Genomic DNA, 473,740 nt, shown 5'->3' with positions numbered 1-473,740 from the left:
GAAGAAACAAATTATTTAATTAAATAGAGTTGTGTCTTGCAACGTGAAGTGACCAGGAAGGCTGAGGTCAGGTATCTATGCTCTTGGGTGCTCTCATGTTGCTATTAAAAGATGTACATTATATTTTTATATCTGTGACAGCGTTTAATTAAAAACTTGGGAGCATTTCCATGTTCCAGCAGGAGCTCAGAGGGGCTGATATTGTTGGCAGGAGGAGCTGTCTGGAGTGTCTTTTCCAAGTCCATCACTGAAGGCACATCCTTGGCTTCACCACCACCACCAGATCACAGAATCACAGGAAGGTTTGGGTTGGGAGGCACCTTAAAGATGATCTCATCCCAAACCTCTTCCATGGGCAGGTACAAATTGGGAAGAAAAAATAATATTTTGCTGATGTTCAACATTGGCATAAAAAATCAGTCGTAAGAAAAGCAATTCAGAGATGTTGGAGTGTGATTTAAAGTGGTGACCTGACTCTGACTCTCTTATTTTACTGCCAGGCTCCCAGATGAATATTTTTAACACAGATATTTATCCTCACCAATGTCAGCAGTGCTGAAAGGAAGCCAGGGAAAGAGTTAAGATGGGCCAAAGCATTAAGAGGCATTGGAGCATGGGAAATACCAAACAAAATTATTGCAAAGGGAAAATATTTTTATATCTAATTATCATATATCCACATTCCTTACAGGCTAATAACAGACTAGTTGTTCCTCCACCAGAGAAGCTGTAATAGATCCGATACCTGGTTTGCCTGTGTTGTGTGGGTAAAACCTTCATTTCCTGTTGGGATAAATAGAGATGCAGTGTGCAGCATGGGGTCAGACTGCACGTGGCATTCAGGTACAGCAAGGTGGGGAGTAAAGTATAGGTTGGGCAGTAATGAGGCACAGGGTAATGCAGGAGGAGAGCATTTCCTGCTGAATACAGCAAGCTGGATCTAGCAGCAGGAGAGAAATGGGAAATTTGAGATCATCTGTTCCCTGTGAGGAGAGGGGAAATTTAGTTATGGGGCACTCTTAAACACAAGGCTGTTTCCTGAGACCCTTGCTCAGAGGGAGTTGTTGATAAGAACAGACTGTTACTATTTTGTGATAATAAGTGAACAAGAATGTGGATTCCATCCAGGAGAACTGTAATGTCCCTATGCTCTCATTAATTAAATTCAGGATATCAAAGACAACAGAGGTACTGGCCTAATTTTATGGGAGTGGGGAAGGACCCTGTTTGATTGTAAATCATTTTAGTCATCTCTCAGACTAACAACTTCACTCTAATTTACCTGAAATCATCACTTACCTGATGTCTGTGTGCACAGGCAAGGGCCAGATCCAAGGAGGAATCCAGGAATAAAGCAGTTTTACAGACACAGCAAACTGAACAGTTTTCCATCATGACACCATGCTGATCCCAGCAGCTCACACTAAGGGACTGTGCTGCTAACCTGTGGTAGGTGGAATTCATGAGTTGGCCATGTGAACATGTCAAGCTTATGAGGTTAACAAGTAACATTTTTCTTTACTAATATATTTTCCTTCTTCTAGTAAGCATTTTTCTTTCCAAGTTGGGATCAACATTTTTAGCTTTTATGTAGCATCATAAGAGCAATAACTGTATTCTTTTCTATACTTTTCTTTTTTAAAGATAGCCAAGACAAGAAAAACAACGTAGCATGTAATTTGCAAAAAGAACATACCATGTTTTTAAAATATCATATAAAACTGGCCTCCTGCCAGTGACAAATTTGCAGAAATACTTCAGTGTGCCCTTTTGAAAAAGAACACATTCCTCAAGATATTGTTAAAAAAAGTGTTACTCATGAAGAACTATCCATCTGTGTCTGGAGTCAATAGTTTTTTTGCAACAATGGTGAGTATCTCCTGTCAGTTGTTCTTTCACAAATCCATGAGAAAGCAATGCTCTGCAAAATGAAAAGTCAAAAGAAAACAAATCTAGCAAACAGACTCCACTTGGAAAATGTCCGTGGTGGAGTTATGCTTCAGCCTGGATTTAAATCCATATACATCACTCCGTGCTGCCCATGTTTATGTTCGACCACAGAAGATTTGTGGTTGACCTACATATGCAAACAAAACATTTGCTGCATATTTGGGGTGGGGGGATTTGCATGATAGAAGATGATGAAAATATGCATAATTGTAGATGACATTTTTCATTGCCAAGTCCTGCTGCACAGCCCTTTGGAGCTGGCCATGCATGAAAGAGGTTTGCAGTCCTGACGGGCAGATTGCCTGGCTGTGCCGCGGAGCTGAACCGCCGAGACTTTGAGCTTCTGTTTCTTCTTGAGCAACACAAATCTGGTGTAATCATCTCACCCAGCAGCCCCTGTGCTCACAGAGGACATGTGTGACACTCACTGAGGGGGCTGAAACTGTGAGTTCCACATGTCACCTCTGAGCTCACCTCATGTGGCAGCTCAAGAGACTCCAAGATTTTGTTTAGGAGTTTTCTCCGTATTCTTGAAATCCCCAATGCATCAGAGGGTAACATCACAAAACTTAGTCAACAGCAGCTGGTTCAGCTGTTCTTGCCCCCACATTTCATCCCACAGAAGCATTTCTAGGAAGTCTCCTGGTGTGTTAGTACACTAGAGGCTTTGCTCTAAAATTTGCACCAGCACAAGTAAATGTTAATAATGTTGATAAAGTGGCATGACAAACCCAGGTCTCCTAGGACAGTAAGCATGCACAGACCTCTCAGCTCTTATGTTTGATATGGAAGTGCTTTCCTGCAACAGAGGTTTTGTCTGCTATTACTGAGAATCTGTCTGGTTGCTCTTCCTATATCACATCTTATTTATCATTCAAAATCTCTGCAACTCTGCTGTGCAGAAATAAGTGCTTAAAAGGGTTAGCAGAAAGGAGGAAAAGTCCATGGCATCAAGACCAGGTCTCCTCCTTTATCCTTGAAAGTGGGTTTGAAAAAATCTGACAGGATCAGACATCAGCAAAAGCTCCCTTCCCTACAAATCAATCAAGGAACTGATTAAAAAGCCCCCTGCATGTAACATCCACCACCCAATTTACACCACATTCAAGGTCTCTTCAAAAGATGAAGCTATGTAAGAAGAGGGACTTCCATGCAGAGTGCTGGGGCAGGCAGAAATGTGCACCTATGTGAGAGAAAGAGAAGGAAGGAAATCTTGGGAGGTTGTGCCCAAGAAAGAAAGCTTATACAAACCTGGTCCCTGCAAAAACACTTGCAGCTCTGAGCCAAGAAGCTGTCTTGGGGCTTCACTCCTACTGTGTTGAGAGAATCGGGACTTTCTGTGAGTGCTTTGCACATCAAAGGAATAACTCACTCAGTACCTCCATGTGATGCAAACACCCACCATGAGGTTTGGCCAACTGTTCAATGCTACCCAGGGTTTGTTTATACTAAATCCGTGACAATGTCCTGTGTAAGTGCTTCATTCCACATATTTGCCCAGTTTCATTGTCCAGAAGAAAAGGCACACAGCTTTCTTACTTCCAGTGGAGTCAAAGGATTTTCTTTGCCCAACAAACAAACTAGAAAATTAACAGCTTTTCAAGTTTAGCAGCCTTCCAACTCAATTCTCAAACACAGATCCAAGCCATTAACCTCAGGAGATTTAAGCCCTAGAAAAGTTCACAGAAGTTCATGAACAGGGAGCATTAAACACCTCCATTCAATTGTGATCTAACAGAAACTGGCACTGCAAGCTTTATTAAATAACAGTTGCTTTCTTTTTCTCAGATTCCCATGAGATATTTCTTGCCTCCTACCCGAAGGATTTTATAATCTGCGGGATACTGGAGAGCACCAGAATGGAATTAAAAAGACCATTCTTGTTATTTCATCCTGTTCTTTCCATCAGATTAAAAAATTTAACTATCCCAAGTGAAGTCCATATGCTCCCACGTTTTTAGGAACGCTCTTGTGGCAATGGGAGGGTAATGGGGAGAAGCTTTGAGCAGCTCAGCACGATGACAGGTTCCTGCATGCCTCAGCTGAAATGCAGTATTGCAGAATCAATGTAGAGACTCACCAGTAGCGGCTGTGTTAGGTTTTTCCCAATATGAGTTGAGCTTTGCTGGCATCAAAGGAAGCATGAGCATAGCCTGACTGGGTGGCATCTCCTCCTCCTTGGGCTTAGGAGAACTGAAGACCTGAATGTTGCTCAATCAGTCCATTTGCACACAAAATCTAGGTTATTGATTCAGGTCAATAGATATTTTTTTTATCGAGATATATACAAGATAAGAAAAATGCCATGAAATGTTCTAAGTACATGCTAACATCAGCACAGACCACACAAAAAATCACCAACAAAGAACTAAACCAATGCATCTGCAAGTGAGATGTGTATCTAGAGGAGCATCTTGAACAGAAACCAACTGACAAAACCCATTCTGAGTTATGCTGTATAAAAGTGGGATTAGCTTGTGAATATTTAAACTTGTGAATATTTAAATAAGGAGGTAATGCTATAGATTGGAAGAAAATAAGTCTGGAAGAAAAGAAATCTGTCTGGAAGCACAAAAACTTCACAAAGAATGAAGGCTGACCACAGAACCCTCCCCAGAAAGAGCTGCTAATACCTCAAAATACTTGAACATGTAGGGTCATAGTCTGTGAACCAATATTAATTCCTTGGGTTTTTCTCCCTCTCTTAATTACAGGTTTCTGGATTCTTGGCTCTTGCCCATCTCCCACTGACTTACAAGTACTCAGAAATGCCAAGAAGCTCAGGGTGATCACGCTGCTGAGATGGATGCTGGGAACTGTGCGCTGTCTGCCTGTGGTCAAACTCTTCTTTCTTGCTAATGCAAAAGCCACATGAAAGGTGGAATCCAAAAACATTCAAACACCTGGCTAGGAGCTACTTTTATGACTCAAAAAAAAAAAAATTTAGATGAGATCCATTGGCACACGTGTAATCCTCCACTCTTTGGATCCTACACAGTTCACATTTCTGATCATCCCTGCACATGAAGTGTGGCTGTATTAACGTCAGAAGACAAACCTTGGGCCTTGCCATCACAGCTGTGCATGTCTCATCCCTTACCAGTGCTGGTGCCCACTGAGTAATGTCATGCTCAGGTGTCCCAGAGTGGCATCCACAAGAGCTTACCTGGGCCTGGCAGGACCTCACCACCGAGACAAGGCTGGAAGGAAAGAACACTGTGAGCACACGGGGTGCCACAAATCCTGAGGAATATTGAGTGACACAGAGGGGCACCGACTGTGCGTCAGGATTGTGAGTGGGGGCACGTTCTAATTTCTAACAGAGCTGTAAGTCACATTGACACGAGACATACATAACGTAGGTGACCATTCATTCAGGACACCCCTCTGAGATATTTTTATGATTGATGAGATCCCCTCTCAGCCTTCTGCAGACTAAGCAGGCCCAGCTCATCCAGGACACCCCTTGGAGATATTTGCACAGATTGATGAGATCTCCTCTCGGTCTCCTCCAGACTAAGCAGGCCCAGCTCCCGCAGCGCGCCCCCATAAGCGAGATGCAGCATGACCCCCGCAGGCTGCCCGCGTCCGTCCCGCCGCTCACCCCGGCGCCGGCGGCGGGCCCGGGGCGGGGCGGGCAGGGCCGGGCCGGGCGGCTCCACCGCCCCCCGCATCACATGAGGGAACTTCGGGCCAATGGCGCCGCGCCGGGGCCGGGGCCCCGCTCGCTCCCGCGGACGCTCATTCAAAACGCGGCCGGGCTCGGGTGGCCGCAGCCCTGCACGGCGCCCGGGGCTCGGCGGGGCGGGCGCTGCCGGCCACGATGCTCGGCGGGCCCGCGGGCTGAGGCGGCCGCCCGCCCGCCGCCATGCCGGTGAAGAACCGGTACAACCTGGTGGACGATGGCTGCGACTCCCGCGTCCCGCTGCACAACGAGGAGGCCTTTCAGCACGGCATCCACTTCCAGGCCAAGGTGAGCCCCGGGCGCGCTCCCTCCGCGGGCTCTGGGCCGGGGGCGCAGCGGGCGCTCCCCGCCTGCCGCGGCCCCGCGCTCGGGAGGCCTTGGCAGCGAACCCCCGGAGAGGTTCCCCCTCTTTATCGGGGGGCTGGGGGTCTCTGCGACTCCCCGGAGAGGTTCCCCCTCTTTATCTGGGGGCTGGGGGTCTCTGCGACTCCCCGGAGAGGTTCCCCCTCTTTATCTGGGGGCTGGGGGTCTCTGCGGGCTCGGGCTCCCCGCGGCTGGGCTCCGGTGCTGCCCGGGCCCCGCGGCTCCAGGCCGGGCTCGCCGTGTCCTTCCAGCCCTGCCACGGTTATTCTTCAGCTCTGGAAGTGCCCCTGGGCCACGCTGAGGGAGACTAAAGAAAACAGCAATCAATTATGAAAGCCTTACGTTTAATTAGCACAATCAAACAGGTTCTTGCTCTTTTCCTAGTATTTTTGCAGCTGTGTAATCCTTAGACTCTGCCTTGTGTGCTCCATTTGGGAACTGCTCGGGAATGACCCCTCTTGACAGCACCGTGGATGCTGTCCCAGGTGCTCATCCCTGATCCAGTGCCTGTCCTGTCCTCTGCTCTGTCCTGCCACGGCGGGGTGACAGCTCCCTATTCCCCTGGGAACCAGCAGACTACTACGTGCTGCTCAAATAATACTGCCTTACTCCAGCTGACCCTTCCTTCATGGAAAGCTGGACAGACAAGGTCTGCAGCCTTCAGGCATCAGAAAGGAATACTGATATTGTCAGAAATTCCGTATTGATCGTGAAGAATGGCCTGGCAGCACAGCAGCACTCTCAGAAAGTGACTCCATTGGAATTGGCATTCTGTAGACAGTATGGGGAATGGGTTTATAATTCAGCTGACAAGAAGAATTGCATTTTGCTGGAGCAACTCGTAGGCTCCCTTCCCCTCTTTGCAGGTGGCCTAACACAGATTAGAAATGGAATTCACGCCTGCTGTCTCCTGAGCTGGAAAGAAGGCACATATACATTCCAATAAAGCTTTGAAATACGGATTTTGTGCCTCCTGGTTTTCCTGCTGAAAGAGCTGTAAGATTTAAGCAGGATACAGGATGAATCTGAATAGACAGCTAATCATGTATTTTAAAAATTTATCTTCCTTAGGGAAAAAAACATTTAATCTGTGATTTCTCTATTTAAATTAACATTTGCTGTGCTGCAGACTGCGCTGAGGAGAAGAAAAATCCTTAATTTGATTTTTAAAAGATGGGAAGCAACTGTACCTTTAACTGAGTGAAACTGGCTTTTCAGATTGACAGCTCCAGGCATCTAGAGTGGATAACACCCTGTATGGGTGTGTGGCTCTGGGATGGGGTTTGCATTACCTTAGTAACATGCTTGCACAGTTCTGCTTTACAGTCTGTCTCTTCCAATTATGCTGCTCATTGTGGGCACATCAGTCAGCTGCAGCACTGACAATGACAAGGCTGCAGCTGGCTGCAGGTGTCTCACACCAGGCAATCTCACTGACCACACTTGTTCTCTAATCTCCACATTCCAAACTGTCTTCCTTCCTCTATAATCTTTAGGAGGTCACTGCTGGAGCTGCTTGTTTGGGCAGAGCTTCGTGTGCTGTTTCATGAGTTTCATGGCTCTATGTGGAGCACAGGTATCCAAACTCTGCAGCCAGACCAGAGCAGGGAGTTTGGAAGAATCTCCTCTAGCTCAGCAGTCCCAGCTGTCCTCTTGCCCCAATTAATTTGTCATTAGGAGCATGGCCTGTTCCCCATTCAGCTCTGCTGCTGGCAGACAAAAGGCCAGCCAGCTGCAAGGAGCTCATCTGGATTTCCAGTGACTCTCCTGACAGCCAGCAGAGCAGGGAAGGAGCTCTGCACACCACAGGTCACAGCAACACAGCTCTGCCTTCCCCACCAGCCCAGAGGGAAGCCCTGGCTCTGCTGCTCCCCTCCCTGCTGCCCTCAAGCTCTCATGCTCTGAGCTTGGTTGTCCTGTGGTTTACCAAAGGCTACAGATGAACTTAACTGCTCTTAAAAATGCCATTTTGCAAAGGCATTTAGAGAAGCAGCAGAAAAGCCAGATGACCTTTCAGATTGCTTGAGGTGTTTATTTCAAGGCAGGAGAAAGAGCAGTAAATGCTGAGCCAGGACAGCTCATCTCTGAAAGCCCTTTTGAGCAGACATTTTACAAGATAAAACCCATTGCAATCTGCAAGTAGTACAGTGGAGAAATAAATCCAGAATGGTGTCAGTAACAGCATTACCTATAGGGCTGTTCTGGGGAATTACTTTGTCTCTGTTCATATATATAATACCACCCTGAATGTTTGCAGGGGCCTCCTGATTAGCTGCTACTTCTCCTCTTCACAAGAGAACAACTTCCAAAAAACCAACAATTTGTAACCACGTACTAAAAACCAGACACAGTTCATGAACCAAATGCTCCTGGGAGGGTCACTAAACTCTGTGAACTGCCCTCAGTCCCCACCACTAGCAGCAGAGATGGGCTGTGTTACCCTGGGGGAGCTGATGAACCCCACTGAGCCCCCGCCAGCACCACATCCAGCACCTGCCCTCAGCTGCCAGGGCCACTCCCAGCATACTGTCATCACCCTCTCACTCAGTGACATTCTCCCTGCCCTCACAGCATGCCCTGGGTGTGCAGGTATTCCCTCAGAGCTGAGCCACAGCACAGCATCACAGCCTTTGCTCCCCACGCTCTGTGACTGCCCAGGACAGCACATTTTCCTCATTCCCAGGCTGAGCTGGCAGCTTTGTCCCTCCTGTGACCGTGCCACGTGTGCTGTCACCAGTGCCACCAGGCAGCAGCTGCTGCCTCCTGCCAACAGGTGCATGAGCAGGTTCTGCTCTGGCACACGAGGGGAGAGCACGGGCAGCACAGGAGGGAGCAATGCCAGCAGCAGGAAGCTGCCTGAGGGTGTTCCATGATAGCCTGTGGGGTGTGGGCAGTGTGCTGCCATTCTGTTCAGGAGGCTGTAGCTGTGGTGCAGGGTTGGAGGTGATAGGAATCTGCCATCTGCCATGTCTCAGACTCCAGTAAAAGACCCTGCTAGTGCAGACACTCAACCCCAAGCAGTATGATCAGGACTGCAGCTCCCCTAAGCAGGGCTGTAGGACATAGATTTGGGTGGGTGTACCATGATTCTGCAGACAGCTGAGCTGGTCCCACCAAGCAGGGACAGCAGTATCCAGAGGTAAGGTGGTCCAGACTGAAAACTTAAGCTAGAATCTCTTTTTCCAGGAAAGGTGTTTGTTACACATCCTGGAAGCTTTACAGCTCTTAGGTGCTTTTAGTTTTGAGCAGATCTAGTAAGGAGGAACAAAGGATAGAGAGTCCCATTTTCAGACACATCAGATCATGACTCAATTAGCAGCAGACATTGCCCTACAAAGCACTGGTAAAGGCACAGCTAGAACCTGAACAAGGTCAGAGCCTCACACCCAACCTGATCCCCAACTTGATATCATTATCTACAACAGATATTCCTATCCTGTCCTGGGTCAAAGGAGTCAAAGCAAGGAGGGACTAAAAAAAAGTAAGAAATACTGTCTGTTTTGAAGAAGCCCACAGCATGAAGTTGTACATTACTGCACAGACTCTCACTGTTGTGTCTTTCAGTACATCGGGAGCTTGGATGTCCCCAGGCCCAACAGCCGTGTGGAGATTGTGGCAGCCATGAGAAGGATCCGGGTAAGTTTAGAGGAGCTGAGCCCCACACAGTTAAAGGTTACATTCCCTGGAGTGACTAGAGTCCCTCCAGCCCTTCTTATCTGCAGCTCAAATCTCAGCCCAATCAGGTTAGCAACAAGCTTCTCCAGAAATTCCCAAGGCATCTCAGCATAGGCCCATCCTGTGCTCTTTGCAAAGGGATCAGTCATCTAAACTCAAATATAACCTCTTCTCCTGTGCTGAGCAGCCATGGGGCTTCTCCTTGAACATAAGAGATTTATTTAGCCTGTTTGGAATTTTGTGTGTGTGAAGAATAAGTTGGACACATTGTACTCCACAAAAGCACTTCAGTACATTGACAGTTCCAAATATATTGTGCTATATATTGAAATATCAGTGCCTTGACAGGTATGATTGATGTAAATCCCATCTGACTAGACTTTGTGGATTCTGCTGCTCCTAGAATAATTTGCTGCTTTCCCCATGCTCCAATACATTTTCACAGTTCCTGTTTCTCATCACCAAGCCTGCTCTCTTCCTGCTCTGCCCCTTTATTCTGCAGAGCAGCCTGTGAATGGTCCCCAGATTTAGCTGTGATTAGCAGGGTTGGGTGGCTTACATCTGCTTCGTGTGTAACCAGTTCAAGTGCATCTCCCCCAAAAGGCAGTGCAGCTGTTGTGTCTGGCTGAAGTTCTGCAGGGGTCTTAATTCTGAGGCTGTTCATATGTCTCACATCAGCTGAAGCAAGTTTGAGAATCTTCCATTTAAAGCTTTGAAGGGATTATCCTATTTCCCCCCCTTCCCCCACAGTGTTTAACCATCTAATTTTCCTTTAGAATAGTGCTTTTTAAACTTAGCCTGTAACTGGCTGGAGAGCTGATGTATTCATCTCCAGCCAAGCTTAGAAATGACATTCCCCTCCCTTTGCCTCCTCAGACTAATAGGACAGCTCTTGCTCAGAACACAGTGCAGCAGTCTAAATTGCCTGGTTATTTATGGAACAGGTGAATATCTGTAGGAAGTAAAAGCAATAGGTGAGGACTACCAGGGCAGTTTAGGTGCTGGCATTATTATTGGCAATTTTTCATCTGAATCAATATTTGTCATCAGATTTGACACTGCACTTCTACTGATCTATGACACCCTTGTAAGAAAAAGCAAATGCTATTTTAATATAACTTAAAATGAAGTGTCACATTCTGTTTTCACACCTGCTATTGCCACAGTGGTACCTAGCTCAGAGTGCAATAGCATGCTTGAGTACCACAAGAAACATGTAAAAACCCATTCTGCATTCCTGGGTGCCGTCACTTAATCTTGTCACACAGGATTTTTAAAGTAGGCATCCAGTAATCTATACTGAGTTTTTAATCTTGGAAACCCATTCCAAAAAGGGAGGGCTTCCCTTTTCATGTGCACATTGTACAGCAGGATCTTATTCAGACACTTCCTGGCTGCTGAGCGGAAGATGCTCCTCTATTGAAGATAGTTAATTGGCACTGATCCTTAATTAGAGCATAAAGAATGAACTGGGAGGTCTTTGAAGAGAATTCTAGTGCACAGAGTACCCAACCTAGGAACTGAGGGGAGATTGGGGTTATTTATATAGCATTCATTTGCATGCAGAAGTCTTGTCTGTACTAGAGTTTTTTCCCATGGACTCTCAGCAGCACCAGTTACAACTGGGAGGAAACAGTAGAAGAAGTTCTTGGGAGAAATGAGTATTTTGCTCCTGTGTTATTGTGAGTTGTAGTGCCTGTTTGCAGTGCAAGAGTGAGCAAGGTCCCACAGCCCTGCCAAGTGTTGGCAGGGGCATGTCATGGTGAAGCTTTCATCCTTTGTGCACTCCAGTGTTGCACTGGAATTCTCCACTGGACCAGGAGAGAAGTTGTGCAGTACAAGTCCCAGCCCAGCACTGCCTGTGCTGCTCCCTGTGCCATGGGAGGTGGGAGCATCCCACAGCTCAGGGGCTCTTACTCACCGCTTGTGCCGCTGCAGAGCAAGCAGGGAGGAGGATGAGGAGTCACAGCTCTCTTTTCCAGGCTGTGTCAGAGCTGGTTACTCATCAGTAAATTGATACAAGCACCAAAACTGCCTTGGAGGAAAAGCCTTCAGCTGCTGAGGGCTCCAGATGTCCTGAGAGGGTTGTAAGGAAAGCAGCAACACCAGGTGACAAGTCCACTCCTTGGCATGTTCTGTGTTTTGTACTGGGCTCTTTTACCAGTTACACATTAATTAGACCAGGGATTCTGGATCAGTGGGATTCTCCATGCATAAGCAGAGCAGTCTGTCTGCAGTCTTCAGGACATTACTCCCAGAGACCCTCAAATAAGTTTTAGCATTAGCCTTCTGAAATCATGACCTGCTTGTCAGCAATAGGTATTTGAGGTGCAGTCTCTTAGTAAAGCTTAAATCCATATTCTGGGCTGAATGGATGCTTGTAGAATTGCAAGCAATGCTCCATTAGTCACACATTAGATCCCATTTCATAACAGACTGGAAAGCCTTGTCTCATCATGTTCTATGCTTCCACTGGAGAGAATGCAAATGCAGTAGGTAGAACAGGGAAGCTGCTGTTCCTAGCTTTCCATTATGCAGAGCTAGACAACTTTTAAGTTTGCTAATCCTCCCAGTGGATTATTAGCTGCCTACAGCTGCCATGTTGTTATTATATGATCAGAGTTCAGGCTAATCCCTCTACCTCTTGCCCTAGCGGGGGAGGTGATGAAATGAGTTTGCAGCTTGGATAAATACACTGTACCCTGACAGGCACAGCAAGGGCCTGTTTAGGAGAGTCCAATTCATCACACAGCTCCAAGCTCCCCAGGCAGGTGTTCCCCCACCTCCCAGGGAGCAGCAGCTGCTGCCTGCAGCTGCCCCAGGCCATCCAGGTCTGGGTGTCTGGCAGCTCCTGTGCTCTGTCAGCATTCTGCTGGGGCTGCCTTGCTGCTGGAGTGGATCCCTCTGCAGGTATTGGAGCCTTCTCAGCACTCCAGGGAGTTTATGTACAAATCAAGGATCTTTCCTCCTCACAATTCAAGCAGTAACAAACGTGAAGATGGGTTTTGTAAAACACCAAACACTGCCTTGAAGCTGCTGAGGTTGCTTGGAAAATCTTGGCCTGGGAGACCAGGGAATGGACGGCTTCAAGTGCAGGGCTAACATCACCACATGTCCTGCATGCATTCCCCAGAGGAGAAAGTTCCCTTCCCAGAGCACCTCTACCCTCAGTCCAGCACTTCACAGCCAGCTGAGCAGGCCCAGTGACATGCTGCTATTTTGAGTGGTGAGTTGTACAAGGGCATAGTAGGAGTGAGTGACAAAGGCTGTCATCCCCACAGCCAGCCTGCTGCCACCAGCTCCCAAAGACACTCTGTTTAGCTACCTTTAAAGCACAGAATCAGTTTCCCTGCATTTGCACTTAAGAATCTCTGACTTGGACCTAAGCAGGTATTGACACTCAGAAAGGAGCCAGATGTTGGATTATTTAATCATTCTATAAGGGAACAGCCAACTGGTGCTGTGCCCATCCAAACACCAGGATGAGCAAACAGGAGGCAGGCATCCAGACTAATGTGTCTTCTGTTACCTCCACAGTTCTTGGGCTTAATTTAATTGAGAAGCCTTTTTCCCCAGAGGCCAGTGTGCCAGAGAAACAGAAACATTTATAAATCTCAACACAGGATACTTGAGAAGTGCCTGAGCTCTCCTTGGAATGAGAACTTGGTTCTCACTTCAGCCTCCCTCTTATCATGATCATTCTTGCTGCATCCATCTTTGAGCAGAGCCTCAGCACTTTGCAGTTTCTCCACACAGCATTTGAGTGGGGAAGTGCAATCCAGGCACACTGTAAGTCAGACTGACTGCCAAGTATCAACTGGTAGTGTTGAAGTGTGACATGACAGCAATTTAAATCAGAATGAGTAAGTTACAGTCCTACTGCACAAACTTGTTGAGCAGAGACAGCAGGGACAGCTGCAGAGAACCTGCCTCTGCACTGCAGAGCTCCCAGAGCTGGGCTAGCTCACACAGCTCCTTCACTTAAAGCCCTGCCAGGCTGTAAAATCCAACAGTTCAGGAGCAAATATAGGTGTGATTTATCTGCTCTTCCTACAGGAAAGGAACCAGGGGGAAAGCTGGCAGAGGGCAGGGAGACTGCCTTCAGCCCTCTCAGCTGAATTTATTACTCTGTGACAGATTTCAGAGATAAAAATGTTTCATGGGCTTGTCCATGAGATTGTTCTAGAATACAGTTCCCTCAGTTTTCCCAGGCAGTTTTCTCACTACAAAAGTTCCCCTAGAAAATTGCTGCATGGATTCCTCTGACATATTCTGCCTGTAAGCCCTTCCTGGGTTATGCTCAGAGCTAGGTTTTCCAGCTTCATCTGAGAAGTGATCAGACCTAAAAAGAGAAGCTGAATTCCCAGCTGACAGGTTTCTTGGTTAGTCTCTGCAGCCTTTCCCTCTATAATGAAGTTACTTGGTCAGCTGTAGCTGAGGCACAGACTCAAACATACAAGTGCAAACTGCTGGAGCACTTGCCCTGGGGTACAGGCCTCTGTAGCTGCAGCCAGGAGCTGTTGTTGTTGGGTGGGAGTGTGTTCTGCTGCAGTTCCTGGAGGGTTTTCCCTTTCAGCCTCTTCGGAAGAGCATCCAAATGCTCAGCTAATGATAGCCCTGGGCTGTGACAGACAACAATCCTAGTATCTTAAAATATTTCAGCAGCCTCAGACTGCTGGGGTGGACCTTTCTTTAGTTCTCAGAACACCATACACCTTCCTTTCATTTAAGGAAAGGTGCAGGAGAAACAGATGACAGTTCTGACAAGGTTAGAGTGTGAAACACAGGCATCTCTTCCTCCTTCTCCCCCACACTAAGAAGATATTGTATTCACCCCAGAGTATGCTCCAAGAGAGCATCATTTTCTAGGATACCTTCCCTGCATCTCTGGAGAGCCATGCAAAGGTTGTTTACTCTGCTGAGTGTTAGACACAGCCTGTGGCCTCCAGGAGAGAGCTGTGCTTATAGGCAGCCAAACCAATATACACAAGCATGTACAAACTTGCTCTGGCACCTTCTGCAGAATGTCTGGTGTCAGTTCTGGCTCTTCTCCAAAGCAGAGGTCTAGAAAAGGCTCCTGCAGCTTCACACAGGCACTGCATGATCAGCCCACAGGGCTGCTCAGCTCCAGGTCCCAGAAACACCAGTTACCCTCAGGGTCCTGTCCATGAAACCAGGCATCTAAACCAGTTTAAGGTTCCTACCACACAAGATTAAGCTAATTGGGTTTACCTTTCTAGGCCCTGGCAAAATACAGCAAGTGTTTTCAGGATAGTAATTAAATGTTAATTACAGCTAAGTTTAGCCCTAATGCCTCATTAGTTTGTTTTCCTCTGTTTGTTGCATCTATAGCAGAGTCTCCTGCACAAGGGATGGGGATCAGGCTGGGCTTCCCAGAAGGCAGGAGTCCCACCATGTGCTCTGGGGGTCTCTGAGTCTTGCCAGAAAACTCTTACCTGCTCCCACCTAGGGCAGGCAGCACTGAAACCACCACCTTCAATGCACAGCTCTACTGAAAAGCATTTTACTGCTCCACACTGCAAATGGCCCCCAGGTTTGGTTCCCACCGTCTGTTTCCTGGTTTTTATGAAGATAAAGGATGACAGGAACACCACCTTACCTTAAGGGATGGTGGCACATTATGGGTCTTACCTGCATGCAGCACAGGGTGCTGAAGGAGGTGAGCCCTCTGGCAGAATGTCTGGCAAGAATCCATTTCTGCAGGCAAAACAAGTGGCTTCAGCTCGAGTCTGCAGGAGCTGCAACCTCGCAGGCACTGCTCCTCACCCTGCTCCCCTCCCACCTCCAGGCAGGGCTTCCAGCCCTGCCACTGAGTCCTGTAGCCTCTCCCCCTTCCCACTGTGCCCTGCAGCACCAATTAGCCAAAACACCAGGTGGGACAAGCTCTCCCTGAGATCCCTTGCCATGAAGGCCCCAGGAGGGGAAGGGCTGGGGTGGGAAGGGTGGCCCATGCAGGTGCAGCTCCTTAGACCTCTCTCCACGTGTCCACAATCACCTTGACAGGCTCTGGTGTGCTCCATCACACGTTGCTTTCCTAGCCTTACAAAAGAGTAATTTGAAATATGGAAGCTGGCTTTCTAGAATAATTGCCTTGTCTCAGACAAACCCAAGCTTGTTGTACCCATTTTCTGCTGTTGGTATTATCTCAAAACAAAGGGAAGAAGCTCTTAATGAGCTATTTCTGCAGTGGCATCATGCACAGTGTTTCTAGGCAGCATTGTGTGACTGTGGTGGAGAACTGACTATGTTCTGCTTGTGTGTCTTGTGTGGGAGGAGAGGAAAAAGCACCTCTGAGATTACACAAGAATCCAGCCTTCTGCTCACTGCTTGGGGGGGTCTCACTGTACAATAGAGCTGCCCCACTGACTTAGAAACTCCTGCAGATTTCCACCCTGCTCATCTCCAACCTCAAATCACCTCTGGACTTCCTGCCACAGAATAATTAGTTACCTTCTGTCACTTAACCTCTGAGCTGAAACGAGTGGGGACTGGTCAGGCTGTGAATACAGGCCACTGTGCCAGGAGACAGCTGAGGGCTTTTTCAGTAGCCATGTGCTATGACCCAGTTTTTGAGGAGTGACCAGTGACTAGAGATGCTTTTGTTCTTCCACCCTGTTCAGAGTGCAGGGTTGATAGCAGATGGGTGGAGGGATCAGCCAGTGAAATGTGTCATCTCCAGGCAACAGCGACCTTTAGTGCCTTCCTCAGAGCCCTCAGAAATCCACAGCTTCTCCAACAAGGGGGTGGAACCAGTCAGGCACATTCATTCTGTTTTGCATAAGAGTCATGGTGGATTGGAGTTTAGTTGAAGGCTAATAAAAGCAGCATTTAAATGGATAAAAGCTAAATTAAAATGATAGTGCTAAATAGAACAAGACAGAGCTTTTTGTCTGATGCTGAATCTTGGCAATGAAGCAGGTACCTTTTAATTGTAAAATAAAGTGGCTTTTACAGTATTATTGTTATATTACTGCAGTATTTAATTTCACTAGTTAAAATATCACTGTATGAGATCTCTGCAAAGCTTTTATCCAGTTTGAAATAAAGAGAGTTTTTCACCAATTATGTTACTGGTTGTAGAGTATTACAGAGATGAAATATAATGGCTTTCAAATTACATTCTGGTGACAAACACTCAGCCACGACTCAAAGCTGCTTCTTTGTTGGTGCCTGAAAAAATGTAATTGAGAAGGTAACCAGAGTGTAGAGAGCACATTGGATTGGCTTGGTAACAAGGAGCTGCCTAAATCTGAGTGCAGATTTAACTCAGATTTAACTCAGATTTAAATGCATGGGCCCAGAGCCGGGGCTGGCCCTGGATGGAGCAGAGACCCTCCTCGTGCAGGGCTGGATTTCCACCAGAGCAGGGGATGTGTTTCAGGAACACATCAGAACAGTCCATGCAGATACAAACACTTAAATCTGTCCCATGAGTCTCTGTGCAGAGAAAAAATGCCAGCCTGTGTCTACAGTGCAATCCTCATGCTTTGGCTGAGCCTTTCTGTTCTCAGGTTGAGTCTGTGCTGGACACAGGAGGAAGGCCAGACCCAGGGCACAGCAGTGTGTGCTCCTGTAGATGTTGCCTTGATTTTGTCACATGCAAGGGCCCTTTGTATTTCATGGATCAGTGTTCTGAGGAGAGGGACCCTGGGGGACTGTGACCACAAAGCCAAATTCAGCCCAGTAAAATAAGATTTGCTAACAATAGCTTGGTTCTACGCTTGCTTTTTTCAGTCTGCTTTTGCTCTTTACTAAATGAGGCCTGAAGGCAGACAGAATCTGTGCTATTTTACATAGAACTTTGACAAGCTACTTCATGTTTTTGACCAAATAACAGTGTGATAAATCTATAGCATAAAAGTCTTCAATGGGTCTCTGAAAGGAAGGATGCTTTGATGAGGGAGCAGGGATTTTTTGAAGGCATTATGGAATGGTTTTCTTTCTTTCCTGCAGCAGTGATTAGACATTATTTAAATGTCCTTTCCCTGGACCAGATGGGTTATTTGGACTAATTGGCAGCTGCCTGACAGCTTTCAGGACACCTGAGTCACTTCCCACTTCCTCCATCCTTCTGTCACTGCTGCTGCAGAGATCCTGCCTGGGTAGATCTGCTGAGGGCAGGATGTGGCCCTGTGCATTGAAACATCCCAGGCCAGGGCCCCAAATCATCCTGTTCCTTGAACAGCCAGATCCCATGTACTTCCTGGGATCCCACCAAACCCTCTGAGCTCCAGGCTTTTCTTCCTAAAAATCAAATTATTGTTATCAGATGAAGAAGAGCAAAGGGACATGTTCAGGCCAGATGCAGTGTGGTGGAGGATGAGGCAGTCACAGCTGCTCCAGGAGGGTGTTAGGCACACAGGTGCTCTTCAGGCTCAAATGCCACCTGTTGAGTGTCCTTTACCTGCTGCAGAGCTGCTCATGGAGCACCAAAGGTTCAGTGATCCCACAGCACCATGGACCTGCTCAGTCCTGCTGCAGCCTGTGCCCTGCTGTTAATGATTACAGGGCATAAACTTCCATCCCAGGCACATTTTCCTATTTTCATGTTGTTGCCCCCCAGGGCAATGCTGGTCTCTTGCTCGTCTCACTTCCCTGAATCCCAGCTGGTGGCAGGAGCTGTGAGCTGGGGCAGGGGACTCTGTTTGGGGTTAATCACTGACCTGGGTGTGAGCAGTGCAGGATGCTTTGATGTCCACAGCCTCACACCTCCTGCTGACACCCCTGCAAGCCCAGGGACACAGGGAGCAGCACTGGGGAGAGAGAGGAGCCTGTGGTGTTCTGGTACAGTTTTGGTGACAAGACCTCAGTGACAATAAATACTGAGAGCATAAAACCCTCTTTTTCATAATTTCCATATCTAAACCCAGGCTTTTCTCTCATCATGATTCACTAATCTCAGTAGCTCCCCTGAGGCTAATAGAGTCCTTGAACTGCTTAATATTCTGGAGTTTTGGAAATGACACAATTAGACTTGAATTTTCTTTCTCTTACAGTAGGAGTCTTGTTTCCAAATTTGAGTGAAATTTCATGGACAATTTGAGGAGAACCCAGAGACTCTCCTTTAAATTTAGGAACTGCAGTTTTATTAGCACTCAATAATTTTTAACCAAGGCCCCCTTGGAGAGGAGCAGCGTGGGAGCTGTGCTGTGCCTGGCTCTGCTCAGGACTGCACACCTGGGTAACACTCAGGGCAGCCTGGCAGGAGAGGGTTGAGCTCCCTTCTGTCTTCACTTCTGCTCTATTCCAGGAATGCAAGTGTTACAAGAGCTCATGGGCAGATTGCAAAAGACATTTGTGCCACCAAGATTCTGATGTCAATGGGAATTAGGAATTGTGTGCTTTAAAAATCTCTCCTAAGGGTTGCATCTGAGCATTGGGCCTGACTGCTGATTTTCCTGAGGAGCAGGATCTGTCAATACTGCATGCCGAGTCTTTTCCAAGACCTGACACCACAGCCCCTATGGTGCTGACCCCCTCCAAGCTTAGTGGCCTGTTCCTGGAATTGTTACACTGTTGCTGCTCACAGATGCAAACACATCCTTTCATTGCAGAGCCTGGAGGTCAGCTATAAGTCACTGGGTTTTCTGTAAGAAATGTTTTCTCAAGTGGAACTGCTGGAGATCGATAGTATTAACAGCCACATAGAAAAAGTCTCCTTGCCTGGCAGTAAAGCAGATTATTTCTGTCCCTGGTTGTCTCAAACCAGTACACAGCAAGGCTGTTCATGGGAGTTGCTGGCACTGATGTGTAGAAAGGTTCAGCTGCACCCAGGGCTTGAGCTAACAAAGAGTTCTTTGCCCTGCAGGAGAACAAAGATGGATTGCACCTAGCAGAGGAGTCCTGAAGCCTGGTCTGCACACAGCAGCACACTCAGCATCCCCCATTGTCATTCTGGTCTAGTTTGTAATCAAGTGCTGGTTCTGAATGTAAATGGAGATCAGGTCTTCCTTCTAGCTTGGATTCTGCTTGCTCAAAGATAAAGGTGCCAAGTCCAGCTTCCTGACTCTGCTGTGGATATGCAAAGGAAATTTCTCTAGTAGGTGGCTAGGAGAAACAGCAAGACACAGAGCTGGAGACCAGCACCCAAGATGCATATGAGGTGTGATAGCAGGTTTGGAAGCCAGTGGATGTTCCCTCCCTGCAGCATTTACACAGAGCAGGTGTAAGTCATGCAGATGTAGGTTCTCCAGATTCTCAACAGCAAACTAGATTGCTCCTTGTCCTTTGGATAGGTATCCACTCTGGGAGGACATGCTGAGCACCCTGAAGTCACCAAGGCTGCCTGCCCGCCCCAGGTCTCATGACTGACATTCCCTCTCCATCCCTGCACTCAGAGCATGGCTCCCAGCCTGCTCTGGCTGCCTTCACTTCCACATTGCCATCCCCCTTCCTTGGACTACCCTGCACTAAAATAGCATCCTTACATAAACACAGAGTCTTGCATTATTTAGAGACCTAAAATCCCAGCACCTGCCTTAGTCAGAGCCTCAGCATGGCAGTGGGATTAGGTTTTCTCCCCATCCCTGTGCTCTGCCAGTGAGTCCCTGCCAGGACCCTCATTAAGCCTCTTCCCACACACTGCAGTGGTGGGCCCTGCCTGGCTCCCATGGCCACAGACTGCTGGTGGGCTGAACAAGGCTCTGCTCTCCTGAAGAACACACCTCTGAAAAGCCACAGTAGAACAAAATTGGCTTTTTATTCTCTCTCTAAACAAGCAATAAACACCAACTCTCAGAGACAGAGCAAAGCAGCCCTGTTAATCACCCCTGCCCCATCTCCCCCTCCTGCTTCTGAGGACACAGCTCCTATTTCCCTCTCTGCACAGCCTAGCCAAAGTACCAGGAAGTGAGCCAGGAGCATCTACCCTGCCATGGCCTGTCAGGCTCATGGAGAGGGGTGGGTAGGGACTGAAAGTACAGCAGGAATTTTGGAGCAGATATCCTCAGTTGCCTCCTGCTCCTGTCTGCACAAGCAGTATCTGGTGGCCTGGCCCTGCCAGCGAGGTGCTGGGTAGCTGTCACTTGGCAGGGGCTGGCTGTAACCAGAACAACTGAATGAATGAAGTAGAAAATGAATATCCTTGCTTTGTGAGTGAGAAACAGACGTAGGAAATACTCTGTTACCTTCCCACAGCCATGCAGGGGGTCTGGGGCTTTTTCATGGAGCTCTGAGCTTGCTGCAGAGTCCTGGCTCCTGCTCTTCAGAGCTTTGTTGTGTGAACATTAATGGACAAGGTTTAAAGCAACCCAATCTCCTAACTTGTCTCTTGTCCTACATACCAGACTAGAGGGCAGCTAGGATATGAAACGTGCACTAAACCAGGCCCTTCTCTGCAGGGCCTTGTGACACAGATGTTTGTAGGGAAATATGGAATTACTTGAAGATATTGCAGTGTATAATTGCAGTTTCACTTCTCAGGGTTATTTCAGGTGAATCTGACCTGCTTCTAATGAAATTAGCACTTTTTATCTGCAGTAACCTAGCAGATTTTTCAGGTAGGGACATTTTCATGCTCCTGTTGGGTTGGGGTCCCAAGACACTACTTCATTACTGATGCTAATTAATCATCCAAGGCACTGCGGATGGAAAGGTAGTTTGTTTTCTCCTGCAAAGTGAATAGAGGTAGGGAGGGAAATAAAACCCAGCTTCCCCATGAGCTGGGCTTGGCCTGCCCTGGCAAGACAAGGACTGAAGGGCCGTGTGTGGGAAAGCTCCCTATTAAACCTGGGGACAGCAGGGAGCTCCTGGAAGTGACAGACACACAATGGTGCTTTTGTCAGAGAGGCACCAAAGGCCAGATGATGTCACCTTGCACTGGGCTGTGAGGCTGCTTGTGCCTCTCAGGATGGAGCTCAGCAGTATTGCACTATCTCTTCCACAGGGAAGAGGCAATGAAAGGGCTGCTTTTGTCCCACCCTTTCCTAGAAGCAGGCGAAGGATCTTTGTTCTAGGACAGTCCGTGGTTTTTCAGAGGTGGAAAAGATTAATTACTACTGCTTGCCCTGGGCTCCCACCAGCTCCCATCAGCTGCAGGAGCCCCACTCACCCCCTGGGTGTAACTCTGCTTTTTCCTCCACATGCTTTTGACTGGAGCAGAGCAATATCTGAACTCCAGCCACATCTTTGCCTTGTCACCTTAAGGTGGAAAGATTGAGTTATCCTTAAGGGCTGTCTGAGACTTCAGCAGAGTGGGACCTCCCAAGGATAAAACCTGTTGAAAATGAGAGGGGGATGAAGAGGAAGACCTGTATTACCATGTCCATCAGAATGCTTTGAAGCTGGGTTCCTCAGATGTCAAAGAGACCTGGACAAAATGCAGCTCTTTCTCTTTCTCCCCCTTATGTGATCAGCCTCCAGCTGCTGCAGCCAGGGCAGCATCCTCACAAGCCCTGCCCAAGGTCAGCCAGGGATCCTTGGGATGGACTGGGGCCACATTTCCTTGGGGAGCAACGTTTGCTGGATGGTGGAAGGAGCTCATTTAAATGAGAAAAAAAGACTTTGACTACATTGCCAGCATTCTCCTTGCCTATTGTACTCCCTTTTCGGTTTCTGCTTTCCAGTGAGCAGTTTTATGTTTCCAAGGATCATAAATTCTCATTTTTCCACTGGGCAGGAGGTGCACTCCTGGTCTCCAGTGCTTCCTGCGTGGCTTTTGTGTCCGTGTTGCCCAGCTACTGCAGCACAGCCCCAGGCTATGCCCGGCCCATTCAGAGCCTGTGCCCCGGGGGCACGAGGGTTCACGGGATCCCAGCACAGGATTCCAACAGGCACAGGCTTCCCAAGGGGCAGCAGGAACGCAAACCCAGCGCTTTCCAGACAGAGCCACAGGGAGGGGAGGGGAGGGCTGCACTGACCGGGGCTGGCAGCGACCTGGGGAAGGTGGGGTGTGATGCTGAAGGGGGATCAGAGGCTGGACAGCAAGCAGCTGTGGGAATGTTCACTGCTGCTTTGGCAGCTCCAGGGCAGCACGGGCTAAGCCCCACTGGTTGGGAGAGCACTGGAGTTTTCCATAGCATCAGTTCCAAGGGCAGCACTCCAAGCATGGGTAGTTCAAACAGCAGCCAAGATAACACCCTGTCCTCACCTCAGATAGGTCATCTGGCTTGAAATTAATTACATTCCTGAGTTGGAAATACTTGGATTCATCATGGCTTTAAATCCTAAAATGGGACTCATATAGTACCAAGGGAAGGGAAGTTTTGGGAAGGGAAGGAAAGTTTTGGGAAGGGAAGTTTTGGGAAGGGAAGGGAAGTTTTGGGAAGGGAAGTTTTGGGAAGGGAAGGGAAGTTTCAGGGAAGGGAAGTTTCAGGGAAGGGGAGGGGAGGGGAGGGGAGGGGAGGGGAGGGGAGGGGAGGGGAGGGGAGGGGAGGGAAGGGGAAGGGAAGGGAAGGGAAGGGAAGGGAAGGGAAGGGAAGGGAAGGGAAGGGAAGGGAAGGGAAGGGAAGGGAAGGGAAGGGAAGGGAAGGGAAGGGAAGGGAAGGGAAGGGAAGGGAAGGGAAGGGAAGGGAAGGGAAGGGAAGGAGCCGGTCAGTCGGGGGGCAGAGCCGAGCTCGTTCCCACCCCCTCATTGCCATGCTCCCTGTGTGCTGTGCTGGGGAAGGGGCTGGGCCGGGCTATTGTTGGGGGTTGTTTATGGACACATCGATCCTGCAGCCTGCCAGGCCGGGCTGGCCCGAGGGGAGGCCAGGGCAGGACAGCGGGCTGAGGGCTGCCTGGAGAATTTACAGCCACAGGAAGGAGTCGCTGGTTTCCAAGCCTGTGGCATCTTCCTATGGGCATGCAAATAAGTACATACCCAGCTGTGACTGGGGGCACTGACATACTCTGGCTTCAAAAACCTGCAGAGTCTCTGCTTTGATTTCCCTTAATATAACTTAAAACACCATTTGAACCATGGCCAGGAGCATGTTCCGGCCTTGCTGCTCCTTGTTAATGAAGAAGATGCATTTTTTGGAAGCAGAGACTGCCTCCAAGACCTGCAAACTCTCTATTTTATGACAGTTTTCATTTGCATAATGAAGGCCCTGATACCTTCAGTAATTAATCACATTAAGAATTGCTTCCTTGAATAACACTATTCATGCAGGTTGTTCCTAGTGCTGGAAACTGCACATGATTTCCAATGTGCATTAGCCCAGGCTTCATCAGCAGATGGAAGCTGGTAACTGCATGTGTAATTTATATCTGCTTGGGTGGAATTATCCAATGAAATATGCATCACACAGCACCATTAACATTTCTAGTCATACAGTCTTTAGCTCATGGGTAAGTTAATATTTCATGCCAGCAGTGTGTGGGACTGTATGAAAGACAAAGAATTGAACACAGGGATTTAAGAGTAGAAGTGGAAAGTATTCCAGGTCAAACACAGCTGATCTAGAATTAATGGTGCTGATAAAATAAATTAAATTAATTACCCTTTTTTGACCTGCATTTTTTATAAAATATCCCATCTTGTCTCCATAGTTAAGAAAGCTGCCAGGCTGCTATGTCACCACTTGCAGGGGCAACTCCAGATCCTTTAGCATCCAGAAAGCTTTTCCCCATAAGACAGCACAAACAACAGGAGAATAATGATTGGATTGTGGAAGGCAGCAGAGAGAAACGTTGTGTGGGTTTGGAATTGTCAGTAACCTTGACAAATCTGGGGGGAAAAAAATCCCATCAATTCAATAGGAAGAAGAAAATCAGTGACTAGACTGTGCTGTGACAGCAGTGACAGGTCAGCCTGGAGCCTGGTTGCACATTGGGTTATGCATGAACATTCTGCAGGAGAAAGTCAGCTGCCTCAGAGTGCCTTTTCCCACGTGCTTTCCTGTCCTTATATAAATTATAGTTCATTAAAATACTGATTCCTGCTTGATAGGAAGTAATTAAATGACTGAAGCTGTGTTCCACCTGCCTCTTCTGTGGAGAGATGCAGAGAGAGTCCAAGCTGAGCTGGTGTGATGTGAGCATGGGGCTCTGCCCTCCTCACCGTGCTCTCACCCTGCTGGTGTTCCTGCTTCCTGTGCTGGGACATGGGACATCCTACAGCTTCTGCTTGAGGGGTTTCACCCTTTAGAAGAGATTTGAGGGACCAATGACTTTAACTGTTTTCAGGGCAAGCTGGTTCTGGCCATGCTGGGCTGTGCCTTGGCCATGTGCTCCAAGGATGCAGCAGTGGCCACGGGCTCCATGGAGAGAGAAGGGCCAACAAACTCCTTCCTCCTTGAGGCCACTGTGGCCACATCCAGCTTGCAGTGCTGCTCAGCCCTGTACATGTCCCAGAGCCAGGCTGGGGTGGTGCTGTGTGGGAGCTGGCTGGAGTTCCCTGGCTTAAGACTCTTGCCATCACTCCTGGCAGCACCCACAGAATTGCTGCTGCTGCTCCCAATTGTTCCTTTCTGTCCAAGAGAGAAAGAAAAAGCATCTCTGCAAAATCCAGGCTTGGACTTTGCTTAAAGCCTTTGAGTAAAGAGCCTTGTTTGAATGTAATTGCACCCCTGTTGCTACAATGGGAAAATACACTGTATTGCTCTTTCTTGGAAAGCTCAGCTAGTATTTTCCCAGCCATTTGTGTATAAAGAAAGATAAACAGCTCTTTAGCGGGCAGAACAGTCTATCCCGGGTTTATTGACATTCATGAAGCAGACAAGGACAAACAGTGTGGTGAGCACAGAGGAGGGGGAGCAGTTGGGCTGGAGCTGGGCATCAGGGGTGGAGGGTGGGGAAGCCCTCTCAGGTGCTGAGCCTGGCCACTCCATCTGCCTGGCCCCAGACCTGCAGGCACTGCTGCATCCCCTGGGCCCCTGGCAGCCTGCAGGATGCACTCACCACCTCACCCTTCCTCTCACTCCTCCCCATAAATAAAAAACGTGTATAGCTAATTTCGTTTCCAGCTTCACACGCAATAGCTCTATAGATAGATTTTTAAAGAGCTTGTCTGAAAGTAATAATTCATGGAGAGATCAAAAGGCTGTGGTTTAATCCAGGGTCTGTCTGATACCATAAACCTTGCAGAGTGCTAAGAATTCAATGAGCAGCATCAAAAGCCTGATAAACATGAAAGCCACCCAATTTTCTGTCTGTAAAGCTGGCATGGCTCACAATGGGTGCTGAGGAGTGGGGAAGATGTATCTTCTCTGCAAAGCTTGGGTGACAGAGCCACACTCAGTCCTGCAACTTCAGCATCCCAAAAGAGGTGCCTGGACTCCACTAACATCTCACGTGCTCCCTGCACGTCCCTAACTGTATAAAGAAATCAGAGTTCTAATTAGATGTCTAATTACATGGCCTAGGTAGATTTCAGGCTGTTTGGCATTTCCTTTTCCTCCACATCCGCGAATCAGAGTCTGCATTGATTCGCCAAAGCAACATGACAAAGTGGTGGATTTCTAACAGGGACTGCAAAAAATACAGAATATCAAAATGCTGTGTTTGGAAGCTGAAAATGGTGCTTAAAATGGGGGCAGGAAGGATGAGTGCTGTAAACAAAGGTCTCAAGAGTAGAAGGGCTCTGCCATGCTTCTGTCAGCTAAAGCAACATTTAAAAGCCACTGTTTAATTTTTAACACAAATAGAGGTGAGCCCAGGCTGCAGACACCTGCAGGGCTTTTCTCCAGAGATCCTGATCCCACAGAGGTTAATGTGATTATGCAAATGACTGGGTATAATTGTGTTACTGCCTCCCATCTGGCCCTCCCTACAGCTCCTGGGTGATTTTGTATTCCCCGTGCAGAGCAGTGCTGACACACAAGGGCACCAGAGATGTCACTGCTTGGGATTTGCTGCAGGTGCCACCTCCCCATCAGACCCCTGGAACAGAGTCCTTCTGGACCAGGCATGGCCAATGCATCAGGAAAGCTCTTCCCAGATCCAAATTAACAGTCTGGATGTGGTCCAGAGGATTGAACTCCACTTGTCCTCTCCCAAGGGATGTTCCTGACATAGCCAGGATCCTGCCTGGCATCCCAGCTACTGCACCATGCCCTTCCCAAAACAGTTTTCCTGAGCAGAATAAAATAAATTCCCACCTCCCTCAGCAACTGGGATCAAACCAAAACCTGACATTTTCATGCCAGACACAGACTACCACACACTGTCCCAGGTACCCCCAGTACTCTCTTAAACTTGGGTTTTTCTTCCCACCAGTACGAATTCAAAGCCAAGAACATTAAGAAGAAGAAGGTGAGCATCATCGTGTCCGTGGACGGGGTGAAGGTGATCCTGCGCAAGAAGCAGAAGGTGAGGCTGCTCCAGCCCAGGGATAGTCACACTTCTAACCAAAACTGGCCTTTTCTTCAAAAACACCCTGAATCTGCACAAGGAAATACTCCAGTTTCCATCCAACTAATAACAAAACCTTGCCAGAAAGAAAGTGGGAATATTACATGTGGGAAGAGGATTTTTTTTCTATCAGAAAAATGTATCCCTCAGGAGACACTGGTTCTTTTTCTTGCTAATACCAGGGAGCTTTTTCCAAGTTGCCTGGTCTGAGCACCCCTCAGCTCTTTGCCCAACTGTCCTTTCCACCAGGTCACTGCATCCTAAGATCTCCTAAGCCTCAGCCCCAACCATGTCCTCAAAATGTGTAACTCTTCTGCATATTTGATGTTATAAATTAATCTTGGGCACCATTTTCAGCCCTGAAGGCTGTGATCAGATATGATAAATGATCAAGAAAAATCTATTTTTATCTGAGATACTGTTGAAACAGCCGTGGCTCGTGTAGTCACACTGCAGCCTGTATTGTGGCTTGGGACAAAAGCACTGTTCCCCAGGTTTCCTGCCCTTCAGTTTGGTGGAGTTTCACTTTCACCTGATTTACTGTAATTTTGTTTCTGCCTACAGAGAAAGGAGTGGACCTGGGACGAGAGTAAGATGGTGGTGATGCACGATCCCGTGTACAGGTACGTGCAGGGGATTCAGCCAGGGAGGGCCAGACAGCCCTGAGGGATCCATGCCCTTCCTCCCACCTGCTGAGACCCCTCCACCAAGGCTTTCCTAAGGACCATCTAAAATTAACGAGGGTACAGAGTTACTACTGCTGGAGAATCCTTTTCATACATTTTTGAGAGCGAGATGGACTGATCTGGCTTTGAAGCTGGCTCTGCTTTGAACAGGGTTAGACTGGGTGACCCTGGAGTGCTTCAACCTGGATTACTCTCTGATTCTGCCTCTGAAGACAGGCTTCCCATAGTTTTCCTTCAGACCATGGCTCTCCCTGTGCTTCTAATGCAGGGCCTTACTTTAAGGTGTAAGTGCTCACTGAGAATTAACCCTTAGAGATGTGGCAAGAAAGCACTGACTTTCCATAGCACCTTCCATGGGATATTGAGGTATTCCAGAGAGCACAACCCAACCCAGAGGTTTACACTGAGCACAAATCTGGTGCCTTAGGAGCCCCTGGGGATGGGAAGTGACCCCAGGGATGGTGCATGGCCTTAGGATGGGTTAAGAGCACAGGGTGCTCCAGGAAAAGGGAATTACTGTACCTGGAGCACCAAGCCCACAGCCCCGAGAACTGGGATCCCAAACACTGGTTTTTGGGATCAGAGCCCTTAGTGAGGAGATAGGGAACAAGAGGATGTGCTGATGTATTATCTGTTCCTGCTTCTCACCTCTGGCTTTCTTTGAAGATTACTACAAGATGAACTTATTAACTGTAAGTTCAACACCCAAAAAATACCAGTAACAGAAAGAGCAGAAGAAAAAAAATTTCAAGAATCCCTTTGGTATCTTCTCTATGGAGAGCTGAGCTCACTTGTCACATTTTCACCTAATTAAATCAAACATATATAAAAAACTTCAAAATGGTTTTGCAGTACAAGGAGAAGATTCAGCCTGAGCAGCAGAGAGAGGAATCCTCTGAGTGCACTCAGCATCCCTGTGAGAGCTTTTGTGCAGTGCCACCTGCCCAGTGCCAAGGAGGGACCCTGAGAGTCCCCAGGGGCAGGGCAGTCAGCACCATGCAGGCAGTTCTGCCTCGATGCAGCCTGGGCAGAGGTTAATTGCTGGGGCTAAAAATAGCCACTCGCTTTCCAAGACTATAGATTTTTTCGCTTTCCCACAGGATCTTTAAAAAGCTTTTGCCTGCTTCAGAAACCAGAAGGTTTTCCATCAAGCCTGAAACGCTCTCTAAATCCATCACCTCCTGCCTTGAAAATTGCAGGAGGGGCCAGGCAGCAGCACTGCCTCGTTCCTCCACTCCTGGGGCTGCAAACCAGCCCATCCTGCGGGGCACAGGAGCAGAGGTGGTCCGGAGGGCAGAGACTCCCCATAGTGTTTAATTCCCTTTGTCTCTCTCCCACCTAGAATTTTCTACGTCTCTCATGACTCGCAAGACCTGAAAATATTCAGTTACATTGCAAGGGACGGCGCAAACAACTCCTTCAGGTGCAACGTCTTCAAATCCAAGAAGAAGGTAGGATGCTCCTGGGGATGCACCCACACAACTGCGGGGTCAGGGGGTGCAGATCCCTGGGGAGTGACCGAGGCAGCGCCAGTGCTGGGTGTCCCCAAAACAACGCTCCTGGTGCGTGTCCCCTCCTGCCCAGCCCAGCAGTGGTGTGTTCCACACAGGGATAGGAGCCCCCAGATCCAGAGTGGGGAACCGGGGGGGCACTGCAGGAGCAACCAGCAGAGGAGGAGGCGCGGCAGGGCGGGGTGGGAGGCAGGGAAGGCGGGGTGGGAGGCAGGGGAGGCGGGGTGGGAGGCAGGGGAGGCGGCGGGGCTGAGCCCGGCTCGCTCCGCAGAGCCAGGCCATGCGCGTGGTGCGCACCGTGGGACAGGCGTTCGAGGTGTGCCACAAGCTGAGCCTGCAGCACGCCCTGCAGAACGCCGACGGGCAGGCCGACGGTGCCAGCGACAAATCGGCCGAGGAGCAGCCGCTGGAAGGTGACTCGCCGTCCCGAGGGGCGGGGGCACCCCCTCCCTAAGGCAGCGGGGCGGGGATGCTTTGGGGTGGGGACACTCCAGGTGGCACCTCCTTCATGTGAGAGAGGTTTGGGGAGCATGGGGAACCTGCCCACTCCTACTGAGCACTGGGAAGGGGCAGGCTGAGTCTCCTTGTGTCTGCAGCCCCTTGGTCAACCCATTCCCTCCCTCCTGCCTCTTCTCAGCAAGTCCTGGCCCTGAGCTTCCCCCAGCTCCCAGCCCTGCACAGGAAAGGGAGGCTCAGATTCATATGTCCATCTTGTTTGAAGTTCACCAGATAAAGGGTTCCAAGATCACGGATGTGGACGAGGTTGGCATCGATGCTGGTGGCATCTGTGTGTCCGAGAGGGGACCCAGAGAGCTGCCAGGTGCCAGGGGGGACTTCAGCATGCTGAAACCTGGGCAAACCTCAAAGGAAAAGAACGGCCAGGTAACGGAGGATGAGCTGGAGGACGGTCCATGTGCTCTGCTGCTGCTGAGGGCCCTCTGCTCTGGGTCACTATCATGGCTTGATTTGGAGGTGCTTTCATGGAGACCCCATTGCAGCCCTCCCTGCTGGCTCCTGCTCAGGACAGGCTGTTCAGCTCCCAGTTCACCCACAGCGAGGCTGTTCCCAGTGCTGTGGTGGGGGCTGTGGTGCATGGCTGAGCAGGCTTCACACACCACCCAGGGTGGATTTCCGTGCCCTCAGCGCTGCCCTGCAGTGGTTGCTTGTTCAACTGCCTTGGCAGCAATTCCTGGCTCCCCTCGTGCTCCAGGCCCGGGGAGCAACATCCCCAGGAGGCCTATCCCTGGCAGCACAGGCACCTGGGGCACACTCAGCTCAAGCAGCAGCTCTACCTTAATGAATGGGTGCTCCACAGAGCTCTGGGAGCACTTCCCAGAGGCCTGAATGGCATCGCTTCAGCTCACACAACAGTAACGCTCACAGGGCCTGGCTGGAAGCAGCTGCAGTTACATGCACTCCATGGGATTCATTTGTGTGCCTGGAATGGCCTTTCCTGTGCTTTCCTTCTGGCACTGCCCAAGCAGGGGAGGGCAGGAGCAGGAGGGCAGTGACTGCAGGCACTGGGAAATGCCCCAGGCACCAGGAGACACCGCCCAGCCTGGGCAGCCACAGCACAATCCTGCCGGGGAGACCTGGGGACCTGCCCTCCCCAGACACAGCCAAGGCAGCCCTGCCAGCTCTCTGGGGGGAGCCTCTCTGAAACACTGTCCTGGGGATCCCACAGATGTGCAGAGCTGACAGCCCAGGGCTGCCCCTCAACACCCCCTCAGTGCCCCGAGCACAGGGATTCCTCTGCTGCACTGGGGTCAGCGCCATGGGGAACCAAAATCCAGATCCCAGCCTGAGCTGGTCAATCCGCTCACCTGCCCATTTCTTTGTGCCCAGGATGCTGAAAACTGCTCCCTCCACCTGGCCAGCTCCCAGCAGCTGCTCAGCCCGAGCAGCCCCTGCTCCTCGGCCTCCATCACCCCGCTGGCCTCCCAGCACTGCCTCCAGCTGCTCCAGCAGCAGCTCCTCCAGCAGCAGCAGCAGACGCAGGTGGCTGTGGCCCAGGTACACGTCCTGCCCTCCCCTCAGGGGGCACCAGCCCTTCTCCCCCTGCCCTAGGCCGGCACGGGGCAGGTGAGGGCGGGCTGGGGCCATTGCAGCAGTGCTGGCAGCGTTCCCGGTCACAGCTCTCAGCAGAGTTCGCAGCATCGCTCGCAGCCTGGCTCACAGCATTGCTTTTAGCGCCACGTGCAGCATCGCTTGCAGCACAGCTGAGCTCCCCCAGGCACGGAGCTGGCTGCGCACACAGCCCCAGGCTGCTCTAGGAGTGTTGCACGGTCCGGTAGAGCCCCAGGTCCCGTTTCACCCCATCTCATCCCGGTTTTGGAAACCATCCCACCCCTAATCCAGCATCAGAGCGGGGAGCCCGGTGCCTCCCGGCTGGGCACCTCCGCTACGCATTTCTCGTTACCGGGGGGACAGCAGGACACCTCACACACCCCCGGGATGCCGCCGCATCCCTGCCCGTGGCTGCACCGGCTCGGGGGGCCGGTGGGGGTGGCGCGGCGGGGCCGGCAGGGGGCGCTGTGGTGCCGCCGGTACCGGGCTCTCCCGGGGCTGCGCCTCCCGCCCCGCATCGCCGGGTCCCGCATCGCCCTGTTCCGAATCATCCCGTTCCGCATCGCAGGTGCAGCTGCTGAAGGACCAACTGGCGGCCGAGACAGCGGCGCGGATCGAGGCGCAGGCCCGGGTGCGGCAGCTGCTGCTGACCAACCGTGACCTGCTGCAGCACGTCTCGCTGCTGGTGCGGCAGCTGACGGTGCTGGAGGCCCGGGAGGAGCACCGGGATGAGCATCGGCAGCCGGGTGAGCACAGTGACACACTCACTGGGGTTGTTTGGATGCTGGTGTGCCCCTAGCTCCATCCCACTGCACATTCACTGCATTCCTTGAAGTCACAGGAAGCAACTGGAGTGCTCCCAGTACCATCTGGGGCATTTCTGCACCCCTCACAGTGCTGGGGAGCAGCTGGGCTGGAGATCCCGTTTTTCACATGCCCCTTGTCCATCTCTCACAGTTGACCGCTCCTTGCAAAACCTGTCCCTGGCCCAGTCCCTCTCCCTGAACCTGAAGAACCACTACAGCCTGGACGTCCACCTGCCGTCCACCTCCAGCCCCGCCAGCATCCTGGGCAGCCCCGTGGCCCCCGGCTCGCTGCCTTCCCTGGGCCCCAGGGACTCCTACCTCAACCTTGTCAGCCTGGACAGGGGCAGCCACCGCTGCGGCAGCAAGGAGGGGGACGAGTGCCTGGTGGTGCTGGAGGGGCAGGATGGGCTCGGCCGGCGCGTGGAGGGCTCCGAGGTCAGCGACTTCGCTCTGCTCAACGGGAGCGGCCGGCAGAAGGCAGAGGATGCAGACAGAGGGGACGAGGACAGGTAGAGTGTGCCACCTCTGTCTGCTGCCAGCTGCAGTGGAGCACCCTGAGTGCTGCAGGTAAGTACTCGCCCTCCTTTCTCTGCTTTGCCTCTGCAGGCGGCAGCCGCCCATTCCCAAGCTCAACCCACCACCGCCCATCCTGCGCAAAAGGTCAAGCAAGACCTCCCCCAGCCTGGAAGTGGAGGTGAAGCCTGAGAGCACTGCCCACCTGAGCCTACCCAGTGCCAGCATCTCCAGCCTCACCAGCATCACTGCCAGCTCCCTCACCCTCTTGGACCCTGAGGCAAGGACTCCTGCACGGAGTGCTGCCTCCAGCACGGAGCCTGGTCCTGCTGGGACCTGCCAGCGCACTCTGGGCAAGGACAGGACTGGAGAGAGCGGGCCAATGTCCCCCTTGGCCAGCATCCATGACCCAACAGCCAGTGAGACCCTGGCCAAGGAGTTGGTGGCCCTGGGCAGCCCCACGGACAGCTCATTGCCCTTCTCCCCTGCAGATGACACCTGCTTGCACATCAGCTTCTCTGAAGATGAGTTGGACACTGCCATGGGGCCCAGCAGAGTCCCCTCTTAGTGGGGGCACAGTAGGTGGCAGCCCCAGCAGCTCCGTCCACAACTCTGTGCTGGGACTGGGGGTCCCTGTGCCCAGGCTACAAGACAGGTCCCTTTCCTGTCCCTGTCCCACGTTACAGCCTCCCCCACCACCTACAGGGCCACCCCACAGTATGGGATTGGCCACCCTGCCTCAGTCTTCACCAGCTCACACTGCTGTCACACTGCCATCCTGTCCCTGCTCACACAGCCAGGGATGCTCACAGCAGACAATTCCCAGGGAGCTGAAGGGTGGAAGTCCTGGACAGGGCACAGTGCAGCTCTGTGGGACAAGAGGCTGTTCTGGTTCATCAGTTGCCCCTCGTGAGCAGAGCCACACAGCACAGCCATGGTGCCACTCCCCTGCCCAGCTCCTTGGAGTGTGTCCCAGACTGCCACCACACTAGATCTCTCCAGGGCAGCCAGTGTCCAGCCCCACGCTGTGCCCAGCCCTGCTTTGGGGACAGCAGCCCCACCACTGTGTCCCCATGTGGTGAAGACACCACTGCCTCCATAGGTGCCTTTTCCCAGTCCCCAGCACCCACTGCCCACACAGTTTGGGCCATTCCTCTGAGGCCACTGATGGGTGCAGGGCTGGCCCTGGGAGCCTGCAGCAGTGGAGGTGACCCCCTAAGGAAGGATGCACCCCATGTCTTGGGGTCGGGGCAAAGAGCCCTCCCGTGCCCCCCGAGCTGCTGGTGGCTGCAGGCAGGTCTCTGCTCCTTGTGCTGATTTTAGGGCGTTACAATATGGTTTGGGTTTGGTCTCAGAAATGTGTGTGTCCTGGGAGGAGTTAAGGTTTAAGGAAGATGCCCCTGGTGGGGTGAAGGGCAGGTTTGGTGGAGGGACCAAGGTGATGCTCATCCACCTTGGTTGTTTGTCAGAGGGTGTTGGGAAAGTGTCGGAGAGTCAAGCTGGGAGGTGTCAAGCAGAAATGGAGTCTTGGAGCAGTTGTGCTGCCTGTCCCTGGCATGGTGCTGCTCCTGCAGGAGAGGGGGGTGACAAGACATGCATCCACAGCCAGCCATGGCAGTGACAGAGCCAGGAGGGAGCTGGGGACTGGGCCAGGGGTTGTAAAGCTGGGCTGGGCTGTCCTGTAGTGTTGTAGCGACAGCCCAGCCCCTCCATAGGATGCTATGGTTTGGTAATGGACTTTTAAAGAAAAAAATAAAAGTGTCGGATTTGCAGAGCCAGTGCTGTGTCTCTGCCCCATGGGGCCTGTGCACAGGGGGTCCTGAGCCTGTGGGGTGGACTGGAAACTCCTGGGTATTCCCAATGAGGAAATATCCTACTGGGGATGACAGCTGAGCCCCTGAGCTGCTCTCTGAGCAGTCCCTGCCAGGATGGGCACCACCAGGCAGGGCCCTGCTGCCCACACACTCCTTTTGCTCTTTCCTCGTCCCATTTCTACTCCTGAAATAAATCCTGGCCCCAGCACACAGGATGGAGGGCAGGAGAATGCAGATAAAGCCAGATGGGATGGGACCAGGGGCATGCCAGAGCACTGGGATCCCAAGGGTTTCCTGCAGCCAGGACAGGCAAGAGACCCCTGCCCTCTGCAGACTCCTGACCCTTGCAAGGTGAGGAAGGAAATCCATGGGCAATTCAGCACAGAGACTCCAGGATGGACAAGGACCTTTTGAGATTGTCCCTCCATGCAGGACAGGAGGGCCAAATGGGAGGACACAGCATCCAGAAACTCTGTGGGGTCTCAGGACCACTGTGCATCCCTCCATGGAGTGGGTGCACCCTCCAGAGTGGGGAGCAGGGAGCCCCTTCCCCAGGCCCACTGCAGACATCTGCCGGGGGGCTTCCTGCGTGGGGAGGGGGCATTTCCAGCCCAGAGCCTTATTATGCTTCCTTCATGGGAAGAAACTTTTTCCTTTGCTGTCTGCTAAGCTGCTAGCAATCATCAGGCAGGCAGGTGGTAAAGATTCATATCCATCAAACAATGCCATTTAGTTTGTAACCTGTGACTAAATCTGGTGTTAGCTTTAATTTCAGAGTCTGCTTTAGGGCTCGCTTGTTAATCTCTATGCAAAGCAGATGAAATGAATATGCAGCATTTTGGATGTAATTGTACGGCTTCAATTCAGCACTATAATTTTCCAAACAGGATCTTGCAATCAAGCTTCTATTCATTAGTGTATAAACAATTTAGTTTCTCAGCTCTCCAGTATGCCAATCATCTCAATGGAGTGAGCATCTCCAACAGAAAGAGGAGGAAAGTTTCCTTTGTGTAACAGAGGTAAAAGTTGCTCCGTACTTCAGACAATTCCCGCCCAGCAGATCCAGACCATTCCAACAGAAGTGGACGGTTACTCGTGCCCCCACAACACTGACCAGCTCGGGGGGGTGATGCTCCAGTGATCTCCCAGCTCATGTAGCCCCAGGCCCTTTAGGAATTCCATATGTGAGACCTCAGCAGAAGAGCCCAGATCCCACAGGACCAGGCTGCCTGGAAAGGTGTAAACATGCAGCACCTCAGCACATCCCAGTGATGCTCAGGACTCCCTGAGTGCCCATGACTCTGGGGAGGGATTGGCCACCCCAGCCCAAACCCCCTCTACATCCCCATCCCCCTGACACCGCACACTTCACACCAGCTAAGCGTTCAGCACCACAGGACGGAGCCCTGGGACATCCCACACTTGGGGACAGTGGCAGCTCCCTCATGGAGAACAAGGCCGCGGTGACACAGGAGTGGCTGGGTGGGGGGCAGGTGTTGATGTCCGGGGCTCAGCACCCTCATGGCTGGTGCTTTCCTCAGCATCCCCATCCGTGCGCACCCATCGCCCTCCCGGGAGGTGACGAGGGACCAGCCCAGAGCCGCCACAAAGGGAAGCGCCGTCGGCGGAGCCGCTCAGCGCGGTCTCCGTTTCCAAATGAATATCGACAGCGCTAATTACAGGCCGCCATGCAGACAGCTTATTAGCTTGTCACAAAAAGACGGTATTGAACTCGGAGCCCGCGGTATTCACGGAGCGCAGCAAGACGCTCCCCAGACAGCACAGCGAACCAGGCAGGCGAACAACCTCCAGCAAAACTAATTACTTCCTGATTGTCTACGGCCACCCACTGGGTATAATAGTATAGACTAAATTTGGCATATACATAACTAAGCACTCGGCACCAATTTGGTGTACAATAATCATCCTCTGTGTTGCATAATTAAAATCTGATCACTTGGAATAATTATTTCATATTCCCAGTATCGGGTGAAGATTGCATAATGTGGCAGAAGTGTGAGCCTGGCAGTGGAACGATCCAGTTCCACAGGCGTGAGCCCCCCGGGAAGCACATCCCGGCTCCTTCGGTGGCAGTGACCCTGCAGGAAGGGGCTGTGCGGCCTCGGGCTGTTGGTCAGCCCCGGCTGCGGAGTAGCTGCGATCACCTCAGCCCTGCTCTGCACAGCAGGAGCCGCTGCCAGCACGGCCCCGGTGGGGCAGGACTGTACCCGCCAGGACAGGCTGTCCTGCTGTCCCCACGCAAGCACTCCCCGCATTGACCTTTCCAGCCTGGCTGCTGCCCCGCTGCCCGCCTGGCCGGGATGCTCATCGCCCGACTCCATTGTGCTCGTGCATCTGCTAAAGGCATTTGGAAAGACACGGCAATAAAAAATAAAAATCAAGTGGAACGTGTGTGTCTAATCCATTAACTTCCTCCGGCGGCTCCCCGGGGACCCGGCGAGGAGCAGAAAGAATACGTGGATATTGCACGCGCCCTGGCACCTTGTCCCCGGGCCAGCCCCGCCGCTGGCCGCTGCCACGGGCTCATAAATCACTGCGGGCGACAGCGTTTCACAGCTCGCTTCCCAGCCAGGATATGGCCATTCCTGCTGATTACACGGCCGGCGCGCGGGGGAAGCTGCATCTCCCACTTCCAGGAAGGGAGGATCCGCAAGGAAAAAGCATTGATAAAAAGAAGAACGAAATCAGCTTTGTTCACGTTGCGAATCTCCCATTGTTCCTGCTGCGGCCGTCAGCCCTCGCTGGAGAAAGTATTTCCTCAGCGATAAATCTCCTGGGCTCCTTGCAGCCCTCGCCTTGGCACCAGACTCTCCTCAGCTTGTTTTGAAAGAAAAAGCACTTTTGGCTACAGGCCCCCTGTGGGGTGCACTGGGCAATTCATGGTGTGAGGCTGGGGGGTGAGGGACAGTCCTGGGGCAGGGGACAATGGCCTGGTGGCCATCCCAAGGGTCTCTGGCCCGTGTCCCCAGTCTGGGTCACACCAGGGGACACGCACTGCCACTCCCAAAAGCTCCACTCCCATCCCGCAGCGCCCGGAACGAGCCGGGGAAAGTGAGTCTGACCGGGGCCACACTAATCCCAGCACTGAAACGTGGAGCTGGCGGTGGCCAAGCACTTGGAATACGGGAGTCAGGCTGACAGTTGTACAAGAAAAATAGATCAAGTTTCCAAGAAAATAGAGCCGAGTTGATCTGATTTTCATCAGCATCTTCAGCTGCCTTTCGGGAAGCCCCAGTCTGCTCCTCATTCCTGCTCTCCGCTTTACAAACCACTTAATTCTTTGTTGCTTTGGAAACCCTCACAAAGACCCTCTGCATCCCCCAAAATAACGAGCAACAGATGCTGCTTTGACCTCAGCAACTTCCTGGAAACATACATTTGTCAAAATAAAAATAAAAAGATTAATGTGAGGAAGGCTTTTAAATTATAAGGAAACAGCAGACAGAGCCTGGCCATGCACACTGAGCCCTCAGACTGTGGAGAGACCTGGGAGTGGGCAGGGAGAGGCTGTGGGACCAAGGGTCCCTGTGCCCCAGGGGGTTGGGGACCCAGAAGGGCTGGGTCTGGCGATGCTGCCTACAGCCAGAGGACACCAGGAGCAGGCTCAGTTCTCCTCCTTCCCTCATTTCTTGGTTTATAGGAGCAACTTGTCTCTTTTATAGAGCCTTAGACCCTCTTTGCCCATCATGCAGGGGAGGAGACGAGCACACAATGGGTCACCAGGAACTTTTGGGTTATGAGCACTTGGACACCAGTGGGTTTCACCCTTCCACTCTGGCTGCAGCCACCAGGCACATCCCAAGGACAGAGCTCATGCACAGGCACAAGCACTTCCCAACAGCACCTGAGATGTCCAACAAGGGCTCCTGCCCTTGTGACAGCCACACTGGTGTGTTACACAGCCTGACCCACAGCACAATGAACCCCACCAAAACCCTGCACCCAAAGCACTCATTAGAGATGCAGGCAGGGGGGGCTCCACATGCTCCTCACAGGGAAGGCCCTTTTCCCTCCCAGCTTTATGGAATCACCCAAAAACTAACTGCTGGGAAGGGTCTCCTTCTCATTGGCCTGGTGGGAGGTGGGCTGGGGGTTTGTGCACCTGAGGTGGGAGCGTCATGGGCTCATTGGGCATTTCCATGCCCATCCTCATCCAGCTGATGCTTTCAGCATGCATGACAAGACCTGACATGGGGACCTGAGGGACATCCCTCCTGTCAGGGGGTTTTCTCCAAGAGGACCCCATCACCAGGATGGGAGCGCATCTCTGTTGGTGACAGGCTTCAGTGCTCAGGTTGTGCTGCTGTGGGGCAGGTGGTGCTATAAGGGGATCACTGTCCCCTGCTTGTGCTGGGGATGTGACAGTGGCACAAGGGTCAGCACAATCTGGCTGCTCCTGTGCCAGCACCACGGGGTGTGTGGGGTTCTGCTGCATAGGAAATGCAAATCCTGGGTTGGGCTAGGGGCTCTGCCTCCGCAGGATTCCTGCAGCAGCCATGACAATGGCCAAATACATTTATATACCCTTCCCTTCATCACAGAGACACCCAGAGCAATTGTCTTTGTGGGGTTGTTTCCATCCCACCAAAGGAGATTTCAGTGTTCCCCACCTCACACCTGTAGCTGCCCCTGCATGAGGAGCAAATTCTCTTTGTTACCCCTTCCCTGGAGCCCCTGGTGTGGGGCAGCTCCCTGGCCCCTACCCACCCGAGGTGCCACAGGGGCTGCTGGCACCCCGAGTCCTCCATTACTGCAGCTGCTTTCCTACCAGCCCTGGGGCCAACTGTGGGGCTGTCCCTGTGGCCAGAAGATTCTTTGGCTTTATGTCCCATGGCCTCTTCCCTGCACCTGTTTTGCAGGGGGGACAGGCTGCCTTCCCTGCAGAGAGAAGCCACACAGTGTGCCCCCCAGCCAGGGCAGGAGGTGGAGGGATGGCAGTGAGGAAAGGACCCAAAAAACGACTTTTCATCATGTTAATGAGGGACAAGAAAATGCCGGTGAGCTCGTTGGTGCTGGCAGGTGTGTGTGGGCAGTGCCAGCTCCCAGCAGCAGTGCCAGGGTCCCCCTGTGCCAAGGGATAATGAGAGCTGTGCCGGAACGTGGGCACAGTCAGCCTGGCTGGCAGCACGAGCCCAGGACAGAGGCTGAGCCCCGGCTGCCTCCAGCTCCCACACTGCCCACCCCGAGCTCTGCCCTGCAGGTTCCAGCTGGCAGCACCTCTGCACTGGAGTTAGTCCTAAACCGGGTAGGGGAGCCCATGTGCTGAGTTCCAGGAGGAGAAGAGCCATTAGAGGGTTGCTCACTAAATAACTGCTGCTTTGCACAGAGCATCACACAGAGCCATTCCCGCAGGCCCAGCATGGCCAGGAGCAGAGTGGCTCTCTCAGGGAGCTGCAGGGACACTGTCCCCTCTGCTCTGACTGCCCATGTCTTGGCTCCTGAGTGCTCCAGGGGCACACTGCCAGCCTGGCATCACCTGTGACTCTGGCATCACCTGCCAGCCTGGCACCACCTGTGACATGGCTGCAATTCCAAAAGGACTGGACAAATGCCACAGCTCCTCACAGGCACAGCAGGTCCCACCTTCACACTCTGTCCATGGGGCCACCATGCCTGCACCACAGTCACACCAGGTGTCTGTGCTCTGCTCAGGCCCGTGAGACTCTGCAGGGGAGCTGAGCCAGGGCACCTGCCCACAACATTGCAGCCTCCTTGTGTCACCTCTGGGGACACTCGGTGGCTGACCCCAGCTCACAGCCCCAGCAAGGAGTGCTGTGTTGTACAGGGGCCGCCGGAGGGCTCAGAGCAGCCCTGCCCTGGCCCCGCACCACCGGGATTCCAGACCCACCAGTTTCCTCTGCCCTTTCCACTGAACCAACCCGTGGAAAGTTTTATAAACTTGAGGAAACACAAGTCAAAGCAGAAGGAGCCCAAAGCTGAGCTGAAGTGTGACCTCAGCAACCTCCCCTTTGTCCAGCCCGGGACCTCACTGTCATCTGTCAGCATTTGCTGAATCTCCTCCTTCGGGGACACTCCAGGCCCTTCCGCAGGAGCGGGGCCTCCCCACAGCTCTGCTCCTCTAATGACTCTGTTATCTCTTGTTATCTCTGTTACTTCCACCTCTGCTTCCCTCCACCGGCAGAGCCTGGCAATCCCAAAGGAGCAGCATCCCAGCCTGCACTTCCCAAGCCCCTTATGGATGGATTCACCCTTCTGGTCTGGGCTGTGGGATGGGGCTGTCCCCATGCTTGGTGGGGCAGTGGCTGGGATGAAAGTTTGATAGAGCAGCTCAAGAACCACTACAGGTCACAGCTGAGCAGCATTCTATGGATGCTGCTTCCATCCCATCCCACACCATCCCATTCCTGCTCCAAACATGATGGAAGGGAAGTAGAACCTGGCAGAACAGTGCCCAGGGGAAGATGGAGCATAGTTTGCTGTCTGAAGCATGAACCTGCCTGGCTGATGAGAGGGCACTGACAGGCAGGGAGGGTTTGGTGCAAAGGAAGGAAATGGAAGAATTAAATCCACAGAACTTCCCTGCTTTTGTTCTCTCTCCCGCCCCCGCTCTTCTCCTTGGCCGCTCGCTCTTCTTGCTGGATGTGTATGGCTTGATACTACCCAAGCAAGCTGGAAACAGGGTATATCAGCTGAAAGCAATTTACTTTGAAATCCAGCTGCCAGATTTTCCTTCATTTGTTTACTTTTAAATGCTTTTTTAAAAGCCAAAGTACACAAGGCAGCCAAATTGCTGACATGTGTGCCGGGCCGGTACCCCGCAAATGCTGCATTCTTTCATGTCCTCCTGGGCTCAAATCCACTCATGTTTATTTAAAATATGTAGAACACTTCAGCACTATTAAGGACCATGTTTTATAGTAAATGGAAAAAGATTTCCTTGCGGGCCAAGGGGAGAGGAAAAGAATCACTTCAATTCAGTTTTGTTCCGATAGCACTTTGCCTGCCCACCAGGGCCCAGCCACCCACACTCCACCAACGGGCTCGGCATCGTGCCAGCACCTGGGAGCTTGGGCTGCTCCAGGTGCTCTGGAAACATTGGAGACAGGTGGACATAGAGCTCCAGCAATGCTTGTGGGGCTCAGCCTCTCTTCCCCCAGATCCACGAGGCAGGTGGCCTGAGGTGGCAGAAAGAAACACCAAGATGAGGCTTGAAGTCCTCGAGGTTCTCCACAGCTCCAGAGTCTTGGTTTAACACCTGATTTCACCTATGAACGTGGATGTGAAAGCTACAGGTGAGACACCAACCTGTGTGACCCCAGCTACAACCTCAGGGTAAAAAAGGAGAGGAAATAGCAGTGAGCAGGCAGGAACAGCCTGGCAGGGACACCGAGAGGGAGCAGACACGTTCCCAGCAGAGAATGAGACACTACAGGCTTACTCCAGATGACAAGGAATGACACATCCTCTCAAAAGTAGGATACTGATGAAAATGGGCAGCAAATATGTATTTTAAGGTCCACAACAGCTAAAAGGGAAATAGACACAAAAATTCCGAGTTTTTAAGTGCATTGCTAATGCGGGTATTTTGTGAGGGAATGAGGCTGAAAGGGGCAATTCCAGGTAGTGCTTTCCTCAAATCACCATCTGTGGCTGACACAAGCTGAACTCTGTGGGGTAATGTAAGGATGCGCTTCAGAAAGGGAAAATGTCAATAAACAACAGATCAATCCTGCAGGCCTTTGTTGCTGCTCAAGCTGAAACAAACACAGAAAGGCAATGCAGAGAAAAGAGCAAGGAAGTGACATCTTTTTAATCAAATTATATGCTACTAAAACCAAAGATGGACAATGGCTCTGTGAACATGTTAATGTGCCTCTGACAGACCCTCCTGAAAGAAAACACTGCTGATGTAGCCAGAATTGCTCTGGTTAGTGTTCTAGCAAAAAGCACAAGAAAGCAGAAACCTCCACTTATTAATTTCTGATGATTTAGAGCACAGCACCTTCATAGTTTTATTGTAATTAGCCAGACCAGTAAATCTTCAAAAGGATTCCTCCAGTGGAGTCCCAGACTCAGATTATGTCATGCCTGAGCACAACCTCCCACAACTGGTTTCACTCATGGTGAGAAGAAACAAAGGCTCTGAGCAAGCAGTGATGGAGAGCAGAGAAGGGTGTGCAAGGGCTGGATGCTACACGTGTTCTGGGGACCATCTCTCCTGTAACCTCCTTCCTTGCTCCTCAGCCATTCCCAGCACCAGCAAAGGACAGCTTTGAGCAGAAGGCAGGGTGCTGCCATTGTGATCTCTGAAAGGCAGGAGGAGTTCACAACTGGGAAATACCCCTCCAAGAGTGCTGAGAGAGACATTTCTCATCTTCCATCCAGCAGTGAGGTCTCCAGCTGCCTCTCTGATCACAGAGCTGGGCAGAGGCTCCAGGACAGGTGACAGCCCTCCTCTGCTCACCCACACCCTGTGACCGTGGGGCTCCTGCTGCTCTGGGGAAGAACAGCACTGGGCTGATGCTATGCCTGCCCTGCCCAGGCAGAGCTTCCCCCAAAACTCCTCGAAGGCACTTCACAAGGACAAAGATGGTAAACAAGCAGAGAGCTGTGTTGGGTGGAACCACCCCATAGCAGAGGAGCCAGGGCAGAGAGGGAAGCGACAGTGCCCCAGGGCCACACAATGAGATAGTGACAGGCAGGAAAGGGAAGCTGGGCTGCCTGTCCCCCTGGGCAGGGCTGTACCCTCCAGTCCCCACTGCTCCTGTTCTGCTCTGCTCTGTCCCCTCTGCAACACTGTTCTAAGAGACAGAAAACAAACACATGAAAGCCTGTAAAAATAAAGAGGCCAGTAACTGGAAGTAAAGACTCCAGCAGCTGTAGGGAGCCAAAAGCTTCTTGGAGGGGGTTGGATGGAAGTCGAGTTTCCCTCCCTGCTTGTATTGTATTTCTTTCCTCTGCCAAAATGTGCTTCTTGAGCCTTGGGCAGAGCTCTCGGCGGCTGACCCTCACCTTCCTCTGTTTAGCCTGGAGCGCAGGCTGGCCACGAGCGCCGGGGGCCGCGCCAGGGGACGGGCAGAGGCTCCCGCTGCGCGCACACGGCCGGGTCAGCGCCGCTGTCAGCGGCTTCCTGAGAGACACCGCCCGGCGGCCACACCTGGGCCCGGCAGCAGCGCAAGGAGCCGAGCGGCAGAGCCGGGAGAGCCCGGGCTGGGCACGGCAGGGGCGGCAAGACAGAGGGGTGCATCCATCCTACTTTTAGGGGCTCCTTTTGTCCCAAAGTCAGGGTCAGGGTCGTGTCTCGGCACAGCTGCACACGGGAGGCAGCGAGAACAAAGCAGAGGTCAGACAGTGCTCTAACCAAAGGGGTAATTCTGGCTACATTAAAATCCTCACTCCTGTTTTCACGGAAGCAGAAGGCTGTGCTACTACTTATAAAGAGCTGAACCACCCTCAGGCTGACTCACAGCCCTTAACAGAGCTGCCATGCTGATTTTACAAATATTAGAGCAATGCCTCCGATTCAGGGTTTTGTGTGGTTTAACCTATCAACTTGGGAGCAGACCCATAGCTTTTATAGAACTCCCCTTCCCTGTATTTTATTTCCTTTCTTGGTGCCAGAATTGGAGCCAAAGCCGAGCTTAACAAAGCAATAGGCATGGCCATTCTTCCCAGCCCTCATTTACCCTGGTGAGAAGGGAGAAATGAATTTAAACCCTATCAAAAGTGCAAAGCTGTTTGCCATTTTGTGCTGCAGAACACAGTGTGAACCAAACACTCCCTTGAACCACCTGCACTTGCCAAGCCCAGCCAAGAGCACAGGAACTTGCAGATTGGAATCCTTTTGTTCAGGCACCAGCAACAGATAAATGTGATCCAAGATATTTCTCAGGCAACAGCAATGGGGAGATGCTTGGGATACAGTCAAGGTACAAGAGCTTTTACCCCATTAAAAACTTTCTTCTTTGAGTCCCTATTCTTGGATATATGAGGTAGAGCAAAACTCTTCATGTCCCAGCAGCTTCTGCTTATGTCCCAGCCCTGGGACAGCCTGGAGCAGGTCTCCACAGCCAGGCACAGCCTGGGGCACAGGGGAATGGGGCTCTCCTCCCTCACTGCCTGCCCTTGCCAAGCATAGAGGCACCTGCACCGTGCCTGTGTGGGGCTTGCCGAGGCTCTGGCAGCATGTAGGAGTGGAGAAATTTGTTGAAGCAGAAACCAAGCCCAGGAGTAACTCCTGCACCAGCGAGTGAGCTGTTGCTGACCTGCCTTGGGGGTCTGGGAGCCACTCCCCCTCCAGCATCTGCTTCTGCTTGCAGTGCTGATTTACTGCTTTAAAGCTAAACTCGCACCACGGACTATTTGCTTCTAGTTTACTGTGCTGTGTTTTCTCAGACCTCCTCCCTTTGCCAAAGTACTATTTGCACCACACTCAGCCATGCAGAAGGTGCCTTAGGTTCAGATCAAGTCCCCAAGTAGAAGGGCTCACATGAAAAACCAGAAAATTATTAACAGAGTTATTAAAATCAGTAAGACCATTTGGTGAGCCAGGTCTGCTCCGAGCGAAGAGAAATAATGTGCTCTCATACAAAGGTAAATATTGCCATTAACCTGCTCCCCATTCTTGCCTCATTTCACACCAGCCCCAGGTGCAGAACCACGCTGCTCTCTGCAGCACCAGGGTCATGTTCCTTCTGGATTCAGAGAAGGAATTACAACCTACACTGTGACTCCCCAGCCACCTCCAACCTACTTTGACTCTACCTTAAGTTCCATAAACCACATCAAACATGACTGAAGCAAAAGTCTTCAAACCATTTTTCTTCCTCTTCTCCCTTCATACTCAAAGGAGTTTTTATATGTAGGAAAAATCAAGTTGAGACAACGTGAATAGACAAGAGATCTAATCAAGTTTCTGTATTTAAGTAGCCTTTGGATTTTTTCACGACGGCAAAATCTTCAGAGATGCCCAAAATCAGCTTAACACAGCCACAAGAGGGAGTCTGAAATCTGTTACTGCCCAGATGGATTCTGGCTCCTAAACTCTTCCAATACAAGAGCACACAGAGAGCTTCAAAAGGATTGTACAGTCCTGGATTGAGCAGAACCTTTTGAAACCAGGGCATCTCTAGCTGCCAGATGTTTTGGAGAGACATTCTCCTCAGAAATGTGCTGCTGCTCTGGTGCCACACAAGTCTGCTGCACCAGAAATGCACAGTCCCTCCTTACTGAGATGTGAAATTACGCTCAGATTTCACTCTTCCCACCCAGAGTCTGAAAGAATGGAGCTGGTTCTGACGAATCTGACCCACAGTTGCACAAGCTACAACACTGGCTTAAGGTTTTGTAAATTTAACATGTGATTAGAAACTCTGGCAAAGCTGAGAGCCCACAGCACAACAAATAACACTTCTCACAGGGCCAGGGAAATATCTGTGTTGAATCTGTGTCTGCTCTCCATCTGCCAAAAAATTGTCAAGATGCATTCCTCAAAAATACTTTTATGGTCTTTACTGAATCTCAACATCCACTTGTTCTAGTTTCCATTACAGCTCCAAAGGGGCATCTAGGTTTGAGTAAAGCCACAGGATTGAGCAGAAATAGCTGCATTCAGGCACTCTCCAAAGAACACCATGAGAAGCCTCTGGCAACACTTTTCCAGAGATTTAGCAAAGAGATAAAGACAAGAAACAATTATCACAGGTTAATGAAGGAAATGTTTAGAGTACAGCTGAATTCTATTTGACTTTATAATTTCATTGTCCTCCTCTGCTGATCTCTTTTGTACTTTCACCTGCCCACTCCTGCTTGAAACTGAAGAGGGAATCTGGGCCAGCATACAGTTAATTCTGACATTTAAACCATGATCAGTGTATCATTACTGGATCCCACAGCTCTGACCCAAGAGGCTGTAGATTCAGCTGTCAAGAAACAGATGAACAATCTTGAACCTTTGAGGCTTCAGCATAAATCACTTTTCTTTTTTTTTTTTCCTGCTTACAGTACTAGCCAGCTTAAGGGTGGGGTTCCTATCAGGGTGTTAAAAAAGACTTGCCCCCTACTTATGAATGTCTTTCTTTTCAGAAGCAATTTAATGGGAAAAAATACTCTTTAATTGTGATTAGGGGCTGACTACTGGAATGCCCATGCCTGTTTATTCCAAAGCAGATGTTCAGCAGTGCAATGGTTCATACAATATGCTGACAATAGTAAGTTATTAACAGAACATGGTAAGATCTAAAAACTCCTGATCAACTGTTGGAGCGGGTCAGCAAAGATCTGATGTGATACGTGTTAACATCCCAGAACAATTTATCCCCTGCTCAGCCAAACCTCATTTCACTCACTCAGCTGAATGTAATTAGACCCCAAGCTTGTCCTAATTCCAGTCTCTGCACAGAAGGGTTATCTTTCTTCAGCAAGATGTGGCTGCTCCGAGATGGTGGCAGTGACCAGCAAGGAGAAACTGCAAAGGTGCAGCACCAGCTCACAGATTTTGGCAAGGAGCTGCTAAGACAGCCTGGTACGTACATTAAAATGCAAACATAGCACCTGCTTTGAGTTTCAGTCAATGCACCCCAGCAGAAAGTAGCAAGAACCCAGAAGCCACACAGTGCACAAGCTATTTTTAGATAAATGTTATACAATTTTCCCTCTAGCTCCATGGATCAGAAACATATGCTGCAGCTATAGAACCATTACAGTTTAATTCCACCTCAAACAAGGAGCTGGTAAATCCTCAGAGCCTACTAGCTGCAGGCTACTCAAGGAGCAGAGCACAGGTCCACTCTTTGCCATGGTTCAGGTGAGACAGTCTCACCCAGAGCAAGTTAAACTGCATATTGCTTTGGAAAAACAAGTTCATTGGTATTTTTCTGACCTTTATAAAAAGGTTTTCTTTATTGGGTGGAGGTGCATGGAAGACTAGATTTAACTGCTATAAAAAACATGACTTTCAGATATTGTAGAAAAGATAAATTTTTTAGAAGCTCACTAACTCCTCTATCAAAAAGAACATCACAGTGAAAAATTGGGAAGGATTTTCCCCAAACCTTTAAGTCAGGGCCTTGAGACAGAATAAAGTTCCTTTCCTACACTGCTTAATGGGGCACTAGATCCTTCAGGAGAAAGTTTTTCCTGAAAGGTGTTGAAAATTTAATACAATTTTTCTGATAAAGTAGCTTGTGTTCCCCCAGTAGAACAGTCCAAAAAGTGGGAGTCCCTAACCAATGTTGTATGATCAGCTGGGAAGGGATACAAGGGATCTTTATAGCAGAAACAGGATTGCCCCCATACCTAGCAAATGCCAGCCTCCAGTAGCCCCTTGCTCCAAGACAGATTTTAGGTTAAACCTCTACAGGAGTCCCTTGGAAAGAATGCACAATTATCAGTTGCAAGACTAAGGGAAGACATTAATGACTTGTTTGTTCCCAGAGTTTCCTTGATCCATGAGGCAATGTTCTCAGTAAGTAAATCAGGTCTCACGCCAGTTTGTGATTGATGGGACAGCAGTCAAAGACTGGAACTACGTTTGCACACATGACAGACAATCCTGGTAATCATGATCAACCAGCTGACGTTACTGGTGCCCAGAGGGTCCCAAGGGCTGTGTGACTGCAGAGAGCTGAGCAAAACAGGGAAATGCATTGTTCTCGTTGCTATGAGTTTAAAGAAGTCTGCTCAGCCATGTAGTGGTTTGGGGCTCTTTAATTATTAGTGATACCCAGCACACAATTTACACGTGCAAGTGCCACATCTCTGCACTTGAGTCAAAGCACAGCCTGCCCACTTCACCAGGACCAGAAAAAGAACCTGCTGCCAAAGGGAGAGGGCTTCAGCTCCCCTTCAGTGCCTGGGTTTGGCTCTGGTCTGGGTCTAGAGTGATAGGCATTCTCAGGCAGAGGACGGTCTGTCTTCACCTTCGTAACCTGGAAAGAAATGCAAAGAAGTGATACAGTTTCTCACAGCATTTAATAGCCAGGTTGAGTCAGAACTTCAAGGAAGTTCTTCTACCGAGAAGAACCAAACAATAGTAAGGACACATTGTTCAGCTGATGAGAGCTCCTCAATGCTTCTAAGAGAAGGGAAGGGAGCAGTGTTTCATAACAACTACAGAGTTGTGAGCATGTGAGCTCATGTGAGCATGAGCTTCACTCCTAAATGACAAGCCTCTACACCAGGAAAAGCAAAAACCCAGAATTTAATTGTCTAAGAAAAGCACAAGTCTTCTGGAAAAGCAACCCTGGAAAATGCTGCCAGTCTCAACTTCTATTATCCCACAAACTTCCACAGCCGAGTTCCCAAATTACCATCAGGCCAAGAGATGCTGGAGACCTAGTCTGGACAAAACATGCATAAAGGAGGGAGAGCAGGATCTGCCTGTCTGCCCCAAAGGATAAGAAGTTACCTTGGAGAGGTCTCCCAGGCTGGGCCTCACCCAGCCCAGCTTGTTGAGCACGCAGGAGTCGAAGGCTGCCTGCTGCTTGCGGCAGCGGCGCAGCTCCTGCTGGTTGGTGTAGTCAATGCAGGTCCAGTAGGTGGTGAAGGGCTCGGCACAGTGCGTCCGGATGCTCCTGGGGACACCACAGGCACAAACCCCTCAGCAAAGCACTCAGCGCTCCTCTGCCTCACTCATTCCAACCTCAGCTTGGGGTAAAGTGGGTTTTGCAGCTCCGAGATCTCAGGAACATCTAAACCTTCTGTAAAGCCAGTGTTTGATATGAATACCTGTGAAATTCCCATCGCTGCGGCTACAGTTAATGACAGCAATAACTTAACTGGTATGTGGAGGAGATTTTTGCTGGGTAGGTGTTCACAGCTCCTCCACAGGACATCTTGGTTTTGCCAAATAACTTAGTTATGTTCTATGGTGCTCTAATGCTGCCAAATAATTTTGTGTCCAAAGCTCAAAAAGGAATGCTTAGAACAGAGGTTTCAGCTGCTATGCTGGAGGTGGACAGGCCTTGAGGTAATTAAATTAAGTCCTTTACAAACAGTTTGGCACATGCCTTGGATCTACAAGTTTGGTCAGGAAAGGCAGGTGGGGCACCTGCTCAAGCTTTCTCAGTTGTTCACCTGTGAGACAGGGAGGATAGAAAATGCAATGCTCAAGTTGGTTTCCTGAAGTTCATCACACAGCTGTAAGGTGCAGCAGCCTCACCACTGCCCTGAGCTCCCAACAAAAACCCAGGCTGCTTGATCTGGAACAAAGGCAAAAGAGCTTCGAGTGACAGGATAAATTAATGTAAAAATAAGCAGGACAAAACACATGGCCTCTATGCCCAGGAGCTAAAGTTTAAGGAGCAAGTATAAAAGTTTGGAAGGCGGTGATGGCAGCAGCATTTTTAATTAGAATAATGGAATTACAGAATAATTTGGGTTGGCAGGAACCTTAAAGTTCATCTCTTTCTACCCCCTGCCATGGGCAGGGGATACCTTCCACTATCCCAGGTTGCTCCAAGCCCTGTCCAACCTGGCCTTGGACACTTCCACAGATGGGGCAGCCACAGCTGCTCTGGGCAACCTGTACCAGGGCCTCACCACCCTCACAGGGTAAGATTCCTTCCTAATACCTAATCTAAACCTGCCCTCTGTCAGCGTTAAGCCATCCCCCCTTGTTCTGTCACATCATACCCTTGTCACAAATTCCTCTCGAGCTCTCTTGTAGGCCCTGCTGGTACTGAAAGCTGCACTAAGGTCACCCCAAAGCATTCTCTTCCCCAGGCTGAAGAGCTGCAGCTCTGCCAGCCTGTCGGAAGGGGAGAAATGCTCCGCTGGAACGAGTGACCCACAGCACTGGAATGACACCGCCGGGCACGGCCCCGCAGCACCGACACCTCCAGGCCCGTGGGGCTGCGGCGGCGTCTCCCGGCCACTGGCCGCTCACCTGAAGAAGTCGATGGCGCACTGGTTCACCTGGCGGCCCTCGCTCAGGCACTTGCGCGGGTCCTTCTCCTCCCAGCGGCACAGCATGAACTCCTTGTTGGGCCGGTCGCACTGCGAGCCGTAGTGGTGCGCCGCGGCCTTCAGCACGGACGAGCTCACCGCCACCTGCGGCGGGGCACAGCGGCCGTGAGGGCGAGCGGGGAAGGCAGGGCGGGGCGGGGAAGGCCCGGTCGGCCCTCACGCACTCACCTCCGGCACATCGAGCTCCTCAAGCGGGGGCACCCGCAGTACCCCGGGCATGGCGGCTCTCCTTGAGCGCCCTCAGCGCCCCCGCGCACCGCGCACGCGCGGCCGCCGGGGGCGGGGCCAGGCAGGCGGGGGGCGGGGCCAAGGCGGCGCCGTTGCCGCGGTGACCGGGACGCGCCGTCGGGGCCGCCATGGAGCTGGTGGGGGATCGGTATCTGGGGAGCACCGTGCGCGGCAGGTGGGGCCCGGGGACAGCGGGGAAAACGGGGGACACGAGGGGAGCGGGAAGGGGCACGGGGAGTGCTGGGGGCAGGTGGAAGCGGGAAGCACGGGGTCACAGGGGCACAGTGGGGTTCGCAGGGGACACAAGGGACTGGGGGGCCTGACGGGGAGGGCAAGGGAGTACTGGAAAAGCAGGGGAGTCGCGGGTGGCAGATGGGCCATGGGGGAGGGTCGCGGGGGGCTGGTGGGACCAGGGGTGCACCGGGGCCGCGGGGTTGCCACATCCACCCCCGCCATCTCTTCCAGGATGGAAGGATACGGCTCCTACACGCTGCCGACCGGGGCCGAGTACCGGGGCTCGCTGTGGGACGGCATGTTCCACGGCAAGGGCGAGCTGCAGCTCATCAAAGGCGGCGGATACCGGGCGCTCTGGGACCGCGGGAGGCCCACGAAGGTACGGCCGGGGGGGTCTCCGCTGGCACAGACCCGCCCCAGGGAGGCTTGGAGGTGAAACACGTGGATTCCCAAGCCAAGCCGGTGTTTGACCCCTCGGGCCGGGGGGAGGCCGGGCACCACAGGCAGGATTCCCGACAAAAACCGCGCTGGCCCTGCTGCGGCTCTGCCGGTTCAACCTGGCCTTGGCGTTCCGTCCATCCATCACGTTTATTAACCGCACTCAAACGCGTTTTGCAGGGGAAATACACTTTTACAGATGGTCTCGAATTCGACGAGGAAAAATGGCCCTACTGCGATGGCTACGACAGAAGATTTTATACAGAGATCTGTTTGGGTTTTAAACCACCAGGTACTAAATTGCATTTGCGATCCTGAGAGTCTGGAAGGAATTAAACTAACAACTTTGCTTAAGAAAGATTAATTCAGCTACATGAGTAACGTGGAGCAGAAATGCTCTGGCTAATTTCATACAACCCTATGATTCCACATTCCAGAAGAATGTGGACACCACTTTCCACCAGCACAGCCTGGGATGCAGCTCTGCATCCACAGGGGTCTCTTGGAGTGATGACCCGCAGGACAGGGCTTTATTATCTGCAGCTTTTGACATCCTGATTAACCCTTTTATACCTTTCACCCTCACTGCATCAGCAGGGTGCTTTTGATACAGAGAAGTGAGCAAAAAGAATTCGTTTGCATCCAGGACAAATGACGTTTCAAGTATCTGCCCTATGTGGCTCTTTAGCAGATGCCAAAACAGACATATGTGTTCAGTCTGGTTTTGCTAAAGATTTTTATAATGTTATTATTTTTTGTAGTCAAAAGATGGATTTATAACGAAAAAAAGTGAGTAAAATCTGTAACATAATACACACAATACATAGAATATTTTAGTGATGACATGGTGTTCTGCAAAGCCAGTGATTCTCTCCTGGCCCCATTTTGGATTTTAGGGTTGGACTTGTAATGCTAACTTGGTGGGCTGAATCACAGCACTATGAATGAGGAAATCAAAGTGATCACTTTTTATCACACAATCTTTGTGTGTGCATTTTTTCATTTTCATTTTCCCCATCTGCAAAGTTGATGAAATGCTTTACAAAATTTATTGTGAGGTAACTGTAATTTTTATACCAAATGCCGTGGAGATGTACATTAGTTATCTTGATCAAAGGCATAAATTAAAAAAAAAAAATCCTTGTTTTTCCCCTTCAGGCATTCCTCAGCTTACAAATCTGGATCCTCCCAAAATAATCCCAGAAGGTTGTTATGACTGTGGTGATGGATTCTATAACCCTGAAACCAGAGTAGTTGTTGACTACAAACGCAAGTTTCTGAGAAATGCAGGTATGATTTAACTTCTTCTGCAAGGTAAACTAAAAAGAGTTTATTCCTCATATCTTGTAGACTGCCTGATTAAAGCCAAAATATAAACAACTCCATGACTTGGTTCTATTATCACTGAGCTAAAATATCTTTAGCTTATTTATTTTATCAGTGATTTATGTATCCCCAGAGTCGTACAAATCATATTTTGCAAAATTACAATGAAGCATTCCCAAGCATATATGAATAAATATATTTTATTACTGTTTGGTATGTTAATCTCAGAAAAATTTTCAGTCTCTTCTGTTATGATCTCAAGCAAGGGAGTGGTTGTGAGGGGCACATCACTGATCCTGAAAGCTGAAAAGCTCCATGATGTGAACCAGCAAAGTGCTTAAGCAAGTGGTTATCTCTATATTGAAATAGTCCAGTTTATTAAAATGGGTCTGGGTCTTACCTTCCTGAACAGGAAACCTTCACCTTGGAGAGCTGTGTTTGGAGTAGAGTCTGGCAAATACATGGAGAAGTCCCCAGATTAATAAGCCTTGGGGAAAATTAGTCCTTACCAAGCCAAAAGAGAAACTTTTCAAATTAAAAGCCACAAAATATCCCCAAACAGTTGACACTGGGATAACTAAAAAAAAGTCATCTGACCTGAAAAAAACCTACTTTGTGTTCTAGCTGTTTAATCTTTGTGTTTATCATCTTTTCAGTGCAGAAGGTTTTAAAATGAAACTGATTTCTGAAAGCAACCACCCACTCTGCTCTTTTTTTTTTTTCCTCAAATGTCCAAATTGCAAAACCTCTTTTAGTTTTTTTTCTAGAAAACAGAACATTTCAATTTCAGTGTTCTACAGTTTTAACAGTTTTGTTGCTTGGAAACTCCATTTTTCAGCAAATTTACTATTTGTTGAAAAAATTTCTGCTCTGCTCTACTTTCAAGAGCTTTTGTGAGTGTGCACAGTGATATTGGAGGAGGGAAGTTGGGGGGCGTTAAATGAATTGGAGATACCATCTGCTATAAAATATACCCTGTGATACATGGCCTGTTTTATAAACGTTGAATAAAAACTGATCTAGATTATTACAAATGGCATTGATCCAAAATACTGGAATGCAGTGGGCCTACTGATGAGGAAGATAAGCAACATGCTTTCCAAAAACACAGGAACCTACACAGATTAGTACAGGAGGGAACGCCTTGGAATTCAATTTATTGTTTTTTAATCTGTTCTTTGAACTCATTGTCCTTTATGACATTTATCTCAAACCCTACAAATTATATCAATCAATATTGGCCCAGCAGCCCGGCGCAGCGTGCGGCCTGACAGAGTGGTGGAGATGGGCTTTGTGTGGCCTTCCCAGCCAGGGCCTGGACACAAAAGTTAAAGTTGTTGATGTGAGTGTGAAGAAGGAATGTGTCATGTAGGCCAGACCCTTCCTCTCAAGAGCATGAACACAATTGAAAAACCCGGCACTTGTTCAACATCAGAGGAACTCTTGCCGCCCCAGGAGAGATGATTCAGGGCACAAGGCCACTGAAGTAAAGAGAAAAAAAAAATTAAAAAAAAAGCCCAGCTGTAAGCAGAAGAAACTGAGGAAGAGGCTGAGATGACAGGGAACAGATCCAGAATTACTCCATTATAGGTTGGGCAGGAAAGAGCAGGAAAACCTCCAGGCTTCCAGCCAAGTCTTGAAAGCATCAAAAGCAGATGGTAGGAAGCATTCAGGAAGTTCTTACAACAGCTTGACAGGTTTACCAAAATGACACTATCTTCCTCAGCCTTGGCAGCAGGCTGCAGAACACTGCAGTGCTCACCTTTCCCCCCTGTTCTGAAGCAATCCCTGATTGTTTCTGTGTTTGTGGAACCCCTGGGCCCTGGCACGGCCTTGACTCCGGCCTGGCAGCGCCCAGGCCTGGCCCAGAGCAGAGCAGAGTGGGCACCATTTGGAACTTCTGGGTTTGTTTCCAGCACTTCTCTGTGGGGATGGAGGATGTGGAGCAACACAGAGACTCCCAAGGAGCCTGGCAAGCGCTGCACCCTCCAGCTCTGACACTCATTTACTCAGAGAGCCCTCACTCCTGAAGCAGTGCAAAGGCCCATCCTGAAAACATAACCAGGCCCAGGGAATGAAATGACAGCAACAGCTTTGTTAGACGTTTTTATCTAGGAAAGTTTTCCAAATTCTCATTACAGCCTTGCAGTTATTGCTCCGTCCCTAAAGCTCTGTTTCCTCAGGGATGCTCAAATTTCTCGATTCTCCATGTGTTCTTCAAGCTTTGCTTTTTTCCAGTTTTGCGAAGTACGTAAAATTGAGCGTATAAATAAGAAAGGGAAGGCTCATTTGTAAGAAGATACGTTGTTTATTTTTAATAGATACCGGGACCAGGCTCCTGTTTCACCAGGAGTATTCCTCTTTTTTCCCCCCCCCAGAAATAGGACTCCTGGCACCTTTGTAACAGAGTTTGGTCAATAGAAAGATCGGAAGATTTCCCAGTTTTTCAGCGAGAAGTAGAAACTACAAGATGTTGTTTTTAATGCAAAGCAGAGAGGCACAAGAAGAGCTGTGACAGTCAGGTTTTAGGGCCTCTGAATATCCAAAAAGCCCATATCTTTCAAAAAGAAACTACCATCAGAACCAGGAAATTTTTTATACTGAGATGGAGAACATCTCAGGAGATTGCCTGGGTCACCTGTCTTGATGAAAAGCAAAGATATTTCTGATGAAAATTGCCTTGATTCTCCTGTGGTTTTCACAGGGATAGGTTAAATAATATAAAACACACTTTTCCTTGTTCTACGATGAGAATATTCTACTATTATATTTCTTCTTCACGTTTAATTAGTATGGGGCATAGGGGAGCTTCCTGTAGTGAAGTCAATATTACCTGAAATATATTTGTACCTCTTCCTGTAAATCAAGAGAAGAAAGACACAAAATCTGCCTTTTTACTCAGAGCTCAGTCAGGGAACTGAATTAAGGGCAGGATTAGGCCCAGAAGACCAGGACAAGTGTCTTATTAAGAGGGGATTTGGTGTTGTTGCAGTCCCAAGCCAGCCAGCAATCAGCATTTCTACAAGCCTTAAAGTCTTGTGAAAAGCAGCAGGAAAAATCCTGCTGCTCCAGGACTCATTATCAGCTGAAAAGGTTAAGATTCAAGAACATTATTTTTGTATAGTTCAGAGAAGTCTGGGGTCAGAACGTCTGAGGTTCCTCGGTTGTGAGGCAGGCCTGACTCCCCAGCCAAGGGGGAAAAGTCATTTTAATTCTAAGCCTTAATAATCACAGACTTACAGTTTCCTCACGTTGTTACCTTGGGATGGAGGCTCTCATGCCTCATTTCTTGATCTGAAAGAACTAAGAAGCGCAAATATTTTGGACAGTCAGCATCGATATGTTCAACCATTTCAGGTTTATCCAAGTACACAAATCCATGAGAGAAATCTCCTACACTTTTTTTCCCCTCACAATTCAGATCTGACTTGCACCGAGTGCTTTTTGGGAAATGTAGACTTTGACTTGTCTGAAAAATGCAGTTGAGAAACAGCCATAACCACTCAATAATCGCTCAGGGTAATATTTCTATACCCTACCCTCATGTACCCCAAATACATGCAGATGTTTGCGTGCTCTTTCTCAGAAACTACTGGAGAATTGGGTGTGGGATGAGGACCTGGCAATTTTTCAGGCCTGGAGTATTTCTGGATAAAAGACAGCAAATTTAACTTCGAGTCGACTGTGGTGCAGGAAAAAAAAGACTGACTGCACTGAGGGATCATGCACGGAGCTCTATTCCCTGTTCTTCTTTGAAATTGCCCGTTCTGCTGATGGAGGGAGTGTATGAACAGCCTGATTCCAGGCTAGTCCCCTAGTCATTGCCTAAGAATGTACAAGTTGTTTTGGCAGATGCCCTGAGCAAGGAGAGGAAAGCCCCAGCAATACACATACAGAGGGAATATAGTATTTTTGTTCAAATGAATTTAGTTTCCCATAGATTTAAATGTCTACTTGCAAGGCAGGACCATTTAATCTTTTGTACATTTGTTTCTTTTTTATTTGACTTAAGATACTGAATTTAGATGAGGTTTAGTTCCTACATATTGAAACTCTTAAAAGCTCTTCAAATAATTGTTCTTTGGATACTTGTTAGGCTAAAGAAATCAGTTTTGATCGGCAGTAAAAGTTCATGCTATTTTAAGTGCAATGCTATAGCTATTTTCTGTTGTATATTTAATCATTTTGAATTATATGTCATGTAAAAGATTTTAGCTCTGGGGCATTTGCCAGATGGCTGATTCTGCATTTCACACAACAAAAGAAATAATGTTTGTGTAAAGCTCTTAAAAATAGTTGGTAATCAGTATATTCTACAACGAATAGGATCCAGACCTGTTTGGAAAAAACCCCCAGCTTTTGCAGAAATTAATTTAGAGGATTTGGTCTCTACCTCTGGGCTCTGAACAAAACAAATTGTGTCTATTGTTTGCTGATTTTGTAACATTTAACAAGTTAACTGGATTGTAAATTTTACTCATTTTTATGTTAAATGCCTGTTTATTGCAATCCATTGATCTTTTTCTCTTTACTTTGGCTGACAAACTTATTTCTGAAAGCAGGGTTGTAAAGCAGAGAGCCAATACTGCTCTCCATTTGCACAAGTAGAGCACACGAATGCGAGTAGCCCTTTGCTTTTCTTGCAGCAGCTGGAGTGCTTGTCCTTTTTACTGCTAATTCCTCTTGCTGGCCTCTTTGATTCATATTCCTCCAAAGTACCACTGCAAAAATATTTTCTCTCTCTGCCATGGCATTCAGCTTCTTCTCTTTGCCCACAAGGCTCTACAGAGCTACCTACAAATTCACCTTCTGGTCTTGTCTCCTCCATCCCCACACACTTTTTTCCCTTGCATCTAGCTCCAAGACATAGGTTTTTAGCCACATTCATACAATTCTAGTTTCCTGATATTTGCTTTCCAGACTCTGTGGAAGTCAAAAGCTTTGAAAAATATTACATCCAGAAGCAGGTCAGAAATTGCATTATAACTCTTTGATCTGCATCTCCAAAGTGTCACGTACCTACCTCTTCCTATTTTTTTAGTTTGATAGCTTTTGTCCTGATGTCAGAGCTCTGGATCTAAATAATCCCCAATGCTTAACAAATAAATGAATTGAGGAGCCAGATCTCAGCAGAAGGAGAGGCAGAACTCTGGCAAGTATCATAGTGGGACTGCTGAGTGGGCAAGGCAAATGGCTGAGCAGTGAAGATGGCAGAGAGAAATTGAGTCTACTTCATTTAAAATGAAGATCCCAGACTCCTACGAGAAGTTGGGGGGTTTTCTTACCTTTTTTTTTTTATTTACTCTACCCATCATATGCTCTTTTTGTATCTTTATAAAAATGTGTGAAGATCAAGCACATTTTGGATGCCATTGCAAAATTCATACATATGTCTTTCACAGTGTCAAAGTCTGCTCAGGTGCCAGACAGAGATACTTGGAGACTTCTCATCTGAGCAACCAAAAATATTTTTAGATTAAATTTGGCTTACATGGTTTTAATCTGAAACATCCTCCATTCAGCAAAATAGATTATGAACCAACATAATTTATATTCCAGGCTATAGCCAGCAGTGATAATATTAACATTTGCATCATGATGTAAGTCACTATGGTAATTTCAGTAGCTACAGTTTTTGCAGATATATTGTTCCTTCTGGTTTCCTGGCCTTATCTTTTTGAAAACTGTGGAAGTTTCAGTTCCAAAGAGCGGCATGCCAAGAATAACACCTTTGTTTGGGTGCTAACCATCCTATTGTGAATCCATTAAGTAGGTTACACACAAGACTTATAGGCACTTACATTCAATATACAGCTCATGTGAAAACAACTTTTACAAGAGATGGAAAGTTCATTTGGGGGCCATTTTGGAATGACAGTAATTAAAAGAGAATGGAAGGGTGAGAATTTGTGGGTGGAAGCAAAGGTTAATTGAAAACATATTTTCCATTTTCTTGCCAGCCTTGATGTTGGTGGGGTCAGGTGCAGTAAGGAAAGGGGTGGTAGGGACCCGGAGGGGGCAGTGGAAATGGAAGGGGTGTGCCAGGCAGAACCCATGGCTGAGATGCTATCACATGTCATTGTGATTGTGCAGTGGAAGAACATGATAAACGGCGCTGCGGGTGCTGGGAGGAGCCAGGGATGTGAAAGAATTCGGTGATATTGTTGTTTACAATGGGCTGCGTGTGCTTGGCCCTCTGCAAACGGAGAGGAAGCTCAGCTGCTGCTCGAGGATGCTGTGTTGGGAACACACCCTTCCATGGGCATGGAGAGCTCTGGGCAGGGCTGGGTCTCAGCTGTGCCAGGGCTCTGAGTACTCCCTGTCCTGGTGGTGGCACATCCATTCCCTCCTGGGCTCCAGCAGGGCACACAGAGAGATGACACCCACTCACATCGGGTCCCTTGGGCAGGGGAGGCAGCCGTGGATCTGAATTTCAGAGTGCACCAGGCCTCCAGTGCAGACACAGCCTCTAAGACATCAGGAACACACACAGCTACAAAGACCTAGCACAGTCAGACAAGGTTTTTAGGGTGAATAATGCACTTTTTCTCTATTCAACCCACTGGGTTTCTCATTCCAGCAAAATTCTAGGTGATTTCCTGGGAAAGCAAAAGTTAAGAGAAGCCTCCATGACAATGCTGCCAGTGCTGAGTCTCAGCTCTGTGCCATGGCAGGCACCTAAGCATGCAGAGTCCTCAGAAGTCTCTCACAGCTGAGCTTTCCATAAGCAGCAGAGAAACATGATAGCTATAGAAGGAAATAATTCTAAACTTTGCAATATGCATTTAATATAGCAAGATTAAATGCACCTAAATTACAGTGTGTTTTCATGTCATCCCTTGGAAGCACCCTGAAGCAAGGCCACCCTGAATTTTCAGCTGTTTCTAATCCCAGTTGAGAGATAAATCTGGAGTGTGGTATTTGGGGAAATCTCTTCTGCCACTACTTTTAGCCTGAACATGGGAAAGGAGGCAAGTGGCTTCATTTTGAGGAAAGCAGAAATCCACTGATTTAAGTGGGCTGCAGTTTGAGCTCACTGTGGAATACACCTAACATTGGTTGTGACACCTACTTGGACTTTGCTGACATTTGGAACTTCCCCTAAAGCCCCCCAAAACAAGGCAGAAACTTGTCAGGCAATATTTGGTGAGAAGAACCAATTTTGAAGTGGGCTACTTATAGGAACACATTACAGCCAACAGCTTTAGCTGGGTCTTATTTACCTAAAGAGCCTCTCCAGACTGACCTGCTGGCCGTGTGGACAGTGTCCAACAGGAGATCAGGAGGACTTGCACCCCTGCTTAATCACCTATTGTGGGCAGATGCTGTTTCTGGGGACCAGTCGTGCAGGTGGCTGCCAGGGTTGGCTCCATGTGCCTCTGTCTGCTTAATGAAAACAGCCTGAATTAATCACAAAAATAACAGAGAGCTGTCCCAGTGTGGGCTGGCTGAGGATCTCACCCACAATATTCAAGATATATTTAGTTAGTGCTAGAAACTGATCTCATTTTTGATTGAGACACAAGGAAATCATTCAAGAGCTCATCCATTACAATCTTTTGCCGTTTCAGTTTCAAGATTCCAGTAATATGTCATGATAATAATGATAATATTTCACTGACTTTGGAACAAATAACTGGGTACCATTTACTAACTGCACAGGGATACACCAGACTGCAGTGAAATGCTCAGACAAAGCTTTTTTCCTTTACCTTCAAACACCAGCATGGTTAGTCCTCTTTCAGTAAAGTCTGTTCCATCACTGTTTATTCTACTGAGGAAAATCTAAAAAAATGGATAAACTTGTAAAGATAAATATGCTGACACAAAATTCAGCACACCACACGAAGAACCCCATTCTACCTAATTGTGCACAGGGTGATAATTTAGCACTGATTAAAGAGTTTGTATTTTTTTCAAATCTTTTTCAAAAGGAAAATTACTTCTGAAGGTGAAGATGTGCTTAGACAATCATATTAACATATTCAAACAATTGCAATTTGCAAAATAGTAATTACAACTCACTATCTGGTAGCATTAATCAAACTTCAAGGTTTAATTCCATTTTAAATATTGATGAAATGTGATTCTCCAATCTAACCCTGGTGTTGCAGGGTTATGGAAGCAGCCAGTGGCAGAAAAAGAGGAACGTGTAGTTAACAAGCAGCTGCCACAAAGAAGGATCGGCATCTGTGATTTAAATTGTTAGCTGCACAGTCAGGTAGAGTGTAAAAAGGGTAGTCAAGAGGCTGTTAAGTCCATTGCTGCCAATTACTAACAATCAGGGAGGAGCTTTAAGACTTGTTCAGTACAATAAACCCAGTTTGTCTTGTTTCAGGGGTTACTACTGAAGAGGTTGCAGCTGCACTGATTCAAATAGCCCTAAAACTACAGTAATTATCAACCAGTCTTCTTTAGTGTAGCAAAAGTATGTTTTACCATAGCTTAACTCTTTACATTCTAATATTTCCCTGCCTCCTCTCCCATAGCCAGCCCTGGACCCATTCTCATCCCTGGGCTGTGGTTCTTCTTCCTATCCTGGACCAATTCTTTCATTTCCCCTTACCTAGACCATGGAGCAGTTGTACATCTCACTGGGTTGGATGGCAGTTCTAGGGGTTTACTTCATGTTGAGTCATTACATCTGTTTTTCCTTTTCATACACAAAGTTGAAATTCTCATTGCTCAATCAGTTTTTACATCTGGGTAAACTACATGCAGGTTAAGCAGGGCTTATGAGCACATGTTTAATTTGCATGGGCTCAGATCACTGCACAAACTAAGACATTTTGGAATCAGTCTGGAAGGGATAAGATCCTTGGAGTGATTTGTCGTGGGTGCTTTCCTAGATCAGGAAATCCCAGTGCAGAACGAGACAATCTGGGCAAACCAAGGGTATGTTGGAAACCTGTGAAACCAAGTTAGCATCTGCCTTTCTTTGTGCTTGTACCCTTGATGCTCAGCTGAGTGAGGCTGTCAGAGGCTCACACAGACTCAGGCTGGTTATTTCTAGCACTCAGGTGAGCCAGGTGTGCCCAGCTTTCAGCCAGACATGGTGATGCACAGCATCTCTAAGTTTTCTTCTTCCTTCACCATGACAGAAACAGACAAAAGTTTCCTTTTCATGCAATTATTACAAGCTCAGATAAACATTTTTTTTTTTTTAGTTAAGGCAATTCCAGCTAAAACCACAGAGCTACAGAGACTGGACAATATCTGTCACAGGCAAGGCTCACGTGATCACGTCTGCAACACCTAGTGCATAGAACAAAAGCCAGCACATTGATTATGGCTTGGATGTTGTTTTTAAGAAAGCTTTATGGACCACATTTGCATTCCTGTTGCAGCCCACAGTGGAATCTGCCTGTGAGGATTGCATGGTCTTTATGCAAAATTCTGTGCTCATGTTTTTAATTTCTTTTAGCATATTTTTTCAGCATCTAATTTCTCCTACTTTACACCCGAATTAGAAATGTACCATTAACAGGATATTTTGTTATTGATCTGTGGATCTCTAATGAATTTAAAAAAATCAGTGAAGCATGGGAAGAGCTGAACTTAGCTATTTTATCCAAATTATGGCCATTTTCCAGGCATTAAAGCAAGCACCTTGGCACCTTTCCTCCCTCCACCAGGAGCTGAGGGTGAGTGGCACCCTGAGAGAAAAGGGAGGGCAGCATGGGGAAAAAAAAAAAGAAGAAAAAAGAAAAGACAAAGCTTGACTCACAAGCAACCACAGTCAATAGGATTAACTCCCAAGCTTGATGACTTGTGCATCAGAATTTGTCACATACCTCTCTAGGAACTTCACATTTCATTCCCAGGACCTTCCTACCTTTTGCATTTCAAATGCTCCTCTGTGCTTTAACATAAAGGTACAACTCCACAGTGAAAAGATCTCCATGAAAATTTGACTCCTAAAGAAGCAACATGCTTCCAATCATCTGTTCTTGTACATAACAAGGGCTGCCACAAACCCTCAAAATTAAGATTTTTACAACATCACAAGCAGCTAATATGAATCTGTTAAGACAGTGGTAAACACAAGAAGCAGCTCGAATATATTTCATTTATATAAAAATAAATGTAGGTATTGTTGTAAGTAATACTTTGATTTTTTTTTTTTCCAAAGGCTTTTTGAAATTTGTTTTTCCTGGTTTACTACACAGATTTCTTTCCTTCTACACAAACACAAAGGAAAAGGCTGCAGAACAGTTTTTGGAGACAAGACTATTTAAATCCCTGAAATTAAGAAGCCACAGCTTAACATTCAAGCTATTTTTTTGTAAATCATGCAGAAAATTACTATTCAAACTTTGCTGGTCAGTTGTTTTTTCCTATATTGTCTTTGCTTTTATTTTCTTTCCACACTGTCATTATGCTCTCAGAATAAATACGACAGACATGAATACTAACAAGGGACACAGGAGTTGGTCTAAAATATCTCTCAGCCACTGCATCAGCTTATCAATACCTGCCACAACATACATCTCAAAAACAGCATGGAAAGAAAAGCTGTAAGACAAGAACCTGGGATTTTACCGTACATTTTTCTTTAGCTTCACATTTTATAAAACGACAAGCAACACAGCCAGAGTATTTTAAAAATGCCTATCTTAATTTCTAATAGTTTCAACATTTCCCCTGCATATTTTGCCCAAAAAGGCAAATTATAAAATCTGTACATGTAGATCTTGTGGTTTACCCAAGCTAAGCTTATCAAACAGATGAATAATCAATCCTTGCCACGGACCCAGTACCTCCTGCCTTAACAAATTCCCCCACAACGGCACACGATCTTTTAAACAAACAAACAAAAAAAAAGTGTCCTAAGAGATGCCAATGGCTAAGAAATGGATTTATTTTTCAAAGGAAAAATGGCTTGTTTGAGCTGGACCCCAGGGATGCAAAGAGCAGATCTGCCACGAGGATATTTAAGTTCTGTTTCTCTGCCTTTCAGACAATGATGAGCATGAATGGATCCTTCGGACCTGCCGGAGAGCCTGGGACATACCAATCGAGCACAAACCGAAACCACCAGACAGCTTCTCCTAGACAATATTCCAGCAAAGCAGGTAATCTGAGTCACAATAAATGCAATTTGTCCTCGTGGATTTGTCTCACCCTTTCCCTCGACAGGAATATAATCTTTCTGTCATCTTTGTCAGCTCAAAGAAAAATGGAAATAATCATTTAATCAGTCATGCTGAGCAAAAGCCACGGCAAAAAAGCCGACTGTACTCACAATAATATTCCTGAGAGGTGTGCAGTGTAGTATGTATAAACATTATTAAGCCTGAAAACAATTTGTTAAAAAGAGTGCCTCAGATTCAGGGTTGAAGTCATTCAAATCCATCTTAATCAACATTATTTTCCCAGATTTTAGTTAGCTGTCCTGGTGAATTCCTTTCCTCTCTTTTTGCTCAGTACTTTGATATTGATTGATCATTGTAATAATGTACACCAGAGGTATTCTTTAATGACGGGTTTGCTAACTAGGAAATTATATCCATTTACTACGAACGTTTGTTGAACTCTCCTGAAGCCAGAGTTTAACAAAATAATAAAAGAGGAAAACTGGGTGGGTTGCTGCTTGATTAGTAAGCCAGAAAGTATTTAAAAATAAAATAAAATGGAATTACATCATTTTCTGGATGTAAGTGCCAGCACTTCTACTTGCATTAACTTTATTTATTACACAAATAAGACATTTACAAAGCACAACATTAAAAGTATGTAACAAAACAGACATTGGTTTTACAAAAAGTGCTTACAATTTTGTTTTACTTTTTTAAAATAAATATTAGTCTTGACTGTCCACTCATTCAGAGAAAATTTTTTTTAACCATTGTAGCCAAGACATGCAGAATTGCAACATGCTACAACAAAATGATTGGCAGATGAAATAAAACTGGTGTTTAGTTGGCATCCTACAGATAAATCACTGATAGTAGTGCAGGATTGGTTCCCACTCCCTGCCCCAACGAGTGACTTCTGTAAGCACCTTTAGCTCGGGCATTGGGTTAACCAGCATGAGCCAGAAAAAATCACTGGTGATAAAACCTGCAACCATCCCACTTCTGTTAGTCACCTTACTAAACTGCAGTGAAGAGCCTTTCACTGGCTGTCTTCAGTGGATTCTGTCTGCAAAAGGGTTTGTAAATAGCAACTGGAAAAGTTTAGTGCATGGAGTCTGCATTGCTGCACCAGAACCCATCTGGCAATTACTGAATAAACTAAGAAAATGAGAATGACTTTTAATTTTTTTTTTTAATCCACAAACAGGAGATGAATGCAAATGACCTGAGATAAGGTTTGGTTCAGTGGCAACAGTCAGTGTGAAATATGTTGTGAAACAATGTATTGAATAAATTAGAAGATTTCTTACATTCTTGGTACAGTTGAGTATTTTCCATACACATAATTAGCTCTAAAACTGCACAAGCTGAATTGCTTCCAGTTTTTGCAAACAATTTGGGCTTAATATAAACAGAGCCTGATTTCTGAATTAGCAAAGCTGCTCCTGGCTACTTATGGGGGGAAGTGCCCCGAGCACAGTCTGTGGTGAGCCCACATCCCTGGAGAGGTGCACCTACATTCCCTCAGCCCCTGCTGTGGTGGTGGGTACAAACCCTTGGATATCCAGGAGATTTCACAAGTGGGGTTTTTTCTGATCAAGTTGGTATTTAGCAGATACATATTTCATAGATTACCTTTTGTTGCATTGCCAAGACAGAAGGGAGAAACACATCAAACCCTTTTCTCCCTCAACAGAACAGTTGTGGCAGTCTCAGAGACTGGGGGATGTCAGGGAAAGTTACAGCCTGAAGTCTCTCCTTCAGTGTCAAATGGAATAACTACCCATTCCTTTATGGCACTAATTCCACAACTAAATGGTCATTAGGATGTGCAAGCACAAATGGAGAACAAAGTCAGGCCCTGGTGACCCCCCAGCCCCCACCAGCATCTCAAGGCTGGCACATGGACACAGCAACTGCCTCAACCTGTGATGACAAACACTCACCAACAGCCAGCCAAGGGAACACCCATCCTTCCCTCACTGATCATCCTCAGAAACAACTGCACCTGCTGCACCTGGAGCAATGGTGACTGTCCCCTCCCCAAGGGACACCTCTGAGAGGTGGCTCCAGTCAGGTCAGGCACGTGCGAGCACCTTGTCACTGGTCACACTCTGGAAATGGTCACTCACACATCAAGAGGTGACAATAATATTTTGTGGACTTAATTCCCCTCTCTCCTTTCAAAGGTTACCTTGAACTGGGAATAGAGCTGCTGGCTGCAATTTGACAGATACTGGCCCAGCTGTCCGAGGTAGTACCATCACCCTTTTAACATGTACACACAGAGCAGTGTGTGCACGTGTGGATTTGTTCCAACCAATATCAATGTGTGCTTGTACTCAGCTACTTCTCAAACCAAGAGATCTCAGTGGCCACCTCAGCAGATGTCCCCATGTCCCCACGCCACTCCTGGAGTGTTCCTGTGGTTCAGCTGGAGCCATGTGCCTGGCTGCTGGTGTCACACAGAGCTCAGGGACACAGCAGGAGAAGGCTCCCCACGTGTGCAGTATGGGCTGGCCAGGGCAGTGGGATGGTTGCCCACCCAGCTCATGCCACGGATTGATTCAGGATCTCCCGGAGAGGAAAACACATGGATCTACAGTTCCAATTAAAAACAAGTTATGTAACAGATGATTCCCATCTCCTGCTCCTCGGGCACGGTTCAGTCACATCCCTCACTAGCTGTGGCTCAGGGTAGGCTTCACATTCTTGGAAGAGCGGCCTCACAGACACTTCACAGCAGGACAGACCCGTGTGCTTGCGTGGAGAGAGGTTTTGTTACAGACCTGCTCTTGGCTTGGTGCAAACTGAGAAGGGCTGGCAGAGGTCACTTGTTTACTTTTCCTTATTACCATCAATGAGGGATCATTTTGGAGTCCTTTTCCTGACTTGGGGCCAGACTGCTGAGCACTTCCTTTGCTGTTGCAGTGAGCCCAGCTGTTCTCCTGGGATGCACCCTCATCCCAGGGCCTGGCAGGACTGACAGCCATACCCCAGCAAGGGAGAGCAGGAGGGCAGAGGGGATCAGAGTGATGCTGCCAGACAAAGGAAGATGCCATCCCCTTGCTGTCCACTTGGCTAGAGATGGTTCCTGCTGGCCTTACTGTGGCCTTTACCTTTTTAACTGCTTCTACAGTCTCTACCCAACTCTTTCCACTGACTGAACATGAGTCCACAGTAGGGCAGAACATTTCTACACCTTTATGGCCACCTTCCATTGAGCATTTCCCAGTCCCACAGTATGGATTGTCTGAGAGTTTTCTGTAGGTACATTCTGAAATCACCCATTTGTGATCCAATATGACTCCAAGGAAATAAAGTAGCTTGTTAATAAAGAACGAGAGTAAAAAAACTTTAAAAAAACCAAAAAAAACCCAAAGATTTGGCAAATGGCTGTGAGAGGAGAGAGATATTCAGTGTTCTAAGAACAAGTCAGCAATCAAAAACTTCAGGGTGCTAAACCTGGCTCTGCCACCAACCCTCATGGTTCCTCTCAGTTTAGGATATCTCTGCTTCCCCTCCTAGAAAACGGGGGGAAAAACACTAAGATTTACTTACCTTTGAGTGATCAAAGGACGTGATTCTAAAGCACTTTGAGGAGGAAGAAAAACTGCCTATTTCCAGCTGGCATCATGTTTTCCACTCAGTGGAGTCTCAGCTACCTGCAAGTTTGGCTCAGGAAGGTCTGTCTATATATCGAGTTGCTGAGCCAAAAAAGCCAATTTCAGATTTCACACATGCGAGTGGAAAGAAGGAGGGATGTCCAGGAACTGCTTCAACTGGTGCAAAAAGAGAATCAGGCCAAACCACATAAATTCCTCCTTCCTTTGTGTTCAGAGGGGATCATCGACCCCCCTGAGACAGCGTGTTCTGGGTTGTTCATATTCCCACAGGTTTGGGAGCAAGACTTGCAAGCACAGTAGAGTCACCAGTTTTGACTGTGTCTGGCACTGCCTTGGAGAGACTCACGGTCATTCTACAAGTCCACAAGAAACAAGTGTAAAATGTAACTGTGCACTCAAACACACACATACACAGAGTGTCGCTGGAGGAGTCGGAGCGGGTGCGAGGTGCTGGTCAGTGAGAGATCTGAGAGTGCTGGGCTGAGCTTCTGGCCGGGCTGGCGGCAGCTGCAGGGCTGGGCACTGTGTCAGAGCTCAGGGCAGCGCTGCTGGCAGGGCAGGGGCAGCTGAGGAAGAGTCCGAGCAGTCAGTACTGAAAGAGGATGACCTGGGGGAAAAACGGGAGTGTCAGCACAGAGCCCTCGCATGGCAGGGAGCAGGACAGACACAGGAAACCCCTCTCTGGAAGAACTCTGTGCCCAGGAGCTGCCAGCCCTGCCCAGGGAAGGAGCTGCCACTGAGGAGCCCAGATGGGAGGTGACAGGATTGTGGCAGAGGTGTACCACACCTTGGGCTGTGAAACCAAAACCTGGCTGCACCCCAAAACCAGCAGCTCATTCATCTGTTCCGTGATACAGCAGCTACCAAGAAAGTCAAAGCATGACCAGCAGTGCCCACCTCACTCACTGATCAGCACAAGCTCCCCTCAAACACTGCACCTGGCTGCTCTGCAGCCCTTCCCTGCCTGCAGGTCACAGCTCAGTTCTCACCAGCCACTGCACTGGGCACCCTGAGAGGAGAATGGGATGCCCCACACACAGAGGGAAACACACATAGCATTTAAATGTGTTTTGCCAGGACCTCAGCTATCTCTGCTTTAAAAATTTTTGGATGTGAGAAAAAAAAGCTACTTCAGTTTTCAGGAATTTAACACGCAAGTGATTGTTTAGAAAAAGAGTTGGTTGGGGGGCAGCTCCGTGTCCTGAGAACCCTGTTCTGCAACAGCTGTGAGCCAGTAATTGCATTTAAATCAGGAGCTGCTTGCTGCAGTGAAGCCTCTCTAACAACAGTACCAGGAGCATATAATATTTTCTGAAAACTCTGCAGCTTGCTGGGCAGATATGACAAAATGGTAGAGTTTATACTGAAAAAGTATCTTTGCTGTGCCCCTGCTTCTGACAATTGAGACAGAGCTCAGGGACCTGCTGCTGCCACACTGAGAAGAGAGAGATCTGAAAAGAGAGGTGCAAGAACTTCTAATAGTAAAGACAAAAGTTAAAACCACTCAGAGTTGCCAAAGGCTCAGTGTTCCTCAAAAGGAAGTCACTGAAACTAGGGTCCTAAATAAAATCTTCCAAACCTAAGCATGTTTTCAAGTCTTGTCCCCAATGAGCTGTGTGTTAGAACAGATACTGTAAGAGCTGAACAGAAAAATATCAACATCCACTATTGTCTTCTGGCCAGACATTGTGAAATAACATTCCCACTTCAGATATTGTAACAGCCAGTTGTTATTATTTTTAAGCAATACTGTAATCTGCAAGAAATGAATCTTTCTTGTTAACTCGTGGAAAACTGGGAAGTCAGCACATGCTGGAGGTCCCCCCTGCTCCATTGCTAACAGCCAGTTTCTGTTCACACTGACCACACGTGAGGAACGGAGCAGGACAGAGCTCAGGGACCAGGAAGGGGGAACTGAGGAGAATTGAGGCAGGAGGATGTGAGAGTTCTCAGTGGATGCAGGCACAGAGTCCCTGCACGTCACAACAGCGAGGGTGTCCAGTGAAAAACACAATAATGCCATTTTGACCAAGAGTGGGTACATCAACCTTAGGGTCCCCAAAACTAAGGGATGACACATGGGTGGGTGGGTGGGTGGCAGCTGCCAGAGTCATGGAGAAGCAGTGATGCTGACAGGACAGCAGTGGCAATGATGTTACACACAAATCTTTGCTACAGCAGAGGGTTGGCCCCCGAGCCTGGAACAGGGACTAACATTTACCTTCTCACCCCTATTAGATAGTGGTCCTTCCATGTCTGCTTTGAGGTGCACTGGTGGAGCAGTGTAGGGAAGTCTACAGTGCACTTGTCCACACTGTACCTGACCTGTGGATGAGAAGAGGCTTCAGCCTCTGTTACTGCAAACAACACAAGCCCTCCATCCAGCTATGGGATGTGGCTCCATCCAGTTACTGCAAACACCACAGCATCCTCCATCCCAGATTTCCATCGGGACATGGGGGAGCAGGAGGTGCCCGGCAGCTCTGGCACAGCCAGAGCCCTCATGGGCAACAGAAGGGAGAAGCCTCACAAGAGCCACAGAGCCAAAACCTCTGTCCAGGAGTGACCAAAGCTGCCCAGCACTCACTGATCACTCACTGGCACAGGGAACTGCCAGATAAAGCAACTCTGCTGTCCTGAGCAGGAAGGAGCCTCACAGAGCACATTCATACCTCTTCTCCACGGCACAGAGAGCACAGGAGGGCCGAGAGGCAGCCAGGTAAAACCCAGGCACCGACTTTCCTGGGCACGAGTTAATCCCAAGGGCAGAGTGCATCAGACAGGAGGAGAAGCAGCACAGGCACCATCCCTGCAGCCGCAGCACCCGCAGGGTTTTGTCACCGCCTGTCCTGGAGCTGTCCCAGCCCTTCCCCAGCCCCAGCCCTGCCCTTACTTTCGATGTATCCGTGCAGAGTCACCATGCGGGCCCGCTCCGGGCTGCTGAAGGGCGAGTAGTGGATGTCATCGGCCAGCGAGGAGGGGATGCGGGACGGGGGCGCTCCCGAGGGCGGCACCGTGTGCTGCGGGGTGTGTTTTTTATGGCGGGCTCTGCAGTTTTGAAACCAAACCTGTAAGGAAAGCAGCGAACGCTGTGACAGCTGGGAGACAATTGGGTTAAAATGTGGTCCTTCACCAGGGTCCTTGGATGGGCGTTTCTTCGAAGAATTTACAAAAGGAATTAAACAGAGAAATCTGCACCTCACCGGCTTCCACAGATTTGTTTTACACTCACCAGAACAAGAGTGAAGCTGTTTATGCAAAGCTTTGTCCCTGCACAGCTTCCCTGCAAATGATGGGAGCTCCTTTCAAGGTGTTATTTAATCAGCAATCCCAGCTCACCCAGCCTAAAAGCACAGCTCAGATCAGTTGGGACAATTGAGCATTGGCAAAGAGAGAAACAAGAGAAGACGAGTAGAAACAAGAGAAAACAAGTAGAAGCTTAAACTAGGGTAAGTTGTGACTTTAAGAATGATTTATCATACTCAAAAACCCCATCAGCAGAACACTAAAGCTAAGAAGGGTACTGTGGTGGGATACAGCCATGTGTGTGAGCAGCAGGTATGAGATCTCTGATCATATCTCACTGCTTCTAATTAAAGGAGTAGTTAGGGAATTACATTTTGGAGTTAAAACATGTATGGAAGGGGTTTTTTATACTAAAGAGGTGATCTGTTTCTTGTGCTTTAATTTTTGAAAGATATATGGGAGTAAAAACCTCTCCAAGACTGAGTGAAGATCAACTCTCCAAGGCAGAGCACACTGGACCACAGAGAAGGAAACAGTCATAAATGTTTGACAAATTGTTTCCTGTTCAAAGCTCCTTTAAAAAATATCCATATAAAAATCACTCGGTGTGCAGCCTGCTTGATCTTTAGCTAAATGAAGAATCTCAATAACAGAGGCTCAAGCCAGATTTTCACGCACAAAATTTAAATGTGTCATTGGCAAAACAATCTCGGATGAAAGCTCCAGATTTATTTTAATCACTCGTGTTTTTATTGTATGCAGAAAGAATGTGAGCAGAACGTTGAAGTGATGAGTACAAATGTCACCAAGAGGCAAAGCTGGCTGTCTGTGAGCTGGGAGTTGCAGAGGGGACATTTCTCAGTCCCTATGGCACCACTCACCCTCCCCTCCCAGATCAGGCATGGGGACTTTCCTGCCACTGTGTCCACTGGGGCTGCAAAACCATTTCTTCTTTAAACTTCTCAGTCCCAGCGCCTCCTGACGCTGGTGAGCTTTGCCTGCTCGTGGCAGCTCCCACACTCCTGTCAGCGGCTGGGACAGAGCACAGAGCTCCATGACTTTGTGCTGAGGGCGGCTTTCCCACCCTGTGATTTATTGTGAATGGCTGGGGCTGTTGGGGTTTTGATTCATTGCATCATAAGAGGGAAAAAAAACAAATAGAAAAGCCACGAGTGAGACAGAGAAAGAACAGTGCTGGCATCGCTGCAGGAGCATAGGAGCTGACAGGCAGGAGAGGCAGCAGGGAGCTGCTGGGTGCTGGAGGGTCGGGGTGAGGAGCCTCGGGGCTGTGAGCCCTGCCTGGTGCCAGCCCCCAGGTGTCCCCTCCCTGCCCTGCTGGGGACTGCTGGGCTGATGGTGGCCACCCCTGCTCGTCCCTGCCCTCACCTGAATGACTCTCCGGCTCAGCCCCGTCATGTCCGCCAGCTTCTGAAGCGTTTGTGCGTCGGGGTTGTTGTCCTGAGCAAACTGTGCCTGCATGACCTGTGGAGAGAGGGCAGAGGAGAGAGGGGCTCGGGGTGAGTCTGGGGAGTCACGGCCCCTCCAGCCCCCCCGGCCCTCCTGCCCCACCTGCAGCTGCTCGGCCGTGAAGGAGGTGCGGGCTCTCTTGGCTGGCTTCGGCTGGCTGTCCTGCTCCGAGGGCACCGCCCCCTCCAGCGTGATCCCATTGCCTGCAGGAGAGAAACCCTGTGAGCCACAGCTCAGAAACCCTATGAGCCCAGTTCAGAAACCCTATGAGCCACAGCTCAGAAACCCTGTGAGCCCAGTTCAGAAACCCTATGAGCCACAGCTCAGAAACCCTGTAAGCCACAGCTCAGAAACCCTATGAACCCCAGCTCAGAAACCCTGTAAGCCACAGCTCAGAAACCCTATGAGCCCCAGCTCAGAAATCCCCACCACCTGCAGCAGTTGCTCATCCTGGGGGACACCACGCATGGTGGCATCACAGCCTGGGACACCCAGAGCTGCAGTGGGAGCAGAAAGACTGGAGCCAGCAGTGCCACTCAGGAGCTGCCCTGGGCTGCTGAGCCCCTCCACACACAGGGGAGGAGAAACAACCATTCTCCAAGAGCTTACTGTGGAATTAAGACAAATGTAGCAAGCAGTGGAAGCCCCAGGGAATAAGGTGAGGCAGCAGCAAGAGGAAGGTCAAGGTGGTGTGTGAGGGCAAGCACTGATGTCCCTCTGGCCCTAATCACAGTCACCACTTGGCCACATTCTCCAGGGAGTGGCTCAGAAGGAGCCCTGTCTCTGCCAGGCTCACCAACATCCATCACTGCTGCCCCTTGCTCCTCCCTGTGACCCTGTTTTCCCTCGTGGGCACTGCCTCCATCAGTCCTTTCATTTGCTCAGAGCATTTCAGTGGGCTCTTTGCTCCTTTCCCGAGCCCCAAATTGTCCCATCACCCCATCCTCCTCTTCCTCCCAGGTCCCAGATCAGCAGCAGGAGCAGCACTGTCCCCATGGCCATGCCTGAGCAGCAGCCACACTAAGGGGGACATTCCAGGGGGGCACTGAGCTCCCCCTTGCCCAGCGGTGTCAGGGCCAGCCCAGCTGTGCCCATGCTGCTGTGCAGCCTCCAGAGAGGGTGTCCAGAGCCTCACTCCTCACCAGGGCCCTGCTGCAGCCTGTGCCAGGCCTGGCTGCTCCTGGCAGTGTAGGTGAAGCAGCACTGAGGGATGGCTGGGGGGATGGAGGGGAGGGCAGCTGAGCAGGGCTGGCGCTCGCCCCGCTCCCAGGATGCGCCTGCACAGCCCGGGGATCGCTCCACAAGCTGGACCAGGCTGTGATTGTCTTGGCTTGAGTTGAAGGACTTTCTCATATAGTTTGACTTGTTCTTTTCGGATGATGAATGGGACTCTGACTTCAGCAACATCTGTTTATTTTTCTTGTATGTAAAACCTCATGTGCAGAAGAAATTGCTGGGTAATTACTGCAGGAGGGAGTGTGGCCCTCCAACTCCACAGCAACTACAGCTCTCCAAAGTGATCCCACCCCCTTCTCCAAACCCCTTGGATACAGGTAGTGACACCTGACGCTCACCAGGCGCCCCAGCACTGCCCAACACTGGTGTCAGCCCATACCAGGAGGTTGGTCTGAGCAGCAGCAGCAAGCCCACCATCCCAGCCCTCAGCTGGGACAACAGCTTTGCAGGACTCCCTGCTGCCAGACCCTGCTGTCCTCACACCAATCTGCTCCCCCAGGACACGAGGCTTCTCCCCCTCCATCCTTGCTCCCCATCACCCCCCCACGCCCCCACAGCAGCTGACCATATGGACCAACACACTGCGAGCCATGGCCCCAGCCAGGACCCTCCCAGCCCACTGGGCACTCTGCTTTCGTCCTCTTACTCAAACACAGTAAACAGAAACATATTCTTTTCCTGTCAGGTTGTTAATGGTTTCCACATGCTGCATGGGCTGGGACATGGGGTGTCACTCCCTGTGCCCATCATGTGCTGAAGTCTTTTCCACCACAGGACAGGCCCTGGTACTGCCCGGCCTCCCTGTGAACCACTAGCCCCACAAACTTGTTCTTGTGAGCAGCTCTCTGGGCACTGCCATCAGGAGGGTGGAGAAGGGCCAGGAGCTGCAGAGCTGTGTGGCCTCGGTGTCACCAGCTCGACTGGGACAGTAGACACTGGCCATGGCACAGCACTGTCAGCTGGGAGTGCCACGGCCCCAGATGGGCAGGGTGGGTGGAAAATGATGGGAAGGTTTTGTCGAACCGCCAGTCCCACCTTCTACATTTATGACTCACAGCCTCAAAATCCCAGCGGCTTCCTCACCCTCTGCACTCCAGGCTGTGCAGGACCAGGGACATGTCCCCGGCATTGCCCACGGCACACAGGTCTGCCACGAGCCACCGGTGCTGCCATGGCCTTGTGCTCAAACCCCCCAGAGCCACCCATCGCCCCTCTTTGGCAGTGATAGAACCGACCCAACACCCTGTGCTAAGGGTCAGGTCCGTGACCGTGGCGCTCCGTACCGTTCTCTGCCGCTCGCTTGAGGTTCTCTATCATGGTGTCGTAGTGGATCCGGCACAGCACCTTCTCCTCCACCAGGCCGAACTCCTCCCCGGTGGAGAGCTGCCGCTTGCAGGAGAAGCAGGCGAAGCAGGCCAGGTGGTAGGCATTGCCCCGCGCCCGCCGCACCCAGTCGCTGGCGTAGATCTGCCTGCCACAGCGGGCACACTTGGTACCGAACCGGCTGCGGAGGAGAGGAGACAGGTGAGGGCAGGCAGGGGAGGGCAGGCAGGTGAGATCAGGTAGGGGAGGGCAGGCAGCACGATGTGGGGTGCAGGTGCTGCTGACCCCGTTGCCCACCCCAACCGCCGCAGCCCCCGCAGCAGCAGGCACACAGAGATGCGCTGGAGCCGCCCCAGCGGTGCCTCTGCCGTGCCACGGCAGCACTGGGGTGTAACTCATGGCCATGGGGGCTGAGGTGACGCAGCGCCGTGAATCAGCGTCCAAGCCCGTGGGTTTTTTATTTTGATAACAGCCAGTGTGACACTCGGATGGAAACTGTGTCAGAGCTGCTTCTCTCCCGCTGCCATAAATCAAACCATGTGTGTTCTCCTCACACGTACAGGCACACACATCTGCTTTTTCCCCCGTGGAGGAGGTCTCCTCACTGTGAGAGGATGATGACTGTGCTAGAGTGAGTTGTGCTGGAAGGTAGCTCAGCACAGTGAAGAGGCAACAAGACAGCCAGGATCCCCTCACCAGGAGATTGTGTGAAAACCCCCATTTCTTTCAGATGTTCAAGGACAGGTGATTCACAATGAGCAGCAGATGTGGCCCCCATGGCCCTGAACCCCAGGTCAGTGTCTGACATGAGGTGCCAGGCACGGCCTTAACTTGATATCTGCATTTTGGTATTACTGCTGCTTAAAATAATAAATGCAATGAGCAGCAGTGAGAGCATCAGGAGAGAAGGCAGCATCTCTTCTGCCACCTCAGAGGTAGTACTGGCTCAAACACAGTCACTGCACTACCCCACACAGCCCCAGCACTGCCACTGCCACCTCAAGCTCCCGAGGGCTCCTGCCAGCCCCTCACCCCGAGCAGCTCCAGCATCTCAGTGCAGGCAAATAACACCGACAAGGAACGACCACAGCAAGCAACAGCAGAGACCCTGCAGCACTAACCCTTGGGTTCAGTGCTTCAGTGGCCAGAGCAGCCCCAGGCTCTGCAGACAGGCAGAGACAGAGCCCAGGCCAGGCCGCCAGGGCCAGTGTTCTGCCCAAGGCCAACCCCACACCGAGGAACTGCTGCCCACCGTGGGCCCAGCAAGATGTGGAAATACTGTGCTGGGATTACTAATAGCTAAACTATTTGGGAGGAAAAGAAGGGTCTAAATTTTTCAGCCTGACCATAGCTGACCAAAAAAGAGGAAAAAAAGAGGACATTTCTGTGCTGAAATTATACAGAGACTTAGCTAAGAGACTTCACTAATTTACTTCAGATGGGAACATTGTAAACTGACTTTGTGCCAGCTCGTTTATATAAACGCACAAACAAAAGAACTGTATTAATTTTTTATTTAGAAATAAAGATCATTCCTGTAAATTGAATTACTTTGAACAATGTGCTATGTAAACAATCGTACTTGCTGAACAGTATCAGGCGAGGGGCAGGCGTACGGAGCTAATGGCACGTGGTGATCGCCGCTCCCCGCTCGAATCCCAGCCCAGCTGGGGGAGCACAGCACAGACAGGGGGAAAGTGAAGCACCAGGCACCACACAGAGAAGGTCCCACATCCCCACCACACATCAGCTGGGATTTGGGGGAGACACCCAGGCAGGACTCCCAGGTCAGCAGCGGCGCCCAGGGAGCCGGACAGGGTTTGCTGAAAGGCGCGGGGGCTGGTGTGGCCACGGCAGCAGCACAGGCAGAGGCTGATGCCACTGTCCCTGCAAATGCCACTGTCCCTGCAGATGCCACTATCCCTGCAGAGCCACGGCATGAGCAGGACCCAGAGGGAGGCTGAGGCTCAGCAGCACCAGGGGCACAGGGAGTGCACAGCCTGCGGCACCAGCACTGACGCTGTGCCTGCAGCTCCTGTCTGCAGCACTGCAGCGATCAGACACAGAGCACCAGCACCCACTGTCATCCCACAGACACTGTCACTGCAGGGACCACCACCATGGGACCACCACTGCCAGGGACACAAGAATGGGGAGAGAAATGTCTGCAAGAAATCTGCCCCAACCCATCACCACTGCAAATAACAACTCAAACACAACAGGATTTAACTCACTGAGTTCACAGGGCAGTGAGAGCCCAAAGAGCCCCATCTGCTCGGGGCAGTAGAACACCAGGAGAGGGGCTCCACGGGATTCCTGCCACCTGCCTGGTAGGGACAGGGATGGGGATGGGGACAGGGCCACACTGTAGCAAGAGACACAGAGCCAGAGGATTTGTCCAAGCCCAGAACTGTGGCACAAGCTGGAGCTTCACTGAATGCTACCAGAACCATGGGCTCATGCCCTGCATGCATGGTTTGTGGTCAGGTGAGCAGATGCTCTCCCCAGAGATTAACTCTGGGAGATGGAAACTCACAACAACGTTACCAGGAAAGACTCATCCCAGAGAGACTCATCCCAGGAAGACTCATCCCACCTCCCCCAGGGGCGGCTGCATCATCTGGGGTGCGGGAAGAGCAGAGGCAGGAGAATGCCCTGCTGCATCCTGTCTCTCCCACACTGCTCATACCCAGGTGCTGCAGTTCCCTCAGCCCTGCCTGTGGGCACAGGGCACCCAGCCACAGGGCCACACACAGCTCCAAACACTCCTGTTCCCTCCTGGGTGCACTCTGTAGGAAGCCTCTAACACAGCCCTCAGCCAGCTGCAGCTCACGTCTCACAGCAGAGCAGCAGTGGTGCCCCAGCGAGATCCTCACTGCCATGCCTGAGCAGGAGCATCATCCCTGAGGGACATAACAGCAAGGGGTGAAGCCACCTGAGCCACAGCCAGGCCAGTGACCCCAAGGCCACATGCCTGCAGACTGCACACCCTGCAGAGCAGGAATCACACTGGGACCATGCTGGGCCTCGACCGGAGCCGTGGGAGCTTGGCTGTGAGCAGCCCTTGCATGGCCCAGGAACACAGTGTTCTGCTCAATGAGCTCCAATTTTAATTTGGTTCTCCTTGAAGCGCTGGAGCCTTAGATGCCAAATGTAATTATTTGACAAGACACAGGAAACAGCAGCATTTGCTTAAAAATGCACACAAGGCCGTGGTGTCATGGCAGAGCCAGCACCTACAGAGCCCCCCATGGAGACAGTAAAGGGACACTTGGACAGAGCAGGCCTAATCACACTCCCCTGGGCAGTGAGGTTGTGACATGACAGCCCCATGCCTGACACCCTTCATCCTCAGCATCCCCCAACAGCCCCGGTGTCAGCACTGCAGCAACAGAGCATCCGTGTGACCCGTGCAGAGCATCCCACTGCCCCTTCTGTCTGCCTCGGCTCCAAGGACCACACGTGTTAGGACAGGGTTTCTGCTTTGCTTTTTAAAAAAACCCCACGCATTTAATCTGCCTCAAATAATAAATGAAATTTTCAAAATCCATCCCGGGGATCAGCTTTAGCCCATGCCACGCACCAGGTTCCACTGGTTGGAGTCAGCAAGATGCCAGCCAGGATGCTCCCAGGGCAGGAGGGCGCCGAGAGAATGGACAACGAGGGGAGTGTGCCGGGGTAGCGGGAGGGATGCCAGCGCTGGACACCGGCTCCCGGCCGCGCACCGGCACCGACGGCGGCGGCTCAGCCCGGCGGGTTCCGCAGCGGGAGCGACTCCCGCCCGCCACCCCAGAGCGCCGAACCGGGACCGGCCCGGGTTTGGCCGGGCCCGCAGCGATCCCCGCGGGGCCGGGGGGAGCGAGGCAGCTCCGCGCCCGCCGGGCTCCGAGCGCCGCCGCTGCCGCCGCTGCCGCCGCTCAGAGATTCACCAAAATAAAATTTAAAAATCTCTCCATATCCCCACCTTTTTTTGCAAAAGACAAGTGTGGAGCGCGGGCTGGGAGCCCCCGCGCCCACTGAACGGGTGCCGCAGGAACCGGGAGCGTCCTGCGGCGGCTTCCGCGATTTTCGTTTTATTTCCCTTGGCCCCGCCGGTACCGGCGGGCAGAGCCTGGCTGCTCCCAACGGGAGGGGTTCGGGGCTTCTAGGACGGAGGGTGGCGAAACAAATTTATTTTAATACTGTTATTTGCCATATTTGCTCGAAGGTCATTTCGAGATCCCGACTACTTTAAAACCGCCTTTGGAAAGATCCGCTCTTAAAAACATACCAAAAATAAACCAAATATCAACGGCAACAGAACGGTGATAAAAGAATTAAAACGCTCTAAGTGCTCCAAAACAGCACCGCGGCCCCGGGACCCCCTTGTGCCTTTCTGTGTTGAGCGGGGAAAATTTCGCTGAAATCACCGAAAATTGCGGTTTGAAAATAACAGCAATAATAACAATAATAACAATTATAATAATAGTAATAGTAATAACAACAACAAAAACCGCCACGGGGCAGGACGCAGAGCACCGCAGCCTCGGGACTGACCCGGTTCTCCGAGCCCCGCACCCGCCTCCGTGAGCCCCGCACTCCCGGCACCGCACCGAGCCCGGCGGGCACAGACTGAGCTGCGGGAAATCGGGTAATCGCAGACCCTTTAAAAAAAACACCGGAGCAATCTCTGAGGTGCCCCCCGAGTTCCCCTGCCCGCTGTCATCGGGGCAGCCCCGAGCTCCGAGCGGCGGGAGGATGCTCCGAGCCCCCCGCGCCCCGCCGCTGTCATTCCCATTTCCTGCCCGTCATTCCCGTTCCTCCCGGGTCAAACAGCATTCCCTCATCCCAGTAGGATGGGGAAAGTCAGAGCGGGGGTTCCAATGCTTAGTTAAACCCCGGCGGGGAGCTCAAAATACTTAGTCCCCTCGTGCGAATCAAACTGGGGGAAAATTCGTGGTTTAAGGTTTAAGTAGAGTGTGGAAGCCAGAACATCCTCCCTGCGGAACAGGCTGCCCCGGGTGTCCGGGTCCCGAGCGAGCCCCGGGCCACCGCCGCTGCCGTTCGTTCGTTTCCGTTCCGTAACGCGCTCCCGCCGCGGCCGCTCCGGCCATTGCGGGCCCACAGCGCTGGCAGCGGCTCCCCGAAAGCCGCGGGGCACCGCAGGCTGGCAGCAGCAATGTCCCCTCGGGCAGGAGCCGGGGCGAGGCCGTTCCAGCCCCGTTTCCCCGCCGCGGGTCCGTGCCCGGCACGCCGCATCCCGGGACCGGGCGCTGCCGCCGCCGAGCCGCGAGGAGCAGCAGCTCGGGGCGGCCCGCACAGCCCGGCCGGAGGGCAGGAATCCCTCTGGGTGGTTGTGCAGCTGCACCCCAAACTCCCTTCCTTCCTTTCTCCCCGTTTCCCGAAGGCCGTCTCCCACCCGGCTGCTCCAGGGAGCCCGGCGGGTTTTCCAAACCTTCCCCGCGGCAGCCGGCGAGGGCTGAGCACCCCGGAGCGGTCCCGGCCCCGTCCCTACCTGAAGTAGTCCATCTTGCAGAAGATCTCCTTGTTCTTGATGTAGCAGCTGTGCTGCTGGCGCAGCGAGGTGCGGCACACGGAGCACTCCAGGCACCGGACGTGCCAGATGAGGTTGTTCACCTGCGGCAGAGAAGGGGCTGAGACCCGGGGCCACCCGAGGCCGCCCGCCGCCCCCGCCGCCCTCCGCCCCGCTCACCTTCAGCAGGTACCGGTCGAGGATCTCCAGCCCGCAGCTGGAGCAGACGTTTTTGCCGGCCGACGGCGTGGAGGAGGAGGAGGATGGCGGGGAGCAAACGGACGGCGTGGAAGGGGTGCTGGGCGCTGAGCGGGCGTCCTCCTTCTCCAGGGCTCCCGGCAGAGGCTCCCCATCGGGCTGCGACTGCGGGCAGAAGCCGCCGCGGGCCATCAGCGCGGCCCCGCCGTTCCCCGCAGCACCGAAGCGCAGCGTCCCGCCGGGTCCCCGCTGTCCTCGGCATCCCCGGCCCGGTTCGCACAAACCCCTGACAGCCCCGGCCGGACCCCGCAATCCCCGCTCCGACGCGTCCCCACAGCCCCCGGCCCAGCGGATCCCGGCGAGTCCCCCCAGCTCCCGGCACCCCCGGCCCAGTGCGGCCCCGCATTCCCGGCCCGCCGGGTCCTGGCTGGAACCCGCAAGCCCCGGTCCCGCTTACCATGGCTCGGGAGTGCGGGTCGAGACAGCGGGAGCTCCCCTTGGGCAGCGGCTCCGGCGGCATCACCTTGATGGAGAGAGCGGGAGAGGGAGGCTGCGGCTCCATGCGCCGGGCGAGCGCGGGGCACCCTATATAAACCGCCTCAAAACAATAAATAAGAACTTTCTAGTGGCCATTTAAATCCTTTGCAACAAAAGCTGCGTCTCTTTAATGAAGCAATTTGAATGTGGATTGAATTCTCCCCCTGCCTGCACTTAACCCGGGCCTCTTGAAGTAATCGCTCGGTTCCCATGCGAGCCAAGGCGCTGAAAAACCCCCCAAACTACCTGCAATTAGAAATTGCCGTAAATGCCCGAGATAAGAGGTACCAGAGTGTCAATTCCGGCTGTCAATCAGGGAATCCATCAGGCCACCCAAAGAATTGCAAATTTGATTTTTTTAATGGTAGTAATTAAAAATCGAAATTCTTCCCCCTCTCCCTCCGCCGAGCACAAAACGCCCCAGAAAACGCTGGGATGGAAAAATCCACCCCTCTGGCGCGAGAGGCAGCGAGCGGCCCCGGCCCCGGCCCGGCCCCAACCCCGGTACCGGCCCCGCTCCAGCCCCGCTCCCGGCCCCGACGGCAGCGGCGGCGGCGGCAGCAGCGCTCACCTTGCCCGCCTGGGCGCCGGCCGGGGCGCGGCGGCCAGGGCCCCGGGGCTGCCCGCCCCCATGGCTCCGGTGCATGGGGCGGGCGCGCCCCGCTCCGCCCGCCGCCGCCGCGCTCCGTGCCCGCGGGCGGCGCGTCCCGCGGCCGCGGCAGGAAGGGCGGGGAGCCGGGCGGGGACCCGCGCCGGCCCCGCTCCCCCGCCGGGGGCGGCCGCGGGCCGGGCAGGAAGCGGGGCCCCCCCGCCGCGCCCCGGGGGCCGCCCGCCCCGCCGGGCCCCGCTACCTGCGGCGGCAGCACCGGCGGCGGCACCGCCCGCGGGCGCGGCGGGGAGGGGACGGGAGGGGGCAGCCGGCCCGGTCCCGCTCGGCCCGGTCCTTCCCCGACGGGGCGCACGGGCCGGCAGCCCCCCTCCGATCGCGGCTGCGGGGATCGCGCCCACCGCCGCGGCGTCTGGCCGCCCGCCGCTTCCCGGGCTTCATTAGTAACCTGATAATTCCCCAGCAAAGCCCCGGCAGCGGTGCCACCGCCGGGTAATTGCAGGACGGTAACGTGAGCTGATGGCGGCCGGGGATGGATCCTCGCCGTTATTGATTGTGACAGCTAAATTGTTAACCGAGAGGGAAATCAGATGAAAGCCATTTTAGAATAAATACAAGGCATTAGGTTTAAACATCGAGGTTGCAGGAAAGCCCAAGAAACCCCCAGGAAACGGAGCCCAAGGCCTGCCAGCTTGTCCTCCCCTGTCCCCAGCTCCACAGAGGCCGAGTGCGGGGGGACACTGACAAGTGCAGAGGCGAGATGCTGAGAAAGGACAATTTAAACCCCTCGTTCTCACTGGTGGGCTCTGAATTAGCTCTGGCTTCTCCAGAAGAAACACATAGGAGTTTTCATGGACACAGCCACGGAAGCTGTCTGTCCCCCCACGCAGCACCAGTCGAGGCAGGGCTGTGTGGGGTTTATTTGAATCCCCAGAGTGATGCTGGGCTTGGCAGCCATGGCTCAGCACCACGGGCCAGCACCATGCAGCCAAGCATGATGTTCGCACCACTCTCATGATTACAGACCAGGCTTCCTGGACTCTGCAACGCCAGAACAGGCTCAGGAACAGGGTGACTCCAGCCCAGCTTCTGCCCTTCTCCAGCCTTGGAGTAAGTCTTGGCTCTGCAGGGTCTCCTGCTCTCACTGCCTGCTGAGAGCAGACAGATCTCACACGTGCATCTTGCAGCAGGAGCAGGGCCTGGGCAGTGACTGGGGAATGCAAAGCACTGGAGGTATCAGCACTGAGTCCATCTCTGTCCTTACCGCCCTGTGCTCCCTCCACCAGGGCCGGAGTTTGTACAAGGCAGCAACAAGGTGGCAGCGTGTCAAGCAGCAGCTCGGCCAGAATCCCAGAATGTGGGGCTGGGAATGTTCTGTGCTCCCAGAGTGAAGATTCCATGCCTGTCCCGAGTGTGGGACCGTCACCACAGGCAGAATGGCTCAAATACCAAGGAAAAACCCACACTGTGGCCAGGGTGAACACTGCCCTCAGTAACTCACCTTGCTCCCATGGATTTGCTGGAAATACAGGGGAAGCAAGGAACCCCTTCAGAGGACAGGAGTGTGGGCTGGAGGTGAGAAACAGCCCAATTCCTCCTCACAGGAGCCAGGCACCAAGCCCAGCTCTCCTTCCCACCACCAGCTACCAACCTCCCCACTTACGGCTCCAGCGCCGGCCGCAGCGATGCCGCGCTCCCCGGGGCTCTTCAAATCCCTTTTACCACGGTGTTATGCAGGGTTCATACTCATGAAAAAATAAACGTTTCTGAGCATTTCCCTCCTCCCAGCTCCAGGGTTAGGAACTCTGGGCTGGCTGTGCTGGTGTGGGGCCCTTGGGAAGCCACAGCAGCAGGAATGACCAGCACAGGCTCCAACCTGCAATAAAGCTCCCCCAGGTCTGAGTCTGGCCGAGGGACAGACAAGGCACTTCTGTTAGCCACCACGGCAGGGCAAAGAAATAATTTAAAAAAAAAAAGACTGATGCTATTGTACTCGGGTTCTGCCAGTGGACTTCGGCTGATGCCAAGCATTTACCACCCTCACTCACTTCCTGCTTGCCACCCTCGGCTTTCCTGGAGGAAAACATGCATTTTAAATGTTTATTTAGAGCTGTAAGAATTTCAACAAATTGTATTTAAATACAAATAAATATCAAAGTATGCTTCTGATGGGAGCACAGCCACACACCTATTTGAAACCAGGTATCTTCTAAATTCCTGCAGGAATTCTGCAGGAACAGAAAATCCAGAGCTGTTCTAAACAACGCAGATACAGACCCGGAAAGGTACAGAGCACGCAGGAACAAACACAGGCTGTTCACAGAGGAATGCAAACGGGTGTCACTGACATTCAGAGGGGTACAAACTCCCAAGAATTCTACTTTTCCCTCTACTCAGGTACCCAAAAACCAGGAAACAAACATTAACAGCACAAGACCTACTTCAGAACAATTGAGGCTTTCAACAATCCTCCAGCACAGACAGGCACAGCTCGGCTCCAGGTGCTCGGTTCGGCAGCAGGAAGCAAGCTGTGCCTGGAGGGAGGTGGCTGCTGCTGCAGGAATACAAACCTCCCTGGGCTGTGCCACTGAGCAACTACTGCCTGCACAAACCAGGGCTCTTTCCATATTGTTTTCCTCCTCCTGTTTGAGACCACCATCAACCAGTTTGGGGGAGCAGCTCGAGAGTGACCAATGAGGTGTGACAGGGCTGGGGAGGGAAAACCAGACCAGGGTCACCTGGACCTGAGCAGGTGAGCTCTCTGACATCCCACTGGCACATGCAGTCACAGCACTGTGTGCACAAAGCAAAAGATGCTGCCAGAAAATATTTTTTCCTCAGATTTCTTTTTGCAGACATCTAGGAGGAAAATGTGCTCCAGATCAGATGGTTCAGAGCAATGCCTTCCATCACATCTGTGGATTTGGCCCCTAGGGCAGTCCCAGTTCACCACAAAGACTGGTGCCTCACACCAGAGGCAGCTGACCACCTCTACCAGCCTGTGGAAACCAAAGCTGGGCAGGACGGGGCAAACACCGAGTTCATGGCTTGGCAGATGTCTCAGAGGCTGCAGTTTCTCTCACATGGCCACATCTGGCTCATGAGGAGCTGCCACTGTCAGGGATCACTGAACACAAATGCTAAAGCCAGGGCACAGCACAGACCTCAGTGGTGTGTAAATACACTAATTCCTACATGCAGGCACACAACTACAGCCCAAATGACACTGAAAATATCTGTGCTGTGTCATTATCATGTCATAAAGTAACACAGTGGAATGTGCAAATCAAAATGCAAAATCAATTGGCTTTGGTGCATATAAAACATCGCATGCAGTTACTAAAGGTGTTGCAAGATCTATTTAAAATGAGATTTATTGAGATGAAAAAGTTTTTCCATTTTAACTACAGCATGTTAATCAAAACCAAGTGCTTCCCCTTCCATTAAAACATGAATTGGAATACATTTTGTTCAAAAATACTTTAAAAAGTAATCAGTTAAATGGAGTATTTTTGGATGTGCTTTACTCCGAACGCTGGTTACTGTTTCTAATCTGGCTAATGAATGCACACTAACGAGAGGTTGCCTGTGTGTTCATCAGAGGCTTTGAAGGGAACCTATTTCTCTGAACAGCCCTCAGCTGTGAGCTGCACAGGCAGGAGCCTGCAGAGCCTCAGGTGTGGCAGAGGGCTGTGCTGGCCGTGCCCTGCTCAGGTGGCATTGTCCTTCCCACTCTACAAAAGTACAAAAGCATTGGAGGACTCCAGGTATACAAAGCAGTGTTTCTTGCTACCATCATCCATTCACAAGCATCATCTTCTGGATTTCCAGGCAGCTCTGGAGTAAGGAGTAGTCCTTTTCTTATCAGGTGGTTTGAAGTAAGAATAAACAGGTGCTGCAGGATATTCTGCATCTGGATTTTCTGCCATCATTTTCAGCTTGGCTTCAATGGCCTTTATTTTTGCACTGACACTGGAAAGAGAAAAAGCAGAAGGGAAATTGAGCTTGATCTTAGCATGAAACCCAACTACAGAAATCCAGAGATTCTGCTGACATGCAAATCCTCCCTGCACGAGGAGGGGCCAGGCAGCCCCCACTGCTGCATCCACAGCGAGGCAGGAATGCACTGCCAGAGCCCACACTGCTGCACTGCAACCTCTGCACAGCTTTGCTCCTCCCAGAGACACCTCAGCACCCCAAAATAACAAAATAACGGCCCCTGCATCTATTCAGAGCTTTCTTGAGGACACTGAGTGAGACAAGAACACGACAGGGCTTCCTACTTCATATGAAATGATGTCATTTCAGGAGCTCTGAGCATGTGCAGCAGAGCAGAGCTCGGAGCAGGCTGCTGGGAACAGCACAGAAATGAAAGCCAGACTTCCTCCCAGCTACAGCCTGCTCGGGATGGGAAAACCCCAGACTCTAATTAGGTCAGGAAGAAACATTATTTCAGCATTAGCAGGGTTTATCCCAAAGGGAGAAGCTATCCTAGGTTACACCCCAAATTCCTAGGACTTTTGTTTTTCACTATCCTCCACTGGGTATGGACGGGGAGGAATGTTCCCTTTCCCACTGTGGCTTCTTGCACCATCCATCCTCAGTAGAACAACCCCTCTGTGCCACCAATGCAGTTAACAATATCCATGACTCAAACCCCTCTGCTCTTTCCTAGCCTGTTATATCTGAATTCCAACCTCATTTTATCTCTGTGCAAAAGGATTAATCTGGTCCTGGTTCCTCATTGCGTTCCACTGACAGAACACAGAGGAAAACCACACACCCTTTCAAACAAACCATGAATTAGCAAAGCAGCTATGTGCTTCAGGTAAATGCAGAGGTTGGAGAATTCAACCACATCCCACAGACAAGACCTACAGGCAAAAAAAACCACTGGCAAAAAAAAAAAATAGTTTTATGTGAACCCTACCTGTGACTTTGTTTTAATCTTCTGCCACTACTGTAGAATTTCTTGCTCATAAGCATTTTGCTGAACCAAATTAGTCCAGTAAAAACCCAATTCACATGAAGTACAGAGATTCTGGCCAAAGGAGCTGGAGTGCTACACATTCCCAACTCTCCATCTCACCTCATTCCCTTCCTACTACCCACTGGCTTTGCATGACAGAAAATAAACTTCCAGTCTGAAGCATCCCACATCAAGTGAGAGACTTCACATGCACTGCCCTTTCAAAAACAGCTTTTTTTGCCATGCTAGATTTTTAATACAAACAATGCCAACAACTCTAAATCTTACTGAAATGCAAGAAGTTGGTTCCCTGCCAGTCCCACAGCTGGGTCACCTCTCACCCAAGCCATCTCCTACCTTAGGTTGGACTGGGGTGGCTCTGTGCTGGAAGATGGCTCCAGACTGATTGGAAGGATCTTCTCATTTTTATTGTGATCATATCTCTGCAAGCAAGAGACCAAGGACTGAGTCAGCTGCAATTAGGAACAAATAAACATTTCCCACAGATGGACTTTAAAGCTGGATTAACATCGCCTCAGGTTTTGTGGGGCTTTTGCTAGGAAAGATTTTGGTGGCCAAACACTGAAATCCCAACCACAATATTTGGTTAGTACCAACATGGAATGCAGGCTGGATACTGAACAGTTGTGTGCATTGTACTGTGGATCCTCAAACCTTATCCTGTCACTTCTTGTTCCCCTCTACATAAGGCAGGAAGCACAGATGGTAGATTTGAAGGTAACTACTGCACTCTTTGCTGTGCTCTTTATGTGCAGAGCCAGAAGGTAAACAAAGCACATGACTGCACAGAACTGGGCAGTCCTGGAAGAAAAGATGGGGAAAAAAAGGAAAAAAATCAGTTTGGAACCACCTCCTTTCTGTAGAAGGCAGCTTGTGAGTCTGTCATCTCTGTGGGCAACGGGCCTCCTGAACTATTTGCAGTGTTCTGCTTCCTTATTTCGCTTGGCACAGAGTCAGGTTTGTTTTCCAGCAGAGCTGCTCAAACCGACAGTGTCTGCTGAGCCTTGGCCACTCATCCCAGAGCCGCTCAGCACCGTGCTGCTCTTGTCTAAAACAAACTCCTGTTACAATAAGCCAAAGTTTTGTGCTGTTAAGTCTCCCATTCAGAGACTGAAAAATGCCATGTGAAGCAAGGTAGTTATTTCTGCGTGTTCCTCCCCAGACCCTGGAGCAGCTGGGCAGCTCCTCCAGCTCACACTCCTCCTGTGGCCTGATCACCCCTCAGGCATCTGGAAGCACGTTGTACTCCAGTAGCTCCACAGATAGAGAAAATGGAGACTGGATTTGCACAAGTTTGGAAGTGCTGACAAGAGCTCTTGAAGTCAGTAACTAAAACAATGTGGTCTCCTTTAATGAAGATACCTGGTTTGGCTTTTTAAGCATCCGAAACAGATGCACTAATATACTTGATAAGACAAAGCAGAAAACTGCTAGGAGGATAATCAACTAAAAGAAAACTACCCAAAGGAAAATAGCAACAACCATCTCCTCCTCTCTGCCTCCCCCACAATCTGTTTATCTGCGAAGAAAGTTATTCAAAATACAATGCTTTATCAAATATGAGATAGTAAATAACTGTAGGAGAGACAAGAATTAAAAAATTTAAAATAAGGATGGTTCCAGAAGGTACTGCCTAAGTCAATTTTAAAAACTTGATTGTTTATGTGAGGGAGCAAGGAATAAAAGGATATTTAGCTTAGATGCAGAGTATGTTATTTTAAAGTCAAAACTAATTAGAGCTGCTGCCACATAAGTGCTTTCAGAAGTGGAACAAAATAACACAGTAACCGGTAATTGGGAATTTCCATACCTCTCCTATGCAAAAAAACCACAAAGGGAAGGATTCCAACTTTCAGCCAATTACTCACAAAGTTTGGGAGAAGTTAAGACATGGGCATTTATAGAAGTAATCTGTTCACACTGTTCTGAGCAGAAACCCCTTCCCAAGAAGCCCAGGTTGAAAGGCCTGTCCTCACTCACAGCTAATCCAGCACAGTTTGGGTAGACAGGAGAAGCCGTAGATTGCAAACATCAACTCTCTCAAGTTATTTCCTAGAACAGACTGAAATCATTTTACCAGGTCAAGACTGCCTTGATAAGAAGACTTTAATAATGAAGTTTTTCAATTTTGCAAACTAAAAGCAATTCTTTGCAGCAGCCAGCTTACCTTGACTTGTGCGTGTGCCCACCGCACCACCAATTTCTTGGAAAGGGCCAGCTTCCCATTGAGACACTGGATGGCCTTCTCTGCTTCCTGCACAGGAAAACAGCTCCATAAACAAACCAAGCCTTTAGTCAAAACCCACTCACATGGAAACAGCCCCTTTTTCTTTGTTATTTAGCCTACTGTAAGTACAGCTCACTGACAACACAGAAAGTTTATCCCACTGCATCCCAATCCAGGGATACCTTCAAAAGACACCCAGTACCCAGACTTTATCTGCCTTGCTGCTCCACCTTGCTATGAATAATTTTCTAGAGCTAATGCACAGTGTTAGGGTTCTTCTGACATCCTTATCATCAGCTGCAAAATGGACCAAAGAACTGGCCCTTTTTGGTTAGCATTAAAAAGCAGAATTCAGGAAAAGCAGAGGAAAAAGGAAATCACTATTGCTACTTCCAGGAGCAGTCACAAAGTGGCTGTGACAGAGAAGAGCTGTTAGAATCTGTGGGTTTGTGTAGACAAAGTACTAAATTTATCCTTTCCTGTTGTAGTTTTGAACTAGCATTAAAAAAATGAGAAAGAAGTCAGTCATTTATATCAGAACTTGAGATGAAAAGCAACTTACCTGTTTGGTTTCAAAGTTGACAAAACAGTAACCCCTGGGCTGCCCTTCCAGAGCACCAGACTTGTGGAAGAGAAAGTCAAATTGCTTTACTTTGCCAAACTTCTGGAGGAGTTTGAGGAGGTGGTATCTGAAGGGAAGAGAAAACATTTATGACATGTTTCATCCCAGGGGTAGTGAGGAGATAGATAGGAACCCTGACACACACACACAGAGCTCACACTCAGTAAGAACACACTCAGCTGTGTCACACACAGATCCCCAAATCCCTGCAGAGGTGGGTGCCCTGTGCAGCTCCCTTTCAGCATCCATAGCTCCGAGCAGCATCACCAGTGACTTTCCAAAACCCTAAGGCACAAGGCTCCCTCCCAGCAATGCCAGCTGAAGGCCACAGAAATCTATTAATAGCTGCCTTTTGGACAATTATGCAATGGTTCCCAAGGGGTTTGGGAGGGCTTTGCCTCCTGCCTCACTAAATCACTGTTACTTTTACTCCTGTCTCCCCCTCTCCAGCCCTGATGTGACCATCTGAAGCTCCATCCCCTGTACTCCTCTCCCAAAACAAGCACTCTGAGCCCACAGCCCCCTGCTCCTCCTGCTGCCCTCCCTCTCCTGGAACAAACCCACCTCTTCCCTGTGCCAACCAGTGCCAGTGCTCTGGCAAGGACACCCCAGTGCTCACAGACACTTGCCTGGAAGAGATGGGGATGTGGGAAGACAGAATAATAAAAACCTGAAACCAGGAATGACCAGCAGACCTCAATAAAAAAGGCACCAGCCAGCCCTCAGTATCACCAGCCTAAATTTGCCTGCGCTTCTGGCTCAGACAGCTTCCCAGTGACATGTTCATGGAAGTCAGACACTTTTTCAGCCAATTATTGTCCTGCCATCCAGTGGGGAATGTGCTGTTTCCAATAAAACTGGGGAAAGCCAGAGTAGATCTGCCTGCTTAGTATCTGGTGCACTGAGAAACTTAAAACAAGGAGCACATATGCTGCACAGGCCACATCTAATCCTGAAAGTCCTTTGCAGTTTTTTTTCGGTTCCCTGGGATTGAAGTGTTTAACACTGGCTGACCCAGGAGAAAAGTGACAGTCATTGCTCCCACAGTGCCTGACCCCATCCCTGACATTTAAGAATTATTTAAGTGTTTAATAAGGGTGTCTTAGTCATGACTCATCTCCCGAGCAGCTGTACAGTGTTTGTTAGCAAGCCAGTCAGTCTAACCCAAATCTTCAGTGTTCAAGGTAACACTCAGTGCTCAGAGAGCCCTAGGATAACACCAGGCACTGGCTGAAACCTCCCATGTCCAGGCATGAACAGTCAGCAGCGGCCCAAGACAGCCAAGTGCACCAGGCAAGCACAGGGACTGTCCAGATGGGAAGGGCAGACAACATTTTTCCTAATAAAGCCTGATAGGATGTCTGAAAAGGGCCTTAGCCCTTTGTTAAGCTTCAGAAGCCAGGCAAGAAAGTTCCAGGAATGTGAGTCATCCCACAGGATGGTCATGGTGGACATTCAGGATGTGCACTTTTAAAGAGGTGAAGGTGCAGCGTGCGTACAGACGAGCAGTGCAGAAGGGCCAAGTTATCCCCCAGGGGAACACACACATTGTCATTGATTATGGAAGGCTTCCTACATCCTTTGGAATACAGATGAAGTGCATGGTCTTCCAAAAAGCCTGTGAGCTCTCAGACTCTGCTCTGAAAGCAAGGGGAACTGAAAAGTGCAGGGTGAAGAAAAGGAGCTGATTACACAGTAGCCAAATTTCACCATTGCACACTTCCAACAAGCAGATACAGATGTACAAGTGAAAACAGGGACTATGGAGATGTGATGTATGAAAAACTCCACTGTTGGACTTCCAGAGTCTCCCAAATATGTCAATGCACCTCAGGTTTGTTTCTGTAATTATACTGCTACAAAAAGCCCTCAGAATTTCAGCAGTATGGAAGTGAAGTCCTTACCACCAAGATGCTATTCCCCTTCTGGACATTACAGAGGCAGGGGAAGGGCAAGGAGGATTCTCCCTGAGTTCTGCACTAAAAAATCCTGCAGTTGCCCTGCCAAAAGGAACTCTTTGGTAGTGTGTGTTTTCTATTTTTCTGAGAGCATCTGCATTCAGATAGTACTTTCTTAGCAGTGAGGTGATAGCTGCTCCTTTAAAACAATTTTCAACAACAGTCTAGAAGCAACTTATGCCATCTACTTTCATTAGAATCCTTTTTCCAAAAAGGAAAAAGGATTGCCTGCAATTTTACAACTGCAGGTCACCTCCTCTCCGTGGAACAGCTCCGAAATCCTGTATAATTAATGTTTTAGGCTGTGATTATGGTTTGTTATTGTTAAAATATTGAGGGCATTAACAGTAACTTGACAAGTAGTTCTTCAGGCCAAAAGGTATGGAAGAAGACTCTCATAGAAAACCTAAAGCCTTATTTAAAAAAAAAAAAAAGGTGAGAAGATGTAAAAAGCTTTACTATGGCAACAACGTGGCTCATCCAGAGCTTGGCACCGCTGCAGCCCCCCCAGATCCACGGCCAAGCTCCATCTCCACTTCCTGTCATCTGATGTGGATGCGAGACAAACCTGCAGCTCCCCCATTTCCCTTTCCTCCTCTCTTCCTCCTGGCACCCCCAGCGCTATTCAGACGCAGGCAAGGCTTCCTCTGAACAATGCTGTCCCAAGGATCCCGCGCGGGGACCGGGCCACATGCAGAAACTATTATTGCGAGGAATTCTGCCCCACTGGGAGCCAGCGGGGGGCTGCGACAACAACTTGTGCACACATTGTTTTCCAGGTGAGACTCATGGAGATGGGATCCTCGACAAGCAGCACAGCAGCTGAGGAAGTTCAACACCCGCTCCTTCATCCCCGTGGAAAATGAATGGGCATTGAAAGGCTCTGGGAAACCAGAGCATGTGAACCAGAGAGCTGAACGTGGAACCTCTGCCTGTCCAAAACACTGAACAGTCTCAGAAGGCTTTACAAACAGGAATGGGCAGAGGAGGTAATTCCAGCCCAGCTGCCACATGGAGATGTAACTGAACTATGTGTTTCTGCCCCATGGGTGGGAGCACTGAGGGGTGATGAGATCACACAGCTCAGCCACAGCACATCCCCTGTGCTGTGCAGCTGGGGCACAGATGATGGTGGTGACACCAAACCATGAGGAACCACCTGCTGCCATCCTCATGCAGACCCCATGGCAGGGATCTCACAGCTTCCAGAGTGCCTGGAGACACTAGGCTATGTCACAAGCAGCTGTGAGATCCCCTGGTGCCAGCTGTGCTCCTTCCAGCTGCTGAGAACACACGCAGGAGACTCCCAACACCACCTGCTCCCACAGACACACAATGCTCTAAGGATGCTGCATAAAAGAAGTCACCCACAAACACTACCAGCAAGGAGGAATGCTGGAGAGCCACCACAACCCAGTGCACAGGGCATGTCAGCACCCCCAGCTGAGTCCCAGTCACTCAGTGTGTGCAATAACCTCCAAAAGCATCAGCTCCCAGGCTGTAATTTGTGGGCAGCCCTACATTTACGAATGCCTGCTCCTGCAGCCTGTGCTCCAATGTGTACATTACCTATTAACTCCCTAGCACTTGACTGCAGCTTTAGTTTGCTCTTTAAATGGAAGTCTTGGATTGATTCAAGACTTTCTGATCTCATTTCTGCTCAAGAGTGTCACAACCACTTATTAACTCTGCCAACAACTCAATCAACCTTACTATGTCTTAAACAAATCCAACATAGAAATAACAAAGGCAACGCTTTTAAAAACAGATACAAGCAGCAAAATGCAGAAACATTTCATTTTCAGGAGCTTGATTTAGTCATGTGAGTAGGACCTCCACAGGAATAATGCAGAAGAACAACTAGAACTAGAGATGTAAGCTCTTAGCATGAGAGAATAAGGGTCAAGATGATTAACAGAAACTTAATGACCACACACTTTCCACACTTTCTCTACATTGACAATGTGCTAAAAGGAGCTTCCTCTTATTTCATTCACAAGGAAATGGAGATCAACATCATTTACAGGAGGGAAGAGCCATTTTAAAGTAAAACAAAAAGCAAGACACAGAATTTTAAAGCCTGAAATAAACAGCAAGCACTATCACTCATCACTGGGCAAACTTCACACATTTAGGAAGCATGGAAGCCGTCTAGGTTTGAGAACCCTGGAGAAACCACCAAACTCACTTCATTCCAGTGATGAAACCAGTACATTTTGCCATATAAACCCATTACTTATCTGGCTAAGATTAAAAGGAACAATCTACACTGAAAGGGTCTTTAACACCACTGAGGATCAGAAGTGAAGGATCCAATGCACTCACACCCTCCACTCCTGCCCTCACACTAACCCAGCTCCTGAGTCCCTGAGGACACAGCAAACACTCAAGAATTCCTGTATCTAATTTCACGTGGTCAGTGAACATGGACAACCACAGCAACAGAGTTGTGGGATAGGAGTGGTAATTAATGCAGAAACCTCCCAAAGCTGAATGGCTGAAATCACAATGCATTAATGATCCCATTTAGAGGCTATTAGGGAGCCGCTCTGCTCAGATGAACCACACTTAGAATAAAATCCCAGCACCTGCACACACACAAAAAGAACCAGGAAGAAAAAGTATTCCACGACAGGCATACACAATAGTTAATCAAAAATGCTTGTTTGTTATGAGTGTGTAAAGCCCAAATTGTTTTGGTTTGCTTTCCTTTTTATACAACCTAGTGATTTCACAGTACCCTATCCAAATATTGGACAGCACATCATACTCCCTTGACAATTTAGCTGTTTAAATGTTATGCTTGCTCAGGAGATAATTACCCATAGCCTGGAGAAAACACAAAATGCTCACACACATTTGATTAGTGCATTTCCCCAGCACAGCAGCCAGTCCCACCACTGCCACCTCCTCACCATCCATTGCTGCAGTCACTCTCCTCTGCTTAACTCACACCAAAAACAAATATATATAGCATAATATATACATACACACACACACACACACATATATATACATATATATACACACACACACACACATATATCTATTTATATATATATATACACACACATATATAGAGCAAAACACCAAAACAAGCCTGGTGATTGACACAGATGCCTGTCTGTCAGGTCTCCCCCTGCCCACTCTCATTTCTCCACAGACCCCAACCCCTCTGGGTACAATTTCCAGGGCTGTGCCTTGCTTTACCATTGTTTGTACCACTGTCACCCTGAAAGCCTCCAGCCTGATATTCTAGATGTTTAGAGAGCAGGGATGTTTTCAGCCTCTGGGCTGCCAGCCCGAGGGGTGCTGTTTGCAGGAGTCTCTGAGCCCCTCGGCGCGTGGAGGACACCCCACATACACACACACCCAATCCCAAGCAATTCCCTGGCGGCAGCGCCGGAGAGCCGCCGGCACCGGAGCTGGGCAGTGCTGGGCAGTGCTGGGCAGTGCTGGGCAGTGCTGGGCAGTGCTGGGCAGTGCTGGGACAGTGCTGGGACAGTGCTGGGACAGTGCTGGGCAGTGCTGGGCAGTGCTGGGGCAGTGCCGGACAGTGCCGGGCAGTGCTGGGCAGTGTTAGGGCAGTGCTGGGGCAGTGCTGGGGCAGTGCTGGGGCAGTGCTGGGCAGTGCTGGGACAGTGTTAGGGCAGTGTTAGGGCAGTGCTGGGGCACTGCTGGGGCAGTGCTGGGCAGTGCTGGGGCAGTGCTGGGGCAGTGCTGGGGCAGTGTTAGGGCAGTGCTGGGGCAGTGCTGGGGCAGTGCTGGGGCAGTGCTGGGCAGTGCTGGGACAGTGCTGGGCAGTGCTGGGGCAGTCCTGGGGCAGTCCTGGGGCAGTGCTGGGCAGTGCTGGGCAGTGCTGGGCAGTGTTGGGGCACTGCTGGGCAGTGCTGGGGCAGTGCTGGGCAGTGCTGGGGCAGTGTTAGGGCAGTGCTGGGCAGTGCTGGGGCAGTGTTAGGGCAGTGTTGGGGCAATGCTCAGGCAGTGTTGGGGCAGTGCTGGGGCAATGCTGGGCTGTGCTGGGGCAGCGTTGGGCAGTGTTGGGGCAGTGGTGGGGCACTGCTGGGGTAGCGTTGGGCAGTGCTGGGGCAGTCCTGGGGCAGTCCTAGGCAGTTCTGGGGCAGCATTGGGGCAGCGCTGGGGCTAACGCTGGACCCCGGGGCTGCCAGGGCCAGGCCGGGCCCGGAGAAGGGCGATGCGGCACCGCCCGGTGCAGATGCGGGATCCTGGCCCCGTCCGGGGCGGTGCCGCCACGGGGGCGGCGCCGGGGGGTTCCGCAGGGCGCGGGTGGCGGCGGGGCCGCGCGGTCACTCACTCGGTGATCTTGGGGTCCAGGTTGCCGATCCAAAGGCGGTGCCCGTCCTGCAGCGCGCCCTCGGAGAGGATGGAGGCGTTCTCCAGCGGCAGCGCCTGCCGGCCCGGCTCCATGGCCGTTCGGGGCGCGGGCCGCGCTCAGTCCCCGGGGGCCGCGGCCGCTCCGACCCGCGCAGGCCTCGCCCCGCCCTTGGCGCCGCGCTGTGACGTCACGCGGCGGCCCGGCCGATGACGTTGTCTGGAAGCGCGGGGCTGCGCGACGGTGAGCGAGGCGGTGGCGCCCGCCCTCCCGCCTTTCCCAACCTCCCCTTCACCGACCCCGCTCCCCGCTCCCTGCCCCGATTCCCGATCACCGATGTCCGCGCCTCGGCGCGCCTTTCCACGGGGCACCGAGGCCAGCGGGCTGTGCCGGGCCGGGCCGGGCCGGGGCGGCCTGAACAGCGGGAGTGGTGTGGGCTTGGCCGGGCGCGGGGTGGGGTCAGTGAGGGCGGGCCCGGACTGGGCGGGGCCAGGATGGGCGGGGCCTGTGCGCACCTGCGCGGGACCGGGGCCGGGAGCAGGGACAGGGACGGGGGCAGGGGCAGGGGCAGGGGCAGGGGCAAGGGCCGGGTGTCCCGGTGCCCGCGCCGCCGGTTCCGCCGGGACCGAGTCCCATCCGTGTTGCCGCAGCTCTGATCCGCAGCGGCTGAAACTTCCCGGAGCCTGGAGCTGCCCAGGCGGGAATAATCCCTGTGAATATGGGCGTGTCAGAGCTCATGAGACAGAAATTAAAATTTCATCCCAGTTGATGTGCGCACACCCGGTACCGGGCTGAGCTGTTCCTGCTCAGCAGCCGTGGGTTTTGTGTCACACGTCCGGACAGATGTGCAAAGGCCACGCCGATACTGCGGGCACGGGCTGGCAGCCACCGAGCCCTTCTCTCTGCATGTGGTCGCTGCAGATCCCCAGAGCAGTGCCCTCATCGCTGCGCTGTCACCTTTCCCGCACAGCCGCCGCTAAGAGCCGAGTGTGTTTGGTTTCAGGACTCCGAGCTGCCGTCCCGCCTTTCTCTCCTCCGCGATCAGGGAGCAGTGTGAGCGATGGCTCTGGCGCTGAGGTGCCTCCGCCCTCTCCCGTCCCTGCTGCGCCGATCCTCCTTTGCCGGGGCCCGGGCGCTGCCCCAGGCTCCCCGAGGCTGCCCAGCCCCGCTCCTGGAGGGCTGCTGCCAGTGTGTGCAGCACATGCTGCTGAGCAGACAGCTGGCTACCAAAAAAGGTATAAATGGCAGCTTTGTTCATGGTTATGCAACCTCTCCTCAAGATTTAAATATTTTTAATATATTTACTGATTTTGTCTGATATGCTCAAATGGTGAGTTCTTTACTCATTAAAAAATAGAGTTATTTTGATTTTACTTCAGTTTATCTTAGACTTGATTCTAAATCTGACCAGAACTTTAATATCTTCTTTCTACTTTCTTTTTGTCAGAAATAGAAACTAATTTTTTTTTTTTTTTTTTTTTTTTTTTTTTTTTTTTCTTTTTTGTGTGTGTAATCTGCAGCTAAAGGTAAAGGGCAAAGTCAAGCCAAAGTGAATATCAGTGCTGCCCTAGTTGAGGATATTATCAATTTGGAGGAAACCAGTGCAGATATGCAGGCAGTCATAGAAGCTCTGAAAGAAGATTTCAACAGAAATCTCAATGTTAGGACCTCACCAGGTTGGTAACTCCCTTGTGTGATGCTCTGTAGCCTTGTAAATAAGGATACAAATCCTAGTAATGCACAACTCATATTTTTTCAAAATCGATTTTCTTTTCCTGTAGTTATCCACTGGGCATCCAATTCCTACAGCCCTGACATCTCCAGCTAGAGGCTTTCCTCACCCTGAGCTTGACCAGGAAGGATCCATTTTTGTTAATAGCTTCCTGGAAATAGCTTTTTTAAGTGGGAGATGTCGAAAGTGTCTAACTGAACTGTTTGCAGATGTGATGGAGAAGCAGGTTGTCAGCTAATGGTGCAGTAGGGCAGGAAAAATCCAATTGCCATTAAATTAGCCTTTTGGAAATTGCCATTGGGCTGGTGTCTGGCATACACAAACTTTTTTCTGCTGTGCATCTTTGTGGGTCATAACTTGTACAAGCCTCACTCACTTCATGGATTTTGTGTTTTTGAAAGAAATGTGAATATGTTTGAGTAAGCTACAGTTGCTATAACACTCTGAACATATGCATTTGTAAGTGTATCAAGTTTCAGGGATAAAATTTACCATTAAACAATGACCAAATCTGAATCATTCACCACCCCAGCTCTGGCAGGGGCACTTCTGTCTTTAATGGAGCTGGACAGCATAGCTCAGTCTTTTAACTATTTCGTTTAACCATAGGTATTTTTTTTTAATTGCACTGATAAAGTACCTCCTGTCCCAAGTGTCTTTTGGCCTGTTAACATTTTGCAGCAGAAAGTAGAGAGTAGATTAAGAGTAGCTCAGGGAGAAACTGAATACTTTAAATTAGGCAATGTACAACACCCCTCTGGGGGCCTGAAAAAAAAAAGAGGGGTTTAAAGAGAGCACTGCTAAGTTGAAGACAATATTTGTCTTGAGTTTTATAGAAACATTTTGATTTTCTTTAAGTTGGAGAAATTAAAAAAATAACCATTTCCCTTTAATTCTTAACAATCCTGCTTAGTTTTCCTATTCTAGTAGCAAAAACAAACAAGAGTTTTGTTTTCATGTTTTTCTGCTTTAGAACAGCTTTGAAATATTTAAGTGGTGAATACACAGGGGATGCCTGAACACAAACAGCACCTGAAGTCTGAATAAACACCATTTTTTCCTTTTGGAAAAAGGATTTTTCTGGATTTTGCATGGCAGAAGGGAAGTGGGACAATGTGCACACGTTTCTCTTCAGCATCACTGCACACTGTTTTATGCCACTGAACCTCCCTTGTTTGGTTCTTTTGAGGGGCCCTGGATCACATAACTGTGATGACAAAAGATGGGAAGTTTCCGCTGAACCAGCTGGGGCAGATCTCACAGAAGTCACCGCAGCTCATGATAGTGAACATGACCAATTTTCCAGAGGTGAGGACACATTGGGAGGGGAGATAATTGCTACAGGAGCAAACAGGTTGATGCTGAGCACAGGAGCATTTAGGCAAAATCAGTCAAATGTGGCAGGGCTGAGGCTCGGGCTGGGCTGTGTCACTTTGAGCTGACACAGAACAGAAGGGACCTTTTGCTGCTGACTGCAACTCCCCAGCCCCAAGTGGCTCCCAGAGCAGCTCACCTGCAGCAGCACAGGGTCAGAGGAGAGTTACTGAGTGCTGTGGTTGCTCTCAGGATTGTATCCAAGGAGTGCCACAGGTACAGGGTTTGCTTTGCAGATGCTTTCCCCTCAGTTGGATCTGCAAAACAACACGAAGCATCATGGACCAGATGCCTGCATTCACTGTGCCCTTCCAGCCCTCCTCATTTCCCATGCATTTAGAGAAGTCTGAGTATACACACACTCACCTGAACTGCACACACAGCTGCAGTGCTGTACCAGCCCCTTTGTATTCATTTCAGTTCCTTGTCAAGACATGGCCATGCACAGAACCAGACATGTAGGTGGAATTTTTGCTGGGGACTTCATCAGACGCCTCTGAAACTTCCTTATGTGTTACCAGGACTGGTGATACCCCTGAGAGTTCATGAGAGAAGCTGCTGATGGAGCCTGTGACCTTCTGAACAGCTTCCCTGGTGGGACTGAGCTGGTGCTAAGTGCTGTCACAGAGCTCGACCTGGGCACTGCTTGGCCAGCTCCTCCCTTGGCAGCACCTCCAGGTCAGAACCCAAATTAGAGGCTCTGGTTTATTTTCTGTGAGAGACAAGTTCTTGTATTTTTCTACAGGAGCCTCAGACCTGCCCCTGAACAAAACAGCAAATCCAGAGCCCAGCTCAGGATGAAGCCCTTGTGGTGCCCTGCAGCAGGTCCCACTAACAGAGCTGGGCACAGGGGAGCAGGAGTGAGCAAGGTTAACAATTCATCCTGCTCCAGGGCTGGAGCTTTGCCAGGCCTTATCTCTATTTATTTTGCAAAGGCTTTCCCCAATTAATTAAGCCAGCAAGGTCTCAAAGGAGGTCAGTGTAAGGCACTTGATGCCTAAGTGTTCCTTAGAGTGTATCCCATGTGTATAAAGGCTCTGAAGAATGGAGGCCCCTCATCAGCGAGGTCCTGTGGAGTGTCAGTGCTGAGAGGGCCAGGGAAGTCTCTCTATGGCTTGTCCCATGTCCAAGCAGGAGCTCAGGCTGAGAAATGGGCACATGAGAAATTAAATATCCTCTAGATAGCATTGCCCACTTTTGCTTTCTAGGCCAAAGCACCACTTGTCACTTGAACCATTTCTCTGACTACAGTTCCTTAATACCCATACCTGTTTTGTGATAGATTGAACTAAAACCATTAGAGACATGATCAATTGATGTCATTATTTACATCATACAGTCAGTAGTTCATGACATTGACAAGCAAATAAAATGGCCTGAAGAGTCTGAGAAATAAAATAATCATAGAAAAGGACTTGCAGAGCCAAAGTCAGTCTTCCCAAGAGTTATAAAACCAAACAACACTGGGTTTTTAAATACAGGGTTTTTTTTTCAGGCTGCAAGAGGATAGAGGCAATATTGCAATATTTTCCCTTGTCTCATTATTTTCCTCTTCTATCTCCTCCAATATCTATGTTAAACAACACAGTTTACACTGAGTATTTCTTTCCTGCAGAACAGGCTCTGTCCATGGAATAACACATTGACATTCCTAACGTGCTGAGATAATTTTGGTTGCATTCTCTCTGCCCTTGTAGTTTCAGGGGACAGCAGTTGTCTCCTACAGCACACCAGCAGAGCATTCATTTTATTCAGTGATGTCACACATTAGGGACCTGAACAAATCTGCAGAGCTTTAGTTTGTGCCTCAGTTGGCAAAAGCTGAGCTTTATAAATACAGTCTGAGCTACTTAAATACTGCAGCAGCCTGGAGCTAAAGTTAATGATGGCAAGGAGTATCAGAAATAGCATCGTGCCTGGTAAGAAACGTGAGTGCCACAGGAAAAAAGACTCCAGAGTCGAGAATGAAGTGACCTGGCAGAGCCCTGTGGATGTTCTTGGCCAAACTCTCCTTTAACCCCAAAGCCTGGCACTCTGTAGAGGTGCACTCACACTTTGTGACACTTTTAATCACCTTGCAGTCACCAAGCAAACCTGCCACCCCACCTCTGAAGCACAGCAGAGTGTCAGCCAGCAGTAGGGGAGTTTTGAAAAGTTAATCCTCAGTAATAAGCTGTAAAATAAACAGAGCTGGGCACGAGCACTGTTTCTCAGCCATCTGCTACTGCCCTGCTGTCCTGTGGTCAGGCTGCAGTGCTGAAGTGGTTAAGTTTGTTAAGGTTTCAAAATTGGCACTGCGTGATTTCTAGGGGGAAACATTCAACTGGAATTTTTAAATGCTCAGAATCTTTCATCTCCTTTGCCACAGTCAGGCCCTGCCTTGGGAATTTATTGCGGTTTCATTCTGTGTTGCCTCAAACCATTCAAACAGTTTCAAAGAAGCAAAGCAGTTTTCTTTTGTTGTTGCTTCCCTTCCCCTCTCCTCCCTCCGTGCCCCCCTACCCCAATACGAGTTTCCCATTCGGTTTGATCAAAGCTCTCTGCACCAATGTAACTTCCTGATCTTACTGGTAACAGAAGTAAATGTTTCCATGTTCCATGGAGATGGATTGCCAACTATTGACAGAGTTCTGGCATATGGCAGTGATTATTTCCTAATTCCCTTTACCTTTTGATCTGTTTTACAGAGCACAGCTGCAGCTGCCAAGGCCATAAGGGAGAGTGGCATGAACCTGAACCCAGAGGTGGACGGGACGGTGATTCGGGTGCCAGTTCCCAAGTGAGTATCCATGCCCAAGCTCAGCATCATGGCAGGATAACACAGAACATTGCTGTGAGTGCCCTTCAGAGGGTAAGCATGCAGGATTGCTGGATATCCCCGTGCAGCTGCTTTCCAAAGAGCTGCAATTTGGGTTCAGGAAAAAATTGGAGCCCTTAGAAGCATCTTGTGAAACCTCTTTGGAGTGTCTGAGCTCTAAGTCACCACATCTTGCCAGCTGATGATTGGTCTTATTTTTCATCTTCCCTCTGCAGAGAAAGCTTGGTCCTAGATGACTGCAGCACTTTGAAAGAGACAGCCAAAGGCTTTTGAAACTATATTGCTATAAAACTATATTCAGGGACTGATTCTTTGCTGCCATACTCTAAATTCCTGGAATTACACCAGCACAGAACAGCAATTTGAACTAGGAGAAATAAGGGAGAGTAGCATCTTGCTGCAGAGAGCACTGAAAGAAACTGCTGAAAGTGAGAGGAAGGAAATTTATAACTTTGACAGAAAAATGTACTCACTCTTTTGTGTAATACACAGTGTGTAACTGGTGGCTGTATGGAAAATTGAGTATAGGGCTGGAAAAGCAGGTTGCCTCTGGGCAAGGGCTAAGCATCACTTCCCTCACCTAACACAAGTATCTCCTAAACCTTGGACAAGGAAGGAAGTTCTGCTGCATCCATGCTTCAGTTTGGATGAGAAGTGATCCTGGCTCCATTCCCATGGAATCAGAGACCCCCCAGCAGCTCCACCCACTGACTGACACACATGGAGCCTGGCACAGGGCTGGGGGGCACAAGGAAAATTCCTGAGTTCCTGTGGGTGCTCAGACCTTATGGAGCATCTGAATACCCTGGGCAGGGGTGGCTGGGCATGGTTTCACACCATGGTTTCACACCATGGTAAAGACAAACAACTCCCACACTGGGCGTGAACAAACCCCTTGCACAGTGACTTCTTGGCAAAGATGAACCAGGTATTTCTTGTGCTGTAAATCTCCTTTAAAAATTCTGTGGAATTTTACCCAGCATTTTGATCAGAGAAGTCTAATTGCAGCTTTCCGTTGCTGTCGGTGAGAGGGAGTGACATTATCATTCTATTTGCTGATTTTCCTTCCCTGTGCTCCCTGCCCTTCCCCCATTCCTCAGAAGAGGAGGCAGAGGAGGAGGAGGGCACCATTATCTTCGTAATTGCTGAGGCTCCCGGGTTGCTGCACAGTGGTTTGATTGTTAATGGGCACTTGGGTCATCCTTGAATACGAATTGCAGGGGAGGAAACTCCAAAACTGCAAATCCCAAGCTTTAACAAAATACCGTGTTTTTAAACAAATTTGTACGGTCTTTCACTATCTTAGGTGGTGCTGCAGAGTGAAAACAAGGCTTCTCTTCCCAGGGAAGCTCTGCCTGTGCTCCTGTGTTCCTCTCCTGTGCCAGGGCTGCAGCTCTTGGTCCCCTCCTGGCTGCTTGGGAGCCTGGAAATCCTGAGTTAAGGATTTTGGCTTGGGAGCTGTGCCCTGTGGGTCTGCCCTCACTGGCATCTCCAGTCCCTTTTGCTCTTTAGCTCCATGTCTGGGCCTGTGGGAGTTTCAGCCACTTACCAAAAACACAAACATTTCCAACCTTTTAAAACCCCTAATGAAGAAGGTAGGGCAGAAATAATTATCTCTCTCATTTACTTTTAAATTTTTTTAAAAAGTTTTACATTATTTCCAGCAGTTCATGAAAGAATATATGAGAGAGAGAGATGCAGTGAAATTGCAGAATTACGTCAGGTGGGCAAAATTAGCAACAAATCAGAAATGAAGAGACAATATTAATTTTGGTTCTGTCATGAAGGGAGGCACAGTAAAAATAAAACCAAATCCAAATTGTCCTTACCTGTTATTATAACCACTCTTGAGTCTGACCTGTCAGCTGGACACGTGTGTCATAATTTGCCTTGTGCGGGTCCAGCTGTGCTCCAGAGTTTGAACAGAGCATTTAAAAATGGAGTGTGCTTTTCAGTATTTATTCTATCAGTTTAGTTTTTGCAATGCAGTTTTAACAGAAAAAATACACTTGTGTCGTCAGTGTTTACTTCTGCTGCCTGCCAGTATCCCTCTGCTCCCTAAGGCACTCTCCTGTTTGTGTGGCTAGCACTGCATAGGCAATATTTATTTGTATAAAAAGTAGCCTCTGAGGGTTTAAAAATAAAAAATTAAAAATAAAAAAGAAAGAAAGAAAACCATCCATGGGAACATTTGTATTGGTTGATCTCTTGGCCGAATTTGACCTGACCTTGTGTCTTTTATGGTATTGCCTCATTTTTAGATTCATCTTTTTTGGACCTATTGTGTTACACTGGATATTGTTTGTAAATCAGTAATATTTTTACACATGCTTTACTGAAAGCCAGATGACTCATTTGAAAGTTTAATGAGTCATTGTGAGCCTTTTTTTTCCCTTTACCCTTTAAGAAATAAGCAAAGATACCTACTATAGGGAGAAAGGACCAAGAAAATGTCACTTAAAAACACCCCAAAGCCGTTCTGAGCTGCTCCTGCTCATCATCAGGAGCCTCTCACTTGCGATTATTGAGCAATAAATGTTGCACCCTGTGTTTATCTGCAATTATGAATGCAGAGTGTTTAGTTTAGCCTCCTTTCCTTTAACTGATTCCTCTCCTTCACAGGAAATTCCTGGTGTTGGAGGTACAGAACTGGCTCTTACCCAGAGAAGTGTCTTGGGTCGCCCTCTCTGAGGGTCTGCTCTTCCACACATAGGAGTGGGACACCAGGGGCTACAGTGCTTAAACCCCTGGGGCTGGGGGAGGCAGAAAAAAAGATGTGACCCCCCTGACATGTCAATGACCAGGCCCTGCCCTGGTCCAGGCAGGACAAAGCTGTCCCTGGGGAGTGGCAGGGATTGACCCTGCTGCTCCATGGGCTGCAGGAGAGGGCAGCTGGGTGGGACCTTGTCCTCATTCCCCATCTGACCCCTTTCCCCAAGTTCACTTCACACTTGTTTTGCCTTTAAGAGGGGGTAGGAACAATGGTTACTAGAAAGAAAAGAAAACATACCTAAGAACAGCTTAAAAGTCCCAGATCTCGGGGCAGGATTAAAGCAACTGTCCTTAGAAACCTCAGGCCTGGCTTGTGTTGATGGATTCCTTAACCAGAAACAGCATCTGCTTGGAAAAGTGTCCGTTTCTGGCATTATTGGTAGCATTGCTGAGAATTTACACACAGTCTGGCTGGAACATAAAACCCACTGAGAAACTCCCCGGCACTGCGCGGTGATAAAAAGAAATTGGTGTTAATAAAGACAGACAAGGAGGCATGAAAGCTGTGACCCAGTGCCAAGAAGCAGAGGAAATCTGGCAGAGCTGCATAAACAAAAACATTTCCTTCAAGGCTCGGCAGCCCCGGGCGGGTGAGCGATACCCTCGGCACGGCTCGGAGCTCGGGCTGAGACCTCCCTCCCTCCCTCCTTCCCAGCAGGGATGGCAGAGATCCCCAGCTCCCTCCTGCAGGCTGAGCAGCCAGGACTGACTCCCTGCTTCCCCCCCAAAAGCTGCCTGAGAATGTGAGCTCACACAGAGCTGTGAGCTGGCTTTGGGGGTTCCAGATGTGCCCTGGGGCTCTGGCTGGGGAGGATGGGTGTGAGAAGCCCCAGAGGCATTGATGTTGGGATGCAGGGGAACCACGAGGAGCCCTGCTCCCTCCTGGGCAGGCATTTGAGCCAGGCTTGAGCCTGTGCTGACCAGAAACCTCCTGCCACATGTGGTGAGTTAGGCTGGATCTCAGGGAAAGGTTCTTCCTCCAGAGGTGGTGGGGCCCTGCCCAGGCTCCCCAGGGCATGGGCTCAGCCCCAGGGCTGCCAGAGCTCCAGGAGTGTTTGGACAGCACTCTCAGGCACTGGGTGGGATTTTGAGGTTGTCCTGTGCAGGGCCAGGAGTTTCACTCTTCCAGCTCAGGGTATTCTGAGATTCCATGTAACATTTCCTAGCCAACTCCCTGCACAGTCCCTCAGCAGGAAGGGACAGGCTGGGGGTGCCCTGGGTGCCAGCTTTCCTGGCCATCCCAAATTCCTGTAAATAGTAACTGCTTCTGGGAAACCTCTTCCCTCTGGCACTGTGAAATTGAGATGGCTGCCAGAGACCTGGCTGTGGGGATGGGCTGAGGGTCCAGCTGTGTTGTCCCAGAGCCCCCCATAACCCACACCCACTGTGGGGCAGAGCCCAGGGACTCTCACCCTACATTTCCTGAGCTCTCTGTGGAAAGAATCCTGGCCCCAGGGTTTTGGTGACCCAGGCTGCTGCAGGCAATTTCTAAATACTCCTGTGAAATGTTTATTTTGCAGTATCACCCCCACGCATTCTCCTGCTAGTGAGTCTCAGGGAGTGCACCGGGGGTTTTCCTTCTCCAGGCAGTCTGGAAACTCCAAGAGCTATGAAAATAATTAAAATATTATTGTTAAGCACTAGCAGTTGACAGTGGTCAGCTGTAGGTGAGCGTGACCCAAGCTGAGGGGACACATCAGCAATTCCTGAGCCTTTTTGACAGTCAGACCCTCTCATCACCAGTTTTTAGTTTGGGGTAGAAAGTTTGACATTTTTTTTTGTGACACCACAGCAGTAACTGGCCCTACACCAGAGGGAAGGTTCACTGGAACTCTCCTGGGCTGAGTTACCTGTAGCTTACCATATCCAGCAGCATGCTCTTGTCAGCCCAGGTGTTTATATCACCTTGGTGGGAAATCTTGGTCATCTTGGTGAGCTGGAATAATATTGAGTGAAGGATAAGCTCCTTAGCTTCCAGGTACATAATTCAGGCTCTTCAGATGCAGGGAGGCAAATCCAAGTTTCAGGAGCAGACATTTCCTCCTGGCTTTGCAGATTTGTGCTTTTTAGGATGACACTTTTCACTTCCATCTTTCAAGTCTGGAGCTGGATTTTTCTTCTTTCCCACCCATGCTTTGGCAGCAGGAAGCAAGGAAAGTCTGAACATTTCAAGATGACTTTCAGGCACTGCAGCAACAACTATAAAGCAAGATTCAGTCCAAGATCTCCAGCTTAGGGCTGGGCTGGAAATTTTCCATTCTAGGCTCAAGACTTGCTTCCCTGGGATGCTGTGCAGAGCTGGCAGATTTTCTCAGGTGGACCAAAGCAGAATAAAAACACACCCTGAGCTGTTCTGTCCCTCTGCCCTGAGACACACTGTCTCAACATAGAGCCAGCTCCATCTAAAATGAGCAGCTTTTGTGTATCCCTGGGCAGGACAGCACCAGTTGGAGAGGATCACTCATTTACCCAGAATCCTTCATAGAAAATAAATCTGGCTGTGCTACACATGACACTGCTTTTCCTTTCTGTGTTTTTCCTCTCCTCTCTCTCCTAGGGTCACGAGAGAGCACAGGGAGAGCCTGGCCAAGCTGGCCAAGCAGTCCACCAACAAGTCCAAAGAGGCCCTGAGAAAGGTGAGAAGCAAAAGCATCACCCAAGTAAAGAAGTCCAAGAACAAAGTGTCAGAAGATACCATCTGGCTGCTAGAAAAGCAGGTAATTTTTCTTTCCTTCTGCCATATGATGGTGTCCCGCAGCTCAGTGGTTTGTCCCACCCTTGCTGACAAATCCTCAGCACTGAGAACCCAGTGGGGCAATGGACAGCCCTGGGCTGAATTTTTGGAGCTGGCAATGACATTTAAATCTGATTTTTCTTTGTGAGATCTGGGGCTTCAATCTCAAAGCCAGATTTAGGATATGAACCATTGTAAGCTGACACAGGGAAAAAGAATTCCCCAAAAGCTTTTGTGTTACGAGGGATTGTTGCACAAACCAGCAGAATTTAGGGAGTGAAACAATCCATGACCACGGCTGTACCACCACTCATGCTGTGCCTGGCCACTGCAAATGTGTTAATGAGCATTGCTCCAGTTGTTATTAATGAAAAGGCTTGCAAGATTATCTCTGTTCAGAGTTTTTGGCTCCAATTCAGGAAAATACTTAAGCACATGCCTAATTCCCTAAGAGCAGATGTCACTAAAGTCAATTACTTGGGCATAAACTCAGGCACAAGCCTAAGTGTTCTGCTGAATTGATGCCTCTGAAGGCAGGCCATTACTTCTTAGCTGTTTGTTTATTAGCAGCTAAAGTTAGATACATTGCAAATGCTCTGGGACAGTTCTCTGTGTGCTCACAAAAATAAACATGGATATACAGAGCGTTTGTGCAAGCAGGAAAAATGGCCATGCCATTGTAACCGAATCCTGGCGGGAAGCAGCACTCCCAGAGCACACAGATGGTTTTCTGCATTGCTAGAGGTAACATCTCCACTGGAATTTTTTTCTTGTGCCCAAATTTTTCATTATGAGCAAAGGTCATTGTCAGACCTTGCAGACAAATCTTACTCCTGTGAAACCAGTGCATAACACACTATGTGCTCCAGTCTTTACCTGCCTGCACATTTTCATCCCTTGTGCACTCTGGCCATGTCTATCTCTTGTTACCAAGAGAGCTGATCCCTGGGCAGGGCTTGAGCAATCACCAGTTAATTTCTTTTTACTAGAAATAAACATATTGTTATGTGATGTGTGAATACCTGGGATGTGCACAGGACATTACCTGTGTGTTCCTGTAGTGCTGCGAAGGTTACAGCCACTCTTCTCTGGTGCCAGCATCAGCAGGCCTCTATCTCTGTCCTGAGTCTCCAGGAGTTTGTGCTCTCTTTTCAGAGCCTTTGGTCAGTCCCTTCTCTCTCACAGTCACACTGGCACAGATTCCCTGAGGGCTGATGGGAGCCCCCAGGATGAGCCAGTTACTGCCCCACCACTACTGGGGTTTTATTGGCACTTCAAGCTTTGTTCCAAAGGGTGATTTGGTCACTCCTTTCCCTTTAAACTGTGGCATCACCTCACACAGAACTCTGATTTTACTGTCTTGCCACAGATCCAGCAAATGGCAGATGAGGCTGCCTCAGAGATGGACAAGCTGCTGGCAGCAAAGACCAAGGAGCTGCTTGGATAAACACCATGCCCATGGCCACACTCCCCCTGGAGCAGGAATGGACTGGCACACACACAGCAGCCTCAGGGATGGGCAGGGGCAGCTCTGTGCCTTGGCTGCTCCCCCTGCCTACCTTGGGCTGTGCTGGAGGGAAGGGGAGCTCTCCTTGCTGTCCTTTACCCAGGCAGGAACAGAATTGGATGAACTGAGATCAAAAATAAAGTATCAGGAAGAACTGGAGACTGCTGGAGGCTCAAAGGAAGGATTGCCCTGCTCACTTTGTGCCCCATCTTTGCCCTGTACCATCAGTCCTCTTGAGCCAGGACCACCCACGAGAGGAACCTGCCTGGCCTGCTGCAAACCTCAGCATTTATTTTTGCTTGAAATAAAGCCAAAATGAGGTGTGAAGCAGCAGCCTCACAACAGCCAGGTCCTGCTTGGTGTGTTCCAAAGGCAGCATTTGCCTCGTGCCATGGCTGGCACTGCTGGCAGAGTGAGAAGGGATGAGGGAGCTCAGCACAGGGTGGGCAGGGGCTCTGTGGGGAGAGAACTGAAACCAGTGCTGTCAGCACAGCTGCTTTAGCCAGGGCTGAGAAGACCTAAAGCCAACACAGAACTTCCCAAAAGCAGCATCTGCCTCTCTAGCCATTTACAAAACGCCTGTGAGTCTCTGGCACCACAGATTAGGGCTTGGAGGAGGCACAAGCAGAGCAGGTCCTGAGCACATCACAGAGCTCAGCCCCTCTCTGTGAGCAGGTACTTCCCGAGGGCAGCAGATGCCTGGGTGGTGGCAGGAGCAGGAAAGTGGTCACAGCCCCCCAGCCCTGCTCCCAAGGCATTTGGGTTCAAAGAGCACCAAGTGCTCTGCACTCCTTAAATAAACAACTCCCCAAAAGTTAGTTTGTGTGCCGCAGGGAGGGGGAGGAGGATGAAGGATTTGCTCTGCTAGGGCCCCACATGTCAACAATTTCTCTGCTTTGTGTATTTTGGCCAAAGCCCTTACCATGATAAATGAATAAAGGAAGATGGCGAGCCCAGGGCGGTTCCACAGCTCGGGAAATTGCTTTCAGCCGATTACTGGATTTCTTTTGACATTTATCAACTGGGCTTTTTTTCTTGCCATTGTTGCAGCCTCAGCATCCCCAGAGCAGCCTGGGCTGGAAGGGTTTCCCTGATACCTGCCCAGGAGCAGCAGCTGGGAGCTCCACAAAGCCAGGGCAGGTGGAGAACTGCTGCTGCTCATGGAGGCTTCCCCAGCCTCTTCCCATTCCCCAAGCCCTTGATGTGCTGGCAGTGGAGCTACAGGGGGTCATGCACATGGGAATTGCCCAAATAGTCACCACTAGACAAGGAATAAAACCTGTGGTAAAATTACCCTGGTGCTGGCTGGGGACAGAGCTGCCTGGATGGCTGGGGAGGTAACTGCATCCTCCTCAGCCCTATGCCCTGCATCAGCCAGGAGCAGCCACAGGGCCCACAGAAACTGCTCTCAGCCCTGGCACCACCAAAGCAGGGCAGATAGGACGTGAATCTGGGCAGCTGTGCCCCCACTGTCCATCCTGCTCCCTATGGGACAAGCACAGAAAACAGCACAGCCCCAGCACATCCCAGACACAGAGAACCACCCAGGAACAGAGAGGATGGGCACTCACCATCAGCTGGCTCACAGGGCGGCCCTGGAGGGGTCCCACTTTCCCTTTGCAGCACAAATCACCTGCTGCTCCACATCAGGGGCTGCAGCACAAAGTCTGCCTGCTCCAAACACTCCTCCACTGGCATCAGCAGGAACCTCTCACTCGGTTCCAACCTGGATTGCACCCAGAGCTGATAAGAAGCTGCAGCTGATGCTGTTGGCGGGTGGGAAAGGAGCTCCAGCTGTGCCAAATAACCCAGGAGGGGAAGGGACACGGGCCAGAAAGCAGCTGGGCTGCTTTAATGTGGGTCGGTGTCAGTATCAGGGACGCTGCATCAGCCACCAAATGATTTGGCCTGGGCAGGGCAGAAGGTGAGGGAGGGCCATGGCCAGAATCCCTCTGTGCCCTGGGCTGTCCACACTCCTCTTCTAACAGCACCTGCCAGCCTGAGGCACTGGCAGGCTCCCATCTGGGGCACTGCTGTGACCTGGAGGGGTGGGGGTCCCCAAGGGTCACACTCCCAACACCACGAATACATCCCTGTGCACATCCCTGCTCAGGACAGACCTGTGCCCTTCCCAAGCTGCTCAAAGCCACTGTCAACTCCAGCAGGATGTCCCAGTGCTCCAAGCAGCTGCACAGCACCAGGGCACACTCCGGGCTCCTGCCAGCTCCTGGACCGAGCCCTGAGCTGCAGGGACACGCGAAACGGAGGCAAAGGGAAGCAAAAACTCCAAGGAAGCTGGAAGCTCTCGACATAGTTAAAAAACAACATTGCTCTTCAAAATAGATGTGATTGCGCTCCTTGTGAGTCATCGAGCAGAGACACCAAGATTGCTTTGTGCCAGGGACGAGCCGGGCGCTGATTGTGCCGCCCGGATTTGTATCCAACAGACCCTGGATGGCATGTCAGAGTTTACAGCGCGCATACATTTTCAACAGTGAGCTTTGCAAAATGTATCAATGTAATCTCTGCCTCCTATATTCCGTGTTGATTAGACACGATTTCTGGCTGGATTTTCAGAAAGCTCAAGTGCTTTTTTAATCACTACAGAAGCTCATTATTGCTTTCCAGTGACTCTTATGTCCTTCACTTCTCCTTTCAGATTAGAGTCTATAGTCAGATGAATATTGGATGATTTCATTACATACAAATGCAATCAACAGTTTTGCATAAATTTCTCCTCTTTTCTTGAGTTTCAATTGACCTCAGCACCCGTGGAGGCAGGCGCAATACACATGTAAATGAGCTGGCGTTGCTGCAAAGACACGGATTCGAGAAACAAGATAAACTGTCAGATAATATTCAGGATTTTTAAGAGATCAAAAAATACTTCCTCGTTCAGCCCAGCCGTAAAAATGGCACCTTCAGCTGCTGGGGAATTTGCTTTTGTTTTGCTCGTGTCTGGCTGTGGACAAAGACCAGGAGTGGCACCAGCGAGGGCTGAGCAGAGCTGGGCTGGCCAGCAGTGCTGTGGGGATGGCAGTGGGGTGTCCGAGGGGTGCAGGTGGTGGTGGCACAAGTCTCCTGCCACAGAGAAGCCACTGGTGGAGTCCCGTGCCCCCAGCACGCTGGGGACGTGCCCATACAGCCCAGTACCTGCTGCAGAGCCGGGTTTGGTGGCTCTGTCGGTGGTGGCACCACTGCCATCCCTGTTCCTGCCCTGGTGGGAGCAACCCAAGGGGATGCTGAGCTCAGACCCCTGGGACTCCTGACTCCTCCTGGGCAGTCCCAAGCACCAGCCCAGCAGTAGGGGCCCATGCTGGGGAGCAGGAGGGCTGCCCTCCTTACCCTGTGCTACCACACACAGGGGAACCATATATTCCAAATATATTTAAGCTAACACTCCACACTAACAATCAGGGCTAATTTTAAAAACTGTAATTAAAAATAAAGGACCTCTTGGTAGAGAAGTCGGGGTAAACTGTCAGCAGTTACTTTGGATGTGAAGCCCTTACCTCTAAAAGAATCATTTTTGTGCTAATGTGAGCAATCCAGCACTCCCACACTCGCCTTCAGGGGGCCTGTGGGGAAAGAAACTCGTGGGTTTCTTTTGATACCTTTACTTGCTAATCTTCTTAACAGATTTTTAATTAACGGGAACAGGGCACTTTGCAGCCATGAAATCTATTGGTGTAATTGCCTGGTGGATTAGTCCCATTAACCACACAAATTACCTGTCTCCAGGCCGCCAGCCCCACCGGGGAGCTCCCTGCGCTGGACACACTGAGCAGCCCCATTCTGAAGCAATTTTGATAAAATAAACTCTCTAATCAGGTAAATAATTCCATAAGGGAAATTGCTGCCTTCCCGCAGCCCCCCTCCAGCGGGACCTGGCTACTTTCAGGGGAATGCAACACGCCTCCAATTACAGACAAATCTCCAGCTCAGAGACCATTTGGGAGAAGCCCACGGCACACGGGACCCCCTCGAACCACAGCGGCTGAGGAATTAAGGCATTTAAGCTGTCAGCTGGAATCTGGCCCGGCCCCTGATTACCTGGGGGGACGTGCAGCATATTTAGGTTCGTGTCCATTGTAATTTCCTGACCCCCAGCGTTGATCCCGAATGACTTGTGTCCGCGTCAGGCTCCTGCCCGCAGTCCCTCCGACACGTGGCCCCGGGCTCGGGGACACCGACCTTTGGGCAATTAAGGACATCCAGGCCAGCCTGAGCCTGGAGAAGTGGGAGCAGTGTGCAGCTGTCCCCAAGAGCCGCGGGGTGAGCAGAGCCACCTGTGACCATTTCACCACCTCGGCGAGGCTGCGTGGCTGTGCTGGCATCCCCTCGGATGGACACCTGGACCCTTCCCAGCCCTGTCCATGGGTTTCCATGTTCCATTGGGATTTTGGGCCTGAATTTGACAGACTCCCACAGCTGTCCTTTGCTCAGGTCCCCTGAGGTGGGGATGACCCCAGGGATCATCCCACAGGACCCAGGTACAGCAGGGTGCAGAGCACCCACGTGCTGTCACACGGCCAGCACAGCCCCAACACACTTCCCACTGCTTGGGAAGGGCTGCCCAGTGCTCGGGGCTCTGCCAGCCCCTCAGCCAGGATGGCTCCAAACCTGCTGTACCAGCTGGGGCATCCTCTACCCTCTGTCCCGTGCCAGGGAGCAGGATCCCTGTTGTGAGCACGTGTGTGGGGACACTGAGAGGGAGTGGCAGCAGTGACACGCTGGTGGGGACGGCCTTCAACCATCCCCTGAAGTGCTCAGGTGATCAGTCCCAGTCCGGTCCCTGATCCGGGATGGAGGAGCCCAAAGCACTGTTCTTCCGCCTGTAACAGAAGGCTCAAACTGTCCCCTTGGTTGCCACCATCGCTCCTGGCACTGGGAGCAGAGGGTGATCGTGGGGCCACCCAGAGCAGGATGGGACGTGTAGGTGGCCGGGGCAGGGCTGGCCGGGAGGGTCGGAGCGCAGGGCTGGGCTGGGCTGGCCGGGGAACCCAACACCGCAGGTAATTGGCATCAGATGCTCCCTGACCTGCCGCATCCACCGGGAAGCTGGAAGCATTTATTTGTCTGAGCCGGCGGCTCTATCTGCGTGCGGGAGGCGTTGGCGGTGGCGGGGCTGGGCTCCGCGAGCCTAATGAGCCTGAGCTGAAGATGATGAATATGATTGCTGAAAGCGCTTTCCTGAGTCCTCCTTTCCTGGGGCTCAGGTTACGAGTTCCCAGACAGCCTGTCCAGCTCCGGCTTTTCAATTCTGATTTGTAGCCCCCCAAACCGTTTGTCAGCTCCCCATGCCGGAGGAAATGCTGGGTCCTCCGCTGCTGTGCCCGGTGGAGCTGGGGAAGGGGCCGCCAGCCCTGTTCGGCCATCGGGGAGGGTTTCACCCCTGGGCTGCCCCACTGCTGCCCCTGTGCCCACGCAGCCCCCCTGAGCCCAGCCGGAGGGGAGCAGCCCTAAGCAGTGTCCCGTGAGGGGTCTGCAGCCACCAGCATCTTCTGTGCCCTTGTTTCGGTGTCCCTCACAGGGACTTGCCGCTGGTCACGTCTTAAACTCATAGCAGAAAAATGCGGGGTTCAGCTTCCGTGTTCTCTGCCCATCCCCTGCAGCCCACGGTCAATGTTCCCCCACTGAACCACATTCCACAGAGAAACTGCTCAGGGATGGACAAGGACGGCTCAGCCTGGGGAAGCTCCACGGCCGTGCAGATCCCCTGGGATCAGAGGGACACAGGGCTGGGGAGTTGTGGGGTGCCTCTGCCTGGCTGCCCCACAGCTCTGCTCCTTGCGTGGGGCTCAGAGTGGCGATCCCCTGAACTGCACCTTTGTCCCTTGTCTCACGGCTGTGGGGCCACAGCATCAGGTGTCCTCATGGCACGGCTGTTCCCGTGGCACCAGCATCCTTGGGAAGATGGGAGGAAGGATTTTGGATGATGCTGACCCGCCACAGGTTCTTGTGTCCCGCTCTCCTCTTCCCGTTATGCTTCGAATTCCGGGGGCAGCACCACCCAAAACACGGGGAACGAGGGGCTCAGGGCACCGGAGGGGAGATGCGGGGCGGCCCAAGGCAGAGCAGCACAGGAGCTGCGATGCTTCGTGTCTCCCAGCGCTTCCCAGCGCCTCCCAGCGCCTCCCGCCGCCGCGGCCGCGCTCCATCGGCGGTGTTCTGCTGCCTCCCTACGGAGGACGCGCTGGCAGCACCGGGACACACACGCGGGGCCGTGCCCGGGGCGGGGACCTCTCACCGGTGCCTCAGGCGGGGCTCTTGTGCATCCCAGCACGGCTCCGAAACTGCCTTCTCCTTCCTGTCCCACACCGCAGCCGAAGGGCCACGGCCATTCCCGCAGCCATCCCCACGGCAATACCAACAGCCCTGGAACAGCCAGGGCCCGAGTGGAGGCTGCTTCTCTCCTGCTTTCCCCAGGACATGGCAGTGAGCCACACAGTGGGAACACACTGGACAGCCCCTTTCTACTCCAGGGTGGTGTCCATTTGCTGGCCAGACCCAGTGCCCAGGTTGCCAAGCCTGTGACACATCTCCAGATGTGCCCTCTATGCTTCAGGTGGCCTTGGCCTCTCAGCAAGGCTGTGAGACCACAGTCTCACACAGAGCCCAAGCAGCACCACCCTCCTTTGTCCTGGCTGGCGACAGGAACTCATCTGGGCACTCAGGGTTGGCTGTCATCCTGGGACTTGAGGCCAGACATCGTGGGCTGCAGCTCAGACAGAGTCACAGGAGGTCTGTTAGCAGCCAGGGCTGGCACCAGGGTGTTCAGTGGCCGTTGGTTTAGAGCTGAGCACTGAGTGAGGGGTCTGGGTACTCAAGTGACACCAGGAGGGATGGGAGTCTGCAGGACACCCTGCAGCCCACAGCAGAGCCCCCCTCAGCGGCAGTGCCAGGACAGCCCTTCCATGGCAGCCCTGGCCAGACAGCTGGCCCCGGGCTGTTGCAACCGTTTCCGGTATTGTGCAAGAGAGTGGTTATTAAAACCTGCTGAGAGGGAAAGGAGGCGGCAGTGAGAACGGGAACGCCGCGGGAGCAGGACATCCCCAAGGGCTGCGGGGCTGGCCCGCAGGGGGAGGGGGTCAGGCTGTGCCAGGTCACACATGCTGCGGTCACAGTGTCAAGCATCGGGTGCAGGACGGGAGCGGGGAATGGAGGGGAAATATGCATACCCACAGAGTGAACCACTGCCTTCCTTGGGGTAGACTTTTCATCTGGCTGTGACACCCAGGGGAGGCTGGCAGGGGGCAGGAGTAGCCGTGGCCCCAGCACATGCAGGCTGCACCAACTGCACACATGGAGCAAAACCCGCCCCAAATCCCTGTGTGAGTTCATCGGTGGGAGGCAGAGACTGTCCCCACCCTCGTGAGCGCATCAAGAGCCCGCTGAGCTCACGTTTATGTCATGGCTGATGCATTTGCCTTCTGAAGCTGGATCTGAGGCCCTTGTTCATCTTTGGACACCTGTGAAAGCCCCTTGCCCTGTGAGGACACTCCCTTCCTGCTGCTGAAACCCCGCTGAGGAATCAAGCAGGATCCACACAGGAACTCTGCTCCCCCAGCCTGCCAGGGCTTCCTGCAGCTCAGCAAAACCCGAGATAATCTTCACACACAGCCGGGCCTGTGCTGAGGTCTCACCACTTCCACAGCACAGTACAGAAGAGAGTGAGCAACCACAGGCTCTGAGCTGTGTGTTCCACCCGTTTGGGGACATCCCAGCAAGGTCTGCAGCCTGCCATGCTCTCGCCTACCCCAGAGCCATGCAGAGCCTCTCCCAGCCTCACACCATTCCTGTGGGGTGGCTGGTGCCTGCCCGGGCTGGGCTGGCTGGATCCTGTCCCTGCTGCCAGTGGCTGGTGCAGGGAACAAAGCATCCGGCAGGAAACACCCAGTGATGGTTCCACCGATAAACTCAGCTTTTCTGGCCAGTGGCAGCCTGGTACCTGGCACAACTGAGCAGCACTGCCTGGGCACCCCTTACGGCCAGTGGGAAGAGTAGAGCCAAGACAAGGAATTCAGGAGTGGGCATGGAGTCCTGGGGAACCTGGAATGGGAGTGTGGAATAAGGATGTAGGGGAACGTGGGAACAAGGGCATGGACGCGGGGATGCAGCGGGACGTGGGGACCAGAAGCCGGGTATGGAGATGTTCGGGTAGATGGGAAATGGGAGGGAAAAGAGGGAACTTGGGGTTCCCGGGAGAGACACGGAACAGAGCACGGCTAGAGATGCAGGGGTGGCCGAGGGGACCAGGGGAGGGGAGCGCAGCCGGGGCAGTCCCCCGGCGGGCCGGGCTGTCGGAGGCGGCCCCGTCCCGTCCCGTCGGGGGCGGGAGGCGGCGCGGCGGGGGCGGGGGCGGCGGGGCCGCGACGGCTGCGACGGCGGGAAGGGACGGGACGGGACGCAGCTGCCTCTCGCCATGGGCGGTGGGTGCCGGGCCCGGGTCCTGCCGGCCGCGGGGCTGCGGCTGCTGATCGCCCACGCCGTGCTGTTCTGCGCCGCCGGGAGCGCCGCCGGCACCGGCTCCGGTACGCGGGGCGGGACCGCAGCGGGAGGGAGGGAGGGAGACGCGGGGGAGTCGGTACCAGTGGAGAGGCGACATCCCGAACAGGGGGCATTCGGCACCGTGGGGTGAGAGGTGAGCCGGTCCCGCAGGGTCCGGTACCGGGACTCCCGGGGAAGCGGGGAGCGTTGCGGGACCGGGCCGCGGTCCGGCGGGTCCCCGGCGGGATCGCACTCGTCGCCCCCGGCTGGTCCTCGCCCGCCGGTGCCCTGCGTGTCGGAGGGCAGGCAGGGTGGGCAGGAGCCCCACGACCACCGCCCGGTGAGGGTGCCCGCAGCGCCCGCAGCCGCAGGTTTTGGCCGTCACGCCTGGCTGGGAGCAAAAGCGCCCGGGTAGAACAAACTTCCCCTTCACCTCCCGCAGCGGCCGCGCAGGGACCACACGCAGGGCCCGGGGGAGACATCGCTGGCCCGAGGCGGCCGGGGACGCACGACAGGGCTGAAGCCCCGCCAGGAGCGTGGCCACCCCAGGCCGGCCCCATCACCGGGCTGAGGGGCAGCGCCCGGCTGCTCCGGCAGCCTCCGGTCCGGGACGGGGCTTCTCGAAAGAAAGGGTGACAATACTCGTGTGTGCTGGCAGCCAGGGCCCTTGGCGCTGTCCCCAAACACAAACCCGGTGATGCCGCAGTTGAGAGTGAGGGTGGAGGGCTGGGAGCAGCAGGGATGGCTCTGGTGGCCTCAGCCATCGTTTGTTCCCATGCCCATGTGCTGTAGGAGTTCACCACGTGCTGCCCAACCTCAGGCACATCAGGAGATATCAAGGAATAATGTTGATTTTGGCAGGCACCCACGGAAAGGCACCATCTTTCTCAAACCCCATCAGCTCCATCCCAGCCCCTGTAGCGCAGATTACTCCAGGTCCTTACCCATAGCATTGTTTCCAGTCCCTTTTCTGCGAAATGACCTTCTTGCCTGAAGAAAAACAGCATGGACTTGGGGCCCTAGTCAGATTTTACAGTTCCTCTCTAAAGTAAATATAACATTCTCAGCAAAATGAGCCCAGGCACATGGGCTGCATCCCTCAAGAATATCTGGCCACCTGTGTTCAAACGGTGCCAATGGGGACCCTGTTTCCAGGTCAACCTTCTGGTATGGGAAGTGAGGTGCCCACACCCAAGAGTCCCCAAAACGTGTGCAGGCTGAGCACATGGCACATCAGCCACATCTGCTGCAAGGAAGGACCCCAGGGGATGGACCTGGCTGCCACTGGCTGGGCTGGACCAGGACAGGCAGTGGGGACAGACAAGGGACAGCCTCTGTGCTGCTCCTTCTCTGGCTTGGCTATCTCTTTACATGTCTTATCTTCCTGAAAAGTTCCTCTGGGAGCTGGGGACAGCTGAGGCCAGCGTCTGTGTGTCCTGCTGAGCACAGACAGGACCTGGGGACATGCTGGGGACCCACGTGCCTGAAGTAGCTGGGACAGATGCGACGCTGGAATGGTGCAGCCCTGGAGCTGACTGCTGCACAGCACGATCAAAGCAAGTTTCATTACATGGGGAAAAAAAACATACCTGGGATACATGATATACATGATATACATGAAAGAATGGCTTTTTCCCAAGCCTTAATTAGGAAGGGAGATATCTGATTGAGAAATTACGAGAACTCTGCTGTGCCCCGAGGTGCTGCCAGCAGAGCGTCTGGGCTCTGCTTCTCCCCAGCGCTGCACCAGGAGGACCACAGCCCTAATCTAGTCCTCGGATCTGCTCTTGAAGACCAAACAACAGGATGTTGGGCTGAGGCTGGGATCTCCTGCTCACTTGGTATTTGCTGCTCAGAGCACTCCACTTGCTCCTCACTGGCTGCACCTTGGCTCCAAGCCACAGTGTTTGTTCTTGGTAGACTTTTCCTCTGGCTGTGAGCAGAGCCAGGCTGGTCCCAAGGTGTTTCTCAGTTTTCCCTGCAGATATTGCTCTTGGCTGCTAACTTGCCTTCAGGGGTGTAGTTTTGTTCAAGTGTTCTTGCAAAGTAAACCTGACCACCCTATCAGCAGCCATTGCACAACTCACGCTGCCAAACAGGAGCAGTGGCAGCACCCCGACTTCACCGTGACCACGGGGCAGGCCAGGTACAGGCCCTGCTATGTGAAGGCAAGTGGGGACCTCTGGCAGAGCTGCTTTGCATTCATGTCTGTTTACATTGCCCATGGTCTGTGCCTCCTCCCAGCACATCCCCTCTGCAATGGGGCTCACAGAGAGTCAGCCCAGCCTGCAGAGTGAAGTCAGCTACCACACGAGAGTTCTGGGGCTGTGTTACCCCTCCAGCCCATCTTGGCAGGCAGCCTGGCTCAGGTGCAGGGGGAGGATCACTAAGCCCACGTGGAACACAGCTGTGGCCCTGGCAGGCTGCTCCTGCTCATGGTGCTGCCAGAAGTGGTTGCAGATGACAATCTGGCTGTGGTGTGTGTGCTGTGAATAGTTCGTGAAAACCTTCCTGGGTCAGAAAAACAAGTGTGTGTGTTCCATCATCTTCAAAGCTTGCGGCAGTGGAGCCATGGCCCATGAAGCGAGCCCGGCTCCATCCCGGCCATGATTCACCCCAGGTTGCTTTGGCTGCGGTTTGCAGAACGGATGTTGTCCCCGAAATCTGGCATTTTTCAGTGGTGATGGAGCGTGGGCACCAGCCCTGCTGGCACGGAGAGGCCGCATGCTGGCAGAGACTTTCCCTATACCTGGAGCAGTCCTGGCAAGGCCAGCGTAGGATTCCTGGCCGGGGTGTGGAGAGGCACTGAGCTGCTGCAGAGGGAGGCTCCGTGAGGATATGAGGGGTTGGTGCCGCGGGCCAGGACACGCTCCATCCCCTTCCCACCCTTTTGGCTGGAACATGCTGCTCCCACCCCACCTTGGGGACCCCACAGCACTGACACTGCGGTGAACTGTGAGAGGAGGCCGAGTCCCCGGCACGCTGCCAAACCCGCCCGGGAGGAGGGTTCAGCATGATGTGAGTCCCGCACCGGGGAGGGCCCGGCAGAGCAAACTTCTGACTTCCCATCAGCTGGAGAGACGGGCAGGACATGACCTGCTGTGCTGGAGCCTGTGGCACGGAGCATCCTCCCAACCCTGTGGCTGCGGCGCCCACAAAAGCCCGGCTTCCCCCAGGTTGCTCTGGGCACGGCACAAGGCTGCTCTTTGGGGCTTTTGCCAGGTCTGCAACAGAGCCAAGTGTGGGGCTACCGGCGTGGGAATAGCCCAGAGGATGCTCCAGCTGTGCTGCAACACCTCCCCCTTTCCAAAAATTCCCATCTTGCAAAAATCTGAACGGGTGGTCTGACCTTAATTTGTCTGAGATAAATAAGATCCTGCCTGCTGCCTCCCGTCTGGAGACATGAAAAGATCCAAGATGAAAGGGAGCCTGATGGAAGAGCTGGGAGCTGAACACGTCTTTGCAGGTCAGGCCCTGTGCCGTGAGGGATTTGGGACCACAGGGCTGAGCACAGCTTGACAGAGCTGCTGGCTGAGCCCCGGGCTCCCAGGCAGCCCCTGCCCTGCCCTGAGTGTGTGGCTGTTGGGACCCTGAGCAACTCCGCAAAATTAGCTTTATTTTTCTCTGTTAATTTTTAGCTGCAATTTCCTATGGAAAAATGGGGTTTCTGTTCTGCATACCCATCCCACCCCCAGCAGCAATGTTCCCAAATTCCAGAAGAACCTGAAGCAGGTCTGGCAGGGATCTGGTGAGCTCACAAAGGTCATGGAGCAGCTGATGGGCTCAGGAGAGTTTCCTCCATCAACTGTGATACTGGGCACACTGGCTGTTGGTCTCTTCTCTCCTCAGCAGTCAGAGTGTGCTGCCTGTCCCCCATCCCTGCAGCCAGCTGGTCCAGAGCTGGGCATTGTGTTGGTGGCCCCTTTGTCCATCAGTGCTGTGTGTCCTGGTGGGGCTGGCTGTGTGCTCTGACAAAGCCAGGTGTGCTCCAGGAGGTCTGGGCTTTAGGCACTTCCCTCCTCCTGGCACAAAGGCTCTGTCCAGGGTCTGTGGGGACAGACCTGGCTTGCTGAGTTGAGGATGCCACATGTGAGGATTTCAGAAGGCAGCTGTGACAGAGAACATCCTGATTTCCAGAGCATTCCTTGGGCTGATGGAAGGCAGAGGAGTCTCTGGCCACCCTGGGCTGTGTTTCTGTTTATCCTGAGGTTTGCTGCTAGTGGAGAGGCTGTGGATGGTGGAGTTATAAGGATCTTCCTGCTCTGGGGCAGACTGGAGAGGATTGGTGTGGATGGGAGCTGCCCTGTGCCGGGGGTCTCCCTGCCCCAGCTGATCCCACCACCCTGGGAAGGGCTGGAAGGGGCTCTTATCTCGTCCCTGCAGGCTGGGTATGAAGGTGGTGGAGGAAGGGGCCGGGCGGGAGCCAGGACTGAGCCCAGAGAGGCCCTTTCCATCCGCTCGGGGCGGCGGGTGCGGAGGGGCCCCTGCCAAAGCAAACTGCCCTGACAATGGCTGTTATTATTATCGCAGTTGCTGTTTAATAGAACACGGCTTTATCCCGTGCTGGGGCTCCGGGGGCACAGCAGCCCCCCAGGCACGAAGCTGTGCCACCACAACAGAGCAGTGCTTGGCTCCTGCAGCACAGCACCTCCTCTTCTGAGCTGGACCTGGCTGGGCTGTGTCTGGACAGTGTTCCCCCTTGAGGAGCAGGGAGCAGTGATTTGGTGGCTGGATGATGATGTCTCTCTCTCCCTCTCTCTCCCTGCAGTGAATCCCTGTTGCTATTTCCCCTGCCAGAACCAAGGGGTGTGTGTGAGGGTCGGTCTGAGAGGATACGAGTGTGACTGCACACGGACAGGGTACTACGGGGTCAACTGCACCTCCCGTAAGTCCCTCTCCCCGTGGGCGCCAGGGCAGCACTGTGCCCACAGCACTCACTGGCAGCAGGGAGAGTGACTGCTCTGCTTCCCCCAGCTGAGTTCTGGACACGTCTGCACAACCTGCTGAAGCCCAGTCCTGCCTTCTACCACTTCATCCTGACCCACTTCAAGTGGTTTTGGGACGTTATCAATAGCACCTTCATCAGAGACACGCTCATGAGGCTCGTGCTGACAGGTGAGGGGCTGGAGAGGGTCTCAGGGTTCAGCAGGACTCAAAGACGCCCCTGGCATGGACAGATGGGTAGCAGGGCTGCAGTGATGCTCCTCTGTGATGCAGAGATGCAGCTCCTGTGAGCAGGGTGGGCATTGGGCTTGAGTCACCTCACCAGGAGACCCAGAAGGTTGTCACCCTGTCCTTCCATCACCCTGTCACACTGTCACTGTGCCCAGGGGGGCTGCCCAGCCAGGTTGCAGAGGGGTGTACGGGGTCCCCCACTGTGCCAAGCTGCCAGATGGCTGGAAAACATGAACAGTTCTTGGCATGCTGCACTCCCCAAGCCAAGGAGCTCTTTCACAGCTGCACAGAAAGCAGCCCATGGAAATATGGCCCTTGTTACTCATGTCCCCATATTCATCACTTTGCATAAATATTTAGGTTCCAGCTCTTGGAGCAGTAGGGAGACACTCACAAGGCTCCGGCTGTTGGCTACACCATTTCTATGGGTTTGTCATCTCATTCATCATCCAAGAATCCACTTAGCACATTAGCATGAGCCCTCCTTTTCTGCAGGGAATTGCAGCCTTTAAAAGGCTCGGAGCAAAGCCCAGGACACCCACATGCCTCCACTGCTGGTACCTTTCTGGTTTTTGGGGTGCCAGGAGAGGTGTCTGGCAACACAGAGCAGTCAAGCAGGGACCAGGGGCAGAGTCTGTGGGTTGCTGTCTCAAGACCCACAGTGGTGATCCCCCTTTCTCCTTTCAGTTCGTGCCAATCTCATCCCCAGCCCCCCCACTTTCAACTCTGACTATGGCTACATCAGCTGGGAGGCCTATGCCAACGTCAGCTATTATACCCGTGTCCTCCCACCCGTGCCGGATGACTGCCCCACGCCCATGGGGACCAAAGGTATGGCTGCTTCAGGAAACCCACACCCTGAGTGTTTCCCACTCAATCATGGCCAAGATTTTGCTCCCATGGACACATCTGCAAGGCACAACAGGCAGTGCCACGTGCTACCACTGTCGTGCCCAGGCTGGCTCTGCAGCAGGAGGAGCTTGATGGCATCTGGATTGCTGTTGGGACAGCTCAGGCTGAGCTGCGGGGCATGTCACAGCCTGTGTGACAGGGCTGCAAGGTGTCTGTGCAGATGAGTCTGTGCCTGATGCTGCAACAGACACCACCAGCAGCCCTGCAGACAGCACCAGTACCCAGCTGGATTGGCACTGGGCATTTGCCCTCAACCTCCACCATTTGCAGGGAAGCTGCAGCTCCCTGACCCCCAGCTCCTGGCAGAGAGGTTTCTGCTGCGGCAGAAGTTTGAAGCTGATCCCCGAGGCACCAACATGATGTTTGCCTTCTTCGCCCAGCATTTCACCCACCAGTTCTTCAAGACATCTGGGAAGATGGGACGTGGCTTCACCAAGGCTCTGGGGCACGGGGTGAGGATGTGGGGGCAGTGGGAGTGAGGGGGCGCTGGGGTTCATGTGCCTCTCAGAGCAGCCTCCATGCCCTGCCTCTCCACAGGTGGACCTGGGACATCTGTACGGGGACAACCTGCAGCGCCAGCACCAGCTGCGACTCTTCCGAGACGGGAAGCTGAAATTCCAGGTACCACCCAGGACAACTGAAACACATCCCAGGCCTGTGAGCCAGGATTGTTTGAAGCCTATGTTCCTCTGTCAGCTTTTGGGAGACCCCAGCCCTGACAACCTGCGTGGCTGCTGGCCAGGGGACAATCTCTGGGGGGCAGCCAGTCTTTGGGGTGCAGCTGCTCTGATGCAGTAGGCATTTGAGGCTGTATGAGGGAGGTGTTTCCATTCCAGAGACCTCTGGCAGGAGAGCAGATGTGGTGCCCTTAGGCAGCTCCTGGCTGGGCAGGCTTTTACCGGGAAGTTTTTGTCCCTGCTGCCCTTTGTGCCCTATCACTGCTGTGCCCAGGTGGTGGATGGAGAGGTGTACCCGCCCATGGTCAGCGAGGCTCCAGTGCACATGGTGTACCCATCAGGCGTGCCCAAGGAGCAGCAGCTGGCGGTGGGGCAGGAGGTGTTCGGGCTGCTGCCGGGGCTCTGCGTCTATGCCACGCTGTGGCTGCGTGAGCACAACCGTGTCTGCGACCTGCTCAAGCGGGACCATCCCACCTGGAGCGACGAGCAGCTCTTCCAAACAGCACGGCTCATCCTCATCGGTGAGCGACTGGCACTGCCCTGTCCCTCCCCCCTGGGAGGCCCCCAAGGACCAGCCTCTTTTTGAGGGTAATGGCCAAACTGCCTTTGAATCAGTTCATCTGGCATCCTTCTGGGAATCGTTTGTTTTGGTCCATATAGCAAAAAAATTGGCTTTGGTCCATCAAAAATGGTCAGGAGGAGGTGGATGGCTGCTGTGGTAGATGTGGGTAATGTCTCAGGTACAGAGCTGGTAGCTCCTCTGCTGTCAGCTGCTTCTTTTCTCCTGTGCAGGGGAGACCATTAAGATTGTTGTTGAAGACTACGTCCAGCACCTCAGTGGGTACTACCTGAGCCTCAAGTTTGACCCCGAGCTGTTGTTTGGGTCACAGTTCCAGTACCGGAATCGCATCGCGGTTGAGTTCAACCAGCTTTATCACTGGCACGGGCTGATGCCCGACTCCTTCATCATCCAGGGACAAGAGTACAGCTACAAGCAGTTCCTCTACAACACTTCCATGCTCATGGACTACGGGGTGGAGGCACTGGTGGAGTCCTTTTCCAAGCAGATTGCAGGAAGGGTAAGGTCCTGCTCTGCCCTCCCCAGGAGGGACACATGCAGTAGGGCACAGGTCACACCGAGTCTGCCCAGGGTGGCACCTGATGGGGACATCAGGAGTCCTCCCCACCGGCACCGTGGCAAGGCTGGCCCTGGCAGCCCCAGATACTTGCCCTTGGTACTCTGTAGTAACATTCCAGTGATGCCAGAGGCTGTGGAAGCTGGGATCCTCCCCAGGCCGGCCGTGGAGCAGTGTCTGGCACTGTTCTTTGCTGCCATCACATGGATGTTTCCTTCCAAGCGTTTGCAGCTCCATTCCTCACTCTCTGCTTGTGCCAAGCAGCCCAGCTGAGGCTGAGCCTGAGGCCCTTTGGGCATTTGGGTTCTCCCAGTAAGCCTGAAATCTTATCTTGTTCTCCCAGGTCCTTGGGTCACTGTCCATCCGGGACTTCTCCTGCCCTGTGCCCTGCCTGAGGAACAGGGCTGACCTGACCAAGCTGTTCTATAGCTGGTTTTTGCACTGTCCACCTCCTCTTTCTGCTGCAGTGATATGCTGGTATCCACAACATGAGCCCAGGACATGAATGCTTTAGTGCGGTGGCCCTCTGGAGCCAATGCTGGTGCTGCCTTGTGCCTGATGTGTGCCCCTCCTTGTTCTCTCACCTCCAGATTGGTGGGGGACAGACCATCAATGCCAATGTCCTGCACGTGGCCATTGGGGTCATCAAGGAGTCCCGACAGCTGAGGCTACAGCCCTTCAATGAGTATCGGAAAAGGTTTGGCATGAAGCCCTACAAGTCCTTCCAGGAGCTGACAGGTAGGGCTGCAGTGCTGCTCCTGGGGCTTTGCTGGGGGAGGACACTCTGTGCCCGTGGGTGAGTATGAGGCCAGGAAGTCAGGCTTGTCACTGCCTGTGGGGGAGCCACCCTCCCTTTGCCCACTGCAAGGCAAGTCCTTGTGAGGTGTGATTCTCTTGCTAAAGCACTCTGATGTTCACTTGGTGCAGGAGAGGAAGAGAAGGCAGCAGAGCTGGAAGAGCTGTATGGAGACATTGATGCTCTGGAGTTTTACCCAGGGTTGCTGCTTGAGAAACCCCAACCCAATGGCATTTTTGGGGAAAGCATGGTGGAGATCGGAGCTCCATTTTCCCTGAAGGGGCTTTTTGGCAATCCCATCTGCTCCCCAGAGTACTGGAAACCCAGTACATTTGGTGGAGAAACTGGCTTTGAAATTGTTAAGACAGCATCCCTCGAGAAGCTCGTGTGTCTCAACGTGAAGAAGTGCCCGTACGTGGCGTTCCACGTGCCGGACGCTGCGGAGCACGGCAGCCCTCGGGCTGGTGGGTCATCTACAGAGCTCTAGCACGGATCACCTGCCCAGGTAGGGACAGTCCTTGCCCTGGTGCAGGCTGAGCTGAGCTCCCAGCCTGGTGCTGAGTACCCTGTTCCTTCCTACAGCGAATGGTGGGGATACAGGAACCTGCCAGCCCTGTGCCGAACAGACACAGGATGGTCCCACCCTGGGTGTCCTCCATGCCAGCCCTCAAGGACAGGCTGCTCCCTGCTCTCCGAAAAACTCGAGTGCCTTGGGAGTGTGGCTGCCAGCTCTGTCCTCAGCAGACTCAGTTCTCTTGATAGTGAATACCTTGAACAAAACAGCTTTGGACTTCCCCAGCAGACATGCTGGACTCCCCAGTGCTTTGTTACCTTCCACTCCTGCTGCCTCCCAGCACCAGGCCACCAGCAGCCCCTCTCCCAGATGGGTCATATCCACGTCATGCCTGAAAACCATTCCGGAATTTGTGAAAAGACTGGAAAAATTTCATTTTAGTTAACTGGTTAGTACTGACCTAATTCTTACCAGGAGTCCAGTTTTTCTTCATGCAACATCTATTTCCAGTAGAGACTCTCTTTCCTGCTCAGAACAGGAGCCCAGGGAGCATTCCCTCCTCCCCTGCTGCACCTGGTGAAGCAGTGAGCTGCCTGAGGGATGCAGAGGAGATGGCAGCATGCAGAGGGACAGGGAGGACACTGTGTTTGTGCTGCCCAGTAGTGGCTGAGCTTGCAGTAGAAACCTGCTTTGATCCAATTCTCCTGCAACAGCCTGCCCAGCACACGTGCACAGCTGGGAGAAGGAACCAAAGCAGGGTCTCTCCTGGAGGAGACCAGAGGTCAGATCCTCAGATCTCCTGCGTTATGCTGGCTTGGACCCTGTCATGTGCCACTGACTGCCAACCTGGGCTGCTCAGAGCGAGATGACACCTCTGTGCACACAAAGGGATGGAGTCTCTTCCATCCCAAAATCATCACCCTTCTCTGCACTAACAGCTCAGCAAACACACCCTCACAGCACACACAGCCTGCTTCTGTCCTCCAAAACAGACCTCAGCCCTTGCCCAGCCCAGCTGGCATGGTAGCTGGCAGCCACTGTCCTTGGTCACAGCCACTGGCCTTGATCCCCATCAGATTCAGCTTAAGCTCCAGAAAAAAGGACATTTGAAATAAAAAATGATTTTAAAAACTCTTCTATTTCTGGGTGTGCTGGGCCATTGCTGACTGCACCTGAAGCAATAAATGGAGCAACCATCCTTCCTTCAATGCTTCTGTGGGGGTCTCTGAGTGTCCTGAGGCAGTTTGAGCCTTGGTCCCCCCTGGGCCACTCCCAGCCCTGTGCTGCCAATGTCACAGTTCAGAGTGTTTGGACAATGCTCTCAGGCACAGGGTGGGATTGTTGGCGTTGTCCTGAGCAGGGGCAGGAGTTTGACTGTCATGATGTTTGTGGGTCCCTTCCAATTCAATATAGTCTGTAATTCCATGGTTGACACAGTGCTTAGACCAACATTGTGTATTTCTATCACATAAAAACTATCCACACTTTAATCTGGCTGCCTGGGTGTTTTGTAGACATGAAACAGCCACAGTCTGCAAGAAAGCATGCAGCTGCAGCTCCTTCCTATGCTGTCCTGGAGAAGGGGAGCACTCCTGAGCCTCTGCTCCATCCCAGCAGGATTCCCAGGGAGGTGCTACAAGAATTTTAAAGGGATGTGGTAAAGGGAACATATGCAAGCAGAGGCTCCCAAGGCATGAGCCTTCTCACTCACTCTCTTTAACCCTTCAGAAATGGAATGGCATTACCAGGATATCATCTGGATTTTAGTTTCCTACAGGATGTGGGGAGGCAGAGAGGCCAACAGGACCCCTGAGGGCTCAGCAGGCAGCTTCAGCTCTGTGCTGCCCTGGGCTGGCCCTGAGCAGTCCTGGCACTCCCACCATGTCATGAGAAGTGCTGAGCAGCAATCCAAGAGGAGGACACGGTGCTTCCCCACCCACACGTGCCTGCAGCAGTCGAGCACACTTCCAGCTGTGCATGTGACCGCCCTTCCCAGCCAGGAGTTGCTCCAGCCCCAAGCATCCTTCCCATCCTTCTGGCAAGAGGCACAAGCTCAGCTCGTTTCAGTTAAACCACAAACATCCTGCCTTTGCTTGTGGCTATCGCCGGCTGCCAGCACTGCTTTGGGAGCAGCTGATAACTGCACGACAGCCCCTCGGGCACAATGAGAGCAGCTGGTGCTCCCTGCCACCAAGGAGGAATGTTCCACTGGGAACCAGCTCGGCTGAGCCACCACTGGCAAACCTGGCACCTCTTTCAACCAGTCCAGAACAGCAAAACATCTCCCTCCTGCTAGCAGGAAAAGCTTTGAAATAGTTTCTTTGAAGGACCAACATGTACCAACCCCAGGCACAGCATCCAATACAGGACTGAAATCTCCTCCAGGAGCCCAGGCACCCACAGCCCTGCACACAAAGCCTCCCCCAGCCCAGCACTGCTGACTCTGCTGTTTTCTGTGCTGGTTTTCCAGTCATGGCAGTTTGCAGAAGTCACTCCTGCTGTCACCAGTTTGTCCAGCACAAGGTGCAGCCACATCCAAGGCAGTGTTTGTATTCACACTTGGTGGTGTTTGGTGTGGCCACCAGCATCACCCAACCATGGCAAGGGCTCCCTGCTGTGCTCTAAGGCTGGTGCAGAGGAAAGTGCTACCAGAAGTACCCTCTATTTGAGCTCCTGGCAAACACAGCTCATAGCACAGCCTCTGTATTTTTAAACAGGCCTCTGAGGAGCCCAGCTGTGGCTTGCCTGCGGTGGGGATGGACAGGGACAGGAGGATGGGGCTGCCTGAGTTCCTGCAGCAACAATGAAAACATCCATCTGGGGTTGTGTGGCCTCAGAGGCGATGATTCACTAAGCAGGAGGAAAAAAGCAATCCCCCCTTAGAGGGAGTCTCCAGACTCTCCCAGCCCACCCAGCAGGCCCCTCTGCTGCAGGAGTCAGGCCAGACTGCACAGGAAACCTTGTCTGGATTTTCAGCACAGGCATATTTTGAACATTTTACAAAGAAGAGGCAGATAGGAGGCCAGAAAAACTCAGTGTAATCTTTTCTGTGCTAAGGCTTGTCCTGAACTGCTTGCCACCATGATTAAATGTCCATGTTGAGTTCATCCTGGGATTTCATTCCTGCCCTTGCCAAGCAACCATCTGTGCTTCCCTGTGCACTCACATTCTGTGCCCAAACTCTGCTGTTTGTATTGGAACATCATTAACTGTGAGCAAACCCAGGTGATGCCACCACAAGGGCCTGTAACACCCATCATTCCTGGTTGCCTTCCTACACCGTGCTGCTTCTTCCACAACAAAACATTTCCCAGAGGCAACACACCTACCTGACAAGTGCTTTTTCAACTCCTATTTATAGAACTCCTTGAAAATGCAGCTTCAAGAAAGGGCAAAAGCAGCAGCAGATTTTTCCCAGCTCAGCCTCCTCTCCCTGCTCCCAGCTGTGCGGCCTGTGCATGAACAAGCAGCAGGGTTAGGGCACAGCCTCTCTCCCCTCACTCCCTTGTGATTGTTATATTCTTACAGATCAATGATTAACTGGATTCAGACATTTTTGTTCTCCTTTTGCTACTGGCACTGCAAACCACCTCTCCCATATCTGCGCACAGGAGGTTCCTCACCAGGAGTCACCTTGCTCCAGGTCATTGGACACAGAGCAGCAAGAGAGGGTTTTGATCCTGTTACAGTTTTTCTGCCATAGGGGGCCAAAAAAAAAAAAAAAAAAAAAAAAAAAAAAAGGCACTTCAAAGCAAGTCAAGCAGACAGCTCTGCCTTGATCCCCTCTCTAAGACAAGTTTTATGATGATGCTAAAATGCACCCTGTCTGCACAACAGACTTCATTGAATCTCATCCTGGATATCAGTTACAGTTACTTTGATATTTTCCTTAAATGTGCTGATATCCACACTCAATTATTTAATTTCATACAACTTGCATAGATTTTTTTCCTGCAATTCTCAGATGAAAAGAAATAATCTCTCACCACATTTGAAAACCTGGATTTCTGCCAGTTTCCTTAAAGCAGCTACAATCTGTGCCAACTCAGTCATTTTAAATTACAGATTATTTATTTTTCTGCTCATACTACTTTTTAAAACACAGTTTAAATAGATACAGTTAGAAATTCTTCTTTTTCTAGCCCAAGATCAGTCTTATTAAGATCCTATTAAGATCCACAGACACATTTGCAATTCCTCCTGGTGTTCTAAAGTGCTTTACATAAAAATTGCAATTAAATTTAATCATTAAATCATGGCATTACATTGGGCCATGTATTTAGGTAATGATAGTCTACCTACTACTACTGAAGGCAGACAGAAAAGAACTTTAGGACTGATTTAGTAATTTTAGCATGAGATAAAATTCTGAGGTTATTCAAGTCCTAATTCTGCATTTTGCCATCAAAATTCTCCTTGCTGCTGTTCAGCACATACGTTGGAGTTCTTTGTAGCAGACAGTCTCTCTGAAGAGGCAGAGCTCATTTTCTGATCAAGTGACTACTATGAACTCCACGGATGGGCATTTTAAAACCCAAGAATGTATTAAGAGCTGTAATTGCATTTATGTCTCAGGGAAGGTTAAGGGAAGAAGGATTCTCTTCAGCTGAAAAGCAATTTTCAGGATGAAGCCAGGAATTGTCATTATTTGTAAGTGAAAAAGGAACAAAAACTTAAAGCCAAATGTTAAAACAAGATACTCACAGGAAGGAGACTTCAAATTGTGGAATGGAACACGAAACCTCACACTTTTAACTGGAACAGTTCAGCACAAGGTTAGTAAGTTTTGAATTTAAAAAACTCTTTTTATTTGCAGTCTCAGTTCTTGTCCTAGGGAGTTGGTGGCCACGTCTCAATTGAAATGTGCAAGGACACTGAGACATGACAACAGACAATCTCCTAAACTGACTGAATCGTGCTAGGACTTTGTGGTCAGTAAAACACATTTGAGTTGCATAGAAATGAGACTGTTTTAGTTGTAGATATTGAACTAATTTAAGAAAATGTTAGGAATTTGTTGTTATTTTTAATGAGCAGAAGTCAAAGTGCATGAAGGGGAGGAATACCTACCCACACGATGGAGGAGAGAGAACAATCCCTAGCACAAGAACATCCTACAGCACAACTACACCTACGGCCCTTTGGCATAAATGGCTCAGTCTATTTCCAGATCACTGTCTTCACTGTAACATGCAGATGGGTTATGTATAGAAGTCAGGAGCAGTACGTCTTTTTCTGGCAGCAAACCACATTCCTGCAGAAAAGCCTCCAGGTCTACAGCAAAAAAATCTTCTCCAAGCTGGTCAGTGATGCGCACAAAATTGCCAATGAGCTCCCCTGCCTTGTAGACCAGCAGAGCTGGCAGGGCATTGTTAGTGAAGCGAGTGCTGGCACCAATGAGGGAACTCTTCACTCTGCAGAATTTCACTGTTGGGTACTCAGCAGCCAGGCAGATCATGCAGCCATTCAGGGATTCAGTGCCTGGGATATCATCTTCATAGATATGGATCATGATCAGTGTGCTTTTATGCTCTTTGTCCACCATGTCCAGAAATGCTTCTCCACTGGTGATCTCAAACACCTGCTTGAACTGCTGCCCACTGTACAACTGCTGCCTCATCTCCTCCATCCGCTGTTTCCTGTAGCGCTGCAAGAACTCCTCGTCGTCCTCATCATTGTGGATCATGTTGTATTCTTGTAAAGTCATCTGAAAAACACACACAGAGATTCCTGGAAAACATCTGCACCACTATATGGGTCACTTACATAATAAGAACGTAAATCAAGAGGATTAATGTGGGTCACTCATCTTTAATAACAGCAAAGTGCAACCCATGAAGGCTCAAGCACCCTGTGTATTACACTCCATTCTGATCTAATTAGAAACCATGTCCAGTGGGAACAGTGATTTCAGCGCTGGGTATTCCAGTTTCCACAAGCTGCACTAATAACACAAGTGGCTGCTCTATGCTCCCACTTTAATCCAGGTTAATGGTGGCCACGTGCTTTCACCGAGCTGGGAGCACTGGCTTGGAAACTGTGCCTGACCTAAGATGAGCTCCTTTCTCATCAGCTTTTCATTTAGCTTTTCAGTTAACATTTTGTGGAACCATCATGCCTGTGGAATTGAAATTATCAGGATTTTATGTATTTTATCTCTTCTCACTTGCTTCATTAAGCTTATCTGCATCACTCAAGATACAGGAGAGCACAGCCAACTTTCATCTTCTGAAGGCACAAACATATCTGCAAATTAGTAACTTCTCTGACTACAACTCAGGACTAACTAGTTTACAGCCTAGCTGATTAAAACCACTCACTACCTCCAATGTCTTCAGTTTCTGGATTTCAGAGCTGAATTCTACATACACTTCCTAAATACTAACTTAGTAAGGGCTCCTAGTTTCAGGTAGAGGAGCCAGCATTCACAGTTTTGCTGTACAACTCTTCATATTAATCCCCTGAAGATGACTTACTTGACAGAAGAGAAATCTGAGAAAAGCTTTTGAACTTTGGTATTGCAGCTACGTCACTTATTTGTTATCACAGGCAAGCAAAATTGTTAAATATTTAAGTGGCATTTGAATTCCTTTGTGTCATCCTACCTTTCCATTGATTTTTTCCTGAAGCTCTTTCTGCTTCTGCTTGTCAGCCTCCTCATCCAAGTGAGACCTGCATGTCATGGACAGCTTCTTGATGAGCCTCTCCATCTCCCTGCGCTGCTCCTGCCGCTGCTCCGTCTCCAGCTGCTTAAACCTTCGCCAGTCATTAATGACTCCCTTGGGACCTGGAATTCAGTGTGGAGGAATTTTCTATTGAAAAACCAATGTAATTTTACCTACCATTTACAATCAGGGAATAATTTATAAATCAGTAAAACAGTGACCCTGTCATAAATGTTTTTGTAACTATACAAAACTTACAAAACTGAAGTAAGTTGTTTGCCATTTCCATGTCCTTGAGTTACTATTTTTTTTTTTAATGAGAAGGCTACAGTTTATTTAACTAGGCTACTCTTGCAATCATCCCAAAGATTAATATCTGTGCTCTTGAAATAGAATCACCAGCCCACAAGAGATCCTCTGTTGTTATCATGGCTTTCATCAGAACAAAAATAATGATACATTATCAACCAAATCAGCCTTGCTTCAGCTTTCTATCCAAAGCCCGATTGCTTCAGATATAAGGCTGAATTTAAATTCTCTCAGAGGAGTCAAACATTAAGAAAAGCTATTAAAGGAGTTTCATTAAAAAAAAATTAGAAGAACACACAAAATTTCAAATAAACAAAGGATTTACAAAGAAGTACACTGATGTGATGATACCTGTGTTGACAGCGCTGCCATCGCTGCTGAGCTCCACCTCGCCCCCACTTTCAGGAATGCTACTCTCTCCTTCTTTATCCTCCTTCTCACTGTCTTCATCCTCACCCTCACTGCTGCTGTAATAATACTGCAGCTTCTCACCAAGCAGTTTATCATCTGCAGTAGTCATTACGCTCTAAAAATAAATTAACAAAACAGAGGATGCATTTCTGATCAAACATGCATCATGATGGTCCTTTACTTACCCAGGGCAGTTTTTAACTCCAGGAGAACACAGCCCACTCTCAAACAGCCCTCGATGCAGTCAGTCACCTGGGTTAATTCTTAAGTCACAATTTAAAACTCAGTTTAAAACCTTAGAGCCTCATTGGACAGCTCCAGCTACGGAGTATTATTTGCATTATTTAACAACGACTTATTTGAGCTGAAAAACTATCAATGCAGTTAAGCAAATTAAAGCGTTCTGACCTGTATTCCTTTCCGGTCTTTCAGAGACAAGGTTTTACCAAGACCTGGAAGAAGAAATTTTAATCAAATCAGTTGATTCGGGCTCACACTTGACTGTGCAGGAGGTCTCCCAGGCCGTGCGTGTAACACAGTGGGGCTCCCGGCTTTCCTGCCGAACGCTGCAGGCTCCGCGGAGCTAACCCCAGATCCAGCCGATTACAGCGACAGATGGGCTGGGATTACCGGGCCCGGCCCGCCGCGGGGCCGGGCATAGGGCGGGACACGCTCGGCCGGGCCGGTGATTCCGGCGGGCTCCGAGCGAGCCGGCTCAGCCCTCACCGCCGGCCCGGCCCCGGCCGAGCCCCCGCCCGGAGCCTTCCAAGGCCCAGCCCCGCCGCCGCCTCACCGCTCCCGCCTTCTCCAGCCCGGCCCCACCGCATCACCGCTCCCGCCTTCCCCGGCCCGGCCCGGCCCCTTCCTCACCGCTCCCGCCGCCTCCAACCCGGCCCCACCACCGCCGCCTCTCCGCTCCCCCCGGCCCTGCCGCCGCCGCCGCCTCACCGCTCCCGCCGCCTTCCGGGGCCGGCGCGCGGGGCACGGCGGGAAGGAGGCGGGCGGGGGAGGAGACGGGCCCGGCCCCGCTGCTCCCGCCCTGAACGGCACCGGCACCGGCACCGGCACCGGCACCAGCCCCGCTCCGTCCCCTCCGCCCCCGCCCCCCTCCGCCCGGACCTCCCCAGCCCCCGCTGACGACAAACAGCCCGTTAAGGTGGACAAATAATTTTTATTCGTGCATGCAAATACATGTCAATACTGCAAACTTCTTCCATCGAGTCTCTCAAACACCGAACCGGGATGCTCTATCCGTGCCCAGCCAAAGCTACAACCTCTGCACGTCAGTGCTACAGCGACACACGGGCCCCGCCGGGGCCCCCCTAGTCTAACACGAAGGGAAACATTACCATTGGGAATCAAAACCGAAATAAACGGAATAGAATTTACTCCCCCATATATCCCCATTTCATTTTACAGATTTTTTTTTTTCTTTAAATTATAGTTTTAAATAGAAGCTGAGAATGCGCCATAAAAATGAGCATTAAATCCATCGTAGCGATGGTGCCTGCTTTATACATGATGGGTGTACACCATCTTTTATTTCATTTACATTTCAATCGAACAATAGATTTGCAAAGAAAATGTCTAATACAGACGTAAAAATATTCACACTAGAGCTTCACAATCGGTTGTACAATTGACAAACAGGCCTCTTTTCCCAAACTTTCCAGCTAAGCAAATTTATAAAATGTAATCAATGCAACAAGAAAAAAAAAATTTTCTTTAAAACTTCCAGGGAAAAGAATACGCAGTAAACAGTATCAATGCGACAGCAGATGCTGCAAGCTAACCACAATACTTCGGAGTGGCTGTACAGTGGGTATGTGCAGTACAAATCAAAGCCACGTGTGTTGTATCACAACTACTGTATAATGTACTTGTTTGCCCAGCTAAGAAAACGCATGCATTCCCATGCCTTGGGTAACGGAGATCTACTCTGGAGAAATCCATGGGCTATGTGCAAATGACCTTGGCTTTTGGCAGTAAGAAACGCAGCCAGGCTCTGTTTTATTTCAGCTTTTACAGCAAAATCTTGAGTGATTAAAAGCTTCCACAAGCATCCTTAAATAATATGGTGTAGAATTATGTTTGGGCATTGGGCACTTTGATTATTCAGATTTGTTTCATCTCATCAGTGACAGTTTTAGGGGCTGTTTCCCCTCCTTGTCCTGCTCCCTTGCCAGCAAAGAGATGCAGGGAGATGACTACTGCCAAAGTCAGCTGCTCATTTATACTGGGAAATTGGGTCATTTAAAAAAGCACATTTATTGTGTACTGCTTGCAGAAGAGGTCCCTCAATGAGAGGGAACTTCCTAACAAAGGGATTAAACTACAACATAAAAATTGACTTTTACATCCTATAGATCATCTGATCACTTCTCATTTTGTTACACTCTCAAATTCAACACCTCCCTTTAATACCAGTCCAATAATTAATGAAAAGTCTGTTCACAAATATGATCAAGGAGCTGCTGGCATACAGTGTTTATGTACAGCAACAGGTACAACTTGACAACTTGTGCTTTAAAAAAGCAAACAAAACCAATGTTTGGAACTATTCTGAGTTTAGATTGAGTTATTTTAAGCGTTCTTTCCTCAGCTGTTTCTGACCACTGTGCATTATTTTGTACCTCATCCAGCCTAGTACACTATTATACAAGAACAGCATTCAGCTCTTGAGTACAGGAAAAATTAAAATTTCAATTGAGTTACCAAAGCACTAAAACTTTCCAAATTAAGACTTCTACAAAGAGCTTAATTAAGAGCTTATTTAACATAATCAGCTGTGTACAACTGTTTTCTTTTTCCTAAATCAAATGTCAAACTTTAGTGTCCCTGTACTAGACTACCAAGAACCAACGCCAGTTTGCTTTGCAAAGAGTCTAACCTTGCCTTTGAAGGGTCTAGTATACATTCTACAATGCAAAATCTGCATAAACACTAAGATTCATTTATTGTCACCTGTTTACAGGAACAAAATATCAGTAGCAGGGCAATCACTCTGCTCTAAGTATATGTTAAGAATGTACAGATAGTTACTTTCTCACACAAGCATTCTCCCAGCACAAGCATTAGTCTCTATTAAGACCTATGTGGGAAATGAGGCAAACCAAGGAATGAATCCAGGTAGTGAGGCAACACAATTAACTTAGATACTAATAATTCCTGTCTCTCTTGCATGTGAAATCCCTGCTGTACCCCTAATGGGGAAAAAAAAAATTAACCAAACTAAACCAACCCAAAATGCTTGTCCAAGCAAAGCAAAAGAGCCAATCTCTTTCCCCGATCTGCTCTGGGCCTTCTTTTCTGACAGCACAGTAAATTAGGCCAAAACCTAAATGGGTATCACTGCTATTGACACACAAAGGTAAGTCACTCTCTCAGTGTCAGAAAATAAGCCCTTCCATAGCCCAAAGGCACCTGATTTACAACTAACAAATGAATACATACTTGTTTGTAAAGGGTCAAGGGCTGAAACTTCAACAAAGAAGAAAGCCAGAGCCAGGTGTTCCCACCTGCAGCTTCTTCTCCCTGTCAGGGCACTGGAGGGCATTAGTTTCATGGCAAAAACCACACAGTCAGTGTTAAAACTGTAAGACAAAGCCAGCATGCTGTTAAACCCCCAAATAATTCTTTTGCCTGTCAATATAGGTTAAAAATTCAACTAGAAAACTCTAGCTCAGTTGAGAGCCAACTTTCCATAAGAAGTGTATGGCCACCCTAGAGAACTGCTCTATCACGGGACCTCCTGCTGCAGACAAGAGTCTAGAGATACATTTGTTCTTAAATATGCCAAGACCTTGGCAGGAATATGTCAGGCTTATGTCATTTCACTGGACAAACAGGCAAATGTGTGTAAGCAGCTTATCCCAACCCCCCTCCAGCAGAGCACAACCAAGTTTTTAAAATTGCCATTTTAAAATTAAAAGGTTAAGGTAAATACACAATCAATTTATGTAGTATATATTCACCCTCAGATCATGCTGAAGATGTTCTGTGGAGTTCTGGTGCACAGAGGGCTCTTTCCCTGAGGGCAAATAAGGACTTCTCAAACCTTTATATTTTCTCTATTTTTGTAACAAAATAGCAATTTAAAATTTAAAAATCTTTTAAAAAAATTACATCACCTTCAACATGGAAGATCTCACTGTTTAAATATCCATGAAAGAGACATACTTGTTTGCATATCTGTTTTGGAATTACATTGTACAGCAAATAATAGTATCTCAGAAGCATTTCAAAAGTAATATAAATTCATATTTACAGAATGGTCTTGGTATAAAATATACAACAATCATATTTATGTCTAACATTCTAAGTTAAAGTTAACATCAATAGGAAATAAGTTAAGGTGACAAAGGTGGTCTGGTTCTTGTATCCATTCACTTCACGTAGCGAGTGAAAGAAGCGTCAGTCTAACCCTAGAGTGAGGTGGCACTGGCTGGAGAAGGTACAGCAACAGCCAAAGGAAACTAAGAAAAGACTACTTGACTGTTTTTCTACATACATTCCTTGACATTGGAGTATTAAATAGATGTGTAAGATCTTCCATACTGACACCAGAATATCAAAACTAACCCTTGGATTTGCAGGTATATTTACAACATAATTATTTCATGGACAGGTTCGTTAGGAGAGATATCAAACACCAATATTTACTTAGTCTAATCAGTAACCCTCAGGGAAATGCCAACCCCCACCCCCCAGAAGCGTGCACAAAACAGTTATCAAAATCTTACCCGACCACATAGCTGTGATTTTGTAAAATAACAACTCAGACGACCAGTAACATGATCCTCTTTAAGCATTTTGCTAGCAGGAAAAGCCCTTACATGCAGTACACCTGGTGAAAGATCAGCTTGGCTTAAAATATTCCAGTACAATTTTCAGAGTAAACAACTTCACAGAAGTTAATAAAAACATAAAAAAATGTAAAACTTGTCACAAAGAAAAGTAAGAGAACAAACAAGAAGATAGTAATCATCAGGAAGGAGAGTCCTGCTTTCTTAAAAGAAAAAAAGTGGATTTTTAAGCTTCTCAAAATATGCCCAGGGCTCTAGTTCATGTGTATTTATGAAAAAGAATTTTCAGTTGACATGTCTAACATGATTCTCAGTCACCTCTTAACAGGGCATAAATTCATACAGTTTTCAGCACTCTGAAGGTCAGATAATGCTATTTCATTGTATTTTCAAGGTCTTTGAAAATAAGTTGCCACTGAATAAACAAAAATTAAACCTGAATACAAGATTATGATTAACAACATTTAACAAAGGTAATTACAACCACCTTAAATTCCCAATATTTAGTTTAAATTAAAACAAAACAGTACAAAAAACAGCAATACCATCTTGTTAGTCAGTGCAAACACTAGATACAGGGTTTTCAAAGGAAAGCCAAGAGCACCTGATACTTTTTGCCAAGTCATCTGGATCCTATAATCTCCAAGTTGAGAACTATTAATGAAAAAAATGAAAAAGAAGAAGAAACCCCAAAATTGCTGTTATATTAGTGCATAACCTCTCAAAATTGTTGAAAATTGTTTCATGTATAGCTTGGGGAAATCAATACCTAGTACATTAGCTGGAGGACTTAGGCACTTGATTTACTTCTGATAACTTTACTTGGACAAGTAGCCTGTGTATGTGTATCTACAGTACTAAAGCATCAACTGGGGGGAATGGAAACCAAAAGCTGCAGCAAAGCACTGCCCCACAGACCTGCAAATAACAGCAGTGCAAAGCTAATGATGTGTTAACCCTGTAAAAGCCTCAAGTCCAAATCTCCACCTCTCAGTCTTCCAACAGGAAACAAGACTCCATGCAAAGTTCCACAACTAAAGAAAAAGCAGCTGCAACAAGACAGAAGTTCTTCTCTCGTGAAACAAAATAGAGACAAATAAGTTAGTCTTCCTTTCACTAGATGTATCATCGTAGGATCCTGCTAGTTTAAATAACTGAGTTGTTAGTTTTCTACAGAAGCCATTTTCAACAAGAATGGCTCAGATACCGCACCGGATTGCTACAAACTCATAAAAAGCTGCTTTAAGCTTAAGTAAAACAATGTCCAAATTCCATTCATTTGTGGAAAGTGAACGCCTTACCCTACTAAAGTAAGTTTTTTTTCTTCAGAATGCTAATGCGAGAGGGGCTTGAAGTATCAAAGAGTCCACAGGAAATGCATGACCCCAATATTATTTTTTTTAAAAAAAATATACATTATATAATATATATTATATATATAAAAAGCTAGTGTAAATGCTTCCATGGTGTGGTCACAAGCTGGAAAGATGAATGCCTTTCAGCTGTTAACCATCCTGCCATTTGCAACAGGCTTTAAAAAGTCATTTTTATCCTCAGACATAATGTGAGCAGTTTTCAAAGTGAGGCTGCCAACACTGACTGATGTGCTGATGGGCAGGCAGCTTGCATTGCTAACAGATGTTGTGATCGGCTGACTGAAGCAAGAAGTTACGGGCAGGATTGTTTTCTGCTCCTCCCTGAGGAGAAAAATAAGTTACACAAATATTAAACAAGGACATGCACAAGTATCCGGAACTGAATTGTGTGCATTAAATAAATACTGACAAACTCATTTTTAGCAACAGGCTAAACATCTTCCTCTGGAATGGTACGCTCGAGATGTTAAAGTAGTCTGCCTCATTTTCAAAGGCTGCTTTACTCATTAAAGACTACAGAACATAGAAACCTAAAATAGTGTATTTCAAAATCTACCTCTCCACGGAGATTTGTGCAAACAGTCCGCCATTTCACCTTTTGAAGTTTTTCTTAATTTCTGTTAACTATAAAAATATTCTGCATTTTTTGCTTACTGACTGTGAAAGGTATTTTGAACAGCTGTGACATTTCAGTGTGTACGATTACAACGACGCATACGAACAATGGTACCAGCCTGGGACTTTCAGCTTTGTGGTCTAATTCTATTTCTTAACAGATTCTTCTCACTCCACCATGTACAAACAATGCAGATGTCTAATCCAAGTCTGAACAGGTACGTAGTTCATCCTTACACAACCATGCTTCCACTATTCTGATGCTTCTGTTTGTCTAACACTGGCAGACACTGCTGTTTTGTCTAACACTCACAGAATCACACGATCTTCACCTAAACTTTGTCTCTTCTGTTCCAGAGATTCTTTCTGGTGCTGCTTTAGCAGATGCCCATTCTCTACGGTTGTTCCATTGAGCAGTTGATCCTCTTGGGAGCTAATCCCTAGCTGTATGTCCAGAATCTCCTACAATAAAAAAGGAGAAATGCCCATCAGCTCTGTCCCTACCAGCTTCACATTTTCCTATTAAGTTCCACTACATTATGCTAATGGAAATGGGAGTCTGGTCATAAAACTCTTTAATTTTATGTCATACTATTGGAATGTCTACCACATTTGGCTAAAGGAAAAGCCAATTATTCAAAGATGGCTGTGAATGACATGAACAGTATAAATTGTGAGCTGTTTTTAACTTCACTAGTATTAACACTGCCAGGTATCTGAATGAGAAGTACAAGACCTCAAGTGCTAAATAAGGGAAATGCTGGATATATTGCTAGGACTAAAACCAAAAGGCTTTGCTATCTACATACTAATCTATAAAGACTAATGAAAAGCCCCAGTGACCTCTTTAGACACACAGATTTTTGTACTCACTTCTATCTGTTCACCTTGCCCATCAGGTTCATCTGTATCGAGGGCTGACAGCTCCAATTCAATGTCTCGGTCTGGCTTCGTGTCTGCACAGTCTTCAGGATAATCAGTCTAAAAAGGAATTAATATGTTCTCTAAATATCAAGGTGGTTTTTCATTGGCTTCACACAACACTGGAGTATTAAAGTGAAAACAGAAGATGCATTTCTAGCACACAACACTTCTACAACACAAGAGGGCCAGTCAGAGAAAAAATGAACTTCAGGCATAGACAACTTAGGATACAAGACTAAACTGAATCACAATAAAGTACTGAAACAGAGAGATAAAATGAATATTAATGAGTCCATTGACAAAATGTTTAGATTTATAACACGTACAAATAGACAAAAACTAATGATTGCATGAAAATATTGTCACATTCTTCCCACTTTGTAAATGCATGTTTGGAGCACCTGCCTAAAACTGAGTGCAACAACAGCAACTTAACTTGCACAGAATGTGCTGTAAATATTTGGGAGTGTTCACACTAAGTTTCAACTCCTAGTTAAAATTCATGTGCTTCTACATATATATATAAACAGCCTCTAGGATTTGTTTCATCCCAATTACCCCTTTCTTTACCTCACCATTCCTCAAATCAATTTCCTTGCTTAAAAGGTTTAAGGTAAGACGACTGCCTTCATCTAGAGAATTCCACTTCTGCTGCATGGCAAGTGCATTTGCCTCTCTCTGAAGGAGTAAGGAGTTGCTTTTAGCCTATGGAAAGAAACAGCTCAATTATCAAACATGACATCTAAACCACATGCAGTCAGGCAGCTACACTAAGAGAAATTATTTAAAAGCACTTTATTCAACCATTTCTTCTAAATTAAAAAACCCTCCTGGTATAATAACTGGTCTTACCTGCTGTAATTCAATACTCAGTAGATCTCCAGTGCTGGAATGCTTTCTGTGAGCAGACAAATCTGTAACTATGAATCTGTCCCTTTAAAAGAAAGAAGGCAAAACTAGGAATTAAAAGCAAATTCTCTAAATAAAAAATTCCATAACTTCATTAGTCTATCAATGCTGGATTTTTGTTCAGAAACTAGATGTGATTTAGACAATGTGTTTTTCATCTTCACTGTGGCTCATTATACTTCAAGACATTGTATGAAGCAAAAATCCTTATTTTACACCTGGGTAAGATGCAGCAAAAACCCCTGAAACTAGTCAAGATTTTGACATGACAACTTGGCAGTACCTGACTCCATTTCTTTGATAGGTCCCTCAAGGGACACACTGCTAGTAATTGTGCACTATTAACTGCTTTAAGTATTAAAGACTACACAAGTTTTAACCTAGTTTTTTTCCCAAGGCTTTATGCTGGATAGGTAAAAAGTCTTGTACTTTAAAATTAAGAATGCTATTAATAGACATTCCAGATTCCCCACATGCACACTGAGGACTTTGAAGAACTGCAAGCTACAGAAAAAACTGCGAAGAGAGCTCAGGAAGGAGTCCGTACCGTTCTGCATAACGTGCTGAGGAGGCAGAATCTGAGCCATAGGCACTCCATCTTGAGTCTACAGCATTGACATAAGGGACATAATCTACAAAAGAATTAAGACAGCATTTACTATCTTCTCTGCTCTTCAGTGGGATATACACATTCTTTGGCTCTTTGCATTTCATAGCTGCAGTAAGCACAAAGAGGATGAAAAGCTCATGGTGTGTATAAATAATGAATTCTTGTCACACAAAGCCTGAACTTGTACCTGATACACTAATGGGTTTAGTAGCACTTCCTTGGGAAGCAGTGGCCTGGATTGGATCTGTTGTGTGATAACCTGTGCGGGATGACCTGGAGATTGCACCCCACTTGGAGATGATGGGTCCATCGCTGAACGGGATTATAGGATCTTCCTCCTTTGCCCTTCTCTGTGTTTCAAATAAATGCACTCTCCTTTTAACATCCCCACTGTCCAAATCCTATACAGTCAGGAGACAGAAGATACATGGACTCATTTGAGGTTATGCACATTCTTCAGCTGGCCAGTAACTTTTTCATTATTATTGCCTATTTACAAAACTGGAAAAGGATATTCCACACAACTTCACATAAGCAGAACTACTTTTAAATACTAATAATGGAAGCTATTACCTTTTTGTTTGTTTTTTTTTTAAAGGCTGGTTTAACCAAACAGAAGACACTTGAGCATGTAAGGATCATCACACTAATGAGAGAACATGCAGAAAACCCCTACCATTAACACGGCATTGGAATTGGCAATCACATCCTTGGGCTCTGAGTCGATAGCATTTATACAAGAGCCAATAGTGCCACAAGACCACGGTGAATAGTGAGAGAGATGGTCTTCCTCAAATTTAGTTCCACTCAAATCACTGACACTCTCTGAGAACTACAGAAAAGGGAATAAATAAGCAGTGAATAATAAAAACAGGGAATTCAGTTCTAAAATGAGAAGATAATTAAATAGCAGCAAATGTATCTCAAAAGTCAATCAAAGAGTTCCAGCCATATTCAAGACTTGACAGAAGCTGTTTTGTCAAATTTTAAACCAGTGCCCCTGGCAGCTGTCAGAGGGCAAACTCTGCCATACAAATAACTGCCTGGCCTGCCAAGATGAGAGATTGGAATCTGTGTTAGTGTCAGGTTTATTTAGGTAAATATCTACAGTAACTTAACTGAGAGGAAGCCATGCATTTTCCTTTAATGTATTAGCCAGTGGTAAATAGAAATACAACTTACAACCCTCCCACCTGAGTGAAAATCACTAAATCCTGATCCACATTGAATGCATGCATAAGGCACTTCAAGTACACCTACAAGATCTGATCTGAATAATCATTCTTGACATCTCAAATATCACCAACAAAACTGTCAAACCACAGCTAAGAGCACTTGGCACAGTGGTTTTCAAACTAGTTCCTTGGATGCATCTAATTTAGAGAGAATAAAATATTTTAAAGTTTTTTTCCCTTCAAAAGCACACTATTGCTATTTCTTGAGTTTCTCTCCTTTACAGGACTTATCACAGAAATACACAATGTCCTACCGATGCCTTTTGCCACTTTTAAGAGAATGCATTCTTTGGGACTTGGTAAGCACTTGAAGTTTGATTCAGGCTACTCCTCAAGTCAAAGCCATTCAAAGGCAATGTACTTTTTAATTTAACACAACTGCTGTTCCCTACACAAAAACCTGGGGGTTCACAAAGTGAGTTCAATAAAATTATATTTCATTTAGTGAGGCTGAATTGAATTACTTCACTTCTTGACCTTTTTTCCTGTTCTCATGTTTAGCATCACCTTAATACCAAAATGAATTGCATCATCATTAGGTATCACTTTCCTTTTGCTAGAAGATTAACTTAATTTTATGAACAATAAATAGCAGGTAGAAAATCTTTACTAGAAATATCAAATGGAATCTTAGAGAAACAAGAAAGGAAAATAAAGAAGTTCTTTGGCTTCCCACCTCTGTGCTGAAATCTACACTGAAGAGAGGAGAAGGTGGTGTTGGAGATGGTGTTGCCATAGGAAGGGTTGACGATACCAGAGGAGTTTTCTGTGTGTGGTACTGTGCCCACTGTTCTGGCTTCCGTCTCAGCTGCTCATCATAACCAGTCTTCAAATGACCACAAGGCTCCTACAAAGAATAAATACAGGACTGGATATCCCATCACACTCCAATTAGAAGGCAAATACTTGCACGAGACACACTTGGAGCCCCAAATTTTCTTGGGTCTGTAACCCTTCACTGATACCATTTGAAGAATTTCACAACAATTTGTAGGCCCATGTATAGCAATTCAAATCTTAGCTATGCAATTAATTCAAGCAACATATATGGGTATTAAAGAGGCAAAGGGGCTCTGGTCCTGGTGATTACAGTGGTCTGTTTTGCAAGCCCATTTTAAGGTTAAAAACAAACCAAGAACTTGGTCCAAGTCACATGCCTCGATCACTGTAATAAACAGGTCTATGATAATTATTGACCAACTTTTCAGTAATGACCTTCAGAACCAACTCTGCATAGAGCCTTCCCTTCCTGGCTCTCACTTACCCTTGGTAAAGGCACAGTCCTCTGCTCATTTGGAGGTTGACAAGCCACAGAGTAATACCCATCCAGTGAGTTGTACCTCTCCCGTAATGATGTCTGATAGACAGATGAGTGCATCACATCCATGGGAGGTAACGAATTGCTCCTAATGATATCATCTCGTGGGTACATCTGTGGGCGCCAGATGCGCCTGCTGTCATAAACCGGAGCGTACATTCCAGAGGGGACAGGAGGGACGGGCCCGTAGGGCTGCGGGGGAGGAGGCTGGTAGGGAGAGTTCAGCCGATCCCGAGGGGGAAACGTGCTGTAATGATCGGCATATGGCATGGAAGCAGGTGGGAGGGAGGATTCTGGAACGTTATTGGACCTCACAAAGCGAGGAACACAGGGAGCCACACCAGCTGGTACTGTTGGAGGTGCTGGATAATATCCTTAAAAATTGGAAAAAGGCATAGTTAATGCAACCACAAATGACCCAAAATTTTACACCTTCTAAAACTCTAAATGGCATTGCTAAGTACCTTTAGAAAATGAGAGGTCATAATTTACAAACCTCTTACTGACCCTACCATGTTTCTGTTAAATATCATTTCATGTATGACAACCGCATCTGCAGATGCAGTGCTGGCCCTTCACCAGCTGGACCCAATTTGGAAAATATTGTTCCTAGGTACGGTGGTGTAACTATGTAACTGAAAACACAGGATCTCCAGCAAGTCTTTATATAGGAAGTTAAAATAGTTCTCTCTAAAATAAAAACTTATATTGTTAAAAAATAAAAAGTCTAAAAATAACCATTTCACACTTGACTTATTGTTCTTTCTTTTGAGAGGATTGCCTGAGCATCTCTACCTTTTGAGAGCTTGTGAATGACTCACTGCTGTACAGCACAATCGTTTGCCTGAATACAAACATGCACAGTACAACCTAAAAAGACAACTGGAACCTTTTGAAAACATTTGAGCAAGCACAAAGACGTGTAAGCCTCCCAGGAGAAGCATGTTATGCCTCTAAATCCTGCCCATGGCTACCCTCATGGATAGGCCATGGCAAGATCAAGCCTAAATAAAAACAATTAAATGCTAACAAAGGAAAAAGCAGATGAAAAACCTTGAGGTTCAAGTTCTTCTGGAGGCTGAAGTACAAGCTGCATAACATGCAGCACACAAAGGCAAGAAGCACTGGGAGCAAACTGCAAGTCCCTCACCATACCCAGCAATTAACAAGATTAGTATTCCATTTAGTGAAGATTCAGCTGATATTTAATAAAAATAAACAGATATAGACAAAATAGACACAAGTTATTGCTCATCAAGTTATTTTTCCAGAGAAAAGTTCAGTTTTTTCATCAGTGCTTATCTCACTCACCTGTCTGTGGGTACTGTGGAACTTCATATGACAGCTGAGTCCTGGGGTCTTGGAAATATTGAACATTATCAGAATGTGGAGGATAGACAGGTATTCTGGGAACGAACGGGCTGGATTTGGGAGGCACGGAATTAACTTCTGTTCCAATATTAGGTGGACCAGCTGAGGTAGCTGCTGCCTGGCTTACAGGAGTCTTGGGTGGAGAACCAATTTTACTGAAAAGGATTACCAAGAAATCATTAAGCAGATCTTCACTTATTTTAGTCAGGCCCCTCTTCATGAACACTCACACAGAACGTGGAAATTTGGGCCTTGCCATTTCCTCTGCAATTTTTGTTTTTCATACCCCAAAGTGATGCTCCATTTTAGACTTTCTCCTAGGAGAACTCAAAATTGGAAAAATGTTTTGATACCCTTTGTCAGAGTATTCTGGTAAAGACATAGGCTTTGAAAAGCTGTTTAGAGACTCAGTGCTTCCTGCAGAATTATCTAAGAAGTTTTAAGTGAAAACCCCAAAATTAGAAGGTTTTGAGGAAGTGAACACTCTGTGCATCCTTCTTGGTTTCAGCAAATGTCAAATTTTGAGTACAGTTTGTTGCATGTAATAACATACTTGTATGCAATCACCCAATAGTATGTAATATATACATATATATATATATATATAAAATTTATTATTATGCCATAACTTTTTATTTTTCAGTAATAACACAACAGTAACTAAAATACCAGGCTGAGAACAACTGAGTAAGAGATAAAGGGAGATATTTACCATATTATCTACACTGCACATGAGTACTGAACAGCTAAAACAACAGGTTCTGGCTCTGACACCCTGAACCCTGAACCCACAGGCTTTGTGTGACAGTACCTGCATTGCAGTGCAAGACCTTACACAGCTCTGCAGCCACTGAACACCAGCAATTACTGCAAGCCAGGACCCCACTTCAGTATCTGTTGGCCACCCACAAGCTCATTTTATTATTTCAGATAATCTAAAAGCAGAATGTTCTGTTAAATTGTCTCGATGTAGGAAAGTCACCTACTTTTCAGGAAGTGATTCTGTAGGGGACCCAGAAGCATTCTGGCCATTGGCTCCAGTCTTCCCTCCCTTCTTGGTGTTCTCCAGAGCTCTCAAAGAGGTGTCTGCACAGCGGGGGATCAGCTGGGGAACCCCAGTTTCTAGATTAGCTATTCCATTAGTACTTGGCACCATCTTGCCTGTTGCCTCAGGGCTTCCTATGACAGAGATCACATTTCCCGTTGTGGTTGAGACAGAGCTGTTGACACCAACTTTATTTAGAAGGGGGAATGTTCTCACTGTTGAGCTGATTTTTTTGTTCCTCAAGCGATATCTATAAACAAACAGGTGCAAACACACAAAAGACAAGATGGTATAAAAAGTGCTTATTGTGAAGTTTAATGGGCTTGCAAAACTAGCAAAAGATAAAAGAAGGAATTGAGAGGAATGTGACACCAGAAAATTACAAATTTATTCTCAACAACTGGAATTCAAAATCATCTCTCCTCCTATAAGACCCACTCTGCGGCTCTTTGAAAAGGCATTTGGGTGAAAACAGCCTCTAGAATGCAGTGCTGCATACTGTTCAATAACTCAGTTCACTCCTTAATAAGACGTAATTAGCATTCTCTCTTGTAGGTAATATAACCAATCCTTGAAAGACACTGAGCTTAGACTCAGTTGGAGGAAAGGAAATTTTACCTCATATGGGGTAAAATAAAAAAAAAAAAACTAAAAAATCTGGAATTAGTCTGCAGACATTGCTTTGCTGTACCTTCAACTTCATATAAAGAACTGTCATGTCAAGAGTCACAAATCCATCCAAATGAATGAAGGTATGAAAGAAAATGTTTGCAAAAATCTCTGTAGATTGCTTGGATTTAAATTAAAAGGAGGAAAAAAGGAAAAGGAAAAAGTCTCCCACACTCACTTTTCAAGCTCTTCCTGAGAATGAGCAAATGTACAGTTTGTTCCTCTTGGACACCCCCCTTGCTGTCGAAGGTCTCGGCACATACTTGTTTTGTATTTGCTATTTGGTTGTGGCTTCAAAAAGAACAACAAATAAAAACACAAAACATTCCTCTTTACCATCTATCTCTCAGTCACATAAAACTAGGCTTAAAGTACAGAAAATACATCCATGGTATGTTTTCACATTTTGCATTTTTAATCAGAAAAACAAGGACACTCCTTGTTTAGGGGCTAAGTTGTCCCTGTAGGGATTTCACTGCAGCCAGCTCTGCTGCATTCCATACTCATAAGTGTTAGGTTCTTAAAATCTGAATGCAGTTAGTAACAGTATCATCAATTATCCCACAGGAAAGGCCATAAATATTTCAAATCAACAATAATTTTTCAAAGTTGCACCTCCCAGTAAATGCACATTAAGACATAATGCAATGATCAAGTCTGGTTACCTGTGGAGTTTCATGGCCTTTTCTACTGTAATTCTGAATGAAATCCACCAGCCCATGCACCACAGTCTTTACAGCGACCATCGCATTTTCCAGCTGCTCCCATGTTGGAGATGCTGCATCTAAAATTATGAAAAGCAGGATTGTCACTCTGTCAATAATTCCAGTATCATAAATAAAGGCATGTCTTGTATTACTTTACAATATTGAGTACTTGGACAGAACTTAGAGAGCCCTAAAGATTTTATTATATTCATTAATGGGAATTTCGAAACCAGGAATGGAGGTTATCATCTTAATAATTTATTTTGCTAGATATGAAGAATACCAAGAACAGTTTAAAAAGCTTCATTTGCATACCTGGATTTGGATCTATGTTTGCCAGGAGCTCTAAATGAGGCCTCAGCCTGTTTAAGTTTGCAGGATCCCCTGTGCGCTGCAAGACTATTGTCAATTCTTGTACACTCTTAGCAAAAGATTCTGGAGATTGAAGCTGAAAATAAAGGGACCATTAGTGTGCTGCATCTTACAACTGTCAATTACTAGTCTTAAAAATATATTCATGACATTGATACCTAAATGTAATATATAGTGTCTTCAGATGTCATATAGAGAGGATCAGTGGAGAGAAACTTGATTTCTCAACTCAGAATCTGCCCTATGAAGCTTCATCATAAGACACCAAAACTTTAATTAAAGTACTTCACATGATGAATATGCTACATCAGGGAAAAAAATTTCAATCTAGTTTTAATTAACATTTGATAGGACTACAAACAAAAAAGTTAATTAATGGAGTTTTTTGATTTTTATTGTAGTATTTAATCCTACAAAGATACTAAAATCATCCCTTTGACAAACCTTGTCAATAATGGATTGCATGTGTGATTTATGTGCCAGGTCTCCATAAAGAAGGGAAGACCACTGCTCTGGTGATATTCTAAGTCCTGCTTCCATGGCAATGTGAACAATTTGGGCATCGTGCTCTCTCCGCAAAGCCTCGTAACTCCGGAACTCTTCTTTAAGTTGCATCAGAGAAGAATCTTCATCCCTTTTAGTGACCTAATAAATAGTAATAGTTAAACATTCCTTTTTTAACCAAAAATCTCCAGGTGCATCATAAAAAACAAGCACAAACCACAACAGTGGTATTTTACCTTAAAGCATGATGCCCTATACAGTAGCTGCACAACATGACCAATGCTTGTTTTAGAGGCCTGAGGAAACCTTGGTTCCAGCCTTTGCACAACAAAAAGTACCAGAACTTTTCTTGAGAGTGCAGAGCCATCTTCCAGTGCCAGTAATACAAGTTTCAGTGCCTCCTCTTGCATAGCTTTAACACACAAAAATGGAAGTTACATATATTCCAGAAAACACCAAGGCTACTGTATTTGAACAGATAAGCAGGAGCACCTGAATTATCTTGAATGTAATTCCTTACTGCTTTTTATTTTACTATAAAAAACTTTACAAGCAAGTTGCTAGTTTAGAAGAAACATTGAGAATAACGCTAAGCACAACAACTTGGTGCTAAGACTAATTTCCAGTAATAAACACATCAGTAGTGCAGTTTTTAATACTTTCCTTCACTGTGCAGTCTTGCAGCCATTGTCCTTTTGGACACATCATCAATGCCACACCATGAAACTATAAAATAAATATAGGAGCAGTACTGGAATGCTATCAACAGTTACCAGAATCAAGACAGGACAACTTATATTTTAAAGAGAATTTCCTTGTTTCTGTGGTTGCTTTAGCTGCATTCTTAACTATGAATTTGTTTTCTATCAGAGATATAAATCATTGTAAGTTTCAAAAGTATGCTGCAGCTGAGGTTAGGCTGATTGTATTGACAACTATTCAATTCCAATTCCAGGCAGCAGTACTGCTACACTCCATTACAAACAGTGCACAGTGTGAGCTTATTGACTCCTCTTTGCCAGGATTTCTGAAATACTTCCTCTCAATTTCAAAGAATGTTTAATGGAGTGGCAGGGGAAACAATTAAAAACTTTAAGCAGAAGATTTTCCCTCCCTTCTCCCTTCTTCCTGGCAGAACATCTTCAACTTAACAAAAGCAATTTCAAAACATTTTTGTAAGGAAAAGGTACAGCTAAATATATTCTGTTGCAGATGTACAGGTCCCTTACCTGGTCCTAGAAACTGGCACCCTCGTGCCCTGACAGCAGCCCAAAGATTGGCAGAAAGCTGCTGAGGATTTTGGTGCTGCAGGATGAGTTCTGTGACAGTTCTCTCTCCCAGCGACCGAGCTGCCCTCATGGCTCTGACCCGACCCTCCTCCTCCACCAGCTGACAATTCACCAGTGTCACAAGCTTCCTCTGCATGGGACGGCTCAGTGCACTCTGATTCAAGCTTGCAACACCTTCAGAGAAAGGGAGAAAAGGCAAAGCAGTGCTTCTCATCAAATCCATCCAAGTGAGACAAAAAAAATGTCTGAAAGTGTATGTCTTTCTCTACGACGTGGATACTAGTCACAGGTACCTTCCCTTCTATTAGGCAACTCTGTGTAATTCTTTATCAAAAAGAACTTTAATTAAAATCTTAAACTGACATCAAAGCCATCCTTTGGGGAAAGTTCAGCTTTAGTACAAAGTTAGCCCCAAGGCAGTATTATTAAATAGAGTATTTTGTAAACTTGAAATAAAAAAAACCACAAACAAGTGTCACAAGTGTGAATAAGCTATTAAAGACACAAGGCAATTCTATTAGAAAAATGAGAGTATTATCTCACTGACATTTATAACCAGTGCTGAAAACACAACGCTGTTAAAAGCAAGCTACATCAAAATTCCACTGTTCAGCTGAGACTCACCTTTTCCTCCACTTAATGGCTTTAAGTAGAGTGCCAAATCCTCAACACATTTCTTTGCTACTTCATAATGTTTGTTCTCTCCTACATTACTCAACTTTACTGTCTGATGATCAGGTACCTAAAAAAATGCAAGGGGGAGAAAGGGGGAGAAAGAGGGAGAAGAATTACATACACCTGGCTGACCTCTGTGATGGTACCCACATCACCATTAATTACATAACACTGCAGATGTGCACTGCTCTGAGAGCAGGGAAACACAGGACCCACCCAGGGCATGGACATGGCACAAGGAACAACAAAAAGGGCCCAAGATGAAGATTAGGGTGATGAAAGATGGTTTTTGTTATTACTCAACACTTTAAAAACAGAAGTAGGGTAGAAAACAATAACCAAGGTCTAAAAGATGAAGAACACAAGGTCTGAGAAGGTGATCACTATACCAGATCAGCATGATTTACCACAGACACACAAAGGAAGCTATAAGACAAAATGAACTAGCAATAATATAATAAAGCAAAGTTAAAAATTTATTTAAGCATCATTTGAGCATGCTGAAATCTTTCAAGAGAAGCAGCAGGAAACTTAACTTGGTGGAAAAAAACTCAGAGTAACAAGGTCAGAAAAGGAAAATGGAGGGAGTGTTAGTCACAATAAATTAATTGTTTGAAATACATTGCAAGAAGTTAGGAGACCATGAAAATAAATGTTGTAAGATCAAGACAGCATTGTGACACAGAAAAAAACCAGAAAGGAACGCGTGAACTTGAGAAACAAAACTACTCTGACATAGTGCCGTTACCAATAGCTGCGTCAAGGCACATGATAGGACATTAAAAAGAAAAGTAAATAACATCTTCTTACTGCCTCACCAAGGTGTTAGAGAGAGAGTAACATGAAAAAGCACATGAATCAGCATAAGGGGAACAGACTTATTTAGTCTCCATAAAGTGCAGTACTGATTATATAATCACTGTTTTGCCACTGCTACGAGACAGCGCAGGGAACATTCCTGGCCTGATTAGCCAGTGTCTGCAAACGCAACTGAAAAGCCATCATCAGGCATATTTTAAAAAAAATTATACACACACACTTCTGGAACTTGGTTAAACAGCCACTTCCAAACATGTGACATTTAGGAACAAGATTTCTCATAAGGCTAAGATGAACGAATGTAGTCTGCAGGCTCACTCATTCTACTGACAATTGGGACAGATAATTGTATGTTTTTAAGGGGATTTTTCTCCAGCCACGGTTCAAGAGCCTTTTAAAATCAGAATCCAGGTTCCAATTAGAACAACTTTTCATATTATAAGAAGATGGCCCTGAAATAGTGCAGAGTACATATGGACTCCTAGGGAGCTCAAAGTTAAGCCTTACCACTTATTTAGGCTAAAACGAGGGAAAAAAGAGCAGCACATATTGCAGCAAAACGAAGCAGCAAAACAAAGAGCTGCTCTAACCATACCTGGGCTCCAACCAGCTGGAGGAGTGCAAAGTTCACAGGAAGCACGTCGATGTCCGTGTTGATGGCAGTCTGGTCAAAGGGACATGCCTTGCGATGGAGCTTGTTCAGGCAGGTCTTGCACACGGTGTGAGAGCAACCTAAGCTGATGGGTTTGTGCACATTCTCATCAAACTCATTGTAGCAGATTGGGCAGGACAGAAATTCTGTCCACTGAGCTGCCTGCACAGGCATTGTGGAAGCTGGACACTTGTTTAGCAGGCTAGCAGACCATTATTTCACTGTACTATGTTTTGGCAGCTGTAAGTGAATAACAGAGTTATTTAAAACATGCTTTCTGGCAATTTAGAATAATTTTTAATTAAAAAAACAGGCCACAATTTCAATATTACAAAGAACAAAACCAAATCCTTATGCTGAAGCACTAAAAAACCCCAACTCTGTGTCAATTTAATAATTGTACCAAAAAAGGCTCGTGAACTGAATTAATGCAGACTACCATAAGTTTTAACTTATTCACGATAAATGGCATTAATTTTATTTTTTGGTGGAGTTGTTTAAAATGTTATTTTCATTTGAAATGAAGTAGACCAATGCCTTCCTTCTGCAGATCTTATTCAGGCTTAATCAGTCACCAAACTAAACTAAGCTTTGTTTCTTTAAAAACACATTTTTTCTTTCTGTAAAATACAAATCAACTAACAAATATCAAAAGAATGAGAGATTAGTTTTTAGTTTTATGATTCTCATGTTACTTCTGTCTTTTCTTGCAAGAACTGGAGCACTCAAGGGCAGAGATTGCTGTGTGTAATTCTGCTTTTCATGTCTCTACCTTACATATAACTATGTCTGTGAACTCACAGCAAGAAAATCTTTGATGTATGTAAAATCCAGGTATCTAGGACAAAATCTATGATAAGGCAAGCAGTAATTTCAAATGGCTTCCTTGTCTCTTGAAACATCTCAAGTCTGTGCAACAGTATCAAATAAATTGTTTACATAAGTGCATTTCAAAGAAAATACAGCTTTATGGAGATTATTGTTGTATCTTGTATGTCACATTCCTGAAAAAGGTACCAGGCCTAAGAAGTTCAATAAACTGCTCTCATCCAAGCTTCCGTGATCACGGATTTCCATCCCGAGCTCCACCCCGAGGGAGCAGCCCCACCCTGGGCTCTGATGTGCCACCGTGCTGCCTCTCTAGGCAACACACAGACCAGTTGGGTCACTTCAAGGCTATGAACGAGCTTGGTACAAATGCAAACACACAAATGTTTTAATTACATGTATAGCATTCTATTTTTTCTCTGATGACAGAAAAAAAAGTAATTGTTCTGAGGAAGCTGAGATCTCCCCTCTGTGTACAAATTCAGAAACTCCTTACTGCAGTTCCATTGTTGGCTGTGCTATGGTTTAATTAATGCATAAGTACCAGACCATTGAAAGAATTACTAGAAGACCAAATAGACTCTTATCTGTGGGTGTAATTTCTGTTAATTATGACCATCTGTTTAGAAATCCTATTTAGTATTATGAGCATTCAGTGCCCTTTAAGTAACAGGATACTTGTACAAGATGTCCTTATCTCAGCGAGCTTTTCAATATTATGCAGCAATTTTTGCCTCAAACGAATTCCCCTAGTAAAACACACCAAACTGGAAGTTGAACCTCTCAAAACCAAACTGCTGAGGTTACACCCCCAACATAAGCCAGAAAATTTCCAGGTATTGGACAAATCAGATTTTCCTGCAGCTTCTATGAAAGCACATTTCAAAGCTCTAGCAAAGATTAAAAACCCAGTCATCTTTAACATGCTATTGCTACATATGCCTTTTAACCAAGGAAATTTGAAAGCAAAACAAATAAGAATAAAGCCAAACACTGAGCCAACAGGCCCAGAAAGATTTTTGATTCCTCTGTTAAGAATCCCACCACTTCCTTTAGCAGATCTGCTTCCCTTCCAAAGCAGCTGGACAAGAGATGGACAGAACTGCAAAGCCTGTCCATAAAAACCTTCCTTAAAGCTTTTTGCGGCACCCCCAGAAACATTAAGACACCGACATCAACATTACTGCTAACCTAGGGCTGACAGTGGTGCTTTTCACCTGTCTGACTACAAGACACAGGTAACAGCAAAAACTAGACCACTCTGGGAAGTATGTGACTGTCATGACTCACATGGGGAAAAGTTTCAGAAGAGACTGGGACACAGAGAGCTCAACTGCTGGTATGTCACTAACGAGCTCCTAATAAACAGTCCTATGTCCACACTCACTGCTCATTAATTATCTCAGACACAGGGATCTCTGCTCTGAGACAATACCCACGTTTGGTTTCCATAGGTGCTTCAGAGACTTGCAAGAAACCACCTCTGTTTACGAGCTCTTCAAATACAGTTGTTTTCCTGACCAGCATAGAAATGAACACAACAGATTCTTCAAGTGTGCACCACTGGTTTTTAAAGATCTATCTCTGGGTGTTTAATCATCCCAAATGACAGATTCTCCTAAGCATGTGTTGACCTTCAGATCTCTTGACAGGAAAAAAAAAATCTAATTAAGCCAGCAAACAGCTGGGAAAAGCTCTTGACTCCCAGAACTTCAAGCAGCCACACAGGGAAAAACCTCCATACTTTTTTGAGCCTGCCAGTTCTCCTGCCACTCCTGAACCCCAGTGTGTAGGAAAACAATCTCACATCTCCTAATTACCGTGTCAACTCCTACAAAAAGCATAAGCCAAATAGTTAATAGATTCTTGCTCCTTGTCAGAAACAATGTATTTCAGGGATGTCCTCTTGAGGAACAAATTGCTCCAGCACTCTAAACTGAGCAAACACAAGGAGGATAGCAAAAAAAAAAGAAAAAAAAAGAAGGTAAACTAGAAATCCTTTGGATTCTGTTTTTAACAGGCAGTACACTCCATTAGAAAACCACCCTTGGTCTGTCAGTTCATTCTGGGAGATGTGTTATCTATCTCTACACTACACAGGGCTCCTCTTCCCTGTCAAAGTAGAAGCAACCTGCAAAAAAAAAAAAAATGGCTGATACGGAAACAGTCTGAAAAGTCATGGAAGTTGCTAGGTAAAAGATCATTACAATTAGTTTTGTAGTATTACTACAAGAAGCAATACTTCAGATGACAAACTGAGAAACGTACAAGCCCAAGTTCAGAAATTATGTAATAATAAAAACCAGTACAGCTGAGTAATTTTGTGTTTTAAAAACAGCAGTATTTTCATATTGCAGTAATGGCTGCAGTGGATCAGAGTAACAATGATAAAACTGTCTGACTTTCTCATTTTAGACCAGAATATCTGATAAAATTGGAAGGTGGAGTGGAAGGGGAGATAGGTAAAACCTCAAAACCTTCCTCAAACAGCTGTACCACTTAGAAATGATGAAGTTGTAAGATTTAAATGTCCTTAATAATTTCACATTAATTTTTAGCTACCTAATCCCAAGACATTCTCTACAACTAATCTAAACCATTATGCTTACTCAATAACCTCTGGACATGATAAATATAATTCAATTCTGATTTCCCAAAGAAACCAAGCTTAGGTGATCATGCTGTTCTGTTAGTCTGTTCCTCTCCCACACTGCTCAGTCAGGGCATTTGCCAAAATGCAGACAGGCAAGTTTCACCCCTTATCAAAGAAAGGGTTGAAGGCTTAACTCAGTTCCCCCACAGTGTCAGCTCTGCTCGGCTCAGGCTGACTCCATCAGGTCCCTTGTGGGCCCTGGGCAAAGACAAATAAGCAGAGCTTGGGTGAGAATGAGACATGGAATAATTCTGTCAGTGCTGAACAAAGGGAAGTCTTCTCTACATATGAAGGAGACGATTGGAAAATTTGTGAAATTATATGGCATTTTCACACTGAGGTTCAGTTACAACCCTACTGTGGATTTAAGCCCGTATCTTAGAATTCAATGGATTTTTATCACTAAAGAGTCCTTGATACTGACTTGCTCTTAATGCTAACTGCAGAGATCACGGTATTTCCTTTTCTTTTTTAAAGTGATCTCCATTAAAATTTTCCATTTATGCAGTTTAATGGTTGGTTTGCAGTACAAGGAGGCAGCGTTTCAAGATTTTCAAGATTTCCTTCCAAAGTTATCTAGTTCCTGAAAACACACTGACTGGGTCAAAAACTTATATATCACATAATATAATTATCAGTATAAACCTATTCTCTGGAAGGGCTAGAATCTTTTACTAATTTCTCTTCAACAGCCATCATCCACAGATCTAAAAAACTGGCTTTGTTAAAGACTTAGGGAAGGACCATCCCTGTAACAGCTTTGCATCATTCAGCTATGACAGCTTGAAATTAAAATAAATCCTCTTTACTGAGCAGACTTGCTTATTTCTACACTCCATAATATCTGTTACATGCAAATCTCTTTACATCCCATGAAAATTTTATACGTAAAGTCTTTAATGGCCATTAAATATAGTGTTTCAACACAATTCTTTCACTGAACGTTAATGCTCTTGCGAGTTATCTGCAGCCCAATTCAAGTTCCAGAAAAAAAGTCCACCAGTTCCAGAAAAGCCACCAACAGAAATTCTGGGGACATACGAGAATCAGAGATAAACTCAGGTGGGAAGGGACACATTGTGTCCAACTCTGCTTCTCACAGGAGTACCTGACACTACACCAGGTGTCCAGGAGCATCTCCACACATTCCTGGATCTCTGGCAGACTTGGTGCCACAGCCACTTCCCTGGGGAGCCTGTTCCAGAGCCTGTCCACCCTCTGGAGGAAGAGCCTTTTACCAATGTCCAACCTGAACTTCCCTGATAGCTTCATTTCCTTGTGTCCTAAATATAGATCTGAACATTTACATGTACCCAGATTATATTTTGCCAAAATGCACACGGGATTCTCTTGTTAACTGGTTAAAAAAACAAAGCTTGAATTGCCTCTGCCTCCTTAAAACATGTGGCTGAAGAGGAATTCCTATCAACAGGGGTACAATATAAATTTATGCTCATGGTTGCTCAGTGACTGCCAAAGTTCACTCAATTCAGGGTTATCTCCCCTCAAACCAACACCAGTCAGCGTATCCTCAGCAGTTCACATCTGCTCAACCCTTGCCACCTTTAAAAGTTTTCTAAATACTTACATAATGGCACTGTGGGTTTTTCCTTGAGTTTCATAGGTGTCCCTGAAAGGAGAGCCTGTCCTTGCCAGCAGCCTGACACCAACTCAGCTGCTGTAACAGTATTGACTTTTCAGGACTAACTGAAGGGCAAATAAACGGATATTTTTTATTTTTTTTATTTTTTTTTTTGCCACCCAAATCAGTTGAACTCTCTCTGAATGCAGAGAATCCATTTCTAAGCAGATCTACTTTGACACAGTTACTCCAGGAAGAGATACAGTGTAGAACCCCTAACTTTTCAGTAATATTTTCAGTGAATGAGGATTCCCATGTATGGTTTACATCTCCAAGCTATTTTTTTTCCATGACCTCAACGTTTAAACTATATTTTTTCAGATGAGAAATTCTGTATTTTAATATTTTTAAAAATAATTTTAATGCAACACCAATTCTATTCTGAGATGTAGGCCAGAAAACATAGGGCTCCATGGGAGCTGGAAAGTGTTTTTAAAGGTTGTACAGAATGACTTAAAATGCCTGTGGACATGTAATTTTTTTCCTTTCCTTAGGGTTGACCTGTCAGCAAGGAGAGACCCTGTACATTCATCCCATTAAGGGTATATAAAATATCACCAAATGAAATGTAACATACTCCTAACAAATGCTATCAGCTATTGCCACCTGGATATTGTAAATATTTTATCTACTTTAGAGCAACATAGCCTTAAACAAATGAGATCAACACTTAAGACCAGGAGTTCACTCTGGGATACCTGGAGCACTGACAGTAAAATTTGTTAGAATTTAGTATTTTTGAGAGAAATGGCCACATCCTCAAACAAGACAGAAATACAAATTAATAAAAACACATTTTCTTGGGAAAAGCTTTGCTTACAATGCAGAAACAAGAAAAAGTTCACTAAAAAGGCATGAAGGTCTTGGGAAAGAGATCCACTACAAAAATTAAGACTTCAGTGTTTCATGGAATAATACTTATACCAGCAACAGAAGCTTCAATTTCTAATATTTCCACAGATGTTTAGGACAGACCAAAGATTGAAGAATAGTATTTTGATTCAGAAGATTTAGAGCTGGTTGCTTCTCATTTAAAATTAGATTTCTTCTGCCAATTGCAAATTACAACCTTGTAATCCAAAGGACTGTTTTTAATTTTAGTTTCATTATTATGATGTAGCTATAATGGCCATGAGAGAACACCCACAAGAGAAGCTACAGGAACTACAATTAAACCCAAACAAAATTCTAAGTTTGCATGGAAATGAAACAGGCCTAGATCAGAAATTCTCCTGGTTGCCTGTCTAAACTTTCTCATTATTTTCTCTTGTTACAGATCCATGCCATTCCCCTCTGAACTCTGGATGAACTGAACACTCATCACTCTCCCACCACTCTGCTGCCCTTCCTGTGCTTTGTGCTGACTCCTGCACTCAACTGGAAATCCTCCGTGCACCTCGAGCATCAGCAGAACCGGGACACGCTTTTCCTGCTCAGTTGTTTTGTGTTTTTTTTGTTTTAGACACTTAAAATGCGACACGGTGGGTGCATTCCTAGGGCCTGTCTCCCACCACGACTCTCCTCCACCATTACCCTAAGGCACAGATCCGTGAGCATTCCAGTCCGGGAACACGCACGGCTCCGGTGCGATTCTCCCCGGTGTCGGGGGCACCTGAGCGCGGGCTGCGGCTCCCCGAGGGGCTGTCGGGGGGGCACCGGGAGCTCCTGCCTCCGCTCGCCGGTGCCGGGAACGCCGTGCGGCCCCGCCAGGGCCCTGCCAGTGCCCCGCAGCTTCGCCCCGTCCGCAGGCCGCTGTCAGCCGCACCCGAGCCCGGCCCCGCTCCCGCACCAGGCCCGGCTCCCGCTCCTGGCTTCCCGCTCCGGCTCCTGGGCCCGGGCCTGGCTTCCCGCACCCGCTGCCCGGCCCTGCTCCCGCCGTCATTTCGGAGCCGCCACCAAATGGCTGCCCGGGTCCCCGGGCCGGCGCCGCGGCCTGGCGGGGCCCGCCGGGCGCCGACACCCCTGCGGTCCCCGTCGGGCCGCACGGGACGGGCTCAGCCCGACGCCGCTCCCGCCCGACTCCCGCAGCGGCGGGAGGCAGAGGAAGGACCGGGGTGGGTGATGGGGGGGTGGGGGGGCGGGCGGGGCCCCGGCGGGTCAGCGCGTCCCCCGCGGCGGCCGCCCCCGCCCAGCGCAGCCCGGTCCGGTCCGACCCATGCGGTGCGGTCCGTACCTGCTGGGCGGGGGCGGCGGCCGGAGCGCGGTCGGGCGGTGCCGGCCTCACGCGCCATGGGGCGGGCGCGCGGCCCGGCGGAGGCAGCGGCGGGAGCCCCGGCGGCGCCGCCTCATCGCGCTGACAGCGGCAGCGCCGCCACGCCCCGCGACGCCGCTCTCGCGAGACCCGCGGCCCGCCCGCCGCACGTGACCGCGCGGAGGGAGGGAGTTACCATAGAGACGGCGGTGCAGATGCGCCCGCCTCGCGGGCCCCGCCGCCAGGGGGAAGCGGGGGTCATAGAGACGGCGTGACAGAGCGGCGACCAGCGCTGCCGGCGCCCCCTTGTGGCGCGCCTGGCCCAGAACCGCCTCAGCGGTTTCTCGGTGCGTAGCGTTCGCCTCTGGCGTCGATTATTTATTGTCCTTTTAAATTTTAATCGGTAACTTTCGCCGCTACTGCCGATTATTTATTGTCGTTCTAAATTGCAATTGATGACTTTATTTTTGCTGGCGCTGGGGAGGAAGAGGGGATTGGAGGCCCTCTGGCCCACGTCGGTTATCCCGGAGCCGCCTCAGGCCGGCGGGGCCCGGTGAGGTGTGGGGAGCGCTGGCACTGCTGCCCCCACCACGGCAGCCCTGGAGCCACATCCGGGAGCTGCAGCCGCTTCTCCGGTCACAGAGATAACACAGCCTTAGCCAAGGTCGCGGCGGTGCAGAGCTGTGACTCCTGAGGGGGAAGAATTCATGGCACAAGAGGGTCAGACAGACCCCTCTGAACGACAGAAAAACGCGTTACTAAATGACCGCCACCCTGTTTTGTTTACATCATCTTGTTTACTCAACACAGCAAGCCAAAATACTAACTTAAGGTATGCACAGAATTATTAACTGTGATCAGAAAAAACGAGATGTATTTCTGACACAATGGCTTGTTTGCATTTCATTTATTGTGTTATGACAGGGCATGGTTACATGTACGTATGGGGAGAGGAAACACCTCTAACGTGAACATGTGCACAAGACCAGGGTTTGTCCACAAAGCTTACTGAGACACTGCAGCCACTGAACAGAACATGCTGGTGGGCTGTCACACAATACAACTCCCTCTCATGTTTACATGCACGACCAAAATAACTCAGAACCTGCTCCCACAGAAGATACACTTCAAAAGATAATTTTGTTTCCCCTTTGGCACACAGGGAGGTGCTCATGAGGGAAATACCCAGGCATACACCTGACCATGCCTGTAACAAGTAGGAACAGGAAAGTGCACGGTAGACTTTGTACACATCCAACCCTCTCAGGTAGCTGATCAATAAAACCCCAAATGGGCTGGTGTACTCACAAGAAAAGAAAGTGAACTGACATTACGAACTATTGTTTTTGATTTTAGAGCCAGCCAGATTCTGAAGCATTTGAGCCAGACTTCTGGACTCAGAGCAAGAACTTCGAACAGCACTTCTGAAACTTGAAGGAAAGTGTGATACAGACAGGAGTAAGAGCTACTGCTTTTAGCTAGTTGTAAGTACCATTATCTCATATTATTAACTGAAATGACTCTTTATTCAAATCACATTAAGTGGAAGAAACATGTATCAGCTAAAGACACAGACTGCATCATAGGGCGCTCAATGCTCTTGATGAAACTAAAATGACCTTTGACAAAGCACAAACACATTTCTGCAAACACACATCGTTACTGTGTTACCGCGGCACAGGATCAGGGTATGAGACCTCTATGTCTAAGCCATTGCTAGTCAGACAGAAATGCCTGTTTTTCAAAATTAGCATTGAAACTGTGATTACCCAACAGCACACAGCTGAATTTCACACGAGTGCATATAGCTAAGATCTGTAAAAAAATGAAGGCAAATGTTATGATGCAACAATCAGGACTAAACTTATCAAATACAGGTGCAAAACATTGGTATGACAGAAAAAAAACCCACTATTAGAAGAAAGAAGTTTATAAAAATTCAGAACTTGATAAAACTAAAAGCAAGTCCTTTTCATGGCACTATACAGTTACAAATAAACTGCAAGGCAATACCGCTTGTTTCTTTCTCTTTTACAAATTCTCTGTTTGCAAGAGACAATTTGAAAGGTTCCTTGATTAGTTTTTGTTTGTTGTGTGTCCTTAAACGTCACAGACTTGAGTATAAAAGCACACCTTTTCTCTGTTGGAAGCAAAGTTTGGGCAAGGAAGGAGATGATTTCACCATGAATGATCCAGGAATTGGATGGGAACAACTGACTTGCTGAATAAATACAAACACTCCCTTCCCTCAGCAGTTGTCACCAACACCTTGGCTCAGGCTTCAGCTTATTGCAGTATCAGTAACAGTCTGAAAGTCAGCAGTGCCTGCCCTTAAAACAAGGAAAACAAAACATCATTGAGGGACCAGGATATGCTCAGTATAATAGAAGAGAAGCACAGAACAATTTCCCGTATTTTGCGGTTTACTTTCAACTAGGAAACACCTTTTTTCACTGACAGCAATAGGAACCTTAACAGAACAGGCAGGTTTCCTGCTCCAAGGCTTGTCTTGGATCACCAGACACCTGTTTGTGCTTCTCTCCCTTAGATAGGGATCAGGGACTGGAGTTGCATCTAGAATTTCACTAGCCAGGAGCTTTTTGTGGAGTCTGACTCCACAATTGCCCAGCTATCAATCATAGTCAATTTTAACTTTCGTAATAGTGTTCAGGTTTGGCTTTTCGCTGCTGCTCCTTCCATGAACAGAAGTCAAATGCTTTTTAAGAGCAGACTTGTGTTTGAAGTCCATGTCGCAGCAGTGGCACTTGTAGGGCCTGTCCCCGCTGTGGATGTTGAGATGATCCTGCAGCGTGCTCTTGGCTGTAAAGGTCTTCAAGCACACCATGCACTGGAAGGGCCGGATCCCCATGTGCCCCCGGATGTGCCTGTTGAGATTCTTTTTTTGCGTGAACGTTTTGCCACATTGCAAACACAGGAAGAGTTTGTGCATTTTCAGATGTCTGAGATAGTTCTCAAGGTGCAGAAAGCCCCTTGGACACTTTGGACACTGGTGCCGCCATGAGCTGCCAGAATCCTCCAGGCTCTGGAACCCGTTCACCCCGCTGGAAGTTCCTTCTGGATTGTCACCGACAAACGCCTGAAAGTGATTTCCTGACATTTCTGTATTCCTGCTTTCAACTGTAGAGTTTATCAAGGAGTGCTGGGTTTCTGGGAAATATAAGTTTGTTTTAGAGGAAGTGCAAGGCTGAGGAAAATGATCATTTTCTACGTTTGTCACATTCATGGAATCCATTCTGAAGATGCAGATTTCATCATCCTTATATCCGATTTCCACTGTTGATATTTCTGGGGATTTTGTGTCCTTCCTTTCCGACTCCAAGCTCTGTGCGTCAGGATGTGGGCCCTCCTCATCCTCCTGTTTCACGGGGTATTCTTCATTCTCTGGGCTGTCTTCAGAGATGTCGATTATTTCACAATCTTTATCTAAAACCTCATCCCCGCTCCTTAGTTCAGCATCCGAGGAGTGGCACCCCTCAGCAGCCTGGGTACCGCTCTCCATGGAAGCGTCGATCTCCAAGTACTTGGACAAAGCCTCGGTGCACTTCTCCACGATGTGAACCATCTGCAAGTAACTCGCGGCCGTCAGGTACTTCAGCAGCTCCTTCTTCTTGACTTCCAGCGCGCCCGTGTAGCAGGACAGCAGCAGCTTCCTGCCCACCTCGGCGCTCTGCAGGATGGTGATCCGTACCTGCCTGGACTGGTTGAGCAGGAACTGATCCCGCATGAAGGTGGAGCAGGCGGCGAAGATCACCTTATGCCCCTGGAACTCGGTGTCGTTGATGTAGATGGACACGTCGCAGAAGAGGTTCTGCTGCCGCAGGAGGTTCATCTTTTGCAGCACGGCATCGCCCTGCTGCTCGAACTGGAAGTGCAGCACCTCCGAGTCCGCCGCCATGGCGGGACCCGCGGGCACCGTCGGAAAGTCTCGCCGGGGGCAGCTCCCCCCCCGCCGCCGGCAGGACCCGCTGTCTCGGGGCTCCCCGGGCCGCCCGCCGCGATCCCGCTCCGGCCCCCTCGCTCCCTGGCCGCTGCCCGCCGCCCGCCGCCGGTGCCGCTCCGCCGCCGGTGCCGCTCCGCCGCCGGTGCCGCAGCGCCCCGGAACCGCTTCCCCGCCCGCCCCTTCCGCCCGCCCGCCCCCGGCGCGCCGCGACCGCGCTGGAAATGAGAGGCGGCGGCAGACAGAGTTAGCAGCACGTTTATTAGAAGACTTGGCACTGCTACAGCGGCTGCCGCTGGGGGAAACCGCACCGGCACCGGGGCGCGCCTCGCCCACCGTTCGATAGAGGTAGCGACGTGTCCGCCCCCGTAAGGCATCCCGGGGAGCGGCTACCGGGGCTCCTCCTCGCCATCAGCCGGGACGCGCCGGGGGAACGGCGAACCGCCGCCCCGAAGAGCTGCTGGCTTCTTCACGGCCACGGGCCATCGCCCGGCAGCCGCCGACCCGCCTGCTTTGGTTATCACACGTAGTGTAAGACTTTTGCCCAGTCAGTGAAGAGGTAGCTAATGCTCAGTCCATCGATTATACAATCTCAAAGGAAAGGCGTCCGTCCTGCCTTCTCACCCCTTACCAAGTCGGGAGGCACCACCGTGTCCCCTCTTTTGTTTTTAAAAATTAACATTTAACGTGACTTTATAGAGTTCTCTCAACAGTTTCAGTTTGTATCACATTTTGACTCTCCCTCCTTTTATTCCTCCCAGTGACTCGAAAACCATAATCAGCCCCACACAATTAATTTCTACGTTATTTCAACAAAAGTTCAGCGGCAGCTAAGTTTTGCCAGAAAGCTAGGGGAGAGAAAGACTGACACTTCAAATTCATCAGTTACTAACTTGCAAAACATATCTTCTAAAAGAAAAATAAATTAAGGAAAGACTCATCCCTGATCTATGCAGGAGGCTGTGCAGTTGCAGCCTGTGCTGCAGGAACACATGCTACAGAAGATACCATCACTCAGAGAAGTGGTGAGCCCAAACCTCTGGCAAACCTAAATTCTAAACATTCCTTCTTCTATATAACATAAATAAATAAAATGCCAACATTAAAAAAAATTCCTAATATATTGAGGAGTTATTAAAATACTTTTGTTATAGACTTCAGTTATTTTTAGGGTATGCAGGAAGTTGTACAGCACATTAAATTGTGAGACTATCCACTTACCAGCAAATGGTATTCTACACAGTAACACACAGATTATGATAACTGCCATAGTCCTCATCTGAATATGCAGCATCAGTAGCAACAACCAACGGATCTAATCTTTCACTACTTGGGACATTGCAATGAAGACAACATTTTACATACATGGACAATTAAGTTCATCTTATTCTATCATTGAGCTGCCTCTGCATATTCCATTTATCATAATTCTCACTCCATTTTAATCTGTAATTCAGAGAAGCAGCATTAGCCAGATTTTGCTTTTCTAATACCTCTTCTATACTCTTCACTTGCCTTTCCATATAGGGGCAAATTTTAGATTAACTCTACCACCAGCACACTTTACATCGGTGTATTGCCCTCAGAGCTCCAATGTTTCTGGAGTCACGCAGCCATTTCCTGCATAAATCTTTTGGTCTGCACCCTTTCGCCAGGCCAAAAGCACAGACATTAGTAAAAGTCACTTTTCATCCAACAGATGTGTCCATTTTCAGTGAAGAAAGTTTTCTGCATTTCTGCTTTTTCCTATATATTTGTGCCGTGCTCTTGCCAAACGACCACAGCAGCCTCTAATTGAGCAGCCAGCAGTCTTGGCCTTCTCAGACGTCCAAATCACCACAGCACAGGGTGGACTGAACACCTATGTATCTTGACCAAATTATTTTTTTTTGTTTCTTAGGAAACCCCTTGTCTCTTCATATCAGCTTCAAGTCACCCACAGCTACTTCAACAAGCTGGATTCTCCTTACAGTAACATTACGGCTTCATAATTCCACAAAACCCAAAACTTTCCAAATAGACAAAACTTTCAATACTGTCCATTTTGCTGCCACGTTTTCTAGCATTTGTGCAGTTTTACTCCTTTCTGTGGCATTTTCTTTTTTGTGTCCATATTCATATTGTCTTGGATTGTTCACTAGTACCTTACAGCACGTTGACCTGGCTCTGTAAGCTCTTCTTCTCCATTTCTATCTTCGTTTTGACACAGCACTATAACTTATTTCCATTTAGCAAATAACAGATTATCAAAATGGTTAAACAATACAGAAGATTCTGCCTGAAAACAGAATGCAAGTGTCAGATGCAACTGTCATGGTCAAATTTAGTTCAAAACAACTCTTAAAGTGGGTGGCTTCAAGAGGGAAAACAGTTCTTCCCATGCAAACCTATCTTCTACCCCAGCAACCTGAACAGTAATTAAAAAAGTTTCAAATAGTTAGACTTTAGGCCTAAATGTATTTGCTACAACTTGAAAGGTGAATGCCCTGATGTAAATTCCATTGCTTACTTCATAGCTGTCCATGTAAGAGTTCATGTAACAGTCAAGTACAGTAGTTCAAGAACTCAATTGCAAAAACTGATTCACAGAATCACCTTCTTTTTCTGCTTCAAAGTACGTGGATTTCTGAAAACGTTCTGCAACATTAATGTTTTCTAACGTCCATCAGTGTAATGTCTGCGTAAGGAAATCCTGACTTCTACACACACAAAACCAAAGAGCAAGACCAACTTTTGATAATGACATATACAACACTTTTTGCTCTAACACACCTTTGGTCATACCTGTTTAACATTTTTAACCATACAATAGCAGCCTTTCACCCCCACCCCTCATTCAAACACACCAACAGTACTACGTTTAGGTAGGAAGCATAATCTCAGCCTCACGGCAAACCTTGTGGAAAAGAGCTGCATTGGAAGAAATCCTTATTCCAAACACAAACAGCAGTTCTCTGCTGAGGATCAGCCATTTGATTATTAGTCTATGCTACACTTCAGTACTAAGAGTGCTGTTCTACTGGGAATGCTGTGCCTCACATAAATTAAGCTTCTTTCAGCCTGCCTGGGATACGGATAATTCCACAGCACTTTTGAGAAGCAGCATGGTATAATCCCAGAATCCCAATTAACATGCCATTCCCGCTACATCTGATGTTTAAGGCTGTATACAAGAGGTATTGCTGAGTACAGTCAATAGCTGATATATTAACCTATAGAAATTGTGCTACCTATACCTCATCCTAGGATCTGTAAAACACTAATGGCCATTTCAAAAAAGTTCAGGAAATCAAAAAACTTTATGTTAAGTTCCTATAGCACGTATTTCTGTTTAAAGTTTAGTGACATGTGGCCCTTATTAGACATCAAGGAGAGACATATGAGAACAAAGGGGGAAAAAGGAAAAAAAAAAATTATGGAGTTGTTACACATTGCAGCTTTAAAAAGATTCTTTTCACAGTGTCAGCAGTACTTCTCCACTCCAGCTTTGCTCTAAACCCAACAGCTGTTGTGGTTTGTGATGCAAAACTTACGGAAGATGGAGGATAACTTTTAGCTTTGAAGTGTTTAGCCTGTCTCAGTACATGCACTGGTAAGTGCCCTTTAAAAATCCCAGGTATGTCAGTGTAAGAATGGGTCACATTTGCACTCCAGGCACCAGCCTCTCACACTCCAGAGCTGCAATTTATTCTCAGTTTGAACAGCTCTATGCAATGATCAGCTAACCCTGCCAAATCATTTAGGGTTTCATCTTTTCATAATGCATGTTGAGGTTAAAAACCCTGAGAGTTTTTAAGAGAGCACTGATTGGCAGCAGAAGTTTCTTGAAATAAGTTTAGAAAGGACAAAAAAATGACACAAAAATACTTCATTTCAACTGCAGGAGTCTAGGGATAAGATCAGAGAAAGGTAATTTTAAGAGGTAAGTTTAAATTTAAGTATATGGAGTGTTTTCAGTTATCCAGTGCTTTGTAAAAAAAATACCGGGTTATCTCACACACTTGTCCTCTGCTTTCCTCCATCTGCCCAGACACAGAGAGGCCTCTAACTGCAGAGCAGATGGTTTACTTGCAGCCCACAGCAACAGTCTTTCAAAAGGTGTTAGTCTTGAGTCTCCTAATCAGAGAGAAATGAAATAATTAACCCCTTAATCCACAGTAGAGACATAGACAGAAACCTGAAGGAGGATTGCTATTCACAGAAAATATCAAGTAAGACTAACAGCAATGGCTGAAGACCTGCCAGGTTTTGCAATCCAACCACCTGTAGCCTTTTGGGGCACACCACTAGTTTAGGGAAGAAGGCAAACCAGCGGTTTGCTCCTCTCAGTCACGATCCCTACACAGGGTGCGCTTTAATTGCTTAATTGACGCAGGTACTATCGTTTCTTAAACTGAGCACAGCCTGAGGCAGCTTCCCTGCATCCAGTACCTGGCTGGCATCAGCCTGCTGACAGACCTTACTGTCTGTAGCAGCGCTACATGTGAATGAATCGAAGTCCACCGTTATGTCTTGCACGTTTCTTTCATTGGCATTGTCAAAGCTATTTTTACCGTGCAGCTGTTTAAGGTGTTTCCTCAGAACAGGCTTATGCGCAAAGACCATATCACAGTAGTTACACTTGTGAGGCTTGTCCCCACTGTGCAGGTTGAGGTGGTCCTGTAAGGAACATTTCTGAGAGAACGTTTTCCCACAGATCTTACATTGGAATGGTTTGATGCCTGCATGCACTCTCATGTGCCGGTGGAGATTGCCCTTCTGAGTGAACGTCTTACCACAGAGCAGACACATAAATAGTTTATGCATCTTTAAGTGGTTAGCATAGTTTTCCAGATGCCGAAATACTCTTGTGCACTTTGGACACTGATGGTGCCACTGGAGGCCTTTGTCTATCCCTCGGTTGTTAGGCCCAAACATATCTTTAGAGGCCAGAATGATGTTATCACTGCCAGCATACGAGAGGGCATAGTTGTGGAGGTGGTTTTGCTCTATTTCACTCGCTCTGTTCTCAACAGTGGAGTTGATAAGAAAGTGTTGAGGCTCTGAGGAATGCAGTGCAGTTTGCTCAGAAGAAATAAACTGGTTCTGATCCTTCTTATTCCTAACTTCTGTTACCTCTCCAATGGACTCCACCTTGATGATCTGAATATCACTATCCTCCATGTCCATGCTGTCTTCTGAAGGCTGAATACAAGGCGAGTCTTGCTGCAGAGAGTCATCATCCCCCTGATGTTCCTTCAGCTCCGAAGAGTCGCTTTGCTGTTCGCACTCTTTGCTCTCCAGAGGCTGCTTGGGTTTGATGAACTTCCACAGGGCCTGAGTGCACCGTTCCACAATGTGGCTCATCTGCAGAAAGCTTGCAGCAGTCAGGTAGTTCACCAGTTCCATTTCAGGGAACTCCAGAGTGCCACTGTAGCAGGAGAGAAGCAGCTGCCTCCCCACTTCCGAACTCTGCAGGATTGAGATTTTTACATCTCTGGAGTCGTTCAGTAAGAACTGATCTCTTAAAAAAGGAGAGCCAGCAGCAAAGACGATTTTATGCCCATGAACTTCAACATCATCTATATGGACCACAACATCACAAAATTTGTTTTCTTCCCTCAGTTTGTTCATTTTCTGTAACATTGAATCTCCATAGTTGTCAAACTTGAAATGAAGAATATCTGATCTTTCTGACATTTTGGCACACCTAAGAAAAAGCAGCAGAAAAAAAAACAAGCAATGAGTACTTTTTGTTTTCTAAGAGGCAGGTTAGAAAAATTTAAAGTAATAATATAAAGTGGGTGTTTATCAGCTGTTTCGCTTTTTATCCTAGGTACACACTGAAGTCCATTACAAGTAAAAACAAATTCAAGTTTACATCTCACATTATAGTAACTTTTACCTTTTTTAATGTAATGAAGCCTAAATATTAACTAGAGGTGCTATGACAGAAATTCTCCTGAAGCAATATCCTAAAGAGTTAGGATGTAAAGGGAAACTGTATTTTTAGCAAGCTGTGGGTTTTGCAGGACTGTGTTTAATGCATTAGATTGTCTTTCAAGTTTTTCTGCAAGAGTTGGTTTGCTTTGTGTTGTTTTGGCTTTTCCTAAGATTACAGAAAAAAAATCTTCACAATGGCTTCCACTAGGCACCCTGTTTTGAGTACTTGGAGAATACAGGAAGCCTTGCTTCTTGTCTTGTTCTTTGGAAGATCACTTCTCTAGGAAGTCTGTTCTTGTTTTGATAGGACTTGGAACGAAGAATAGTGGATGTTCCATAAACCAAGTACCATTCTTTTGTCTTTCAAATGTTGCTTTAAGAATTTATAAGACTACACTGATTTCTGCATGAAACACTGCTCACACAATCCTGCCAAAGCACTGGGATTGCAGGAAGTGAAGAAATAACAGGAGACTAAATGATGCAAGATTTGGTTAGATAAAATTACAAAATAAAGCAAAACTTACACCTCCCAACTATTACAAACACCACATAAAGCTCGAAAGGAAGCTTTGAAGTTTAAAAGCAGATACTGCTCTCTTGGGGCATGACGTGTCAGCTGGGTGAACACACAGGAATGACATCGTGCCCGGCAAAATGAATGAACACACAAGACAACTGTTCAAAGAATATTTTTGGAAGCATCTGCCAACAATCAGGGTTCTTTTAGTTTGCAGCTCACACAGAATTTGGAGACATGACCTCCTCATTGATCACACCCATCAAGTGTATCTTCCAGTGTATAACGTGCAAAAATTAGGGAAGGATTTCAGAAAACTTAAAAAAAAACAAAAACAGGGAAAGTTTGAAAGCAGGGGGGCATCATTCTGCCGTGCAGCCAATTCTGCTGAATTGCAGAACCCAGTCTCTCAGTCACCTTCAGCACTGCCTGACTGACCCCGTTTCTAGGGCTGAAAGCTGAATTTTAAGAGGCAACAGCCTTTGGCAAAAATAAACTACAGGAGCAGATCATCCTGATATATCTTCACAGAATTTGAGGCATTATCAAACTGCTTCTTTTGCTGTTTTCTCTGGACAGTGAAGAGCAAGTCCAGTTGTGAGTCTGTTTTTTCCACCTTGGAAATGAATGCAGTTAAAGCACCCACGCTAAAGTTAAATTGTGTTGTTAACCACAACTGTTCCAGCCATTCAGCCTATCTCTGGCAGACTACAAGAGCCACATCGTGAGAAACTGTAGACCGAAAAGTTGTGACTTGCCTTGGCACAGGTTCAGTTTCAACTACTACTCCAAGAAAAAAGAGCATCAAATGAATCCCAAGCCCGCTGTCTCGGGAGGCTGGCAGACCAAGGCAAGCTCCCGTCGGACGTGCAGGGCTCACCGCTGGAAACACGTGCTTCCTCGGCCTTTACCGACCGCGGACCGTCCCGGCCCCTCACATCTACCTCCCGGGATCCGGGAAAAGAATATTTCAGCACAGCTCAGCCTGGAGCCCGCGCAGCATCTCAAAACAATGTGAACGCGACGCCCTTTGCGAGAGCGGGGGAAGCCGCTGTCCGCGCCAGGCCCGGCCCGCGGGAGGGATGGAGGGAGGCAAGGGGTGCGTACCTGTAGCGTCGGGCCGCGTCCCCGCGCTGGCACCCGCGGCCGCTCCTGCCTCCGGCTACGGACCTAGAGAGGGGAGGAGACCCGCCGTGAGCCGCCGCCCCGGCGCCGGGCCGGGCCCGGCCGCCCGCCGCGCCCCCCGGGCGGCCCCGAGCCCCGCCGCGGCCCCGGCCGGGCCGGGCCGCCCTCCGAGCGCGGCCCGCGGGGGCAGCGGGAGCCGCGGGCCGCTCCGCGCCGCGCTCCGGGGCCGCCGCCCGCGCCCCGCCGGCCCGCCGGGACCTACAGGAGCCACCGCAGCCCAGCACCGCGACTCGGAACCGCATTGTCCGCCCGCCGGAAGAGCCGCGCCCGGAAGGACCGGCGGGGCCGCCCCTTCGCCCGGTCACGTGGGGCGGCGGCGGCGGCCCAGGCCCGGCACCGGGAGCGGCGGCGGCGGCGGCCCAGGCCGGGGTAGGTGCGGCTCGCGCTGCTGGGGGGCGCCTCCGCCCCGTTCCCGCTGCGCCCCGCGGCGCTGCTCCGCCGCCGCTCCCTGCCGGTGTGCGGGAGCTGGGGTCTGTCCTGCGCTCCGCTGCCGCCGGGTCCCTCCCTCGCCCCCGGGGCCGTGTCTGCCACCCGGCGCGGTGCCTCCCCGTCCCCTGTGCCCGCAAGGCCCGCGGGCCTCGGCGGGAGCGAGGCCGTGAGACTGCCCCGGGGTCCCGCAGGGGCCGAGACCTGGGGCAGGCGGGGGGCGCCGGGCCGGGCGCATCCTTCCCAGCTGCGTGTGTCGGGGACAGGGACGACCCGTCTCGCACCGCGTCAGTGTCCCCGGGACCCCGCCGAGCGCATTCCGGAGCCGCCGGCTTTGCCCCCGCGTCCCATCCCGGGCGGCGCGGGAGTGAGGCGGAGGGACCGGCCCGGCACCCGCTGTCCCCTCCGTGTCGCGGGTTGTCGGTTGTTGCCTGTCGCTTCCAGGTGGATCCGAAAGTGTGGCATTTCGTTGCGTGCAGGCGTCTTTCTTTGCTTTATGTACCGTAATTTCGGTGGTTTTTTGCGGGTTTTGTCCTTCTTGTTGTCAAGGAAGTGTTTCTTTCAGTTAAATCGTCCCCAGCAGATAATTTTTAAGGACTGCTTGTGTCAGTTAGGGGTGAAATTAAGTATAAACAGATTGTGCTAAGTTGGTTTAAAAGCACTTATCAGAAAAAATTAAGTGGAAATCGAACTGCTGGAAGTAAGCTTGATTGTTTATGTAGATTTGCCTGATCACTTTGGGGGAGAGAAGTAAAAAAATTATTTTGGAGAGAAGGAAAAGGTCATGTGAGAGGTTTGGAGAGAAGGAAAAATTCATGTGAGGGGTTTGTAGAGGAAAAGGATTGTGTTTATTTCTTGAATAGAAGGTGGAGAACAGATAGGGCGTACGGGTATGGCTTGAGCTGTATTCCACATTTTGTTTTACTTACAGATTTTGTTAAAGCCCAACTCAATAGGATGCCTGAGACGTTTGGCCTACTTAATGTTATTACAGGAACTGCCCACTGCTGATTGACTTGCAGAAATACTGTATTCTTTTTAAAGGCCTCTACTTAAAAGGTCAAGGCCTGAGCAAACTTATTTCTGTGTACACAGTAAACAAATTAACAAATGGAACTTGGCATAGGGGTTTTCTTCCAATTTCCAGCCTTAAGTGCAGACAGTGTTTAGTAGCACACATCAAATGTAACTCCTTTTTTCTCGGTTCTTCCACAGTGTATTTTTAAAGTGCTCTGGTTGTCTGGTGAGTGTAGCTCCCTGTTTGTGTTTGAATCCTGATGAGAGAGGGACTCCAGCAGTACATAGAGCATCATCCGTTTGGCTGCTGGCTGCACTTCCCAGCCTGTGCTGTGTCCTGTCCATCCCAGCTGCACAGCGCAGGGATGGAACTGGTGCTGGGGGAGTGTCAGCTGTGGCGTGTGGATGAACCAACTGTTCATAGTTAATTCATTCCAGCAGCATTCCTATGCTGGGCTGGCTAAGGCAGTGTCAGCATTTCTTTTATAAACTGCAGTTTCCCAGGATGGGCTGCTTGTTTCTGGGATGGGGAATTTACTGATTACAAGAGCCTAAAATTAGAGTTTTGTTCTCTGAGTGGATAGCTATTGCCAACATCATTTTGCTTTCAATCCAGATTTGAGCTATCAACCTGTTAAGGATTGTTAACAAAGATTGCATTAGCTTAACTCTTGTGTTTTGTCTGATGCCTGGTTTTACATGATGTCTCATGTTTCACTCCTCTTCCTGAGATCTGTGAGGAGAGGGCTGGAATTAGAGACACTATTATCTGCAAATAAGAATATCTTTTTTTTCTTTCTGGCTCTTGGAATTAGTAGGAACATCTGTGGCTGTCAATGTGTTGTAAAATGAACAGAAAAGTTAGACTTGTAGTTGTTATTTTTTATTAATTACTCTTCAGTCATCCTAAATCTGTATTTTCACATGCAGTACACCTCTGGCTTTCCTGTTTCATTTTGAGTGCCAAGGACTTCTTGTTGCATTTGAGAGTATGTGTTGCACAGGGAAGGTGGGTAAAGATCAGACATGATTAAGCAGACTAATCATGTGATACGTGAGAAGAAAAAAGAGTGCTACTGATTGCTTGTTTGGTGTTTGTTGTGGTTTTTTTCCCAGAGCTGTGATAAAAGACACATTGACCTGGAGCATTTTCCAGGCTTTTTTTCAGGACTTGCAATGTATTTTAAAACAACAAGTGTGCACTAGGTAGAAAAACCCACAGCTGTCCAAGGCTGTAGGAGCTCAGAGTCTTACAGAATGCTAGAATTGTCATAACACAGCTCTGCAAACTGCACTGTAAAGCCTCTGAACCCTGCCACAAATTCCACTGCTCACCCACACTAAGATGCTAATGATGAACACTTGGAAAGCAGCTTTGTATCTTTAAATTGAACCATACTGACTTTGTTGTTAAGCTGTGCATAGAGCCAGAGGAATAGAAACAGAAAATACATTATATTTAGGTAAATCAGCCACCTCAGTGTCTTTTCTGTATGTCATCTGCTTGTTTTCCATGTTTTTTAATACTATACTTAGTTTCATATTTTGGAGGATGGAGGATATAAGTTTATTTTGCATGCCAAGCTTTCTAACTCTGCTTTTTAAGGCAAATGAATTGCTGTTCTTCAGTAATTTATTTAATATTGCTATATTGTTCTTTATCTTGTGCATTCTGCATCAGATACATTGGAACTTTGTGGAATCACCTTAGGAACTGCACTGAGTTACAAAAGCTGGGAAAGATAAGAATGGGAGAAAAGTCTCTTTTCCTCTCTGGTTTGCTTACCTGTTCTCATGCTTATTCTGCTTTCTGCCCTGGAAACCCAGAACTTATTTTTGTGTTGTATTTCCCTGTAAATTCCTTGCTGAGGATGCTACATCTGCTGTTGACTCTCAGGTTGAAGAAGTTCATGCCTAATGTATTGATTTTTCCATTCACTGCTGTCTTTTTGTGTGGTTATGGATGTTCTAAGCACCAGAAAAATGGGTATTCCTTGGAAAAGGAGTGAGAGCAGCCATAGTTGCAAATGCCTTGCTTCACTTGTTACATGTGTTTCAAGGTGGTGTTCAAGCCTCAGCCTCTTCCAGTAATGTAAAATTGAAGGTTTTCTTGTTTTCTTTTTTCTGTATACTGTTTGCTTTAAGCTCTTTTAAATTCATTCTGGCAGAACTTAGCTTTGATCACAAGTTGCAGGTCAGGTGTCAAATATTTGGGAAAGGGAGGGAAGGTGAAAGGTAAATTTTATAAGTGTGTGTAACTAATCTGAAGTTTTGGGAGCTTTGCTTTCCAGTTGTTTAAGATTTTAGCATGGTGAGTGGGGTCTCTGCTGTTCCTATGCACATTATCTTGAGTAGAGAGTAAGGTGTAACAGCAGTGAAGGAGAATTTCATGGAGGACCAGGATTTTAAGTAAAATTGAAAGCAGTGCCCCAAGAGCCAGCCATGTTGTCTTTCTTATTTGGCAACTTTCTCCAGTAGTTTGTTGTGTGAGGAGAGGCCAGAACACCCATTTAATTGCACAGATGAGCAAGGAAAGAGGTTGGTAGAAATGTTCCTCTTTCTATGTGTTTTACCCAGACTCTGTCTCCCATGGAGGTGTAAAGACACCTTCAGGCAAACACTATGTTATTGTGGTGTAGTTTTGTGTCAGGAGCTAAAGCATGCTGAATTCAAAAGCTCCTATTTTATTTATGCTGAAACAAACCAAGGCCTCTTTCCTTGTAAGGGATGAGGCACTGGCTTTCTGAGGAACATCAAAACTCGAGCTCTGTGCTTGGCTGAGGTCTTTGGCCCTAAGCTGGGAGAGCAGAAAGCTTTGGATCTGAGACCAGTTGCAGGTATTGCTAAAGAGCACTGTCACTGCTGCTGTTTGCTCTTGGGGTTTGATTCCAGAGCAGTCTTAAGCCACACGTAATTGCTCTGCTGGTCTTTGATGTGTGTCCTTCTAGGCTGGCCCTTATTTTAATGGCCTTGGAGACTTTCTTTTGGTGATTCTGCCATGGAGTGAGGTAAAATGATCCATGTGGTAACCTATATGGAACAAAGTGATAGCAAGGAACGGAGGAAATTAAATCCATGCAAAGCAAAGTGTGAGGATATAGAAATTTTGGTTAACCTCAGGCAATATTTTAATATTTGAAAACTGCTTTTGCACCTCAAATGTTTGAGCATTAATCCAATGAACCTCTGTGGCTGATTCCAGCACAGTTGGGTATCTGAGCTTTGTTAGCTGCTACATCAAAAGCTTCTCTCAGTTGCCTTCTCCACTGTCCTCTTTCCTGTGCTCTCCTATCTTGTGTAATTTTGTGAGACTTCTGCTCACTGTTAGACTGGCAGAGTTGGGCTGATTGGGACGTGTTGGTGTTGCAATTCAGTGTTGTGACACTGCTGTGGGCTTAGGCTGGGCCAGCTGTGCCCCAGGATCCGCGTGGGGTTTGTTTACACCACACTACGCCAGCCAGAGAGCGTGGAAAAACACAGGGAGCTTGTTATTGAATTGAAAGTAATGTTGGGGAAAGGTGTTGGATTGAAACACTTGGGAAATAGGAGAAATTAGCACTTCAAGACAGATACACTATACCAAAATAAAGTGCTAAATTGATCCTTGCCTGGATGATCTTTACAGCTGCTTGTGATCAAAGCCTGCTTCTCCACTCTTGCTGTCAGTGAGGAAGATGGGTTTGCTCTGTTTGAATGAAAACAGTAAAGCCAAAAGGGTATTTAGTGTTTGATGCTTATTTTTAGTCTGTGTTTCAAGATCTTTGATTTAGGTATATTCAGAGATCCTTGTGTTATATAGATAGTGCAATATGGAACTTCTATAGAAATGTTTTAATATGATTCTTGAAACAAGAACATCTTTAAAAATAAGAACTCTCCCCAACCTTTAAGATACATGTGAGTAATACCAGATAGACACAGTGTGTAGAACTTCTCAAAATGCCTACATTTCTCAGCCAGAAATTCCACTGAAAGTCAATGGATCTTAAAATGGTTTTGAAAAGGATATCACACATGATTTTGAAAATTAAATCAAATAACCACAGGTGTGTTGTCATTCATGAACATGCTACATCCATTCTTCCTCTTACACTCTGCTTCAGTTGTTCTCTGAAACATGTTCAGGACCATGACGTGACTTCATAGGTAATAGGTTAGAAGTTCTCCTGGCAGATTTCATGTTGTGTTGGTGGCTGTGGGGAGGGCATTGATAGGAGTAAAAGCAGGCTTTGCTATTTCTGGGGCATTGTTCCTGGTTCAGGCAGGAATGCTGAGCTGAGCCTGTGGCTGTGCCAGGTCTCTGTTGTTTGGCTGCACTGTTGGAAGCCAGGTTGGGATGGTGCTTCCAGGTTGGAAGGCAGAACTGGAGGCTGAAAAAGCATTTGAGTTTGGTTATGCTTGGGAGTTTTGTAAATACCTGAGCCATTGAGATAAGGGTATATTTGGGTTTCTGGGAAATGCAATCACCCATTTTTATCACGGCAGTCTGTTTTGAGCCATGCATTCTGGGAATCTGTGCTGTAGAGTTCAAGGTGTGCAGCTGAACTTCACCTTTTGTTCCTTTCTTCAAATGCCTCTCAGTGCCAGTTCCAGCTTTTTAAAATCCTCTGTTGGCTCTGCTTCTCAGTACTGATCCAGCCTACGCCGTTCTTCCTGCTTCTTGGAAGTCTTTGCTTTTATTGCTCCTTATAGTGCAGAAGATTCAACATAGATTCATAAAATGCTCTATGTCCCAAGGTTTCAGAGAAAAATATCAAGAGTTAGGTCAAACTGTTGTTTGGGGGAAAAGAATGTGACTGCAGCATACAGTGAGCTCTGATAGATAAAAGTATTTTTTTCATGAACATAGGTGAAGGCAGGTATTAACTGAAGGAAGTAAATGGACTTTATTGTGTTGGCCTTAATTGTCAGCAAGTGGAGTGTATGTTCCAGGGCCCTGTTTTGTGTGCTGTGTAGAAAGTGGTGACTGACATAACCATGAAATACTGCAAAGAGTTTTATTAACTTCCCTTTTGTGAGGTGTGGAAACCAGTGCTGTGATAGCATGTGCTGCTTAGCAAAATGAAGGCAGGACTTTGAGTGTGCACTGAGAGAGGAATTGGAGCTTGGTTGTGCTGTCAGATGAGATAGTTTCTATAATTAGTCAACAGGTTTTTGAAAAGTTTGAGCATTTTAGCATAAAGTTTTATATAAGTATTTTTATGATTTTTGTTTTTCAGGAGTTTATAACATATTTAATCTCATTCATGAATCGAACTTCCTTTTTAAGTCATGGATGACAAGGCTTCTGTTGGAAAAATCAGTGTCTCTTCAGACTCGGTATCCACTCTTAACAGTGAAGATTTTGTCTTGGTTTCCAGGCAAGGGGATGAAACACCATCTACAAATAATGGTAGTGATGATGAAAAAACAGGATTGAAGGTAAGAACCAATAACCTGAGTTTGTTCCCTGTTCTTCTAAATCAAACTAACCATAGAGAGCTTAAAGAGAGACTTCTTTGTTGTGGAAAACTTGACAGAAGGGAGAACTTATTCAAGAACCAGTTTTGTCAGTAATTTCTTCACTGCTGATGTCAGAGGTGGTAATTAGGTTTTGAGTAAGAGCTCTCTCCATCACTAACTGTGGGTTTTTTCCCACTTTGCAGAATCCTTCCTGAAGTGCTTAGAATGAAACAGACTGATTGTCAAGAACGTGGAACTGTGATTTTCACAGCTTTCAGGTGGAAAGCAATATTAGCATACATGGATTTGAGTGTATCTATTAGTTCAAAGATACACTGAAGTTTTCCCCAATGTGAGATGTTCTCTTTAAGAAACGTAGAAGAGTAGTTACAACTAACAACTTGGCATAAATCAGAGAACACCTCTGTGTGAAGGGCTTCTGAAAGCTGGAAGGCCACTGACATCTTCTCACTTGTAAAAGTGCTGTTCTGAAAAGAGACCGTTCTCACCCTCTACTTTTTTTTTTTTTTTTTTTTTTTTGCTACTTAAAGCAACATTCATCCCAATTTGTATTTCAGCAGTTTTTAAGAATAGTGGCACAAGTAAGGTAATCACTCCAAATTTCATCACTTTAATGTGTTGAAAACTGGATCTTCCCTGGAGTGAGTTGAGTTAGTGTGTTCTTTGTGGGAGATGGAAAGAGATATTCCACCATTTGAAGGAGCTCTATTTGATGTCTCTCTACAGCTGCATCTGTCTTTAAAGATGATAAGAAATCCTGTGTTCTACCTGTTGGACTAGATGGTCCTCTTTTCCTTTGCAGTACTTGTAACAGAGACTTTATTCAACATTTCTTGATGCTTTTGCTCATCTTGCTTTTACCTCCCAACTGCTTTGTTTATTTTTCTTGTGTTCCTTTGAGTCCTGGGCAAGACATGCTGTTATAGTGGCTCTTTTCTTTTACACAAGACTTCAAACAAATTCTGTCAGTTAAGAGTTTCAAGATTGATCTTTTGCTTAATCTGGCAAAAAAGTTCACTTATGTTTTATGGTTGTTGCAGAAGATGTCACTTCACATCGTAGAATAGTCCAAAAAACATGAACATTTCTTAAGCACGTGCTTGGTGATCCGTGAAACCTGCTGAAAGGCTGTAGCCTCATGCTTGTCTTTCTCCATGCTGCAAATACCAGCAGCATCAAGATCAGTATCAGCATCAGTAGTCAGGAATTCAGAGTAATCTCATAGTGGTGCTTACCTTGAGAATGCTTCTGTGGCAGTGTCTGTAATCAGCTCCTGAAGCATCCTTTGAGATCCAGGAGACAGACACTGTCAACCAGATTCTCCGTTCCATCCTGTTATCCCCCAGGAAAATTTGGAAGCATGAAATGTCTGCAACACTTCTTGCTCCACATGGGAGCTGTTTGCTTCCAAAGTGGTTTGTGAAATGCTGGCTACAGGTGTGCTGTTTGTCTTGATCAGGAAGGAAGAACACGAGCTCTGCTGCCTCCTGATCATCAGTTGTAAAATAAAGTTTTGCTGTTCTCTGATTTGGCACTGAATGCCACAGAGCTTTACAGGTCTTAAGCTTCTTTATGAATTTGGTGCCAGGACTGAGCACAAGCCTTGAACAAAGATTCACCTTGAGCTTTTCAGTATTCTGGTGTGGAGAGCATATGCTGTTGGATATTGGCTGCAATCTGAGTGATTAATGGGAATTTTCTACCTTAAACAAACACTCAGTGTACAGTCTAAATTTTCCCATAGAGGGACCTTCCTGTTAACTTCCTTCCTTCTGCTTAAGGAGGGGAGAACTTTTAGCAGAGGAAATGAGAGGACGTTTTAGCTGTTCTTAGGGACAAAAATTTGGGTATTTTGGTAGTGTTCTGCAAGACAAAAGACATTCTACCATAGCCTGTGGCTTTGTTCTTGGTATTTTTTTAAGTCTTGATATTTTATTTTCCTTGAAAATAGCCATTCAGTTGCCAGTGAAGTGGAGTAGTGGAGGTTGTCAGAGGTGTGTTAAAAGTGTTGTCACCGTGGTATCTGAAAGTGCTTCAGTAGTGCATGAAAAATTAATGTTAACAGTACAGCAGGAGAACTGAGGTTATGTATTTTGTAGGAATAAATGAGATTTTTTTTTCAGGCAGAAGCAATTGCTTTGGTACTTATAGCTAAGTTAATTTGTATGTGTCAAACCCCATTTTCTTTGATGTGCCCTCTAAGAAAAGCAAAAACTGGGTTCAGGTTTTTGTTTGACCAGGTGTCTTTCTGGTGTTCTGTTTCTTTAGAAAAGCAGTTTGAGGGTGTTTCATTTGCTACTGAGCACAGTCTGAGGATGGTGCTGGAGGTTCAGGTTTGTGTTTGCTGAATGTGACAGGCTCTGAAATTTGTACATCAGGCCTAAGTCTCTCATTTCAAATTTGTTGATAATGCTGTAGTTCTAAGTAATAGTGCTGTGGACTGAGTTAATGTAAGTTTTTGTTCAGCATTTCTTTTCTTTCTCAAGTCCAGACAGAGAAATATTTCTTTTGAATGTAATTAGGAACCATATTTCTCTTCAGATGGTCATAATTCATATATGTGTTTTTGCTTTTTGTCAGTGCTGAAATGCTTGGTTCAGTTTAAAAAGGGGTTGTCAGTGAATGTTTTCCAGAAATACAGTTTGTCAGCTGTTTCTGCTTTTCAGTATTGTTCCTGTGTCTGCTCGTGCCCACTGGCAGTGGGACTGGGCTGGATTTGGGAGAGCTTTGCTCCTGGTGTAGAGCAGGAGTTGGGAACTCCCCAGCACAGTGAGACCTCTCCCAGCAGAGGCCAGCAGCACATGCGTCAGGAGAAGGAATAAATCACAGTTCTGATAAATCCCTGGTGTGCTAAAGTAAGTTTGCTACCTCCTAGTTAAAGGTTAAATAAAATTACTTTTGAGTTTTGTGAGAAATGGAGAAAGCCATGATTAGGGTAAAGGTTTCTTTGCTAAGCTCAAGCATTGATCAGGTGCAGCTGTTTATTGTTCCCTTCTGCCCTTGGTTCTGGTGTGTATCAGGCTGGCTCTGGTTTGGGGCTGCAGTAGGGTTTCAGGCACATTTATGTGTTCATGTGGCCTGTTCCCATGATGGGGGGAATCCAGACAGATGCGTAAGAAACTTTGGTTGACGTGAAGTTAACCTTGGTTTGTGTTTTAGGCAGGTTTGTGGGCAGCTGTTTTGTTGCACTGGATTTTTGGGGCTATGAGAACAGCAGAGCTCCTCTAGTCCAGAAGTGTGGTTAGTGTGCCTTTTAAAATTCTTCTTGAGGGTAGTCTGGGCTGAGAAGGAAAGCTTTCTTGGAGAAATTAGTTTAATTGCTTTTTAAATGGGGTTTTGATTATGATGTTTTAGAATATCTATGAGATGGGTCTTTTTTTATTTTTACATTATTATTTTTTGTAAACAACTTGAATTTGTGTTTTACCTGTCACTACAATTTTTGGGAAATTTTATTTTCAAGATCATGTTTTATAGATATAACATCTAGATATGTTATTCATACTGATTATTTTATCAAATAGAGTAGATCACTGTTAAGATCTTTTGGCTTTTAATCCTGATATAATGGGATATATTTCATGTTCATTTTATATTAATACCATTACAACATGTAGTTCTCATTGGATATGGATTTTTCACCTTCCTTTCCCTAAGCAAAGTCTCTTGACTGTGAGGAAAGGTGTATCAGATGCAATTTTTTACCAGAATGAATTTTAACTTCAGGTTTCATAGAGAGCAGATTCTGTAAACTAGAAGTTACTCTAGGTTTTTTAAAATACAGCCATTAAAGGGGGCTGATAGGGCACTATAACTAATTAATTCTATTCTGTGGCAAAACATATAAACTCCATACAGTAAAGGAACATGGTGCATCTTCTATCATCATCATCATCATCATCATTTTGATGAATGCCTGCAAAGACCTGAATAATAAACTTGATGCTTGAAAGCCTTCTGCCTTCCATGACCTATCCTTGTGCATAATTTTTCCACAATGCATCATGCAAATTAATACTAAAATTGTTGGGAGGAAAATTGAAATCTATGGATTTCTGTAACTAGTAGTAGTAACTGTAACCCTCTGTCTGTGGGTGTACAGCTGAGTAAGGCAGTTACCCTGTCCTACTCCTGGCAGGTGATCAGAGCCCAGGAATGTATTTTAACCTGTACAAAAGGTGACACTCTGTTTGCATCAATTTCAAGAACATAAATATCTCGTTGTTGTTTAGATTCTGTAGCAAAACAATCACTACTTTTTGGTGTAGTTGCATATTCCATAAAATGGATTCTATTAGCTGGCATGTAGCACCTTAAATTGGTGAGTTTACAGAGAGGTAAGAATATGGAAGCGCTCCTAGGGTTGAGTTTTGGTGTCAGCAGGAATAACCAGCAGCAGCTGAAGTGTTAGAAGCAAGTACCTTTTGCTGATGGCATCTGGTAAATGCTCTGTAAACTCAGTCACTTCCCTATTAATTGCAGAGGAATGGACAAAGAGTTTCCCTAGAAGCAGTATATGAGTTTCCTGAAATAAATGCCTTCATTCCCTTTCCACTTTAGGACCTTATTTTACACTATTGAGGTGATTTCATTCTTTCATGTTGACTTCAATGAGCTCAAAGTCAGGCTGCAGCTGAGCATTAGGAAACAAAGCAGTGCTGTTACTTCTCCTCAGCATGATAATCTTGTTCCAGATGTGTCTCTTCCTGTGAAACCCTGCTGTCTTGCCCATGAACCACGTAACATATTTAATTATATTTGTCCCTTTCTGGTACTAATCTGAGATTGTTATAGTCCATCCTGTGGGCATCTGTAAGTTTCTCTGTCAGATAGTTTTTGTAGTTGGTGATTAAAGACTAGTTTGAAAATAATCTCCCTGCTTTTTCTAGTGCTAGAAAATTCCTGCTTTGAGCTTGTAGATTTGTTATAGCAGGGAAGATATAGTCCATGCTGGTGAGCAATTGCAGTTTGTGTTTGTGGTTGTAACTGGGTAAAATTTGTTGGCTGCTGCTTTGGCTGGTAAATAAAAAGCTTTATGAATGACCCTGTGCCTGAGGGTTGTTTTTTGTTGTTTGAACAGTCTTTTCTTCTTTTTTGTGTCCCAACTCTGTGCTGTCAGATTGTGGGGAATGGAAGCGAACAGCAGCTGCAGCGGGAGCTGGAAGACGTGCTGATGGATCCACCCATGGAAGATCAGTCTGGTGACAAGGACCATGGAGAAGAAGTCAGAACTGATGGAGATGGAGAAGAACCTGTTGTCCTTGAAGCGTCAGCATCCTCTACCATTAACCCAGTGTCGGTGGTAGGACTCCAGAAACCAGAAATGAGCCTGCCAGTGAAACCATCCCAAGGAGGTTAGGAAAAAAAAAAGGGGAGGAATGCCTGGTATATCTTATGAGCTTGTGTTTTGTGGGGAAAGTGAAGATAATTTAGGTGCAGCCTTTCCCCATGTCTCACATTATAATCACTTAGTGCAGTATGTGATGCAAGAGTTAATATCTGCTGAGTTGTCCTGTCTTCTGAAAACACTGCTGTACCAGCCCTGAGATGTGTGCACAAATATTAAGCTTACTTAGCTGGCTGTATAAAATATAAGTACAGGCATTTCCTATGGTGTTTTGACCTGGCCTGGCTTTTCTGTTCTTAGCCTCCTCCTGTTCAGTGTCTGACACTTGCCTTGCCCTGTTTCTCCCGTTCCCCTCGTGCCCATCCTAGACTGTGAGGATTTGAGCCCGTTCACGCCCGTGACAGACGAGGACAGTGTGGTGTTCAGCAAGCTGACCTACCTGGGCTGTGCCTCGGTCAACGCCCCACGCAGCGAGGTGGAGGCTCTGCGCATGATGTCCATCCTGCGTGGCCAGTGCCAGATCTCCCTGGACGTCACCCTGTCGGTGCCCAACGTCTCTGAGGGCACTGTGAGGTATGGGGCTCGCTGCTCAGGGGCTTTGCCTTCATCTTAGCTCCTTTGGAGAGCAGACAAGCTGATGGTTTACCTGGCAGGAGACTGGAGCAGCTTGGGTTTTCTTTTGTGGGAGAAAGGGGTTTTATTGACATCTGTGAAAAGGGATCCTTTGAATTTGTTTACCAAACATTCTGCCAAGAAGTACTGTGATGGTCCAAGCTGTCCCCAAAGCCGTAGTGGGATTGGTTATTGATGAACACTTTGGAAATAGCCTGGAAAGTAGTTTGGAAGATGTCTGATACATGAGGCTTAACAGAGCTGTGTCTGTCCACTGCCAAATATTAGTGTAACTTTCTGAGCACTAATCCCTGAAAAACATGGGGCAATTATTGGTGGAAATGTCAGTGGTGGTGTACTTTTTGTGCTTTTCAATTTAAGCATCATTATTGTGGTCGTGCTTTGCAGTAAATAGCAGTCAGGAGCTAGTTTTTGTGGTGTACTTCCTCTAGGAGGTATGAAATTGTTAAAGCTTGCAAGTTATGTCTGGCTGAAATAATTCTTCTCAAGGCGCAAGCTTGCTTTTTTTTTTTCCCCTCTCTCTATTTTAACAGACTTTTAGATCCTCAGACAAACACAGAAATAGCAAATTATCCAATCTATAAAATCCTTTTCTGTGTACGAGGGCACGATGGGACCCCTGAAAGTGATTGCTTTGCTTTCACTGAAAGCCACTACAATGCAGAACTCTTCAGGATTCATGTCTTCCGATGTGAAATCCAAGAGGCTGTAAGTGCAAGCTTTTTGTCAAATGATAATTATGTACATGTAGATGTTATTACTGACATTTAAGTGAAGTTTTGCAGGTGCTTTGGAAGTAATGTAATGTATCCATCAATCTTAGTTATGGGATAAAAATGCACAGTTAACAGTTTATCATAAAAAGCATATTAGATACCAAAACCGAATTATTTTTGTAAAATTGGTTGTGAATTAGTGGACATGCAGGTAGGTTTCAGCTGATGCTTGTGCACTCTGGCTGCAGGTGAGCCGAATCCTGTATAGCTTTGCCACTGCCTTCCGGCGCTCCGCCAAACAGACCCCGCTGTCGGCCACTGCCACCCCCCAGACTCCAGACAGTGACATCTTCACCTTCTCTGTGTCCCTGGAAATCAAAGAAGATGATGGGAAAGGTTATTTCAGGTACATCCTTCTTTTGTGCAGCATATGGTTCTGTTGCAAAGCGACTAAATAGAGAGCGTGAGGCTGAGGTGGTCCCTAAATTCCCTCTTGAAAGTTTCCTATTCTAGTTTAAATTAATGCCAGACAAATATTTTTGGGAAATAATACAGTGGTAACCCTCTGGACTAGGTAATCTTGGTCATTGAACTGAACACTGGTGCTGCCTGCAAAGTGCTTTTTCTATTTAGTATTTCTCTATTGTCTTTAAGTCCTTTGCAATGCCTTTTAAGTTGTGCTCAGCAAAATTGCTGCTGAAGCTGAAAGTGCATCATTGTCACTGTGCTGCTGGGAATATTGATGCTGAGGCTTCAGTGTGTGATTGGCACTGAAGTGCAGTTTTATGTTTTCCCCCTCTTGCAGCATTTAGAAGGGCTTCTCCAATGAAAAAAGAAGGGAAATAGTCTGGGGGTTGGTCATTCCTTGGTGTCATGTGCCCCAGCAGCCACATCCCTTGTGAGAGCAAACAATATGCAGTTTCTTGTAGATAATACTGCATGTTACATGGGGAATCAATATACTGAAATCAGCTGGAAGTTTCTCAATGCTGACCCACACAGTATAAGTCCCCAGTTTTTATTTGTGAACCATATCCTTGGTTTTCACCTAAATCTGTTGCCATTTCTTTCATGTAAGCAATCACAGCATGCAAGGAAGAAATATTTTGAGTGCTTTAGTGTAAGGAGCTGCACCAGTGTCCGATGCTGGGTTTGGTATATGCAAGGAATGCAGATAAATGATCCCCTGAGATTTTTTTTTTCCTTTCCTGATGAATAACAGTGCAGTTCCCAAAGACAAAGACAGGCAATGCTTCAAACTCCGCCAAGGGATTGATAAGAAGATAGTGATTTATGTGCAACAGACAACAAATAAAGAACTTGCTATTGAAAGGTAATGTCACCAATTTTTAAAATATTCTTTATCTGTTTAATGTTAGTATTTTGCCTCTGAGGAGGCAGAGGCACACTGCTCTTGAGTGTGGCAAACCAGAGGAAGAAGTGGGACATACCTATGTGGGCCAGAAATCCTTGTAAAAAGGCCAAAATAAAATCATGAAGGAGGTGCTTGTATTTCATCTGATCCTTGTCTCTGCTGAAGGGTAAATTCTATGCAAATATGTCTAAAAAAAAAACAAAGCCACCAAAGGAAGGGCAGAAGACTGCAGGCCAAGTGTTGTTGTGGTATAAGGAACCCTTGTTAGCAGTTACTTTATTACACCGTTCTTTAAAGTGAAGGTAATGGAACAATTTGCAGGCTGCTGTAAACAGTGTAAAACCATATTGTAAATATGCTTCTGAAATCTTGCTCGACATTTTTGATGTTGGCTTGCATTGTTTTTCTGGACATGCTTAATGCTGCTTTCAAATGTGAAGGTTTGTTGATGTTTGTCAGTGGATTCATGGGCTGTTTGTGATGTATGACAGCAAGTACTTAGATAAGAAATGTTAATGGTTTGTTTATGAGCATGTCTAATTTTTACAGTTACATTTTTTTGCCTGGCTTTGCAGATGTTTTGGCCTTCTCCTCAGTCGTGGGAAAGACGTTCGGAGTGGAGACATGCACCTTTTGGATTTGGTAAGGATCTTTCTTAACAAAAGTCAGGAAGAATTTTGGTCATGGTTGTGCATGATCTCAGGATGGACAGAGAACACTTCTGCAGTGGTTGATGGGAATGGATGCTGTAGGTTCCACTGTTGAGGGTGAGGCTCTGGGCAGTTGAGCTGAGTCCCTGCCTCTGCTGCTGAGTTAGAACGTGACCTGATGTGTGGTAAAGGGGCTTGCCCAGTTTTACAGTTAGTCATGACTGTTCTCATTTAGGGGCCTGAAATATGAAACATGGAACCCTATTTTTAGACATGCTGAATATTAAAGTGCTTTGCTTTGAACATGGAAAGTATTACAGCATAGTTATCAGTGTGAGAATCAAGGCCTGAGAGGCTTCAAATGTGACACTGAGAACTAGTGGGTGCTTTGTTCTTATGACTCACTTTTCTCTATTAAGTAATCATAGAGATAATTTAACTTCATAAGTGTGGAGTGACAACAAATTTGCTAGTATTTATGCAGTACATAGTGAGTACTCAAAAAGGTTTAATACTACATGAATAATTTTGCTTTCTACCAGGCTTCGGATTACACAGAAAGTAAGACAAACAAGCTGAACATTAGATAAAATGTTGGTTTGGTTCTTAATGACTGAGTAACATATATTGTGTTCTCATCTATACCTCTGTGAGCTGAAAGTTGCTGTCCAATGGCCACCTCCAAAACCACATGGTCATGCCATGTGCTAATAGAATAATTAGTATTAATTGGCCTTTCTGTGTTATGGACACCAAGGATTGCACGGGAACTGTTATTTCCTTCGGAGATTATCTTTGCTACAGACTTTGTTACAGGGACTTGCCCTTTCCTTGCTAGTACAGTAGCTCTTTCATGGGGCTGGCACTACATAATATAGAAACTTCTTAAATTAAAAAAAAATACATAAACTTACCTTGTTTCCAGGAGTCCATGGGTAAAAGTTCTGATGGGAAATCTTATGTGATCACTGGGAGCTGGAATCAAAAGTCTCCACACTTCCAGTTTGTAAATGAAGAAACACCAAAAGGTATGAATGTTGCCAGGTATTATCCCTAGCAGGGAAATTACTTCCATAGTGGGCATTGGCTTAATTATTTTTCTGTTCAGAAGAATCCCACTAAAGGCTTTCACAGGCTGGGATATATTCTCAGAAAGTAGGGTGCTGAATGCCACATAAAAATGAAAAAATAAAGACAAACAAAACCAAACTGTGTTCAGTAATACGTTGTAGGAACTGTAGTGGGAGGCTCTGCAGGTGTGGGGCAGGATGCAGGTGCTCTGTGCACCACTGGAGCTTTTTAAGAATCCCACTGAGAATTGCACTAAATGACTTCTGCAGGCACTTGCTTTGCTCAGTGTCTTGTGATCAGTTCAGATCTTTCCAAACCCAAATTTTTAATTAAACAGAAGGATTTCTGTACCTGTGAAAATGAAAGTAAACTACTTCAGCTGTCATCCAAAAATAGCTGATATTGCATTGCTCTCTCGAGTCTTGAAAGAGACTGTCATTACTTCTTTTAAGATGTCATCTGAATTATCATCTCTTCAATCTCTTGTCAGTGTTGCGTGCCAAAGGTTGGGAAGTTAATGGGAATTGACTGGGCAAAGTCATGGAAGTCAGCTGCTGGGCACAGTCTGGTGCTGGAGTGGATGCCATCCTGCCTGAAGGACACAATTTATCATTCCCTGCCAGAGAGATCTCATAGGTCACTGAGCCCCGTTGTCTCCTGTTGGAGCATCAGAGTGTGTAGTCAATTTCTGGAGTGTCACAGCTGAGATGATCTTAAATGCCTTTAATATCATGGTATTAAACCCTTAAGTAGCTTCTAAGACCAAAAAAGAATTGAAGTGTAATGAGGCTGGATGGCAAGAGATCTACAATGTGCAGTTAAGTGCACAGATCTCTGTATTGTTTAATGAAGGTTTTGGATACATTTCAGTGGGATTTGAAAAAGCAAATTTTTTCTCTCTTTAACAAGATCATTTTCTTGGCTTGATGGCTGCAGTTTCCTTTCTCTCTAGTATAGTGCCTAGTGATCCAATTTCCTTGTTTTGAAACTTCTTGGGTTTTGAGATGTTGAATTAGGGGTAAAATGGATTCTGAAAAGGAAAGTTTCCTTTGTTCTTCCTTGTTACTGGGGAAGGGGTTATGGAATATTTTATTTGAAATGGGTTTTATTCATATTGTGGCTTCATTTTCTCTCTCTAGATAAAGTGTTGTTCATGACCACTGCTGTGGATTTGGTGATAACTGAGGTGCAGGAGCCTGTTCGATTCATTCTGGAGACTAAAGTCAGAGTTTGCTCACCTAATGAGAGGCTGTTCTGGCCCTTCAGCAAACGGAGCTCAACTGAAAATTTTTTCTTAAAATTGAAGCAGGTAATGTGTTAAAAAAAAAAAAAAAAGAAATAAAATTGACAATTAATAGGCTGTTTCTCCCTATGACTGCTAAAGCCTTGACTAATATAATGCTCATAATGCAGCATTTTCCTCCTGAATCAAAGAAGTAAGATAAATGCTCTTCACTTTTAGAAAAGCTGCCTTTTATTGTGCTGATTGTTGCTGGCTAGCTGCAGTTCCCATAAAGAGCCTGAAATAGCTTTTTTGATAGCTTTGATGAGTCTGCGAAGTTACAGAGAGGCTTATGGATTTTCCAGCCAAGCCACAGCAAGAAAAGGAGCAGAGGATTTATTTGCAATGTGGGGCTATGCTGAGACTTGCTGCCTTAAGGGTATAGAGAGGTAATTTTGTAAAATTAAGGGTTAAGAGAACAAAAAAAGTCCTTACTGTAATCCTGGTAACATGGTATCTGATATATCACTAAACTTATTCTATTATACAAATTGAACATTTCTTCTGAAATTTTTTTTAGATGAGCAAACATCCACATGAAATTCCAACAGAAATTATATTTTGTTAAAGTCTATTTTCCCCTTCTGGTTGGAAATAGAGATTTCACACATACCCCAAGTTTGCCCTGGGGGAAAAAATCCAAGCAACCACAAAAAATCCTTAGAACTTGTTAAAAAATTTTACTGTTTTTTCCAACTTACTTTTTTACCCATCCACTAAAAATGGAAGCATTATTTCTGTCCAGGATATTCCTAATAACTTAGCCTCAAAATAAGGCTGTAAGTTGAAGGTCCAAGTCACTAAAGAGAATGTACTTGAAGTAGCTGCTGTTCTTCTGCTCTAGAAATTATTGTTCTGAAATGGGAGTCCTGTTTAAAGAACTGGAAATGTATAAAAGCAAATAACAATATGGATGTACATGCTCTTTTAGGCTTAGCAATTCTGGGTGCAGCCCAAAAAGACATCAGTGTTGGAGTCTTGATTTCTTGATAAGTGTTCTTATTTAAAGAGGTTTTGAGTTAAGCAAGAGGCTTTTCTTCATTCTTTTTATACTTGTCTTTAAATGCTAACAAAGAATGGCATCTGGGTAGTAACAAAGATGAAGTTCACCAAGGATTCTTTTTCTATGTAAAAAAAAGCCCTTGCCTTAAAAATTTAAGGTGGAAGAATTCTTCATGGGTGAGCTCAGCCTTTTTATTTAGAATATTTTTGAGATGGAACATGGAGATGTTGAACAGTAGAGGCTGTTGGGCTATAAATATTCTACAGCTTCCAAAAGGTGCCTTTTCTGTTTGGCATTTAAAAGGAAGCTTATCTTACTAAGCTAATTCTGGATCTTTTGTCTTACCAAATTCACAGACATTGTGACTTATCTTGGCCAATTCTCTTTTTCCACAGACACTGTTGGGTTATCCAACTTCCAGTGTTTACTAATGGAAGATTATCAAAACTTGTAGTGGAAGCAACAAATATAGAATGTACTGGCTGATAAGCCTGGAAGGGAAACCTGTTTCTGTGGAGTCATGATTAGCCTATTAAAAATACAGCTGTGTAGAATTGGCTTATCTTACTTTGGCAGCAGCGTTTCTTTATTCGGAAATGGTGAAAGCAGAGGGATTTTATTTGCTCTGATTACATTTAGTGATTTAGTAATTTTTAGTTTTAATGCATTTCTCTTCATTTTTAATGCTCCAAAGAATAAAATTGAGCACTGGGAGCTTAGTGTGGAGTATAATTATAAATCATCTTTCTTTCTTTTCTTCACCTTCTCTTTTCTGCTCTCCATTTTTATTCATTTAGGAAAAAAAAAAATCTAAGTCCTTAAAATGTATTAAAATTTTGTTCACAAAGAAGAATCCTTTAAAGGATTGCAAGGTACCAAAGCATTGGAAATTATGGAGAAACAGGGCTACAGAGTAGACTTTGGGACTCAGCAATTTGTGTTCCTGCAGCAATGTATACACAGAGTTGGAAGCTTTGCTAAAGACCATTCCCATGGGAAAATCATAGAATCCTAGACTGGAAGGGATCTTAAAGCTCATCTCATCTTGTTCAAATAAATATGAACAAATTTTTTGAGACTGCTTTTGCCACCATCCCCAGAAACCTTTTCTATTTTAGCTTGTTTTATAAATTCTCTTTGAAGAGTAATTTGACATAATTTTAAAGGTTTTGTTTTTAATTTTCCACTACTTAAATAAAGGAAAAGTTGCTGCATATTGAGGAACCTTCATCTCTTAGACCACAGATGCATTTTTAGCTTTAAAAATCAGTGCATTTATGTCCAGTTCATTTATGATTGGAAAGATGAGCTCCCTGTGGATGGCAGATCTAAGTGACACTTCTGCCTGGGACAGACACTTTGTTCTTTCAGGTGCAGCTCACTCCCAGGGCATCAGAAGCACTGGCAGCCTGCACCTTGCATTAAGTATGTTCCAGGTTTGAACGCTGCTCACGGTGGAATAGGATGGAAGTTGTTCCTCAGCTCTCCTATTCCAGAAAGAGAAGGCAGATCCTTAGGAAGTGATCTGGAATTTATGTAGGCTCCTCAGTAAAATGAACCTTGTTTCCTAGATAAAGCAAAAGGACAGGAAGAACAACTCGGACACGCTGTATGAGGTCGTGTGCCTGGAAAGTGAGTCAGAGAGGGAGAGGAGGAAAACCACAGCCAGCCCCTCTCTCCGCCTGCCCCAGTCAGGATCACAGGGCTCCATGATCCCATCTCCTCCAGAGGATGATGAAGAGGAAGGTAAGAAACTCCTGTGCTTTGTGGGCTTTGAGAAAGGGCAGTTGGTGAATAACATGGTTGTAAAAGATGTAGGATCCTTTCCAGTCAGAATCTGCCTGAATCTTCCTTGCTGGAATACTGCAATATTCAATACCCAGTCCTGGCATTCCTGGTCAGCCTCTCCCTGGTCTGGTACTTCAGTGTCCCTGCGTTTCTCAGCCCAGGCCTCCTGTCTGCTGTATTTGGGACAATGTGAAAAAGGGCTCCTAGAAACTGGGAATTATCATGTAGCTTCTGCCCCTCCCTGAGCAGCTGTGAGCAGGTTTGAGAGCAGGAAGGAGAAGCTAGTGTTGTTTGGAAGTGTCAGCAGGCAGTGTTTTAGTCAGACATATGTGAGAGATGAAACTGTACCAGGAGCTGCCCAGCTTGAAACTTATTGCATTTTCAAAAACTTGTGCTTTTAAAAAAAATTCTTTTAAAGCAAACCATGGCCGCTTCTGAGTATAGAAACATCTGGCCTTATGGCTCTGAGCGGAAATGAAGATAACTTGGGTTTCTGCTTTTCCACTTTTCCTGCTGGCCTTCCATGTGGCCTTGGCTGAAGTGTCCCTTCTGTTCTCTTGGCAGACAATGATGAACCACTCTTAAGTGGTTCTGGAGATGTGTCCAAGGAGTGTGCAGAAAAAATCCTTGAAACGTGGGGAGAGCTGCTGTCCAAGTGGTGAGTGGCAAAATCACATTCTGAAAATTACAGTTCTGAATATTCTCATTCTGTTTGCTCCTTCTGCTTGGAATTTTTGTTTCCAGAGGCCATTTGATGTAAGATTAGTTTGGATTTAGTTCTCTATCCATCCCCACAATATCCCTTATTCTCGGTCTTGATGTTTTCTGATTTCTTTAGAGTCTGCCCTAAATATTTTAAATTTTGAATGCGTGCTTAATGTATAGAAATTCAATTATGCTGTATCTTTAACTGGTTCGGTCTTAAAATGAGTATTCTTCAAGTTCCTTGGGATTTTATTAAAGGAAAACCTAAACTAAGTAGAATTAAGAAAATGCAGCTCTTGCTTTGTCTATTTTGCACAGATCATTTCCATTCCTGTTTGTAATTCTGACTGGGTTCGCAGCCAATTTTTCCTGCAGCTGTCATATCTTAGTGACTGTATCTTAAGAAATGGGAGATTTGGACTTGGATAGAGAAGATGTTTTTCCTCCCTTATCTAAAGGAAGGCTCCAGAGCCTGCCGAGAAGGAAGTACATGAGCTCCGCTGTTTTTTCCCTGGAAAATGTCAGTGTACAAGAGAAGTGTTTCTTGACAGTCCAATTGCTAATGCAACACAATCCTCCTTTGACGAGGGATTTTTTTATTCATCTTGAAGTAGCCTGAGCAGTTCCAAAGTGACGCTAGTTGTTGTAAATTTTAGGGGTTTTGTTAGGTTTTATTTTTTCCCCACAGAAGGGGATGACGGGCAGCATGAGATTGAGCTCAAACAGGCTTCATTTTGAGTCTGGCTTTAATTGTGGCCCTTTGCTTCCTGAAGTCAATGAGAGCACGGCAAGGGCTGTACAGCAAGTCAAAGGTTGAGTGGAGTATTGGATCTAAGGAGTAGGACAGCAGAGATTGGAGTCAGTCATGCAGCTTATATGAGAAAAAGTATTGAGGTGATCACTTAGACAGCAATCTCTTTAAAATTATAATTATTTAGTATTTTCTGCAGTTATTGCTTATTTGTATAAGTAGTTTTCCTCCCAGTTTGGTTTTGCACTAAGTGGACACATTTGTGAGAGGGAAAGGCTGAGGTAAAATGATACATGATCCCTTTTCCCTCTCCTAGATTTGGAGAAACATCTTTCCCAGATGAGCTCTCTGCATCTGCTGCTGTGAGAAAGTTTCTTTCAACTTGAATTTTTTTGTAACTCTTCCAAGGGCTCAGAGATAATTAAGCCACCTGACTCCCATTGGAAATGTTTTGGCAGCTCTAAGAGGATATGAAATGCTTCTGTGCTAATGCTGGCAACAACTTTAATATGTGTTAAAGGGCTTTCCTTCTTAACTAAAAACGTGTATTTGGAAGCAATGATCCTCCAGCTCTTAATATAAGAGGATTGAAAATCATAAAAATCAGACTTCGGGTAGTTTCATGCTAGTTTCTAGAACTGTGTAATTAGATTTGTGTAGTAACTAAATATTTGGTATTTTGTGATACCAAAGAATATTTGGCTGATGTTTCTTAACTGCTGAGTCACACAATTTTCTCTTTGCAAAAATAGTTTGGAAGAATCCAGTAATGTGTAGCCTTTAGTCTACAGCCTTCATGCCTGTATTCATTAGAAATACTGTTGTACTTCCTCTGATCTGAGATTAAGGCCAAGCAGTTTTATAGGCCTTTACAATAACATGGAGTATTTTATATATAGGAAGTATTTTATATAAATATACTTACATATTGTAAAAGCATAATAAATGCTCTATAAATATATATCTATAGGTGTGTTCATATATTAATGTAAATGTAACTACTATATAAATATTATTTTATTTAGTTGATTTCCTTTAGAGAAAACACAGTGAAGGAGGACATGATAGTCCTGGGTTCTGTGCAGTAAATACTGATTTAAATGTCTGCCTTGCTAGTCTCTAGATTACTGTGTCAGAACACTGTAGATAGGAGAAAGGCAATAGGGAGTCCCAGTCTATGTAAAATTATCATCCACATATCTGTTAGACTGTTACAAACATTAAGAAATGCCAGTTTATTAAGAACATAACGCAGTTGATGTGACACAAGTTTATTTTTCTGCCTGGCTTTGTCTGTCAGCTCTCTTGATCATTTTATCCAGGAGTTTGTTTTTTTAGTAACTGCAGAAAAATACGTAGTATCTGTGATTTAAAGCATGTGTCTTTTGGGGATTTTTATATATAAGCCACAAATGAGCTGTTCAGCTTAACGTGCTGTTAAGTGCATAAATTACATGGAGGTTTAGTTTTTACAACTTGCAGTGCTGTAATTTATGAGCTGTCAGTGGTCTCGCTGGAAGGAGCTGTTCAGTTGGGGCTGGCTGCTGCAGTGGAGGCTGCTCTAATGCAGGGATGCAGTTAGATAACCACAAGAGGTGATTTTCAGAGCTCTCACTGGCTCCTTGTCCCTGCCTCCCTGAGAAGGTCACCTCCTGCTGGGCTGTGGGCAGCTGAGCAATGGAGGCTTCTGCAAAGTGCTCGTTTTGGTGGTTTGAACTTGGAATGTACACGCTGTGACCTCTGTCCTCTAGAATTTAATGAAGTGGTTTAGTTTGTTGAATTTTGTTACATATATATATATATATTTAATGGGAACCGAGAAGATAGTTTGGGAAGTAGTTCTCCAAATTGTATTTGTTTTTCATAACTCGAATTTCACGTGGACTGCCTGGCAGTTGCACTGTGTGCTGTTCCCCCGGGTGTGGTGGCTGTTTGGGGCAGTAACCCTCCCCTCCCTCCCCTCTGCAGGCACCTGAACCTGAGCGTGCGGCCCAAGACGCTGTCGGCGCTGGTGCGCAGTGGTGTCCCCGAGGCGCTGCGGGGCGAGGTGTGGCAGCTGCTGGCAGGGTGTCACAACAACGACCACCTGGTGGAGAAGTACAGGATCCTCATCACAAAGGTACCGTGGCTTCTTTCAGCTCTTTTCCCCCCATTCCTTAAAGAATGGGAATACAGTGGCTTCCGGTGTACTCTTGCCTGAGGGTCCCTGAGTGTACCTGAATGTATCAAGGAGTGACTGTGATTCAATTCTCCAACAAAAACCCTGGTGGCATTACACTGCTTTCCTTTTATAGTCCTGTTTCACTGAGAGTTCAGAGTGTGTAAAAAATAACTATCCTATTAATTGCTTTCATAATGGACAGATTAATTTTATTTGCTTGCTTGGCTTTTTCAAGTGGAAGCAGAATTTTGCTGTGTTGTCTCAGTGTTTATGCTAAAAGTCCAACACTATAGAGATTGCAGCCTTTTTTAGTAGAAAGAAAACAGAACAATGTGAATGTTTTTGCATTAGACAGCAGTTTTGTGATTTCTCATCTTGAATGATGACCTCAGGTAGGAAAAAGGTGTAAGAATTGTGTGTACAGACATCACTCAGTGGTTCTCAAAGTTCAATAGCAAATGGGTCACAAAATGAAATGTCACTTTCTTATCCAGAAAACTGATGTGTTAATTTGGATTTGACCATTATCTGTACAGCTACATTGGATTTTATTGCTTTCATCAAACATGCAAGTCTAGAAGGATTGTATTAGAAATTATTAATGATGCAGCTTTAGTACAAATATAACAGAAATTAATTATTCACCAGTTAAAAAGCAAAACAAGTGAATCAGCCTTTGTATATCTATATTCTGATGGCATAGATTCACAAGGAGCAATTAAAGACCTTATTCTGAGGTCAGGAAGGCTTCTGAAATTAAACTCAGTTTCTGCTGGAATCATGCAGGAAGGATCCTACATTATGTCAATGAATCATGTTAAATCAGCTAAAAATATTCTGCCATAAGGATTTTCATATACTTGGTGAATATAGAAAAAACTTGATCCAAATTCCTTAATACTGGTTTATGCATGGTAGAGCTGTAACTTGGGTTTTATGGTGAATAAATCATATAAGTAATGTGGAGGTTGAGTGCTCTGGCAAGGAGTGATCACAGCTATCCTGTTGTGTTATTTTAATTGCCTGGTGAGTAGTTGTCAGCCTCTCTTGTTTCTCTGTTTCAGTGTTTTGGTATCAGAATGCAAAAGATGATGTCTTTGTGGCACAGTTGGTGACACTTTCTGCTACTATCTTTGTCAGCTGGAAGGGGATAGTGTAACATTTCATTTTTAAACTTGTGAAACCTTTCCACTCCTTTGCATTTGGCTGAGACAAAGAAAGTAACCTGCATCTTGTGTTGGAAGCATCTCTGGAGTCCAAGTGAAAGGGAGAGTAGGCTGGTCCTGCACTGTGTTCTGCTCTAAAGCACTGGCTGTACCTGCAGTGGCCATTCAGCACAGAAACTAATTAAGAAATTAGAGAGAATAAGTCCTGATTGACCCTTTTCAGGCCCTGCTGTAGTCTCATGAGGTCTGTAGTGTATGCTGCCATAGCCAGTTCAAGCAAATGAAAATGAGGTTTCCCTAATCTGGAGGTGCCATATTAACTCAGTGCCATGGCTGTTTGTTTTGTTGTGACTAAAATATGGAAGCAGGGGACTGTTCCTGTAAGAGGGACAGAGGTTGGTGTTGGAGAACAGAAATGTGTGCATGGTTCATGGGGGAATTGGGGTTTTTTTCAGCCTGCAGGCATTGTCAGAAGTGCAGGGTTTTAAATTGGGTTATCTATTTGTGTGGAGGTACTGAAGATGAGAACAGGCAAAAAATGCAAAGATTGTTTGGGAGGCTGAGGAGAGCACAAATTCAAGGCCCAGCAATATAATATTTGCAGACCCTTTGCATGTAGTCTATGCCAAGAGTATAATAATGGTGGGCTGCACTTTGACCTGAAATTTTTGTTTTCTGCCTTTCTTAGGCATGAAATATGATAATTTTGGAGTTCTAATGTGACTAATTCTTACTGCACTTAAAATAGCAGCTCAGCTACAGTCAGTATGCAGCAATGCATAGGAGTAAATGTTCCTGGGAAAAAAAATTGTTAATTATATGAAGACAAGAGTCCATTATATTACATTGCTTTCCCATCTTTGTAATGCTTTGCCATGTTTTGCATGTCACTAATACCAATTCTTCTCTGGCAAGCCTGCAGTTATTTGCATTACCATCCCTTGAAGGGGTTTATGTGAGAATAACTGCTGTGGTGTAGTGCAGGAGCATAACGAGCCCATGTAAAACCTGTGTCCTGGAATGTGAGCAGGAAATGCAGGAAACCTGTGTGAGGGCTCATAACGCAGTGCCCCTTCTCTCTTCATGTTGCCCGCTATTCCTGTAGCTGCATTTGATTTCTGCCAGGCTTTTCATGACCCCATGCAGCAGCACAGTCCCAAATTAATAAGGATCTCTGTTGACAGCTGCTTCAAAACCTTCTGGCGTGTTTGGGGGATTTTTTTTCCCTTGTACACAGGATGTTGGATGCAGTACCCCAGGATTTCTTCTGGTGGCTGCTTTGCTGGGCAGGCTAGGGTAATCTCTGGTTTTTGCTTTCCTTTACAAATTTATTGCTGCAAGGACAGTTTTTTGTTTACTGTTAAGTTGTGGCTACTGAAGGATTGAAAAGGAAGTGTCTCCTGTTGTGCTCTACCATGCAGTAGAGCGGTGTCAAGCTCTCGAATATGACTTAAAAATGGTGTTGAAACTGTGTTTCAAGGTGGGCTCCTTGTATTCTAGTCATCATGACAGCTTATATTAATTATGTGCTCTGGTTTTCTTTGCCACACACTGGCTGGGGTTTTGTTCTCTGTGCCTTTGTTATTGCGGGAAGGTTGAAGTTTCACCATCATGGTGCATCCATGAATTACTTTTGAGAATTTGCACACCATCTGTGTGCAATAATAAAGCTTTTAGCAGCTCCAGATTGCCGTGCTCGTGGTGGGGAGTGTGGATGAAAGCCAGCCCAGTGAATTAAGGTCATGTCCCTACTGGGGACAGAAAGCAAGCTCTAGGTGAAACGATCTAGACAATCCCTGGGAGAGGCATCTGGTCCTGGTAGCACTTTGGCAATCACAGTTATGGCTGTTAATCTTCAGGCTTCCAGCCACTGAAAGGTAGCAGAAGACACATGAAGACTCACTCCAGGTGTTAATGGACACCTGCAGGAAAAATACTGCACGTTCTGAACAGGCATAGGTGGATGGAAAGTGGCGTTCAGTAGAAAATGCATAAAGCGAGCCAGACAGGCTAAAAAAGATAAATAATCATGATACAAAGCAAAGGAGAAAATAGCCACAACAGACAAATTTTAGAAAGGATTAATACAACTACTGAATCTGTCAGTGGAGAAGTTCTTCATAATAGCAGCATTAAAACCTGACATTTACAATATTGAGGAGAAAATAAAAAGCTTTTGGATATAGGTCTGTGTAGGAGGAAGTAATGCAGAAAGGAAAAAGCCGTGAACTGTTGTACCAGATAAATACACTGTATTAAGAAAATTACAACGTGAGAGGGACATCTTGTGGCACAAATAAAAAAAAATAATAGTCTGGTGTCAGGAGGAGTATCCTGGAATGTTACCCCAGGGTCACCATTTCTGGGAGAAGTCCCAGGCCTGGTAAGAGATTTTTAATTTGTTCCAGTCTTTCTTATAACAAGACTCCTTCTACCCACTTTCTCATCTGCCCACCTTTTTGTCTCCATGAGACGAGGATTATAGAACACAGACGTTCTACCAAATATACTTGTCTGTCTTGGTGCAAATGATGCTAGTTTTTAATGAAGAAATAGATTAAAATGTCACCACCGTTATCTGACTGAATGTGTTGTCATTGGTAGCATAAAATGTGACAGAACCTTAGCTGTGGGTGGTTAACGCTTATTTTCCACTTGTATCACCATCATATTTCCATATGTTCCTATAAATTAAAAGGAATACATTGAATTTTCAGGAGGACAGAGGGCCATGACTGTGTACAATCAGCTTAAATGGAACCTACCATGCTTCTGTGCATCACAGTGTGCAATGATGTAGCCTTGTCAGTGTGCCTGAACCTTCAGATTGCTTGTTTGATTAGTTTTGATCACGTGGTGATAGAAGTTTAATTATCTTTTGCAAGCAGCAGTTTTCCCAGGGGTTGTCATTGTAACTTTGAATAATTTCTGGAGTGCTTTCCATTGCCTTAGACAAGGTAGTGCTGTACCACGGTGTAGAGTGGGAGAAGTGTCTATACCAAAGCAGTATTTTCAGTCTCACTAACGTCAGCCGCACGTTTTGGTGTCTTTAGGAGTGGTTCTCATGCTGGGCTGGTGGTGCACCCAAGCAGAGAGCTGGGGAGCAGGCACTGCACCCCAGTTACCTTCCAGGTGCAGTTTGCTTCACCACCTGGACTGGCTTCTGGTGCAGGGGCAGGAGGAGGTGGAGCTGCTTTGGGTGTTTTAAGCAAGCAGGAGTAAGCTGGCAAGAGCCCTCAGTGGAGTCATTGCTCTCCGCTTCAGAGAAACAATAGAATGTCAGTTAAAGAAAAAAACAGACGTGGATTTTCTACAGAAATACCTCAGCTCTAAGGACATTAAGCTTTTCATAAAAACCTGAGCACTGGGGAGTTCTTGATTTCATGGTGCATCTTCTGTTTAAAAATTTCAGCAACCAGATGTTGTTTTGGTTGGGCTCAGTGTTTCCACTGCTACCTTGGTTTTATGTATCTGACATAGAAAGTTCAATGTATCAACATACTGTTTATAATGTGTCTATTTGTGCCCAGGGATCCAGAAATACTATTTGAATCAATTGGTATGTAAATCATTCTCTGCTTTGGAAAGATAGGAGATCATTTCTCCAGCAGTAATTCAATCATAGCTTGTTTTTTGTCAATCCGCAATACCCTGGCCTAAATTTAATTCAAAGTTTATGTTTCCTAGCTACAGTTCTAGTACTTCAGTTGCCCCGAGTAGAAACACCATAATTTTTTTTTTTAAAGGTGGACAGTAGCAAAGAGATTTTTTTTTTTTTTGGGGGGGCTAAAGATAGGGCAAAACCCCCAAATTTTTGCTTTCAGGCATTTGTATGAGACTAACTAAAAATCTGCCAAGTCATGCTGTTGTCCAGCATAGATTTTTGGCCAACACAAGTGTATCATGAAGTGTTATTTGTACTTACAGATCAGCTAAAAACCTGAGAGCTGTGTCTCAATTGCTTTGACATCCACCCCTTTGGCCTCAATTAAATTCCCATTATGTATTCCGCAAAATGACCAACATTTAGCTTAGATTAACCAAAAATCTTGGGTTTGCTGGTATTGGTTGAATTCAAAGTGGGGACTTAAGCTTGTAAGGATGCCAGTTGCACTCTTTCATGTCTGACTAAATGATTTCGATTGCTGGAGAGCTTCACTCCAGTTTTTTACTGGTTTGGTCTGTTCAAATACAAATTCCTGTAGCAAGGGCCCATCCTAAGCGGTGGCAGTGGAGCAGTCTGGTGCCAGGGTCAGAGAATGAGCTCCCACATACCTGGGAACGTGTTTTCCAGCCTGTCAGTTGAAGCTCTTGACAAACAGTAAATAAGAGCCATACCTTGTTATGCCTCTCTGCCTTCAAAGAGGTTTTTCTGGTTAAATAGTGAGATGGTATTAACTTAGGGTGTGAGTACAAGTTTCAGTGCTGTGCTGTGAATCTCTCACGTCTTTGCTAGCTGTAATGTCGCTGGGTTTTCTGTTTTGGTGTCCGGTGTCCCAGGGACTGTCAGGGACAGCGATGCCTTTGCATTCTCTGTGTGTCTCTGTGTATGGAGGGAGGTGCCTGCCTACCTGGAGCAGCATCTGGATTAAAGGTGGGACATCGTTCTCAGCTTTGCCCTTGGTTTCGGGTGTCTCCTGAGCGACACACACTGCACCTAGGAAAGGCACATTTATTCCAGAATAGGTATTTCCCCAAAAGGGCTGGCATGGAGAAGCCTTTAAGTGACGACGAACCGCGTGAGTGCAGGGCGGTGATGGACGGTTGCGCTCGCCGTGCCGGGGTGCAGGAGGAGGAGCGGGCTGCGCGCTGGGTGTGTGTCTGGGTGTGTGTCCCTGCGGCACCGGCGGGGACGGGCAGGGCCGGGACCCGCGTGCGCTGCCGGGGTCGCGCCGGGTGAGGCTCCCACCGCCCCCGGCCGCCCGTGGATCCGCCTCGCCGAGCGCCCCCGGAGCGCGGAGCCGCCTTCCCGAGGCTGCGGCCGGCGCTGCCCGGCTCCCTGCGCGCCGCGGCGGGCGGATGGGGGCCGGGGCTGCGGCCCCGCTCCCCGCCGGGTCCCCGCCGCGCCGCGCCCTCCCCCGCGCTCCCGCCGCCTCCCTCCCCTTCCTCCCGCCTCCCCGCCCCCGGCTCCGCATCGCCGCGGCCGGAGCGCACGCCGCCCGCCCGAGGATGCTCCGCGCTTTTGTTCCCCCGCCGCAGGTAGGGCCGGGGCGGCGGGGCCGGGCTGGCCCCGGGCTGGGCGGGGGGCGGCGGCGGCGGCGGGGCCGGGGCGGCGGCGGCGCGGCCGGGAGAGACGGCGAACAAAAGCGCCGTGCAAAATGGAGCCAGCGGAGAAGGGCTAGACCCCCGCCCTCCCCGCCGCGCATCCCCCCGCCCGGCTGCCGGGGCTCCGGGGAGGCGGCATTGCCTCCCGCTGCCGCCCGCGGGGCGTTGGGAGCGAGCGGGGCTGGAGCCGGAGCTGGGGCCAGGGCCGGCGGGGAGCGCTGAGCAGGGCGTGGGGAAGGAGGGGAGCGGCGGAGGTGGCAGCGCGGGGGAGAGGCAGTTCTGTAAAACACTTTCCCCTTCTCTCTGTCAGCCTTTGGGAGGACTCTCGTCCTGACTCGGTGGCGGTTCCTCTCCCTCTTCCCCCAGCCCCTCATCCCTCCTTGGCGCTGCAGCCCACCCAGGAGGGCATCAGTATCAGCTCTCTCCGGTGCGCTGGGGAAGTTGCTGACATGCCTGCCGCTGGGTCCCGGTGCACCGGCAGCGGCGGGGAGCCGGATTTAAAGGGGAATTGTGCTGCAGACAATGCACAGCAGCAGCATCTGGAGCAGCCCTGGGGACTGGAGCTCCGGTTTTGACATTGCTGCACACACAGCACCAGCCGCAATGACAGCAGCTGCCTGGAGTGGCTGCAGGCAGCAGGCAGGAGCATGAAGTAGAGATCACTGCAGTGCTCAAGATGAACTCCTCTTTGGTTGGCAACCAGAGTGGCCGGCCCTTCTGTCTCCTGGCCATTAGCTATTTGGAGACCATCAATTTTTGCCTCCTGGAAGTGGTTATTATTGTGTTCCTCATGGTGCTGATTATTTCAGGCAACATTATTGTGATATTTGTCTTTCACTGTGCACCTCTGCTGAACCACCACACCACCAGCTACTTCATCCAGACTATGGCGTATGCTGACCTCCTGGTGGGCGTGAGCTGTCTGGTGCCTTCTTTGTCTCTGCTGCACTATCCTATTGTTTTAAGTGAGTCCTTGGTTTGCCAAATCTTTGGTTATGTGGTATCAGTGCTGAAGAGCGTCTCCATGGCCTCCCTGGCCTGCATCAGCATTGACAGATACATTGCCATCACGAAGCCCTTGACCTACAACACACTGGTTACCCCTTGGAGGCTGCGAATCTGCATATTGACCATTTGGCTCTACTCCTGCCTGGTCTTCTTACCCTCCTTTCACTGGGGAAAGCCTGGATATCACGGGGATGTGTTCCAGTGGTGCGCCAATTCCTGGAACACTGATCCCTATTTCACCCTGTTCATTGTGGTGATGCTCTACGCTCCGGCTGCTTTCATTGTCTGCTTTACCTATTTCAACATCTTCCGCATCTGCCAGCAGCACACCAAGGAGATCAACGAGCGGCGGGTGCGCTTCAGCTCGCAGGACGGGGAGGCTGGGGAGGCGCAGCCCTGCCCGGACAAGCGCTATGCCATGGTCCTGTTCCGCATCACCAGCGTCTTCTACATCCTCTGGCTGCCCTACATCATCTATTTCCTGCTGGAGAGCTCCAATGTCTACAGTAACCGCGTCGCGTCCTTCTTGACCACTTGGCTTGCCATTAGCAACAGTTTCTGCAACTGTGTTATTTACAGTCTCTCCAACAGTGTCTTTCAGAAGGGGCTGAAGCGTCTCTCGGGGGCCATCTGTGCCTCGTGTGCTAGACAGAGGGTAGCTAAGGACTCCTCTACCTCTAGGAGCAAAAGATCTTCCAATGGATGTCATGTCTAGGATGCCTGTCAGCTGGACTGGGAAGTGCAGGGACAATTGCATAGATTGCAGAATAACTTAGATATGATTTTAAGATACCCAGATTTGCAAAAAGGTTTCTTGAGACATGCTGCTGACATAGAAGGATCAGGAGCACATATCTTTGTGGTTTCACTTTAAAAAATGATTGCTGTGGAGGAGGCTGTGGAGTTTCACCTCCACATTCATTTTAAAGAATAAAGCTGTATCTTGACACTTACCTCTCCAGCTGGTGTGACTGAATGGAGTGGGTGTCTGAGAGCTTCGGCAAAATGTAGTTCTTTCTTACAGCTTTACTGGGTTCTTTTGGAGATTCGTGCTTCACATGTAAATGATAGATCTGAAGTGGAAATGTCACAGTCTATGGTATATTACAGGGATTTTTAAAATATATGCCAAAGTATATTGACACAACGTTCCAGCATCAGAACAGAAGGGGCCAAACAATTTGTTTTTCAGTGCTACCTAGACAGGACTTGTAGAACAGGAGTGAACAATGTGAACGTTTCAGTGTGAACTCTGTTGATGAGCTGTGAGTGCAGCCATGTGGTCTGGGCAGTCATTCTCTTAGGGCTGGTCTGGCTTCTGTGCCCGTTTCCCTAGTAGGATGCATGTTTGGATCAGTGTGTGGCATCTGCGTTTTCCTGTTTGCTGTGAAGTAAGAAGAAAAACTTGGATCAGACCAAATTTAGCAGTTAAATAAAATGTGTTTTGATAAGCTAAGAGAAAATACGTGTTGCTTTATGATACCAGAGTTGTGGCAGCCACTCAAGGATGATGCCAGCATGTGAAAATTGTTCTTAAACCAGTGGAGAAATGCCGCGGGTTTGTATGTGGAAATTTTCTCAAGAACAACTTTAAAAATAACATGTCCCTTTTTTTTTTTTTTTTTTTTTTAATCTAAATTCTTCTGATATTTTACATACTGGAACTTAAGGGGAAAGGAAAGAAAACAATTGTCTTCTAAACAGTTAAGGGAACTATGTTGTAAATTTAACTATAGTATTTGAGTTATTCATAAGTGCACAGAGCTAAATCAGAGACATTTTTCTTTAGCCTTCATGGGATTAAAGATGGTTCAAATATAGCAGGGGCTAAATCCTGTTGGCAAAAGCATATATAACTGGTCAGACAAAGGCAGTATCTGAGGAACCAAATCTCATTGACTATAGCTTGTTCAAGCTAGCCTAGATTAAATGTTTTGAGTACTGTCATGCTGTTAAGAAGGCAGAATGGCCCTCAGATTGCTGAGTTTTTCCTAAAGAATATCCTTGTCTTGCTACTGATGCCATTTTGGAAATGAGAGTGAACCAAGTATTCCTGTAATGGGGGTTGCAGTGTCACTCTGTCCCTGGTGCGGAGCTGTCCCTCTGTCTGTCCTGCTCGGAGAGCAGGTTGCGCCCCCGACTATCCACCCTCTGTGCCCCTCCTTGTGCTTCCCGTCACTGCTTGGGCTGCTGAGTGGGGAATTCCCTGAGCTGCTCTGCTGCAGCTGGTGTGCTCTTAGTCACAGTGGGAATGAAAAAAGGATAGGGAAAAATAATTTGACATTTTTAGAACTGGGGTAACTCTCTTGGCCAAAGGGAAGGCTCTGTTTTTGTTAAATGGTTCTAGATCAAGATCATATTTTTAATACTCTGCCCTGTCCCTCCTGCAAACTCCCCCACCTTCTGCTGTGCTGGGAGCCCTGGCCTCTCCTCTCTTTGCCTTGCCCTGGAGGATACCAGCTTGTCTCTGCCCCATCACATGCCACGATTGCTACAGCCCAGCCCTGCTGCCCATCCACATTTGCTCCAGTGCAGTCTCTTGGGGCTGCCAGTGAGGAAACGGGGAAGGAGAGAGAGCAGCAGGAAGAAGCATTCTTGGCATGGCATGTGTTTGTCAGCACTCAGTGCTGGTACACTCGAGTTGCTCTCCTGGATGTGTGTGTACCTGTTCAGGGGAGGATGGGGCAGAACCCCCATCTCCTGCTGCCTCCTCCTGTTGGAGGGCTCTGGAGCAGAGCATTTAAGTGGCATCTTGATCAGCTTCCAGAAGATTTCATCCCTAGTTAGTCCAAACCTCTCAAGATAAACATCCTCTTCAGTTCATCTGAAATTTTAAGAGCACAGGTTGTCTAAGCCCTGCTGCCTTCACACCACCATTTCTCGCTCTCTTTGTAGTAAAGAGCAGAGAGGGGCTGCTGCTGGATCGGTGCAGACACGCCCGGGGGGATTGGCTGGGCAGAGCCCTCGCAGCCGGAATTTTGGTTATCCACAGGCAGCCGTGGGGGAGCACGGGGCTGCAGTGACTCACTTGCAGAACAAGTGGGATAATAAGCTCTCAGCACATCGTGGCTGATTGTCTCGGGCGCTCTGTGGGCATGATGGCAAAGGTGGGCTTTGGGGAACAATTCAAGGGCTTTAGTCACTAATATCAAAGTGTGTGTGTGTGGTATTTTTGGAACAGCCTCTCAGGTAAACTCCCTGTAGCCTTTCTCTGAGTTTTCACCTTATCTAACATTTCCAAGTCTGAAATGATGCAGTGTATCATTGAAATAGCATTTGATTGAACTTCATAGCAGAGAAGAACCTGCTGGGGCCTGAAACCTTAGAAATGGCAGTTTCAGGTTTGAGTGGAAGCTGGAAAACAAAGGTTATTGCTTTTGGGGGTTTTTATGGCTGAATAGAGGGTTTAAATAGGAGCTTTGTGTGCTAGTTTTTGAGAATTTTGCAAGTTTTTGAAACTGGTAAGGGGTCTAAATCATGGCATAGAGATTTAATTGGAGCTGAAGCTCCTTCAGCCCTGAGCCTGGAATTGCACTTGGAGCATGGTGGCTGATCCAGATGCATTCTTGCAGCTGTTGCTGCTTTGCAGCAAAGGTTCAGTTCTAACATTCCTGACAGCCAGGCTGTTTTCAGTTGCCTTACTCATCTCCAAGTCTTCCTCAGCTCAGACTTTCTGTAAGAGGTGAAAATCACAATCTGGAAGTCTCCAAGAGATTAAGATGGAGAGGAGTTGCAGCCAATTGATGCATTCAAGTTTCATCCACTGTACAAATACTTTTACTGTTGCCTCAGTAGCTTAGTTTTAGTGTCAAATATTTCTCTTTTTGTCTGTGTTAATTTATTGATATTTTAAAAATTTAAATTACATTATTTCCCTCTTAATTTAATGTTGATGTAATATGTGTAGCATATGTTTAGATGTTTAAATATTTATAACATTTGAGTCTGTTTTCTTCAGTGAAATTGCAGGGGGTGGATTCTGTTCACTGTGCCAATGGTGAGAAAAATAATTTTGACACACATGACTTTGTTTCTCAGCAGTGCATTGAGCACCTTTTGTTGTGCACCCAGCACAGGCATAGGGTCCTTCCCATCACAAGCCATGCTAGGAGTGGTCAGGCAGCAAATTTTGCACCTCCAAGTTTTCATCCTCCACATGTGAAATGAAACCACTTCTGGCTCTGTTTGTGTCTGGGTGCTTTGGAAATCAGTGGTGAGAGCATTGCACAGATAAATGCCACACTGAGGAGAGGACAGAAATCAAATTGCATCTTCATAAAAATGAGGTTGTGATGTGATTAAATGAACTAATTTTGAAGTTCCATCTCAGACTATAAATTTATTTTTTATTAGACTTATCTGCCTCACTTTCAAATTAAGCTGCTGGAAGGTTCAATTTGCAAGATGCAATTCAGTGGCTTTTTTCAGTACCATGGGAAGGATTTCTATACTCATAGCTTCTCAGAGGATGGTAATTTGCTTCATGTAGAAGTCTTTTTTTTTAAAAAGATTACTAGAAGTTTAGGTTGTGATTATATAGTCATTTTCCAGATATACTGGGAAAATAGCTGTGAAATATTATTTTTTTTTATTATCTCAATCAAGGGACAGTATTTGAAAACTCAACAGAAATCTTTTGTGTCAAACAAAAGTTTTGCTATTATCTACTGTTAATTTTTTTTTTTTTTTGTTAAATGTTACCAGTTTCTGCAGTCTTTATTTGTTGTTGGGGAGTTTGTACTTGTTTTTAAGCTTCTTATCAGTCAGAAATATGTTTCTACTACTTGGAATTGTGACATGGCTCTGTGTCAGAAAGCCAAGGGGCACTTTTGGATATTTGTCTCAAGTCTTTGACAGGAAGAAAGGAGTACAAAGTACTGAGGCACAGAGAATTGCAAGAGACAGAGAATTCCCAAAGGCATTGTTCCCTCTGGCTCATATAAAGGCTTTATGTGTGAGAACCCTAAATTTCAGTTTGTCTGTTCTGAAAAAAGACACTTCCAAGGCCTGGATGTGATACGAGATGGAAACACTCAGTGTGCAAATTCATTATGCAGATTTCTTGCTATTTATCCTGGTGTTCCCAAGTGCTGTGATGATCAAGGCAGTAACTCCATGAGTCAGGAAGTCTGAAATATTTCAGTCTGATCTTCACATCAGGGTTTGAAGTTGATAGAACTTCTAAGTCAGGTTGGTGCTTTAAGAAATATTTCTTAGGAATCAGTATGTGAGCACAGGAGTCTGCCTTCAGACTTCATAAACAAAAGACCCTTCTAAAATTTTTCTAATTCATTTGTTTTAGATAACTTAATAAAAAGAGGTGGAGGTTTTGGAAGGCTTTTTTTGGTTGTTTTAGCACATCTTTGGTTCTGAGTTTTTGAAGCATCTGCTGAAACTTTTGCCTGACTTGGCTCTTATTTTATTGTTTGGTTTAGAAATGTTTCTTCTTCCCTTCCATGACTTTGCAGAATACAACACATCCTTCCCATGGTGTCATTCAAGATAAACTCAGATTTTAATCCAGGTTTATCCAAATGTTATCGTTAATATTCCCTATACAGTGAATGCTGTTGTGTGTTTGGGGCTGTGGTCAGGCTGCAGCTGGTCAGGTTTTACAGACTGTCTCCATCAAAGCAAACAGCCCCTCTTTTGGGATGGTGGGAGAACGTCCTATTTTTACTACAGAAAAGTGTGCTGGCTTCTAGGCTAATGTCTTACTTCTAGTTGATATTTCCATTATTGCCTGTGCTTTGCAGAGGTTCTGCTTCAAAAGATGTTTCTACACATAAGCAAAGGCATTTAATACTAAAGTTATGTTTTGGAAGGGGAGAGGTCTTCAAAATTTAAATTTAGTGAGTGTAGGACCAGGTGCAGTTGTGTTTAGAGAAAGAAACTGAAAGTTGTGGCTGATGGAAACAAAGAGAGGAAACCTGCTGGAGGTTGGTCAAAACAATGGAGTATTTAATGTGGGTCATTTTCTTTACAATACACACTGCTGTTAAATATCGAGTTTAACCTTCTAGCTTCTGCTTTGCTGCTCCCTGGAGGCAGCTCCTCTGAGCCTGGGGTCTCCCACACCCACCCCAGAGGGATTCCCTGCAGACCTGAGGTGATGATCAGCCCCTCATTTGAGTTCAGGTGATGTCAGTCCGTGTCACTGCTGGCTGACTGAGATGTTCCAGATACAGGGAGTTAATCTGGTGGGATGTACTTTGTTTGGTCAGCTTTTCTGGTTTTTGTCCTTTTGACATTGTTTTCTAGACAGGTGAAATGTTTGTTTATAGAGGCAGGTTTGCTGATGGCTCTCCACACAATATTGAGTTCTGTCATCTGTCAATTCTTCTCCTGTTGCAGAGTGGAAGCAAGCCCCAGTCTGTCTGCTCTGCAGGCATTCAGTGTGGCTGCACATGGAGGTGTTTGTCTCACCCAAATCCCATTTGCATCTCCTGAGCTTTAGCAGTTAATGAAACATGAACAGAAGTGATGTTCCTGTGTCCTGCTCCAGGTTGTTTCTTTACATCTCAGATCTCTTTCAGCAATCTGTGCACTCAGAACTGATTTCCGTGCTGGTAATGTTGTGGTTGCTTCTGCTGAGAAAAAAAGTTGGTAAACTCACCTTTTGTTTTGTCCTGAAGCTGTTTTGGGGGAGTGTTGCAATCCCTGAGCTGATCACAGGATGTGCAGGCTCTGCTCCAGGGGAGCCCAGGAGGCAGCAGGTCCCTGTGGGACAGACCAGTGGCTTTATTGGCTGAGGAGTTTTAAGAAGTGCTGAGTGGATGCACATTGCATTAGGTGAGAGACACCCATGTTTGGAAGGAAGGAAGGAAGGATTGGGGAAGGCTCCCCCTGCCTGTGTGTGAGGCCTGATATGCAGCACAGCAGGCTTGGAACAGAGGAGGCAGCCCGGACTTTCTGTTCTGACTTCTATTTATGAATTTGTAAGATGAAGATAGCAATTTTGTAATTCAAAGCTTCAGCTACTTTCTGATGGTCATTACTGGAGATCCTTCCATTAAAAGGTGAAATAAATTCGAGTGGCTCCTCATAAAGATGAACTCAAATCTTGCTGTGCATATGAGAGTCATTCTCAGTGTTATACAGACCATGTGAACCAAGCAATCAAATGCTTAATAAACCAAGTCATTACTTTTATGGTAAATTGAAAGAAGTTCTTCTGGGATTTCAACTGTAAATGAATCCTTGAAAATCAATAATTAGATTAGTAAAGGATGACGTTTTAATATGCTGGCAGGAATATAGAGGGATTTGTCAGGGGAACCAAAACCAGACTTTGCACTAAAGTGGCTTAGGTATATTTATAGTGCTAGTGATTCTGTGTGTGTGTGTGTGGGATCTTTGGACTATTTTAATATAATGTAAGGCTTTGAGCTTTAGCAAACTCGAGTTGCTTGTTTTATGAAGTTACATTAGTACCACACTGTGAAGTATTTTTAAATATTAGCATTACTGAGTATTAACAGTATTTCATAAAAACATTTTTTAAAACGTTTTCTGTAGATGCTGTCGAATGAATTGATGTTTAGTGTACAAAGAAATAAAAACCTGAGGGCTGTAAGGTACCTGTTTCTGATCACCTCAGTTTTTGAGGGGTTAGTTATTTCTTGAGGTTAAATTGTCATTAAAACCTGCTAAAAATACTGGTGCAGTTAATCCTTTCAGAGAACAGAAAGCAGCATTACCTCCAGCCACGCTTTTGAACTGTCTGAAAGGATTTGCAATCATTGTATTGTCTTGACAGACTCGTGTCTTTAGAAATGCTGTACAGCACATTCTTTTGCAAGTTCCTATGCTGATACATTTCTCTCCATATGTAATCTTTGAAATCTAGTTTCTATTGTAATTCTAGCATGTAAACACTAGATTCAATTTTGTATTCCTCTAATGAATGCAACAGGATGGAAACACGTTTGCAATTGCTAATGATGAGCTTTTTTACTGTTCTTAATACTCGTGGGTATGTCTTTTCTTCAGGGATTTCAGAATTGTATTCGTACCTTTTTTAATTGTTTTCTTCACATGCTGTTTACAATTAAACCACGAGCATGGGAGGCTGTGCGTGCATGTGCTTTTAGGTTGCTTTGCTGAATGAAATACAGTAGAGTGATCTTACTTTCAAACCTCTCTTTTTTGAGAGGCTTTGGCTGGCCCTGGATCCCTGGAAGTGCCCAGGGCCAGGCTGGATGGGGCTTGGAGCAACCTGAGAGAGTGGAAGGTGTCCCTGCCCATGGCAGGGGTGGAACTGGATAATCCTTAAGGTCCATTCCAACCCACACCACTCCATGGCTCTGTGATGCTCGTTTTTCCTTGTGTCCCACCTGTCTCCTTGCACCTTTCACAGCTTTCTGGTAAAGCAGAAGCCACCAGTGGGGTTATTCTGGTGTGTTCTGTAGAAATCTGACATTGTCAGAGGTTGTTGGAAGGAGTTTTGTTTGGGAGACAATCCAGCTCCTTACACAAAGTAGTGTTCCAGTTGATAGTTTTTTCTTGAATGTCAGTGAAAAGGCCAAGAGTAGATGAAATCACAGGTGAGAATGTGTATGTGTGTGTTTGTAAGAACTTTGTGCACCTTTTAATGCTGGAAATTGTTTTATATTAAAAGATGAGAAAGAGCTGTGAGTGTGGAACCCTTGCTAGGAAGAACTACAGAGAAACTTCCACCAAAGCAGATTAGAAAAGCAAGCAGGTGAATTAGAGGCAGTCTGACCCTCGAGACTGGTTCTGGTTTAGTTCTGACACAGTGGGGACTGTCTGGGTGGGCTCCTCGATGGTCCTGGGCTCTGCTGGCTCTGCTTTGGCTCACACAAGGGAGGGGTGTTCTCATGCACAAGGCAGCTGAGGAAGAGTTGATGTTGGGGCTCCAGAATTGCCTGTTTTGTGCCAACTCAGAACTGTTGTTAAAATACAGAGGAGAGGGGTTCTTCCACCCCATGGTTTTAATAGACATTTCTGTTGCTGATTTTTCAACTAAGACTAATAATAAGAAAAACTACAGTTGAGCCAAAAATGACAAATGTTACTGAGTTAAAATAATACTTGCATATTTTTAATGATTAAATGGAACTAGATAAATCGGAAGCATGTAAATATCTGATTCTAAATCTTTGCATAATTATTTCCAAGAGGTAATTTTGCTATGAGCTATTAAAACTCCAAGAAATGTATTATTCCCTTTTGAGATGGTGTGTATCCCAGCTGTGTCATACATCTCTTGGCTTGTTTCCTTTTTGCCGTAGATGTACATACATATATATATATCTGTGTGCTGTGCAGTTGTACAGTCACTGCCATGTTAAATTGATTGCTTTCAAATGAGTATATCTGTGTATTTTACATGTGTGTGTATGTATCCCCAAACAAGCAGTTTAACAGGGCAGTGGCTGTACAGTCACAGAGTTTAGGGCTTTGTACAATATGTAATTTTAAGAATGTCAATGTGGTTCTTAGCGGATTTTATAAACACTTTTCTGAATCTGTTATCAGCACTTCCCATCCTACAAGAAACTGCACATTTTTCAGTGATTGTTCCACTGGTTCCATTTTTGTCTGCCATTTGTTCTGGATTGATGTAATCTCAATACTAGTAAAATTTCAAGGGCTGTTGACGCATTTCACATAGCCTGGGATTGCCTGTTCTCCAAATATATGGATCATGCATCAACAGTACTAAGTAGCCTTACTGTTTTGCCTAAAAGCCTAGCTAATTTATTTAGTATTCTCTCTTTAAAGAGAGGTCTCTGGAAGAGGTGCATATTTTAAGATGCTCCTTCTCTTTAAAGGGAAACTCGGAATTGACTAGCAGTACTTGTTGATCAGTGATATTATTGTAGCCAAAGGATGCATGGGTGGTTTAATAGGAAGTTTTTGCTTCAAGTTTCTTGATGAAATGTAGTGTTCTACAGAGCTGTGTGAAGAGTGTAGTTTTTTATTCTGAAATGCACTTGTACACTTTATTTGAAAGGTCTGAATGGATCATAAATACATTTAAGAAATAAATGATACTTCACATGTTTTCACGGCTGGTCTCAGGTGACTTTTCTGTTAATGTGCTGCTAAAGGTGTTCCTTGGCACTGGGTGGGGCTTTTTTCCCTTATCTTGATTGCTCTAAGTAGTCTTGTAGTGAGTGCCGGGGCAGGAGAGCCTTCCAGCCTGCTTGGTGTTTATGCTTTATCCATACATGCTGCAGGGCACTGTAGGCAAACTCCTGCTTTGATTTTCCTGTGGGAAACTTGAGCCCTAAAAGGAAACGAACAGAGCGAAAGGGCTGGATATCACAAGGGATTCACTTTTATTTTTAGAATTGCACTATATTGCCATATTTGGCCCGAAACTATGCTGTATCAATGCACTATTGTATCCAATTGCAGTGTCTAACTAGTCCAAATTTGTCTAAATTATTCAGGTTTTTTCCACAAATACTCTTTATCTGTGAATGCTCTGGGCAACTGCTGACTCCAGGTAACACATTCTGCAGGCAGCACTCCTTGTGGGAAGTTAGCAAGTACATTAGTCTGAAAGTGTGGTTTGTGTCACTTCCTTGAGGTTTCAGTAACAGGTGTAATTCCTCCTACCAAAACCTTCTCCAGTGGTTTGGGCAAAGGCAAACGCAGGAAGTGTGCTCTGTGTAAAAATGAATGTAAATATTACTTAATAAAAGTAATTATGGGAATGCCATTAGCCTACAAAATAGACCTGGTGGCACAGGATCCTGCTAACACTGAAAATAGCTGTCAAAAGACCATTTAATGTATTTGAATGTACTTAAAATGTACAGATCTGCTCAAAATAACTTATCCCCATCGTGTAATATTACCCCTGCTGCTGCTCATGAAGGCTGCCCAGAATTTTGGCTCTCTCTGCTTGTTGGATCTGCTGGAATCTGTCCCTGGCTTGGTGCACTCCAGGGTGGCTTGTCCATGCCTTGCAGCAACACACCACGTGCTGGTCCCACCCTGGCAGAGCAAGGAAAATTCCAGTGGTGGACTCAGACTCAGACCCTTCCCACAGTAATCTCTGACCGTGTGGCAGAGTTCTTGCAGTCAGGGACCTTCCTGAGGAATAACTGGAATGTGGAAATGGATCCATTGTGGCCAGAATGGGAGTCAGGCACAATTTGGGTTGGTGGTGGGTGTGTCAGATAACTCACCAGTAAGCAAAATTCCACAGTTGGAATCATTGTGGGGGTTGGGGCAGGAGGAACCTCAAGTTTGGTCCCCTTGCATTTCTCCATTTTTGTGGTGGTTCTGAAGCCAGCCTGTGTCCAGGTCAGGATTTGTTTTATTACCCCCAGGGGATTTTCTGCAGGAGCCTGGTTCGACAGGAGCTGATCTTTGGGTGATGAACCATTTCCAGCAGGCAGCTTCCTCTGTTCTCTGGAGGTTTCTTACTTCATTTTTTTCATCACAAATCTTGTCCTTTAGCAGTTCTTTGCTGCAGCTTCTTCATCCTCTTGGGTTTATGTAGAGGGATTATGAGGAATAAACCTGAGCTGCTGAAAACTGCAAGTAGATCAGTCCCAAGAAGAGGGAACTCCAGCTCTTCCAAGTCTTTAATTGTGCCTTAAGCTACAGAAAAAGCTTCTAAAGTAACACAGTCTCAGTCTGAATATGTTGATCAAGGCTGTAACTGCATGACATGGTTTGCAGATCCAAGGATGCTCCCTGCAAGATTATGAAAATACATGGAAAATATCTTTTAAATGTGTCAGGTTTAGGAGCTGGGAATCAATATGCTTTTATATGCAGCCTGACAGAATAAATGGGCTTTTCCCAGCTGGACTGCCTCCTGCTTTCCATAATTACTCACGTATTTTCTGTTTAAATCAACTGGAGGGGAAGGTTTTGATATAACTCCCCTAATATTTTAAAGTGCATAAAAGGGAGGGAGGAAGGGCATATTCTGAGTCTGAGCATCTACATTTTCCCTTCTACATTTGCTTTCCTTCAGAGCAGCAAACTGTTATGAGAGTTTTAATCTTCACTACACTTGCCTCAGTTCTCATGGCTGGTTTCCACTCTGCTTTATTACTTTCTTTTTCTTCCTGTCATTCTTAGCTTTCTATTTTTCAATCCCAGTTTGTGAAGGGTGTGGGTTCAGAAGGGTTTCCTTCAGTTCCCAGTCCCCTGAAAGCATGAGAAATTGCCCATTGAGCCAATTCTCACAGCAAGGTATAAAAATAGGAGTAAAGAAAAGGTTACACAATGCTTGGATTGCAGCAGTTTGTACTAATGGGGAGATTTCAAAGCCATGGTTTGAAAAACATTTTTTAAACCTTATCATTTCCGTTGATTTTTCTCTCCCCAAGCTGTGTTTCAGCTGCAGGAACTCATGTTGGATTGCTTGAGGAATTGTACTGAGACACAGGAGTCAAGAGCTGAGCAAGTCACGCAAAGCCAGAGAGGCCACTAATTAGTTCTCTTTAGCCATAATGAGTGATTTGTTTGAGAATCCTCTCTTAAGAGTTTCCAACCAGATGCTTTGGTCTCAGCTGTTAAATAAGTGGATTAAAAGGCAAGTGGATTTGAGATTATTTTGCCATTGCAGCAGAACACAGGTGATTCTCAGGAAAGGCACTCTGGTACCACAGATGCTGCTGGCAGTGGCCAGGACCTGTGCTTCTGGGAGTACTTCACTGGAATTCAGTCTTGCAAACTTGTAAGAAACTAAAAGTTGTCATTAAGTCTGTATTCACAAGTTTAAAGTTTGCAGAATTGTTTCTGGGCCTTGTCTTTCCCTGCTTGCAAAACCAGCTGAAGTTGACAGTCAGCCATTAGCATAATTGTCTTTGACTTAAAAGGTGTTTATTTAGATGAAATTTTTTGAGCATTTGATTTTGTTTGTTTCTGATTTCCTTATAATGAGACAGACCTCTTTACCATGTTAATTATTATCAAATTGGAATGCTGAACAGTACTTTTGATATAATTTCCAAAACAATCTGGTTATGATTCTAATAGCAGCATAATGCTTTCCTAATGAAATGTCTGTGTTAAGCCCCAGAGAGGAGTATTAACCTTGGATTAAAATCAGAAGAGAAAATGAAGCACACTGTGGTAATTTTGTTGTTGTTGTTGTTGTTTGAAAAATCATTTTGTTAAGAAAAAGAACTACAAGCTATATTGAATGTTCCTTACACTGATTACATCGTGTACTTATTTACCATCTTTTACTACTAACCTTTTTCCATTTGCCTAGCAGAAACACGAGTTATTTGAGTAGATTAAACCCCTTTTTTTTTTTATTGTTCAGCTTTCCAAATATCCAAAGCATCTGAAACTGATGGTGTCAGAGTGATGTAGAGGAAAAAATTCCATCTTCCTCATGCTGAAGTCCCAGCTCATACAGAACTGTCCCTGCATTCCCCCATATTTTCCTGTATGACACTCCCTACGGCTCATACTCATGTATTTTCTCTGAGTTCTGAGCAGGAGATGAGGAGAGGTTCCTCAAGCTGAACCTCAGGGACAGCGTTTTGGACAGCTGCTGCTTCCAGCTGCCTGGGACTCCTGCAGTTGTGAGATCCCAGGAATGTGCCTGGGCAGTGCTGGCATCCAGGAATCTCTGAGAAGTGGCTGCATCTGCATCTGCACTGCCCTGGAACACAAATGGAGTGTGTGTGTGTGTGTGTGTGTGTGTGTGTGTGTGTAAATGTGAACTCCTTCTGCTCTCTCTGACCTCCCCAGATGTGCTGAGGTACCCAAATCTATCCCAGCTGTAATCTGCAGCTGCCAACTCTGCTGGGGTACACTGGGTTTTGTTAAATTTACAACAGTCCACAGAGCCCAGTGCTAATCTCCCAAGTCTCAATCCTAGCATATTTTAATTTATATTCTTTTGATGTGTTTTAATTTCCATGTTATTTTCTTCTCTGGTAGGAGTCTCCACAGGACAGTGCCATCACCCGAGACATCAATCGAACGTTCCCTGCTCATGATTATTTTAAAGATACTGGGGGAGATGGCCAGGACTCCCTGTACAAAATATGCAAGGTATTCTTCAGATTCATCTGGACTGGTTTTGGTGACTTGTGTGACTCAGCAGTGTGACTGTTGGCTGAGAAGGGGGATGTGTTAGCGCTGTCTGTCATGGAGACAGCCTCTGGCACCAGGCTGTTCTCCATTGTAGCTTTGGGCTGCTTCTGGTTATTCACACAGGAGACCTAAAGCCTTTCTGGATTCCTCTGCACTGGAGTGTTTGGTGCAAAGACTTCACATCATTCCTGACCTGTCAGCCTGCACCAAGCTGGCCAAATTATGTAACTGGAGATGATTATGTACCTCCATAAAGGTTATAAAGCCATAGGCATGCACTGAAACTGATTATTAAAAGGAAGAAATAAGAAAAATGGACATCTCAGGGTATTCAGGTATCTCAGCTGGAATGGTTTAAACTTCTAGCACTTTCTTTTGAATTCCTAGTGTTACTCCCTCTTCCTAATATCCCTGTGGGACCTATTTAAGGAAAAAGCACTCAGATAAGTGGTTTAATAGGCTTCAGCAATGTTGGTGCATTACTGGAACCAGGCACTGCCACTGTGTATCCCAGTTTGGCTGTCATACAGATTTTCCCTTTGTTAGAATGACAGTGGCTGCACTCCATCCATGGGAATTGCATGGAGCTGTGTTCAATGCAGTGTTCTGTTTTATTTGTGTTTGTTAGCTTAAGACAGGTACCAGTAAAGTCTTGATTCCTCTTCTAGGCCTACTCTGTGTATGATGAAGAGATTGGCTACTGCCAGGGCCAGTCGTTCCTCGCTGCTGTGCTGCTGTTACATGTAAGTGCTGCCTTTACCCTCAGCTGTTTCAGACCTAACTATAAATATTGCTCCACTTGTCTAGAACAGACTTCTCAGCTCATAGGGTTGCAGGGCACACATCCACTTATATGCTGGTCAGTAATAAAGTGATTTTAGACAGGGAAGAGTACATTGTTTAAAACCTGATGTGGTGTTTGTAAGGACTCAGCGTTCATGCCCTTATGTTCCTGTACTAGGACCCCTTCCATTCAGGCTTGCACTCATGAGCAGTACTAGGCATGGAATTTGTCTATAAAACAACACTCTAAATGTTTTTTTACAGAGTTTCAGGGTCACATTTAAGCTTTTTATAAGATGTTTCTATTGGAATCCGTCAGAAATACATGGTGTTTGCCATGTCCTGTATACACACAGGAGTATTTAGGACACTGAAGGGATGTCAGTTCATTAGGTCTCAGTGCAGGCTGTGCTGCCTGTGGGCTGTCGTCCTGTTGGTCTTTGTGCTTCTTGGTTTGAGAGGCTGGGAAGGATAAAATAATACCTTCATATTTTTAAAAAAAACTGTATTATGCTTTTTTAAACTTAATTGCTGTTGATAGAAGTGATCTCATCAGTGTAATATCCTTTAATTGCTGGCATGTTCAGAAGCTAGAGACAGATTTATGGCTGTCAGGAGCAAAAGTTTTAGATTCACTCACGCTTGGGAAATACAAGAGCATTAGAAATCTGAATTTGTGTATTTATAGACTGCTCTGTTTCAAAGCAACGTCTGCTTTTTGTCAGTGTTTCTGTTGCAAGGGTAGTTGGAACTGCAGTGTTCCTGAGCCCAGCAGTGCTTTGAGGTTTCTTTTCCCCAGCTGTTGCTGCCATAGAGGGCTGAGCATGAAGAGTTCTCTGCAGTTTTTGGTGGAAGAGGAAGTCTGGCCTTCAGGGGAGGATTTTCCATACTGTTGTAAAGTCAGGGGAGGATACAGGAGAGATTGTAAACTCCATTCTTGTGAAACAAAAGCCAAGTGATTACTGATAACAACCTTTTAGTCCTTTGTAACTGTAATCTGAAATATTTCCTAGATGAGCAATTAATTCTTTATTTCCTCACTGAATCAGATAGAGAAGGGCAATGCTTCCTGCTAGGAGAACAGCTTTTACTGAAACAGATGTGCTTGCTTGCAGATTTTCATTGTCAGAGTCCCTTGCCTTAGAGAGATTCACTCTCACGACTGAGCCATGGATTATTCCAGAGTTCTCTCTTCAACAATACTTGTGGCTTCTGGGAATAATGTATGCATTTCAAGAAAAGCTAAATTTCAAATAAGTTTCTTTTTATTTGATTCTCTTTGAAGTCAGCCTTTGGAGTGTGGCTGCTAGGGAAAATAAATAATAAAAACAAATGTTGCAGAAAAGGAAATTAAGTTTCTGTGAGTCCTTCACTACCAGTTTGGAATGTTTCAGCAAAGTTTTCTGTTTTAATAAACTCCATCTGCAGATTAATAATAGAATACTTGAGATGGATGTTCTGTCCTTTATAGAAACCAGCAATTGACCTGAAATCAGACTTTTCTACAGAAATATTAAAACTGAATTTTAAGGGCAGGGAAAAATATTAAAACACTGATGAGCTTTGAGTTTTCCTTGTTTTTGGCAGGAAAGGGACATGGAACTTCCCAAACCAGTGCTGAATTGTAAGGTTTGGGACTTCTGTTAGCAGCTACTGGTCTCTCTTATTCATGTCATCTAATAAGTAAACATCAAATGTAATAATGTCATTGGAAAAGGGAAATACATCATTTAGAATAAGGGAAGGATCCTGTTTAACATCCCCTTGTAATACTGTTTCTGCCCTATTTTGTGTGGGTGACAAAGGATTAAGCTGGTAAAAATCTGCAATATTCAGATTCTGATGAGTTCTGGAAAAGACACCAGGAAACTGCTTTAGTCTTCATGTCTGGAGATGTATTTTTAGTTGAGTGATTGAGAGGTGGTTTATTCCACTGAAATGCCATTTGCAACACTAAGCCTCATTTTGTGTGATAATACTCTTGTTTACATTTAAACTGGATTAAAAAGTAATGGCAATTTCAGTCAGAGGGAGAAGGGAGGTTCAGACAGATTGACCTGATGTGAAGGGTTTTAATGCTCGGTGCTAAATCCACCTTCCTGTCTCACAGATGCCTGAGGAGCAAGCTTTCAGTGTTCTGGTCAAAATCATGTTTGATTATGGACTCAGGGAACTTTTCAAACAGAACTTTGAAGATTTGCACTGCAAGTTCTATCAGCTGGAACGCCTCATGCAGGTGAGGGAGGGTGAATGGACCCGAGCCTGCAGTTCAGCTCTGCCTGGTTCTCGTGGGATGAATGGTGTCTCTAAGGTGTGAGGAAGGATGAGTGGTACTTGGAAGGTGTGAGGAAGGGTGAGTGGTATTTGGAAGGTGTGAGGAAGGGTGGAGAGCGAGGAGTCCTAGATGTTCCAGCAGAGGTCGCAGGAGCAGTGTGGTGCTGCTGAAGGCAGATGTGGAGTGGCTCTGCTGTGGCTCTGGTGTCAGCACAGCCTCTGCTGGGTCCTGCTGGGCATCCACCCCAGGACAAGCCTTTGGCATCCTTAGGAGGCCCCCAGCCCCATGACTGGTGGATGCAGAACCTTGCACTGATGGCCACTCTACCCAACTTCCTTCTGTAGTTTGGGGGTTCAGCTACAGTTCTGAAATAGCCTAAATTAACTTTCAGTGCTGCTGTGTGTTCTACTCTTAGGAATACATTCCTGATCTGTACAACCACTTTCTGGACATCAGCCTTGAAGCACACATGTATGCTTCCCAGTGGTTCCTCACCCTGTTCACTGCAAAATTCCCTCTCTACATGGTCTTCCATATTATTGACTTACTCCTATGTGAGGTATGTGTTATAATTGGAGCCTTGCACAGCTCCCTGCTTTTGACAGTTTGTCACTATCTTGGTTCATGTCCTTGTTACTATCTGTTCTCTCAGAGCAAGGCGTGTGTTATTTTTATGTAGAAGTGTTACATTTCTGCAATGATAAAGATTCTATGCATTTTAAAGAAACAAATTAAGAATCAATAGGTATATAAAAGATTATAATCTCCTGTTCCCTATGGCAGTGGTGAATCTATGTGAGAAGACTGTACAGTGTGATGAGAGCTGATTTACAAATATTTGGGTTCCTCTCTTCTGAAGTCATGTTATACACAACAATGACTTTTTTTTTCCTATTATATTATTGCATGGAGGCCATTTGGTATAAAATGGCCCAGCTAATTCTCATTCTGGTAACCTAACAAGCTTGAATCTCTTTCTTCTGAAAAACTTGAAGTCTCTCAGTATTTTGCAACTTATATTTAGAGAGCAAAATTCTTTATATTGAGTTGTTACCTATAATCATGTTTAGAGCAGTGTATGTAGTGATATGTGGGTGAGCAGTGTAATTACAGTCAGCACTTATTACCATCAGTGAACAAATCCCATTTTGTACTGAAGCATCCTTGAGTTATTTAATAATTTGCTGGGTAACTTTAGGCATCCATTCTTCTTGGATCTGCACTTGTTGCTGTGAAGTGGCTGATTTCCTGCCTTGCTTTACTGAAGGCTTTCAGCATTCACAAACCTCCTGGTCAATGTTTTTGCCCTTTCCCTGTGTCTGCTGCTTGCTTTGTCCATGTGCCAGTGGAATAGAAAGCAGCAGATGGTATGGAGAAAATCACTTCTGTTTGTTTAGAAACACATTTTCAATTCATAAATAGTAAATGTGCTCACAGAGAAGTTTTTCATCATTTTAAAGTAATAGCGAAAGAATAACTTAGTGGGAAGAAGAAAGGCAGGATCTTGTAATGAGATGAGCAATGTGTCATGATTATGAGTGGGACCCCTGAAGAAGGTGTGAACTACTCCTGACTACAGAATTGTTTGTATTTTATTTAATTGGACAATAGGAATAGAGCCCCTCTGATGAGTAGAGACAGAATAGATGCCATGGGACTCTGTCCTAGAGTGAGTCACTTTTTCATTGCATGAATTATCCCAGTTTGTGAAGACCAGAATTTAATATATTGGTGTATATATATTACTGCATTTGAATCAGTGCTTTTAGAAGTTAAATTATCTTGAGCTGACCAGCTACTCATTAAGACATAAAATAAAGTGCACAACATAATTGTAGAGTTTCAGACTCTCAGGAGGCGGTAAAACCGGTGTTGATTGTTTTGCAGTCTATAATGACTCTCCAGTAAATATATTTTGCCACTTGTTTGCAAAGTCATTCTTTGTGCCTTTGATTTATATAGCACCTAGTTACACATTTATCCTGGCTCTCCATTTCACAGAAATTAGACAAACAACAAAACCCACCAAATAAATTCCTATCCAAGCTTGTAAATACTGAGAAATTAAATTATTTTGTCATTATTTTTTCTTTCCAGGGAATAAGTGTTATCTTCAATGTTGCATTGGGATTGTTAAAAGTGAGTATACAGTGTTACACTGTGGTTTATGCATCTTCATGTGACATATGAAAATTAAGATGTCTGTTACAAAAATAAGTTGGTTTTTTTTGAGAAGCTAACAACTGCCTGTGGCACACGTGCTGGGATCTGGCATGTCCTGTGCAGCACAGTGCTTTTTTTTGGGGGTGGAATAGAAGGTTGCAGAAATAGAAACAAACACTCTTTGCAGAAGGTTAAGAAGCAGCAATGTTACTGCAGCTTTCCAAAGCTGTTGTGGCTTTATGGTCTCTGGGATTCAATAACTGTAAAAAACTTGGCTTTTCCTGGTGTTTCCTTCCTTGTCTGCAGACTACCAAGGATGATTTGTTGCTGACTGACTTTGAAGGGGCTCTAAAGTTCTTCCGGGTGCAGCTGCCCAAGCGCTACCGCTCCGAGGAGAACGCCAAGAAGCTGATGGAGCTGGCCTGCAACATGAAGGTGAGCTGGGAGAGACTGCTGAGCCCCAGCCTGGGAGCAGCTCCTGCCCCAGCCCCAGGGCAAATGCAGCTTCATTGGCTCTCATCAAATACTCTGACATGGTTCAAAGTGTTTCCTTTCTCCTTAAATTCCCTAGAGGAGTTCTTTGTGGGATGTGTGGAAGTACGTAACTTCCCTGGTGTGTTAACATTCCAGGCATTTTGTGATCCAGGTGTAGTAGCAGTAGCAGTGTGGATGCCAGTATTCTGCACAGAGTTCAGGCATATCTTGTGTAAAACTAATGTAGGAATTACAGAATAATCAATAATAAAGCTATTTTATCTCTCTAATCACTTAGCATTAGCCACAGATTAAATGTTCCACATGCATCTGGTTCATATCATCCTAATGAGTGCATTTGCCTTTTATGTTTCCAAATAACAATTTGTTCCTCTTCCCACTCTGCCAGAATTCCCTGTGCTCAGTGCTGTGTGGAGTGGCACAAGCAGTCTCTGAGTGGACATGGCAAGGCTGCCCATGGTGTCCTGGGGAGCTGGGTGCTTTGGGGGCATTAAAAGGGAGGTTGTGGAGGAAGCACTGCTGGGCTTGGCCCAGAACACTTCTGTATCACCTCCTTGATGGGAGTGCTGCATGGAATTGCTTTCCTTGACCTAAAATATAAGTCCTTTGCTGTCAGTAGAAATCTCCATCTCTGCATTTGGAAGTATTTCTTTGAGCAGAAAAAGGCCCAGTATCAAAATAAATAATTAATAGAAAGGGAGAAGTAGCCTGGCTAAGGCATTGTGATTAGAAGAGCATTCTTCTGGAAAGGAGGTCAGGAAGTCATCAGCTGGAGACACCACCAGATTCTTAAAGTCACTCCTTAAAGCCCATCTCATTCCACCCCTGCCATGGACAGGAACACTTTCCACTGTTCCAGGTTGCTCCAAGTCCTGTCCAGCCTGGCCTTGGGTACTTCCAGGGATGGAGAGTTCACCTCTCTGGTAACAGATGTTAGCAGAGCTGCTGCTACCTCCTGTGCCCCTGAAAAGATGTGGTGGGACATCAGTGTTCATTTCTGCTAAGCCAGAATCCCTGCTGACTTCCCCAGGCCTCCCGTGCCCAGAATTTATGACGATGATGAATCTGCTTAAGATCACCTAAAAAAGGCAAAACTGGCTTAATGCACTTGAAAAGTAGAGGATGAAAATGCAGTGGTGTGCCTGCCTTCCTTTCCTCTGGCATGGTGAATGTCTCACTTGTCAGGATCTAACTTTACATTGCAGGAGATTTGGGTGAAAACCCAAAATTTGGGTAACGTTTGAGCAGGGGCAGAGCAGTGCAACAATCTCCTCATGTTACTGGGTCCATTGTCAGTGAAGGGGTAATTCTCTAGCTGGATGTCTGGGGTGCAGAAATAAACTCCTGCTGTTGTGGTGTGGTTGGACCACAGGTAATGAATGGCTGGCATCTCAGAAATGTTCCCCCGAGTGCAAAGAGGTGTTTCTGGTCAGCTCTCACTAGAGGGAGCTTGGCCACCGCTTTCTGCAGCTCCTTCCCAGGAAGGTAGTTAGTGAGAAAACCAGATTTCATGGAAACCAAACACGTTTTCCATTCTGCCTGTCATTTATACATGTAAAATTCAAGCTATTTCTCAGAAAAGGGTTTTTAAAGAGGAAATCTTAGCTAGAGCTTTTAAATTTATTGGTTTGCTGAGATGTTTAGGTGCAAATTCTAATGATAGAAATTTCATTTAGATGCATAATATCTTGCAAATGAAATGCTCACAGTGACCTTGGCATGGTCTGTGTTGCTATTGTAACCTCTGGCACAGGTGACACCAGGAAAATGCTGGTCAGGATCTGTTACAGCTCCCTGTCCCTGCAGGGCTTGAACTCTGGGCATGAAATACTGAATTCAGCATCACCTTTCTGTCCCTTCTCACAGAAGGGGAATTTGGGGTCCTCTGAGAGTGGCTTTGCTGGTGCTGTGTCTGTCAGAGCCAGGGACAGAGCACTTGTGCCTCTGAGGTGCTGCTGCTTGCCCTGACACCTTGGGCATGGGGCTGTTTTCTGCTAGGCTTGAGTGACACTGGCAGAAATGTCAGCTGAGCCTGCACTTGCCCTTTCAACATTTACAGTCTCATGTAAAGTAAACCAAATGCTTCTGTGTGATGATAAATGTTACAGCTGAAAAAGCAGCTGAAGAAGGCTCAGCATCAGGCCAGTCCAAGAATGAGCCATGTCTCAGGGGTTCTGTTCTGCTGAAGCTCTGCTGTGTGTGCAGCACCAAGGGGAAGCTCGGGCAGGATGCTCTGGGTGCCTTTTGAAACCTTCCCTGTTTTCCACAGGAAGAGGATGCTGTCATAACATTGAGTGGGACTGAGTTTTTGGCCACACCTGAGGGTTTGACACTCAGAACTGTGTGAAGCCATGAACTGTGCTTTGTAGAAGGCACGAGTTGCCTGAAGCTTATTCCATAACCCTGTGTGTGTTGTGTTCTTTTATCAATGTTCTGGGCAGGAACTAATGGGCTGCTTTAATTTAGATTAGCCAGAAGAAGCTGAAGAAATATGAAAAGGAATATCATACCATGAGAGAGCAGCAGGCTCAACAGGAGGATCCTATAGAAAGATTTGAGGTAATGCTTTACTTTCTCTAGTCTCATTTAACAAACAGGAAGTTGTACTTTGACTCTTTTTTGAGCTGGTTTTGTTTTCTGTCCAATTTGAATGCAACAGGGGAATCAGCTCCATGAACCTGAAGGGAATGTCTCTCTATTGGCAATGTTGATCAGGATGGGGTTGTTGTGAGCTCAGCTGTGCAAGAAAAGGAGGAATAGCATGAATTTTTATTTGGGCTTATAGAACTGGTTCAGTAGAGCCTGTTTAACGTGCTGATTGCACCACAAGCCATGAACAGAAAGGAATTGCCTGACTGATTCTAACTCTGCCTTTCATGGTTATCCTCCCGCTTTTACTCCTCTGCCTAATTCAAATGTATACTGCAATAAGCATATAATTTTATAAATAGTTTATTTATCAAATAAAGGTAATACAGGGATAAATTACACATGTAAAGTTACATATGCATACACATACCACAATAACACACACAGAGATATAGATACTATAAATTCATGTGTTTTAATCAGAGAAGTTTTATGTAAACTTTCTTTAGTATCTGTATGTGTGCTGGGAATTGTAACAAGAGAGAGAAAATAGAGTATTTTTCCCAGGATTCTCCTCTCTTACCTTTTTCTAGCATATAAATTCGATCTTGAGCTAAGAAAAGCAGTACTTGTAGGAAACTGCTGGCAAGGTATCGATGGCACAATGATACCCCTACTACTCAAGGCTTCAAAACAATTTCTGTAGCTCAGCAAGCAATGGCTGAGCAGAGTTATTTATACCTGGTGTCTTGTCAAGGCTAATCCTGTGTTTACATTTACACTATGGCTGTAGTTTTATCCCAGGGAATTCCATGCAGGTAGAGTTGTGTTTTGCATACTGGAGAAGCAAGGTGGGCATTAGTGTGTAGGCACAGGCAGCTCTGAGTGTCAGACACTGCCCTGGGCAGCCACTGTCCCTGTCCCTGTCCCTTTCCCCTCTCCCTCACTGTCCCTGTCCCTGCCCCTCTCCCTCACTGCCCCTGTCCCTGTCCCTCACTGTCCCTGCTCCTGTCCCTCCCTGCCCCTGTCCCTGCCCCTATCCCTGTCCCTATCCCTGCCCCTGTCCCTGCCCCTGTCCCTGCCCCTGTCCCTGCCCCTATCCCTGCCCCTGTCCCTGCCCCTGTCCCTGTCCCTGTCCCTGTCCCTGTCCCTGCCCCTGTCCCTGCCCCTATCCCTGCCCCTGTCCCTGCCCCTGTCCCTGTCCCTGTCCCTGTCCCTGTCTCTGCCCCTGTCCCTGCCCCTGTCCCTGTCCCTGTCCCTGTCCCTGCCCCTGCCCCTGCCCCTGCCCCTGTCCCTGCCCCTGTCCCTGCCCCTGTCCCTGCCCCTGCCCCTGCCCCTGCCCCTGTCCCTGCCCCTGTCCCTGCCCCTGTCCCTGCCCCTGTCCCTGCCCCTGTCCCTGTCCCTGCCCCTGTCCCTGTCCCTGTCCCTCACTGCCCCTCTGTGTCCCCGCAGCGTGAGAACCGGCGCCTGCAGGAAGCCAACATGAGGCTGGAGCAGGAGAACGACGACCTCGCCCACGAGCTGGTCACCAGCAAGATTGCACTGAGGAAGGACTTGGACAATGTAAGTCATGTCCTCAGGCTGCCTGGGGCAGACAGGGGCTAACTTCTTGTTCCTGTTCTCAGTGGAGAGGAGATCCATGGAGTGCTTTTTTTGTGTGGGACAGGATTCCCTCCTCCACATCCATATTGCACACTGACAATGTATAGGCCTGTGGCAGACCTCCATGGGAAACTGGAGTGCTGACTGAAATGCTCATTACTCTGAAAAGCAGTCAGAGTGGCTGGAGGGAAAGGAGAGCCTGTACTTGAGTAGTTGCTTTCTTTTCTCTAAGGAAGTCTAGCAGGAGACTAGTCTGAACCATCACAGAGATCATAGCATGGATGCTGGCTTTTGTTTTCCTGGGATTTTTATGAATACAGTTTCACAGCAGACAGGTTTTGCAAAGTGCTTGATAAACTTGAAAGTCTGAGTCTGTCTGGCTCTGCATGGATCAGGTTCTCAGGTACCTCAGGCAACTCTGAAAATGTTGTGGTTTCTATTTGGCTTCTTGGAATCTGCCCATGTGAACTCCTCATCCTGGGCTGCTTCCAAATCAGTAAAGCTCTCAGGAGGAAATTTCAGGTTTGCTTTGTGTTACAGGATTTTTTTTCAGCTTGCTGTCCCGCTCCCTTCTTTACATATTCAGTTGTGGGAGATTTTAGTAGGATATGCTTTTTCTTTTTTTTTCCAGGACATGCAGAGACAGAAAGGTACTGGCATTTCTAGCACAGGGGAGGCCACAACACATTTAATCTGTCTGACTGGGGAGATGAGGGGAAGAGTTCAAGTGCTCATGTTTTGCCATTCTTGTTCTGTATCAAGATAAGTGCATTTCTGAAATCTCAAAGGAAAATGACTTCTGCAAGTTGCACGGTGCAGGAGCTGACAGGCTTTAAAATGTTTCATTGCATCTGCCTCAGACAATTTAAGGTTTCCCACGGTCTCCTGGAAACTTGCTGTTGGAAAACTATTCATAGTAAATGTTGATGCCAATGGGTGAATGTTGCTTTAATGAGGTTTGGTTCAGGACTTCTGGGTTTATTACAGTTCCCGTTCTTAGGTGTTGAAATGTGGATCATAGAAGAATGTTCTAGTAGCAGGTTCTCCCCACACATTGGTATGTTCATCTCCTCTTACCTGGGCTTTTTCCCTTCATTAGTGAAGCTTCCTGAAGCTTCACACTAGTGATAGCCCAGCAGTGGCACTCGGGAGATGGACTCCAGCAAAAATGGTCCTGAAGAAGCTTTTTCTATCAGTTTTTAACTGTTGTTTTTGGCTGCTTGAGCCTGTATGAAACATGGTTGTACTTTTACATTTTTTTTTTTCAAATGGAGAGCTGGGAAAGGAATGAAATTAGGCAAAATTGCTATGCTTAATTTGATACATAATAGTCTTGTATTCAAAGATGGCAAATGATGTTGGCAGCATTTGGGTTATCCCCTGGGAGGAGATAGGTAGGTTTGATCCTACTTCAGGACATGATTGATTCTTCTAATTGGATCCTGATGTGATAGGTTTCATTCTGCCAGCCTGAGGTCCTGAAAGGAAAGTACCAAAGGACATTGTTTAACACACCTTTTCTGATACCTCCATGGCATGTCTGAAATCTGTAACCTAATAGATCAAAACAACATACAAGAATTTCCTTAATATCCTTTCACTAGACCAGAAAATAGGTTTTATTTTTATACTGTTGTTGGGCTCCTACATCTCAGTGTTCTTTAACTTTAAAACAGCTTAAGCCCCATCTGTAATGAAAAGATGTTCTCTTTGCCTTTGCCGTCTGTTTTAAAGGATCAGCAGGACTTTAAGAGACTAAAATTCACTTTTTTATTTTCTTCCTTTGAAGGGAATTCGTACAGCTACTTTCTGAAGATTTTATATATCAGTTGAGTTATTGATCTATTTTTATGTAGAATCCATACACCTATTGGGAAGTGCTGTGTTGTGTGTATGAGACAGGAAAAGATGTTTTAACTTTGCAGAGTTTTAGTAGTTTATAAAGAGCTTGAAATTTTTCAACAATATATTTTTATACTTAAAAAGCAGCAGTAAAAAGGGATTGTTGGTTTCTGGTGGGACATTTCTTTCCCTTAAGGAGGAAGGAGAGAGGAGCCTGACTTACGTTTGCTTCAGCAGCTCAGTTTTGTATTGCAGTATTTTCTGGGATGGTATCACATCCATTGGGAAGTGTCAGAGAGTTCTGGGGGCTTTCTAAATGCTCTAGAGGCATTTTTCATTAATTCTGTTTTCATTGCAAGATTGAATATTTGCAAATTAAACTTAGGTCTGAGCTGGTTATGGTCTTTTATTGATCTTGCACACTGTGAGCCTTTGGTTGTCTTCAGAATATATTGGTCAACTTCCAGATTGGACAAGAAAATGAAACTTATTTCTGGTATTGGATTACTTTAGCAACTCTAGTTTTGCTAAAATTAATCACTGAATTCAAGGAGGCATTTTGGAGGGCTGGACTGTAGTGGTACATGTCATTAATTTTGATGGGTTGCTGCTTTGCTATTGCAGATGGGAAGTTTTAGAAAAATTATTTCCAGAATAAAAATTTCATTGTTTTTTAATAACAATGAGCCAAACCTTAATAAGACTGGAATGGCTGTACTCTTGGCTCTGTCCTGGTGGAGGCCCAGCAGGGAAGCCTCTGCTCAGCCTCCACTCTGTGTTCCAGGCAGAGGAGAAGGCAGATGCCCTCAATAAGGAGTTGCTAATGACCAAACAGAAGCTGATTGATGCAGAAGAAGAAAAGAGGCGCCTGGAGGAAGAATCTGCTCAGGTTGGGGCATTTCTGTCATTCTCACTGTTCTGTACAGTACAGAAATGATAAAAATAAAAAGTGACAAGTGTGGGAAGGGCTTAATGTTCTAAGTCATGTTTGTCCCTCTTCTTGGGTGTAAAGGACGTCAGCAAAGCAGAATTTGGCATTTTTCTGCCAGGTGCTTCTTAGGATGGGGAATTTTTAACTTGAAATCACAAAGTCACAGCCTGTGCCAGATGCAGCACAGAGAGGCAGTGCAGGACTTCAGCTGTCAGCACTTTTTGACCCCTTCCTTTCCTTGGCTAGCTCACTGTTCTATCAGTGAAGGCCACCAAAGCCTGGCTTTTCCTTGCCTGCATGGAGCTGAGTTGGACCCTGGGTAAAGCAGAGCATTGAGGATAAGGAAAAGGAAGAAATACCACCTGGGTATTTTTCAGACTACAGCTATATAAAGCCTTTCTTTGCTGTTTTTTTTTCCTCTACAGCTGAAGGAAATGTGTCGTAGGGAACTAGATAAGGCAGAGTCAGAGATCAAAAAGAACAGCTCAATTATTGGTGACTACAAACAGGTAAGTACAACTTCATGATGATGTGGTTTGCTATCCAAGTACAAGGCTTTCAGGTATTTTAGGAGATTTCTAGAAATCAATGTCATCTGTGCTGTGCATTTGAGGACACAATTTAGCTGTTCTAAATGGGAAGCCTGTGTCTGGGTTTGCATTTTCTTTGGCTAAGATCCTGAAGTGGTCAATACTGTTTGCCCCTGATGTGGGTATTTGTAGATCAGCAGTGACCACAGCCTCAGTTACAGCCAAACCTTGTTCAGTTGGGCTCTTGGATATCAAAGGTTCACCTCATGCCAAAAAAGCTTCTCTCTCACCTCTGTTGCCAATCAAATGTACTTCAGAAATTAATAAAAATAGAAAGATGCCTTTTTCCTTTCAAGGCTTTGCTTTGGCATTCAAGCTCCTGATCACAAGGTATCAAGGGAGCAAATTCATGTGTCGCTTTAGTGGGCCCATAGCAGGTCTCAGGGAATGAATTAGGGTTTTTTTCACTACTCTGTCTTGCCTGTTCTTTTCTCCCAAAGGCAACAAAAGGGCCATGCTATTCCTAACCTTTTATGGCTCCTTTAGCAAAGCCAAACTGTTAATAACTTATGTTGGAACTGCACCTTTTCCTGTGGGGATAGAGGAATATGTAGAGAATGGGAAAATGTACAGTGAGACAGCTTAATGCAGCATCCCAATTTTTCTAGCTTTCTAAAAGTCCTTAGACTATCCATGTTAATATTGCAGCAGCATTTATTTGTGCTTTAGCATTCATTTTGGAGGGAATTTACATTTATAAATGGTCTGGTAACATAGTTTTGCTTGTCAGATTTGTTCCCAGCTGAGTGAGCGACTGGAAAAGCAACAAACAACAAATAAAGCTGAAATTGAGAAAATACGGGTAAGAGACCAGATAGAACCACAGTCTACAATGTTTCAATCTCTTAGCAAAATCATAGCAGCAAAGACAGAATTTATTTCATTACAAAATGTTGGCTGAGATTCCCCACAGATAAAATAGAAGATTATAAGCAGGGGATCTGTGAGAAAAGGTGAGCCCTCTCATGCTAATGGTGATCCTGGGGGTTTTCTTTTGAGGGGTCTTTTTTTTTTTCTGGAAGGGATTCTCTGTCTCTCTTTTACCTTAGAGTAACGCGGGGGGGAGGGACAGAGGCCATTATTGTAGCAAACTAATGCAGCAGTGTTTCCAAAGCCGTGAGTCTGGGGCTGGCAGGAGCTCCTGCTCAGCTGTGCCTCCCTAAAGTTCCCATTAGTGGCTCCTCTGGCATGGAGCTGCTCTCCCAGAGCAGTGGCAGGAGCAGCACTTGCTCACATCCCCAGCAGGTTGCTCACAGCCAGGTGTTTACTTTAGCAAAAGGTGGATGACTGCGAGCACTGCCGCCAGTTCTTCAGTAAGGAAGGCCGTGTGAAGGTTGCCAGCACTGCCAAGGATGGTTCAGACGAGGACACGGATGAGGAGAAGGAAACACTGAAGAACCAGCTGAGGGAAATGGAGCTTGAGCTGGCCCAGACCAAGCTGCAGCTTGTGGAGGCGGAATGTAAAATACAGGTAATGCTCTGGAAGTTTGTTTTGTAGTCTGTACAGCGTGTCTGCATTCCTAGAAAAATATGTGTGTGAGTTGTAGAGGGATTGGAACAGATCCTGTTGGTTGAAACCCTAACCTGCTATTTCCTGCATGGGTTATTTAACCAAACACTGCGTCTGAAAGTTGCTGTATACAGACAATGTAATTGAAATTGCATGAACTGTATTTAGCAGCCACTACAGCTTCCAGACATCTGCCTGTCTGCAGTGCAGTGCTGGCTGCCTGATCTCCTGCAACTGCTTGGAAGGAGCCCAAGCTCTGACAGAGTACTGAATCATGCATGTCTTTATCTCACAATCAGTGCTAAATGAAGAAGTAACATTGACAAATGTTAGACATGTTTCTTAAAACATGATTGCAAAGCACTCCAGGTACCTGAAATATTTCTGTAAAATATGACAACATTGTGCTGATGTCAGTGCAGCTTGTTCACGGAAAGGTAAAAATTAGTTTGTAGAAAGTCCGCTTCCTGTGGGAATAGCTCCTCCTCAGATGGAAGAGAATTAAAGAGTTTGGATGTACTGAAGAAAGCAGAATGTTTTATTAAGGGCAATGACACAAGTCTTGTTTTGCTTTTCAAATCTGTTTTTTTTTTCTCTTTGTCAGCTTATTGGGCTGCTTTTAATTTATGTAAGACTTGTTTAACCTCTGAAGTGGCCAACAGTTTGTAGATCTTCTAGAGCCTTCTAGGTTTAACTCCTATAACCTTGTGCTGTGAATATGTAACAAATTAATGAAATTATTCTTCTCTCTGCAGGATTTGGAGCACCATTTGGGTCTAGCCCTGAATGAAGTACAAGCTGCAAAGAAAACATGGTTCAACAGAACAATAAGCTCTATAAAAACAGTGACTGGAGTCCAAGGAAAAGAGACTTGTTGAAAAGCAATTCTGTCAAACACACCTTCTTAACACAACACCTTTTGTTGCCTTCCTTGGCCAGATGTTTAATTCTGTGACATGAGAGGACCAGAATGTAAATATAATAGAAACACAGCATGTCAGGATTTCAATAGGTCAGTGATAAAGAGGATGGAAACACAAGAGAGGTTTTATTGCTAGACATGGGATGTTCATACTACTGATATTTAACAGGTGATGTAGCTAGATTGAAGCTCTTCCGAGAAACACTCCATTCTGCGTCTGGCTGGAGGCTTTTCACAGACTAGGTACGAGAACTTACCAAACCCTAATTGTTAAGTTTACATATGATAGGTTTTTTTACAGTTATAACCTTTTTTAATATTTTATTTGAAAGGAAAAGTGTCACTAACAAAGTTAAAAAAAAAGAAAAAAAAAACAGGAAAAAAAATGCAACAAAAAAATACAAGTTTATCAAGAACTACATCAGTGCCAGAAAGCAGTCCCCAGAGGTAGGAAATGAAGAGTAGGAGGTGACATGTTTTGCTTTATGAATGGGGATGATTTCAGCATTCCTGTCGAGCAACCCCACTTTGTTTTAGTAGATGCAGCATCCATCTCTCTGTGTTTGGCATTTCTTTCTGTTACTAATCAATTCTATGCAACTCTGGGCTTTTTTGGCATGGGCTGCCAAACAAATTCGCCACTGGAGGCTGGGAGACTTGTCCAAGTGCTAGACAAGAATAATCAGAATTGTGGGCAAATTTCCGTTTTACTTGTGTCATATTGTTTGATCCACATATCAGCAGCATTCAAATGCCCAGCACCAGGACTGCTGAGAATATGAATTATGTGGATGGTCTGACATTCAATGGAGTCTGTCTGGGTTTTGTCAGCTTTCTGTTTTGTTTTTGTTTGTTTGTTTTTACCTGGCTGTAGCAGGCCTTCTGTGGAGCTCCGACAGAGCTCCCAGGTTTTAGTTTTGCACATAGGTATGAATGGGACAAAGAAACAATAAACTGAGATATATATGAGGCAAAAATCACAGCGTGAGTGTAGCTGCGAGCATCTCTAGCTGTCCAACTCGCTTCCCTGGTAGCGCTCTGAGGTGGTGTAGGTCATTTTTCACGCTCGATGCAGTTGCACTAATAGGTGCTAAACATGCTTGGAGTTCTCATTCCTTGGATTGTATTGAGTTCTCACCAGAAAGCTGTAGAATGGAGTTTCGCACCTTGTAATTTTTTTAATTTATAATGGTTTGTGTTATGCTGAAGTATCTATTGCATCAGTGGATAAATTTTGTGTGCAGTGTGAGTATAAGCTGGTAACAATAAGAGGCACTGGTTTGTATATAAAGATATTTGGTTTATTTTGTATTTCTAACTTTTTCTTGTTTACTGTACTAATGCTAGCTAATGTACTCTGTAACTACAAGATAGAACATGCTATGTCCAAGCTTTTTTCCTTAACTGCATACATTATCTCTATTGTTTAATACCAAAAAAAAAATACTGTAACTCCATCAATATTAGATGCGTGGACATTGTGGTAGCATAGTTGCAGTGTGTATACTTTATGAATTGAAATATAAACTAGTAAAATTGTATAACTATTTTGTTGTTTCATTTCATTTTAACAAAAAAACTATTAAATATTTTGCAATATAAAGCTAATTCTCTTCTTAAAGTAGAAGCAGTAGCATCTGCAGGCTTCTCCAAGACTGAAACCACAGTCATGCTGCAAAGGGCTTTGCTAAAAAAGACTGCATATTCTGAGTGCTGCCAATACCGGTTTTATATAATAAAATCTAATGTTTGCTTTGAAAAAAGAAACTGCAGAAATGACCTTGTGCAGCTTGAAACTTGTGACTCAGTATTTCTCAAACATGTCCAATTTAGAACATTTTTTTTTCCCCATGGCCCTCCAAATTCTGCCTGAATCTGCAAAATAATGTAGGCTATCTCTGCTTATCACCATCAGTAACAAATTCTGTGGGGTCAAGTGTGGTTCATGTCATCTTCAGCAGAGTTTTGTAGTCCAGGCTGAGCCCGCACGACTTCAGGGCTGCACTAATTGGGTCATGGGGCAGTTCTGCTCCCTAGCCCTGTGTTCTGCAGAAATAACCAGAACAAATGGATTTTTGTTATCAAAACCACCAAAGGTGACTCGGAAAGCAGCCCTGCTGTAGGAGGCTGCTATGATGTTACTTTTCCAGTAATATTTTGCTTTTAGAGAATGGCATTAGGAGGTTGTGTGTTGTCTCCACTGCTTTGTCTTCCCAGAGGTGCATCCCTTGGTAAGGTCAGTTCTGCAGTTTCTCAGTAATTGCAACCTTTAGAGAAAGTTTAAAGGTAAGTAGGGGACAGGAGTAAGCAACCCAAGAAGATTTCATCCACTTGTCTTCCTCAAAGGGACTGGGAAATAATGAAATAATATACTTTCCTCCAGAAATTAAGTACTCAAAGAGAAGAAGCTGCTTTATTGTTCAGATTTCTTCCATTCTCTAAGTAAACATTATCTTCAAATTGCATGCAGCATATACTCCCTTTTTAGTATGGATGCAGATCATGCATAATTGTTTCACAGCATTTCATCCGAAACACTTTATAGTCAGCTTCCAGTCATGGATTATTTTAGATGCCTACCTGAATGTTTTTGGTGCTTGGAAATAAATGTATTTCACATCCAATTCCATCTGAAACATCCACAGCTAATTAAGAAAAATCGGATCCAGTGCTAAGACATGCATCTTTGGAAGCACAATTACATGTGAAAGACAAGGGAGCAGGTCAGTTCTGAGATGAGAAAATTGAATTTGCAGATGTTCAAAACTATGAATAAGGAAGGTAGAAAACCTTATTGAATCAGAGCTGCTGTAAGCATGAATATTTTACAGCCCTGTAAGAGAAAAGGAATGAGTGTGTTTGGTAGCATTTGGGGCATTAATGAGATGGTTATTTCCTGGTAGTCAATCACCTTTCTGTTCACATGTGCCTCAGCTGGGTTTGAATACTGAACTCCAGCTCAGTGCCAGTCTGCTGATGCTGGGATTAATCTCCTGTGCCCCAGGCTCCAGCTTCCAAATGCTTTGCGTGTTTGTGCTGTATCATTAAGTTCCAGTGGTCTCAGTGTGGGAGCTCGAGTGTCACAATCTCATTTGTATTGCAGAACTTCTTGGCAGCTCAGGGTCCGCAGCTGGAAGTGGATATTCAGGATCTATCGGAAAGTTTTGCCTTTAAGCATTGCTGGTAAGCCGTCTTGAAATTTATATAACTACCTCCCTGACTTTTTTTAGCTGCCCTTCTTATCTGTGGCAGTGATATAAAGTTCCTGTTATCAAGAGGAGGATTTCACTCCATCTGTTCAACAGCTTGGCTCACATTCATCCAGCCTAACTTTAGACACTTTGCCGGTGCCTAACATAAGAGTTTAATCCAGGGAGGTTTTCCAGCCCTGGCGGGTGCGGGGGCAGCGCTGCGGGCGGGCGGCTCGCCCAGCCTCGTGCCCGGAGCCCTGGTGGATCAGGGAGGCTCCTGGGAGCCCACAAACTGAACGGAGAGTCCTTCCTAAATAAAAAAGAACAAACTGGAAACGAGCCATCAGTGGACACTCAGGGCTTTGCTTTCTATTTTAATTTTTCCTCCTTTTCCCATTACTTTATTCTGCAGTATTTTTCCTTCTGTATTGCCAAAGACCATCAAGGTCTCTCCATAGAAAGATTTTGCTAGAATTTACCACTGCACATCCTAATGTGTTTGAGCAACACAGGCTTGGTTTTGCTGTGTTTTCTGCATACTAACAAGCATCACGGTGTAATCTGGGACTGAGGGCTTTCGCTCGGGATAATCTGGCCACAGGCACGGTAGGAAACTCGGGCTGTGAGGCGAGCAGGAGGGCTCTGCTCGGGAGTCATGTTTGTTGAGTTTTAACATTGAAGTCAAGCGTTTCCTCAGGGTGGTGTAAGTTCCTGCTGAATGGGGGATAAGTGTTAAGTGAAGCTAACCGACTGTTTGAGGTGGATTTAGCCGAGGACAAGCTCAAAGACCACCCCAAACCCTCCCGCTCCTCAAAGCCCGCCGGGTGCCGCCTCAGCGCCCTCACGGTTTCCCGCGCTTTCTATGGGGGCGGGGCCGTCGGGGCCCACGGTGAGCTCTGATAGGCTGGCGGGTGATTGGCAGCAGGAGCAGCCCTTGGGCGTGAGGGCGCCAGGGCGCCATTTTGTTTGCCGTGAGGGGCGGGGAAGCGGAGGCGCGGTGCCGGGGGAAGGAGCCGCGGAGCAGGCCCGACCAGGGGCTGGCCGGCAGGGAGAAGGTGCGGAGCGCGGGCACACCGCTGAGCTGCTGGGCTGGAGGGGAACAGCGGCATTTGGGCGGAGTGATACTTCTCGAGGGAACCATGCAGATCCTCCCGGATATCTTCCATAGAGTCTGCTGGTGTTAGAAGAGCAGCGGAGGACACAGAGCTTTAGATCCAATAGTGGCCCTTGTGGAGAAGGAGTAAAATTTTCTGCTTAATTTGCACGGAATTTAAATGGTCTTCTCTGTTCTTTTTCCATTGCAGACACACCCCAGGGCCCTCAGGCTGAGGCAGGCAGTGAGTTCTTCCCATGCTGCAGCAGCAGCCTTTCAGCAGGAGGTGGGTGATGTTCATGGCAGCCTGTCACAGGCAGGTCTGAGCTGAGGCCTCCTGAGGTGGAAACCTTTGAAATAGGCTGTGAGAGTTAATAAAGTGGAGCTGTTTGATCTATAATGTGATGAGTGGCTGCTGTGGGCTGTTCTCCCCATGGAGAACCTGCATGAGAAGCCAATCACACCACTGACTGCTGGTTAAGTAATTCATGAGTTCCTCCTACGAATCTGATCAGAAAGTTGTATTATGTCCTTGTACAAAAATTATCTGCTAGGAGGAAGTATAGTAAAACTGAAGTGCCTGAAGTAAATCTATGTCATGTGTTTCTAATACACCTTGAACTAACAGGTAAATTGTTCTCATCCTGTTTATTAATAATGATTGAGGTAGGAGATATAGCAAACTTCATAGCAAGAGTTTATCACAGAAGTTTTTCAGAATACAAAAAACTTAAAATGTTTGTTGGTTAAAACGTTAGGGCAAAAGTATTTTTTAATCAGTTTGAATTACAGCTGAAGGTGATGTGAGTTGGTCTCTCAAGATCTCACCTTACAGGCCCTTGATGTGGGGGTTAACACTGGAGGGAATCAGGAGTCCCAGTGCAGGTTGTTTTATGGCAGTGAGCAGGCTGATTCAGTTATGGAGTTGCAGAGGTCCATTTCAATCAACAGCTTGTGTGACAAAAGTCATGATTTTTAGGGAAGTGCTGCAGTGTTTAAGATGGAATCACAGCCGCACTGGGCTCTGAGGCTCCAGAAGGTGCAGAAGAGATGAGACTTGCAGGCTGCCAGCTCGAGCAGAAGCTCTCCTTGTGCCGAGCACAGTTAGTGTGTGCCATGAAAACATCCAAGCTGTGTGTTTAAACTCCCTGCTGTGAGCGTCTGTTCATGCACAGAGCAGGTGATGTGATGGGGAAAGGGGGCCTTGGAGCCACATTCGTAAGGGAGGGGACACTGGGATGACTCCTGATGCAGTTTTCTGATGTGGCTGGTTAGTTTATGCCACACAGGAAAAACAAAACTGCAGTGCAGATTTTATTCAATTGCTGTGCCTGAGAAAAGGTAGTAAAGGACTCACTGAGATGGCAGTGCTGTGTCACTGTCAGCTGTCACAGTGTAAGTGGAAGGGGTTTATCAGTTCTTTTCAGAACACCATGAAAAACCACTGTGGTTTTGGCACAAGTCTTGGCTGCCCGGAAAACAGGGGAGTGATCTAATGCCTTTGGTGTCCTGGAGGCTCTGCTAGCTTAGAGGAGTGGTTTGATGGTAATTAATACTGGTGCACCAGAGAGAATGGGTGGGAAAGGGGAGGAGGATGAAGGCTGGTTGCTTGCAGACCAATGTATATCTGAGCTCGCCACCTACTCAGGGCATGGCAGAACTGCTGCATAATGCCACAGGGAATCAATCACTTGAGGAACAGGATCTCATCTAGCACGGAGGGGAAGGGATGATGAGTGTGTGTCTCCCTGAGGTGGTTTATGTGTGGAATGAGGCAAACCCAGAGCCAGAGGGGCTGTGGGAGCCTGTGCCAGACTGCTGTGAATTGTGGATGACATGGCTGCTGCTGGTAGACCTGAACAGCAAACTAGAGCTCCTGGGTGCCCCCAGCTTCAGCATTACAGGAGTAGCCTGAACTCTGAATGTCTTTAGAAGTTACAGGTGCTGTACATTCCCATAGTTAGGACAGAGTGAGGAGGCCAGTAATTACTGTAACTGGAAAGTTCTAAATTCCATTCAAGGCTTTATTCATTTGATCTCAGAGAGAATAGTTTAATGTACAGACAGAAGTTACATGTCTTCTACATGTAGCAGCATCTTTCTCAAAACTGCATAGTTCATTAAACTCTGATAACTGACCTGACTAGCTCAAACCCCTGTCCCAATGCTTGCTTTGTGCTGGATGCAGGAGTCCTCTGGCTGCTCCAAGAGTTGCAGTATTGGCAGTATAGGAGTTTGTGTGGAACTGCTTTGCAGGGGTACATATTGGAGTTACTGAGCTGCATTTTGTCATTTTCCCTGGTTTAGCCTTCTCTCCTCTACTGTAATCCAAAGTTACCCAGATTTAAACAAAACAAAACAAAACAAAAAACCAAAAAAAAAAAAGTCCCTTTGAATGAATCAGAACCAGCAGAGCACTGAGCCTGCCTTTATCGCAGGCAGAAAATCCCACTTTTGGTGTGTGCCAGCACCTAAGCAAAGGGGAAGAGGGAAGTGTTATTTGTGCAGGGTATGTGACGTTTTTTGGGATCTAAAGGCCTTTTTAGGATTTTGCCTCATGTTCATGCCTGGAGCAAGAAAGGGCCTTTTGTTGTAACTGTAACAAGAGTACACACAGGCTTTTTACAGCGTTACAAATAAATGTGCTGGAATGTATAGCACAAAGTGAAGATGAATTCAGGGCCCTGAAAGCAGTGGCAGCTCGTTTCTTTCAGTTGATTGTACCAAGGATTGGGGTCACAAAAGAGAAGGATAATTTACAGCTTAGCCAATGAGAAAAACTCTTTCTAGCTGACTTGCTGGAACTCAACCCTGCAGCAAACCACCAAAGTCAGCATTATGTCGTGAGCAATTAAGGGAGGTGGCACTTCTTGCAGAAAGAGGGGTGCTGTTTTGGGCAGGTTTATAGATGCAGCAGTTCTTTGCACATGGAAGTTACAGGCTGGCTTGTTAGTTGCTTGACATCAGCCAAGCTTGGACATCAGTCAGTCAATATTTTTTTTCTGCTTCCTCTGTAATCAAATACACTTTTCCAAGGTGATGCTGATTGCAGCAAGATAAACTGGACATCTTGCTTGTTAAGCAGTTGGCTCCTTCTGCATGGATCCCTTCAGTGCTGTGCCAGCAGGGGATGGGGCAGTCAAGCAGTGTTGGGGAGGACCTGAAAGGAAGGAGCTTTCTGCTGCAGATTTCGCTGTGTGCATTCAGCTGCAAATTCGTAATGAGAGGCACTGCAGGTTGCTGTAAACGGACTTGGGCATTTCTTGGTTTGCAGGGACTGGGGGGGATGGGGAGGGATTTGTGCCACAAATCACAGCTTCCCTGTTTTTTCAAGCAAGATACTCTGTAACTGCCTGGGCAAAGTTAGCTTAGCTACAGCAGGACAGGAGCAAAATTGAGCAGGAGGTGTCCGGCATTTTCCCAATGACAGCAGAAGGATGCGCCAACCTCCTTTACCAGTGTAGCCCCAGTGCTGTGTGGCATCTCCCATGTCCCACTCCCATAGGTGCCCCTCTCCCCTTCCTCGAGGCCACAGAATGCCTGCCAGCTCCTGGAGTGGGCCCAGCTTGCTTTAAGCTGTCACTGACCAGCAGTTGCCAGGCTGCTACTGAAGAGCTGTCAGCTCTCAGCACCTCAGAGATGATAATCCCGAGGGAGCTTTTGGAATGACCTCTTAGCGAGCCAGCTAACATCAGGCATGAGCACAGACAGGCGTTATGCTAATACAGTAGGTAAGGCTGACTTCAGTTTCAGTTAATGATGTTTTCTTAAGTGACTGTTCAGTTCTTTGTGGATCTTACTTGCTAAATATTTGATACAGCTCTAAATTTTAAGTGATGTGTGGTTGCGTTGGGTTTGGTACAGTTGTCCCTGAGTAGCTCTTTGTGCATATCTGACTTGTTTGCAGTACACCAGCAGACTGAGCTTGCTGCACACTGGCTTGTCGAGGGCAGAAGTCTCACACCAAGTCCTGGTCCAGTTATCATACATACTAAGCTGTGGGATTTCATATATCTCATTTCATTAAGAGCAATCTCAATTATAGTCAGCCCATAACAGTTTCTAATCCCTTCTCAAGTCTGATCTCCTCTGAATTTGATTAATGACCTCTTCACTCAGACTTCAATTCAGCATTTCAAGATCAGAAAAACACTTCTAAGAAAAGTAAGACTATATGTTCACTGACTTCTCTTGTAGAGTACACCTGGGTTCTGTAACTTCAGGCAACTAGACATATATGTATATTCCAGTAAATCTTACCATGAGTTGCAACCTCAAGCAAACAATACCAGCCACACAATTGTCATGGTATCCCCAAGTCCTGCCCTCAGTGGCTCCGGACAAGGAAATTGCTTGGATTTGCTTTGGACCTCAGAGGACAAACTGGGACCTTAGGAATTTAATGTTTAAGAAACACAGTGAAATGAGGGGGGTGGAGAGAACTTTGAAAGAACCTTACTTGTTCTTTATGTGTGTAATTTATCTTTTAAGAAAACAATCATCCAGATTTTCTAATTAACTAAATACTAGGAATTGTCCAGATTTCTTTTTGGAGTGAAACTTGCCTTCTCTGGGCTTTTCTGGTACTGCTTCCAAGGCAAACGCCCAGAGGTACTTGTGTGCAGCAGCCCTTATAAGCTGCAATCCAGTAATGCTCTATTCACTTTCACCTCTAGGAAAGAATGCATTCTGCTTGTTCCAGCATAAATGTGCTTTATGTTTGCATCTCCAAGTGATCTCTGCTAACACTGCAGCTTCCAGGAGCCTGTCTCTCCTTTCTCCTGAGCCTGTTACCTGACTTAGGCACAATGGACCTCTGTGGATTGGCATCCCAGGCTTCAGGAACCCTCGTAGGCAGTTTGCTCCCTGTAACCACCCCCCCAACCAATCATTAGGCCATAATTCCTTTTACAGAGATATGTCTTTATTGAAGTTATTGGAAGCAAATGGGACATGGTTGCAGTTTTATATACAGAGAAGTCTGGAGCGTTGGGTTACAACCAGTGGAAATGACCCGAGATTACAGTGCAGCTTGTGTTGTGTACAGTCAGTAACAGTGGCTGGCGTACAAACCACAGCACAGAAGCCAAATGAAGCCAAGTGTACGGGGTACAGCAGCAGGGCAGGAAGCAACTGAAGGTACAAAGAGCGTTCCCTTTACATTTGCAGGCTTTTTTGGCTAGTGAGTAGATACAGCTCAATTCAAAATTCACTGTGCAGTTATTTTTCTTCCCATTCAACTGCTACCAAATTTAGAAAATTCAAGTGTTCAAATTACACTTTTGGTGCTATAAATAGCCATGGTTGTTGCCAGATTACTTTATTTGAAATTGCTTTATTTATAGTTGGGAATAGTTCAGTCATCATTGTTCTCTACTGATTACAGATTGAGAGAAAACTGAAGTATTTTGAAAGTAGTCTGTAATTAGACCACAAGGATCTCTTGTAGTTCATTTGGAAGTTCAATTCTGGGTAACTTCTTTGAGAGAGATTTATTGGGAAGAAAGATGGAATCGTTCACCATATTACTCGTTTGTGGAATTCATTCATAGTATTTAAGGTTTAGATAGTTTATAGATAGTACTTCTTTTTATTCAATGCCATATCCAGTCTTAGTTCAAAAATAAACACTCCATCCTCTGTGGATAAATAAATCCACCTCTTGGCTGCAGGTCAGACCTCTGTTGGTGAAAGAGATTTAGAAAAATATACCTTTTCTTTAACGTTTAATATGCTGACTCACAAAGGAAAAGTGAAATTCATTCAAGTCTAGAAACAAATACAGTACAAGTGATTTAGAGAATTGCATTCCTTCCCTTTACAAACTTGCTGAGCATGAAACACTGTCCCAAAGCACTGCCTCTGTATTTTCCTTATCTTGGAGAAGTAATTATCATCAGAAAAGTCACATCAGACTGCACTGCCAGATCTCCTGTCAGAAGGGCTCTGCCTCCTGAGGAGTCTTTGCTTAGAAATTCTTTCAATGCATGGATGGTGGTAGTTTGGGTTACACAGAGGTGATCTTTTAGCCCAAATTAGCAGCAATTTTAATTGATTTGGTGGATGGTGATTTTTGGGGTGTGGAAATTCAGCCATTAAAAAAAAAAAGCCTGTGAGTTGGCCTTGGAAAGCACCAGCCTTTCCTTAAAATCTCCACTTCTGAGACTGCTTCCCATTGATGCCCTTCTCAGCAAGGGACTGGTACATTTGGCAGTACAGGTTTCATGCTCAACTTAGTCACTAAGAACTGGACAGGACTTTAAAAAGCATACAGCCCACTGGGACTTGCTCTGCTGTAGTACATCAGTGCTTTGGAGAGCCCCCACCCAGCAGTGTTGCTCTCTGAGAAGTGCAAGTGTCCCAGGCTGGCTCTGGGGCAGCTGGAGGACGGTGACATTCCGGAGTGGAAGCAGTAGTTAAGCACCAGTTACTGGCCCCTGCAGAGGCTCAAGAGAACAGAGTTGCTTCGTAGAGAGCTGGTCGGCCTAAAAAGCTTAGTCAGTTTGATCAATAAATATTGACTTAGGGTTAGGATGAGAAATAAGACACTGCACCTTGGAACTGGAAGACAGAGTCAACTTCCTCCTTTTTCTGTCCAAAAGGAGACTGGCTCCAAAACATTTGTCCTTAAGGACCTCTGTGATGCCTGACAGATAACTCATTATGTGTATGAATGTACCTGTCTCCTTTTGCAGGGAGGGGTAAATGTACGATTGGACAAAGCTTGGAGGCTTTTTTCTGTGATTTTTTTTTTCAACCATCTGCTCTGTGTCATGTTGTCCCTGAAGGCATGGTTACTCACTCCTAAATTATGCAGCATTGCCCAGAGAATGGCTCTGTAGTTGAATATGCCCTCTGCAGTACAGCCTCCCTTTTCTTCCAGTGTATGTGGATTTCCACACAATAGATGTGATTAGAAAACTACACTTGTCTTTATTCTGTTATTTTGAGCAGGGAAACAGTGATAAAACAGTGATATGAGTTTAAAAACACAGGAAAGAATCTATACTGCAAATCAGAATTTTTGTAATTGAATTCATAGGATCACTAACTTTTCAAAAGCTGTACTGCTCTGAATGTTCTCTAGCCCACCGTTATTCTCCTTTGAGCAGAATGACTTTCCATCTGCTTAGAAACAGTTATTTGTAAAAATAATGACAGAAGAATAAATACTGTCTCTCCAACCCTGACTTTGTTACTTTACAGGACACCCTTACAAGACTCACATTCTGTTGGGAGTGCAGCAATACACACATTTCGGTATGCATAGATCATTAAATTGTAGCAGTGCCAGTAGTAAAGCAAAACTTGCCAAGATGTCCTGTTCCTCTTAATTAAGCTTGATTTATGTGTGCCTGTTGACTTACGATGCAGTTAGTGTCCACTGTGGAGATGATGCAGTACCCTGAGTAACTTTGTATTGATTACGCTTAGGCAAGCTTGTGCTTTTGCAAGTACACAGAAATGAAGCTCGAAGAAAATAAAGTACATCAGGTTGTTTCCATGGAACACTGTTAATCTATTCATAGCATATTCAAAGTATGAAGTTAAAACTTACCTTCTGCTCTACTCCCTTCAAAACAGATGAGTGCTATAATTAACTTCCCTTTAGCTTAAAAAATAGAAGTGGATAGAATGTCAAAATACACTTTGCTGATAAGATGAACCTACTTTGTCAGAAGGAGTTAAACCAATATTGGTGACCTGAAATGTGTACATTACACATTGTGGTCATTATGGGAGCAGGATCTGCTTTCCCTTGCTGTTATGCTCCTCTGTGTAAAGGCAGCTTGTCTAGAATACTGTGGGCATTGCACAAATAACTAACTACAATTCCTTCTGAGCAAATTACTATTATTCCTCTCCCTTCCAAAATTCAGTTGCATGCTCTGTACACTGCCTGGAACTATCTCCCTTTTGGGTAGGGCTGCAGCAGGAAACAAAATTAGTCCATGGGATTTCTCGCATTCCTCCTTTGGAAAACAATTCTGGACTTGTCTACTGAACAGAAAAAATAAATTTATCTCCTGTAGCAACATCAGTAACAGCTTTTAGCCTGCTTAAACCTCTAGCTTAAACCTCTGGCTAGTTTCTCTCTAACTATTGCAAAAGCAATCCCAGCTCCCCCTGCTCATAGTACAGTAGGCTGCTGGCTTTCCCCAGCACACACAAACCTCCTGGTTTTAACACAGACTCTCTTACGGACTTGGAAAAGGCAGTGCAACTTTCCCTCCAACTAATATCTATGCTGCTCTACTTCTCAAACTGCAGAAGGACATTCACTTCCATTGTTATCTTTTCTCTCTCTCACCTCAGTGTATTCTGCCAGAACCAGATGTATTCAGAAATCCTGTGTTCAAGCTGATGCTGCACTACTCCTCATGAACTGCAAATCAGCATAAGGCAGCTGGAGCTTCTAGATCCTGGTTAAAGATATGAATGAGGCTTAAGTTTAATTAATTAGAAATTAACTGCAGCTCTTGCTCATTCCAACTCCCTTGTACTAACCAATGAAGGATAGCCAGTTACATTCAATTAATGCCTTTTAAAAATAAGTGTTATTTATTCTGGTAGAGATAACAGTCCAGAGGTTTTCACAAACATGCAGTTCTAGCTGGTGAGAAAATGTTTTGAAGTTGTTTACTTACACAGCATAGAAGAGACTGCAGCTTTAATTATCTTACTACCCCAAACCTTTGAAGCTAGAAATCAGATAAATTCAGTTTCAGATAAATTCAGTCTCTGCAGTTAAAATTTTTAAATGCTCTTTACATTCTTATAATTCTCACTTCTTGGTGGATTATTAATTAAACGTGGAAGAGTACTCCCCCTGAGAAGGCTTCAGTCTGTATAAGAGTTTCTATAGACTAGGCTTGATGGGTTCTTTTCAAGTACTACTAAACTACCTGTGGTATGGTATGTATGACCTTAAATTGTATAGAGTTAAGGCACCAAATATAAGAGAAAACAACATCCAAAATAAGAGATATGCTTTAGAACTGCACATCTCCTCACACCACTTTTTGACATTGAGCTCTTTGAAAACATCAAGGTAAACAGTGTGGTCTGAATGTTTCATGCAATCTCAGGAACTGGAGAAAAAACCCCATTTTACTGAATTTAAACCTTACTGTCTGATGAACTTTTCTCTTACCTAACTTACAGCACTCACAGTAAAGCATTGCCTTGCCTACGCAGCATCAGACGAATCTGGGAGGAAACTCCCTAGGAAACTCTAGAGAGAGGAAGTAGACAGATGTGTTCTACTTGTGCTTTTGTATTATCTCACATATCAGTTACAAACCAACAAGTGAATCCCATATCTATGAGCAGAAAAAGCAAGCACCAGAATACCTGGACATAAATAGGTATGGATGCAGATGACACAAAAGCTGAAGAGACATCACTCTGAGATTAAGTAATAAAACTGTTTAGTGATGACAAATCCCTTAATGCCAAAACTTAACCACTGGCTTTTAAATGGTTTATGTTGAAAAGAAAGTGCACGTGAAACTGCTGCAGTGGTTCATAGGCACAGGACCTCAGTGCTGGGTTTCTCTGGTGAAGTGCTCTGAAATGACTTTAGCAGAATTTCCACTTGCAGTGGAGTGAAACCAACAAGCCCTTAGACAAGCTGTCTCCTGTGCTAGGACAGCAGATTCAGCTACCCTGTCTCTTTGCTCTGCTTTAAACAAGTCGATAAAATATCTCATTTTTCACTGGATTATTCAGCAGGAAGCCCAAGAGGGTCTGTGTGCTGAACATTTGAGCTGAATTACTGGTTTTTGAGACAGCTTAGCCATTCCTAACTGAGCTCTGTGTGCCCAGCACAGAGCTCATTTTCATTCTTTTGATGCCAGAGAGGAGAGACCTTAGTCAGCTTCATGACTGAGAACAATCTGAATTTCATGTTTACACATCTCCTCCTGTATCCAAAGGAATCCACAGCAGCAGAGCTCCCGTGCTGTTGACCAGAGCCACCGGAAATAGGAGTTGTTTTTGTGAGCTGCTTTGTGACTTGGAACTCAGTGAGGTTGGGACATAGTTTTCCCTTCATTAAGTAACAGGCAACTGTCTTAGAATTTAGCTGAAGGCAAGAAGTTCTAATACTGAGTGAGCATATCTCACTATGCCAAGCACAAGAGGCAGAAGGAAACTCATAATTTTGTCTGAGTAAAGACTGAGATACTGTCTTGTTGTTTATACAAATCTGGAGAGATGTTCAGCAATCCCTCCTCTAGATTGGCTCAGAAGTACAGATGCAGAATTACAAATTAAGCAAGGGACTTTATTAAAGGGAGTTGGTGGCAGAAAAAAACAGGGAGTGCCACGCTTACTCTCCAAGGGACATTGCCAGGACTGGATCAGAGACAGTACGTTAAACTGCTCACATTTATTGCTGTCTTGGAGATAAAGAAGTGACAAGAGAATGATGTCCGATAGCTGAACAGCCAACAAGCAGAAGAGTTTTTTCCCTAGACTACTTGAAAAATCTTCATGCCCCTCCTCCTGCATTTTCTATGTCTTAATAATCTGAGGAACTTGTTGTCAGGAAAATTGTTCTCAATAGCTCAATGAAAGCAAAGAGCCTCAAATAATTTTAGATTTGTGCACTTTCCCCCAGTTAAGTTCTTTCAGGGGCTTGAGGGCATAGTCTTTTATTAAGACACCCTTTAAATCTTTTTTTCCTACCAGAAGGCAAGTGTTCTCAAAGAAAGAATCCTTGTCTCCAGAGATGAGAGATACTGCAGCAGTCTTCAGATCTTTGTTAATGAGTAGAAATAGTCCTCTGGCACATGAATAAGTTGAAATATTTGTAGGAAAACTCATTTCTCTAAAGTGCTTCACAGTCTGATTAAAAGTTTTTAAGAATCTAGATACTTATATGTAACAATTTCATAATTTGAGAGAATCTGTTATTTACAGAGATACTAGATGATCAGAAAAGGCAGAGCAGTAGGACAGAATTCACAGAAGCAAAGGTATTTAACAGCAGTGAAAGTGGTGGCAGCAGAATTTACAGCACATTAAGTGGGGAGCCATGACAATTGCTGAATCATCTAATTAGCTCACACTGGCTACACGACAGCAAATTAGACAGATTAGGAACCACCTACCCAGGCACTAAATTGCCTTTGTGAGGGTTGGATTGTGCACTGTGTCCGACAGAAATTGCTTGGGCAACCAAGGCCTTGTGTTACACATTCCCTTCAGGAGCATAGGCTGGCCTCCCTCCCTCCAACTGGCAAAACGCCCAGCAATAAGGTCACCGTGTTCCAGCTCCTGCATGTGTGCTTAAGGAAGACAGCAAGCACTGGCACAGAGAGAACAGCATGGCAGGAAGCACCACATACCATGCCTTGAGCTAGCCAAGCCCTCCAAACCAGCCTGGTTACTCTAAACCCTTCTCTAGGTAGAGCATGCCTGGAGGAATCTCATGTGGCTGGCTAAGCAGGACTGAAGCAGACCCCCTAGAACTCACAGGTGTTATTCCAAAGTCAGTGGTGATGCCATTCATTCCCAGTATAGAGAACACATTAAACAAGTCAGTCCTTTATTGTAAATCTCTGGCTTTTAATCCTTTAAGTGCCAGACACCATCTCCTAAAATACACACTATCATCTGGTTAGCTAAAACTAGCATTAAGGTGGGTAGTGTATAGGCACAGAGTTTCCCTGGTCTGCTATTTATAGATGTACTAATTGAAAGGAACTTTTTCAGAATTCTTTTCCGTGAACCAGAAATTCAAACTGTAAAATACCATTTCTGCTCCACTGAGAAGGCACTCCAGAATTGGTAACACTACTGGCAGCTCACAGAGCATACAGAACCAGATTTATGTGTTTGGCTCTTGGGTACATGCAGAAGGACAAAGCTCAGTAGCTGTAACACAGACCTCCAACCTCACAGAAAAGGCAATTCGGACCAAGCTCCTGTGAAGAGGCTTTTAAAAGGAAACCTACAAGTATTATGCAGAAGAAATGAGTTTCTAGTTCTGCCTTAGCAAAACCATGCTTGTTGCAACATTGATGAAGCAGATGTTACCCAAATTATTCATCAGGTAATAGCCTGATATTAGGCTAAAACCTACTGATAGAATTGGCTACTCTCAAACACGAATATATCAGGCACTTCAGAGCCTGCTCTTCCATACATAGGGCTATTTTGCACAAGTTCCAGATCAATGAGAGGGATTCCCAGGCAATCATTTACCTTAGGGTCTTCTCTCTGATTCCAAGTGGCTGCAGAACCCAGGATTTAGGAGTCTCAAGTATACAGTATGTTTCACATATCAGAAAATGGTTCTCTCCTACTGAAAAGGAAGGCAGCGAAGGCAAGGGGCCATCTCAGACAAAAATACTGCAATGCTTTACTGCATTAAAAATGTCAGGATATTAGAGAAATCTAGAGAAAAAAGATGCAACAAAGTTTAAAAAAAAGCAGGAGAGTGGAAAGCTTAGATTTTAAGAGTTAAAAGAGTGATGACAGAAAAATACAGGAATTCACGTTAAAGCAATTCTGCTGGAAAGAAGTACAGATGGAGTAAGCTGCCAAGCACAGTCCACAAAGAAGCAGATCAAATGGGAGTCAGCAAGATGTTTATTATCAGTCCTTGAAGTGGACAGTGCTTGTCAGGCTGACAGCAGTTAAGCTTAGGAAAGAAATATTCAGGAGAAGTTCATTATAATGCACCTTGATGCATATAATATCCTACCTGAAGGAGCAGAGCAGCCTGCTGCTCCTGGATCAGTACTGCTGGCCCTGCCAGGCTCAGAAAGGGACTGTAGGTGAGCTGCAGATCCAGCCCTGCATTTGCACCTTGAAGATAAGAGCAGATGGAAACCTGTCCCCTGAACAGGAAGGATGTTATGATTGCTCATCAGTTGTCCTGCAGGATTATGTGCTTCCAGGGCCAGGCCCTGGAACAGCTCCTCCGTTCCAGGTGCAAGCTCCTGCCCACAGGAACAAAGCTGACACTATTGAACAGCTCTTTTTCTCTTACCAGCCTAGGAATTATATCCAGAAATATCCTGAGGAATGGATAACCTATACATGCAGTTACTTAGTGAATTTGATGATTCAATATTAAAATCAAGTGTAGTTTATATTTGCTGTTAGTTTTCTGAAGCAGAACTTTGGGATTGATACACCACTACATATTCTGTACCAAGTGGTTTTCTCTTTGACACCAGTGTCAGCTGTTACTGGTCAGGGGTTGTTCATGTTTTCATCTCTGAATTGAGACCGTAAAATGCTAATACATCAGCATCAGCTTGCTCCCTTTTGCTTTTTTATTTTTTAACCATTTTTATATAAAAAGATTTGTTTCCAGCAACTTCAAGTACTGCAAGTACTGCACTTCTGGAGTACTGTACTATGCAACTTTGCATAACGCAAGGTTTAAAAGACAAATAAAAAAATAGTACTTTAAAACTACACATATCATGTGCACCAATAGGTCATAATCCAAACCCATTTTAATCTAAGTAAAATATTGTTAAAACATTTACTGCAGAACTAAAAACAATTATTTATGGATGGCTGTATCCTAATTTCCAGCTGCAGAAAACCGCAGCTAAGCAAAGGATTCACACAGAGATAAATCCCCGCCTGCCTGCCCTCCTGTCCTGCACTGCACCTGCAGGAGGGAAGCAAACCTGGCTGCTTCCTGAATTAATTTGGTCTAATGTAACTTGATCTCTGCCCATTTTAGCTGTAATATCATCAACGTTGTTAATTCTTCATTTGGAGTTTAGGTTTAATAATTTAGGGAAATAATTTCTCTCATTCTTGTGTCACCCATCACACACAGCCAGAACCAAGGTGCGCATTCAGAGCAGCCATGGCCTGGCTTTGGTACCTACCCAAATGTGTCCACAGGGATGCAAGGAATGCAGTGCCTGACACAGCAGTATGAACACAGCTTTTTATGCTACACAGGAGAAAAATCACAGTCTGTTGATAAAACCAAACAATTTCTTAAGTGTTAGTTAATACTTTCTTTTTTAACTGAAACTGGAGTATTTGAATTGGCCTTAAGAATAAAAAGTTGGGATTCAGACCTATGTATTAGCTCTTCAAACACTGAGTTAACAAGACATAATAAAAACGTGCCATATACAAGATTGTCACAGGTATATGAGATTTTTAGAAAAAAAAGCAATAAAAATATTCTTTAAGCTGAAAATAAAATCTCTTACCTTTTATATCACGATCTCAGCTTACAGTCACTACATTTCTGCTTATTTTATACAAGTGCATATGGCTATGAAGGTCCGGAGAGAATGAGAATAAAGTGGAATTAACCTGCTGAAAACTGCTTAGAAGTCTTAAGCTGCAACGTATAGATGTTCCAATACCATTTAAAAAAACATTCACCTTTCAGTTATTGCTGATTGACAATCTCAAAATATCAACATACAAATATTCAAGAGGGAAAAAACCCAGTAAATTTAGAGTAGCTAAGGTTTTTGAACTGGATGTTTCCCAAATACTGTGTTTTCCTGTCATTTGGTGATGATTTTAAGAGACACAAAAGTAATCCACTTGATTTTCAAGTTCAGGCCTACCATTTTTGTGCCTCATATCAATGATGTGGGGAAAAGAGAGAATATATCACTCAGTTACATTTTGGAAAATAATATGTTGTGTTTCTTTTCTTGTGCCATTTTGCTACATTTCATGTCTGCTGACATGCACAATGGTACAAAGCACTGCTGCTTCAGGAGTGACCATTGCACGGCTCTGTAGCAACTTTTATAGGAAACATGCAAATACAGTGTAGTATTAAAATTCTGAAGGATTTCAATAGTGAAAGTAAAGGCAGATTTCAGTGCTTGAAGCAGCACTTGACCCAGGTTGTGCCTTGTTTTGGTGTTTGGTTTTCCCCCCTCAACACACCAGTCCTTCCCCTTCTAGTGTAAAGAAATAACCAGGAGTATATACATATCTATTGCTATGTACCCAAAGAGAGGACTGTGGCTTGGACTAAGTATTGCTTTTCATTACATGGAGCAAAGTTCAAGAAGTGAAAAAAACTCTTTAAAAAATAAAAAAAAAGGAAAAAAGCTCAGATTCCATGTCTGAAGTTGAGAAAACTCAAAACGAGCCACGTTTTTCTTGCTTAAGACATGTACAAAATGCCATTTGAAGCCACACAACCTGATGGTTCTAGAAGTCAGAGAAGAAATCTTGAGGGCCCAAGTGAATAATAAAAGGTGCGATGCTGAGAGGCTGGCAATAGGGACTGTCAATGAAAAAACCACCTACAGTGGGAGAAGAGCAGAGAAGCAAAAACCTCACGTTAATTTCTGAGACTGGCTGAAGCTAAAGCTCCATTTAAATTTCTCTGCTCTTTCAGCTGCAAGTGGAATTTTCATTGTAAAATGGGCACTTTGAATTCTTTGAAGGTATTGAAACATCTAACACTTCCAAGGTTATCACTTTCTAAACAAAGAACTGATAGCTCATTCATATTTTCAGTAAAGCAGAGAAATGTAAAATATGCAGCAAGGGGGCAAGTTTACAATGTGGTTAGTAACTCCCAACAAATGACAAAAAATAAAAAATGACTTCTATAAATCATCTGAAATGACTGCCATCATGTTGGAAAAGAGCATAGCGCCCTTCTTGTCTTTGAAATAAGAACAAGTTTTTGGCTTACAAATGTTCATTGTATAGAATTGGTTCATGGAATATTTTGTTTAGAATTTTACAAAACTGGGGATTCAGAAAAAAAAAAAGGAAACTACAAACATTTGCCAATCAGGGGAACTCCAAAAGAGAGGGGGTGAAAAAAAAAAATGTGTGTGGAGGAAAGATTCCTTTAATGAATATTTGATTAACAAAAATGGGCTCTGATCAGCCATGCTTTTTCTGCTCCGTGATGGCTTCCTTTCATCCATAGGCCAGCAAAACAGATCAGTGATTTCTGAGCACCTCTCAATTTGGCTCCATCCCCAGTCCTGCTCTGAGTTCCATGGGTGACACCAGGCTCATCCCCCGGGCCATCCTCTCTGTTTTATTAAAGTACCACCGACACCAAACGGAAGCGAGAGCTATGGCAGGAGAGAACTGAGGAAATGGAAACACATTCCTAAGCACAAATACTTAGCTTAAGAATAACAGCTGCAGTTAATTCCAGGGAAAGCAGCTTGTTCTATAAGCCACCCCTTATTCAGCTTTTCTATATTTCTCACCCTCTAAGGGGGCTGTGGGGAAGGAGGAACTTTACACTGTTTTAAGCACCACTCTTACAACACCCTCAACACAGATCCAGCTCCCCCTGCCTCAGCAGCAGCACCTGTTAGAGAACAGGGCATAAAGGCAAATCTTTGGAAGAGCAGCAACTAAAGACAGCCTGTAGAAAAGCAACGGGTGAGGGCTGAGGAGAGAGTGCAACCAACAATGCTGCTTATTTGTGGGGTGATACCTTAATAAAGATCACTGGAATCCCTTCTTAGAGCCCACAGCAGTCCACAGTCCATAGAGACTCCAGTTGTGGAGCTGGGGCCTGTTACGGAATTTCAGACAGGTGCACACACTCCTCATCAAAAAGAGGACTCTGGGTTTGAGCACCAACTCTTAAAAAAGTACTGGCCTATGGCTGAAGTGTGTCACTTTTCACAGCAGCACTCAACAATAACTGGGACAATTAAATAGCAAGTTTTCATGGGGACCTTGTTGCTGCTTTAGATTCTTATAAATGTAAGGGGGAAATGGAGAACCTTTGGTTTAATATACAATTGACAAATAAAATGCTTTCTATAGAAATGGTGGATGGAAAATTAAGGGTGGGCAGACAATCTTAAAAGTGAAGAAGGCCACAAGAACAAGTGGAATTTTTTTCTTTTTTTTCTCTCTTTTCTCTTTTTTTTTTGTAAAAACAAAAGAAAGGAAAACATGTAGCTTTTAAGCTCTAAAGATCCTGGTTGTAACATTATTGTTGTCCTTTCTCTGGGCAATACAGGTGTTAGGTGTATCCCTGGAATTGCATCCTTCTGTGGGAACTTCCTTTAATACTTGTTTAATATTTGTTTCACAGAATGCAGCCTTATACAGAGACAGACTAATTCCCTTTGTCTCTTTTGTTTTTCAGCTTTTTGTGTATGAGTGAAAAGCCTTCTTGGATAATTAAGACTGTGTCTAAAATCACAGTTACAGTATGCTGATCTATAAGGAAACTCAGGTACTGATGCTTAACTATAAAAAATAAGATAAAACAATATTTTAACCCATATTTTACTAAGTTTATTACACACCATAATATTTACAAAGTTAAATGTTAACTGTAAAGTTTCTATCCTGTGGGTGTTTTTTTTTTAATTTTTATTTTTGTTTTTTAAAGAACTATGCCCTGCATTTAATAACCCTACAGCAAATACAGGTCATTAACTGAGTCTGTGTGACTGCATTAGGAAACAGGCAGTACTCTTGTGTTACAACAAAACAGTTTATTTGTGATCAGTGTTTTATATTCTATACATCCTTCACAAATTTAATTTTACATAATCGGATACTTCATTTAAAACGTAAGATTTAAGCTTCTAGTTCTTCCCTATAACAGAAGGCTGGTATAAGTTATTTGAAAATGAGGTAACATTTCACAGAACATTTTTTCAAGTTTTAGAGAACTAAATTTGCATTTTGTTAAAATCAAAAAGTAGGAAAAAGATGTTTCTTTACAAATGACTTTGCTCAAGTATGTGTTCAAAGAAAACAGGATAAAAAGGCTTTTTTTCTTCTAACATTCTGTACTGTACTGTGTTGTTCAATCAATAGGAATTAGCTTCTGCCATTTGCTAAAAGAATGAGTAGTGGGGAACAGGGTAAGTTGGGAATTTCATAACTGGTAACAGAACCATTCTCTTGGGTAAACCTATAGAGAGAAGAAAGGGAGAGGACTCCAAATAAGTTCAGCAATCCAAGAAAGTCAGATAAGAGCTTACAGTAGTGTTCTCATTAACCTTTTCCAGATCAGTCAGTCAATGTGATGTCAGGGTGCAGAGTCCCATAAACAGTAACACTTCACCACTTTGCACTATTTCAGACAGATGGTTATAGCTTAAAGTCTGCTTTATTTTTGTCCTGGTGTCTGATAAAATTAAAGGAAGTGATATTCTCAAAAGCAGAGTGTGTATTTAGTCTTGAAGCTCTATTTCATAATCTTTATGGTAAGTAATCTCTACTAGCTTGTTCTACGTTGAGGTAATTTCACAGGCCAGTTGCAATTGCAGATATTCTAGACAGGCACTGCTGTGAATAAAATACAACTCACAGGGAAACTGTTCAGCAGTTTTGATCAGCATCCAGGTAGGTCAGCCAAAAATCAAGCACCTACAGTAAATTCTGCATCTGCTTCCTTATTCTGCACTTCCTCTCCTGTGTTGAAGTAGTAAATCTGGAAAGATTGACATCTGCCTGATTTCATTATTATTTTAGAGTTCTTGTGGCCTCACAAACTTCTGCACAATTAAACGTTTGTTTGGTTTTTTCATCTTGCCTATTTAAATTCTAGTATTTAACCTATGTATCCATTTAGAAATCACAAAGCAGCAACCAGATGATCAAAGTGAAGTTTCCCAACATGCAACAGCTTACAAAGGCAAAGAGACATGTTTACCTTACAGCCAAAAAGCATTTCCCAGAACTTCGCATCACAATCATAAGACATTAAAAACAGAAACTCTTTATGTGAAAAATGGGGGCATCCAATTCCACAATGCTTTGAAGTCAGTGATATGTCACATATATACAGCTAAGTGCTTAAAATCTAGCTCCCAAAATAGGCATAATGAGAGGGGAAAAAAACCAAACAAAAAAACCCCAGAAGGAATGAATGAAAAAAGCAAGAAAAGCTACAAGGAAACTTGGTAACAGTTGTATTCCTGCCTTCAGAAGGGAAAGGATTCCTTATGTTACAGTGTGTCACTGCTTGTAAAAACACAGACATGCAGATAACAGTAATCCTAGTTATACTCTGAGATTGTTGCTTGAAAAGAACCAAAGGGTTTTTTAAAAAATTCATACCCCAAACTAAATTTCCTCTCATTTTTCTCTGAGAAAACATGTTGCTATTCCTTGTGTGATGCACCACAAAGGACAACACTCCATGGGACAGCCCTGCTGCCAGCTGCCCTTCTGTCAGAGCACAGGGCCAGTCAGCAGGTGTAAAACTAGAGAAGTTTCCTCTAATTCTGGGGGGCAGAGTCCCACACTGAGCACAACCTGTGGGTCCATTCTCTATCTCAGGACAGAACTAGACCAGCTGGTCCCAGTCAGGCATAGCAAACTTTTTCCATAAAGCAGCAGCATTTTGCCCTGCTGGAGCTCATACCTCTAGAATACTTGTGTAATTGACATTTCAAAATATTTTTAACTTTTATAATGATACCAGGGGATTTGGTAATGGCCAGGTTAGATTTGGGAGGAATGACTTATTACAAATGCTAAAAAGCAGAAGTTTCCCATATGAAAAACTCCAGGCCTTGAAACATGCCATGATTTGATCAGCAGACTGACCAGTCCCTGCCACATGAGAGGCTGGTGGGACTGGTCCTGGTGGGCTTACACTGTGTGTGCCAGGACATATCACTGACTCCAAACTACCCTGCTCCCATTGCCACATAAACCTCATTCAAAGTAACCAAAAGGGCCGGTTAGAGGAATGCATTGTTAGTCCAGCATAAAACAAGCCAGTGGGGAGGGAGAAGCCAAGTTAAGAAAAACCCTTCCATCACAGGTCTCTGGTTATCAGCTCATTTTACAGTCTCCATGAAACCAGTGCTTTGCCAGCCTAATAGAACATGTTCCATAGTGAAAAGCATTGTGGCAAATGACCGTGTCCTGGCTGCCTCACAGACTGATTGCTACCAGTACCAACTACTCTAAACCCATCCTGGTGTCCCAAGCAGTGGTGGTTTAGCCTGCAGAGGTGGAGGTATTTGCCCATAGACTTCAAAGACCTGATAGCATTAAGGGAGCTTTGTCCACAAGTCACTTACACTTGGGGACAAACATTACACCAATGTTACTGTAATGCCATTTAGCTAAATCTGGGTCAGAGATGCTGAAATAGGCCCTTCGGTAGTCTTTGAATGGAGCACAGACTGGCTGTAAAAAGTAAGGGAACTACTTAGACTGGGTTCCAGTATGAAGGGAACAGGCAATTAGAACAAGCAGTCCTTCCACAGACCAGGCAAAGCAGAGGCAAAAAGCTACTCCAACCAAAAAAGAACCACAAGGTTATGGCATAAAAGTGGTGTTGTTGTCATGGTTTAAGAGCTTAAATCTCTTTGAATTTCTCCTTGGACTGCGACATTTGGACTGCCACAACAGTTTCTGTATAGTTTCTAACATGTTAATGACAGGGCTGTACATACCGTAGGCTGGTGCTGCTGTGCTGTATCCGTAGGGTGCTCCATAGCCTGCAGGGAAACAGAGGAGGGAGGGGGTCATTCCCTGCCTTGCCTGTCAGTGTTTGCACACCTGCACATGGGCAGGGAGCCTGTGCCTCAAGCAGGAGCACAGCAAAACCAAACTCACACCAGGACATACAAATATTGCTCAAAACACTGAAATGTTCCTATGGGGTGGCTTGAAGAATAAGCTGCCAGGGACCTGCTCAAGCCTCAACATCAAAGAGTTAAAATGTTAAAATTCCCTATTTCATTTCCTCAGCATTTTCTTTTCCACCAAATCCCTCAAGTCTGCACTATCAGAGCATGGGGTTGGTGTGACAGAGACGTCCCATATTTGCTTATATTCTTCTTAAAACACAGATGCAGTCTATGCAGAGAGCAGTAATTTTTTTTAATTTCCTTTAAAAAGAGAACTTTGGATGCCTGTGGCAGATGCCACGTCCCCCTCAGTGAAGCTCCTGCGAATTCTGCTTTCTCTGCCATTTCTAACAGAGTTCCTAAGAAGACACGTGAACACCTCCACACAAACAGATAGTTTTTCCCCAGAGAGCAGAGGGTGACTCTGAAGTAGTTGAGAGAAAAAGCAGCACAGGTAACACTAGCATTGGTTTCTACATGTCAGTAGTTTATGAAGGCTTTACACATTTTTTTTCTGGTGAGACTGCTGGTGTCACTCCAAAAAGTAAGAGATTTCTGAGAAGAATAGGGGATGGAGAGAAATAATCTGTGAAGGCCAAGGCCAATAAATGCTTAACTACAGCAACTGGGAAATTAAACTTATTTCTGGAATAATTCCACACTGGCAAGAAGCGTGCCCCTGGCAGATTAAAGTGTCTCTTAAATGACTCCTCAGGCAGACAGACAGTTCCAAAAACAATGTTAACAGACATTAAAAATTAATTACCGGGTTTTAATATTTAAAATGACATGACCATACAGGAACAATGAAGAGGACACGCTGCCAGTGGTGCCAGGCAGGAAGGCTCCCAAACAACAGGGCTGTGCTATTAGCACGTGTGAGCTGCTGGAGGGTGTAATTAGAGCTTGTGCTGTAATCTGAAAACCTAAGCATGAGGACTAGAAGTGTTATTTTTTGGAAGCTACTGCTGGATTTGCTTTGACTGAGGCATCTTCAGCATCTCATTCTTACAAATCTGTAGTTCTTGTAACAAGCGAAAACAATGTCTGGATTCCTTTCACATGTCACCCACAAACCTCAGACATACTGTAGAGTCACAAAGAAAATGCACTTTGAAAAGTAATTTGAGGATGAGAAAGTGACCATTTCATGAACATTTTCTTGTGAAAATGTGAAATGGGAACCAAAAGCCCTTGGACTTCAGAAGCTGTTTCTGCTAATCAGAACAATGCAGTGTGGGTGGTGACTTCCCATCAGCCAGAGTATGACAAGAAATTATTTTATTTCTGGCCACCACAGAAGCTACTACTAGATGCTTCCAGGTGGAGTTCATGTAGAGGGTTTTTGGGAGCTCAGGGACTCTTGAGCCTGCTGAGTTCATGTTCACAAAGTATTCTTGGAAAAGGCACTCCTAATGCTAACCAGCACATGATCCAGAAGGTTCTTAGTCAGGAAGAGAGTTTTGGGAATTGTGCCATGGCAGTGAACTATGAAGACAAATCATAAAATAATAAAGCCAGGAAAGCCATTATGCCCATAACTGTGTGCTCTGTGCACACAGAGCTTTGAGCTGCACTCATATAGGATACACTCTGCCAGTTTTCCAGCTCTTTGATTTATTTAAACTTCCATGAAGCCTTCTGCTCCATCTCAGATGGTTAAAGAAATCCCTTGCACAGGTGAATAACATACATGAGAAAGAACACCCCAGCAGACAAATACTGAACTATCAGCTACAAGTGTGGTGCCTTACCTGGTGTAATGTATCCAGTAGCAGCAGCTGCCCCAACAAATGCCCCTCGTGTTAAAGCACCTCGTCCTCTGCCTCGAACAGCCTGGACTGCTGCAGAAACAGCTGTATTGACAACCCCTTTAGTCTGCCCAGAGTGACAAAAAATAGCAGTTCAGAGAGTGAAAGTGTTGCTGGAATACAAGGCCACCTGCATTAAATCACCCCTTAGAGAGGGCTCTGTAAACATGCCTGATGTGCCAGGCTGGCTGAGCGTGGACTGGAGAGTGCTGTGCCAAAGGATGTGAGTGACAGGGACGCAGCACAGCCCTGGCCCTGTCACTGCCTGCAGAGCCCAGCACGTTTTCCCTTCTCAGCCCTGGCAGTCCCTTCCCGCAGACTCTGCCTTATTTACCTTGGATTTGGGCATGGTTGAACACTGCTGCCTTCTGAGCCTCTCTCTGCTGCTCCCACTTCCTTACAGCTTTCCTCCTTAACCTACAGCACTGATTTTACATCTCCCTTACTCTCCTGAATGCACACAACTGCAACAGGGCGAGGATTTCACCCCCAAACAACCAGCTCATGACAACACCAGCCTGTGTTAACCTCACTTTACTAGAATGCTACCTTCTATATCAAAAACCAACCCCGACCCAGGATAACGGTCCAAAAAGCAAGTGACAGTTCTTACCTGAGGAAGTATCTTCTTTTTCTTGTTATTTGCTGCATTAGGCCCAGAAAACAGTTTTTCAAGTGCTGCTAATGCAGCACTTGCTTTTGCTACTTTCTTGTTTGGGCCTGCACCTCTGAACTTCTGCCCATCTACTTCTACCTGAAAATTAAGACATGAGTTTATGCCTAGTGTTAATCCACAGGAACACCATGCTGCACCCACTCAGCTGATGTGCCACCCATAAAGAAATTCAGTAGGAAAAAACATCCTTAGTGTTTTATGTGACAAATTTCTATTGATTCTAGATTTGAAACTGCAAAAGGATACCAAGGTGATCCTGGGAACCAGTGTGTCACAGATACTGGGAATCTGAAAACTACAAGTGCAACTCAAAGAGGACCAGCATATCTGTTGGATACTGGATTTAGCCCATACTCCTCTTGAGTCTTCCTTGTCATGAACTTCGGGGCTGTCAGAATCCAGTTTTAATTCTCACTGTATTTTCCTAAAGTAGAAAGGCTATTCCTTTCCCCAGCTCAATCATCACAGCAGCAATGAGATACATAACCTGAGAAATCACTACCACAGATGTGCATTGCAAAAGACAAAATAGAAAGAATGTGAGCTGCAGCAATGACTCCTACACCATTACTAAGCCCTCAGCAGCTGCAGCTCTGCTCCACTCACCTCCATCACAAAGCGCTTGTCGTGGCTTCCCCCTGTCTCGGAGATGAGCTCGTACTTCAGACCTCTTCTCTTTTCATTGAGCTCCATCACCGGGTTTTTGCCACTTGCTGTGAGTATGGGACCCTGAGTTCTTACCTAGAGAGACATGCAGGGAGTTACTTCAGAGCCTTTCTCTCTTCAGAAGGCAGCCAAACCTCTGCACACCTGTGTCACAGGTAACACTGCCCTAGCTGCAGCACAACCTGCAATGCTGGCAAAGGGTAAGTCTCTAAAGAAGGGCAGGAGGACAAAAAATGGTGTCACAAGTCACACCCATTTATTTCTGTTGGAGAGGGCTACTGTCCTCATGGCCTGGTCTGGTGCCTGCACAAACTAAACATGACACTAGCTGCGCTTGGAATTGCAACCCTGAGCGAATCTGAAGCTGAAGGTGGGGCCGTGGTGTCAAGTTCCTTGAAGTAGAAGGTTTTCACACTGAAAGGAGAGACTGGCCTTCCCAGCACACGTCTCTGCTGCTCCATCTAATTATGTCCTGGCACACACACTACCAAGCTCAGACTAAAGAAATCTCATGCCCTGAGTCCTGTGTTTCAGTAGAAATGTCTGTAACTGTTTGGAAAGCAAAGTAAAGCTGAGATCTCTACACTGGATCAGGCTGCAATAGAATTTTCTCAGCTATGGATAAAAACAGGGCAGTTCCATTAAAAATACTCCGTTTCTATTTCTCAGTGGGCTAGATATGTATGTGGTTTGAGTTATCCATGATTACACACTGTCTGGAAATTTTATCCCAGCTGAAGAAATTTATGTTTTACCATTCTGGTAAGTAGAACAGGAAAAAAAAAAAAACCCAATGAAAAATGAAACCCCAAACCCCACACCGTTTTTTGTACTTTCAATGCAATCCTCACCTCTAGGGTAGCGGAGGTGTCAGCTGTGGAATTGCCAGTATTATTATTGCTTGAGATTGAAGACGTTGTTTCATTTTTACCTTCAGTATCTGATTTTTCATCAGAACTTACACACTCCGCATCTGCATCAAAACCTGTTGGATACCCCATCGCTTGTAAAACCTACAACGAAGTCCCATGACATGAAGTGTGACAGAGGCAGCAGAACAGGAACTAATACAAATCTGATCACAACACAACAAACATTCTACCATACTCTTAAAAAAGGCAGGTTGTTTAGAATATTAATTTTCTCCTATTTGAAATGGAGATATCCATTTCAGTGGTTATCAGTAGAGAATACCATATCAATGGGGAAAATAATTTCAGGTTTCCAAAAGTGGAATCCACATGAAACAGAATTTTAATCTCAAAGATACTCATGAGCATCATTCATCATCTCAAGATTTCCTTGTAAAGTAAGAAATTAAAGACACTGTTTAATGGCCTTATGAGGAAATGGTTTCATGCACGATTTCCCCCCTCTCTGTGTCTATGGACAGATCAAGAGATGGACTGTGGGGCAAACGTGACAAACAGTCTTATGAGAATTAAAGCCTTATACAAGATGGTACTTCTGGAGCTCAGTTCCTTCAAAAACATCCTCCATGAGCAAGGCCAGCCTCTCCCTTAACCAGCTTCCTGATCCAGCTGCACAGAGCTACCACACATAGGGCAAAGGAAACTGAAAGGAACCTGAAGCTCTGCTGAAAATTTAGGGCCAAGAACAAAGTCTGCAGAAATGACTGTGTTTGAACCCTGAGCTGAGAACTGCCTGGGTAACCTCCCATGCAGCTGGGGTACATCTCACTGCATTTTCAGGGCTTCTGCATTTTAAAAAGGTCAGATTAGAAAGTGAAATCTCACATTATTCCCTCTTATTAGACTGAGAAGGCAGGGTCTGGGTCTGCTGAGAAGGGAAAGAAAGAAAAAAAAGAAAAAAAAGCAAGTCTCAGCCACACCACCCATTTCCTCTTGGCTCGAATTGCGGATGTTTTGATGTGTAAATTTAGAGAAAACAGAGCTGGGTCGGCACCAGCACAGATCTGGCTGACGCAGAGAGGTTCAAGGGCAGAGCAGTCACAGTTTTTCAGGGCAAGTAGGTTTTCTGGGCTTTTTTTTGTTGTTTTATAAACTGCAGGGAGGAAGGCAAAATAAAAGAAAGAAGCAGAAGGTCTGGAAGGACACACATGCAGAGAGCTACTTTTCCTGGAGGAATAACACATGCCCTCAGATACTTCTGGACACTTTGAACTTGAAAGCACATAGGACAATGGGATTTTCAAAACTGAAATCAAAGGAAAGCAGAAAGTTGCCAGATGAAGATTCTAAAAAGGAAATTCTTGTTCAAAACAAAATGAAGCACAGAATGACAGATGGGCCTGTTCCTATCAGAAGAGCAGTTCTATTAACAGATGTTCTTTCATGGACTCGTTTAGGTTGGGAAAGATTTTTAAGATCATCGACTCCAACTGTCCATTACCCCAGCCCTGCCACACCCACCACTAAGCCATGTCCCCAAGCACACATCTGGTGGATGCTCTTCAGGCACCAAGGACAGAACTCTGTTTCCAGGAGCTCACAAGAGCCAGGAATGGACACAGAGGAGGAGGGGGAGAAAGAAGCAGCCACCAACATGCCATTTCCAAACCAGCAGGAGGAAGGAATAGAATAGAACACAGCTAAAACCCTCCCACACAGAATTTGACCATTCAGTTCACTGCAACAGGAGCTGATCTGTAGAGCCCCAGGAAATTCTTCCCCCTGCTAGCACAAAACCAGTGATGCTCTTTGAACCATGGCCAGCTCTGTGTCTTTAGAGCACACAGCAAGAAGTTCAGCTCAGTGAATTTATTTTTTTTTTATTTTGAGCACATTTCATACTCCATCCCACGATCTGGGGTTAGCAGATTACTTCAGGCTGCCTTACCTTCACTGCCACATGGAGCTTGGCTGTTTTCTTAGAAGGTCCTGATGCTTCATAAGTCGTACCATCAACATCTACAGACATTGTGAAGACTGGGGCATGGACTGGACCAGACTGTGACAGCAGCTTATACTGAAGCCCTGGCCTGATTTGGTTCAGCCTCATCAGAGCATTCATGAGATCTATTGCTTTACTATCTAGTACTAGTACAAGATAGTAGAAGGGGTGGGGGAAGGAGGGGAAAGGAAAATGAACAAAACAAGATGAACAGAAAAAATGAAACAGTTTGCATTTCAGTGCCTTCTGTCTGTATCAAGAAGCAAAACCATCCCTCAGCCTCTCAAGAGGGTGAGGAGAGCCATAATGCTGTTAAGTTTTTAATAAGCCATTCTAATTTGGGGTAACAACTTTAATGACCTGATTTTATATTAACACCTTCTATTGCAGCTAGCTGTATTCCTTCTGCCTGCTGTAAAAGAAGTAACAAGTTTTGTAGCTAATGGGGAACCAGATCCAGAACTGTCATCCAAGTAGCACAATGAAAATAGCCCCCAGAATGACTGGATCCCAGAATGACTGGATCCCAGCAATGCCAAGAGACTTCTAGTCTGTGCATATGTGCAACATTAATGGTTTGCAAATTACACATTTTATTTTCCTTGTGGGAGATCTTGAGAGACCAGCACCTAACTCAGGAAGGGGAAGAGTGAAGAGTGTGCAATCTTCACTCAGCAAAGTCACTGCAGTACTTTAAAAAGACCCACAATACAGGGATGCTACCAGTAAAATACCTCAGCTGCTTGGGCAGCTTCAGTTCTGGTGCAGCTTGATGGGTAATCCCATTTAAAATGCAAATCATTCAGTTAGTAAAGCATGTCAGGGGAAATTCGGATGCACAGAGATGTGTTTGACATTCCAGATGCAGGGTATGCAGGGTGATAGAGACAACAATTTTATTCCAAAGACTTTTTCACATGTTCTACCACACCAACACAGAGAAGCTTTTAAAGCAGCTCCCCCTATACAATAGATCTTTGAAAACAGAATGGAGAAGTGCTGCACTTACTTTTCCTCAGATTACGCTTCATCTTTTTATTTGGATCTTTATCATCCCCGACACTGTCTTCAAACGGTCTCTTCAGAGCAGATGAGCCTGTACCTAGGGTATAAAGTTCCTTGTAATACGGATATGCCATTAGGAAAACACGATCCCACAGCAGGAGTCTGATTAGTCCCACACTGTTCCTTGCTTGTTTATAGAGAAAAGAACTCGTCCATCAGTCACAGCTTTCTTATTGCTACATGAAAGCCAATACTGGTTTACTGCTCACTCTACCAGGCCAGGCAGGATCTCTGAGTCCAATACCAGGTGTGGGATAAGGACTGCAAACCTGCAGTGCTGTCTTCCACATTTAGTCTAAGCAAGACCTCCAACAGTATTGTTTTTACAAAAGAATACATGTGGAAATTTTTAAAATTAGAATATATTGTTTTCTAGAAAGAATTTTTGAGTAATTCATATTATGGATACTCATTAAATGTTTTTTGACACTTCTACAGTCTCTTCTCGCCAGCATAAGAATCAAACACTACTTTCTGCTCTTCAAATGCCAAGGGACTTTGTGCTTAAAGATAATCATCAGCTGTATTATGGCTGTTCTGCTGCTTGTCTCTTGGTATTTCTAGAGAACAGAATTTGCAGATTTTATTCTCACAATGAAATACTAAAAAAAAAATAAAAAAAAAATCACCCTACATGTAAAAAAGAAAAGCTTCTACTTCACATTCACAACACATAATTCAGAACTTCACCCTTCTAAATTAACTCCTAGTTTACTGCCCAATTAGTGACTTTTGGAACAAATAATACCTACCTTCTTTGTCAGTTACTGACCAGGAATATTTCTGAAATGATTTATTTGATGGGAGAGGATCCATTTCCAAAACTTTATAGATCTGCCCAAAGGCTGATAATCTGAGCGCGTGCTGAAAGGGACAGTAGAAACACAAATTAATCACAGCAGGATTTCACCTCCGTTGCCCAAGTTTTCAGTAAGTCTTTAGACACAAAACTACTTCTGTGGTTTTGACAGACAAGAAGACAGCTTTTACAGCTGGCCTCTGCAATAGCTGTGGAAAATGCTAATGTCTAAAAACATAAAACTCATGAATTTCTGTAACACAGAGTTCAGGGCACACTGACAGTGAGCCCCCCCAGGGGTTCTGTGCTGGGAGCAGAGGTGGGTGCACAGACATCCCACTGCCTCTGCAAGGATAAGATTTCACACACATTTAACTCTTGCACTCCTCAACTATGGTTTAACCTTTCCAGGATAGCGCAGCACCAGAACTGTCAGGACTGCCACGAAAACAAGCCATCCTGGCAGAGAATAAATGGTGCTAATGAGCTGAATCCCTCCCTGCTGCAGCACACACAGAGTTCCCTACCTGAGCACTGTGTGTAATGGCTTCTTTTTGCTGAACTGTCATGTAAGACAAAGCATCCGTGGGCTCGCGCTCGCAGGGGTCGTGCAGCCCTGGGCCCCCTGGCAGGGAGAGGAATGGGGATTACTGGGGGCAAGGAGCAGCAGTGTGCAAACAGGGACTGACAGCAGCTGAGCACAGCTGCTGCACAGTGAGTAGAACCCCTTCTCCAGCAGGGACTCAGGCCTCACACAACACAAACTGACCCCAGGCTTTGTACCCTGGCAGTGGCCACAGACCTTATCAGGGTAAACACTGCACATGGGTGATAACATTAACTGAAATCAGTAAGTCTGGGAGAAAACACGTAATTTGGATAGATATGTAGATCTCAAAGAATCTGTAGAAACCAGATAATCATAAAGTCTATTTACCTGCAACCCCTTAATGAGGTAGGGGTTAATTTATAACAAATCTAACATTCCCTGTTAACTTCTCCTGCAGTGGCAGTATCATTCACACAGTGACCACTATGTAAAATCCTTTATTTTAATTTCAATTTTAATTTTAAAGAAAAAGACATTAATTTCACTCCATGGCAGGTTCAGAGTTCATGGCAAGCATTTCTCATGTAATCATAAAGTGCTAACTATCCCTTTTTGTTCCTGGAGTTCATTCAGCTCCTTACCAGGAAGCAGAATTCCAGATGCCAAACACTCCATCACTCGTCGCAACGCTTCCCCAGCACCCAAAGGTCTATTACAAGTACCTATAGATTTTTCACATATAAGCTCGAGTGGCTAGAAGACATTAAATTACGATTAGTATGGACACAAGGGTAACTGTGACTGCAGTTAAAATTCGGGGCAGAGAGGATGAACATTCATATCAGGTCACTTTGTCTGCAATCCACTACAAGTCTAAGGGACAGAGATCTGTCCCAGAAGAGGCCATGTCCTTGTTCAGGGCACATGTCTGTACCCTGCTCTGAGTCATCTTTTGAGGATGCCAGCTGCTTTCCACTGTCTGCTCAAAAAGTCAAAAAAGAGGGGTTTCTAAAGTCAAGCCAGATGAATGTTCTCTCAGAGGGTTTTCAGTTCCACACATCACCTCTGCTGCCCTACAGTGTTCTTCTCCAGGCATGCAGAGCAAACCTGCCCCAGGAAAGGGCAACAGCTGCTGGCAGGAATGGCATTGTCACAGAAGCAGGATAGTTTTGGAAGACTAAACAAGAGGGATGGAAGGCAACAAGTGGGAGTCTATTGCCAATCCTCCAGGATGTGTGAGGCCCACAGCAGTGTGTCCCTTTCCATAGGATCAGTGTGTCAAGGTGTTACTTACACAGGGAGCAGTTAATGGGGAGCAAAGGAACAGGGATGGAGGGAGTTTTCTCTGTTTTCTCCAGTCCAGACACAGCTACAGCTCTCAGGAGATCTGAGACCTGACCTTGTGGCCTCCAGCGCTTTAAGTACTTACCCAGCCTTTCAGCGGTGCCCATGTGGGGACTCTGTTGCACAAATCCCGCAGAATACGAAGGACAATTACACATGATTTTAGTCCATTTGCCCTGGCCTAAAACAAACAAAATGATTCCAATACACATGCAAAAGCCTGGTCATCAATTTTGCTTTTCTTTTTAAATGCACAGAGTCCTGGGATAGATTTTGTTTTAAATTATGATTACTTAATACTTAATCAGCTTCATGCAAAATAAAAACACTTGTATAAAAGTACACTTGAATTTAGAGAGATGTATAAAAAAGGCAGCGAAATGTCAAGATTGCTTTTGTAGCCTCATGACACCTCTGGACCAGCTGACTGTCTCCCTGTCACGTTTGCCCTCACACAGTACAGCACTGGGTTGGAATTCTAGACCTTTGCTCTAGAAGGGACTAGTCAGAAATTAAAGAGGCATTAAAATTAAAACTGTCTCAAATTAAACCTTGCAAGGCTACAATAACAACAAGGTAAGAACAAAGAGCCAACCTGAAACCATTTGGCGTGCCGCAGAGACGCCAAGGCCTCCAGGCATTTCTGCCTGTCCAATAAGTCCGGAGGATCTTTCATCGCAACATTATCTACTGGTAAAAATGGGATAAAAAGAGACAGATACAATTTGACCAAGGGGTTTCTGTCACAATACGAAAAGAGCGGCAGCATCTCAATGAGATAATAAGACTCCCAGAATTTAAGTGCACCGTGTTATTTAATTTAAACAAGCCATTAAAGGTAGTAAATGTGCACGTGTGCAACAGAAGCAAAGGCATTCACTCCTTGTAAAATAATAGTAATTATAAAGATGGCCACTGCTACAGACAATCTGGGATCTTATTAAAAATGTAGAACACATTTCAGGGCAGAAAATAGCTCTATAGCACTTTTTATTTTTTTAATTTTTTTTTTTTCTTTTGGGATGTATTGGGCATTTTTTTCCTCTTGTTGTTTATGACTTTTATTCCACAAAGCTGGCAGAGAATTTCAAAGCTTCTTTGGACAAGAGGAAGATATTCTCAGGGGGTAATAAAAAAAAAGTAATTGGTAGTAGAAAGTGAAATTACCTCCAAGCAATTGTTGAGAATTCCAAAGAAAAACATTGAATATATTTGAAATATTATTGCATGAACAGTACTAGCCAGTATAATTCAATTAAAGAAATATACAGGAAATGCTAGTACAATACTTCAGTTTGATTAGTCTTTCATATAAGCTGAGCATATGAAAGAGTGGGTTTGGTAACTTCCAGGTCATTAATATATTTGAGAGGAAGTGCCCTCGTTGTAAATGCTTCCCAAGAGCAACTGAAACCAACAGAGGAAATTCCAAGATGGATTTGAGAGACAAGACACTGATATTTTCTGTCCAGGTTTACACTTTTTTGCCTTCTCCCCCCTTCCTCTTTATCAACCAACTTATAACAAACTGCTTTTAGCAGCCACATCCAATTCTACATTTAGGGCAATTATCTGTCAGTCCTTTTGTATTTATTTTGTTTTAATCCCAAGGTGTTTGTAACATCCAGATTCTCTGGAAACTCTGTAAATGACAGACTCTACATTTCTGTGAAATCACATTACAAAGATCTGGTTTTAGCTGATGTTGAGCACAACCGGAATAACAAAATTAATCCCTGGCTTAACTAAAACCTTGAATGTGACATTTTCCTATGAATACATAGTTACTCCTGACTTAAAAATAAATAATTTGGAAATAGACCTTTTTCATTATTCATAATGGTTAATTCTCTGCAGTGCTGAATGAAACACTAAATACATTCCAAACTGAAGACTCTGCTAGATGTGTGAAATCCAGCAAGACATCTAAAATACCAGGACAAGTTAGGAGGAAAAAGTACCTCAGTTTGTTAGTGCCATCTCCAAGGACATTTTCTTGGTTTCCTTTGAATGGCAGTGGCTGCATAAGCAATTGCATCTTTAAAGTTAAGGCTGCCTCTTCCCTTTCCTGGGAAGGTTACTCTGGTAAAAGCACTTGATGTTAAGAATAAAAAAGCCCAAAGCAAAAAAACTCCACCAGTGTAAAACTGAACAGAACCAGTGTCTTGGCTGACAGGTGATGGTTGCAGTTCACAGCTGCTGACTCAAGTGCTAGAAGCTTATTTTCTAACCCCTGTGAACTTCACAGCAGATATTTGCATTGCTTGTTATTGCCCTCATCAACAGCATTCCAGGATTGGGATTAATCACTCCTCTTGTGTGTTTTCCAAATGAAAGCTGCAAAGTCTCAAAGCTCTGTCTTTCTTTGAGCACAAAAGGTCACTTTGGAACACAAGATTTGCTTCTAAATTTCCTTTGCAGTTTTGTTGTTTTCAGGAGTGACATTTCAGGCACGGGATTACTCAACATCCATCTGGGTAGTTGTCTGAGAAAACTTCACTGCAGACAATATAAACATCTGCTTAAAGCTCAAGTATTGTATCAAACAAGTACTGTCAATGAATGATCAGAATCTTATTTTAAAACGTTAGAAATGGCCAAGGTGACTGACTGCACAATCATTAATTTTTTGCAGTGAACTGGGGCTCAGTGTTTTATGAGGCTTTGTGTTGCAGCCATTGATAGAGTAAATAAATTTTTCCTTTAGACTACAAACCTAACAGAATACATGTCACCTGTCATTCAGGTGAACCAAAAACCTAAGATTTTTTTTTAATGATTTAGAACCATACTTCTTCTTACAGGATTCAGGATTAAGACCATTTTCCAAGGTCTAATTTACAGATATCTTGGAGTATTTTGCCAATTGCTTGTTCAGCCCCAGTGTCCTGATGTTGCAGTCTGCCAACTTTTGGGTGCAAGATTCTATTAAACAGAAAGATGAAGAGAACAGGCAGTGAAGAGGGCGAGCGGCTTGCAGCGGGCTCCCTTCAGACCCCCTCAGGAGAATGGCATGTTTCTTCATGCTCTGCCAGTCAGGAAAGTGAGACCAAATCAAAATTTTCAAACAGGATTGCAAAGCTTTCCTTTTTCCCTTGTAGTTTTACCAAGGGCAGTGATCCAAGGAGTTTAGTAGAGAGCAAATTCTAAAGCCCTGATGTTAGCTCACACTATGCAATGCAGAACCAATCCCTCAGGAATTCTCTCCCCACTGCTGTAGCATTCTCTTCACACAGGAGCTGCCAACTCCATTCATTTGAGCCACAGGAGGAGCCTTGTCTTCTCCAGAGAGGGGAGGGCAGTCTGGGGCTTGCTGCCCCTTCAGAGGCACTTGGCCTTTGGGAGCATCACTGGCCATGTCCTGCTCCAGGAGCAACGGGACTCCAGCCCCACTTTGGTGAACCAGCTTGTTTGGAATTACGGAATTTGTTGTTACTGTAGGCTCAGTAACAAAACTGGTTTTCAGGATACAAGGTTCTGGTCTGGAAAGCCCAACTTATATTTGATGCTGTGACTAAAAATTCAGTTTCTTTAGAAGTTTAAATTTAAACTGATGCAAAATACAGGCAAATTTAGGTGCTTGACTTCTCAACATGAGAAAGCAGAGCTTTATGGGTAGCTGTTTGTGAGAAACACCAAAATGCACACACACACTGGGCCACTATTTATTTTTGCTAAGGAGCAGCAAAAACAAATAGGACAAACACCACATCTTAAACATGAACACTTTTCCAAAGAGGTGGGGACTGAAGAGAAATCCAGAAATGTTTTTCAATACATTCTGACATCAGGGCATGAAGGCACACACAGCATTCCTACAGAACAATGGGAGCACTGGTAACGAGGGCCGTTGGCCTGACCTGGGTTGTTAGAGGACAGATTAGTGCTAATCCCACCACAGAAACCTTGGTCAGTTTTCCACAGGCTCAGGAAAGTCTGGGCCTTTCTTACATGGAAGATGAAAGGCAAGTTCAGCAGCACTTTGAGCTCCTTCAGTCAAAAGAGTGCATGGAGCCAACTGACAGGTTTTTAAAACTGCATAGGAAGTGTGTTTACATTTGGTTGACACTGTTCAGTGGTAGTGAAAAAATATGGCAGTGATTTGGAGATCAAGGTGTTTTCCCAGTCTCTCCAATTATTCTCCCTTGATACTAGACACTAAACTTTTTTGGTCTGGATCCAAGTGATTCCAGTCTAAATGGGTGGAAAGAGTACAAAAAAAATGTACCCCTCCCCTTTCAACTTAGTGACATCTGCATAATGCTCCGTATACCTTTAGAAGGAATATGATAAATGTCTCTGTTCTTTGTGATGAATCAATGCCAAGGAACCAGGACTTTAAAATTAGATCCCTGGCCCTATTCCCTGTCCTCAGCAGCTGCACAGAATGACAGTGTATAACTGCTTCAGGAGAGGTGGTAAAACCATTTTAAATTTTAAAAAATATAGTAGAGACCTTTGAAAATATTTAAGGATACTGAAAAAAAGAGACCATCTACATTTTAAGCATGAGAAAGCATAAAAGTTCCAATCCTCCTTTAGTCTGAGATTAATTTAGAAATTCCTGGACTACCCTGGCATAACAACATCAATTTTTACAAGAAAATACTTGGGCAGAAGCCTTTGTGTAAAACTGTATCCCCTTGTGGGAATCTCACAAATCCTTCACCATCAGAATTTGTCCTGCACTTTGTGCTTTCTCATGAACATGGATGAGCTGCAGCAGCTCCAGGGCTGGTCTCAGCATCTTGTGGGAAGCTGAACAACTAAAGCAATATGCAGTTTATTTTTAATGGTCTTGGATACAGCATTGTTGCTAATTTGAGAATAAACAGGCAGTGTAATTAGGGGATCTTTGCCATTCATCTGTTCTGTAAGATTTTTCTGCATTCAACTGCTGCCAAAGTGTTACATGTCACTTGGAAAGGGATCCTTCCTGCCATCCCTCCAACAAAACGAGGACAAACTGACCAACATTTCTCATCCCGTCGGAATTCCACGTGGGAGAGGGAGGAAGCAAAGGACTTGTGGCAAGTCTAGAAATGGGAAGAGAGCGACAGGGAGTTCCCTAGCCCACACGGGCCCAGCTGCCTCAGTTGTCATGACAGAGAGTGGCCAGTTGGTCAAAGGTCTGACATCATCCAGTGGCAAAGTTTCTAGGGATAGGTTTGGGAAGCGGAAGCAGAAATTACTGAAAAGATTTTTAAAATACAACAAAGTATGGCTACATTTGCTCTTCTCTATTGCTCAGTCTGTTTCCAGCCTCACTGGTACTACAGGCACCATTCCTGCAGCATGGGCATGGAACTGTGGAGGACACCACAGTGAGGGAGAAGGAATGGAAAGGACTAAGTGACAGTTTTCTAGAACTATTTTGCTCTAAGGACATGAGGTACAACGTTCAATTCAGAAGCAAAAGTGCTGTATCACAGCACCATAACTTCAATTGTATCCCAGTTAGGAAATTCTTAAAGCCAGAAACATACACATCATCAGTCAATAAATACTGAGGGCCAGGATGACACACTGGCAAGCTTTGCAGGAAAAGGCTTTTACATAAAGAAAAACATTTTTATGAGTTTTTCAAGAAACTGTGAACCAATCCCACTTGACTGACTTAATTTGCAAACAAGACTGTGCAGCGCCAGGTGCTCAAGAATTAAATAGCAAGTCTGAAAGAAAGGAGATCTAAGATCTAATTGTATGTCAAAGTTAACACTGTAGGAATATTGCTTACAAAGGCAAACTACACATATTTACATGAGAATTAAGTGACTGCTTTCATTCTAAGGCCTAAATAATGTAACTCATGATGGCAATAGCCAGTCCAGTCAGTACATGATGCACGATTAAAAACCTACATCCCAATTAACCCTGTGCTGCACAGTCAGGACATTTAACTAGAACAGTCTTAAAACCAAGTTAAAACGCTCTGTGTACCTCCTTCCTTCTTCTCTGCTTCATCTCGGATGAGAGGGGATGTGAGTATCACCTTCAAAGTGAGCTTGGGCTCCTTTGTGTTATGGATAACAATAGCTGCCTCATTTACATGCTCCTCCACCAGATACTTCTCTTCTGTAAGTTTCTGAAAGTCACCAAGAAAGATTTCAAGACTCTCCCAATCACTGAAAAAGTGAAGAATCTGTGTGCCTCAGCTAATGAAAGGCTACAATTGCAATAGGCATTGCAATAACAAAGGCAGACTTGCCTCCCTCATTAAAAACAAAAACAAAAATCTTTTGTAGCCAGTGCTACAACTGCCTTACAGTTTGCTCCATTAATGTGCAGTGGATCAGAGTTCCCTGCAGTGATGTCTCTGCAGGTTTTTCAGCAGCATTCTGGGACCCTCACCCTCCAGAAGCACCAGGGCAGCCACAGGGGGCTCAGGAGCTTCCATTCACTCCTGTGTGGAGTGTGGCTCAGCAGACCCATGCTTACGATGCCTATTCTGACCCCTTCCCTGCCGCAATTTGCTCTGCAGCTGCTTTATTGTTGGGATGAGAATGGCTGAGCATCTGCTCACTACAAGCCTTCCAAGCAGTAAAGCAGAAGCTCCTGAGTGTCTGTGCCACACTTGCTCCTTCTGTCCACTAATTGGCCTAAACCCGCCTTCATCTCCAACATCTAATCCCTCTGCAGAGCCTCTCCTTGTCTTCCACGCCCACAACAGGTGGGCATTTCACAAGTCAGTCCTCTTCCCTCATCTTTTCTGTAATCCCTCACAGTCCTTCCCCACAGGATCTTACCTGCCTGTCCCTTGAATTTATTCAATCTTCACGTATTTTAATTATGTCTATTCTCTCATTTTATCTCACTTTCAATACTCCTCATTTCATGCCTCACTACAAGGTTTATTCTTTAAATACTCAATATATCCATGTCATTTTTAAGCAAGTAAAATTTACTCTTTACTCAAAAAGATCCTTTGCATTTTTAGCTATGGATAGGGCCACATCTCAAGGAACAACATTAGCTCATTAAAACAAGGCCTTTGTGAGAAAATGAAGGGTGAGAACTAACAGCTGTCAAGAATGGTAAAACATGGAGAGAAAAGCATGTCAGGAGAAAAGCAGATTGAGTTTGGTTGTGATTTGGAGGAAGGCAGTGAAACATTTGAGGGCAGTTCCTTGGCACCAGTGTTGGTGAGCCTGGAAGCTGGACTGATTCCTCAGCCTCAGAATTCTGTCACAGAGTTGGTATTCCTAAACAAGCTGCAACTGCTGCCTGCTGGATGCCACCATCACAATTAAGTAGCCAGAAAGAAAAATAATGTGAGCTCATGATTGACATGAGCCCAAATGAGTGACCACCTAAAGTGACATGTTCTCACCTTGGCAGCACAGAGGGGTTTATGTGGGAACAGCCCAAGCAAAGCAGTTGAAATGGGGAACTGCAGGTTCAGGCAGGGAACAACAACAGGGACTGAGTGACACACTTGAGCAGGGAAGGTTTCTGCAGTTCAGCTCATGTTGGGTGGACCAGAGCATCCAAAGCCACCCTGGGTTAGTTACGCACACAGAGGTCAGCCGCCCTCCCAGGGAACTGACAGCACAAACAGGAGCAGGGCAACAACAGCAGTAGGAGGTTGCATTTTGTGAGTAAGGACTTCATGTCACCACATTAAACATGTCACATGCCCCAGATGCTGTCCTAGATTCAGAGTATATTCCTTTGTGTCACTTGTCTTTCTTGCTGGAACAAATGCCAGCCTTTCCCCAAATAGCCCTTGCAGTGCTATCAGCCATTGTGGGAAGACTGCTCCAAATGAACTCACCTGAATTTGAGCTGGGAGATTGTCTTTAACGATACATAACAAGGTCTTTGTGGGTTTTTCTTTGCACATGAGAACCAGCTCCAGATCCATATCATCTTTGATCAGTAAGCCCTTTGCAACCAGGCCAATTCTCATAACACCACATAATGTCCGACCACCTTGATCCCTGGGAATGGAACAATTTAGGGGATTTTATTCTCCAGCTACAGTTTAGGGGAACCTTTAAGAGCCACAGTAAAGAATTTTCAAAGCAACATAGGGACACTTAATTTTTGAGTGCTGAGAAAAAGACACTAACAAAAGCCAGTTTTGTAGATTAGGATTGTTTAAAAACATGGAGTAAAATGCAAGAAATGCTTCTTTGACAGGCCAGCACCAGCTCTTGTATCATCCAGTTGCCTCCAAAGCATTTATTGCACACTTGGTTAATTTTTTATAAAAAATCCGCATCTATGTGGGGCTGATTTGCCAGCTGGGGTTAAACTATGGCAATAATGGAAAGTAATGGAGGCTTAGGAAACTTTGCTGGATTATAGAAACTTTTTTTGTGTATCAGACCTGCAGGAGCCCCCAAGCACATGGCTGTCAGTTTGCACTGGTGTGTTCCAGGGAATTGTATTTGCTTAAAACTGCTGAAAGGTTTGTCTGCTAAATGCCATTTCACAACATCACATTAAAATAAGCAAAGAAATGGAGAGCAACTGCTGCCCACACTGGGCTTATTGCCATTCCCTGCATTCCCCCTATGTGCTCCCACCTCAAAAAGCCCAAATATATTCCCCTCCTTCTATGAACATTCATCTGCAACAGACCCAGGTAACACTTCAACTCTTATTCAGAGGAAAGGAACCATTGAGAGCAGCACAGGGACACATTGTGAGCTAAGGCTTCACTCACTTGGCACTGCCTTCTGCAGCTTCCTCCTTGGCTTCCCCGTCACCCTCACACTTTGCAGACTTGTTCTTTTCATCCATCCAGTCAGAGACATGCTTAAGGGCACATTCTACTGTTGAGACCATGTTCTGGACAGCTTCAAGCTCCTCTGGAGATGGATAAATGGTTGAATGTTTCACCATGACGTGGCGGTCATCGTTAGCAAAAGATCGGATCGATCTCTGTTGTGGAATGGGAAACAGGAAGAAAAGAGAACAAAGTTATTGGAATATTGATAGAACATAGGACATTGCCTGAATGGGAATCCTGCCTGCCAGGGAGGGTGCACACTGAGCATAGCATGTGGAAAGGAGGGCGGGCAAGGAGAGATGATTCCTATTTTGTAAAAGGCATCAATACTCTCCAAATATAATTCTGCTTCTTCTGGAAGTGCTAACTGCAGCCACCTCTCCTCTGTTTGTGCCAGGGACAAGAGCAGCACACCATGGAACAGGCAGCCAAGGAGCCAATCCCTCACAGGTTTGCTGCTGCTGCTGCAGATGAAGCTACAGGCAGTACAGAACTGTGAGAGGCTCAGCCACTGTGCAGGGATTTACAAAGGCATGAATGAAGATGAGAATAAATGGTAAGAGACTGAAATGTCTTTTTTTAAAAAAATTAAATTAATAGGAAGATACTAGAGTGCTAATTAAAAAAGCCTGCAGTGAAACTCAAGAGTCCTGAGTGATGCTGCTGAGGGAGGTAAACTTCACTAGTTGGGTAACCTGTGCTAGGAAGTTTTGAGGTTGCTGGAGACTTCAGGTGAGACTTTTTTGATCTAAATAGTGCCCAGATCAGCTGTGATCACAGCACAGACCTGTGGCAAGGGCAGCAATAAGTCTTGGTCTTTACAGACACATCAGTCACTGCTGAAAGCCTCCTGAAAGCCTCCCAGAAGGCATCACCAACCAAAGCCCTCTGTTGCTCCTACACATTAAGCACCTTAAGGAAGTGTCATTTTCACCCCTGCTTAATGGGTTTGTAGCTCTGCCCACTCCTAAGGACACAAAGGGCCTTTGAACAATCTCAGAGACCTCTGCACTGGATCCTTACTAAGGAACTGTCCCTGATTTCCTGGTTTATTGCACTCTCTGTGTCTTTTCCACTGAAGGTTATGACATCATTCCCTTCCTAATTTTTGTGTTGCTACCCAGCTGGATAATTTGGGCAGTGACAATTCCTCTGTCAGGAGCTGGTTTTAGCCCCTGCAGTTTGATAGGCTGCAGAATGCTTCCAGGAGGTCCCTCTTGTGGTTAACCACAACAGGGCTGCAGGGAAAGGCAGAGCTGCATTTAACAACTCACCACCATCCTCTACCTCATGAGATGTCAGCTACAACAGGGGAACAGAAACAAATTGGTAATTCCTAATTATGAGACACATTTTTTTTTCTAATGAAGAGGGGCTGACAAGATCAACTCCTCATTACAATTCAGGCTGAAAAGAATGACAGAGGGGGTCACTATATAAAATACAATATATTAACAACTCTGCTTTGCAAAGTGTTCTTTTTCCCTTTCACTCTGTAACTGGTAAAAGACTTGGTTTAGGTCTTTTTTAAATATAAATATAAACACACAGCCTAACCCTGCAGCCAGCAGCCACACAAATATTAGCAACTGTATTTAAAATTTATTGCAATTATTCTCATTTCCATTCTCTCAGTAATAACCTTAGAGGGCTTAAAAATAAAAAAATTTGTTTAAACTGCTCTCCACCCATAATTTTCAGGAGCTGGGGAGGTTTATTGCCTTTTTGTGAACACATTTCAGAATCTCACCATCACAATACTTCATACTTGCACATCTTTACAAATCCCACATCTCAGGCATTTCTATTTGCAGCCAAACCCAGGCAAATGAGAAGTGACTCCTCATTTAGACCATACACACCAGGTATATTTGGCTCCACACATTTCACCTGCACTGTCACGGAGTGCACAGAGACACCTTCAATCGCACGCGGATGCGAATAATCAAAACCTGCTTTTGTGAGGTAGAAGTGGAAGGGGAGTGTGAGCATTTGGTAATGAAATCTGCAAGTTCAAGGTCGCTGATGCTGTTTGCTACAGCCTGCTAATGCCAGTTTTATTAGAAAACCTTATGAGCATCCCCTTCATTGATATTTAATAATTCATGTACTGAAGGCTCACAAGAACACTCTCTGGCTTTAAGAGGCTGACAATACATCAAACCTGACTTGCTTTGCTCAAAGCACACAGTACCATCCCTCAGTTAGGGCAAGGTCAGAAAATCCCCTCTCGGGTTTCATCAGGCCCCATGCAAGCCTGGCAGCAGCAAACACCCCTGTGAAAGACAACAAATACTTACCATGGTTTGTTAGTGTTTCAGCTCTCTCTCCCTCCCTTTCTCCTTTTCCCTCCTCCTTGGTGTCTTTGCTAAGCACTGTTTTGCCTGACAGAACCTCTTCATAAGCCTCTCAGTCTCTTGACAGCTCAAGAGTTCATACAGCCAGCGTGCTCTGGGAGTCACTTTCTCTAATTCACCTGCAAAAAGAGAGAAACAACTTGAAACCAGCAGTGATGGCATGTTGATTCCAGAAGTGCTGGATGAGGCAAACCACTGATCAGAGCAGCCCAGCTTCCAGATGGGACAGTACTGATCCATTTATATCTGAGCAAACAGATGTCACTGTGGAAAGCAACTTTTTGTGATGCGCCCACACACGTGTAACAACTTTCCCATGCCAGTCAGAGCTGATCCCAGGGAGGTCTGCCAGGCCTTGCAATCCCAGCTTCTGGGATGAGGAAGACAGGAAATCCAATATGGCAAACATGCTGTATGTGAAACCAGCTCACAAAGTCTCTTTTTGTGTCAATGAACATTAGGAATCAAACATGCTACATTTAATTACCAAAAAGTAATTCTCTGTGGAAATCCTCAGTGCAGCCCTCAATCCTGTGTCAGATGCTGTACCAAGGCTTCAGGTTGCAATAACTGCAAGTTGTTATTTAAAGACAGACAAGCACATTCTAACAAACTGCAGACGTCAGACTTGTGAGGAGCTGAAATCACCCACACCGCCTGTGTTGCCCATGCACTGCCTCTCCCAGCTCTCAGCATGGAAAAGATCCTGCAAGAGCATCCTTCTTGTACTAAACTGGGAAACAACACCAGCACTGGCAGCATGAAACTGCAAAGAAATGCTCTGTGAGAGAGAAGAGCAGAATAACAGAGCAGGTAATGTGAGAGAGGGAAGCATAAGCTCACTGCACAGCAAGACACTCCAGTCCTTGCAGAAAATTCCTGTTTTCCTTTCACTACACATATTGTTGCATCAGCTCTCCAGCAACGTTTTGAAGCAATTGGAAACTCAGTCAGTAAATTTCTGCAGATTGGCACATACACACACACAAAATGTTTTCCTTTTCTCCTGAATGCTGACCCCCCTTCTCCAGCAATGCTTTGCATATTGTGTGTCAGAGAAGCCTGACATTGTTAGAGATTAAAAGCATGTTTGGCAACAGCAGAGGGATAGGTGAGATGACTTGAAAGCTGAGGAGATACTTAAACCTGTGATGTGACAGGGAATAATTAAAATGTTGCATCCCACAGAGATTTGAATGTGACAAGGGAAAAGGTAACAGCAGATCCTGCTTCCCTGTTTCCCTGGTTAGGAATAAATTAAGCAGGTTTACAGGACCAGTAGCTTTGGCAGCAAAGGCCTGATAGTTGTTTGTATGTCACACCACTGAACTGAGGATGTAGAACTGGGTAAAACAAAAAGCCAGACAAGAGCACTGTGCAGGGACCTGTCTGTTCCAGCAGCTAAAAATTGCCAAGGAAGAAACCCCAAAAGAGTTAAGTGCAGTCATACTAAAAATACTTGGGAAAATCAAGGTAATGAAAACCCTGACTGACCCCACTTCTCATCTCAGAGGCTCTGTGCCCACCAAAGTGTATTAACACTTTACCAAACAGCTCCCCAAAGCAATTAACAAAGGGGATGTTCTTTCTCCTAAGAGTCCTGGAAGTCAGACAGGGGCAGCTGGGAGGAAAACTAAGCAAAGATCACTGCTTGGGCAGTATTTATTTTGTGAACTAGTCATAAGCTCCTCCACACTCAACAACCTTTCACCATCTCCAGAACCAGCCAGTCTCTTTACAAGGTCATTTTGCTTTTTAATAATAACTTGAGTCAGCAGATACAAACTAGAGAGACTTTTATGAGACACATTTCTAGATAATCTATTTCAAATTATTTCTCTCTCCAAACTGAATTCCAGCTATCTTCACCTACTCTTCTTCCCTGTCACTCCCACATTTCACATTTTCAGTTTGTTATCTTCTGTGGTAGCTGTAACTTGGCAATTCCAGGCAGAGAGAAGGGCACTGCAATGTGTTGCTGACTTCAGCATATGCCCAGTACAATGTCTCCAGACTCCAGCAACACTCCAGCCCGGCCTCCCTCCCAAGACTATGCAAGCTGTTGCTTATCAGCTCTCCCAGGCTGAGGCAAGCAGATGGACAGAGATAGCTGGCTGAGCAAGTTCTGGTGCTCACTGAGTGCTGAGCAGGCTGCTGAAGTCTGGGAGAGCCTCCCTGGGCTCTGCAAACACTTACTCCTCAGGGCAGCCCTGCCAGGTGCTTCTCAGGGTCTTGGAAGATCCAAACCAGGCTGGAAATGAATGTCACAGCCACAATGGGGGTTAATCTCTGCTGGGCTGATGAAGTGAAAACACCAGCACCTCTCTGTACTCTGCCTCAGCAGTGTGTGGAGCACTGACCTGTTGTTTTGTTTCCAAGACAGGTTCAGTTTTCAGTGACAAGTAAAGGTTGTTGGATGAAGGTATTTATGAGCCCTTTACCTGCCCTTTTTTCAGCAGTGCATGGCTGAAGTCACAAACAGATGAATTACAAAGGGATCTTTATCACAAAATTCAGAAAGCTGGAAAAAAATCCTGAGAATTGAGTCGAAGCTGATACATGATGTCTTCCAAGTCATTAGCATCCTACGAATATTTCAGAAACACGCATAGGAGTGAAACCCTAATTTAGTTCAGACTTTGAGAGAACATTTTCAACAAAAGCACTAAGCAGGAGGGAGTTTACTATAAAAGTGTAGACAAAATATACAGAATAAAGTACATTTGACAGCACACAGAATTAAATTAAGGAAAACCAAAATCAAATCTGCTCCAACCATATGGACGAAGGCAGCATAACATAGCTCAGCACCAAATACATCAGAAAGCATTATGTGAAGTGAGCAGCAATTCCATAAACCCAGCAGCCTCATTCCATTAGCAGACTATAGCAGGGTATTTGCTCCTGCATCCTCAGGGAAGTAACAGTTGATGCTCAGACTAAAAAGCACAATATTTAAATGTGTGTCTGTCTTACCTAGGGGCAGCCACCCACACTTGCAAGGAAACTTGTACAGGAAGCTCCTTGCACCACTGAGACCCTGGTGACCTTGAAAAAGTCACTTCTGCTCTGCATCATGTGCCCCTAAAGTATAAAACACCAGTAAATAATCTCTGTCTCCAAACCAGGTCACAGTGGAGCCATGCAGAGTCTGCAGTGTGGTTTAAAATCACTGGGGATTTGACACATTAGAAATGTTATTAAAACACCATGACAGTGTAGCAGCGTTTCCATTAAACATCGCATCCTTCACAGAGGAAGTTTATGCTTTGGCTGGAGACAAGCAAAAAGAATTTCAGATGAGGCTTTTGTAGTAGGAGATACTCCTGCATCTGCAGCTGCATTCCCAGGGGACATGCAGTTAAACAGCCAGGGGTGATGAATATGCTCAGCTACCTCCAAATGCCTGTGAACAAGGAGGTGAAAAGGCAGGGGAAACAAGTACTTGCCTTCCATGGGGACTGAAATACCAGAATTAGGGTGCTGTGAGTCTCTAGCAAGGAGATGGTGAACTGTGTCTGCCACCCCAATATCCCCTTGCAGCAGCACCTTGCACAGAAGCATTATTGGTGAACAAAGAAGAGGAAATTTGGGTCACTGGACACCAGAGCTCCAAACCCCTCACTTCAGTGAGCTGCTCTCCAGGCTCCTCGCCAGGCCAAGTAGAACACCATGAAAACTGGTTTTAAATGCTCCATCAAGAAGGCACATGCTAACAATATTCAGCTAAGGTATTAAAAACATCCTCCACCTTCTGAGTCTATCCCAGCAGCAGTGTCTGCCCAGGAGAACTGCAGTGTGCAGCACCCCAAGAGCAAACAGAGTTTATACTGACACGGCAGCAAGAACAACAGAGGTTGCTAATAACGAAGCAATGAGTATCTTAACACAGCCCATGTGAGTATCTATCCAACACAGTAATTAGAAAATAACCAGAATTTATACCAGTTTTTGTTACCTTCAAAAGTCAGAATGAGAGGCTTGCAACTTCACATTGGAAGTTTATTTTAGCCTCTGCTTTGCATTCAGGAGACAGGTAATTTTTCATCACACCACACAAAGTGCTGCTGAAAATATGTTGTGTTTTTCTGCAGTATAATTTTATTGCTGGCCTTCTGCCAAGAGTCTTTCTGGCAGCATCTCCCACAGTTGGAAACTGTGTATCTGGGTCAGAAAAGACAAGCCGCTTTTCAGAACAGCTCAATACATTTGGCAGAGATGCTGATATTGTAATTGAACTCTTTCAGCAACTCTCTTTATGATGTACCCAGACACCAAACAAAACAAGATCTGCAGTGTTGATTAATGTCAAAATAACTGACAGAGAAATATCAAAATAGTTTTCCGTCATGTTAAAAGTATCAACAAACTGGGGGGGAACAGATAAGAAATACAATTCATGAGGATTCAGAGAGGAGCACAGGGCAGAGAAATCTGCAAAATATGACTGACCTGTGCCTTGTGCAGATATTCATTCTTTAAAATCCCAGCTCCTTGTATGGAACTTCCTCTTTCCCCACCACACAAAGAGAAATCCTGGCCACTCAGAGCCCCAGCAGCATTGTGGAAAGCAGGGCCCTGTAACACTGGGACACATATATAACAAGGCTCAGACTACTTCCAGCAGTATGCTCAGCATCCAGTTTCACCTGGAGACTGTGTATTCATAGGAGTTTTATTATTTTCCATGTAATGCATTTCCTGGCAAAGTTGCATCTGGGATAACCTTTAGAAGGCTGAAATTTTCCATCCAAATGAATAATTACAAAGCAGCACTATAGTTAGAAGCTGAAAAGGTACTTCCTCTGGCAAACTCTCAGACTTCACACAACAAATACTGAAGTCTGTGATTGCTCCTGCCTGTTCAGTTCTCAATATTTCAGTCAAATATTTCTCCTGTGCTTGGAGATCTCTTGGGAGCAGCCCCTGCCAGGCAGCCCCCACACCCAACTTTAAGTGCCAAAGACAGGCACAGACTAGATAACCAGATCTGGAGCCACAGCACATGTAACCATCAGAACAGAGAAATCAAAGTCACCTTCCAGAGTCAGAGCTCTGACAACGCTCTCAGTGCAAGGAGCACAGCTGCCCACTTGTCAGCGTGCAGGAAGCTCCTGGAGAGCTCCTGGAGAGAATCCATCTGTGCCAAGGCAGGACCCTCAGGTCAGAGATGCAGCTGAAAACCAGTGAGCACATGGATGCTTCTCCACTGTGGAGTAAGGAACGAAAAAAGAGCCAAAAGAAATCACACTGGTACAGTAATTAAAGAAGTTGAAGAATCAAAGGCAGGCAATTGCCTAATCTAAATTAATGTATTAAGGTAAAGGAAACAGGGATGTGCAGAGTGCAGCTCATATTTTTAGCTCCTGGAAAGAAGGTAAAAGATGGTCTAAAGGGAAATCATTACCAGCCTAACAGGAAGGTTAAAAAAGGAACAACAGCAGCACTGTGTGAGCACATATGCAATCCTTTCAGGGAAAAAATTCTCTATTTTAGACCGAATCACACCATCCAGTCTCAGGAAGAAATAGACATTAGTAGAAATAACTGCAGCTATTGAATTGTAATGTGTGAGAAAGATAACAGTTTTAGAAAGAATATAAATCCTCCTGGGACTGAACCTGCTACAGACTCCTGAGGACAGGAAGGTATTCACCACACTCACCAGGTGGTCTCAGAGCAGCTGCGGACCTCGAGGTATTTTTGACATAGATTTTTAACATCTCCCTCTAGATTTTTATCTGCCTTCACATTCCCTTGAAACCTGCACAGTCCCCAGCAGAGCCAGGGCTATAGAGGGTCTCTGATGAAATAATTTTGAAATTGCCTTCACCTCCTGATGTGGGTGTCAAGATGCAAGACTGACTAGAGACACACAAAGTGCAAAAAGTTTTAAAAAAAGTATGCTGACACTTAAATAACAAACTGACACATGAGCAGTTTAATGTTTTTCCTGTTCAAACAGTAAGAAATATGCAAAACTGAATTGCCTGTAAAACTGAGCACTGCAGAAGACAAACTATCTTAAAGGGTGCATTTCTTGGCAGGTGTCTTAAATAAAAAGTCATAGATTAGATAGTACATAAATAATGAATAGCAAAGTATTCATTTGAGACAAGGCAGAAACCACCACTGGATTCTCAGTGTCTGTGAAATACTGAACTGATTTGTGACTTGAGACACCTCAATGTTGCATTCCTGCTTTCCTGGCTAAACTGGTTAAAGGAAACATGAAGGTACTTTGCAGTCATGTGACATCCACACTCAAAATCATCTGAAATTCTTAACTCAGACAGCATTCATTTACAGTTGAAAAATTAACTAAATTAATAATAGGATTGCATTACACTGAAATGACACTCACCATCTGCAATGTCATTTTCCCAGAGACAGAGCTGGTTTAAGCAAAATTCTGGATCTATGCCTGAAATGACATCACATTCTCCAAAAGAGAATCACACTTCTACCTCCTCCACCCAGTTTGTGCCATGCTGGGTCCTCACCACGCCAGCCCTGTCCTGCATCACACCCTGCACTAAATCCTTGCACATCTCCAAGGTCCCAGAGACTCCCCAGTACCTGGTTTATGAGCACTGCCTTTACCTGCAAGGCTTTCCCTGGTCCAGAAACCACCACAGGATGCAGCCACGATGTCGAGGAGATTCAGAACAGGGACATTCCTTCCCCAGCACCCTTCAGCTTCACCAAAATAGCTGCAGTGCCCCAGTTTCTTTGCTGCTGTGATTCATATCCCATAGAAGACGGGATTCTGCAGGTGGACCCGAGCTGCAGCCCAGCCACTCAGCCAGGATGGGAGAACTGCCACCAAGAAGGCAATGGCACACACATGGAAAAGGCTGGGAAGCATGGCATGGCATTCCCTCTGTGTTGGCAATAAATAAAATACAATTTCAACAAAAAGAAGGAGGCTGGAGCTTAAACTGCCGTACAGTAACACTGGATCTGCTCATGTTGGTGGTTTGCACTTGTCATCAGTTCCATGAGGCAACAGCTAAACTTTGGCTCCACTGTCTGTCCCCTGCCCTGCAGCCCAGACTAATGCATATCCTGGGAATTAGTAAGAGGAAAGAGAAAAGCAACATGGACTCTAAAGCTCTGGTTATAAACAAAACAAATTTAGTAATTCTTACAAATAACACAATGCAAGCACATCTTTGAAAGTTGTGTTTTCCCAGTGTTTACATGAAGTGTCAAAGCATTAAGAAGTCTTTAAGAATAAAAGCTATCCTTCTGACTAAAATTTCTGCAACCCTGAACGATGAAGTTTAAGGAAGTTTCACCCCAGAATTTCTTCCCTGATGTCAATTATACAGAGCCTGTCTTGCAAACCCCCCTGGTTCTGTGCCTGGCTGCCTTTCAGCCAGTTTAAACATTCATGACTCTCCCCTGAAATGCATTTTCTGGTGTGTCAGTCTTGCTGCCTCAGTGCCTTCTTCTTTTTTATTCCTTTTTAAAATTTTTTTTTTTAATTAAAGAAAGAAGATTTAAAAGGATTTGGAATGGAAGATCAGTAGACTCTGTGAGTATTGTGTAAAAAGCTCTTGTGCTCCCAGCCAGTGCACATCTTCCATCAGACTTTTCTCGTGTTTTAGTTTCATACTGACTCCTGAACAAGTTCAGGTTAATTTTTTACTTCCTGACTAATTGGCTGTTTTATCAAAGAACACATTGTAAAAGTTTCTGGGTTACTAAAAGATTAAGGTTTTGAGTGTTTTCTCTTGCCATCTTTTACGCATCCAACCGCGGTATTTTAAGTTTGATTCAATGTCACAACATGCAATGCCACAGAAAGATCTGAAACAGAATTTGTAACTAAAATCTTGGGCTGTTTAGAGAACAAAACTGGCTCTTTTGAAACCCTTCAGAACCCAGCACCAGCACTCCTTCAGAGGGCACTGGGGTTTCTCTCTGGGGAAGGGTACCCGGGGCTGCCATCCATTTTCAGCCTCAGAACAGCAACAGCATCCATCAAAGTAAAACCCCACAGCAGGGTGAGATGGCAGGGAAAGAACTGCCATTTGGGACCCAAGTCCACCATTTGCCTTGGACAAGGTCTTGTAGGAGAAAGTTCCAGCTTGGCTAAGAGAAAGAAAAAGAGCCACAAACATATTTAGAGATGTACAGAATTAGTAAATAAAAACAAAAGTCCTGTTTCCCTGGAAAACCATGAGTCTAAAAATATTTTCAATGGGCTCAGTCCAGCATCCTCTTGCCTCAGCAGCTCTCCACTGCATGCATGTGCTGTCAGATCTGCCAACTTCACTTGAAAAACTCATCTATTATTCCTCTCTCCAGTTTGCACGGCACAGTACAGCCATGGAAGTGAAGAAAAGGATGATTTCAGCAGGGACCATCACTGGTGGAAATGCTCAGTTTGTAGACCACAAGCTAGGTTACAAAATTAATTTCTCAGCCTAAGTTCTATCTATTACTCTTATCCTTAGGAACATCCTGAAATGAGTAATTAATTCCACAGTCTTTTTTTTGTTTGCTTATTTTAATAGGTCAGTGAAATTAAAAAAAAAAAAAAAAAAAAAAAAAAGTTAAATGAGGTAACACTGTATTCTCCAGTATTGTCCAAAATACACTGTATTCTGTTCTCTTTGGAGAATAGAACTTTGCTAAGTAATTGATCTCCAACTTGAGAAGCTACAGTTAATCTTTTTATATCTGCTGAATTTCAAATGAAATCTGGGGGGAGAAAAAAGAGCTCTTAGGATAAACACATCAGTCCCAGGTGGATGGTGTTTTTAAACCACAAACACAACTTCGCTGGTTTGACCTCTTTCTTTATATTTCCTACAGGGCTATTAATTAGTTTAATTTCTCTTTATAGACAGTGATGTCATCTCCATTGTGCCACTCACAAGTCCACCAAATACACTTCCAGCTCTTGTTTTGCTGAAGAAACTTCCTCAGCCTTTGCATTCTCCACCACATCCTGTCCTCCCACCAGCATCAAGCAGCAAATCTCTGAACAGCAAGAGGATCAACATCTTGGGAGGCACCACACTTGCCAGGAGCCACAGAAAGCCCCTTGGGCAGGTCAGTAGCCCCCCTGGGCAGGCTGGCACACACATGGGAGTGTGGCAGAGCTGCTGCAGCTCCTGGAGCAGGGGCAGACCCCACTCTCCGGGAGGAGCAAACAGCCTGGCCAATCAATAGCAGCATTCCAAGTGCTCTCAGCCTTGCAGGGACAGCTCACAACAACAGAGCTCTCTCTCCCCAGAGCTCCCTTCATGCACTACAGCTGCTAAAAGTAACACTTGGAATCACTGTCCAGGGAAAGACTAGTGAGAAACAAAGTTAGTTTATTTTGGGCCATTAGCTGCAATTTGTGTCTGGCCACTTCAGTTCCCCTGATAACAGGAAACCTGTGCCTAAATGCAACACTGATGGGGTTTATTTTAGTTCTCAAAAGGAGTTGCACTTGGGAAGCCACAGCCTGTCAGGGTAGGAGAGCACACGGTTCCGGATGCAAGGCAGGATCAAAACCAGGATTAGAAACCAGCTGCCACAGACTGAGGGTGTTCTCCTCAGGTGGGAGTGAGACAGAAACCCTTTCATCCCTCAGTCCAGATTAGACTGTAAATGTTTTTATTGCCTGCTTAGCTACCTGTGGAAATCTGTGTGCATGTCAACACCATCCTTATATTAAACTCTGCTCTTATTGAACCTACCTGGTTTTCTGTGCAAACTATACTTTTAGTGATATAAGAATGTCAGATTATAATGCCATCAATCTATCTTATTCCACAGTTAAACAAAATTCATCTCTATAACCTGACACTTCTGTATTACTGAAAAAAAATAATTTAAAAAAAAAAGTACATAAACACTTGGTGCACTGAAAGCACGTGGTTCTGCTGGTTTATGAGTTATTCACTTTGCACAGCTCCTCTGTTGTGGAAACAAAAGTCCTTGTATTGGGCTTTCTCAGTGATATTTGCAAACTCCTACACTTGCTGTAACAGGGTGTTCAGACACAGTTCTTACTGGCCTGGGAAAGTTAGGTCATTATTTATTAACTGCAGAAATACATTGAAGAAAACAATAACAAGGTAAAAGAACATTCTTGCAAAGGTTTGCTGCTTGTTTTGACAAACAAAAAGTAATTAAACCTAGCTAACACCTTTTCACTGAGCATTTTGCTCTAAAGCATTTATAATTCACACACTGCAGGGCCAGGAACAGAACAGCAGAATCACCAGTGCAACACTGTCAACACTAGGAAAGGCTATCCCTGAAATTCAGTGGACAAATATTACCAGGCAATTTCATGCTTTATCAACACAAAATACAGAAGTTTAATTTAGAAGCATGATTTCTGCAGACACACAGATGTTTCTGTTCTAAATTTTCTAGAAATTGCAAATTAGAACTTGGCAGACTTTAAAGTGACCCAGCACGTGTGTTGTACAATCCAAATCAAAGTCTGTCCTATTACTCTGCAAAACTGTTAGGAAAAAAAAGTCATGCCTTTCATCACATGGTTTCAGACAAATGACAGAGACATTCAATTTATCTCTGTGCTAAGAACAAAACTTAAGTATTGTTTCTCCTCTTGGAATATTGCCATGAAAGTTAAGAGTTGACAGAGGAACCAACATTCTCCCTACTGAAGGATAAGCACAGTTTGGTGAATAACACCACTTACAGAATCACTACCAAATGGTTGTGGCCATTTTTTCCCATTACCATGGGGAGAATATACTGCATTTCTAGACTGATCTCATTCCTAAATAATGCAATGACATCAAAGCATGCAGGTGTCACCAAGGTGCTTTGTGGAACCGGCAAACTCTGCAAAGTTTCTGCAGCCACTCAAGAGATAAAATGTGTTTTTCAACATCTCAAAGAATAAACTGAATGAAACAGCTCAGACATAACAAACCAAAGAAATATTGGATATTACTTCTCTGTGTCCCAGCAACCAGAGAGTACTGCCCACCCTCCCTTTGCTAACCTGGGGGAGATGGCAACCTCCATGCTGGATTTTACAAGAGACTGAAAAAACATTACTCAGTCTTTTCCATTTTGATTGCAGTAACCAAGTTTCAGTGTACGTTTATTAGCAAAAAAATCAAAATCAGACCTAAGATTTTGACAAGAATTTCAAACATCACTTCTCTAATTGCTGTGATAGGTGTAAATGTTGTGCTGTTTCCATGGGGAAGTGATCCCACTGCCCAAAAATTCAAATTACTTGCCCAGGGCCACAGTAACTCAGTGGCAGCACTTGGAACAGGGTAAGTATTTCATTTACTACAAGCACCAAGCATAGAGCATCCTCTTCCCTTTTCTAGCTTTCCACCTCCTTAGGCTTCAGTAGTTTAATTTGAGCAGACACTGCATTCCTGACTGCTTTTGTTATTCAATCTCTCTTGCAGGATCATGAGTTCCTCACAGGTCAGTTTGGCAAACTGTCACAGGAAACGCTTGACAACAATTACCTGTCCATTCATGAGAGTCAAATTAGCAATTCAATATCTGAATATGGTATGATTAAATTCAGGAACCTAATTCACAACGTGTTCTACTTTCAGGCATCAAATATTTTGAGCACTGTGCTCTTTTGAAAGTCAAACTGACAAAGACTCAGGAACCTTTTGTCTTTTTCAAAAGAGGCCAATGGAGCCCCTCTTATGTCAGGTAGCAGGACACACACAGTCTGTTCTCAGAAAGAACAGGAGCTAAAAAACAAGAACACTTCAGAACACTATCGAGGGACCTGAGGTAGTGCAAGATAAGGGGAAGCTTTGCAGGCAGCTCCTCGGCACTGAGCACTCTGCTCACCACATTCTGGCACATTGTAGGCTTTGAAGAAAAAACCCAAAGGTTCTCTTTGGCACTTGGTTTTTCTAAAGCTCCAACTGACATAGGAGTGGGCTGTGGAGGATAAGGGAGTTTCTTCTCTCTCTCTGTCTTAAAAAAAACCAACAAAATAATCAACCAGTCAAAACCCAGCTTTCACTTTAGATACTGAGTGACCATCTAAAACACCCAAAATGAGATGTAAAGGATGGAAAGGGTCTGAGAGCATCTCTCTTACAAATCAGCAAAACCATTGGGAACTCCCAGATGACCAGGAGTCCATATGGCTTCCCCTGCCTGCACCCAAACCACACCCCTCAAACAAGATCCCTCCAGGCTGCTCCACACTGAGCTGCAGCCCTCCAACAGCAGTTTATAACTCCTATGAGTGCGTTCAGGATGGCTACTTTGATCTTTTCAGGAGATATTTCCCACTTTGTTAGAATATTGTCAGCTGGAAAGGACCTACATCGATCACCTAGTCCAGCTGTAACAAGAGGAGCACAAATAATGAAAGCAGAGCAAGGGAAATAAAGGAGAGGGGAAGTGCAGTAAATCCTGAACTCCAGCTCTCTGCCAAAATTCAGTCTTCTATAGACTGTGCATGAGACTTGCTACTGTGCTGTGTGATGAGGGCAAAGAGAACTCATTGAGACAAGGTGCACCTGCTAAAACTGGCACTAAAACCAGGCAGCTACTGCAAATCAGTGGTGCCCAGCACCAACAGAAAGCAAGTCTTTGTTCTTCTGGCACAAGAGGACTCCTTTATTGCAAGTACCACACACAGATCAAACATTTATAAGCAAAAGAAAAGAAGCTAGCCAAGGGATTTGTATTAAAATAAAGATTGCAGATCGTCATGTGAAAGAAACAGTACCAGTGAGTCCCATGCCCAGCCAAGCTCTCCCAGAGCACTCCTTCCTCTGAAGGAGAGCTGCAGAGACAGCCTGAGCCAACAGTTTCTACAGCAACTGCAGAAGCACCAGTTCAATGATATTCAAACCCTGCAGTAACTGCAGAAGCATCCGTAAATGGATACTCCAGAAGGAACATCTGACAGTTTCTCCTGGACTATCCTTTGATCTCAATCAGCTCAGTTCAACTCTGGAGTTGCCCATTTCTCTGCAAATGCTTCTGAATCCTCTTTACCCTTAATATTATTTTGGCACACTTGCTCCCTTCTAAAACTTCATGGAAAAGGCACCAGAGAAAGTTTTGTAGATGCAGTGCTGGAAGGATGAGACCAAAGCACCCGTGTGTGGTGCTACTGCAACTCCTCACCGAGGCTGGAATGCTGTTATGACAGTGGCACTGGGCTGCTGCTGCACCACTAAAAGCACACTTGGAAGCATCTCAAAGGGAACCAAAACAGAGGCCAGTAACCACCCAACTACACAGAAAGAGCAGATCCATTTGTAACGTGGCTATTTTAACATTAATGGAGAAGCCATATGAAGGAACACAAATTATTTCACCTATACACTTGGTAAGAATTACCATTTACTGAAGGATGTTTAGGGCAGGACATCTCTTGTTCCCCTTCTAAGAATCTGCTGTAATAAATCACAGCACCTTCACAGTCACAGTTTCATCAGTTCCATATCACAGGAGTTTTTCCATCAGTCTGCAGTGTTACTTTGGATCAAAATGAAACTTGGCGTGAAGCTCAGGCTCCTGACCCACAGCAAAAAGTTAAACAAAATTGCTCGTTTGTTTTTAAAAGGCTCACAAGGTTTCCAGTTCCAGGTTCCTCAGTGATCAGGGTGGAAGCGAACAGTATCTACAGTCACCACTCAGGGACATTCAGTATTCAACCCCTCTGCAAAGAGTGGGCTTGATCAGAGACCTGTCAAAGATGCACTTTGTGAGCTGCTCTCTTATTAGTTTATTACATAAGGCCACATCCACAAAAACAGCTTTTTGGTCAAGAGATCACTACTTATATAGTACTGACTCCCAACTATCTGCTTTAAAAAATATCCTTTATCTCCTGAGCTAACAAAAGGAAGGTTACTGAATTCCCCCAAAAGATAAAGCAGATCATATTAACATATTCAATGCAAAAGACAATCTCATTCTCACACTAATGGTAGGAGAAAAAAAAAACATGAAAGCAAAAATACTTTGGTTTTATCTTCATGCCTTTTATCCTGATTTATCCAGATAGCACCATCGCTATTGTGACTGTGACAGTTGTTTCTGAAATATGAAGAACTATGAACTCCAAAGTGGAAAAGCATCCTTTACGTTGCTAAAGTATAAGCATGCAGAGATGACTTCTGGATCAAATATATTCCTTAGCAGGCACGTTTTGAAGGAATAAAGATTGCAGTTCCTGACAACCATATTTTAACATGAATTAAAATTTTAAAAGTTCAGAGTCGGGTTCCACAAAATTTGCTAAGACTAAAAATTCAACTAAATTTTTAAAATTGTTGAAAACCCCCCAGTTACAGGAGGTTCTTATGTGCCTCCAAGGTGGGAGTCATGATTCTTTTCTCTCACACAAATTTAGACAACTGTGTTCTCTCTTCAGCCTTCTGGCCATCTGTAGAGATGAGGAGGTGTGTACAGATGTGGGCTTAGAGCAGAACAAGCTACTTCTCTGAGCTCATATTTTTGGCAGTCACCAATTTCACCCTCACCCACCAGAAGCAAAGAAGTTATCAGTCTTGTCTCCCTGCCCTTTTCCTAGTATTTGCCTTTCTTCCTGGCTTTTCTAGAACACTTTTCACCATATTTACCAGAGTACATTTATTACCGGTTTTAAAATGACATTTTTGTGAGACAAGAAAACATTTCAGATCTTTATAGGGGGAACTTCAAACACAAAGAAATGAAATTGTGTGGTAAGTCAGCAGCAGAACCTGAAGAGAGGCCAAATGCTGCCCTAATCAATACTTGCAGGTTAATTGCCAGACATTCTTCACTGGAACACAGTGTTGCTCAGAGGCTGCTGCTGAAGAGTTTTACCCATTTCCAGTTTTGGAAGCAGTGCTCCCAGTTCTCCTATGCCCCATCCCCACTGACCACACACTGCAGTTCAACCCCAGTGATGCTCTTAAGGTCACCCAGATGGCACAGCTGAGCACTATAAAGGAGCAGATTAAGTCTCTGCATGATTGAAGACTTGGACAGCATGACTGGGTAACCAAAGAAGCCCTAATCTATTTGCCAAGTTCAATTACCTAGCCATCAAATCAAGAGATCATGAGCACTGGGACATGGAATAACTGCTCATCAAAGAGTTTTAGCTCTCTGAAAAGATGACAGCCACTGGGAGCCTATGACATGGAAAAGGCATCCTTCAAAGCACAGGTGGGGAGAAATCAGTTCTTGGACATTTATGTTTTCCCCTTATTGTCTGTTGAGCTATACCAACTATCAGAGTAAAGGGAAGAGATTGAGATTGGAAGAGCAGTAGGAATCCAAACGTTCTGAGTCTGTTTTCTTGAAATCCCATCAAGTATCCCACCTGGAGACCCCTGCTCCATTCTTGTTCCATCACACCACAGCCCTCAGCTTTCCAGTAGCTGTGTCTGTTCTCTGGTACTTCACTCCCTGTACACCTACAGTTTCCCCTTCTACTCCAGAGTCTTTTCCATTAAAGCAAATCCCCCCAGATTGTCCCATCAGACACACAGCAATCAGGCAAAGCAGAGAAGGAAAAGTAGAAGAGCAGCAGGAGGGTGACAGAGCAAACTCAATCCCCAAAACTGGAGAAAAATAACAAGTTTCCCTATGCAAAGAGCTGCTCCTTTCAGCACAGCTGTATCAAAAATAGGAATAAATTACTAATCTGTCTCCTTGTCTTCACACTGGGAAATGGCTGTCTTCAACCAGCCCCAGCATCAGTCACACCTGTCAGAACATCACAGCTTCCTCAGCTGGGAAAAGCAGCCACACAGGCTGGGCCACTGCCACCACTGCCAGAGAATGGACACACAAATAGCTGTTACGTGCATTCAGCTTCAAAACTGATCAACCTTAACACACGTGAGTCAGCACTTCCCCATTCACTGATATCATTTGTTTTACAGTTAACAAAACACCCAGTCCCATGGACCTTTAAGACACACAAGGTGCCACCATTGGACCCTTGATGATCATGCTCCTACTCTGTCAGGAACACAGCACAGCTGACTGCCATGGGACAGCCAACTCAAATGCTTTTTAGTTTCTTTTTTAATACAAGTTGTAATTTATTTGCTGAATGGATCTATTTATACTGTCCTGACATATAGTCTCCAGGTGATATCTTTGGTCCAGCCAGTGTCTCGCTAAGCAGGCTGTGAAAGGGCCTTGTAAATCAAACACCTTTATTCAGGTATGTACCAGCTGGCAATTTTAAAACATCCCCTATTTCAACAACGGCAACTAAATTCAGTGGAGTGCAGCATGTCAGCTTGTTTCCTTGCTGAATTTTAGTCTCCTTAGTGAGCGAGACAACACATTTATGATTTCGTGTTAGTTCATGTTATGAAGAAAGATACCTTGTTTTTGGAGAGGGCTAAATTGGGACCCATGCTTTGGCTGCTACATCCTAACAAAAAAAAACAAAGCCCTGCAACAAGTGAAGAAAATTTTATGCCTCCTTCAAGATGAAACATGACTTACTACAATCCTGTTACGGGACCCATCCCCTGCAAAATGTAAACTAAAAAAGATGTATTAATTTCACAATGTCAGTGGAACTATGGTAAATCATTTTTTGGCAAAATCTTGCTGGAAGGAATCAGTTGCTTTATGCCCAAAAAGCCCCTGCCCACAGCCTTAGGCCCCTCAGCCTCTTGAGGGAGTGTTTGACCAAAGCTCATTTCTGGAAGCACAAACTGGCTGCACACAGGTTGTGGGACTGGGCTTCCCACACACCCGTGGGCTGTGCTGGCCTCTCCACAAGGCAGATCCTGGCAGCTGAGAGCTGGCATCAGGGAACATTTGGTTTAGGGTCATGATCAATGGAGGAATATTCACCACGGAACACCATCCCTGTGTCTCAGGGAATTCTAAAGACTCTTGAGGGCCCAACATTTAAGACACTTTGCCAACACTCCAATCTGTTCCAAGTCAAACTAGAAATGTGTTCAAAGTGTCTTCCCTCCCAAGAACCAGAGGAAAAAGAGAAAAGCACAAGGCCCTAAACTCAGCCTGCCCTTTTCTGCTCCTACTGGGGGGCAGATTCTATGGGGCAACACCAGTTTCTCACCATTGAATTCATTTACTGCTAAGCCAAATGTCAAGTTCTGCTTTAAAATCTATATGAATTCTGGTTCAGAAGATTTCTTCAAGTTTTGTGACATCTCACAGCTACCCACGAGTAAGACTGTTCTTCCCAACCAGGTACTCAAATGTAAAATTTTTCAATAAAGACAATTTAAACTAAATGCACAAAAAGAACAAGAAGCAGCAAAATTTAATTTACTGGCATAGCCATACACACCCCAATTTTATTTTCTTTTTAAGCATACAATTAAGGGTAATTTAATTCCCCTGTGTAGGCATTACATGAAAGAGAAACATTATTGTAAGAAGAGCTCAGTGCTGTTGGTACACAAACCTTACGACAGATAAATTAGACCTTAGTAAAACAGCATATAATTTACATTTTGTTATGTCAATCTTCAGGAGCATCTTAGGGCTCTTAAATAGCATGCCAAACCACAACATAAGGGAGCTAGTGTAAATCAACACATGTGGCAGGATCACTTAAGTTTCCACATTCCAAAAAAATCCCTAAAACTGATTTAGTAAGAATATTCCTCTTCAACATCCACTTACACCTTTGAGTTACCAGCAGGTTATGACAATATTTTGCTCCAGAAGAGTTGCAAAGTTTTGCATAGTTATAGAAAAATTAACTACATAAGAATATAGGGGTGATCTTAGTAATTACCAATACTAAGGATTTGCTAATTAATCCCTGGTCTTTATTTATAAAGAAGCCAATGGGCAGATGTGCAGGTGGCCCAAAGAAATAGCAGCCTGGCTTAGCTGCATGGAAAATCCAGCCTTGGGTCAGTCCCAGAGTTGTTTGGTTTAGCAGCAGAGCAGCCCAAGGCCATGCTTTACATAGCCTTCACAAACAGCAGAACAAATGACAGACCCTGAATTTGTTCTGGGCTTCCCGTATAGCCAGCACGTCGTCCAGATTCTGACACCTTACAGGAAATTAGCAGAAAGGTCAGGATGTGCATTGCACAGCACAGCTAGGAGCACAGGGCAACAAACCAATGTGGGGTGGGCTCCAAGAATTCTGTCCCCTCCTCTTCCATGATGACTAGAGTAAAAGGACCAGAACACAAGGTAATTTAGCTACTAAATAAAGTCTAAAAATCTGGAGTAAAAGATGTTTACTTGCTCATTCATTCTAAGAATTCCTCTGCAGGTTTTTTGTTAAGGGCTGTGAATTGAGGTTTTCAAAGAAATTAAATAGGAACACTGTCCCTCTGTGAGCTCACACAGATGAACTGTGACACTGTTCTCTGTCATCAGTGCTCAGTGAAAAACTTGCACATAAGGAAAAACTACATAAGTGCAAAGAACTGTCTTTGGCCTTGTAGCTTGTGTCAATTATTGCTTTTAACAAAAGATACCAGCACTGCCTTTCAGGTAAGGCTTTTTCTTCCTTAAACATCAAGTACAAAGTTTTTGTTTTTCAAATCACACTGCACGTACAACAAACGTAGTCAAACTGTGGTTTCTACAGAAGGATTTGAGACTTGCATTTTTCTGTTCTTTAAATCTCTTAACAGTTTTTTCATATATTGCTTTAAACGGAATTTTCCTTTTGATTCCTCACTGCAGCATATTCAGCAGCAAAGCAACCTTCACTTGCCAACTCTGCTGGGCTACAGCAAATCCAGGACACCACAGCAGCCAAACGCTCCTCGTGTGCCGCTGTCAGAAAAGTCCTCGCTCTCCCCAGCCCAATACAAAGGTACAGAGCTCAGAGTGCTGAAATCTGCTGTTGGCATGGTGAGAGACCCATAAACCCGAACTCACCAAGAGCTGGAGGTGAGCCCAGAGAGGTGCACACTGACCTCTGCATCCTCACCCCCCAGCATCTCTCTCAGCAGGCAGAACATCCCAGCACCTCTCTCCTACCTGTCCCGAGCTCCCCTGGCAGCCCAGTCTGTAAAATACATAAACTGCCACTGTTCTACTCTTTCCACATTTATACTTTGATACATTGGCCACTTCTAGGTATATGTACCCCAGGCCAGGACAGAGTTCCATGCTTTAACAGACACTTCAAGCATGTTCAAGGTGGCTTTTCACACACTCAGAAGCTTGTTAACCAACCAGAGCCTTTTCCCACTCCCCCTTTCCAGCCATGGATGTGCTCTTCAAAGAGCTCTATTTACATGCCAGGCTACAAAGCAATGTGGAAAAACTGCAGCTTTTACGATTCTACAGTGAGGTTTTTGTTTTTTTTTTTTTTTTTTTACATTTTTTTTATTTCCAAACAAGATTTCACAGTTTAAAAAAAAAAAAAAAAAAAAAAAAAAAAGAGAAAAATCTCAATCCACCCACAGGCTTTTGAGGAACATTAACAGAGGGGCTTCAAAAGAAAAGAGCTCTGCGACCTTAAGCATTGCAATGAATTCAATGAACATCCATGGAAAAACTGTGTACAAGTCAGAAAAAAAAGTCACCAAAACCTACAGATCCACCAGAGTTTACTTCTCCCATGTTTAGGTCTGGCTTGCCTTATGCCATCTTCTGCTGTACCTTTCCAGCTGCTTACTGTCTTCTCATTTACTTCTGAGCCTTTGGTTTGAAAACAGCTGTGTCTGAAATTCCTTCCAGGACAAGCCACGAAGCCAGGTTTGGGCAGCATTGACACCAGTTCCCCCTGGGGCTCCCCCAGTTCCCAACACACAAGTATTTCTATGTGGACTCTTTCTCCAGTTCCCCAAGAAATCAAGTCCTAGATTTCCACCTTGTACGTAGCGTGTCAACCACATAAAGCAAGAACTGGCACTTTATCAGCATCTTCTTTGTGCAGAGATGAAAAATACTGCCAACAGTTCAGCAGAAACGAGTCTGGATGAACAGCCCGTGCAAATAAAGCCCTTTATAAAACCAGGACTAACCAAACTCACAAGAAGACTAAAGATTCTCTTCGAACTACAGATGCCAAAGCAAGGTACTGGCACCATCAATGATGAGATTCTGAGGAACAGAACTGAAAACACTAAACCCTCACTGTTAGCAATCATACCCTCTCTTCTCCACAACATGAAGCAAAGGAAAATGGTTGGAAAGCTTCAGACAGAAGAAAATTATACACAGCAAGAACTTCCAGAGACAAGTCTAACTTCCTAAAAATGACCAGGAATTTAGTAGAAGCTATAGCCAACTGCAGTCTGCTGAACAGACTTTTCCTTCCTCTCTACAGTGGCAGGAAATAACTCCAACCCAGCTCGTACACCTTCCATGGAAGAGATGGGCTCGTTAAATTCTTGGAAAAGGCTTTTGCTCTTCAGAGAGAGAACAAAGACCTTGAGCAAACACCAGAGCACAGCAATGCAACCTCTCCAGAGACACTGCCAGGCCCTCCTCACCTCCCATTCCAAAAGTTTTAAGGCCTCCCCTCCAAGTAGCCAGCACTGCCCCATACTCCTTCCTTCCTCTGCCACCATTGCTGCTTCCTTTAGGTCTCATAAATGGTTACCATGTCTTTAAAATCAAAGAAAACTGGACCAAGTCTGTAAACAGTCGTTTCTTCTCCTTTCTTCCCAAAGATGTTAAAGTATTCTGCGTGAATGGAGGGAATTTTTTAAATTTTCTTTCTTTACCCTAGAAGGCCAGACTTCAAATGTTTGCTAGAACACAAGTATTTTAATTTAAATTAAATAGCCCAGCTATTTTAATTAACTTACTGTTCCATAAATATTTTTGGAACTGGAGATCTGAAATATCTGATGTCCTTCATGATAATCCCCACTTAAATCTTTCTTTGCTTTAACCGTGCTTAGCATTTCTGAGTTGTCACGACAAAGTATAATAAAACTTTTAAAAACTGGTAACAAACTAGAGGACACAGATATACAAAAAAAATAATTTCAATGTATCTAGGACCCCTCACGTTATAAATTTTCTCTTCTACCATACTCTGTGCAGGAACTGCTTGGAATGCTCACTCTCTTCTTTCTGTAAATCACAAGGCACCATTTTCAGAGCCATGTAAATAAATAATAAGACATTTGCCAGATAATGCATATTTCCACTTTGACTCAAAACTCAAGTTTTACTCTACTCAGTGGCAGGCATGTGACTCCCTGGTTATCCCTTCCACGCTCTCACTTCCAGATGGAATAGTGGGTTAATGATTACAAAATCCAGTGCAAAGCAAATACAGAATGAAAGAGGCAAAAAACCCCAAACAAACCACGGACCATAACACTGATGAGTGCGCTCGGAGCCAGGAGCCGCCCAGGGCCCGGAGGGACGCGGCTGCCCCGTGGGGCCGGAGGGCGCTGAACCGACCGCGCCGGAGCGAACTTCGGGCCGAGCCCCGAGCCGCGAGCCCCGGCGGAGCCGCCCAGCCCGCACCTGGCCGGGGCCGGGACCGCGCGGGGACACCGCGCACAGCGGCCCGGCCGCCCCGGCCCCGCCGCCACCGGCGCGCTGCGCCGACAGGTGCGCGCCCCGCCGACAGGTAACGCGCCCCGCCGACAGGTGCGAGCAGGTAACGCGCTCCGCGAGCAGGTACCGCAGCCGGCGGAGGGGCGGCCGCCCGCGCACGGCGCCGCCGAGCCCCAAGCCCCTCACCCTCCGCGCCGCCCCCGCCCGCGGCCCCTCGGGGCGCGGAGCCCCCCCGCCCCACCGCGCCCCTCCGCGCGCGCAGCAGCGCCCCCCCCCCCCCCCGCGCGCCGCCCCCCGCGCCGTGTCCTGCCCTTGCCTCCTGCCCGCAGTGCCCGGTGCAGTGGGAGGAGCGGTGCCCGGGGACGGGCCGCCTGCCGCCCCGACCCCTCCCCGCTGCCCGCCCGCCTCACCCCGCTCGGCGCCGGTCCCGGCGCTGCCCCGCGGCCCCGTCCCGGCTCCGCGGCCCCGTCCGGCTCCTCCGGCTCCGCAGCGCCGAGCGGGGCTGCGCACGTGACCGCGCCCGGCGCCCCCATAGGCTGCGGCTGCCGGGCAACGCGCGCCCGCCCCTTCCCTGCACCTGAGAGCGCTCTACGCCAACTGCGTACGGGGCGCCGCTTCGCCCTGCGCCAGCTCCGTAGCGCCGGAGACGCGGCCGTTTCCTGCAGGCCGGCGCAGCCTTACAGAATCGGCGTAGGGCGGCTCGGCCCGCCTAGCTCCATACCTGCGGCCGCTGCTCCCCGCGCGGTCCCGCCCGCCGCCTGGGGAGCGGCGCTGCCGCGCGGGGCGGGAGCGGCCGAGCCGCACCTGGAAACGCCGCTTGCGTAGAGCCCCTCTGAGAGGTCGGTGTGTGTTACGGACTCTCCGTAATGTCGTCAGCGCGGGCGCCGCACCTGAGGGCTCCCGCCGCGTAAACGGCGTAGGCGCGAGCGTGCCAGGCGCAGAGTGCGCAGCGCTGAGGGCGCGGGCCGGGCAGGTGTGTGAGGGCAGGGCCGGCCCGGCCCCGGCCGCGCTCGGGGCTCCGCGCCGGGCACCGGCAATGCGGCGGCGCCGGCGCTACAGTGGCCCCGGCCACGAGCGTGAATAGCTCCGGCAGCCCCGGCCCCGGCCGGGCAGCGCTGAGGGGAGGGGGCCGCGGCAGGGGCGCTGCCGGGCCTCGGCCCCTCACGCAGCGCGCGACCTTGGTGGGTTTAATGTCCCGCTGCCAAATCCAAAACAGTGCAGAAAGAGCAGGTTCCTAAATGGAGTTGAAGAATAGGGTTTCCATATGAGCGCTTGAGCTCCATGTGGAATCTTCAGTGGCCTAGGGCAAATCAAGGCACCTTCATGGTGAGTTTGGGCAGATTGGTCTGCTCAAGGAGTGTGGTGGTCAATGATTTCCATCTTTCTCTTCTAGAGATCAAGATAAAGGGGTTTAGTTTTCAGCTTCCTGCAATAATTCTTCCCAGTCCCAGACAAGTGGCTGTTCTAGAGCAGATGGGCAGTGCAGTGGAGGTGGAGAGAGCTCCCAGAGCTGGTGTTCATCGCACCCCAGAGCAGCCCTGACGACATTTAGGTATGAGGAGAGAGGGTTGAATCTGATGGATTTTCTTTCTTTTTTTTACGTATTACATAAGAACAGTTACAGAACTTCATAACCCTTCAGTATTCCGTGTGCTTCAACACTCAAATGGCCAATATAGTCATTTGAGAGCTTCAGAATTTCTGCCAGATTTTCTAGGTTAAGTGCCTTTTTAAACTCAATTTCCAGCTTACAAATGCATGGCAATCGTATTTGATATCACTTTTTATACTTTTCAAAACTGATTTTATACAGATGAAAGACTGGGGAGTGCTGTTCCAAAATAATCAATATACAAGGTGCTGTGCTGAAGCAGCCCTGAGGGAACTTTGGCCAAAGGCTGTAAGATCTGGAGATTTCTGGTGCTGAAGTGAAACAGTAACTGTCATCAAAAAGGGTGATTTCAGCATTAGAGTGGAAGGGGAAAGCACGTGTGCATAAATAACTTTACTTGCACCTTGTTCCAATTATACTTACATTTTGTGTACTCTTTTGCAAGCCTATGGATGAAGTGTCACCCTGGTTCTGAATATACATTACTCTGCTTTTGGAATGGACTTTTATCTTGTCATGTTTGAGGATTGAAAGGAGAAACAAACATGATGAGTCTCAGTTACTGCTTTCATGTCTTGAATCGAGAGATTTCAAAGTGATGAATGAATTTAGCCAAATCTCCTCTGTGACCTTAAAATATTACTGTGGGCCTTGAAAAGAGGCAGAAGATAATAGCTGGAAATCAAGGACTGGTCCAAGGACTTAACATGAGAACAGTTTTATTTGAAATTGATTGCATCAAATAGAGACACAACACAAACACAGCCTGGAGAAAGGCTGCTGGGGGGATGGTGGGATGGGAAAGGGCAGCAGTGAAATGAGTGACTGTGCAGTGCAGCTGGAAATGTAGCGAGGAGGGAAAAATCTGCAAGAGATGGCACCTCAGGTAGTAAAGTTATTGCAGAGGTACAAGAAAGATGTTTTCAGCTGTGGTCTGAGTGAAGCCTTGAATTTTTCTGTTGAGTTCTCCCTTGGGCTAATGATTTGCCAAGGGCAAAAGCACAGAGGAAAGGGGATTGATGGATTAATTTAGAATACAGGAGATTGGAAGAGCTTTGGCGCTGCAGTACAAGCATATACATTTAACAAGGAAAAGAACATCTGAGGCTTGGAAAAAAGTTAACATCTGTCTTTAGGCTTTGTGGAATAAAAAGGAAGAAAATTGAATTTATAGCTCTAAGCATAGCCAATAAAAGATGGGGATTGAATTGTACCAAAAGCAACATGGAAGTAATAGCCACCATAGTGAGAGTTAAAGTAATTAACAATAATTATGCTCTTTCTTGGAACAAAATACTGGCATAGAAAGAAATACTTTTTAAAATATATAGCTACAATGGAAATAATGTGTGTTTCCTTCAATTTTTTTCCTAGAAACAGTTAAGACATTGTCATGTGTGCTTGAATGTTACCTACACCCCTGAGACAAACGAGGGCTCTCTGTAAGGAGTTGCTGGGTGGTGCCCGTGTGAAGGTTGGAGTGAGGCAGCTCTGGCTGTGCAGCAGGTTGGGCACTGGGGATGCACTGTCAGCCTCAGATTCTGCACTGAGCACTAAGTGGCTATTAGCTACAGGACAGGGGAAACCCCTAAGTGAGCAAGGATGAAATGCAGCCTGTCAAATTTCAAGTGTTTAGTATTGTTTACAGACAAATGGCAATGTTCCTGTAGTGCGCAAGGGAAGAGGGATTTTTTCTTGTTATAATGCAGAAATCTCTGTTTGAGACTTACCATTGTCCAGTGACCCAGTTCTTTCTGGGTTTCAAATTGTGCCTTTAGACATATACTAAAGTTAATGGAATTTGTGCAAAGTAGCTGAGGACATACTTTGAACTGCAAAAAATAACTTTATGTGCATGTCCTTTAAAAATCTTCATAGAAAAGGCTGTCTTTACATGGGAAATTAGTCTCATAAGATTGATATAGCAAAGAGTTTTAATTTGAAAAATTGTTACAAGATCTGTATTAATTTTTATTGTAAAGTGTATCCCAGGCACAGAAGGGAGACAATCAAGTAGGTGAGTATCAAGTGTAGAGATTACTTAAAAACTGAGAATTTATGCTGCAAAACAAAAGATGTTATGATTTATATTATGATTTATACTGGCATTCATTTGTGTACCTAACTTTTTACCAAGTTTTACACAGTGCTTGCTAGTATCTGTTGCAACCCTGAATGCTTTTCTGACTTTGAGCTAGAGCAAAGGAGCTAAAATGGTACTGGAGGAAAATCAGACACCAGGAGAGAAGGAATCACACCACGAAATGTTGCACAGGGCTCCTCAAGTCCCAGAGCAGGCTCTGCGGGGCAGCATTTCAGAGATGTTTTAAGCAATAGGGATGAGGATCAGCTTGAAAAGCATGCAAAACTGCAACAAAGGACATGGGAAATACTTTCAGGTTATGACTAATGCAATTATTAGAGCAGGCACTGTGGTGGATTTAGCTTCAAATAAGAACAGAAGTTATGCCGTGTGTGATTGATTCCAGGTTGGGTTACAATTTAGAAGTGCAATTAGTGAGTCATCTGTTACTTTCTATCAATTATTAAAAACAACAAAGGTCTAGGTTAAAATAAAGAGTGCGTGTCTCAATATGTGCTGTTCTTTGTTAATTTTCTGATTCTACTTTATTGTTTGAGGTGTCTCAGCTTTGCAGAGCCGTGGTACAGAGTGTTCCTTAAGCCAGCACGTGAATTGCTCTTGCACAAAGCAGTGCTCACCTGGCAGCCCCTGTGCTGTGGCCCTGTCACACTTGCCATCCCACACTTGCCTGCTTTGGCCAGAGCCAGCCTGAGGGCAGTGTCTGCAGGCAGGTGACGTGCAGGCCAGCAGCTTCCTGAAACATTTGTAAATATGAGTGCCTAAATCTTATATTTCTAGGTGCTGTTTAGGACAGAGAGCAGCGCAGCTCGGTGCTCCTGACAGATCAGTTGCTGTGCAGACTGTGCTGCCCTCAGTGCTCTGGGTGTGTTCTCACCCCATCTGGCCACTGCTGAATGTGTACAACTTTTCTGGTGGCCATGACAAAACTCATAGCAGTAAACACAGCTTTGAGGGACAGTGCCAGGCTCCACAGGAGAATTGATCTGACCCAACAGAACATTCCTCATGAAATAAGAAGGCCTGGAAGCAAATTATATTACCAACCTTCAGTGGGCTTTTAATTACAGTTTCTAATTAAAGTGATGCCCTAAATGGTCATGTGAAGTCTGCTGCTCTGTTACGTGGTGTAACATTACATATCAAAATGGATTGTTGGTATTTCATCTGGACTTCAACATTTTTGTTGTGAATGAAGGTGTGTGTGCTTGTGGGAATGGAGACTGAGCTGGTTGCAGGGCATCTCTGCTGTGTGGGCTGGGAGGGAGAAGGGGCAGAAAGAAATCCTGTTGTCACTGAGCCTATGGGGTTGGCAGTATCTATTGGCTGCAAATTAAGGGAGTGAAGTTGCAAAGACTGAGCACTGGCCTGCAGCTCTGCTCTCTGGACACGCCTGGACTGCGTGAACAGACATCCAAAGCAGGACTGAACTTCACAGAGCTTTCACAGTTTTCAGTCTTGATACTTTGTGACACACATATGAGATGTGATTCTGTGATCGCTGAGCCCTCTCGATGATTGTGGTTGATGCGGTTTATACTTCTGTGTTACTGGGCTTGTAGACATGCTGAACCAATCTGGAAATCAGCTGTTTTTTCCATTTGTGGGTAGGACATGATATGTGTTTATCTCATATCAATATGAGATAAGTATTTTCATTTATATCAATGGCAAGTAGATAAATATTTGGGGGTATATGTACATCATTTCTAGAAAAACAGAGATACAGTTGTAAGGATTGTTGTTTTAGGGAAGAGTGTGATTGAACCAGATAAGGGATGACAGGAGTTTGGTGCAGGTCCTTAGACAGATATATTAGGGCGGATCTTTTCCTTTGAAGTTTAAGATTGAAAACCAGCCATCGTTCCAAAGCAGAAACAACTTGGGTGGCCTTTTTATCACTAATAAGATGAGTAACTGGGCAGGACTGACTCCACTGAAAACAGACTCTGTCATACAAGAGGTTTTCCAGGTCAAGGTTAAAAGCAAAACAGCTCTCATCACATGAGCCTTTGTACTGCACCCATATTTTCTAAATGCTGTTGGCTTATCTTTAATGTTTATGCTGCTATCAAAAATAAACCCAGCTTCTCTCTCCCCGGGTGTTGTATTTAACATCGATAGTGAATAGGCTTTTTCATTCCTAAATGCTAATTTCCTCTCTGTTTTCAATCTGTTTCTGGTACAAAAAGTTTTTGTTTTCAGTGGGTTTGGTTTCTTCCCTCCTCGTTTTTTAACTGCATGTTTTCTTCCCATATTCCCCGGTATTTTTTGGTGAAAGCAGTAGCTGAGTGTCTATCACTGACCCTGAAGCCTAGAACTTGAATCAGAGTTTGAGTGCAGCTGGCAGCACAGTCATAATAGTCTTAAAAAAAAACAAAAAAGAAAAAAAAGAAAAAAAAAAAAGCTTTACAAAGATTAATTTTTCATTGACAGACAGTTGGGGACTCTTAGGAATAATTGTAATTGTCTCATTTTGAACTGTAGTCAGCAATATGATCTAAAAATCTTACTATAATAAGAATTATGGTTCTAATGAAGTAGTGTTATAACTTCCCCAGAAATTCTGGCCCCAAAAACCTGGGGATTCCAAGCTCAGAACTCTCAGAATTTCAGCCTGAAAATCTTGGGAATTTTAGCTTCAAAATCCTTGGAATTTTAGCCACAGAACTCTGGGAATTTCAGCTCCAAGATCCTTGGAATTTTAAGACCCAAACCCTGGGAATTCCTGCCCCAAAACCCCAGGGCTTCTGGCCCTAAAAACCTGGAAAATTTGGCCTCAAAATCCTGGAATACTCAGCCCTGAACCCTGGGAATTTCAGCCCCAAAAATGTGGGAAAATTTCAGCCCCAAAAATGTGGGAATTGCAACCCCAAAATCTGGGAATTGCCCCAAAACTCTGGGGCTTCCAAGCTTTGTGATACTAGAGCCAGAATTCAATGACATTTGGAAACTGCTCCCAGGCTGTACCCCTGGGATAAAACTCTGACCTTGCTGAAGCTGCTGAGGTGTTTTCTCAAGGCACCAGTACCTGAACCCAACATGGAGCGGGTTGTCAGCCTTAGGTTGGTTCATCTCCAGAGCAAGGGAGGTCCAGCGTGCTGAAGCCTGCAGGTGGCAAATGGGTGTTGACCTGTGCCAAGGACTCTTTGCAGTCTGCTTTGTCTCCTCTCTGATGATTTGTTGTCCCCACACACTGCACAAAGTAGAAGTAACCTTTCCATATTTGAGACTCTTCACTCCATGTACCCATGAAGCTGCTGCTGAGCTAACTAGTTTTGTCACATAATGTGATAAATGGAAAAGAGAGCTGCAACAGATACAAGTCATATTCCAGACTTTAGGCATGTACCTCCAAATTTCATCAACTTTGGCATGCCAAAATGTTATCTAAATGTGGATATTTAGTAGCTGGAGATGTCAGTGAGCTGTGACTAGCAAATGAGCTGTGTGTCTGCTGAAACACTCAGAAAGATTTGGAAGCCTGTGTCGTAGGAGGTATGGAGACTTCAATGCTGACTGTCAATTTTGAAGTGTATCACATTTCTCTCAAAGGGAAAATTGAGCCCAGTCTGTAAAGATGGTGGACAGCACAAATGTTTGGACAAATAGTTACCCTTGTGATGAGCATTTACAGTAAAGGATCTCCCAGGGTTTTCTCGCCCCCCCCAGTGCAAACTGGGCCAGATTAGGCATTTGGACAGAAATGTACCTGGATTTTGGGGAGAGTATATTTTACAGGTACTTTGCTGTGTTCAGTGTAGCACACCTGTAAGTGTGGAAATGCCTCTTTCACAAAATATTGTCTTGGCTTCCTACCTTAGATTAGAAGCTTCGTGTGAAATCTTTGATCTAAGTTTGCTTGCATTAAGAGTGGGAAGTTGAGCCCCATTGGTGTATCTTGTATCCTAGTTGTTTTTTCTGTTTTAATTAACCTGACAAATAATTTTAAGGTGTGTATGTAGTGCTATCCTATTTGGCTTTCCTGTTACAGATGCTGTGCAGCAGTTCTGCCCCATGCTCTGGTGTTCAGCCTTTCTATCAGTTACCTCAAATAAATGTAAAAATTCTATTAGATTCAAGTGTCCACAGCACTATAACTTTTTATTTATCCTGCTTGTTCTTTGATGACCTAAATTATTTCAGCTGTTCTAATTACTTATTTAAGAGCTATTGATCTCTCAGGGTTTTTTGTGGGAGGACTTAAAGAATAGCATGTCTCACAAGCAGCATTTTAGTTGTCTGAAAATAAAGGCAAGCAGACAGACTGTGGTAATGCTGTAGTAACCAGCTTATTTTAGGCTAAGTTTTTTGTGAAATATTTATGTACTCATTTAAATGCTAAGGAGCTGGGGTTCCTGCAGTCCTGGGAGCACAGGTGTATGTCAGGCAGCAGTTGTGTCTGTAGTGGTAAGCCCCCAGTTGTGTTCTGAAGGCTTTCAGCAGTTGGGGCCCTTTGCTAGAAGCCTGGAAGCTCAGCTGCTGGGGCTTTTAGCCTTCTCTGTCACTGTGGTTTGTACTAACACTAAAATCTCTAAATTCTTCTGTGCTTCACTTCATCCTGGCTGTGAAATGGGGGATAGTGGGGATTTCCTGAGGGTTTAGAGCTTGCTTCATAATTTGTGTTTGAAGCCAGCACGGTGTGTTTGTTGTAGATATAATTTAGTGTAACAAGGTTTTGTTATCTGCAAAATTAAAGTATTTTTAAATTAGAGGGAAATGCAAAATGTGAAAGCCAAAGAAAAAAAGAGATTCTGCCATTTCCTTTGGGTTTTGCTGCATTGTGCATCTTTCATTTAGTCCTGGCCTGTGTTAGCACTCCTGCTGGATAACGATCTGCCCTCCTCCCAAGGGACAGCACCACGAAGGCAAAGCTGCTCCTCTCTCCTGTGCTCACTAATTGATCTCTGGCTTGGCCACTTCCAGCAAGGTCACACAACTGGCAGCTATAAAAACAGTGTATAGTGGAAAATTTAAAGGGGAAGAGTAGAAATACCTAGGATGGGATTATATATATATATATGTATTTTTTTAATTCATAAAAAAATTATTGGATCTTTTCTTTTGTTTCTGCAGGAGTCTGAATCTTGGAAGGGACTGAGAGCAGAAGATTATCCACTGTGACCTGTTCCTGCAATTTTTGAGTGAGTCCTATCCTGCAAATTGCTCTTTTCTCACTCTGTAATTCCACTTCCATTTTAATTAGAACATGAGTATTCCTATTCAGATCATGTGAGTGATTCCTAAGCAAGTATAGTGTGATCTTCTCAAATTTTTTGCTTTGCAGAAGGTTTGTCATCCTGGCCTTGAAAGGCATTCACGTGTTTGGGTTTTATTTCCTTTTTGCAAAAGTGCTTAAAATCTTTCATGCTGTTTTCTCAGACCTGACTCTTGATTAGTTCAGGTTGCTTTATCATTTAGAAAGGTGATGGAAATTTGGAATTAAAAAGCCTGGACAAGCACCAGCTATTGTCACAGGCTGTCACTGTGGCAGTGCTGTGGTGTACCTGTCTGTGCCAGTCCCTGTCATTGCCACTGCAGGACCCTTCTGAGGCTGCTCCCACAGCCCTGCCCAGGCCATTGCAAGCCTGGCTTAAAGCTGGTGCCATGCTGCAGGGAGCAAACCCAGGGAGGACTGCAAATAAAAACATGCATTGCACAGCTAAAGTGCTTAATTACTTGAAAAGCAGAAGAAAGTGCAGCGTTTGAATAAAGGAAACTGGCCAAACTCTGTGAAGACAAGGCTGGAATACTGAGGGCAGAATGAAGCTGTGCTGCATTATTAGGGGACTCATGAATGGTATGGCAGAGAGGGGAAAAGGGGCTTGGTTGATCTGGTGTGATCTAAAAATCCATAGAATGTGCTATACAGAGTCATGGCTGTGGTGGCATATTTAAAGGATAAAATACTCAGTTCTGTGAAGTGAGAGGATGGCAGGGTCTCACAAAGCAGGCGCTCAGAAGCACCTTGTGTGGATTTCTGTTCATTCACGTGATCCAAATCACAGTGAGTACCATACACTGTCTTTGTCGTTGCTCTCAATAAGCTGGTAACTGAATTATCAGCTAAATTATAATATTAAATTAATAAGATTAAACACCGTGTCTTTGGGAGAGGGGTGTAGAAGCAAGCCTAACTTGATTATTGCATCAAATCAATTTTCTCTTCATTATGAGTTGAAGCAAAAATTTGATAGTTCAAAATTTCTTATGCTCCTTCTGTTACAAAGAACTCTGCCAGTGTTTGGTGTTTTAACTCTTGTGTGAGACATGATACCACAGAGGGAACAGAAAAAATTAAATTGTATTAAATTCTCATAAGCTCCTGAGCTGATGAATTGGTTTGATACTGTTTGTTCCACTAAAACTCAAAGCGATTAATTGAATAAACGTTTGTTTGAGTCTTTAATTTGTCTATAAATATGTATAGTAATTAATGAAAAGACAAGAAATCATCTTGAGAGTCACCTTGAGCAGAGGATGAGCATTGCTGGTGCATTCCTGGGAAGCAGCTCTGTGGTGGCGGCTCTCAGCCTCTGCCCCCGTGTGGCAGCTGCAGCTCAGTGCCGGGCTGGCTCAGGGGAAGGTCATTGTGCCTCGGGGAAAGACAAAAGCACCGATATTCCTCCTGCAAAATCACACCTGGAGCTTCAGAAGCTTTCCCTGCACAAACCAAACATCAGCCTATGTGTGGGGCTGTACCTGAAGTAGACAGTGTCTATTTTCTGCACGAAATTTGCTTCAGGGAGCAGGGTTTAGTGTTTTGCCCAGTGCAAGGCACAGTCTAAGGAGGAGGTGGGGTGGAGGTGGAGAGATGTTCTTTGTTGATGTCTGGCTATGGAAATGCATAAAGACGGACCAACCTGTAAAACTGTCTCAGAGGATTAATCCTTTATCTACTATTGCTTCCCTAAATAGTCTGTTTATTCATGTATGACACACAGCTGTGCATTTTAAGTGAAAAATAGTAAACAAAAGCAAATGAGAAGAAGAGAATGGAAGTAAGGACTGAACGTGGAGTTTTTGTACTTATGTGTGGTTTGTGTATGTGTACATTTATAATTGATCTAGTATAAGTAGCCATGGGAGAACTGGGGGTAATGGTTGGTGTTGACTAATGATACAATGATTAAAGTTGACTTTTGTTTCCAAGAGACCTTACAGATTATATGGCATTATAAGAGGCAATTAATGTCTGTGCCTCACAAAAATGGTGAAGGTGTAAATATTGACCTATAGCAGCAAAAACAGTCATTACAGTCAACAGAATTGTAAAACTGCAGATTAGACAAATGCCATACATTACAAAGAATTGACTGATACAAAAGGCATGATCAGTATTTCAACACTTGACATTAAGTAAGTTAGGTTTTATAGGTTTAAAGTACCTATGGATTACTTTATTCTCAAAGAGTACTCAGGCTAAGTAAGAGCACAGCAGGATCCAGGGGAAGTGTTTGCTCTCCAGCAATGGAAATGTGCTGCTCTGAGGGGGCAGCAGGGATTGCTGAGCAGGATGAGACTGCTCCTTGCTATAAGAATGGGTGTGCAAAATGTCTGGGAATGACTCCATGAAACTGGAGAGACCCTGGTGCAGAGCAGTCGTGTCTTATCCTGTGGAGGAAGTTCCAGTGCATAGAGCTGCTTTCTTCCACCAGAGTTCCTGCATGCCCTCTGCTCCATACATAATTCAGATGCAATGCATAATTGAGCAACTGTAAAGCCACACTCACTTTCATGTATTTAAATTCCTTGATGAGCCATAGATGGGTTTTGCCCTGTCTGTGCTTCTGCTTTGCCTGTTTCTGTAGTTTGTTGAAGCAGTGGGGACCATGGCCCAGTGAGTCCAAAATACTAATCAGTGCCAATTGTCAGGATTAGTGTTCTGTTAGAAAAAAGTGTAACTGTATTACAAAGTCTTATTAATTTGCAGTATCATTATCTACTTCCTCTGTTAGCAACATCTTTGTAAAGTACAGCCTTTTCAAAGTAAAAAACCCTAACTTTGAGCGGTACAGATCTCACTGTAGCAGCAAAAAAGCTCTGCCTTGAGTGGCCTAGACTACCATCCTTTCTAGTAATAGTGTCTGTGTGGCAGCTGTGTACAGCTTCTCAGTTGTCTCATACAGATCTGCAATAAACACTGGCTTACACATGGAATTTTAAAAAAAAAAAAGCCTCAGTCATAGATCCTGAACTTTCTCCCTGTTCCTTTCTGTTCTAGATTCCTTCTCTTTAGATCTTTGTGACTGAATCACATGGTGATATTTCCAGTACTTCCAGTGCTATAATTGCTCTGTGTAGAAATATTGCTGAGGTGCCCTGGGCCTTTGCATTTCAAACTTTGGATGTGTAACATTTTATATATTTAATCACCATCAAGTAGAGTGTTTGGATCCAAGCTATTTAGAGCAACTGTCTGTGCTATTGCAACCCACTCAGGGCCCTGAGGGAGACCCATGAACAGAGAGAAGGCTCAGATTTCTTTGCGTAATTCAGTATTGCCAAATACTTTGGTTTGCTACAGCTGCTGGAGAAGTATTGGGAAGATCTGATCAGAGAACATGATATTAGAAAAGATCTATTTAAAGATTCAGGAGATTCAGTAAAATGTTGCTGCTTTCTGCTCTGAGCACCAGAACTGCAAAGAAAACATAACTCATGTTGAGCATGAGGTAGAAATCAATATCTGAAACATTCTTCAAAAACAGAATTGAAGGCTAACATCCTTTAAAGCTCGTGGCAAGAAGAGCCTCTTCTTTGCTTGAATAAGTTACTGTTTACAGCAATTTTAATAAAGTATCTCCTGGCAAAAAAACTAAATTGTAACATCTCCAAACCTTTTATAGATGAAACAGTGTCCTTCAAAATCCACACTGCTCAGTTAAACTTGCTAGCATGTGTTGTGACAGGGATACATAGTTTTTGATAGACTCTATTAAGCCTTTTCTGTTTTATCTTGATAGCATTTAGTTCCTTCCACTTTTGGGATGTTTCTCTGTACTTTCTCCTTTTTTTTCTCCTCCTGGGAACAAACTCCTGGGAACAAAGCATTATTCTGTCATTTGGCACCTCTCAGGAGCTCCACTACTCAGAATTTGCACGAATGCTCCTGCAAGAAGTTGAATTCCAACACCAAGGCATGGATGTGCTGTGCCGCTGCTGCAGCCCTCACCCTGCCCAGTGCCACGCCCTGCCCTGCTTCATGGTGAGGGTCCCCAGCCCATCCTCAGGGGCTGTCAGACCCTCTGGCTCTGAGGTTTAGTACCTGTGCTTATCCCAGCCTGTAGTAATTGAGGCATTTTCCTGACAGGTCACTACAAACAGGATTTCACAGTACAAGGATCTCAAGCAGAGGGGCTCTTACTTTTCTCTTTTTTCTGTTTCACACTTTGTTATGACACCTCCATCTGTTTGCTGTTCTGTGCTTGTATCATTGCTGTGAAAAGATAATGCCATCACATCTTTTCTTCTCTCTAAAGACAGAAGAAATAAAATTTCCCTCAAAGCTTGCATGATCCAGTGGTTTTGACTGACTGGACAGCTGTTATTTAGGACTTATTTCCTATCTATATAGATTTTCTGACCTTTGACAATCTCTGACCATCACAACGTGTTGGAATGTGGAAGGACAGAACTCCCTAGGAGCAGGTTCTCCATTGGTCTGAACCAAAGCCTCCTGTAATTGTTAGCTATCTTTAATTGCTTCTTTGGGCTTTGAGTGAGGTACTAAGTGTAGAAGGCACAGAGTAATTAGGGATCTGTCTGGCTTCTTCTGGCACTCTGTTACCTGTTGTCCCATGAATAGACATTATTCCCAGCCTTTGAACTGGGATTATTTCATCTGCTTCTCTGCTCCTTTACTGTACATTAATTGATACTTGCATTTATGATACTACATTGTATAATGCAGTAAAAGCCTGCAGGTGGGAAAAAGTGTGGTGTGACAGGAAGGGGTCATTAAGTCAACAGTGAGGGGTCATTAAGGCTGAGTCAATGGATCTTTGTGCATCAGCTGATGCTCAGTTGCAGACGCTACAGCTGCCAGTCCATCCCACGGGCTGCTCCTGAAGCAGGACCCTCTGCAGAGGCACTGCCTGAGGAGAGGACGTGCCATGGTTCCAGTCTGTCCTGCCTTGAAAGGAGCACATTGCTCTTGCATTGCTACCGAGCAGTGTAATTCAGAGCATTCTCTGAAAAATGAAATGGCCAGAGCAGACACAATAACACTCCATCAAATATTGATAAAGAAGGATTATTAATTAGAATAGGGGTGTAGGATTAAAATGTCCCTTGAGTTGCATTCCCCATTTGATGTGAGAGTGTGGTTTTGTGGTCAGAGAGTGGGAAGCTCAGGATAACTGGAATCTTTTCTCATCTCTTCAGTGTGTTTACTTAATGTCCTTAGTGGTTCAGGGGATATATAATACTATTAACCAGAACTGCTAGAATTCTGATATTCTCTTATGCTGGGAGTGAACTTTAAAAGGATGTCTCTGTTAGTGTATTTTGGTCTGGTTTGTAGCTCATAAAAAAGAAAAACTCCTCTGACCAAGCTGATGATTTGCAGTCCTGTTGTGCTGGAGTCTTGTCCTCCCTCAAAGAGCTGCATGTCTTTGTGAGAGGGTGAAAACACTGGATTAGTTCTGTGGAGCATATGCCACTGGACCACTTTGGCCCTCAGGTGCAGTGGAGGATAACATTTGGCTTTTGACAGTGTGTGTAGTGCTGAACTAAACAGATATCAAAGCAAAGAGAATGAATTGAATTTCTCAGTTACACAGCCCTGATGTAAAAAGGAGCTTTCAGTGTCTCCCACTTGAAAAAGATACCACAGGTTAGCGATGAAATTTCCTTTTAGAACAAAGCCCTGATCTACATCACTAATAACAGCTGAGGTTGTTAAAATAGAAAGAATTTCCCTTTGAATTTCTTTTGAACAGTATCTGCATTCTCTGTGTCACTGGTGTTAGCTTTTCTTTTTCCACAGCTCTGGTCCATCCAGACAGTACAATAAACATTTATTTTCCTCTTAAGGCTCTTCCTGGTTCTAATATTCTACCTAGAAGAAGTGGTTTAGACCTCTTATAATTTTACAGGTTCTGTAAATTCATTCTTCCATTCCTGGGCACAAACTGTGTCTGCTTGTGTCCCTCAGAATGTGTCTACAGCAGCAGTTTAACATCCCTGTGTGCCCCAAGGCTCTTTTAGCTGATAGAACTCTCCAATCTGAAATATCTTCTTTCTTTCTTTTTTTTTTTCTTTTTTTTTTTTTTCTTTTTTCTTTTTTTTTTTCTTTTTTCTTTTTTCTCTTCCCCTTCTGAGTGTTTCCCTGCTCTCTCTAGAGCCATTAGATGCTCTGACTATGCACTTCAGCAGATCAATATGCTTTTGGCATTCACGGGCATTATTATTCTGAGACTGTACGGCTGGTATGTATTCATCCTATTAACATCTGCTCAAAATTCCCAACATCCCAGCACAGCTAACAGAGAATGACCGTGTTGTCCTTGGTCAGGCTCTGTGCAAGGGATGTTGACACCTGGTTTATTGTTGGACAGATTCCACTTCCCTTTTACTTTGTTTTGACCTCATTTCACCCCTAGAAGTTCCATTTCAGCTGGAGATGGATGAATGAACTGGGAAGCATTGTGTCCACTTCTGCTCTGGCAATTCCTCTGTTACTGCCCAGATCAGTTATTTAGTTCCTACATTGTAGGGGCCAGTTCTGGCCTAGCAGTGAGATTCCAGCAGCCCTTGAGGATGTGCTGTAATGGAAGCAACATCTCTGCAAAGCAATAGAAAAAGACAAGAGTCTGCTGGGCACATTCAACAAATCACTGTCCTTATGGCTGATGTAACCAAGGATTAGGAGCTCTAAAGTCATGGAAAGAGTATGAACTGTGGCTTTGACTTTAGCGCTAACTCTGTGGATATTGGGTGGTGGGAATACAATGTCAGCTTTCTCATTGTACCAGATCCTGGCAATAGGGTTAAGTTAGGAGGGAAAAGAAACAAGGAAATTGGAGCTAAGTATGTATCGGTGTGAAAGTTAATAGCCAGGAGTGGGATTCACTGTTTTCAAATCCTCTTTGAAGGATGTAACCTCTTACAAATGAGAAGAAACTGTTTCAAGGGGAAACACAATGTGCTGCCACTCCCTCCTTTCTCCCCTGCAGTTTGGTGGCTTTCATTTTGTCATTGCTGCTCTCCCAAAATTTAGTTTCTTTAATAAGAGGTTCATTCAGATTGTAATGTGCAATCTTGAAGATTATTTAGGATTAACTTTGACTAACAAAATAAAATTACATATAGTCATTTGCTCGTTCAAGATTACAGGAAAATATCTGTACAACTCCTCAAGTTAAAAGGGGAAATGTTGCAACAGCCCATACAAGTCGACTTTTTGCCTTCCTAAATGAAAGGAAGCTATGAAATCTCAGAAATACTGGGTACTGGGCACTGATTAATTTCCATTGTCTGGCCTGAATCAAAGGAAATGCAGAAGCCAAAGGAACCTGTGTTTTAGCAAGCTTTACAGGAGGCAGAAATCGCTTAGTCTCATATTTTACAGGTGGCAGTGGTTTGTCATTTTCTCAGAACACACACAGACACACACACACACACATACCCCAAATAGATTTTCTTCTTGGATTATATTTTCTCCAGCATGCTTGCCATAGTGACCTCCTGTGAAGGGAGACTGGCAGAAATACACTAAGCGCCCTGGTTCAGAGTCATGCACTAAAAAAGGCTTTGGATCAAATAGAGTTTAAATCTTCAGCCAATGGTTTTCTTTGAAAATCACTGATGGGCTCTCCTGACCTTCCAGTGACTCGCTGCAGGTGTGGGTTAGCAGAGCCAAGGAGCCACAGATCGACTGGGACACCGCAGAACAAAGCTGAGCTTCTTCTGCTCTCTGTGGCTCTGGGAAGCTCAGCCATCTGTACTTTGGTTCCCTTCTGCTCCCAGAGACAGCAAAGGAAATTTTGCTAAAGTCCTGTAATAGATGGGGACCTAAAGCTGAGTTGGAAGCGAAAAGGTTCATAATTTGCCCAGAGAGTGTGGCTAGGCTGGCATATGGAGTCAGTCCCAAAGCTAATGAGAGTTAAATTGCCAAGTTTATGACTTCTGTCTCATAAAGCATTCAAGCATAACAAATGGTGTTGACACACTGGCCTTGGAATGGAAAACTTCTTTAAATATACAAGATGCTGCTTCTTACTGGGGTATATATAAAGTTGGCTTAGAGGCAGTGAAGCTTCTTGGGGATAAAACGGATAGTGTTCCAATAAGCTGTCAATTATGTTTCTTTCCAGAAATGATACATATAACTGGTGAATGGCAAGGCTGGATTGGCATTAAATAGTTGATTTAAAGTATTATAATTCTTTTTATGTTTTCCCTCATAGTTCTTGGGAAGATTCTAGATTCATCCACTTCAATATTTTGTATACAGCCTCATAAGAAGCTTTATGTGTGTCTCATAAGAGATGCTTTGGTGCTTATTCTTGCTCTTACTGAAAAAGTTCTAAACCAGATGGAGTGGTGCTTCATGGTGCTTTTGCCACTTCTTGGGAAGTTTCTAGATCTATCCACTTGAATATTTGTATACAACCTCATCAGGTTGTATATGTGATTTTTGGTTGTTTTGTTTGTTTGTTTGTTTTAAAGCCATTGAGCAGATTTTGTTTCAGACATATTGATGAGCTCCTGTGCACATTCAGCACACCAGTTAGCAGAGTAAGAGTTCCAAGCATTTGTGCTGCAAATCAATATCTCCTCTGACAGAAGCCCAGCAGTAGTTCAGTTTGCCTGCTGTTGTGAGACATGAAGTAGAAAATGTGCATAAAGCATGCTGGCTAAGAGGAGTGGAACAGAGCTTCCCTCAGGGCAGAGGGAAGTGCTGAAACCCTTGTCTCTGCTCCAATTCTGCAAGTAGAAGCAAACAAAATACTCATTTGGAGACCGTGAGAACAAGCTTGAATGGTGTTAGCGCTTATGTGGAGATTTTTATTGGCCATTCATAGAAGCTTATGAAGCAATCTGACAAATGGCTGGTGATGGGAACACCAGGATTTAGCATCCCAGCAAAATGGCAGAGTCTGCTGTTGTACTCCCTGCCAGAACCTCTCATCCAGGTGGGAGCAGATCCAGCAACTTGTGCACACCCACTTCAGTTAGGGCCATTGTTCTGCGGCACTTGTGAATAGAAACTATTGATTCACATGGGAGCTTCAAACAGTGAAGTAATGATGCTAATACTGGTGTGAAACAGTGCTTTTGGTATTTTTCTGTTATTTCTAGTATTTCCTAGAAAGGCAGGAATGTGCCAGCCCAGAATACTGAAAGTACTGGACAATATCCTTTGAGTCAGGAAACGGAATGTGGGACTGTTCCTTTACAGTCGTCCCTTGCCTTGTACTGACAAATCTGTCTTTAGTTACCTGAATTAGATTTGGAGATAATTGAAGTGTTTAGTGTTCCTTAAGGTGCAAATACACAAAAGTGAGCCCCACATCTTTGGCGTCTTAGAGCATTACTCATTCCTCAACATTTGGCACATTTGGGATCTACATCCATTTTCCTTCCTGCCACCTACTGTGGTGACAATGTCCAGTTTTCCCAGAGGCCTCGTTACTGAGCAGACTGTGCATGAAGTCTGTGAGGGAAGACAGACTGCAGCTGGAAGGAAAATGAGGCAGACCTTGCTGATTTTAGGCAGCATCCAAAGGTTATTTCCATGGCAGAGATAGATGTCAGGCAGGACTTTGTGGCTACACTCACCTCCAGAGCTCACAGCTCACACTGTGCAGCTGGATGTGTTTGTTTTCCAGCTCCAAAATTCCCCGTTCTCCTACTCCCCTGTCTGGCCTTCCCGGAATCCAGATTTCAGCTGGAGGAGGTTCCTCCAGCCGGGCTGTGCTGCAGGGCAGTCTGCCCCCTCCTGCTCCCGGTCTCGGTCCCTTTGGTTTCCCCTGAAGCCCAGGCTGGCTCCAGGGCTCTGGCAATGCGGAGCTCTGCAGCAAACCCTGCCGGTGCCACCTCTGCAGCTGCCTTGGGGCTGGGAGCACAGCCCTGCCCTCCAGCGGCCCCGAGCCTCCCTGAGCCCAGCTGGGAAGCGGCTATTCACAAACTCCTCGGATCGTTTGTGACAAAATCAGCAGCGAAAAGGGCTCTCAGTAGTCAACACGCCTCCAAAACACCCTCAGATCCTGGCAATGTATTGGGCACATCCTTCCTGCTATAACATTTTACTGCAGAAAATCTTGCCTCAGACCCTTTTTACACCGTTTTGGCTGCCTCCAGTTAGGTGATCAACATTCCCATCTTCCCATCTGCCAGAGAGGCCCCTTGGAAGGGATTCACCTCCAGCAGGCAGCTGGAAGCAGGGAAGAGGATCAAAGGGCATGAAGTTGACCTGCAGCAGTCCAGGAGGGTCTCACATAGATCAAAGGATACATCCATGGTCAGAGCCTGACTTCTGTGACTTCCTCGGGAGATAACTTGGCAGGAGTGTGGCCCTGTCTTCACCACAGCCTCATTTGTGTGTGTTTGAATGGTTGGAGAGAAGGGCCTGGGTGCTGTGCACATGCTGGATATCTTTGTTATGGTCCTTACAATTTGCTCTTTTTTGGGATGAGACATGTCATGAAGATCTCTGAACAAGTAGCCAATGCAAGGCAGAGGAGGTGATTTCACACCTCAGGCAAACATGATCATTCTGCCTTGTCCTCTGGACTGCCCCCCTCCTCTTTCTCAGCACTGCAATTTTATCTGAAATTGATGATCATGCTCCAGGAAAGTGAGGCTGTGCCAGCACTTTGCTTACCAGTGCCCAGCTAGCAGCCCCCAGCTGTGCCTTGGCAGCCCACTTTTCCCACTGCCACTGCCCAGGAGTTACCAGTGCCACAGGCTCTGATATTTATCAGGCAGCACAATTTGCTTGCCAGAAGTTCTGATTAGTAATGATAGGAAACAAAATTTATTGTGTCTAAAAAATGCAATTAGGATGTCTCAAGACTGGAGATTTTGTGTGATTTTGCCAGGTTTTAATAGCAACTTTAAAGTTTTGGCTCAGAGCACGAACTCTGCCTCGGCTGCTCCGCTGTGAGGATGTTGCAATAGGTCCTGCAGTGTCCAGGATGCTGCTGGCACAGTCCTGCAGCAGTTCAGGATGTGTCCAGTTGCTCTGATTTCCCACAGCGGCTGTAACATTCATTTCTTTCCAGCTCTCCTGCTTTCATAGAGGCCTTTGGTGACTTTGGCAGTGCAGAAGGGACATCTAGTGGGCTGATGGGAGAATGGGGACAGTTGCCTGTTCAGGACAGCAGGAGTGAGCCAATTTCCAATTAGAGATTGGACGGACTCAAGGGAGCCCTTGAGTGTTACCCACCAAATTGTATTTAAACATTTCAGTGTACAGAATTGGCCTGGGAGTCTAGAGCCTTGAAATTCTGAAACTTTAAGTTTTAAGAAATATTCCTGGCACTTTTCAGCATCATCAGAAAACAGGAGAGTGTATGGAAGCAGTCATGTTTGGCACAGTTCTTGAGTGGAACTGGAAGGTTTTTTCTTTCCTGACTCAACTTCCCAAGCCTGCAGCCACTGTTAGTATGGACTGCTTTGTTTAATGTTGTGCCTAATTCCAAAAGTTGGGAAAAAAATAATGACTGATGCTGTTGGCTTCCACTGTTCAATTCAGTAAAATTGATTTGTGCCCAGTGGTTCCAGGATGGTGAGAAGGGAAGGTAAGCTCTGTCCTCTGGGGCAGTTCCAGCGTGCATGTGACAGAGAGAGGAATGGCTTTATTTGTAGCATTGATATTTACCAACCTGTCACACGTCTCCAGTATCCAATCTGCAGTATTAGGATTATTTTAAGCCCTGTGTGAGGAAAGATTGTGAAACTCATGCGAGTGTACATTGTTCTTGAAATGAAAAGCAGACTTTCACTGAGGTACTTTGGTGTACAGTTCTCTCTGAACTTTTTGTAGAAGGATGTATAGGATTGTTTTGTGACAAGTGTACAGAAAAGTATAAATAAGAATATATACATATATAAAATATATACAGAATAAGTGGACAGGAAGGTTCTGCTGGGTACCCTAGACCTACTTTCTCCTTTTTCCTCTAATCCAGCTTGCCCACTGCTGCCCCATTTCCATGGCATGCATTTCCGGCTTGCGAAGGCTCCTGCTTCAGGCTGAGAATAGAAGCCTCGCTGTTATGCTGTCCTTAAATCTCTCATAATGAGTGTTACACCAAGGAAAGCAGCTGTGTCCTTTGGCTCTAGTTTTAATGCTATGTTAAAGAGCAGATTATGGTGACGTTGGGCAGCAGCGATGCGGAGGTAGCACAAATCATGACCAGTTTGGGGAAGGCTTTAGCAAGGATGACTAAGGACTTGGAGCTTATGCTTTAGATAACAAATCCACCCAATTGTGCTCCTTTGGAAATGTAGTCAAGCCTAACAAATCTGGGCCTTAACAGAGTTGCATTGAGGTCCTTTAATTGGACTAAGCTGGTTAATACCAACTTTGGCTTTTGTATGCCCTGGGGTCCAGCACAGGGATGGTTTGCTGTTTATATTGGCAAAATCTCATAAAATTGCAACCATGAACATTGATAAAATTAAATTCTAATGTTCTCACAGGTATATAGTGGATTAAGGTGTTTTGATTATTATTATAAGGAAGTTGGATGTGTTTTCCTGTTCCCTCAATCTGGTTAGTGTGCCAGACTCTGCTATGGCTCTCTCCAGGGTTTGGGGTGTGACAGGCCACACAGCACAGCAGGAACAGCAGGGCTGCACAGGACCTCAGCCTCTGTGGGACAACCTCTACTTTCTGTGTGTGGGGCTTTGCCATACTCATTCTATTTCATGGGAGCTGAACAGGTCCTTCAGGTAGTCCTAGAAGCCATAAATTACCATGGATTAGGTGTGTTTTCCAGGTGGTGTGAAGTGTTGCACTACTGGATTTACAGCAGCTCCTGGCTAAGAATGGTGCTTTCTTACCGTGTTAATTTTGCAATGAGTCATATGTATTTGCTCGGATTTGGAAAAGATGGATTGTTGAGAGCATAATTCACACAGGTGAGGCAAAAATATTCTGAGCAGAAAGATTCTGCACACGTCAGTGTTTGGTTCCATCCCCTGAGAGCAAAACCAGAGTCTAAGGAGACAGAAATGAGTTCCAGATGGTTGTGGTAACTGACAAGAAACTAATACTGAGGCTGATCTTGAGAAAACAGACTGAGGACACCAGAGATGAAAGAGGGGGCAGGGTGGTCCAGATAAGGTTGATAACACATGATATATCATCTTTGGAGCATTCCAAGGCAGGACAGTGAGATGAACCATTTGCTCCTGAGCTGCAGAGTCTGGGTGGTGGAAAGGCTCTTGCTGCTTCTGCACTGAAGGTAAAACCCTGCAGAAACTATCCCATTTCCATGCACAAATCCCACCAGCCTCTGCTGCCCAGCAAGGCTGCTGGGATAATGCAGATTACTCACTGTAAGACTGCTCCTCTTTTCTTCATGCGCAGCCTACGTCTGTTCTGCACCAATTCTTTGCTATCTTGCATATTTCTTGTTTAAACTAGGAATTTGTCTGGCATCTTACCTGTGCTCTATTTTTAGTTGTTAGTGAAGGATGAGGCAATGCACTTAATTCTCATTACAGTTAGTTTAATCCAATTGTAATGTGGATTTAGAGAGATTTAGTAGATCTCAGCTGAGTGTGGGCTTTTTCCAGTTACTATCATTAAACAATACACACTTCTAAAACTGACCCCATGTATCTAAAGCTGGTGTGATTTGGTGCCTGTGTTTTGCACCTCTGTTGATCTCTGTAACTGTTCCTCAATTGGGAAGAGGTTCCTGTACATTCTGTGAGATCACCCTCCTCGTGATGAGACAGTAGTAAAGACTAATGTGGACTAACTCTGCTTTTTGGGGTTAACAGAGTGCTTTTGCCTTATTTCTCTTTGAACAAAGCAGTTTCTCTCGGAAAACTCTGTTCGATCCTAGTGTGTAGTTTGTAAACATGAGCCGCTACAGAAACCCTGCATGCCCCGAAAAGCCCCGGTGCCGAAGCAGCTGGGAGCGCTGTCCCGGTGTGGGGCACAGCCCAGGTGTGTTTTGGGCGCTGGGAGGGGCACAGAGCCGGCCCCACTGCCGGCGGGCGCGGTGCAGAGCACAGTCCGCTCCGCGCGATCCAGGCAGGCTTTGCGGGCTCCCGGCTCCGGCCGCGGGCTGCGGGGCTGCGGGGCTCGGACCGGGGGGTTCTGTCCCTGGGCTCTGTCCGCGGAGTTCTGTCCCTGGGCTCTGTCCGCGGGCTCGGTGCTGTTTCGGCCCGGGGACAGAAGAGAGGAGAGCCCGCCCCGCACCGTGATGTGCCCACAGGAGGGGCTTGCTGGGCTCCAGCTTGTGTCTCTCCCCGGAGGGCTTTAGGACGGCCACTCTTACACTTGTCATGGAATTAAAGAAAACTACGTCCAGGTCGTACAATGCTGCTCACCTGCTGCCACTTTTCCTCATGTTTTGGGGTAAGTTTTTGTCTTCTGTGCCTGATTCTTACCCAGCTTCTATGCAGTAACTTTGGATCAAATCTGTGACCTGCCCTTATATTGAACAAACTGGCATCTTACAGTTAGATTTGTAGCTCGAAAACTTTTGTCTGAAAGATAAACAGGCATTTAATCCTAGACATGTTTTTCCTTCTATTTATTTATTTTCTCTTTTCATCTTTTTCCCTGTGCACGTGTATGTATGCGTTTATTCACAAGAACTAAAAGTAATTAAGTTTCATGTAATTAAGTATTCAGCTACAATTTTCTCAGTTGGAAAGGTCTGAATATTTTGGTTGTGCCCACACAAAAGAAACACAGACCTTTATTTCCACCCTATATACTCTAGAAATAAATCTGGGCACATGAGGATGGTACCCAGGGGAGTGTAGTGCCAGACACATCTGTACAAAATGTGAAGGGAGATCACAGGACAGGAGTGTCTTCACTTAGAAATTTTTAAAAAAAGCAGATCCACCCTCAAAGTGCAAGAAGCAATGAGGTAACAAAAGAGTCTATCACACAGGTGGGGGGGGGCGTTGTTTTGTTTTGGGGTTTTTTTCCCACACTGAAAACTTATTTTATAGCCAAAGAATCTACTTGAGTGCACTGGGATTCTCCAAGTTCCCAAGACCTGTGTCTTTGGGTTCCATTGGCACCCTTGTTTACAATATCTTATGTTCCCTGAAAAATAGGTGTCTCTATTTCTTCTGGAATAGGTGCCTAGAGATCTGCTGGGCCTAGACATCTGTTTTAGTCATCTGGGGATTATAAGGTCACGTCAGGAACACGTTCAGCCTTTTACTTGAAAGTGTGATTGGGATTGAACTGGTCTCCTTGTCCTGCCCTCAGCACTGCCAGGCCGGTTACCTGGAGGTGCAAGGCAGGTTTGGTTTCCACTGAGCAAGGACAGGTATGGTCCATGATGTGAAGAAATGGATGTAAAATATGGAGAACATTGAGAAAATACAATCAGAGCCTTTTCTCTGCTGAGTGTGGCACTTGGCATTTGCTTACATTAGTAGGTGATCATGTAATTTTTGAGATTTGGAGAAAGTTTTCAGCTTTTCCTGTGACTCCCCAACAGTTTCTTTTTTTCCTTCTGAAGCCTTCCAAGATTTCTGTTGCTCTGACCACCTCAGACCATGAATGTGAAAGTCAAAATACATTGTGGTTTTTGTATCTGTTTTTTTTTCTTCCTTTCTTTCTCTTCCTTGTACCAGCCTCTTTGTCTGGTGTGTTTGCTCCAAGTGCCTGGAATTCCTCTGGCCACGAGGAAGCAGGGGACTGTCTTTTGTATCTAGTAACCATAGCTACTGGTTTGGAGTGTGAAGGATTCTGGTGCTTTGTGCTGGGCGGGTTGCATGGATGGATCTCCCCATGTGGCTGCCAGGCCAGTCTGTGGCTCAGAGCGTTTGTGCCACTTCACTTGTGGCTTTTCACTCCTGGAGAAAGCTCTTCTCTGGAGCAATGATTTAATGAGAAGGAGGAGTTTTTTTGAGTGCAGGTGGATGACTTTTGTTGCAGCCAGCAGAGCTTGAGGGAAGTACTGATTTTCATAGTCTTTCCACCTACTTCTGTTTTGTGAGTGGAATTCTGCCAGATTTTAACTGAAGTGAATGGCACTATTTAGGCAGCACTTGTAGGTTTTAAGGCATAAAGAAATGTCTTTCCTTGCCCTTTTAAACCATATCACTTGTTTTTTTTTGTTTCTAGTTGACTGAGTCTAAATGTCATTGAAGCAGAGAGTGCCTAAGCTACTTGTTCAAAATTTTTGTGGAAATTCTGAGAATGCAGATGGTCTGGTGCAATCTGTACCCATCAGAGCATCCTGCAGGCAGATCCTCACTATCTCCAGTTGTTTATAAAAGAAACCCCAGAGGGGCAACTGTGCAGGCTCTGCTTTTACTGCTGCTGCCTGTGTAATGGGAACACAATAGAAGAGCTCCCAGCTAATTCCTTGTCTTTTAAAGAGATTCTGTGCCATCAGCAGGCACAGGAATTCACATACCTTTGGCCTGGAAGATGCTTTGGAAGCCTGCTGAGAGAAAGCATGTGCAAGACAAACCTTTTTTGCTATCAGCTCTAATGCCAGCTCTTGAGATTAGCTCTGATACAGGGACTGTTTAAGGCTTACTTCAAAACAAACAAAACCAACATTTCCAGCTGTTTTGTTCATTGTCAGTGTATTTAAATAAGAATTGGAAATTAAAGCCTGTGGCTCACTCTGGTGAACTGAATATGCAGGAAAGCCCCTGCATATCAGTGTTTGATCTGTGGAAATGGCTGAGAGATCAGAGAATAGTAAAACATGAAGGTCAGCTTGGAAGAGTGTTGATTAAGGGAAAAGACTGGGGTATCCTGAGCACAAGAGATCAAAGAGTTACTGTGGCAATATATTCAGTGCTGTCATAAACCAGGGATTCATAGCTCCTGTCTATCTCCCAGTTCTAGAAGCATAATAGGAGTTACACCTTAAAATCTGCAGTGAAACAGTGAGCAGATAATGAACACAAACTAGCTGGCTTCTTCTTGTGTGGTAAGAATGAGTGCAATTCCCTGAAGTAGTATTTCTGACTAGTGCTGTTAATGCCTTGGGCCATGATGTTGGTACTGCTGGGCCCTGTGGATTGGTGCTCACTGTTTGGCACCTTTTAGCAATTCACTGGGCAAGCTGGGGGGCAGGGAGCCAGGATCACCATCCTCCTTCTTTGAGGTGGTAAATATTCTGCATATTTCACAAGAAGAACTTGAGCCACACTTCTTGTGCCTGAATGAATGAAAGTCTAGGTCTAGGCCTTTGTAAATTCTATATAAATGTTTTACACCAGCAGACTGTGTACATATATCTGGCATGAAAAACTGTCACACCAAAAACCTCTTGTGCAAATGTGGTGTGGTATTTGTTGTGACAAACAGTGTCAGAAGCAGTCTGAGAAGTGATGGACACTCAGTATCTGGGTAAAACTGTAATCTGGCCTGTGTGCAGGGACTGAGGAGGTGTCTTAAAGCTGGAATCCAAGATGGCATTTGGCTGAGACACTGGGCTTGTGTGTTTAACCTACCAAAGAGACATCAAAGTCATGAATAGTGAGGCGCTTTTTTTAAAACTGACTTTTCCAAAAGACACTCTTGGCATTGCTGGGATCCCTGGCACTTTGTCAAGCTATTTATTCAGTATTGTCTTAGAAGTCCTACCTGCTGATTGCCAACGCTGCTTTTGGATTAGCTAAGCTTTATTTTCAGGGTTTGGGCTTTTTGGTCATAGTGCCATGTCCTGCTTCACATAAATTATCAGATCTGATAAGCTGATAACCTGGGACAGTAATAATAATGTTTAGTTTCAGAATCCTTTCTCTCTTTTAAAAAATGGGGAGGAAGGACTTGACTCAGGGCCCCAGAGTCACCAAGTTACTCCAGCAGAGCTGGGTGGTGGGAAGCTGCTGCAGCCCAGGGGCTTAGTAATTGTGATCAAACATTGGTATTTTGGAGGGTTTCCCATTCCCACATCCCCTTTTCTGAGGCTAAATGGGAAAGCCTGCTATTAAAGCAGCTGTCACAAGTGCCACTACTGTGTTAAACCAGACAGGGAATACAGGTTATGAAATATTTTGGGCTAGGTGAAATATCACTGCCAATTATTATCACATCCTGAGCTCATCAGCAGTCTCAGAGAGTTTCAGGCTGTGTTTTCTGGTGCTGGTATTACTCAGAGCAGATTCTCAGCCCAGGTCTGGATAGAAAGGTTTTTATCTCTGTGTGTCAAGAAAGAAATGGGGCTTGTAAAGCCCTAGGGATGTGTGCAGCACAAGCCTTGTACCCTTCCTGAACAGGTATGTGGAAGGTGCTTCCTGAGGGATTTGGTTTTTTCCCTGCCATTCCCCTCCTTAGCTGTCCTTCCAAAGTGAGCAGGGGTGGGAGATAGAGAAGGTGAATATGAAAGCCTCTTTTCAAGCCTGTCCATTTCCCTTTCTGCTTGTGTGGATCCTGGGAACAGGCCAAAGTGTGTCCCCTTTCACTAATCCTTTACACTGACCAGGATAGGAAAAGATCAGCAGAGGTCAGCAGGGATTTACTAATATAAGCACATGCCTCCCTGTTGTCATGGAGACCTAACTCTCCATTCCTTTATTCAGAGTTTATTTAGTAGTTGTGTTGCTCTGAATCCCTTCTGGTGGAAGGGATCTCTGCCTTTCTACCCTTGGCCTCAGGATCTTTTTTCTAGTGGGAAGTGTGCTGGGATGAGCAGAAGGAGCACAGGCTCATGGTGGGAATTGCCCCAGGCTGGGGTTTGACCAGTGGTGCTTTTTGGAAAGGGAATTTCCCTCAAGCTCCCTTATTGCTGTGGTGCAGCTGGGACCTGTGGTGCTCTGGGAATCCTGCTGTTCTCACCTCTTGCTTGTAAATTTGGTTTCTTTTCAGTTGTTGTAGTGAGTAGAGCAGGTGAAAAACATCCGAAGGAAGCTTCTTTCCACTTGAGGTGGATCTGACTTGTCCAAGCTCATATTCAGTTTTTGCTAAGCCAGGAAATAACATTCTGGCAGCCTGACTCTTCTGGGAGCTGTGGCTGTGGTTATGATGCCTCTTCCCTGCTGGAATTTTAAGTGATCATTAAGATCATTTAAGGTAGTTATCAGTGCAGCACTGAGCAGCTTCCACAAGGTCAGGAGTGTCTGCAGATTGACAATATCCATCCTCTATCAAAGTTACTCAAGACTTTGAGAAAACAAACTTGTGAAAAGCAAACCCCCAAAATAGAAGCTAGTGAATAATGCAAAAGCAGCATCTCCAGTCACAGAAGTAATTGCCTAAGTTCTTATTAATTTCTGATTTTTTGTGGTCAAAAATCTCACTGTTGCAACTTTGATAAGATTACATAGTACAGGTATAAAGTATAAGATTATTAAATTCAATTATTAAAACAGAGCCTGGTAATGCAGCTTGTTTGCCTTGAAGTGTTACAAAAGATCACAAACCTCATCGTTTGGGGAAAGTCTTTGTCAGCTACCTTTAAAGTATAAAACCAGCCCAGTCCAGACAGAGCTCCATGAATGCTTTATATGGGACTCTGGAAGTCTTTGAAGTTCCTCCTAATCCACCCCTAAATGCCTGGAACTGTTCTTCAAAGGAGCTGTGGTCTCCTCCAGTTTCAATTCAGCATAGGCTTGTAGGATGGTATGACTGTAATACAGTTGCAATGGTTTTTTCCTCTTACAAATATCACTAATTTGTATTTTTCTTGTGAAACATAAAGAAAAACTTCTGAATGTCATTGTTAATCCAGCAACAACTACTTTGGTGAAAAACTATAAACTCTTGTCATTCAGTGATTTCCTTAATCTGATTTTTACTGGGTTCATGAAACAGCATAGTCTGAAGTACATGTTTTCATGGTTCTTATATTGTGCAGCAGGAAAAGCTAATTTATTCATTTTTCTTATTAGAGTTTGGCGCATATTCATGCGCTATTCACATTCATATATTAATCTATTCCAAAACTGAGAGCAGTAAGTGTATGCCCTAGGACTGGTGGTTGAAAAGAAGAAAATCAGAACTGAAAACATGAGATGTGCTCTTTGTAAAGCCAGATGTTCAGCACAGCCATGGAAGAAGTATTAGGGCTAGAATATATTCACACAGGGGCATGTTTTGCCCCTTGGGAAATATTCCATATTAGTACAGGCGTGCTGGATACAGGGGAGTGTGTGATAAATTTGGGGTTGGTGCTGTTAGTGTGCCTGAAGCCTCCACTGAGTCAGTCAAACACGTGGGGGAGTTTCTGCCAGCTGCACTTCACAGAATAATTTGCAGTTATTTAGATAAGTTTCATTTCTTGTGATTTACACTGCAGTGTCCTCAGCCTGCTCCATGCATGCCCTGTGAGCAGTGCTGTGTTACTTCAGGATATCTGTTCCAGAAAAGGAACATCTTCCTCCAAAATGCTGTCCTGCTGAAGTACATGTATTAACCAGTGCTATTGTTTATGGTCACAGTGAGTTTTGAGCAGACCAGAGTTCTCCGTGTTCCTTCACTGCTGACTTTGGTAGCCAAGAAGGCCTTTGCACTTCTTAGTGAAGCTTTGTGTTGTCTCTAGTTGGGCTGTATGATGGACCAAGCCAGACAAGGTACAAAAAGGTGTGTCTGCTGTGAAAGAACTTTGGGAAAGGCAGGAAATAGAAAAAGGACTTTGATATTTAGCTTTATTTGCAAAAGCGTTTTGCCTGTGTTCTTCTCATAGAAGCAGAAAGCCACCCATGAGCCCTGGCAGTGACTCAGCCTGGCTATGCCAGCAGTGCCTGGGGATTCTGTGGAAATGGGAATTTCTTTGCAGATGGAGTGTGCTGCAGCTCCTTCCCAACGTGCAGTGGGCTCAGCTCCTCTTTTGTCCCAAACTGTGCTCCTGGCCTCTGGTAAGTGCAGGCTGGGGCCGGTTACTCATTAAGCCTGCAAAGGCTCATATCTCCTGCCTGGTAAAGCTCTTTGCGAATAGTTTCCTGGGCTTCCACTCTAATTGCCACAGAGATTCCAGGCAGACTCCGTCATCCTTGTTTTCTGCCTGACTGGGAATCTGAGAATAAAAGGGTTGATGGCAGAATAATGGGATTGCTGGACAGTGCAGGGCTCAGCAGCTCTCCCCAGCATCACATGAGAGGGGAAGGGAGGGGTGGGCCATAGAGATGATGCTGGGAAGAGAAAGGGCTGCCTAAATCCCTGAGCACCCTCCCTCCCCCAGCAGCACCGCCTCTTAAAAAAAGACTTAGAAACACTACAGTCTTTGGTGGGAGGAATCTGGGGGAGGTCAGGCTAGGGGCAGCCTTTTGTAAACCAAAGTCTCCTATAAATCCCTTTCAGGCCCTGAAGTCGGTGCCTCCACCTTCAGGTGCAAAGGGGCTGAGGAGCTGAGGGGCAGAGTTGATAGAACACCACTGACTCAGATTCACTACTGGGGGTGGATAAAGTGCACCAGAGCAAGGCAGACGGGACCAGGACTGGCCAGGACAGTGCTGGCACCAGTGGCAGGGCTGGGAGCCATGCTGAGGTGTGTTATCCCTAGCATGGAGCATGGCAGGGTGAAGCACATTCCTCATGGAGCAGGGAGGGCTGAGGGAGCTGCAGGCGTTTGGAGTCCTGCCCTCTCTCCAGCTGCAGCTCTGTGAGCTTTACAGGGATTGAGGCCTGTCTCTACCTGGGCCACAGCTGTACAGAGAGGGCAGCAGAAATGGTGAAGAGCTGCTTGCCCAAAGGCTTCGAGTCATGGCTTGACTTCCAACACCAGGGAAGTCTGGATTGTCTCACCAGTAGCAATTTCTCAGATATCATTTGCTCCTTCATGAGCTTTATCTCTGCTTTCAGACCATTTTTCATAGACATTTTCCAAACATCTGCTATGTAGTTGTTTGCAGTTACTTCCAAGTTTGGATGTTTCATAACACTTATGCAGGAATCAGGCTGGGATATCTCTACCACACAGCTTCCCTCTGATTTATCTTGGAATTGAGCAGAATGAAAAGCTCTGATCTCAGAAGGCCACAGTGGGATGAGGTGCTAATGGCTGCTGCCTTTGTGGAAGGCAAAGTTCTCTGTTTCCACTGCCTTTGTCCCTTTGTTTTATTTTTGGTTGGTTTATGTCTTTTGGAAAGTGCTTAATTGTGGCATTGAATCCAGGACATATATCCTAATTCTAACATAAAGGCCGTTATCTCCTGCCCCCTGGGCTGTCCTGCCCTTTGCCCAATCTGCCTCTTGTCTCACAAAGTAAATTTAAAATTTCTCTTGGAAAAGAAATTAGTATTCCTCCTATTACTCTGTTCTGCTCCATTTTGAAATACCTATGTTGAGCATTTTTTTTCTTTTTTTAATATCGTGTATCCACATAATCTCATTTATATGAACTAAATTTGCAGTTCAGTGGGCACGTCCCATCACATTTCCGGATGGTGGAGTTGCTTAATGGGGCAAGAGCCTTTTAAACACTGCCTGGGTGGGGACAGCAAGGCATTGTGGCTCAGTGTGAATTCACTGATCACATCCAAATGCTCCCAGATTTAGGGGACACTGGTCTCAACATTAGTTCCTGGTATCTGGTTGTTAGACTGGTGTTTTGGCCCAGCAGGTATCGATCCAAAATGCCATCAGCCCAGTGATCTCAGCAGTCTCTGCTCTTCCTTGCTAAAAATGTCCTGCTCTGTAAATTTACATGTCTAACATGAGGAGAGGGTGAGGGTCAGTGGTTATCAACCTGAGCTGGCTGATGTAATCAGAGACTCTGTGAAATGTGCCCATTTGGAGTTTGCCTTGGGTTATTTATGGGGACATCTTCAAATCACTTCTGGATTAGCTGAAAAAAAATTGTATCCTCAGTAGGAGCAGCTGGGACATACAGAGCTGCAGCCAGTGAACTCATCCTGCCTCTCTGGATTTCCAGGCACAAATGCTGCACCCTGCCAGTGAAAGGGGTCATGGAATTTTACACTAAGATAATCTTGTGAATGGATTTAAGGTGATATGTATCACTGCTCTCAAAGTGACTAATGCATGAATAAGCACATGTAAAATAGTTGGTTTGTGAGTGTTTCCTAAAAAAACAGGTTCCTGGTTACCCAATTTGGCAAGAAATTGCTGATTGCCGCTAAATGAAGGGCTGCTGTCTTCTTTATAGAAAATGTTTGATTCTCCAGTATCATGCTCATCTCCTGGCTAGCACAGGCCTTTGGAGTGTGGAATTTAGGTGGGCAATCCCTGAGCTGTATGTGGGGATTGGCAGAACTTTTTTCTTTAGAGCTACAAATGCTGACTAACAAAAAGTCTCTTTTCTTATCAGGAACTTCATACTCTGAAAATGACAGTGGCTGTTCCTCGTCCCCATGTAAGAATAGGGCGAGCTGTAAGGATTTGGAAGTGGGTTACCAGTGCATCTGCCCTGTGGAGCCTGTAGCCTACATGGGCATAAATTGTGAACTCCTCTATGATGCTTGCACTGAGCATGACTGTCCTGCCCACATGAGCTGCACCCCGAGTCCAGGACTGCTGGAATATGAATGTATGTGTCCAGCTGGCGCTGCCTGTGACGGTGTTGATGGGTGTGAGAGCAGCCCTTGCCCAGAGCCGTTCCAGTGTGCAGACACAGCAGCTGGGTACAGCTGCAGGTGCCAGCCGGGCCCGGGTGGACAAGGCTGCGGGGCAGAGAGCTCCGAGTGCTCCAGGCAGCCCTGCCTGAACAACGGCACGTGCCTGGAGGCGGCGGGCGGCTACCGCTGCCTCTGCCCGCCCGGCTTCGGCGGGGCCACGTGCGGGGACGACATCGACGAGTGCGCCTCGGGGCCGTGCCGCAACGGGGCCATCTGCAGGGACAGCGCGGGCCAGTACAGCTGCTTCTGCGTGCCCGGCTTCCAGGGCTCCAACTGCGAGATCGACATCGACGAGTGCGCCTCCCGGCCCTGCCGCAACCACGGCACCTGCCTCAACCACATGGACCGCTACGAGTGCCGCTGTGCGCCCGGCTACGCAGGTACGGGCTGGGCTGCGGGCTGGGAGCTGCCACCGCCCCTCTGCGCCCCAGGGGCTGCCGGGCTCTGACTCATGCTGCAGGGCTGCAGCAGGCACTGCTTGAGGCCTTGAATTCCATGTGTGTTGAGAGATGGTGATTTAAGACTGGACTCTCTGAGACTGGAACACTGGGCACAAGGTAGCTGGGATTAGTTCTCAGCATGAAATTAGGGGAGATGGCATAAAAGATATTTATCATCAGGAAATGGATACTTGGAGTTCCCAGGTATAGCTTAGCTCTGCCAACCTGGCCTGTAGTTCTTTGTCCTGTCCAGCAGGATTTTTCCAAGGGAGGTTCTTGTCTTTTGGAAAAAAGTGTCTTTTAGCTGGAGATTTCAAATTCTTTTGTGCTTGGCAAATATTTATTTGGTGTATGATTTAAGTGTTTCTCTTTTGTGCATCTGTGCTAATGGTGACTCAGAGAGGAATCCACACCTGTGAGTTATCTATGAGGGAGGCAGGGGGGGGCTCTCCATCCCCCAGCCCTGCTTATCGGAGTGCAGTGGGGTGGAATGTGTCCATGCCTGCCTGGTACCACCTCGCACATGAACTTTCTCAGCCTTCCTCCTATTCACAGACTGAAGTGTTTGAGGAGTTGGGTTACTGTGAAGGAATGCTGCTGATTACCAGTGGAATGAGAAGTTACAACATCAGGAATGTAGCCCCTGATGCTGACTCACTCTCTGATAAAAATGAAGAGAGATGGAGAAACAAGACGGAATCTCTATGTGGGCCCTAAGGTTGCTGGTGATTTTGAGTATCAAGCATAATTCTGTCTTTGCAAATCAGTTTCTTTTTTTATCTTTATGCTGAGTCTTCAATTCAGGATGGTGGGATTCTCTGCCAAAGGAGTGATAAAGTGACCCAGGCAGCTGGAGGAGTTTGTTGCGCTTCAAGTTATTCTGATGTCAAACATGAGGCTTGGCCTTGGGATTTAGTTCTTTGTCCAGAGGTTCGAGCACCATTGGCTGGAAAGGCCAGGTGGTTTCCTGGTGTTTGCAGCTGGAATTTGGGTGAAGGAAGTTTTGTGTGGGTATTGAGGGGTTTGAACCAGATTAGGGGGCCCACATTCCACCAGGATTAGGATGGCCATGCCCACTCTGTGGGGAGCCTTCGCCAAGGAGGGCAGATTAGATGGATTGATTGGTGCCACCATAATGAGTAAGGTTTGGAGGTGATGGCAGGCCACAGGCAGCTCAAAGGGGTGGAATATAGATAAGATAATTGCATAGAAATCTTTCATGAGATCTTGTTCTGTCAGGGAGGTTGGGACTTTGTACCAAACAGGTGTTACTGGCTATGACCAGGAGTGGAGCTAACCTTGTATTTTTAATAGTATTTCCCAATGAAATCACTTCCTAATATCAGGTATCATTGTAGCCAGTGTTTTGCACTACTTTAGTGCTTTTTTCCTGGTTATCACAAAGCAAGTTACAAACAATTGAAATAAATGGAATTTATTTTTGGAGAAGCAGGTTGAGATCGCTCTGGTAGCCAGCTGGGGTTGATAACAAGATAACTCCTGTGAGTTCATCTCAGAATTCCAGGCAGCACATATATACTTCTGTGGATTTGTAACACAGATATTTTTCTGGTTTTTTAACTAAGGTGTGAACTGTGATACCGAAATAGATGAATGTGCTTCAGACCCTTGCCAGAACGGGGCTGTGTGCAATGACCATGTTGGGTTCTACACCTGCACCTGTGCACCAGGTTATCAAGGAGCCCAGTGCGAGGTGGACATCAATGAATGTGAGAGCCAGCCATGCCAGAGCAACGGGACATGTCATGACCTCATTAACAGGTGAGAAACCAGTGGTGGGGGGCAATTAGACATCAGGACTGATCTGAAGGTTTACTCAGTGCAGCCTGTGAAAATCAGAGTAGAAAGCTGTGGGGAGAATTGGATTTAGTGTTTTGTACATTGAGTGGCAGTAACCACGATTTGTGGCAATAAGGGAGAATCCCCTTCCCAGCAGCAGAACTCCAGAGGTGCTTAAAGGAAGGGAGGAACAAACACAGAGAAGTGGTTTGCAGAGCATGAACAGCACAGGCAACTGCTGAGAACATCTCAGTGTCTGAATTTACCTTTCCATGGGTGTGAACACAAGTGGGTGTGGGCACTGACAGGTGAGCTCTTTGCCTGTTCTTCACCCAAGGCTTTTGCAAGGGCAGAGCTGATGCCTTGCTGTGTTTGGTGCCCACAGCTACCGTTGTGACTGCAGTGACACTGGCTTTGAGGGCACCCACTGCGAGCTGGACATCTTGGAGTGTGCCTCGGACCCCTGCCACAACAGTGCCACTTGCCTGGAGGGGACCAAGGGCTACAGCTGTGCCTGCTGGCCAGGTGGGCTGGGGGCTCTCTGCTCCTGGGGTATGTGGGCACACGGCCATGGACAGTGTGTGCTTGATTGCTGTGCTGAAGAAGTAGAAAATTCATGATCATGGCCCCATGTGAGTTTTCATTGTCTGGAATGGTGAGGCTGCACTGCTGCCCTTTCCAGGTCATCCCATAAATCCAAAAATCACCCTGATTTTCAACCATAAAGCTTTCCTTCTGTTTTCTGCCATTTTCCATCATGAGCTCCTCTATCATTAGGTGATGCTTTCCTGCAAATTGATGATTTTGGCTCCTTTATTTGACATAGTGGAGAAAGTAAAGGGCCCAGGGACTCCCTGCTAGATGAGCTGCAGATTTGGGGATGTTTTTTCCTCCTTTGAGTGAGCCACAGCACTTGGGAGCTGAGCTGCAGTGCATTGTGCACGATGCTGACAGCAGTGTCTCACTGCAGGTTACACCGGGCAGGACTGTGAGGAGGATGTGGATGAGTGTGAGACAGAGCCCTGTCACAACGGGGGCCTGTGCCTGCAGCGTTCCAACCCAGCCCACTATGGGACACAGCCCCACTTCCCCAGCAACTTCAGCTACAGTCAAGCAGCTGGCTTCCTGTGCCAGTGCCAGCCAGGCTTCACAGGTGAGCTGCATAGCAAGTGTCCATCCTGTCTGCACTGGATTGCTGTTTGAGGAGGTGGGAACAGAGCAGCGTTATCTCTGCAACAGCAATCTGTTCAGGACAGCTGCTTCAGAGGGTCTGCCAGCCTGATGCATCAGGAATGTGCTTCTGCTCCCATTGCAGACAGCTGAATATCATCCCCTGTCCAGGCCTGTCTCCAGGCTGAGGCAACAGCCTGTGCACTTCCCCATGCTGCCATGAATGCCCTCTGGCTATGCAGGTGCCAGGGTGTTTTCCCTCTGTCAGTCTCTCATGCATATGGCAGGATTCATCCCTAGGGACATCTCTGAAATTCCTCATCAGAGGAAGCTGATTCCCTGGAGTCACAGATTACTATTCTTGGTGTTTTTTTGGTGAGACTACTCTTGTGGCAGCAACTGTATAATCAGAGTGGTACAAGAGGAGTTTCTTGGTATGGAGCTCTTGGAGCTAGAAGCTCTGTGGATGTTCCACTGAAATATCAGCCTTTCCATGGATTGAAGATAGGTGTAAAATGCTGGATTTAACAGCTGGGGAAATTCTCTAGTGGGAAGGCATAAACAATAATACTTTATTATTTTATGAGAGAAGTATGGTTTGGTCCACTATTGCACAGATGGGAATGGTTCAGAAGTTCTGAGTGTTTGACACTGGAAAATCATTTCATACTTAATTTGCCCCCATTGTTCCGTGCTGATGTTTGTGTGCCAGTGCCTGCAGAGATGTGTTGGACTTCAAGGAATTCTTTTGCATTTCTAGGTGAAAGAAAAGAAGTGCAAAACTTGTGACTGCAGTTGCCATTTTTGTTTCAGTGTTGCACAAGTGCACTTCAGAGGTGTGTTTGTGTTTTCTCTTCCCAGGAGAGACCTGCTTTACCAACATCAACGAGTGCGAGTCGCAGCCCTGCCAGAACGGAGGGCTCTGCCAGGACCTGGTCAATGGCTTCCTGTGTCTCTGCCTGCCTGGTTATTCAGGTAACCTGGGAAAGGGCACCTGCAGTCACACCCCTCTGCTTGGCTAATGCTGAGCTGCTGCACTGCTGCCTGGTTGCAGGATTCCAGGATGAGAGAGCAGGACTGAGCTGGACTGGCAGTGTGCAGCAGGATGTCTGCAGTTCAGGGCTCAAATGCCACAGGAAAGCTGTGTGAGTGTGGGCAAGTAAGGTGATAGGCCAGGAACTAGATGTGGAGACATAAGATCAACTGCATAGAGTCTAAGATCAGAGTATCCAGGGCATCTGTATCCTGGAGTGAAACGTTACCTGGGAGAACTCTGGGGGTTTCTATAAATGTAGGAAATATAGAGAAAACCAGCCTTTAAATAAAAGAAGGGATGCTTAACATTCTAGTTGTCACAGATTGTACTGGCTGTAATAGACTGGCTTACCAGCATGTAAGCATCTGTAAAACATCTCCATTCACTAACACCCTGGGATGATAAGAGCCAGCCATTTTTGGCTGAAAGCAATGATCTGCTGTGCTAGGAGGTCAAAAGGTCTTTGTGACATGAGCAAAGGAAGCCTTCTCTGTTTACAAGGGAATGAGGAGTCTGGATTCTTCCCCAAATGCCCTGCATGACCCTAAGTGTTCAGTTTGCTGGAGAATCTGGGAGATGGTGGATGTTATCCCTGTCAGGAAGGTCCTCTCACTGGTACTAAACCTCATCTTTCTTTAAAACATTCATTCTCAGTCTTCTTCTCTTTAAATTGCACATGTGTTGGGTAATTTAACACCAGAGTAGTTTATAACTACTCCCAGCATGACCCTGGATTTCTGGATTTGAGATGAGAGTAACTTCTCCAGTGTTACCAGACTGCCATCTCGTGGGAAAAGGAAACACTTGAAGCCAGAAGAAAACCCTGTCCCTTAACTTGCAACAGCAGGTAACAACATTCCAGAGACTCTCTCAGGCCTGTATGGCATGGGAAAATTTTCTGTTTTCCTTCTGTAGTTGCAGTGTTTGAGCTGTGTTGGTTTAATTCTGCCCAGCTCTTTCCTAGGGAGACCTATTACTTTCATTCCCTGTATATAAAATCAGCTTCTAGTTAACACCTGTAACTGGGCTGAATTATTTGTGGAGTTTTCTGGCCTATCTCATTTGCTAATTTAGGTCAAATCAGGATCTTTTGTAGACGAGGCCTTTGAAAATCAGCTTTTATCTAAGCTCGTTATTGCTGCTTTCTCAGGCAGTTACAATGCTGTACTCTGAACTGAGATCTTGTCCAAAGAGATGGTTTAAAGTTTATCCTTCTTGTCCGAATTCCCACTCACATCTGTGCCCTGTTCTCTTTTCCTCCTGCAGTGCCCCAGCACCCTCATAGAGCTCAGAATTTCATTGTGCTTTGCCAAGCTGCAGATCTGTTTAATCCTTTCCAATTCTTAGTGTGCTCATGGGCAGAAAAGCTGACAGAAACATGGGCTGATGGGCAAAGGAGTGCTAGAGTTCATTCTGTTGCATCTAATTTGGGTTCATTAGTACTTGAAGGGGATTAGAAGCAGGTTGCTCTTGTGGATATTACTTTTGGTAAAGGACTTTGTCTCAGCTGAGGTAGTTCTGACACCTTAACCCAGTCACAGGCTGGGAGCAGTCTGTGAGAGCGGTGAGTGCGTGTGGAGGAGTGAAGCTGACATGGAAATAATAGCAATTAATCTCCCCTCCTTTGTCAATTAATCCCAGTACAGTCATGCTGGGTAAACAGCTTATTACTTCATATTAGGATCACAGAACAACTTTGTGAAGCTTCCCATAATGTTTTTCTTCAAAACACATTTCTGTGGCAGCTTAGATCTGCCATGAACTTGGGTTTAAGCTGCCTCCACTGATTAAAGTGAACTTGCTACTCTGATGAAGAATGCTTTCTTGGGGCGGCAGGGGTTCCTTCTGTGTGTTTGCTTCTTCAGTCTGAGGAATTTGGGGAGTGTTGAGATAACAATGCAAGTCAGGAGAAATTCTTTCTTTGCAAATTAACTGCCTCAGTGCTGTCTCAGTATCGTGCAGCTAGATGAACATTCTCTCTGAAATATTGTTGTTGCAAAAGTGGTGCCTCACTCCTGAGAGAACAACATAACAGGTCCTGAAGAGTCTGTTCAGCACATAGTTTGTGCTTTAGCAGAGGATATAGGTACCCTGAGAGGATACAAGAAGTATCAAAAGATTGCATGGGCACTAAATGAAGTGTGAAGGAGAGGGAATCTTTCATGCTTTTGGAAATTATGTCAACCATGTCAAGAGACAAAGCATATTAGGAAAAGTCTGTCTTTTAGGGAGAAAATAAATCTAATGAAAGGAATTCTTAATTTAATTATTTTTTAGAAATGGTTTCAGTCCATCAGTTATTTATTAGGCAATAGGTTAGGACAGCATAAGAAAAAGACAGGTACCTCCATTTGGCATGGACACTGATTTTTAGCCTGCAAAAATGTTATCACTGAAGTTTGGATCATTCATCCTTTATAAAGTTTTAAATGGCCTGGGTGCTCCCAGTGGAGATGGAGCTGTGCTGAGCCAGAGGGGGCTGTGTCCTGCAGAAGGGCTGTGGCACTGGGCAGCCCCGAGGAGGCGGCTGAGCACAGCACATCCAGCCTGGGCCATGACACCTTGTGATCATGGCAACACTCAGAGCTTTGCTGCACATGGCTGAGGAACACTTCTACTTTCATGAGGAATCAGAAGGTGATGTGGTGTGATGTGTCCCAGTATAATTGGAGGGCTTATTGACCATCTCACTTTGTTCAGCCATAATGTCTTTGTCTCCTTGAGAAGTAGAAACCTTCTGTGCAGCAGCTATAAATGGTTACTCTGTGAGGGTACCAGCCTAGATCAAATGGGCTTGAATTCGTGGGTCATGGGTCAGGAAATAAATGGGAGATGCTTCTTCCTTCTAACTACCTTTGGATAGATATAATTTTTTTGTGCAGATATTTCTTAAGTCAGATTTGTTTTAGAGACTGAGCCTCTAGAGCAAGGGCAGCTAAAAGGTTAAGATAGTAAAGAGATTAGAGGCCTGTTCTACCTTCAACCAAATCCCTTTTGGTAAATATAGCTGAAGGGAGCTGGGCAACATTGGTGAGGCTCCCCCCCTTCCCTTCTGCTCCACGTTTCTTCTCAGAAACCTTCACAGCTCCATGTTAATCAGACCTTTTGACTTCCCTGTCATCTGATCAGAAGGCTCCGAGTGCTGCAGTCCAGAGCCTGCTTGTGCCTGGTGCCAGGTGAGAGCAGAATCTGTGCTGGGTGCAGTGGGGTGTGATGGATTTCCAGGCAGTAGTGTCCAGGTAGACTCTGTGTGTGTATGTGGAAATAAATGTGTGGGTGCATAAACTAAAATAGGCATCTTTTTGAAGACAGTGAATGTTCTGCAGTCTTCACAGTTGTTACACTTTATTATTGCAGTAGTGGCTGAATGTGCACAACTGCCTGTTTGTTTTCTCCTGAACAGTAACAGAAGGGTCAGAGTAGCTAACAGAGATAATGTTCCAAATCTGTGCTGGAATAGGTCCTGTGTGTGCACAGGTCTGTGGCTATCTGAAAAGTTTCGAATCCAAATAAACATTCACTATATCCTTCCCACTTCCAGTATCTGTAAAAGTGACTGGCATGTTTGGATTGAGTAAAATTAAGAAAGTGAAATAGCTAGAGGAGTTGCTGGAATGCTTTTTTTTAATATCTTAGTGATACTGCTTATGGAGATTCCAGACACTGACATGTGGGAGGTTTTGTTTGCTTGGACCTGACATTGATACAAACAGAGACTCCACGTTTGGGGAAAGCTCCCACATAACATTTCTTTGCAGAAATAAGTAACTTCTCTGGGTCCTTACAACACAAAAATACAACTCTGCCTCCAGAAATTTTATATTATGAAAGTAACTGTATTAAAAAACAAAACAAAAACAAACTCCAGAAACATAGAAGAAAAAGGAGACTACAACAGCTAATTTAATAAGGTGGTTAATGAGGAAAGAGAGAGTTTTGATTGTGCACTGCCATGTCTGAACCCATGCATTCAGCATAATGCAGGGAATTTCCTTCCATCCTGTTTGACTTCAGAGCAACAGATCATGGTCATTAAAACCTGATACTTTTCTCAGTGAATTCAGCAGGGTGAAGATGTCTGTGTCTCAAAGATCCCTGGAACAGGGCACAGGAAGGAGGAAAACTGCCTGATGGACCCTGATTCCTCAGCAGTGAATGTGCACCAGGGCCCAGGTTCACTCTGCATTTGGAACTGCCCTTGTTCCTATGGTTCAGATATTGGTGGAAATGCAGTTTTTTTGGCTTAGCCTATAAGAAGAACATTTTGGCCTTGTGAATGGAATTTGGCAGATTCACCTGGAAGGGCAGGAGATTGTCTGTTGGCTCTGCCCTGCTGGGCTGAGCTGGGCACAGCAAGAGGCAGGGGGCAGGAGCAGGAGCAGGCAGGGAGCACATTCCTGGTGTCAGCACGGACAGGGGCCAGCTGGGAGGGTCAGAGCCAGCCTGGATTAGACCTGGCGCAGGGCAGGGCTCTGCTCCCACTGCTCGTTCGCTCCAATCCCTTCTCGTGTGACCGGCACCAGCCAGCGCCTGCACCGCCGCCTGCCAGTCCAGCCTTTTGGTCATCCCTCCCCCCTTCACCCCCAATTTTTCCCTTTACTGTCACCAATGTCCACAAGGAGTCAGCCATGAAATCTGTGCTGATTGGCGTGATCCTGAAGGGAGTTTTTCTGCTAGCAGGTAATGAGAGCGTGCAGTGTGTCCTGCCTGTGTGCGTGCCTGCCCAGGGCAGGGGCTGGCTGTGTGATGAGTGCTGCTGGAGGCATGAGGAGGAACCAGAATTGATTAGAAAGGAAGAATGTTTTTATTTTGAAGAGATCTAAAGTTTTCTTTTGGAAACTTTAGGGTGAGGAATTTGCTTGTTGCAGGGGTCTGGCTGACAGCTGCACAGTCACTGTGCTGCAGTCCTGCCTCGGTGCAGTGTCAGAGCCGGGTGTTTGGGGCACTGGGCTGTGCCCAGGTGAGCTCTGCAGACACGCACTTCTGGGAAACGTTTTGCTTTTTACTGATGTTTTTGCAGTTCTCATTTTTCCTTTATTGATTGAAAGCTGCCTTATCGAGAAGCAGTTTTTGTGGCTGTAAGTCAGGACAGACCCTGTGGTGGTCAGTCCTTCCCCGGCTCCTGCCGCTCCCTCGCCCCCAGCAGCAGCGCGGCAGGAGAGCGGCAGAGCAGGGGTTGCCATGGAAATGGCAGTAATTGTGCAAATATAATTGTGTCGGGGTACGTTTGTTGCGGCTAATTCTCTGCCTACCCCCTCTCCCTCCCCTCCTTTTTTCTTTTGATAATCATAATACAATCCCTAATTAGGATGCAGCAGGGAAAGGTCGTTAGGAATTCAGCTGCCTTATGGAGAGGGCAAGGCGCTGCTGGCCTGGCAGCCCTGCTGAACTCCCGTGTTTCAAGCAACAGACCTTGTCCTTCAAGGTTTTTTGATATCTGACAGCTAAATTAGAATATCTCACTTCATTTATGCTTATTCTTTTAACATGTTATGTATCTGTTGAAGGATATGATTCTTGGACTGTATACAATGAATCTTTGCTTACTAGCAGCCAGTAAATCATTCTCTCCATTCAGGCAGGGGTGAGCTGTGTGGGTTTGATCACACTTGCAGCTACAAAACAGGGCTGTTCCCACCACAGCCGTGGCACTCTGAACGTGCTGAAGGATTTGTATTTGAATATTTGAATATACTGCAGGCTGTGAAAGCTCAGCCACTTTGTGAGTGTTTCTGACCCAGCCCCTGTGGGTTGGTGGCCTGGGACTGTTACCTCAGCTGAATTAAGGGAATGTTGGAAATCCTTGACTGCAGATAGCAGCCTTTTAGATACCACTTGTCTGATTTTCAGATAACGAGTTCCACTGCTTTGCTATTGTTAGTCTTTAACTAGATAAGGAACTCATTAAAAGTTTGAAAGTCTCCTAATGGTGTAATGAATCAGATTGATTGCTTTTACTATTGATGGCTCAAATAAAAGTAAACATTCCAGCTATGAATTTTAGAGGGAACAGAGACTACTACTTGTATACAAGGAGAATAACTTAGTTTTGTTACTTGTTTTTGTCAAACAGTCATGTCCCCCAATTTTTTTTTTTTTTTTTTTAAATAAACCTGAAAAGGGATCCCTATGCTGCTCTTATAAAAACCAGTTAGTGTTGAAGAACTTCTTAATACCTACTTCCCAGTGGGTCTGCAAAGACACAGCTGTTCATGTCTTGGAGAAGATTGGCATAATGGATATCCAGGAAATGATCTGTACTTCTGGAAACTGTAGTGATGTAGCTCCAGATAACTGCCTAGTAAGTCTTCCAGGAAAAAAATTGCCATTAGCCAGATTTTTAGAACTCTTGTGCAATCTCCTTTTCACCCATTTCAAACAATCCAAGAAATCTAACCCGCTGCATTCCATGGTAAAACCTGGTGTTTAATCACCACCAGCCTGGGGTTGTGCACCCTCCCGGGGACTCTGGCCCACCTAGTGTGAGGCACTGGGGGTCTGCAGGCAGGAACAGCCCTGGCAGGTGCTCCTGCTGTGTGCCACAGAGAGCTGAGACCTGCTCAGGCTGGGAATGTGGAATGGGAAAATGGGCCTCTCCTGCCTCCCAGCCTTCTCAGAAATGCAAAAATTCACGGCATCTCTCCTTTTGTTATCCAAACCAATGTTATCTTTCCCTCACTGCCTTGGTAAATGTCAGCAACTCTGATCTGAAACAGCAGCATCTCCAGCGTTTGGGACTATACCAAACCTGTTTCCTTATTCAACAGCCTTTCCCCTTAAATTTGACTGCAGACTTGCCTCTGCAGCTTGGAGAGCCCTCCAAGAAAACCCACACACTTACACTGCTCTACTGCTTTTTCCCAGCTGTGACTGAAGTTTTCCAGTCTTCTCCCAAACTGGGATTCTCCAGGCATGTCCCTTATACTCGATTTATTCCAACACGTTTCCTTCATAGCTTGGTGCTGCAATCTTCATTCTGTCCCTGCTGTCCCCTTGCTGAGCAAGCCCAGCAGTAAGAGGGAATAGGGCTGTGCTGAGGTGGTGAAGATACTGCTGCTTACAGAACAGCTCTGGCACATCTGGAAAGGTCAGAATTAGAGCCTTGCATTTCTCCTTCAGTGCTTCCGAGAGTTCTGTCCCTACACTGGCACCACTGGACAGTTTGGAGCTGGAAGCTTGTGTTGATCTCTCTCTCAGGGGACAAACCATCACCGCAAATATTCAAGAACCTGTATCTTTGCTAAGTTTTTATTTTTAATCACACATCAAGTCCAGCTTCAGTGCTCCTAATGCCCCATCTCCCCTCATCTCTCTGCCCCAGGCAGCTCTCTAATCTCTTTGACATGCACATTATGTCTAGTGGCTTTTCTTTACAAATGTCCTTTGTGTTTTGATTCCCTTCCTTTGTGTGTGAATTCTTTCCTTTTCTTCCTGCTGCCCTCGTTGTGCTTGCTGGCTGGATCGGGTGTAATGCTATTAGATTGGGATAATCCATGCTTGGTTTATCTGTGGGACTGTCTCTGAAGATTAGTGAAAACCAATGTTATAGGCTAGATAAACTGAACTGGTTCAGGGCTCTTCTGTCAGTCTGGGGATGCTCAGAAAAATGACAGCAGATTTTCATTAGCCAGATTTGGTAATTTACTTGAGCCCCACTGGGATCCGTGTGCTGCCAGGAGACAGAACTGCAGTGCAGGACCTCACCCAGTTCTTTTCTGCAGGACTGGGCAGAACTGAAATCAGCTTAGTGCCAGCATGGCAGCGTGCCTGTGGAGCATGTTGTGTTTGTTGTTTGGTAGTGAATTGGGTTTCGTGAGTTTTACAGCTGGGAGGTTGTCTTAGAATTTGAACTTTTTTAACTGATGCTTTCCAGTAACTTCCCATTTTACTGCTGTCTGCAACACTGTTTCCTGGACCATGCTTCAGTTGGATCTGTAGACCTACCTGGCCTTTCAACATACCAAACCTATTCAGAAAAAACCATAAATTGCTTGTCCGTGTTTTGGTCCTTTCATATCTTCTGCACATTGACTGCCTGTGGGGTTTGAGCTTGGGACAGGACAGCACTTGATGGGGGGGGTTTGGGCTGACAGGCCAAAGCTCTGTAAGTAGCACCTGGGAGGACACAGAAGTTTGGTTTTCTTACTCTTGCATCATCAGCAGGATGCTCTGAGTGAGTGTGGGGCTCCTTGCTGGCAGCTGCTCCCCAGAGAGAACTGGGGAGGGCTCTGGGAGGGAGTCCCAGTCCCACGGTGAGATCCCAGCTCTACATCTCTTCTGCAGGTGTGGAATGTGCTGTTAACATCAATGAGTGTGAGGAGGGACCCTGCAAAAACGGAGCTGTCTGTGAGGATGGCATAGCTGACTATTCCTGTCACTGTGCCCCTGGCCAGGATGGCATCACGTGGGGAGGGAAGAACTGCTCTGTCCAGCTGACTGGGTGCCAGACACACGACTGCCAAAACGAGGCCTTGTGCATCCCAACCTACCAAGCTGAGAGCCACGGCCACCTGTGCCAGTGCCAGCCTGGTTTCTATGATGCCACATGCTCGACACCAACAACGTTCTCCTTCACTTCCAGAGGGTTTCTGTCCATTGAGCTGCCCAGGAGCAGTGAGAGCGGGAGGGGCGCAGCAGGAGCCAGCGTGTCCCTGCGCTTCCGAACCACCCTGCCCAGCGCTGTCCTGTTCTACCGTGGCCATGCAGCTGAGTACCTGTTCCTGGAGCTCTGGGATGGCGTCCTGCATGCAGAGCTGAAGAGAGAGGATGTTGGGTACCTGCTGCTCCTGGAGGGGCTCAGAGTGGACGATGGCCAGTGGCACAAAGTGGAAGTTGCTGTGCACAGCACGGTGCAGCTGAAGCTCTGGCACAGCTCTTGTGAGGCCGGGCTCTGCCTGCAGAGCTCTCCTGTCCCACCGGGCACTGCTTTGATCCCACAAGCATTCCTGCATCTGTACATTGGAGGTGCTGAGGATCCAATGGCCAACAACACACAGAGCCAGCAGGGCTTTGTGGGCTGCCTGCAGGACGTGCAGGTGGATGCTGAGGCCGTGCTGCCAGCAGATCTGCCCCTGGCAGGGCCGTCCCCAGCCAGGCCGGGCTGCGAGCGCACTGAGTGGTGCCTGGCCCAGCCCTGCCTGCACGGGGGGCTCTGCGTGGACCTCTGGGCCTCCTTCAGCTGTGACTGCCCCAGGCCCTATGGAGGCCCAGCTTGCTCCTATGGTAAGTGCTGTGAGATTGACACCTGCCAGCTCCACAGGTACTGCAGAAGCTTGGATGTTAGCTCAGGAAACAGGACTTTCTATTTGACCAGGGGGAAAAATAAATCAAAAGCCTCCGTGAATAAAATTGTCATTGATCCCTTTCCTGTCGTTTGCTCCTGCAGGAATGACTGTCAGTTTGGTGGTGCAGGTTATTCGTGGTAGAGCCAGAGGCTCTGCCTTCACCTTTGTAACAGATCTGTGTGAATGCAGGGGAGCAAGGAAGTTGTTTTACTGTGAAAAGTTGATTTTGAGCTTCTGAGTTGAGGATGAATAGGAATGTATTGCTTTATAGATAGTGTTAAAGGAAGCTCTTTGACAATTTTGAGTTGAAATAATACCTTTTTGCATTTTTTGCTCCTGCAAGACTTGTATTAGTATTGGGGTTTTTTCCAACTCTTCTGAGCCCTAAATATGGCTTGTACTGCTGTTACCAAATTTACAAATTTTAGAAGCAACTCTGTTTCTCAAAAGTCCTTGAATAAATCTGCTGGATTGGCAAGGGCTCTGCTAGACCTGTATTTCACTCTCATGCTACTTGGGCGCTTGAATTTGTGCCCTCCAGAGGAAGCAAGGACACATTCATCTACTCCTTAGTGTCACAGACCTGTGGGGAGGAGTGTTGTTACCCTGGCACACATGGAAAATGCTGAGAAGAAACATTCCCCATTCCTAAGGAGCTGCATGCCTGTGCCTGCTGCATTCCCTTTATCTCTGAGTTGAATTCTGTTTCTTTTCTCTTCCAGAGCACCCAGCAGCAACATTTGGCCTAGAGAATTCCACCAGCTTTGCCTCTTTCACCCTTTCTGACAGCCTTGGTGCAGATTTCAACCTCTCCTTTTTCCTGCGGAGCCGGAAGCCTGACGGTTTGTTAGTGCAGGTGTGCAATGGGACAGGCCCCTGCCTCACCCTGTACCTGAGGGGTGGCCAGCTGAGCATAGAGACCTCACCTACAGACACCCTGACCTTGCCAGGGAATGTGCATGATGGGAGAAGACATTTGGTGGCCCTGTCTTTCCAGGGAGGCTCTGTTGCTGCTCTGCAGTCAGACACATTGGTGGAGCTGGGGCAGCTGCCAGCACAAGCCCTGGGAGCTGGCTCTGAAGTGTTCATTGGAGGACACCCAGACCCCAACAGTGCTGAGCTCTGGGGGGGCTATTTCAAAGGCTGTTTGCAGGACATCCAACTCAACAGCCAGCAGATACAGTTTTTCCAGGTGGAGAATGACAGTTTGTCAGGGGAACTCAATAGGACTCAAACTGGAAATCTTGTGAATGGCTGCATCTCTGATGATACCTGCAAGGTATGTGCTATGTCTTGTTTGTGTGTGTGAAGGGGTTTATTGTAGTTCTGTTATTACACAAAAGTCTGTTGCTGATACCAGAAAGAGGAGAAGTTTTTTTGGTGTATTGAAGAACACGTGGTTCTCTGTGCTCCCATCTCACTCAATATGCTATGATTTAAACGCCAAGTTTTCTCAAGTTTCCCTGTAGTTTTTGTGGTTTTAGAACTTGGGCAGTGGCTTTTGTGCTGCCCATCTCCACTTTGCTGAGCCCACATAGATTCCAGACTTCCCTCCCTAATCTGTAACCTTGCCAGCTCCTCCCTTTATCCTGTTCCAATTCAACAACAGAAGCTGAAGGAGCTGTCTCGATGTGCCCTGGGATCAGGGCCTGGCTCTCCTCTGTGCCACACCTGGTCATGTGGAGGCCATACCCCCTAATCCTGCCCTTCTTGTTTATGGTGCTCTGAAGCATTGTCCCCCACCTGTGGTGTCAGGGGTGTCCTCCTGGTGACAGAACTTTGTGAGCTTCTTGGGAGCATCACAGTTTGTTTCATCTGTTCCTCACCTGTGCTTCTGTGCCTTGTGCTTTGCCACATTGCTGGAGTTCCTGTTGGTCAGTGCTGTGCCCAGGGGGGAGAAGGAGCTCAGGAATTTCTTGTACAGAGACCCATGTGCTTCCCTCACTGCTCTTGAGTCATTGTTCCATTTCCTTCCTCTCTTGATTCAAATGCTGCTTGTGCTCATCTTCATCATCAGTTCTACCAAACTCTTTTAGACCTCAAGATGAATTACTCTGCCCCTAAATTCCCCTGTTTTGTTTTTCAGTCTGAGCCATGTCAGAATGGTGGCAGATGCATTGTCACTTGGAATGATTTCCATTGCAGCTGTCCAGCAAATTTCACTGGGAAATTTTGTGAAGAGAAAGTCTGGTGTGAAAGTGACCCATGTCCTGAAGCCACCACCTGCCTGGACGTTGTGGCAGGATATGTGTGTAAGTTCTGTTCTTCTGTTTGTGTGTTGGTAAAAACCCCTCATTCCCTATGTATAATCCAGTATTCCAGTTTGTGCTGCTGGAAACAAACACAGACTGCAAGAAGGACACAGAGTGGTGCCAAGGTACGCACTGCTGCAGACAGCACAGGCTCCTGGGCTTGCCCTGGGTGTGACAGAGCACAGCTGAGGAGTAAAAATTGCTGCCTAAGAGCTGGATATTATTACAGGAGGCGCAGTTGTAAACAGGAAGAGCTTTAAGGTTGCCAGCAGCTCGCCTGTAATCCTGCTCACACTAAGCTGAGGGGTTCTTAGGGAGAGAACCTGCCAGGGGTGTGCCATTGGTCTGGCTCAAGCAGGGCACCAACTGTCTTTGAAATCCCTCGTGTTCTCCCCATTTATTCCTAGGTCTGGCTAATGCAACATTTAATAGTTCTGCTACCATGGAATTTACCACCAACTCATCAGTGACCAGAACTCTGAGCAGCCTCCACATAGACTTCAGAACCAGAGATGAAGATGCTATTTTGCTTCGGGCTATGGAAGAGATGGATTCCCTCCAGGTAGCCATCAGGAATTCTTCCCTGCTGGTTGCCATCAGGAGCGGGAACAGCATCGAGGGTGTGAGTTTCCTGAGCGCGCAGCCCGTGGCGGACGGGGCGTGGCACAGCGTCTCGGCGGCCATGGAGGAGCCGGCCGCGCTCTCTTCCCGCTGGCTGCTGCGCTTGGACGGAGCCAACGCGACTCTGCAGGGCAGGGCCGGCAGCCTGGACTTCCTCAAGAACAATGCCGTGGTCGTGGTGGCCGAGGATTTTACTGGCTGCCTGGGCCGGGTGCACGTCGGGGGCATCTTCCTGCCCTTCCCGGCGCCGCAGCCGTACCCGCAGCGCGAGCAGTTCTGGCGGGCCGGGCCCGGCAGCGCCCGGCTCGGCTGCTCCGGGACCGACGTCTGCGCCTCTGGCCCCTGCCTCAACGGCGGCACCTGCCACGACCTGTTTGACGCCTTCGGCTGCGGCTGCAGCGCGGGCTGGGCGGGGCCGCGCTGCCAGGCCAACATCGACGAGTGCCAGCCCAGCCCCTGCGTGCACGGGCGCTGCGTGGACGCCGTGGCGGATTTCCAGTGCGACTGCTTCCGCGGCTTCATCGGCAAGAGGTGCGACATCAACGTGGACGACTGTGTGCGGCACCAGTGCCTGAACGGGGCCACGTGCGTCGATGGCGTCTACGGGTACTCCTGCAAGTGCCCCCCGCAGTTCTCTGGACCTCGCTGCGAGTAAGTGCCAGGGCACAGGAGCCTCCAGATAAATGGGACTTTCACTTTGGGAAACTTTGGGACCATTTTTCATTGCAAGCATCTTGTCGGTAAAGAACCTAAATTCTGCTGTTACTTGGAAGGTGCTGTCCAGGTCCAAATCCTCACTGACAGGGGCTCAGCCTTGTACAGGATAAGGATCCTTCCTTTTGATGTGGGTTATCCCTGTGCTACATTTCAGAGCTCTTTGAAGGGTACATACTCTGGCCTGTTGTCATTTCCCTCTAGCACTCCCCAAGAAGTCCATCTTCTCTGTAACTTGATTCCCCTCTGCCATATTCCTATGCTGATTTAAAACAAAACATCTTGTGCCAGTTCAAATGGAACATGGCTGTGTTTCAGTTATCTGACCTATCCAGGATGATTTTCCTGTTGTTCCTGCTGCATTCTGGTGCGGTTACCCAGTACTGGCATTATCCTCCCTGGGGCCTGGCTGTACTGTTCCAGCACTGTCCTGTCCCTGCCTACATTTTCATGAGCAAGAACAGGCCTGTGTGAGAAAAGTCTGGGTACTGGTAGAGCTCCTGTCTGTTCCCCAGGCGTGATCCAAGGATACTCTGATGTTACAGATGAATTCTGAGACTGTTCCCCTTTTCAATTGTGTCAAACTCCTTCCTAGAAATACCAATGACTGTGTTTATGACCCTTGCCATCCCCATTTCCTCTGAGCCCCAGAACACTCTGTCCTTGCCCAAACCCTGAGTGCCCTAAAGTCTGTCCCTTTCTCTCTCCAGGTGGCCATTCCCCCCTCAGCAGTGTGGCAAGAACTTCACCTGCCTGAACGGTGGCAGGTGCGTCACGGAGAGCTGGGGAGCCAACTGCTCCTGCAGGCCTGGCTTCACTGGGAGGAAGTAAGTGCTGCTTTGGGCTCCAGTGCTCCAGTCCTGATCTCAGTGGGGGGCAGAGCAGGGCCACTGCTTCACCCTCCTCCATGTCCTTGTGCCAGTCAAACAGCTGCAAATGGGAGCACAAGCTGGTGCTTGGAGCACAGGGAGGCTTCAGATCATCCAGCTGCCAATACCAGTTTTTGCAGCGAGAACTGCTTCCACCTTTTTCCAAGCATGCTACCTGTGCTGGAGACCTGTGTTGGCCTCAACCCCATAGAAAACACAACAGGAGGGTTGGGGAGAATTTCATGTTGTTAGACTCCAGAAAAAGCACCTGGAGAAGCTGCAATGGGCACTTTTTAAACAAAAGAGGCTTTTTTAGACTGGGTGATTTTGTGTTCTATGGCACAAGGATATATATGACAATTCTAATACACTCTTCCTTTCCAGCTGTCAAATCAACATAAACGAGTGTGACCCGAACCCGTGCCAGAACGGGGGCACGTGCCAGGACTCGGAGAACAGATACGAGTGCGTGTGCAGCGCCAGCTACACCGGCGAGCGCTGCGACATCAACGTAAGCACCGCCCTCGGGCTCTGCCTATCCCTCTGCTGTCACTAGGGGGCTCCGGGCTCTGCTGGGGCTGCTCCTGCTCCTGCTCCTGCTCCTGCTCCTGTCCTGCCTAAAGCACTGCTGGGGAATCTTGAGTGTTTTTTTTCCTCTGCAGTGCTTGCTGCTTATTGGTCTCCAGCATATAAACAACTGCAGTAAATGCTCCTCAGTATCTGCATGTGCTGCCATATGGCTTTTGGGGCTCTCTGCACATTTCCATAGATTTCACAACTCTTTGGACAGTAATCCAACTCCTGCAGTCGACCTAGGTTCCTGGAGAATGGAATTCCATTTGGTGTTTTATCTTGGATAAGAGTTACTAAACACTTTCCCTCTCCAAAGATCGTCTGAGGAGAAATGGATGTTTGGAGAAGGGAAGTTGGATAAAGTCAGGCCAAGAGTGGTTCAGGTCTGTGTCCTGTCCCTGAGCTGTCCCCATGTGCTTAAGCCAAGTGTTTGGGGTGGGGCTGGGATCCTTCCTGGGGAAGATGGGATCCATACCCTGCTTTCCTTGTGAAGCTGTTGCATGGACAGGCAGCTCGTTGGGTAACCTGGGAATGTACTAACCCATACTGCATGGAAAGGGCTGTTTGCCAGGCTGTTTGCTGCTGTTGCTGTTGCCCAGGGCTCTAATGCACGTGCCAAGGTCACCCTGACATTTCCAGTTTGCATGTACAGACTCCTTCAGGCATCTCTGTCTCCTCTGTCCCAGGACACTTCTTGTGGATTCCTTGTATTGATTTTCATCACCCTCCCCTTGCTCTTCTTCACTCTTTCCTTTCCCTCTTGTGCAGTCAGGCCCCTGGTGGGGCAGGGAGGGGATGGGGATGGTGCTCAGTGCCACTAGGGACAGCTGGAGCTCAGCTGAGCTCCCTTTGCTCTCTCCCCCCTCAGCAGAAGCTCCAGTGTCTGGGCCCTCTTGGGGCAGGACTAACCTGCATGGCTCAGAACTAACCCTGCATGGTGCTGGGGTGTGGGCAGGCTCAGGGAGTCCACCTGCACTTTGGGCATTTGAAAAGGGCACAAGGGCTTCCAGATCCCCTGGCAATGTTCCTTCTTTGCTCTGTGGCACGAGCACAGACTGAATGGCATCCAAAAGCTGTAAATAATTCAGCTTGAATTTTTTTGGTTTTAGCTGTAAGGTGGCCGATACCATTGATAGCAGAAATATTTTTAAGCTTATTGTAATTTTAAAGCTTTGTTTCATGACAAAACTTCCACAGTTGTTTTAGTTATGTTGTGTCTTCCATGCCATCCTTGATTCCACCAGAATCTAGGGTATTCTCATTTCTGTCCTCAGTACTTGGGCTTTTTATCACCTCCATCTCCCATCCATGTCCTGACCTCTTCAACGTCTTCCGCATCCTGCTGCAAGTTCTGCGATTTTGTTTCACAGTTTAACAGCTTAATCCATTTTTTGCCATTACAGGCATCTTTTTTAAGTATCATTCCCCTGCTTGGGGAAATTTTTTGGGATTACTGAAAATTCACATTACTCTGCATTACCTTTAAAGTTTTTTTTTGTTGTTTCTTTTGCAACATTAGTCATAACTTTGCCAGTGCCACCTGTGTATTTTAGTCTGATATTGATAAGAAGGCATCTTTAAAGACCCACTGTAGATGCTGAGTAAACTGGCATCTGCAACTTAAGGGGTTGCCTTGCTGTGAAAAAGTCTTTTCTTTTGCTTTTCTAAAAAACTTTTTCCCTCTAACCTGACCATTTTGGTCAGTTATTGCAGTTATTGTCACCACTGGAGTTTCATTGTTTCTCCATTAATTTCTTTTACAGAAAGGGACTGCAGGTGCTCTCTTCCCCTCCCCACTAATTGAAGTAGCTGTCCCTGTAGCCTGTGGCTCTGTGCTGCTCCTCAGTATTGGTCTCATATTCATGGTGCTCACGGCAAGGAAGAGGCGCCAGTCCGAGGGGACCTACAGCCCGAGCCAGCAGGAGGTGGCAGGAGCTCGGCTGGAGATGGACAATGTCTTAAAGGTGCCACCTGAGGAGCGCCTGATCTAGGCCCTGCCCTGCCCAGAGCTGCCCTGCAGGCTCTGCCTGGACCCTGGGCTCTTCCTGCAGTGGCAACAGCAGATCCAGCCCGTCCCAGTTCCCCAGGGCCTGGGCAGAAGACACGGACGTGACACAGGCTCAGGCCTGGCACTGCTGCACTCCAGGGGCTCCAAGGGAGCCTCTGCCCTCCCTCCTGCCCTGGACTGCCCTTTGCTCATCTCAGAAGGAGCTCCAGGGGCTCCAGCCCCCTCCCAGGCAGCAGAGGCACATTAAAATGATCTGCTTTCCAAGGCAGGGTGACCTGAGGCTCCTGTGCAGGTTCAGACTCACTGATGGTTTGTATATTCTGCTCTGGTTTTGTTAACAGCTGAAAACCATTCAAACTCAGCTGAGGTGTGTGAGGATTTCCGTCTTCAACAGCAACAGCAGCTGTGACCTCCTTGTGACAGCCCTGTGTTACAGGGACTTGCCAGGAATGATCCTTGTACAAATCAGTGTTGAATGACGTGATGCTGTTAGACATTCCCATGGGTACCATGCAGGGAAGAGCAGGCAAGACTCCGGGGCTTTGGGCCAGGGCAGCAGCTGCCAGGTGCTGAACTTTGCTGTGCATGGAGGGGAGAGGGGAGCAGGAAAAGGGCACCAGGCTCCTGGCACTGCCTGGGCTCTGTGGGACAGGGAAGGGGCAGCTCCTGCCCTGCAGCGCTGGCGGCAGAGCGCGCCTGGGGGAGGCGCTGCGGGCTGTGACCTGCAGCAGCGTCCCGCTGGAAGCTCTCAGTAACTCCCTGTTCTACCGCAGCAGCGAGTGTGGGCGCACCTCAGCCACTCCTCCGTGGTGGGAGCAGTCGGGGCTGCGGGCGCTGCCCTGCTCCTCGCGCTGGTTGTAGCCACGGCGATTGCCATGAAGAGGAGGAGAGCGACTCAGGGAACCTACAGCCCAAGCCGGCAGGAGAAGGACGGGGCACGAGTGGAAATGTGGAACGTGATCAAGATGCCCCCGACTGAGCGGCTGATCTGAGCTGGGGTCACACGGAGCCGCCTGGGGTCGCGGGCTGGGGACAGCTCTGCATGGCCTGGGGCACTGCCCGCTCCACTGCTCACCCACACTGCCTTCCTGGCACGCTGCTCTGCCTGGGGAGCAAACCCCACTGCTGAGGGCCAGGGCAGGAGGGCAGGGAGCAGTGGCTGTGGCACAGAGGGGACATGGAACAGAGGACAGAGGACAGGGCTGTGTCACAGCCAGAGGTGGCTGCGCCCCTGCTCCTGCAGGCAACAGAAAAACCACCCTGAGGCAGGTCCAGGGAATGGGAATGAAACCACTGCACTGAGAAATAATGTGAATAATAAGGTTTTTCTGCAAGGCTAAGCCAGGTGAGTGAGTGGTGGGAAACCCTTCCTAGAACTGCTGCTGCCCTTCCTGCTGGGCCAGAGCTGGCATGGCAGCAAGTCCCACTGGGCTGTGCTGGACACGGCTGCTGGAGCTTTCCCTGAGACTAGACCAAACCACAGCAATATCTGAAGTGCCTTTCTGATCCTGAGGTGCCAGTTCCAGTTTAACCTTTGGGAAAGGAGGACGTTTCCATGTTTGGTCTGGCTCTGCCACTCCTCGAGCAGGGGCTTGGAGCTGACCATGGAACTGACCCTTGTGAGAGCCAGGAGCTGAGCATCAGGTGCTGCTCGCTGGGGTGAGGGAGGGGAGAAAGAAAGTTCTAGAAGTGACCTCTCTGGACTGACAGGCTTGGGCTCGTTGGTACAGAAGAGTGGCATTTAGTTAACCAATCCTTTAACCCACACCAGGGTTGGTGTAAGTGACACAGCATCTGCTTTCCACTGCACTAAAAAAGGGTTTGATTTTGTGGCTTCACTTCTCCTGTTTTACTGTTTTAGCTGTTGAATGTGCTGTTTTTTCTTTAGCATAATGTGGCAGAGGCCGTTGGAAGGAAATGCAGCACAGCAGGCCAGGTAAGGTCTAAAGACTAGTGTTTCAGGATAATCACTATCAATGAGGAATATTTTAGAACAGTGTCTGCTATTTAATCTCCAAAATACTATTAAAAATCAGGGTGGGAACCTGCCTGTTGTAGCTTGCTACAAGAAAATGCTGTTTATGCTGGTCTGCTTTTGGATTTTTTTTTTTTTTTTCTACTGTATCTGTAAATGTTTCTGTAATTCCAAGCAAAGAGAGGGGGACAGAACTACTGCTTACCAAGAACAAGTGTGTCTGTGTAAGAACAGGTCTCTGCAACAGGCAGCTGCTGACAGAAGAATGAAAATTTTGGAAAATAGAAAAAAATCAAAGGAGTGGGAGACAGTATTTTGTCTGTAAGATCATTTTCTATGTGGTAGTGGAGAAGAGTGGAAGGTGTGATCCCAGCTGGCTATATCTGGGAGGCAACTGGAGCTGACAGTGACAGAGATGCCCTGGCTGCAGGTGGGAGCCTGTGGCTGCTTCCCTCTTTCTCAGCAGTGACTCTGCTTTTCCCATCACTGGTTTGCTCTGGGCATTTCCCTGCTCTTTGGAGAGGTCCAGCACACTCTGGGAACAGAGGCAGTGGCACTGCCTGGTGCCCTGGTGGTAGAGGGACTTTGGGAGCAGGTGAGTGGGGCTTTGCTGTGGCTCTGTGCACAGGAAGCTCCAGGGTAGCAGAGCTGTGCCAGAACAGCTCCGGGCAGGGGCTGCTGGGCACAGACAAATTCCCCCCTGGGCTGAGGGAAGGGCAGTGGGGGCTCCTGACAGGAGCTGGGGGGGCACAGCCCCAGGCCCCTGTGCTGACAGGCAAAGGCTGCTGTGGCTTCCTACAGCCCAGGGGGTGCCAGAACCTCCTGGGGGCTCAGGGGGGCTCTGCCAGCTCCAGGATCCAGCCCGTGGGTGCTGAGCTCTGTGCCCAGAGCTCCCCCAGCTCCTGCAATCCCTACAGGGTTCAAACCCCCGGAGCCCTGGCAGGTCCGGCCGTGCCCGCAGCGCCTCAGGGCTGCATTCCGAGCACCCAAAGCCAGTATCAGCAAAGGTGTTCAAACACTGTCAGTGTCTTGAGCATTTCTGAAAAATAATTTATGGAAGGTTTTTTTTCAATAATGAACTTAACTTTCTTTTGATATTTAATTTTTGAATATATTTTTTCACAAAACTGGACTTGCTGTAGTTAATGATCATGATCCTGATTTCTTTTTTAATTGTAAATTTTATAATTTGTAAATAATTAGAATGTTCTTCAAAAGAAATTTACAATAAAATTTGGTTAAAAACAGACCTGGTTGTTGATTTGTGACTGTTTTTCCCTGAAGAACACCTTGCTGTCTGGATGGCTGATCATGGTCTGTGCCACACCCCCTGCACAGCTGCAAACTTTGATGGCTCTTCGAAGTTAAAGGATTTGTGATGATTTGTCACAGCTCAGAGCCCTGAGCACAGGCCAGCAGGACAGAGCTGCAGAACACCAAGGGAGGGAGCTGGGGAAACCTCTGCTCTCACTGAGCTGCATTTCACCATGAATCCCTGATTTGATGGGCAATAAAGAGACTGGAATGTAGGAAAAAGGGACTCGGTGTCCAATGACTGCCCGTCCATGTGCAGTGAACTGGAAGCCTCTGCCCAGAGTGAGCAAGATACAGAACTGGTTTCACCTCCTGTGCAGCAGCAGATGCACCACAAACTTTGAAGAGATTTTTCTTGTTTGTTTTTTAAATTAACTTCTTATAGCAGGAAGCAGCTGTAAATAAGCAAAGCAGTAGCAAACACAGGGCAAGTACAGGAACCTGGACAAAGTCAAGCATAAAATCACTGATGAGTAAGAGCAAGAACACTTTTTATACTGGATTAATAAAAACATCCAAACTCCTTCCAGTGCCGAACCACTAGAAGGTTCAGACAAGCAAACTATTTAACCTGGCACTATGAGGAATGAATCAGGTTAGGTATTCCTGAGTTTAAATAAGATGAAAAATCCCTAAATGCTGTCCTAGGGATAGTTTCATTCCTATGTTACAAGAAACCCCTAAAAAAGTCTCCTGCTTGCAAACCCTGCTCCAGAGGTGAGCAAAGTCAAACTCTCTGTCCTCCTGGATCTCAGAAGTGTTAAATAAAGTGGAGGGTGAATAAATGGGTGTTAATACTCTTCAGTGCCCCAAAGCTGACTTAGCAAATGATCCATAATATGGCAAAGCAGTCAGAGGTGGAAGTGAACTGCAGTTTGACAGAATTTCCTGAGTTTAGAGCATCTGAGACAGGCTCCTCAGTGTCTGACCACTGTGTGACATTACTGAGCCTAAACAGGGCCTGTGGAGCCCTGCCTGGCACAGGCAGGATTGTCCAGTGCCCATTCACATCCACCATAATCCAGAAGGTTTTATCATCCAGCTTAGAGCAAAGGAGCTCTGAAATGCCAGACTGAATTGTATACAACATTCTTATTCTGAACTGTATCAAAGAAAATGGAACTGGTATCTTAGACTTCAAATATTTTACTATTCAATACTAAACCCATCTGTCTTTCAACACAAAAAGAAAGTACAAATCCAAGTGAATGGCCTGTCAGAGGAACAGCACTGTACAGAAACAGAATATTCCTGGAATATTGTGGTCTTACCAAAACCAGCAGCATTTCAGATATTATTTTTCTTTTGTACTGCCCAGACTCGAACACAGAGACAGCCATTCCCATTCCCCAAAGTAAGAAAACTTCCAAGATAACATGAAGAAAATAGATACATTGGAAATCAAGATAAAGCTTTACAAGAATCTTCCCATGTGTCCAAGATGATTTCCTTTAGCAAAGGCTCAATGGTGATGCGATTCCCTCTGCCAGAGTGACAGGTTTGACACCAGAGTGTGCCCAAAACAAACCAAAAAAGCACCACTGAAGTGAAACAGAAATGATCAGAGCCAGCAGCTTTCCTGGGGGATGCTGAGGCTTGTGTGAAATGTCTGGAGAACAGAGAGGGGGCTCAGAACACCCAGCTGAGCCTCCCCTGCGCTCGCAGCCAGGCGGGGCCAGCCCAAGGCTCAGCGAGGCCACCGAGCCCAGATCCCCCTCGGGCCACGCCCTGCCCGCAGCACACCGGCCTGCCCCTGCACTCAGCAGCTGGGAACCTCGATACCCCACGGGTTTTCTCTTTTTTGAGAAAATCTTGTAATCAAGTAAGATATTGTTACATTCCATTCATACACTGCAGTTTATAATATCGATAGATAATATTAAGATACACATATATAAGAACTAGGATACTCTTTATGGCCTCTATTTTCTGATGTATTTAACAAAAACAAAGTCAAAAAAATGAAAACAATTGCTGGTGTTTCCAGTTTCCCAACAGAGATGCAGGACCAATCCCTGAGCAGCTGCTCTGTGCTGTGGTTTCCAGGCCTGTGACAACTCTGCCCTGGCTGTCAGTGTTGGGGGTCAGGGGAGAGTTAAAGGTGCCACCAAAGTCCCTCTGACAGCTCCAGGAGTGGCTGGGGTTCAGTGAGCACAGAGCCCATGGATCAGTTCAGTAACTTATGGGCTGGTTTGCTGCACTTTGCACATGGAAACAAAACATTGTGTGTAACTGTGTGTAATACCAGAAAAACTGATGTCCATTCCCAGAGGCAGGAATGAACCCCAGCAGAGTGGGCTGTGTCATGCTCCAGGTGTGCCAAGGACTGAAAATACAGGGAGGGAGGAACTTGTGCATCAGCAGTGCTGCCTGAAAAGCTGTGTGTGGAAATCCCAACCCAATCCAACCTAACCCACCTCCCCTCAGACTTTGGTCAGTGCAGGAATCCCAAGGTTCAGTGGTGGGGAGAGTGAGGAAGCAGTGCCAGGGACTGGGACACGGGAGACTCTGACCTGTGGGCAAAAGCTCTTGTGTTGAGTTGCAGCTCAGCGATGGTCCTGCAGCGCTCCTGGCTCAGCCTTTCTTAAAAGAAATGCTTGGTTTTATGCTGGCTCAAAAAAACCAAAAAAATCCCTCTGTCACTTCCATAAGGACACCAAGGCCATGGGGCGCATCACTCAAAGGTTTCCCATCGCTTTCTGAGTTGCTCCACCTTACCTGGTGTGGGTGACACATCCTGCTTGGTCTTTTTTAACAGATCTTCAAATGGATCTTTTGTCTCCTCAGATTTTGAGGACAGTAACACCGACTCCAAGCCCTTGGCTGGCCTGGCAGGGACCAGAGGGGGTTCACCAGCCAGAAGAGCCAGGGATTGTTTGGGATCTATCTTTGTGCTGGGCTGGCCCACCTGCAGCGTTCGGGGTTTGGAGGGAGCACCCAGACACGCTGGCTGCAGGGAGCTGGTGGGAGAAGGGCTGTGGCGCTGCAGGAGCAAGGAGCCAGCTGCTGGCACAGCTGGAGCCTGGCTGAACAGGTTTGGCATGGACAGAGTGGCCATGTGGGGCTGAGGTCTCTGTGGTGGATAGAAGCTGGCAGTGGGGCTTATGAAGCTGGAGCTGTAAGCGTGACCTAAGGAGGGGGTGAAGGAGCCCCTCGGGGGCCTGACCAGGGACACTGGAAGGGCTCCTGGCAGTGTCTGGGTGAATGGATTTGGGGAGGGCTGCAGAAAAGGAGCTGCAGCTGGGGCAGGGTAGCCAAGGGGCTGGGCAAAGGGTGCAGCTGGAGGAGGCACAAAGTCACTTGGCAGGGAGCTGAAGGTGGGAGTGGGGGCCGAGCCTGGGGGGGCCGAGCCTGGAGGGGCCGAGCCTGGCAGGGCTGGGCCTGGCAGGGCTGAGCTAGGCAGGGCTGGGCCTGGCAGGGCTGAGCCTGGAGGGGCTGGGCCTGGCCAGCCCGTGGTTCTCAGCGGGTCCAGCAGGCTCAGCAGGAGCTCGCTCTCGTTCCCTGCACATTCCGTCTTCACCCGCACGGGCTGCAGCATCTCAGCAGTGCCGGCAGCACTGCACAGCAGCTGCGATGGGCGAGAGGAGGGATTTACAGACTGCTGCATTTCGGGGTCTAAGGACACATTCCCAGCCCCAAAGGGCTCTGGGATAAGATCTGAAACCAAGTGGCTGCGCCCATGGGGGGTGAGGATTTCCGCTGACCCCGCCAGAGCCTGGTGCTTGGAAGCCCTGGGTGCTGGTGGTGGTGGCACAATCCCCAGTTCTGGAGTCTTTCTTCCCTGTGGCCTAGGAATGGTGATGTTCCCTTGAATGGTGGGATTGGATTCATCCTTTTCTGCAGAAGCCAGACCACTGTCTCTGCTCTGGGGTCTCCTGGTGATGGGGGGCATGTTACCCAGGGCTGCCAAGGGTCTTTCGGGTGAGCTTTGGGAATATTTGGTGGGAATAGCCATATCATCATGGCCCATGCTCCACAGCTTGTTGTAAGGGTGGGACAGCTTCATGCTTGGCACAATCCTGTTCCTCTCGGACACACCAAGATCCATTCTCTGCAATAGAGCAGAACAAACATTAATTTTTAGTGATGTCCTCACAACACAGAGCAGGAAGAGAGTTCAGGCTGCTGTAAAGGAAGAGGATCTGTCCTCAGGCTGCCAGCAGTGCAGAGGGACAACAGCGGGTGGCAGGAAGGACAGACAGGAACCAGCTCCAATTCCAGCTCTGCAGCTCCAATTCTGCCCCCATGGGCTGTTCAGCTGGGACATGTTGTGCATCTGTCAGAGCCTTGTAAGGAGCACACACACTTGTCTAAGGCACAGAAGCTGAGAAGCCTTAACTGCTGCACAGAATAAGCTGACAAATGAAATATCTGAATGTAACACTAAAATCATTATTATTATAAGTAGAAGTGACATTTGCTTCTTTAATGTCAGATGAAGATCTTGTAGTCTGCTTTAGTTTAACAATTTCTGAGCTATTCTCCTTCACAAGCAATCCCAATTCTTCAGAGGGGGATTGTTCAGATGATGCTTAGACCAAAATAACCAGATGAAAAGAAAAAAGGGTTTGGAGGGGACCTGAAAATTACCAACTATTCATTCTCACTGCTGACCAACAACTTCAAAGATAACTGTGTGACAGCCACTGCACAAACAGATCCTGAGGAACAGGGCACATCTTCTCTCCTTCAGAAGCAAAGGCTTCAGAGGAAACAGTTACTCATAACTGAGTCCTGTTTATGCCATTTCTTAATTCAGAAATTAATTTTGAAACACATAAGCAAATCCCTGGAAAACAGATGATGATGATTATTAGGATTTACCCAAGAATATGGAAAGTTCCTCAGAATGAGCTCAGTGCCACGCAGGGCACAGGAAGCCCCTGACCTGGTATTCAAAGGAGCAGCGCTGCTCCGCCTCCTCCTTGGGTGTCCGCAAGTCCTCCAGGCTCTTGGCCTGGCTCAGGGGCTGGGGCTGTGCTTCTACTCCCAAGCTGGGGAAGATGTCTTCCAGGAGGTTGACTTCTGAGGCCTTGCTGGAGAGCAGGGGGCTGGGGGGCAGCGGCTCTCTGCCTTTCTCGGGGCTGCCCACGTCCTCTCCATCGGCACTGTCCGACTCCTTCAGCGCCCGGTACGGCTGAGGCCTGGCACAGAACCAAAAATCACATTGCAGATGAATATACTTCTAATTCTTTGTTTTGAACACGGTTTCCTAAGGAGCCAGATGAGTTACAAAGAGCTCTCCAGTGGAAATACAGCTCAGAGAGCCCCCCGTGCAGAGCAGGCTGTGAGCAGTGCCTGAGGGTAGGGGGACATGCAGAGGGGACCTGGCACCCGAGGGTGCTCAGAAGGGGAAGAGCTGAATGGGGAGTGCTCAGAGGAAAGCTGCTCATGCAGGCACAGCCAGGCTGAGGAGGGAGCTCTCAGAGCAGGGACAATAGGATACCAGCTCCCCATGCTGGCTGGGCTGGGCACGGCCTCTGCACCCCGTGTTTGCAGGCTCTGACATCCTTGGGCTTTCAGCTAACTCAGCACACAGCATAACTCAGGGCTTTCCTGCAATAATTGGGAACACTGTGCAGGTTTCAATGATTTCATTGGTGTCATCTTATCAAGAAAACCACAATCCATTATGAAGACACCTCCTTTACATTACCAGCCGAGGCTGAGTTAGCAGGATGCTTCTCTTGCACATACCTCAGCAAAAAACTGAAGCAGCATATTTGCATTTTGGTGTGTGTACAGAGAGCAGCAGCACAATGTGCATCCAATTAATAACAACAAGTGCCACACATGGCTGTGGGGATTGGCACTTGACTGGCAGGCAGTTGTACTGTGGCATTTAAACAAGCTTTCAATTAAAAGAAAATATTTGTGAGACCTGCAAAAACACATCCTATGGAAGAACCCTCCTCCCCTTTCCATATTTTATCATAATACATCTATATCATGCAAATTCAGAGAGCCCAGCTTGCTTCCCTCCCCAGCACACACAGTGCAGGCACTGAGCCCACACCAGGACAGGGACACTGCAGGTACAGGGCACAGTGACAGCACATGGCCTCAGGGCAGGGAGCTCACAAACCTTGGTGTCTTCATCTCACATCACTCTGGGTCATACTGCAACCCCCCCAAGGGATATTCTGCAAACAAAACTGGTCTCCTCACTCCCAACACAAGTGTGGCAACACTTTCTGGCCTTTTCCTACTGCTCCTCCCTATCCCACCTGCCTGCAGTCAGATCCCTTCCCTGTCAGCCTCCAAACCTTTGTCTGCAGCACACAGTGGATTTTAGCAACTGCAGACCTGTCTGTCCCACTGGCAGCCTCCTTCTCCAGCCTGGCCTGAGCCAGCTGTGGCTGCCAGGCTTCAGCTGCTCAGTTGTGACTGGGCATCATCCATCTCCCAGCCCCTGAACTGCCTGCATGTGGCATCATGTGGATTTCTGAAGCAGCAGCTCACAGTACCCTTGCCTCTCTTCCTACAGGTTCTGGTCAAACCAGTGACTGCACTTGTTAAAAGAAAGAGTGCAACTCCATGCAATTTATCTCCCTTTCATCCTCTAGAAATCCTCAAGCAGGCAAGGTTAGGAAATAGCAAATCCTCTGCTGACATTCAGTGAGGGCTCAGCTCAGAGCTGCCTGCTGGGATTGGGATATTCAAATAGGCTGCAAGAGGGATTTAGTGCAGCTGAACCCACAGCTGGCAGGGCTCCCCTCACCTCACACAGGCACCCTGGGCAGTGAGCGGTTCTGGCCCAGCTGCTCAGCAGTCTTCAAGGCTGAGTTACAGATTTTGGGAATGTACAAGTTACACATTCAAAAGCTGGATACAAAAAGACTAAACAAACTTCCTTCTTGTATAACTGTCAGATTGCACTCAATGCCCTCAGAGGACACCTGCAGGGATGTGATACCTGACAGACCAGAGAGGCTGGGATCAAACAGGTGACACTGGAAAAGGCTGATAACTGCACTGGAATGAGGCTCACAGGACAACCGAAAAGCACAGTAGCACCACACGAGAATGAATGGTGAAAGGTCTGGACAGGAGCACAAGCAGCATGTTGGAACAAAGGACAAATGGAAGGGTGACATCCCACAGAGCTTGAGTTGATGGAAGTCCATAAGCTGTGTGTTGCTGCAGTGTTTCATGCAGGAGGATGCTTTTTCATGCTGCTCAACATCAAGACAAACAAGCAGGAGAAATGTTGATCATCCATCAAGCACTGTACAGAGACCCCAGGAACATTTCTAAAATCCCAGTACAGAAGCAGGTGCCCTGAGCAATGCAAACCCCACTGTTCGGAGCTGGCATGAACACAGCAAAAGAGTAAAGGATAGACCATTCGAAAGGAGCAGAGAAGAAAAAGTTTTCAGAGAAGCCAGAGACAGGATCCTCTTCCTGCTGAAATTCATCATCAGAGGAGTCCTCAGAGAGGAAGACTGTATAGTGTCGCATGGGCTTTACGAGGCTGGGGAACAGGAAGAGAAAAGGAAGTTATCGAGTGGCAACAGTGCCAGATCCACAGGATAGAGACCAGATCATCCTGACCCACTGCTCAGGCACAGCACATAACCCCTCTGCTACGGACAGGGCACTGTGGGGTGCCCAAGGTAAGGGACTGCAGCCCACAGCCTCACCACAGTGCAGGGGACAATACAGAAACCTCCTTTCCCCAACATGTTCCCTACAGAGCTGGGCATCCTTCTGTTCTTAGCCAGCTCTGCTCCTCAGGCTCTGAGCTCTGACAAACATTAGATCCCCCCTTCTACTTTACATTTAGTCTGATGCACAAGAGGAGCTGACTCCAGGGCACCAGTCCTATTTATACTATTTTTCCCATTTGAAACTGCTTCACTCTAGAATAAAACCTAAGCTGTCCAAGTATTGGTGTGAAATACAGTTTGTCAAGTAAGGTATGTATGTTCCTTCCCTCAGCAGTTAACTGAGAATCAGTTCTTAAAGATTAGGTCAGGAAAAGAGAAGTTGGATGCTACAACCAATAGCCCAAGAGGGCCTGAGCTGCCACTGCCAATGAATGTTTACTCACAGCTGGGTCAGAGCTAATTAATAAAAAGTCTCTAACAGGTGCAGTGGCTGCAGCCTGGTGGTAAATCACAATCTGCATTATCCCCGTTAAAGGCAGTGTACTGCTTTCTTTCCCCTCTCCTCTTGTAACAGGGATCCAGGGGAAGGAGCTGGGGCCACTGCAGCCGCTGGGGCTGCCAGGGCTGCTCCCCTTCGGTAAATCCCGTGCCATCCCCGGCTTTGCCAGCCCCTCTCTCTCGCTTTGTAAATCCCGTGCCAGCCCCGGCTTTGCCAGCCCCTCTCTCTCGGTAAATCCCGTGCCAGCCCCGGGTTTACCAGCCCCTCTCTCTCGGTAAATCCTGTGCCAGCCCCGGGTTTGCCAGCCCCTCTCTCTCGGTAAATCCCGTGCCAGCCCCGGGTTTACCAGCCCCTCTCTCTCGGTAAATCCCGTGCCAGCCCCGGCTTTGCCAGCCCCTCTCTCTCGGTAAATCCCGTGCCAGCCCCGGGTTTGCCAGCCCCTCTCTCTCGGTAAATCCCGTGCCAGCCCCGGGTTTGCCAGCCCCTCTCTCTCGGTAAATCCCGTGCCAGCCCCGGGTTTGCCAGCCCCTCTCTCTCGGTAAATCCCATGCCAGCCCCGGCGCGGACTGGACGCGCTCCATGGCGCCGGCAGCAGCACGGAGCGGGGGCTCTGTTTTAATGAGGAAGATCTGCATCTTGGGAGCTTTTTTCATGTGTCAGGATGCATGGACAAACCAGCAGCACATCATGCTGGCCAAAAATGAAATGCTGACAAATGTAGATATTTCAAATTTAATTGACACCTAAATGTACTTGAGATAGAAAAAAAATACAGAGAAAATGGGAGTGCAGGATATGGGAATTAGTAAAGAGAATTCTGTAATGATTTTAAAGGATATTCTAGTTATAAGAAAATTAAATTTGTATGTTTTATTATGATATTGCTGTTTCCTGAATATTGAGATTATGGTACAAAGGAGTGTATGGACTTGTCATTATTCTCCTAAAAATGGCTCTGCAGATTTGAGGAAGAATTTTTTTTTATTAGCATAGTTTTTTAAAGAACAGCTATACAAGAGCTCTAGGGAATTAAAGAATTTGTCCCTCTTAGCCAGTAAAATGCAGAGAACGAGGGATTTGGATGCACAGGATCTTTCTTGCCGCTATGAGATAAGGAGGTTTGGGACTGACTGGATTACCTGGCAACTCTTCCATGTGAGCACAGCACAGAGCTACCCTGAATTCCTTCCTGCACATCCTGCACACCCAGCACCCAGTATCAGAGCTCCCAGCTTGGTGAGGCCATGGAAACCCTTCTCCACCCCCAAGTGCCTGTGGGGCCCCGAGAGCCAGGTCAGGGCTGGGATTTCCCCTGTCCCATCCCACACAGCCCCTCCAGCTCACCCTAAACCACTGGCAGTTTTTTAAAGAGACAACACCTCTCTTGTTTCCATTTCAGAACACTTATACAAACATTATTTCTTACCGGGACAGAAAAAAGAAAGTTTGTGGGAAACATGAAAATTCAGTATTTTGTGAAAGCAGCTAAGCTGTAAAGACTCACTAAAACTAGCAGCAATAAACTAGACCCATTTAAAATAATTACAATACAATATATTTCCAGCATTGGTAAAATGTTACCCATTCATGTTCATGTTTATGTGTGGTCTGATAGTGGCAAGAATTGAAGGTATATGTTAGCAGTGAGCAACACTGGGATGTCAACAGCTTTTGAACCCAAACAGGCAGAATCCTCCATAGGAACACACATAAATGTTAAATTGATTCAATTATCCTCCACCTAAATACAGTGAGAGATAAGATTAAATATCATGAAAATGCTTTTAGTTTAAAAATCAACCCACAACCTCTGCGCAGGGCCAGCACAGCCCTTTGCAGGAGCTGAATCTGCTCCACAAGAGGGCAATCAAATTCCACTGCAAAATAGACAAATACTGGTGTACAAGGGATAAACAGAAATCACTTTTCAGTTTAGGCCAAAGCCAGAGTATGCCCCTACCCTGGTGAGCTGGGAAGAGCTACCCATACACTGATGCTCCTCCAGTGTGTTTGGGCTGTGCTGGCAAGTTCAGAACATCCACAGTTCAATACATTGATGGCTCAGATCACCCACAGTTCAATACATCCACAGTTCAGTACATCCACAGCTCAGAACATCCATTCCCTGGTCAGGGCCACCCCTGAAGGCCCATTGCTAGCTGCACTCTGGCACTGTCAGGAATCTGCAACACACCCCTTGATTTTGCAAAAATCCCTGGGTAAGTGACATCAGTGAAAGCACCTGAAAAAGCCTCCGAGGTACCAGAACATACCTGTACTGGTATGCACCAGGCAGACCTGGAAATCAACACCTTTTGTCCAGGAGCAGTGGGCTGCAGCAGCACATTTCCCCTGCACTGCCACAGCCAAAGGTGGGATAAATTTGCTGGTACTGTGCGAAGTGAGGCCCTGCAAACCCTCACCACAGAGCTCACACAGACATCACGGTCCTGTTAATGCAGAGTTAGACACCGCCCCTTCTGCCATCATGGTAAAATAAACAGTTCTGAACCCTCCAGCTACAGCCTGGCAAGAACACTGCATCTACAGGGCTGGAGCCAACAATTTCCTCGAAAGAAAAGTACAAAACAAAACAACAAAGAAATTAAAAAACCTCCAAAACCTGAAAATTTTCACTGAAGAGGCTAATCAGAGCATGCATAACTTGGCAAACCACAATTTTTCTATAGGCAAACTTTGGTTACTTGCTTTTTGTACTTCTTCTACAATGTTTCAAAATTTTTCTTAAAAAAATCAGATTTTTCTTAGTTGAAACTAACTTTAATCTGTAGTATTTTTTAATGTCTCCTTTGGTGAGTTCCATCTCTGAACATGCTGTTTGAGGCAAGCAGAGAGAAGCAGAGCATCACAGTACTTACTGTTCTGGGCTGGGAACTGAGGTCCTCCGGCCCTCCACACCAATGTTGCTCTTGGGCCTCTTAACCACATGAGGTCTTGGGGGACGAACCTGTGACATGCACAAAGACATCTCATCAAGCACTGCCCCTGATCCAACAGCAGACAGGCAACACATGGAGAACCACCAGTATCCTACAGGGATCTTCACTGGGCCTTGCTCTGTCTTTTGTGCCACAACATTACACATGAAGGTGGATACATCAGTCAACTTAAGGACGAATATAAACCACACGGCCCTAGGACTCCCAAATTAAACATATATATATATATGCTTGTCACTAACTGTTTGCTATTTGCTCTGTCCTGTTTGGTACAGGCTGAATTTCAGAGAAAAGGTTCCCTAAGAGTGAGTGAGCTTTCCCTGTGCAGTCAGCAGTGAGAGGAGCTGGGGATGTCCATGTGCTCTGGACAGTGGGCTCAGCTCTCACACCCTCCTGGCCACTTGCTCCCAGGAACCCAACCTCTCAGGTGAGGACTTCTGTGCAAGAGAGCACTGGAAAATGTGTACTTAGGAGAAATGTTTTAAATCTCAGCTCATTCTTCATTAAAAATTTGCTTCCTTCAGCAGCTGAACACAAACCCTCACCAGCCATATTGTCATTATCACTCCTGGTATTAAGTCAGACTTCTGTTGTCTCTAGTAAAATCCAAATCTTTTCTGTGGAGGATGATATTGCTCCCAGTCCAGTCTCACATAGATATCCATCACCTTCTAATGTATGGAAATTCAGCTTGATTTCTGACCAGGATCCCCACAAGCAAACAAGCCTACACTGCTGAGGAATTCTGTGCTGAACTTATCTCTGTGAGTCAAACGAGGGAATTTGCAGCATCAGGGCAGACTGTGCACACCAGCTTCACATGTTTTGTTAACAAAGTACAACTCTACCTGAAAAGGAGTCAGATCTATTGGCTCAGCTCAATGCTAATCTCAACAGAAATGCCCAAACACCCATATAAAATTGGGAATACAACTCAGCTCCTGACCTCCCAGAGCTTGTGCTCCCTTAAGAGGGACAAGAGAAAGGAGCTGTTTATGGCCTACAGCCTGAGTGGTCTGGAGTTACTAAGGAAGTTTTTAAAAAATGTAAATTGTTGGGGGAGGGGAGATTTCCACGTTTGTTTTGGTTTTGTTTTTTAAATTTTTCTTCACAAGTACATAAACCTCAAATTTTCCTGCCAGAAGAAAGCCACCAAATTGTGTGTAGTGCTTCTGTCCTACACACCAGTATGCGGAAAATAGAAGCAGCATTATTGCATTGAATTTTCATTTCAAAGGAAACGGTGCACAGCAGATATGATGAAGAAATCCAGAGTTGTATTGCCACTATTTCTTAGGAAAAAGGGTTTATGAAAAGGTCAGATGTTAAGGTCTTGGAGATCAGTCCCCACACAAGGCTGCTCCTCTCTACAATAAAGACAGCTTAAGAATGTGAATTTATGGCAGGAATGGAAGGATTAAGTTTGTGGCAACTTCAACTGAACTTGCAACATGGTGAAACATGGGGAAAAGAACAACAGAGCTAATTAGAGGAGCTGAGCTGTCAGAGCGCAGCAGAATGGCTCAGTGCCAACAAACAAAAGGAATGGGCTGGCAATCAGCAGGATCGATGAAGAATACTGCTTCATTAGGGCTGCTAAAACAGGGAGAGAGCGCATGCAGGAGAGCGGGAGAGGGGGGCGACAGGCAGGAGCCACGGGGAGAGGAGAGCCAAGGAGAGGCAAAGAGAGGAAGAAAGCAAGCTGCTTAATTAAATGGGAGCTGGGAGCTGATGTGTAAAGCTGGCCTGTCAGCGTGCTGGGAACACTTTCACCTCTTGGGTGGGTGTGCTGCTGGGGAGGGACAGAGGTGAGAGTTTGGGGTGGCTCCAGGGGCCCCAGCCCAGTGCGCCGCAAGGTGACAAAGCAGAGCGGGATTTACAGCATTGTTCCTAGGGAACTGCAGGGAAAAGCCAGGAATCAAGGCAATTCCTTGCTGGATTTTGAGTCTCACATAGCCACAGAGGCAAGGTTAAATGCTTATCAAATGCAAAAGTATCAAAGAAATCCAATTATGTGAGCACACAGCCAAAAGAAAATAGGTAAACTTCCAGGACAGAAGGGTTGAATGTGCTTATTACTGTCCCCAACAACTTAATACATAATTATTGCATTTTAACTTTTTCTAATTGAATAAAGTTTCCAAACAACCACTATTAATCCAAACAGACCTCCATTAATTAGAAGCAACAACCCTCTCTCTTCCATAATACTACCACCACTTATTTCCAAAGCAGCAGAATGCAAAGAACATCTTTGTTCTGCTTCCTTAACCTTTCTTTGGTCTGTGTTTTTTGCTTTATTATCAGCAATTACTCATATTGCAAGCAAGAGTGCTCATGTATTGCTCCCTGCAGCACAAAGTATTTCTCAGGAATTCTGGCATTATGTGGCCCTGGCTGGAAGAGCAGAGGGATCTGGTCTCCCCCTTCAGTGCTTGTGTACAAGGCCAGGATAAATCACTTGCTGATACCCACCTCTGTAGGAGCTGCCAAGCCTGAGAGGGAAAAAACAGCCTGCAAAAAGTATTATTTACACATACAGAAATGTGTTGCAACTACTAAAAGCCAAATAACAGTGCTGAACAACAACAGATTTATGTATATTTGATACAAGCATATTTTTGGGATTGATTATAATAATTTACATTTATCTTGAATTTCCCCTTGATGAATGAAGTCTTTCTGTTCCACTTACTGACACAGCCAGAGGAATGCAACAGGAGCTTTCATTATTACATTTCCAACCTTTTATCAATCACATTGGGAGCAAAGACAGTTGAACCAACCATGTTGCAGTGAGGACTATTAATACCCTACAGATGTGAGATTAAACAGTCTTAAGACCTCCACATAATAAATTACTCCATTTGAACAATACAGGTGAGCAACTTTGGTACAGAGGAATCACAACATGCCCCCTTACACCTGCCAAACGTGGAACACGAGGGCATGGGAGCACAACAGGAACCCCACAGTACACGGAAAGTCTGATCCTAGTGAAACACATCTGGAAGGGTCCCCCATGCCCATTGTATTTAAGAGAACACACATAATCACAGTCAATGCTACTTTTTAAACAGAGAAAACAGAAAACTTCAGGGGGCAAAATCCATAAAAATGACTCTGTTAAGCTAAACACCCAGAGTTAAAAAGAGGGAGAAAAGAACCACATGCCACTGAAATGTCACACAGGAACATGCACCAGAGATCAGAAGTTAAAACACACTCCCAGTTGCACTTGTTAACCAGTTACCTGCTCATCCAAAACATATTTTAACAAGTTTTAGCAAGATCAGATTTGAAAACTTGCATCTCTCTCTTTCTTACGCATGTACGTGTATGGATAAGGAAGCAAGAAATAAGATGATTTGGAGGGGGAATTATATTAATAAAGCTGAAGTCCTGAACACACATAAATATCTTCCAACACTGTGCCAAAACCCAACACCCCTCCTAAATTGATACTTCTTGCCTGTGCCTTTAAAAAAAACAAACATCTGATGCAGACCCAGCAGGGTGCCCAGTTTTAATGCCATCCTGCATAGTCCATAGGTAAAACTGTCCTACAGTGAGTGTTTTTGGGGAAAAACTGCTGAGATAAGGTATCCCTACCTAACACATACAAGCACTGCACTGCCAATAATTTCTGTGCAGTTCTTCCATGGAAGAGCTCCTTCCTCTGGCCAACCTGCTGGGCCTTCTTTTACACCATGGAATTACCCAGTGTATGGCATCCATAGCAGGTTACCAATGTTCTGCTGCCAAAGATTGACCTCGCTTTCTTCAAGTCTATTCACACATGGAGAAGAATTAGGCATCCCAAATTAATTATAAGCATAACTTGCAGAGAATAAACATTTTCTCTTCAGACTTCTGCTTCCTTTCAGATTTGAGTTCAGTGCAAGTCTTCAAAAGCTCACTGGCTAAAAACTTCTGCCAGCCAGTCTAGCAGGGCTTTGTGTGTAAGAGATCACTGCAAAAGTCAAACCAGAGGTGGCCAGAGCAGTCCCCGTTACCTGCAGAGCTGCCCAGAGCTGCAGGGCTCGCCAGAGCAAAGCAGAACCGCGGGTCCCAGGGCTGTGCCGCAGCAGAGAGAAGGCAGTTTAGGAGCATAATTCACACATGGCTTCTGTGCAGAGTTCGACAATCCAAACTACCAGGGTTTAGTAGTGCTACAAAGAGCAGAACTCAGGCAGTGTTAAGCTGTGCCAGTGAGACAATCCCCAGCTACTCACGGGCCTGGAGGACCGCTGGATCTTTGGGGGCGGCGGGCGCGGCGGGCGGAGTCTGTGCTGCTGCAGCAAAGTGGAGACTAAATTAAAGTCATCTGCATGGAAACACCTCTGATGTCCTGGCAAAAGCAGCATGAGCATGTGACAGCAGTGATTTACCTTCATACTCACCTCACAAAACTCCATTTTTCTTATTCTGTTTTTCCAAAGCAGTGCCAAACCCCATGGCCTATGACAGCCCCGCAGCACAGGTGCCCCTTGCTGGGCTGAACTCAACTCCTGTCACACCAAAGGGCAGGGACAGCCAAAACACCACCCAGCCAAAAGGGACTGACACTACAAACACGTGCAGGGGGATTCTCGGACCTCGAGGTATAAGTGTTCTAGGCTACATTTATGCAAAAGCAAACCAGGATACTCAGAACCACTTTCACTAAACCTTGAGTGATTTTAGTGCATGTGAAAACTTATGGAGGCCTCAAACCAGACATGTAAGAGCATGGAAAAAACCCCAATTCAGTTACACTTTTCATGCACTTAAAAGTGAGCTTATGTTCAGATCCCGTCCTGGATTTCACTCCTAAGTGACCAACAAGTCAGACCTTAAAGCATCATGATGGCCTAGAATTAAAAACTACTTGTGCAAGTATCATTTTAGTTCTGTGTAAGGGAAATGAACATACTACAAATATTCTACATTTATATTACAATAAGCTATTCCTTTGCAGGAGCCAATACTTTCAAAACCTTATCCTGTCACTAGATTATTTTTTCCAGCTGAGATTTAAATATCACATATGATTAATCTTTCATCTCTGATCAAAGAATAATTCTATGTGTTTCCACAATAAAGACACATAAAAATGCTGCTCTGGGAAAAGATTAAAGGTGTGGAAACTTTTTTGTCACTTGGACTTCTAACCAGGCATCGTGTTAACCCTCAGAACTGTGACCTCAGTGCTTGTAACAGCACAGGCAAACCCAACACTAATTCTAGTTTCTCTTAGCACTGCAGCACTCCCAGCAGAGGAGTTTGTTGGGAGATCTGTGTGTGCTGTACCACCCAGGGCACTACTGAGCCCCAGGAGAGCTCAGAGAAGGGCAAGGCAGAACTGGCCAGGGCCAGCAGGGCTCCCTGCACTGGGCAGGGGCAGGGCTGTGAACACAGGCAGGAGCAGGGGCTGTCCCAGAGCTGTACTGCTAGGGCTGGTGCTCCTGCCGGGCACCACAGAGGGACAAGCAAGCATGTTCAAACTCTATGTTTGCTGGGAGAGCCACTGATTTGAAGTTAATTTTTTAATGCAGCAAAACACATTGTTTCTAAAAGGTCAGCAGGTGAAGCTGTGTTGGAATATCAACTTAATTACCTGGGCTGTAGGGAGGAATGGGCACCAAGCAGCACATGGCTGCAGTACTAAAAGCTGCTAAATTGCTATTCCAGGCATGGTCCTAAATACATGTATTATATCTTTTTCTGTGAAGGGGAGAAATGTCTAAATTAGCACTTTCTCACCAATAGCTGTTTATCAGCATACCTTTTTCCTCTGGATATTTGCTTAATTGTCTTGTTCTAAATACTTCTGAAGCAACAAGACAGAAAATTTGTAGAAAGCCATTTTTATGACTGCAGATCTGGCACTGCTATACTAATTATCAGACAAGTGACTTTAAGTTATGAGACGCTGGAGCAAGACAAATCTTACATTCACTTTTACTCTATCAAAATACTATTTAAAAATGATAGATCCTAGATGTCATAAAGCAGCTATTATATACCCAAGGAACTTTCACAATACAGCTATTTAGAGTTTTATACCAGAGAAAACATTACAGAAGGATAATTTTTGGTCTGTGAGGTAAAAGCTTGTAAGCAGAATATTATCTCAAAATAATTGCGGATGGCTTTTGAGATTTGTTTGAAGTGGTATTCAAAATCAAAACAGAGCCTTGTGAGTAAATTAGAGGCACTAGCTCATGTGCAACAAGTGCAGCCAGAAGGAAATGCTTGAAGGAAACATAGCCAGATGAAAACTGGTGTGTAAGTAAGTGGAGAAACAAGTGCTTCTCGTTCTCAATCAGCAGTGAGGGTGTTTCCAAAAATTTCTAAAGCCAAGTTCTTCTAGATGAATATCTTATTTCCTTTGGAAATTGAGGACTGGTTTGAAAATCCTTGAAAGTCAATCGGCCATGGGAGAGAGATCTTGTGCTGGAAGAAGCCAGGCTCACACACACCAGGCTGCAGGACACCTGAAGGGCTGACTTTGGGAGAGCATGCTGGACCTCAACTGAACACTCAATTAAAACAAAAAAAGGGGAGAAAATAACAACACTGAAAAATGTCTGGTACCTAAAAAGATTCAGTGGAGGAAGCAGACAGAATCTACGAGGCAGCTGTTTTATTATCCACCCAGATCCCTGCACAGCACATTCTGCTTTTTACATGCTCCCATATGTACAGCTCACAAACTGGGATGACAGGAACAGTGCATGCTTTACAGCATATATTTTTAATTTACACTCTGAAATACTTCAATGGAAATCTGCTGGGTCCTGTGATAAAAATAACCTCCATGTTTTAAGGGATGCCTTGTTCTTCAAGCCACATTTGTAGATTGGGAAGGTAGAACAAGTCTGGCAAAAATGCAGCAATATCTAAAGCCAAAATCCCAAAACCATGAGAATACCAGTGTGGATTATTACTTTTGATAACTGATGCTTTCTAAAAACACATGCCTTAAACAATAAACTCCTGGGCTGTAGAACTGAATGGTATTTTATTTCTTTTGTCTGCAATTACAAAAAAAAAAAAAAAAAAAAAAAGAAAAAAAAAAAAAAAAAAAAGAATTTTGAGAATGACATGGATCTATTTTTCTATGTGGAGCCTTAGACAGGCCACGGTCAAAGTAGCACATGCTGTTCTGTGATGTAGATAGGAGGAATATGATGCTATCTGTGCTTAAAGACCTGTCAAGACTTCTGATCACAACTCAGCTCCAAGATAGGGAAGTTCCTGTCCTATGCAAATCAGCAATAAAACCCACAGAAGGCGGTATCAGTAAAATCTGAGACTGTGACCATTTAGTGCCCCATTCTCACTTTGTCTGCTGAGCAGCTGGACATCACGGCTGACCTCCTCTCATCAATACCTGCACCCAGTTCTTCTAAAAAAATATGTAAACCACCCTATAATCATTAAACTGGTATCATCTGACACTGTGCAGTTTGAGGACTCCTGACATTTTCCAAAGAGGATACCTGTCAATAGCCTCTTATTTACCTGGCCCAGAGCCCAGGTGCTGCAGACCACAGTCTGAAAGCCACTGCACACTGAGCAATGTGCAGTAGGTACCTCTTCCCACAGCAAACAGATGCCTACAGAACAGGAAATACTGAATTCAATTTACAGTCATTCGGGTTCAAAGAAGCCTCACACATGCTGTTTTCATTTCGTTCCCCGGATAACGAAGGATCATGCTGCAGACAGTGACTACACGAGGCAGGAGCAGGCCAGGGCTCTGCTGATCCCTTTCCCACCTGCTCTGCTCTGGTCCTGCAGAGCTTTGCCATCCTTGCTCCTCGCTGGGCTTTCCTTGGCACTTTGCTCCAGCACTCACCTATGTTTGAGCAGAGGATTCATTAGGCACGATTCACTACTCTAAACACACAACAGCTTTGTGTTCTGAGAACGTGTCATAAAAACCAAAGAAAATTTCTATACAAAGAATGAACTTTGAGCCCATTTCTTTGAAATACTCACTGTGACAGAACACTGCAGTCCTTTTACCTGTTCTCCTTGTCCCCTCGGGCAACCACTGGTGACTTTATATAATTTCTTGTTATTTCTCTGATATATTTTGGCACCACTTTGCACTTTACTTTTTGCACCAGCTTTTTTTCTTTCTGGACCCTGCAGTAATAGTAGAATCCTGCACTGACAATATCCACTCCTCCATCCTAGATTGGTAACTCTGTGAACACACAGGGATGTTCCTGGTACTTACTAGGAAGGAGCACATCCTACGGACTCTGCACCACACCATGGGCCTCACCCTGAAGCAGCAAAACCTTCATTTATCCAGAAGGAGAATAAAACTCCGCTCTCTTGCTGACAGAGCCATGAAGGAAAACTCCCTTAACTCATCAAAGCAGTTTCTGGATTATAGAACCCTTTCTGGATTATAGCAAACCAGCAAGGAGGGCTTTTGTACAACTATTCACAGAGGTAAAAGAGACAAGAGGTTCAAAGAGAATCTCACTGAGATTATCATTTTTCCAGAGGACTTCTTCCAAAATGAGGTTCATTTTGCTGTGGTTTGTTTTCATTCTGTCTATTCCTCAACATACATGGATGGAGAGACATATTGCAAAAAATCCCAGACCCCAGGAATATATTTATCCCCGTGTGTTAAAGCCTATCCATCTACTACCTCAGCAGAGTTTAAAATCACAGCTAATAGGTTAACAACTGCTTTTCTTCTGCTTCAGATGAAGAATATCAGAAAGCTGGGGGAATATTCCGCTTCCCAATTTGTACTGACTGCTCAGTGCTACTTGCAATGTCTGTTTGACAGGACTGACATTTTGTACCACTGTGAGATGGGAGAACGTGTGACATTTTTATTCATGGTGGCGTACGCCCTTGTAATGATCAGCCCTGGTCGATGTGCTTACTGCAGCAGCCCCGAGCCCTCGGAGAACAAACACGAGCCCGAGGTGCCAGCAGTTTGGCTGCCTTATTAAACACCACCAGGATTCTAACGAAGAGCAACTGCTGGAAAATCTCACTGTCAAATCCTCAAGGACATTGTCAACATGGAACTAACTACATATATTTTTCACTTAAAATACTAGAAAATCCAGCAATGCAATATCAAATTTAAAGAAAAGAGCCACAGTGGTTTGTGTGTGTTTTCTTTTTTAACTGGTCATTTTGCTAGCTTTACATTGGCTTTCTGTGGTCCTGATGCTGGGATTCAAATCAAAGAGATCATGTAACCTACATGATTTAAAATCCTGGAAAATGGACATATCTCTTATTATCTCTTAACAGCTATTCCTCTCCAGCAAGTGGAATACTTGCACAGAAAAAAAAAAAAAAAAAAAAGAAAAAAGACACGGTCTCTCATTTAAGGAGTTCTATAAACAGCAATGACTCTGCTTCGCTCAGCTTCATCATTCACCAAGCCAGGCTGCATAACTGGGGGGACATCTCCCCCACACACCCACAGAAGGACATGGACCCTCTGTCTGCAGCCTGGCACTCACAGCTGTTTTATCTGCTATTCATCAGCCCAGCTCTGAAGGGAAAAGCTAAAAAGTGCCTGGCCAAACAAACAGTCACCGTGGGGTCAGCATTTAGAAGAATTACACATTTCACATACTATTTCCCTTTAATCTCCTGGTTTAATCCAGTGGCCCAGAGGTCAATTCAGACAGTTCTGGCCTAACTGCAAATATCAACTTCATAAGTAATACATAAGAAGCTTCTGGATGCTGATCTACATTGATAGAGAAGCAAGTCATCCATAAGACACTGTGAGCTCTCCTCAAGTTGTCAATCTAGGTGATTTGGGTAGCCTTGCATGTACTGATGTATTTATTTTCTAGGTATGTATTATTTATAAAGCACAACCCTCCTTCCACATGCCAGCAGTGATGGCCCAAGAGCCTCTCTAGGAGATATTTCTGGGTTCCTCAGCAGAAGAGGACTAACAAGGAGCCTCTGCAGCCACGTTACAGCTGCTGTCGCTTGTGACAGCCCCGGGAGGTCGGCTCTGAGCGCTCCCTCCCTCCCAGGCAGCACAGCAGCACCTGACACATGTACACAGGGCAGCATGTTGATCCCAGCATCCTGGGTGAGGAGTGCTTCAAACACTGACACAGCTGGAAAACACTGAAAACCAGTCTGCAATGTGCTTGTTCATGGCTGAACGTGTGCTGGATGCAGACTGGGGCCACAATCTCACTGCAATGCATGAATTCCTGCACACCATGGCACCAGGCTAGTGCAGGCATTCCCTAATCCCACCCCATGGATTGCCATCGCTGCTAATCCTGTACACCACAAAGCACAATTTCAATCCAATGCATTATTGTCTTGTTCACTGACATTGGTTTTACTCCTCTGACTAAGAACATTGCCTCTGAGAACCTGATGGGACATTTGAATGGTCTCAAGCAGACATTAGATGGGCAAGCACTTCTGAGCTGAGACATTTGTCTTTCTTGTGAAGTGACTTTTACTGAGCAACACTGAATTCCTTCCTGAAAGGAACAGGCAAAGAAAGGAGTGAGAACAAATGAGGGTAGAAGATATGCTTTCTGGAGACAAAATCATTTTAAAGAACTTACACTTTTGCTAAATCCATAAAGAAACAAATGGAGGGAGGGAGGAAACCCCCTGTGGCTCCAGAGAAAGGAAATGGGAACCCACATTGCTCATCCATGGGGAAGAGGGGAAGGGAGGCTCATTTTCTTAATGAAGGTCCTGCTATTGTCCAAGCAGTTCTGAGTGGCCAGAGGAGGAGCTGCCTCTGCAGCCAGAGCATACAGTTACATGAATATTAGCAAATGAACTTGTTTTCCCCTTTCCCCTTTGGTTTCTACCTCAGTGCCACACAATGCCTGCTGTGATCCAGAGGAATCTGCTATTGTTCCGATGCACCTGGGTGTGAAGGGAGTCACAGGGTCTGGCAAAGGAGCCTTCCCCCCTTCCCTACTTCATCCCTTTTACCCTGGAGATAATCCCTCCTCTGCTGCCTCTGGCCTCAGCCATCCAGTTCTGCATTCCTGGAATGTAGCTGGCTGGTGTTCTCCCCATCTTCCCCCTGACCTCTTAATGCCATTTAATCTCCTGGAAGGAGAGCACTGCCCTACAAAGCAGAGCTGTTTGTTCTGTATGTCCAAGTGCAGACTGTGACTAGGAAAAATGAACATGTTAATTTACAGCAAAAGGATTCACAACAGCAAATAAGATGGAAATTTCCATGCTATGTCCTGCAAGAGTTTAACATGAATCGGAATGAGCCAGGGAGAGAACCCAGAGAAGCCTTTCCACAGTCAGACAAGCTGCTTCAGTACATTAGTGCATTTTCCATTTGTTTCACAGCTATTTTCATTAGTCCCCAGAGCACTGATTCTCTGTGGTTTGCATCAAGAGCAGAATATGATTGAATCTCTCTACTAAAGATACACATGGAAGAGTCTTTTGTATTTTCTTAAGCTTTACACCTTTTGGTACATAAATGAAATTAAATATCCTATTTGCTGGTAAATAAAAACAAGCCATAGAAAACATAAACCCAGCTAAGCTGACAAAAGACATTCTAATTATAACAGACACAATTAGAGAGCTGTACAGAACTGCCAGGATCACTTGCTTCTAATGAAATGATTCTCTTTCCCAACAAGTGATGTTTCTGGCAGCTTATCATTTGCTGGTTTATCTGTACTAAATCATGGGTGCCACTGACTGTGGGGAAGCTCTTAAGGAAGAACGTTCCTAAGTGCAGCTTTGCATTTGAAGCTCCTGGGCTCATCCTGTGCGCTCACATCACCCCTCCTAGACTGGTGGGAAGACTGGGCACAGGTACCAATCCTGTATGAACTCTGTGGGTCCTGCCAAGGTAGCCCCAACAGCTACCTGCTTGGACAAGGAACCTGTTCAGAACAGTCACCATGACATCACGTAGTGTTTATTCTCCAAACAGCTCAAAGACAACACAGACACGTGTTCTACCTAAAAAGTACAAGTGGGCATGGAAACAGGAGCCCAACCCCCCGAGTCACAAATCACCTGCATCAGGGTCCCACTCTGCCCTGGTCTGGGCTTACTGGGCTCCCGTGCCTGCCCTGCCTGGCACACTGGGAACAATCCTGAGGACAGCTCTGGAAGCTTAATATGCAGCTTGTATTCGATGCTTTAAGGACATTCTGGTCAGCTTTTAAGACAAAAATCAGAAAAAAAGGAAGTAACAGGACACTCATAGAATCATTAAGGTTGAAAAAGACTGTTAAGATTATCAAGTCCAACCATCAGCCCAGCACAAGAGATATTCTCTGTAGCACTGGATCTTCCATAATAATTCACCTTACTCTTCCTTCAAACACAGAGCACTACTCAGTACTACAAATCTTCCATTTGAGTCTTGGCCTTGGCTTGAAAACTGTTCCCTCTTCTCCCCACCCATTAACCCCTGAGCTGCCTGTACTGCTCCTGCTACTTGTTGAGTACAGTTGGATTGTCAAACAGCCCGTGGTGATAGCTGCTGTATTTAGTTGATGCAGGGATCAATAACAAAGGTACATCCTGGGTAAGGAATGCAAAGTCGCACCCAGGAAAAGCAGTGGTCCCACCCTCCCACGGTGGTGTCTTACTAAGAACACTCTGCTTAGATCTTTACTACACTGCCTCAGGCTATTTGGCTAAAATCCTTTTCACCATCAAGGGGAGCTTTCCCACAATGTCTTAGTATTACAGAAAGCATCATTAAAACAATTCCATAATAAACAAGGCTCTCCAGTGATGTCTGATCAGCACTCACCAAGATGAGCCAGGACATACAGAATGCCACCCCCCCCGCCGCCCCCGGTCAGCTAATTACTGCCAAATTCTGGTGAGCCATCAGCTGAGAGGCTGTGCTTTCACAGGCATTTCAATATATTTTACTGGTATTTTTTTGTAGCCTAACAACTGCAGATACACAACTGTGTTTGGAAAAGCCAGCAACTCCCTCACTCTAGGGTGAGAGATAATGAGTTAAAATTAAAGGCTGTTGCTGGCTCGCTAGCCCATCCCCCTTTAGCTAATCTGTCATGTAATGAAGAGAAGCACCCAGCACAGGACAGCTCGCTGCCGGCTCACTTACAGCGAGCTGATTAAGAATGTTCAACCAACAGCAGACTGCAGACCTTCCCGAGGAAAATAAATAGACTGTATGCAAATGTGTTTGTCACTTTGACAGCACGTCTCAATTAAAGGCCGCGCGGCGGCGGAGCTGCTGCAGCGCTGTGGCCGCGCTCCCTGCACCGCCCGCCCCGAGCCGGGCCCTGACCCCAGCGCATGCATGCATTTTAAACCGCTGCCAGCCGCACAATGCTGCACTCCGAGAGAGCCCTGACAATGAGAAAAAAGCCTCTTTCATCCTCTTCAGTTTAGAAGAGCTGTGAATGCACAAACAGTCCTTATTTCAGAGTTCTTTCGCCTTTTTAATTGTTCCCACCTTCTGTATTCTAGACAGTTAAAAGTGACATTAAAATCTCTGCCTTTAATCACGAGTTAGAAGCCATCTCCCATTTATAGAGTAAATGTTGCTGCTTTTTTCCTCCCCAAAGCCTTAATCTATATTTCATAAACCTGAGCATCTTTTCCTTTTGAATGAAGGTACGATTTCATTTTTGTTTTGGCATTGGGCTATCAAGATAAGCAGACCCGTGCCAGGATGAGGGCTGTGAGTCAGACAGCCCCACAAGTGCTAAGTCAGACTGGTTTTGGGAAACCAATATTTGTAATGTGATGACAGCAGTAAGCATTTAGCCAGCGAGCCTCTCCCCACAGCCAGGAGTCAGGAAGCTGATGTGTGTTTCTTTTGACACAGAAAAGTGATCATTAAAAAATTTGAAAGTGACTGTTAAAAAACCTCATAAATTTAAATTTGAACTTACCACCCAAATATATATTTCATTAATCTACCATGATGTTTGAACCATCCATCGTTCACAAAAATCTAAAGGAAAAACTGAAAATAAATTGTGATGTTATCTGATTTCTGATGGCTTCAAATGAAATGTAACATGTCCCTGCTGGAGCTAGATGGCTGCATTCCTCCAGTAGCCCAAATTCCTCTCAACTGTAGTGGCACAGAAAGCAACAGAAAAATAAATCTCTACTGAAAATACTTAATTGGAAGAGAATGATTTTTAAAAATTATCCAAGAACTTACATTTAGCACACTGGTGAAAGTACAGAAAAAATGAATCTAATTCTGAGATGATGCGGACAACATTGCTCTGAGCACTGATCAGACCTCGGGTAGCCCCATCTAATACCTGAACAGTCGGTGCAGCCACACCAACTGGTTTCTATTCATAGACACTTCTCTAAAACTTGTTTGCTTCACATTTTATCATGATATACAATTCCTTTAAAATTACACTTTGCTTCCTTAGAAGAAATCAGATATTCCCTCCTGTTTTCTGGTCAGAACGTGTAAAGAATAGATACAGCAACAGAAAAGAGAACTGTGAACACAAATCATGTTATTTTTTGAGTCAGTCTATACTTAATAGGGGCAAACTGATAATAAATACTGGATGTTTTTCCATGGAAATCACAGCAACTACAACATTTTCTAAACAGATACTCTTCAAACCCCCCCAAACTCTCCGTTTTGCAGACATATCAAAAGAAACATTACACGAGTAACTAACAGCTCAGCTGTCAATACTGAATACAGAGCACACTAACAAGCTATTAATTGATTTTTCCATCTTAGTTCATCGCATTTAATTTTCAGAGAATGTTCAAATGCTTTAACAGCTGGACATTCCATATTGACACTAATGATCTGGCTAGATAACAGGGGATGTTTTAAATTCTATACCCTCAGTCCTGAGGGCTGCAGCACCTTGCATGCTAAAACAGCCACAAAATAGTTTATGAAATAGCTAAAATATTTAAGCTTCATCTCCCATTGACTTATGGTTTATTTTCCTCAAAATCATTGTCTGAACAAAAGGAATCAGTAAAATCCAGAAAAATCAGGTTTTGGAATCCCTTTTACACAGATACAACAGAAATAAAACCAAAATAGCACAGTTCAGTGACTAAAGGTAATGAAGCGTTTGGTTTACTCATTATCATGACTTTTCCCTGAACTATTTTTGCTGAGCCACATGATTGAGAACAACTTTATACTAAGACCTACCTGACCAAAATGTACTGTGATTGGTCTTCTGTCCTCTCTTATTTTTGGGTCTTTCTTCTCAGCCAGTGGTGATGGTGCTGTCCTTGGCAGGGACTCCTCTGGCGCTGCCGAGCACCCGTTCTCAGCAATGTCCTGTGTGGTAGGAAAAGGTGAATAGCATGGCCAGGAGCACTCCTGAGTGAGGGGAAGGTGCACAAAGGACACACTACAGGATAATGCTGACTAACAGTTTGGATATTAGGGGAAAAACACACCAAAGTACAGAAAAGAAAACATCATTAGAATAAAACATTTCATCCATCAGAGCTTGTACACAATCCCTCTCTCCTCCCAGTACCAGTGGTGCAAACACAGCATTGAATAAAATGTCAAACTTGAACACACAAAAGCCAGGAAGTGCATGTGGAGAAAAAAAACATAGCTCAGATTTTCTATTTTAGTAATGAATTCAACAGAAGCCAAGGGACAGGGCACTCTGCTTATTGTAAACCTAAATGAACACAGTAATTCCATTAACATACTGCACAGAATTATCCATAGCAGAACAATTACTGGTGGAAGTGGCAAGGAGAGATGGAACTCAGAGCTTAGCTTTGCATTTCATCTCGGAGTCTGTGTGCACTGAATATGCCTCCAGGAGAGGGTACAACACCAAGGGCTGCCTGGCAGGACACTTTTTGTTTGCTTTGACATTAGTTCTTATCTCCAGAAGTGAAGTGACCCACCAGCCCAGGTGAGAGGACTTGGCAAGTGGAGGCACGGGGTGTGTAACACAGGTTTTGAAAAAGACAAAGGCCTGCAGACACCAGGAATCAGAGAAGGAGCAGAGAGTTTGAAAGTGAGTTGAGAAACAGTCTGTAACACAGTGGGCCCCAAACCTTACATCTCTGCAACAATGCCAAGGAAATAATGCTGGGTAAATATGGAGAGAAGGCTGCACAGGCTGGAACTCGGCAAGGCTGACCTGAGGGTGGCTGCTGCCACCAGCAGGGCTTTGATTCCCTGACCTCTGACACGGCCGCCAGCCCCGGCTTGCTCAGGTACAATAATGAGCCGTGTAAGCTGATGGCCAATTAGAAATGGTTCCTTTGGACACACACTGACCTAATGTGTTTAGGTCAAATGAAACAAAAAGCTGGATGGACTTTCTAAGGGGCTTTGTCTGCTCCACAGAGAAGCTGAGACCCCTCTTTAGATCCAGCTGGTAGAGCAGTGGTTCCCCAATACAGGCCTAAGGATCACGGGGAATTAACAACTTGTTAAGGTCAAACTAGAGAGAAAAACTTTTTCTTCCCTCCGCCCTTCAGCTGCACAATGCCACCTTGTCTTGAAAAGGTACAACAGAGTCCTCCGAATTAGTAACAAAGAGCCCCAAAACAAGGCATTGACAAGAAACCTGAGTGTCTGTCAAACTCTTACTCCAGCTCCAGGCAGCGCCGAGCCCCCAAGGATCTCCTCAGCTCACAGCCCATGGCAGCACCACTGCCGGCAATGACACTAAACACAAACCCTGTGTCCGTATTTCTGTGGGCTGCAGCCCCACTGCAGGTGCCTAGAGCTGCCCGAGGAGAGCAGGGGCGGCTCCCGTCTCTGCTCCCGGCCCTGCAGAGCCCGCCCGGGGCTGCGGCTCCAGCCAGGCCAGCACACAGTGCAATGGAGGCAATGGAAGCAAAGCACCTCCCCGGGCAAACCCCCAAAACCAGGAAAAGAATACAAAAGTTTGGACATGAGGGGAATGGGAGGAGATAAAAGACAGAGAGATTAAGCCATTAAACAAAATCCCCTCAGATGTGTAATGATCACTGCAAATCCTTGAGCTTTTATTACTATAGATTGCCTCTACTTCTCTGATGATATAATTGCATATAAAAGATAACATATTCCTAAAGCCTACTTCCACTGTGTTTGGGGCACAGACTTCCAATGAAACCACTAAAAAATGCTTAATAAAATACAATAATTAAATTATTAGATGCCTTTCTATTTTTTTAACATCCCCAAAAGGCAAACAAATCATCAATACAGCTTCACTCATCAAAGTAAAATCTGCTTCACAAAAGTTTGTTTTCTATCTTCAATGAAAACACATTTGAGTTAAAAAACCATTAAATTTTGTAATGGACTAGAAATACTAGCTAGAGAGGAGCAAAACACATTCAAAATGTCTTGAACACTGTGCAGGTTGTGCTATAAAGCTCTAAATGAGTTGTTTCTAGAATACCAGGCATTAACTAGAGCCACACAGGACTCTAGTAACTAAAATAATGTTGAATATATTAATGCCAAGTGCCCAACCATTTATATAAATTGTCTTAGCCAGAGCTTTCAGTAAGCTCCATTCTCCTGACTGAAAGTTGAGGATGGTACCATTCATATTCCTCCTTCTTCCTAATTCTATGCAGTTAAGCTTCAAATGAGCCACTAACTGAGGGACTTGACCATCATAGTCCATTTGTGAGATGGAAAAAGGCAGCCTTTGCAAAAAAAAAAAAAAAAAAAAAAAAAAAAAAAAAAAAAAAAAGGAAATGAAATGAAAAAGAAAAAAGAGGAAAAAAAAGAAAAAAAAGAACTGTATCAGATACAAAATAAAGCTACCAGGCTGTATCTATTAACAATTATTTGCTCTCACTCATAAGAATCCTCTGAAAACTATTTCTGTTGCTTTGAAATACTGCACCACAAATGAACAAGGGATGGAAATAGAGCACCATTCAATCTCCACTATCATATTAAAGAAGGACCTTACACACACCACAGTGACCTCTCAACAGGTCAATCCTGCATTTCTCATTTGCAATTCAAACCCAAGACTGGAGCAGACCAAGGGCAAAATGGGCTCTTGATTATATTTAAGAGGTCACCATTGCTATGCAGAGTTGGAGGAAGCAGAACCTCCAGCTTTATTGCATTTTTAAATTCTATCTTGCACAGAAGCTGCTCAGATTTGGCAGCAAAAACTGGAAAAGGGATGTTTATATTTGACTTTCCTTACCAGGGGCCTGCATACTTTCTATATTAATAATGGAAAATAGTTAAAATGCAGTGGATAGTAAGTTCAGTTTAAAAATAACCTTAGAAGATGAAAGACTAGCATCCTAAATTTGGCGAAATTATTTAATGGTACCAGAATGCCAGTTAACACTCACACATGCTAGTGAGGAAAGGATAAATACAATGCTCTTACATAAAAACTGGGGAGGATGCATTAATAAACCTGTGCATAACAGACCCATAATAGAGCAGCACAAACATTTAGATTAAAAATGAGGGTGACTAAAACAATGTTTGCTATTTTTATCACTTTTAACAGAGCAATCCCTAATTTTAGTAAGCTCCCTACCTGCATTCACATGGAGAAGAGAATGGGATAGAAAAGGATAGAATAATAAAGGAAGGAGAGATAGAGCAGTGTGTATCAACTACTCACAGCTATCTTTTAAGCTCTTGTGAAAGCCTGTGTTGAACAATCATGTTTAAGCATCTCACTTACAGATACACCACATAAGGAAGGTGAAACAAAATTGGGCCATTTAGTTGTAAATGTTATGTGTGTTTTTTAAAGAGACATTTGCTGCTTGACAGACCAAGAAGACAACAATAATAATAAAACAAAGCAATGACTGAACGAGGCTTTTCTCAGCCTCCTATACAAATGTCACACACAGAACACAATTCTATTAGCATTTAAAACGCAGGAAAAAATCTGGTCATGTTACACAGCTCCAACTGCTTTAGAAACACACACAAGAAAGCCAAAGATTTTATTAGGGAGGTTATGTCCAGAAGTGAAACACATGGAATGACACAAAGAAATCCGTGTACAAGAAAACTGCTTCATGTTTCTATTGTTTTCAAATTATACCTACAGTGGTCATATATAACGTAGAGTAATAAAATAAAATAAGATAAAAGGATCTGAAGCAACTTTCTGTTCCCCAAGATTCTGCAGCAGTGTGTGTAGTGTTCAGAGAGGGAGCAGCAGCTGGAATGCACACAGGCAATCCCTCACCTCGCAGCTCGGCTGCACAGAAACTCCTCTGGAGGAACAGCTGGGGACAAGCTCAGGTGCATTTCTGTCTGCCCACCAACATTTGCAGCCCTAACTTAAGAGGATGGTTTAGAAATTTAGAGAAGAAATTTACAGAGAGAGCACAGATTTAAAAAAACCCACCCCAACTCCTCTGCAACAAATCGAATACAAATTTATGAATAAGAACTTCAGCTCTCTCAGCAGGTCAGCTGCCTGCCTTCCTCCATGGCTCTGAGAGCTCATGCACAGAATAAAGGCAGTATCTGCAATAACCCAGGGCAGCTACCCCTCTGCTCATGAGGTATGTACCAGAGTGACCATACCTATCGTTTGAAAGGAGCAGTTGGGATTGGACAACACATTCCTCAAACACAGAGGAGCAGCTGGGAATTGTGCTGATAACAAACACACCCACACAGATCTGGAAAACAACTAGCAATTCGACTATTTTTTCCTGCAATAGTTCCAATTGGCAATGGACACCAACTCTAATATTTCTTCCTGTCTGAACTTTGCAGCAGACATTCAAGAAATGCAGAAATCCCCTTCCCAATGGGAGACAAACACGATGCTATTTTTCCTGACTGATTACTGCAAAAATAGCAACAATTTGCCATTTGCAAGAAGTCCGCTGCCAGGACTGTAGGGAAGTGCTCCCAGCCCACATGCAGTCCCCTCACACAGTGCTCCAGCACGAAGGACAGGAGCAGGACCACTCCAAGCAGAACACTCAATTTTCTGGCTTTTGTGGGTTGAAGTCAGAGCTTTCATGTATTTGAAGACATTTTTTTTTTTGTCTGTGAATATTTATAAGTGTGAAAAATCCAGGACAGCTGGTAATGCATTTTGAAGTGTGCTAACAACACTGTATCAAACAGCTTCCTATTGATCACATCATGCTTTCAGTGGCTAAGGATTTCAGATGTGATGCTTATACATTTTGAATAGGAACTTCAAGTACCTTTTGCTTCAAGCGGTTTTTCACTTCTTTTATTCCCATTTTTGCATGATCTTTTGCCTGCATGAAAAATTAATTTAAGTTAAAATTCCCTTCTATTTCAAGCAGTGACTAAGTTTGTTTTCAGTTAATAAAAATGGCAATAAAAAATGTAACAGGTTACTGAAAACACATTAAAACAAACAGAAAGCTAAAAAGACCCCAAATAAACAAAAAACACCACCCCATCTTTGTTGCAAAAATTTTGTTTTCCCTCTTTTGAAGCCACAGACATCTTTCATCTTTTTGCATTGCTTCAGTGTTCCCCAGTAAGTATTTATCTTTGCTATGAACTTCTATTCTTCCACACTGGCAGTGAGCCTGCAAACTCCCCTCACAGTGCTCTGGATGCCAGTTCCATTTAGTAGAGCCAATCTCATCCTACTCCTCTCTCTCAGGCTGGAGGAAGGCAGGAAAAATCCAAAGTTTGAATGGTTATCTCAATGTGTTTTGCAGCATTATCTCCCAGAACTGAGCATATAAGAAATTCTCACTTGTTTCTGTGCTGTTTGATCTGGCAGAGTGGAGCTGGCAGCCACACACGATAGCACAGCAACACACCAGCTGTTTGTTAACAGCACTGAAAACACTTCCATTTAAAGAATAACTCAGTAAGTTGGGCTCTAAATAAGCAGGTATAAGAAATCTCTACGGAAAATTAATTGACATTTAGAGAAGATGGAAACAATTTGGAAAATGAGAGGATTCCCTTCTTTCGATGAAGCTGCAAGCAGGGTAACAATGATTTCCAACAGAGCAATGATGAGATGGTAGAGCTGCCTAGCAGAGCACACAGGCACTATTTCCCAGAAAGAGTTCTGTGTAATAAATGGAATTTATCATCTGTACTTTCAAAAGAAATCACAAGTTCCCATTGTCCTTTGCATTTCAATTGAGCTTAAATTTCAAAATTACTTTTTCATTTAAGTTTGAAATTTGGATGAATGTACATTTTGAGTAATTTTGTGAGTCCAATAAAAATGGATGTAAGTCTTGAGACTCATTTGAAAGGTTAAAACAGACTTGTAATTAGACTCTTATCTCAGTAGTAAGCCAGTACTCCATACTTACAAACTTATAGACAGTCTTCATGGCAGGGTTAGCCTTGGTCTTTACTGTGTTTAAAATGGCTCCACTTCCTTTCTGTAATTATAGTAACAAGGGAAGTAATGTTATCAAAGCTCTTTAAAGCAAACAGCAATCTAATATCCACCTTTCTTAACTTAAAATAATAGAGCATGAACTATCCTTATTAGCAGGGCTGAGTATGAAAAGGTCAGATTTAAAGAAAAAGAGTCAAGGAAAACCACACTGAATGTGGCTCTGGTTTTGCCCAGTTCTGAGTTGAATACAGCACTTGTCCAAAGAACAATATGGGTGCCTCCCAAGAGCCCTTGTCTTACACATCTCACAAATTGTGTCTGTGCTTCCACTCACCTCAGGGGTGTCCTGCACCTTCTGCTGAAATCCTAACCAAGATTAAGACACAAGTATCCTGAGCAACACTGAATGTCTGAGCCAGAGACTCCGCCCCAGGACAGCCTGTGCGTTCAATCTGAAGAGGGGAGGTCTGTTTTTACTTCTCTTCTCCTTTGCCTCATCCCACAGTTCTGTTTATCACACTCATGGTGTGTCTTTAAGATACAAATAGTTGATAAAGGGATGAACTGAGGGAAAATGAAATCTAACTCCAGTCACAAACATTAATTCTAGAACAGCTGAATTTCATGTGATTAACATAATCAAAGTGATGAGCCAGTGATACATCCACTGCAATGACCTGTTCATCGGGTTGGTGTTTTACACACCTGCCACACCCCACTAACTATTGCTGTACAGCATCTTAGTGAGAAACACAGGAGAAGGGCAAAATCCAAGGAATTAAACCCTGCCTAATGCTGAATTTCCTACTTTCAATGCAAAATTACATTTCCAGAGATCAAATTTGATTACACACAATCAGATGTAAACAGCTTTAAGATTTACTGTCTCTGTCACTATATGAAAATCTCCAATGGGCCAACCCCAGCTCAGGGTGTCTGGCAGGATCTCGTGTGCTTACCCTCACTGTGGACAGCCACTGGTGGTACAGTTTGTCGCTACCTACAGAGAACCAAACACACAAACAAACAGATTGTAACCCTCTGCTGAATAGAACACAAGCTCAAAATGTGAAGTGTTGGCATTTAGGTTTTGGAGCATTGACAGAACAGGACAGACATCCTTTTCTTTCAAGAGAAAATAAAACACTGAGGAGAGATTTACACTTTCATGTTTTCTCTGTGTTGTCTCAGACATTTGAGAACACAGATGATTTTAAGTTCAACAAAAGAAATCTGAGGTGGTCCTGGGTAAAGCTAAGATTTTTCCCCAACGCAAGAACTCTTTTAGTTGTACTTTATTAGTGGTAATGCTGAGGTATTTTAAGACTGAACAGGCATAGCTTCACTACAATATATTACTCAAAGTTCCTGACAGAGGAACGAACAAAAATTTAAGACATCTCAGGCTGCTAGGATCACTAAGCCTCAGTTATTAGCTGGCAGCAATGACCAATTACATCATGATAACCAATGTTAACCATAAACCAACAAAAGTGTCTGAAATTCCCTTAAAATACTTCTTACCTGCATATTCTCCCATATTTATCTCCTCTTCAAACACGTCACTGAAGCCCTCTCCAGAGTTCAGCAGATCCAGACGTCCATCAATGAACTGCATCAGCATTAAAAGACAGAAACACATCAACCATCCCATTTGTCATCTTTTCAGAAAGACTTTATCCTTCATCAGCTGGAATGACCTCTATGTTTGCATTGGGCCGGAACTCAATGAAAATACCACCCAGACCAGCACAATGTTGACCACTGCCCAAAGGTGTGTGGCTCTGCTAAAAACCAGCATTCATGTTTGGCTACACATCCATGCTTTCAGCTGCCCTAAAGCAGTAGCTGTATGTTCAACAGTAATATGCTTCCTGGACAAAGTTTACAGGAGATATCTTGGGTCTTGGTATGCTCAGACCTTAAGCTCAGAGGCCATTACTGGAAAAACCCATTCACCTCTCAATACACAGAAAGCCTCAGCACCTGAGTGTGTGAGAAGCCAGCAAGCAGGAGCTGAGGTGCTGTACTAGAGGATCAAGGGATACAGAAACAGCCCCCCAGACCCCAGGTGGATGGTTCCAGAATTGCTTGCCAATGGATCATGGAGGCAGTACCTGCTTGAAGAGCTGAAGCTGGATGGCGTTCTGCAGGAACTGCCTCATCACAGACGAGCGGTGTGACACGAACGCCTCCTCACAGAAAGTGATGGGCTCACCCTGGAGAATCAGAGTATTCAACACACAAACAGCCTGGACTGAGCCCCTCTGAATCCACTGCCTGCACCTGACCTCCTTCCCCTCCAAAGTAAAGAGGTAAGGAACACAGGCCTTACCTAGCACTGAGCACACTGTACTTTATTTGCAGGTGCCAACCACAGGAAGGAAAAACAGGCTGGAAAACTGCAGATCATCAAAAAAACCCAGAGTGGCTTTACACACATTTTGCTAAAGCTGAAGAACTCTTGATCATTCAAACATTCAAAAAGCTTATATTACTTACTGTTCCCAAAACATGACACACAGTCATGTGAATTCTGTATATTCTGCTTATCTGCCTCATCAGAGCCAGCCCAAGCAGGCCAGGAATGTCCACTCTGTTCTCTCCACAGTTCTGAAAAACTCATATTGGAGGAGTGGAATTTCCCTTTTTCACAATTTTGTTGGCAAAAGACAGAAATTTTTTTGCAACTCCACTTTAATCTGATTTTAATGAGTTATGGTAATGCTGAAGTCTGCTGTCTATCTGCCATAAGGGCACCAATTTCTTCCACACTTCTACAAATACACTACATAGCAAGCAAATACATTTACTGAATTAAAAACAAGTAACAAAGAAGGACTAAATTGTACTGATGTGTAATTATTACGGATGCTCATACTAAAATTTTTTTGACTCTTCATCTGTTGAATATTCAAAATTAACATTAGATAGCGGTAAGTCTTAAAGCACCCCCTTTAAAAGCATGGTATCATTCTATTTCTGAAAGCTTTAAATTAGTAATCTCATTTACCACTGGCTGTGTAAAATCAAGACAACAGGCTGCTAAAAAGACTGAGGACAAGGATCAATTGCAAGTGTAGGATGGGTCTTCTTGACAGAGGGAAGAAGTCACTTTCTTAGGGGAGTTTCTGTCATCCCTTCCTTGAGCCAGTGAATTTCCATGGATTTGGAAAAAAAAAAAAAAAGCAGGTTTCTTAAGTGATAGTTACAGTTTCAGGGTAATTTATATTTAAAATAATAACCTGGTTTTGATTTACTCTTTTTACAGGGAAAGCCAAAATCACTACACACTTTCCAGGCAAGAAGTGTGAGTGTGAAAAAACCACTTTTTTCTTCTTCACTGTGGCTTTGCTGTCATCAGAATAAAGAACTATACGACACTTCATCAAAAAATAAAATGTTTGCAGAAACAGTTCTGGCTGGTATGTGTGTGTATGACACTTGTGACAGTCTCCAGGACACACATGACAAAGATTCTGGCTCCAAAGCCAAGGTGTCCACTGTCTGAAAGGTTTTACTGCATTTAAATGACTAACAGCTGTCACCTACTTGACCAGCATGAAATAGGTTTTCCCATTAACTTCAGATACTAGAACATAACAAAGGATCCCTGAAAAATATTTTAAACTTGTACAAGAAATCTGAGTGAAAAGAGTTGGGAGGAATGGGTAAAGAGAAATGCAGATTTAGTAACATGGACATTCACCCAAGGAAGGTTTAGCTTCTGTTTAATCCTCACTTAAAAACCCTTCAAAGGAAACAAGCAGCCCTTCCTATCACCTAGAAGAATGTGAAATTCCCCCCCTGGCCAGAGCAGAGTGTGGACACCCTGGGATGAGCTGTGCCCTCCTGCTCCTCCAGCAGCTCCTCCTGCGCCCCAGTCACACACACCCTGCAGCTGGGGCATCAGCAGTGGCAGCACACTTCCTTCCCAAAGTACTAATGATTGAGTTTGTTCATTAGCTTGATTAGACCTTTTGACTTCTTAAGAGACAATTCAGGCTCAACGGCTGCTGATGACAGAAAAAACTTTAATCACCGAGGTCAAGCGTGAGCTTTGCAGCTCAGAATGCATTAGTGCCTTCCACCCTCGCTGACCTCCCCGAGCTGCACACACCGTTCCTCCCCCAGCCATGCTTCAGGACAAAAAAGACAAGCTGGACAATAAGACTGTTTTCCTGACAGGTCTGGTTAACTGTAAATTATAAAGCTAATCAGCTCTGCTTTTACTGACAAATGACATTATACATGAGGGGACACCCACAGAACTGCAGATATGGTGTGAAATGAATGGCCTTGTTTGCATATGAAACAATTAAAATAATTTGGCCTGAAAAACTCATAAACTCCTAAACTTGGTTCCAACAATTAAAATTTAGGCCTTGATTCATCAACACCTTAAATATCCATTAATCCCCTTTCTAACAGTCAATGTTAGAAAGCCATTGTTAGCCTCTAACAGAGGCTAAAACATTGCACTGCAAAGGCTCTAAATGTGTGCACAAAATGACTTGATCTGTAATGTTACAGATAATTCACATCTATTTCAAGATTGGATCGCAGAATTATTTTCATTACAAAAAACATACGCATTTAATCTATAATCTTAACACAAAAGGCAAAACTTTAAAATACAGGCTTAAGATTTAAGATTTCAGATGCACTGAAAAAATAGGTGCCTTTCTTTATGTCTTTGCAAATCTCCCTTTACATGACTATTTTATATTCATCCGGCATAATGAAGTTCATCAGGGCAGTGCTGCATCTCATGACCCCTGAGAAAGCTGAAAAGTTTCAAGCACACATCTGATCTGTTGCCAGACCTATTTTTAAATTGGAATTCTGTTACATTCTAAAACAATGCTTAAAACTACTAAAGGCAGCAACTGGAAAGCAAAAGGACTATAGGGCTCATTTCAGACTGTTCTAGAGTTTCAGGAAACCAGCTGTTTTGTTTCAAGAAGCCATAATACAAACTAAAAGATAAATCCCAATTTTGTCTAGTTACACTGTAAAAAATTTCACCACGATCCCTCATATTTTAAGGAAATCACTTTTCCTCAGCTCACTGCTAATGACAGGAACTTTCAGAGTGAGTATAAAGGACTAAAATATATGGGACAGAAGACAGCTCAGGGACGGATAGAGGCAAACACAAAAGATGCTTCTGGAAAGACATGGGAGCTCAGAGAATCAATGGAAATCCAACTACTCCCACTCCTGCAGGATAACAGTGCTCTGAAGGCAGCAGACAAGCTCCAAGTCCAGTGGCACTGCAGCACCCCCAGAACACAGCAAACCAAGGGCTGCAAGCCAGACATGTATCACTAGGCCATCATCAGCTGATGTTGCAAATAACCACACCCTGCACTGACAATGGTTATGCTGCCAATGGCAAAGCAGGGATATTCCAGGACTCATCAGCCTTAATTCCATCCAGAATGATAAAGCAAAATGGGAGAATAATCTGGATATATACGTGTCTATGGGATGTACAGCAGCTACCAAAGGCACAGCACTGCTCTGCAGACCTTTCCAGAACTGGGACTGCAGTGTCAGGGAAAGATTAGCTTATCAAAGCTGAAGAAGGATCATCAGCAAGCCAGCGGGATTCCATAAAGAAAACCTGAAATTGGTGACAGACACCTGATAGGACATTGGCTCATTCAGCTTGCAATTGCACTGACAAATAACCTCCCATAACCAATCCATACATTCAGTCAAGAGAGCTCCTTGCATCCACCTCAGCCATAATGGGATCCAGAAAGCAGAGATCAAACTCTGCATATTAAGCAAACGATACCAGAGCTTTATTAGCATCTCAAGATGCAGCTCAGGAACAAAGAAATCATGTGTTCAGAGATTTGACCACATGCTTTCTAAAGAAAACTACATTCAGGTTCTGTTCAAAAAGAGACTATCAGTTCTGAGAAATTAATATTGCCTAGTGCAATCTTGAGAAGCATTTTAAAGCCATGTATTATGAATGCACACTGCACTGCCCAAACACGCAGTGTCTCATGTAAGAGCTCAGCTCCATCACCAGTTCGATTTCAGACATTTTTTCTGGTTCCTCACTACAGGATACAGCCTCTGGTAGAGACACAGCAAGAGGGCACAAAACCAACCTCAAATAAAAGATGAAATTGTCAAAAAAGGTGCAACCAGAGAAAAGTTCCATGACAGAGAGATGGTTTTGCTTCTTCTTTCAAACTCTGTTAGTTCATCAAGATATCTGATGTTTTCATGTTAGACCAAGTAAAATGACATACACTCGTACTCACAACTAATGAAAGTACTTCACTGTAATGGAGCCAGCCAGCTTTCCAAGTGTTTATTTGGCTAATTCCAGCCACTGCCTGCCCCTATTTCATCACCTACAGCAGCCAGACACCTCCTATCCCTAAGCAACTGCTACAGCTTCCTAGCTGGAACTCAAGCAACAAGCCCGGCACATGAAGTGCAAAGAAGCCAGCAAGAAAGCATTTAGGGCTGGGACGAAAAAGAAAGGAAAAAAAAAAAAAAATCACCATTTCACAGATCAAGAATAGAAGCATGAAAATAATAAGTAACTTGTACACGGTCACAAAAGTCTCTGGCAGAGCCAGGGAAAAGAACCGAAATTTCTTTAATCCCTGCTCAGTCCCTTAAATACAAGGCTATTCTTCCTCTTCCTACTTGATATTGTGTCAATGCGGAGTGTAGGTGTTGAAAGACTAACAAAAGGAAAGTAATAGTATGGTATTATGAGCTGAGAAACCTAATCTTTATCAGATACAGCAAATCTCTATGATGCAGCCTGCACTGGGAACTCTCTCTTTGTCCTGAATATGCTTTAAATTACTGGTATAATGTGTACTGGATATTGTTCCACTCTTATATTTATTCCACAAAAACCCCTGTGGCCCGCATGTGATTTTATCATTAGCTGGCAAGGTAATTTCAGGGCCTGGTTCTGCAATCATTCCATGAGAAATGCTCCCATTGAAGCTGGGACGTTCAGCATGCAAAGCAGCTGCCAATTCAGGGTCCCTGCAATGAAAAGGCCTTTTTCTATTTTAACTATTGTGGAATATTAGTGACAATACAGAAGAGGAGAAAAATTGCAGTGCAATTCTTTATATGAGTTATTTTATACTATGACAAAATATAAAAGTGTGCTTGGAAAAACAATCTACACGAAGTATTGCCTATCAGATAAACCACCAGCTATTTTTGCCTCATTTATTAAAACTCAATAGAATACAAAGTATTCTGTTAAAGTAGGAAAAAAAGAAAAATCTCTGCAGAAGTCACAAATCATTGGCCAAGATTTACAAATAACCAACAAGCTTCAAGATCAGAAAAGTTAATATTTTGCTTCCTTTTGATTTCTTAGGTACATGTCAAAATTCCAAACTCATCCAAATCAATGAGGTTTCCAGATAAATATGTTGAAAATATATTTTTGTGCACAATGCAAATGACTCCTTTGCCTCAAGATCCCCAAACCATATTCAATAAACAGCTATTTTGAAGAGCAAGATATTTTACTATGAGATTTAGATCCTGATATAGATGCAGAAGGAGAACAAACTGTTTTTAACTTCACTAAAGCAACACCAGAGAAGCCTTAGTCATAAAGAGAGGTCATAAAATCCCACTCTCTTAGCTAAGTAACAAACCCCCTGACTCTATAAATAAAATGGATATAATGAAATTAAATTAATTTTGCACTGAGCTAGACACAGCCAATCTCTAGCAGATCCACTCACGTACATTATGTAAGAACATGGCCTGCACTGCCCCCTTCTTCAGAGAAACTGGCAAAGGAAATGCCACAGCAGAACTCACTGAGGGTGGATTTGTCCTTGTGTTGTGCCACTCCATAACTTGAGGCAGCCTCAGCTACTGCCATGGAAAAACACAGCCAGAAAAGACTCACCTGAGGGCAGATGCTGTCCCCTGAGAGGTCACCAGGAGCCCTGGATTAGGAACACTAGGAAAAGTTTCCACTGCCTTCTGCCTGAGTCACGTACAGGTCTCTGGAGAAATTCAAATGGTCAATGATGAAGACATCCATGCACACACACACACGTGTGTGCTCATTGCCATTTATCACTGAGGTGAGACTGGAACTCAGTAACTTTGGTCACTACACTCTTAGAACTGCCACAGCATCCACTCCTGGGGACAGCTGGAGCCTGCCACTCCAAAGTCACTTGCATTTGCACTGCTTGTCCCAGAGCATCAGTCTGTTCTATGCCTGCCAAGGCACTCTAGCAAGAGAGCTGAGCCATCAGGACACAACTGCCCAAGGTGCCTTTCCTCAGGGATGGAGAAGAGCAAAGGAAAGCATTTTTCTTTTAAAATAAATGAGAACTTTTCACTCTCCTTTTACCATTTTGGCACTTACTGTCAGAAAGAGGAACAGATTTACCTCATGAGAAGACAAGACACAGAAAACACCACATCAATATAATCATCAGTGCTGCTGCTCTTCTATCACTTTCATCAGAGCTCCTCGATCACTAAAAGACCCCCTCACAATAGGCTGAGGATCCAGACATATTAGAAAATATCATTTTTATAGGTGAGATTTGATTTCATTTTCCCAGGCTCTCCTGTACAGCACCTCACAGCTTGCAGCTCTTATTTAAACTCTTTAAAAAGTAGAAACAAGGAAAAACAAAACAAAACAAAACAAAACAAAACAAAACAAAACAAAACAAACAAAAAAAAAAAAGCCTGAGTATGTTGGATCTTCCAAGCAGTTAGTGCCAGATCTGTGATCTGCTTTAGTCCCCCAGTTCCACCCATGTACGTTCATAAACAGAAGTTGCATCCAGTGTGAGGACAAAAAGGATGCAGACTTTTCCTTGCTCCGCTCTCCCCACACACTCTGCCCTGTCCATGAATTGCTGTGCATTCCTGCAAACCCACGGCTCAGGCCACGGTGTGCAGCAAGTGGAATCATGTCCAGTCCGGCCACATGGCTCCTCCCAACTCCCATCCTATTGCAAGACATATCTGACATGGAAACCATGCAAAATTCCCAACTCCTTTGTGAGGGGGAAAACGCCACCTAATTAGAGCCCATGTGCAGGGGAGCATCTGGCTGGGAGCAGCGGCTGGGCGGCTCCCGGAGCTGCCGCGGAGCGCGGGCGGCAGTGCCCGGGGCCGCGGGCCGGGGCGCGGGGCCAGCTGCTCGGCTGCGGGCTCTGACAGCCAGCAGATGGGCAGGGACTGCGGCTCCGCTCCCCCCCACACCCGCACGCCCTCACGGATCCGCTGCAGCTTGGACACGTGCTTCTCATCTCCCCTGGAACCTCCGGCTTCCACCGAGGAAACGGAACTGAACCTGCCATGTTCCACTACAAGAGTCCACATGCAGTGCATCCATCCCATTTGTGCCATGAGATGCAAAGCAGCAACAACTGATAAAACATGATGCAAATATTAAAAAAACCACTCATTTTGATGCTTTTTTTGGCATTCAGTTCAAACTGCATTCTTGGAAAAATGCACAGGAATTTCTGTGATTCACATAGTGCATGATTCCATCTTGGCTGGGGGAGCTTGATGCTGTTTTAATTATTAATAAAGTAAAACTAATGTTCCTCTCCACACGCAAAAAAAAAAAAAAAAAAACAAAAACAAAAACAAAAACAAAAACAAAAAAAAAAAAAAAAAAAAAAAAAACAAAACAAAAAAAAAAAACTAATTGTTAATAATTATGTATCTTATTGCGGTGACCTCATAGCTTGGAGACCCTATTTTCAGTTGATAGTTTTCAGTTACATGAATACATGTTTTTTGTTCCAAATTCCTTTTTTAATTCAAAGGCTTCTGTTCACATTAGCTCAGCAGCCTGCTAAGAGCACCTTCAAGGGAAACTTGTTGACTAAAATGCACCAAATCCCATCACTTTGGCTGGAAAGCCCATTCATTCACACTGGCACTGCCCATGCCTTGTGGGATGCACATCATCTTCTACTCATTTTAGAAGATGGATTTTCCAGGAAAACATTTTTTCTTGCCTGAAACTCCCTCAGAAGGATGCCCAGCTTGTGAGTGCAGCTGCCTGCAGTCTCGGACAACCCCGCAGCCCAATATTCACCTTCCACAAGGCAGAGTGCTGCACGGAACCGACCGATGGCAATTCTTGCCAGTGCACCCTGGCTGCTGGGAATGCTCACAGCAGGCACTGCCTGCAGGAACTTCAGGAATGCTGGCTACTGAGGAAACAGTTCCTAACAACCAACCAACTCTGACTGTGGACATGGGTACAACACTGGGACACAAACACACACACAAAATGTTACAGAGCTGCCTCAGCAGCAAAGCTAATAACCAGTAACGTTCTGAATTTCCCAAAGTCCACACTACATATTGACCAGGAATTGCTACGGTTCAGAATCACCCTGAACACTTCATTAGCACAGCTACTGCCTGCTCCATTGATCAGGACAAGTGTATTTTCCCATGTTTCCATTTTAGCAGCACTAAATTACATTGCTTCAAACACAGAAGTTGTTCATTTAGAGAATGGAACTTGCCTAATGGTGCTCTGAGTCCTACTATTGCTTTATTTGACATGCAACAGGAATTTCAGCTCATTTTTCAGGATTAAATAAAATACTCAGAAAGTTTTAAAAACATTTTAATCACATACAAACTGCCTCCCCCCCAGATCAGATCCAACTTAATGAAGCATTAAATTTGCAACTGACTGTCTTTCCACCCTCTGTAAATAGCCACAAAGGTTCAAGGCAGCTCTGCTGCTGCTAAAGGGTTAATGCTTGGTGCTGTGGTCACTGTAAATAAGCAGTTTCGGAAGCAATATTGCTGTCAGACACACAACACTTTGCAGGTGTGGGCAATAATTAAAGGTTTCAGCACATCTACCTGGGTGAAGTATTTTTACCTCCTATTCTGAGGAGGAAGCCCTCTCTGTGGAGAGCAGAAGAGCTCATTAATGAGGCTAATTAGGTGTAAAGGGGGTAGAGTCTGGCATCAGCTGCAGCTTATAGAAGCTAATCATTAAGCTCTGTAATCTCTACCCTAGAAGAGCAGATGATCATCCTCCTAGGTGACTGATGTTGCTAAGAAAATTTCCAGCACCTGCCTACCTGACCAAATACTTTTTGGGGAGACTGAAAATCCCCTTAACCCTCTATGTGCCAGACAGCACGACTGATATAATTTATTCACTCATCAATTTTCTAACAGTGAATATCCAACGAGATTCAAACTTGGCATGAGGCCTTTAATGTGATTTATTTCAGAATTAAAAAACCAAAAAAATCAATGCTACCAATAGCTTCTGGAAAGGAAGAGCACAAAGTAAGGGCTGATAGAGCAACACATAAGAATAGCACAGACAGGAGCAGTAATGCTTGAAAAAACTGACCACATATATCTCCTGAAGGTTTGTGAGTTCTTTATGTAATTTCTTTGCATAGAGTACTGAGGGTAGTTACAATACCATGGGGATGAAAGCCTTGTTAATAAATATGTAAAATAAGGATTTCATTGTACTCACCTAATTTAAAATGAGAAAAAGGACATAATTTCCATGGAGAGAGAATACATGGAAGCAGAGCTCAATCTGGAACTTGTTTCATAAAATGAATTGCAAAAATAGCAAACTACTGCAGCACCTCAACATGAATTCTTGAGTTCATCAGGCAGAACAGACCCTTTTCTGTCAACCTGCTACTCTACCTTTTTTTCTCCAACTAAGCAGCAGATTTGAATCAAAAATTTTTAAGATTCAATTTCATTTCAACAAGAAATAGAATATTTGCTATCTCCATGTTACCTGTGGACTTGGAGATGCACAGATTAAATAACATAAGTTGCTCAGAAGCGCCACTGGCTCTTGCTACTATCAGGATACAGATAAGACACACTGGTAATCTATGAGTTCTCTGAGCATCAACAGAAAAAACATCTCCAACGGTAACTAGCACCTTGTCTTACAATACAGATGTCAGATGAATGAACTGGGTGATAAAATTGCTTTGTAGCCAGCATCCCATTATATTTAATAATTCTGAACATACTGTAAAGAGCAAACCCAATTTGGCAATAGAGGTTTTACAAATGCCCGGAGCTAAGCCCCTTGCCCAGCAGTGAAACCCTGTGCTTCAGCTTCCCCTGCTCTAGAAGAACACACAAGGCGTTTTTGGACAGGTCCAGAAGTGCTCGTTAAGGGGGTGTTTGCATATCAAACAAATCTGGACCAAGGCTTCACCCGAGTATCTCTCCAAATTCCCCCAAACCAATACAAGCTGCCTCAGTATCACTTGATCGAGTGCTTGGCAGGGTTATTGCCTATCCTACACAGAAAACTCCTTGTTTCTTTTGAATCTTTGCTGCTACAAACCCCACTTGACTGCCTGTGGTTTCTTATACTGGAAGAAACAATGAGGAGTCACTCCTGATCTTCCTCCAAACTGTCAGCAAGAGCTCTCCCTACAAATATTGCTACAAAATTGACTGACATTCACAGTATCCTGCTATTCAAATAAGCATGCTGGACATCCTGTGGGGAACATGTGCAGTGGTGTCTGTAAGTAAGAGGTAAGGGTGGCCAGCAGACGGGTAAGTACGTACAAGTGTCTGAATTAACCAGAGGGAAGGGCAAACCAGAACTACATTGCATTTTCAGCAACAGTAACAACCTTTGTTTCCCTGAAGTCTAACTCCCCACCATGATCAGATATGTGACAAAAGCTGGTCTGCAGAGACAGCAAACTGTCCAGAGGAGTGATTCCAAGATGTGGCACTATTTCTGTGCTGCTTTCCTGTTCCTGAGACATGCTCCATTGTTCCTTAGCCATGCAGACCCTTCATTTCAGTAATTAGCTGTCAGCATGGCCCGACAGCAACTTGGTATTGTCTGCTCAAATTGTATTAATGAAATGCAATCCACTAAATGTCCTGAATGCACATCTGTAATTGTATTACATGGAGAGGCTGGGGACAGGGGCAAACTGCAGCTTCTAAGCAGGGCACTGTGATCAAGCACATTAATCTGTTATTTCTTAGGGATTTGACAACCAATTAATACTACAGGGATGCCTATACAGCAGTAAGAACCAGTGATCCAACATCCAACAGTATAAGCTGTGCCTACCATTTGTGACACAACATCCTTAAAGGCAAAGACACAAGAACTACAGGTTGCAGCATTGCACAAGCCCTTTCTGTATTTAAAGATTCGGCATGTGCATGTTGAAATCTAAATGTAGAACACTCACACCACACTAAGGAAAATCAAATAAACCCCAAGATCCTTATCAAACATGTAAGTAAATTTTTGATGTTCTTGAAGAATACAAAATTCAATTGATGAGCCCTTGTAAACTGATCCTTGTCAGTCAAGACACTGCAGCATTTTCTGTTTCATGTTTTCCATCACCAAAGACTTTTCCAAAGAAAGGGCTTGGACAAGATAAAAAAAGAGAAACAAGAAAAACACATAATAAAGATATCCTGTGGGTATAATAATCTTTGGAAAACTTTCATGTCAGTTCTGACTGCAAAATTGCTATTAACATTTAATTAAAATTGAGCACAATAAGCTATGACAAGATAATGGCTGGGAAACATGGCTTTAGGGCAGAGTGAGGATATCTGGAACTCCGGTTGGATGTGATGCTTTATTTTTGGTTACATTTGGCAACTATTGAGATTTCTGAAACACAACATAATTATAATGATCTACAGAAATTCACAGAAGAGAAAAGAACAGCACTGTATTTCAGTTACCTCAGGATCTGTAACATATGTCAATAAATCAGAGATTTTTAGGACCCCAGTACCACCTAACCCTTAATTTCATTTATGTTCACACCCACACCAAAAAACACTCTTTTTCAACTAAAAAGCCCCTGCAAGCCCCTCCTAAACAATTTAATATTTTGTTATTTATCCATAAATAAAACTATTAATTTCCTCTCAGAGGCAGGAATTCTTCTCCATAGTTGAAGGCAAGAATCACACAGACCTAAAGCAGAAATAGTTAAGATTTGGGAATGACCTTGACTCAGGGAAATCAATTGTTCTTTACTGGAGACAGCTTCACAGCTCACCTGAAAACTCACTGTAAGAGAGCTGGACTGCAATCCATTGAACATGTAAAGGAGAGCACATGATCGAGAGGCATTTGGAAGAGAACACACATTCCAATGTGTTAATCCCCAGATGAGGGGGCACATATGGACATTCCTAAATCAAGCAGTCCTCCCCATGCAGTGAGGGCACTGCTCCAGACCAAAACACATTCAGAGTTTGATAATTCATTTGGGGAAAATACTGACATACTCGTTACAACTAAAAATGCTCCTTTAAGCATGAAGTCCCTTGGTTAGCCTCAGTTTCAGTAACAAAAAATTTCCACGCCCCCTCCCTTTGTGAAAATGCTGGTTAGGTGATGTTAATTTCAGGTATCCTGTGACCAAGTTAAACAGCAGAGCCAAACAGCACCATCCCTGTCCAAACCTCCTCTGGCTGCACTGCCAGACACACAGCGACCATTCAACACTCCTCCAGTTTTAGGCAAGAAATCCAGGTAAGCAGCAGCATTCCCATTCATCACTGCTTTCAAGTAAAATATTCTCATGTTTAATAAGAAGGCATCTTTAGATAGAAGTGTTCTTTATTTTTCATATATTCTTGAGAATATGTAATAAATTATTGGTTGCCAAATGGGGGATGAGCTTTATCCATACAAGTACAGACAGATCCTAAGGAAAGACAAACTAATCACACATATAATCCTCACAAATTGCTTTCATTTCACCATTAATCCTCTCTAAGAAAAAAGTTCTGGACATACAGACTTTAACTACTGCTTGGAGAGCTTCACCTAAATAATTCTTTGATACATTTTTCTTCTCCTTGAGCACCAAGAGTAAGTGAAGTACATATATAATCTACAGCTTTTAAAGGGCACTCAAAGCAAACTCTTGGCACCTTCATTTCCACAGTACTTCTAAGAATCCTGTATTAGTTACTAGCTCTGAGTAACAACTGATGCCAAATTAATGTAATACATCAAAATAATGTAATGTCGATAACAACTTTAACACTTTAGGAGTCAACAGCATATATTTATGATCTATATTTAACAGGCAAACAGTTACATAAGCTCTACTATAAAATTCCTTATTATATAAATCACTAACCTAAATACTGAATCAGGAATTATTCAAAAGACAACTACACTTGGACACAAGAGTAACCTTCAAGGAGTTAAAATGTCCTCAACTACAAGTCAAGTTGAAACTTATTTAATTAGGTTCTGTATTTAAAAAAACTAAATAAATTCTTTCATTAACTAAACCAAATTCCCTTAAAGGCAACAATATGTTCCCTCTCTGTCAGGACAGAGCGCAATGAAATCTTTATTTTAATTGGGGTTAGCTAAGGGGCCATTTGGCTTCAGATGCTTTGTTTATCAGCCCTAAGCTTTACAGCTTAGCCAGGACTTGAAATATTTTACTACAGAATGATTTCATTAAAAAAAAAAAGTATATATACGTATATACACTCTTCCAAAGAGTACTTTATAGAGATAATTCTAAATGTGCATTTTGAAAACTGGAAGTCCAAGTGCAAGGTACCTTGAAAGAGCCCCCTGGTTTCCTTTAGCCCCCTGCACCTGGGTCTCCTATGCAAAGGCCTGTCCCGATGGTTCTGCAGGCAGCCCTCAGCACAGGCACTGCACAGGCAGGGCTCCAGCCACGGCCCTGACTGGCCGACCAAGCCAAAAATTCCCTTTGGGGAGGATCTTCTCAACTTCCAGTCAGAAGCCTTGGACCTGAAAAGCTTACAGTTGATCACTTCCATTTTAAGATAAAGCAAATGAATTCTTAGTTGGTACATGATACCTCTTTCCTGTAATGAACTGATTTACAAATCTCAGACATCTCCAGTAACACAGTTACTGAAAATCCTACGGAAGCAGCTATCAAAGGTTCACTCCAAAGTGCAGCTAAAATTTTTTGAAACAATCTAGAAAAATTTCCTGTGTTATTATGAGGATCAAGCTTAGGCTGTATTTTTAACTTTTTCCTTATTAAAGCACCAAGCATTAGAAGTGTTCCTAAAACCAAAATGAAATAAAAAAAAGAGAAGAAATAAAGAAAACTCCAAGCCTAATATCCACAAATGAAATACATCTAATGATATTTTCATATTCTTTTCTCCTGGATCACTGAAATGTGATGAGTCAGATTTTTTTTCACTTCAAAACTCTAAATCTGATATAATTTGTAATTGTCTTCCGGAGGCCACTGGTATTATCTTGCTGACAGTTCTATACATATCACATAATACAGCACTTTATATACATTATTTTAGTTTAAAACTATGCCAACTATGTATATATAACTATGTGTGCTATTAATTCCAGTTTAATATTTGGATTATATTTTAAAACCAAAACTTAGTCTTTCTTTTGTCATCAGAAATGAAACCATTGCTACTGACTCTGGAAGAATAAAGCTTATTTCACACTAACACTGAGATCTGTGCTTCACCTTTATGCTACCTGAAAGAAAATACAGCAATTCTAAATTAAATGTATTATTCATATATATTTTTAATTTCTTCTCTAGACAGCTCTCTGCATAACTGCTCTGTACTGTTTTCTCATGAGAACTGTAATAAATGAGCTGCTTCTGCAACTTCACAGCAGGTATTTTGATTTGAGAGTAATCACAGTTTTCTCTACAATCTTTATACAATTTATGTCCTGATCATCTAACAAATAAGTAAAAGATTTAAATTGACATCAATATGTATACCTTTTTCTAACAGTGCAAACTAATTGTATATCTCTAAATGAGAAAAATGTTTACTAAAAAAAATCTAGTGAATATACCAACTATTGAGTTCAAAGCAAAGACACCACATGTGTCTAAATAAATATCAAGGAAGTGTCAGAGGTAAATGAGGAGAGACCAGGTGAAATGTGTGTGATGTGTTAATTGTATTCAAAAAAAATAATAGAGCAAGATAGAGAAGCTGAACTTCCAATTATCATAATGGTATCTACTTCACAACACATTTTCAAACTTGAAAGAGACATTTTAAACCACAGGAATTCTGAGCAGAATACCTCCAGCTGTGCTCTGAATAAATCTTGCACGCTGTACATACACAGTTTATTTAAATACCAAGTAAAGTTATGACTTACAAAATGCATATTTCAGTCACAATAGAATATCTGTCATTGCCAGAGCTGCTACTAACTGAATGAAAGGCTCAGAAAACAATGAATTAAATTAGAAAAAGATAAGAAAGGACAGAATGTTTCCATTCGACGTTTTACCAGACTGAAGAAGCGTGTGTTTTAAAGAACAATGTGCTTATCAGCCCTCTGCAGAGTTTACATTTTGTGTTCCCCAAAACAGAATAAACAGGTCCTCAGTGTGAGACTGAGTTTTGCCTATGCAGCACTCTGGCCGTGAGCCAGAATTTATGTTTCACTAATGCCTTCCCATAGCAAACCCAACGCTCCATGTGAAGAGCAGCTGCCCAGCTCTCTGATGCCATGCAAGAGCCAAAGCTGAAAGGGGCCTTGGTCCCCTCTGTGTTTCCCAGTGCACACATGGGGTTCCCTGAGCCCCAGGGCAGTGTCAGAATGTCCCACTCTGCACTGTCAGTCCTGGCTCACAAGCAAAGGGCTCCCTTCTGCCTTTAGCCCCACTACATTCCAGGTGACACTGCAGGAGCTTTATCACTCAGATATGCAAATCCTTACAACTAATTGGGATTTACTGCCTTTCACTTGCCTCCTTGGTATCACTCTCATCCATACACAATATACACTGTGAAAGCCCAGAGTGGAATGACTTCTCTATTAATGTTTCTAACCCGATTAAATATTTTAATTTTTAACACGATTTCATCTACTTTATCTGATACTGAAGGCTACTTTACAAATCCAAATCCCAAAATTTCTTCCACCATTTTCACTGAGAATGTTCACTTCACTTCTTGCCTGTCTGCCTGAAAGGTCCTTGGGGTGGGGTTTTTCATGGGTTTGTGTGTGTTGGTACTAGATTTTTTTTCCTAATACCAGATACAACAGCTCATTTGATAAAACACACAGTTGCTGAGTGCCTCACACAGAAGCTGAATTCAAGGGTGATGTTATTTTCTGTTTGGTGTTTGTTTATGTGCCTTGTTGTTACCCTCGAAGTCCCCTGCGCTTTATTAGTTCAGGAAATATCTCCAAGTTCTGCTGCATGGAGGCATTTGCACGAGGCTGTGCACTCACAATTAGAACTGAAGTATCAGGAGACAATGCAATGAAAACACAGGCAAGAGGCAGCCTAAAACAAACAACCAAAGTCTTGAAACAAACTGAGAAGAAGCAAAAGCAAGTGCATCAAATAGGACAAACCCCAGAATCAGGTGTGAAAGGCACAGCCGAGTAAGTGAATATCCAAATCCTTGCACAGCAAAGCTGACTGAACACAGACTGCTGCTCCCTGCACAGCCTGCCCTGAACAGGGAGATTGAGAGGCTTTGCAACAAAGCTCCTTTTATTTCTGCAGCACCACCACAGAAGATGCAGAGTGACCTGATCCAGGCTGACGGCTGACCACAACTTCTGTGGGGGCTGCAAAGTTACTCAGACAACACAGCCACAGATAGCCACAGACTGCTCACAGGTTCCAGAAACTAAGAGACCACAAAACCCTAACCATCAGCATGAAACAGGTAACCATTAGTAATCTCAAAGCAGACCTGTGCACATCAGCATTCTGACAGCATACTCAAAGAAAATTCCCGTTCCTCCTATTACTGCTAAGCAAGGGGCATAGCACCCCATCCTTTAGTTTGGGCAAAGTTCCTACACACAAAACCATGCCCCTGATGGACTTTAGGGGGGCTGTGCTTTTTTTGCTTTGATTTGGGTTCTGCTGGACTTTAAAATATATGATGGACAGGGAAGTTTGCCTGCACCTTTCTAGGCAGAAACACCATAATCAGCAGAAGGTTGTATTAACTTCCTCAAATTTTACTTTTTATTGCCTTCTCCTCAGAATCCTGGGTTCCCCCTCCCCTTGGCCTGGCATACAGAATTAGATAACATAGGATCTTACAACAGTTTGGAAATTACAAAACAATTCTATTTACTACATACCAGACTGCTAGAAGAGATTAAAGAAAATGTCTTTTCAGGTTCATTAACATATGTATATCTCAACAGACTTAGATGTAGAATAATAAATGCTATTTTGAAGAACAGTAGCTGCTTGTTAGAGCCATTTTTAAGGTTTAAAACAGCAAAAGCAGAAATTTGTCTATAGCAACAGTAAGGCTCAGAGAGGAAACAGTAACAGAATTGAAATGAAAACAAACATCACACAGAAAACAAACAAAACTGTGTTTCCCCACTAAATCTTTTCCAGTCAGTGACTGTGAATTCAGCACTTCCCAGAGATGGTAAAACACAGCTTCTAAGGGAGGTCTTTAAAATGTCCCAAAACACAGAATCTTCAGAGTAGGAAGAAAAAAGCCTTAAATTTCAGTTCCAGGCCATACAGAAACTCAATTTATGTCTGTTTTTATCACACTGTAAGTGCCATTCTCATTGTCTACTCCTACCTGCCAGTAAAGTCACCAGGATGGTATTTAGAAACTACTGTCATTTAGGCACCCCTAGATTGTCTCTACAGGCAGGGATTTGAGAGCTCAACCACTTGAACAGGAAAAGAGTAAAGATGGGTGGGAGAAAATTCCTGATGCTATACATCAGTACTGACTTTAAACAGAACACAACAAAACTGCAAGTAAAACAAAAAGTTCTAACAAGCTTCTGCTCACTGTTTCCCCTAGAGCTTGGGGTTCATTTAACAGGTCTGTGCATGAGTTATATAAGCATTAGGGATCATCCTTCTTCATATTTTTTACAGATGGACAAACACTCCTAAAGCTCTGAACCGTCCTGATGACAGGGAAGTATCTACTCTGCATGCACTGTGTGCCTTTAAAATATACATGCAAGGAAAAGAAGCTAGGCAGAAGATGGCCATGGAGAGGAAGGAACTGGGATGTGGCAATTACTGGGAGTTGGAAATGACTATTTACTCTTCCACTGAATAACTTAAAAAATAATTCACCATGGCAACAATCATACTTCATAGTAGATAAAGCACTGAATGCTACAAAGCCTTTGCAAAATGAATTATGCACCAGTACGTAGCATGCACTTGCTTTATATTACTGCACTCACATTCCAACAAAATTTCCTTTTTGAATCATCTGGCATTTGCTTTTTTACTCTGCACCAAATATCATCTACTTTTCTGACTCTGATCTCATGAATCTGGAACTGCTGAAGGCATATTTATTGTGTCTGTTCGAGAGATTCCTATAAACAGTTAATGCATTCATTAGCTCTTTAAGTTGAATTGAGTGTTATGTTGAAAAAGAAAAAAAACTCATTTCCTGCTATTCATAGTGGTTTCTTCCCCTACTATTGCTCAAATTGCATTGTATTATGAGAAAATCCATATCAAAGTTATAATTATGAAAATTGGTATTAAATTGTCTTCTCTATTTAAAACCCAAATATAAATTATCAGGCTTTGACAAGATAACAGAACTTAGGCAGCAATGTGCATATAACACACATTCCTCCACCAGTGTAGTACAGCTAAAGCAGTGTGAAAACTGGAGTATATAAAACATCTGTGAGTTTCAATAAGTAGTTTCATATTAAGATCAGCAGTTCACAAATTAGAAAGTATCTGCAGCAATGGAAGCACTTGAAAAGCATGGAAATAGAAAAGCACATTGACTCTGCCTCAGATTTCCTGCTTACTTTTAAGTGGATGCACCCAAAGAATACTTAGGTTAAATTTAAACCAAATCAATTCAGAAAATTCAAAAAACCAGAAATTATCCAGTTTACAACTAATGGTTACTCAGGCAAATAAACCTGAATACGACTGAACAATTAACCATGAAGACAAAGAGAATTAACAGATGCCTCACTGAAGAGATTACATTCCCTGATCCTCAGTACTTCCCACTGCATGCAAGGAGGTATCAGTGCGATGCAGAAGGTGCAGCTCATGGAGGAGTATTTATAACACAGTATCAGGATGTAATCCCGTGGTTTCCTACCAGTACCAGCCCTGTCAGAACGGCTGCAGGGCCAGAGAACAGGCACACCTCTTGTCACTTGGGATGCCTGTGCATCCCAGCAGAGTCTGGAGAGCAGCTCCCGCAGCGAGGGGGGACAAACCCCACAGGGCTGAGGCTGCAGCAGCAGCACACCCTGCTGGGTCACACCCACACCCGCTGCTCTGGGCCAGCCCACCCGGAGCTTACCTCGACCCGCAGGTGTGGGAGGCTGCTCCTCACAGATACTGGGAGAGTCCGGCAGGAATACCTGGAACCACTAGGTGTCAGCAGAAGAAAGTGCACGGCCACGGCTCCCATCCCGAAAACCTGAGCCTCACTTCCTAACATCCCCCAACTGCTCAGTCTACCAAGCACCTTTACATACACCTCGTACTCACACACACTGTTCTGCTGAAGATGACCTACTTGTGTGAATTAAATATTTAGAAGAGATAAAAACATTCCCTCTGCAAACAACAGAAAAATTTGGGATCTTAAAAAAGTCATTCGAGTGAACAAAATGCTCACACTGGTGTCACTGGTAGACATTTAAGCCATATGCATCAGGATAATCTGCCTCAGTACAGCCCAGTGAACACCCAGCTGCTGCTGGGTCTGACTGGACTTCATAGCAACAGAGCTTTGTGGGGCTGGAAGTACATCCTACCCAGCAGATCCTCCTCTGCATTTAAAACTGGCTTAGTGCAGCTACGGGAAACACTGTAGGAAACAGCACTGCAGCAGTTACTTTGCCAATTAAATATTACTATCATTATTATTATTATTATCATTATTATTATTATTATGCTTGCCAACTGTGTACCTGGATATGTTTTTTCATGCAATTTCTAGTTAGCAAAGGCCTCAGAAAGTTCATGGCAACAGAAACTCATTGCCAGTGTTCTGTTTGTTAGTACATTACACAACCTTGTATCTCTAGAGTAAAAGCCTCTGAACAGAATAAGAGCTCTTACTATGTTAAAGTATAATAATGTGAATGTTGAGCTGCTCAGTGACACATTCTGAGCCTACACAGAATAATAAAAATTAATAATAAATTCTTAATAATAAAATTATCCAGAAAAGTCAGGATAATTTATCCTGAAAAGTCAGCTCATACCAATGAGATAGTCTATGAAATTCAATTGTCTTATGAGACAGAAACTATGCAAAGAGGAAAAGCTGCCGCTTCTTTGGATTTATTTTCTAATTATCGATGATTTTAAATGAACAGTCAGGTTTCTGAAGTTATAGGACATGAAATGTAAAGAATCACCTCATGTTTGGTATTGCTTAAAGCTCTGTACTTACTCTATGTGAAGGTGATACATGAACATGAAACACCTGCAAATTTGCTTTATCTAAATCTTAATATTGAAATGTATAATCACAAATCAAACTATTGATTTACAAAAAGCCTTAGAAAAGAAAGCCCTGAGACTTTCCACCTCCTGAGTATTAAAGTGAATTTTATGACATATTTATGCAGCTATATTTACAAGTTTTCTTTGATGGAATGATAAGCAAACCAAACCATTTCTGCAACTTCCTCAGGTTAGCTGTCCCTCAAAGTTGCACTTTCTAGGGGCGTGCCACTGTCAACTCATTTCAAATGTTCATCTTTAACATTCAGCCTTCAAAATACCAGATGGTATTTCCAGAACAACAATTTAAATTTTTATTTTCCTTCATAAACCCCTTAACTAGTTAATCTCACACACACATCCAGGCAAAGCATACACCAATATTCCCAGAGTTGCCTGGCAACTACAGGGAGGAGCACAGGAGAACAAGGAAGCCTGCAGGGATGGAGGGGAGTCAAGAGTCTCCCCAGCAGGGATAAAGGAGGCTCCCAGCCAGAGCACCTCGCTGCTTCCATCTTTGTTATTTATACGGTCCCCATTTTAAATCCCTCCATGATTTCACCTGAGATGCTTTAAAAGCCCAGTTCTTACACCCAGACACACACACACAAGTCACTACAATTTTATTTTTTCCACACACACAGATTCCTCCAGTAAGATGTGGAAGGACTTGTGCTGACTTGAAAAGTAATTTTTGAAACTGGAATCTGAACCATTGAAATGATACTTATTTGATGGTTATAACTGGGCTGTTTAAAAGTCAGGTTGAGCTATGTTTTCCTCTTGGCTTTAAAAATAACAAGACAAACTACACTACTGGAGAGAACTTCAGCTTCTGAAATCCTCAAGAAACACTATACCCATAGTCCAGCTTTTGGCCATGTAACCACTTAACATCATGGTTAAAATTAAATTTATCACATGTCTGCAGGCCAGAGCTTTTCATTAATCTTCAAAGAGCAAGAGAACGCCAAATACACCATCTTTTAACACAAAAACACAATGAAGAGAGGGGTTTTGCAGAGGAGGGAATGGTCAGCTCTTCACTAGCCTCTTATGATTATTTATTTATTCTTTTTTATCATCTCTCGTCTAATTTGACTGCCTTCAAAACCAAGTAACACCTATACCTTTCTATGGGAAGGTTTTTCCCTGCGTGATGGATCACGCTTATTGCACCTCTTTCACTTTGGAGACTTGAACACTGTTTTCAGTACTAGTCAGCCAAAAAGCCACCACGCTGGCCTTAAGAAAAGCAGGTTATGCTCCACTCTGAATTGTTAGGTTTTTTTCTCCACCACAGCTGCAGATTTACATCTTATGCCGACTAATTGCCTACTTACAGGTTCAATTTTCAGGGCGTTTCTGTAGCTCCCAAAGAAAGCTGCTTGTGCTTTTAGAAACGCTCTTGCAACACCATCTCCAGTGGTTGTAGAGACTTTCTTCAATCTGTTCTTCAGTGCAGAAACCTGAAATCACACAGCAGGTCTAGATCACTCTCATATCACAAACAAAGCGCAACACATTGGGGCACAGCTAAATGAAAAATGTGCTAACCACAGCAGCAGTTATGACAAAAGGTGACATTGTGAATTCAGAGATGAATTTTTCAGTTCTAAAAGCATTACTTTTCAAGCTGTTTTTCTTTTCTAAGATATGACTGGATTCTATTCAGAAACCAATAGGATACTAAAAGCTTCATTGAACCTTCCCTCCTACTTAAAATCCACTGTTAACATGCTGTTGAGTACTCTTTTAAAGGTAGTCCATGAAAGTGTGTCACTCTTGATTAGAATCCATGAAAGAATTGCAGCTAAATTAATTCAAACATTAGATTAATATGAGAAACTGCTCCACACAACCAGGCCATCCATCACCATCAAGGCCAGGAACAAATCCTGAAGGTCTGAAGAATCTATTTGCCACAAAGACAAGGGGGTTTTAAGGTTCTATCCCCCCGCATTTCAGGGTCTGAACGGGTAATGGTCCCGTGAGGGCTGGTTCTGCCTGTGCGGGTACCCCCAGCCCGCTCCCGGAGCCCGGCCCGCAGCCCCTCAGAGCACTCGTGTCAAAGACGCACGCCAGCCTGGGGGCTCAAGGAAATGCGTACCCATGAGCCCCAGCCTCCAATGTGGAAACTTAATGTCATGTATTGGTAACTAAACACAGTCCGACAGCGAGAAAAAAAGACACAAGCTTTAAACCTTCCGCTGCCACCGCCATTTACCGGCCCAACTCCCAGACCCCCCTCCCCTCCTTTGATGTCAGTCCCGACAGCCCCTCCCATCGTTCTTTACTCCTCCCACTTTTCCTCGCTATGCATTTGGGCTTTTTGCCTGTTCCCACACATTTTTGGAGCTGTTTGGCGAGGACTCGGCCGGGCTCGAGATCCGCTGTGTCCTCCCTCAGCCGCGTCTCACGATTCCCTCACAGTTCCCTCATGGTCCCTTCACAATTCCCTCACGGCTCCCTCACGGTTCGCTCACGGTTCTCTCACGATCTCTCACAATTCCCTCACGATCTCTCACGATTCCCTCACGATCTCTCACGATCCCCTCACGGTTCCCTCACGATCTCTCACGATTCCCTCATGGCTCCCTCAAGGCCTCTCACCGCTTCTAGCGCTGCAGACAGAACCAGGACAAGCTGAGTTTCTGTCACAGATCTCACAGAAAACAGAACAAGATAAACCCAAATTCTTGAAAGGAATTCAGGTGGTGCTTTTAGAAGCTGTGACCATGCCGTATGCAAAACCCGAGTTTAGTGAGATGCCTGACACAGAAAACAGGCAGGAGCCACAATTTCAGAGGGAAAGCAGAACGGCAGGAGATCTCTCCGATCTGCAGGAGAACGACTGACTCCATAAATATCCAATATGATGAATTTAACAGAAAGAGCCAATAACTAGCAAATCTTCCTTTTCCAAATGCCATACTGAAAATCTCCATGGGGTAGCTCTGTGTACTTCACACTATGCAAGAAACACTATAGGAATATTACTGACAGAATGAGCAGATCCTCTGGTACTGACCATCACTAACTGTTTTGGAAGAGTATGAACTACACCTCATAAACTATAAGCTGATGGTTCAGATGTTCAAATTAACTTTCACGACCTTCTTCCCATCCTCTAGCCCTCAACGAGAGCCTGCTGTGGCCTCATCGGTATCTCCAAAATCCTACCACAGATGGGTCGAGTTTTCTCAGCCTCAGGGTGCTGCCACCAGCCTGCCTCAGTTGCCTAGGGCAGTCTGATTTTCCTGAACTGTTTGTGAGTGCCTCAGTTCCCTCCCTCCCGTAGCACATTCCTAACGTGACTTCCTCCTGCAGCAGTGCTGGATTTGGGGAAGGCACAGTGACTCCTTGTCATGCTCCACAGGTGTTAAATCCAGAACCCACGCTGGGCACTACTCGCTTTTCTTTTAGATGTTATCTTTGCTCTTGTGTTTACTAAAACTGCTGCAAAGACACTTCCTTTTAAATCTTCTGCAGATTCTGCTGTAAAAGGCGTTTCATTATTTAGTATAACAGAAATAACTGAGAGCGTGTCCAGCACTGTTTATAAATCTGAATGCTTATGCCAATGATCCACGCATCAATGAGCCCACAAACCCATATTAACATAACACATGATACCAGATTTAGTCTGAAGCCTGTAAAATAAGCTCACTCCTATTCTCCTATTCACTGAGATAATGTTCCTCAAGGAGTTCTATAATCCTCTAAATATAAAAGCTTCACCAGATTTTCAAACCCAAACAGCATACTTCATGTTTGAAGGGTTCTAGACTTGTAAGATTGAAATATGCCTTTATTTTCTATATTAACTTATTTTAACCATTTAAAGATAGCTCTTAAAAGTGTAATAAATTATCCAGAGCTCTGAGAAACTTTCCAGTCCATCTTCACCATTGTTATAAGGGGTTTTCTGTGAAGATACAGAACCTTCCATCTATATAGAAGGAAAAAGCTCTATGCTTTGTTTTAAAAACAATAGGAATTCAGAGGGCTGGTCACGGCCCTTCTGTGCTTCAGCTCCCCTGGTTGGGACAGAAACAGAATACTGACTGGTATTTTGCTACTTCCTCAAACACTGTAGCATGTCTATTTTATATATATGTGGGATTACAATGTCAATTATTTAACAAAAAAAAAAATGTTAACAACAACATATTCAAATATACTAACAAGTAGCAAAAAAATCCACCCCAAAGCACCCTCACGTGTACTCTCTGGAAAAAATTAGCATGCAATAAAAAGCAGACTATACAAGCAGAATTAGGGTTATTTCCTGCCTAAAGAGACAGTGATACTTTAAAAAAACCTCAAATTTTGACCACTGAAAAGAAGGATTATTTATAGCCAAACAGACACATATACATGCAGTCTACCCTAAGAGTGTTTTTAAAGAAGATTTTTATACTTCTGGCAGTTGAGGTTTAAAGGTCTGATTTCAACTCTCACCATGTTTCAGAATGCAATCTGTGCAATGCAGCAGAATGAAATGGTTCAGTAAAGGTGCTAGTGGAAATTCTTTTAATTAGGTCCAAGGCTTTTCAGTTGTCAACATGAATAAAGCAAGAAACGTTCTAGTGCAAACACGGCGTAAGAAATAAAAATGGATTCACCTTTAGGAAAATGGTTTGGCTGCAGAGCTGCAGTTTGGTACTGCTGGCTGCCCTGGAAGCAGCTCTCTCCCTGTGTGAGCACCAGCGGCCCTGGCTCGCTGCCTGTGGTGGGTAGAGGCAGCAGAGCCCAGAGCTGAGCCCAGGAGACACAGGGGCCCCTGAGCCCCCAGCCTCCCCCAGCAAACACCCTGCTTCACTTACAACAGCTAGGAGCTGACAGAGCAAGCTGATACTTTATTATACTTTATTCCTTCTAACATGGGGCTCTGACTACAACTATGACTAGAAGATGACACTTATTTGGAAATACATGAAAAATCCATACGGGTTGCATAAAAAAAAAATTACTACCCCCTCTTTGCAATTCGTTGCAACACAGACGGTGGTGTAGGAGACTTGTCAGCAGCAGATGCACTTATTGTAATCACAGTCCTTAATAAATCTCTTTTTTTAATATTGATTATTTTAAAAGGAAAGTTACTTCCCAGGGTGCTCTCACGCTGCCAGATTTCCAGCAATACATCAGAGGCAGAAGGTAAAGAAGGGGCAGGTTTTCACATTTCAAATAGTTAATCAGTAACACACTAGTACAAACCTTGATTTTCAGGGACATGACGTGACCATTGCAGAGACCTGACAGCCAGCAGGTACTGCTGAGGTAAACTGGGGCAAAGGAGCAACTTGGGCTGACTCTGCTGGAACTGCCTCAATTTTGTCCAGCTCCTCTGACACAGATTCTAACTAAAAAGACCTTTCACTGAGTCCTATGTTTGTTTGGATCCTAAGAATTAATGAGTAAAGAATAGTTCACTCTCAATTTCCAAAAACCAGTTTAGGTAGCAACATCTCTATCGTGAAACTCAAGAACAACTCACTACCTGAGGCTCTAAAGAATCACAAGACTTCATTCACTTGATTTAAAAAGCAGTTCAAGGAGAGAGGAAAATCAGCTTTTAGAAATTTTCCACTGGATTAATTACCTGATGGTGAATGTACCACAGAGAAAATGTTTTTGCTCACTGATGAATATAGATAGATTTAATTTAGCAAAGTAAATTTTGTCTATTCAGCAGTGCATGAATTGCTCACTGCTCACATTAAGTAGCAAAACTGGCAGGGTAGTTTGACATAACAGGCATTTATGATCAGGAAACTCTTGAAGACATTTTTAGTTTCTCAGATCATAAATGCATCTACTTAGACTAATACCAGTGGGGAGACACACTCCCAAAATATCCCAGGGAAGCAAAAAGGAAAAAAAAAGAAAAGAAAAAAAAAGTATAATGGATTGGCTTTAGTGTCTCCCTGCTGAGATGAACAACTTGATCCACTTACAGTTCCAAACACATGATGCATGAAAGAACTGACAGAAATTCAATTCTTGCACAGCAGAGCAGCTGCTCTCTAGTGGTCAAAGCCAACTCTGGAACCGTGTGAAGGGAGAGACTTGGAGGAGGAGCTGCATCATCCAGGTAACAGCAACAATGCACCAGAGCTAAATCCCACAAAAACCCTCAGCACAAACATTAATTACACAACGCAACATGACTCAACTTAAAGCTTTGTTGTGAAAAATATTAATCCCAGCTGTATTTATATAGCAGTTGTGAAAAAAAAAAAAAAAAAAAATCCCATATATGCTACTGGTGAGCCCTGCCAGTTAATTGAATTTGCTGGCAGCACTTCCTCTGCTCTGGTCTCAACATCCTCTGAGATAAAATGTAGCTTTTAAATAGACCTGTGGAAAACTGAATCAAGAAATTTGAACTAATAAAACACAACTCTCTACTGTTATAAAAGTGAAGTAAAAGTAAATAATGAAAGGAAGGAAGTCTCTTAAAATTTATTACATTCCAAAGCTTGAAGTTCTGTGTTTATTGGAGAAGTCTCTTCTGATGTTCTACAGTGTGCCCACAACAGCTCCTTTAATGAAGTCTCATAAAATCTAATATAATACTTGATTGTTGACAAATCATATACATGTTTGAGGCCCTGTGCTCAGTGTATCCAGACATTTCTTACATAATTCCATGAAATTTACAGGTCTGTCATTCCCGGGTTGTGGATAATGGCACAAGCAGTGACCAGCTGGCAGATTTGGATGCTGGGAGTGAAATCAAAATGAAAAACTATATAAAGCCAGAAAAAAACATGGAATCAACTTTTACAGACTAAATGCTTGACTAAAGCCAAAATGTTCCCAACCTAGATGGCCCTTTCCTCCTGAGCTCCCTGCTTTTGAAGAACAGATCCTGCTGGAGGCACTGGGCATTCACCCCCACTGCAGCCTCTCCTCACACCAGCTTACACTGAGCTCCCTGCATACCAATTCTATTTCTCAACTGCACAGAAAAATATTCAGATCTGACTCTCAGCACAATATATCCAACTAGCAAAGGAAATCCAGATTTTCCCCTGCCACGTTCTCCCAAACATTCACTCTCTGCCTTGAAAACAGCTCCTGACAGTCACTGCTCTGCTCTCCCCTCGTGGGGATGACTGGAGCAGCAAGTGGGATGTCTTTGTGTCCCATTAAATGCCAAGTATTTATTCACTACTGCTATCAAGTTATTAAAAATATGAAATAATTTACCAATAAAAAAGGTGAATGAGAAAGAAAATGAGTTCTGAATTCTAGCAGTGATTGAAGTGAATGTGAAGGCATCTATTTGATGTCATATCTCAGGATACAAAACACACGGAATTCCTCAAAGCTCACCGGAAGCAGTCACATGAGAAAAACCCACACAATTTCATTTGGAAACAACAGTTCAATAAGATGCAGGATTTCTAGCTCGTGTGAGCATTAGCTGATTTTCACTGGGAGGCAGGAGTGGAAGCAAACATTCCTGCACACTTTGAGACAGCAAGAACTGAGGGAAGGCAGTTCAGGGCTGCCAGCATGAGCTCCCAGTGACACCCCTCGGTCACAGCGAGCAGGAACTGCTGCCAGGAGCAGAACCCTTGGAGAAGTCACTCCATACATACCACATCATTGGGGAGGCTCTGGAGATCATCAAAAGGGGTTTCCAGTGTGTTGGTGTCTACGTTAAGGATCACCACATCTTCCAGGGCCATGCTTCTTACTTTCTGTATGTGAGCAAATTCAGGAAAAGTAAAGGAAAATATAAGTATGGGGAATTCAATTTTATGCATAAAGAATACAAGTGGTGGCAGAACAATATGGCACTACAGAACCTCAACCATTTTAAAAACAATCAACATTCCTGACTTCCTGTCATCATTTGTTTTACTTGTTCATTTTACAATGCTAAAAATTTAACCTTCAGTTGGCAGAGGGAAGTCCTTAACAACATGCACACTGAAATTCGTCAAACAGAGGGTCTGTGATTATTCAAGCAAAGATTTATTTCAAGCACATCTACTATTGTTTGTATTGGTGTCCTGTTTGCAGTTTAATAGTTTCTAGTCAAGTCAGGATTTCAAGCAAATATTTTTATATTTGGAAATTCATTTAAGTAACAATAAAGAGTGGATTTTCCAGGAGTTGAGAGTTGCATTAAGTCAGGGATGGGAACCGGTTTCTAAAGTCCAGGTTGAATTTTGGAAGTCTAATAATGACAAGTTTACAACTGCATTTAAGTAAGATGGATGCTATGAGAGCCTAATCTGTAAATAATTAAAATGGGGGGGGGGGGGGGGGGGAAACAAAGCTAAGAGAAATTTAATTCCACCATATCCTGGTCAGCACGTCTGAACTTCTTATTGTCTTCTGTCCCCATGAATTGAGGGAAAGTTTCTGATCTAGTCTGAAGTTCACATCTTCTGTAACAGTACTTACACATAGAAAATAAGAACCTGTTTCTCAAAAGAAAGATCACAATACCTGTGACTCTGAGTGTCTAAAGGTATCTGTGATCTAAGCAAATTTAAACACTGCCAGACCTGATTTCCCTGCCTAATCAACAGTAAATGAGTCACTGATACCAAACAGAGCAGCATTTAAACACTTAACACTTCTTCCACTAACAGGAGACTTAATTTTTTTTCTGATTAATCACACAGGTTTAATCTCTTCAAATAAAGTTTTGAAAATTCAAAATCAGAAAACATGGAATTACAGAATATGGTAATCGAGGAAATTTCCCAGTGACACTGTAAAAAATGTTTAAATACCTAACTACCTACACACAGGACCAAATGAAAGTTACTGAGCAGGAAAGTGAACAAAAACATACTCAATTTTTAATTAAGGTTTTGTGGGGTGGAGGGAATTGTTTCCTTTAAAAGAAAGGAACTAAAGTCCTAAAACAATGGCAAAGTTGAGCCTTAGGCAGCTAAATAATTACCCTCAGTTTTCAAGGCTCAGTCCTCTGTCTATAAAGCAAACTGCTGTGTACTTAGGGCTGAAAAAACCCCCAACAACCATAAAACCCACTTTGTAGACATTTAAGTTTAGGTCTTCATGAGACATTTCTTTAACTTAAATAGAAGAATATTACATTTAATGCTTTCCATACAAAAAGCACCAGCACTGCCTGACAAACCAGGTAGTTTGCTTGCAGGAACCAAAGGTCACCCCGTTGGCTGCATCTGATAAACTCTAAAGCAATCCAGGAGCCTTGCTCCTTCTAGGAGTCTGGAAGCACCAGACAAACTGATTTGCTCCTTCCTGTTTCAGAAAATTAAAAATCTCGCTTATACTCAGAGGAGTCTAAAAACCTCCAACAAAAAGGTCTTGCAAAGTACTTAACCAAAGCCAGAAGCCTGTCAGCCTCAGTGCTGGCAGGACAAGACAGAAGGAAGGAAACCTTTCTCCTGCTTGCCACTGACAAAGCAGCACAGGGTGGTGAATGTACCAGGGGTGTTTCTGTACCTCTGGTGGTGAATCTGCACCTCCCCTTCAGCAAAACATGGCTTTTCTGGAGCACACAACAGTCTTGTGCCAAGCAGGGCTCAGCCAGGGGGGGGATAACCCATCAGGATGCCTTTGTGGTACAGGGACTGTAAATGCTGCTCAGTGGGATCACCCCACACCTAGCCCAGAAATCGTCTCCAAAAGGAAGCTGATGTTAAACTTCACTGGGCTGCACCTTTACACCACCAAGAGCTCAGCCTCACTGTAAAGATCTGCAATATTTGTACAAAGGCAGTGGATTTCCCTTGAGACCAATCCTCAGATTTAATAAAACACTGGAGACTGACTTGATTAATAGCATCTGTCTTGCAATGCATTCAAAAACATATAATTTTTTGATGGTCCAATTGTGGCTCATTCTACAGAAATGCAGACTGACCAGTTCATCTTAATCCTTAGCTGGTTTTATCATCTCTCCTGTCACTATCACCTTTGATAAAGCTAGTATCAGGCAGTTATAAAGATTTTTGTTAAATAATCACACACTTCTTTCACTAAACCTGGCACCTAATGAGCCCAAACAACATGGAAATCACAGTATTTACTCTCTTGTTGGAATTTGAGTAAAAATTCCCAGCATTCAGCTGCAATTCTGACATTAAACCCCACTGGATTCTGTGAATCACAAAAACATGTAGATCGCTTTTCACAAGAACAGTTTGTGTGTTCCCATAATTTTCTGGAAATGGGAAGGGACAGCCACAAGCCACACACAGCCCCAGTCCATATTTCACAACTTCCTGAAGAGCTAACAACAATTTTACAAGTGATACCTGTGCAACAGACTGGACTGTATTCAGTAGGTTCATATTTTGCCGGAAAGAAATGTGGATTAGCAAGGACCAAGAGGAAACATGAACATTACAGATTCCTTATCTCATTTTCCCACAGGTCAGGGATGTACTGAGTCAAAAGGAGAGATTCAGTGAAAATGTATGTCACATCTCACTGCTGCAAACCTTTCTTAACCATCCTTGCCCAATTACCTGTAGCCATAATTAATCACCTAAAATCCATCTAAATCAAACTAAATCTACACATGCCTTTTATTTTAAATGTCTCTTTTTAAAAGAGTGGAGAGGTATGGAAAGCTGGTTTAACAAGCACACTGAACCCATTGTTTATGGCCTCTATAAACATGGCTTAGTAAGAATTACTGACTTAATCAGAGAGAACTTATCTCCTGGTGAAAAGAGCACTTTAAATTTCAGAAATGGCACCTTTAGTGTGAAAATCTCTTAACTTTTCAAACAAACTCCGGGGGGCCTTAAACACCAGGTCCGTAAATAAGAGCAGTCCGGGTGCCTGCCCTGCTCACAGGCAGCCAAACACTTGAGTCATTTAAATGTTTTATGTGGAAGTTCACAAAAACACAGAAACCATATTCCAATAGAAGAATTAAGGGGTGCTTCTCCATCCCACTCTAGAAGCAATATTCATCCATAATAACAGCAGTTTACACTAAATGCTGTTTTATCAGCACTGACTACATTTGGCAGGTTCTGCATTTTCTGCCATAAAGGAATCTCAAGTTAAACTTCTTTCAGGTGAACAATTCTATTGTATAGTTTATTTGAAAACAAAACAAAAAAAGTGCAGAACCATCAAATACCAGCACGCCCTGCCTTTCCTCTCACAAACCAGGTTTATGTAACTTCATGGCTAAATTGCTGCCAAAACATAAACCAAGTCAATCATGAGCTTTTATAACCAGATACAAACGTGATCAGCATCTTAAAAAATGTTGTAACAGTGAAAGAGTAACACACCTTTCACTGATTCTTTTGGAAAGGCAGAACTCCTAACACAAACTAACATTCTAGCTAGCCTGTGCACTAGGCTTGAAATTGTTAATAAACTATGATTCACAACAAGTCTAAAATCCATTTGCTTAATGACTTGTCTCCACCGAATTAATAGTTTCCATTTATTTTCTTAAGGAAAACACCACAATGCTGCAGACAACAATGTGTCAATCTGGCTGCCAGAAGCAGGAAAGGCAGCGGATATAAAATTTTATTATTTCATGCCCCAAGAGCAGCCAGAAGGACTTAATGAAATCAGGGCCAGATTTACAATCTGAAATGGCTATTCAGCAGACAGCTCTGTTCAGCGGGATGTGCCCCCTGACCCCGGGGCCCTTTGATCCGGGCACAGCAGGTGGGCTCCCCCCGCCCATCTCCCACCCTTCCGCCCGGGCACCCCCAGCCTCTACAGGTGATTCCCCAGATCCTTATCACAAGCAGCTGCTGCCAGCTGAGTGACAAACAGCACCCGTGCTGCCCCCAGAAAAACCTCCTGCCTGCTTGGTACTGCAGGGCTTGGCTTCTAAAAACTCACCCTCAAAACAGCACCCCCAGGATCCCTTAGTAAAATGTGGCTCTTATTTCCATTTTCCCAATAACTGGATAAAAGACAATTCCACATGTAATCTGCCATATTTTTCAATGCATTTTTATCAATACTTCTGAAACCGCAGCCATATTGGGAATATTTGTGAGTGGCTAAACTGCTTTTAGGGGTTTAAGACCTGGATTTAAATTAATCTATAACCCTTCATTAAGATCCAATGGAGAAGCTGTACTTCCTCAGTTACAGGTAGAAAAAGCATTGATTTACTAAGTATAAATGGGTGGGAAAAGCTAATTACTGCTTCTCACCTCAATCAAAAATATAATTAACAATTAAAAGTATCAGTGGCAGATGCCAGTGGTTCATTAATTCACAGGGTGTGTTGAGGGAAGGGGAACCCCATGGCAGGGCCAGGCCTGAGCCCAGGCTCACAGAACCCATGCTCAGGGCTCGTTAGCTCAGACTTAGTGCACACTAAATGGGCTGTGACCACATGGGATCCTGAACAGGGCATTCTCACCCTGAACAACAGCAGGGGAATGTGCCAAAAAGTGCTCCCCAAATGGGTCTGGGGGGTTCTGAGGGGCCCAGCTCCACAGGACACATTATTGACACAAGTGAGACCATGTCCTACCACGTGTCACACAACAGGAATTTCACTTCCTCACATGAACATTTCTATTGATACCAGGTTGAATAAAACAAAAATCTGCTCGTATAGCTTTTATGATATACACCAGTGTCCTCTTTCCTTAGGAAAACGGTTAGAAGAACATTCTGAAATGCAATGTGCAGTTTCACACACAAATTCATCCTGGATAATCTTGCAAGAATTACAGTTCTTAAGTCCCAGAAAAAGTCCTTGAATAACTGGAACATTAATAAAAAACCGTAAGAACTACTTTGGCAATCACTAATTCTAACTGTGCATGCTGGGTGTGTGCCCCAAGCAGAGCAGGAGAGGGTGGATGTTCTCCTCAGTGGATCCCGGCACACTGGAGTCGCTGCCAGAGCTCCACATCTCAGAGCCCAGCACAAGCATCCCCAGCAGTCAATCAAAACCACATGTGCCCAAATTCCAGCAGGGAGCTCCTAGGTTAAGGGCATTCCTCCTCCATCAGCATCATCACACTGATAGCCTTGCTGCACAAACAGTTGCAGAAACAATCGTTTTCTGTGACAAAATGTAAGAGGCTGTGGCTAAGTTAGACACAGCTTCTGACACAAGGGGCAATTTTATATAATCTGAAGACTAAAACAGCCTACAGTGCACAGGCAGAAAATGAGATGGTGAAAGGGGTGTGTTCTTTTGATAGAGTTTCATTTTCCTATCTCATTATTTATCACTACTAAGTACTTATCTTCATCTAATATGAATTCAATTAGTTCCATAAGCATGTTCCATTATTCATGTGATAGCTCCAGCCTTGCTTATCCAACAGCTTATAAACTTTTAGCCTTCTTTGAAGTCACTTTATGGATTGCTAAATGGAAATCTTATAAAGAATGACTAACTAGGTGATGATAGAAAAGCTGAAAAATAAGAGCACAAAACACAGCTCTGTATTTTCTACCAAGGTTTTCCCCCATAAATCAGTTGGAGCCCTCTGACCTATAACAGGAGATTATCTTATCTCACTGGAGAACATTTCAGTCACAGCAAATTAGATTTAACAGTCAATGGATAGGCTTGATATTTTAATCATAAGAAAAATTTGTCATTTTCTATTAAAATAACGGTTTCTTCTACAGAGCCCCTGTGGAACACGGGAAACTGTAAACTCACTTGAAGGTTCCAAACAGCTCAGGAAAGATCTGTTGAGCTGAGAGAGGCTGGATTTTGTTTAAAATCACCAACACTTCTGCTTCTTCCAGAGGCCCCATTCCAACACTGGGATAGCAAAACCCACAGAAACGAGACTAGAGGTAGAAAAGAATTGTTTCCTAAATCCCAAAACCCATCTTGCCTTCACACCATAGCATTGTGCCACCAATGCTGGCACAAGGAGGGCACATGGAAGCATGGGAGCTGCAGGGGCAGAGCCTGAGCCCAGAGCCACCTGCAGCTCCCTGGGCTCCACAGAGGGCAAGGGCCCCCCTGCCTCAGCTGTAGGGCAAGGCTGGGAATGAACCCTTATCCTGACACTCAGACATCTGCATTAACAGAATTTAAGTCCTGTTTGTGAAATTTCAGCATTTAGAGAAAAAGCAATACTCAATAATGGCAGGAGTTTGTAGTTCTAGTTTATAAAACTATTTTGATATGGAAAAGATAATGTATTTTTAAACAAACGCAACTGCCAGATCATGAGAAAAAGAATTGCTGTTGCAACTACGATGTTATTCTAAAAACAACCTACACAACTTTACATATGAAGGAAGGGACAGATAGAGCGAGCATTCAGCAGCACAAACAAGAGCTAACCTAGGAAGTGTCCTGCTCATGTGACAAATGTCACCTTTCCCTTGCCCAGAGCACAAAAATTCTGCTGCACTTGCCATCAGACAGATCCAGCAGCCACTGTGGAATTTTATGCTATTTTTCAATGAAAAAAGTAGAGTTAGCTCCAAGATGCAGTTCTCTCTGTATTCAATTTATCCATAAGATAAACAGTTTGGTTTATTTATTTAATTTATTTGATAAGGCACTTTGAATAACTGTACTTTGCCAAAGCATGTCTGTGTTCCAGAATCTCTGGCTATTCAAAAGCCAGACTGGATTTAGTACTAAACAGATTTTTTCACAAGTTACTAAAATGGATGAAAATTGGCTTCTCCAAGAACAACTCCTTTTTTTGAGTTTTTACAGATGGAGTTTGGAAGGCCCACAGAGCCCTGCAGTCTGAAACATGGAGACAAAGGAAGAGGCAATGGATTTATGGAGCAAGGCAGGAGTGAGACATCACACAAAGCAACTCCAAGGTGTAATTATTAATTTATTTTGTTTTTAGTCGATTCCCAGGCCAAACACAGAGCTCACTGTGAGCACAAATATCTGTGAAAGCTGACAAGTGTGTGTATGGAGATATTCTCCCATCATCTTTTACAGATATCCCAATAATCACACCAATGATTGCCTGAGATGGATATGGGGCAGAAAGTTTCTTGATCAATATGAAAAATACATTTCTTCCTAGATACTACTGGCTCCTGCCTGTGCAGTATCCAAGGGTGATTATGGGTAGCCCCTTGAACAGAAGCATATGATGTGCAAACAAATGTACATGTTGACTTTTAAATTAACTGATTATTCACAAACACATTGTACTGCAATTCTTTACTTGGCTTAGCAGTATAAAGGGCATAAAAATCATCTCTACCCAGGATGGTAAGGAGAAGAAAAAAGACATCCTGTACATTTAATCTATCTTCTCATGAAAAAAATGACATCTAAAATTACCTGCCATTAACGCTGGGAAAAGGGGGGATGTTACACAGCACTCACAAACACAGGGCATCATGATTATACGCATTTGCCCTAGTGAAAGAACACTTATCAATATTTTGAGAAATTACACATTTTTATGGACAACACAAGAATAACTCCTTGATGTGATGGAAACCTCAGCTCTCTAAACTGTTCTGTAGGCTGAACACGGAGGCTCCATTTCCAGACCCAGGATGTGACCCAGGGACACAATTCCAGCAGTGTCAGGGGCACCAGCAGCCCCAGCTGCAGCCCTGCTCCAGGAACTCCTTGGGCAGGAGCCCCTTCCCACCCCAGCACCCCCTGGGAAGGGCACAGTCAGCAGGGATGAGGATCTCACAGGCACCTTAAGCCACATCTTTTGTTGTCCCCCAGATACTTCTGAGGAGAGTCATCCCGTTTCACCAGTACTAGAAGCAAAAGCAAATGTGCTATTTCCACTTTTAGAGATTTAAAAAAACAAGTCACATGAATTACTGGGAATTGTTTATAGGAGAAGCTTTCTGTGAGGGCTGGTGCTCTGCCAGCTTTGTGTTAACATTAACTGCAAGTTCCTTCTTTTCAGATCTTTTGAACGTTAAAAAAATTACAATCTGTCTGCAAAAGCCTAAAAGAGAACTGTAACTGTCAACATTGTGGTTTAATATCGACTCTGCCTTTGTGCCTGAGTCCCAGCAAGGCACTGAAGTGATTAAACGGGGCCCCAGGGCAGGGAGGGGAGCACGCCGTGAGCTTGTCACCGCATGGGAACTCTGCCCAGGAGAGCAGGGAGCAGAGCAGGCTCCTGAGAGTCAGTGTTCTCATGTACAGCTCACACAGTCCCCCCAGCACTCCCAAATCAACAGCATCAGTTCATTTTTAAGTTTAGTAATGAATGTGTAATTGCTTGCAGAATCTGCCTCTAAATCATACCACTACAGATAATTTCAGAAATGGGGAGACTTACCTCCATCAGACTTAAGTGTATTCCAATGAGGTAGGGCATGGGGGCACTGCAGAGAGGAAAAGAAACACAGCTTTACATCCTTGTAACACTGAATAACACACGACTTGTAAAACTAGCTACAGGAAAACACTGGCATACTGGATTAGATTTTGCTTGAAAAATAATAGATATATATATAGAAACAAATCACATGTGAACAAAGTGTTAGTCCATATTTGAAAGACATTTTTTAGTATGCAATAGCATCCCACTCCTGTAAGACTTCGCTTTTTCTTGACATCAGAATTTTTAAGTAGCTATGTTCAGGCAGGTACCTAAGGACAGCTGTTAAACATACCTCTAACACTGGGGTCTTTTGTTAGAAAGCCAAACAAAATGTGTTATTGCAATTTTAAAAACATACCAAGACTTTTCCAAGAGTATTCTTTCAAAATCTGGACCCTGCTGCAGTGTCAAGTGGTTAATTTAATGCATACACATCACCCACTACTACAAGTTTTGAATTCTTTGAATGAGTCCAAACACATTTTTAAGTAATTTACTTTTAAGTACAAATCTTGACATGTTTCCATTTGTAAAAGAAAACATAAAAAACACTTTTGAAGACCCTGATAAACTCCAGAGTTCCCAGGACATCCGCTGATACCAACATTCCCCTCAGGACACAAAATTTAAATAGCCCAGAGGCTCCTAGGTCAGGTTTTAGCCTGGGACACGGGTGTGCCACCTTTGTTAGCCTACACAACTGCAGTGTTTAAGGGGACAATAATTTTCTCCAGGTCCCTTCCCTGATGTGAGCAAACCTGAGCAGGAGCTGCTCCCACAGAGCCCCTGGGAGCTGCCTGCTGTCCAGGATTTCCAAGGCTGAGCTGCTCCCAGCCTCCCCCTCGCAATCAGAGCCATCAGCGAGGCTGCCAGAGCTGCTAATTGCAAATATGGCACATCCTGCCTGCGAAACGCAGCGCACACAGACAGACACAACTTCTAAAATAGAGCCTCGGCTCGCTTTGGATACAGAAGCTCAAAGAGCTCATTTTCAATTTCAGATGAAAAAAAATGAGAGAAATGTCACTGTACTGCCTTGGATTAAAATATCTCCCATATTGCTGCTCTAAGCTGGTGCCTACTGCTCAGTAAGAGCAGTACAGTGCTGAAAAAGCTCCTGAGACACCAGGCCAGCAAAAATCCCTGCTTCTCCTTTTCTTGAGAAATACCTTAAAAATATATTTACTGATAAGCATATTAATAATTATGTTGTTTATTAATACGCCGCCTCAAACTGCCACTCTGTAGGATGCTCTATTGAGGTGAAAACAGCCCCTGCAGTAGACATTCCATGTGAATCCATTTTTTTTCCTTTCTGAGACATTAAACACATACAACTTCCATAAGCCCTTCCCAGTTCACAAGCAGAACACTCCAGTGCCTTGTCCCACATCACTGCAATGAGTGCACCCCCACAGCCCCTTGGGAAAGAGCCCAGAGGGGCTGCTACAGCCCAGAATTATCCCAAATGTTCTGCTTCATGGGCATCCCACAGGTGACACCTGGAACACCCACCCCAGTCCCTGGCAGAAGGCCTGACTGCTCCCCAGGACACACGAGGGGGGCTCAGCTGAGCACCGCTTTGTCACAGACACGTCTGATTTGTGACAAATGCCATCTCCTCAGCTCCAGTGGCCACAGCCCAGGGGCAAGAGAGCAGCCAGGAATTTTGTACTGAGGGAATGAAGCCTGCTCTGGCTCTGGCTGCTCCAGCCCCTCCAGTGCCACCAGCACCAATGTGGTTCCAATTAAGGACTTCCAGCAACGGCACAGCTTCACTCCCACCCTACGGAGCCGGGACCACGGCAGGAAGTCTTAGCTGCAAATGTCTCATCTCGTGGAACCTTGGCTAATGTAATGAAAGGAAGCAGGAAGAGTGCAGTATTCCTGAAAAACAGCCATTTATTAACACCTCCAAAGGCAGGAAGAAAAGATATAGCTTAAGACACATGGATCAGTTTTGGATGCTCATCTTTTCAATTCTGAAGTGACAAACATTACATGTAATGGCAATACAGCACATAAAATAATTACAGGGACTACATGAATAACCTCAATAAAACGTAATTCTGGTACAGAGCATAAATATTTCCAATAAAATCTACCAGAGAGATTCTATTCTTCCATCATCACTCATCAATATGACTGAATAGGAAACACACCTAAAAGTAAATGCCCAAAGTTCATGTCTGGCTTCATAAATTGCTTTTATCACCATTTCTCTTGACCATGAGTTAATCATAGGCCATTATTTAAGCAGAGCTTTAGCATCCTGTGCAGGGAATGTGGTGTGTCCCCCTCCCCAGCCAGGGCACATTCAAACAGTCCTTCCTCACTGCCATGCAGGTCCCGAGACCTGCAGCACTCCAGCAGTTTTTAATATTTCATCAGGGTAGATTTGTACTTGCAAGACTTCCAAGTGAAGTTCAGCAAGACACATCCCTTGTATAAAGGGCAGAAACACTCGGCACAACCTTTAATCCTTCTGGGAGCCCTGGCAGATTAAAGACTGCTCTTCAGAGCAGGCCTTCCCCACTGCTTGACACTTCATCAGTCCTGGGGCTTCTTACAGCCACAGCTACTAATTACTCAAAGTTGTTTGCCGGCAGCCAATAGCCATTAAGTGCAAAATTAAGAAGTATCAGTTTCTACCACATGTATTTACTGCTCAAACAACGTGCCTGCATGAGCCTTTTGGAACAAAGAGAGGGGTCATTACTCCTCCTGTGCTATGCTGGCTCCCAAGGCAATCAGCCTTATTTATAATCAAATGAGTTACACAGGTAAATATCAAATCATTAAAGTAGCAATGCATAAGCATGAATATGGATTTTGGGGACATAATGGCTATATATTGCCTATTTATTACAGTTGCATTTTTACAATTTCTTTAATTCGTTTCCTTAGGCAAACTAGAGACCTCTTAATTATGCTCCCAAGAGGTGGGCAACTACTAATTGGAAGAGAAGCAGGTGAAATAGAGGGACATTTCTTCTTAAGTGAAAAAAGCCCAGCCGTAAAAAATACTGCAATTCACCAGGAAAGTAATGTAAAAGCCCAAGGATCTCCAAAAGGTTCCTATTTACAGCTACACAGGGATTTCACCATTTTGCTTCATTGTTCCAGGAAAATGGATGAGAGCACATTTACTACATTCATGACTTGCTCTACAAATATTGACTTAAGGGCTGCCTGTCTCCCACCACTGGTACTCCCCTCTCCAGGACAGTCTCCTGATTGCTCTTCAGATTCTTCATTGAAATGCAACAGAATTCCACCCAAAATTTATTGGGGTAATTGATGCAAATTAGAAACCTGACTGCATAAATGGGAAGGATGCAGAGAAGGCAGAGCTCTGACACCAGGAGAGAGCTCCAAGAGGCTTTATGAGTGCCCAGGTGTGCCAGGCTCAGTAGCAGTGCCCACTGAGAGCTCCCTGGGCAGGAATCTTTGTTTCTCAGTAGCAGGAGGACTCCAGCTCCATCTCCACCTACTCGAGGAGCACATTGACTATTTGCAGATTTAGAAAAAGGAGAATGGGGCTAAAAAAGACTCCTGGAAAAAGGGCAAACTGCCCCAACGGAAGTGTTTGTTCAGCAGCTGTGCCAGGGTGCTCTCAGAATTTCTTCATGTTGGCCGCTAAGCTGTCTGTCTGATAGAAAAGACTGTTGTAATCACCCTACAAAATGTAGTGTTTCTCCTGGTGACGCAGCTCTGGGGCTCAGCACACACTCAGCTGTATCCCAGCTCAGCAAAGCCAGGCTTTTCTAAGGGCTCATTTTAAACTGAGAGCAAGAAGGAAGCAAACAGCCACAGTGGGAGTGGTTTTATGGCACACAGAAAACAAAGTGAGAAAAGTAGCGAGGAAAATTGATGCACTGCTTCTTTCACATCACCACATGCTTAAATTCCCAATAAAATAGATGGATAAGGTCTGGCCAAATTCAAACAGTTCTGTGTGCCTGACTGTCGATGCTTTGTGGCAGCACTTCACTACCCAGGACTTCTGGCACCTGCTGGCTCGTGCTCTGAACAAACAAAACCCAAGCAAGCAGCCCCAAACCAGCCACCAGCAGTGCAGCTGTGCTTCTGACTTCCTCTGTTGCTCTGTATTCAAAGGAACAAGCAATTGTGAACTAAGGTATGGAATCTAGGGACAGTATTTCAGTCTCGTGCACCCAAAATGTTTCCCTGGGCTGAAAATACATTGAAGAGTGGTGCCTAATTGAAAAATAAAAATAAAAGATAGCACTCTTCTCCTTGCTTTCCCTCCTGCTCCCTGTCCTCAACGATTTACATGACAGGGATGAGATGACTGAAGTCATTCCAGACCCACGAGGATCCAGCAGCAGCACTGAGTCAGCATCCCCACTACAGAGCAAGTGCATTGAGAACAAACATTGGGAAGACACAACCTTTCAGCATTTGCAGTTCTGAGGGAAGGTACATCAGGGACGAATGCAGAGAACAGAAATATTAAGTTTAAGAAAACCCTTTCAAGAGGGAAACGGGAAGCAAAAGGCAAATAATCACAGGTGAAATATACTTTTTTCAAAAAAACTTTCAAAGATCTTGAGTGACACACTATCCATCCTTCTGTGAGTTTCAAAAGAGCAGGAGAAACTTCAAAACATCACAGCACAGTCAGTAAACAAGCACAGCCAACTGAATGAACAAGATATTCAGTATTCATAAGAAGTGAAGAATTCTCATTGCTCAAGTTTTGTTTCCAGTTCAGGTCTCTAAAATTCTTATGTCATATTTGCAAAAGAAATAACCAGACAATAATTAAAAAGAAATAGAACTCTTCTATTTTAAATAATGTCAGGTCATTTCCTTTTAGAGGCAGACACCAGGAAGCAGAAATACTGCTTTAAAGCAGGGAGCAGGGAGCTGATTGCTCAGTCCTGCCAGGCAAAAATGGCATCTCCAAGTTCACACAGTTACAAAATAGATGGTGGACTCTATTTTGGGAAATTTTTTATGGCACACAAATTGTTGCTAAATTGACTCACTCAAACAATGACAGAGCGTGTAGTTACCTTTCCAATTTAAAGTTCCTGGCTGGGTAAGGAAATCAGTTGTTGCATTTGTGAGCTGCCTACCAGTTGAACATTTTGAAATCATTCTTTGCACACAGCCTGGCTCCCTCCTGCCATGGCCGGTGTTGGCCACAAAAGAATCCCCACAGAGATGCTCAGTGACTCCTGCCTCTCTCTCCTGCCCCAGGGTTTGCTTTCCCACCCTCAGAGCGGGCCCCTGTCCCTGCCTTTGTCGGGAAGTCCATGAATAAGTGATCTCTGAAGGCAAAGCCTGCACTGAGCCCTGGAGCAGCAGCTACCTGAGGGGAGCTGGGCAGCCTCTCCAAGTGTTAATTACACATGAGAAGCCCATTATCCAGGGAAAGGCACCTGCTGGCACTGCAAATGACTGGGACCTGCCCTTCCTGTGCAGGGAGCCAGGGAAGGCTCATTTCCACAGGAGATAATCTTTAGAATCCTGTTCCCCCACGCAGGCACACACAACATTTAAATCAGCTGCACAGGAGCAAACTTCCTTTAAAGCTGCACAGTTTGGTTTCCAGGCCTTTGCTCACTGCTGGTTATCCTGGATCCCCAGGGGCAGCTGCATGAGTAGAGGCTTCAGACTCACTCCAGCACATGTGCCCAGGGCAGTGGGTCTGAGGGACAGACACACACCCCCAGAACACACACAGGGCACACGCACACATGGCCTTACCAGCAGTAGTCCAGGAGATGTGGGGGCAGGACAGGAATGTAAACGTGCTGCCAGAACATCGGGTAGAGCATGGCTGCAGACCCATGGATACAGGCAGTTAACTGAAACACACAGAAACCACTGCATCAATGAGAGAAACCCCAAGCCTCAAATGGTAAACTTGGAGACAAGAAAGTAAAGAATCAATTCTGCTTTCCTATCAATGCTTTATCAGAAAATATACAGCACTGCTGGCAAAAACAAAGGTCTCAAGGGAGCAGAGTGGCTGCCATCCACCTGACTTGGTGAGCATCTGAGAACATGATTCACTCAACAAACCCAGCCTGCAAAGAACACCCAGCACTGTACAAAGCAACAGAAACATGGAAATAAAAACACAGAGGGAATGAAGAAATAGTAATGGCCAATCTGGAAATTACTATCCATTAAATATCATAAAACTGCTCTGAAATGATAACACCAACTGAAAAAACAGTGGCATGCATTTCTTAAAAACACAGTACACTAAACTCAGTGTAAATCTTGATGATTTAAAAGGGAATTTTATCTAACTGCCCTTCACCTAATCATCTGATCCACTGACTGCTCGGTTATATTGTTAAAAGCTCACGCAGAAGAGTTTTGGTGTGACAGTTACTGAAATAGCAAAGGCAAGTGCCAGTGAAGCCATGGGGAGAATCCTCGCAGAGGAAATTATTGCTCTCAATTCTATTTCAAACAATAATTGTTAATTTGGAAAAGAAGATAAGCAGGGTATTTGTCACATTCACCAAGAATATTAATATGGAGCAGGTGGAATGCTCAATAAGCCAATCTCAGCAGAAGTTACACGTGAAATACTGTAAGAAAAGGATATGAGCATTTGGGGCAATAAAATAAACAAATAAATCTGAGCACTCACACAGACACATCCAAGGCAGACTCGGAGGTGACAGGGAAGAGTCACATCCACCTGCCCAGGTTCCCAGGTCAGTGTTCTTTCATCTCCAGGGACACCCAGCACAAGCAGTGCACTGAGCTTCACTTGTGAAAGATGTGTTGAACACAACTCTTAACAAATGCTCCCAGTCCTCAGAATGCAGGAGGAAATTGAGCATTGAATGCCTTCTGGGGGAAGCAGGGACAGCACTGCTGACAAGTCCTGAGGAGAAAAACTCCAAGGGACTGAGGGCCCTGTGTGGCCTGAAGGTGTCCGAGATCAAACCAAGCAAAGACAAATCACAACATTAATTCAGCACAGGTGGGGTATCAAACTGTTCATATGTTGTTCTAATTCTTCACTCTCAGAGCCCTGAGGCCCATCAGACCTCAGCCAGGGAATAAGAGGTTGTGTCAGAGCTCCCTGTGCCATGGCAGAAACAGCATGAGAAGCTCTGCTTCAGGATCAAAGCAGCATCTATGTCACAATGGCATTCTTTCCTTTGTGCTAAAACTCCAAAAATCAGAAAAATCAATCAAAGAAATCCACCTTAGTACGATGGAGCCAGACAGAAACATCCTGAAATCCCCAAGTTTAAGTCATTTCAGAGCTTCATGTGAGACACCTTACAGTGAGAGCCAGCGTGCTGCTGCCCTGCTCCCAGCCAGGAAACACCTTGGGGTGGCCAGGCAGCAAATCCTAAAGGAAAAGATAATTCTGGATGCAAGGAGAGCTCTGGTTTCATTTCTGCAGCAGCATGCTCCAACCAGCAGGTAAGCTTCTGCCAGGCACAGGGGAGTCATCATTTTCTTGAGGAGTTAGATCACAGAATACATAATAAAATTTAACAGGAATAACTGTTTTAACATTTTGAGAAATTATCTGCATTTCTCTTTGTAGAGGAGAAGAAAATCCAAGCAAACATCTATAATTTCTCCATAGGTTCAGTACACATGGTTTATAAATAGCTAACAAACACAGCTTTGATCAGTTACCTCTAAGTCTTACTCAACTTAAAGATATAAGGACATTTAAAATCAAAATCTGAATCTGAGATTATGTATTGTAGCACAGAATTCATTCCACTATAAAAGCCTTTCTACCCAGAGTGGTTTTGTTTTCTCTTCCTTACCTGGTATTAAATCCAAGCCCTAAGTCTGAAGTGTGTCTCCCAATGCTAACAGAAATGAACTGCAAAGAGATTCTTTCCACTTTTGTGTTAAAAAGTTAAAAGCTGCAAACAAAGGCAGCAGCCCCTGAGCAGCCCCCCAGGCAGGCTGCACTTGGGAATGGGGGGTTTGGTTCCTTTCCAGGGACAAGGTCTTGGCACTGCCAAGCACAGGCTGAGAGCAGAGAATGTTCCTGGGCTGGAACGGCGAGCGGCAACCGCTGGCTCGGGCCCAGCTCCTCAAACCTGCCTTACACTGTCACTCCAACCTGCCAGCAGTTTATAGAGAAACTTGTAAGCTAAGAACACACAGTATGAATACCCCTCCCTCCCAAGAACCAGACGTGCTTTTATCTTGGACAGAGGCAAAAGGAAGAGAAATAGCAGAAAGAGAGGAAAAAAACCCAGCCCCACTTGTGAACTGGCTCATTAAGAAAGGCACAGTGACAGGTAAGTAATTCCTCTTCCCAGGCTCTGTCACAAAGGGAGAGATTAAACCAACCAACCACACAACCTCTGAAATGCTTTGGGCAGCCCTTCTCTTCTTCCCTCCTCTCTAATCATTTACTGTTCTTTTCATTCCGTAGGTTGCTGAAATAAACACCTCTCCTTCATTTTATTCCATTACCAGACTTGGACAGAATTTTCCTTATTTTAGTAGTGAGGACATAGAACATGTGGTAGATAGAGAAGTTAAGACTTTACAAGTTTTCTATGGCATTAAACTTAATAATACTTAAATGCTTTCAGGTAAATGTGGGATTGATTGTAAACATTATTAATAATTGTTATTAGATGCCAGAGGCTATTATAATTCTCCTTTCGCTTACCTTCCAAAATGATACTGTAATAGCTACTCTGCGATTAAGTCTGAGGTCTTACTCCTCTCATTTCTCTGCTCTGTGCTGACAGAGCATCCCTAGGAGGGTTTGTGGACATCATCCCAGCCTTGCAGAGCACTCCCAGTGCCATGGAGCAGTTTGAATCTCAAGCACCAAATCAGGTCTGGTGGTATAGCCAGACACAGTTACAGCCCCAGGAAATGGAAATGGCAGCTGTACTTCAGCCAGAACTGCTCGAGTGCTCAGCCCACAGCACTAGAAACCAAAATTAGTTAAACCATCTTCAGCACTCACAAAGGAAAGCAATCAATAGCCATTTACAGAGCAAACACAATGACCACTGAGCATTTGCTTTCATAAAGAAAATCACAATCTTATTGACTGCTAAACCTTGAAATGCATAACACAGAACTTTGAACTGAATCAAGCCCTGTGCTTGTTTTGATCTCCAGCCATTTTTAGAAGAGAGTAGAATATTCAGCAGCTTTCATCTCTCAGACACTTGATGGAGCCTAAGGAGCATTAAGAGTAAACCTTATCAAACACAACTGCAAAACTGTGAATTGTCAATGTACTTTAGCCCACTCCTCTGGTCCATCCCAAAGAGGTCACTGGAACATCCATTTGACAGTGTCATTTATCTTTTTTTTTTTTTCCTGTCAAGTAAATTCTGAATAAAGGACTTCACTATGGCATAAGTCTTTGAATATTTGTGAACCAAACAGCCACCAAAATCCCTGTATCCAAAAAATTCTTTTGAACATTGGGGGCCAACAGAAGTTGCACAAAATCCTCACATAAGGCACAGAATTGAGCTGGAGCTGCATAACTGAGGTTGAAAGATGGACCTGGAGATCAGTTAATTTCCTATATATGATTGCAATTAAAAAAACAATTAACTACTGTGAATAGAAGGAATTGTTGTGCATTTTACTTACAGTGCTCAGCTTACTACAGCAAATGAGGATGCGGCGCTCGTACAGCATACTGGCGTAGAGATGCAGCATGTTGTTGACATCAACTGCTACAAAATACTCTGTCAGATTTCTCTGGGGAGAGAGAAAAATCATTTTTGACTCATGATATTACAAAACCAAGTGTCCTAACAAAAAAAATAACCAAAAAAAAAAAAACAACCAAAAAAAAAAAACAAAAAAACAAAAAAACCAAAAACAAACAAACAAAAAACCAAAAAAAAAAAAAAAAAAAAAACAAAAAAAAAACAAAAACAAAAAAAAAAAAAAAACAACCAAAAAAAAACCACCAAAAAAAAACCACCAAACAAAAAAAAAACTCAAACCAAAGCGATTTCATCCTTCTATTGTGCTACATGCAGTACGGGGCTTAACAAAAGAAAGCAGGATCTTATGGCAGAAGCCCTTCTAATTGCAGTATCTCTCCACAAAGTTTTGGGGAGCTGGGTCTTGGAGTAATAAAAGTGATGATGTTTCACACACAGCTTTTTGAATACATTTTTTTCTGAGAAAAAAAAATGTTCTGTCACTTTTACAGAGGCTTCAAAGCTGCCTGATAAAGTACCAAAAACTCACATGCCAAAACTACAAGCAGCTCTCAGAGACCAGTTCTAATACAGCAAATTCATTTTTGAGCTCAGCCTGTGCTAAAACAATTCTGACTACTGGGAACACATCTGGGCATTTCACACACACCAACTCAGCTGTCTGAACCGAGCCCCTCACTTCAGACATCCCTGGGAGGGAGAGAGGAGCACTTCCCTGGGGAGGCTGAGGAAGGAGGAAGGGCATTCTCTCTGAGCACTTCACTTCTTAAAAAATAAAAATTAAAGAAAAAAGGAGAGGTGGAGGAAAAGGTAATACCCAAAAATGCTGAATTAGGGAATTTGTTTCCAAATAGCTCCTTACAGATATTAAAGGGTTGCTATAGGATGAAGACAGCCTTATACAAAAAGCACATGTGAGAGCAAAATTAGATTAGTCATGAATTCAAGTGCAATCTTAATCATCCTTAAATAAAAAAGTGCAGAAAAGCAAAAAGCAAATATGATTTAGAAACTTAAAGAAGCTCAACAAAGCCTATTAGCACTTTTGACAGATCCAAGATACTTGGCCTGAGAAGTCTGCCAAGATGCTTCATACTGTGCAAAAATATGTTCCCCAGCTTGCCATCCAAACACAAAGAACTGAAGGAAAATTAAGCATTGTATTTGGGAGACTTTGGTACCAGTATGTAGAGGGATAAAAACTGAGCTCATTATGGTTGGCTTCAAACATGTAAAATAAAACAATCATTCAGGTCTTTGTTACAGCAGAGCTGGAGCCACAGACAGGTACAGTCAAAGGAGAAAAAAAAAAGCCAACACATTTTGCCAAAAACCTATTAAACTATCATGTACTTTTTCTGTATTTCTCATCCCATCTGTGCTGATTAACATGATATTTTTGTCTAAACATAAGCTGTCTTCTCTACGGCTCTTCTTCCCCCTCTCACCCGCCCTTCCACTACGCCAAAACACAGTGCGTGACGACACAATTCCTGCAAATAGTGGGAACTAAAAGAATTTTTAAGGAGCCCTGAACTCCCTTTGATGCTACCCAACTCAGGGGCACAGCAAAAGCGGCACACAATCCCTGCATGCAGCCCCAGGATGCAGCCTTGCTCCACACGGATCTGTTTGGGAGGCAACAGCCTCCAGTGCAAGAGAAAAATAGAAGTGGGGACTTGATTTGCAATTGTTCTTTCATCGAGTTTATTGTGATGACATGACACACAAATGTACCTTCAGATGGAAAGATTTATAAGGTTTCAGTCTTGTCTGGTCTCCGAGATTTGCCAAGGACACCTGGGAACCATGTGGGCTGCATGGAAATGTATTGGTACTGAGGAGATTCACGTGTTCCCTCGAAGTTGTATTTATAAGAAAGCTGTCAGCTCTGAAGCTGAAATTGGGACTTACACATGTATTTTGAAAGACATGTCTCGTAAGTGACAAAACCATGAATGAGTTAAATAAATACAAATGAAAGCGTTCCAGTTTGCAGGGTAATTGTTATGTATTTTGCTTCCTAGGATTTAAACCTTTCTTGGGGCAGTAAAAAGGGGGATTTTCAGAACAGGTATCCCCACCCCTCTCAAAATTCACCAAGAGCACCACAAAACTCCCTCACACTCCTTTGAAAATTCAATTCCAGATCAATCATCCATCTGATTGTACACTATCTAATATCAATAAACACACACTGGCTACATGACTTCTGAGATTAAAAATCATCCACTTCTCTTCCACCATCATCTGAAGAGGAAGATGGACCCAGTGATACAAAAACACACAGGACATCATCCCCAAGAAAATGCCATCATTCCAGCCTCTCACCTACTACTTCTAAAACACAACAGCTAGTACCAGGAACTTCAGCCTTGCACTGTATTTCCTGCAACCAACCCCATTTATTTCTGAAGTGATTCTGCATTTACACATCCCTCAGACAACTCACATCTCCTGCAGCAGGGAATGAGTTACAGAAAAGTGCCCATGCTAAATGGTTCTGTGAGTCATTAAACACATTGATGTGACACCAGGTAGTTCCAAGAGTTTGTTAACACTCCAAACAGAGTTCTCTGCAGCTTGCCATTCATCATCACATCCAACTTCGAAGTTTGGCACCACTAAAACTTTTGCTAATATGGGTTTAAATGCAATGCCCACTAAGATATGTGGAATTTTTAATAAATCAGATCAATTGATTAAAATACACCAGACTTATGACCATTTAATCTGCTTGTATTATTCCCTAATATGCTCCACTTCCACAGGAAAGTTGCTTTAACAGACAGATAAAAACCTCCTAAGAAATTACACAATCCTGGCATAGTGGAAGCTGTCACTGCCCATGGCAGGGGGTGGCACTGGATGGGCTTTAAGGTCCCTTCCAACCAAATCATTCTGGGATTTTATGATTCTATGAACTAGGACAAGATTTGATGGCTGGTTTAGACTCAGGAATTTATTCCTGAATTACACCCAGTGTATCATATTTGTACAAAAATAAAGGACCTCAGAAGGAGCACATCTATTAAATTTCCTGTCAGCATATGTGTCAGTATGAAGAGTCTGCAACACAGAAAAACCAGCAACAGTATTTTGAAAGGCAAACAAAAAGCCCCAAATGCTATCTGCTATACAAATCACCCACAAATGAGATGGAATGTCTTGATGATTCCCTTTTTTCTTTCATGCCATCAACTGGAGAATGTGATGCTGAGACCGACCGCAAAATGCTCGGGAAGGAAAACTGAGATGTCAGGCACAGGAGTTTGGCTGAGACAGAGCAGAGGCACATTAAAGAGTATTTAAGAGAAGCAAATGCCAGCATTGTCTCCCCACAGACTTATCATCTGGCTGGAAAGCTGAGCCAGGCTGAACACACACGACTGTGCAAGGCTTAAAAAGTCTCCCAAAAAGTGGCTCTAAAGAGCCCAGGTGTGCTTGGCAATCTCAGGAGCCATGCAGCAAGCAGAGTGCTTCCTCTGCTCTCTCAGGTCATTCTTCCAGAGTGAAGCATTAGCACAACTGCTGTTCTACCCATATCAATCTGTCCATCATACAGTTCAGCTTTTAATCACTCATGCAGATTGTCAGGTCCTGAATGCTCAGTATTTTACAGAATAAAACCTGTCCCAGACAGAGCAATATTTATCATCTATGCAGCTGCTGACATTAAATAGAAACAATACAGTGAAAGGTCCTCCCAAATACTCACATTTTCAGGTATACTGGGAAGCTCTCTGGTGTCAGGCACAGTAAAGTAAGAGTGCTACAAAAAAGCAAATATCGATTATTTCAATAATGTCAAAAGTAATCTAAATTTATTGTTTGGTATTGGTATCAGCAGTAACAGCAGTTGCTCAGCTAAGTAAAAATGACAGAACATTTGTTACCAACTACGAGCTTGAGTTCTCTGTCCTGGATTCCACAGGCTGGGTTCCCAGATCACTGGGGCAATAGGAATTGCAGTAAGATAGAAAGTATCAAATGCTCCTCGAAAGTTATATTCCATGTTTTTGTTCTTCAGAGCTGCTGCTACAGACAGACTCGCAGGGGCTGTGACAGATGCCAAGGACACTCCAAGGCAGGATGTAATTCAAGCTATCTTTCCCCAGCCCACGGCAGGATGGACTCCAGGGAGCAGCAGCAGGCAGAGCCTTCTCTGACCCACAGCACCAGAGAGGTTCATTCCAGCCAAGGGGGAACTTGTACTGGGAAAATGCCTCTAAGCTTCAGGGCTGCTTACCTGAGAAACATCGAAAAGTTCTAGGTTTATACACCCTAAAAGCACATTTTGAAAGACCATATTGCTCTCATATTTTCAGAATCCATTACATTGTTCAATGTGTTTAACTGTCTACATTCCAGGAGCCCAGGTTCACTCCAGCTCCCAATCTGATCTCGGGTGTCTTGCATGATCCTTGGTGAGGGCTTTGGAAAGGAGAGAATGTGACTTGTATACAATTCATATAATTTTTAATATTTTCACAATTTGTCTTAGGGCTACTTATTAATTACTGGCTGAAGCCTTAAAGGCTTTTCCATCCTTGGCATAGCTCCACAATTGGCACAATTCTCTTGCACACAAACCTCAGCCATCTCAGTGCTTCCTGATCAGGCTGTAACCTGAAATAGCAGGCGGGGACCACAGCTCCACTGAACAGAGACACTAAATGAGAAACACAAGTTTAGCTTTCTGATGCATCACTGATTTGGTTTGGTTTGGTTTGGTTTGGTTTGGTTTGGTTTGGTTTGGTTTGGTTTGGTTTGGTTTGGTTTGGTTTGGCTGCAAAGATGCAATGCTAAGGCAGAGGAGCAGCACTCAGAGCTGTATCACACAAAGCAGCCTCGCTCCGACCCTGCAGTGGGCTCAGAAACAGCCAAAACAAAATCAGAAAGACACGGTCCCTGGGCTGCTTTTTTCTATCCTTTCTTGCTCCATTGCCCATGAAATGTCTGAGACAGGCAGCATTCCTTGGAACCACTGGTATGAAAAAACTGGAATATCCCCACTGCCCCTGGCCCTGGGAGACAGCTCATCCCCTAAACTGAAATGCTGCTCCTCAGGAGGGGTCTTTGAGGGGCTGGGGACATGTCCAGGGCCAGCTGGGACCAGCAGGGCCACTCAGCTGCTCCCTGGGCACTGCCAGCCCTGGGGGGAGCAAGGGCCAGGAGCTGCTTCTTGCCAGAAAGTGCTTTAGGAGGAGTAAAGGAAATGCAAGGGAGACTTCCCAGGAGGGTCCACGTGAACTCTCAGCTGGCAGCAGCAGCAAGAACATCTGCAGTGCTAACCACAGCCTGGAGCACAAGGCTGTGCTGCAAAAATGAAGACAAAAACCCCAAAAGATGAAATTAAAACACAATCCTATCAATGAAATCCCACATCTATAGTCAGTGTGCTTTGCTTAATTTTCTCACAAAATATAAAAACGAAATAAATTCTTTTTTGTGTGAGGATTTTTGAGGCAGGGGGAAGGAAGAGAAGGAACCAGAAAATGTGATGAGCAGTTAATACTCCCAAGGCTGCTGTGACAGGTAAGTGCCTGCTCCCCTTCAAGCTCCCAGGGCCAGGAGCTGTGCAGAAGTGTGTGCAATAAATGTCCCTTGGTGCTCCTGACCTCCCGCAGGTCATCACCGAGGACATGGTGAGACATTCCCAGGGGAATACACACAGCCTTCCTCCAATCAACTGCATTTCAAAGACATCTGAGGTTAGGGAGAGGAAAGCAGAGGGCCCCAATTGTGAAAAGGGAATTTCACAGCTCCTCACAGGAAAACACCACCTGTACAAGCTCCAGGAGAGAGGATTACTTTTGACATTCCTCTGCTATGACATGCAATGAATATTAAACACCTTAGTTTACATCTCCCCCCCACACTCACCACTCCAAGATGAACAGAGGTTCCTGGCTCAGGGATGGTAAGTTTATGAAATGTTTCCAAGAGCTCACTCCTCTGACTATCCTGAAATGAGAAGGAGAATAAACCAGGACTACTGAGCAGGCACTGCTGTCACCAGGTAAACTCCAAGGCAGAAGGGCAGGGTAGGACAGAGGGGTGGGTAAACATTTTGCATTTTTAAGACCAGTTCTACTTTTACTGCCCATGACAAACTTGGATCAGAGCCCTGGCAGGACTGATGGGACTGTGCAATGCAGGAAGTGCAGAATGACAGGAGCTGTGCTGAACACAGCTCAGGGAGTCAGGAAGGCCAGCACAGCTGACTGCAGGGACTTGGGTCAGATCCACAGCCACAGTCTTGCACTTTATCTTTTCCAAAAAGAAAACTAAATGTGTATTTATTTTTCAGAGGCACTTGCCAAGCTGAATATGATCTTCTGTATCACTGCATCATGCAGATTAATAATTCACATGGTCATCTCTGATAGAAGCACTTCTTCAAACAGATTCTTTCATCCTCTCACCCTCACTCTTTTGATACTGAGATTGGAAAAGGAGGGCCAGTATTTTAAAATAATACCTGTCCTTTTGCTGAATAATCTGCCAAGACATTGAGCAGTTTATAAAAGACTTCAAACCACGGGAGGTAACTGAAAAAAAAAAGAAAAAAAAGAAAAAAAAGAAAATAGTTATTTTGGTTTTGAATCCTAGTACAAGTAAGTATAGTAAGTACAAGTACAAGTAAATAGTAAGTATTTTAGATTTTAATTGTTTTAAAATCTCATTTCATCACTGTATTTAGCCTGGCCCTTGCTTCAGTAAAACAGAAACTTCATCTTCAGTATATGCACTCAACTTCCAAATGAGAGGAAGAAACAAAATTAAAAAGGAGATGTGTAGAAAAATTCCATCTTTTTAATTTACTCTACATCTCCATTCCACAAAGAGAGTGAGGATGTTCCTTTTCCCTGCAGCTTTGGCAGGATTCTGTGCCCTGTTTTCATGGCAGAGTTGCTGATTTCAATTCCTTTCCCAACACCAGCGAGGAATTTCCCTCAGCTGTGGCTAATGCAAAGCCAGTCAGAGATGCACTCCCTGATGCTCTTTAATCACAGCTGCTTTCTGAAGCAAATGGATTCTATTTTACAGTTAGACAGGATTTAAAGTTTTTATAAAATATGACTACATCCTGACAGCTGTAAGGAATGGAGTGCCCTGTGGTCCCTGGCTGTGCAGCTCTGGTGATAAATGAGGTGAGAAGCTCTCTATGAGACAGACAAAGTGACTGGCACTCCATCATTAGTGTTTGTTTGAAGCCTGCAAATGCTACTGTAAAATGTAAGTAGCTTATCAAAATATACTGATAAGCAACTTAACTTTTCATGTAATATGACAGCATTATCGTTTAAATTAATATGCTCTAAACATCTTTACAAAGTGTGTATTCCAATAGAGCAGAAAGACAGACAATTACCACTTTACGCAGCATTTAAGTTTGACATTATATTGTAAACAATCCAGAAGGATTAGGTAGAAGATAAGTTTCTTTCTTTCTGTTTAGTTAAATAAACTTCAGCAGAGTTAAAAGCCATTACAAGAGTAACAAGAAATCCTCTGCAAACATATCTGCTAAGTAGAGATTAAGAACCTGGTAAACAAATCCGTGCAAGGCATCTATCAAAAGAGTTTGAGCAGGCAGAAAAGCAGGAAGGCAGAAAGCTCTCTGGCAGTGGGAAACCAAAGCTGCTTCCACAGAGGCACCATTAAAAGTTCTACCTAACCATTCAGGGACTTGGCCAGAAAAATACATTTACAGAGTTAAAATGAGAATCCTTAAAACCATGACTGTGCTTTCAATGTCTGTGTATCATGTCTGGTAAAAGAGGAAAACAAAAGCAGGTTCTGCCAGGCCTCCACCTCCCCAGGGACCCCAAAGCAGGGGCAGAGTTCCCCCAGCTGTGCTGTCAGGGCTGGGTACTCACTGCAGCCACCAGGCCTTGCTCTATCACCAGCACACACCCAACAGCACACAGCTCCAGGCTCCAGCCACCAGAATACTCCAGCCCAAACCAATTTTACATTTTTTACTCAGCACCCAGGAAAGAGGCTCTGTGATTCCAATAAAAATAGCCCAGATATGTCTCATATTCACACAGTGTCAGAACAGCAGCAACCCCCCCACAGAAACAGGCACAGCCCATTTCTGCTATACTTGTGACTCCCTGGCTTTCCCTCCTCTTCCTCAGGATCCTCTGATGAACCTATTGTCCTTTTTTTAACATTCACTCCTCGTTTTCCAAATGATGGGTTACATGTCATCATAACTGCTTCTTTTTCTATTTTGAGAATAACTTCCCATTTTGAGGACAGTGTCACCCTTTGCAATCTGAGCAAATGAGCTGGTATTTGAGGCAGAACTCATCTCTCCACTACACATGGGGATCTGTGTGTCTCTTGCTCAAGAGAGGGGCAAGACAAAGACAAACCCACCACAAAATAGTATAAATTATGCAGAAAATCTCACTTCAGTTTTAACCCCCCCCTCCACCGTCACCACATAATTCAGGACCTCTCTCCTCCCTAAATTTCTGGATACATTAGAAAGCAAATTTATCCTGCCATATTCAATAGTCCTACATCATCACTTATTCCATGTGTTGACTACTCAAGAATAAAACAGTTCTGCTTTTAATAGACCAAACTGTGACCAGTTAAAGTTGAAAAAATTCTAAAAAATCCCCCAAGAAATACAGTTATCTGAATTTGTTTCTAGATGTCTGCCAAAAGGAAAAAGGGAAAAAAGTGGATTTTTTTTCTTATAGAAAGTAAATTCTCAAGGCTGCTTTTAAACACCCCTCCAAAGAAACACAGACTGAGTTTATAACACAAAATTTTCTGTACTGTGTGGACCTTAAGTAGCACAACTGGTAGCACTACTGAAGATTTATGGCTTATGACTTGCTCATATTTAATTTGTAACCAAACACTTCCCCTTCCTCTTAGCTACCTCAGAACTTTTGATTAACTCTTGTTTTCACAGGTCAGAGGTTAAGCAAAGGAAGGGAAGCTCTCAGCAGTGAGATTGCCCAGAGCCCCGTGAGCAGGGCAGCCCCTCCCAGCCACAGCAAACCCAGGGACAGCTCAGCACCAGCAGGGCTGCACTTCAAAGGCTCCATCTGCAGCAATCACACCGGGTTCAGCAGTAAACAAAAATAAAGGGCAATCTGAAATTTCAGTTCTTTTTTAGCTTTGTGTTTACTTTTGTTAGAAAGGTGAATCTCCAGTGGAGTCAATGTAAAAAAGGAGATATCTTCCAGTGTTATTTGTAGCAGGCAACCATGAAGGAGGATGCAATGGCAGGCTACCCAACCTGTGAATGCTGAACTCATCAAACCCAGCTCCCAGGGAGCATTCCGAGTTTGGGAACCTTGTCAGCAAAACCACCCCATGTTCCAGTGCAGCAGCAGCAAACCCCAGTGGAAAGGGGGACCTTTTCAAATCATTTATGAAGATTTGCCAATTACCATAGCAATTGTTTATAAAACTAGTGTTTAACATTGCCAGCTCCAACATTCCATTTACTGGTGTGCTGACACCATGAAAAAGCAGAGCCAACACTTGTGGAAAGGTACCTGTGGCACCTTTGGTTTCCTCTGAACCTGTAAAGTCCCACCTTGGCTCACAATTCCTGGAGCACTAGAGCAGCTCCTGGGCTGGGTACAGGCTGTGCTCAGTTGAAATTAATGTGCCTCAGTAACTAGTCTGACATCAACACATATATAACACATACATGCAGCATCTCCTCCTAGACTGAGTTGCAAGCACACATAACTTTTACTCCTTCCATTCACACAGATCAGAAGTGGAATTTTTAACACGTATTTATTTATAACACATACTATATATATTTTGATAACAGCATAACCAACTGCCATCTCCCTTGCAAAACAGAACAGTCATTTCCATTTTGCAGATGGGCACACTTCTCTGTGGTGACAGGCTTACAAAATCTGTCTGTATTAGCCAGGATTGGTTTCATGGAGTTCCCAAATATTGACCTTTTTGCTCAGGACAATAATATACAGTGACCTAGAACACAGAATACAATCATGATCTCAGTTATTATATGAACTAAAGACACATAATCACTAACTTCACTGACAAAAGTGTAAGGAAGAGGAAATTCAGGCTAAATGCATCTTTTGCCAGCACTACTCCTGCATGTGTCACTGAAACAGCCAGTGCCTCAGTTCATGGACTCTGAAGAACAAATAGCAACAATTAATAATTCCTCCCCTGTGCCCAGGTCCTTGGCTGTGGCAGTGATGTCACCATGGAGCCCAGCAACAGGAGTGACCTGTGCCACATGGATAGCTGCTCCTCTCCCTGTGTCCCCTCACACCATCACTGTAACCAACAGCAGAACTCCAGCACAGTCAGGACAGAACTGAAAATCCCAAGGAGGGTTCAGTAATTGGAAAAAAAGAGATAGAATTTATTATTATTATTATTATTATTATTATTATTATTATTATTATTATTATTATTATTATTATTATTATTACTACTACTAGTGCCATTTTTCATTTCAATGTATGAAACAAGTGAAGGTGCCTGCTGAAGCAGAACACATTTTCTCACTCAGAGTGCCTGTCAATTCCTGCAGGACAAACGACAGATCCTCAGCAGGAACTCAGAAAGATCTTTGTTGATAATCCCAACATGGTGTTTGAAAAAATGCAAGGATGGAAAACACATCAAAAATTACTACGATCTCTTGGTGACTTGTTATCTTAGGATTTCTTGCATTTAAAGATAAAACCCTGCAATTTAGACTTAAACCTAATATTGCTTCTTTTCATCCTCCTGTATCTGGCAACTAATGACTCTTCTCCCAGCCAGCATTATTCCTAATCATGGAACCACATTCTATTTTAGGTCAGTAATGGTTCTAATGATGAACTAAGTTATGTTTGCCAAGCCACGATGCTCTTCAGGAGTTCTATACAAACATGATTTTAAATAGCAAAAACACATTATCAAAACACCTTTTCCTTCCCTTCATTAAAAGCATTAATTTCCCTTTTTAATTATTTCTGAATTTCACCTTATTTTTTAATAGTTAAGGGGAAGTAAAATGACATTAAACTACAGATTTTTAAAACTAATCCCATTTCTCTGCTCAAGAGAGGAATGACTCTCCTCATGCTATTATTTTCCTTGCAGGAATGCATCATTACATTCTTTTCCCACCTTCTTTTCCTTCCGTCACCCAGTGTTTCCAGCACCTTTACAAAATGCATTTGAAAGAGCCAAGGCATCCCTAGGCTCATGTGGGAATTTCCATAGGGTAAATTCTCAGTTCAGCTGTTTCTGTGTTCCAGTGTCTCCCCTGCACCTCATGGACCTCAGTGCCTTGTTATTCCCTGCTCCAGACTCAGTCTATTGACACCTTCTCACACTCAGGAGCTCAAGCACAGACACCCCAAATCTCCATAGCAACCCCTGTGCATGTGGATGAGATGCAGCCTTACCTTCCCTGGGAGCAGCCAAGAGCCTCCTTTGAACACCAGTTTTGTATTTATTTATTTGTGTGTCAGACGTGTCCCTATGAGGCACTATGAGTGCCCCTGCCAGTGCACAAAGCCAGCTGCACCCTTGCCTGTCCCTGCTCCCACAGGATTTATTTTCTTCCTACATTTCCCCCAAATTTGTAATAAACTTCCCTTTGATTATTACTCATAAGTGATCATTCCATGATTCAGTTTAAAGTTATGCAGCTTAAGCATGACTCATGTACATATTGTAGAAGTACTAAACCCCACAGAACTGGATCTCATCTTATGGGGCATCTTAATAAATAATTGTTAACAGTAAGTGCTTATTTGCTGACTTGCCATTGTGTATTAACAATAAAAGTCAATTAAAACATTCCTGTTTTCCTGCAGTGAGACCATGTCTGAGCAGTTCCAGCAATGCCAGCACTGAGCCTTGCCTTTCCCAAAGAGCTCCCATGGCCCTGGAGCTGCAGCTCACAAAGCAGCTCAAGGCAGCTGAATGCCCCCAGAGCCAGGAAATTGCAACAAAGAGATTTATGGTGTAACAATTTGACATTTTAGTCCAGCTAAGAAGTGCCAGGACAGCTGGAGATGCCTTTTTCGAGGGGCTTCTATTTGTGCCCTGCCATCTAATTGGGACAAGGCAACGGGAACTGCAGCTTGAGGGGGACAAAGCTGCCACCCTGCCCTGAGCTCTTTGTGGTCACTCTAAAACCTCGGGGGGAAAAAAAGAGTCCAGGGCAGCTGCACTGTGGAATTTCTGTAAATAGAAGGAATTCAGAGTTTAGCATGAGTGTGCGGCACCGTGCAGCACCCACTGCCACCTCCCTGCCTCTCTAAACTATCTGGACTTTAAAAAAATGGTTTTGCAGGAGTTAGAACAGTTTGGCACACAAAGTTTGATTTTAAAAAGCAGGATGCACTAGACAGCACGAGAGCCTCAAGATCCCCACCGAAGCGACAATACAGAAAGAGGATTCCAAAGGCTTAGCTTGTCAAGGAATCTCTCAAACCACGTTTAAAAGCACACATGAAAGTGCTGGAAGAGAGAATTCTAGATGTGGCAGACAATCAGGGATCCCACTAGGTTTGAGACATCTGGCATCAGTTGAAATCCATCACATTTCATTTGGGGATCAAAGCCTGCTGTTAAGTCTATCACAGGTTGAAATAGTAGATCCTGAACAGCCTTTTCATCCCAATGCAAATGAATCCTTTTTCCTTGACCAGAGAAACAGCTCCTTTTCATTACTGACTCCAATCATATGTGCTTGTCAAGCTATGCCCTCTAGTACTAAGTTTCAGCTGAAATTTCAGTAGCATTATGAACATTTTATTATAAATCAGAAGTGCTCCCTCCCAGCCACCAGCTCTGTGCTCTGGCATGTGCTGCAGTGAGCTCCAAAGCCACTCTGGGGACAGAGTTTGTGGCACCATCTGTAACACAGATAAATTCCTGAAGGGAAGAAAAATGTTGTATATAGGTAATGCCTTCTAAAATAAGGGCCTTGTTAAAATCATGGCTCAGGCCTGCTGCTTCAGCTAAGTAGGAGAAGACTATGGGAAAGTGAGTCAGCTGAATTAGAGGTTGAAAAATAAGCTATATAACCATTACATCGTGTTCAATGGTGGTTGGTTAAATTATGCTTGATATTATTTAAAACTATGTAATTGATAAAGGCCTAACTGCTTACAAAAGCCTGGTTTTTGAAATAAAGTGCCTCTCCTTTGCACCCGTCTGGGGACTCTGCGTTGCTTTGCCTCGTACAGAAAAATTTTAGACACCTTTGTGCTCAAGAGCCCCACTGCACAGCAGCCAGCTGTGCTCAGCTGCTAAAGGGATCTGCCATATATTGAAAAGTCAAAGCTGAGCATCAGGTGAGCATTTGTGATACCTGTGTGTAAGCTCTAGACACAATGGTGAATCCTTGCATTTTGGCAAATTAGCTACAGAGAACACTGGATATTTCAGTAACAGAGGAGAAATCAATTACATGTACCTCTCTTCTGGATTCCCCAAACCACCTGTGCTCCCTACTGGCAAGAAACAAAGTTAAGTGAAGCAAGAGGTTTTACAGCTCCCTTCACAGGGAGGGAGGTTCATCACAGTGAAGAAATATTCACATGATCAGAGGGAGTACACACAGCTCCTAATAATAAGCAAAGTTGGGAGAAAGTCATAAAAGTTAAACTCAAACCCAAGCAGAGCTGAAAGAGCCAAGTGAAAAATTCATGATTATGTCAGTGCTGTAGTACTTGCAACTGATAATTTGAGAATGCAAGGAACTGGGCTAGGCATGTAAAAATCACCTTCCTTACAGCAAACAAGCACATGCAGAGCAAGATATCAATAGGAAGGCTACAAAGATCAAGTCAGAGTCTGATATTTGAGTGCAAATTGCTTATGACCAGCATGTACTATGGTTTAGGATTCACAGCAAACATTCAGGTGTAAAAATAAGCACACAAAATTATAGCACTTGATCTTCACCTGCAGAAATACCACTGATGAACCTATCCACAGAATTCCTGAAAATACATGACACATTAATTAACAGAAAAGTCTTTCTGGCCCGTTACCTGGCCAGTAAGTCCAATTTTTATTTATGAGACTTCCTGTCTTACCACCAGCTTAAGCAAATAATTAAACCAGAAAAATGCCCACAATTATTTCAACATTAATAAATTCTAAAACACACAGAGGACAGTTGGTGCAGGTAATGCCTGCTCAGTGTGGAGAAAGATCTGTCCCTTATCAGGCATATTCATAAACAGCTGGGGCTACAAATGAGGGGTTTTATTTGGGCTCCCTGCACAGCCCAGGGAACTCTGCCTCTAGGAAGCCACACAAAGCCTCTCTGCCGTGATTGCAGTGCCTGGATCATGGCTCCTATTGGAATAATATGCACAAGTTCCTGGAGCAGCTTTTCTCACAGTGGCACTTCCACCTCTCAGCAGCCCCAGCGTCTCCAATTACCTCTGCATAACCCGAGGGCTCTGCCACAGCTCCAGTTTTGAAGGAGGAAGTTCCCATGTAATCTCTTTGGGAATGTTGTACACATCTGTCAGCAGGGACAGGATGCTCTCGCTCCTGACAGATGCATTTGTAAGCCTTCAGACCAAAAGTGATCCATTTGTGGAAGAGAGGATCTATCCATCTTGTACTTTAACTACTTCCTCCCTGCCTTTTTGATGCCAGGGAGGGGGTTTTCCCCAAGGTGATGCACTAATTCAGTTTGTATTAGCTCTAAGATGAAGTTTCCAAGCCAGTCAGCCAGGGCCAAAGGTAATAAAAAGTGACATGATTTAATTACTTCTGTTACAGTTGTTCAGCAATGAAAGAAGGCGTGACATGAAGGCCTAATTAATTAAGTAAAATTGGTTTCTGGTCAGAAGGCAAGACCAGTGAAGTAGCTGGACTGAATGGAGTACTATCAGCTTTATCCACCAGTACTGATATGTTACTAACACTTGCCATTTTTGTTGTGATCCTTCTCATTGATACTTTACAAAAGCATTTTGACTTGCAGTCAAAATTAAAGCTTCAACAAAACTGCAATAAAATTTCTATGACACAGCTTCATTATTCTTCACATTTACTAAAAGTCTAAACTAAACTAAACTAAAACTTGACTAAAAGTTAAATTTGTATTCCATGGATTGGCAATGTAGAGGGAAGAGAAGAAGCTTGCAGGGCTGCTGGAATGTGTGGAACTGCACAGGTAACTTCATAGATTTTCTTCAAGGATATAGATGTTAATGACATGGAGGACAAGAACTGTTTGGGATCACTGTAATGGAAGCAATCATTCTGCTTGTCCGGAACAAAGAGCCCAGCTCAGGAAGCAGCTCCCTGTGGAAAGCACAGCTGCAGGTAGGAGCTCAGAACATCCCAGACAGTGCAAGGCCCCAAACCTGTTGCTGCATGTCCTGGAGTATTTCCATACTCACGTTCTGGCCCTGCCTGCCCCAGGGTCCCTCTCTCCCACTGGCTCAGGGCCCCTGGGAGGGTCTGGCCCTGGCAGTGTGAGCAGGGGAGTGGGAGGAAGCTGAGGCTGCAGAAGCTGCACCCCCAGCTCAGGACCAACAGAAAGCAGGAAAAAGAGAATGAAACACACTCTGAGTTTAGCTGGAATGCACATTTCTGTGGGACAGAGCTGGAACTCAAGTGCTCCAGGGCTTCTCCTTTTGCACAGCACTGCGGAACAAACCCCTGCAGTGCCATCAGTGCAGGTTCTAGAGTGAAATTTGGATGCATTTGCACAATTACACTGCTCATAATTCAAACTGTTTTGTGTCTGTCGTTATAGGTCATTGTTGGCCAGATGGAAAATATTAAGGAAAAAGGATTGCAACTAAATCAATGGGCTGTAGAGTGCTGCCAAAAGGCCTCAGGCTAACTACAAGCAGATTTGCAGGCAGGCTCTGCTCAGGCACAAGGCGGGATCTGGCACATCCTCTGCCCTGCCGAACAGCAGGAGGGCATGGGGCCAGCTGAGAGCAGCTACTGTGCCAAACAGACTGTGCAGGCCTTGCTGCTTGAATGCTTCCACAGAAAGGCAGAATCCATGGGCTCCCTGTAAACAACTCCCTGTACTTCTGGCTGTACTAACTCACAAGTGGGATAACTTCATCCCACTACAACATTAATGCAAGCACACAGCTCAGCCTTGGTACCAGAATCAACATGGAAATAAATGAGCATCAGTGTTAAAGGATAACACTTCAACTTTCAACTTAGAATAATGATGTGTATATGCACATACATAGTGAAACACAAAATCAGCATATTTTCTCCAGTGCCAAGCACCATACGGGCATTCTTTGTAACCTGTGATTTACAAGTAAGGAGAGACTTAAGTTTGACTTAAGTTTTCCTTTTAATATTTATTTCCAATATCAGTACTTCCCAGGGCATACAATTTTTTTTTGTACGGCTCATGACTGCACTTCTCAACAAGCAGATCCAGTTTTTCATGACATTCTGCAGAACAAACATCTTCCTAATATCACCCAAGTAACCTCTTATGACCTCAGCATCTGAGTGCAGCCAGCCATCCTTACAGATAAACTATAGGTGGACATAAATAATTTCTGTTTCTAGTGGACAGTAAGAGAAAAAAATGATAGAAACAGAGGGGAGCTTCTGGTTCAACCATCATCACCAGCTGATCACACAGAGTAAAGCTTCAGCAGCAAAGACTTCCAATCCCCTACTCCAGCCATAAGGCATTATTAGTTTATTTAAATTACTATTATCTTATTTAAAGATATTTGAGCAAGAGAAGATACTAGGCCTTACAGGCTTTCTGGAAGAAGTTTCTTAAGTCTACAAAATAGTTAATGGCAGAGATGGAAATGGAAGACAAAGCAGATGTAATGCAAAATTCTAATCTTCTTTTCCTGGAACAGTAGTTTCAAGCAGCTCATCTCTATCTTGTAAAAATTGTAAGGACAATAACGGAAAAACCACAGGAAGTTTGGAAAAGCTATACTAGAGACAGTGTATCAGGAAGAAGAAACACAAAGCAGATAGCTAAATTTAATTGATGTCAAGCTCCCTCTTCACTAGGTTCATCATTTTTCCATATATATTCTGACAAGCAATTGAAAATAAGAGCCAGTGTCTGTTTCAGCAGGGGTAAAAACCCTAAACTTTTGAGATGTAAACTGTTTTATAAACATGTCAAGTTAAGGCAAAATGCCTGCAGCACCCGGAGCCCCTCTGGCCCTGCACACGCCCTCGGGGCGTTCGCACATTTCTGAGCCACTTCAGCTCAATTTCCTGTCACCCAGCACACAAAGTCGCCCTGGTTTGCTCCAGCTACAGCCTGTAAGAACTCCAGTTTCTGTGAGAGAAGGTCAGGCTGCAGCTCCAGTCCTGCCTGCCCTCTCCTCTTTTCTCTGCAAGGCCCTGCAAAGGAACTGAGGAATCTCTGCTCTGCAGCTCTCACTGACAGTCAGTGCAAGTGCTCAAAAAATAATAATGAAAAAAAATCTATGAAGGCATCAGAGGCTCAACAGCAACATTTTCATTAGGTACAATTCTGTAGTAGTGTTGAATCAGAGATCCAATTGCCCATGATTTATACATGTATTTTGTGGCCTTTGCCATGTCTAACAGAAGCAGTTTGCCATTTGCTTTCATCTCCCAAGCATTTTAAGTAGAACAGGGATTCCAGGGTCGATACACCTCAAGGACCAAACAGACTGCCCAAAAAGTGTTCCAAGCATTTCCAGCCATTACCAAACATCTTCTGCAAGGCTTCAAAGAATCATATAGATATGGAAGCAAAACATTGATTTTGGCCAAATCAATGAAAAGGGAAAATTCTAGAAAACAACAGGACAATTACTATAAAACAAGCCCCACCACAAGCATTCTATTTCCTCCCCAGAATACGTGGCAGGGCTGTGGGGCTGGGTTTGCTCTCTCCTCAGCAGGGCTGTGGGTTTGCTCTGTCCTAGCAGGGCTGTGGGTTTGCTCTCTCCCCAGCAGGGCTGTGGGTTTGCTCTCTCCTAGCAGGGCTGTGGGTTTGCTCTCTCCTAGCAGGGCTGTGGGTTTGCTCTCTCCCCAGCAGGGCTGTGGGGCTGGACTCTCCCAGCCGGCCCCCAGGGGCTGTGGGCACTGCCCGGGGCTCTGGGCAGGGCAGGGCAGCCCCGGCACTGTCTGTCTGTCTGTCTGTCCCATGGCTCAGCCCCTGCCAGTTGGCACGCCCGGGCCAGGAAGCTGTCAGTTCCAATCAGGGCCTGGCCCTGCAGCCCTATTAAAGAAGTCTTGCTGGGTAAGGGGCGGCCACTGTTTCCAAAGCATGGGGAAAAAAAAAAAAAAAAAAAAAAAAAGAAAAAAAAAAGGAAAAAGAAGGGCTCTGCTTTCCTTAGATTTGAGCTGGCAACTTTCACTGACTGGAGTTTTCAAGGAGCTATGAATGAGCCTAACAAAGGAGTTCTGTGGCCAGTTTCTGGCTGAAATCCATGTCAACAGTTTTTAAGGTCACAGGTCACACTAACTAACATTTATTCCCAGCAGACCCCGCTCTAAACACAAGCTGTAAGTAGTACAAATTTGGAATTTTTCTGTAATCCCTTGAGATATTCCTGATCCTTCCACATGTTTCTGCTCAATTAAAAACAATTCTCACTTTGCACCACAAGAGAGGCCCCTACTCAGAAATCTTATTCTGTCCTAAGAATAAATGGACAAAGACTGCAATCAAAGGGAAGGAAAGGGGGGAGGAGAGGAACTCACAACAAATCACACCAAAAACCTCAAATAACTCCATACAGAATCACATTCAGTTAGTTACATTTTCTGCCATCTGTCACAAACTATTATGGATTCATTTCTTTTTATCTTAGAAAAAGAGTGGTGCAGAGCTCAGCTATTTTGGCCGAAAGGGATTTCCACACAAATGTTTCTGCATTTCACTTCAAAAGAATGATTTCAGTTTGGGTACAAAACCTGAATAACCCAACAAAAACTTTAAATTCAGTAAAACTGAAATCAGAATTGAACATGGGACCTTTGCAAACCAGTAATTTGCCCAGAAGTTTGTGAACCAAAGCAAAACTACACAAACTTTGGTTCACTTTTGTTTTCTTTTTAAATAATAAAAGACCAGAGCTCTTCACTAAATCCAGAACTACCTACACTGTTCTCCCTCAAAAGCCCATGTGAAATCTGATGTGAAATTAGAGTCAAACAATAAAAATTCAGCCTCTTGATGTATAGTTATTAGGATTTATCCCATTGCAGCTGAAATCCTGAAATCCTTAAATAAAGTACTAGAAAGAAAAGATAGTGGGTGTGAAATTTCCAAATCAGAACACAGAATTGATGACTGGACATCAGCTGTTACTGTATGGTTAGAGAAAATAATTGAAAAGCCCATTTTAAGTTTTGTACTGTATTTCATTGAAAAAGGTAGTATGGAATTCCAATTTCCCTGAGAGATGTGGGTGTGTGCCATAAGAATTCACCTGGGCTCACCCCAGACCCAAATCCTCGGGGTCTGTCCCTCACCTGGGCCGTACCTGCGCCCCCGCGCGCCCTCTGCTGGCGCCGCAGCCGCAGCGCAGCCGCTCAGGGTCACCCCAGCCCGGCCCCGCAGCTTCACCTGCAGCAACAGAAGCGGGGCAGGGAAGAGGAACCCGGAGAAGAGAAGAGAAGCAGATTCGACACTGCTATATAGAATAGAAATAGAAATAGGAATAGGAATAGGAATAGGAATAGGAATAGGAAAAGGAAAAGGAAAAGGAAAAGGAAAAGGAAAAGGAAAAGGAAAAGGAAAAGGAAAAGGAAAAGGAAAAGGAAAAGGAAAAGGAAAAGGAAAAGGAAAAGGAATAGGAATAGGAATAGGAATAGGAATAGGAATAGGAATAGGAATAGAATAGAATAGAATAGAATAGAATAGAATAGAATAGAATAGAATAGAATAGAATAGAATAGAATAGAATAGAATAGAATAGAATAGAATAGAATAGAATAGAATAGAATAGAATAGAATAGAAAGAATAGAATAGAATAGAATAGAATAGAATAGAATAGAATAGAATAGAATAGAATAGAATAGAATAGAATAGAATAGAATAGAATAGAATAGAATAGAATAGAATAGAATAGAATAGAATAGGAGTGGTGCTACACTGAAGACAGCCATAGAACAACAGGAAAAGCAGGTTTCAAAGTTATCAGAGAGTTCATCAATCTGTGCGAGCTACTGCAGCAGGAAAACCCTGTGGAAAGTATCTCAACAGCAGGTTTCTAAGGACTATTGGTTAGAACAGTCAAAGCAGCTCCCTACCACATGGAATGGCCTCTCTGCTGGCCACAGGATAACCCCACTGCTGCTGAACTCCCAGAGGCGCCTCGCTGTGCTGTGCTTCCACAGGGAAAAGCCTCTGGGTCACTTCAAAGCTCAAGTCCAGACCTTGACTTCTGGCCTTTGAGTACTTTGCTTCCAGAACACTGCCAAATTTTTTTAAGCACTCTCTGCGTGAAAAGAATTTCTTTTTTTCTGCTGTTTCTCTTCAATAACTAATCTAAATGTGATGATTTTCTACCTCCAAACCATTTTACCACGGCCAGACCCATAAAATCCCTGATAAGCCTGTGAATATCATCTCTAGTAATAAACACCATCACTTAGTTCTTATACTGTTCCTGAGCATAGCAAGGAATACTTGAAGCTTGCTGCCATCCAATCTGTAATTTAAAAACAATTAAACAAACATTCTTTTCATCCCCATTTGCTTCTACTTACTGTTCTCACATTTTTCAGCATGTTTCCCCCTCACCCATTTATCATGCACCATCCTTTAAAACTTAAAGGACACTGAGAAGATTCACATTAATAATGGGAGCTGCAGTCCTGGGAATAGAGGAAGTGATTTCATGTATTGCTGATTTACACTCTTTACTATCCTCTAAAATTTGCATGAACTTGCATTAATGATGAACTTTCTTTTTCTCATCAGGGCACAGGAGAAAGAAGCAACAGGAAGGAAGTGAAGAGTCCCAGTTCATCCACTGTGGTTGGTTGGTTTTTTTTGGTTATGAGTTGCAGCAGAAGGCATTTAACTACAACAGAACTCCTCCATTTCTTCTTGGCATTCACTCAACATAAGGGAGCTGACAGCAAAGAACTCTTATCCAGGAGGGATCAAGAAGGGACCCAGACTATTCCTTATTCAGATTTTCTGTTTAAAACTGTGTTTCTCCTTTAATTTGACATTAATCAGGCAGTTACCCTCCTTAAGCAGACACTGCCCACATGAGACTGAGGGAACCAGCCCCTGACTGCCCAGGGGAGCAGCTCTGTGGGAAGAGCTGGGAAACACCTTCCTGCTTGCAGGATACACTCCCTGCTGCTGGCCTGCCAGAGCTAATAATAGCTGAGTGTCTGCTACAGCAAAGGCAGAATGGAAGAAGATACTGAGCAAACACCTGTCACTCTGCCTCCCACTCAATTAATTGAGAATTTGGGTAGATCTCACAACAATTTCTCCAAATATTAGGCTCCCATTCCATGGCATTGCTGTGTGCATCCCCCTGCAAGGGGAGGTGACCTGGAATGCTGCAGAAGGGCAAATGCCAGGGTCCCACTCTCAGGTGCCCCACACAAGGCAGGGACAGAGAAGTTCCTCTGTCCTCACCCTGGCTGTGTCCTGTGCAAAGCCAGCCAGGCATGTCCTGACAGATGTGAACAGCTGCTCACAGAGCAGTGTCCTCCTTTGGGAGGCTTCAGCCTCAGCTGTTCTGTCACCTCCTTGGCTGTCCTCAGTCCCCTCTCTGCTGGCTTTACCTGGGCTACTGTTCCTAAACTTCCAACTCCTTGTGAACACACAAAAAGCAGAAAGTAGAAAACAGGCAATTTTAAATTTGTTTAAAACAAGATAGAACGTTTGCCACGTGAAAATCTTCAATCCATGGAAGTTCTTAATGAAGCTAAAATTGGAAGACATCAAAATTTATTTACTGGAATCATTTCCTGAGGCAAATATAAATAAAAAATTCTGGACTGTATTCCAACATGGCTGTGGGAGGTTATCAAAAACTACTCTGACAGAGCCTCTTGGCCCATTTTCTGTGAAATGCATAGTTCCAGCTTCCACTGACAGTCTTTATCATGCCAAACTTCACAAAACCCTCAGCAGGACAGAGGAAAGCTCACACATAGAAACTCTGGGGCTGTGCAGAGCATCAGTGACATTCTCTCAGTTACCAGCAGATGTTTTGTTAATAAAACTAGCATGTACAAATGTCCACAAAATGTCTTAACAAGATCAGTTGTGACAGCTATAGATAACAGCTGCCATCATGCTATGTCATATCAAATTACTGCAAAGAGACTTTTTTTCCACGTTGTTAACTCCAGAACGTTGACTACAAACAAATACAGTTATCTAGAGAGGAACTCCAAGTGCAAGGGGTTTTGCACCACTTGTGCAGAAGAGCAGTGACTTTAAGGAGCAGATAGGGAAATAATTCTGAACAGCTGGAAATGGTAATTGCAGTGTAACTGCAGTCAAGCAGTGTTCCTGCAGTCAGGCAGAAGCCAAAGCACAGACCTACCTTAAGATACAGAAGCAGCTCTTGGCCCCTGAAGATAAGCGACAGAAGCCAAACCTCTGCTTGCTGTCAATGTCTGTGAGCACAAACGTGAAGTTCTGCCCAACTTGGTTAATGGCATGGCTGGAAACAGAGAGCAAGAGAGAAAAATTACTGAATAGCTGAGCTAACTCTGTGTCAAGTATCACATCCAAGTCATTGAACCTGTAACATTTCCTCTTTCAGCAGAGTCTTTTTGAGAAATTAACTAAAAAGTATGCACCCTCCAGAACCTTAAATATGCTTGATGAGGGAGGAGTGGGGGGGTTGTGTTTTTTTTTTTTTTTCATCTAATTTTTTAAGTGTGGGAGGATACTAATAATGAGTTTATCTTAAAAAGAAAATGGTTCTGACTATCAACCAGCAACCAACCCTATGTTCTCTCATATAACCCAAAATATTTCTAATTATAGGAAGTTAAGACTTATTTCAGGCCATGTTCTAGGGGTTTTTTTATTCTCTGAGAACTGAGAAATCTGACTTGCACTGACACGCAGCTTTACAAGTCTCTCCTACCAACAAATACCCTGGTAAATTCAAGGACATTTAACAAACAGTCACAGGCCTTAAAATATTCTCTTCTCTGATGCTACATGCAAAAAAACAATTTTTTTTGTGGGAGAGTACACACTCAGTGCCTAGAGGAAATGAAGGAAAAACAGACCTGCAGAAATAAAAGCTGGATCCAAATAGGAAAAATGTCACTGTCCAACTTAGAAAGAAGAATCTTTCAGTGGATTCCAAACAGGGAAGGAAAAACATGTAGAGATGAAGAGGAACAAAAAGACAGATATTTAAAGCATTCCAGCAGTCTGAGAATTAGCCAGTGTAATCTAAATGTCAGCAGAGCAACAACTTCCATAAACCACACTGAGCTGCTGGGGATACCCAAAAATCCCTCACTGGTGGTGTGTTTTATCTGTAAAGCTTGGATGTAATGTTGCTATGGTGATTTTAGTATGGTGTTTTAAAAGGGGATTATATGCTTAATTTTAACAAGGTTGAGAGCAGAGCGCGTGTGAGAAATAGCATTCGAGCTGACAATTAAAATTATGGAACAGAGGGAAAAACACATTTCATTAGCAGCAGGGAGAAGCTTGTTTATTAAACAACTCAGACAAGCTGGTGAGTTCCTCCAGAGCAAACCTAGAGAGTCCTGCATTCATGTGAGCTGGAGAAACCAAACCTTGCTGACAGGCCTTGCTCAAGTTTTGGTGCCAGTTCTTCACAGGGAAGGATAAACTTCCCAGCATACAAAGGGTTCTTCCTAAAATTTTATTATCAACCCTTCAGTTTCACAGCTCTGCTTTCAAATGGGCTGAAGGTCTATTTAGAGCCTCACAGGATGGAAGCAGCAAAAAATCTCATCTCTAATGGGGCAGATAGAAGTTAGGGATAGAGGAGGATTTCCATAAAATCCCCCCAGAACCCACACCTGACCAACACAATCCTGGCAGGGAGCAGGACCAAGGAGCAGCTCTGCACTCCTGCAGCTGGGGAAGAGCCTCGGCCTCATTCCACCAACACAGCAGCAGAAACCTCCTGTCCATTGCCTGAAGGAACAGCCAAGCAGTCCCTGGGGTCCTGACCAGTGGCCACAACACCAGAACAGAACCAAAGTCAAAAGAATGGAGTGTCTGTGCCCCTGAGAGCCAGAACCTTCAGAGCCACCACCAGGCAGAGGAGAAGGAGCATAAGCACCTCCTTCAGCTGCCACAGCTTCAGGCCAGGCTGTGCTCTGCCTCCTGCAGTGTGGGAAGTCCATTCTCCATCTGAAATTATTAAGTATGTTCTGGGTGACAATGTCTCCTTTATGCTCAAATTGGCTGGCTTGCAGTCTTTCAGTGACAGTCTGTGATATTCAGACAAACAAGTGGATCCAGAAACGGGAATCACTTTTCATTATGTTCTCATTTGCACCCCATATGGGTTTTCAGTGTTCTATCTTTCAAAATGCTATATTGCTGAGGAAAACCAAAAACAACAAAACAAACAAAACCCCTAGGTACAATAAATCTACACACAGAAAGCATAAATATTTCTAGTAGAAACAAATACATGAGAAAAATGTATGAGTATTTCTCTGCTTCCACCCCTTAGGAACTGAAAAGTATGAGCAGTAAAACTGGGATTCCAAATTCTAAAATGAGAAAAAGACTTGCAGCAGTTTAATCACAGTAAAGGTGAATTCCCTCAACCCAAACCATTTTGTGTCTCTGATGAAGAGAAGTCATTCTGACCAATTAAGAGATGCTCAGAGATGAGATGAGCACTGGTGCAGCCTTTCAAAATTTCAATTGTTGTTCTTTTCATCAAATCATCAAGAATAATTCACAGTAAACGCAAACTAAAAAAGTTTTACAGTGTCCTAAATTACAGGAAGTTAATATTCTCAGACTTTCTCACATTCACTTTACAATTTCCCCCCCAAAATCAGAAATCACATTAAGTAGCTGTCAAATAAAGCACCAGCATTCCAAAAATCAAGAAGCCTTTGCATGTAAAGCATTTCATTAATTGTTCCACCCAAATGTTGGCAATTAGGAAATAAAATGCACAAGCAAACAAAGCTTTGATATTCATATGTATATTTGACAATTCCAACCCAAGCATTTTCCATCCAAGCATTGTGCAGAAGTAAAACAAAACACCCTCACAGTCCTGCCAACAAACAACTCCAACTTTTAAAACTTCTTCTTGTTTCATGGTGCCCATAAAAACCCCAGGAAAAAGTGATTCTGAGACTATAATTTGCACTCAGGTGCTTTAAGTCCCAGTCACACAGACAGAACACTATGAATGGTATGGTTTTTATTTTCTACAGGGGTTTTATTGACAAGCTTATTTTCTTGTAAAGTTTGAAAAGCTAACAATACCTGTCCACATAGAAGGGGAAACAAAACTTGGTCAGAGTCTGTAGAACTTCCTGTAGAGAGAGAGAAAAAAAAAAAAGAGATAATTTATACATCTATGGGGACCAATAAATCTAATATTAACCACATCACACAATTTCACAACTTTGCCCTGAAGAAACAAGAGACAGATGAAGAAATATGGGCTTTATCAATTACATAGAAGTAGTACCAGGCAGTCAATCATGTGAAATAATAAACATGATCAAACTTCATTAAAAATGAAAAATTAATCAAGATTCACACATGGGCAGGCAGCAGGAGCCATCTAGCAATTCTCCAAAGAGGAGGAGGAGGTTGGGTTGTTGAGTGTTAACACCTCTCTGGGGACAGTCCCTGCCCTGACCATATGGATGGGAGTGAATAACACCAAACCACATGGGCCTGGCCTGGCAGGGCTGCTCTGCTGGCACAGCTTCTGCTGTTACCTAGGAACAGAGGTCTGGGGGATTAGAGAACACTTCTCAACATCAGCAAGATAAATAACAAAAGATGAAGCCAATAGGTCTCATAGCAGGAATGTTTAATGTTGCCTACTGCTACTAGAAAGGAAATCTCACAGTTAAAAGACTGATTAAATAATGTGTATTAAAATTGATACGGGTTGTTTAACCTACACACCATTTTCTAGAAGTTGCAAAACAGCACCACAAACAGAAAAGTGTTTAAGCATGAAAGCAAAGAAAAGGATCAATGTGAAAAGTGAAAACATGATCAGCAGATAAATTAATAATTTTCAACTTTACAACATTAAACAAATACAGTCACTAAAGAAGCAAAACCAGAAACATATTAGTCCCAAAATACTTGTGTTCATAGACAAAAGCAAACCATTAGATCTTCAAAATTTGAATTCTGTAGCCCACAAAACACCATAGAGTTCTCTCAGTTTGCAGATCTTTCCTACAGCCAATTCATTGCTCATTCTCCTTCACTTCAATATTTCAGGTCCTGAAGTGTAAATTCTATTTCTGCTTTCAAAACCCTGAACAAACAACAAACCCTCTGACAAAATCAACATCTTTGTGACCAATAGCAATAAATTATCATCAATAACTAAATAGATGCTTCTCGCTTCATTTATTTCTAAGCCAAATGCCATCATTCCCAAATAAACTCCATCAATCTAATAACCTCTCCAGTGAAGCACAAAACATATTGACTCCCTTGCAGGAACATGTTCCTCCTGCATAATTCAAACAAGCACAGCCCATCCTGAGCTGTGGTTTCAGGCTCAACTGCTCACACTCTTCTTTGGAGGTTTCTTGACAACTAAAATGTGGCAAGTTCTGAGGATTTCAGGCAAAAACAGATATGGAAACTTTGACTTCTTGACAGTTTATTGATAGATTATTTAACAACCTCCTGTTTTTAAAGAACAAGAAGGGATCTATTGAAGAATGCCATGTAGAGCAAAGACGTCTCCTCCTTTGAATTGCAGCAGGAAACTTGGAAAGGAGCTATGTAGATTGCAGAGAAAACTCAGCAGAAATCTCTATTTTGATACAAAATAATGCCTTGCTAGTAAAGGTCTCATTAATATGATTGGGTTCCCCTTGGTGCAGAATCTCACTGACTTTCACAAGCTGAACAACTCCAATTGCTCAGGCACAAAAACTGCATCTGGACAAATTTTAACTATTACACAGTGGTGCTTTGCCACAACTGAAATCTTACAGTGTAAAATGTCAAAAAAAAACCATGCCAAACAAACAAAAAGTCCCACAAATTAATTCTAAAATTATGAAATTATAATATTAGGAATACAAACTGCCTGTAACTTTATTGGCTTTATTAATACACATTGACATCAAAATAATGACTATCTATTTTTTCAGAAACAGAATCATATAGATACATACAACTCTGAAATAAAAGTGTTAGAAGACAAAGCTATCAGTCACCTCAAAATGGCAGAATATATTCTCTCCATTATTTTGATGACTAGAATAATTCCTGTAACTGCAAGTAAAAGCATTCCCATAATAAAACAATAAAACATTCAGCATCTCATCAGCATTATGTCACTGGACAAGTGCATTACTCAGAACTTACTCTGCACTTGCTCCTTGATATTTACAGCTTCCTAAATGCAGCAAAGGAAACGTTCATGTAAACAGGCTCTAAATTGCCTTCTCTTTTAAAGAAAGATTTTACAGTGGTATTACTATCTGGCTTTTGCAATGTCATTGGACATAATTTGCCACTCATTATACACCAATTCTTATCTGGCTCAATTCACAACCAAAAAAACTAGCACAGGTTAACTGCAGACTTATTTTTCAATGGTAACTAATAAAAGAATATAAATACCATATGTAGAATTAGTTTTTAATTAGCAAAACTGCTGATCTTTTACATGTAAGAAAAACAGTTATTGGAGAAGTATCCCATTTTTGCTCAAGTTGCAAACTCGTTACTCTAAATATAATGCTGCTTTTTTAAAATTCTTTAAATACTCCTTAGTTTGAAAGATAAGCAATACCTACATCATTCATACACAATGTCCTTCCCAAACTTTATAGGTGGGTTATTACTTATGACCTAGAAAATTCTTCATTTCTTTATGATTTCAGACAAAATAAAACAAAACCAAACCTAGAGTCACGCCATGTCAACATCTTCTAATTTTTTTTTTTTTTTTTTTTTTTACCCAACATTAAGCACAGAGGAAGTATCAATAGTCTGCTTTCTTGTTTTATTCCCTCATGGCTATTTTCCTAAAGAAAAACCTGCATAAATGCCTGTAAAGCAAAAGCCCCTAAAAGAAGAGCAGAACCCCCCCAGCAATCCAGGACAGGCAGCTGATCAACGGAAATTACCCGGGAGCTGCCGCCAGGGTCTCCAGGGGACCAGACGCCGGTTTTCTGGATCAAGCCCCAAGTTTATATTTCCACAAATCTTTTTACATGCAGTTTGATTTTTAACATTTTAATGAGCAAAAAGTGCATCTCCAGCAGCCAGGCAGCAGAGCTAAAGTGCAGGGCATGAACTGTGTCCCGGGAGATGCGGCGCAGCCGCGGCACCGGGGGCTGCGGCACAGGCACCACCTGGCTCCCTGTCCCAAGGTTCCAGCTCCTTTCATAATCAAAACACTGCTGACATTATAAACCCCACAAGGGTTTTCTAAAATCCTTTCCAATCAATAAAGCCAGTACATAACTTATCGGAGACAACACAGAGCTCATTGATTAAGTTTGGTTTCAGTAGCAAAGTTTTCAAAATAAATGAGGCAGGAAGACTGTGCTCATCCGCTCAGCCCTTTTGTGTCACAGCACCTCTGAAGGTGAGGCAGGCTCTGCAAGGCTTTCCTACACACCAGGACACACTTGGAAAGCCAGGCTGGGAAATACACACAATACACACCGGGCTCGTGTCCCAAACCATCTCTCTGTTGCAACCAAACAGCAAAGCAAGCCCAACAATGCTGAAAAAATGTGCACATTCACTTGTGAATTTAATAGGCAAGCTGTAGCTGAAGTCTTTTTTATTTTTAAACCCTTCACCGTATGCTCCTGCTTCCAAATCAGCAGCACAACTTCAGATTCTCTTAAATACAGTGGGCTGCTTCACTTCTGCTCAAATGAACATCACTAACAAATATCCCACGTGCAGCTGCAATTAAATAAAACTGCACTGATAAATGATGTGCAAATGGCTGGGCTAGAGAAGGGTCTGCTGAAAAGTCTCTGCTCCTAGAAAGATGCACAAGACACCAGAGATGCAAAGGGGAACACAAAGTGTAGGGAGAAGTAGGACAGAAAATAAATTAAAATACTGGAAGATCTGTGAAAAATGCTGAATGATTAAGGTATGATACTTACAAAGGAATGAATCAGAGCAGGGAAACAACACACCACACAGACCAACAGGTTGGGAACCTGTAATGGAAATCCTGAGAAAATCTAGATGAAATTGGAAGGACCACCCAGAGTAAAGATTGGACCTTTAGCTGTGGATCTTGGAGGGGAGGGGGAAAGGAAGGAACCCCAAACCCCACAAGTGTATGTAACAAGAGAACACAGCATGGCCCATGAGAGGAGTTTTCCATGAAGAAGAGATGACTCTGATGAAAAAGGTGGATTGCTCTTTCATTTCTTTGCCTTTACACCTGAGGCTGCTGCAAATGAAACTACACAGAGAGGTAGGGAATACCAACACTTCTCATCCTACCCAGCCTGAAAGGGCATCTGAACCCAGCAAACCATGCCATGGAGGAGGACCAAGAGACTGCCAAGGACATCAGCAGACTGGGGAGGGATGGAAGAGAAAGTGGAGAACAGGGAGGGCCTAGAGGAGAAATGCAGCCAGGTTGATGGCTCAGAGTATGTGAGCACAGGGAACAGCATGCCCACCTGACCAGTGAGCAGCTACTGGGGACTTTATTGCTCCTCAGGAGCAGGAGCAAATTTAAACACTGCAGAAATGCTATTATAGCATTAAAAAGTGCTAAGAGATTAACTGAAGCAAAATATTGTCCAATTAAATTTGGGTTGTCCATTAATCTCTCCTATATCCACAGAATTGTAAACTGCTCTTACATTTAATTCATCTATTTGGATAATTTTAAGCCAACCATTAGTTAAATAATCTGCTGCAAGGGAACAACATGTTTAAGAATTCAAAAAGGCAAACATTAACCTTAAATTCAAAATTTCTCTAAATTCTAAAGGTTCTTCTAGTTTGGAGAAAACTGGCACAGCAGAGATTCTTTTTAAAACTCACTGCTTGTTTAAAATATTTATGTCAAATTTCATATTGCTTTGATTTTGCAATAAAATCTTTTTATGCCTTATATCAGTACTGAGCATTACTGAATTTTGCAATCTACTGAATATTTTAAGAAATTATTTTCATCAGTTCTTCAAAAGAATGTTCTATGCCCAAAAAAATCTGGACATAATTTGCTTAACATAATGACTTTAAATTGATTTAATTTAGTTTTATCTCTACTTTTCTAATTCTACTGCTATTCCAATATAACTTTATAGCACTAGATTATCCATTTGTTCTGTGTTCCAGAAATCCATCAGCTCTTTCTGAGCAATTCTAAAGCTTGAATTAGGGGAGGATTTTTCTCCCAAAGTCGCCTGCCTCTGTCTGAGGGTCAGCAGGGGAACAGGGCCATACAAAATAACATAATTTCATTGAAGGCAACTGATTGTTCTCAGGAAAATGCTGTTTTAAAAAAACAAATACACAAAAAACCCCAGCACGCATATCCACAATCCCGGAAACAGGAAGAGCAGAAGATAAATAACATTTCCTAAGCATATTGAGGCCTGCTAGCATTTAAATATTTTAAACGTACAAAATATGTGCACAGATGGGCAACTTTTCTCCTTGCATTACTAAAAACATATTTCAAGATAAAGCTCAAAATCCCTGAATTTTTTAAACCTAATTGTGACTCTGTTTCTTAGAATTCACACCCCAAGGCCAAAGCTTTCCTGCCACCAGTCCTTCAAATCTGATTTGGACATTACACGGGAGGAGGCTCCAAGCCTCCCTGAGGTCTCACTCCTTTTACAACACACGCAAAACCTGCAGATAATGGGCCTGTGCTGAATTCTGGGCTCTGCTCAGCTCCTCCTGGGACACAGGCCTAGCAGATGTGATAAAAACTGTGTCAGAGAAGTAGCTCTAGTTTTTGCCTTAATGACAACTTCAACTTCTCAACTCATAGAACAAAAGAACAGGAACGACTATTACTTTTCTCCAGTAGAAAAAAAATCTGAAAGTAAAGCTGAACTAAATATATAAGCAGTTTTTCAAAGAGATCTCCTCAACAAATGTCTTTAAAACCCCTTCAGTAAAAAAAGAGATTTAGTTTCATTCTAAGAGAAATAGATTTCAGCTAAAAAAAAAAAAATCTACAGCTACTGTTGTACTTCTGAATAATTGTTCCAGTCTTAAATCACAAAGAATTGAAAAATTATACTAACAGGCATAAAAAAAAAATCAGGTTCAATTATGTGCATAAACAGTGATTAATTGGTAAAGGCAAGAAGTATCAATAGCAGAGAGCTGGAACACTGATTCAATTAAATGTATTTTAAACATTTAATGACTAAAACCAAGGAGTATTTTCACTTGCAGATTTTGCAGAAACAAGGTGAGAACTACTAGCTGTGAAAAGATAATCACATCCTGCTCGGCCCATAAGTCAGTTGCACAGGTACATTGCACCAAAACTAAAGCTTTAAATCTATCCTTGGGTTAGCATTTGTTAAATATTATAATTCTGGCTTAAGATGAGTGGCCCTTTCAGCCAGCGTCTCCATCACTCTATTCAGCTCCGAGCACATACCCACTTAATCAGCAATCATTGTTCTCTGAGGCAGGACTTTGTTGTCAAGACAAGCACTGAAACCTTTAAAATATTTCAGAACTGGCATAAGAAAAAAGTGATCTTTGTCAAACAAGGGCAAATTTATGCAAATCTTTTATAAACATTCACAAACATTTATTTAGCTTTTGAAATGTTGGCCTCATTTGAGAGCATGAAAATGAGGGGGAAGTAGGAAGATGCAAAGGACAGCTTAGAGGCTGGCACACTACATAAATATTCAGAAGGAAGATTATAGGATTCATGTTAGGCTGTCTTAGGTTTCTCCAAAGTCCACATAGAATACCGAAGAACAAAACTAACGAGAAGTAGAGCAGATGTTAGACAATGCACCAGCCCTCTTTTCCACACTCACTTGGCTATACTTCGATGCTTTCATTTTTTCTTTCAATATGGTCAGGTCATTCAAGGATTCTCCTATAGACTCTGTATTGTGGCTACAGCCCTATAAGCTGGACCTCTGTCAGCTTTCCAAAAGTTCCTGATGAAAAGGCATTATGCAAATTGTACCTCTCTTACTCTCTTTTCAGGAAAAAAAGCCTCCAGTATGCAGTCATCGGAGTATTGGAAGTCCCAGCCTTCATTTCTGTATGGTTGTGTTTGCCTTAGGGCCATGCTGCTTGTTTTGACAGTGGATCCCCCCAGATAGTTGGGATTAGTCGAGCTTGTTTAGATAAACTTGAAATCAAGGCCTTCTCTTGGTAGACAGCTAGATGTAGCTACTGAGTTTCCAGCTGCCTTCTGCTTTCATCCCAAAACAACTGCAGATTCACAGCAGAGATCACAGCCACAGGCTATGTCACATACATAAGTACGAAATTAAAGGCTGCTAAAAGAAGCCTTTGTAAGTGTTAGTGCTAAAATAAGGAATCTGTACTGCATAGTTTAAACAAATTATTGAAGAAGTACCAATAAAGGTCTGCAGCAGAGTGTTAAGAAGACGTGCACGAAAGAAATGCTCTGTTTACATAACTGGGCAGGATCAGGCTTTGCTAATCACCACTGAGCAGCCTCCCCAAAATACAGTCAAGGAAATACTGGGAAGCACTGCCTGCTACAGCACCAAAAAAGAGCTCTGTTTGTTAAATACAAACTTTATCAGCACAGGAGACTATTGTGACAGCACTGTTCCAATTACATTTTCAGTCATACACACAACCAGATTTGATCCGTGCTGTAGTCAGATAATGCAAACCACAGGAACTCATTCTCACTAATATAATATGTTAAAAGAGAAGGGCCAGAGCTCCAAACCAAAATTAAAACCTAAAATCAAATCTTCCCCATGTCACTATGATACACCTTTACAAATCTGCACTGTAGTTCAATACCAAAAGGAGATTCATTTTTCATAAGGTAGGAAAAAAAACCCACAGTTTTGACTTCTTTAAAGATTGTAATCTCTTCTAGCTGGGTGCAAATTTTCATATACACTACTGCCACATTCAGGCACAACAGATGGGAAACTGAATTAAAGGAAAAATTAATCCCTAGGATGTTATCAACAAACAACCAGCAAAAAAAAAAAAAAAAAAAAAAAAAAAAAAAAAAAAGAGAAACAAACAATTTAGTTCAACAAATAGTAAATATCATTAAAAATCAACTCCCATCTCTTGCTCAAGAAGAAGGATGTGCAGAAACTTGCAATGTTCGAACACTTTAAAGCTAAGAGCAGAATTTTGTGTTTAAAGGGATGAGGTAAGGATTGGTCACCAATCTCTGCCTCTGTGCACAGGAGGTCTCCAGAATCACATTTCTGCCATTTCCATATAACAGTAATTCCACCATCTCTCACTGTAAAACTCAGGGAGTTTCACTGAAAAGGCCTTTTATGGAAACTCAAAGGATTAAAAACTGTGAGACATTAGTATTAGACTTCAATTTCTTCCTGCACTTGTTACCAAAGAGAATCCTGAATTCCCTTTGTCATTTCATAAATCCCCATCAGTGACACCCTCAGCAGAAATACGCTATGGACTGGGAATGCAAACCAACAACGGAGCAAACACCAAGTTCCCAACAAGTACTGAGGAAACCAGCCCCATCAGTGCCAGTGAACTTAGAAGAGAACAGAACAACACTTGGAGAACTGTTACCTGGAGATGAAATCTCCACACAGCTGTCACACAGTGTTATCAAACACCAGCAGCTGCTATCAAACACCAGGCACAACCCCTGCATTCACCTTCTCACAGGTGTCCAAATGCTGTGCCCAAGATGCTCCCCTCTGCTGCTGTTTGAAGCTGCTTCTACAAGTTACTTAACACCTCCCTCATGCAGGTAATAGCTGCCTGTTGCAGAGAGGAAGTGTAACAAAACTAAACAACCATCCCAAAGGGGGCAACAGCTGACCAACTTTGAAACTTCCCAAGGCCCTGCTTCTCGGGCTCGTATTCCCATCGCACTGGTTTGAGAATTCCCTAAAGAACAAAGATTAAAATGATGAGTAAGATGAGGACACTCCTGCCCACAGGGCAAGAACTTTTCTAACATATTTTGCAGAGATGAGATGGAGTCAGTGATCACCTCAGACAACTGAAGGTTATAAGAGGATAAAGCTTTTCAAATTTATCAGCATTTCTACAATTTTCAGATTTTCAAATATGAAAACACATTAGAGAGAATTGTGGCCAAAACCTGAGAGCTATAAAAACATTCACTAGCCCTGGAAAGTGGTTTTTACTTGAAGAAAGGACAGCTGATATGAGCAAAGACGACCAACTCAGATTCTGAAGTTTTCTAAGTGCAAAGCAAAGAACTTTGGACTTGCCTGGTTTAACATGGGTCATGTCCAGCTTGTCCCTACAATGTGCCAGCAGCTCCATGCTGCTGTGCAGACACACATGAAGATTTGAGAGGGTGAATACCAGTGAGTGTCTCCTCATTTAAAGAAAAACCCAGCTTTATCTGCAGTGAATATTTTATACTTTTATCAATAAATTTAAACAAAAGTTATAGTGATTACTCACTCTAGGCCTGATCCCACAACCTTTACTCACACAAGCAGTCCCACAGGATTTTAACATCACCACCTCAATGAATAAGGGTTTGCAGGACAGGTTTTAAATTATTCATATATTCACAGATTTTTAAGACCAGAAGGGACCTTTATGATCATCTGGTCTGACCTCTTGTATAACAAAGGCCACACAATTTTAGCCAGTAATATCTGCACACACTGAATCATCAGTAGTAAGATCAAACTGTGTTTAGCAAACTTCCAATATCAATCCAAATTTTTCATGACAGAAAACTGAAATGGTTTAGAAAGTGGCTTGGACACACTTCATCACAGTTGAACCCAATTATTTCTCAATTTCTATTCAGAATTCTTCTGACTTCAGGACACTGGCTTTTGGTGTGATTTTCACAGACAGACTCCAGAACCCAACACTACCTCAGATACTCTCAGGCCAAAATCAAGCAACCTCCTGAGCTCCGTAAAAACATTAATTGCCAGTTAATTACTATTTGCTTTCTGCACTTTTATCACACCTGCCCTGCACTGTGACTTCTGAGACACAGACACCATAAGTGAAGAGACATTCAATTAATGCCATCAGTGATGCACAAACA

General features: G+C 45.3%; 16 protein-coding genes and 1 non-coding gene across 45 annotated transcripts in view; 7 read left to right on the top strand and 10 right to left on the bottom strand.

Annotated features, from left to right (window-relative positions):
* Positions 1–5,678: 5,678 nt before the first annotated feature.
* Positions 5,679–34,326, top strand: LOC130260028 (carboxyl-terminal PDZ ligand of neuronal nitric oxide synthase protein-like). Of its 2 annotated transcripts, none has more exons than XR_008841728.1 (11): positions 5,679–5,923; positions 9,563–9,634; positions 26,831–26,923; positions 27,530–27,588; positions 28,994–29,102; positions 29,434–29,575; positions 29,884–30,044; positions 31,008–31,175; positions 31,798–31,975; positions 32,187–32,602; positions 32,696–32,783. XR_008841728.1 is itself a non-coding variant. In XM_056504983.1 (11 exons), exons 1-11 carry the CDS (start codon positions 5,819–5,821, stop codon positions 33,114–33,116), a joined length of 1,920 nt encoding a protein of 639 aa, XP_056360958.1. In that variant the 5' UTR covers positions 5,679–5,818; the 3' UTR covers positions 33,117–34,326. The 2 variants fall into 2 exon arrangements, 1 of the variants encoding a protein (XP_056360958.1); XM_056504983.1 differs by having other exon boundaries at positions 32,187–32,544; positions 32,642–34,326.
* A 13,707-nt stretch (positions 34,327–48,033) lies between these two features.
* NDUFA8 (NADH:ubiquinone oxidoreductase subunit A8) lies at positions 48,034–50,567 on the bottom strand. The gene is made up of 4 exons (XM_056504850.1): positions 50,479–50,567; positions 50,231–50,394; positions 48,752–48,917; positions 48,034–48,272 (listed from the first exon to the last, which is right to left on the bottom strand). The coding sequence occupies exons 1-4, from the start codon at positions 50,527–50,529 to the stop codon at positions 48,135–48,137; spliced, it is 519 nt and encodes a 172-aa protein (XP_056360825.1). The 5' UTR covers positions 50,530–50,567; the 3' UTR covers positions 48,034–48,134.
* MORN5 (MORN repeat containing 5) lies at positions 50,528–64,924 on the top strand. Of its 2 annotated transcripts, XM_056504849.1 has the most exons (5): positions 50,586–50,713; positions 51,004–51,151; positions 51,391–51,502; positions 52,369–52,500; positions 63,497–64,924. In XM_056504849.1, exons 1-5 carry the CDS (start codon positions 50,667–50,669, stop codon positions 63,589–63,591), a joined length of 534 nt encoding a protein of 177 aa, XP_056360824.1. In that variant the 5' UTR covers positions 50,586–50,666; the 3' UTR covers positions 63,592–64,924. The 2 variants fall into 2 exon arrangements, with proteins under 2 accessions (XP_056360823.1, XP_056360824.1); XM_056504848.1 differs by lacking the exon at positions 63,497–64,924 and having other exon boundaries at positions 50,528–50,713; positions 51,004–52,460.
* Positions 64,207–81,450, bottom strand: LHX6 (LIM homeobox 6). 9 transcript variants are annotated; one of them, XR_008841724.1, is made up of 11 exons: positions 81,331–81,449; positions 80,680–80,820; positions 80,205–80,387; positions 80,007–80,128; positions 74,473–74,693; positions 72,056–72,156; positions 71,873–71,968; positions 70,134–70,308; positions 69,462–69,565; positions 67,176–67,847; positions 64,207–66,374 (listed from the first exon to the last, which is right to left on the bottom strand). XR_008841724.1 is itself a non-coding variant. In XM_056504847.1 (10 exons), the coding sequence occupies exons 2-10, from the start codon at positions 80,782–80,784 to the stop codon at positions 67,827–67,829; spliced, it is 1,128 nt and encodes a 375-aa protein (XP_056360822.1). In that variant the 5' UTR covers positions 80,785–80,807; positions 81,331–81,450; the 3' UTR covers positions 64,207–67,826. The 9 variants fall into 9 exon arrangements, 8 of the variants coding, with proteins under 8 accessions (XP_056360822.1, XP_056360815.1, XP_056360817.1 ...); XM_056504847.1 differs by having other exon boundaries at positions 64,207–67,847; positions 80,680–80,807; positions 81,331–81,450; XM_056504840.1 differs by having other exon boundaries at positions 64,207–67,847.
* A 3,272-nt stretch (positions 81,451–84,722) lies between these two features.
* RBM18 (RNA binding motif protein 18) lies at positions 84,723–95,591 on the bottom strand. The gene is made up of 5 exons (XM_056504968.1): positions 95,479–95,591; positions 89,146–89,272; positions 88,524–88,610; positions 86,693–86,778; positions 84,723–85,338 (listed from the first exon to the last, which is right to left on the bottom strand). Exons 1-5 carry the CDS (start codon positions 95,589–95,591, stop codon positions 85,179–85,181), a joined length of 573 nt encoding a protein of 190 aa, XP_056360943.1. The 3' UTR covers positions 84,723–85,178.
* A 76-nt stretch (positions 95,592–95,667) lies between these two features.
* MRRF (mitochondrial ribosome recycling factor) lies at positions 95,668–108,777 on the top strand. Its single transcript, XM_056504967.1, has 7 exons — positions 95,668–95,739; positions 96,500–96,731; positions 97,017–97,172; positions 98,418–98,536; positions 101,290–101,381; positions 106,750–106,909; positions 108,296–108,777. Exons 2-7 carry the CDS (start codon positions 96,557–96,559, stop codon positions 108,371–108,373), a joined length of 780 nt encoding a protein of 259 aa, XP_056360942.1. The 5' UTR covers positions 95,668–95,739; positions 96,500–96,556; the 3' UTR covers positions 108,374–108,777.
* Positions 108,778–116,802: 8,025 nt separating this feature from the next.
* Positions 116,803–127,265, top strand: PTGS1 (prostaglandin-endoperoxide synthase 1). Its single transcript, XM_056505323.1, has 11 exons — positions 116,803–116,967; positions 121,692–121,808; positions 121,898–122,038; positions 122,786–122,929; positions 123,281–123,462; positions 123,548–123,631; positions 123,962–124,208; positions 124,480–124,766; positions 125,414–125,561; positions 125,751–126,124; positions 126,202–127,265. Exons 1-10 carry the CDS (start codon positions 116,859–116,861, stop codon positions 126,104–126,106), a joined length of 1,815 nt encoding a protein of 604 aa, XP_056361298.1. The 5' UTR covers positions 116,803–116,858; the 3' UTR covers positions 126,107–126,124; positions 126,202–127,265.
* Positions 127,266–130,182: 2,917 nt separating this feature from the next.
* Positions 130,183–134,604, bottom strand: PDCL (phosducin like). 3 transcript variants are annotated; one of them, XM_056505325.1, is made up of 5 exons: positions 134,467–134,604; positions 133,927–133,970; positions 133,459–133,633; positions 132,739–132,920; positions 130,183–131,840 (listed from the first exon to the last, which is right to left on the bottom strand). In XM_056505325.1, the coding sequence occupies exons 3-5, from the start codon at positions 133,625–133,627 to the stop codon at positions 131,289–131,291; spliced, it is 903 nt and encodes a 300-aa protein (XP_056361300.1). In that variant the 5' UTR covers positions 133,628–133,633; positions 133,927–133,970; positions 134,467–134,604; the 3' UTR covers positions 130,183–131,288. The 3 variants fall into 3 exon arrangements, with proteins under 3 accessions (XP_056361300.1, XP_056361301.1, XP_056361299.1); XM_056505326.1 differs by having other exon boundaries at positions 134,389–134,467; XM_056505324.1 differs by lacking the exon at positions 134,467–134,604 and adding an exon at positions 134,107–134,246.
* A 65-nt stretch (positions 134,605–134,669) lies between these two features.
* Positions 134,670–160,859, bottom strand: RC3H2 (ring finger and CCCH-type domains 2). 3 transcript variants are annotated; one of them, XM_056505319.1, is made up of 21 exons: positions 160,710–160,859; positions 153,357–153,653; positions 151,892–152,009; positions 151,208–151,441; positions 150,215–150,390; positions 149,919–150,119; positions 149,418–149,550; positions 149,061–149,179; positions 148,574–148,686; positions 147,668–147,976; positions 146,622–146,836; positions 145,257–145,684; positions 144,669–144,839; positions 143,434–143,589; positions 142,945–143,158; positions 142,695–142,779; positions 142,091–142,172; positions 141,809–141,943; positions 141,188–141,295; positions 140,628–140,776; positions 134,670–140,020 (listed from the first exon to the last, which is right to left on the bottom strand). In XM_056505319.1, exons 2-21 carry the CDS (start codon positions 153,585–153,587, stop codon positions 139,822–139,824), a joined length of 3,576 nt encoding a protein of 1,191 aa, XP_056361294.1. In that variant the 5' UTR covers positions 153,588–153,653; positions 160,710–160,859; the 3' UTR covers positions 134,670–139,821. The 3 variants fall into 3 exon arrangements, with proteins under 3 accessions (XP_056361294.1, XP_056361295.1, XP_056361297.1); XM_056505322.1 differs by having other exon boundaries at positions 139,673–140,020; positions 140,647–140,776; XM_056505320.1 differs by lacking the exon at positions 143,434–143,589.
* On the bottom strand, positions 149,639–149,752 carry LOC130260289 (small nucleolar RNA SNORD90). The gene has a single exon (XR_008841760.1). It is a non-coding gene; the product is annotated as a small nucleolar RNA SNORD90 (small nucleolar RNA).
* Positions 160,860–161,619: 760 nt separating the features above from the next.
* ZBTB6 (zinc finger and BTB domain containing 6) lies at positions 161,620–164,814 on the bottom strand. The gene has a single exon (XM_056505318.1). It carries the CDS (start codon positions 164,641–164,643, stop codon positions 163,360–163,362), a length of 1,284 nt encoding a protein of 427 aa, XP_056361293.1. The 5' UTR covers positions 164,644–164,814; the 3' UTR covers positions 161,620–163,359.
* A 113-nt stretch (positions 164,815–164,927) lies between these two features.
* ZBTB26 (zinc finger and BTB domain containing 26) lies at positions 164,928–172,571 on the bottom strand. The gene is made up of 3 exons (XM_056505316.1): positions 172,515–172,571; positions 172,235–172,297; positions 164,928–170,374 (listed from the first exon to the last, which is right to left on the bottom strand). The coding sequence occupies exon 3, from the start codon at positions 170,362–170,364 to the stop codon at positions 169,048–169,050; it is 1,317 nt and encodes a 438-aa protein (XP_056361291.1). The 5' UTR covers positions 170,365–170,374; positions 172,235–172,297; positions 172,515–172,571; the 3' UTR covers positions 164,928–169,047.
* A 28-nt stretch (positions 172,572–172,599) lies between these two features.
* RABGAP1 (RAB GTPase activating protein 1) lies at positions 172,600–235,437 on the top strand. The gene is made up of 26 exons (XM_056505315.1): positions 172,600–172,681; positions 178,975–179,176; positions 184,338–184,572; positions 184,934–185,138; positions 185,732–185,906; positions 186,163–186,320; positions 187,137–187,247; positions 187,865–187,931; positions 188,865–188,967; positions 190,150–190,319; positions 192,867–193,041; positions 193,648–193,741; positions 196,508–196,658; positions 218,033–218,146; positions 218,857–218,931; positions 221,082–221,207; positions 221,662–221,805; positions 223,344–223,385; positions 223,716–223,844; positions 226,371–226,463; positions 227,946–228,056; positions 230,722–230,826; positions 231,294–231,377; positions 232,189–232,260; positions 232,732–232,929; positions 233,724–235,437. The coding sequence occupies exons 2-26, from the start codon at positions 179,027–179,029 to the stop codon at positions 233,844–233,846; spliced, it is 3,210 nt and encodes a 1,069-aa protein (XP_056361290.1). The 5' UTR covers positions 172,600–172,681; positions 178,975–179,026; the 3' UTR covers positions 233,847–235,437.
* On the top strand, positions 202,638–214,173 carry GPR21 (G protein-coupled receptor 21). Its single transcript, XM_056505317.1, has 2 exons — positions 202,638–203,065; positions 203,442–214,173. The coding sequence occupies exon 2, from the start codon at positions 203,808–203,810 to the stop codon at positions 204,852–204,854; it is 1,047 nt and encodes a 348-aa protein (XP_056361292.1). The 5' UTR covers positions 202,638–203,065; positions 203,442–203,807; the 3' UTR covers positions 204,855–214,173.
* A 7,639-nt stretch (positions 235,438–243,076) lies between the features above and the next one.
* STRBP (spermatid perinuclear RNA binding protein) lies at positions 243,077–301,553 on the bottom strand. 5 transcript variants are annotated; one of them, XR_008841756.1, is made up of 19 exons: positions 301,448–301,553; positions 279,555–279,730; positions 277,189–277,406; positions 276,292–276,457; positions 274,458–274,602; positions 269,113–269,207; positions 268,603–268,698; positions 267,815–267,926; positions 267,151–267,248; positions 266,577–266,688; positions 265,769–265,861; positions 264,706–264,905; positions 262,737–262,898; positions 261,826–261,960; positions 261,157–261,297; positions 260,487–260,610; positions 258,556–258,600; positions 252,040–256,052; positions 243,077–250,993 (listed from the first exon to the last, which is right to left on the bottom strand). XR_008841756.1 is itself a non-coding variant. In XM_056505461.1 (18 exons), the coding sequence occupies exons 2-18, from the start codon at positions 279,555–279,557 to the stop codon at positions 255,976–255,978; spliced, it is 2,022 nt and encodes a 673-aa protein (XP_056361436.1). In that variant the 5' UTR covers positions 279,558–279,730; positions 301,448–301,553; the 3' UTR covers positions 243,077–255,975. The 5 variants fall into 5 exon arrangements, 4 of the variants coding, with proteins under 4 accessions (XP_056361436.1, XP_056361437.1, XP_056361438.1 ...); XM_056505461.1 differs by having other exon boundaries at positions 243,077–256,052; XM_056505462.1 differs by having other exon boundaries at positions 243,077–256,052; positions 269,113–269,204.
* An 8,271-nt stretch (positions 301,554–309,824) lies between these two features.
* Positions 309,825–358,547, top strand: CRB2 (crumbs cell polarity complex component 2). 3 transcript variants are annotated; one of them, XM_056505449.1, is made up of 13 exons: positions 309,825–309,894; positions 333,142–333,828; positions 335,475–335,670; positions 336,074–336,213; positions 336,659–336,841; positions 337,720–337,833; positions 346,178–347,116; positions 347,901–348,457; positions 349,265–349,430; positions 349,838–350,702; positions 351,476–351,592; positions 352,019–352,145; positions 353,971–358,547. In XM_056505449.1, exons 2-13 carry the CDS (start codon positions 333,261–333,263, stop codon positions 354,196–354,198), a joined length of 4,200 nt encoding a protein of 1,399 aa, XP_056361424.1. In that variant the 5' UTR covers positions 309,825–309,894; positions 333,142–333,260; the 3' UTR covers positions 354,199–358,547. The 3 variants fall into 3 exon arrangements, with proteins under 3 accessions (XP_056361424.1, XP_056361423.1, XP_056361422.1); XM_056505448.1 differs by lacking the exon at positions 309,825–309,894 and adding an exon at positions 324,150–324,299 and having other exon boundaries at positions 354,989–358,547; XM_056505447.1 differs by lacking the exon at positions 309,825–309,894 and adding an exon at positions 324,150–324,299.
* Positions 358,548–358,634: 87 nt separating this feature from the next.
* DENND1A (DENN domain containing 1A) overlaps positions 358,635–473,740 on the bottom strand; it is a 149,727-nt gene continuing 34,621 nt past the window's right edge. For 2 of the 9 annotated variants that reach the window (XM_056505450.1, XM_056505456.1), the window contains 20 exons: positions 463,780–463,829; positions 460,868–460,987; positions 444,816–444,885; positions 444,218–444,298; positions 442,050–442,103; positions 438,249–438,359; positions 434,382–434,482; positions 428,598–428,643; positions 419,982–420,083; positions 413,709–413,834; positions 391,978–392,079; positions 391,385–391,472; positions 390,820–390,860; positions 389,829–389,900; positions 388,722–388,778; positions 383,731–383,862; positions 372,809–372,868; positions 368,493–368,581; positions 362,393–362,648; positions 358,635–361,555 (listed from right to left, as the gene is read on the bottom strand). In XM_056505450.1, coding sequence (XP_056361425.1) covers positions 360,179–361,555; positions 362,393–362,648; positions 368,493–368,581; positions 372,809–372,868; positions 383,731–383,862; positions 388,722–388,778; positions 389,829–389,900; positions 390,820–390,860; positions 391,385–391,472; positions 391,978–392,079; positions 413,709–413,834; positions 419,982–420,083; positions 428,598–428,643; positions 434,382–434,482; positions 438,249–438,359; positions 442,050–442,103; positions 444,218–444,298; positions 444,816–444,885; positions 460,868–460,987; positions 463,780–463,829 — 3,135 coding nt within the window. In that variant the 3' untranslated portion in view covers positions 358,635–360,178. Of the gene's footprint in view, positions 361,556–362,392; positions 362,649–364,849; positions 364,979–368,492; positions 368,582–372,808; positions 372,869–383,730; positions 383,863–388,721; positions 388,779–389,828; positions 389,901–390,819; positions 390,861–391,384; positions 391,473–391,977; positions 392,080–413,708; positions 413,835–419,981; positions 420,084–428,597; positions 428,644–434,381; positions 434,483–438,248; positions 438,360–442,049; positions 442,104–444,217; positions 444,299–444,815; positions 444,886–460,867; positions 460,988–463,779; positions 463,830–473,740 lie in introns of those variants that run through there. The other 7 variants (XM_056505459.1, XM_056505453.1, XM_056505452.1 and 4 more) reach the window with 7 other exon arrangements.

This window comes from Oenanthe melanoleuca, chromosome 17 (assembly GCF_029582105.1).
Source record: "Oenanthe melanoleuca isolate GR-GAL-2019-014 chromosome 17, OMel1.0, whole genome shotgun sequence".
Taxonomy (NCBI): domain Eukaryota; kingdom Metazoa; phylum Chordata; class Aves; order Passeriformes; family Muscicapidae; genus Oenanthe; species Oenanthe melanoleuca.
Note: the sequence above shows the minus strand (reverse complement) of the source record. Positions and strands in the feature narration are given on the sequence as shown.

Excerpts from the sequence above, each read along its gene's own strand:
- LOC130260028 (XM_056504983.1), top strand. The coding sequence starts at position 5,819 with ATGCCGGTGAAGAACCGGTACAACCTGGTGGACGATGGCTGCGACTCC. Across the intron at positions 5,924-9,562 it reads GCATCCACTTCCAGGCCAAG|TACATCGGGAGCTTGGATGT; the intron begins GTGAGCCCCGGG and ends TGTGTCTTTCAG. Across the intron at positions 9,635-26,830 it reads CAGCCATGAGAAGGATCCGG|TACGAATTCAAAGCCAAGAA; the intron begins GTAAGTTTAGAG and ends TCTTCCCACCAG.
- MORN5 (XM_056504848.1), top strand. The coding sequence starts at position 50,528 with ATGGCGGCTCTCCTTGAGCGCCCTCAGCGCCCCCGCGCACCGCGCACG. Across the intron at positions 50,714-51,003 it reads GGGAGCACCGTGCGCGGCAG|GATGGAAGGATACGGCTCCT; the intron begins GTGGGGCCCGGG and ends CATCTCTTCCAG.
- NDUFA8 (XM_056504850.1), bottom strand. The coding sequence starts at position 50,529 with ATGCCCGGGGTACTGCGGGTGCCCCCGCTTGAGGAGCTCGATGTGCCG. Across the intron at positions 50,395-50,478 it reads AGGAGCTCGATGTGCCGGAG|GTGGCGGTGAGCTCGTCCGT; the intron begins GTGAGTGCGTGA and ends GCCCCGCCGCAG. Across the intron at positions 48,273-48,751 it reads GCCTGGGAGACCTCTCCAAG|GTTACGAAGGTGAAGACAGA; the intron begins GTAACTTCTTAT and ends ATTTCTTTCCAG.
- LHX6 (XM_056504840.1), bottom strand. The coding sequence starts at position 81,405 with ATGCACCGGAGCCATGGGGGCGGGCAGCCCCGGGGCCCTGGCCGCCGC. Across the intron at positions 70,309-71,872 it reads TGAGCCGGAGAGTCATTCAG|GTTTGGTTTCAAAACTGCAG; the intron begins GTGAGGGCAGGG and ends CTTTCCTTACAG. Across the intron at positions 69,566-70,133 it reads TCTGCACGGATACATCGAAA|GTCAGGTACAGTGTGGACAA; the intron begins GTAAGGGCAGGG and ends TCTCATCCACAG.
- RBM18 (XM_056504968.1), bottom strand. The coding sequence starts at position 95,591 with ATGGAGCCGGGCCGGCAGGCGCTGCCGCTGGAGAACGCCTCCATCCTC. Across the intron at positions 86,779-88,523 it reads GGGCACACGCACAAGTCAAG|AGATATGATCACAATAAAAA; the intron begins GTAAGCTGGCTG and ends TCTTGCTTGCAG. Across the intron at positions 85,339-86,692 it reads CCACCCCAGTCCAACCTAAG|TGTCAGTGCAAAAATAAAGG; the intron begins GTAGGAGATGGC and ends TTCTCTTTCCAG.
- MRRF (XM_056504967.1), top strand. The coding sequence starts at position 96,557 with ATGGCTCTGGCGCTGAGGTGCCTCCGCCCTCTCCCGTCCCTGCTGCGC. Across the intron at positions 97,173-98,417 it reads CAATGTTAGGACCTCACCAG|GGGCCCTGGATCACATAACT; the intron begins GTTGGTAACTCC and ends GGTTCTTTTGAG. Across the intron at positions 98,537-101,289 it reads ACATGACCAATTTTCCAGAG|AGCACAGCTGCAGCTGCCAA; the intron begins GTGAGGACACAT and ends TCTGTTTTACAG.
- PTGS1 (XM_056505323.1), top strand. The coding sequence starts at position 116,859 with ATGGGCGGTGGGTGCCGGGCCCGGGTCCTGCCGGCCGCGGGGCTGCGG. Across the intron at positions 123,463-123,547 it reads CCAAGGCTCTGGGGCACGGG|GTGGACCTGGGACATCTGTA; the intron begins GTGAGGATGTGG and ends GCCTCTCCACAG. Across the intron at positions 123,632-123,961 it reads ACGGGAAGCTGAAATTCCAG|GTGGTGGATGGAGAGGTGTA; the intron begins GTACCACCCAGG and ends TGCTGTGCCCAG.
- PDCL (XM_056505325.1), bottom strand. The coding sequence starts at position 133,627 with ATGACTACTGCAGATGATAAACTGCTTGGTGAGAAGCTGCAGTATTAT. Across the intron at positions 132,921-133,458 it reads TGGCAGCGCTGTCAACACAG|GTCCCAAGGGAGTCATTAAT; the intron begins GTATCATCACAT and ends ACTGAATTCCAG. Across the intron at positions 131,841-132,738 it reads AGGAAAAAATCAATGGAAAG|ATGACTTTACAAGAATACAA; the intron begins GTAGGATGACAC and ends TGTGTTTTTCAG.
- RC3H2 (XM_056505319.1), bottom strand. The coding sequence starts at position 153,587 with ATGCCTGTGCAGGCAGCTCAGTGGACAGAATTTCTGTCCTGCCCAATC. Across the intron at positions 146,837-147,667 it reads ACAGAATCACTTCCTGAAAA|TAAAATTGGTTCTCCACCCA; the intron begins GTAGGTGACTTT and ends AATCCTTTTCAG. Across the intron at positions 141,296-141,808 it reads TTGATTTGAGGAATGGTGAG|ACTGATTATCCTGAAGACTG; the intron begins GTAAAGAAAGGG and ends ATTCCTTTTTAG.
- ZBTB6 (XM_056505318.1), bottom strand. The coding sequence starts at position 164,643 with ATGGCGGCGGACTCGGAGGTGCTGCACTTCCAGTTCGAGCAGCAGGGC.
- ZBTB26 (XM_056505316.1), bottom strand. The coding sequence starts at position 170,364 with ATGTCAGAAAGATCAGATATTCTTCATTTCAAGTTTGACAACTATGGA.
- RABGAP1 (XM_056505315.1), top strand. The coding sequence starts at position 179,027 with ATGGATGACAAGGCTTCTGTTGGAAAAATCAGTGTCTCTTCAGACTCG. Across the intron at positions 221,806-223,343 it reads TTGACTTACTCCTATGTGAG|GGAATAAGTGTTATCTTCAA; the intron begins GTATGTGTTATA and ends TTTTCTTTCCAG. Across the intron at positions 228,057-230,721 it reads TGAGGAAGGACTTGGACAAT|GCAGAGGAGAAGGCAGATGC; the intron begins GTAAGTCATGTC and ends TCTGTGTTCCAG.
- GPR21 (XM_056505317.1), top strand. The coding sequence starts at position 203,808 with ATGAACTCCTCTTTGGTTGGCAACCAGAGTGGCCGGCCCTTCTGTCTC.
- STRBP (XM_056505460.1), bottom strand. Across the intron at positions 266,689-267,150 it reads CCATTACACACAGTGCTCAG|CACGCGCTCAGATTATCAGC; the intron begins GTAGGGAACTCT and ends TGTCCCTTTCAG. Across the intron at positions 260,611-261,156 it reads AAAAGAAGATACTTCCTCAG|ACTAAAGGGGTTGTCAATAC; the intron begins GTAAGAACTGTC and ends CACTCTGGGCAG.
- CRB2 (XM_056505447.1), top strand. The coding sequence starts at position 324,227 with ATGGAATTAAAGAAAACTACGTCCAGGTCGTACAATGCTGCTCACCTG. Across the intron at positions 335,671-336,073 it reads TGTCATGACCTCATTAACAG|CTACCGTTGTGACTGCAGTG; the intron begins GTGAGAAACCAG and ends TGGTGCCCACAG. Across the intron at positions 351,593-352,018 it reads CCTGGCTTCACTGGGAGGAA|CTGTCAAATCAACATAAACG; the intron begins GTAAGTGCTGCT and ends CTTCCTTTCCAG.